This window comes from Cervus elaphus, chromosome 17, assembly GCF_910594005.1.
Source record: "Cervus elaphus chromosome 17, mCerEla1.1, whole genome shotgun sequence".
In the NCBI taxonomy this organism is placed as follows: Eukaryota; Metazoa; Chordata; class Mammalia; order Artiodactyla; family Cervidae; genus Cervus; species Cervus elaphus.
Window position 1 is genome coordinate 63,950,326 of NC_057831.1, and position 483,363 is coordinate 64,433,688.

General features: G+C 39.7%; 2 protein-coding genes, 1 long non-coding RNA gene and 1 other non-coding gene across 5 annotated transcripts; 2 read left to right on the forward strand and 2 right to left on the reverse strand.

Moving 5' to 3' along the window:
• Positions 1 to 12,001: 12,001 nt before the first annotated feature.
• GABRB1 (gamma-aminobutyric acid type A receptor subunit beta1) lies at positions 12,002 to 422,966 on the forward strand. 2 transcript variants are annotated; one of them, XM_043871401.1, is made up of 9 exons: positions 12,002 to 12,322; positions 12,491 to 12,582; positions 13,024 to 13,091; positions 164,891 to 165,111; positions 315,068 to 315,150; positions 396,591 to 396,728; positions 396,827 to 396,979; positions 400,035 to 400,279; positions 417,930 to 422,966. In XM_043871401.1, exons 1-9 carry the CDS (start codon positions 12,243 to 12,245, stop codon positions 418,269 to 418,271), a joined length of 1,422 nt encoding a protein of 473 aa, XP_043727336.1. In that variant the 5' UTR covers positions 12,002 to 12,242; the 3' UTR covers positions 418,272 to 422,966. The 2 variants fall into 2 exon arrangements, with proteins under 2 accessions (XP_043727336.1, XP_043727337.1); XM_043871402.1 differs by lacking the exons at positions 12,002 to 12,322; positions 12,491 to 12,582; positions 13,024 to 13,091 and adding an exon at positions 129,234 to 129,346.
• On the reverse strand, positions 347,364 to 371,228 carry LOC122673527. Its single transcript, XR_006334708.1, has 3 exons — positions 371,183 to 371,228; positions 359,207 to 359,210; positions 347,364 to 347,467 (listed from the first exon to the last, which is right to left on the reverse strand). It is a non-coding gene; the product is annotated as an uncharacterized LOC122673527 (long non-coding RNA).
• On the forward strand, positions 347,365 to 347,471 carry LOC122673700. The gene has a single exon (XR_006334810.1). It is a non-coding gene; the product is annotated as a U6 spliceosomal RNA (small nuclear RNA).
• Positions 422,967 to 446,379: 23,413 nt separating the features above from the next.
• Positions 446,380 to 460,687, reverse strand: COMMD8 (COMM domain containing 8). The gene is made up of 5 exons (XM_043871273.1): positions 460,535 to 460,687; positions 455,952 to 456,107; positions 451,172 to 451,324; positions 449,587 to 449,742; positions 446,380 to 448,558 (listed from the first exon to the last, which is right to left on the reverse strand). Exons 1-5 carry the CDS (start codon positions 460,598 to 460,600, stop codon positions 448,538 to 448,540), a joined length of 552 nt encoding a protein of 183 aa, XP_043727208.1. The 5' UTR covers positions 460,601 to 460,687; the 3' UTR covers positions 446,380 to 448,537.
• Between the last annotated feature and the right edge of the window lie 22,676 nt (positions 460,688 to 483,363).

Here is a 483,363-nt window from a genome sequence, read left to right on the forward strand (position 1 = left end):
TCATATCTAAGCTATGTGACCAACAGCAAGTTGCTTTTCCCGTCAAAAAATCTGAAAATTGAAGACAGTTTTACCAGAGTTTAAAGATTTCAGGTATAAATGACTTAATAAAAGATTTGCTGGACACATAGTAAGCATTAAATACATTGTAAGTTGATTATAATTCATAATTTTTTAAAATGAAGCTTATTCAAAATATCTACTCCTTCCTATTTCATCACAACCAGTCAACGTCACAGCACCTTCTCTAGTTCATGAGTGTTTAATTTCTGTACCTTTTGCCTATAGTTTCATAATAATTTCTTAACAATTGCTTTCAATTTCACTGCATTTAACTTAAAATTTAAATAATTTTATTCCTTTATTTGCATATTGCTTAATTTTATGTCTTAATTGCCTCATCTTATATTGATGTTTTTGTTTTGCTGTAGTAATCCGTAGGTAATTTTTGCCTAAAGGATTTGTAGGGGACAAACTTACCAGTCGTTTTATGTCTAAAAACAAATTTATATTCTCAACACAACTGAATGCTAGTTTGTGAGAGGACAGAATTAGCACTTGAAAATCATTTTTGTTCAAAATTGTAAAAACATTGCTTCATTGATTTCTGGTACTAAATTTGTTGATAATAATTTCAGATGTGCAGGTTAATAAACTTCATTTTTATCTTATTAATAAAGAATATCTGATACTAAATTTGCTAATAAGAATGACAAGTTATTCTCTTTTCTATGAAAATAATATTGCTTTTCTTAAGACAGTTTTGAACTTATCCAAGATGTTCTGAAAATTCACCAGAATATGACTAATTAATACTGTTTAACATTTAATAAGCTTGTTCAACAAGTAATTTTTGTCACTTCTAGGACATTGCTATTTCTTTAATTATTTGTTGCTCTCCTTTTTCTCTATTCATTTCTTATGTAACTTCTGACTCTCTTTTCAATGATTCTTTTGTCTTTTTGCAAGGCAGTCTTGATAACTACCTGATTCTATTATCTAGTTCACTAACAAAATCTTCAGTTGTGTCATTCATCTATCAAATTTTCTTTTAAAATTTGAAATTACATTTCAAATTCCTAGAACCTCAGTTTTTGTTGTTATCACTGTTATTGTAGACCTTTGTTTTCACCTAACAGCTTATTCATTTTATTGGGTATTCTATCTATACTTAAAACTTCTCAAGCTATTATATTATAGTCTTACTGTCCACTAGGATTTAGTTTTCTGCTTATGGAATTTATTCCTTTTCCTTCATGATGTTGATTTCTTTAAAGATGGGCTGCCCTTTGATTATCTGTCCACAGTCATATGTGAGGGTCCATATTAAACAGTCTCTCATTTCTGAAACCAACATAGAACTGTTTCGTGTATATGGTTAGCACGTTTCTGATTACAGGAAGTGAAGCAGCCCTGCAACCTTCAAATACCCATCCTACATTCATTCAGTTTTAGCATAGAGTTCAAGAGAATTTTTGACTCAAGAAATCATTTTGTTGCTTAAAATGTTGAATGATTTAGACTTTATCGCCAAGAGGGAAGGAGTGAAAGTGAAAGTGAAAGTCGCTCAGTTGTGTCCGACTCTTTGTGACTCCATGGACTACACAGTCCATGGAATTCTCCAGGCCAGAATACTGGAGTGGCTAGCCATTCCCTTCTCCAGGGGATCTTCCCAACCCAGGGATCAAACCCAGGTCTCCCACATTGCAGGCAGACTCTTTACCAGCTAAGCCACCAGAGAAGCCCAAGGTGGAGGGAGGTATGTTGTAAATTGTTTTTTTTTTTTCACTCAGAAAATGATCCTTTAATTCACAAATGACACAGTCACTATATCATTTGATGATTAGTCCAAATGTCTAGATTTTCCCAATTTTCCTTCAAATTCCTCTTAAAATAATTGGAAGAATCTTGATAGTAACAAAATAAAAATGATAGCTTAGTTATGTTTTAATCTCCATTTAGTAATGGTGAGTATATTTAATATGGGGCAGAAAAATAGTTTTATTTTCTAACCATATCTCCTTTTATTTCTGGTCTCTTCTTCCTTGCTTCATTATTCCTCCTGTCACTGTACTCACTCCACTCAGTGTTCAAATTATCCCTGAGATACCACCAGTTCCTTTACGGCCGTAAGTTGCGTAACTGCAAGCCTTTGCTTTTGTTTCCCACCTGCCCTAACTTCTCCCAAGTGCTTAACTCTGTGAATTCAAGGTCTAGCAGAAAGTTTCAACTTCTTTGAAGTGTCTTCCCTAATACTACAGGGTATTATGAAATGCTCTTTTCTCAGTTATTGCATTTTTGATATTCAGATCAGTCGTGTCCGACTCTTTGCGACCCCATGAACCGCAGCACACCAGGCCTCCCTGTCCATCACCAACACCCGGAGTTCACCCAAACCCATATCCATGGAGTCGGTGATGCCATCCAGCAATCTCATCCTCTGTCATCCCCTTCTCCTCCTGCCCCCAATCCCTCCCAGCATCAGGGTCTTTTCCAATGAGTCAGCTCTTCCCATGAGGTGGCCAAAGTACTAGAGTTTCAGTCTCAGCATCAGTCCTTCCAATGAACACCCAGGACTGGTCTCCTTTAGGATGGACTGGTTGGATCTCCTTGCAGTCCAAGGGACTCTCAAGAGTCTTCTCCAACACCACAGTTCAAAAGCATCAATTCTTCGGTGCTCAGCTTTCTTTATAGTCCAACTCTCACATCCATACATGACCCCTGGAAAAACCATAGCCTTGACTAGATGGACTTTTGTTGGCAAAGTAATGTCTCTGCTTTTTAATATGCTGTCTAGGTTGGTCATAACTCTCTTTCCAAGGAGTAAGCGTCTTTTAATTTCATGGCTGCAGTCACCATCTGCAGTGATTTTGGAGCCCCCCCAAAATAAAGTCTGACACTGTTTCCACTGTTTCCCCATCTATTTGCCATGAAGTGATGGGACCAGACGCCATGATCTTAGTTTTCTTAATGTTGAGTTTTAAGCCAAATTTTTCACTCTCCTCTTTCAACTTTCATCAAGAGGCTCTTTAGTTCTTCTTCACTTTCTGCCATAAGGATGGTATCCTCTGCATATCTGAGGTTATTGGTATTTCTCCAGGCAATCTTGATTCCAGCTTGTGCTTCTTCCAGCCCAGCATTTCTCTTGATGTACTCTATATAAGTTAAATAAGCAGGGCGACAATATACAGCCTTGACGTACTCCTTTTCCTATTTGGAACCAGTCTGACTAGTAATTCATGTGTGTTTACCTTGCTAGTTTCTTTTTAATCTTGTATTGTTTTATAATTCTCAAAATATTTTTTGTGTAAATGAATGAATCCTAACACTATACATTTAGGTAGAAAATTGTTCACCTGGATAATAACCTCACTATTTATAACCCTTTTGTCCTTCAGTTAATTCCAGATACATTTAACCTATGAAATAAGTAAGATGAAAAGTATAAATAGTTCCTACTAAAAAAAAACCTGTAAAATCTCTACATATAGCAAAGTTATGAATGGCAACATTTTAAAATCATAGTTTAGTACAAGGCAATATCTCCCTGGTAACAACTTAATAGTAATTCTCTTTGATCTTCTTCTACCCACAGGTCCACATTAGTTAGTCAGAGGTCACAACATGCCAAGCACTTCCAGCTGACACTTTACAACATACCACTTGGGGAGCACAGGTCTGTGGTGCTTAAAGAGAAAAATGTCTCTAATTCTGGCTTGTTCTAAAAATGTAAATCACTCATAACATAGAATAAACCCAAAGTGCATTTAATTGCATAGCAGAATTTGCAAAAAAATAAAAAATGTAATTATATCAACAGAGGTTGAAAAAGCATTTTACAGTGGCAACATTTTTTCATAATTAATGGTGTACTGGTAAAAAGTAGTATGGAGGGCTTCCCAGGTAACACAGTGGTGAAGAATCTGACTTCCAATACAGGAGACACAAGAGATGTGGGTTCAGTCCCTGGGTTCAGAAGGTCCCCTGGAGAAAGAAATGGCAACCCACTGCAGTATTCTTGCCTAGAGAATCCCACGGACAGAGGAGCCTGGTGGGCTGCGGTTCATAGAGTTGCAGAGTAGACACGACTGAGGGGCTGAGCAGGCGGAGTAGTGTGGGCTGTCATCAGACTTCCTAAATTTGAATTCTCTATCGTTTCATTGTGTGACCTTGGATGTACTGTTTGACCTTGGATATATTAATGAACTTTCTCTCAGTTACTTTGTCTGTAAAAATAGAGCTAATCACAGTATCACTACCTCAGAAGAATACCTAAAATCATGAAAAATGTCCAGTGTTTAAAATAGGACTGGTAAGTAATAAGTCTACAAAAATGTTTAGCTATTCTTATTAAGCATATAAAATTAGTGTTTTTAACAAAATCAATAACTTGGAATAGCTCTAATAATAAGATCTTTTAAAATAAGAAGTAATATATTTGAGTAGAATTCCTTTTAAAACAAGAAAGGAATACCCTTAGAGTATTCCACTCTCATTACTGGAAATAGTAGAAATATTGGAAATAGCAATCTCAGAAGAGATTTTAAAAAAGTATAAATGTAATAAAAGGGTAAAATATTAATTTATTTGCAATAGCATAATTTATAAAATTGTTAGGACATGATTAAAAAGTAAAATGAAAAAGATAAAAATATACCTGACTGTATCACATGATATAAGATTTATTCTCAGAAGTCCACATTATAATATATGAATAAGAAGAGTGAAAAACACAAAGGAGGAAAAAAGACATTTTTCATATTAGCAGCTAGAAATCTGTTAAATAACTGGCTACTAATATAGCCTGAAACACAAGACATTTTTATAAGACAATAACAAACTTTTACAGAATAAATTCCTATACAAAAATGAAATGAAACTATTATTAGCACAGATAAAAATGATACTTGTTAGTTAATAGATTTATTGTAATAACAAAGTTACACAGATTTTATAATCTTAATAAATTAATATATTAATCTACAAAATAAAGCATGAATGCATAACAAGGGATATGTATTTCATTAATAGTGTGACTACCTTATAATCGTTGTTCAGTCACTAAATCGTGTCCAGCTCTCTGCAGTCCCGAGGACTGCAACATGCCAAGCTTCCTTGTCCTTGACTGCCTCCCAGGGTTTGCTCAAACTTATGTCCATTGAGTCTGTGATGCCATGTAATCATCCTCTGGAGCGTGATGTGCTCTGCATCTAAGTTAAACAAGCGGGGTGACAATATACAGCCTTGTCGCACTCCTTTCCCAAATTTGAACCAGTCTGTTGTTGCATGTCTGGTTCTAAGTGTTGGTTTTTGACTTGCCTACAGGTTTCTTAGGAGACAGCTAAGGTGGATGGTCTGGTATTCCCATCTCTTTAAGGATTTTCTACAGTTTGTGATGGACCACACATACAAAGGCTTCAGCATAATAACAAAGTAAAACATTTTATAATCTTAATAAGTTAATGTTACTTAATCTACAAAATAAAACATGAAAGCATAAAAAGGATATATATTTCAAAGATAGTGTGTCTACCTTAGCAAAATTCAATAATGATTGTGATAAAATAGATCATAAATGAACATCTGGACCCTTTCAGCAGTTGTAAGATGAGAAGAAGCTGGGAGTACAATGTACATCATGGTGATTTGCTGTTGTTACTCTTCGGTCGCGTAGTTGCGTCCACCTCTTAGCGAACCCGTAGACTGCAGCACGCCAGGCTTCTCTTGTCCTTCACTATATTCTGGAGTTTGCTCAAACTCACATCCACTGAGTCAGTGATGCCATCCAACCATCCCATCCCATGTTACCCCCTTCTCCTCCCGCCCTCAATGTTTCCTAGCATCAGAGTCTTTTCCAATGAGTTGGCTCTTTGCATCAGGTGGCCAAATTATTGGAGCTTCCCCCTCAGCATCAGTTCCAATGAATATTAAGGGTTGATTTCCTTTAGGATTGACTGGTTTGATCTTCTTGCTGTCCAAGGGACTCTCAAGAGTCTTTTCCAGCACTGCAATTCAAAGGCATCAATTTTTTGGTGCTCAGCCTTCTTTATAGTTCAACTCTCACAACCATACATAACTACTGAAAAAACCATAGCTTTGACTATAAGGACTTTTTTCAGCAAAGTGATGTCTCTGCTTTTTATTTTTCTGTCTAGGTTTGTCATAGCTTTTTTTCCAAGCAGGAAGTGTCTTTTAATTTCATGGCTGCATTATAGATAATAATCATTGCATATATAATAATAATCATTATAGATGATCATTCAATAATCATTGAAATCTAAGAGATTATACTTTAAGTGTTTTCATTACACCTACACACAAAAAGATCACTATGAGAGGTGATGGCTATATTAACTTGGTTGTGGTAAGCATTTCACAATGTAGACATATTTTAAATAATTATTAAATATTATAATTTAATGTGATATATGCATAATAAGTTAATATAATATATATGATATATGTCTGTGTTTGTGATTAGTCACTCAGTCATGTCTGACTCTTGGCAACCCCATGGACTGTAGCCCGCCAGACTCCTTTGTTCATGGGATTCTCTAGGCAAGAATACAGGCGTGGTAGCCATTCCCTTCCCCAGGGTATTATATGACATATACATATGATATATATATATGTACACACATTAGGTTAAATCAGAAACACTGATCAATTAAACAGAATGCAAATTCCACAGGGAGATTCAGAAAATTTCATATTACATGACAGTATTACAAACTGTCCTTTAAGATAGATTGTGGTAATTTATCCTGCCCCCAAAGTGTATGAAATTATCTTTCTCCAAAACATTCATGATACTTGAGGCTAAATTTTTTTAAAATAGCAAACTAGTAAATAAAAATAGTACTTCATACATTTAAAAAAATTGTATTAATTAATTATTTTATTTATTACCAAGGTTGATGTTTTTTAATATTATTTTTGAAACTTTCTTTTGTGAGAGTCCTGTTAAAATCGTTTGCCCATTTACTTATTAGGTTTATTTCTTTCCCTTATTGATGTATTTCAATATTTTAATAATAGATATTACAGAAATATCTTCCCAATTCGTTACTTATTAGTCTTAATGAATTTTTATAAAATATTTTAAATACCTAGAAATATAGAGAGAGCAGAATCATATCTATATATATCTCATGTTTTGATTAATTTGCTTGAGTTTTTTTTCTTGGATTAAGTATAGATAAAGTTGAAGCATGTTTTATATCCTAAAACCTAGTACCCTTCTTATTTTGTTATTTATCTTTACAGTATCTATTATATAAAATCTGTATTATATGCATCAAGTAATATATATTCTGATTTTTTTCACTTAATGTTTTTAACTTTACTTAATGCTGCCAATTTGTTTCATTCCATGCCTAGCTCTTTTTATTTTGTTTTGTTTTTGCTTAATGTTTTATGCTGGGATTTATCTGTGTAAAAGCATATAGATTTTTTTATATATTGAGTGTTTTATTCTATTATATAACCATATATTTATTCCCAATAGATAAATATTTAGGTTGCTGCCAATTTCATACTATTAAAAGCCACACTGCAAACAACATTCTTAGATTGCATGAATATGTCTCTAGAGTATGTTCCTGGTGCTGGAAATTCTGAGCCAAATGGTGTGTGTGTGCATCTTTGACTTTATCAGACATGCACAAATTTCTTTATAAAGTATTCAGATCCATTTATATCCCTCCTGAAAGTACTTATATGAGCATCTCTAACCAATATTTGACATCCTTAAATTTTCATATCTGATATATTTGGAATGGTATATCATTGTTTTAGGGCTTCCCTGGTGGCTCAGTTGGTAAAGAATCCACTCGCAATGCAGGAGACCCTGGTTCGATCCCTGGATCAGGAAGATCCCCTGGAGAAGGAAATGGCAACTCACTCCAATATTCTTGCCTGGAGAATCACATGGACAGAGGAGCCTGGTGGGCTACAGTCTATGGGGTCCCAAAGAGTCAGACAACACTTAGACACTAAACCACCACCACCACATTATTGTTTTAATTAGCAATCCCTCACTTAGAGAGGCTCGTTGTCTTTTTTCTTTCTCTCTCTTTTATTGACTTCTAGAAAATTGTTTTTTTTTTTGATAATTTCTTCATACTAATATTTTGGCAGTTAAATTTGCTGAAAACACCTTTTGGTTGACTTTTCACTATATTAAAGGATCTTTTGATTTAAAGGTTATATTTTCTGTAGTTATCACTACTATAGTTTCCTTTTATAATTTATATTAATACTTTCATTTATCTTTAAATCTTTGTGCTCAAGTGCTCAGTCGTTAGCACTCTTCGTGACCCATGGACAATAGCCTTCTGGGTTCTGCTGTCCATGGAATTTTCCAGGCCAGAATACTGGAGTGCGTTGCCATTTTCTCCTCCAGGAGATCTTCCCAACCTAGGGATCAAAGCCATGTCTCCTGAGTCCCTTGCACTGGCAGGCAGATTCTTTTACCACTGAGCCAACCTGGGAAGCCCCTTTTAAGTCTCCCTGAACCAAAATCATAAATATATTTCTTACAAGATTTTTCTAAAGTTTTGGTTTTATATTTCAGTTATGTGTCCACCTGTAATACATTTTTGTGCAGGCAACAACGTAAAGGCTTACTTTGTTCCCCCTTTATGAATAATAAATTGTCCCCTCAGCATTTACTGAATATCTTATCCTTTCCTATCTTTTCTAAAATAGAAGAATATTTTTATGCTGTTTATTTGGCTGTGCTATTTTCTTTACTATATCTAAATGAATTTCACATTAAACAGAAACTGTTTTAATTTCAATGTCTCAAAAATCTTGATATCTCAAAGTCAAGTGCTCCCATATACTTTTTATCTTCCAAATCTTGTCTTTTTTTTCATTCTTTCTGCGTTTTTCACTCTTTACTCTTGCATTTATATTTTAGAACTGGTCTTAATTTTCACAATAAATGTAGAAATTTTAATTCAAATTGATTATATTTCTTATATTGGATAGAATTAATATCTTTATAATATTGACTCTCCCAAGCCACATAGTTTTCATTTAGCTAGGTCTTATGTCCTTCAAAAATATTATATAGATTCTCTAAAAGCTCTTACAGTTTTTTCTGTTATTCCTAGATACATTAGAATTTTTGCTATTATTGTAATAGAATGTTTTCCATTTTATGTGTCTTTTTGTAGGAGTTATGTACAGGAATACTACTATGTACTTAATGTTATTTGCTTTTGAAGTTAGAAGTCTGGTTTAACTCACTGTATTCTTATATGTTTGGAGACTTCATTGGATTTTTCTCTCTAGATAAATTTAACATATGGATATAAGGATAGCTTAATTTCTTCCTTTTTTACTCTTTTTTAAAAATTATTGCCTCATTGCAATATCACACTTCTACTATAATTAGATTGCAATATCATACCTCTATTTAATTAAGTAGTCCTATACTTCAATTGAAGTGCCTCTTAAGTATCGTGATTAATTACTTTACAAGTATATGTTTTAAAAATAACTCTAAAATGATATATTCAGCTCTATCAACATTTTCTTTTAATTGTTCAGTTTTTGTAAGCATACATCAAGAGAAAAGATGTTTAGTAATCATTCTGTAAATGCTGAATGATTATATTATAGGTACTTATCCATTATTTTTGACCTTTTGGCTAATACTGCTAAATAAAATCCTAGTTATTATTCAAAAATAATGATTGAGGTTTATAATCAACTGGAAAACATATATCCCAGTAAAAGCTATATAAACTTAAAAAATATAGCAAACACCTAACCAATAACATCTTTTACAAACTGAATTTGACTACCAACGATAACAATTAGCAACTTCCAATAGATGGGTCAATTAACAAATTCCATGTGGAAGGAGACTCTGTATGCTTTCTTTTCCGCTGTTGTACCACCAGTATAGAGTCTGACATTTAGTAAATGTTCAATAAATATTTGAGGAATAAGTGAGTGAAATAAACTCTCCATGTATTTTATTTTCTCCAGTGCAGCTTTTGCAGTGTTGTGCAGCACAGAGGGGTTCTATGCTTCAACAAGGACCTGTAGCATAAACAAATCCTCTCTTTCACTCATTAAAAGCAGATCCACATGAATTAAAAAAGGTAGACGACATACTTTTAAGTCAATTAAGAAAATTGATTGAGTTAATGCTGGTGCCAGAAGAAAAGGCCATAGTGTTTATACTTGTCATGAGCCTCAAAGAAAAAATGAAATTAATATATACATAGAATGTCAAGATCTACACATGTGTAAATGTATGTATAATTGTTTAGGCCGCTTTCAAAAGTCTGCAAATCCTGACCTTCACAACTATTTGATGATTCTATTATATTTCTGAAAACTTGTACTGGTCTATCTCCTCCTCTCTATGCTAAACACTATCTGACTTCATTTCTTTTTGCTTGGTGTTACCGTTATAATTCTTCTTCCTTGTTTTCAGCATCTCTGGTTCTTCCTCTTGGGATCTATGCTTCATAGAATACAGCAGAAAGGTCCATGGATTCTGAGGTAAAATGCTGATTTCATCATTTATTAGCAGTTTGGTATTAAACTAGTTACATTACCTTGATTTGTTCTTAGTATCATCATCTATAAAATTATAATAATAGTAATAGTAATAACATTTGGATTACTACCAGGTGTAAATGAGATCATCTATGTAATATACATGATAACCAGCAAATAGTCCACAACTGATGAAGGTTAATCATTCTTACCATGTTTATTCTATCAGAACATTTTAAAACCTAAATCTGACCCTGACCTTCGTTACTTAAAGCTGTGAGTGATTTCCAGAAGCTTAAAAGTGCATAGTGGAGAATGGAGCTTTCCTTCTGGTCTAGCCTTGGTTTCCTTTTGCTCCCTCACCACCCTGAGTGCCTCCCTCCCTCCCTCCTTTCAGCCTTTTATATTCTGCTCGGTCATTTCAGGGTTCAGCTATTTAAGCAGACCACGGGCTTTCAAGTCTCATAGTCTGTCAAAGTCTCTTTCAAGTCTCTGGCATATTCTCTTCCCCCCTTCTGGAATTACCCTCCCTCTCTGCTCTGGCAAAAAACTTCTTTCTCCAGAATCCCTGTCTACTTCACTGTGGTAGAATTAACAACCCTCTTGCCACTATGTAAGCTATATAGAGATATATTGAATTTACATATATTTACATCCATCTTTCCCAAGAGCCTGTGAATTTCCCAACGTCAGAAATCCTTTTTAAGTTGTCTTTGAGTCCCAGAATTCCTAGAACATAGTAAAAGGTTTAATCTATGAACAAATGCCTAGCAAAGGGATTCCTGCTTGATATATGCTCAGTGACTTTTATCGAATTGTATTGACTGAACTGAATTCAAATAGCTTTTGTTCCTCCAGAACCCCAATCTACCAGTAAACAGAGGTTAGACCCTCTCGGTGTTTCAGGGTCCTATTTTGGGTTACTGACACAAGCTTAACACTTGGCAATAAAAAAAATATTTTCTTTACTAGAACCTAGAAGAAAATGAGACCAATGACTCCAGAAAAAGAACTGCCCGTCCGAGGTGCGGGCTCACGGCTGGCTTCTCTCACCTCTCTCGCCTGGTGAGACCCGAGAGGGGGCGGGAAGACAGCGGGGGAGCGGGAGAGCAGCTGCGAAAGTCGACCAGCTCCTCTTCCTCCTCCTGGGAGAGAGAAAGGACACCGCGCCAGACACCCTTCAGGAGAACCCGAACAAATAAGCCTGGGTTTCTCTGGCTCTCGCTCTCCACTCACTTCGTCCCCCTCACCCCCCTCACCCCATCACTCACACACACGCACACAGAGAACCACTCGCCTCCAGACGCCCAGTTCGAAGATTACCGTGACTGTCAACGAAACATGCCAATCACAGGCAGCCTAAACCAGATCCCTGGGAATTGAGTACAAAAATCGGTTTGGAGGCAGAAAGGAAATGAACATAGCCACCTCCAATGCACAAAGAGAGATTCGTATTCATATGCACGTAGCATCCGAAGCAAAGAAACAGCAGGATATCTTTGCTGTCGGAGAACGCGGAGCACCACAGACAGGAACTTGGAAGGAACTGAAATCTGTTGCCTGCTCCACTAGGAATATTGTTTGCAAGACACCAGGTGTCTTTCGGGAGTGAGCGCCCTCTGCGCATGCGCAGGTCCATTCGGGAATCACTGCCCTGCCGCCGACTAAGTTGCATTCCTTGAATCTTCGCAGAAAAGACAATTCTTTAATCAGAGTTAGTAATGTGGACAGTACAAAATCGAGACAGTTTGGGGCTTCTCTCTTTCCCTGTGATGATTGCCATGGTCTGTTGTGCACACAGGTGAGCAGGGGCTGTTGAATGTCTCTTTTCTTCCCCCCAGGTGTTTCCTTTTTACGGGCTTGCTGGCTCATGTAGCTCGTTATTTGGGGGGTAGGTGTGCCTGTCTGTTCTTATGTCCGCTTGCAGTTCGTGCTCGTTCTGAATCCGGTCCCTACTTCTTCCCTTCAGCGCCAACGAGCCCAGCAACATGTCATACGTGAAAGAGACAGTGGACAGACTGCTCAAAGGATATGACATTCGCTTGCGGCCGGACTTCGGAGGTAATGCTTCATCTTTTTTTTTTTTTCAACCTGTAACCCATATCTAGTTCTCCTTTCCTGGCGAAGATAAATGTAAAAAAAAAAAAAAAAAAAAAAAAAAATTAGGAGAAGCGTGTCATTTTCGTCAGCGTGCACTACGCCCTATGCTCTGGCCAAACACGCGCGCGCGCTCACACACACTCACAGACGCCGGACCCCCAGGCTCAGGTGGATGAACCCCAGGCAGAGCCGGCCTCCCCCCGGCTCGGCACACCCTCTGCATAGTCACTGCATCACGCGTGTGCCCACACCTGTTCTCCGAGGCTGCCCCCTGCAGCGGGGTGGAGGGACGGGGTGGTGGGAGCCCATTCGGAATGTAGTAAGCGCCGGGAAGCCCTCTGCCCCTCCCCAGCCTGTGGCCGCTCTGAGGTTATGTCCACAGTGTGCCCCTGTCCCCCGCAGGGCCCCCCGTGGACGTCGGGATGAGGATCGATGTCGCCAGCATAGACATGGTCTCCGAAGTGAACATGGTGAGTGGCCTCGCGACTGGCCCGGCGGCCGCGCTTACGCAGATGCGAAATGCACCGGTCCCCGTGCCCTCTGCGTTTGGTTGGCGGTCACCTCGCCCCGGCCCCGGGATCCCGCTCCAAGCGCGCTCCCTGCTCTGGCACATACGCCCTGCCGGCCCCGGTTTGTATTTTGAACACACACACGGGCTACTGCAGTGTTCAGGCGGAAACGTGCTCGGCACTATTTGGGGAAGGACGGGTGACTGGCGCCGGCGGAGCGGGTGGGGCGGAGTCAGCGGCACTTTCGCAGGGTTTCCTCGGGTGTCGCGAGGCGCAGGGCACCATCTGCCGGCCGCCGGGTGGCCTGCACCCGCCGGCCCCCGCACCGTGGCCCGCAGCCACCTCCTCGCCAGTCGCGATCCCCGCAGCGAACAAGCCAGACCCAGTCAGGGCCCGGCATCACGCACCCAAGCCCACAGGAGGTTTCCCGGCGTCCTCGCCCTTCCCAGGCCCCAGCACCCGGGGCGGCAGGTGCAACAGGCTGGGGCCGCGGCCCCTGCTGGCCTGCTAGCACGGAAGTACAAGCCGGCTTCTGGGAGAGGCTTGCATTGTTCCCACGTGAGGGTTGATGGATTTGTCTTGCTGCGTCTTGCGAGTTTAAGTTGAACCAAGCTTGGGTTTGCGTTAGACACCGAAGCATGCGGAGGAAAGCCTGATGATCAGTGACGGTGGAACAGGCAGCGCAAGGCAGAGGGCGACAGTAACGTGTAGGGAACACAGCGCAATTTTTCATCGCGAAGAGTTAACATTCTTTTATTTCATATTGCCTCCTTCCTTCTGAAACTGTTTCAGCATCGATCGAAATCATAATGTCTCTTTCTCTATTGGCTGTTTCCAACCACTGTGGGGTAGCAGTTTTCTAGTTAGAGTTTCTAACTGTTGCTTCTTATAAGGCAGGGGGAAAAGCCTGTTGCTTTTCTAGAACAAACCACCCAGCGAACAGCTAGATCTACCTGAGAAAAATGCCATTTTCATTCCACTTACGGGAAAAAAAATGTATTGCGGCAGTGGAAATTTAGATAGCCTTAACAATTTAAAGACTAAAGCCTTTGGGAATTTTATCACTGTGTAGCTGTAAACGCTATAGAGTGATAGGCTAAATGAATTGTCAGTTCATTTCACTTCATTACTATTGTGTCATTTTATTTTAGCATGTTAAGGCTTAAGAATTTTTTTTTTTAGGGTGTATCAGGGAACAAATACATATATTTAAAATATATTGAGTTGGAGTAGATTAAAAAGTGTGACTATTACATTTTGTATTTTATAGTTGTACCTTCCCCTGCTTTAAGTAGCTTATTTTAAACAGTATTTTAATCTGATGGGGGTATTAGAAAAGCAGTTTTGAAATATCAATGCACAATGAATATTCTCTGACTTGGAAAAGGATTTTAATAGACTCATTTATAGTATTCTCTCATATACATGTCCCTGCTACAAAGCACCCCAAATGAGCTATTTACAGACACTGGGGAATGTAATAACAGGGGCACATATACAAACCATACCCAATCCATGTCATGTGACTGGATAAATTAGGCAATGAATTAGTTTAACAAGCTGTTTCTATCAGGTAGATAAATGATGAAAATATTTTCCTTTTCAGTCATTTATTTGGCACCTTGTAAGTACCCACACAGATAATTTATAAAATAGGAGAAGATTGGGAAAGCTCAATGTCTTTGCTAGTGGTCTGCTTTTCAGAATTTTTAAAATGAGTACTTTTGTTAACTATGTTTACAAACAACTTTTCAGTTTAAAAACCTAAACAAAACTGAACTGAATAGGAAGTTGCTATTTAACCAAAACAACCACCATAACAAAAAAGGTCTGTATAATCAGTTCAGTGGAATTTGTACAGAGGCTCAGGAAAAAAATATATATATTGAATTTAATTGCTTTACCGTTGGAAATTGCTCTTTATTATGGAATAATATTTTAAGAAAATTGATTTATTCACTGTACCAGGTATGTACTTGACTTTTAAAAAATATTCGCCCAACGGATAAACCCTTAAAAAATATGTTCTACCAAATTACCCATTACCTTTCCACAATGGTGTTAGAGACATGATAGGAAAATAGAAGCCACTGAACATAGAAAAATAAACCTTCATTTACTTAATTTTTCTTCTGTCATCAATGACAAAGCATTGAAATGCATAGATTGCAAATAACTCCAAAAAAAAAAAAAAATGGAAACAAAGAGGACTTCAGGATCAAGCGTTCTATAGAAACACGATCTGGATAGTTAGCCCTGATTAAGAGCACTGTCTATGACATGCTTTGATTTTTAGACAAGACAGTAGAGTTGAAAAGTCAATGAGAAATAAGACTTATTGCTTTTATATTGAGCATATTTCAGAACCCTGATAGGCAATAACTTCTGAGATTATTTAATAGGGAATTTTCAACAAAATTAACAACAAATAAGAATGGATATTGCATATAATAAAAATAGTTTTAAAGAAAATTTAGATTAAAATCTGTTGCTAAAACATTACTCATTTTTATATTTTTATTCATTACCATTATTACCCACCCATTTCCACAACTGGGAAAATGACATAACTATGCATTACGTTAATGCTTTTGAAAACTACGTTCTGTTTGGAAACTAGGTTCTTTTAACTTTTATTCTTTTCTTATGCTATGCTAAGTGAAGTATAATTCCAGATTGGTTTCTAACATTGTCTGTTTTATTAAAGACTAACGTCACATCAGGAGTATTTTTGATTCATGTCCTTCAGGATTTAAAAATATTTTTCCTAAATTTAAAAAAGAGAGAGAGAGCTCTGTTAGTCAAGAATCTCTATAATCAAGAATTGTTGGTTTTGAACAGTAAATGGAAAACCTCTGAAGAATAATTCTGATGCAGGGAAAAAAATCTATACTTGAGAGCAGGGCTTTTCTTTTCAGGCAAAAATATTATTCATTAAATCAGGAAGGACTTTTTCTTTTGGCATCATGGGATAGATTGTGCTTGTGATGGCAACTACAATACTGTTATTTTCTAAACAGTCATCTTTAAGAAGCTACTGATTTCCATGTGTGTTAAATTAAATCTCTCAAACCTTTTTAACAATTTCTGTGAAATTGTATACCTACACACATACACAAACATGTACACAACAGGCTGATCAGAGAGGAATAAAGAGCAGTAGGAAGAAGAAGAGACAGGAGCCCTCAGAGCCTGCCTTGAAGTAACCACGGACGTCTGCTGATAAGAGCCCAGTAAGACACAGATAATAATAAGCAAGTCTTAGAGTAATTGACTGGAAGGAACATGATTAAGTACCTGTAACAAAAGGTTGAACCCTTGTATTTGGTTCCAATGACTAGCTGTTCCTTCTTATTAAAGAGGCAGCTCCTAATCATCAAAGGGGAGCTCAACCACACAACTCTCTGTCTCCCATCGAAAGACATGGTGGTCTGAGAGTGGCCACCCCCAGAAGATTTGACATCTCTTAAGCCCTAATCCAATGTAGGTCTCAACCCAAGCTGTTCCCAGGACTGGATACCTGTCGTGTGTTCATTGCTTCCTTCCTTCATACATTCATAGATGCCACAGTGACTGCTCTTATAGGCATTAAAATTGACATTAAGAACGCCTCCTCAAAAAACTAAAATGAGTTTAATTGTCTAAATAATACCCCAGAGAAAAACAAATCTTATTTATGAAATACCCTCTATTGTCAAAATCCCATTCTTATTTTAATAGTTGATTCCGGACGTTTCTGGTATCCACTTCATTTATGTCTCACTTATGTCTAGTTACCATCCTCCTGATGACACCAAACAGTAACCACCTGTCCGAAATCTCTCTTTCCCATTTCTCTAAGCCAGTGCTTCTCATTCTTCAATGTTTATCTGAACCACTCTGGGATCTCAAACTGTTAAAATGCAGTTTCTTATTCAGAGGTCTGGAGTGAGGTCTGATATCCTGCATTGTTAGCAACTCCTAGATGCTGTTAATTGCTCATACATAGACAACACCAGGACTCCCTGCTGGCTCAGACGGTAAAGTGTCTGCCTGCAATGCAGGAGACCTGGGTTCGATCCCTGGGTCGGAAAGATCCTCTGGAGAAGGAAATGGCAACCCATTCCAGTATTCTTGCCTGGAAAATCCCATGGACAGAGGAGCATGGTAGGCTACAGCCCATGGGGTCGCAGAGAGTCAGACCCGACTGAGCAACTTCACTTTCACTTTCAGACAGCACTTTGAAAAGCAAGATTGCAGTACATTTTTCCAAGGCCTAGAATTATTAAGAAATGAACCTTTTTTCCCTCTTAAATTTCTCTAAGGATGGTATTTTTCCAAGGTTTCAAATTAAGTTTCAAATTAACTTCTGGGTAGTCAAACAGGTAGCTGTGCTCAAAAGCAAAAATTAGTGTAGTAATTGATGATAAGGAACAGGATAAAGACAAGAGCCTTGTTGGTAGGGGTCAACTTAAAACTGATACGCAGTCCTGTGTCAGTACTTGTGAGTCATCCAGCCTTAAACGATGGCTGTGAAAGTGCTTCCAAGCAGAGCAACTTGCACAACACTCTCCTCGACTTTACAGAGCACCAAGGACTCTTCCTTTTCACAATAAAGAATACTGCAAACTGGGTTTCCCCTACTAAGAGCCTGCAATAGCTTTATAAAATAGCCTGAACATACTCTTGCTGCTGTCGGTAAATTTTCTGAGGTTATAACAGAATTCCTTTGCAAATAGAATAAATAGGTCAGTACTATTTAAAGGCATGAACAGATATCAGCAGTTAAAGATACAAATATGTTTTTCTCTTATTAACGAGGTCTCCCTTTTAGGTGCTGGGGTGCAATATTGTACCATCTAGAGAAGTTCAAAGAGGAAAAACTTCCCTTTACCTTTCTGTTTGGAGATAATAGATCTTTGTATACTCTAAGCCACATCAAAGCAAACATATCCAGATTTTTTAAAGTTTGAAGTTACATTTGAAATACTATGTTCCTAGGGTTACATGGCCAGACTAGGAATTAAAGTGCGTAGTACAATGAAAATAAATAGTGGCATTTATTGAATGCCTTTTGTTGAATATCCTATGTGGAAGACATGGTTATCAAATCATTTTATCAGTAACTCATTTTGTTGTTTGTTGTTCAAAGGCTAAGCCATGTCCCAGTCTTTGCGACCCCATGGGCTGCAGCTGTCAGGCTTCCCTGTCCTTCGCTGTCTCCTAGAATTTGCTCAAACTTGTGTCTATTGAAGTCTCTGTAATCACCATCCCCCATTATAGATGGAGAAACTGAGGTTGAGAGAGGGAGAAAGTTAGGTTGAAAGAGGTTAAATAACTTGCTCAGAAGTTACAGATCTAGTCACTGGCAGAGCCAGGAACCCAGGCAGCCTGGTTCCAGAACCTGGCTTCTATCTGTGAGGCAAGTAAGAAAACACTGCTGGTATTTAGCTTTGGGACTTTGAGTAAGTCACTTGACTTCTCCAGTTCTCAAGTTTTTCTTCTGTAAAATGAAGGTAAATGACCCAGTTACTAAATCTTTTCCAGTTCAAGTATCTACTGTAGAAACTTAGACTCTGTCAAAATGCAGATTCTTCCTCTCCACTGTATTCTCCTGTTAGATGTCATCTTATTCCATTTTGTTCTTCTGTTAGATGTGTCAGTCAACAAGCATTTATTGAATTCCACTGAGTGCAAACTCCTGGTGTCTCCTGGGAACATTGCTGTAATGATTTTGTGCAATCTGGGGCCCCTTGGATTACCGTTTTAATTGGTCATGACATAATCATCCATTTTTCCCTAGTTAAACACATTCCCAAAGACAACAACAAGAAATGTTGAATCAGTGGTATTCAAAAGGAGATTTGAATGATGCTGGGTTTATATTGTATTGCACTTTGGAGCCAAGAGTGTATTTGAAGTGTTTCCATCCTGTGCTGTCCATCGTATTCATAAGGGGAACTTTGCTCAGCTGTTGCCAAACTAACAAATATTTCAGCACAATGTGAAACAGAAGGAGAGCTTTAGTTTCCAAGATCTGGGTATCCCAAACGATTTACCCAAATCACCTAAAATATTTCCATCAGGTGGTCTGGGAACAAGAGGTAAAGCCAAGATGTCACCTGAACTGAACATCAATTCTATAAATATTTGGTGTTTTTGTCATGGCAGACCCCCTAAGTTCTTGATAGCACTCTCAAAACACACATGAATCAAATGTTGCATTATCAGGGAAGGTAAAACATGTCAAAAGAAAAATAAATGATATTAAATGTTTTTAATTGATTTGAGTTTTAACAACTCAAATGACCATTATCATACTTGAGGATAGTGGAAAGATAAATGCTATACCCTTGCAGTTGATTAAATGTTAATACAATTTCCCCATGAACTTTTCAAAACACTGAATCCTATTTTTCATAATAGCAGGATTGACTTTTTGCATTTTAGAATACTTCTGTTTTCAGAAGATCATGCATTTCATGAAGTCTCTTGACTTCTGGTTGTTGAGAGTAGTTATAGTCAGTAGCATAAAACAATCTATTACTCAGCACTTGACAGAAATGATCAAGAAAGGTTTTAAATTAATTCCTATCAGTGGTGATAACTTAGGAAAAAAGAGACTGGTCCTAAGATGAGTGAAAGATGAACAGGTTTTCTTTAGTGCTTCTTAAATGCTTAAATCCCCTTCTTAAATCCTCATATTCCTCTCTGTTTTTCTGCTGGTAGTTTTTTTTCTCTTCTACCCCTCCATTAAGTACTGAGTGTATTTTGTCTCTTACAATCCCAATAAAACTGTCATTGTTTTTTATATTTAAGATTAAAGGCCTTTTCCCAAAAGCACGCATTCAACCATTTTAGTGATTAAAGCACTTTAGTGATAAGGTCTCTGTCTTTGTGGAGTTTATAGTCTTTAAAAAACAAACAAAGATCTCTATGCTTGAAGTAATTTTTTTTTTCCTTTTTGGAAGATTTTGAAACACTCATAGTTACCTTGATTGGGGGCTGTTTTGGTTCGGCACACACTGAACAATTAGTCTTTTATCATGTCATGAACTCGGTATTAGGAATGGAAAAATGACTAAGATGTGTTCCATATCTTCAAATATTTTATAGTGTAGAGAAAAATGCAGAAATAGTGATTTTAAAACAATGTGGTAGGGGCTGTGATAGAGATTTGCATGTCCGTGTCCTATGGAAGCATGGAGAAGTAGCTTCTAAGGAATGGTGAAGGGTTAATACTTGGGGTAAATCCTAAAGAGGACTAGTAGTGAGAGCCCTGTGTAGGCTGCAAATGAGAAGAAATACTTTCCAAGCAAAAGGAAGGGCATAAGCATTGGCAAGTGTACCCGCACACAGCGTGGAGTGTTCTGGGAACTGCAGGCCATTCACTCTTGTGAGAACTTGAAGGGCACAGGGAAGACTGTCTCGAGATCAAACAGGATGCTCAAAGCAAGATGTAGGACAGTGTTATTGAGTGTTCTTGCTTATGTAAAAAGAAGCCTCTTTAGAAACGTGTGTGTATGTGTGTGTGTGTGTGTGTGTGTGTGTGTGTGTGTGTGTGTGTGTAGTATAAGCACTGACCACTTCTGCAAGAAGGCTCAGGAGATGAGTAACAGTGACTGCCTCTTGGAAGTAGAACCAGCACTAGGAGTGTGACTTGGAGGGATACTTAGCGTTCTTTATAGGCCCCTTTGAATCGTTTGATTTTTAAAACTTTTACACATTTTGCATTTTCACTTTAAAAACAAAGTTAGACAGGCAGAGAAACAGAAAGAAATGATGGCATGTGTGCATTAAGGAAATGAGTCCTAATTCTGAAACACAGGAAACCTGCTGCGGATTTTAACAGGTAGCTACATTTTATTTTTCAGATAGACCATTCTGATGGCTTCATGGAGAGTGAAGTAGAGAGGCTAAAACAGGGGCAAACATTTCCAGTTAAGAAGCATGAGAGGGTGTGTGACACTTCATATGGATGATAAAAGCCTCAAGTGGAACAGTAGCTCTAGGAATGGAAAGGAAGAGAAAAAAAGATTCAAACAGAAGTCAATCAGAGGGGTTTTGTGACTGGTCAGATATTGGAAGTTAGAGAGGCAGTGAGCCTAAGATACCCTATGGCTTCCATATTGAATGATGGGCATAGATGGCACCATCTGCCCAGGGCGGGAAACAGGAAAGGAAGTACCAGCCATCTTGTCACCACTAAAGGAGATGTCTTTACAGATTTTTTTAGGAAAAAATCTCAGAGCATGTTGTTACAAGACTGTGGGAAGGTGCTCAGTCACTAAGTCGTATCTCCCTCTTGGCAGCTTCATGGACTGTAGCCCGCCAGACTCCTCTATCCTTGGGATTTCTCCAGCAAGAATTTTGGAGTGGGTTGCATTTCCTCTTCTGGGGATCTTTCCGACCCAGAGATCAAACTCGGGTCTCCTGCATCTCTTTCCTTGGCTGTCTGCCTCTCTACTGAGTCACCTGGGAAGTCCCTCTTGTGGAAATACAGAGGTAGCATATTTTGGAGGTTGGCCTATCCTGAAAAAAACTAGTTTCTTGGTGACCCTTCCAGTTCAGTTCACAAATAAGGCAAGTTCTACATGGAAACATTCTGAGCCCATACATGTGGTGGCTGAAATGACCTGGTTAGAGATTTGGAGAAATGGTGCTGGCCAAAGACAGAGAACATTCAGTGCAGTCAGCTTTAATCTGTAGCAACATTGTTCTTTATCTAGGAGGACCCAGACCCTGATAAGATTGAGAACCTACTTTTCAAAATGCCCCAGAGAAGTGACCTTTGTATGCTGTTTCGTTTGCTTTTATAAAACCCTATAGGTGGGGGAAAAAAAGATTTGTGCGGAACTCACTTACACAGCATCTGCTGTCTTCTCCGTCGAGTCCCTAAAATGATTCAGAGTCCTTCTGGAACACTGTGTTTCCATGGGAAATCACATGAAAGCAGTGTGAGTCCTTGTAGAAAGTGCATTTGGCACTGAAATGAGACGGGGTATAATAGACAGCTCAAGTGGGGCCAGCAGAAGTGAAGCTTAGCTGCCAGAAAATTCAAAAGTGACTCCCAGGAGCTTTACAGAAGAGCAAAAACATTTGAATGGTTTAGTGGGGTTGATTTTAAACAACCTTGTTGAAACAAGGTTTCAACAGAGCCCTACCCCAACAAATGGTCTCCTGGCAAGTGGATACCTATTTAAGCAAAGGCTTATTTGTAGATTGTGTCATTGAGTTCAGAGAAAGAAGGCAGAGAAGCAGATAGAGAAATAGACTTAAACAGAAGGGTTCAGACAGAAGGTAGCTGTTAGCAATCCCTACCGCAGTGGAGAGAGTATGCGTTAAGGTCCTTGGGATGCAACCAGGAAATTAGAGGCCTGGAGTCTTGTTCTGGTTGCTGAATGGATTCATCAGGGAAGTTGCTAAGAGAGAATCCTGTTTGAATGAGAAGGTTTATTTGGGAACCTTCCTGAAGGTAGAAGAATAGATTTATTGAAAGTTCAGGATCTCTGCCTACTCTAACCCTCTGTGACTCATGGGGAGGTTGGTTTTTTTTTTTTTTTTCTTTTGATCTATTATTTTCAAGAGAATGCTATTCGATTCTCTAGTCAAGAGAAATCCCTTTGTGGTTTCCATAGAGACAGTTCAATGACATTTATTTGAAATCCTACCTGTGCCTAGAACATTTTCCCATGTCAGAAGCCATCATTTCTCCCTTCTCCCACCTGTAATCTCTTTCCACCCAAATGCATCTAGATCTACTTCAAAATCCACAAGAAATCATCTTTCTTCTATAGTCTTGTCTGTAGCCACATAGAAGAGGAATCTGCTGGAGGAAGAATGTCTAGGGCATAGAAGCAAACCTCTGAAAAGTCTGAGACTCTGAAAAGACAAAAGACCCAATATAACATAATGATTTTCTTTAAGTTCATATAAAGTTTTTATTAGCCTTGTCTTCCGCCTCCTACCCCCAGCACTATGTTAGCTACAGGAAGTTCAGGATTATACTCTATGCTCTGTATGTAGTTCTTAGCATATTATAGAGACTTAATAACATTTATTAGGATTATAAAAGAATTTTCCTAGACATAAAAAAGTGTTAGTAATAATGGCATTTAAAATTTCTAATTCAGAAATTAATAGTTCCTCTGTCAGGCCTACCTTATACTTTCATAAGCAATTTTCTTTTATGTTGATAGTGAATCATTAGCCATTTCCATAGAAACAACTCTATCAGGTGGCACAGCCAGTTTTAGAGACACAAAATCATTTCATGACAAATCTCAAAGTATAAATATATGCATATATATGTATACACATTTAAGTATTCATTGTCTTTAAAAATTAGTGAATTCATTTCATTTTTCAAAATGTAATCTGTGTGTTGGTACCTGGACTTTCAATATTTCTGGAAACATTTAAGAAATTACAAAGAATAACTGGATTGATGACTACAAAGTGAATAGCATTTAAATAGAAGAAAAGTAAAACATAAAAGGAAGCACACAAAAAAGGTTTTCTCAGGCATTTGGGGTGATTTTGGAGGAGCCAAGTTAAATTTTAAATGATAACCAAGGAACTTAATCAAATTTGAAAATATAAAGCAAGTGATATACCTAATTCAGAAATATATATTTACTATGGAAGCATATAATATCTATTATATCTGTCTTATCTACTTATAGCTGCTGTAAATGTATCCTTACCTCAAACATGAATGTTTGCTTTGAAACATCAACTTTTGTCTGAAACTTCCACACCCACACAGTCATTTGTCATAACCAGTAAATGTGTTAAATCAAATACCACATTAAATGGAGATAAGAGATTTTTTTTTCCACTGACATCACCACTTCTCTGCTCCCCCCACCTGCAACACGCACACACACACACACACACACACACACAATTCAGCACATCCCGAAGGAACAGTCTAAGAACAAAGATCCTGGTTCAAACTGACCATGGAGTTGAGGCTTATGAGAGGAGACAGAGAAGATTCACTATGAAGATTCACGTTAGTCACTGAAAACTTTTGGCTAAATGTGGTGGGAACTGATTCTCAGACGTTTCAAAGCTGGAAACAGAAGGAGGAGGACAGGATGAAAAATTTGAAGAGTGAAAGGTACTCACAAAACTGGAAAGTCATATCCAGTTTTTGGTGGGTTATTGGTGCATACCTCCTACATCCCTGTCTACCCTACTTTGGGAAACACCCCTACAAGCTGTGCCGTCATGAAGTGTGAAGAGAACTTCATAACCTGGCTCTCTGAAATTGTGGAAGGGAAAGACTTTCGAGATCTTACAGACATCTGCCCTACTGTGCTCAAAACCCCTGTCATAGGACATAAGCATGACTTGGTGAATGATAGTTTTGCCTCATTCACTTTCAGTTCAGTTGCTCAGTCGTGTCCGACTTTTTCAACCCCATGGACCGCAGCACACCAGGCCTCCCTGTCCATCACCAACTCCTGGAGTTTACTCAAACTCATGTCCATCGAGTCGGTGATGCCATCCAGCCATCTCATCCTCTGTTGTTCCCTTCTCTTCCTGCCCTCAATCTTTCCCAGCATCAGGGTCTTTTCAAATAAGTCAACCCTTCGCATCAGGTGGCCAAAGTATTGGAGTTTCAGCTTCAGCATCAGTCCTTCCAATGAACACCCAGGACTGATCTCCTTCAGGATGGACTGGTTGGATCTCCTTGCAGTCCAAGGGACTCTCGAGAGTCTTCTCCAACACCACACTTCAAAAGCATCAATTCTTTGGCACCCAGCTTTCTTTACAGTCCAACTCTCACATCCACACATGACCACTGTAAAAACCATAGCCTTGACCAGATGGACCTTTGTTGGCAAAGTAATGTCTCTGCTTTTTAATATGCTGTCTAGGTTGGTCACAACTTTCCTTCCAAGGAATATGCATCTTTTAATTTCATGGCTGCAATCACCGTCTGCAGTGATTTTGGAGCCCAGAAAAATAAAGTCAGCCACTGTTTCTGCATCTGTTTACCATGAAGTGATGGGACCGGATGCCGTGATCTTAGTTTTCTGGATGTTGAGCTTTAAGCCAACTTTTTCACTCTCCTCTTTCACTTTCATCAAGAGGCTCTTTAGTTCTTCTTCACTTTCTGCCATAAGGGTGGTGTTATCTGCATATTAGGACTTCCCTGCTGGCTCAGAGGGTAAAGTGCCTGCCTATAATGCGGGAGACTTGGGTTTGATCTCTGGGACAGGAAGATCCCCTGGAGAAGGAAATGGCAACCCACTCCAGTACACTTGCCTGGAAAATCCCATGGACAGAGAAGCCTGGTAGGCTACAGTCCATGGGGTCGCAAAGAGTCAGACATGACTGAACAACTTCACTTTCACTTATCTGCATATCTGAGGTTATTGATATTTCTCCTGGCAATCTTGATTCCAGCTTGTCATTCATCGAGCCCAGTGTTTCTCATGTTGTACTCTGCATATAAGTTAAATAAGCAGGGTGACAATATACAGACTTGATGTACTCCTTTTCCTACTTGGAACCAGTCTGTTGTTCCATGTCCAGTTCTAACTGTTGCTTCCTTCATACAGGTTTCTCAAGAGGCAGGTCAGGTGGTCTGGTATTCCCATCTTTTGAAGAATTTTCCACAGTTTATTGTGATCCACACAGTCAAAGACTTTGGCATAGTTAATAAAGCAGAAATAGATGTTTTTCTGGAACTCCCTTGCTTTTTCGATGATCCAATGGATGTTGGCAATTTGATCTCTGGTTCCTCTGCCTTTTCTAAAACCAACTTGAACATCTGGAAGTTCACAGTTCATGTATTGCTGAAGCCTGGCTTGGAGAATTTTGAGCTTTACTTTGCTAGCCTGTGAGATGAGTGCAATTGTGTGGTAGTTTGAACATTCTTTGGCATTGCCTTTGTTTGTGACTGGAATGAAAACTGACCTTTTCCAGTCCTGAGGCCACTGCTGAGTTTTCCAAATTTGCTGGCATATTGAGTGCAGCACTTTCACAGCATCATCTTTTAGGATTTGAAATAGCTCAACAGGAATTCCATCACATCCACTAGCTTTGTTTGTAGTGATGCTTCCTAAGGCCCACTTGACTTCACATTCCAGGATGTCTGGCTCTAGGTGAGTGATCACACCATCGTGATTATCTGGGTCATGAAGATCTTTTTTGCCTCATTACCATTGAGCTTTCACACATTTTAAAGGATTTGTACTTTGGCTTCTGCAGAATGGACAGAGATATGTGAGCCCAACCTCAAACCAAACAAATTCCACTATTCTTTTTCAATACTATTCAATCTGACCTAGCGGAGGTTTAGTTTTGAGCAGAAATGTGGGGCCCTTTCAGTAGTTGGTTGGGGAACACCTATGGAAGATGGATTCAGAAGCTGCCTGCTTGAAATACCGTCATCGGATCTCAATAGCCTCTGTTCTGATTCCTGGTGAAAGGCAAATAACTCCCAGAGAGGCACTAATCATGCTAGTTCTTATTTCTTGTATTTGCACCAATGTGTGAATGAATGACTGAATGACAGCACAGGTTTGCTTAAGAGAAGACTAGAAAAGAATAGGAGAAAAGTGAGGAGACAGAACTTACTTCACACTTTCCCCGAGTCAGCAGTTTCCTTACTTTGGGAACCAGTACAAAAGAGGCCAACACAGTTGCAGAGTGAGATGTGCTGACCCAGCATTTGTGCTGTCCGCTCTCCACTCAGAAAGAATTGTGCTTTATCTGACAGTGATACTCAACTTTCTGGAGCCCAAGATGGGAAATCGACAAATTCACTCCCGTTGTCTGAAAGCATAGTATCTATGCTGACGGGGCCAGGTGGCAATAATATCCCACAGTTTTAATAACCTGATGAATTGCATAGTTAAAATCAGTGTCTAGTGGGCAACACACTGGAATTTTTTAAGTCCAGACACTCCCCATCTGGTGAACATAATTTTGGTTTTTCTCCTTAAGTACATTCCCCTTGAATATGCTTCTGTCAAGTTATATTTAAATAATTTAAGTCACTTTAAAATGTCAGGATGAGATTGTATTCTAATTTATACTCTCAAGTATGAATCTCATGACTTACTTAAGCCCTTTGATTCTCAGTTCCATGTAAAATGGAAATAATAGTGTCTGTTCTACTTATTTCAGGGAGCGGGAAGAATCAAAAGAGGTTAAATCATATACAAATATGTGCTCTGTATATGTGATGTAAAACTGTAAACTACTATGGATATTAAATACTGGTGTTTTTATTGTTTTACTGTTATCTCTTAGACTGGTAATGAATTTCTCCTGCTTTAATGCTAGGATATCAGGAATAACATTAATTCGCATCTTGCATAATCAAATATAATGATATTTTTGTTCAGTGCTGGGATTTTCATCAGGCAGTTGAAATTCACAGTACTACTTCTCATTGTGAAACTATTCTGTGACATCTGACAGGAAAAAAAAAAAATGAAAAGAGTTTCTCACACCTTTCCTCCTGATCATTTTCTCTTGGTGCTCACTCTGAGACCTCTCACATTTTAAAATTTCAACCTGTGTATGGCCCCCCATACCTCTCTAACTTTCACTTTTTGTGTTACTTCCTGGTCAGTGAAAGAAATGGGTTGTGTGGTTTTCCATGGGCTTAGCCGGGGGAATGAGGGCTCTGAAGGTAACGTTATTTTAATTGCAGCCCCTGTACCTACAGGCCCTGTTGCCTTAGTATTTTTTAACTCTAGAATAATAATATAATTGATTGTCCAAACATGAACCATTGAGGATGAAAAGGAGCACTACTAATAATACCTGGATCAAGAAGTGTAAACCAACACTGTCGGGAAAGCCAGGGTTTATGATCACCCCGTGCTACTCAAAACCTGAATTTCCTCATCTTTATTTATTTATCTTTTTCTTCATCTTTAAAATGGGGATAAATTATATTTTCTTCTTAAGTCATTGAAGGCTTAATGATCTGTTATGTTGTCTGATTTGGGGGAAATATCAGTTATTTTCTTCTTTCTTGTTTTCCTTTTCCTCCCTCTCCTTCCCCTTCCTTCACTGAACACATATTAAGTACCAGTCACTGTTACGAGCACCTTATATGAACTTCAACAATGGACGTAAGGTAGAGTAGATAACCTAATAAGAGTTTTTATACTAAAATTTGAGATAATCAAACAGATAAAAATATCATCTATCAGCTCACCTTTGTTTATCAAGAGTATTATAAGAGCAAAGAGATTTGCTAGGAATTGGGAAGTGTTATTAAAAATTGTAGGATTTACTTTATTCATTCAAGGAACAGCCAAGAATATCATTGAGAGAATAGGTTATTAAAAGATAACAATCTTTATGGGGTCATTATTGACCACAATTAACACTAAAAAAGGGCCCTAATGATGAGATCTTAACTTATGACATCACAGAGAAAGCACTACCAAGCTGAGATGTTCAAGAGGAAAATAATCTAGGTAGGAAGGTGATGGATATTCCACATAGGGAAAATAGTACAAAGAAGTTTGTAAAGATAGTATTACCAAGACTAATCAGATGTGAATCTTAAGGCCTAGAAAATCATCTTGGAATCTTAGTAATAATAATAATACTTACTGAGTACTTCTAAGCAAGTACCATTCTAAGCATTGTACAAATATTAACCCTGCTGCTGCTGCTAAGTCGCTTCAGCCGTGTCCGACTCTGTGCGACCCCGTAGACGGCAGCCCACCAGGCTCTCCTGTCCCTGGGATTCTCCAGGCAAGAACACTGGAGTGGGTTGCCATTTCCTTCTCCAATGCATGAAAGTGAAAAGTGAAAGTGAATAACCCACTTAATCCATAATGCAGCCATATAAGGGATGTGTCATTATTATCTCAGTTTTACAGGTAAAGAAACTGAGGCATAGATAGAAAAGTTAAAAAAAAAAAAAAATACTTGCCCAAAGTTGTACAACTAGTAAATGATAGAGCTGTGATTTGCACCCGGCTAGCCTGGCTTCAGGGTCTATGTGTGGTAGTTAGGTCACTAAATCAAGATCATAAAACATTGTTATTTCTGACAACATTTAAACTAGAGAAGTTTTGAAGATTAGGAGGCATTAATACTTGACAAAATGGGTCCTAGGATGAAATGTATTAGCAATTAATATTATTTAGTCCAGAGTTAAACTTTGTAAAGGTTAAGGAGTAGCTTGATTAATGTCTTCAGGTTTACAAAAGCATTTTAATCTGTTAACTGATTTAAATCACATTCAACCTATTTGCATGCAAGATATTACTTAAAGTGCAGTGTTAGGTGCTCACTGAAAATAAAATGAGAGCATGGATTTTATGCCTCTTCTGAGAAACTCTTAACTTGAAGAAAGAAGCAAAGTTTAAATTGGACATAAGGAAGAACATCTTGACTGAAATGAGTGAGAAGATGCTGGAAGCAGCTATAGAGAGTATCTGGGAAGTGTCCATCCTTAGAAAGCTTCAGAACAAGAAAAGATAATTATATCTGTCCTAGTTGGCTTATAGAGCTCTTCTATCCAAAGGCAAGAAGGTGACCAGAGAAATAATGCTTCGCTAAGAACCTTCCCAATTGAGGGATTTGAACTTCTAAGAGTTTTACTTGATATTAACAATCTATTGTAAGATCTTCAAAAATCCTCACATTTTGATCACCTGCTTCCCTCATGACTCAGATGGTAAAGCGTCTGCCTGCAGTGTGGAGGACCTGGGTTCAATCCCCGGGTCAGGAAGATTCCTGGAGAAGGGAATGGCAACCCACTCCAGTACTCTTGCTGGAAAATCCCATGGTTGGAGGAGCCTGGTGGGCTGCAGTCCATGGGGTTGCGGAGTCGGACGTGACTGAAGCAACTTCATACACAGAGTATATATAATTCAAGAAGAAGACTACAACCATACACTTAGAGGTAGTGATGGGGCACTTGACTGGGCTATCATTAATTCACTGGCTGTTTCTAGAGCAACTAAATTATTGACTGGGCTTCCCCTTGGCTCAGCGGTAAAGATTCCACCTGCCAGTGTAGAAGACAGAGGAGACTCGTGTTTGATTCCTGGGTTAAGAAAATCTCCTGGTGGAGGGCATGACAGCACACTCCAGTATTCCTGCCTGGAGAATCCCATGGACAGAGGAGCCTGGGGGCTATTCCCTGGAGTCGCAGAGTTGGACACGACTGAAGTGACTGAGCGCACACATTGACCTTATCCTACTCACATTTATATCTCAGAAAAATTTGCCTTGTCACTGACCTTCATGCTGGTTAGTGAAGGGGAGATTCAGGAGACTTTAAATCCTCAAATGCCAAGGGTGTTCTATAATGGGAGTGTCTTGAAGACTTTGCCTGATAAGTGCATTTTGCGTGGGGTAGGCTGTGTAAAATCATGTTGAACTGAATTTAAATGTAATGCATTCAAGTCTCTGTATACTTCTGTACTTTGTACAGGAAAAAAATCCTTTAATGTCAAAAATAGAAATAGTTATTAAAATATAATGAAATGTATTATGTATCAGGTTCCAAAATAAATACGTGACATCAGTTTTTACAAGAGCCACCTGGGATAGGAATATTTAATATCTCTGTTCCACAGATGGGGCTTCCTTGGTGGCTCAGATGGTAAAGAATCTGCCTGCAATGCAGGAGACCCAGGTTTGATCTCTGAGTAGGGAAGATCCCTGGAGAAGGGAATGGCAACCCACTTCAGTATTCTTGCCTGGAGAATCCCTTGGACAGAGGAGCCTGGTGGGCTACAGTCCATGGGATCAGATAAAGAATTGAGAACAGGAAAACTGATTTATTGTTTTTAGAGATCAAGCCTGTTTAAGAACCACACATCTAACCCCCTCTTTTGGGTCCTGGGACTTAATTCCAATGTGTGTGTATGGGAGGAGGGGACTGGGAGGCTCCCCAACACAGACAACAAGCAATACTCTGGACACCAGCTGAGTGTGCTACAACACAACGCGATTCTGACACTGCTAACCCAGATACAGCATCAGATTCCACAGGTTGAGTGTTCAGGTCTACAAGATGTCCCCTTCCCCACTTCAGATGCCAGCTGCAAGACCAGGTTGTTACCTGTACTCATGACTAACTGGCTGTAAATCAGAGGTTCCCACAATCTCCACCTTGGGCTTGATTATATTTTGTTAGAGCAGCTCACAGAACTCAGAGAAACATTTTACTGACTAGAGCACCAATTATTATAAAAGGATATAACTCAGGAGCAACCAGATGGGAGACACGCATGGAGCAAGGTGTGGGGAGTGGCCACAGGTCGTCCACACTCTTTCCAGGTCTAGCCCCTCCCCCATTTCCAAGTGATCACCAACTGGAAAGCTTTGAATCCCTTTCCTCTTGGATCTTTATGGAAGATCCATATTTGGGTAGGGAAGATCCATTATTGGGTAGGAAGGATTGATTAGATCACTGGCCGTTGTAGATTGAACTCGATCTCCAGCGCCTCTCCTCTCCTGGAGGTCAGGGGAGGGAACTAGAAGTTCCAGTCCTCTAGTCACTCAGCTGGCTGTGCTGGCCATCAGTCCCCATCTTTAGACGCTTTCCCAAAGTCATCTCATTAACATAACAAAAGACATTGTCCTCCCACCCTCCTTGGCTTCCTTGATGGCTCAGATGGTAAACAATCTGCCTGCAAACAGGAAATCCAGGTTTGATTCCTGCCTGGGTCAGGAATATCCCCTGCAGAAGGGAATGGCAACCCACTCTAATATTCTTGCCTAGAGAATTCCATGGATAGAGGAGCTTAACGGACTACGGTCCATGGGGTCGCAAAGAGTCGGATATGCCTAAGTGACTAATACTTTCACTCTTCACTTAGAAATTTGAAGGATTTTTTTTTTTTTTTTATGAGTTGTTTGATAAAAGTTGAGGGAGGGGTGGGGAATAGGAGGACCGAGTATATATTTCTTATTATAAATCGTAACATCACACTTCTCTTTTATATATATCTATATTTGGCATGTGGGGTCTTATTAGTTGTTCCCCAACAAGGGTTGGAACCTGTGCCCCATGCAGTGGAAGCCTGGAGTCTTAACCACTGGATCCCCAGGGAAGTCCCTCCCCTTATCATTTTATCCAACAATCATTTCTTTCCATTTCAGAGTTTACTCTGGTCTGAATTGTGCTGTTAAGAGACATCTCCTATTTCTTTTGGGAAGAATTCCACCAAAAAGAATCAAATTTTGAATTTCAGGCCTCAAAACAAGCAGGAGCATGAGGGGTAGTTGGTATTCTTACTCCAGTTTTGTGGAATTACTTCCCTGGACAGAACTTTACCTCTTCATTTTTTTTGTGACGGAAGATGAAAGAAAAAAAAACCACTCCCAGCAGAGGAGAGGGCTGCTTGGGGGGAGCCCAGGTCCCATCTCTCCCTCCATCGCTCTCCTTGTCATGGCCCATAAAACAGGCAACACAGCATCTCTCCTGTCAGGTTTGCTTGCAGATGGGATTTGTTTGTTGGAGTCCAAGACAAAGACTCAGAAAATCTAAAATCTGTTACTTTTCAATTTACGAGATTTCCTGCCAGTGAAAAGAAAGAATTGCCCTCCACTTCAGATTTCTCTAAGGGGGCAGGCATCAACTGCAGGAAGGGGGAAGCATGCTGGTTGTTTCTTGGGGGAGAGTAGGGAAGCTAATTAGGCAACCCGTTTCTGGGTAGAAAAGACAGAAGAGGCTCAGGTATATTTAGCTTTTCTTATTTTTCCAACTGAACACTGAGAGAGAAATCAAACAGGAATGTGCAAAGGTCACATCATTTCATCACTGTCCTTTCAGAACTGGGGAATTACATTATGAAATGCAGATGGCATCTTGAGGTTAAAATAGCAAGTTATTATTATCACATCACTTACAGGAGAGACTTTTCATTTTTCTGTCTCCTGAAGGAATATACATTTTAAAACTTTATTAAAAAAATTAAAGGCATGTATTAAAAAATTTTAAACTTCTGTTTCTTCCGGCTTGGTTGGAATGATGGCAAGATAACAGTCACTTAGCTTGCTTCCCTGTGGCTCAAACGGTAAAGAATCTGCCTGCGAGGCAGGACACCAGGGTTCAATCCCTGGGTTGGGAAGATCCTCTGGAGAAGAGAATGGCAATCCACTCCAGTATTCTTGCCTGGAGAATTCCATGGACAGAGAAGCCTGGCAGGCTACAGTCCATGGGTCGCAAATAGTCAGACACGACTGAGTGACTAACACACAGCTTGCTTCTATAGAAATATAAAGCAAAGGATTTACTGCTGAAGGACAGTATATTTATAAAGTAGAAGACATTCATGGGACATAGTTTAGGGAGAAGCAACTTGCTTGAAATAAACTATCTGGCTGTATTTAAAAAAATGCAAAGTGAGGCTGAGAGACCACTGAATTCTGCTAAAGCCATTACAGGCTTTGATTTTTTTTTTTTTTTTTTGGTGTGTACTACATAAGGCATTGTACTGCTGATCACCAATAGATCTTGCTGCGTTTGTTCATCCCTGGGGCTTCCCTGGTAGCTCAGACAGTAAAAGAATCTGCCTGCAATGCAGGAGACAGGGTTTGATCCCTGGGTTAGGGAGAGGCCCTGGAGAAGGGAATGACTACCCACTCCAGGATTCTTGCCTGGGAAATCCCATGAACAGAGGAGCCTGGTGGGCTGCAGTCCATGGGTCACAAAGACTTGGACATGACTGGGTGACTTTCATTTGCTTCACAGGTAAAGAATAATCTGCTTTTCCGCCTCAGTGGGGAGCTGAGCAGTTAACTGTCTGTGCTGTCACTAAAGACTGGGTCCCACACGGGCTCAGCCACACACGGGTCAGGTCAAGTCAGAACTTTATTGTCTTTGTTTAAGGATAAGACCAAGTTCTGGACGTAGAGGGGTGAGTGCATTACAAAGTGGGCTACAAGAAAAGCTGTGATTTAGCTTCATGTATGCGGGGTTTACTGAGATCTGAAAATACGTAATTTCAGAGTGGCTTTCATAATTGAAATCATCAGACCAATACATTGTTCTGTAACTTCTCAACACCTTGAACTTCTGATTTTATTGGAGATTTTGTAGAAAAGAAAGATTCATGTTAGGCAGTACATATATGTATTTTTAAAAAGATGCTAATCAGAAAGCCCCAAGAGGTTTGTTTGTTTGTTTGTTTGTTATGAAAATGCAGATACAAAGGGAGAAATAAAGGCCAATGAAAAAAAGTTCAGGGAAGCAAAGAATAATTTTGATGAAACTTGATTTCAAGAAGAATCTAGAGACACTTGCCTGTCCTCATTGTTGGAAAGCTGCTTTGGAAATGCCTTACCAAAAGTAGAAAACCACTGGGATAAAGACTGTATTCCCCCAAATTGGCTTCTTTATGTTGAGGAACAAATTAACAGCAAATGCACCCTTCTATCTCCTGACTCCTCACATTCTCTGCTTCTTATTATACATTTAAAAAAATTAACATTTCCATCACAAACTCAATTTCAAGATTGTTGATAATTCCTCTTCCTTCTTCTACCTTTTCTTCCCTTCTATGCTCTTTTACCCCATATTTCCTTAATTTAGCAGTGTATAGAGACTCCTCTGGCTACCATCTGTTCTGGAAAAGCAGCATGGTGGAAAAGGGATGGGTCACTACTTGGCATGCCCTGATATGAATGCTCTCTCTGTTAATATCCTTATCTCTGATGTTGGATCAAGAAAAAAGAAAAAGCATTCACACTTGCAAGCCGCCTCCTTTCTCAAGCAGGGAGGCATAGTTTATGTTGGTAGGACAATAAGTCTTTGGGCCGCCCTTTGCACTTGCTGAGAATGGGGGGAGGGGGGAAGAGAGACTGGGCTTTGAAGGTTCTACCAGTTACTCCCTGGCGGCTCAGATCATACAGAATCTACCTGCAATGCAGCAGACCCGGGTTCAATCCCTGGGTTGGGAAGATTCTCTGGAGAAAGGAATGGCAACCCATTTCAGTATTCTTGCCTAGAGAATTCCATGGACAGAGGAGCCTGGTGGGCTATGGTCCATGGGATCACACAGAGTTGGACATGACTGAGCAACTAATACCAATTGCTCTGTGATGCTAAAGGATAAGACCCAGAATAACTGACTCTTTGTTTAGGGGAAATATTAATGACTTTTAGGAATATATCAGGTGTCTAGATTCAAGAAGGAAAAAAGAGCTAAAATTCTTGGAGTAATAAGTAATGCAAAGAGAGTTGAGGAGAGAATAGATAATAGAGGACTAGGATGAAGAGGAAGACCGGAACCAAAAATGCTGAGAAACTAGACAAAAAGTGGAAGTTCTTAGCTAATAATTCCCAGTGTTAGCGTGCCTGAGGGTCTCAAAAACAGAGATTTATTATTCAATATTATACTATTTTTCATTATTTTGATAGAAAATATCATTGCTTCTTTGCTTTTTTGAAAAAATCCTATTATTTGTAGAAATATATTGTTGGAGGAGTTTATTGTGCCGAGTTCCGCATCTGGGTCATCATGGGATACAGGGGAGAGAAGAGCCAGCTGCTTAATAGCAGAATGATGATAAGAGTTCAGAGGAAATGAGATCTGAGCCAGAGGTCACCATGAAAATGTACCTGGGCATGTACAGAAAACCCAGGGAAAACATTGGACTTTGAATAGTACAAGGATAAAGGGCTTGGGTTAATTGATTTCATTCTCAAAGGATGCCAGCTGACATCTAGCTATACAGAAAATATCATTAAAACCACCACATGGAAAGCAGAAAATCTGGTATCTAGTGGGTGCTGAATAAACCTGAGGCCCCTTCTTTTCACAGAAACAGTATGGAAACCATGTCACCGTGGGGAAGGAATAGGGAAGACTTGAATTCAGGGCGAAGAAGGACAAGAGCATGGTAGTAAAGCATGATCATTGTTTCTTCCTCCGGCTTCCTACCTGAACTCCCACGAAGGCTGCAGACTCGTGGGTGAATATGGATGTGCCTATTCGGATGTGGGGCTGAAGGGTTAGGGAGAGGGGCTATCCAGCAATTCAAACCCTATAGCATATGCACAATTCATTCAAAACATATGGACCACCAATTAATGTTGTTATGCATAATTCTCAGAAGCATAGAGCTTCTATTCCCACAATATGCCTTAAGACCCAGGGGCTTCCCAGATGGCGCTAGTGGTAAAGAACTCACCTGCCAATGCAAGAGACGTAAGAGACCTGGGTTTGATCTCTGGGTCAGGAAGACCCCCTGGAGGAGGGCACGGCAACCCACTCCAGTATTCTTGCCTGGAGAACCCCATGGACAGAGGAGCCTGGCGTGTTATAGTCTGTAGGGTCTCAAACACTTGGATATGACTGAAGCGACTTAGCAGGGCATGACACGGCCTTAAGACCCACTTGTGCTGTGGTCTTGTACTTAAAAAAGGACCAGAGGTGGTAAAGCAGAGGAACTCTGAACCAGCGAGTGCTTTGAACGCATCAGAGGCACGAACCCCGTCCCCGGCCTCCTGCTGGTTCTGCTGATCCTTCTGATTGTATTCTCTGCTTTCTCATGTTCAGCTCAGTTCCCTCACTCTCTTCTCTGACTTTATCACAGCATTAGGAATCTTCCTATTGGTGTGTTTGTCCCTTTATGGATTAGCTTCCAAAGCATTCAGTGGACTTAAATACTATGTGATTAAAATTAGCTGTCCTGGTGGAAAGATAGCCGCTGCCCTGTGCCAAGTTTGTTGCTGAGTGCTGAGTCCCCTAGCCAGACAGACCCTATTTGACAAAGTGTTTAGGATAAAACAGCTTGCATCATTCACTAGGGGATACGCATGTGGACAGGAAGATGCAAAATGTTAAGATAAATCAACGGCAGCAAGTGAGAGGGCTAGACAGAACACTTTCCATATAAACTGAACTAAGTTGAGATGTTGAGAGAAGGCAAAGGAAGGGGAGGCAGAGAGAAATCTGGGCCCAGGGTGAGTTTAGAGGGTGCAGTTAACTCTGGTGGAAATCAGAAGAAATTTGAATATGAGAACAAGAAGAATGAGAGGAATAGAATGTCACCCTGGTGCAGGTTGGGTTCTTCTGAAACAAGGAAATAGAAACTTCTGTTAATGGGATATATTGAAGAGTGCTCCCAGGAACTACCTCTGGTGGGGAGTGAGGGCACTAGGATTGATCAAAGGGAGAGGTGAAACCTAGAACTGAAGGAAGATGCCATTGCTACAAATGGGTAACCAGCCCCGAGGAGAACTCGGGGGCTAGAATTATCCTTCAGAATGATCTGGAATTGAGGTATGTGGCCTGGGTCTTCATAGCCTACCCCCAACCATCCACTCGAACATCAACCAGCCACATGATATGGGCTGTCTGTGAAAAAGAGACACGACAGACTGTGAGAAGGGCCAGTCTCCAGCTGGGAGACTGCTGAAGAGGGCCTCAGCTAAGAACATCAGCCGCCACTCCTGGAAGCTGGAAGAAGGAGTGTTTCAGCCCCGAAAGGGATGTGAAATCTAAGCCGAGTCTCCCAGCATCTCTCTCACAGCCCTAGAGTCAGAATGCAACTGAAAAGGCTGACCTAAAGTGACTGCCCTCTGAGACTCCATGGGACTTATTCTTGTGCTGTTCACTGATTGTGTCCTGTGCACTGGTCTTGTCTTTTTACTGAAACTCTGAGCATCTGAGTGCCAGTAGCACATTTAATAGAAGGACTTGATGGGAATTGATAGATAATGCCTGCCTTGTAGGTTTGATGCCTAAAAAGCCGTTCAAAAGGAGCTTCATTTTTTTTTTTTTGAGTAATTACCTTTTTATTTCTAGTTCAGTTCAGTTTAGTTCAGTCACTCAGTTGGGTCCGACTCTTTGTGACCCCATGAACCGCAGCATGCCAGGCCTCCCTGCCCATCACCAACTCCCAGAGTTTACCCAAACCCATGTCCATCAAGTTGGTGATGCCATCCAACCATCTCATGCTCTGTCATCCCCTTCTCCTCCTGCCCCCAATCTTTCCCAGCATCAGGGTCTTTTCCAATGAGTCAGCTCTTCACATCAGGTGGACAAACTATTGGAGTTTCAGCTTCAGCATCAGTCCTTCCAATGAACACCCAGGACTGATCTCCCCTAGGATGGACTGGTTGGATCTCCTTGCAGTCCAAGGGACTCTCGAGTCTCCTCCAACATCACAGTTCAAAAGCATCAATTCTTCGGCACTCAGCTTTCTTTACAGTCAAACTCTCACATCCATACATGACCCCTGGAAAAACCATAGCCTTGACTAGATGGACCTTTGCTGACAAAGTAATGTTTCTGCCTTTTAATATGCTGTCTAGGTTGGTCATAGCTTTCCTTCCAAGGAGTAAGTGTCTTTTAATTTCATGGCTGAAATCACCATCTGCAGTGAGTTTGGAGCCCAAAAAATTAAGTCAGACACTGTTTCCACTGTTTCCCCATCTATTTGCCATGAAGTGATGGGACCAGGTGCCATGACCTTAGTTTTCTGGATGTTGAGTTTTAAGCCAACTTTTTCACTCTCCTCTTTCACTTTCATCAAGAGGCTTTTTAGTTCTTCTTCACTTTCTGCCATAAGGGTGGTGTCATCTGCGTATCTAAGGTTATTGATATTTCTCCCGGCAATCTTGATTCCAACTTGTGCTTCGTCCAGCCCAGGGTTTCTCATGTTGTACTCTGCATATAAGTTAAATAAGCAGGGTGATAATATACAGCCTTGATGTACACCTTTTCCTATTTGGAACCAGTCTGTTGTTCCATGTCCAGTTCTAACTGTTGTTTCCTGACCTGCATACAGGTTTCTCAAGAGGCAGGTCAGGTGGTCTGGTATTCCCATCTCTTTCAGAATTTTCCACAGTTTATTGTGATCCACACAGTCAAAGGCTTTGGCATAGTCAATAAAGCAGAAATAGATGTTTTTCTGAAACTCTCTTGCTTTTTCGATGATCAAGTGAATGTTGGCAATTTGATCTCTGGTTCCTCTACCTTTTTTAAAACCAGCTTGAACATCTGGAAGTTCATGGTTCATGTATTTTTATTTCTAGTACATTTTTATTATTAGCAGTTTATAGATGACATTTCTAAAATTTGTTTCACACATTGTATTGTATTAGGTGATTTGGTTTTTTTTTTTAATCAATAACTATAATAGAAGAAATATACATGATTCATAATGGTTGACTCTGAATTGTTATACTGGCTTTTAGATTCTTCATTTCTATAGTGCTGGGGTAAGATGATTTCATATATATTTGGCTTTTAGATTCTTCATTTCTATAGTGCTGGGGTAAGATGATTTCATATATATTTGGTTTCTAAACTTCTTAAACATGTGTTTTCAAAGCTGACATTCCCACCCATCAACTAGGGGAATTGAAATATTGATACTTCTTGTGTCTGTTTAACAAAGTGATTTGTTTTTGGGGAAAAAAGTATTACAGATGAATATGAAGCATAGAATCTGGAACAGAGATGTTTTGGAAGAATTTCAAAATGTTCAAGGAAGAAGGCTAACCTCAAATAATTTCAGGCTGCCAAACTTAATTATGGGTTGGAATTAAATGTTCTCCATTAATGCAGTTATCCATCAGTTGATATTGAAGAAGCTCAGTAGTGGGCTTTTTAATGACCTGTTTCGATGTAGAAGGCACTCAAGTGGTAACCAAACAGACACCATTTACATGGGCATGTACTTTCTCTAAATATTGTTTAGAATACTAATTACTTTCCCAAAATGGAATAATTTTTTTTTTTGCTGATATTAAGTTAAAATACCCCCCCTCCCCACATTCACATACCCCATAGCAAAAGGAGAGATGCAGTGTGGAAGGTGAGAGTCTCATGGTGGCAGAGCTGGGCATCATTGTTAGTATCCTAACAGATACCATTTGCCACAAGTCAGGAAAATTACCAGCTAGAAATCAGGTGACCCTTGAGCACAATTCTCTTTTTATTCCTACTTTCTGTTATCTGAGCTTACCCTTGCCATCATTTTGCAGGCACCCAGAGTTTTCATATTTTTATACCCAGTCTTCTATTAAAGACAAAATAAAAGCCTGCCTCCAAGACTGGATATGAAACTAATTTATGACCATATTCAACCCACTGAGAAGGTTTATTCTATGAGTCTTCCTAAGGGCATTTGGCTCTGACACAATGAAGAGGCTGAAGTCCAAGCATGGGTTTTTAATAGTGAAATTTCTAATATTATTGAATTGTAGGCCAAGGAATTCAAATCACTGATGAACACATCTTAAGTATCTTCCAAGGGGATGGCATTGACTATGATCTGTTGACACATGTAGATTCCATCTCTTATTCCATCCATGACTAAGTCTGGGAAACAATGGTGGCATTTTAAAAAATTCTAATCCCTGCTCTTATTGAAAAATAGAGTTTACATTGATTGGAAACAAAGCCATAGAAACATAGGGAGAACCATTCCCTCAGAGGTCTTCAAGTCTGTCTCCTTTATTTTGTTGAAGAAAATTTAAAATCAATAAATTTCTTTGTGTTCTTTTGGGAAGTTACCCTCTAACTCTTTTTAGAAAGAATTTCTTCAAAATCAGTGTTTTTACTTCACTTGAGTCCAGTTGGACTAATCGATACTGTATTTCCCAACCTTTCACAGCTGGGTTTCTGCAAGACTCCTGAGACCCTAACATGTCAGGGGATTGAGTCAGGAAGGGTGGGGTCTCTGATCACAGACGAAGATATACATGTCAACCAATTCCTTTCTCCTCACTTTAATCTTCCAAGTCAAACATGATGAGAAAGAAAACCAGAGGAAGACACATTCAAAATGGACATATTACTTGGGATCGGTGCCCAGGACACTCAAGCTTCAGTACAAACTGATAAGAAGGAAGGTTGCTGCTTAAAATAATTCACAGAAGGACTGAAAGGAAAGAAAAAGATTTGAGCTGGTATCCTAGTGTGGTCTGAACCAGTTCTGAGCTGTCTGAAATGAAGGCAGAAAGGGGACAGAGGGAGATGGAGTAGAGACCGAGAAATGGTTTACATGAGTGTAAGGCATGGTCCAGACATGATTCTTTACTTTTATCTCCAGTCACAATAAGAGAGAGATGAAATGAACTAAGGAACGTCGTTCTCTCCCATTGTGTGTCTGATGAGTGTTCAACCTGTGAAGAAAGGATATGATTCCTTAATGACTCCAGCCCACAGGTTTTTCTATTAAATAGTGGTCATTTTTTGGACTTTTGAAAATACCATGCAATTCATTGAAGAAAGTTATTTGTTTGTGGGGAAGAGGTAATATAAATGAATATGAAGCACAGAATCTGAAAAAGAGATGTTTTCAAAGAATTTCAAAATGTTCAGGGAAGAAAGATTAGCCTCAAATAATTATTAAGGTCATGATTATTACCAGTTAAAATGATTTCTCTAGAATGTTGAGGTTAGATGCAAAACAAAGGATTAAATATGAACATCTTACATAAACTTAAAACCATGAGAAAAGAACCTAGATAGGACAATTCTAGCACATTTAATGTTTAGGCTAATGATGAATTCCTTTGCATATTAACATAATTGGAATTTTTCTGAGAAAGTAGCATACACAGTGCACATCCAGTACAATTGAAATCCAATAAATAATAAGTTTAGGTATACAATTTGTCAACATCTTGCACAACCACCCTGGCTAACTGCATCATAATTAAATTTCCAGAATCCATCTGCATTCTGTCCTCATCTCTATGATGAGCTGAGAGTCTGAGGCCACTCCTGAGAGAAGTGGGTACCCTTTGTGCAAATCAGGTCAGCAGTGCGGTGATGGTCTCACCCAGCAAGTGCAATCACCAAGAGGGAAGTTATGCCTGGTGTTTTTACCCAGCAGTGTGTGTGCCACCTGCTGGAGGTCATGTGCAGAATACCAAGGACTGAAGTAGGTTCCTGATAGGCGTGACTAGCTCCGGTGGGAAAGTGACAAGGTAATGATCAAAGGCAAAAACCTGAGCAAGAGACAGGAGTCTGGAACCCACAGAATGCACAGCACAGATGTTTCATGAAAACAGGCAGCAGTAACGCTACCAGCTGAGAAAACTGCACAGACCCGTAGGCAGGTGACTCGTGTAGGACAGAGCCTGTGAGGACAGAGAAGGCTGGAGATTCGTGAGACATAACACGCTGATAGGCTCTGGAGTTTCCATTTAGAAAACAAAACATTCACCTCTGTGCAGAAGATTTCATCATCACTCAGGAAGCTCTTATTAATCACTGACCTGTACATAGAAGCAGGTCATTGAACAAATGAGCAAATAAGAATCTATCAGGAAAAAGTCTGTACAGTTTCTATAAGCAGAAATCACACCTGACTGAAAAACCTGAATTTTTCTCAGGCATAAGCAGATCTTTTAAAAAATAAACAGATGCCTTGGAGACAAGGAACTACCAGTGGAAGTAATTTAATTAGACACATAGACCCTTTGGCAAGGTAGACCTTGAGAGATACATCACTAGAGGGACTTTCAAAATGCTGGCTGTTCATGCATCCATGCTGGGGGATGATTCACATGTCCAATAGAAGGTAATATTACCTAAGAATGTTCAAACTACATCCTTTGAATTTTCATGGATTTTCCCTGTGGGCCATGCATGGCCAAGGAAGGTAATGGTGGATGCTATTTCAAAAGGGCAGTTCTAGGCTTATTTTATATATTCCAATTTCTACTAAGCTTTCATTCCAATGGCTTGAAAACAACTATCAGATTACCTTTGAAATCTCTTCTACTTTTATGAAGAATCTGTAATTGTCATTTTTATCTATCCCAGTGGATATACATTTTTATTCACCAAGGAACTTGGATACATTTTTGAAACAGAAAGCTGTATTTAAAGCAGGAAACAAAGCTTAGTAATAAGTGGCATATTTTCTGGGTAGAAAATAAATAAATGGTGGAGCCTCCTTAAGACCAGTGCTGAGGTCCCTCTTCTTAATTGATTAATCAGTTGTTTGTTGTATAGTTGCTAAGTTGTGTCTGAATTTTGTGACCCCCATGGACTCTCTGTCCATGGGATTTTCCAGGCAAGAATACTGGGTTGGGTTGCCATTTTCTTCTCCAGAGGATCTTCCTGACTCAGGGATCAAACCTGTGTTTCCTGCATTGCCAGGAGGAGTCTTTACCACTGAGCCACCAGGGAGGCCCAGATTAATCAATTCACTGTATTCAAAGTGAAGATTGCAATATTCAGTTTTGAAAGTGAAAAAATGACCCCATGGGCTATATAGTCCATGGAATTCTCCAGGCCAGAATACTGGAGTGGGTGGCCTTTCCCTTCTCCAGGGGATCTTCCCAACCCAGGTCTCCTTCTTTCCGACCCAGGAATTGAACCAGGGTCTCCTGCATTGCAGGCAGATTCTTTACCAACTGAACTATCAGGGAAGCCCAATTCAGTTTTCAAGCTGAGTTTAATTTATCTTGGAGAAAAGTGTCAGTTCAGTCCCAAATAAATGCCATTTTAATATTTATGCTAAGCAAAATCAAGGAAGAGTGCTAGGAGATAATTAGTACTGTAGGGCTTAAAGTTCCCTACATTATGGAAGATTTAGGACTACTCTAAATAGGAACCACTTCCTAGTCCTCCCACAGTGCGGTTTTATTCACCTGTGGCTGACTGGGGTGGGAGAGCGTACTATTGACCCCTAAGTTTGCTTTGTGATATCTGACATCCTGCATTAAGATTGAACCTTTTCTCTATTTTGTGTGGTGAGTTCCTAATGTGAATGTGCGTGCTAAGTCGCTTCAGCCGTGTCTGACTCTGTGTGACCCTATAGACTGTAGCCTGCCAGGCTTCTCTGTCCACGGGATTTTCCAGACAAGAATACTGGAGCGGGTTGCCACGCCCTCCTCCAGGGGATCTTCCTGACCCAGGAATCTAACCCAGGTCTCCTGCATTGCAGGCAGCTTCTTTATTGTCTGAGCCACTAGGGAAGCCCAAGTTACTAGATTTTACTTCTACTAGTATAGTTTCCTGCTGTTTTAGATCTAAAAGCTATCTAAGTGTAGACCCTTTTGTGTTGTTCTAAAAATATTTTCTCAGTGCAACATAAAAACCCAAGAAAACATATAAGAACTATCATGTCAAACAAAATCTATGATACATCGAGCCCAGTTTTCTGTCTCTGATAGCCAAAGATAAGTTGTGGAAGGCTAAGTCATCCCTCTGAAGTATTCATTTTAGTTATCGTATCCAATTGAAAACTTACAATAAAATCTGTGTGCTGGTGACTTACAATTATGTAGCTCTCACCCTGACCCATCTTTCACATAGTTAGTCCTTTTTTCAGTTCCCTGCTAGTTATTTCCAATTGTAAAAATGACCAATCCTCAAGTGTGCTCTTCCACAAATGGACTTAGAAGCCTTCTTTTCCAAATTAGCATTTCTAGGATTCTCGGTTTCTGTTAATGGCACTGATCAAGCCCCAAAGTGTGGGCTCAGTACCGATTCCTCACGTATGTTTTTTCTACTATCTTCCAATAAATAAACTTCAACGAAAACTCTCTGGGGTCAGCCCCTTAGGAAATGGTTCACCAACTCTGTGCTCTATAATTCATGAATTTATACTTGCCAGAGCTGTCTTTAAGAAATAAATATGACCTCAGTGGTAAACCTACTTATAGGTAAACCTATAAGTGACAATCTATAAACCAAATAGAACATCATGCAGAAAATAAGGGAACTGGAATATAAATACAGGCCCACCGGACTCTGAATGTAAGACTGCCCCTAAAGTCATCATCACATGCTGAATCTCAGAGCAAATAAACTGTTGTTTAGTTATCCAGAAGTGAAAAAAAAAAAAAAAAAAAAACCCACAGGAATATCTCAGCTTCCAGGGGTTTGCCTTATAATTACAGAGTGAAATCAACCCTTTGAACATTTCTGCAAATACATTGGTGAGGATTATTTGTTTTTCTCTCAGTGGAATTAAATTCCATATGTCATTTTCAGTTATTGTAAATACAAGAATTATAAAGAGGGTTTGCAGTTTGGTAGAAACCATTTCTCCTTTTGATTTTTAGGTCTCTCCTGAAGCCAGTGGCATGCTTGTGACCCTTCAGAATTTCCCACCTTAACACTCGTCTCTACAGGGGGCAGATTGCCAGGCTGGCGTTAGTGGATTCAGCACCTTCAATTAATTTCCAATATGGAAATGCCTTAGAATGAGTCGTGTAAGCTGCACTTTAAAATGAATGTCCATGGTTAGCCCTCACCATTTCCCCATTTGTCCTTCATTACATTATTCATAGTTGGTTGGATAAATCATACTATTATTCATCTTAAGCATTTTGCTGTTAAAAGTAAATGTCTAATTCCAGGATTTTATGGTTTCAATCGAAGAATTAATGTCCCATGGTGAATCTACAATAAACATATTTAATCTTGTCTCCCATCATTATGAAACACAGATCACTAAAACATAGCTATAAAATCCATTTATTCAAAAATATTTTGCTAACAATACAGTAATGCTTCATATATGCCTATTTTTCAAAAGGCTTTGACATGTGATTTGAATTTCCCTTTGGGCTAGAACTCTGTCCATCTGTAATTGAACTGTCAATTCTCCAGGGTAAAACTCGATTCTGAAAAAAATGACTTTTCCCTTATTTTTGCCTATTCCATTCATTCTAAAGCAACTAACAAGTGAACTACATGTATAGAGCTTTATTTGTTGCCTTATTGGCCTCTCCTATGAAAATAATTCAAAGGTTTAAGAAGTCTTATAGGCAAGATAAAGAGTTGACTAAAATTGTTACTTTTTGTTTGCTAGACACAAACTGTAATGGAAAAGGGAACAGGCTGGAATTTGGAAGCAGTTGGGCTTTCTTGGTAGATCCTACCAAGAAAATAAGTTGTTTTTCTGCTACTAGCTGGGTGGGTTATCTGCAGTTCCTCAAGCAGCTTTGGTGAATAAGCTGAACTAAAAGAAACGTCACGTCTTGAGTGATGCATGCATGCTGAGTCACTGCAGTCGCGTCCCACTCTTTGCGACCCTATGGGCTGTAGCCTGCCAGGCTCCTCTCAAGACCAAGTATAAAATGCCTTTTCTTCATTCATTCAGGAGCTACATAGAAAGCATTTAACCCAATTCTGGAAAACACCTCATCTTTCAGAGTAATTCCTTTGGGGAGGTGGTCTTCTTAGAATCTAATCTATAAACCCCTGGCTTCTCCCCAAAATGGTCATCAGTCTGTGACTGTGTTGCAGATAATTTCTTCTGATTCATTTTGTAATGTGCATTCAGTGGAATTTGTCACAGGAGACTGGTTTCAGTTTAGCCCCTCTCAACTCTCAAATGGTAATACCCATTCTTCTTTTTCTTTCCCACGTTGAATTCTGCATTCTGTAATAGTGACAGATACGATGCTGCTAAGGTAGATCAGAGTCATATTTATCTTCTCCTTGGAGACCTTATTGCATTAGTATTATGAGGTCTTTTCATTTCTGCTGCTTTGCCCCTTATTGGGTCTCAAAGTCCGGGCCAGTTCACCCGGATCTGATGTGACATAGCTGATAACACTTGAACTGCATCACATTAAGGGGCACTCATAAGCCATTTATACCAAATTCCACTAAGAAAGGAGCAAAACCCAGACAGGGTCATTTTCGAAAAAGGATTTTTCCAGTCCTGAGCTATTCCCATCAGATTTCCAGTGACTCCTTCAGGTCAAGCTTAAAGCAATGTCTTTTTTTGACAAGCCAGAGATTAATTTAGTGCTTGGTGTTTTTGCTGACATGATGGAAACCTGTTTCCACCAGAAAAATACAAAGGCTTTCTTTGGAAATTTGGCCTACCTAGAAAGTTCTCTGACGGCATGTATATTTTAAATGTCAATTTATGAAAGCAGATGAAACAATTTGTTATAAATTAATTATGTGACATGTGTGGTCAGTCCGACTCTGTGATCCCATGGACTGTAGTCTGCCAGGCTCTTCTGTCCATGGGATTTCCCAAGCAAGAATACTGAAGTATTGGCATTTCCTCCTGCAGGGGATCTTCCTGACCCAGGGATCAAACGCATGTCTCCTGTCTCGCGCATTGGCAGGCAGATTCTTTACCAGCAAGTCACCTAGGGAACCCAGATATATGACATAACTTGATTTAAATATTCAAGCATTGTATATCCTAGGAAGAGTATAATATTTTACTTTTCTTCCTCTAGAGCAAGATATTCTCTTTCCATAACATTCAGGAAATTTCCTTTTTATCTTTCTAATTATCATAGAAATTGTGTATAGAGAGTACTCTGCTTGAAGTCAGGAGACTTGGTGTTCTCCTAGTAAGCATGAGTCCATGCTATATTTCTTCAACTCTGTATAGGTTTCATCACCTACCGATAGTCTTATCCAGTCCATGTCTTGAAATATCAACAGTAGTACATAGATGACAAATTTATGAAACCAATATCTTTTGGGTGTATGGAGAACATTTCAAATTTTATATACACAAAATCTTGAGTTTACTCCAAACTTCTTCCTTCCTTCCTTCAACTTCTTCAATTTGAAATTGTTTTCAATTTCAAAATACGGAACCACCATTGGCTTTGTGACCTAGGCCAAAAATCTTGGAGTAATCTATGACTCTCTCATACTTCACATCCAACCTGTCAACAAATTCTGTCAGGTATGCTTTCAGATATATCTCAGATTTGCCCACTTTCACCACATTCATGACTACCACTCGTATCAAAGCTATATCATGTCCTTCCTGAATCATTGCAAAGTCGTTTAACTGGTCTCCCAGCTGCCAATCTTGCCACCCTCAAATTCATTCTCTATATAGAATCCAGAGGGCCATTTCCAAAATACCATTCATCATATATCCCTTCTATCTATTTTTTGGGAGTATTTTTTTTTATTAAATGAAAGACTTTAAATTCTATACTGCTTTACAGTTTTCAAAAGTTTCACACACATGATTTCTTATAATCCCATAATAACCCGTTTTACATCCACCCTTACACTGCCCGTCCCCCTTCCCTCTCCCCACTGGTAATCTCTGGTTTGTTCTCTATATCTGTGTCCGCTTCCCTTTGGTTTATTGTAAAAAGAAGGCAATGTTGCCTTTTGCAGCAACATGGATGCTCTGGGGGGGCATTAGGAAGAGAAAGACAAATGCTGTAAAATGACATCACACAACAAGTGAAAGTCACTCAGTCATGGCCAACTCTTGGTGACCTCATGGATTATGCAGTCCTTGGAATTCTCCAGGCCAGAATACTGGAGTGGGTAGCTGTTACCTTCTCCAGGGCATCTTCCCAACCTAGGGATTGAACCCAGGTCTCCCACATTGCAGGATTCTTGACCAGCTGAGCCACCAGGAAGCCCAGTATTTAAAGACAAATACTGTGGGATAGCATCACTTATGTGTGCAATCAAAACAGTATCACTTCCCTACTTAAAACCCTCTAGTGGCTTACTCTCTTACTCAAACCAAAACCCAGAAGTGTTATACTACTTTCTGAGACCCTAAAAGGACTCTCCCTGGCAAGCTCTCTCACCTCTCATCTTTCTCCCTCTCACTTTTCTCTAGCCCTGTTGATCTCTGTCTATGTAGGTGTTCAATGTGCCGAGCACACTCCCCATTCAGGGTCTAACACATGCTGTGGGCCTGACACAATTGGGGTGATGCTTTTTACATCCTTTTTGTTTAAGAAAAAGCAAAAATTAGACAAAAAAGGGAATATTTGGAATAGAAATAAATCACTGCAATTTACAAATGTGGGTAATCTGACAAACACCCTACCAGTGTTTTTATTAAGTAACTGGCTGCCACCCCTCAGTACAATGGATGTACGCCTTAACTTGGATTCCTACAGGGGGAAGTTAAATATAGCTTAAATCAATAACTTAAGTCAAAAGTGACTGCAGACCACACGATCCCACTAAAATCAGGCTAAAGTAGTCTCCTCAGGACCCCATCGATGCTACGGGCTACTCCAACTCTACGTGACAGGGAGGAGGGAAGGTAGAAGGAGAGGCGGGATCCAGGAGGCAGCAGACACAACCCACGGGGCCGCATTCTGCATTTGCGCAAATCTGGTAAGAAATACGCGACCCCGTGAACAGCAGGCTCGGGCCCTTCCCGAAGCGCTGGCAGCAGGATGAAGTCTTAGTCGCTCAGCAGGCACACGCGCTAAGTCGCTTCAGTCGTGGCCGACTCTGCGACCGTCAGGACGGGCTCCGCCGCCCACAGGATCCGCCAGGCAGGAATGCTGGAGTGGGTCGCCAGTCCCATGTCCATAATGGTACCTTAGTGAGTAAAGAGCCGCTCAGTCATGCCCGACTCTGCGACCCCGCGGACTGTAGCCTACCAGGCTCCTCAGTCCATGGAATTTTAAAGGCAAGAGCACCGGAGTTGGTTGCCATTTCCTTCTCCAATTAGTCGCTCAGTCATGCCCGACTCTGCGACCCCATGGACTGCAGCCCGCCAGGCTCCTCTGTCCATGGGATTCTCCAGGCAAAAATACTGGGGTGGGTTGCCATTTCCTCCTCCAGGGGACCGTCCCAGCTGTACATACAGGAGGCGTCACTAATGTGCATTAGAGGACACCCCAGGTTAACCTGTCATAGAAAACTGTCTCCTGAGTCTTTAGATTTTATGTCAGTTCTGCACCTCTGGTTGGCCTATTGTTTGTTCCTTTATTTAGGTTTTAAGGTGAATGACCTGGGGCTATTTGTTTCCATCAACCTGATTGTGAGTCTAAAGAAACAGCTGAAATGTCTATTTTTCTTGCTATCCCCAGAAGAGATTTGCTGCATATCTACTCTATGATTCTCATTCTTTTCAGTTTACAATACAAATAGCTTATTATTTTTTGCAACCTATGTCTTGTAATGAAGCAGTGCTGAAAAATTAAATAGAAGAAAGTTCAGTTGCCATATAGGCTATAAAAATGATTTGCTGTGGTGATTTTTAAGTTTGATTCTAAATAGATATACGAAGAAGGGCACTTGGAAGACGTGGTTCAAATTTTGCTATTTAAAGTATCTTGAAATTATAGGCTCACTCTCCCTAAAATTTCAAAAAAGTGTAGAGCTTAGGCTCTTAAGGGTATAGCAGTGACAAAAGCTTTCATAGTGATTTCTAAAAAGCAGCACCTCATAGTTTTCTCTCCAATGGTTCTCTAATATACTTGTAGAAGGAGGGCAACAGAAAGCCAAGAATAAAATGAGGGGTCTTAAAGCTTCAGCTCATTAGCTGATGGTGGGCCTCTGCATTTGCTTTTTCCCTTCTTGGAATGGAATGCCTTCATTTAGTTCTGTCTTTAAATTATCCTCCTTAAATGAGGACTTTCCGTCTTCTAACTAAAGCAGCAAGCCCTGTCAGTGTCTCTTCTCTTCCCTTCCTCTTCTTCATGGCGGTCACGACAGCGGCGGTCCTACTGTGTGCCTGCTTGTTCACTCTCTCACAGTTGCCTCCCCGCTAGAAGGGGAGCGCCGAGACTGCAAAGGCATGCTCTGGCCCGCAGATGCATCCCCGAGTCTAGGACACTGTTTGGTATGTCATAGGTGTTCACTAAACATCTATTGAATGAAACAATGGATGCATTATCTTTCAAAATGCTTGTGAAGACCGATGGGATTAGGGTATTTGAAAATGGTATGAGAACAGAAAGGTCTCATTGTTATAAAGACATTAGTGATTCAGTTTTGGCATTGCCGGAAGCCTGCTTCCTCCCAGAAAGGATATTTAATTGGGAAATACACAAGGAGAACTTTGGCAGTGCAAGCAAAGATTTGGCTGAGTTTTAATTATGAATTTGTTAAAATTGGCTTGCACTCTGTGAAGTGGTTAGAATGCCGTTCCCATGGTTTTACCTAGCCACTGGGAAAAACTGGTGACATTTTAAATGGCAGTAGATGTTGGAAAGACAAAATGCACATTAAAACCCACACGCCAGTGAGCCTGCTGCCTTCAACCAATGACAACCCTTGGTGAAAACAATGTTTCATCTCTTGCATAGTGATGCTTTCTTTCCCCTTGCACTCAAATGGACACTGTCTAGTTCAGGCAGACATGTGGTTTTTTTTGTCCCTTTAGCAATAGTTGGAAAACTGCCTCCTTGTTGAAACTATGCAATTTCTCAGTTCTCCTAGGATAGCTAGGCAGCTCGTCACTCATGATGATACCTCCATTCACAAACTGACATCATAAAAACATGAAGGAAGATAAAGAAAGTATTGTGCAAAGAATTTTAAGCCAAGAGAAAAATAAACCCCTTGGATATTTCAAAATAGAATCCCAATGTACAGTGAAAGACAGTGTCTCAAAGTGAGATTCTCCTGTTTTAAACTCCTGTTGATGTGAGGAATCCAAATTGTTGGGTTCACTCAAAGTCTGCCAGTCTTCCAGTTAGCCAAATACTGAATAACTCTTGCAAACAAAATATCTGAGGGTTGTTCTGCTTTGTTAGCTCTAGGCTAGAAGTGAGGGAGGAAAGGGTGGCCCCGTTAAATTACCTGGAAGAATGAAGCCATTAATGAACCAGGGATCACAGAGTCATTTAGGCTTTTAAAACTAGGTTAACCCAATTGACACTGAAAAAGTTATTTGTTAAGTAACTTTTGTAGGGAAAACCACTAGACCATTCAGGTATGACCTAAATCAAATCCCTTACAATTATACAGTGAAAGTGACAAATAGATGCAAGGGATTAGATCTGATAGAGTGCCTGAAGAGCTATGGCCGGAGGTTTGTGACATTGTACAGGAGGCAGTGATCAAGACCATCCCCAAGAAAAAGAAAAGCAAAAAGTCAAAACGGTTGTCAGAGGAAGCCTTTCAAATAACTGTAAAAAGAAGAGAAGCAAAAGGCAAAGGAGAAAAGGAAAGATATTCCCATTTGAATGCAGAGTTCCAAAGAATAGCAAGGAGAGATAAGAAAGCTTTCCTCAGTGACCAATGCAAAGAAATAGAGGAAAACAATAGAATAGGAAAGACTAGAGATCTCTTCAAGAAAATTAGAGATACCAAGGGAACATTTCATGCAAAGATGGGCTCAATAAGGGACAGAAATGGTGGGGACATAACAGAAGCAGAACATATTAAGAAGAGGTGGCAAGAATACGTAGAAGAACTGTACAAAAAAGATCTTCATGACCCAGATAACCACGATGGTGTGATCACTTACCTAGAGCCAGATATCTGGAGTGCGAGGTCAAGTGGGCCTTAGGAAGCATCACTAGGAACAAAGTTAGTGGAGGTGATGGAATTCCAGTTGAGCTATTTCAAATCCTAAAAGATGCTGCTGTGAAAGTGCTGCACTCAATATGTCAGCAAATTTGGAAAACTCAGCAGTGGCCACAGGACTGGAAAAGGTCAGTTTTCACTCCAGTCCCAAAAAAAGGCAATGCTGAAGAGTGATAAAACTACCACACAATTGCACTCATCTCACAACCTAGCAAAGCGTTAATGCTCAAAATTCTCTTGCAAAGAGTTGGACACGACTGAGCGACTGAACTGAACTGAACATTTAGTTATCTTTTAAAAGGGGGATTTTGTTTGGGGAGGGAAATACAATAGGTTCCAAATAATTTCTTAGTTGTGTGTCTCTACTCTGTGTTAGGGCTTAACAGGCTTAAACAGTACTTGAACCATGAACTTCCAGATGTTCAAGCTGAATTTAGAAAAGGCAGAGGAACCAGAGATCAAATTGCCAACATCCATTGGATCATCAAAAAAGCAAGAGAGTTCCAGAAAAACATCTACTTCTGTTTTATTGACTAAGCCAAAGCCTTTGAATGTGTGGATTGTAAAAAACTGTGGAAACTTCTTAAAGAGATGGTACTATCAGACCACCTGACCTGCCTCCTGAGAAATCTATATGCAGGTCAAGAAGCAACAGTTAGAACCGGACATGGAAAAGCAGACTGGTTCCAAATCAGGAAAGGAGTACGTCAAGGCTGTATATTGTCACCCTGCTTATTTAACTTTTACGCAGAGTACATCATGAGAAATGCTGGACTGGATGAAGCACAAGCTGGAATGAAGATTGCCGGGAGAAATATCAATAACCTCAGATATGCAGATGACACCACCCTTATGGCAGAAGATGAAGAAGAACTAAAGAGCCTCTTGATGAAAGTGAAAGAGGAGAGTTAATATTTTGGCTCAAAACTCAACATTCAGAAAATGAAGATCATAGTATCTGGTCCCATCACTTCATGGCAAATAGATGGGGAAACAGTGGAAACCGTGACAGACTTTATTTTCTTGGGCTCCAAAATCACTGCAGATGGTAACTGCAGCCATGAAATTAAAAGAGATTTGCTCCTTGGGAGAAATGTTATGACCAACCTAGACAGCTTATTAAAAAGCAGAGACATTACTTTGCCAACAAGATCCATCTAGTCAAAGCTATGGTTTTTCCAGTAGTTATGTATGGATGTGAGAGTTGGACTATAAAGAAAGCTGAGCATGGAAGAACTGATGCTTTGAACTGTGGTGTTGAGAAGACTCTGGAGAGTCCCTTGGACTGCAAAGAGATCCAACCAGTCTATCCTAAAGGAAATCAGTCCTGAGTATATACTGGAAGGACTGATGTTAAACTGAAATTCCAATACTTTGGCCACCTGATGCGAAGAACTGACTCACTGGAAAAGACCCTGATGCTGGGAAAGATTGAAGGCAGGAGGAGAAGGGGACGACAGAGGATGAGATGGTTGGATGGCATCACTGACTGAATGGACATGAGTTTGAGTAAGCTCCAGGAGTCGGTGATGGACAAGGAAGCCTGGCATGCTGCAGTCCATGGGGTTGCAAAGAGTTGGACACGACTGAGCAACTGAACTGAACTGAACATTTAGTTATCTTTTAAAAGGGGGATTTTGTTTGGGGAGGGAAATACAATAGGTTCCAAATAATTTCTTAGTTGTGTGTCTCTACTCTGTGTTAGGGTAAGCATGTTAAGTGGTTGATATTTGTATCTCAGCAGAGTGCCTTCTATTTTGAGTCACCCTATGTAATAAATCAGCTCTAAGATTTATGGGTCAGCTGTCAAGGCTCTGCGAGCTGTTACTTACGCTCCCATAACAAAGAAACCCTACATTTGGGAAGGTGAAGCAATTAACAACAGAGAGAGATGCTGAGCCTGGCTTTCTTAAAAAAAAAAAAAAAATCACAAAAATTTCTCCAAGTTTGCCTTTTTATCCCTCTGAATTTTTGTTTCAATCTATCTCTTTTCTAATGTTGTCTTCTTTCCTCTCATCTCTATTTTTGGAGTATGCATATAATCTCCCTATGTAAGATTAATTTAGATCAGCTTTGAACTAGGAAACCTGGCATGAAATAGAACTCCACTCTTCCCAAACCCATATTTTCCTCTTCTGTTACCCAAGTTAGAAGCATTATTAGTCTTCCTAAACCCTACAGAAACTTTGGTCTTGTCATCAAACTCCTTCTCCTCTCAAACTCTGCTTTCTAAAATTTTCTCAGATCTGTCCTATTCCTGTCTCCTAATTAAGGCTTCCATTCCTCCTCTTCAAAAATGAAGTCATTTTCTAATTATTTCCACACATCCTATTCATTCCTCCTATGTACCTTCCAATCCAAATAGTCTTTCAGAGTCACCATTAAAAATGCATACCTGTTGAAAAATCTCTGTGGAGATTTTTCTTATGTAATGTGGAGTCACATTACATCACTTATATGCTGAATTCCTCAGCCAAGATTCAGTTGTTTCTATAATTTGACCCTCACCTACTTTCTTGGTGTTATTTTTTCTTCACCCCAGTTTATATCCCCAGGAACCACACTCTCGAGACATGTATGTTGGGATGTTCCTATTTTTGTGCTTTAAAGATGCTCTTCTGACTAGAAAGTTCATCTTCCCAAGCCTGTCCATCATGATTCTTCATGCTGGGACTTCCCTGGCAGTCTGGTGATTAAGACAGGGAGCACAGGTTAGATCCGTGGCCAGGGAGCTAAGATCCCCCATGCCTCATGGCAGGGCTGAAATAAATAAATGAATAAACACACAATCCTTTGCATTGTCACCTTTTTAGAATCTTCCATTTTTACTCTCAGGTGGGGCGGGGAGGGGGCAGGGAACTTCCCTTCCACTATTTTCCGTGGTAAATTTTATCTCTAATATAGTCCCACATCTCCCTTTCTCTTTACACAAAAATTCTTAAATATATTTACTATACCCACTACCTCCAATTTCTCCCCAAACATTCACTTTTGAAGCTGTTGAAATTGCTCTGCTATTCCAAGATAATTCATATCTGGATCAAGAAAAACACCCACCCTGCTGTACCTAAGCATAAGTTCCAGGACATCTTACTCAACAAGAACATTGCATTTGCCCTTCTTCTTGAAATATTTTGTCCATCTGCCTTCCAGAATACCACTCAACCTAGGTCCCTACCTTGTCAACTACTTCTTTTCAGTTCCCTTTGGTGTTATTCATTATCTGCCATTTTTCAGATCTTTGCTCTTTTCAGCCTACTTCACGTAGTCTAATAGCTTTAAATATCAGCTTCACTCTAAGGACTCTCGAAGTCAGAGATCTTAAGCATGAATTCCAGACCTTTGACCTAACTACCACTTGATATCTCCATATAGAAGTCTCATGTGCATCTCAAATTTAACATCCAAAAACAATCAAGATCCCCAACCCCTATTGTGACCTAGACTTCTACTCCTGCATGAGGCTGAAGCTCCAATACTTTGGCCACTTGATGCAAAGAGCCAACTCTTTGGAAAAGACCCTGATGCTGGGAAAGATTGAAGGCAGGAGGAGAAGGGGATGACGGAGAATGATATTGTTGGGTTGCATCACTGACTCAGTGGACATGAGTTTGAGCAAGCTTCAGGATACGGTGAAAGACAGGGAAGCCTAGAGTGCTGCAGTCCTTGCAGTCACAAAGAGTTGGATATGACTGAGTGACTGAACAACATTTTTTAATCTCGGAAGGAAGCAATGCCATTCTGAGAAATTCAAGCAATTGCTCAGATCATCCATGGAATGGGATCATCCTTTCTTCCACATCCCATATCAGATCCACCTGCAAGTCCTAAATGCTCTGCTTTCCTACTGTGTTCAGAATCTAATTAGTTCTTACATCTGCTGTTATTGTGAGTCCTGGACTATGACAAAAACTCCTGAACTAATTTCACTGCTTCTATACTAAACCTACCTGATAGGTAGGTTGGTAAAGAACAGCTGATAGCTCAGTTGGTAAAGAATCCGCCTTCAATACAGGAAAGCCCGATTTGATTCCTGGGTCAGGAAGATCCCCTGGAGAAGGGATAGGCAGCCCACTCCAGCATTCTTGGGCTTCCCTTGTGGCTCAGCTGGTAAAGAATCCACCTGCAATGTGGGAAACCTGGGTTTGATTCCTAGGTTGGGAAGATCCCCTGGAGAAGGGAAAAGCTACCCACTCCAGTACCCTGGCCTAGAGAATTCCATGGACTGTATAGTCTGTGGAGTCACAGAGAGTTGGCCACAACTAAGCAACTTTCACATACTCAACTTCCACAATCCATAGTCCTACACAAAGCAGGCAGAGCTATCCTCTTAAGCCCCATGTCAGGTGATTCTCCTCTTCTGCTCCCACATTTCAGTGATTTCCCTTTTCATTAAAAATAAAATCCCAAACTGTAAGGTAGCCAACAAACTCACTCTGGCCTCACCTGATTCCCTAGTACCATGTTCCCCACTGCTCCGTGAACCCTGTGGCCCCAGGCACGCCTGCCTCCGTTCTGCTCCTTAGGCCTCCCATGTGCCCCTCCACAGGGCCTTTGTGCTGGTTTCTCTGTCAGAAATGTGTGTATCTGCATTCTTCAGTGATTTTCTCTCTTTTACTTCAGGCTTCCGTTCAAATATCATTTTCTCAGTGAGGCTTTCCCTAAGTGCCCTGTATAAAATAGCACATGCTCCCCACCCAGCATCCTCGAGCCCACCCAGCACTCCTTATCCTCATCTTGTTTTTACGATATCAGTGGAAATTACCATCACCTGAAATGTTACGTATTTGCATCATTTACCTGTTTTCTTTTCCCATCTCTTCTTAGTAGACAATGCTAGCTCCAAGAGGGTAGGGATTTGTGTCTATTTTGTTCTTTGTTGTATTCCCAGTGCCTAGAACAGAGCAAAACATATGGGTGGTACTTACTAAATATGCATTAAATGAACTCTTTTCCATTTTTAAATGCATAATTTTCAAGCCAACTAGTAGAAACATTATACATATATAACTGATTTTTCAACAAAGCATAAAATTCCCGTTCTATTTTAATTGGGGATGATGAAGATGAGGTTAGACTATCTTGACAACCACTGAGTGATTTTAAATTACCTTAAACAGTTCTACAATGTATGCAGGAAGTGAAATCATAATCTCTCAGTCATGAGTATTTTATTTTTTTAAAAAAGCAAGTTGAAGTAATACAATACAAAATGTCATCTTGACTGGATAGAAATAGAACATGCTTTCCTGCTTTGAAAAAGATTCAAATTTCTTTTTGAAGTTGTACCCTCTCAAACAAACTTTGACTCTCAAATATATTTATTCAATCAAAAAGGTTGCTATTACATTGTAGTACTTAAGGGTAATGTCTTCCTGTGGGTTTACCACTTTAAGTAGCTGATGACATTTACTGTAGAGATTGCACATGCACCACAATTCTGGAAAATAGATTGTTGAGGGTTTCTTTGGTACCACAGTCTCAGGAGGAAAGTTAACAGTTTAATATTTTATAGCTCACAGTAGGTTACATGGTCGAGCTAAGCTTGTTTTAGTAACAGTGCTTCAAGCTACCAAAGGTTATTGCTATCAGAGAAAAAGAAAATGTTAGTTTGCTACTGTGACTCCCAGCAGAGTCTACCCTATAAAAGCAGCATCATAGAGGAATGTGTTATTTTATTCCTATAATATTTAGCTAAGTAAAACCTTTGTTCAGTCACTCAGTCATGTCTGACTCTTTGGGACCCCATGGCCTGCAGCACCCCAGGCTTCCCTGTCCTTCACTATTTCCTGGAGTTTGCTCAAACTCATGTCCATTGAGTAAGTTATGCCATCTAACTATCTCATCCTCTGTCACTCCCTTCTCCTCCTACCCTCAATCTTTCCCAGCATCTGGGTATTTCCCAATGAATCGACTCCTTGAATCAAGTGGCCAAAGTATTGAAGCTTCAGCTTTAGCATCAGTCCTTTCAATGAATATTCAGAGTTGATTTCCTTTAGGATTGACTGGTTTGATCTCCTTGCTGTTCAAGTGACTCTCAAGAGTCTTCTCCAGCACCACACTTCAAAAGCATCAATACAACTTTTATTATGTGATATCATATTTGATATTTCTCTAATGTCTACCTGAAAATACAAGTCTGCATAATGATCAGGCAATGCCATAAATTTTAATCTACTCATAAATTGGTTTCTAAGAATGGTATTTCTGCAGCACTTAGTTGTATACTGTATCACATAAAAAAAAAAAGAAGATGGATTTAGTAAGCTGGTTTCTGCTTTCTCTTGTGGTAGGTTTCTTGAAATCTGTGTTATTTATGTGTTGTCACCAATTTAATTAAATTAACATTCAGAAATTATACAGCCAATTTGGCAGTACTATAAGTTGATGTAAAAATTTATCTGGCATTGTTAATGTGCTTTTAAATGCTGACATGGCACCATTAGTGAATATTTGCTAAACATTTCTGTTGTTTAGCACATTTACAACATCTTGTCTTTTTAATGTAGACAGTTTTTATTATAAACCTATACACTATGACTTATCAGAACGTATTAAAACACAGATATATACAGTTAATCTCAAGTGTCCAGAATTGAATTAAACGCATGCTCTTGATGGCAGCAGCTGTTTTAACCACCTAGACTGCTTCTTTTATCCTTGTTTGCTTTGAAAATAGGTATCTCTGACTCTCTTTTATTTTGGGATTATTATTAATTTTAAGTTATCATTGGATTATTTCTAAATTACATAGACTATGTGTAAGATAAAACTTTCTTCAGATATAATTTTATAAACAATATTGTTCTTGTCAAAGATTTTTTAATGGTATTTTAACAGTTTTTTTTCTGCAAAAATCAGACAATGAATACATTTCACATAGAAATGCATCTTTACAAGCAATATGCTAATAGTGTATTTCTTAAAACAATAGTGTATTTTTTAAAATGCTGGTATAAAAAAACCAAATTAAAGAACATATACAGTATGCTCAAATGTATCGTTGAGGCTTGTGTCTAAAAGTGGCACAAATTAAAGAGCTTAAAGTATTTTGAAGCTCCTGGAAAATAGATCCTCCATGTAGCATGCAAGGCTAATGTTGGATTTCCTCACATTAAATTTTATAAAATACTTCCTAAAAGATATCAAATAAGGAGTCATGGACTGCCAGGGCAGAGAAGTTGAAGGCAAAGCATTTTCTATAAATTAAGGCTCCTAACACCACATTTCTCATAGAATTCTTGTGAAGATTAAGCCATATCATGGCTGTAAAGTGCTTAGTATGGCTCTTGGTGCATAAGAAGTGCTCAATAAATGTTAGTGATTGTTATTATTGGGCTTCTTAGGTGGCTCAGTGGTAAAGAATCTGCCTGCCGATACAGGAGATGTGAGTTTGATCCTTGGGTCAGGAAGATCCTCTGGAGAAGGAAATGGCAACCCACTCCAGAATCCTTGCTGGGATATTCCCATGGACAGAGGAGCCTGGCAGACTACAGTCCACAGAATCACAAAAGAGTCACAAATGAGTTAGCAACTAAACAACAGACAACAAGCGTCATTATTACTGCTGTTACCAGGACGCATACAGCATGCAAAGAAGTCTGTGAGGCAGGAGTAGCTAATGGAAAGAGGACTTCAGAAGAGGCGACCTCCAAGTCTCATCCATAACATGAATATATACAGCTATCATGCAAAGGTGGAAAGGAGCTAATGCTGGAAGAATTGTAATTACCAAAGAGGATGCAATTGTTAATTGAATTTTAAACCACTTATCTTTTCTGTGCATTGTACCTAAAGTAACCAAGTGGCAGATGTAGCACTGGGAAAATCTCAGGATTATCTCAGCATTTAAGGGCAAATCACTTAAAATAGCTACCTTACTGAAATGGAGGAATTTCCTTCCTCTCTTGCCAAGGTCTGGTGAGGAAGAGCTGTTTTTAGATAAAGTTTCTTCCAAAATTAACAATGGCTTCCATGAGGATTTTTGCTGCCAATATGAGGCTATATAAGTCGTTTCTGTTTCACCGAGGAGCCACTAGCTCGCGGAGTGAAATTGGTTGAAATCAGAGAGCAGGGAAAGCTACTTGGGAATGTTCCTCTTGTGGCAGCAAATCAGATGCTCCTCTGATTTTTTTCCTCCCTCTGTTTCAACCAAAGCAACACCCAGATTCCACAGGTACCAGCTGAATTAACTTTTACAAATGTCATGAGAATTTAACCTTAACTCTGAAACACACAGAAATGGAGACAATACGTGATACTGTAATAGTCATTAATTTAGTGGTGCGATGGGAAATAAAGCCTGCAATCCAAGTAGAGTTATTTTCATGAATGCCAGGGATCTATGGTTGGTCTTTCTGTCTGTCACAACAGGTGACTCAAACAAGGGAATCATGTGTAAATCTCTCCAAATTAATCAAGGAAGGGATGAAACTTGCACCCCAGAATCTGACCAGCATGTTTGTGATATATAGACATTTCTTTTGGGTGTTACATTTTATGGCTATTTCAGCAACAAGGGAGTTTATCTTTTGAAAGATGTTTGTTCACAGAAATCCCTATGTGCCACGCCAACATGGGGTCCTATGCAATATTAGGAAATAATGTGAAAACAGCCTGAGTTAAAATGGAGGGGAAAGTCAGCACTTCCATGGAGGCATCTACTGGCAGAGGATACGTAATAATATTGGGATTGGGACTCCAAGGGTTTGTCATCTCCCTTTCAAAAAATGCAGGAGTCACTGATCTGGCAGCCTGTTCCCCATGAAGCCTGCCTGGGTCAGTCCAGAAACTGTAGCTGCAGATAAAAAATCCAGAAGCCAGTGAGATCTGAAATGAGTTTTAACTTCTTTAGTCTCTGTGTGGAGGGAGGAGCTAACTCCATGTTCTTGAGTGTTCCCCAAGCCGTAAATTTGTCCTCGTCTTTATTCTGTTTCCTTGATGAGATGCAGCCTTGCATTGCTTGCTGCATTCCGATGCTCCAGGTGGGACTGCCTGTCTGCTCCAACTGACTCCAGCAATGTAATGGACCCTGACCTCCTGCCTGGGGCTGATCCTCCCTTTCCTACTCAAAGGCAGGTATCGGTCCTTGCTCCTTCAGCCACTGGTGGAAGTTCCTAAGAAGCTCTTGACCCAGTGACCCACTTGTCTGGAAATTCCCACTGCTTTGTCTCCTAATTTAGACTGACTAGATGCCCCTTGAATACAAACCAGTTTAGATCAAATAGGAGTTCCATATGTTCTTTCAAATATGAACTCAGGCTGCTCCCTTTGGGATTCATTCCTGCAACTGGATTGGTTTGCAGCCCCGGTTTAGGCTGTTGTCCAGCCTAGACCACTTGTTGGGGTGCTGGTGGATTCACTCCCAAGCAGCCGTGAATGCTGCTGTGAAGGCTCGCAGCACCTCCTTTCTCTAGAGACGTGCCCTTGCTCCAGAGGGATCCTTGCCCGAGAGGTTACCCACCACCCTCCCTGAAGCCAGCAGTCCACAGGTTTTAAAGAGGAAATTTCCTGGCCTCAAGGTGGGACCACATGTCTGGTGCAGTTTGTGTTCCAGGGTATGGGGCCGACTAAGGCTCTTCTCCACACCAGAGATAACACATTTGCTTAGCTGTTCTTTTTATCAGTTCCCTGTTTTCATTGCTTCCCTTGTCTTAAAAATGTTTCTTCCCAAGAAGCCCCATTTTAGGTTCTTTGCTTTGGAAGCAGACCAAAGACCACTTCCCCTTCTGTTGGGCCGGTGCTGGGATCCCAGGCTTGAGATCAAATCATGAGTTAGCCACCTCTCAGGTCATAAGATAGACTTATAAAATTATCTAATTGTGGCATACCACCTGCCAAGCCCACCCAGCCTATTCTTTTTCTCTCTAAATATCACCTCTTTACCCCCTCCTCAAGCAAACCTTGCACAACATGAAGCTTGTTGTATAAACCTAGAAGTACAATGGAATTCTATCAGAAATTGAAATGTATCCAGCTCCCAAAAGTGTCTCTTACCATAGGCATCACTGGATCCTCGTTTAAAGAACGGAGTTTCTGGAGTTGATATTGGCTCACTTATTCCTTAGCTTGTCAGGAGCTAGATTTATTTTTTGAATAGACTGGTCCTTGAAAGACTTTAGGCCACCAATTGTTCTAAGAAGTTTTACACATAAGGTGCATTAATCTATCCACATTGCAAGGGTGAGCTCCTTACCACCCACCTGGAACAGGGAACATGAACTAATGAACTAAAGTAGAACATAAATAAAATATCCATCAGTTCAGTTCAGTCACTCAGTTGTGTCCAACTCTTTGCGACCCCATGGACTGCAGCAGGCCAGGCTTCCCTGTCCATCACCAGCTCCTGGAGCCTACTCAAACTCATGTCCATCACATTGGTGATGCCATCCAATCATCTCATCCATATAATAGCTATTTTCTTATTCTATGTCATCTCTATTATGTCCCTTTGAGGCAAATATATTTTGAGTAGAATGTACAATCAGCAAGTTTTCTATTATTTACAAATTGCTGAATATATCCTGTCAAAACACTCACTAAAAATACTTCACATTCTCTCAATCATGCTAAGAAAAACACAATCACTCAAGGAAGAGTTTGCCTACAGAATATCACACCCTTCGAAATAAATTTTTAGAGAAACCATGTGAGATACTTCACTCTACTTTCTCCCTTTGTTAAAAATTGGCTTATCAAAGACCTGCAGAGCAGTTTTTTTTCAAAGTCTTATTAGCTCATGGTTTTATTAATGATTAGACATATTGCTGTATTATCAGTCACTGGAAAAAGTTAAGAGATGCTTGACTAATTGCACGTAAAGATGGCTCTTTACCTTTTTTTCTTTCACATTTTTTCTCTTATCTCATATTTTTACTCTTTCCTATCAATTGCCACTTCCACAGCCTAACTTTTCACTATTTACATAGAAAATGATCTTAATTTAAATCATTTCTAAAATGCCATCCTTGAGCAAAGTTGTAAGGTGGGTGAAAGAGGGCAATATGTCAAGCTGGGAAGCCTGGTTTTTATTTCAGCTCTTCTTTCCTTCCTGCCTGTCATCTGGTTTGCTCCTTAGTCTTTCTTACAGCCCTCACTTGGATCATCTGTAAAATGAATCGGTAAGACTAGGGAGCCTGAGAATACCTTCCAGCTCTAACACCCTAGGATACTATAATTTCATCTCCGGATTCTCCTCAGAGAGGAGAAGACTCTTGAGAGTCCCTTGGACTGCAAGGAGATCCAACCAGTCCATCCTAAAGGAAATCAGCCCTGAATATTCATTGGAAGGACCGATGTTGAAACTGAAACTCCAATACTTTGGCCACCTGATGCGAAGAGCTGACTCATTGGAAAAGACCCTGCTTGAAAGATTGAGGGCAGGAGGAGAAGGGGACGACAGAGGATGAGATGACTGGATGGCGTTACCGACTCGATGGGCATGAGTTTGAGTAAACTCCGGGAGTTGATGATGGACAGGGAGGCCTGGTGTGCTGCAGTTTGTGGGGTCACAAAGAGCCAGACACGACTGAGCGACTGAACTGAACTGAACTGGACCTCTCCTCCTTGTCATCCTAGATCCAGCTTTTCTTTGTCAGTGACTTATCAGCCACTTGCTCTGGCCCAAAGTCTCTGCATGTTTTTATCCTCCAGCTCATCTTTTCCATCCTAAGTGTCCAGAGTTCTATTTCTTCGGGGTACCTACTCTCTGCACAGAAAGAGACATGATCTCTCAATAGAGATCTCGGGCCCTGATGAGCTCCGCATACATGGCAAATGGCAGACACATCCTGCTCCCATGTGTGAAATGAAATTAATAATAGTATCCTGTCAGTTTTGAAATGTTAGGAGTTCAGATGATGAGAGAGAGTGAAGTATTGAAGTGTCATAGAAATGCAGGGTATCCTGAAAAATGAACACATTAGCAGAGCCTGCTGTGTAATCTCTCCTAGGTAACTCTTGTTTTTTTTTTTTTTTAGAAAGACCTTCAAGAGACAAATTTCTTAATCAAAACCAATGACCCTGAAGGTCTTGTGAGTACTCTACCATTCTGGAGGAGGAGGTGTTTAGGCTACTGGAGGCGCTGGAGACACCTCTCCATGGGAGTTATACTCCAATTTACACTTTTGTGGTTAAACACAAAGGAATTTGCCTAGATGTCTGTCTTTATGGATCAAACTGCTCTAGCTATACTTAAAGTGTGAAACCCACTCAAAATGCAAAATCAGCACATCAGGTGGGCATATCATCATAGTTTGGACTGTATCCAAAAGCCAGGATGAAAGAGAACAGGATTTAGCTTTAATCCTTAAGATTATGTTTTACAATGAGTGGTGATCCTAAGGAGTGAAATATTGTGAATTAAAAATCATCCCAGCTTAGATGACATAAGGCAGCCTTTGATACCTCTGAAAAACCGTCCAGAATTAAGACCCAAAGTATTTAATGGATCAACCATAGCCAAAAAAATCAGATTTTTCTTTCTTCAGATCATTATGGAGATAAAGCCATGGGGCCATTTTCCTGCAAATATTGAGGCACTATTCAATAGATCTTAGGCCTGGCATTTAAATTCATTTTCTTCATTTGCAGAATTAAGATAACCTTCAATGAGGGAATGCATATTAAAGAAGCTTGTAAAACTTGACACAAGGCAGGTGACTAGTCCAGGTCACACACTTATTGTCACATATAAATACTTTACATTTTATTTATTTATTTTGGGTATGCTGGGTCTTGGCTGCACGAGATCTTTTCTGGCTGTGGTGAGTGGTTGGTACTCTCTAGTTGCGGTGCCCAGGCTTCTCGTTGCAGCGGCTTCTCGTTGCACAGGCTTCAGGGCACGTGGGCTTCAGTGGGCGAGGCTACCGGACTCTAGAGCACAGGCATGATGGTTATTGTGGACGGGCTTTCTTCTCTTGGGCATGTGGGATCCTCCTGGACCAGGGATCATACCTGTGTCTCCTACATTGGCAGGTGAATTCTTTACCACTGAGCCACCAGGGAAGCCCTATTATTATGTTTGTTTCTATCTATTCTCTAAATTTTATGCAATATATTTTCTCTGTGCAGTTCTATAAATATTCCAATAAAATGCATGGTTTTTGTGGTCAACAATCGTAGGGTGAAAGCCGCTCTTATTATCCCAGAAGTTGTGCTGACATAGTCTCACTGACCCCAGAAGTTGGTCAGCATCAAACTTCTCCTGTGTGGGGTACGTTCACCTTCCAGAAACCAAGCAAATAAACAAACCCAAATAAAGCTGCCCATGATGTCATGGTCAAAAAAGAAAAGAATCATGCAATACTTTAAAAAAATATTGAATATACCTGTTATTTAATCTCCCTCTTACTCAATGGTTGATGAATCTCATTTTCAACCCATTAAAATCCAATTTTATGGTTTATTTCAGACAGAATGTACTGTAATGGCTTTTTCCTGGTATTAGATATTAGAACACATGAAAATTCAAACAATAGCTACTGGCTCTTTTGTATAACAAACTTCCCATTTTCATTGAGTGATGGGACAAGAGACCCTTTGCTGCAAGAGTGGGCTGAGTGCCAGGCAGAGTAACCTCTGGAGTAAATGAATTTAACTTTTCTTGGGGCTCTCTCATTTATTTGTTTTGTGATCATATATAGGTTGTTTTGTTTATATTTCTTTATAAAATAGAGATGCTAATGTTTGCTTATTTTACAAAATTATTAAATAGATGCAAATAACTTTAGATAGTATATGAAGTTATTAAAATACAATAATTTATAAATTTAGAGTTAGCAGTATAAATGATATTGACATATATGGTTTCACTCAAGTCATCTGATGTCACTTTCATGATTTTTGCAGTGGCTGAGGATCATTTAAGCTATTATTTACATAATATTTTATATCAACTCTATTTTGTTATCAAAATTAATTTATTTTTAAAAAAAGACTTTCTATTAATATTACCATTGTAAATGGAAAACACCACTTTGAGAAATAGAAGTTGACTTCAAAAATAAATTCAACAAAAAATAATGTCATTAAGTTCTAGCTAGATGCTGCTGCCTACTATGCCTCTGGGGCTTCCCTGACAGCTCAGCTGGTAAAGAATCCACCTGCAATGCAGGAGACCCCAGTTCGACTCCTGGGTCGGGAAGATCCCCTGGAGAAGGGACAGGCTACCCACTCCAGTATTCTTCGGCTTCCCTGGTGGTTCAGATGGTAAAGAATCCACCTGCAATGAGGGAGACTTGCGTTCGCTCCTTGGTTTGGGAGGATCTCCTGGAGGAGGGCATGGCAACTCCCTCCAGAATTCTTGCCTGGAGAATCCCCGTGGACAGAGGAGCCTGGTGGGCTACATACAGTCCATGGGGTCGCAGAGTCAGACATGACTGAGTGGCTAAACTCAGCACGCATACTATGCCTCTTTGTTAAAATTAGCTCTCACATAGCATTAAAATTACACTCGTTTTATACAGAGGCTTTCTACTAGATGTAAACCAGAAGTATTGCAGACTATTTAAAAAGAGTAATTTTCTGTGTCATTCTCTGCTGTTTCTTAAATGACTTAAAATTATCTTACCACCCATCTGTATGGCAGGCCCCTCATTTGGAGGGAAATTAGTGCAGCAGGAAGTGTAATGAGCAACAGCCGTCTGTGCTGTGCCCCAGACCTTGGCGTGTCACTAATATCCGGGAGCCTTATTTCCTGAATTTCAAATACAGGTGTTGAGATAGAGTATTTCTAATTTCTGTCCCTAAAATACTGTGCAATATCCTTCATTTGTACATGCAGAATAGATAGCGCATCCTTTAGTAAATACCTGAGAATGCCTAGATTCTCATTACTAAAAGAAAGATCTTGTTCATCACAATGTTCTATCTTTATAACTAAGGTCAGTCTGAACTTCTGTCGACATCACCAATTCAAAAGATGGTCAAGCTTATGGGGAAATCAGGGAATTCACTTTAATATTGCCTGTAATGGAAGATTAGGTGAATAGAGTAAGTGAAATTATCAGATATTCATGAATAATAGGCTACTCTGATCTCTCCTGCTAAAGTGCTACAGAAAAGTCTTGATTGATAGTACACTGTTACAAAGGAAAAGAAAAAAAAAATACAGATATTCCTGCTTCCTACAAGTCTTTTGAAAGCACACCTGAATAAATACAGCCCTAGATGAAGTGAGGAGACCATTAGTCTTGCAATAGATGGATTCTCAATGATTTAATGACGACCCAGGCCATGATCCCTGGAGAAGGAAATGGTAACCCACTTCAGCATTCTTGCCTGGAGAATCCCCATGGACAGAGGAGCCTGGCGGGCTACAGTCCAGGGGTCACAAGAGTCGGACTTGACTTAGCGACTGAACCACCACAGGCCATGATACTGTCCTCAGCTCTGCACGGCGTGGTGGGCAACACCAACTATGCGTCCCATCGCAGGTTTGACACTTTACGTTGTGAAGGCTATCGTTAATTATGCACATGAACACCCACACATGAATTATGTATAGCTACAAAGGAGTCGTAACTTGTGATTTGTAACTTCCAGCGTTTCTTAATGTCTTGTCTTGTGAAATGTATGCTCTTCTAAAGCTGATGATTATATATGTCACCTGATTTTCCCAGTGAGTATCATAATAAAGTAATGAACGTGCATCAAAAGCTTCACATTCAGTCCTGAGATTGGAGGCTTACCCAGGCCAGTTGGTCAGGAGCTAAAGTGGGGCTGTCCTCTCTCAGATCTTCACTGTGTCTTTGGTCACCCACGCCAGAGTTGGCCAGCGCGGCTTCATCACATTGCTAGCTACCCATCCCTACCCAGGATTCTTCATCTTCTTGCTTGACACCAGGACTTACTAACAGCTGGCTTACTTGTCCTTTGGAATTTTGGATCCCACCCTGGGAATCTTGCTCCCTGTGCTCACTCTTACTACTTACTACTCAATAATTGTTCTGGATTTTCCCTAGGCCTCTATTCATCTAGTCTTATTTTTTGATCTACCTCAGTAAAGAGTCCGCACAGCCAGCCACCTGCATTAGGTCTCCAGCCAATTCACTCTTGTCTCCCAAGCCCAGAGTATGGACTGTAACAATGTATTGTCTCATAGGAAAAAAAATATCAGCTGTAAAGGAGAAAAAAAAAATTAGAAAAGGAATACAGTTTGATTCCTTTAAATTAAAGCTGATTATTTTTTAATTAAAAGGAATTCTTAGAGTAAGTTATCAATGTGAATGTAAAGCAACTAAGGTTTCTTTCATGGAGGATAAATTAAATTAAAAGTCTCAAGGACAAACATCAATAACAGCTTAAATAGAATGTGTTGGACTGAAATGTCATGCCGTTTCTATTTCAGTTTTCTGTGGGAATATTTCTGCCAATATGTGGTTTTGGCTTTATAAGGCAAATACAGGGAGGCTGTTTTTTTTGTTTTCTAGATCTTTAACTGGTTATAAGTATAACCTAGCACCACTGAAACCTGATCACTGTCTATTTTCACATATGCCTTCAAACTAGACTTCCCTATTTCTGCATTTCAAGGTCAACATCCCATAAAAGTAAACGCAAGATACCAAAACATCTCTGATGCCTGTTCTCTCTCTCTCTCTCGATGTGTTTTAATGAACTGAATAACCAGATCTGACATCAATGATCTTTCCCTAGAGTCAGTTTATACAATTCATAGAAGCATTTAGCATAGCACTTGGCACAAAATAGAATTTTGTAATGGCAGCTATGATTAGTTTGGGGCTTCTCACACTGCCTGATTCTGAGCCTCTCATCCCTCAGGCTTAACTGTTTTCTTGTTCTAAGGGATTTAGAATGAGTCATAAATAGCATAGCTCAGACACCCAGAGTGTTCCCTGGCAGAGCCAGGAAAAGTCCCCTTCAAGATGACGCAGGACAGTGACCCTCCATTTGCATCTTTAAACTGGCCTCTGTGCCCTTGGGTTCTACATGGACAAAACTGATTTCAGCTGGCATTGCCAATTACTAGCTTTGGGCAATTTATAAACAGTGGGTAATTTATAAACCCGTGAGTCTCTGCTTCTCTTCATTTGAGATGGCTATAGTAACTTATTAGATGATCTGGGGTGAGATGCCTAGCTGACTGTTCCTCACTTTCCTCATCACGAAAATGGAGTTGGACTTGTCACTATTAAATAATCTCTAAAGTTCCATCTAGATCTAAAATTTTGTTTAATTTTTATTCACTGCCAGATGATTAAAAATACCTGTAATAAAAGTCTATCAACCACTTATATAATATTTTCCCCCTCTTGAGATTGGAAGTTTAATGAAAATAATCTATGGTAATATTCTGTATTAGATTTTGTGGCTTTTGTATATATTTTAATCTATGAACACATTTTTGGCTTCCAAAACAAGTGAAAATAAGATTCACAAGTAGACAAAATTCACTCTGTATTAACGCAACACTTAATTTTCTGTGTTCCTTGATTCACAGATCTCTTATGATAATAAAAGCACTTTCCATATTGGCACTTGAGAAAGATGGAAACAGTATATTGAACTAGTGTAAATAACAAATTTAGAACAGCAGATTCTTTGCAAAAAAGAAAAAAAAAATTCTCACTTCTCAGATCTTATTTTTCAAGGGAAGGACAGATTATATTGAATTATTTTAGTTATCATTGCTGCATAACTGTCCAAAATTTGGTGTCTTAAAACAGTAGTTCTTTTTCTCAAGGTTCTCTGGTGGGTTGGTGATCTGGGTAACTCTTTGGCTGATCTAATCTGGAGTCACTCCCTTGGCTGCAGTTATCTGATAACCGAATTGAAGGCTTTATCCACATTTGCAATTTGAGTTGGCTCTACCTGTCACCTCTAGCTGGCCTGTCACCTCCACAACCTGGTAATCAAGGGTTCTGAGAAAGCTAGAGCAGATGCTGGAAGCTCTCTTAAGGTCCAGGAGAGCTTGCACTGTGGCTTCTGACACATTCTATTGGTCAAAGCAAGTCACAAAACTAGCATGCCAGATACAAGAAAGTGAAGAAATAGACTCCAGATCTTGATGGGAGGAGTAGCAAGTCACACTGTCAAACGATGGGACACAAGGAGGAGTCATTTACTGTAACAATCTGTCATGACAATATGCTGTTTCCATAAAGACAATTTGGAAAGAACTCTTTTATCTCTATGGTCTTAATACCCTTGATTTTACATACCATGTTAAATGAACAAGATTTTTTATCATTAGCGAAACTCAACTCTCAGACTACCTTATCTGACCACCTTACCTGCCTCCTGAGAAACCTGTATGCAAGTCAAGAAGCAACAGTTAGAACTGGACATGGAAAAACAGACTGGTTCCAAATCAGGAAAGGAGTACATCAAGGCTGTACATTGTCACCCCGCTTATTTAACTTATATGCAGAATACATCATGAGAAACACTGGGCTGGATGAAGCACAAGCTGGAGTCAAGATTGCCAGGAGAACTATCAATAACCTCAGATATGCAGATGACACCACCCTTATGACAGAAACCAAAGAGGAGCTAGAGTCTCTAGATGAAGGTGAAAGAGGAGAGTGAAAAAGCTGGCTTAAAACTCAACATTCAGAAAACTAAGATCATGGCATCCAGTCCCATCACTTCATGGCAAATAGATGAGGAAACAGTGGAAACAGTGACAGACTTTATTTTCTTGGGCTCCAAAATCACTGCAGATGGTGACTGCAGTCATGAGATTAAAAGACACTTGTTCCTTGGAAGAAAAGCTATGACCAACCTAGACAGCATATGAAAAAGCAGAGACATTACTTTGCCGACAAAGGTCCATATAATCAAAGCTATGGTTTTTCCAGTAGTCATGTATGGATGTGAGAGGTGGACCATAAAGAAAGCTGATCATCGAAGAACTGATGCTTTTGAACTGTGGTGTTGTAGAAGACTCTTGAGAGTCCCTTGGAAATCAACCCTGAATATTCATTGGAAGGACCGATGCTGAATCTGAAGTGCTAATACTTTGGGCCACCTGATGTGAAGAACTGACTCATTAGAAAAGCCCTGATGCTGGGAGAGACTGAAGGCAGGAGGAGGAGGGGATGACAGAGGATGAGATGGTTGGATGGCATCACTGACTCAATGGACATGAGTTTGAGCAAGCTCCAGGAGACGGTGAAGGACAGGGAAGCCTGGCGTGCTGCAGTCTGGGGTTGCAGAGTTGGGCACGGCTGAGTGACTGAACAACAACAACATATTCGGATAACAATACAGAGACATATTAAAGATAACTACTTTCCATTTTTCAGATGTTGAGGATTCTTAGACATTTAGTTGCTTCAAGATAAATTTGTGGTCTTTGGGAATTGGCTAGTTGTTCTCTTGTATTGCAAAGGGAATTTCCTTCCCCCAAATCTTTTTTAGTTTCCTTCAGGAAAGTCATTGGTTACATAATTCTTAAGCTATGTTATTAAAAACAGCCCATATTTGAAAAAGAAAATTAAATCTTTAATGCATTCTTTTGTATTAGAAGACGTTTTGTGCCGTGTGCTATGCTTAGTCGCTCAGTTGTGTCTGACTCTCTGTGACCCCTTGGACTGTAGCCCTCCAGGCTCCTCTGTCCATGGGGATACTTCAGGCAAGAATACTGCAGAGGGTTGCCATGACTCCTCCAAGGGATCTTCCCAGGCCAGAGTTCGAACCCAGGTCTCCTGCATTGTAGGTGGATTCTTTACCATCTGAACCACAAGGGAAGCCCCAGAAGGCTTTTTTTTTTTTTTAAACACATATTTAAAAATACAGAAAGGATAGTATTGTTGAAAATGATTAGTTTATAAAGGGAAATTACAAGCATGCAGCTAATCAGAACTCCGAACGCCATCAATGAAGAAGTCAAAAGTCACTGAAGTATCAATAATGGATGTGCTAAGCCAGCCTGAAAACTAGGGCAGAAATTCATAGTGCAGGTTTATGGATTGAATACGAACGCTCCTGTACCTGTCAGATTACACCACGCTTAATTCTCCAGCTCATTACCCACCTCTGTGTTGTGTGATGACCTGCGGTCCACAGGGGTGTCTCACGTCATCACTAAAATAGGTTCTCATTTCTTTCAAGACAGACCTCTTAGTGATCTTTTCAGGAAGGGAGACATTTCCCGTATATTTCTTGCTTTCTTGTGACTGGACTAATAATAGAATTGACATATGACAGATTAAAAGAAACAAATTGTAATATGTGTGCATGGCGGTCTCATAGACATGGGAGCAAAGAAGTGGGCAAAGCAGGCAGCTTTTATATTTTCCAGACAAAGGAACAGTACAGTTGTAGGGAACTGACGGAAAAGAAAGCTGAGTTTGGGGTAGTTAATTTGTGAAGAATGCAAACAGTATTTGGGCTTAGGGTAGTAAACTGCAGGAGTAACAAATTCAGCCCCCAGCCCCCTATTTGTGGTGGTTAGGGTGTCCTTCTGCCTCCACATGCAGGAAGCGCGCCTTTCAGTGGGAGACTTATTTCCTGCTTTTAAGGAGACAGGAAGGAGGGTGAGAGTGTCCCTCTTGCTTTGGCTCTTAAGTAACTAATTCAGAGTAATCAATAGCCCCTGAGGCGCATTTTGGTGGGCAGCCTGCTCTGGGTCCTTCAGTCCTCATGCCTGGGAGCCTACTGCACTAGCCTCAGTCCTGCTTCTAACACCTCCACGGCTCTCGTGTGCAAAGTGCCCAAGTGTTCCGAGGTTTCCCTTTGTCCTCATGGTGCTGGGACCATGCCTGACCCCACGTGGAAGTGCGCAAATGCTGCTTGCATAGCTCATAAAACACTTTAGGGATTTTCAGAGTCACTTCAATTTTGGTTGTATTAATTCTCTCCGAGGGGTTTATACTTAATCCATGAGGATGGCGTAGGGTCATTGTGCTAGTCATGGCTCTCCAGAGGAACAAAGGAAAGAGGATGTACATACATAAAAGTGTGGGAGACTTCTCATAGAGATTGACTTGCACATCTGTGGAGGCCAGGAAGTCCCGCAGTCTGTTGTCTGCATGCTGGTCTGGAGACCCACGGAAGCTGGTAGCAGCGTAAGTCAGCCTAAAGGCCTGAGAGCCAGGGGAGAGCCTTGTGCATGTCCCACAGCTCCAAGGCTCAAGAACCAGGAGCTCAGATATCCCGGGGTCGGCGGTGGACAGGGCAGCTCAAGAAGAGAGGGAATCCTCCCTTTGCCTGTTTGTTTTCTTGGGGCCCCCGGTGTATTTGATGGTGCCGACCCACATTTGAAAGGCCAGATCTCTTTACTCAGTCTACTAAATCGAATGCTAAACTCTTCCAGAAACTCCTTCTCAGACACACCTAGATATTAATATAACACCTCACCAGCGCTCCAGGCATCATGAGCCCAATCAACTTGACACTGAAAAGTAACCATCACAGTAATGAAACCAGGCTCTTGTTCCCACTGGCCATTTTAATCTTTATTTAAGGAAGCACAAGAAACCCCTCTTCACATAAGTGAATTTCTTTACTAGAAAAAAGCAGGTAGATTCTCCATAAGAAAAGAGACATTGAGGAAAAATGATTACTGGTGACCTCACCAACCCATGAGAGATACCAGAGTTTATCTGAAGTTCATTCAGTTTAGGCTCAGCTAGAACACCAGACATATGACATAATAAAACATGTTAGCATTAATACTTGATTTTCAGGCTTGCCCAGACAGGAAGGTCAAATTCTAGAATGTCCTTTTTAAACACTGTGATTATTAATCCTACATCATCCCATAATATTATAAAACTTTCCATTGAATAAACTTTTTGAAAGTGCCTTGGAGAAACAGCATAGTATGGTGAAAAGAGCCTGTAGTCAGACAGATCTTTATAAACAAGCATTCTCTCAAATTAGCATCATGTTTTAAGGCTTGTTTTCCTCATTTGAAAAATTAGGATAATAAAATTTAATGTAGGCTTATTTGTGGGACTGAAGAAGAAAATGTGTGTGAAGCATTTAGCATAATATCCAATAGGAAATAGCTGACTTTGTTACAAAGAACGTATCATTGTTTTTGCAACGAAGAAACCTACTTAGGGACTGGGAGAAAGAGGTCCTTTCTTGATTTTCAGTTCAGTTCAGTCGGTCAGTCGTGTCTGATTCTTTGTGACCCCATGAATCGCAGCACGCCAGGCCTCCCTGTCCGTCACAACTCCCGGAGTCCACCCAAACTCATGTCCATCGAGTCAGTGATGTCATCCAGCCATCTCATCCTCTGTCGTCCCCTTCTCCGTCTGCCCTCAATCCCTCCCAGCATCAGGGTCTTTTCCAGTGAGTCAACTCTTCACATGAGGTGGCCAAAGTACTGGAGTTTCAGCTTCAGCATCAGTCCTTCTAATGAACACCCAGGACTTATCTCCTTCAGGAGATATTATTCTTCAGCGCTCAGCTTTCTTCACAGTCCAACTCTCACATCCATACATGACCCCTGGAAAAACCATAGGCTTGACTAGATGGACCTTTGTTGGCAAAGTAATGTCTCTGCTTTCTAATATGCTATCTAGGTTGGTCATAACTTTCCTTCCAAGGAGTAAGTGTCTTTTAATTTCATGGCTGCAGTCACCATCTGCAGTGATTTTAGACCCCCAAAAAATAAAGTCTGACACTGTTTCCACTGTCTCCTCGTCTATTTCCCATGAAGTGATGGGACCGGATGCCATGATCTTAGTTTTCTGAATGTTGAGTTTTAAGCCAACTTTTTCACTCTCCTCTTTCACTTTCATCAAGAGGCTCTTTAGTTCCTCTTTACTTTCTGCCATAAGGGTGGTGTCATCTGCATATCTGAGGTTATTGAGATTTCTCCCAGCAATCTTGATTCCAACTTGTGCTTCTTCCAGCCCAGCGTTTCTCATGATGTACTCTGCATATAAGTTAAATAAGCAGGGTGACAATATACAGCCTTGATGTACACCTTTTCCTATTTGGAACCAGTCTGTTGTTCCATGTCCAGTTCTAACTGTTGCTTCCTGACCTGCATACAGGTTTCTCAAGAGGCAGGTCAGGTGGTCTGGTATTCCCATCTCTTTCTGAATTTTCTACAGTTTATTGTGATCCACACAGTCAAAGGCTTTGGCATAGTCAATAAAGCAGAAATAGATGTTTTTCTGGAACTCTCTTGCTTTTTTGATGATCCAATGGATGTTGGCAATTTGTTCTCTGGTTCCTCTGCCTTTTCTAAAACCAGCTTGAACATCTGGAAGTTCACGGTTCACGTATTGCTGAAGCCTGGCTTGGAGAATTTTGAGCATTACTTTACTAGCGTGTGAGATGAGTACAATTGTGCAGTAGTTTGAGCATCCTTTGGCATTGCCTTTCTTTGGGATTGGAATGAAAACTGACCTTTTCCAGTCCTGTGGCCCCTGCTGAGTTTTCCAAATTTGCTGGCATATTGAGTGCAGCACTTTCACAGCATCATTTTTAGTCTTTGAAATAGCTCAACTGGAATTCCATCACCTTCACTAGCTTTGTTTGTAGTGATGCTTCCTAAGGCCCACTTGAGTTCACATTCCAGGATGTCTGGTTCTAGGTGAGTGATGATATCATTGTGATGATCTGGGTCGTGAAGATCTTTTTTGTACAGTTCTTCTATGTATTCTTGCCACCTCTTCTTAATATCTTCTGCTTCTCTTAGGTCCATACCATTTCTGTCCTTTATTGAGCCCATCTTTGCATGAAATGTTCCCTTGGTATCTCTAACTTTCTTGAAGAGATCTCTAGTCTTTCCCATTCTGTTGTTTTCCTCTATTTCTCTGCATTGATTGCTGAGGAAGCCTTTCTTATCTCTCCTGGCTATTCTTTGGAACTCTGCATTCAAATGCATACATCTTCCTTTTCTCCTTTGCTTTTCACTTCTTTTCTTTTCACAGCTATTTGTAAGGCCTCCTCAGACAGCCATTTTGCTTTTTTGCATTTCTTTTTCTTCGGGATGGTTTTGATTCCTGTCTCCTGTACAATGTCATGAACCTCCGTCCATAGTTCATCAGGCACTCTATCAGATCGAGTCCCTTAAATCTATTTCTCACTTCCATTGTATAATTGTAAGGGATTTGATTTAGGTCATACCTGAATGGTGTAGTGGTTTTCCCCACTTTCTTCAATTTAAGTCTGAATTTGACAATAAAGGGTTCATGATCTGAGCCACAGTCAGCTCCCGGTCTTGTTTTTGCTGAGTGTGTAGAGCTTCTCCATCTTTGGTTGCAAAAATAGAATCAATCTGGTTATACATATATTAAAATGTTAATTTCTATATGTCATGATATTATATAGGAATGCTAATATGGGTATCATTTTAATTCTTCTTTACTAGGGTTGTTAGAGGGAAGATGGAGGACAAGAAATATGAAATTGCATAAGATATCCACTCCATGAATGCACTCAAAATTTGGAAGTACTACTTTTTCTACTTTCATAAAAACTTGAGACTTAGAATTCCTTCAGCAGACAGTGTTGAGCACTAAGGGAGCATCACCCCTGCTCTCGGGGAAGGACAGACAGGAACAAACGCAGTACTGTGCATGGGAGGCTACGATAGGAGCGTCCAAGTCAAAGGAGGTAACTGGGGAGATGGGGGCGTCTCTCTAAGGCAGTGACTCACGCCGAGATCTGGAGAAGGACTCGTGGGAATGCCACACATATGACATATTAATACAACCTAGCAATGTAAAGACATATGGCATATGATCATACGACATATGATCCAGAAATGTACAGATCAGGGGTGCCATGCTAGGAGAATATCCAGTGACAGATCCAAGTGGAAGAGCCTGGCATGTCTGCATGGCCAGGCTTAGGAAGAAGAGAAGTGGAAGGAATGAGGCTGGCAAAGCAAAAACAGCTGTGGAAGAACAACGTGGGCTTAGACTTGAACCCCAAAGAAGAGCTTGTTTCTTTTCTTTGCAGCCTATGTCATTAGGAAGGTTGGTTGATATTACAAGGACCCACAGCATGTGGAATTCTTATTGCATTCGGTATTTAACAAATGATGCATTAACCACAGAAGCACCAACTGCTATTGCCCATCCAAAGGCTAAGCTGCTGACCATCATTCCATCAGCCTGCATGATTTTGAAATGAGCAATTAACCATAATCTTTCCTAGCTGTAGCCAATGTTTGCAGAATCTGTCTTGGTAAAAAAAATAAGATTTTTGTATTTCAAGAAAGAGAAGGCAATATGGTTATCCCTGCAAAGCACAGAAATCTCTCTCTGCTCCTGCACCTGCCAGTCCTTGCCCAGACCTCAGCTGACTTCTTTGCCTCGTGTGAAAACCAGAGACGCCATCCTCTGTTCTGCTTTTCCTTTCTCCCTCTAGTTCCCAATTACCAGGTTTTGTTCTGTTTTGTATTTTTGCTGGCAGTGCTGGCTGGTAAGCTTTCTTTTCAAGCCTAGATGATGAATATGGTCTTCTCCAACTTCTCTAGCTTTCTTCACTTAGTATGACAGCCTCTGGGTCCATCCAGGTGGCTGCAAATGGTATTATTTCTTCCCTTTTATATCTGAAATATATATACATAATTATAACTATATATGTGTGTATGTGTGTGCGTGTGTGTGTGTGTGTGTGTGTATCTTTTGAATTAGAGTTTTTGGTTTTACTAAGTGTATTCCTAGGAATGGGATTGGTAGATGATATGGTAACTGTATTTTTTTTTAAGAGCCTTTATTCTCTTCTCCACAGTGGCTGAACCAATTTCCATTCCCCCCAACAGTGTAGGGAGGATCCCTTTTCTTCATACCCTCTTCAGCATCTATAATTTGTAGACTTTTTGATAATAGCCATTCTGACCAATGTAAGATGAAACCTCATTGTAGTTTTGTTTTCATTTCTTTAACAATTAGCAGTATTGAGCATCTTTTTGTGTGCCTATTGGTCAATCTGTCTGTCTTCTTTGGAGAAATGTCAATTTAGGGTCTTCTGCCAATTTTTTGATTGGGTTATTTGTTTTTTTGATATTGAGTTTTCTGAGCTGTTTGTATATTTTGGGAATTAGGCTCTTGTTGATCATGTTGTTGGCAAATATTTTCTTTGTCTTTTCATTTAGTTTATGGTCTCCTTTGCTGTGAAAAAGCTTGTGAATTTGGTTAGGTCCTATTTATTTATGCTTGCTTTTATTTCTTTTGCTTTGGGAGACTGACCTAAGAAAACACTGCTATGACTTACATCAAAGAATGTTTTGCTTATGTTCTCTTCTAGGAGTTTTATAGTCTCATGTCTTGTATTTAAGTGTTTAATCTTATATTTAAGTCTTTAATACTCCAGCTTTTCTTTCTGAGGCACAGATAAATTTGCATGTGATCGATTCACTGCTAATCACACTGATCGACAAACGCTGGGATGGGGAAGAGGTAAAGGAAAGGTCTTTAAAAAGCAGATGGTTTTACCCTCCGGGGTCTCTGGTCTCCAGCTGCTTTTGTGCTACTGAGGCTCTGAGATGATTCAGTGGACTGTGTACTTAGATTTTATTTCTGAAAGTTGAGCTCACCATCCTCCCTTCCTGCCTTGATAAGTCTCCATAATCTTATGCAGGAAAGCTCTGACCTTAGGAACCAAAGAGCTGTGTTCCAATCCAGCTTCACTTCAAAGTGCCAGTCTAACGTGGGCTATGTGTAACTATTTGAGACTATTTTCTCATTAAAAAGTGAGAACAGTAATCCCTAATCTTTCATAAAGTTTGGAAGGAGAATATATGAAAATTATATATATATAATTATATATATATAAGTTAAAAATATATAGCATTAAGAGGTTTTAAACAGAAGGTTTGAAGCATGCAATATTTTATAAATAAAGGAAAAAATTATAAATTAAGAGTTCCAGTATTACTTATAATCAGTTAGTTAACAATGAGATACATGATCAATTTTGTCTGATGGATAAAAAAAATTATTACTATATATACTATGGTTTTTTTTTTATACTGTTACAATCTGGGAGGATGACAGAAACTATATGGAAGTAGGTAGTATAAAAATAAAACTGTATTAGTAATTATAGTTAAAAAATATATCCTAGGCTCTTTTCAATCATAATAAGAACAATTGAAAATATCCCAATTGTTATCAAGTTATTTGCAAGTAGTGAATTGAGAGAAGAAACCACACTTCCTCTTTTGATAATTCTAAAGAATAATTTCTGCCTAATGTCATTTTAGTTCTATCATATTTGTGAATGTTATTCCTTCAGTACATTTTTTCTCAGGAAACTGCTAATGTTATCAGACTTCTTAGTTGAACATAAAAACAATTACTGTTATGACTGGGAAAGTTATTAATGCCATACATGACCCATCTGAGGATAGGAAATTGAAAATAAGTTGTTTACTTTTATATCCTGTTAGCAAAGACGTTTGAATGACATGCTATTAATTTTATGAAATAGAAAATGTCTAATACAATCAATTGTAATCAGCCTTTCCCACAATAGACTTATCCCATCCCATCTATTTTAAATTACAAAATTGCATAAAATTTATTATGCAGTGTCATTTTACAGTGTTTCCTTTTAGTCATCTGAAACAGTAAAAGCCAGGGATTGTGCAGAACTGGAATCTGATGGTAGGAAGACAAGGTAAAGTGAAGAAGCTGGGTGAAAATCAAACTGATGGGTATTTCTTGCAGCTGATCTGGGCAGACACAACACTGGGCAAATTATTGAGGCATCATACATCCCCAGCGGCTCAACTGTAAACAATGCCGGGGATGTGGCGAGAGATGCAGGGTCCACTCCTGAACTGGGAAGATGCCCTGGAGTAACACACGGCTCAGTAAACTAACAACAACAAATTATACAGCCATCGCGTATTGAAGTATTTTGGAGTTGGTATGACCCTGATTATGTTTTCTCTCCCTCAAGAATTAAGGACAGAAACATTGGCTCGTGCTGACCCTTTCTATTTTTTTAAAGTTTCTTTTTCATTAAATTTTTAATTTTTTAAGAAAAGTTTTTCGGCCTTGCCAAGCTGCACGTGAGATCTTCGTTCCCCAACCAGGGATTGAACCCATGCTCACGCATTAGGAGCACGGGGCGCCAACCAGTAGACCACCAGGGAAGTCCTTGGCCCTTTCTATTCATCTCAAGCCTTCAGGGAAATAGAAAGTTCTGTCTCAGTAACTATTAAAAATTGGAGAATTTAATACAATAAAAGTGTGGATATAAGCAAACTTTACCAGGGAACTTCCAAAAGATGAGTGGATGGAATAGAAAGTAAGGACCAGCGACTACTCACCCCTGTGTAGTCAAGCATTGTAAATCAACTATTGATGTTTTCAACTCTTTCTCTAATTTGTTTTCAACTCTTTTGTGACCCCACAGATGGCAGCCCACCAAGTTTCTCTATCCATGGGATTCACCAGGCAAGAATATTGGAGTGGGTTGCCATTTCCTTCTCCAGGGGATCTTCCAGACCTAGGGATCAAACCCAAGTCTCCTGCATTGGCAGGCGGATTCTTTACTACTGAGCCATCAGGGAAGTCCATATATCAACTATACCCCAATATAATGTAAAAGCTTTTAAAGAGAAATCTTTCTTGTGATTCTCTCCTCTAACTAGGCTCTCGGCCTCATAAGTGGCACCGCTGTCCGTTCCTTCTGCCCTCAGGACCACGTCTAGTCACCGTGGGCTCCTCCCATTTCCCTATTTCTAGTTCAGCACCAAGCCCTGCAGATGCGTCCTGCTTTCCTCACATCCTCCCTTCTAGGCATAAATTAATTTTTTCCTCTGGATTTTGGCTGCGTTTAGGATAAAGACTAAATTCTCCCGAGGCATTTCATGGTCTCTTCATGTTCCTCTCCTGCTTCTCCCCTGGGCCCACTGGACCCCATGCTTCTCCCTGGTCTCTCTGCCTGCCAACCACACAAGCCTGCCATTGGCTTTCTGGGCTGGCATTTCCCATCTCTCGGCCTTCCTACACACTCTAGTCTCAGTCTGAGCTTTATTTCCTTTCCCTTTTTTCCCTGATTAAATCTCACTCATCATACCTGTCTCTGTTCAGTTATTTCTTCCTCTGGTCACACTGAGTCTGTTCTCCCCATAGTCCCTCAGAATCCCTTTCTTTGTAGCACTTGTCACTGTAATTACACCTTAATTTGCATGATTATATTTGCTTTTGCTCACCATTAATCTCCAGAAATTTGGAAGGGCCTGGGATGTCTTCAGAATTTATTAAACTTCTGTTGAATGAACAAATAAATAAAGAAAATAATATGTGAATCTGAGGTCATATTATAGATATCAGTTGGCAAAACCAGTTTTTGACTTTACTCACAGTTTAACTGTATTCATTGCCCTGTTATTTCCAGTAATAATTGAGCAACACAAAAGGAGATCTGTGATCCACCACAGGTCTTACCATTATCTTAAACAACCGGTTTTATAGAGAATTGTTCTCTTTTGAAAATTTAATTCATAATGCACATGCTGAAGTTTGTGGAGAACTTTTTCTTAAAAAGATGCATGTTTCAACTCCATTGTAGAGAAGCTGAATTTTTTCTCATTTCTGGTGTTAAAGAAAATGTGTAATAATTTACTTGCCTTACTTTAGAGACATGTAAGAAACCTCTGAAATAGATTCCACAAAGTCATCTATTTCTTAATCAAAATCCCCTTTAAATAAAAAATAAAAATACTTATTAGAGTACCTCCTGCATATAAATACTAGAAGTTAAGTCATTTTTATTTATTATATTTTGCTATGGCTGCCCATTATTTTCACATTACTTTTCAGGTCATCAGTTGACAATGTTCCTCATAATCAGTACTACCATCTCCCAAGTGCAAAAAACAACAGTAACAACAGAAGGCTGTAAGCGTGACCTTTAGTTTTAATTCCACATGCTTCCATTTGCTAATTGTGGGAAATTACAAAGTTGTAGGCAGTAATTATTTGCACCACCATTTTTTCATGTGTACAAAAGAAAAAAAAATATCTCATGTGTTATTACTTATCACAGTTCCAAATTATCCCTTAATTGCAAGGGAGTCTAAGACTCAAACATGACTTCCTTATCAAAAAGTAGGAAAACTGGAGGAAAGATAATTTGTCTTTTAATGTGTATATTAGAACCTTAAGAATTGATAATCCTTTGTAGTGTTACAAATGTGCATTAAAGATTATGGTAAAATTTCTCTTAAGATACAGATGAAATAATTCTTTGAGACAATTTTATGTCCTAAAATTTCTAATGGTAATAAAAAGATTTTCATGTAATCTTTTTTTAAGTATGGATACATTCCAATGAAAGAACAGCTTTATACACTTGCCACCATTTCTACCTTGATTCAGAAGCTATTGCAAAGTAACAGTCAAACTGCCTTCCATCTGTCCCTAGAGTTCTGCAGTGTGCCCTGGGGGGATGCAGGTCTGGGAGGGAGAGTGGGTGGACGCATCAAGCAGGCGAGATCTCTGTCGCAGCCCTACCTCAACCTGAGGAGCCCAGTGCACTGTGGCTGAAAAACCTGCTGGAAACAAAGCAATTTTCAAACACTGTTTTGAAAAAGTAGGAATGAAAAAATGTTTTGTTCTAACCCCATCAGTGTTAAGACTTCACAGTTTAATTAATCTAAGTCTTTTGCACGTATACAGGTCCAAGCTTTAGCCTAAGCTGTAGCTCCTAGTAGGACTGAAAGTCTGGCGTGCCTCTGCTGAGCTGGTCAAACCACGCCTGCTCCTTCAGTTCAGAGCGACCCCAGGACCGCAGCACATCAGGCTTCCCTGTCTGTGGCCAGCTCCTGGAGCTTGTTCAGATCATGTCCATTGAGTCGGTGATGCCATCCAAGAATACCTGCTAGAGGTCACCTTGAATGAGGATTTGAGAAAATGCTTCAAGGAAAAAGAATATTAAACAGAAAAACTTAGCCTAGGAAAAAAAGTCCCTGATAGATCACAGGGGTTTGGTAAAGAATGGGTTTGCTAAATGTAAATTTTAAAGTCATTCCACTAATTGAAGTAAGATGTGGGGCACACTGCTGTGGAACCCCTGCAAAAGACTATTTAACGGAGTTTACATAAAAAGGAGGACTAAATTCAACTTCTCGTTTTGGTAGAACTCCAAGCAGCTCTGGGAACCTGACTCCCGGAAGCGATGGTGGGGCTAGGCAGGTGCCAGCAGAAGCGCCACAGGATCCTGGTGGCCGTACCTGGCGAGGGCGACAGCGATCTGGGACGGGCAACACGTGAGCAGTTCTACAGTCCCGGAAAGAGTCCAGAGCAAGAAAAAAGGAGAAGCGCTGTGCTTAATAAATGAAGACTATAGCTGGGAGGCCTGGTTCAAGTGCAAGTGTGAAAACTATTTAAGGGAGGGGGTGTCACATACATGCAGACAGGGGGCCTTTGGAACATGATGACTGCTATGAGCCATCTATACCTGCAGGCTGGCAAGGCCTGCGGGAAACACTGTGAACATTTATGAGTCATGAAATTCATAAACTGATTCTTGATTCATACTTATCTTTTAATCTTCACATTCTTCAGTCACTTTCATTAGCTGTCACTGTTGAGTTACCCTCTCTTGAAATATCACAGATGTGGATATTAATGTATTCTTTGCAAATTATGCTTAGTCTTCAGTGGAAGTGACTATTATCTTTGATAACTTAATGAGAACTTTCATTTCAAAGATCAATCACATGCATCAAATTCCATAAGCCATGGGTCATCCGAACCTGGAATTTAAATGAGAATCCTTACTTTATATAAAACTTTATCCTGGGGAAATAAAAACATCTGATAGACTAACCATATGTTTGAGGAACAATGAAAAATCTTTGAAAATATAAAATGTTTAGAATCGACTAGTGACTAGTATTTCACTTTGTTTTTACTGAGCCCATTTTTATTCTATTTGAGGGACTTTTGTCATGGAGTCATAGAGCTGGAAACATATCTCCATATGCCATATAGTCTGTCCTTCTGCCTTCACACAGATGGTGGTCTAGCAGACATTCAGATATCTTCAGGGATACCTTTCTATGCTCATGCCAGTGTGAATATAAAAATTCCTATGCATGGAGAGTAAATATAGTCTCTTATATTGATTTCAGGCCCTAGAAGTCTTCGTGGTGGCAGTGGTTTAGTCATTAAGTCACGTCCAATGCTTGCGACCCCATGAACTGCAGCCTGCCAGGCTCCTCTGTCCTCGGGATCTCCCAGGCAGGAATACTGGCGTGGGCCGCCATGCCCTTCTGTAGGGGATCTTTCTGACCCAGGGGCTGAACCTGAATCTCCTGCATTGCAGGTGGCTTCTTTACTGCTGAACCACGAGGGAAACCCAGAAGTCTTTGAGATTCCATTCTTATCCTTGTTATTATTATCCATTGTTTTCTCTTCCCACTGATTAGAATGGAAACTCCGAGCTAAGTAACAGTGAGACAGGCTGGCCAAGAAGGGACAAGGCATTGGAAACAAGACATGGATCCTGAGGTGAGATAGACCCACCAAGTCTAACCCTGCAGAGAGTGAGCGGTTTTGCACAGGGAACAAAGTCCATGCACACATAAGAATAATATAAGCCAAAAGTAGATTGTGGTAAATGTCTGTGACAGGCAGAGTCATGTCTCCCCTGTTTCCTAAGATGGTGAAGTCTGAATCCTTAGAAGCTGCAGCTATGTTACCTTCGGTGGCAAAGAGGATTTAGCAGATTAAGTTAAGGACCTTGAGATGGGGACATGATCCTGAATTACCCAGGAAATGCAAGCTAATCACTGGATCCTTGAAACTGTAGAACAAGAATGATCAGAGTGAGCTATCAAGTGAGATACAGCTTTGCAGGCTTTGAACGTGGAGGAAAGGTCCATGAGCCAAGGAATGAGGGCAGCCACTTGAAACTGGAAAAGACCAAGAAATGGATTCTCCCCTAGAGCTTCCGAAAAGAACCAGCCCCCCTGACAACTTGAGTTTAACCCAGGGAAATGGATGCAGATTTCTAACCTACAGAACTGTAAGATAATAAATCTGTACTATGTTGAGCTATTAAGTTTCTTGCCATCCATTTAGCAGCAGTGAAAAACCAATATGACTAATAAGTTTAGGTCTCCCTTATTCTGCCCTTGATTGCTTACATTCTGTTCTCAAAACAGCATCCAGCGTGATCCTATTAAAACAAACAACAGAGCAAGTCTCTTTTCTGATCAGAATCCTCCAGTGGCTTCCAGTCTCAATCAGAGTGGAAACAAAAACCCTCGTCATGGCCTCCAAGGTCCTATGCCTTCTGTCCCATCATGTGCTCTGACTTTATCCCCCACTGTTCTCCCTCTCGCTCGACCGACCACCTTGCTCTTCCCGGAACTCACCTGGCATACTTCTGCTTTAGGACTTCAGGACTTGGAACTTGGTATCCCTGTGATTGAAAATCTCTTTTGATAGCCACATGACTCACTTCTATACCTTGTTTAGGCCTTTGTTCCAATGCAACCCATTGAGAGAACATTCTATGATCACAAATAAATTGGATTTGAAACCTCCCACTTTCACCCATTTCAATTTCCTTGCTTTATTCTTTGTCACATCACTTTTACATATAATATACAAAACCATTCTACATAAATTGTACTTATTTACATGGTTCATTACCTGAAGACCTATTAGTTCATGGAGTTTTTTTTATTGTATTCACTGGTGATCCTCCGGTGCCTAGGAAGTTGTCTGGCATGGAGTTGTTGCTTAATACATATGTATTAAATAAATGAATGAAAATGATATTAGAATTAAAAGAAGGAATAACTTTAGATGTCTATTCTCTTCCTGATCTCATAGTGACATTTATATTCGATGGAACCCAGATAAAAGATTTTTAAAAACCACTTTTAACTCTGTACACAAATCAAGAATTTTATAGTTTATCTTGGGTTACTTAGATTTAGGATTAGTCTTTATCTAATCCAAGATATCTCAGTACTTCCAGCTTAATTCTCAAACTTAGCAATGCACTAGTGACTGTGATTATGAAATTTGCCTTGGCACACTGTTTGTATCACTCATTTGGTTTTGTCAAATTGGGATATACTTAGTGGTACATGTTCTGTATTTCCACAGCCTCCTCTTAAATTAAAATACATTGGACACAACTGCTGTAACTCACGTCTCCATCACTAGAAATTAGCATGGTAATCTGGAATGCAGTTTGTCAGCACACACACACATGCACATAGAATTGTTTTTCATGTGAATTTCTTTGTTCCTTCTATCTTTATTTTCATGTAAGCTTCATTAAAATTTTCCAAGCCTTTCCTGGAGCTGTCTCCCTGCCTCACCCCAAGTCAATAATAGATATCATTTACTTTGGAGGGCAGGCTTATTGATTCACTGAACCTAGTTCAAAGAATTTATTACTAGGTTGGCATTTTATCATAAAACTTTGCTTAAGTGAGTGTTGTCATCCTCACAGAGGAATAACCCCAAACTTCTCTGCTATCTGCCATTTGGAACTGTTTCTTTCCCTAATTAGGTTTTCTACCAAATGTTATTTTATTGCTTTATTTTTCTCCAAGTGAGAGTCCTAACAAGGTATTGATACTGATTTTGTAACATAAGGTTGAAGATGCATTTTATTTATTTTTAATTTTTTTTCTCTTTTGGCCACACCACCCAGCATGAAGGCATGTGGGGTCTTAGTTACCCAACCAGGGATGGAACCCGTATGGCCTGCCTTGGAGGCATGAAGTCTTAACCACTGGGCCACTAATGCATTATATTCCATAGCATCCAATGGGACCAGCTTCCAAAATGACCATTAATATTCACGATCTCACACTGTACAGGCATTGTTGTTGTTGTTCAGTTGTTAAGTCGTATCCAACTCTTCTATCCCATGGGCTGCAGCACACCAGGGATCCCTATCCTTCACTATCTCATGGAGTTCACTCAGACTCATGTCCATTGAGTCAGTGATGCCATCCAACCATCTCATCCTCTGCCATCCCCTTCTCCTCCCACCTGCAATCTTTCCCAGCATCAGGGTCTTTTCCAGTAAGTCAGCTCTTTGCATCAGGTGGCCAAAGTATTGAAGCTTCAGCTTCAGCATCAGTCCCTCCAGTGAACATTCAGGGTTGATTTCCTTTAGGACTGACTGGTTTGATCTCCTTGCAGTCCAAGAGACTCGCTCTCTAGAGTCTTCTCCAGCACCACTTTGAAAGCACCAATTCTTTGGCACTCAGCCTTCTTTATGGTCCAACTCTCCATCCATACATGACTATTGGAAAAACCATAGTTTTGACTATACAGACCTTTGTCCACAAAGTAGTGTCTCTGCTTTTTGATATACTGTCTAGGTTTGTCATAGGTTTTCTTCCAAGGAGTGAGCATCTTTTAATTTCATGGCTGCAGTCACCTTCTGCAGTGATTTTGTCCAAGAAAATAAAGTCTCTCACTGTTTCCATTTCCCCCCATCCATTTGCCATGAAGTGATGGGACTGGATGCCATGATCTTAGTGTTTTTAATGTTGAGTTTTAAGCCAGCTTTTCCACTCTTCTCTTTCACTTCATCAAGAGGCTCTTTAGTTCCTCTTCACTTTCTGACGTTAGGGTGGTGTCATCTACATATCCGAGGTTATTGATATTTCTGCCAGCAATCTTGATTCCAGTTTGAGCTTCGTCCAGTCCAGCATTTCGCATGATGTCCTCTGCATATAAGTTAAATAACAGGGTGACAATATACAGCCTTGACATATTCCTTTCCCAGTTTGGAACCGGTCTGTTGTTCCACGTCCATTTCTGTTGCTTCTTGACCTACAGGCAGGTTTCTCACGAGGCAAGTAAGGTGGTCTGGTAGTCCCATCACAGGACTACACAAGCATGTATAGGTTAAAAATTGACGGACTCACTGTGAGTCAGGTTTATTTAAATTTACTAAGGTTTAACAGGGCTTCCCTGATAGTTCAGTAGTAAAGAATCCTCTTGCCAATGCAAGAAACACGAGTTTGATGCCTGAGTTGGGAAGATCCCCTGGAGAAGGCAACAACAACCCACTCCATTATTCTTGCCTGGAGAATCCCATGGACAGAGGAGCCTGGCAGGCTACAGTCCACTGGGTTGCAAGAGAGCCAGACATGACTTGGTGACTAAACAACTAAACAACAACAACTAGGTTAAAAGATTGTTGAAGAATTTGATGTGACGGTGAGGGAGGCGAGGCGCTGCGATGTACCGTATTGTGGCACTTGGTATTGTGAGACCAGTCTGGAGTTTCCCGACGAGCCCTGTTCTTTCTCTATAATTACCCCAGGCAGATGTCATGTAGTATCTTCCTATGCATTTTCATTGACAGAAGCACTTCTTTCCATTATTGGCTGGTCTTATTGTTGAGCAGCTTTGTATATTCACAGGGCGAAAATCTAAGTTCCAGTGCGTTTCATTGACTGGTTCTAGTTCTAGCTTCTGGGGCAACCCAAAGTATTAATACTTCCTACTCTCCTTCACATTTGACACCATCAGTAAAAAGACCATATAGGTACAGCTATGTTAAATAATCTCCATCATGGTGTGACAAGTCCATCAAAGAAGAAAACATTTAAATAAATTATAGAATGGTGTTTCTCAAGTAGTAAGAACATGCCAACATCATGATCTCAAGCCACTCTGCTAATGTGCTCGGTCGTGGCCGACTCTTTGCAACCCCAGGGACGGTAGCCCACCAGGTCCCTCTGTCCATGGAATTTTCCAGGCAAGAATACTGGAGTGGGTTGCCGTTTTCTTTACCTGGTGGGAAAGAGTTTGGTCATATTCCTCGGGTGTATTAAATAGAAGAAAGAGTGAGCGTCGCTGCTACAGGGAATGATTTCTATCTCTCCAAGGACAGAAGATGACCTATATTGGAATCTCATTACTCTGCTTTTGAGGGCTGGCAGACATGTTTTTGAAATGCTACCGATGGCAAGGTATTGCTACCCAGGTCCTTGCTCTTTCCTTGAATTCGACAGACATTTACCTGCTGATGGAAGTTCGTAAGAATCATTAACACTGTACTTCTCCTCTTTTGTTTTTATTCTTATTTATGTTTTTGGCTGTGCTGGGCCTTCGTTGCAGCACGCGGGCTCTCCACCTCAGCTCGCAGGCTCTCCACCTCAGCTCGCGGGCTCTCCACCGCAGCGCGCGGGCTCGCCACCGCAGCGCGCGGGCTCTCCACTGCAGCGCGCGGGCTCTTCACGCAGCGCGCGGGCTCTCCACCGCAGCGCGCGGGCTCTCCACCGCAGCGCGCGGGCTCTTCACGCAGCGCGCAGGCTCTCCACCGCAGCGCGCGGGCTATTCACGCAGCACGCAGTCTTCTCTAGTTGCAGAGTGTATGTAGCCTCCTCCACTTGTGGCACTCGGTCTTAGTTGCCACGGGGCGTGTGGGATCTTAGTTCCCCAACCAGAAATCAAACCTGAGTTCCCTTCCTTGGAATGTAGATTCTTTGCCACTGGACCACCGGTGAGGTACCCACACGTCTCCTCTTAAATACAAAGTTCATGATAAAAATAGACTCAAAAACGTTTTTTGAGTGAGTGGATTGTTCCTTGTCTGAGGCTCTCAAAAACCTTTATCCTTTAGATGCTGCAGAAGCAAGAAATATTTCAGAGCTAGATTAAAAAAAACAAAAACTTTCACTCACCACACCTGCAGAGACATTTCTTAGGGTTTCTGGGCAGTTTTCGAGTAAGAAACTTGAGGAAATCACTACAGGATGAAGAAAGAACTGTGCGCACCTCTGCAAGTGCTTCCAAGACTCAGATGCCTAGTGCTGCCAACACTGTATTTATTTTTAAAAAGTCAACCAAACACTTTTATGTAAATAAAATTCTAAGTTATGTGCCTTATTTCAGTTCAGTCAGTTCAGTTCAGTTGCTCAGTCGTGTCTGACCCTTTGCGACTCCATGAATCACAGCACGCCAGGCCTCCCTGTCCATCACCAACTCCCGGAGTTTACTCAAACCCCTGTCCATCAAGTCGGTGATGCCATCCGGCCATCTCATCCTCTGTCATCCCCTTCTCCTCCTGCCCCCAATCCCTCCCAGCATCAGGGTCTTTTCCAATGAGTCAACTCTTCGCCTTATTTAGTGATTACAAAAAAAGCGTTTACTTGTAAGTTCACATATATGGTTTGATTTAATAATATTTACATTCTATTTGGCTAAACAGCGACAACAACAAACAGCATTCTATTTTACTCTGGAAACCACATTTGGAGATTGTGAAAAGATGAATCTGTTAAAGCAAGCGGATTGTAGAGATTTATTTCTGTAATATTTTGTATTAAGGTCATATGCTCAGTTTCAAAGACTTAAGAGGCCATTCAAGAGACTGCTATTTATATTTTGTTTTCTAATTTCAGGGAATGGGGACTTATTTCTAATTCAAGTGCAGTAAAATCATATAACAATAAAATTATTTCTAGATGATTTTGTATTAAAGAAAACATTTATTTAATAACATTTTAAAGATAACTCATGCAGGATCATGTCTAGTGTCTATTATTAATTTGTAAAATATATCTAAGAGCCTAAACCCATTGCTATAGGTTTCAAATATGTTCTTATTTCAAGAGATTGTTTGGCTCTTTAAAATACAGGGTCTGAGCAGAAAAATGTCAACAAAGAAATGCTGGTTCATGAGGAAAAGGGAAAATATAGTGCCATTTCCCTGGTCTTTTAATTAATATCATAAAGGAGTCTGAAATATTTTGATTACCTTTGTATACAAATAATTTTTGATTTATTTAAAAATTTTGGTGCAATTTTATGTGAAATAGGTCCCTTCCTCTTTGAAGTATTTATTAATTCTTCTTCTAGAATCAATTATTCATTTCTATGCCCTTGTAGCATTTCATTGATTTTAGTTAGCTCTGCACTTTGTTTTTGCACCATATGTCATGGAAATCAGTGATGGAAAGACTAAGGGAAAGAACCAATTAAAAATACATATTAAAGAATATACATATAAATAATTATTTGTATATATATTAAATAATTACATATATATAAATGTAATATATATAGTATATATATAAAATTACTTATAGTAAAGTATAGTAAAGGATAAAAGAGAATCAAGTAAATACTTATTATAGTGTGTATATAAAAAATATTCATATTACAGTATTTATGGTAAAAATAAATAGTAGAAAGGTGAAAGTGAAAGAGGATAGTGAAAAAGGTGGCTTAAAACTCCACATTCAGAAAACTAAGATCATGGCATCTTGTCCCATCACTTCATGGCAAACAGATGGGGAAACAGTGGAAACAGTGACAGACTTTATTTTCTTGGGCTCCAAAATCACTGCAGATGGTGACTGCAGCCATGAAATTAAAAGACACTTGCTTTTTGGAAGAAAAGTTATGACCGACCTAGACAGCATATTAAAATGCAGAGATATTACTTTGCCATCAAGGTCCGTCTAGTCAAAGCTGCGGTTTTTCCAATAGTCCTGTAAGGATATGAGAGTTGGACAATAAACAAAGCTGAGCTCTGAAGAATTGATGCCTTTGAACTGTGGTGTTGGAGAAGACTCGAGAATCCCTTGGACTGCAAGGAGATCCAATCAGTCCATCCTAAAGGAAAGCAGTCCTGAATGTTCATTGGAAGGACTGATGCTGAAGCTGAAGCTCCAATACTTTGGTCACCTGATGTGAAGAACTGACTCACTGGCAAAGACCCTGATGCTGGGAAAAATTGAAGGCGGAAAGAGAAGCGGACGACAGAAGATGAGATGGTTGGATGGCATCACTGACTCAATGGACGTGAGTTTGAGTAGGCTCTGGGAGTTGGTGATGGACAGGGAGGGCTGGCGTGCTGCAGTCCATGGGGTCGCAAAGAGTCGGACATGACTGAGTGACTGAACTGATAGTAAAAGTGAATAGTAGAAAGTGTCAACTCTTAGCTAGGGGAATGCTCAACCACTCATGGCCTCTCGAGGCCAAATCTACCTAAAGATCAAAATCAAAAAAAGAAACCTTAAAAGAGTTGACACTAAGTTCAGTTTAGTGTCATATTTCAGATCTTAGTTTTCTGACTGTTGAGCTGTAAGCCAACTTTTTCACTCTCCTCTTTCACTTTCATCAAGAGGCTCTTTAGTCCTTCTTCACTTTCTGCCATAAGGGTGGTGTCATCTGCGTGTCTGAGGTTATTGATATTTCTCCCGTAAATCTTGACTCCAGCTTGTGCTTCATCCAGCCTGGCATTTTGCGTGATGTATTCTGCATGTAAGTTAAATAAGCAGGGTGACAATATACAGCCTTGACGTACTCCTTTCCCAATTTGGAGCCAGTCTGTTTTTCCATGTCCAGTTCTAACTGTTGCTTCTTGACTTGTATACAGATTTCTCAGGAGGCAGGTCAGGTGGTCTGGCATTCCCATTTCTTTAAGAATTTTCCACAGTTTGTGGTGATCCACACAGTCAGAGGCTTTGGCACAGTCAATAAAGCAAAAGTAGGTGTTTTTCTGGAACTCTTGCTTTTTCGATGATCCAGCAGATGTTGGCAATTTGATCTCTGGCTCCTCTGCCTTTTCTAAGTCGAGCTATGTAGGTATTATTGTGGACACAGCAGGGAAAGGCGATGATGGGATGAATTGAGAGAGGAGCCCTGAGATACATACTCGCTACCATGTGTGAAATAAAGAGCTGGCGGGAAGCCGCTGTCTGCGCAGGGGGCTCAGGTCAGTCTCTGTGACGACCTGGAGGGGCAGAGTGTGGGGGGACAAGGCTCGGGAGGGAGGGGGTGCATTTATACTTACGGTGGACTCACACTGATGTGCAGCAGGAACTAGCACCCTGTAAAGCAGTTATCCTCCAAATAAAATACTACCACTACTAATGAAGAAATAGGTCTTAAAATATCACACAGGGGTCTTGCAAGTGTTTCTGAGACACGTCAGATTGCATAAAGTTATAGAAGCATATACATATGAGGGGTTCTAAACATTGGACACTGTATCTGTAACATAGATGCATACAGAGATGGCTCTGTATGCAACTGAGGCTCAAAAGTTAGGTTGCAGTGAAGTTGTTCACAATTTCACACCCCACGCTTAGAAGTTTAGATTTAATCCTGCATGTAAGGAAAGTTGTACATGGTCTTCACCTCCAGTAGAGTAGAGTCCCAGAGGGCGGAGACTGCCTGAACTCACATGTTTTTGAGATCAACACCATGTCCCAGCATATAACTCAATGCCCAGCACATGGTTAACATCCTGTAAATATTTGAATGCATGAATTGTGCACAAAACTAGATTATTACGTAGAGTTAAAGGCGAGATTGCAGAAGCCCAGAACAGGAGGAATAAAAATGCAGAGTTAAAAGAAGTTTTGCTTCGTAGGTGATTTTTATTTGGAAAAGGGGGGGGGGTTAGAAAAGGAACTTTACATAGAAATTACCACTACTTTGTTACATTTTGGTGGAATATGTAAAATATACAGGAGCTTCCCAAGTGGCCTGGTAAAGAACCCACTTGCCAGTGCAGGAGATGTAAGAGACGTGGGTTTGATCCCTGGGTTGGGAAGATCCCCTGGAGGAGGGCATGGCAGCCCACTCCAGTACTCTTGCCTGGAGAAGCCCATGGACAGAGGAAGCTGGCAGGCTACAGTCCACAGGCTTGGACAGAGTTGGACAGGACTGAAGCTACTTAGCGTGCATGCACACACATACAATATACAATTTCTGTAAGCTGTATTTAATTAAGATGAATAATACCTTTATTTCAACCTCCTTTCTTTGGGCTAAATTCCTCACTGCCCCGGAAACCAACAGCTTCATTTAACAGTAGAACTAAAGAAAAAAGTCACTTCTGACTGAGATTATCTCTGTTGACCCCTATCTGCGATGTTTAGAAGCTATTGTTTGGTTCTCTCTAAATGCTGTATGTGAAAACCCATGCAGATGTCATGGCAGCAAGCATCGCAGCAAAATGAAGACACATTTCTATTTTAAGAGCCAAAATAACCAATCAAATGATGGGGAAACGTCCAGGTATAGAGTGTTTTATATTCTGGTCTTGAAAATTTGGTCCTTACATGTGGAGTGCTTATTTCTGAAAGAGAGTGAAATAGCAGATGGGTAAACTTTTTTTTTTCTTTGAAGTTAGGAAGGAATTTTCACAAAAGCACCTCCTTCATCTCTGAGGTGTATTTCTAGACAGGAAGAGGAAGAGTGCCATTCTTTGTAGGAACTGCAAATAAACTCCAGTCTGCCATCTTAATTAACAGAGAACCTAACTTTTACTGCAGAAATGGAAAAAATAAAATTCTCGAGAGACAACCAACATTTGGCAAGTTGTCACAAGGACTTGGCTATGACGGTACATGATAAAAGAACTCCACATTTTCACAAACCTTGCTAATGCAAATTGGGAGGGAGAATTTGGGATTTTAAGTCAAAGTATAAAATTCTGCTTCTTTTGTGTGTTATTCAACCACAAACCATTAATAACAATTAACCACGTGGTATTTACCCTTAAGGATACTCTTCCAAGAGATATAAATCTAAGAATGAGCAAGGTTTCACGCCTGCCCTCAGGAAATTTAAGAGATTCTTGTGGAGATGAACATGTTAATAGGTAAATTAGATTGCAGAGTGAATTACAATAAGAGTAAGATTATAGAGAGCCATAGGAGTCTCTATAAAGAGTCAAGTTATCTCAGCCAATCTCGGGTTAAAGAGTTAGGGGAAGATGCCAGAGAAGTGAAGTCTAAGGTGAGTCCTAAGGATGGGTTGGGATTATCCATTTGAGGAAGGGGAATGATGGAATAGCAGAGACAAGTGAGAAAATGGCAAGCTCTGAGAACTTCAAACTGTAGAAATGTGGCAGAAACATAAATGGTCAGAAAATGCCAAGGGATGAGAGTCAAGGAAAAAGCAGTGCATGGAGGACAAGCAGCTTAAAACATCAGAGTGGAAGAGTCACGTTTGTACTTAGCTCTACTCCTGAGACTGGAATGAAAAAGGCCAAGGCCAGGGTCAAGGAGGGTCGAGAGATTATTGCAGTAGCTTAAAGGAAGAATGATGACTCTCACTCACATCCGTGGTGGGGACATCTGCAAAAATATAAAGGAGGTACCTTGAGGCAAGGGAGAGTAGAAATTCAGGATGACTTTTAGTTTTCCTTGTTGGCCACTGGGTGAGTGGTTGTATGTTCTTAAAGATCTGGAACAAGGCAGATGAGCATGGAGGCTAGTGTGTGGAGGTGGATGGAGATGAGGAGGGAGGGGATTAGCTGAATTTGTGAAATCTGTGGGATATCTGATGAAGAAATTCAAGACAATGAGTTTAATGTAAATAGTTTATACAGACATATGACTAAACACGTAGAAACAAATGAGGGAAAGGGGATTCTGCTTTTTTCTGAAGTTAATTCATGTGTTTTTGGCTGCACTGGTCTTGGTGTGAGTGGGCTTCCCCCAGTCATGCTGAGCAGGGGCTACTCAATTGCCCTGTGTGGGCTTCTCGTTGCCGTGACTTCTCTGGTCTCAGTCCATGGGCTCCTGGGAGCGTGGGCTTCAGTAACTGTGGCCTGTGGGCTTAGCTGCCCCATGGCATGTGGAATCTTCCCAGAGCAGGGAGCGAGGCTGTGTGCCCCACATTGGCAGGTGGATTCTTACCCACTGGACCACCAGGGACCTCCAGGGTCCCAATATTCTAGAGTCATTATTATTACTTATCTGTCAGTATCAAATGTGAAAACAAACCTATGGTTTCCAGGAATATTAAAGAGGTATTTTATAGTCTTTCAGTGCAAATCTTTTCCAAAGTGGTAGCTTCCTACAGGTATCTTGAAAATCTATGATGCAACTTTATTTCAACCCATATTATTTTATTGAACTCATTTTTTTGTGTTAAATCTGTTGTGCAGTGAGTTTAATACTTATGCTCAAAAATAATTTTATTAGATTATTTTGTTACTCTATTTAGCTATATCATTGTATGTGTGGTTAAAGCAATTATCTTTGTATGATACTGTTTTTCTTCAGCACAAGACAGTTTACTAGTTCATGCTGTTTACTGTAAAATTCAAATCATATTTTATATTTCTATATAGAAGTTCGTCAATGGTTATGACCAAAAATCATATGAATTAAATTGGAGTAGTAATAGAAGTGTTTAAAAATATAATTTGTTTGGGGTATAAAAGAAAGCTTGAAGGAATTATACATAATTACCTTTGCAACTTCCCTGATGGCTCAGACGGTAAAGAATCCTCCTGCAATGCGGGAGACCTGGGTTCTGTCCCTGGGTTGGGAAGATGCCCTGGAGGAGGGCATAGCAACTCACTCCAGTATTCTTACCTGGAGAGTCCCCATGGACAGAAGAGCCTGGTGGGCTACAGTCTGTGGGGTTGCAAAGAGTTGGATACGACTGAGTGAGTAACACACACCTTTGCAACTATAACACGTAGCACATGTGCAGAGAAATAAGCCAAACTTCGGACTAGTGGTCATCCTATTCCTTGTTATGTCTTCTATTCTCTGTCACACAATGGTGACTGGTTGCTTTTTAGTAGTCAAAAGACCCTCCTGCTGGAATATTACCGGGAAAAATCCTCCCTGGGGCAGAAAAATAAACTGTTGTTTACAAGCTAAAGAGCATGTGCTGAACTGTAAGCTTTTCAAGGCAGCCCATTGTATGTACCCCACAAAATTGGGCCCGAGAACATCAGCTCACAGAGAGATAGAGTATTCCCTATTTCTTTTACTTGTGACGAATTCTTTATGCAGCTGACCATCATCAAAGTTTAGTGATGTACTCAGAATCTTAGTTTCTCAGCGTTGGATAGAGCCCCTAGGACCCTAACTATACCAGTTCTCAAGAGTTGATGTCTAGCATCTACCTGATGCCTCTCTCAACTACTCATCAACTTGATTACTCACCTCTGGACAAGTTCCAGTGTACTTGTTCCACTGAGATTATCAAAATATCAATTGTACTCATTTAAATTGGGAAAATTAATAAGGAATAGTATTTTCAATGGGTTCATTGTTTTCAGCTTAACTATAATGACATCTTGACTACAGTACTTTCTAGTGGTGTGACATTAGGAAAATTACTTAACCTGTGTTTATTCATCTATGAAATGAGTCAATGATATTAGTTTAATTCTTACAGTAATATTTTAGGTTTGCTGTGGGAAATACATGAGTTAACATAAATCAAGCCTTTAGAACAATGTTTGGCACATAGTGATTTAGAAGAATCAGCTAATGTTTGTGGAGTAGGACGCAAATCAGTCTGGAGAAAAGATAGAAGGAGCCTTCTATCAGTGATTCCAAATATCCACAAATTTTTTTCTTAAAGCTTAGAATTTTCAGAAAACTGGAAAGACACCAAATTTCATAGGAGAATAGCTTTTGGGTAGTATTGTTTTATCTTTGAAAATAACAGAGGCAACTAGAAGAAAATTAATTAAAGCTGCTAAAGGTCGAGATGCTTTTGATCAGTAAGATTTTGTTTTTGTTCTTATTTTCCACTATCTGGAAACCAGAAATTGTGTTTACAATAACCCAAATCTCCTCTTCTTTCCAATTTAAATGTACCCACTTTGAATCCACTTCAGATGCATGGTTTTATAATTTTATATTCACGACATGCTATTCATCTTCTCTGAACTTGCCTCACTACTTCTGACAATCAGAATCCCCTCAGATGAATTTCACAGACACTTGGAAATTAATTCTGCAAAAAGGTTAAGGAGGCCATTGAATTTTTTAAAGAATACTTTTAACTTAGATCTCAGTAGTCATCTGAATAATATCCAGGCTTCTTTCCCACTTTTTGAATAATAAGTGTATCCATGATAGAGATGGGAAAGCATCAATAGAGAAGAAACTTTGAAAAACCTCTGGAGTAGATGCCTCATTGTTTTATGTTGAAATAATTCTAAAGCCATAAGGTAAATACAAATCTTATAAGAATCACATTGACATAAATAGTAGGCTATGGATTTTTGACATTTCATTGCTTCTTTAATAAAAAAAGCATTTATGTTTCTGGCTATGATTTCAGAGATTCATCCACAGTTATAATTATTAATTACAAAGAAAAAACTAAGAAAATTTTCCATCTAATAAAATTTTAACAAATAATCGGTTACTCTTCAGCCATACTGTCATATTAATTAGTTTAGAATTACATGTTATAATCATTATGATTATTGCTTTTGGCTTGGATGAGGGACCTTTTTATTAAGTATTAGTTTTGTTTTTTTGTTTTTTTTTTTACAGGAAGTAATGAAACAATGGCATCATTTCCTTTTAGGTGTTACCTTAACAGTCTTATTTTTGGACAAGTTAATTTCTGACAAAACGGATGCATTCCTATAGTCAGGACACTAAAGGGGATTGTGTGAAAAATAAACATCATTTCCCACAGAGCTCACATGGTCTGTCTTCTCTACTATCTGGAGAGATTAACTTAGCGGCTGGAGTCAAGTCTGATTGGCTTTTCAAACAGCATCTGCTCTCCGATGTGTCAAGTGTGAAGAAACTGTTTGTGTCTTTGAGCAGCTTTGAGTATCAAGATTGCTGAGTGAAGATTCCAATGAAATAATATGTGAAAGCTCTTTGTAAATATTAATGCAGTCAAAAATGCAGTTTTTGTTGGCTTATGGTATATCATTAATGTTTTTAGCAAAATGGTGATAAAATCAGATTTATTTTGGGATTTATATGAATGTAGGTTAAAGGATGTCCTGTAGTGAGGGAAGACTACAGTCTGGGTGATGAGGTAGAAAATTATTTGTAATAAAAACTATTGGCTTGTGAGCAACTCAATGGCAACAGAAAGGATAGGACAAATAGCATGGAGGTAGGGAGCTCAGGTGGACATTAAAGTTCCTTTTAATGTTAGCATTCAGTTAGAATTTGATAAAAAAGATAAAAGAATGGATGCCTTGCCATCCATATACACATAATCTTATATGATTTTATCTGAAGCTTACAAACACCTAAACTTCAAGTAGAATTGGAGAGAGGGAAATAGTAGATGACTGAGAAGTTTAATTGCAGGTTGCTTTGGAAAAATGATGTCTCAATAAAAATAGGGATTTACATTTCTCAGAAAACAAAAAAATAGAGCTACCATATAGTAGTTCTATGTGGTATAATTCAGCTATTATATTATCCAGCTATTCCACTTCTGGGTATATATTGAAAAAAAGCCCAAGGACACTAATTTGAAAAGATACACGCACCCCGGTGTTCATAGCAACATTATTTATAATTGCCAGGACAGGGAGCCACATCCACACATCTGTTAAGTGTCCACTAGCAGGTGAATGGATGAAGATGTGGCATATAAATATAACAGAATGCTACTCAGACGTAAGAAATGAGATTTTGTAGCAACATGGATGGGCTTGCAGGGTATCATGCCAGGTGAAGTAAGTCAGAAAGACAGGTCCTCTGTGCTATTACTTATATGTGAGCTCTAAAAAATTACAACAAACTAGTGAATATAAAAAAATAAGAAATACACGCACAGATATTGAAAACAAAGTGGTTACCAGTTGAGAGAGGGAAGAGAGTGTTAGGGGACTATACTATACTAACAGTATAGTGTTAGGGGAATAAAAGGCACAAACTATTAGGTACAGAATAAACTATAAGGATATATTGTAAATATTGAGAATATAGCCAATATTTTACAATAACTATAATAAAGTATAACCTTTAAAAATTTTGAATAAGCTATATTGTGTACCTATAACTTACATAATATTGTGTCAACTATACCTCAGTAAAAAATAAAAATTAAAAATAGAGACTTACAAGGAGGGTTTGGGGTGTAATATAGGGAAAATGTGATAAGTAAGATTTCAGGTTTTTTTTTAATATTAGAGACTAAAAGGATATAAAAGGGTGAACATCTATCAGGCATCTTGTTCAGGGCCCTAAAGCTTATGAAGGTGGTAGATTTAGAGTGAACTCTAACTTTTAGAGTTGTCTGCCTACAGAAGGTGAAAGTTGGGATTTGAAATCTTCTGGAGTATTTCATGTCTGATCTTTTGAGAATTTTCTTTCTTTCAAAACCAAGAATAAAACCGGGGCTTTGTGCATTTCTAGGCCCTTATTATCAGTGGCATACTAGCTTCCAGAGCTCGTGTTGATGTGCAAGGCCCTGTGAGCTGAATCAGAGCTGCCGGAAGCGACAGAGGAGGCTGCAGTGGGAGAAGGAAGCAGGAAATCAGAGGCTGAGACCAACAGAGAGATTCGAAGTGTCAAGAAAAAAGCTGCTAGTTAAGATATAAAAATTAAATTAATTAGTTCAGGAATAGATGGGAACCCAAGGGGTCTGTAGGTTGAGGTTAATGATTCTGGACTACATCTGGGAACACAGCAGGTTGCTAGGAATCACTTTTTAAAGATAGTGGGCCAAGTCTAATAGTATAAAATATTTACTCAGATAATCAGCCAATTTTCCATCTTCCCTATTCCTTTTCAGTGTATCCCTTAAATACATTGTGAATTATGTACAAACTTCAAGAGACACTGCTAACCTTACCTACTCTTATCTCAAAGCCTTTTTCCAAAAGTAGTGGATTCGTTTTCCTGAATTCATTTTCCTGAATTCATTTTCCTAAATTCATTTTCCTGAACACAGACTATGCTCTTTTCTTTTGTTAACTGAATTATAATACAACAGGAAAGATGTACAAGGCCTAAGTGTACATATTTCAAATAATATTAGTTTTGATACATCTTTGTCAAATCTTTGCTTAACCAAAATTATTTTAAAATATTGTGTTAATTAAACAAGTTTATTATAGTCAGTTGTAATAAACCATAGTGATATATTTTGTCCCAAAAGGCATTAAAGGGAATCTGTTTTATAAGTGAGAAATATTTTTGTTCATTGTAAATAAGATTTAATGTTCATTCAATAAAAAATATTCTAAAGTATTAATGAAAGACAAATTTGGGAAGTCATATCTGCTTAGATACTGGCAGAGTGATGGTTTATTAAATATAATCAGTTTTATCAGTGGAATCTAAAAGATGAAACAACATTAATTCCTTATTTAGAGAAACAATTGCCAAAATAAGAAAGTACGTGAGTTTCAATTTATTCAACAAATATTTGCTGAGCTCTCACCATATGTTAGGGACTTTTTAACCTATATTTCTCTATGGAAGCTGGGTGAGTTTCAATTATGAGGCAAATTAATTCTGACTACAAATGCAAATAAGGTTTACAATAAAAGATACTATAACATGAAGCAAAAATCTTTTATTCTAATAAGAACAAAAATAGATTGGATCTAGTTACAGATATTTCTCACTATGATTTAAAAAAAATGATATATTTATTTCCAGTTGTTCCTCAAAAGATTGTATGTCTGAATACTGAACTAGAATTTCTAGGTAAAAATTAGTTTTTCGTTTAGTGTGTGATCTTGTAGCTCTATGACTTAAAGTGTGGTGGTTTAGTGTTAGAAGCTCAGTCATGTCCGACTCTTGTGACCCCATGGACTGTGGCCTGCCAGGCTCCTCTGTTCCTGGGGATTCTCCAGGCAGGAGTCCTGGAGTGGGTAGACATTTCCTGCTCCAGGGGATGGTGCTATAACTGACAGATAAAGAACACTTTTCACAGCTTTTCACAAATGATTTGGCTTTATTAAAAGTTTCTGGGGGAAAACAGTGCAAAGTGAGATATGTTCATTTAAAAAAGTAAGTTGTGGTCTTCCCTGTAGCTCTGCGGTAAAGAATTTGCCTCCAATGCAAGAGACACCGGTTCGAGGGATCAGGGAAGATCCCACATGCCTAGGAGCGATTAAGTCCATGTGCCACAACTGTTGACCTTGTGTTCTAGAGCCCAAGTGCTGAAACTACTGAAGCCTGTGAGCCCCAGAAGCATGCTCCACAACAGAAGAAGCCGCCGTACCAAAGTCACCCTGTGCACCAGAATTAGAGAGTAGCCTCTGCTCTTCACAACGAGAGAAAAGCCTGGGCAGCAATGAAGAGACAGTGCAGCCAAAAATAAATTAATTAAATTAAAAAAAAACAAAGCTGTGAGGGCCAAAATAGAAATGCAAATTTCTGAGACACACACACATCCATGTTTTTAAGAATGTATATCAGAGTTGATTTCAAATGAGAATTAATCTTTCTGAATCTCAGTAAAGAAAGTGGCAGCAAAACTGTACCTGAAGTTGGTACCTAGGCTGGCATTCCATCGCTTATCATTTCCTTCCTAGAAATTCAATGCAATCAAACAATCCCAGAGGGTTTCTACTTATAGATAATTTGAAAAATTATTTGGAATATTGGATGTCCTATTTTCTCTTGCTTTCTTCAGTAAACAGTATTCTAGTATTTTATTACTACATAGCAGAAAGTACATGACCTTTGAACCGTGTCAGGCAGGTCTTGTTTGGATTGTAAGATCCTTCCTGTGATCTTGGTCAAGTTATTTAAACTCTTGAAGCCTCATTTGTTTAATAAATACTCATAAGCCTGAGGATGAAAAGGAGATAAATGCACTGCCCATAACAATGTCTGTCAATTCCTTTCCGTTTCTGTATGGGGTATCCAGTATCCATGACCCATCCATTTGTGTATCTATTTAACCAAGGAATTCAGTTTAATCAATGAACATTGATTAAAGGCACTGCACTAGGTATTGATATTTAAGGACTTCCCTGTGGCTCAAACAGTAAAGAATCTGCCTGCAATGCAGGAGACCAGGGTTCGATCCCTGGGTCAGGAAGATCCTCTGGAGAAGGGAATGGCAAGCCACTCCAGTATTCTTGCCTGGAGAATCCCATGGAGAGAGGAGCCTGTCGGGCTACAGTCTTCGGGGTTGCAAAGAGCTGGACACAACTGAACGACTAACACACATTAGGTATTGAGGACGCAGCAGTGAAAGGTAAAAAATCCTCCCCTTAGGGAGCTTATCTTCTTACTTGAAAAATGTAACTGCATCCTTATTAAGAAAGTTAATTGCAAACTTGCCTCTGAATCTATAAACATATACATTTATATAAGTTAAAAAAGCCTATTTCTGTATCCACCTTTCTTTTATCTCTAGCCCTTTCTGTCTTCTCTCCAACTACAAAACTTTTTCCAATGTCTACCTCCACATTAAGTTTAGGTGGAGCTGAAGAGGTGCAAGAGCAGGGAATACAGAAGAGAGAATCCCTATCCTAAAAGAAGCTGAATGTCACAGTAAGGAAAGAAAACATAAAACTGTGAGTAGTAGCCTAATCAAGCCTGGAAAATTCCCTGGACGGAGGAGGGAGCCTGGTAGGCTGCAGTCCCTGGGGTCGCTAAGAGTTGAACACGACTGAGCAACTTCACTTTCATGTTTCACTTTCATGCATTGGAGAAGGCAATGGCAACCCACTCCAGTGTTCTTGCCTGGAGAATCCCAGAGACGGGGGAGCCTGGTGGGCTGCCGTCTATGGGGTCGCACAGAGTCGGACACGACTGAAGCGACTTAGCAGCAGCAGCAGCAGCCTAACCAATCCACATCATAAAGCATAACTACATGTTAAGAGATAAATGGCCATAAAGCCAATGAAAAGTCAAAGAAGGGAGAAATAATTCAACAGAGTTTGTCGAAGTGAACTTCAAAAAAAGAGGTGAAAATTAAGCCAACTTAAAAGACTAGTAAATTTTAATGACACAAGAGGAAAAAATAATCATGAAAGGCTAACATATTTTTCTCAGCAGCAAATGCCCAGGTTCTTAACTAGTATCATTATTCTAGTTGTGACAAATTTCAGGTTATTTTTTTCTTAAACTTGTAAATTTAGCAAAGTACAACCTGCAAAGCAGGATTTTTTGTTGGCTTAATCAAAAGTAAATCCAGATTTCCCAAGTATCATTTCTGATTACTTAATTTATTCAGCCATAGAGGAGAGGGATACCTACAGTTTTGTTTTTCAAAAACAGGATACATAGAGTGTCCTTACACCTCCTGTGGTCAGTAGGATTCACTCTCCTCTACTCTCTTTTCCAGAGAGTAAGGTCCATGGCTTTTTGGCAGTCCGTTCTGACAGCCTTCAGTCTCTCCTACTTCAGTGGTTAGGGTTGTCTACCTGAGTTAGAAATGCACCTGCAGTTTGCAGTTATTTTCCTTCTGAAATACTCTGCCCCACCTCCCCAGCAGCAAACAGTGTTCCCTGTCATCTTTACCCCATCCAGGGTGTACCAGAAGAGGTGTCCACATCTCTCTTGCAACCCTATACTTCCAACACGGGTCATTCTCAGAATGCTTCTGGAATACACACAGTGTTTGGGAAAGACTATTTGGCTCAGAAAGTGTAGGCTCCGGCTTTAGTTCATTTTAAAGATAGTTTCTAAATATTTAGGGAAAGAAGGCCTGTTTCTCTCTAGTCTCTTCAGTCTCTTCATACCAAGGTTAAGTACTAAAGTGTCAATGAATCAAAATGTTCATCTCTACCCCTACCTATATTTTTTGTGACCATCTGCCTGACTGTAATTCTGGGCATGCAATGTTGGGTATGTTGTCCAAGAATGTGCTTTTCTAGTCATCTTCATCAAGGAGGCAGATAATTGAATTTCTGCCAAGATATTTGGCAGGCGGCTTTTCTTCTTTATGATTTTGTCCCAGTATTGCCAGTTTTTTGTCTGTTTTCTTGTAATCGTAGGTATTTTCATGAGAATTCGAGGAGACATTGATCAGTTCCTCTTCATCCTGACTGGAAAGTTATTCCAACTTTGCTTTTTGAAACTGGACCAGATACATAATTTGCAAAGGCCCAATGTAAAGTGAAAAATGCAGGGTCCCTTGTCCAAAAATTCTTGACAAAAGACCATGAAAACAGTGTTAAACCAAAGAGTGCAACCTCTTAAGTGCTAAGTGAGGCCTGCATGACCACGCACATCACATACCCATGGAGCTGGCCCTGATGGAAACTTCCTCTGACTTCAGGTTTGATGACATTGCTGGCTCCTGATGTTCCTTTTCTCTCTCCTAGAGCTTCTCTATTACTTGACTGACTTCTCCCATCTTCTTTCTTAAGCCCTCTAAATAAGAAGAACTCCAAGATTATGTCTTCAGTTCTCATTCTTTTTCTGCTATGTAATTCCCAGAAATCCCCACTATTTCAGTGATCTCAATTACTCCTTTCTGAAAATGGCTCTCAGCTTACTATTAATATTTCCCACTTTGATGGATCTTACCTTATTTGAGGTACAAATCTCTAATTGCAAACAGACATTTACACTAATAGCTTATATACCTAGAGTGGAATCTTTCATTTCATCTCTCAACTACTGACACTTTCATGTGAATTTTCTTTACTCTGACTCTTTGATTATTCCCTCTTCTTGGCTTCACAAATCTAAGTGACAGTTAACCTTTGATTTTTTAGAAATTTGGAGAATTATCTGAATTATATATTTCCAGACTTTTTACACTTGTTTTATTTTTCATATTGTTGGATGCTGTAAATAATTTTAATCTCTCTCTTTTTGAGAAGGAGGAAGATAAGACTTCATATAAATAAGATAGTGACAAAAATGAGTTGGAAAAATAGATTAAAACATCAAAAATACTGCTTTTCTTTAATAGATGTTTAACTCACATCTTCTTTGCTGCTGCTGCTAAGTCACTTCACTTGTGTCCGACTCTGTGTGACCCCATAGACGGCAGCCCACCAGGCTCCTCTGTCCACAGGATTCTCCAGGCAAGAATACTGGAGTGGGTTGCCATTTCCTTCTCCTACATCTTCTTTAAATCTTGACAAATACACCTGAATTTCATTTTTGGCATTAAAGTCTAGGAAACACCCCTGTTAAAAAAAAATCAACTGAACATTATTTTCACATAATGCTTTTTTCACACGTTTAAAAGAAAGGCATAATTTTTATAATGTATAAATAGTGAACGGGAAAAGGTTCTTTCAGATACATGAAAAATTTTTAATCATGCAAAATTACTGTGTTAACAAGATGTCATGAAACAAAGTGATAACAAATGGATATCTCTCTGATTATTTGGGACAGGAGTATCATTTCTTATTTCCTTATACATTTGATCCAATTTCACATTAACGCTGAAACTAGCCGCATGGTGCTATGCCTTCATTTGTGTTGTACCTTCTAGCTTCTTGTTTTGTTTACCTGATTTTATTCTTACTATGAGTCACCATAATAACTGGTATGTGTCACTTTGCCAAGGACAACTTCAAAACATTTTCTACATTTAACCACTCATAACACTGGTGGTTTGCCTTGCTCATTTGAGGAAAAGCAAGCATCAGCGTATGAAACTATTTTTGCAAGTTTTTTATTTTTATTTTTTACCTTTTTATTTTATATTGGAGTATAGCCAATTAACAATGTTGTGATAGTTTCGGGTGGAAAGCCAAGAGCTTCAGCCATAGGTATATATGTATCCGTTCTCCCCTAAACTCCCCTGCCATCCAGACGGCCACATGACATTAAGCGGAGTGCCCTGCACCATAAAGTAGGTCCTTCTTGGTTATTCATTTCAAATACAGCAGTGTGTACTCACTTGTCAACCCCAAGCTCCCTAACTGTCCCTTCCCCTGCATTCTTCCCGCTGGTAACCATAAGTTCGTTCTCTAGGTCTGCGAGTCTGTTTCTGTTTTGTAATAACTGTTAAATTAATTTGAGCATTTTACAACAAAATGAATTGGCTGGGTTGGTATATTCTACAGCTAGTTACTTAAGGCAGTCTTTATGTTCTACACAAAGACAACAGTTTGCCCTGTCTTCCTAAGTACTATTTTTCTGTTCTGCTGGTGAAGTGTTTGGAAGTTCATTTTTAGCCCAAGACATTCATCTCAACTATTTGAATTGGCTCCCTGCAGATAACCCTTAATATGGAATATCATTCACTTACAAAATAGTTGCCACAGACATGTGCCAGTGCTCAGCCTGGCAGCAAAGATGTGTAAAAAACTTTTCAAATTATGTTTTTGGAGACAAAGAATATCACTGTAGTATACTGTTTAGTGCACTGATTTGTCTCCATTCAATCTCCCTACTTATCTGTTCTCCAAAGTCAGCAGAATTGTCACAGCTAAGTATTTTGAAACTCGTACTAGTGAATTAGTTTGGTTGGTAAAGTTTCGAGACTAGAAGATTCACATTTACTGATTTTTTCTTGGATTTCTAATTAGATATTAGGACTCTTTGGTCCTATATTTCTTACTATTTTGATGGTGATGTTCTAGAACCTTTATCTGGACAAGTAGAATCAAATGTAAGCTGTTCAAAAACTCAGAAACTACACTTTTGTCTATTTTGGGAGATCACTAAAATTTTTTTATGTTTTTATCTTACGAGAGAAGTAAGCTCTCTGAGTTTTATAGAAAAGCAGTTGAGTTGCTTTTAAAGTCCGTAGGCATCAAAGTATGCACATTAGAGATGGGGCTCAGTCATACACAAGTGCTTACAGACCCCATCTGGCCTGCCCCATCAGCTGTCCAGGTCTTCCCATGAGTAAGCCTTTCTGACCTGAGACTTTCTGATTGCTGGTGGGGGCGCTGTTTTTCACTGAATGCGTCATTAGTCAAAATTCTGTTCAGATACATTCTCCTCTTTGAAATCCTTTTGAATATCAGTATCTTTTTATCATCTACACATTTCAACTCTCAGACTTTTATATAGTAATCTTTTTAAGATCATCTTGAGCTCAGGAAATGACAATAGTTTTGTGATGTCTCCGGTTCTACCACCGAATAACACTAACGTTAGTAGCCATGGGGTTGCGTTTCGGGATTAGGCTCCAGAAAATATCCCTGCTAAAGAACCACCTGATAATTCTTCGTAAATAATTAGAGTTGGTTATGAAATACTCTTGGATTATGAAACACCTTTTATATAATAAGGTTTGATTATGAAATGCGTTGGGAGAAAATTATTTAGGCTACTTATGTTCCAGATTCATCATTTGTATGTTAAGGGGAGCATATGTATGGGATTTGGAATATTTTAGATTAAGAAACGTCAGAAAGCTTCTAGCATAATCAATGAATGTTCACTATGATAAAGTCACCTACCACATAGTATAGGTATTTGTTTCCATGTCTTGTGAAATTCATAAAGGTGATCCATGACTTACTCACCTGTACATTCCCTGCAACTAGAACAACACCCGGCAACCAGGTGATGCTAAATAAACTTGTTAAAATAAAATATATAAGATATAAATTATAGACCATAAGTGACTTTTTTACTACTGATTATGGGCTGAGTCCCAAAAAGATGTTTTAAATTTAGTCTTGGTATTTAAGCTTATGTGAAAAAGGATGAAGATGAGTTCATAGTGAAAAAATCTTAGAGTTAAATGCCAATGTGTTTAAAGGACATTTAGCCCTTTAAAATGTTACTTTGCTTTCATGTTCGCCTACTAACTTCAGTGACTATAGCTAAAGAAACTCATCATTCTTGGGACTCAATGAACAATTCATTGGTAGAAAGGATTCAGCCTAAGGTCATAAAAGGCTGTGCTTCTTGTAGTTATGTAAGCAACTTCATTCCCTTTCATGTGATGAAAGTATTTGGTATTTTTAAAATTACTTCTGCTGTTTTTCAAAATGAATTAAAATCTTGTCAAAAATATTATTGATTTGCCAGTTGCTATATTGTTCTCTCAGATGTAACAAAAAATACTTTGTCTGAAATAAAAGCAATATTCAGAATTGCGTACATAACTCTTAGTTATGTACATGTGACCTCTTATGAAATACCCTCCCAACCTTTTCTAAGAAAAAATGTTCTATGATTATTGAAGTAGTAGCCTCAGAATGCATGTAAACACACACACACACATACACTCACACAATCACACACCCTAAAGTATACATGAAAATACATGCATATACGTATTTCCAAGCACATCCAGAAATAAGGATCAGAAACTTGTACCAACAGACTGACTTGCTGAACAGAAATATGCCAGGTGGATGATGCGTTTCTTTTTTTTTTTTGGATGATGCGTTTCTAAGTCAAACACCTGCCTCAGATAATTACCAACCACGAGTTACAATTTGGGCAGGTGTCATACACACGGAAAGATAAGAAAGAGAGAGCATTAATGAAAATAAGCCTGGGACTGACTGGAGACAAGATGGCTAGATAAGTGTTTGATAAAAAGAAACCATTCAATTTTTAGTAACCCTTGTAAGATGTAAAGGCATATGAAAACATGTACTACCAGATTTTAAAATTCATAAGATTTCTGAATTAAGACAGTGTGATATTAATCTCAGAAGAGGCAAACCAAGGAATCAAAACATTTGTATATATAAACACATTTATCTACACATGCTTGAAAATTTGTTATAAAATAAAGATAACATTACAAATGAAAGAAAAGAGATTGAGTCATAAAAGATGCTTAGAAACTGATTATAAATATGAGATAGTATAAAATTCTATTTTAATTCATGGTGTGTGTGTTGTGGTTAAATGGCCAGACCAATGCAAAGCAATCTAGAGATTTAATGTGATCCTTATCAATTTACCATGACATTTTTCACAGAACTAGAACAAATAACCCTAAAATGTCTGTGGAACCACAAAAGGCTCAGAATTAACAAAGCAATCCTGAGGAAGAAGCACAAAGCTAGAGGCATAATCCTCTCAGACTTAAGACAATACCACAAAGCTACAGTAGTCAAGAGTGTGCTGCTGGCACAAAAACTGAGATATGGATGATAGAACAGAGAGCCCCGAAATAAACCCACACACCTGTGATCAAGTGAGCTTTGACAAAGGAGGCAAATGTGTATAATGGAGAAAAGTCTCTTCAGCAAGTGGTTTTAGGAAAGCTGGACAGCTGTATGTAAGTCAATGAAGTTAGAACAAAAATAACTCAAGACATAGAAATACCATTAAGCAAGGTGTACTTAGATATTTGTCTATGAAAATATATGTTGCATGTAGAAATGCTGCATGTAGAAATTTCATCTCCAAGGATGTATTTGTTGTTCAGTCGCTCAGTCATGTCCAACTATTTGCAAACCCATGGACTGCAGCATGCCAGGCTTCCCTGTCCTTCACCATCACCAGGAGCTTGCTCAAACTCATGTCCATTGAGTCAGTGATACCATCCAACCATTTTGTCCTCTGTCATCCCCTACTCCTCCTGCCTTCAATCTTTCCTAGCATCAGGGTCTTTTCTAATGAGTTGGCTCTTCAAATCAGGTGGCCAAAGTATTGGAGCTTCAGCTTCAGCATCAATTCTTCCAATGAATATTCAGGACTGATTTCCTTTAGGATTGTTAACTGGTTTGATCTCCTTGCCGTCCAAGGGACTCTCAAGATTCTTCTCCAACACCAAGTTCAAAAGCATCAATTCTTTGACACTCAGCCTTCTTTATGGTCCAACTCTGACATTCATACATGACTACTGCAAAACCATAGCTTTGATTAGATGGACCTTTGTTGGCAAGGTCCAACTTTTTAATATGCTGTCTAGATTGGTCATAGATTTTCTTCTAAGGAGTAAGCATCTTTTAATTTCATGGCTGCAGTCACCATCTGCAGTGATTTTGGAGCCCCCCAAAAATAAAGTCTGTCACCGTTTCCACTGTTTTCACATCTATTTGCCATGAAGCGGTGGGACTGGTTGCCATGATCTTAGTTTTTTGAATGTTGAGTTTTATGCCAGCTTTTTTACTCTCTTCTTTCACTTTCATCAAGACGCTCTTTTGTTCCTCTTCGCTTTCTGCCATAAGGATGGCGTCATCTGCATAGCCGAGGTTATTGATATTTCTCCCGGCAATCTTGATTCCAACTTGTGCTTCTTCCAGCCCAGTGTTTCTCATGATGTACTCTGCATATAAGTTAAATAAGCAGGGTGACAATATACAGCCTTGACGTACTCCTTTCCCAATTTGGGACCAGTCCGTTGTTCCATGTCTGTTTTTAACTGTTGCTTCTTGACCTGCATACAAGTTTCTCAGGAGGCAGGTGAGATGGTCTGATATTCCCATCTGTTTAAGAATTTTCCACAGTTTGTTGTGATGTATATACAAATCAATACCCTAAAGTGTATATTTCATTATTTTATGTAAGGTAAAGAAATTTATTTGGTATATTTTGCAGTAGATTTCTTACAGTAGGACTTTATAAAAATAAATAATTATGCTAAATAAACATATCATTTGACTTCAATACATCTCAAAACATTAAATTTCTTAAAGATTCAATTTTTGACAGTTACCCTAAATTTGTTAGGCATGATCTTCTTGTGAAACTAAAGGAAATATATATAGGCATTTTTCTCTCCTCTGGTTTTGTCATCCATTTATATGATGTCTGTATCTTCAGTTCCACTCCTGACTACTGTTTGGCTCATGGACTCCACAAACAGCCTGAAGCAAACCTTCTGGGAAAGCCCTGTCAGCATTTAATATGTGATCATCCTGTCACTGTAATATTGCCCAGAGCTGTACCTCCAAAATCACATAACTGGATTTATGCTTGAAAATGGAATCATCAATGGGCAGGGAACACTGCTATGCAGAGAGGTTTAACATGTTAGTTGACAATGTTGAATCTCTATTTGTTGAACTCTTTCTGGGTGAAATAGCTCTCAGACTGCTTGAGTCTTCATTTTTTTTTTTTTTTTTTTTTTTTTGCAGTCAAGGTCTTCCTTTTGAGTTTCATAATTAGGCAACTGAAAGAGTAAAAAGAGATTTCTAAGATATGAATGTAATAATTTCAGGAGGCAGCTGTTACCCTGTGGTTGGTGAAACGCTCAGACGCTTGGAGGAGGAATCCCGTGGAACTGAAACCAGGGCCTCTGAGCCGGGGCTGGTTTCTCCGAGAAGCCGCACAATAAAGCGGGCTCTACAAGTGTTGGAAAAACTGCAACGGCTGCTGTCACAGGACAGGACCGTCACTGCCGGAGTGGAAAAGGCCCGCTGAGGTGGGGCTCCGAGGCAGCAGAATGGACCGGGAGGCCGCAGGAAACCCATGGGAAGGGTGCCATTTTCTCTTCCGCCTTGCAGCCTCTTTCTGGCTCCCTCTACTGGCAGAGTTTAAGATGAATGCGCCGGCCGAGCCGGAACGTGTTTAGTGGAGTCACAGTTTTAAGTAAGGAAAGTTGGGGTGGGAAGCCCGCTACATACTAAACCTAATATCTATCATACTGTCCGTATCAACATACCAAAGAAGGAGGATGGCATTCCACAATGGTCTGAAAGCAGTAGATGGATTATTCAGAATTCTCCTGACTTCTTTAAATCCTTTGGGCATCATAAGCATCCCTTGGGATTCTTTATTCAGTAAGTCCCAGTATTTTTTCAAATACGTTGTCATTTATTTGGATGCGTCAGGTCTTCGTTGCAGTCCGTGGGCTTCTCTAATTGTGGCGCGTGGACGTAGTTGTCCCATAGAATGTGGGGTCTTAGTTCCCCAGACAGGGGTTGAACCAGTGTCCCCTGCGTTGGAAGGCAGACTCGCAACCACTGAACTACCAAGCAAGCCCCTATATCCAATATTTTTTAATTCCCTTTTTAAAATGAAATTTATTTACAACCATTTTACAAAAGACATTATTCTGGGCTAAAGATGAAATAAACTTATTTTCTTTTTTCAAAGAAATTAAAATGTGAAAAGCAAGATAAAAATACATATATATAAATCAATAGAATGAAAAGCTATACAATCTAACTACACAGCCTAAGATCACAAGGGCTTCAACTAGGTCTATCAATTCTTTTGACTAATTAATAGAAGAGTTCAAAAACCTCACAGGTCATTTGTAAAAGACTTTGTTGAAGAGACCACATGGTCACGATGAGTGGGTAAGAGTCTAAAATTAGCTGTTGGCATTAGAAAAGCTTTACAGAGAGAGTGGCAGGTTAAATCTGGTTTGGCAGGAAAGCAAAATTTACATTTTAAAATGGCAAAAATCACTGGATGTACATTGACTATGATGTTGATGTAATAGAATATTGAAAGAGAAGTCTGGAAAGGAAATTAAGAGTCAGACTGTGGAGCTTTTTAATGCTATGCTAGGAAGTTTGTCATTTATTTAGTGGATAAGCTCCTGGAAATTTCTGAGCAAACAGGTAAAAAGCTTCGCAGGATTAGGGTAATGGCTGGGTACAGGCTGAGTCAAAGGGGGAAGAGCACGCTGGCAGACATCGCAGGAAGGTCAGCACTGAGGCCAAGCCGCCAGAAAGGAGGGATAAGGGCTCTGAGCAAAACATGAGTTTCTTCTCACCTGTTTTTTTCTGCAGTGAGCTTCCATTTCTGCATAAGCAAGATGAGATGCTAAAAATGTTTTCTATGTAGGTGGTTAGCCTCTGCTTCCACGTTCAGAATACAGCTGTCCCTTTCCATGGTATTTTTAAGAATTATAAAAATAGGCCAAAATCAGATACAGTTTGAGTAGAAAGAAAAAGAAACATAGGAATACCTTCTTATATTGTCTCATTTCCTAGTTACAGTACCTTGTATGGATTAAATATTTATAGTATTAATTATGAGAATAGTAGACTGAAGAACTTTATTTTGGTCAAGCATATAGGGATGATAGCCATATGTTCATATTGACCATCTTTTATAAAGGCCTAGAACTGGACTGAAAAAGACTACAACACAAATAAGTATGGAGATATGTATGAAATCATTTAGTATTAGAATATTTGGCTATACAAATTAAATTGGCTTCAACTAGTTTCTATGACCAACATTGCCCATAAAAATAAACAGAAATACATTTAAGGAAGCGTTCTCTTCATTGGTGTCATAGCTTCTAAGACCTTATCTTTTCTTTATGAATGAGTTCATTCACTGTGAAACGATTTTAATATGTATTTTCTTTCCTCTGATGTTGTTTATACATGTTTTCTCACTAACCCTTTGCTTATGTATTGCTCTGCATATAAATTACCCCACCTAAGCTAAACTCTGTATTTCTCTTTCAGCATTTTCTTTTCCTCTTTTCATTTTCATTTCATTTCATTTCATTTTCATTTCTTTTCATTTCCTTAAGCTGTATGATCTTGAGCAAGTATATAAAGCTTTCTGTGCCTCTAATCTTTTCATCTGTAAAATGAGATTTAAAATATTGCCTCCCACTGTGACCAATTAAAGATGCACATTACACTATACAGCATCTTTATAGCAACCAATAAAAAGTTAAATGAGGATGACTAGTTAGTAATATAATACTGAAATAAGTAAAATAGAATACTAAAAATTTAATTAATTTAATGAAGGCAGGAAAAAAAACAAGGAGGAAGAAACAAATAGAAATCAAATAGCAGTGAGATTGATTTCTACTTAACCATATCATTAATCACAGTGAATATAAACCATGTCAAAACATGCCAATGAAAAGGCAGAGAGTTTCAGAAAAATCTCTATGAGAAATCTATTTTACACATAAGCATATGAATAGGTTAAAGTAGAGTAATGGGAAAACATTCAATCTTTACACTCTAAAAGTAACACATCCAAAGTAGTTCTGTTTTAGAACACAAATACAAATGAAAATTCCACAAATCAAAATTATTAAATTAGCAAAAGTAGTCCTGAGGGGGAAATTTCAAGCTTTAAATTCTTGTATTGAAACAATAGAAAGATCTTGCATAAGAGATCTAGGCTGCCATCTTAAGAACCTGAGACGAGAAGATAAAATTAAACCATATAAAGTATAAGAAAGGAAATAATAAAGAAAAAAATCAGTGAAATAGAAAAATAGTCTGTACCCAAACTAAGCTACCTAAACTAGCCAAAATGAAAGATAAGACACACATTATCAATGTTAGATAATAAAAGAAGATCTGTTACTTTGTCCCCAAAACATGCTGAGCAGAAGAGACAACACAAAAATTGGGTATTGTGTAATTCCATTTATAAGAAATTTTGGAATAGGCAAATCTGATCTAGTGTGTATAGAAACCGTGCCACGGAGCTGATTTCATGAAAGTGTTTCTTGTTTTACTGTTATTTTAGATAGTTATCATGGTTCAATGCTTTCTCCCTTCTGGGATGTTCAGACATAGCTGGGAAGTGGGAAAAAAACATTTATTTCTTGGAAAGGGGAGCAGTGTCACAAATTAGTTCTTTCCGTCACTATTGGGACTCGACTTTTCTGTCTCTGTTGATCTTGACTGCTATGAGTCTTTCATCTGCTGTTTTTAGTCTGTATCACACCAGACAGGGTTTGTTTGTATTGACTTGATTAGGTCAGTTGCTTGAGTACAAAACTGTATATTGTTGAAAAATAATAACCTATTGGCAAAAACTAAAGGTATTAAAGAAAAACAAAATAGCATCAGCAATATTAATATACTTAATTAACTAAGACTTCTAACATGCCACAAAAATGCTGCAGTACATTTTCCCTAGCGTTTGGGAACAGAGATTGGGTCAATGTTCATAGACCAGCCATAGAATTAATGATTTCCTGATGCTGGTCATGAATTTCCCCAAGCATAGAATATGCTTTAATAGGCTAAAATATCATAGTATATGTCTCACATCTCTTATAAATATGTAATTAGTGTTGTTGTGATGGATTTTATAGCAAAACAAAAATACTGATTTCTCATATTTTTAACAGGAAAGTCATACATGAATGAAATCTGCCTTACTCTTATAGAGGGTGACTCTGGGGGTTCTTTAGCTAAATTTCGACTCTTAGCACAATCATCAGTTTCTGCAAAACAACCACAGCATAGCAACAGCCCTAGTGTGTGACAGTTAAAGATGGACTATCTCTGGAAGAGCTAATATGTCTCATAAACTTTGAGCCTTAAGCAGAGCTATTGGTAGTGACTGGATTTTCCATGAGGGTAGCTTTGCCAAAAAGCAGATCACAGGTACACAATGTCAAAATCACTCCATAGACAGTGAACTTGAAACATCACTTATTTCCAAATATATTATTCCTACCCACCTACTGCTCTCTATCCTCTCCCACCCAACAGTACAGAAATTAGATATCCTCTTTGATTAACTGCAGGTCCATGCCAGTCTGCTCTCTAGAGTATTCACCTGAAAAGAAGCATGATAGACAATCACTAACAAAGCAGACTCAAAATAGCTCGGTTGGTAAAGATTCTGCCTGCATGCAGGAGACCCTGGATGATTCCTGGGTCAGGAAGACCACTGGAGAAGGGAAAGGCTACCCACTCCAGTAGTCTGGCCTAGAGAATTCCACGGACTGTATAATCCATGGAGTCGCAAAGAGTGGGACACACCTAAGTGACTTTCACTTCACTCACCAAAAAAACAAACCAAATACCAATATTCCCTGTCAAAACTCCAGCTATTTCAAAGATAAATGTGGATTTCAGTTCGGTTCAGTTCAGTTCAGTTGTTCAGTCATGTCCGACTCTTCGCAACCTCTTGGATTGCAGCAAGCCAGTCCTCCCTGTCCATCACCAACTCCCGGAGTTTACTCAAACTCATGTCTATCGAGTCAGTGATGCCATCCAACCATCTCATCCTCTGTTGTCCCCTTCTCCTCCCACCATCAATCTTTCCAAGCATCAGGGTCTTTTCAAATGAGTCAGCTTTTCGCATGAGGTGGCCAAAGTATTGAAGTTTCAGCTTCAGCATCAGTCCTTCTAATGAATATTCAGGACTGATTTCCTTTATGATGGACTGGTTGGATCTCCTTGCTGTCCAAGGGACTCTCAAGAGTCTTCTCCAACACCACATTTCAAAAGTGTCAATTCTTCGGTGCCCATCTTTCTTTATAGTCCAACTTTCACAGTCACACATGACTATTGCAAAAACCATAGCTTTGACTAAACGGACCTTTGTTGGCAAAGTAATGTCTCTGTTTTTTAATAAGCTGTCTAGTTTGGTCAAAACTTTTCATCCAAGGAGCAAGCGTCTTTTTTAATTTCATGGCTGCAGTCACCATCTGCAGTGATTTGGAGCCCCCCAGAATAAAGCCTGTCACTGTTTACACTGTTTTCCCATCTATTTGCCATGAAGTTATGGGAAAAGATGCCATGATCTTAGTTTTCTGAATGTTGAGCTTTAAGCCAACTTTTTCACTCTCCTCTTTCACTTTCATCGAGAGGCTCTCTAGTTATTCTTCACTTTCTGCCATAAGGGTGGTGTCATCTTCATATCTGAGGTTATTGATATTTCTCCCTGCAATCTTGATTCCAGCTTGTGCTTCATCCAGCCCAGCATTTTTTATGATGTACTCTGCATGTAAGTTAAATAGCAGGGTGACAGTATACAGCCTTAACGTACTCCTTTCCTGATTTGGAACCAATCTGTTGTTCCATGTCCAGTTCTAACTGCTGCTTCTTGACCTGTATACAGATTTCTCAGGAGGCAGGTCAGGTAGTCTGATAGTCCCATTTCTTTAAGAAGTTTCCACAGTTTGTTGTGATCCACACAGTCAAAGGCTTTGGCATAGTCAATAAAGCAGAAATAGATGTTTTTCTGGAACTCTCTTGCCTTTTTGATGATCCAGTGGATGTTGGCAATTTGATCTCTGGTTCCTCTGCCTTTTCTAAATCCAGCTTGAACATCTGGAAGTTCATGGTTCACATACTGTTGAAGCCTGGCTGGGAGAATTTTGAGCATTCCTTTCTAGAGTGTGAGTGAGTGCAATTGTGCGGTAGTTTGAGCATTCTTTGGCATTGCCTTTCTTTGGGATTGGAATGAAAACTGACCTTTTCCAGTCCTGTGGCCACTGCTGAGTTTTCCAAATTTTCTGGCATATTGAGTGCAGCACTTTAACAGCATCATCCTTTAGGATTTGAAATAGCTCAACTGGAATTCCATCACCTCCACTACCTTTGTTCATAGTGATGCTTCCTAAGGCCCACTTGAGTTCACATTCCAGGATGTCTGGCTCTAGGTGAGTGATCACAGCATCCTGATTATTTGGGTCATGAAGATCTTTTTTGTACAGTTCTTCTGTGTATTCTTGCCACTTCTTAATACGTTCTGCTTCTGTTAGGTCCATACCATTTCTGTCCTTTATTGAGCCCATCTTTGCATGAAAAGTTCCCTTGGTATCTCTAATTTTCTTGAAGAGACCTCTAGTCACTTCACTCACCAAAAAAACATAAACCAAATACTGATATTCACTATCAAAACTCTGGCTATTTCAAAGATAAATGTGGATTTAATCTTGTCAAATAAGTTTTATTGTATTGTATTCATTTAACAAATAAATAGTTTTTTCATTTTATGAGAGGCTATAAGTTTGTAATACAAAATGATTATAAAATAGACATAGTTCTTGCCTTCAAGACACTTGCAGCTGAATGAGAGAAACTAGAATTAAATGAGCAATTATAAGTGAGCCCCATGACCTATCTGGTGCAATGGGAGTCACCGTGAGAATATTCAGTAGCTATCTTGGATTTTTAGAGTCAGTTTAAGGCTTCCTGGAGAAAGATGTTGACTAAAAAATATAGTCAAGACCTGAAAGTAAAGAGTTATTTTATTTGGTGGGAGTGTTTAGGACTCTGAGCCCAAGAGACAGCATCTCAGTAGCCCTGAGAAAACTGCTCCAAAGAGGCAGTGGGGCAGATAGGCTATATACAAGTGTGCAACAAAGGGAGCAGGCATTCTGAGCATCAAAGATCAGGCATCAAGTTAGGGAATTTAGCATTCTATGTATGGGAAGATGCAAGCCTCTGGGCTCACTGAATTCATTCTTTCACATGCACCTCAGCTAACTGGGACCAATCCTGTTTCCTTGTTCGCCTTGCTCCTTGCATTCCCCCAGCTCCTCAGTAATCAGCACGAGGGGTGGCAGCATCCACTGGATCTTAGTTTTGGGAGCCCTCATTCGCATTTGGAGGCCAGAAATTGATGGCCGTAACATGTCTTGTTGTTTAATATGGCAGGAGATATTTTCATTTCACAAAGATATACTTAACTAAGGCCAAGGGGTTTCCCAAGTGGCGCTAGTGGTAAAGAACCTACCTGGCTATGTAGGAGTAATAAGAGACTCAGGTTTGCTCCCTGGGTCAGGAAGATCCTCTGGAGGAGGGCATGGCAACCCACTCCGGAATTCTTGCCTGGAGAACCCCATGGACAGAGGCGCCTGGCGGGCTGCAGTCCATGGAGTCTCAAAGAGTTGTACATGACTGAAGTGACTTAGCACACTCCCAGCACACAAAGTGATTAAAAGAAAATTTTTTTTTCCTGGAAAGGGATACACGAAGTGTTGTTCAAAAACACTCTCAGTCAAAAGAGATAAGCAACCTTCCAGGAATGGAAAAACATAAAAGAAAAAAAATAATTAAAGCAGGGAAATAAATGTAGAAATAGGTGAACAGATAGATATAAAGAGTCTAGCTTTACTTTTCAAGTGTATAAATATCATTGTCTCATTTTTAAGCATCTGATTTTTGAAAAGTATATTGAAAAGCCTGCTAAAATTTTCACATCTCTTGCCTGGATGATTGTTTCCTATATAATCTCTTAACTGATGTCTTATACCTCTTGTTCCCCTACAGTCGCCCGCTCCACACCAGGCTATGGGTTTTCTTTCAAAAATCCAAATTTGATCATATCACTCCACTGATTAAAAGAAGCCATGCCCTCAGGATGAAGACCACAAATCTTAGCCAGTCCTGTGTGGACTGGCCCCTGCTCATCTCTGCGGCCTGAAGTCACTGCATGTTCTCTTCCCCATGATGTCTGGCTCTATCTACTATGGCTTTTCTTTCCATTTCTGGGAAATGTATTGTTCCCTACTGCAACATGGCTTTTGCACAACTTGTCTTTTCATCCAGAAACCAGAATGCCTTACTTTTATTTACTCTGGCTCCTGTCAAATATGCCTTCTTTGTGAAGCCTTCCTAACACCCACATCCCACACCAGGAATGATCAGATCCTCCCATTGCATGCTTTTCTAGAGGCATGCAGCTTCTCTTTCATGACACCAAGTACCACTTCACGTATCTATTTAGCTGAGTAATTATTCATTAGTGCTCCTCTCCTGCAGTAGGTCATGAGTATAATGAGGGCAGGGACTCCATATGCTTGAAGGGCCAAGAGGACAGGGATTCTTTTATGTTTTACTCATTACCGTATCCCCAGCACGCAGAACTGTGCTTAATTGTTGCTGAGTTGATAGGTCGTGTCTGAGTCTTTGCAGCCTCATGGACCGCAGCACGCCAGGCTTCCCTGTGCTTTGCTATCTCCTGGAGTTTGCTGAAATTCATGTCCGTTGAATTGGTGACGCTTTTCCTACGAACCAGCAGGTGTTGGCAATCTGATCTCTGGTTCCTCTACTGGTGCTCATGTTCACTCACTGAGTCTTGTCTGACTCTTTGTGACCCTGTGGACTGAGCCCATCAAGCTTCCCTGTCCATGGGCTTTCCCAGGCACGAATGCTGAAGTGGGTTGCCACTTCCTTCTCCAGGGGATCTCCCTGACCCAGGATCGAACCTGCGTCTTCTGCACTGGCAGGTGATTGTTTACCAGTAAGTCACCTGGGAAGCCCCCTCTGCTTGGTACTGTCAATGAAGGAAAAAAAAATGTTGCCTGGTCTTTTCAGTAAACAGAAGATGTTACAGCTAGCAGGCCTTCACATTTCAGATGCCCTGAAGGTGAGCCCTGAGGGAAGTCAGGATAGAAACAGGATGCCCACCATCTAGCAGCCAACGGGTGCGACCACCCCCCCACCTCTAGTGTGCGCCCTGAAGAGACTCATGATGAGAAAGCTCAGGATCCTGGCCCCAGGTGGCTGAGGTACATATTGACGGAATGATTTCATGATCCCAGACTCTTGCATCTTCCCATACAAATAAAAGTGCTAAATTCCTTAAGATGAGATATCTGGTTTTCTTTAATTAGCAGTAATCTTTGACGCTCTGACTACCTGGTCTTTGTTGCAAACGCTCCTATATATCCTGGCCACTTCCTTCCCTCTTCAGGGCAGTCTGTCAGAGCTGTCAGAGAGGTGGTATCCTGGGCTTAAGTCTTCAGTTTTGTTGGTTGAGTAAAATATCGTGCTTTTTCTGTTGACAGTATGTAGCTGGGGCTCAATAAATATTTCTTGACTGAAGGAATTAGTGTCATATTCAAGAAAGCTAGTTTTAAGTCAAGTTTTTAATGTCCTTTGGGATAAATTACAGGAAACAAGGTTGACCCATGGTCAGACGGATAAGTGGTCTAAAAGCAGAGGTGAAGTTTTGTCTGTTTCTGCAAAACCAGCTCCACCGCCCTGGCTAAAGCCTCCATGTGCTCACATTTACACAGAACCCTGCTGTCCTTGGCCCTGGGAGAAGACTAGGGGCTGCTTCCTGACTGTCTGAGTCCAGTCTTCCTTCTGCAGATTCTGTTCTTTTTTAGTGCAAGTCAGTTTTATGTAATGTATCCATTACTTTCAATTTCGTCATTACCTGTCTCTGAAATGCTACGGAGGGAGTAGGCAAATTTACCAGAGTCTGGATGTAGAAAATATTTATTATTTTCAAATAGGTCATGTGGTGTTATGATGTAATGGAAGAATCAATACCTGGGGTTTGATGGCCCAGTTTCTATTGATATTTCCATTATGCCACTAAATCTCCAGAAGCCTGTGCAAATTACTGAACTTTCAGATAAGGTTAACTATCAAGAGGGATTTCAGGCCCCTGCCTGTCTTCAACTTGAAAAGTGTGATACCTGAAAACCATTACTGATTTCTCTGACAGAGCAAAACAATTTTATAGCTCACAGAATCAGAATTCCGTATTTAGATATAATGGTTTTCTTTTTTCTTTTTTTAAAAAGTTTATAATTTGATTTGACAAGCAGCCCCTGGACTGTTACCTCAGAAATAGACGTTTAATGAGTTTTCATGTATTTGGAAGTTAGGTTTATTTTATTTGCTTTGATTTATTAAATCATATATCTATCAAACCTTTAATTATGGTGATATTGAGTAAGGGTAAAAATCAGTTTATAAAACATGGCATTGAGTTGATTTCATTGAGAAAGTACCATTCAGTTTTAATTTTTGTTTTTTAAAAAAATTTGTTTTATTTCCTTTTTGACAATATGAATCATTATTTTTACATTATGTGCTAACTTTCTCTCTTGATATTTTCCCATTGATGTGAGAGATAGCTTAATGACACAGATCCTCATCTTATCATTACTGTTAAACCCTACAATACCCTTAGGCTGACTTAGAATTTCATATAAGTGTTGCCTCTTTTTGGTTTTTTTTGAAATTGCTTTTAAAAAAAGGATTAGACCATTTTAAGAGAGGCTTTAGGTTTTTAATTTAGTTTAAGATGGTAACCTGAGCCCACTCTGTTCCCAAAGAGTTCATTAAAAATTTTTATAAACTAAAATTTCACGGCAATGAACAAAGAATGGAGTCATTAATGAACTAAAAACTCAAAGTTCTGGAATGAAGGAAAGTACATGAATAAGAATAACTGATGAAACTAGATGGAAATAGCCACCATCTAGAATATTTTCTGAGGACGACACCACTGCATGCCTACAGAACTGTAGAGATTCCAAGGCAAGAAGGAGAAGTATCTATAGCTCCTTCAGGGAAAAATCCCATCTTGTTTTGCATCTTGATCCAGTTGCTTACCACATGCTTCCTTTTAATATCCTTGTGTCTGCCTCATTTCTCCCAAGTCCCTGTCCAATACCTTTCTATCAGAGATATTCCTCAACCGCTTTATCTAAACAGCAACTATCTCTAGCCTTTCCCTCAAACCTGTCACTCTATATCCCTCTGCTCTGCTTTAATTTTCTTCACAATACTTAGTATGTTCTAATTTGCACAATGCTTCTTTTACAAAAAAATTAACTTTGATAAGAGCAATTTGTCTGTTTGGTTAACTAATTTATATACCATCAGTACCATTCTGGGGATTGATTAAATGAATGAATGATTGAACTGTGGCTATAAATTTTTGTTGTGATCTTCACCCCAACTTCATACTTTTCCACTACAATATTTAGACTATTTAGTAGCCATATATTCACTCCTAATTTGGTTGTGTGAAGAAAGGGAATTCTCTAAAAAATGAATAAACTGTCAAAAGCAAACTGGCCACTGGTGTCTCCCAACACAATGGCCAGCTCCTCATCAGTTCACCAAAGTCCACCACTGTCCCGTCATCTTACTTACTTTGTTCTTAAGCAAAACAGTCAAAACTTGCTGTATAATTGAAGAAAGGATATGGCATAATAATGGTCAAGGAAAACAAACACAAACATCTTACTCTGAAATAAATTAAAAAATTTTAACAAAAATCTAACTCATCTCCTTAGAGAGGTTTGAGAAGATATTACAACCTCAGAATTAGGACAAAATTCTGTGAAGGAACAAAAGCAATAAAAAGCCCTTAGTAATTAAAAATAAACCAGCTTTAATTTAAAAAGAAAGCCCAAACAAGGAAAAACATAAAATCAAGGGAATCCCCCAAAATATAGTTAAGAAAGAGAGGATAAAAGGTAAAGAAGATTAACCCAGAAGATTCAAGTTTCAACTATTAAAGATTCCAGAAAAGAAAATGAAAGAAATGAGATGCTTAATTTGAAAAATTAACATTCTAGAAATGAAGAAAAGCATAGACCTTTAAATTAAAAAATACTAATATATAAAGAACAAAAAATACAAAAGTATCATATGTTAAAGTAGCATGTGGAACATCACTGTGAAACTGCAAAACAGTAAGAATAAAGAAAAATTCTTCAAAGCCTCCAGTGAAGTGGAAAAACAAAACAATGGCAACAATTAAAAAAAAAAAAAAAGTGGTCACCACTAGAGAATGGGAATCATAAGAAATCATAAAATTCTCTTCAACAGCACAAGATTCTGGTATACATAGATAATAGACTGTACAAAAAAATACAATGCTAAAATAAAATTTGGCACAATTTTGAGTTAGTGGTGCTGTGTTGGAGAGGAGAATCCATTGAGCATTCCTTTGAATTCTGGAGATTTGATATTTGAACATGAGATAAGGAAACATAACCAGAGTATACTACTTGCCTCTTCTTTTTCTTATGAAAGAAAAGATACTGTTTATCAGGTTTTAAATTTTTAGATGCAATCCATAGACAAAGTAAAAAGATTTAATGATGTCTATTGAATGTAATGTAAATAGAATTAAATCAGCCCTGTCTAGGGAGAGCAAAACTACAGCTGACAAAGGTTGGGCAGTAGATAGAGGAGACATGGAGATAAACACGGTATAAACATCCCTCTTTTACAAAGTGGAGTCAAGAGACACTGTGCAGAAAGTACATAACAGAAATGTAAGAAAACATTTCAATTTCAAAGATACTGACAGAAGAAAGCAATTTCAAAGTTACATTGTGAGCAAGGGGACACGAATGTAAGCTAAATCTTAATCTACAATGGCAAGAAGTCTGTAGAGGGCATCTAAATTGATAAATTAAGAGAGGAAAAAGATATGCATATTATTTAGAAATTAGGAAGCATCAACAAAACTAAAAATTGAAATGGTTAAAAATTTGGGAGGGAACAAGACAGGGAAAATGCTTCCATATTCAAATCTTACATGGGTAGATTTTAAATGTATTTAAATTCTGTTGACAAACTCTAATTAAAGTAAAATACAAATAAAGCATGCAAAGGCCTTTCACCAAGTGCTAGGCTACTAGAAAAAGCTAACATTCTTTAAAAAATAAAGAGAAAAATTATGATACATAAAAGGAAATATATTTGTGTAGTTTTTTATTTTGATATAATTTCAAACTTACAGAAATATTTCAAGAATAATACCAAGAATTCCTATCTTGTTTACATTTTGCCTATCTCCTCTGTTGTTTGTTCTTTGCATGTGCATGCACAAATACTTTTTTCTGAACCATTTGTGAATAAATTTCAGACATTGTGTTCTTTTACCCCTAAACACTTCAGTGTATATTTTTTTAAGAACAAAGATATTTCCTTTCATAGTCACAATACAGCTATCAAAACCAGGGCATTTAACATTGACATCTTGCTGTTATCTCTCCCAAAGGTCATATTAAGTTTCCTCATTGTCACAAGTATTCCCCAATTCAACTGTTTTTCTTTGCTAACTGTATTTTTCACATTCTAGTTTAATCGAGGATCACAGATTGCAGTTAGTGATCATGTCATTTTAATATGGGACAGTTCATCAGTCTCGGTATTTCATGATCTTAACATTTTTCAAGAGGCAGGCAAGCTACTTTATCTCTCACTTTGAGTTTGTTTGATGTTTCCTCAGTATTAAATTCAGGTTATTATTGTTTTGGCAGAGATGTTACAGAAATAAGATTGTGTTCCCAGCAAGCTCCTACCGTACAGCACATGGAATTCTGCTCGATGTTATGTAGCAGCCTAGATGGCAGAGGGCTTGGGGGAGAGTAGATACATACATGTGTATGACTGAGTCCCTTTGCTATTCACCTGAAACTCCCACACTGTTTGTTAATTGGCTATATCTCCAATACAAAAAACAATTGTTTATTTTACAAAATTACTTACAAAGTAATTTATTTTACAAAATAAAAAGTTAAAAAAAAAAAAGAAGTCTGTGTTCTCATTGCATCCCACCTGAAGGCACATGATGTAGATTTGTTCTATTACTGGTGACATTATCTGTGATAATTTGGTTAAGGTAGAGGACTCCAGATTTCTCCAGTATAGATTAGATTTTTCCTTTCTGCAATAGCAAAATATTATTTGACACTATATAAATATCTTATTTCTCATCAAATTTTTATCCACTAATTTTAGCATGAAAAGTGTGGTATTTTACATGGAAAAAATGTAAAAGAATGTTTTGGGGAATATTAATCTTTGATTTTTATTTCTGTATTCAAGAACTTTCAGTAAATGTCTCAATACTTCAAGAAAATTATAGGGAGATTTAAAACCACGAGTATTGATTTCACATAATTCATTGCAATTTGTAATTTTTAAAAGGCATTTCTTCTACATGTACATTTAGTAATTTAGGATTTTTCTAGCAATAGGTTAATAATCATTTGTTTCTAATAATACTCCACTGAATCACTGAAAGCTGAAAATAAAGGTTATATTACAAATCTCATCTGTACTTTGGAAAGGGTTAGTGCTTTGGAAAGTGCTTTGGAAAGGGTTATCTTATCAGCACAAGCACTGGGTAATTGTATCCTCTATTTACTAATAATTAGGGGGTAGATTTATATCACAAGAAATATACACAATAAAACCAGCCATAACTTAGCTTGGCTTGTGACAAAAAAGAAAGGAAAACAAGATAATAGATTGATGTCACCAATGTATGAATTTGAGGAAAGCAATGGCGATGGAGATTAAACATAAAATTCTCAAATACAAGCAACAAAACAATGATAGGTGTCTTTGGAAAAAAGAACAAACAAAATTTAAATATATAACATTAGATTTATTGTACATACACAATTGTATTAGATTCTTTTAGTAAGCAAACATCCTACAAACTTTAAACTATTCTTTCAAACTTATAGATAGATGTGATTTGACATCCTAAAAATTTGGAGTTGCCATGAAGTAGTGGTACAAAGTTTTCCACTTTCCTAGTGTGTAGCACAGTGTAGAAAAGGGCAGAGAGTGACATTAGCAAAAAGGTTTGGCTGGAAATGCAGTGAAGGACGACTAGGGCTAGAATGCTAATAGACGTGATGAGTAGCGGCGTGAGTATACATGCGTAGTCATTCGGGTGTGTCAGACTCTCTGCGACCCTTTTGACTGTAGCCTCCTGGCTGCTCTGTCCATGCAGATCTCCAGGCAAGAACACTGTCGAGTGTTGCCATTTCCTACTCCAGGGTATCTTTTCAACCCGGGGATCCAAGCTGTGTCTCCTGCGTTACAGGTGGAGTCTTCACCCACTGAACCATCAGCGAAGCCAAAAATAGTAAAAAGAGCAAAAGATCATCATTCTGGAAAAATCTAGAGCATGACTGTTGGACTTTGTTTCTAATGGTAATGGTGAGATGTTGCTTTAGGGGGGAAGGTGTTGAGCTTCATTTTATCACGGTAAGCTTCAGAAACTGGCAGCACAGTCCTGGGAGGTAGCCTACCAGCAGTTGGATAAAGAGACAGAAAGATCAGTCCTATTAACGCTGAGTCATTTCTGTGTGTGTGTGTATGTTTTGTTGTTGTTTGTTCATTTGTTTATTTTACATGTATCCATGCTTTCTTAGATTCTTTTCCCATTTAGGCCATTACAGAGTTCCCTGTTCCATAGAGTAGGTCTTTGTTATCTGTTTTATGTATAGTAGTGTGTAAGAAAAGAGAATATCCACAGTTATCTGAGATGCCTATTTAAAGACCTCTGCCTTTGCCAACTATCTTGGTGAAGCCAAATTTTCTTCAAATAATTCAACCAAAACAATATAGTACAACACACCAAATGCAGAAAAAGAGATGAGAACCCAGTTTTCCTTTATTTAGCCAGAACTGAAGACACAGGCAAAAATGTGAAACAATGTCAGTCTTCTCACTATTTTGGTTCATTCTTTAGAGTATAGCTAGTTTTCATTAAAAAAAAAAAATCTAAAAAAGCACTGTCATTTTTCATGCAGGCAAATCTCTGGCAGTCCAGATGACTTCCTGGGAAACAGATATAGAAGGAGGCACAGCCAGTCTGGTGTAGGAAAGGAAGAGGAGCCACTGGCTACAGTCCAGCGGTTGGGAGAGAAATAAGTCAGATCTTCGGCCACTAAAGTCCAAACGACACCCTGTTCTTGTAGCTCTCTCAGCTGTCTCTCTTCTTCATCCCGACTCCCTGTCCTCTGGTGTGCGCTGGAATCATCTCCTGACTCGGTCAGCTAGCGGTCCCTGCCTCTAGCTTCTCTGACCTCTCTCTCTAATCTATTTTCTGCCCCACTGTGCTACCACAGTGACCATTATAAAATGTTCAGCTGACCAAAGCTTTCCTCTGATAAAAATTATTTACTAGCTCTCTTATGCCTTCAGATTTAAATCTAAATTATGTCTCAGACGAATTTACTTCTAAAAATTCTCCAGTTTCCTCTGTCATTAAACACGCTGGCTCTTCTAAAAATGCTGGATACTTTACCTGAAATAGCATCTCCTCTCTTTCTCACCTTATTAATTCATACTTAATTCCTTTTTAGGCTTACTTGGATCAAATGCCACCTCTAGAAAGCCTTCCTCTTCCCTAAAATTGGTGTCCTTGCTAAGTGTAGGCTTTCCTCTGTCCTACCTTCAGTCACACTATGATTACCTTGAGTGACTTGCCCAGCCTGAAAAACAATAATTCTCAGTAGCCTTGTTGAATGAAAGAGGGAAGCTAAAAAAATAAAAGAATGGATGAAGACAATCTTAGGGGGGGCCTGAGAACAGAGGGTAATTCTGTGTTCCAGAGATTAAAAATAAAGATAGCTGATTAAAACAGAGTAAATCAAAATGACTGCTGAATTTATCTAAAAGATCAGGGAAGACTATTATAGTTTTTCTGAAATGGAAAGTATAGCATATACTAGGGAAATAAAAAAGAGGATATATATATATATGTATATATATAATTGATCTGCTTTGATTTATGGCAGAGACCATCACAACATCATAAAACAATTATCCTCTAACTAAAAAAAAAGTGTGCTAAGTTCCGTCTAATATGGCTCAATCATAAAATCTTGTTGTTTAATTTACAGATTCTTTTTTACTTGGAATAATATCACACATTGTAGCCATATGGATATACATAGACCCATCTGTACATACTTGTCTCTCCAAACTAAAATATCAGAGCTATTTTAATCTGGTCTTCTGTGTTATCAAGCAATTGGAAATGAACAAAAAATGTTTTGTGTCTATATACATATAAGAATACTAAGAAGTACATCATGATAGTAAAGCCTAGAGTGTAGAGGGCAAAGTTTCAAACCAATTTTTCCCCAAAATTAACCACCTGTAAGGAAATAATCTAAAATTACTATGTAAAGAGAGAATAGGATTAACTTTATTTTATAAAAAATGGGAGAAAGGGATATAGGAGGTTAACAGGCCATGAAGGTTAATTTATAACCAAGTCCTGCCCTAGAGTTAACTTGGAGAGCCAAAGCTTGGTTAACCATTCCAAAATGACCTTAAGAAAGATGAGAGAAGGAAAAGTTTCAGATAGATATCAGGAAGTGAAGTATGAAAGCATAGGCTAACCAGGGACCAAAGAGTTAGGGGAGAAGAAGGAACAGCCGGAGAGAGGGCTCTGGAGGCCGACTGGTGAGTACCGGGGACTTTCACGAGTGTCCACTTCAAGCCTCTGCTTGGTTTTTAGCATGATGGCTGTGGGCTGACTGGACCGTTTAGAGAACTGTGATCAGAATGGACAGGTGATGAGGTATCTCAAGTAAAATTTTAGAAATAGTAGATTTTGCCAACTAGAATGGAATGTTATATTTATTATTGTTCACCAAACTGTCCATCTAATAGAGAAGTCTATGTCCTATTGAGATACATTAAGCGGGCACCATTATCTAGAAGTTGTCATGAAGATGATTGCCTCTCTACTTGGAATCATTTAATGCTATTTGGAAATTAAACAAAATTATTTGCTAATAATGAGAAACAACATTTGATTCCTAATTCCAAATAGGCTGTGACATCCACCAAAGACTTGTCAGCCTTTCTTACTTAGTGACAAGAATTTAATGCATTTGGTTATTTGACCAATCTTCTTGCAAATTCTACTAAAATTGAACCATACAGTAGTATGTAACCAGTAAATCGAATGGAACTTTGCAACTGAAATGAATTTAACCTATTTCAGTTCCATATATGTATGTATAAACAAAAGAATGCAAAAACTGATTTTACTCAGAAAACTACAGGAATAGAAATCTCCATATACACCAAAGCAACTGTGAATAAATTAGCCAGGTCCATTGTATTGAAGTGAGTTGTCCAGAAAAAATATTGAAATGTTCCTGGAACATAAATGGTATGTAGTCAGTATGGATTGAAGTTGCATGGATAGTAAGTTGCAACTTACTATTGATTCTATATGAAACAAAATTGATGAGACTTTATGGTCTTCAGTTTTTAATAAAATGCCTGCTGGGCACTTACAGAAGAAGTAAATTTATGGATTCAGGCCACTGAATCATGTAACACAGATGGTGTTTCAGAAGTAAAAGGAGTGTGTCTATTAATCTGAGACTGATTTGGAATCAGTGCCTTGAGGTGACCTTCACTGATTAGTATCATTAGTATCATTGAGCCAGTTCCACTGCAGTTGACATATGTGTTTATCCAAAACTCCCCGGTCTTGGGGAATCACCTGCCCCTCTGATTTGGTCGTCCTTTGTATTTCATGTGGTTTTAATAGGGCTGACAGAGGAAGGCTTGTCCCAGACCTGACCAGTTCGAATTCTTTCTCAGTCTGACCAGAGTGATTGTCTGAGACATCAGAGTATGACTGAAGATGGACAAGTGAGAAGCTTCCTAGGGACTTTTGCCAGAGCTGTCAGGAAAAACACTCCCTTCTTTGGGAATCACAGGCTATGGGGACTTCATGTTGCTGGTGTTGCCAGAAGCCATCTTTCAAACATCTGAAGTGCTGTCATTTGAGACTGAAGACAGGCAAAGATAAGCAAAGCTGAGAAATGGAGCGAGGCCTGAATCTAGCTGAGGTCTGCATAGGAAGAAATTCCTTTTGGTCCTCTCAGCCAAGAAAGTGGGTGAATTTCTTTATTTAAATTTAAATGAGTTTGAATTGGATTTCTGTCATTGGAATTAAAGGAGGTCTGACTAATTCACCAGGAATGGCTAAACTCAATGGCTCCCAAACATTTATAGTATAACAATAATAATAATTCAAAGATCAACTTCCTTGTACTTCATCTTCTGAAAGTGTAAGTCACTCAGTCGTGTCCAACTCTTTGCGACCCCATGGACTGTAGCTCACTAGTTTCCTCTGTCCGTAGAATTCTCCAGGCGAGAATACTGGAGTGGGTTGCCATTCCTTTCTCCAGAGGATCTTCCTGACCCAGGATCAAACCCAGGTCTCCTGCATTGCAAGAAGATTCTTTTACCATCTAAGCCTGCCCAACTATTTCTACTCCTTCATTCACTTGTGCATCTGGTTTCTCTGCAAAGGTCAATTAATGTTTTCAATTGATCAGGATTGTGAATCTATCATTTTCCCCACAGACTTTGAATCCTTCATGCAGACCTGGAAGTATCACTGAGAATGGACAGTCTTCAAGACAGTGATGATTCTAAAACAGTTCCCAACAGTAAATAAATACATCAGGTCTAACATTCCTCACTTAAGCAAATCATATATGTAGTAAAGGCCTGAGACAATTGTCTCTGTCACTTGTAGGGTCCCTATCATCTCAGTCTTTTTGTTACCGAGCCCAAGTTTGCTCTGCTAACCACATTACGAACCAATGAATCAGAGACAAGATGTTGAGGCAAGGAATATGACTTTATTCAGAAAGCTGTGACCGAGAAACTGGCAGACTAATGTCTCAAAATAACCATCTTCCGAGGTCTGGATGCCTGGTTCTTTTACAGAACACAGAAAGGGAGAAGGTGAGGAAAGGCCGTCAGTCTTGCAAGTATCTCTTGGAATGGCTAGCCTCCAGGGGAGCCTGTGTTAATTTCTTCCTTCCTGTAGCCATCTAGAGGTGGACAAGGTCATGAACTAAGGCATTTTGACTTAACCCTCAGGCAAAGGCACAAGGTTCCCAGAGGAAGGCCATTATGGATAAATGGCATCCTTTTAGTAAACAAAAGCAATGGGAAATAAAGTTTAAGTAAAAAAAGCTGATCCCACCATGGCATCAGTTCTTCCCTGTAGCACTTTTGCTTATAACTCACCACCAATTTATATATTTACATTATTTATCCACCTCTATTTATCCATCTTAGAAAAACTGAGGAAGCATTATAGCTGTTGACGTTAAGTCCTTAAGTGGTTGACATGAATACTTAAGGTATTTTGACAACATATCCTTGAGAAAGCAAAGATCTCTTAAGGCTTAAGCCTGTGTTTCAATCCAATCATCAGAAGAACTTAACAAAATGTAGACTCCAGGATCTCAGTCTGGCCCTCCTGGATCAAAGTCTCTGAAGCTGAGGTCTAGGAATTTTCATTTTTAATCAACTCCCCACTTGGCTTAAGTCCATAATTTGAAACTACCAGTAGTGAAACCAGTACATAACTTTGACCACCAACTTAGAAAATTTGTTAGTTTATTCTTAATGCTCTACTCAGATATTTTCTACTTTTAATGTCAATAAGAAACAACTTGTATTTTCAATAAGTTCCCAGGTAATGCTGATAGATTTTGTCTAGGGATATGAAAAGAATCAACAAAAATACATACAATTGAGCAGAATAAGTAGCACTACTGTTTGGGATTAACATATACACATTACTATATATAAAATATATAACCAACAAGGACCTACTCTATAGCACAGGCAACTCTACTCAATATTTTGTAATAACTTATAAGGGAAAGTAATCTGAAAAAGAATATACAGATATAGATATCTGAATCATTGTACTGTACGCCATGACTAACACAACACTGTAAAGCAGCTATACTTCAATTAAAGATAAAGAATTGGTAAATCTGGCCTATGGAAAAATTAAAGTAGAACAGAGATAAGAATATCACATGGAAGCACAGTTTGCCCTCACGCTATGCAGCTGTAGAAGACTGTGATTCTATTTTCCTGGCAGTTAAGTCAAATAAGAAAAAACACATTCTTCCATTCTTCCCAGGATGCATAAAAAGCAAAACAAGCCTTATAAAGCACACATTCTGTGAGCACTGTGAGATGAAATGTATATAATTCCTTTGTCTCTCTTTTTCTTACTTTACCTTTCTTATCAGGTCTCAGGGCATAATAAGGAAACGTAATTGAGAAAGAATAGTTGTTTTGGAGCCAAAAATTTCTGATCAAAATATGTAATTCTCTGGTGGCTTTGCTTCATACAAACGTGAAATTTATAATAGCTAGAGAAATGGATGGGAATGCCTTCCAAGCAGGTTAGGTGCCAGGAAACTTTGGTAAATCCCAAAAGGGCTATTAAACTCTTTTTTTCTACCACGAAAAAGAGGACAGAATTGTCTTAGCACATTTGATCACATTTGCCCAGTGTAAGGTAAAAATAGTACATTGGCAGTGACACGTAAAACAAAATGGGCAATCAGATCACACAAGCTTTAAGTTATTTAGCTCTGACATTCAAGTTTCCCACTGCTTTTTTTCTTCATTCACACCAAGAGAAGGGACCGCCCTCCTCTTCCTCGAGTTTGGGTCATGTACCAGTTCAGTTCAGTTCAGTCACTCAGTCGTGTCTGACGCTTTTTGACCCCATGAATCGCAGCACGCCAGGCCTCCTTGTCCATCACCAACTCCCGGAGTCTACCCAAACTCATGTCCATCGAGTCAGTGATGCCATCCAACCATCTCATCCTCTGTCGTCCCCTTCTCCTCCTGCCCCCAATCCCTCCCAGCATCAGGGTCTTTTCCAATGAGTCAACTCTTTGCATGAGGTGGCCAAAGTATTGGGGTTTCAGCTTCAGCATCAGTCCTTCCAATGAACACCCAGGACTGATCTCCTGGTTGGATCTCCTTGCAGTCCAAGGGACTCTCAAGGGTCTTCTCCAACACCACAGTTCAACATTCCCCTATTATTTCTTTTATCTGAACTGTATGATTAAGAGATCTTTTGTTCTGAAAAAACCAGAGCCAACTTAAGCTAGTTTATCAAAAAAGGGGCTATTTTCTATATGAATATAGAAACACATCTGCTATTCAAATTATTTTCACATCCTTGTTCTGTAGGCTATAAATCAGAGGGTTTAACATGGGAATCATAAGGGTGTAAAACAATGAGGTCATTTTGGCTTGATCTAAAGAGAATAACCAGTCCATCCTAAAGGAGATCAGTCCTGGGTGTTCATTGGAAGGACTGATGTTGAAGCTGAAACTCCAGTACTTTGGCCACCTGATGGGAAGGGCTGACTCATTGGAAAAGACCCTGATGCTGGGAGGGATTGGGGGCAGGAGGAGAAGGGGACGGCAGAGGATGAGATGGCTGGATGGCATCACCGACTCAATGGACATGAGTTTGGGTGAGCTCCAGGAGTTGGTGATGGACAGGGAAGCCTGGTGTGCTGCGATTCCTGGGGTCACAAAGAGTTGGACACGACTGAGCGACTGAACTGAACTGAGAGTACATTTAACTTGGCCTGAAATACATAAAAAAGCAGGGTTCCCTCGGACTTCTTTGCTAAGACATTAAATATTCCTCTAATAATTGTATAGAAAATATTTCATCTTCAATTCCTCAGAGTGTTTGTAAGAAAGATATTTTTTAAATGGGCAAAACTGGAAGGTAGAAAACATTTAAAAATGAACACAGCATGTGTGCCAATCACTTTGAATGAACTACAGTCATAAACGAATAGAAATTGATGCACTGATGTATTCAGGAGAACTCCAGCCTTATGAAGGGATATCAGATGCTCACCACGACTGGGCCTCCAGGAAGGAATGGAATCTGGTACTGAAAATCCATCAGGCCTCCTGCTTCTCTCTTGTAATTATTCCTGTCTACCTGCCTTCTTTTTTTCTTTTCTGTCTGTATAAGTTTCTGCTTCTTAGTCTGCAAGACAAGTAGAGGATGAACATGCACACATTCTCAAATTAAAATCTCCCCCAGAACAATAACTTTTTTATTCAGATTCAGAATTTCAGAAGAAAGTAGTTGGTCATCCTTGCTTAGGCCAGATGATTTTCTCTTATTCCAGTCAAGTGTGGCTAGAGATGCTGATCATATTTTATTTAAAAAAAGGCTACAAAATTTCAAGTGGTTATTATGCATATTGTGTTCTACATACCATGAAATTTCTTTCTTGGCCTATTTTTTTTTACTTCTTTTATCTTGATTTATTCACAAGCCTATATTTTTATTTTATAAAGTTCTACAATCTTCCCTGATTTTTCTGAAGTTGGTAATAATATCTGAGAAACACTTCCTATCTTTATTAATAGCTTTTAAGCTAGGACTGAAGAGCCCATTTTCTTGAATACATGTGAATTTCACATGAGATGCATGTTAATTTAAGTAAATACAAATATCTATCACACTGAAAAGCATCCCAAGACCATGTGTTAATAAGTAATCAATCATTTAAAGATTGTCCTGAGCCTAAAACTCAGACAACACAGAAACAGACTCTATAACCATCTGCCCCCTTAAAAAATGACTAGTTCTGTTTGCCTGACTCGTATCTCAGTTAATTCAGGAGATAGTTCTTGAGGACGATAATTATGAGCTAAGCATTGGTTAGATGCTAGAATGAATGGCAGTGGGGGAATGTATATTATAGAGAGAAGACATTAAGGAAATAGGTAATTTCAGTAAATGTGATAAATGTAAAATAACATTAAGCTATAAGATCTCCACTCTTGTGAGGTAAGACATATCCCCATCACCAATTTAGGACCAAATGATGGGAGATGGAGATGAGGCACAGACAGAGTGTAGTTCAGGGTTGGGGCAAAGGCAAAGAGAAGTAGAAATGCTAAAAGATGTATTCAGAGTGTTAGTGAATGGAAACAGGAGCAAGATGGTATAAGAAGAGCATGGTCCATTCAATAGATAAGTAAGATTTCATGACCAGAGAGTAGAGTTCACTATGGAGAAAAAAATGAGAGATGAGACTGGGCATGTAACTAAATCATACCTGGTCTAAGAAATCATATCAAGACATTTGAATTTACTCCTAAAGGCAATGGGGAGCCATATGAGAAAAGTGAGGACCTGATTGATTCTCATTGTAGAACGTGATTACTCTGACAATAATGTGAAAAGAGATATGAATTTGAAAGATGGGTGAATTGTAGGCAGGAAACCAGTTAGAATCGTACAGTTATCCAGAAGAGAGGAGACTATGGCCTGAATTAAGAGTTCGGCAGGAAGTAAGAGAGAAGGGGATAGTCTTGAAGTGTACAGTTGACCTTTGCACAACATGGGTTTGAACTGCATGGTTCCACTTTTCTGTGGCTTTTTTCAGTAGTAAATGCCATGGTACTACATGATCCAAGGTTGATTGAATCCAAGGATGCAGAATGTGGATACAGAAGAGCCTTGATGCAGAGAATGGAATGTAAATTATATGCAGGTTTTTAATTGTATGGAGGGTCAGCTCCCCAACCCCCAGTGTTGTTCAAGGGTCAGCTGTGTTTAGAAGTTGTAAATGAAAGGAATTCATAATTAATTGGATTAGTGGGTGACCTGAATACAGGAAGAGAAGACAAAGTCAAGGATGATACCCAAGTAAATTGACAACAAAGATGGTGCCTGGGATGTGAAAAGAGAATACCTACCATGTGATGCATTGATGTTCAGTCTCCTTAATTAGCATTTGCTTGTACATTAGAAGATAAATACATTTCATCTTTATCAATTTCCTCCCATTAAGATCATCTCAGCTTTGTAATGACCTGTTCCTCATGGAAAGCATGATTTCTTTGACCTTCCTGATGGGAGCCAGACTTGTGATGTATTTTTCATTAAAAACTGAAAATATGCTGTGAACTGCATTCAGAAAGTCTGTACAAATACTTTTAGTAGCAATAACCTGATTGTACTTTTCTATGATGCCATGGAATAGAAGAACTAGCTAAAATTCTTCCTCCACCCAGTGTCTGGCAGGTCAAAACAGGAAGTAAGGAGGATGTCACTAAAAATAAGGATTCCACATTTCCCCTCTATTTTAGCTTGTCAATTGAGTGGGCCATATCCTTCCAGGAGTGCTTACCTCAGGCACAACGTGAATTGTATAAAATTTGTCTTCCATAGTAGCACTCATTTTCTTTGTCTGTATTATTTCCCTTCCTTTTAATTTTTTCTTTCTTTCTTTATGTTCAACTGAAGGATAATTACAGTATTGTGTTGGTTTCTGCCGTCCATCAGCGTGGATCAGCCACAGGTATACATGTTGCCTCCCTCCCACCGGCCACCCAGCCCCACTGCTCTAGGTTGTCACAGAGCCCAGTTTGAATTCCCTGAGTCATAGAGCAAATTCCCACTGGCTCTCTATTTTACGTATGCTAACGCATATGCTTCCCTGTCACTCTCTCCCTCCCTCCCTTCCCTTTTAGAGTGTCCTGTTCTACAATGTCCAGGGTTTCTGTTGATTGCTCTATCTGGACAGGAGGAACACATTTACATACAAACACTTTCAGGTAAAGATTTTAGAGTAAACCATAGGGACAAAACAATGTAGTATTGTATGTTCATGTTTACTGTGACTTTTTCCCCCTAAAATACTACATATAGGGTGGATATACACATGTACCTGGCACATGGATGGAGAAAATATTTCAAGATGCTTGCCACATGAGACCCCACAAGCAGTCGCCTGGTTCATTGCAGCATCAGGCTGACCCTGTTTCTTGGTGTTTGCAGTTGCATATTTAAAAAAAATAACATTGGGTTATGGACATGAGTTTGAGCAAACTTCAGGAGACTGTGGAGGACAGGGAAGGCTGATGTGCTGCAGTCCATGGGGCTGCAAAGAGTCGGAAATGACTGAACAACAATAACACTGGGTTTTGGTCAATAAATTCTAAATATACCACTTACATACTAGTTGGGTGAAAAATATTAATAATAACAATAATAATGTCAACTCACATCTGTTGAAAGGTTTAACAAGAGGGAGGTCTTTTTCTGTTCCTCTAGCCCACCAAGCTTGTTTCTGCCTTAGAATCTGGAACTACACATTGTTTCTTTCTGGAACCTCACTGAGAATAAGAAAGTTTTCTATCTAGTTTATTGCCACTTTAGCACCTAAAACTATTTTTGCTGCATAATACATGCTGAATATATATCTCTTAGAATATGAATGGGTACTGTTCATTAACTGTTTTATGTGTTTCATCTTTTCTCCCTGACCACACTGAAGGCAGGGACACAATAACTTCTACATTCCACAAGCAGCTAAAATCCTAGACCCTAAAACCCTAAGTACTAAAATATTACTGATGAGGCTGACAGAGTGACTACATGTATTAGTGAATATCCAAAAAATATAGAAAATTTAAAAGAGCAGATTTAGAAGGTATGTTAGTTTCCTACACCTGCCATAATAAGTGACCACAGTTCAGGTGGCTTGAAACTACAGAACAACCCTCAGTTCTGGTGGCCAAAAGCTTGAAATCAAGATGTCAGCAGAGCTGCGCTCCCTCCGAAAATCCTAGGAGAGGATTCTCCCTCCTCTCTCCCAGCTTCCAGTGGCCCCAGGCGCCCCTTGGCTTGTGGGCACGTCACTCACACCTTGGCTTTCAGCCTCACATCACCTTTTCCTCTTCTCCCTTGTGTCTCTTACAAGGACACTTATCGTTGGCTTTAGGGACTTCCTGAATAATCTAGAATGAGCCTGTCTCAAGGTCTTTAAATTAATTATATCTGTAATGTCCCCTTTTCCAAATAAGGTCACATTCTCAGGCTCTGGGAATGAGGAAATGGATGTATCTTTTCATTTGTCACCATTCAGCCCACTACAGCATGCAGGGTGTAGTAGAAAATGCACAACCTGGATGTCAGGCATGAGAGTGAGAGTCACTCAGTCGTGTCTGACTCTTTGCGACCCCATGGGCTATACAGTCCATGGAATTCTCCAGGCCAGAATACTATCGTGGGTAACCTTTCCCTTCTCCAGGGGATCTTTCCAACCCAGGGATTGAACCCACGTCTCCCGCGTTGCAGGTGGATTCTTTACCAGCTGAGCTACCAGGGGAGTCCTGATGATGTCAGGCATACATGGATTCAAACTCAGCTCAGACGTTTACAACTAGCTTGTTAAATCTCTTTCAACCCCAGTTTTCATTATCATTATATCTGCTTTCATGAGTTGCTGAGACCACTATGTGAGATATTGTATACAGAGTGAATAGCTAAGTGTCTGATCCACTGTGAATGCTCAAGAAATGTTCCCATTCCTTCTCACTTTGTAAGCTCCTTAACCAAAAGTACATCCCTAGCTTAAGGCTTTCTTCTAAATACCAGTTGTAGCTTTTACAGTTCTTTACTGGATATTTCTCCTGTCAAAATATTCTCAGAAATCCATTCCCTATTGAATGTTATAATCAAATTTATCAAATAATACAATCTCACAATGAAGTACAACAAAGCCCTTTTATGTATGTATGTGCCACTCAGTCATCGCCAACTCTTTGTGACCCCATGGATTATATAGCCTTCCAAGCTCCTTTGTCCTTGGAATTCTCCAGGGAAGAATACTGGAGTGGGTTGCCATTCCCTTCGCCAGGGGATCTTCCTGACCCAGGATCACACCCAGTCTCCCATATTGCGGGCAGATTCTTTACCAGCTGAGCCACCACAAGTTTGAAATCTACATTCATTTCCAGATGTCTGAAGAGAATTACAAGTGGTGGGCTTGGGCCATTGCTCCTTGGTGCTGCTGAGTGGAAAAGGATTACAAGTGTGCCATAAGTACATCACTGTGTCTTCTAAGGCAGTGTTTCAAAAGAATAGTTTCTGGGAAATATCTGAGATGCTTGCCTCAAGTCCCCATTTTGACTATCCCGAGAAGTAAAGTCTGTAGACTTTACTTAGAACAAAATTAAATGAGTATTAGTGAGGTTAAAGGTTTCAATAAAGGGGCATGATATGGAACTCTCAGACACATAGAACTTCAAAAATCCTTATGTAAACACCAAATCAATTAACTATAAGAGCTTGGATGGTGGGGGAGGGGTATGTGTTCACAACTTTATAGCCAGAAATAAGATAAACTGAATCTTTATGACTGTCTTCAAAAACTTACATGTGTCAGTAAGGAATCACTCAGCACTGTTTGATCAGTTTATTCATCAGCGCAAACATCCAAGATTATTAAATAATACCTATTCTATTCTGGACATTGTGCATGATGTGGTAAGCAGACACACACACACAAAGATACACATGAACACTGCCTTCCTGGAAGGAAGCGTCTCCGAGGGGGTACTGACATGTACATAGAGAAACGCCTTGTGGTGGAGCATAGAGGACAGAAAGCGTGGCACATAGTAACTACTCAAAAAACACTTCATAGACGAAAAAGTGATTGCCTTCCGGTAAGTTTCAAATGGTAGATATGTCAAAATCAAAAATTTTGAGATCCTCAGTGAGGAACAGTCAGGCTGTGAAGGGAAGAGTTCCTGCTATTTGAGCTGATGACATGCGGGCGGCATGTGTAAGAACGGAGAGCAGTGTTGGCTCCCCCAGAGCCGGGCTTCGCTGGGAAGCGGAGCCCCGATCAGGGTCCACGACGAGCTCCAGAGACCCCCGGCAGCACCTTTCCGGGAGTCGGCTGCGTGATGTCTTTGCTTTGTGTCCAGGCTCCGTTCCCCAGCCATCCTCGCCGGGCCCTGCCCCCGCGCACTGCCCCCTCCCCCGCGCGCTGCCCCCTCTCCCCCGCGCGCTGCCCCCTCTCCCCCGCGCGCTGCCCCCTCTCCCCGCGCGCTGCCCCCTCTCCCCCGCGCGCTGCCCCCTCTCCCCGCGCGCTGCCCCCTCCCCCGCGCGCTGCCCCCTCTCCCCGCGCGCTGCCCCCCTCTCCCTCGCGCGCTGCCCCCTCTCCCCCGCGCGCTGCCCCCTCTCCCCCGCGCGCTGCCCCCTCTCCCCGCGCGCTGCCCCCCTCTCCCCCCGCACGCTGCCCCCTCTCCCCGCGCGCTGCCCCCCCCTCCCTCGCGCGCTGCCCCCTCTTCCCGCGCGCTGCCCCCTCTCCCCGCGCGCTGCCCCCTCTCCCCCGCGCGCTGCCCCCTCTCCCCGCGCGCTGCCCCCTCTCCCCCGCGCGCTGCCCCCTCTCCCCGCGCGCTGCCCCCTTCTTCCCGCGCGCCGCCCCCTCTCCCCGCGCGCTGCCCCCTCTCCCCCGCGCGCTGCCCCCTCTCCCCGCGCACTGCCCCCCCCTCCCTCGCGCGCTGCCCCCCTCTCCCCGCGCGCTGCCCCCTCTCCCTGTGTCCCTGTTCTGTTCCAAGCTGCTACCTGTGCCCCTTTCTCTGTCTCAACTCAATCCCCAGAGTCTCTGTCCAACACCAGGTACGCATCATGTGTAGGATGAATATTCAAGGACATTGCATAGCCCACTGCCCAGCTTTTTTTAAGTCTTTCTTTGCATCAGAATGTCCTGGCTAGCCTGGGGAAGTCTTACATTCAGAGTACGGTCAAATAAGTATAAAAAATAATGGCACCCTCAGAAAACTATTTTATGCACAGTATAACAATTACAAAGGGGTATCCAGTGGTATCATGGAAACAGTTTAAATGAAACAACCTCTTGGTGGTGATCTCTGAGTTATACTTGCAGTAGTTAACTATTTGCTGAATGCATAACTGTATATTAAGTGCTGTCATAAACCTTTCATTTTACTATCTCAATTAATTCCAAACTCATGGGGAGAAAGCAAGACCTCCAAAGATTAAGCGAACTGGTAAGAGAGCTAGCAAAAATTAAACAAATTGAATTCAGATCTATTTGACTCCAAATTCTATGTTCTATCAAATAGTTGTGATACTACATGACTATAGTTTCTAGAAGTGCAACTCAGCCATGGGTTTTAGAAAAAACTATCACCACTGACAGCACATCATACTTAACTCAAAAGAGGACTACTCAGTCAGAGTACTGTGCTCCAGGAGTACTCACAGAGAGGACTCAGACACCAGCCTGTGCACATTATGACTGGCTTGTTATGTCATGAGCAACTAGAACCCAAAGCTCCTCAGCTGGCTGTTTTCCTGAGTGAGCATTGTTTATTCAGTTCACGTTAATATATTTAAATCTAGTAAACATTTGCTGGTGTCTGGGTGCTAGATACTGTGGGCATACAAAGATGAATGAGACATGGACTACACCCTCAGAAGCATAGAGTGGAGATCCAGGTGAAAAAGCCAGATTATGACCATTCTGAGTAGAAAAGGTAAATGCTGCCTGTAGTAGAGAAGTTAACAAGGTAACCAAGAGCAGAATGAGGGGAAGGTCAATTTGCCTTGGAGAGGGGATTAGGGAGTTCTTTGTAGAATTCAACTAGTATCAACTTGGGTCTTGGAGATAAGTAGGATTTCGATTTTTAAAAAGAGGAAAAAGCACAACCAAAGACAGAGATATGGAAAAATACAAGAATGTTAAGGAAATAGCCTTTCATGTCAGCAGGAGGGTACACTTGAGTGGGTAGGTAGTCAAGGGACAAATGATTTTGGAAAAGTAGGTTGAGACAGATTATTGAGAACCTTGCTTGACAGAGTCTTGACTTCTCTTTTGAGAGGTACGGCAACTATAAGCAGTTTTGTTCTGCCAAACAGATCTCCCCTGGAATGTGAATCAGGAAACCTCACAAATGCTTCCCGAGGCGATTCCATACTCAACTACAGCATTATCTGCCTTCACATACAGTTGTCGTGTGGCAGCCTGCGAGTATTTTCAACCACTGCCTTGGAAACTAGAGCTTATGACTACTGTCTAGACTGTCCTCTTTAAATATTTCAAATATGAAGGCCACTGATTATACACATACATGCACATACACACTTATACCTAAGAAAGGGGATGGAGAAAGAGCGAGCGAGAGAGAAAGAGATGTGCTATGAGCATAGGAAGGATTTTTATAGGCTTGTCTTTCATCTTGCAGAAGAAACAAACATGATGTAGCATGTCTATTTATAGATCTCTAAAAATGATTTCTAGTCAGGTAATCTTGCAAAATCAAGGAATGCATATATAACATAATGAATATTTAAATGTAATGGGAACTTCAGATCCTCTTGAAACTAAGGTATTTCAGTGGCAACATCAGAAGGGACTGATGCCAAGGGGATGAGAATCGTTACCATGGCAACTCCCAGGCTGACTCACTCATAGATAACGCCTTAAACTTGTGACATGAGAGAAACTGCTTGAGGATTTTTAACACTGTACTAAAATACACATTGCTTCATGCAGATGAGAAAATATATCAGCATAGCATCCCTCCCCCCCAACCCACAAGGCTTTCTATGACATTTCCAGACAAGACCTCTCTTGTCCTTCAGCCTCTCGATGTTTGGGATGGAGAAAGGGCTCCAGAGGAGGTGTGGAGAATTGAAGGAAGCCTAAGCTGCTCTTCAGAAATCAAATTCTGCATCTGCTGGCAGATATCACTTTAGTGGTCATATTACTTCCTGATCTTTGATTTCCACTCACATCTGAGCTGGGGATTCAACTCCCAATATACTTCAGAACTACATGTGGTAGAAACAAATGTGTAAAGTCAGAAGTAAGCAAGTTGGAGGGATAGGAAAACACACGGTACCAGAAATTAAAGATAATAGAACTCTCTCTCCCCCTATTCTTCTTTTCCTCCTTTAGTATTCATGAAAATGTTTTTATAGGCAACCCTAAGAGAAGGTTCCAGGTTTACATTCCTTTTGCTGCAGTGGAAAGAGAGGACTGTAGGAAATTGACTAAATATAAAATGACATACATGGAATCAGGAACAAATTTTATAGAACTAATGGAAATGTAGACATTGTTCATTTAGGATTTTGAAGAACACTGAGGGAATATCGAGGTCACTGTTTCTCAAATTAAGATCTGAAAATTAACAGCATAATAATCTCTCCTTGAAAGCATCAATCAAAAAAATGTAGATTTCAGAACTGTACTTCCCAGAAATCAAACTCAGTGGTCCAAGCAGTCATGTTGCTAATTATGTACATTGAGTGTGAGAATTGTTCACCTAGTCAACCTATTCATTTTACTGCATGTAAAAGCTCCCTGTCTGAGAATTTGATTTGCCAAAGATTATCCACAGGTCTAAAACTCACTTCTCCAAATCCTCAGATTCATTTTCATTAGTAAACCAAGTTTCCCACATGAATATGTTAAGGAAATGTATTAAATTTTTTAAAATTTTATTTTATTTATGTATTTTTAGTGAAATATAGTTGATTTACAATATTGCGGGGGCTTCCCTGGTGGCTCAGATGGTAAAGAATCTGCTTGCAATGAAGAAGACCTGGGTTCAATCCCTGAGTCAGGAAGCTACCTTGAAGAAGGAAACAGCTATCCATTCCAGATTCTTGCCTGGAGAATCCCATGGACAGAGGAGCCGGCTGGCTGCAGCCCATGGGGTCACAAAGAGTGGGACACGACTGACGACTAACACTTTCACACTTTGACTTTCACTTTACAACACTGTGTTAATTTCAGGTATACACTAATATGATTCAGCTTAGATAAATAGACGGATATATGTAAACATTCTTTTTTGAAATTTTTATTATAGGATATTACAGCATAATGTTTTTAATAATATAAAGTTTATTATATGACTGCATTAATACCCTTCAAATATCCTTAAAATGAATGTAGTGGAGTATGATGTCACAGTTTAAATAGAATTTTGATTGACTGGGTAGTGAATTATTCAAGGAGATTTCTTTTTGGGATTCATTTTGTTGCTGAAGACTAACTTTTAAATACATACATCCCCTAGTGGGTGGATAAGGCACACTAAAAGTAAATAATATAGTTTAAAAAGTGAGTCTTAATAGTCATTTGCATCATATTTTAAGTAAGAAAACAGTTTTCACAGCTAACGATTGAAAGTTCATTATCATGGTTTGGGGATTCATCGATTGATTTTGATACTAAGACTATTCAGTGTCACTAATACCCCAGTCCCCCCTTTGTGTGATAATGGATCAGCTGCTTGGATTCATACACTGAAAGAGCATTTTGACTGTCAGCCAGCGCAAAAAGACTGATATGCACTAAGCTTATGTCTTAGGCCCTTGTCTTGCCTCAATCTCTGAATTTACTTTGATAACCTCATTTAATTTCATAGCCATGGTGTTCATGAGGATTCATTGATCTATATTCTCTATATCTTTCTACAACTTTATATCAGCTAATATATCTATACCTGCACTTCAAGTACTTCAGAAAAATATGCAATCCAAATACATCAATTTCCCCCTAAATTCCAGTACTTCTATAGTGTTTGCATTTTCCCCTCATCTCCCATATCTACAACAATGAGTTTAAATGCATTCTCTTCCCTTTCAGCTTTATCTCTACTCCTCTTTTCACCCCACCCCCACATCTTCTGCCTCCATTCAGGCTGGTAGTATGTTACACCTGTATTGCAAAGTTTAACTGTTTTGTAACTTAGCTGTCTGCCTCAGGCTTTTTCCTCACTCCAATCATTCAAAAAGTAGTTGTTGGGTACTTACTTACCTGCTGGAATAGGAAATGGCAACCCACTCCAGTATTCTCATCTAGGAAATCCCATGGACAGAGGAGCATGGTGGGCTACAGTCCGTGAGATCACAAAGAGTTGGATACGACTGAGTAACTGAGCATGCACTCACTAATCTGCAGGCCCTGGACTCAGCACTAGGGGATAACAAGATAGGTATGCCCTCACGAGACTCACGGTCTAGTAGCGGAGGAAATAGACAGGCACCAACTGGGGCATTGGAGAAGACTCTTGAGAGTCCCTTGGACTGCAAGGAGATCCAACCAGTTCATCCTAAAGAAATCAGTTATGGGTGTCCATTGGAAGGGCTGATGTTGAAGCTGAAACTCCAATATTTTGGCCACCTGATACGAAGAGCTGACTCATTTGAAAAGACCCTGATGTTGGGAAAGATTGAAGGCAGTAGGAGAAGGGGATGACAGAGGATGAGATGCTTGGATCGCATCACCTACTCAATGGACATGAGTTTGAGCAAGCTCCAGGAGTGGATGATGGACTGGGAAGTCTGGCGTGCTGCAGTCCATGGGGTCACTAAGAGTCGGACACGACTGAGCAACTGAACTGAACTGAACTGAAACCAATTTCCTTGTAGAATGATTCAGGCTACAATGAGAAGGGGCTATGGGAGCAGAATGGCAAACTCAGACTTCCTGGTTCCTGATTAGGGAGGAAAAGGTGTAATTTGGCTTCCAATCTAAGACCTACATCAGCTAGGGATAGTCAGGCAAGGAAGCAAGAGAGAAAGAGTGAGTGTTCTAGGCCCAGAAGAAACATCATGTGTCTGAGGAACTGGACGATAGAGTCAAAGAGGAGTCAAGTTAGAAGTGTGGCTGGAAAGTGAGGAACAGATGAGGTACATCACTTGCCCTTGGGGAATTTTTCCTCATAACATTGAGGATCCATTAAAGCTTAACTTGGAGCAATATAATCATAATTGTAATTTAAAAAAAAAAATTGGAATATCCATTTATCAGCCATAGAACAAATGATCTAGAGAAGAGCTAAATTCAGATGACTAGTCAGGAACCCTATTGCAGTAAATCAGGTAAGAAATGATAAAGGCCAAACTAGATTGATAACAACTGTAAGTAGAATATAGAGATTTTTTTTATGGAATAGAAGGACCAGATTTTATTGATTTATTTAATGTGGAAAGTGAGGAAGAGAAAAGAATCAAGACTCCTTCTAGCTTCTGATTTGGTCCACAGGATAGATGACTGTACCATTCACTAGGAATAAGAATGCAGATGGAGGACCAGATTTAAGTCTGTATGGGGACCATGGATGCTTCTTTCATTCAGCATCCTCTCATCTTGGTGCTGGAAGCGTAGAAGTAAACCATAATATCTCTATTCTCAACCAATTTATGCTCCCCTTCTCCTAGAGGGTTATCATGCACAAAATGTTAAATAAAAGATCCTTAACCTGCAAGTAATACTTCATCTTACTGCCACTTAGAAATAATTTCTAGTTTGGGAACTATATTTCTGTTGTTGTTGTGTCTGACTCTTTGCCACCCCATGGACCACAGCACGCCAGGCTTCTCTGTCCTATCTCCTGGAGTTTACTCAAACTCATGTCCATTGAGTCAGTGATGCCATCCAACCATCTCATCCTGTCATCCCCTTCTCGTCCTGCCCCCAATCTTTCCCCACATCAAGGTCTTTCCCAATGAGTTGACTCTTCACATCAGTTCAGTTCAGTCGCTCAGTCGTGTCCAACTCTATGCGACCCCATGGACTGCAGCACACCAGGCCTCCCTGTCTATCACCAGCTCCCGGAGTCCACCCAAACCCACATCCATTGAGTCAGTGATGCCATCCAACCATCTCATCCTCTGTCAGACCCTTCTCCTCCTGCCCTCAATCCCTCCCAGCATCAGGGTCTTTTCAAATGAGTCAGCTCTTCACATGAGGTGGCCAAAGTATTGGAGTTTCAGCTTCAACATCAGTCCTTCCAATGAACACCCAGGACTGATCTCCTTTAGGATGGATTGGTTGGATCTCCTTGCAGTGCAAGGGACTCTCAAGAGTCTTCTCCAACACCACAGTTCAAAAGCATCAATTCTTCGGGGCTCAGCTTTCTTTCTAGTCCAACTCTCACATTCATACATGACCACTGGAAAAACAGGTGGCCAAAATATTGGAACCTCAGCTTCAGCATCAGTCCTTCCAATGAATTTTCAGGGTTGACTTCCTTTAGGATTGACTGTGTTGATTTCCTTGTTATCCTGGGGACTCTGAAGAGTCTTCTCCTGCACCAGTTTGAAAACCTCAATTCTTTGACACTCAGCCTTCTTTATGATGCAATTCTCACATCCATACATGACCACTGGAAAAACCATAGCTTTGGCTAGATGAACCTTTGTTGGCAAGGTAATGTCTCTGCTTTTTAATACTCTGTTTAGGTTTGTCATAGCTTTCCTTCCAAGGAGCAGTTCAGTTCAGTCGTTCAGTTATGTCTGACTCTTTGCAACCCATGGACTGCAGCGTACCAGGCTTCCCTGTCCATCACCAACACCCGGATCTTGCTCAAACTCATGTCCATTGAGTCAGTGATGGCATCCAACCATCTCATCCTCTGTCATCTCCTTCTCCTGTCTTCAGTCTCCTGTCTCCTATCCTCCAGCAACAGGATATTTTCCAATGAGTCAGTTCTTCATATCAGGTGGCCGGATTCAGCATCAGTCCTTCCAACAAATATTCAGGACTGATTTCCTTTAGGACAGGCTGGTTGGATCTCCTTGCAGTCCAAGGGACTCTCAAGAGTCTTCTCCAATACCACAGTTAGCATTAATTCAAGGAGCAAGTGTCTTTTAATTTCATGGCTGCAGTCACTGTCTGCTGTGATTTTGGAGCTGAAGAAGATAAAATCTGCCACTGTTTCCACTTTTGCCCCATCTATTTGCTATAAAGTGATGGGACCAGATGCCATGATCTTAGTTTTTTGAATGTTGAGTTTTAAGCCAACTTTTTCACTCTCCTCTTTCACCCTCATCAACAGGCTGTCTTTGCTTTGTGCGTTTAGAGTGGTATCATCTGCATGTCTGAGGTTGTTGATATTTCTCCCAAGAATCTTGATTCCAACTTGTGATTCATATATATGGGAAATATAGCTGCTACCATAACTCATGACTAAGGAGGTTTTTCTTTGAAAGTGGTAAAATGCTTTGGCAGGCTTTTGAATGTGAATGCCATCCCACCAAAAGAAAATTATTCTATTTCCTGTACTTGAGGATTATTATGGAATAAACACATTGTCTTTCCTTCAGCTAACATTTGTAGACTCATCCAGGGAAGTGATGAATGACTGACTGTATTTAGCATTCCATGGGGTTTTCAACAGCACACAGATAAGAGTAAGGCAGCTGTGTTCATTACCATCACCAGCTGATGAAGGGGAGTTCGTGGATAAAACATCAGAGAGGGCTGAAAAGTCTACTTTAGAACTGAATGTTTTTGATTAATAGGTATCCATGAAAAAGCAAGGCAGAAGTTAGCCTTAGGCAAGAGATAAAAGACTTGTCCTAGGAGGAAAATTTTTTGTGCTTGTAATGCATGTTTAAGCCCTTGTTTATTATGTGATACAGTGAAAAGAACTAGGAATTTAAAGTCAGACAGATTTGGGTTCAAATTACAGCTCAAACTTTTTCTAGCAGTCATTTTGGGCATCCCTTAAACTCAGAGTCTCTGCTTTATAAAAAGGGAATATTAATTTCAGCTTCATGGAGTTGTTATGAGGTTTAAATAGCATAACATGTTGAAAGCACTTAGAAAATTGCTGGTCTTACAGCCAGACATTTGGTAATAGATCGCTCTGTTACTCAGTGTTAGTGGAGAAAAAATCAGTAACTTAGTTAAAGAGAAGAAAAATATGTCATAGGCATTGCATTGTCCTATAACCTGCTTTAGGCTACTTGATTTTCCTTATTTATTCAACTACAGTTTTACAGTTTTCTGGGACTATTATATACATTATTTCAATTCATCATTTCAACAATCTTGTTGACAGTTTTCTTGCCCATCACACAGGTAAGGAGATTGAGTATCAGACTAGCTGAAAAATTTGCTCTAAGATCCCAGGACTAATGAACAATGAATCTTTAACTAGATTCCAACTCTCCCAATGTTATTTTACTTGTAGATTTAATTTCTCTGTTTGTTTTAACATGGTGTTAGCCTAGAGGTTTTATTCCTGAATGGATCTAGTCTATATACTTAATGCAAATCTACTAAGATATGCATGTTTGTTATAGGTCCAAGGATGATTTTGAAGCTATATAAGAGGAAAATTAAGCTTATCAAAAGTATTAGCTTTAAAATTCACAAACCATTTTTTTCTGCACTGCCAAAGGAATTCTTGGAGTGTTTTTTTGGTCATTATGTGGTACAAGGTTGCCAATGTCTTCTGAAGCAATATGTGCCAAGTTACTTTTTAGCCAGATGCAGTCAAAGATTAACAGAAGTTTGGATAGATGCTCAATGAGGTTAAGCCACGGGAGGTGCCCAATATGGATATTTATGTAGCTCTTGTATTCTGTAGACCTGACTTTAAGGCCTTAGTTAATGCTTTCTATAAGTTTAAATTTAATTCAATATTTAGAAAATTTTTGTACCAAAGGAGCAGTCTATGATTTTATTTTTATTTACTTTAGCAAGTTATTATATTAAGCTCCAGAGTATGGCATCATATAATACAAAGGATGCAGTAAAACACCAGTACTTGTGGTATTTATAGCTCTATCTATCTGTCTATCTATCTACAGAGAGAGAAGAGTTATTGCAACACTATTTTTAAGTTGTAGAAGAACCTGAAACAACTTCAATTACCATTAACATAATAATGACTAATATGTTATTCTATCCTGTGTAGCCACTGAATGAAATGAGTCATGTCTTTACCCATTGATTTGGAGGAGGTTCTGAGCTGTCATTAAGAAAAGATGCAATAAACATGGATTGATTTCAGAGAGCTTTCATAAATATACGTTTTAGGGAATTGAATTAATGGCATAGATATCAAAGGTAAGCTGTTGTGATTTAAAATATTTTTTGTTAAACTGGATCAGGGAAAGGAAAGCCAGTTCTCTTTCCATTTTTACCTCCTCCTTGAAAACATGGATTACAGTTACCAGGTCCCAGAATTTAAGAGCATACCACTCAAACATCTCAACCAATTTATGGGTAAATTAACTTTTGAAGACTGACCTAGGAACACAACCACTCATTATTATGTTATCAGGGACATTAATGTCTGAGGTCTACATAATCTATTTACAAATGCTGTATCGCAATATTATAAACAGGGCACCAGGGAAATTTGTATAATATACAGTTTTTGCTCTGCACAGACACACCTGGTCCACTGAGTGAATGATGTGGAATCTAATCTCTGCTCCCCAGCCCCTGAAGCTCTTTGTCCTATGTGGGGCCGAGATAGCAGGAGGAAGAAGAGCTATTGTGTAATTCCTACCAATAGATTTTTTTTTTTTTTTACAGTCTCTATAAAGGTAGATAAATGAGTCAAAGTATAATGGAGAGTCATGGAATAGCAAAAAGGTAATTGGGAAAGAAGATAAAAGGAAAATCTATGCTTTCATGAGGAAAGGCAGATATAGATTATGACAGCCTTAAATCAGTGGTTATCAACCAGGGGGAATTTCACCTCCCCTCCTGCCATCCTGGGGACATTTGGTAATGTCTGCAGCCATCTCTGATTGTCATGGCTGAGGGGCTGGTCCTGGAATCTAGTGAATAAAGGCCAAAGGTGCAGCTAATGCTGCATCCTAGAATACACAGATGCAGCCTCCTACGTAGAGTAAGTATTCAATCCAAAATGTTAATAGTGCTGCATTTGATAAGCCAAACTCTAAATGAACACACACTCCATTTAAAAAGAGACTAAGATGTTAGGAAGGATTGAAGGTTTGCTGAAAGGAGATTGGCACTAAAATTGCATCTTGTCTGATGCATAATTCTTCCTGAAAGTTAAATATTTTATTATTGGAGCCATTGTTTCATGCTTCTCAATAAGCTGCCAAGTAATGTGTTTTTAATGTGAAAAAAAAAATGTCTCCTAGTTCCAAAATTTTTTTCTCAAAAGTAACCTGTTTTATCTGATTTGAACTGTTGTATGCCATTTTCTAAGATTTCTGCACAAATAAGAAATCTAAATCTCTGGAGAATTTTTTCTTGATATTTTGTTCCATCCATTATTTATATCGAATTGTTACTGAGAACTCTTTCCTGAACTCCTAAATTTCAAAATATGGAAGTCACAGAGGATGTTGTCCAAAGATTTTCAGTTTCTTATACAGACACAATGAATGTTTTTTAAAAAAGAATGATTCACAAAAGTGAATATAATATAACGCTATTTTTAAAAACAATGACAAAAGTTCTGGAGTCCTGGAATAGAAGTAGCAACTCACTCCAGTATTCTCACCTGGAAAATTCCATGGACAGAGGCGCCTGGCAGGCTACAGTCCATGGGGTCTCAAAGAGTCAGACATGATTGAGCAACTGAGCTTGCATGCATGTATATATGTTCCTGGATAGTTGCATCAGCAGACATAGAATGTCGCCCACCAAGTTACTAATTAGTGAAAGAAAGTACAATGGAGGAAGCAAGATTGCTCAACAATAAAAAGCAAATAAAAAAATAGCTGTGGAAAAGATAACGATGTTTATGATAAAAAGTAGGTTATATAGAATGATTTTTTTTTTCTTTTAAAGCAGATGGAAAAAAACTAGATACCAAAAGTTGATGGTGATTATCTCTGAATGGAAAATTAAAACAAAGTCCAAAACACCAATATGGTACAGAAAAAAGAGGATGGAATAAAAGAATGAATGTGATAAAGTTGACATTTGGGCATTATAATGGCTAGCTATTCTATTTTGAGAGTTCCCCAGGGACTCCCCAGAGATCATTACCTACCATCTCTTTAAGATGATAATTTGATGGAAATCAATCTTCCTGTTAGAAAAATCTAAAAATAAGGTTTCTGAGAGTGTGCTAACAATTCCTTTCCAGGAAGGTAAATTAAAGTTTTAAGAGATATCAGAAGTGCTTGATTCTGGAGATATTACTGTAGCACTTTTGAGAATCCCTCTTATTCCACCCTATTAAATTTGAGCTAAGAGTTCCTAAGACCTCATTCTCCTCCAACAAAACAGTACCAGACCTAGAATTTTTGCTATTAACTGTGCCCTTTACACTCTCTGTATATTACAAGATCACAAATCACAGGAGAAAACTACCTTCTAGCCTAGGCTAGAAATGCTTACAAATTTTTTTTATATCTCTAAGTCATGTGTTCTTGATAACATCTTAGTTTAATCCTGATTCCCATATTCTTGCACAGTTTAGCTCAGTTCATAGCTCAACTTTTTCAAGTTGTCATGCATACCACATGTTGATTTCTATTCTCGTCATGGATTCCTAGTCCAGCTCAGGATGGTCAGGCAAATCCACCACATTCTGCATTAGATCCTCCATGGAACTGATTTTGTTTCTACTCTTACTTCAATATTGGGGAAAATAGAAACAGTAATTCTCTTTGAACCTCTGGAACTCAAGAACTTTGAAAAACAATGTGTCATAACTCATTAATTATGTGGTTTTAAGTGTCAGTGGTTTATGAATCATTTTCCTGATAAATTAATCATTAATATAATATTTTATTGAGAATTTTGAATACTGACTAACTTGTGAATGAATTTGAAAGTTGTTCTGAATAGAGATGTATTTTTAAAGCTTTAGTATATATAGGCTTATACTTCCAAAATGACTTGTGATATAATTCAAAATATGTCTATTAATACTTTGTAGAAAGTCACTATTAATTCATTCCTAAAGAGTAAGTTTGTTTCAAATGCCATATGCTTTTATCATCTCCCAGAAATTCATCAGTTTCTAAACTTGTGGGAATTATGGGCTCACTAGGGAAGCTCACTCCGTGGTCAGCCTCGAATGGTTAGAGAATGGAAACTCTGGGTTATTAATTATTTTGCCTAACTGAGAGTCTCCACGTACTTTAAAAGATAACCAGTATTTCACAATTTAAGGTGAGTTTGCACTGACATACTTAGTGCTCATATCCATGCCGCAAACAGCACTGCTTAATTCATATTCAGCTAACATATCTGAGCTCTTCCTACCATTGGTGCACAAGCTGAAACCTAAAAATACAAACCTTTGCCCTTGGGGAGTTCAACATCTAGTGGGACTGAGAAATACCTACAATATAAGCACTACAATCAAAGCAGAAGAGGAGTGCTCTGAGAACTCAGAGGAGGCTTAGGCCCAGCACCGGATTTCCAGGCTGCTGTCCTCCTCTCGCCGCCTGCTGTCCCCGGGCCGCGCTACGCCATTCCTCCATTCCCGCGGCTGCATCCTTCGCTCTGACTCACCGGCCCGTTCCGCCGGAGCGCGGCCTTCCCGTGCTTCCGGGCTCATCACTGCTTACTCCGCACCTCTGCATGCAACCGCCGCCGGCACCGCAGCACAAAGCCGCCTGTGAATGAGCGAATGGATCACCCTCAGCCCCAGTCTCCAGCGCCTTCTACTTTCGCCCATGTGCTCACTGGGTCAGAAGCCCCGCAGTCACCCCTGATGCCCTCTTCGCTCTATCCTCTCCGATCAGCGTCACCAAATCTTGCCTAAACCATTCTCTTTCCTCCACCTCCGTGTTAGTACTCTGACTTCGCTATACCCTAAGCAAATGCCAGGGCTTGTAAGACGGATAACCTCCTGCTGAATGACCTCGTCTCCAGGGGGAGGCCACGGCCAGTGGAGCGAGGTGGAGCTCTCTGGGTGTCCGAGGCGGAGGGAGCCTCATGCAGGGAGCCGGTTACAGGGGTGACGGAAGCCCTGAGAAGCCGGGGAGGCCAGTGGGGCAGCTGGGAATGAGCGACGCTGTCTCACCGCCCGGTTTAGGAGCTCTTTGAGGTTAGACAGGGGAAATGTATTAACATTTCCTCCTCAGCATCTGCCATAATACAGTATTTTCAATCTACTCAACAATGGCAAAATGTTGACAGAAAGAATTAGTCACTCTTATAATCTAAGATCTTTTGACTTAGAAGTTTCTAGCAAACTTGCCCCTGCTTTGGGCCCAAATTTTAAATATATCTTACAACTTGAGTTATTTGTTCTTCCAATTAATTAGCTTCTAGATAAGACATTTAAACTGTCACTGGATGAAATACAAATTTTATCATACCGTTTTTAGGAAATTGGGTTCATTGTAAAGAAAAAAAGCATTTTCATTTTTTAAAAATAATCTCTACAGCTTATAAAGTAGATATTAGATCACAGAGGCTGAGATTTTTAAATTGTACCGTCTCGGTTTTGTATAGTGAGAGTCTCCCGCAGTTCCTTGCATTGGAACACAAGTTCACACTCCAGTTGTCACATGAGTGTCCTATGTGCCCAGGTTACTTCCTTAGATGATTCTCATTGCAATAAACCTATAGCTCTCAGTGTTTTTGTTCACCCAGAAGATCAATTCATTCCCGGATTGTTCAGAACAGTACACAAGCCTGACAAAAATCTGACTACACAGATGGATAAACCAAATGGGGCTATTAGGATGAGACAAAGGTAAAAGAAGATTATGTTCTTTGAAGCATAGTACAAGCTGCAGTTGTTGAAAAAAATCAATAAAAAGAAAAACATGGGCTTTGAAAAAATGAGATTGTATGTATTTTAAAGATATTAAAACAAGTAAGCACAACAAATATGTATTAATAGTTTGCATAATACTAGATGATAAGATGAAAGATTATAAATGAACAGAAAATCTGGAAATACAGTGATGCATTTCTGCTGCAGAATGTACTTAATGGTGACACCGAGACACAAAATATTCATTTAAGCAGGAGTCTCAATTAGAAACAGATGTTGTGTGATTCAATTACAACCTAAACTGGCTTATTTATCAGACAATTTTTCACTAAAGTTTGTTTTTGTGAGATGACTTTGTTTTGTTTTCTCATCCTTGTAAGAGTACTGTTCGTTGCCATCTTATGCATTTAGTCTCCAGGTTACATTTCTTGATAATTGTCATTTTGTTTGATAGAGAATTGTCTCCATAGAAGTAAATACATATTCCTTCACTTTCCTTGCTCTCTTGGTTAATAAACAATATCAAATATGTCTCTTCCTCCTTTTTTCCAGTCATTTAATAGCTCTGAGTGTCAGATTTCTCATAATACCTCTCTTTTTCAAAATCAAGGAGATGGGCCAGATGATTTTGATTTTCTTGGGTTTTTACAATATGTATAATTATTGCTTAATGAAATTGTCATATGGACATCAACCTCCATAATCATTACAGCTTTTTTTGGTTGGAGGAAATAAAGATGGAATCAATTTAGCGCAAGTAAAGTGAAGTTTGCTGTAATGATACAAAGAAAGTTTATAAGAAGTATAGAAGTTTATATATAAACTCTATATAAGAACTTTATATTGAAGTATAGAACATTTCCAGACCTCAGGAGAAACTAGAAATAGGAAGCAGGAAGTTCTTTATGACCTTGGCCATTCGTTCTCTAGCAATGTCAGATTCTTTCTCCTATGGCTCTTTTCTGCACCTTTCTCCACTTTCTTTCTTCTCTGGCAGAGACTGGTTTCCTGTTTTTATTCAAGCTCCCCGCTCTGACCTCATGCTCGCAGTGTAGCCCTAGTTCTAGGCCATGACCTTGGCACTTGGCACTACAGCTGCTGGATCAGATTCTTTTGTAGCTGTTGAGCCACTAAGTCATTTCTAATTCTTTGCGACCCCATGGACTGTGGCCGAGCAGGCTCCTCTGTCCATGGGATTCTCCTGGCAAGAATACATAGAAAACTATACAAAAAAGATCTTCATGACCCAGATAACCACAATGGTGTGATCACTCACCTAGAGCCAGACATCCTGGAATACGAAGTCAAGTGAGCCTTAGGAAGCATCACTACGAACAAAGCTAGTGGAGGTGACAGAATTCCTGTTGAGTTATTTCAAATCCTAAAAGATGATGCTGTGAAAGTGCTGCACTCAATATGCCAGCAAATTTGGGAAACTCAGTGGTGCCCACAGGACTGGAAAAGGTCAGGTTTCATCCCAATCCCAAAGAAAGGCAATGCCAAAGAAATGTTCAAACTACCGCACAATTGCACTCATCTCACATGATAGCAAAGTAATGTTCAAAATTCTCCAAGCCAGGCTTCAATAGTACATGAACCATGAACTTACAGATGTTCAACCTGGATTTAGAGAAGGCAGAGGAACCAGAGATCAAATTGCCAACATCTGTTGGATCATCGAAAAAGCACAAGAGTTCCAGAAAAACATCTACTTCTTCTTTATTGACTATGCCAAAGTCTTTGACTGTGTGGATCACAGCAAACTATGGAAAATTCTGAAAGAGATGGGAATACCAGGCCACCTGACCTGCCTCCTGAGAAATCTGTATGCAGGTCAAGAAGCAACAGTTACAACTGGACATGGAACAACAGATGGATTCCAAATCAGGAAAGGAGTACATCAAGGCTGTATATTGTCACCCTGCTACTTAACTTATATGCAAAGTACATCATGCGAAATGCCAGGCTGGATGAAGCACAAGCTGGAATCAAGATTGCTGGGAGAATTATCAATAACCTCATATATGCAGATGACACCACCCTTATGGCAGAAAGCAAAGAAGAACTAAAGAGTCTCTTGATGAAAGTGAAAGAGGAGAGTGAAAAAGTTGGCTTAAAACTCAACATTCAGAAAACTAAGATCATGGCATCCAGTCCCATCACTTCTTGGCAAATAGATGAGGAAAAAATGAAAACAATGAGAGACTCTATTTGAGGGGCTCCAAAATCACTGTGACGGTGACTGCAGCCATAAAATTAAAAGACGCTTGCTGCTTGGAAGAAAAGTTATGACCAACCTAGACAGCATATTAAAAAGCAGAGACATTACTTTGTCAACAAAAGTCCATCAACTCAAAGCTATGGTTTTTCCAGTAGTCATGTATGGATGTGAGAGTTGGATTATGAAGAAAGCTGAGTGCCAAAGAATTGATGGTTTTGAACTGTGGTGTTGGAGAAGACTCTTGGACTCTTGGAGAGTCCCTTGGACTGCAAGAAGATCCAAACTGTCAATCTTAGATGAAATCAGTCCTGAATATTCATTGGAAGGACTGATGCTGAAGCTGAAACTCCAATACTTTGGCTACCTGAGGCTGGGAAAGATTGAAGGTGGGAGGAGAAGTGGATGGCAGAGGACGAGATGGTTGGATGGCATCACTGAACAATGGACATGAGTTTGAGTAAGCTCCGGGAGTTGGTGATGAACTGGGAAGTCTGGTGTTCTGCAGACCATGGGGTTGCAAAGATTTTGACACAACTGAGTGACTGAACTGAACTGAACTGAGCCATTCCCTTCTCCAGAGGCTCTTCCAGACTCAAGAATCGAACCTGCATCTCCTGCATTAGCAGACAGATTCTTTTGTACTGAGCCACCAGGGAAGCCCATCAGATCCTTTATCCAATAGCAAATTTTTGGGAGAGGATTCTGATTGGCCCATCTTATCTTCTTGAGTCAGGCACAAGTTTGTCACCTGCCTATAAATCATCTGGTCTTAAATTAGATATCTACTCTTCATTCCAAAGGTGGGAGGAGTGCAGAATCACGTGATATAGAACGTGGTCACACTCAGTTAGTAGGAACTGTAGGCAGGGCAGTTTCCACCACAGAAGTTTCTGTAGAAGTGATACACAGCTCAGCTACAATCAGTTTAGGGGGAAAGCAACCTAATTTTTGGAAAGAGCAGATCTCAGAGTTCAACTAAAATGACATAAAAGTTTTATAAGGAACAGTGAGGTGTGCTTGGGACCCCTTATGATGCATAATGTGCAATCAAATCAATGAAATATAAAATACAAATGTGTGCAAGGGATATAAGTTCTCCCTCTTCACAGTTTGAAAAGGAGGGATTGCTCATATGGTCCTTCTGAGTAGATGCAATATTATTAGATGTTAAATCAATATTTTGTCTCCTCACTATTGATTGGTTTGAGTTGTGTACTGATTGTGGAGGCAGCTAATAAGAGACTTTCACTTTTCCAGTCCACTATGCAGTCTTCTTATAGCTCATTTTGTTAAAATATGTACCTCAATATATTTGCCAAAACCACGTAATTTTTCACTCTTCTGATGCTAGGTAATTAAGGAATTTTTGTCAATGATTTCTTACGTTAAAGTGGCAAATTATGAACCATCTAGTGTTAGCATTCCTTACACAAAGTTTTAAGGAATATATTAAATGTTTGAGTAGACATGTTGAGGATATTATTTTACTGATAATAAAGTTATCTTACTGATACTAGAAAGGAAGATATTTTCATTTAAGGCAGAGTTCATAACCTTGACACTATTGACATTTGGAGTCAGTTAATTCTTTGTTATAGGGGATGCATGGTGCAGTGTATTAGGCTGGGGAGGACACCTGGCCACTCCCCATAGATGCTAGTGTTACCAAGTCCAAGTTCTTACTGGTCACAGCACAACAAACCAATAAATCAAAAGGTGAAGTACTAGGGCAAGGAATAGTGGCTTCATTCAGGAAGCCAGAAAACTGAGAAGATGGCAGACTAGTGTCCCAAAGAACCATCTTATTCGAGTTAGAATCCAGGCTTCTTTTATGCTAAAAGGGGAGGCAGTGGGACTGTTTGTTGTAGACTTCTTGATGCCAGAATCCTTTGTCTTTTCAGCTGTCAACGTAGGTCTGGTCACCATGGTTTCTGTAAACCTCCAACAAGACAACTGTATGCTCTGCTCTGCGACTTTGCATCTCAGTCTAAATGGAGAAGTGTTAAACCTTCAAAGGTCAAGCCGATGAGGCAGATCATGAAGGGCTATTACGCATGTTTCACGCTATGGGAAACAGTTTCTTACAGAGGCGCAGAGCCAGCATGACTAAGCACCAGCCACAGAGCACAGAGATTAAAGCTGAAAGGATAGATCCCATCGGAGTCAGGGCTGTTCTCCGCGGTGTTAGCTGCACACACAGTACTCTCAGCTGTGACAACTGAGACTGTCTTCAGACATTGTTAAATGTGCTCTGGCTGACAAAATCATCCAGTTTAAAACTACTGCTCTAAAATGAATGTTACCCTTTTCTATCTGACTCACTTCACTAAACATAGTACCCTCTAGGCCCATCCATGTTATAAATGGCAAAATTCCATTCTTTTTATGGCTGAGTGACTTTGTATATATATATGTATGTTTGTGTGTGTGTGTGTGTGTGTGTATCCATATCCATTTATCTGTTGATGGACACAAGTTGATTACATATCTTGGAAAGACAAATACTGTATGTTGTCACTTATGTGTGGAATCTAAAAAATAAAATGAATGAATATAACAAAGCAGAAACAGACTCACAGATACAGAGAATAAACTAGTGGTTACCAGCAGGAAGGGAGAAGAGGGGAGGGGCAAGAAAGATAGGTGTAGGGGATCAAGAGGTGCAAACTTCTGTGTATAAAATAAATCAGATACAAGGATATATTGTGCAGCACAGGGAATATCACAAATATTTTGTAATAACCTTAAATGGAGTATAATCTATAAAAATTTTGAGTCATAAATCTGAAACTAAATTGTGAATCAACTGTACTTCAATAAAAATAAGTATATAAAAAAATATTACCTTTATTCTCCAAAAGGACTGCTTTCATTTATTAGAAATATTTTCTTACTTCTTTAAGCATTTTTAGATTTAAAAAGGATGGGTTTTGGAAATTGCTGACTTGATATTGTTTATCCTGCTTTTCTTCAATGAATCAAATTCTCTCATGCCTGAATTAGCCTGACCAATTTCATTAGGAATCTCATACCAGCTAATCCCATTAATGTGCTTCAGTGTCAAAGAATCTCCTATGGCCCATTGTTCCTAAATATGTCACACTTTCTGTCAAGGAGTAGCTTGCCCACTTGAGAAAGGTAGTTGAACACATATCATACACCTGGAAGAAAAATGATTTTAGAGTTCTTGGGCAAAGTAGCAAAACCTTTCATTTCTTTCTGAAAACTTTCCATCCTCCCTGGAGGGCTTGCACTTTGACCTAATGAAGAATTAGTAGAAAAGCTGTTGTGTTAGATAAAAAAAAAAAAATACAATTTTAAGCCTTTCTTTTCCATCTAAAAAGCAGAATACACCAAAGGATATCTTAGGCTTTATTATATGCAGATATGACTGTTAATATTTATACTAAAGTGCAGATAGGAAAAAAAATTTACTTAAAATTCAGAAACTAGTTTCTTTGAGATATAAACATGAATTCTCTTAGGGAGAATTTGCCTATCTCATGAGGTGGTGAGAATGAAATGTTATAATATATATGAAACTCCATGGAAACCACAGAGCATATAGCATTTTCTAGAAGGAAATTATTATCATGCTTGTGGTAAAATATGCATAGGATGGAGATATTACTCTGTTTTAAGTATTGCCATATTGTGCATAATTATCATCAAAATTATCATTAGTTTCAAAATGTTTTTTGAAGGTTATCAAATTCATGGGTCCATATTTCCATTTATCATAGAATCAGGTCCTAGGTTAAGATGATAACCCTAGAAATGCATAAGAAGAAAAGTCTTAAAAGGTACTTGTTCTGCATCACCTACTTCCTAGAGTAGAATACTAGCATCCATTGACCAGAAAGAAGGCTGAGCATTGAAGAATTGATGCTTTCCAACTGTGGTGCTGAGGAGAAGACTCTTGAGTGTCTCTTGGACTGCAAGATCAAACCAGTCAATCCTAAAGGAAATCAACTCTGAATATTCATTGGAGGGACTGATGCTGGAGCTGAAGCTCCAATACTTTGGCCACCTGATGCAAAGAGCTGACTCATTGAAAAAGACACTGATGCTGGGAAAGATTGAAGGCAGGAGGATATGGGGGCTACAGAATATGAGATGGTTGGATGGCATCACTGACTCAATGGACATGAGTTTGAGCAAACTGGGAAATAGTGAAGGACAGGGAAGCCTGGAGTGCTACAGTCCATGGGGTCACAAAGAGTCAGAGACTACTGAGCGCCTGAACAACAACATAAATTTCCACTGAATGATTTCTTATTGCAAATAGACTAAAGTACTGCTTTAATTGGGAAACATGGTGTGATGTTTAGTCAATATTTATTGAAAACAGGGTGAGTTGTATAGAGCAAAGATCTCAGTACATGTGTATAGGTCTTTCTTTACAGGAAACAAGAGTTTCCAGAAAGGGAAAGGGAAAACTACACACACGCACACACACACATGCATGCACACACACGTGCACACACAGGCACACACGTGTGCACATGCACACACATGTACACACACATGCACACACAAGCACACACATGCACACACACGTGCACACGCGTGCACACGCACACACACGATTGCACTTAATTTATGCAGTTACTCAAGTTGACGTTATTTTCTCCTTCCACTCTCCATTGTTTACTTACCACAAGCATATTTTAATTATAACATTAGTTAATAGAATATTATTTGTCATCACAATCATTTGTACTTTACAGTAAGTTTTTCCTCATCACACAGTAAAACTTCTTTTAATGAGGAGAATGCAGTGTATGGATTCTGCCTCATGGTCTCATTGTGAGGAAATCCTCTGCGGCACTCAAGAGAGCTGGAGGTTAATGAGCATTCATTCAGCACGGGTGGTGAAACGCAACCCGTTGCTGGTCATGCTGATCCCAGTGCCAGTATTTACAATAATGTATCTTGAGATAGTTATTAATTTTATTACATTGTCTGAATTACAAATAAGACCCCAACAAGACTTACAACACAGACTAGTGCTTATTTTCATGGTTACTGGGGTCTTTCTGCCTACAAGTTCTTTTATAAACATCTCTTTAAAAGTGGTAATGCTTGTGAAAATAAATATGTACATTCCAAGTAGTTTGGAAGTATGATATTAATCTTTAAACAGCAGTGAACAATTTTGAAGATAATATATTTGTTTAGCATGCTAGTTTCTAAAATACCTGCATCCTAATTTTCCTAAGCAATGTTTTCAATAAGCCAGTAAAATGCTATTATTTTTATTTTAGAAGTGAGACATTGGAGATAACAATGGGTTAAGTTAGTAGCTCATGGTTACATAGCTCTATAAGTGGTAGACTTTGGCATCAAGATGTTTCAGAATCTAAGGCTCAGAATCTGTCCAATCCATTGTACTGCAAAAAGGTATGATGTCTACAACTTGAAGAGTATGCAAATAAGAATGTTAGCAATTGAGAAGTGTACATAACCCTGTGGGTTCTCTTTTTCTGTTAAGTGAAGGTAAGGTGGAAAAAGTTTCAGACCTATAAAAGGGATGTTGTATGAATAATAGTGAGCAAATGTCCTTCTCATTGAACAAGAAAGAATTAAATTATTGTAAGTTTGTTTCTGAGTAAACAATGTAAACATTCTTGAATACAGTGGTTAAAGGACATTGGAACTCATTGCCCAGAATAAATATTGAAGACAATATCATTTAGGATATTTCAGAAATGCATGAATATCCATATAGGGATCTAGATGAAGTAGAGTTTACCCAGATGTAAGACATGAGCAGAGTCAGTGAACCAGTGAAGTTGTTCAGTCGTGTCTGACTCTTTGCGATCCCATGGACTGTAGCCTACCAGGCTCCTCCATCCATGGAATTTTCCAGGCAAGAGTACTAGAGTGGATTGCCATTTCCTTCTCCAGGGATCTTACCGACCTGGGGATCAAACCCAGGTCTCCCACATTGCAGACAGACGCTTTACCGTCCAAGCCACCAGGAAAGGCTGAGCAGAGTCAGTGTTTCTCAAATCAGTTCAGTCACTCAGTCATGTCCGACTCTTTGCAACCCCATGAACCGCAGCACGCCAGGCGTCCCTGTCCATCACCAACTCAAACTCATGTCCATTGAGTCGGTAATGCCATCCAGCCATCTCATCCTCTGTCGTCCCCTTCTCCTCCTGCCTTCAATCTTTCCCAGAATCAGGGTCTTTTCCAATGAGTCAACTCTTCGCATGAGGTGGCCCAAGTATTGGAGTTTCAGCTTCAGCATCAGTCCTTCCAATGAACACCCAGGACCGATCTCCTTTAGGATGGACTGGTTGGATCTCCTTGCAGTCCAAGGGACTCTCAAGAGTCTTCTCAACACCACAGTTCAAAAGATCAATTCTTTGGCGCTCAGCTTTCTTTAGAGTCCAACTCTCACATCCATACATGACCACTGGAAAAACCATAGCCTTGACTAGATGGACCTTTGTTGGCAAAGTAATGTCTGCTTTTTAATATGCTGTCTAGGTTGGTCATAACTTTCCTTACAAGGAGCAAGGGTCTTTTAATTTCATGGGCTTCCCTTGTGGCTCAGCTGGTTTCTCAAAGGGTTGTATGTATATACATACATACATACATATATATATATAAAACAATGTCAGTATACAGAGTTGTGCAGGAGTTATATTGTGTTTTCTTAATTGTTGCTAATGCATTCAGCTAAAACTATTGACAGATAAATGTCCTTTAAAAGAGAAAGTGAACCATCTTTTTTTAATGATATGGGGACCCACAACTTAAGCCTTTATGATGTTACTGTGACCTCTTATTCTTTTAATGGACAATTTGCCTGGTGGCTCAGATGGTAAAGAGTCTGCCTGCAATGCAGGGGACCTGGGTTCCATCCCCGGGGTTGGGAATATCCCCTGGAGAAGAGAATGGCAATCCACTCCAGTGTTCTTGCTTGGAGAACCCCATGGACAGAGGAGCCTGGTAGGCTCCAGTCCTTAGGGTGGCAAAGAGTCAGACACGACTGAAGCAAGTGAGCGAGCACACAGCACTCATGTCCGCTCTCAGGCCAAATGCATCTCCCCATCCACATGTTCTACATAAACTGCTTTTTACGACTGATAGACAAGGCATAATTTGCTAGAAAAATCCAAATAATGGAAACTGATAACCTTTATAAGGTAAACAATGCTATTCATTCAGATGTATTTGCAGTTTAGAGCACATCTTTTAAGTACAGCCACTTTTAGTTATTATTTAACAAACATCCTCCTTCAAAATAGTACTATAAATACAACGCCCAGGGGTAGATATTTGTGACCATAAATCTCTAAGTACAACTTCCCTTTACGGCTTTCCCCATGATTTCATGACCTTAACTCCAAAAGTTAAAATTCAATGAAATGGATTTACTCTATATTGGTACAAATGCTTCTGCATGCTCTAGTACTTCTAACCTGTTGGTTGCCTTATGCTTGGAGGTACCACTCACAGCACATTCAAACGTGACCTCACAGCAGACCTGCAGAAGGCTGAGTCTCCGGGCACCCACGTACCACACGCTATCAGGTTCTTAACAAAAAGGATTTAGCTGAAGATGACGATGATGATGATGGTAAAATTCCTTTTTTTTTTTTTTGGTTTCCTTTCTTTTATAGGATTATACTCTCACCATGTATTTCCAGCAGTCTTGGAAAGACAAAAGGCTTTCTTATTCTGGAATCCCACTAAACCTCACACTAGACAACAGGGTGGCTGATCAACTCTGGGTACCAGACACCTACTTTCTGAATGACAAGAAATCCTTTGTGCATGGGGTCACAGTGAAAAATCGCATGATCCGCCTGCATCCTGATGGAACAGTTCTCTACGGACTCCGGTAAAGAGCTTTGTGTTTCATATTTTATTGCTGTTGCGCACGTTGTTGTTTAACTTTGACTTTTGGAAATGGGCAGAAGGGAGAGAGGCAGGTAGGTAAACATGTAGACTCTCCAATCTTGATAATAAAAGTATATTAAAGATCAGGAAAATCTCTTTAGAACTATTTCAGCTAAAGCTAGACAACCTTGTCCATCAACGGTAAATGATTTGTCCTTATCTTTAAATAATAAACATAGTAATAGGCATATGTTTTTGTTAGACAGATTTCACATCTAGTTTATTCTTGGTTACATCTTTTTTAAGCAATCGCTTAATTATCTCAGGTCTACCCAGACTCAATGTTTCCTGGGTATTCTGTGTAGCTACTTGATAATGAAATTATTATGCATTGGGAAACAATATTCTGAAGAAATTGGAAAATATTTTGTTGGTGACTCTGAGAAGATTCATAGTGATTTCATTCCCTTAAATTTATGTTTTCACTTTTTTTTTCATATATATGATCCACTTTAAGTTCATTGTTCTGTTTCTTATGAGGTAGGGGTTAGGGTTCATTTTTTTTCCATATGGCTATCCAGTTATTCTAGCCCTATTTATTGAAAAGTCTTTGCTTTTCTCATTAGATTGTGTTGGTACCTTTGACTGGATAAGTGGGGTCTATTTTTAGGTCCTATTCTGTTCCTTTGTTCTCTATGTCCATCCTTAGTATCACACTATTTAATTACCATATCACACTATTCAATTACCATATCTACAAGGTAAGTCATGAAGTCATGTAAGTCTTTCAATTTTATACTGGCTAAGATTGTTTTGGAAATGCTTATACCTTTGCATCTCGCTATATAACTTCTAGGATCAACTTCTCGATTTCTATCCAAAAAAGTCTGCAGGAATTATAATTGAGATCATATTGTATCTCTACATTAGTGCAGAGAGAATTGACAATGTAAAGTTATGAAGCTTTTTAATCCATGAATATATCTTTATTTATTTATCTTTTATTTTTCTCAGCAATATTTTTCATCACACTGTATTTGTTTATTTTGTAAAGAATCAAGTATAAAAGAGGTAATGTACACTGATAGAGGTCTATTACTAACCTTCATGTAGTTAAAAGTTTACTAAAACTTTTAGGATATAATTCAAATCAGCATCCAGTTTTACCAAAAAATATCTGAATTGTAACACTATTGTAGGATATGAAGTGTGGTGGTTCTTTAACCTTTGTTGTCACCTTTTGTGATCCCTTTGAGAAGCTGATGAAATTCTCCTATTGTTTTAGAGTGGTCATAAGCCCCCTAAAATCCTTTTATATAGCATCAATGCCTAGCTAAAACTGTACTTAAGGACCAAAAGTCTACAATTAATGTGTATCTGATATCTGAAAATATATGCAAGTGAAAAGAATGCATCTGTGATAAAACTTTTGAACTTAACCTGATGGTTGGTTATCTAGCTGATAGCTTTGGTCTTCCTTTGCACAGTGACATAGTATCAATTGATCTTGGCAAAATAATCTTTGGAATTTTCCAACCCTTTCAGTACCCAAGGAACTGTCAACTCCAGTTAAAAATCTCTGACCTAAAATCCTCTCAGAAAAAAATGATGAAATAAACTGACAAGTCTCTTGAGTGTACTGATATTACTACAGACTATAGACAAAAATCTCTTAATCCAAGAGCACAGTGATAGTCATTAGTGATGGTCATACAGTGGAAATCAGTTGTGATTTTTCTATTACCTATGTGGCTTCCATCCTATATAACTAAGATACAAAGTGATGAATTATCCTTATAAAGTTTTCTGGGAGAATAATTGTATAACCCATGACCCAACTTAGTAGGCTGATGGGCCGCAATGTGTACATTCACTGCATGTGATTTTTCAACTGTATATAAAAAGTTGTTTAAAAAAAAAATACTAGATTTTTTTGCAAGTAGGACTGTGGGTGGTATTCTCGGTTTACAGAGTCTCACTTTCAAATTTTTCTAAGTTATTGGCAGTCTCTACCAATGGCAATGCTGCAAAAGAAGAAAAATAATTGAGAACCATGAAGTTGAACATTTGAACCTCATTTTAAATTAAGAAAACTGAGGCCCAAAAGGGGAAAGGGCCTGATCTAAGGGACAGCAAATGATGGAATTAGGATTCAAGTCCAGATCTCGACTCCCGTGAGAATGGCATGCTTTTCTCACCCCACTGTCTTCCAGACACATTTAAAGTCAACGCCTTCTTCCAAGTTGCATAGCCTTGCCTTCTCCTCTTTGGAGCCAACCCATGACTTTGCAGCTAGGAGCCCAGCAATGGATCTGTCAAAGAAAACACAAATCCTTCATCTATTACCTGGTATCTGCTCTCTTTCTGGCATCAGTTTTCTCCATAAAAGCCTCACATCAGTTCCAATACTTTTCCCTTCCTCTGTCTTTCTATCTCTTCCCTCACAGATTAGGTTTTCTTCTCCCTGGAGGTGATAAATGTCCTGGAGAAACCATAAGGTGTAACAAAGAACGCATGGCAATCTGGAGTCACAGGCTCAAAGCTGGGTTCATTCTCTGACTGCCAGACCTTAAGTTATAAACTGAGCCTTACTTAGTTTTACCAGGTGCAACAGTGGGCTAATAACATCTGATTCATTATTGGGAAGTTTTTATGAAATAATGAATATGTTAATACATGTAAATACTAAGCTATATTTCTTTAAAGTTATTGTACCTGATATAGCCTTACTATGGTATAAGCCTTAGTGGAAAATCTGTATGGTAAGGGTGTTTCTCTAACTCCTACATGTGTCAGTGACAGAGATACAGTTGTTCAATTGAGAAAGCATTCACTGAGTGCCTATTATGTACAGTATACCTATTATTCTGTCCCTGGGAATAATTATCCAGAAACTGGGTAGAGATTTGTCATTGTGGCAGAGTGGAGGCACCTGGGACTTTGAGCCAAAGACACATGTGGCCTGACTAGTTTGTACCCTTCAATAAGCTGTTTCCTCTATGAGTTTCAGATTACTCAGCCTTAAAGAGACAGGGATTGGACAAAATCATCCCTAAATTCTCTTTCAAATCTCAATTTCATTGCTTCTGTGATTCTATATCATGGCTTATTCATTTTCAATCCTTTGATATAACATTTCCTAGGCTTAGACAAGACAATCTTCACTTTTCTCTTTGTAGTTGCCTTTTCAAGAATAATTGCCATTGTCACTTCCTAAGCCCATGCACCAGAAAATCCTTATAGTATAACATAGGTATTGACATAGTTATGACTGTATTGATTCTAGACAAAGACTTGGGAGATTGAAACTTCTTGCCTTATCCATAAGTCCAGCTATAGTCATCATGAATTGAGACCACGTATCACTGGGTTTTTTTTAAGCAATTATGGTGTCAATGGGATTTTCTGAATGTACCTGAAAGGCCCTTCAATCAGGAATTCCAAAATCATAAGACCATATCATTAAATGGAATCCACATTTTGCTATATTCAAACTCAATGTGAGATGCTATAACTTAGTTCATATAAAGACACAAGAATAGAGTTAGCTGTTTGCTATTTTTGTGACCTATGTCAAATCATATTTTACACACCAGAGATGGCACACAGTTCTGTAAACCTCTAAAATGAGAGAAGTGTCTGAAGAGGTTCGGTGCTCCTGTGCAACAGGAATGCAGCAGAGAGAAGATGACTAGACTCTGTTGTGCTTCTTAAGCTCGGATTTCCCTCGCTGCAGCAAAACGTGTCACACCAAAAAATAACCCTGCAATCATTATTACTTCCTCTTCCACTTTGCCAGGAATCCACATAAAGGATGGACATCTGTGATGTGCTGTAAGATGTGGCAGGTGATGAGATTTATGCCCACGAGCCATGAGCCCTCCACCCTGCTCCTCTCAAGGCACATGTCACTTCCTTTCTTACTCAAAGTGGAGACGAAATATCAGCTGACTCAATGTCACACATCAAATCCTTAAAATTCTGTCTGTCCTCCCTTTCTTTCATTTAACTCTGAGAAAGTTTCTCTCTTCCTTCTACGGCTAATCTCTCCACGTCCGCATTTAATCTTATTGTTGGACGCTCTTCAGATTTTGCTCTCTTCTTTATTAAATCTTCCCCTTCTGGTGCCTTCACTTCTCTTTTGTCTTCAAGCACGATTCCTCGAATAGCTTTGGTTTCCTCTATTTCCTCACCATCCATCTATTCTGTAATCTCCAAAGGCATGGCTCCCACCCATGTTCCATTTCTAAAACAGCTCTGTCAAAAATTACCAGAATTATTGCTGGTTCTCAGTCTATAGTCTTGACCTCTTTGGATGATTTTAAGAGTATTGATTTACCTTGACTTCAGAATTTCCAAGCACAATTTTTTCATTATTCTTGTTCTTCTGTCTTTTTGCTGTTCTCTCAATGTTTTTTGTCTCTGGTTGTGAACTAGAGGGGTTCCTTGAATTTTGAACAACTTGTTGAATTTAACAGCCTAAATACCTATAATATGAAATCATTGAGATTAGAAAAATATTTTTAATTGTTTGCCGAGCATCTGTATGTGGAGGCTTGCCCTGACAGTTATTACTGACATGACCCCTATTTTGCATTATCTGTTTTCCCTAAAATCAGCTCTTCCTCCTTACCCAACTACTAACAAAAGACATCAGCCTCATAGTCAACAGACATAGACGTGTAGGCATCTTTGACTCTCAACCTCTTTTGTCCCAAGATCCAATCTGTTGCGTCCTCTTTATCTAGAGCATTGCCATGTCCAAACCGCCCATCACCTCAGTTAACAGCTCCACTCTGGCCAACTTCCTATTTTAATTTTACTTGTTCTCATCGTTTTCATCATATTCTTCCTACTGTGCATGTCAGATCATATCAATCCCACATTAAAAAAAAGATAAACCAAAAATATCTCTGCAGTCCCCATAAAATTAAGTTTTCATTCCCCTGTCTGGAAGCTGAGACCCTCTGCATATGACCAAAGTGTCTTTCAAACATTTTCTTTCTTTATGAAACCTAAACTTTTATAAAACAACTTATTTCTCTAAACACATCTAGTGCCTTTCAAATTCAAGTAGATCCCAATTTTTTTTTAGATCATACTTATACAAAAACTATTAGTTCTTGACTTGAAATTCACATTTAACTGGGCACCCTGTATTTCATGTGGCAACCCTCCAGCCCTGCTGAAATGTCCTCTCCTCTTTGTTCCCATATAGCTTCCCCTTCTCCACCACTTCCTCATCTCTCTTCTTTCCTTAGAAGCCTCTCTCAAGCCCCACTTTTTTCACAAGGACTTTTACAGTATTCTCAACCAGATAAAAACTTGTTCTCATCTGATACCTTACTTCACTTTAATCTCCTAAAGGCCCATGAGATTTATAACTCTCTTAGGATGTATTATCTCTCCGTGTCTTAGAGTTATTTTCCTGTGATGCAAACAAGATTGTATATTTGTTGAAACTGTAAACTGTATTTCTTTCACCTTTGTATCCTCTTTCTCAAACCAAATAAATGTTTGAAAAATTGAAATGAAAATTTGTAGGATGCAGTGACCTAACTCACAGTAGTGGTCAGCTGCAGCATTTCCTATGTCTAAATGATGGCTTTTAACCAAAGAGCCATCTTCACTATTAATGACCAGATGTGTTCTGCCTCTTGTCCAAACATGATCCAGCTGGCTGAAAAGCACAGATTGTCTCCGAGGCCTCACCCTGTGGGTGCTGAAAGATTGTGTTTATCTTTCCTCAAAGATGGAAGGCAGGGAACAACCTAATTCTCAGAAGACATTTAGTGGTGTATTTAACTGCCTTAAAATGCTCTTTGCCTCCCTCTCCTAGCCCTTGCCTTGGCTCTTGTTTCAGACTTCCACAATGTTATTTTCCTGCATCTCCTATCAAAGGTGACCTTTCAAGGGCTACAAGAGGATGAGGAATGGAAGGGGTTGTTTAAAGTCTTCCAGCTCAGTGCTGGCTCACACTGAGACCCCATACATTGCAGAGTGTGTGGGGGTGCTTGTGTGCCCCCACCGTAAACACATACAGAGTAGGATGTGCATGTCACATCATTCTAACTGATACTGATAACAACTCTATCAGGAATTCAATAAATACCCAAGCATATACATAATTGAAATTATCCTATACGTCAAGCACTGTGCTGGAGAAGGAAATGGCAGCCCACTCCACTGTTCTTGCCTGGAGAATCCCAGGAACAGAGGAGCCTGGTGGGCTGCCGTCTATGGGGTCGCACAGAGCCAGACACGACTGAAGCGACTTAGCAGCAGCAGCAGCAAGCACTGTGCTAAGTGCTAAGTGCTAAGTGCTCCACCTTATATCGTCACGTTTAAGCTTTACCATAACACTGTGCACTTTGTACTATTATCATTTTAGCCTTACGGATATCAACAGTAGGAGAGCGAACCTAAGTTTTCCTGTCTCATAATTTGTTATTAACTTTTTAAAAGCGGGTCCAAACATGTACACACCTTGCATTTGGCTGGTACATTTATCTAAATTTTCTTTTGCTCTAAATGTTTCCTATTCCTTTATTTTCTCCCTAGAAAGTTTTTTTCTTAAAGAACTGTGCTGTTTTTTGTGATTGTTTCCACTTGTTGTACATGTGTTCTTTTATGCCCCATGCTGCTGCTGCTGCTGCTAAGTCGCAGCTAAGTCGCTAAGTCGCAGCCCACCAGGCTCCCCCGGCCCTGGGATTCTCCAGGCAAGAACACTGGAGTGGGTTGCCATTTCCTTCTCCAATGCGTGAGAGTGAAAAGTGAAAGTGAAGGCGCTCAGCCGTGCCCGACTCTTCGCGACCCCATGGACTGCAGCCCACCAGGCCCCTCCGTTCATGGGATTTTCCAGGCGAGAGTACTGGAGTGGGGTGCCATTGCCTTCTCCGTTATGCCCCATATATGAGGCTTAATCAGATCCAGATTAGTTATTTTGTTGTGCTTTGGTGAGACTGCTTCATAAGCCAGGCGTATTATGCACTTTTATCAGAAGACACAAAATGCCTGCCTGTGTCTGTTTTCGTGATGTGAATGCTGATTTAGGCAATGACAACCTGATGCATCCATTATCAAACTTCGATTAATTTTATATAACAGTATTTGTTCGCTAGGGCTGCTGTAACAAAATGAGTGACTTAGAAATTACCGTCTCAGGGTTTTGGAGTCAGACGGTTGCTTCCGACCACGGGCTGTGAGAGACGGCTCAATCCAGGCCCCTCTCCCTGGCATGCGGGTGACGACTTCCGCCTGCGTCACGTCCTGCCCGCGCCGCCGTGCGGCCCATTTCCTGTAGGGACCCCAGTCACTTGGGGTTAGGGCTCACCTTGGTGATCTACTCTAATCGGACTACTTCCAGAAGACCTTACCTCCAAGTAAGGCCACTTCTGAGGGACTGGGGATTAGGGCTTCAACATACAAAATTAGGGGGACACGATGCAGCCCATAACAGTAACAGTTTCAGCAGTCACTGATAATCTTTGCCCAAACCTACTTAGAGCTTACATAATGACAATATTCTACCACTCTTTCCTTATTTATTAACTAGATTATTCTCTAAAGAACTTCCTCTCACCAACTGTTTGACAGTCTGGAGGTCAAGCTGGTTCAGTGAAGGTAGGATCAATGCCTGATGGCTCCCTCTATGTAGCAGTTTCCAAAACAAGTTGTTTCTCCAGAGCTCCCCCCACATGACCACTCGGTGTGGGGTTTGGTTGTTTGTGTGTTTACCACTATGCAGTCACTGGTAATAACAAGTATGTCTGTGTCAGCCCACTGCAGCTGTGGTTATTTCTGACCCTGTTTGTCTTACCTTTGGCCAGCAACAGCCCCTCTGAGTTGGCACCTGAATTCTGTCAACATGACCTCAATAGTCGATAGCTTCCTGGCCTCTGGCACGTCGGCTTGTATTGATAATTCTGTATCCCAGAAGAGGATAAAATACATCAGGAGTTCATATTGATGTTTCTAATTCAAATTTAGAATTTCAGGGCTTTTATTCAGCCTCTTTGATTTTATTTTTTGTTTCTTTTTTCTTCATTGAACACATTAATTCTTAATGTAATAACATGATTATTTACTTTGTCCTGCTATGTGTAATTATATCTATATATGTATGAAAGTGAAAGTTGCTCACTTATGTCCGACTCTTTGCAACCCCATATACTGTAGCCCACCAGGCTCTTCTGTCCATGGAATTCTCAAGAAAAAAATACTGGAGTGGGTAGCCATTCCCTTCACCAGAGGGACTTCCCAACCTGGGTCTCCTGCATCGCAGGCAGACTCTTTACCATCTGTGAATAGCTAATAGTATGTATAGTAGCTTTTAAACAGAAATATCAATTGTTACTATCTTGAATTTAGCATTTTTTCCTGAAGATCATTTCTAGGAAGACAGTTGTCCATAGAAGATGCTTTTGTTGCTTACCATTGTAGAAATGAAAATAATGAGAGGGGGCACAGAGCAAAAATGGGAAAACTCTGCCAAGTGTGTGTGCTTTATGAAATGTACACAGCTCTGTCGGGTTCTCTCATACATACCAATGACTCCAAATTCCAAAGAGATGCTTCTTAAGCTTCAAGTTTCAGAAATGAATCAAATGTTTACCCAAAACTTGTGGCCTGATGGGGATTTTTAGAACTCCGTTGCTGTATTTGCTTACTAGCTCTACTCTGAATCGATTTTTGTGATGTTCTTGACACTCCCTGCCCATGAGCTGTGCACGAGAGTAAAATCAATGGCTACGCTTGATGAATATAAAAGAAAAGCAGGGTTTCCGACTGTTCCTTGAGGGATCATCTCTTCCTGCCTTGTTTTTCATGATAAAGCCAAGTGAAAATTAGAAGCAATTATCTTGATAATATAGATTCAAAGAAAAAAAAACCCCACCACTATTGATTTTTAAAGCAGTTTTGGGGTCCTAAATGTTTCTATTTAACTTTCTATATTGATTGTACACCCTGAAAAAAGTCTCTTTCTTATAGACTTTCCATGTAGAGACAGTTATGATTACATTCTAGACTCCTGGGTAGATCACACAGGGCTGACTGTGAGATAGGCTGGGAAAAAATATTGTTGAGTCAACTTCAGGGAATAAATATGTGGGCTGATGCAGTGTTTGCAGAAGAGGACTGGTTGATATTGACAAATGCATTCTGTTAAGAGAAAGAAATGTGTTACTTCAAATGGAAGAGAGAAAAAGCAGGGCATGCATAAAGAACAGGTAGCTCACTTTATTAGAAGCAATGCCTGCAGACTCTATAATTCCCACCAAGGAAGACAGTATTGTTATTCACCTCACAATGTGGTTGCCTTATATTTTAGAATTTCATCAGTGGAGTACAGAGAAGGCTATTTAAGATGTTCTCCAGTGAACAGGCTGTTATTTCTGCCTCTCAAAGTTTTTATTTTTAATACTCTTTATTCACTTATATATGAAAAACTTTATGATTCAATGATTTTTGTTAGGGTCTCCTTTTAAATAAATATAGTATTATGACTAATTCAAATACTAAATGAGCAATTTAAATAATTATACACTACAGATACTATTTTGTGGTCATGTGACCTGTGGCTATGCCATTATGATTAAACCTCCATCATTAAATTGATGTAAAAGATTAAGTAAAAACAGTGACCATAAATTATCTGAGAAAGAACTACATCTCTTCAAATTCTTAATCTTGATTGAGTCAGGATTAATGTGAAATAATGATGTTAAATGTGTATGCTCTGGAAAGAAGAAAGAATGAAGGAAAGGGGAAGGAAGAAAGGAAAGACAATAAGAAGGGTAGATAGAAGGGTGGAAAGGGAGACAAAAAAGGCAAGCAAAACCAAACATCTTAGAAATATGTCATGAACTTTAGATCTTTGCTATAATGTTACCAATGACACCATTTCCAAGAATGGTGAAATATTAGACTTTGACAATCACGCTTCATTTACTTTGAAATTTTCTACCTGGTTTCTTCTATTCTCTCCTCTTAATTCTATCCTGCAGCCCACTAGCAGATTTTTTTTTTTTTTTAAATAAAGCACCATTGTGTAACACCTCTCTCCTGCTCAGGAACTTACTGACTTCCAGTTACCCAGCACACCACAGCTTCTCTCCAGATACTCGTGACACTGTGCAGTTAGATTACCCTTGCCACACAGCCTCATTTAAGATCTTGCCCAAGCATGAAGCTTTACACCGCAGTGTGGGTTTCATTTCACCTTCCCTAATTATTAGACTGATTCTTATTTCCTAGCCTCTGGTCAGTTGTTCCCCTTCTTTTTAACTCAACAATGAAAAGTATTTCCCTCTATTTTTAACTGTGTATTGCTCATAGTCCAAGATCCAAGTGAGAGATCACTCTTTTTCTTAAAATCTTCTCTACTTTAACCCTCATAGTCTCCTTCTCCATAGTTATACAGACCTTGGAACCTCTTTCAATATAGCAATTATGAAATGTCCTCTCCAATTATCTACTGTTTCACATGTGTTAATCTCATCTCCCCCCAAGCTGTGTAATATTTTTTTAAATAGTCCATTTTTTATATTTCTTTCCCCACAGTGCATACAACAGTTAGCATACACTGAGGTGGCTCAGTGGTAAAGAATCTGCCTGCCAATGCAGGAGACATGGGTTTGATCCCTGGGTCAGGAAGATCCCCTGGAGAAGGAAATAGCAATCTACACCAGTATTCTGGCCTTGGAAATCCCACGGACAGAAGAGCCTGGCGGGCTACAGTCTATGGGGTCACAAAAGAGTTGGACACGAATTAAACGACATCAGAGCAAACGGCACACTTACCACCTTACTTATTTTTAAACCTCAATCTTGCTCTTAACGATATGTCTCCCTAACTATGGTTTTTGTGTAGTCAGGTTTGCTGAATTTTAAGGAGAAATCTTACCCCTTATGTGAAAATAGAAACACTATGAAAATGAAATCTTTACATGAAAAAGGTTAACTCTAATGCTTAAAATTCTGCTTTACCTAATGTGTAGAGGGCATCTGGCTAAGAGTGAGCATAAAGCATGTTGAGATATGAGGAATATATACAATATTATGGATGATATTTATTCTCTTACTGCCAACCGATAAGTATGTGCATGGATGTTTTCTCTCCAGAATTTCCTTTTAGAAAGCTATATGTATAGTCCATTCTAAAAAAATGTTCAAAGTATTTTCACAACTTCTCTTTAGGAACTTAATTTGAACCCTTGTCTAAATTTAAAGTAGTAGCAAGTCACTACCTTGAAGGTGATTATTAGAAATAAATAAGACTAGGAAATAAGTGAAAGTGGAGCTTCCCTTGTGGCTCAGCTGGTAAAGAATCCGACCTGCAATGTGGGAGACCTGTGTTCGATCCCTGGGTTGGGAAGATGCCCTGGAGAAGGGAAAGGCTAAAAGTAATAGCTAATCATTACCTTGAAGGTGATTATTAGAAATAAATAAGAGTGGAAAATAAACTTGTGAACAATAGTGTTGGTAAAATCTGGGTGATATACACACATAACTAATTTTTCCTGTATTTCATTAAATAGCTATAAGTAGTCACTCGGTCATGTCCAACTCTTTGTGACCCCATGAATCGCAGCACACCAGGCCTCCCTGTCTATCACCAACTCCTGGAGTTTACTCAAACTCATGCCCATCGAGTTGGTGACGCCATCCAGCCATCTCATCTCCTGTCGTCCCCTTCTCCTCCTGCCCCTAATCCCTCCCAGCATCAGGATCTTTTCCAATGAGTCAGCTCTTTGCATGAGCTGGCCAAAGTACTGGAGTTTCAGCTTCAGCGTCAGTCCTTCCAATGAACACCCAGGACTGATCTCCTTTAGGATGGACTGGTTGGATCTCCTTGCAGTCCAAGGGACTCTCAAGAGTCTTCTCAACACCACAGTTCTAAAGCATCAATTCTTTGGTGCTCAGCTTTCTTTAGAGTCCAACTCTCACATCCATACATGACCACTGGAAAAACCATAGCCTTGACTAGACGGATGTTTGTTGGCAAAATAATGTCTCTGCTTTTTAATATCTAATTTAATGTCTAATGCTTTTTAAGAAGAGGTGGCAAGAATACACAGAAGAACTGTACAAAAAAGATCTCCATGACCCAGATAATTACAATGGTGTGATCACTCACCTAGAGCCAGACATCCTGGAATGTGAAGTCAAGTGGGCCTTAGAAAGCATCACTATGAACAAAGCTAGTGGAGGTGATGGAATTCAAGTTGAGCTATTTCAGATCCTGAAAGATGATGCTGTGAAAGTGCTGCATTCAATATGCCAGCAAATTTGGAAAACTGAGCAGTGGCCACAGGACTGGAAAAGGTCAGTTTTCATTCCAATCCCAAAGAAAGGCAATGTCAAAGAATGCTCAAACTACTGCACAATTGCACTCATCTCACACGCTAGTAAAGTAATGCTCAAAATTCTCAAAGCCAGGTTTCAGTACTACGTGAACTGTGAACTTCCAGATGTTCAATCTGGTTTTAGAAAAGGTAGAGGAACCAGAGATCAAATTGCCAACATCTGCTGGATCATCGAAAAAGCAAGAGTTCCAGAAAAACATCTATTTCTGCTTTATTGACTACACCACAGCCTTTGACTGTGTGGATGACAATAAGCTGTGGAAAATTCTGGAAGAGATGGGCATACCAGACCACCTGACTTGCCTCTTGAGAAACCTATATGCAGGTCAGGAAGCAACAGTTAAAATTGGATGTGGAACAACAGACTGGTTCCAAATAGGAAAAGGAGTACATCAAGGCTGTATATTGTCACCCTGCTTATTTAACTTATATGCAGAATACATCACAAGAAACGCTGGGCTGGAAGAAGCACAAGCTGGAATCAAGATTGCTGGGGGAAATATCAATAACCTCAGATGTGTAGATGACACCACCCTTATAGCAGAAAGTGAAGAGGAACTAAAGAGCCTCTTGATGAAAGTGAAAGAGGAGATTGAAAAAGTTGGCTTAAAGCTCAACATTCAGAAAACTAAGATCATGGCATCTGGTCCCATCACTTCATGGGAAATAGATGGGGAAACAGTGGAAACAGTGTCAGACTTTATTTCTGGGGGCTCTGAAGTCACTGCAGATGGTTATTGCAGCCATGAAATTAAAAGATGCTTACTCCTTGGAAGGAAAGTTATGACCAACCTAGATAGCTATAAGTAGCTATATTCCAAATGAGAGTTGAAAAGTGTTTTTGGCAAAGGAAGTACACAAGTCAAATAATATTGCATTTCCTCAATGGGATCAATTTTTTGAACTTTTAATTTTATTTTGCAGTGGTCAGGAGTGCACCTGCCGGTGCAGGAGACATAGGAGACCTGGGTTTGATCCCTGGGTCGGAAGATCCCCTGGAGGAGGGCGTGGCAACCCACTCCAGTATTCTTGCCTGGAGGGTCCCATGGACAGAGGAGCCTGGTGGGCTATGGTCAATAGGGTTGCAAGGAGTTGGACATGGCTGAAGCGGCTTACGTGTACACACATAGCCGGTTAACAATGTTATGCCAATTTCAAGGGGACAGCAGAGGAACTCAGCCATATATGTACATGCAGTCATTCATTCCCAAACTCGTCTCCTATCCGGCTGCCACATAACACTGAGTAGGGTTCCCTGTGATGTACACTAGGACTTTGTTGGTTATCCAGTTTAAATATAGCAGCGTGAACATGTCAATCACAAACTCCCTAACTATCTCAATAGGGTCAATTTAAGAGTCTAAACTTATCTGTATTTATTATACTCATTCTTTGCTTCCCCAGTAGCTCAGCTGGTAAAGAATCTGCCTGCCATGCAGGAGACCCCGGTTCGATTCCTGGGTTGGGAAGCTCCCCTGGAGAAAGGACAAGCTACCCACTCCAGTATTCTGGCCTGGAGAATTCCATGGACTGTATAGTCCATGGGGTTGCAAAGAGTCAGACACGACTGAGCAACTTTGACTTGCACACTTTCATACTCATTCTTTAGCTCACATGATGTGATATGACCAGAACCAGATAGAACTATTCAACTTCTATCTTACTTCTATCCAATCAGATAAGATGACTACTAGAAATAGCAACTGTTATGACAGAAATACGGGGTTCAGCACAAGGTCAGGTCTCACCTAGACTATTTTTTTCAGTCCTCAGTAATTCATTTTGAGAGCAACATTGTCAATCCAGAGAAACAGGACGGCAAAGGCCTTGGTACTCTGTCAATACGCGGATAATGAGGTTTAAATATGCTTTGAAGATTATCACTCTTAGATCTTTTCATCTTTAAAGCTATAGATGAAATGCTAATGTAGTCACTTGTGCTTAAAAATGTAAAAACACAGAAACTACAGTTTTAAATAACATTTGAAGAAAACAGGAGGAAAACATAGAAGGAACTAGGGAGGAAACTCATTTCCCCCACACTGAAAATAAGCCTAGATGAGGAAGAAATATGATAACACACCTGAAGTATTTGAAAATCTGCTATTTCAAAGAAAGCTTAAATTTACCATGTATTGCTTCCAACAGAAGATCAATGGCCAACATGCGAAAATTTCAAGGAACATGTCAGTTCTATTCGCCTACCTTGTGAGCCTATCTGGAAAAAGTTCACTATAAGCATTTATCTAATATTCAAAAATGGAATTAATGCCATGTTACTAGTATCTCTTCAGAAGTAGGTAGGCTAGTGGAAGGAAAAGACCTTGAGCTTTAGAATCAGAAGAACAAGCCTCACCATTTACTGATCACATGCCTTAGGACCACTTACCCAACCTCTTTGAATCTCTCAGCTTTCTCATTTATAAAATGTCTGTGGTGGTAGGTCTTTCAGATTTTTGTGAGAATGAATATGTAGGGTGATACAAACAGTGTTTTGTGTGTGTGTGTGTGTTTTGTTTTTTCTCTTTCCTTTCTCACATACCAGCATCTCCATTACTAAAAATGTTTAGACAGAGCTAAAATAGAGTATAAATACATGTCAAAGATACTACAAATGGGGTTCCACCCTGCGTGTGAGATTGATTGAGTGGATTCCTAGGTGTGTTATAACTCCACATTGCTATAGAACTAAGGGAAACATTATTCACAGAGATTAAAAGCGTGGGCGCTGGAGACATGCCATCCTTGGATAGAATCACGTACTTCTCCTCACTAGTTGGCCTTGGACATGTCAATCAACCTGGCTATGCCACAGTTTATCCAACTGAATTATAATATTTCTAATGGGGCATGATTGCTGATATGATTAAATGAGAAATGCATTTAAAATGCATGGGAGGGGGGATCAGGATGGGGAATACATGTAAATCCATGGCTGGTTCATGTCAATGTATGGCAAATACCACTACAATATTGTAAATTAATTAGCCTCCAACTAATAAAAATAAATGGGGAAAAAATAAATAAAATGCATAACAAAGGGCTTGTCATTTAGTAAGCACTCAATGAAACTGAAAGTGAAAGTGGCTGAGTCATGTCTGACTGTTTGCAACCCATGGACTCTAGCCTGCCAGGCTCCTCTGTCGATGGAATTCTCCAGGTCAGAATACTGGAGAAGATAGCTGTTCCCTTCTCCAGGGCATCTTCCCAACCCAGGGGTCAAACCCAGGTCTCCTGCATTGCATCTGACCCACCAGGGAAGTCCAAGAATACTGGAGTAGGTAGTCTATCTCTTCTGCAGGAGATCTTCCCAACCCAGGAATCAAACCGGGGTCTTCTGCATTGCAGGTGGATTCTTTACCAGCTGAGCCACGAGGGAGCCCAAAGCACTCAGTAAATGGCACCTATTTCTGTGCAGGTTCTCTACCACTAGCGCCAGCTGGGCAGCCCATTCCTATCCTTAGGGACTGCTCCATGGGCTAAGAACCTGTCTCTTTGAAGTCTTGTCCCATTTCCTTGGGAGGTGCTGCTGCTTTTGTGATTAAAGGGAAAACTCTTTCATGGCCCTAACAGAATCATTTGGATTAACTTTAGCGATATCTGGTCCTGGCCCTTTAGAATCTAGGTTTGTTCAAACTGGACAATGAAGAGGCATTTCATTCTTTTCTATGCTCTGGGTTTTTTGAGTCATTGGATTAGTGGAGCCAGAAAAGAATGAAGCCATTATCTTCGTGCAGGAAACTGTTATTGCTCATTATTTTCAAGTATTATGTACTTTCCTCTTTTGTGTCACAGGATAATTCTGTACCAAGGATACTGTATGTGCTGAAAATACAGAGTCACTTTTATTCATCCCATATAAAAAGGCAATGAGGGATGCCATTTTTAGAAAAAGATAATCTTTGAAGATCAGCCTCCTTTGTGTCTTTCATCTAGAGATACACATGCCAAATGAGATGCCAAGAGATTTGGTTTCTGCTAAGAAGCTTAAGAAAATTAGGCACTATGGTTGAAAGTATATAACATTTATGATTTAATACAGGGAAAATGTAGTGTAATGAGTTGCTTTGTTCCACGCTCCACTTTCATGTTCAGTTTTTATCTCCAACTTTATTGTCAAGAAATTTAAAGTATTACTACGACTTCATGACTGTGAGAACATAGACCATACTCTTGCTGTTTGCCTTCCCTTAAATGGATGTTTCACTTGTTTTCAGTGTCTGAGGAGGAGACAATAGCAAAAATAATTAGCCTATATGAGATGCCTTAAAGAAAATAGACAGTCACGCTCAGTCAAGTAGGTGTGGTGCTAACAGAGTCACCTCTGGAATGCCCCAGGGTCTGAAAGGGTTTTGACCTTTAGGAGCTGCAAGAAGAGGTACCTAAATGCTCCCAAGTCTGGGCACTGACCCAGTCCCCTGGTTGTCTTCCCTTTCCCTAGCTCTATTAAGGGAATCAAAAGTTGACATTGGGATCAAATAAACCTAGACTCTGAATCATGGTGCATCTGTTAGGACTTTGGGATCCATCCACTAAGGGAAGATCATGAATTCAATTTCATGTTTGGAATTTAAGGAGATCGTAATCCTCCTCTATAAGCCAGAGCCACTGATGAACAACTGGAACACAGCAAAACATGTTCCCTCCCTGTTGTATATTCTGTATTTTCTTTTTATTTGAAATGTTAAAGCAGGGTTAAAGCTCCTCATTGTTCTAGCAGCGCTTCAGGAACAAAATCATAGGTACCGGTGGTAGTAATGTGGCTTCCTCTGGAATTACAATAGAATACCACAGCCGGTGTGGCACATGAAGTCGAAGGTAATTCTAGTTAAGTTATCTGGGCCTCTGGGGGGACCATGCCCCTGCTTATTGCCATGTGCCTACTTTCAAGAACTGGGAGGGCAGCTTTCAGCAGTAATTACAAGCAAACCCTCAGCAGAAGACATGGAAAGGTTTAACCTGGCCCTGCTGCAAGCTAGGTGATCAGCTTTTGGCAATATTCTCAAACTTTATGAATCTCAGCTTTCTGCTGTGAAATGTGGAAAGTGAAAATAGCAGCTACTTCATAGGGCTTTCCAGAGAATTAAAGGTGAAAATACATATAAAACAGTATATAGCCTGGAACGTTAGTAAAAATTCAACAAATAAATATTGTCATTATCATTAGCTGGTTTATTATTTCCATCCTAAGATTGTTCAGTGGAAATGAGATATGGTTTATCCATTAGCTAGTCAGTTAACCTATGCATTCATTTAATATTTCACTCTCCAAATACTATTGAGAAATCACTGTACTAAGTGCTGTCATAACAAAAGTTTCAAGATCATTAAAATGGAGAGGAAAAAAGAGTGAGGCATCTTGTTTCTAGGGTGCCTCTTCATCCATCACCCAGCAGAATAGGAGTGACGCTCCTCATGGTTAAGTCATCTCTTCCCCACAAGGAAAATGCATCGAAATCCCAAGACTGGCATTAACATCTCTGATGCTCTGAATAGACACTCTGCTCCCACCCATGCAGTAGAGGGCAGGGACTTTTATATTATTCTTTTCTTGAGAGTCAGGTGCTGACAAAAAACGGCTGACACATTTTGAAAGGCTCTCCGTTCACAGACACACACAACAACAGACAGAAGCACAGGGGTTAAGTCACAGCCGTTTGTTCTGCTTAAATTTTATGCAAAGAAGAGACTCCCTGATCGAGGAGGGCACTGTTATACAGGTGTGCTGTGGTCCCAGAGCGGCTGACCTAGCAGAAAAGATGTCGTCCAGCAAACACTCTTCCCAGGTAAATTTCTACTGTGGATACTCTGCTTTCTCGTTGACTTACTTGCCTGGAAAAATTATTTTTTGGATATAGTAAGCATCGTGTTAAAACTGAAGCAACACATCAAGATGTTATGTGTTCAAACGGAGAAAAATACTTCTGATAAAATAATATTAATGTTAAAAAATGACAAGAATATCATAAGGTATTCACACCACAAGGCAAAAATAATAACAAATATCCTCCAAAAAGTAGCCATTTGCCTCATTATTTTCATACTCTTTCTATTCTAGAGAAGGCAAACCTCCAAACAGTTATTTGGCTGTCTTTTAAATTCTCTTTGAATCAACTTAGCATTTGGAAGTTTACATTTAAATGGGTTTATCTTTCAGAGATTTCATTTGAGTTTTATGATATCTTTCTAAATATCTTATTAAGTTCTCTATAGTTTTGAATGGGAAGTAATGACTATTACAATAGTAACAACTACTTTTACTAAGTGATATTAATTTCAAAGCACAATTATAATTTCGTTAATATTTGCACCAGTTCCAGTAGGCAATATTATGCTTTCTCTTACAACAAATAAGGAAAGTAGAGTGCAAAGAAGTTATATAACTTACTCAAGGACACTTTACTACAAAGCCCACAAACTTTACCAGAGCAGCATCTGCTTGCTGCTTGCATTGGAGGTTTACCGCATTGTCTGTGAAAGTGTCATTACCTGGCTATCAGCTAGTATACGTCTGAAAGACTACAGAAGAATAATTTATCATAGATATCATCTGCTCTCTTTCTAGTTTAGTTATTAAGCTATTGACCAGTATTTTCATCAGGGATTGTTAAGACCTCACACATTATTAACCTTATCAAAGTTCATTTCATCGAAGGCCATTAGCCAGCTTCTAGACTTTGTCTGTGATCAGTCACTCCAAACGCTGCTAGTCATGTATTTGGGCACTGCTGATTCTTCAGCTTATTCTTTTAGCTCAGAATTCTGAATTAAATCATCCAAAACTAAATGTAAAGTGTTCAAAAAAAAAAAAAAAGGCAGTTTATACACTGTATGTCAAACCGTCAATACTCTGACAATCAAGTCTGTTTTGATTTTAGGAAAGTTTGTGAAAATCACAGTTTTCTCGTGTTCACTTTGTAAGCATCTCTGAGTGAGACATCAGCGTGGTAACTGTCCTAAGGCTGCCGCACACATTGGTTATGTTATTACTAATTTACACTGTGCTCACTCTTGCGTCTTTAAATCTGCAACTTCCTTTTCATCTTATTTTTCTTCTTATTGGAATATAAGCAACAAGAGTCTGGTTTATACATCAGGGAATGTCTTTATTTCATCTGGTTCCTTTGGGTATAGAATTTTACTTTTAAAGATAATTTTACTTGGCACTTTGGAAGTTCTTTTCCTCTGTCTCTTAAATTGTATTACTAATTATTTTAAAAGAAAACCTCGTTCTTTCTATTATACTTTAGAATTTCTCTCTGTCATTGATTCTACACTGCTTTGACTATAATGTGCCTTGGTGTTGGGGTTTTTTGGTGATAATTTATTTCTTTTTAAGCATACTCACATTCTAAGATATTTTGTGTTGAATATTTTATTAATTCTAGTAAGTTTTCAGTTATTTTATCTCAAAATATTAGTTTACCACTACTCTCTTCATTCTCTCCTTCTATAGCTTTTATCAGGCTTATGATGGAGTTTCTGAATTTATTCTATTTATGTTTCTTAATATTTGTATTATTTCTGTGCTTCTATTTTTATACTGAATTCTAGAGCATTTCCTCAACTCAATTTTTTAATTCAACAGTTCAGGCCTCAGTTGTGTTCAAGGCTCTTTGGCTCATTATTGGAACCTTCATTTCAAAAACAACATATTTTTAATTTCCAGTTTTTCTAATGATTCTTTTCCATAATAATCTAAATAATTTTATTATTCCATCTATGCTTTTTCTCTTTTACCTATTTACGGTGATAATTGTATATATATATATATATATATATATATATATATACTACTTATATAAACTGAAGGCCTTTCAGATTGCAGTAGAACACAGTGGCTAAATGTGTGAACCCAGGGCTTGGCTGCTGCGTTCTAATCTTGACTCCGCAGTTCAGAGTCTTTCCCCTCTTAAGTAGTTCTCTCAGTTTCCTCATCTATAAGAGAATTAAAGTAACAGTATCTGTCTCACAGTGTTGGTAGGACAGGGACACACACATGCACACACCTTTATATACACAGGACAGTGCTTGCTGCATGATTAGTGCTCACAGCTAGCCGCTATTGTGTTTATTACGGGCTTGCAAAGAGTCGGACACAACTTAGTGACTGAAGAACAACCACTGTGTTTATGATTGTGGTTATGGTTACTGCTCCCTCAAGTGGAATCTGTTTACACTATTTACACATAGTATTTGTTTTCCTCTGGTTTTTAGTTAAGTTTGATTGTTGGCTCATCTTCCAAGGAGGAGTGCTCCTTTAAGCATCCTGGGTTTGAATGACCTCACGGAAGGAGAGGCATGTAGAAGCTTCATCCCAGACTTAATAGAGGGGAGTGGCTACATCCAGAAAGTAATCACCTTTCCCTCTGGACCAGGCACGATCTGCTTCTCCTCTAAAAGCAGGGAGAAGAGGCAAATTCTTCTTCCATTCATTTCTTCCATGGAACCCCCACCTGTCCTCATTCTCCTAAACTCTGGAAATGGAGGGCCATGTAAATATTTTCCTTTCCCCCAAATGCTGCTTCTAAATGATTGGATGGCTCCTCTCTTTCTATATCTGTCTATACCATCTTTTTTCAGTCCTTACCGGCATTTACTTACATCCCCATGAAGTTATGGGTACTTTTCAACACAACTCACATAATTCACAATTATGACTTTTCATTCTATTCTACCTTCAATCCAATGGGTTCTACATCCAAATAGGTAATACTATGGACCACTTAACTTCTAAGTTTGTTGACCTCCACCTCAACTCATATCAAAAGCATACCAGAAAGTCTATAATTGATCTACATCCCTTGTTACTTTAATCTCTCCACCCAGTTTTCTACAAGTCCTCAATTGGAAGTCCTGCCTTAATAGTTACTCTAGGTCTTGGTCCCTTCCTGATTACTCACATCAGACTCTTATTCAGTCAAGATGCCATGATTCTCCACTAAACCTTCTACCCTATCCAGAAGGCTCATGGCCAACCTTGGTTACTCTAATAATCTACTTCCTTTGTTTCCATTCCTAGACACCAAACCAACTTTGGAGGAAACGACTATTTATCATCCACTTTTTCTATAACTCCCCCACTCTACCAAAACAGGAATCCTTTTACTCATTAGTCATCTCATAATATGTTACGTCTCCAACTAGATTATCCAGGTTACTGAGAGCAGAGACTCTATTTATACACATCTATACACAGTCTATCTCCTTAAGAATTGGTATATTAAAATATATAATATTGTTTTTTAAATGAATAAATGGATGGTTACATGGATGAATGAATGTTTGGATGGACAGAGGAATAATTGGATTTTCCCCCAAAACAATAAGAACTTTGATGTTCCACCTCACCTTGCTTCCACCTCACTGTGAGTCATGCGCAGTAGTGGTAGAACAGCTTTTAGCCCTACAGAAAAGCCTTGTCAAGCCCTGCTCCACTCAGTCCTTCCTCTGATTTAGTTTGGTTCCTTTTAACAACTTTGGTTGTACTTCTGTGAACTAGACCAGCCTCCAGAAGCCAGTCCCAGTTCAAAGGGTCAGATAGAAGATAAGCTGTACTCAGCTGAGGTTGCCTTGGCTTGGCTTGGCTCCTTGCTCAGCAAACCTTAAGGATACAGCTTGGTATAACCATGGCTCCCAGGTGTCTGCCTTAACCATTACAATGATATAAAGTTTGGTGGCCTCAATGGTCCATGATGTAGAAGGAAACATAAGACTAGAGAATCCCAGACATGCAGGGGTTTTAAAGATCACCTCTCTTAGGCAGTGTAGTTGGAGAGCATGTGAGGACTTGAAGATCCATCCTGTTACCACAGTATAGTTACTTCCCTGCACCATGGTTATGTTTTTCAATTTTTACTTCTTCCTGAGCCATAGCTTAAGTTACAGGGCAGACAAACAGACCTGCTTTCATTCCTCTAAGCATTAGATTCATTTTTAATTTGGTTTATTTACATGGTATCTAGAAGAATGTTCTGTTTATGTTCACAATGTTCTTTTCATTTTCTTTTGCGAAAGAGTCATTTTCTTAATGCTTATCTCTGTGCATCTCTAGTGAAGACCAGTCCTTAGAACATAAAAGTTAACAAGATCCTTCTATTTCTCCACTGGGCACACTTCCTCACAAAATCATTCACACTGCAGAGCTCCTCCAGCTCTTGCAGGAAGAAAAGGGTTATCTTACTTATCTTAACCCTGTTCCTTCCTAAGTAAAGTCCTAGAAGGAAGTAAGAATACTGCTTCTTGGAAAATGTTTATACCTCCATTCCACTGTGGAGTAAAAGGTCATGACTTTCGTGAGATCAGTCATATAAAGGAATGAATTCAATTTCAGTCTCAAATCTAAAGTGAAACATTAGCCATCTGTATGTCTTCTTTGGAGAAATGTCTGTTTAGTTCTTTGGCCCATTTTTTGATTGGGTCATTTATTTTTCTGGAATTGAGCTTCAAGAGTTGCTTGTATATTTTTGAGATTAATCCTTTGTCTGTTTCTTCATTTGCTATTATTTTCTCCCAATCTGAGGGCTGTCTTTTCACCTTACTTACAGTTTCCTTTGTTGTGCAAAAGCTTTTAAGTTTCATTAGGTCCCATTTGTTTAGTTTTGCTTTTATTTCCAATATTCTGGGAGGTGGGTCATAGAGGATCTTGCTGTGATTTATGTCGGAGAGTGTTTTGCCTATGTTCTCCTCTAGGAGTTTTATAGTTTCTGGTCTTACATTTAGATCTTTAATCCATTTTGAGTTTATTTTTGTGTATGGTACAGATGGCTAACAAACACATGAAAAGATGCTCAACATCACTCATTATCAGAGAAATGCAAATCAAAACCACAATGAGGTACCATTACACGCCAGTCAGGATGGCTGCTATCCAAAAGTCTACAAGCAATAAGTGCTGGAGAGGGTGTGGAGAAAAGGGAACCCTCTTACACTGTTGGTGGGAATGCAAACTAGTACAGCCGCTATGGAGAACAGTGTGGAGATTTCTTAAAAAACTAGAAATAGAACTGCCATATGATCCAGCAATCCCACTTCTGGGCATACACACTGAGGAAACCAGATCTGAAAGAGACACGTGCACCCCAATGTTCATCGCAGCACTGTTTATAATAGCCAGGACATGGAAGCAACCTAGATGCCCATCAGCAGATGAATGGATAAGGAAGCTGTGGTACATATACACCATGGAATATTACTCAGCCGTTAAAAAGAATTCATTTGAACCAGTTCTAATGAGATGGATGAAACTGGAGCCCATTATACAGAGTGAAGTAAGCCAGAAAGATAAAGAACATTACAGCACACTAACACATATATATGGAATTTAGAAAGATGGTAACGACAACCCTATATGCAAAACAGAAAAAGAGACACAGAAGTACAGAACAGACTTTTGAACTCTGTGGGAGAAGGTGAGGGTGGGATGTTGCGAAAGAACAGCATGTATACTATCTATGGTGAAACAGATCACCAGCCCAGGTGGGATGCATGAGACAAGTGCTCGAACCTGGTGCACTGGGAAGACCCAGAGGAATCGGGTGGAGAGGGAGGTGGGAGGGGGGATCGGGATTGGGAATACATGTAACTCCATGGCTGATTCATATCAATGTATGACAAAACCCACTGAAAAAATAAATAAGATTTACATTCCAAAAAAATAAATAAATAAAATAAAGTGAAACATTAAAGCTTCCTAATAATATATGGATATATAAATAGAATCACCCACTGTTCACTCTTCTTGGTGTAAGAGACAGTGTAGTGTATTACTAAGCACCATGATAGAATCACATAAAGCTATGTTCAAGTTTTAATTCTTATTACCTGTGAAACTTCTGAGCACAGAAACTTTCCTGCTTTCTGAAAGTAAAATGTTCCTATGAAATCTCTCATAAGCCAGGAAGCAATTACCTTAGGACACATCTTGCTAATGGATGCACAAAATCAATCAAGATAAAGCACAGATGTTCACACACACAATTAAAAGTGATGGCAGCCTGATGCTGAGATGCTGAGTGTAGTTCCCAGGGAAGGGGCTTGGTGTTACTACTCTCTCTGCTTAGATGTGGCTGCCTTTATAGGCTGCTGCAAAACCTTTGCTGAATGCTGTTTTACCTTTTTACCTTTTTTTGTAAAAGCAAAAATCATCTTCAAATTTCTTTTGGTTAGTGAAAATAGGAGTTGATGTAGATCTTTCATGAAGTGGCATAAAATGAACCTTGAAAAAGTGGGAAATACCTGTATTCATTCTCCCAGCACTTCAGTATTCTCATCTGATGATGCTAATAACATCAGATCACAAGATCTTATGTCATGTATTATGTTCCTTGGAAGAAAAGCTATGACAAACCTAGACAGCATACTAAAAAGCAGAGATATCACTTTGTCAACAAAGGTCTGTATAGTCAAAGCTATGATTTTTCTAGTAGCCATATATGGATGTGAGAGATAGATATAAAGAAGGCTGAGCATTGAAGAATTGATGCTTTCCAACTGTGGTGATGGAGAAGACTCTTGAGAGTCCCTTGGATAGCAAGGAGATAAAACCAGTCAATCCCAAAGGAAATTAACACTGAATATACATTGGAAGGACTGATGTGAAGCTCCAATACTTTGGTCACCTGATGTGAAGAGCCAACTCATTGGAAAAGACCCTGATGCTGGGAAAGATTGAAGGCAGGAGGAAAAGGGGACGACAGAGCATGAGATGGTTGGATGGCGTCATCAATTTAATGGACATGAGTTTGAACAAACTTCAGGAGACGGTGAATGACAGGGAAGCCTGGCTTGCTCCAGTCCATGAGGTTGCAGAGAGCTGGATGGCTTAGTAACTGAACAACAACAACAACCATATGTACAACATCCGGCAACTAGTAAGAGTTCCTTGAGTGGTAGTTATCAACCCCCCTTTTAAAAAAACATCAAGGGATGAAAACAGTGATCAAAAACTGGCCTGCAAATCCCAGCTCTTAAAATGGCACAGCAGCATTCCCGAGAGCTGACAGCAGCAGCTTGCTGATCTCTTTGGAACATGGTCCTTCTGTTCAGACATCTCAGAAAGGAGTATCATGCATGCCTATGCTGTACTTAACCAAGGGGAAGCATCAACTGGTCATGACTGGCTTACAGAAAGCTTTTTACAGAAGGTCCCCAAAGTATTTAACTGAATGTCTTTCAAGTACTGCATGAATCCCTAATATTGCACCAAAGCTGAGCATATCTCTCAAAATGTCATTATAAAAGGTTGTTGCTGAGCCATGAAAGATGCTGGGATTCTTGGCCTCTGGAGCAGAGGAATTCAACCTGGGGCCAGTGATGAGGCTTGATCACTCAGAGCTTTTGTGTAATAGAGTTTTATTAAAGTATAAAAGGGAGAAAGCTTCTGACACAGACATCAGAAAGGGAGCAGAAAGAGTGCCCCCATGCTAATCTTTAGCTGGATGTTGTGTAGCTACTAGCAGGCTGCTAATTAGAGAAAGGAAGTGTCTCAAAACTCAGAGTGGCACCAGACCCCTCACCCTCAACATGCATTTTGAGATAACATTGGCGCAAGGTAAGTCATCCCGGGCCATAAAATGATTGACATGAATCTTGAAGAAAGGCAGGTTTCCAAGCAAATATATGGTTTCATTAACATAGATTAGGAGAACAATTGTATGAGTGAAATGTACTGGTTCATCAAGTCGGTTCTGAGTCTTCAGTGGAACTGACTTGAAGACAGAGTCTAGGGTAAATACATAGTTCATTAACATAGCTTAAGAAAAATATTTCCAAAAAAAAAATGCATTGGTTAGCTCAAGGTTTGAGAAAACTCAAGTTCAGGTGGAACCAGGTGTCATCATGGCAACACAGACTTTTAAGAGAAATCTTTTAATTCTGTATAGAGAAGGGGAAAAAGATCTGACACTTATAGTTTGTTTCCTCCTGCTGCTTAAGAGAGAGAGAAAAAAACATCTGACACTTGCAGCCTGCGTCCTCCATTTGGAGATCCCTAGCCTTCCTGCCTGTTATCCTCTCAATAACAGCATTAAATTCTATTCCAACAGTAGAATTTTTGACCAACAGTTCCTGCATGTACCTTCAGTTTTACAAAATCAAATAACTAACTGGTGGGAGAGTGTTTCAAAACATACATCACTAAAGTAAATCTGGGAAGTCAGTTCTGACCTCTCCCTTGTAATCACTATGCTTAGATGACGGTTCAGTGATCTGTCAGGAAGTCTTGTATCCCCAGCACACCAGTTTGCTTACTAACCATTGGAACATGGACCCCAAATTATAGAAAGGTCCCTCTTTGTAATTTTCAATTTGGCTAAAATTAGAAAGGTTATTTGATGCAGGAAATTTGTCTGAAAAGTTTCTGGTGACCTCAAGTGTACTTGAAAAAAATTCCTAACAATTCTGGGGGTCTCAGGTCTAATAACAAGAAACATCAATGAAAATGGTTGCAGATATTTTGGAGGTCTCAAGAAATTATGCATATTTCTAATCAAGTTACTTTTATGGATCTTTAAAGAACCCCATTTTCCCCAAAGTGACAGTTATACACAGGCAATAACCATGGAGCTCAGAAAATCAACTATCATGGAAAAGTAGCTTAAAAGTAACATCCTACTTAACAATAACATTTTAACTAAAGAAGACAATATTAACTCTTTTATATTACTTATAGCAAGTCCCCTCATAAGAGAGACACTTTTGACATGGTTGTTGATTAGCTCTTAGAGATGCTTTATCCAAACTGTGAAAGCATAGTAGCTAACAACTGATAAAATATTAGAATTTATAAAATGCTTGCCATATGCCAGACACTATTAAAAAAAACATTTATTGCAATTTCACAAAATCCCTCTGAGGTGAACTAATATCCTTACTTTAAATGAGGAAATAGAACACATCTATGAAACAGAAGCAGACTCACGCATAGAGAACAGCCTTGTGGCTTCCAAAGGCGAAGCAGCTGGCAGAAGGATGGACGGTTGGAGATAGTAGATGTAAAGTATTACATATGGAATTGGTAAATAGCAAGGTCTTACTGTATAGCACAGAGAATTATTTTCACTGTCCTCTTATAAACTGCAATGAAAAACAAAAGTAAAATAAGAATGTATATATGTATATAACTGAATTACTTTCCTGTATAGTAGAAATTAATACATTACAAATCAACTATAACTTAATAAAAAAAATAAGGAAGTAAAGGTTAGAGGATTATTAAACAGATTTCAAAGGTTGTACATGTGTGCTAAGTTGCTTCAATCATTTCCAACTCTTTGCAACTTCATGGAGCCTCGTGTCCCACCAGGGTCCACCGTCCATGGGATTATACAGGCAAGAACGCTAGAGTGGGTTGCCAAGTTCTCCTCCAGGGAATCCTCCCGACCCAGGGACTGAACCGGTGTCTCGTGTCCCCTGCGCTGGCAGGCAGGTTCTTTACTGCAGGAGCCCCCTAAGAAGCCCGGAAATCTGCACACGTAGTGAATGTTGGAAGCGCTGCTGCGAAGACGTAGGAACTGTGAGATTCCAGTGCCTTCAGCACTACATTCAACCTCTATACCAAACAGCTTCTCCAGTCTACAGGGCACACTTATCTGTGGTCACACGTGTTCCTCATAACAACCTGGCTTATAGATAAGAAAGTTCATGTCAACACAGGTTGCCAGAGGTGAAGATGGACCCAAGTCCAACTTTCACATCAAGTCACTCCAAATTATAAGAAATTGGACTTCCCTGGCGGTCTAGTGGTTAAGACTAAGCTTCCACTGCTGGGGGCTTGAGTTCAATCTCTGTTTGGGGAACTAAGATCCCACATGGCTCACGGTGTGGCCAAAACATTATTTTTTTTTTATTTACAAATTAAAAAAAGAACACCTTTAAGAAACAAACAAGCAAAAAAAACCAAGTTATTAAGAAATTAAACTAACTAAATTCATAACCCGGGTGTCCCGCATCACAGGCGGACTCTTTGCCATCTGAGCCACCAGGGAAGCCCATCTAAATCCACACTAGGCTATAAATGCTTGTTTTTAGTGGGACCCACTGCGTATGCACATTAAGGATGGCTATAAATTAGGGATGTCCTGAATGAATCCGTCTGCATGTTGTCACGTCTCTTGCTATTCCGCTCTGGTTGGAACCGCCATCATTTCTCACCGGAACAGGGCTCCACCCAACAGCTGCATTCCTTTAGGGCCATGGACACCTCCGAGAAGCTGGCCTAAGAAATAAGCTTGGCCCTCCGTGACAATAAATGTTCACGCATTTTCACACACACAGGTGTGTGCACAAGGCAGCATGGCGGTTACGGGCCGTCCCCAGTGGGGGGTCCTCCTTGCGGATCTCAGCCCCCTCCATCGTCTATTAATGCACGGCAGCCATGGTGATGCTTGAAACAGAAATCAGGTCATGTCATTCCTCTACTGAAAACCCGCCGATGACTCACCTCACCCAGAAAAGAATCCGAAATGAGGCACCACATAATCAGACGCCACAGGTCCTCGTTTCCTGGCCCCTCCCTTCAATCACTTTAATCCAGTCACAAACGTCGTCTTGCTTATGTACATCAAGCTGACTCCTGACTAGCACCCTGGCGCTTAGGATTCCTTCTGCCTTGAAGGCTCTTTCTCCAGAAGTCCACAAAGCTGGCGCCTTCGTCCAGATACCCTAGTTTCATCTGATCACAGAGGTCCTCTCATCACGCTGTCTCCCTTTGTCTTGATTTTTTTCTGTATGAGCAATTACAACCATTTTTCAACATATCCTCGTTCATATTCTGATCTTTGTCTCTGTGCACTAGATGGCTTGGACCCTGAGTACACAGACTTTATTTTGTTTACTGCTGTAATCCCAGTAACTAGATCTTGGTTGGTATATGCTGAGCACTTGTGAAGTATTTGTTGGATGAATCATGAGCTACATAAACAACTTAATAAATAAATATGACACAAAATATGAATATAAATGAGCATCTTCACAACAAAGTTAGCCACATTTTTAAAAAGACACTTATGTATTTATCTTTAAAACTAGTTCAGAATTGGTTCACAGGCCATTCAATGAGGTTGATTTCATTACTTTATAGTCACCTTTAGAGTTCTTAAAAAGTGTAAGATTTTTTTTTCAGATTGATAACCCATTTTACACACCAGGTGTGTATCTGGTTGATTTTAAACCTGAAATCTAATTGATCTTCTAAAAAGAATATTGTATTTAGGGTACCTGGTTAAATGACTGCTTGTTGGACTGTGATCAGTGGTCCCCTCTGGAAATTCTTACATATCAAAAACTATTGTTACTCTTTGAGTTTGCTGTTTGTCAGAAGCTCAATATACTTTAGAAGGAAAGTGAAGAAATCATTTCCTCTGTTCCCTCTGCTGTGATGTGTGACATTGAAGACTTGTCTGAGAGCCTTTAAAATGTACAAAGTATGCCATTGAGCCAAGGTAGACTTCGTCAAATAATAAAACTTCATTAATTAAACATGTTTAAAAATCAGTGGTCATACCAAAATAAAACATTCAAACTTCCTTTGTGCTGAGATCAGTAACTTTCTCACTTACATAAATTCACCCACTTTGTGTTCAGGGGCTACAGTGTGTTGGTCTGTATCAGGGAAATACCCTGTGCAGTTAACCTCTGGTCATCCATCCAGCAAGCTTACGGAGAATCAGCTGTGTGCCGGCAGCATTGCCAGTCGCTGGATGTGCGAAGCTGGGTGATACACATGTTCCAGAGAGAAGGAGACTCTGAAGATGAAATAACTGCAGGGCACTGTCAAAGTACCCTGGAAACGGAGACATACGAAATGTAATAGGACCAGAAACAAACAGGAGCCCAAGTTTGCCAAAGGAAATGAAGGAGAGCATAGAGGCTTTTAAAGAAAGTAAAATTTGAGCTTAATTTTGAAGGATGCTGAAAAGCTTCCCCCAAAAAGAAGAGGTCAAAGGAAGGAAACAGCTATCCAGGCAGTGGAAGTGCTTGGAAAATCTTGGAGGAAATGGGTGAAGTGCAGGAGTCAAGCCTATAAGGAGACGTGCTGTCCTTAGACAAAGTATTATGGCCATAATGAGCAATCCAAGTTGAAGAAATAGTCTAATGACTGTTTCTGAATCATTTTTGAACAGGGTCCTTTCTGGGAGCAACATGGACGATTCTGTATAGGAAGAGCAAGGCTTTGTTGGACTTTTAGTAGTCATACATTTTGAAATAGCAGTTTTGTTAGGAGCTAGACATTTTTATCCACAGACTCAAAAAAGTCTGCCTCCTGTAAAACATCAGATTATGAGTTCCTCATGGTAGAGTGCCTGGTCTCATTCATCTTTCTTTCCCCAGAACCTGGCAGACAGGAACCACAGGTGCTCAGCAAATATTTTCAGTTGAATCAGACTGTGTTTTGTTAATGCAGCGAGCTTTCAGGCTCCGTTGTATAACAGACTCTAATGCGAAGATGGAGACATCCACAAGCCTTTCACTGGTGTCCAATGGCCTGTCTTTGGTAAGAAGGTCTCTGCTGGCACTCATGATCCAGGACAGCTGCACTGGAAAACGCAAGAAAGCACTTCAGTCCACCTCGCTCTGCTCTCCCTTCTTCATAGGATAAAGCCAGAACAAATGTTTCAACCAGAAGCAACTTTGATTTCCTATTCGAACTGAATCCCTTAATCTTCTCCATTTATTATGTTCAAGGAATAAAATAGCATGTATATATCTGACAAAATTTCTCCAGAAAAGCAGCTGGAGGCATCATTGGGAAAATTTAGTTAAAAAAATAATTGTATATGTCATATATGGCAGTTCTTTCAGCAGCTTACTGCAGTTCAACAACTGCAATAGTAAGTACTGCCCACTCTTTCTCTGCTAACCCCGATCAACTCTAAATTAGTTAAATTGATAGTTAATTTTTAATTGATTTAGCAAATAAGAGACATTTAACTATCATGTATTGTGCACATGCTGTAAACCAACATACATTATGTGTTAGTAGTTTTATGCATGTTATCTTATTTAGTCTTTCCAGCAGACTTGATCATTGTCAATGTCCGTACATATTCACCTGTGTGTGCTTTTGAAAGCCATCACAGCCATTTTCAAAGGGTTTTAAATCCATTAACTTTAAAGCATAATGCATATACTCTCTTGAGAACAAAAGATAAAGGATACAAAACTATAATTTAGAAATGTTAAGGTGTATAAGGCCACCTAGGTGGTAAGAAGTGGGACTAGGATTTAAACCCCAGCCAATCTGACTCCCAGTCCCCCTGGTTCTCAAAACTTACCTTCTTTCTCAGTTTTATTGAGAAATAACTGACACATAACATTATATTAGTTTGCAGTTGCTGTTTTTGTTCAGCTGCAAAGTTGTGTCTGACTCTTTGCAACCCCATGGACTGCAGCACGCCTGGCTTCCTTGTCCTTCGCTACCTCCTGCAGTTTGCTTAAACTCAAGTCCATTGAGTCAGTGATGGCATCTAACCATCTCATCCTCTGTCCTCCCCCCCCTTCTCCTCCTGCTTTTAGTCTTTTCCATCATCAGGTTTTCCAGCATCTTTTCCTATGAGTTGGCTCTTCGCATCAGGTGATCTAAGTATTGGAGCTTTAGCTTCAGTATCAGTCCTTCCAATCAGTATTCAGGGTTGACTTCCTTTAGGATCGAGTGGTTTCATCTCCTTGCTGTCCAAAAGACTCTCAAGAATCTTCTCTAGTACCACAGTTTGAAAGCATCAATTCTTCAGTGCTAAGCCTTCTTTTTGGTCCACTTCTCACATCCATAGATGACTACTGGAAAAATCATAGCTTTGACTATACAGACCTTTGTCGGCAAAGTGATGTCTCTGCTTTTTAATAGGCTGTCTAGGTTTGTCATAGCTTCTCTTGCAGTGAGCAAGCCTCTTCTACATGATTATGTGATATTTGAATACATTATAAAATGATTACCACAATTACTTTACGTCATTCAGCTCATAATGTTGCAATTTTTTTCTCGTGATGAGAAATTTTAGCATCTACTCTTCTAGCAAGCTTCAAGTATACAATGTAGTGTCATTAACTATAGTAACAATGCAGTACATAATATCATTAGGGTAAGATTACTTACTTTATAATTGGAAGTTTATACCTTTGACCACCTTCAGCCCCACCAAGAACCCCGGCCTCTGGCAATCTCCAATATATTCTGTTTCTATGAGTTTGGTTTTTGTGCATTTGAATCACCTCAGGATCTTGTGAAAATACACATTTTGACTTAGGAGTGCTATGAGCCTAAGTCGAGGCCAGAGATTCTGGGGACCATATCTTGGTTATAAATACTAAGCCACTATGATTCTAAACTGCTGGACTTGAGCATAGAAAATTCAACCTGTGCCAATGCCTGTGACAGATATTTGATGGTTAGCTCTGCAAGTTCTGAATTTATACATGCAGGTTTTCCTCATCCCGACATCGTGTGCTTTATTCCCTGAATTTTCAGGTTTTTAAAACAAAATTCAGGTCTTTTTGAAGCATTAAACTCTCAGCAAAATATGATCCCTTTAATGTTCTTCTACTCTCCTGGAAAGAAAGTGTTTGCATAGAAGACAATTGGAGAATTAAAGAAAAGATGATCAGATAAGCAATTTCACTGTTGGGTATATAGCCAAAGAAAATGAAAACATGAATTCCAAAAGATACATGAACCCCAATATTCATAGCAGCATTATTTACAATTGCCAAGATATGGAAGCAACTTACTGTCCATCAACAGATGAATGGATAAAGAAAATATGGTGCACATATACAATGAAACATTATATACATATATACATAAAATGCAATATTGCTCACCATAAAAAGGGATGAAGCTCTGCCATTTGCAGCAGTGTAGGTGGTCCTAGAGATTAAGTACTATGTTTAGTGAAATAAGTCAGAGAGAAAAACAAGCGCTCTGTTATCACAGTGTCAGTTGCTTCTGATTTAAAGAAGTCATTAACTAATTCATTAATTTAATAAGTGAATATTAATTCAGTTAATTTTTATAGAAATCATATGCTGTGAGTATTAGTTTTATTTCTGTTTTACAGATAAGAAAAATGAGATTAAAAACAGTTAAATAGCTTCCAGTTTACATGGCTAAGAAGCAAGGAAGCTAGAAAGTCAAAAGGAGGTGCTAAGGCTTCAGAGCCCACATGACTAACGATGTATGGAGGAAGTTTGCAATCCACAGGGTACCAGCATGGCATAAAGAAAAATGAACTTTTTATGCAATATGTGATGTTATCCCATTTTACAAATGAAGAAATTAGGACTCAGAGTCAAGTTCCATACAGTCTGTTAGCACTGACAGTTATTCTCTCAAAGGTTCAGTTTCCTCATTTGTAAAATGAGCTAATCTCAAATAACTCCTAGAGTTTGGAAGGTGAATTAAAAGAAAGCATATATATATATAAGGTGTTTACCAAGTAATAGATTCTCTATATATGGCCTTATATTGAAGGTGTTATCTGAGTGTCTCCCCAGGAATGTCTTCATCAAGGACCTGGGAGCCATCCCTTTGAAATTGTAATCATCCAAGAAATAAAGAATCTGCCTGCAATGTGGGAGACCTGAGTTCAATCCCTGGGTTGGGAAGATCCCCTAGAGAAGGGAAAGGCTACCCACTCCGGTATTCTGGCCTGAACAATTCCATGGACTGTGCAGTCCATGGGGTCGCAAAGAGTCGGACACAACTGAGCGACTTTCACTTCACTTCACTTCAAGAAAGATACGCGCCCTATGTCCCAGTCTCTGTGGGAGGGTGAGAGCTTACATAACTTCCACAAGTGTCAATTAGGAAACACAGATGGCTTAAACACCTTAGACAACCCCACCAAAAAGTTCCTCTCATACATTTCCACTGATTCACCTGGTCGCTTAAAAACTCTCCCACCTTTTCTTTCAGTGGATTTATAGTCAATCTCTCTCCCCATTGCAAAAGTATTGAATAAAGTCCTCCTTGCCTGTTTAAAATCAATCAACCAACCTAAGTGATTTACATGATGAAATAGTCGACATTGAAAACATTTAGACTATATCAATATAATAGTTTGTACAAAGGGGAAACTGCATATGTGTGTGTGTATTTGTATAGTTAATTTATATTAAACTATTTACCTATTCCACATTTTTTTCATTAGAGAGTCAGGATTTTCCTTATTTGACCATAAGGCAAGATTATGCTAAATGTGATTGGTATCTCAGTGACATTTTTATGACCAAGAAAAGGTCAGCAGCTCCTTTTTATCAGCTAAATTCCATGTAAAAATGTATTATTTCACTCACAATATTCAGGAATGAGATACAACAGATGATTATTTTGAAAATGACAGCATTAAACTGCACTCATTTCTTACATTTTCACTAGTTTCTTTAACCATAAAGTAACTTCTGCTTTGACTCTGGCGCTCTCATCTCAAGCTCATTAATATACTTCTTTTATTTCTTGTGAAACTCATGTCAAACTGATTAAACCAGGACAGAAGTTCAACAATGCAGAATAGAACTGACATCATTTTATCAGATGGCTTCCTTGCCTGGAATGAGAAAAGAGCCTGAGCCATATATTCCAAATTTGGGATGTGTTTCATTAGCCAGCCTTAGGACCACACGATAATATGCATATTCTTTTAAACACACCTACACTTTTTTCATTGGCTAAACTCTATTTAGAATAAGTAGTTGTGCTAGTCTCCTTGTTTTGCCTTTCCCATCTGCCATTTCTGTCATTAAAAATGAGTGAAAATAGATAAAGCTGTCATTTGTATTTATTGTATCTCTTCTCCTCATTCCAGAAATGTCGTGGTAAACTTCTAATTTTCCTTTGGCTTGCTTTATTTTAATAATACACTGAGAATTCTAAGTTCTTATGGCAAATACTATTTTTCCCATAATGAGTCATCAGGTAGGTGTTATTCAAACCAGCACATCGATGTACAAAAATTACCAAATAGAAGTATATTCTTAAACTCTTAATAAAAATGTTTTATTGAAGATTTGCTCAAAGAGGGCCTTTCCCAGAGTCTCTGTAGAACTTAATAAATATACTCCAAAGAGAGAGGATTTGGTGGAAGTGAGAACTTGACCTGTGATTCTTTAATATGTGATACACTTAGCATCTCAAGGATATAGAGCTGTTTGAAAAGCCGCAGACACAGACTAAGAGGAGGCTTGAGACTAGGGCAGAGGCGTAGCTAGGCTCTAGGACCCCCAAAACTGTACAGCTTGATACATAACACTAGGCTCTTTCTAGGGTGTTAGAAAGGGTCCAAAGAAAGTGAGCGGCCTTAAGTAGTAGTTTCGTTAGTTTCACTGAGATCCTATCTCTTGATTCTTTACCCTCTGAGCCAGGAGGGAAGCCAAGGCAGGCAAAAGTGGGTGGTAATTGTGCCTCACATACATAAATTAATATCCCAAGTCATGATTCCTCGTTTTTAAATATTCCCATCACTTCCTGCTTTAAATTGTCTAAATGTTGGTAAAAATTAAAATTTTGGATCTTAATATTTAGATTCCAATATCCTATATCAAAGATCTCTATATACTTGAGATGCTAAGGGACTGTTCTCATAGAATTCTGTATTCACTAGAGCTCAAGCCTCCAAATGTAACATAAAGATTTCATATATTTTGCTTGAGTGAAGTGAGTGAAGTCACTCAGTCGTGTCCAACTCTTTGCGATCCCATGGACTGTAGCCTACCAGGCTCTTCCATCCATGGGACTTTCCAGGCAATAGTACTGGAGTGGGTTGCCGTTTCCTTCTCCAGGGGATCTTCCCGACCCAGGGATTGAACCCGGGTCTCCTGCATTGTAGACAGACGCTTTACCGTCTGAGCCGCCAGGGAAGTCCGTGTATGCACTTCCTTATGCACACATACCAACGGGGCCAGCATTAACCCCTTAGTGGGCTCAGGACGTTGTGAAAGACTCTACCAAATTATTTCATCTATTTCTGTCGGCAATCGATGAAGAAACATGACTTTTAAAGTTTTATTGTTGAGAAATTAAGACAAATAGTTTAGGTAATTTGCTTGTGGTCATCAGTGATTTGATGGCAAACTGTCTAATGTCGAAGTCTCTGGTCACGCCTTCTCTGGCCCGAAAGGCAGTAGTGTTTCTGTAGTACAGAGTGGACAATGAAAGTAAAAGCAGACACTGATAGACACTCCTAGTTGTGCGGAAAGCTCAAGACGTAATAGTCGTGAGTGTTTTAAGACTTTCAGAACAAAGCTGATTGCATTGAAGCTGTTTAGGGCTTCCCTGGTAGCTCAGCTGGTAAAGAATCTGCCTGCGATGCAGAAGACCTTGGTTCAATCCCTGGGTTGGGAAGATCCCCTGGAGGAGGGAAAGGTTACCCACTCCAGTGTTCTGGCCTGGAGAATTCCACGGACTGTATCGTCCATGTGGTCTCAAAGAGTCAGACACAACTGAGTGACTCAGTTTCACCAAATAACAAATCCTAAGAGATTCCCCACCCCAACTCAAACTGGGATGTAACCTTGGAAAGCAAGGGACTATGGATTTAAATAATTGGGATGATAAACTATCAAATATTCATTCCCTAAGAGATAATTCTTAGGTTGAAAGTAGATGTTTTGTCAGACTGAACAACTCCTACGTGAAATTTAAGTGAATTCTCATAGTCTGAGTAGTAAGATCAGCTTCTCTAGCAGTTTATTTTCAAAGACTTTCAGAAGTGGGCCGAGTCCATCTAAACTCAGTACTTGGGGCTGGGTCTTCACAGGCTTGTGCGCTAATCCTCATGCCCACGGCAGCAGCACCCGGGAGAGCTCGTGCCGGTCAGACGCAGCCTCGGACCTCGCAGGCTGACACGGGGCAGAGCAGGTGGGCTGGAGGGCTCTGTGCGCGTGCAAAGCAGAGAGCAAATGGGCACAAAAGGAGCAGCGGGGAAGATCCCCTTTCTCTCCCAGAAGAGCCCAGATGTGTCCCCAAAGCCCCGGGGGATTCTAGCTTAGCAGAGAAAAGAGGCACCTTGGGGAGAAAAGGTGTGTGTATATGGACTAGAACAAAGTTCAGATATGTTATTAGAGTCCATGTGAGTGAAAACTGAATATTATTATTAAACATTTTTATCAGGATGCTATTATTTAAATAAAAATTTAAGTACTTTTAATCTATTAGATTATGGTACAGTCAGAATAAATATACTCTCAGTATTATTTCTGTACTTGGTACATAGATTTTACATAAAGCTCATTGTAGAACACTTCTTTGTTTCTTTGTTTTCACTCCCACGGGAAGTCCTTGAGGGCAGTGTTCACAACTCCTTATTCATAGAGCTTCTGTCCTTCACATGTAAACCTTCAGTGTGTTCTCGATGAGTTACAGGCAAGAAACTGAGGCACAGTGATATATAAGTAATTTATTTGGGGTGGCAAATTAGAACTTGTTAGAACAAAGCTTATGACTCTTGGCCTGGGCTTAGAAGAGTCAAATTATTAAAAGATGACCTGAGGAAGGAGCTGGCTGTCCTCTGGAGGTGGCCAGATATCACTAAGAAGAGCTAGCATTATCTGAAAAAAGTGAAAGTGAAAGTCGCTCAGTCATGTCTGACTCTTCGTGACCCCATGGACTATACAGTCCATGGAATTCTCCAGGCCAGAATATTGGAGTGGGTAGCCTTTCCCTTCTGCAGGGGATCTTCCCAACCCAGGGATCGAACCCAGGTCTCCTGCATTGCAGGTGGATTCTTTACCAGCTGAGCCACAAACGGAAGCCCAAGAATATTGGAGTGGGTAGCCTATCCCTTCTCCAGTGGATCTTCCCGGCCCAGGAATCAAACAGGGGTCTCTTGCATTGCAGGCAGATTCTTTACCAACTGAGCTACCAGGAAAGTCTGAGGCAACCAGCATCATGAGATGTGGAAACATCATGTACTCTCCTCCATGTAGCTTTGTTTTGCTGCAAAACCTACGACTTTCTGTATTCGTGCTTCTTCCATAGTTGGTTTTGCATCATTTGAGTGTGTATGTGTTTATTGGATTTTATTCTTCCTGAATTACTCCACAGGCTCTGATCCCTTCCACTCTGCCCCCAGTTCAATGATGGCAATGTGGCACAATAAGTATGCCCCATCTGCTGGCCGGTTTCTGTTGACCTAACACAGAGGCTCATTAGATCTGTCGATGGTCCTTAACATTCACAACTTAATCCATTGAAGGCAAATCCTACTAAATTGTTCATTTTCCTGGAGTGAATCAACAGGGCTGCTACCGTATTACAGGCTCTAGGCTCATAACTCTATCACAGTGCTTTCCAAGTTATATTATTGATACCATATGTCTGAATATAAAAGCTGTGATTTCTCCACTAAAATATAAGCTTTTGTGAGGTAAGAGATCATGTCCTGTTTACCTTATTATTCCTAAGCACTAGTCTAATGCCTAGCCCATAATATGTATTATGTGTTCATAGAGAAAAATTAATATCTTACTATTCTTTCCATTTATATGGTGTTCATGCATTCATGATAAGTTGTCTCAGTCATGTCCAACTCTCCAACCATTTGGACTGTAGCCTGCCGGGCTTCTCTGTCCATGGGATTCTCTTTGCAAGAATCCTGAAGTGGGTTGCCATGCCCTCCTCCAGGGGATCTTCCTCACTCAGGGATTGAACCCTCATCTCTTAACATCTCCTGTGTTGGCAAGTGGGTTCTTTACCACTAGCACCACCTGGGAAGCCCTTACATGGTGTAATTCAATACAAAAGCCTCCTATAATCTTATGAATGATTCTATCTGAGAAGGGATCTGTGACACTTTTCTCATTCTGGGCATTTCACTCAGGGTGCCTGTCTGTACCCACAAGCCTTAATTTTGTATAAAATATATTTTCCAATATAAAATGTCACCACTAATAAACTGTAATCACAGCACACCTCAACTCTGCTTTTTTCCCCCTTCCTGGCCTCCTATTCACATAAATCTGAATATCTGAGAGGACAAAGAGAGATGTTATCTTGAGATCAGAAATATTGCCTGGACAAGAGGGCAGGATAAAGGACATAAAAATCCCTATCTTTGTGTCACGTATATTCTATTGGAAAGGTTATGTATTAAACTACATAATAAAGTAATAGTATTTTGTATAATACATAGGAGTAAATGCTCAGGAGAAACATAAAGAAAGGGAACTTGATGATAGCTAGAAGCATGTTTATTTGCAAATGGCAACATCCTGATTCTAAAGGAAAAACTGATGATGGCAGAAAAATAAGGCAGTAATGTCTTCACTGTAGATGAGGAGGGCTGGGATCCACTGCCCAAGTCTTAGGTAGCTGACATATACAGATCATCTGCAGTTAGGAGGTGAGATCAAGTCCATGGGATGAAGCAGGTGAGGAGGATGTGTGGTCTGAGAGTGTGCAGGTTCTCTTCTGATGGCTTCTAGTTACCAGGTGAATAAGTAGGTACATCATCAACTGAGAGAGAGAATTGGAGGTGAACTTTCGATGCTGAGAGAATGAAGCAGAAAAAAGTTTGAATCATCCAGAAAAAATGGAACGTACTTAGACTAGATAAAGAAAGGAGGATTGGTTAGGCAGCATAATTAGGCCCATTCTGTCATCATGAATTTGAAAGGAGATTGATCAACTTGGTTGTTGTTTTTCTCTATCCATTTTTTGCTGCACAGAAGGATGCATGGAGTTAGCAGATAGAAAGCTTAACCAAAGTTCTACCTGAACCAATGCAATTCACAAAGGGAGACATTGGGAAGAAAATTTGAGATGTATGTAAAGGAATGATTATAATGACTGAACTTAAAAATTAAGCTGAGCAGAGAGGAAAATGAAGACATGGGGGGAAAAACATACTGAAAAGGATCAGGATGTTGTTGTCCTAGTGGGGTCAAAGGGTTGTTGGGGGCTTCCCAGGTGACGCAGCGGTAAAGAAGCTGCCTACCAGTGCAGAAGATGCAAGAGATGCGGATTTGATCCCTGGATTTGGAAGATCCCCTGCAGAAGGAAATAGCAACACTCCAGTATTTTTGCCTGGAAAATTCCATGGACAGTGGAGCCTGGCTGGCTACAGTCCATGGGTCTCAAAGAGTCAGACACGACTGAGCATGAACATCACATCACATCAAGTGGACGGTGGATATTTAAAGAAGATGGAATTTGAGTCTTACTTAGAAAAGGTTTAATCCAAAATGGCATAGTTTTTTTTTGGGGGGAGGGGGTTGTTTTTGTTTTTAGTAAAGGCATTCAACACTCCACAGCAAAATGGTTTGTCTTTGACTCACTTTATTTACAATTATTACAGCCAAAAACCAAAACAAAGCTTTATATCCATAGACTTTATGTGGGAATGACTGCTGGGTGAATATCATTAATAATAGGAGCGTCACCCCTGATTTCAGAAGCTCTTTCCAAACAATTGGATGCCCAGAGCTTTACACAATGCCAGGAAGTAGCTATCCAATGAATATGTGCTATTTTAATAAAAGTATGTATGATGTACCGAAAGTCTCAACTTTAGCTAAATTTGTCTCATGTTAACCACATCTTTAGAAAGTCATCGCTAGTACATTAATTTAACATAAAGAATTTGCATAATGCAATGCACATGCTTAATTTCTCCCTGTTACTTGCATTTCAAGCAGCTAGGCTGGTTAATAATGTATTAGTCAGCTAGTATAGTCATTAGTTTTGTCATTTAAAATCATGTCTATAATTAGACATACTACATTTCAACAAATATAAATCACTGATATTTAATTAGAGAAATGTTTCTCTTACACTGGATAAAGTTGATAGGTAATCATTCTTCATAAAATACAACTGAAATCACCTACTCTAAATCATACAATATCTTTTAAATATGTTAAATCCTATGAAAATGAAATTATGCAAATTTTGGAAGGATTATAAAATACTGAATAATAAAGGAGACCATCTCATACAGCCTATTATCTTGTATTTTTTAGTTGAATTTATCAAACAGCCAATAGAAAAAAATTTTAAAGGTATTAAAATTTAAGGAGAAACTCCATCTGCAAGAAATTTAAAGTTAAGTCTGCTTTTGGACACTCACTGCTTTTGCATAGCAAAGATAACAACATGCTTATCCGGATTGACTCTCTCCAGATGGGAAAAATGACAGTTTTTAACATAGAGCCACTGAAATACCATTTATTGTTTTCTATTCTTTCCTATAGACCAGAATTATGAGGAAAATAACATAGAACACACTCCTCCCCATAGTTACCTCTTAGGAAGAGACAGTGGATTCACACAGGTGGCTTCAGTCAAATTGGAAATTTGCTGTTTCTTAAGCTGGGTTATGGGTATAAATGTTTTATTATTATACTGCTGCTAAGTCGCTTCAGTCGTGTCCGACTCTGTGAGACCCCTTAGACGGCAGCCCACCAGGCTCCCCCGTCCCTGGGATTCTCCAGGCAAGAACACTGGAGTGGGCTGCCATTTCCTCCTCCAATGCATGAAAGTAAAAAGTGAAAGTGAAGTCGCTCAGTCGTGTCTGACTCTTCGCGACCCCCATGGACTGCAGCCCACCAGGCTCCTCTGCCCATGGGATTTTCTAGGTAAGAGTACTGGAGTGGGTTGTCATTGCCTTCTCTGTATTATTATACTAATAATACATAAATGTATAAATAATAAATAAAGTGTGGTTTGTTATAAATATTTTAAAATATATGAATTATTTCATAATTTAAAATTGCAAAAACAAAAATAATGTAACTAAAACCCTAGACATAATAGACCAAAGAGGAAAAATACTACCTAAAACTAACACACGTACTTGTTTCTGGGGGCCTATAATGGTGCCCCTTCTGTGCTGCCTGTTTCAATCTTTTGGACGAGTATAAACATCTTCTGCTTCATCCTGCTTTAGACTCACTGGCATAGAGGAGCATCCTTGTAGCCTTGAAGGAATTGACGTGGGTCCCCCCATCCTAGTCTAACATGTAATGCCTTCATTCCGTTAGGGCTGCTCTGTCTCTGGTCTCTCTACCCTTACCACCTTGGGTTCAAAACAGGTGGTAGAGATCAAGACTCAACCTCCATCCATTTAACAAGTATTTATTGAAAATCTCATATGGATAAGTAAGCACAAACTTTGAGATCCTTTCCATCCTATGTGGATAATCCACTTTGGGTTTAATGACTATATAAACTGTTTTAGCAGCCAACTGATTCCTGCAGAAAAATGGGACAATTGGAATACATTCTGAGAACAGAGCTACTGACAGGAAAAAGCAGCACAGGATTGACAAGCCGTGTCAAACAGGGATTTCCTTGGGTGAGGCAAGCACTTAATTTCCAAGGAGTGGTCTGCACAGCCTCTCAACCAGGGTGAGTAAAACACTTTCTCAGCAGTGGAGACACCCTGTCTTAGAACTCTCCCAGGAACTCTGTGTTACAGCAGCACTTGTTCTTTTGAACTGACCACCTCTTTACAAAAGGAGAGGCAGACAGTGGCTGACTGGTGGGGTGTCTGTCCACGTGAATGGGGCAAGCCCATGGTGTCCATTAGTACCAGCATCAAGGGCCCAAAGGATGTTACTCCCCTCCTTCTCTCCCTAACGGGACACATGTCATTGGTCTATGAAGTGGGCCCACACAAAGCTTGGAACAGAAAAGAAATGAGACCTCTGCTCATCACCCTCTAAGCAGACTTTCCTAGAAAAAAACATCCTGGTCCTGGAAGTATGTCATCCGTAGGCACTCCTTGGCAGATTATGTCATTTCAGAAAATAAACAATCCCAAACACTCCGAACCATGGATAAATTATTTTCTCTGCTTCCCCGCTCCAAGTGCTTTAATGAGCTTCAGAATTGACCCGCTGTCCCACCCTCTCAGTACGGAAGCAATCTGTGTGCTTCTCCTTTTTAAGGAGTTGTTCCATCTATAAAGTCATTGTAATGCTTCACATCTGTTGGTCAAATACCACTAAGTGCCTCTCCCTAAATCTGATCAGGGATGTCTATCATTTTTATTATTTCAGTCAGTAGCTGAGTTCTCCAACCCCAAATCCATTTCTTTGCTGAATACCACGACATGTACAATGATGATGGGGTGGGGGCAGGAGGATGAGGAGGAGTTTTTGAAGCGAGTGAAGAGAGAGAGAGGTAAAGAAACGGGAATGTCTGTTTCTGCTGTTACAACCATCCTTCCTTCCCTCCAGTGACTGTGTTGGTACAGAGGTGCCCTGGTTGCTGGTGGCAACCCTCCTTTATGACACAGTGATGGCACGCAGCGCTATCTTCCCTCCACAGTCTCATGGGCACAACACCAGATTGCCATACATATTGATTTTCCTCTCATCCCGTGGAGACGTCACAGCTGCCCCCTCAGAGCGTAGGTGGGAGGCAAAACCTCATTCCCCAGCAGGACAAATGCATGCTCACAGCCCTGCTTTTGGAACATCGCCATGCTGCTCTGAGTCTTTCCCATTTGCTTCTTCTGGGGTTGAGAAAATGAAAGCAAAGACCTCAGAGGACCTTACGCAGGTCTGAAGCATGAACTAAAACAGCTGGGTTGAAACCAGCTCACTTATGCGTCAGCACTTTGGACCCTCCTCTTGAAGCTATGGCTGCGGAAGACACTGAGAAAGAGAGAATGGAGTGTGGCCTTGAGATCCAAAGGAAGCAGATGCATCTGGATTTAAGGGGTAAATCACTGTGGGCTTCTTTATGGGATGACTAAATCATCCAAAGTGGATGCTTACATAGTTAGTGTTAGAACAGGCCAGGCCTGGATCTGTGGTTGCATGCTTGGCAGCCATGCGGTCTTGTGTCTCTGCTCAAAGCTGGCTGCATATTGTGATTTCTGTGTCTGAATTTAAAGATCAAGATCAGAAGCACAGGCAGGGAATATGGTGGCAAGTGGTACTGATTGGTCAAGGCTTTCAGACTTTCCAGGGCTACAAAGTCACAGTGATGTTTGGACCTCAGACCACAGATCAAATATTTAAAATTATTTTGGGGTAGTTTTACCCTGATTACAAGGGATCTTGAGAGGCTAATTCTTCTCACTCTCCTTCCATGAGAAGTCCCCAAATATATCCAGCAAGAAAATTGTTCATCTCATCAAGCACAACAAATCAAGCAAGCCCTTCTCTTATCTTGGGCTTTAATCTGTTGATAAATCAATAGCCTCACACATAAGTGAATAAGTGAAGTAAATGAGCACCTGATAGACTTTAGGGACAGTTTCTCTGCATTTCCTCTACTTGCCAATTTCCATGCACACAGATACATGTGTACACACACTCAGACACACAAAGGCAGTGTTATTAGGTTGCTAGTGTATGAAATCCCTTACCAGGGGGCTTCCCAGGTGGCCCTGGTGATAAAGAACCTACCTGCCAAAGCAAGAGACATAAGGAATGCGACTTCAATCCTGAGTCAGGAATATCCCCTGGAGAAGGGCATGGCCACCTGCTCCAGTATTCTTGCCTGGAGAATCCCATGGACAGAGGAGCCTGGCGGGCTACAGTCCATAGGGTCGCATAGAGTTGAACACGACTGAATCAATTTAGCATGCACACACATACATATGAAATCTCTGTAGTTATAGACTCCACTGTTTATTCCAAGGCTTAACTTCTAAATACTCCTGAGAAAGTTAATGCAAATTTACACTGATTGATACTAGATTCATTCATGAGAATAGTTTTTATAGAAAGAAGGCTCCAAGATTACAACAGGATAGAGAAAAATGTGACAGAGAAGATAAAAGCTATTTCCTCATTTTCTAAGAAACACACAGAAATCCAAGAAACTAGGATCAAGTCACGTGTCTAGATTTGGTTTTATGTCATTTTCATAAAGTATGTTGGCTTGTAAGAATTATGAGACATCTTTGATGTCTAAGTATTCAATTTTTCCTTAACTTTTTTTTTCCTTTAATGGTTTTGTGTAAATCAAACTCTTGAACACATCTTGATACTACTTCAGATTTTAACAAGAGATCCAGTTTAAGACTTCTGTATGTTCTGAAATATCTTCTTAAATTCTACAAAATGCTTTGTGGGGATGATTCTGGAGGTTGTGCTCTGAAATTTTGGTATCACACAGCCTCTTGACCATTTTCAAATCCCAGTTACCATCTACAACAGAGGCTAGCGGTTTGCTTTGTCCATTATCACCCAGATCTTCTTTTCTTTTTGAGCTTCTGCAGTTTTGAGACCAGGAAGAGTAATGCGAGAAAAGAAAATATCTTCTAGTGTAGAGCTAGGCTAAACGCTTTTAAAGGAGTTCTTTAAGGGAAGTTTGCTAAGCAAAAGGTATTTGGGGGGGATGAATGATTTTAATCAGAAGTGTCTTTACCGTTCTCCAGATTTTTGCTCACTCTATCTGTGACTGCCTCAAAAGACGAGCACGGGGCGTATTCCCAAAGCTAGCTAAGATCTTGTAGGCTTAACTATAAAAGAAACTTGGGGATTTTCTTTATAAAAGACCACGTGTGAGTGTTAGGGTCACTGGATAAAAAAAAAAGCAACAGTGTCTTAAAATCATGAATTGACCTAGAGGCTATAGGCTTTCGCTTTGTCAGGATGGGGCTTGTTCAATCTTTTTTATTCAGACACTCTGATGGAAAAAACACACAGCTAATAAAGAAGGATTAGTTAACCTGGCAGGTGTGAAAGAGGTAAGGTGAAAATACTTGGTGCTAGGATTTTGTTCAGTGTTTGTTTTAAAATTCTTGGAGGCTCTAAATCCTGTCACAGTCTATAAATAATTCTAGTACAGAGTGCCAAGGGTAGAAATGGATTTCTCTACACAGAAGTTGGTTGGCATTTGATCCTTTTAAATACACAATGATCTCACATGTCTTTCAAAGATATATCTAGTCCTGTTCAACTTTTACAACTATGTTTAAAGACCATGGCCAATAAGATATCTAAAATACATTTACTTAATCCTTATTTTCAAGTGCATTTTCAATAAATATTACCAATGAAAAACAAAGTAGCAAACATTGTTTTTACTGCTTTCTGGGTGCTTCCCAGGTAGTGCTAGTTGTAAAGAACCCATCTGCCAATGCAGGAGACATAAGAGATGTGAGTTCGATCCCTGGGTTGGGAAGATCCCTGGAGGAGGGCATGCCAACCCACTCCAGTATTCTTGCCTGGAGAATCCCATGGACAGAGGAGCCTGGCAGACTACAGTCCATAGGGTTGCAGAGTCAGATATGACTTAAGTGTCTTAGCATGAATCCATGCATATAAAGCATAACCTTTATAACACCAAAGACCTAGGTTTTTATTATTTTTCTCATTTAACTGAGGAACCTGAAGGATTGGGGTTACTTACCCAAAGCTACAGAGCTAGTGAAAGCAAATATACCACCCATACAGTCTAACTTACGACCAAACACACAAACATTTCAACACAGCGCCAAATAGTCCACATTTTAGTGCACTAAGAGAATAGATTTTAGTTTATTGGATTGTAATTTCTATATATGTACTTCTCAGGTTACATCAGAACAAAAAGCATTCTGAATTTAAAATTCTATTCAGAAGCCTGAATGGCATTAAGTCACCATGACAACACCTTCTGTGAGTTGATTTTCCATCTTCCTTGCAACCTATGATTCTTTGAGATGAATTCAAACCTCACTCTTTCTTAACAGGGAAAGGAGGAACAAGGTTTTAATAGAGTTGATTAGAATTCACTAGAGTATACCAATTGTCTTGACAGGACATGCCAAAATTTGTTGCATCCTGACACAATTTGCACAAAGCCCATATAAGTTTAGATCATTTATCTACCTAGGCAACCCATTAAATTGATGTTAATATGGCATTACATTAACTTGTGCTTTTTTCCTCTCTCTTTTCCTTAAAATGTCAGCTTGTGAGTTTGTTTACTTATTAATATGTGAACCTTGATTAGGTAATAGGATTAAAAAACTATGCCAAGATAATGATTCTCCCAAAGTTGGTTGCTACCATTTACTTCTGCCATAATATTCTGCATCTTATACAAGTGAGAAAAGCAAATGTATTTCTAAATTGTATGAGCTTTCACAATTCTCATACTCTTAATGCTTTTTAGGTTCTACATACAACTGACTAAGAGCTTCCCAGGTGGTTCAGTAGTAATGAATTTATCTGCCAATGCGGGAGACATGGATTTGATTTCCAGCTGGGAAGTCTCCTGGAGAAGGAAATGGCTACCCACTCCAGTATTCTTGCCTGGAAAATCCCATGGACAGAGGAGTCTGGCGGGCTACAGTCCATGGGGTCACAAAAGATTCAGACACGACTTAGCAACTAAACAGTAACAACAGCTGACTAAAAGTTGGCTAGCAGCCAACCTTTGTTTTATAAAATCTGGGTATTGCAGTTATTGAAAGTATTTTGCTGATGTTTTGATCCCATGATTTCAAATGTGTAGTATTTTTACATTATTAAAGTATTCACAGCAGCCTGTTATACACATTGATTTAGAAGGGGCCTCTCTTCACCTACTTGGCTAGATATTAAACTGCATTTATGCAGCTTTCTACTATAGGTCACATCTCTGTAACACATGGCACTCTAACCCATTTTGCCCCAAAGGTACCCATGTAAATTTAGTTCAGTTCAGTTCAGTCGCTCAGTCTTGTCTGTGGCTCAGACTCTTTGCGACCCCATGAGCCACAGAACGCCAGGCCTCCCTGTCCATCACCAACTCCCGGAATTTACTCAAACCGTGTCCATCGAGTCGGTGATGCCATCCAGCCATCTCATCCTCTGTCATCCCCTTCTCCTCCTGCCCCCAATCCCTCCCAGCATCAGGATCTTTTCCAAAGAGTCAACTCTTGGCATCAGGTGTCCAAAGTATTGGAGTTTCAGTTTCAGCATCAGCCCTTCCAATGAATACCCAGGACTGATATCCTTTAGGATGGACTGGTTGGATCTCCTTGCAGTCCAAGGGACTCTCAAGAGTCTTCTCCAACACCACAGTTCAAAAGCATCAATTCTTCGGTACTCAGCTTTCTTCACAGTCCAACTCTCACATCCTTGGAAATGACTACTGGAAAAACCGTAGCCTTGACTAGACAGACCTTTGTTGGCAAAGTACTGTCTCTGCTTTTTAATATGCTGTCTAGGTTGGTCATAGCTTTCCTTCCAAGGAGTAAACATCTTTTATTTTCATGGCTGAAATCACCATCTGCAGTGATTTTGGAGCCCCAAAAAATAAAGTCTGATACTGTTTCCACTGTCTCCCCATCTATTTCCCATGAAGTGATGGGACTGGATGCCATGATCTTAGTTTTCTGAATGTTGAGCTTTAAGCCAACTTTTTCACTCTCCTCTTTCACTTTCATCAAGAGGATTTTAGTTCTTCTTCACTTTCTGCCATAAGGGTGGTGTCATCTGCATATCTGAGTTTATTGATATTTCTCCTGGCAATCTTGATTCCAGCTTGTGCTTCTTCCAGCCCAGAGTTTCTCATGATGTACTCTGCATAGAAGTTAAATAAGCAGGGTGACAATATACAGCCTTGATGTACTCCTTTTCCTATTTGGAACCAGGTAAATTTAATTGTGTATTTAAGCTAAAGAGGTCAATCAGGTTGAGAAAATGGAGGGCAATAGAGATAGAGCCTTCAGATACTTTTCCTGGCTATGCCTCTTCAAGGACCTTGAGAGAGTTACTTAACTCCTAACGTGTTGGGCTTCCCTGGTAGCTCAGCTGGTAAAGAACCCGCCTGCAATGCAGGGGACCTCGGTTCAATTCCTGGGTCAGGAAGATCTCCAGGAGAAGGGATAGGCTGCCCTCTTCAGTGTTCTCGGACTTCCCTGGTGACTCTGGCAGGCTACAGTCCATGGGGTTGCAGAGTTAGACACGACTAAGCATGCACACATGCATAACCTGCTAAATCTATAGATGTATGTAAGTAATCAGATACTATTAAAATGGATTATTCTGATTTGTACAACAGCATTCATAAAAGATTATTCACAAAGTCCAAAAGATAAAAACAACCCACATATCCATTAACAGATAAAATATGGTATATACAAACCATGGAATATTATTCAGCCGTAAAAATAAATGAAGTTCTAGTTCATGCAACAACATTATGAGCTTTGAAAACATAATGCTAAATACAATAACCCCGGCAAAGAAAGACAAGATATTATATAATTCAATTTCTACATTAGGCAAATTTATAGAGACAGAAAGTAGATTAGAAGTCATCAGAGGCTGAAGAGAGTGGGGAGTGAGGAATGCAGACTTAATGCTTAATGAGTAGAGTTTTTATTTGGGATTATTTAAAAATTTTAGAAATAGATAGTGGTGATGGTTACACAAAATTATGAATACAATTTTAGTGTCACTGAAGTATACATTTTAAATACCTCAAATGACAAATTTTATGTAATGTACAATCTTACATAATTTTTGTCACTCCAAACATTTTAATTTATATTACAAATGTTAATATCCATCACCAATCACTATTTTAGTTTCAAAATTAAGAAGCAAGACAATTAAGGCTTTTTGTCTCTACAGATAGGAATTTTCTTTGGTTTTAACCCTAGAGAGTTCATATCACTTTTTTATGTCCCCTTGGATTGTATGTGGTTTTCCCACACAAATATTTTTTATCATGACCATACTGCCTATATTTTTAAAAGTTTATTCCTGATCTGATTTTTTAAAATTAATAATGTCATATGCAAACACTTATTGAATTGTACACTTAAATAAATGAATTGTATGGTATGTATGTTATATCTCAATAAAATGCTTAAAATACCACAAAATGTATAGTTCTAAGGTTCAGGTGAATGTCAGCCACTAAAAGCGTCAAAGCGGGGTGAAAGGATTTAGGGACCACATGGAGAAGTTGAAGTAGTCCTTGAGTGAGAGCTGACACAGTCGTAATCCCATGAAAGACTCGGGTTTGCCTCCAGCTCTTTTCTGGGCATGCTTTATATTCTTGTGGCATTTTCATATCTACCATTGAGATAGGTCCATTCTGGGAAGGTAATCATGACCTAAGGGCTTAAGACCAACTTTGCTAAGCTCCTGGTACCACCCACATTATACCTTATTAAGAGTTGCGGAACTGACTCGATATTGACACCTCCTATCTCCTCAGATGTAACTGTCCTGAAAGCAAGGATAACATTGCTCAGCCTTGCCTGCCTGTCCCATCAGTTATTCAGATCTCACTTCAGACCACAGACAGAGTTGACCACCGTCGAAACCTTGACAGCATTTGTTATTATTTTTAGACCTCTCCATTTCCCCCCTTAACAGAAATATTCCTGGATACTTTATAACCTGACAGCTTCAACTCTTTTCACTAAAGAAAGAAAATGTCCAGAGCTATTAAGTCTAACCTCATATTTTATGCATTTGGAATCAACTTTGATTCTATATTCCAAGTTGTTCAGTAATCCATTGTTGTTTCTAAGTTAACAACACCTCCTGCCACTCCCTTCATTAGACTATTTCTATACCTTGTAACATTCACAATGCCATCATAGTACTCATCTCATTGCACAATTTTGGACATATCTGTCAGTCTCTGCTAGTAAACCATGAAATTCACAATGGCAAGGCCCATTTGCTTTTTATCTTCTCTCTTGAGAGTAATGGGTCTGTAGTAGATGAACAAAAAAATTGTTAGCTAAATGAATCCAAAATGATACAGTAAATGAATGATATTGAAAGAGCCTGGTAAATAAAATAAATTCTTTACTGATTTTAAAAAAAGGCATTTCAGTGAAAAATGTGTTCAGTTTTGTGACTACTAAGACCATGGCCTGCAGTGGTTTAGGTGGGACTTGGGTTCCTAGGCAGAGACTGGGCTGGGTCATGGCAGTGAAAGCAGCAAACCCTAGCCACTAGGCCAGTGGTCAGTGACAAAGGCCTTTGGCTCTTTGGTTTTGCAGAAAAGAATTTCCACAAACTGAAAAGTAGGGAAGCAAGTAAAGTATCTATTTACTTTAGGAGGAAAAAAAGTATAGTCCGTGTGATAGGCAGACTCAGAGGGAGAGCCCTGGAGTCGTGCTGTTACAGCAGTTTGAATTATTTTATGGAATACTTCTCCCAGGTGGCCTTTGGCCAATCATTCTGATTTGCCAGGTATGCAATCCATATTTAGTATATCTCAGGATCCTCCCATGTGTGTGCACGCATATCTTAGTCAAGATGGATTTACTGGAAAGGCACATGGGTAGGGAACATCTCTTGACGTAACTCTCCTTTGGCTTCCAAGGAGTGTTTCTGCATATGTGTGGTTGGGGAGATCTCCTGACTTCAAGAATAAGAAATATGTGGTCTGGGCAGGGCCCAGCCTCTTCGCTTAATTGTCCTTCTACTCTCATCTTGGAGTTTCAGTTGGTAGGAAATGAATCCCCAATCACTTTATCCTGAGAGGGCCCATCTACCCTCTGCCTTAATTTCATGGGACAATCATCAGTCACACATGTAGAGAAGTGTATATATATACACACACATATACATGCTTTCCTGGTGCCCCTTGCAGCCTCTGTAGCTACAACATGCCTTCCTCACTGGTTGTGTATACAGATTTACAGTCCAAAGTTTGCAGTCATATTAAGTAAGAGCACTGTCTTTCAAAATAAGCGTGATTTCCTGCTGACGGCATAACAAGTGGATCAAAGTCTAGTTAACTACTTTTTTCCAGGTCCATTAATGGTGTTTACTGTACTCATTTAAGCTATTACTCAATTGATGTGCCACTAAGTATAAACCAGGAGGGACAGAATGCAGAACTCCTGATAAAACGCTTAAAAATCCTGTCACTCTTGTCTAAGAAATGCTGCATATTAACTATGTGCTCCAGATTTTTGGCCCACTTAATTCCAGTAGAAAATCTATGCGAGTTATTCAACCTTCTAGCTCGAACATTCACTAAAGCCAAGAGCTGAGATAGACACAGAGCCTGTAAAACATGTGAATGAAACAAAGCTGGAATGTATTTATAGAATGACAAATTATCCACATTAAATTTAGATAGCGGAAGGGGAGTCTCTCAGGGATCTACAGATTTTAGATTTCATATGAGCATTTGTTTGATTCTGATGTCGGGCTGTTCCATTTAAGGTAACTATTTTTATAATGTGGCATTTCCCCTGTATTATTTTTGTTCTAAAGTCTTAAATAAGACTACTGGGGACTATTAAAAGCTGTTAATGTCAACTCCTGAATGGGTAAAGTTTAATACTGGGAATAGTGATGCTTATTGTGTAAATACTGATTTATGCAATAATGATATAGACTTAACTTTAGATGTTGCTTATTATTTGCTCACAAAGAATTTATTAAATATTTATTGAATCTATTTGCAAAGCAGAAATAGAGACACAGACATAGAGAACAAACGCATGGGCACAAATAGGGGTGAGGGGGGTTGGATAAATTGGGATTAACATATACGCACTGCTATGTATACAATAAAAATAATGAGGACCTACACTATAGCACAGGGGAAAAAAGAAGGTATCAATACAATTTGTTCATAGGACATATATTAAGTTAACCTTAAAAATGCATTCCAATATACATTAGGTGCAGACAAATACCGTTTGATTCCACTAATACAAGGCACCTGGAACAGTCAAATTCATATAGAGTCAGAAAGTACATTAATGGATGCCAGGGGCCCAGGGATTGGGAGGGAGGTGGGTAGTTAGTGTTTAATGTGGAAAGAGTTTCAGTTTAGGCAGGTGAAACATTTGGGAGATGGATGATGGTAAGTGTTGCATAGCAATGTGAATGTGCTTAGTGGTCTGAACTGTACAGCTAAATGTAGTTAAAATAGTATGTTTTATATTGTATGACTTTTACCACAATAAAAAGTTATTTATTGAGATTTTGCTATGAACCAGACACCATGTTAGGTGTTAAGAACATGGAGATAGTGGACATAGTTTTATTCTGAAAGAAAAGAATTCACAGGGTACCGGGGAGAGACAGGTAAGTTAATAGACAGTTCCAATATTTGATCAGCAAAGTGGAGATAATCACAGGAAGACTAATAGAACATTGAAAGTGGACACCTAACTCAACCTATGGATCATGGATGGCTTCCAGGAGGAGGTGGTAAATAGGAATTAGGAGCAGAGAAGAAAGCAAGGGCATTCTGGATAAAGAGACAGCATGGAAGAAACCGAGACATAAGCAAACCATCCCCAGTGGCAGAATACGATCCTTTTGGTCACTCAAGAGGTTCTTAGTGTCAAGCATTAGTTAAATCAGCTGCTGTTTTCTGTGCTTGGGTTTGATTTCTTTTCCACATCATCAGATTAATTTGCCTTTTCAGGTTTGTCCTGAGAGTCTTAATCAAATCTGTTCTTGTGATTTGGATCTGGGCCTAATATGAGCAAATGACACCTTTATATCTATTCACTCTAGCCTGATTATCTATTCCAGGTGACTATCCAAGCAAGTGACACCCAACAGAATGAAGCATGCAAAACATTTTCAATTGAAGAATCTACATCACTTTACAACTTTAAAACACGTGCTTACCTCATCAAGTCATTTGCCCTCACAGCCGTCTTGGGTGATAGGTATTATTAATGATCACACCCACTTTTAAAAGTGAAAAAAAAGGAAATTCATAGAGGTTTCTGACAGGAAACACATGCACGTTCAAACTGGGTAAATCGAGATAGTTTAACATAAAGATTACTGATAAAATGTGGACAAAGTTTAGGATCAGCAGCCAGGGAGGGCATGCCACCCTGGGCTGTGGAGGCCAGCAGGGAGCCTTTATTACCCTCAGCCTGGGCATTAGTACCCCACTGCTGCTGCAACAAATTACCACCAATGCCATGGCTTAAAATAGCATGCATTTATTGTCATACAGGTCAAGGAGTCAGAAATACAATATCATCATGCTAAGTCATGAGGTCGACAGAGATGAGCTGCTTCTGGAGGTTCTAGGAGAGAATCCTTGTTCTGGCTTTTTCCGGCCTTGGAGGCCGCCTGCATCCCTTGGGTCAGGTCTTCTCTTCTCCCTGTTTCCAGGTTCCCTTAGTTTCTATGGCACATAGAAGTGAGTCAGTTGCACATGTACGTATTTCCTCTCTATGTGTCAGTTTCTTTCCCCGTTTCTTACCATGGAGCATAGAGTAAAGTCCCCTGTGTTATACACTACGTTCCCATTAGCTATCTATTTTATACACAGTATCAGCAGTGTACAAAGTCCCTTTTAAGGTACAAGGCAATGGTCGTGGGTTCCAGGGAAGAAGCTTATATTTGGGGGCTGTCATTTAGCCCACCATGACCAGAGAGGCAAGGGAAGGGAAGGTGACCAGAGCCCAGAGAGCTGTGTAGAGAGGTTACCTGGGGCGTGAGGTCTCTCTTCTTCAGAGAGACACAGCTGAACGTGCAGACCTTCCAAGGAGGACCTTGAAGAATAAATATCCCGTCTTCATGTGCTCCTACCTCTGACCTCCTTCCTGGTCTCCCGCTGGCCAAGCCCGCACAGGGGCATCAGCGGGCTCTCAGATGCACAAGCCAGTGGGGCAGGGTGAAGAGAGGTCCTCAGGGAAACGAGAGACATCCAACAACCTTCCTCTTGTAAGACTCCTCTGAATTTTCACTTGCTCTTCTAAAAGATGTATGTGCTCATTAATTCAAATGCCTAACAGTAAAGAAGTATAAAAAAGAAAATAGAAATCCTACCCCCAAACCTGCACCAACACCCTCCATACCCACTTCCTAACTCAGCCTCCAGGGGACAGGGGACACAGATGTCTGTATCAGAGGAAGACTAGGTATGAAAAAATTGATCACATACATAAAATCTTCTACCTTTTTCCTGGTGCAAAATATGCAACAATGCTATTCTTTCTGCCTGAAGTTAATCTCCCTCATTATTGTCTGCTTAAGTCCTACCCACCTCTCAGGTCTCATCTCAAACACTGCTTCTTCATGAAAGCTGTGCCTGACTTCCCAGTATAGACACCCATCCATATACACTTTATACTCTGTTTCAGGATCTGGCATTTTCCTTTAGTCCGTAAAGGTATTTTTATCTGTCTGTTCAATTGATTAATGCAAGTACGGTTATCCCCCCGTCGGTTTCTGAGCTTTAGGAGGCCGATACCCTGTAGCACCAGCAGTGGTTGGCATGTACTAGAAATGAAATGCTTTATGCCTGTGTGTGTACCTTAACTTAAAATTTCACATCCACAGCAAAAGTTCAAAGTTAAGTACAAGCAAACTCATCAATATTTCATATATTTTCAAATCTGTTCTCTCTCTCTCTCTGGCTTATTTCCTCTTCCTTTCCCCTGCCCCAATTTTTGTCTCCTTCTCTCTCTTTTTCTCTCTTCTTGTTGATTTATGTTCTGAATATCTTGATTTCTAACTCGTACTCTATTTTGGCATCTGAAAATGTTAAATAATACTTAGACTGGGGAATTTTCTTACTGTTTTCTTCTGCTTCATGGTGGGTTTTGGAGAGACTGTTTATCAGCTGACATTGTATGATTCGCATTTCTGTTTTCTTCGTATGTTAGCTTTGATTGCCATCTTCTGTTCATTGTGAAATGTCTTCTATTTTTCTGGGCCAGAGAAATAGTGGTGTGGGTGGCTGAGCTGAAGAGAGCTTTTTCTGCCCGCCTGGGGAAGCACGGTTTCTAAAGTCAACAGTGCTTTCTTTTGCTCTTTATGGAAAGTCTCAGTGCATCTTCTTACTTCGTGATTCTTTTATATTTTGGTAGGACTCGATTTTCATTGTTTTCTTCCCTTTTTTTCTCATCAGCAAACCTTCAAGGCTGCTCCTCACCTGCAGATGGTGTCTTATGAGACTCCCGCCTCCTGTCTTGTGTACGCTTCCGGCCTCCCTCCCTTCGGTGCTGCGAGCGGCCAGTCTCGGTCCTGTCCTCAGCGCCCCTCGCGGTGGGACGCCTTCTGTCCAGTTAGTGATGCGCGTGCTCCGCCAGCCCTGTGCCGCCGCCGCCTCCTCTCTGCCTTGCAGCCCTCACACGGCTCTCGGCTGCGGCATGGGCTCCGTCGCTGGTCTGGAGCTGTTTCCCTACTTACGTGTAAATGGTGGTTGCAGCGTTCTCTGTCTCCAGTCACATTATAGCCATATTCTGAGTCATTTTCTCTGTTCTCCTTGGGAATCTGTATTGTTTTTGGGAGAATGTCTGGAGAAATTTGGATTTAGAAGCACTCCTTGTATCATGGGAAATGAGAATTTCAATTGTGTTTTGAAACCACAGTTTGAAAAAATAGATATTAACAGCCGCTTTAATGCCAGATATGACCATGAAATCAGACTTCCCTGATCATTCAGTTGGTAAAGAATCTGCCTGCAGGAGACCCCCGTTCGTTTTCTGGGTCAGGAGTATCTGCTGGAGAAGGGATAGGCTACCCATTCCAGTCTTCCTGAGCTTCCCTTGTGGCTCAGCTGGTAAAGAATCCACCTGCAATGAGGGAGACCTGGGTTTGATCCCTGGGTTGGGAAGATCCCTTGGAGAAGGGAAAGGCTAGCCACTCCAGTATTCTGGCCTAGAGAATTCCATGAACTATATAGTCTATGGGGCCACAAAGAGTGGGACACAACTGAGTAACTTTTACTTTCAAATGGCCAGGGAAGTATTCAAGTATCAGATATTGGGTTAACTCATATTTTTATTAGTAAATTTAAAAAACCCTTTCCCCCAAATTGATTTCTACCTAAAGGCCAGCCACATCAATAGCAGTATCTTCTCCAACCCTTATTTTTTCTCCAACCCTTACAGAATTTCTCTGTAATAGTAGAGAGCTAATCAGTATTGTTGAGACTTGTAAAAGTCCCCACATATCTGTTCTTTACTTCCTTTTTGGAAACGGAAGCCTGCTTTAGCTAGGCATATGTCTGTGCTAAGTAAAGACTACACTTCTTCCTTCCCTTATAGCAACATAGGGTCATAGAACATGTACTCAATGGTATGTAATTGAAAATATCATGGTGCGACTTCTGTAGAGATCTGTAAAAGAAATGGGTACACTCTTATTTAGCTTTCCTCATTTCTGCTGGATGGAATATCAACATAATGGTTGGAGCTCAAGCAGCCATCTTAAACTAGGAGGTGAAAATCCCACATATTCAATATAGAAGAATTACAAGATAGAAATAACATGGTTCATTGATAATTGTAGAGCTGTCTTATCATTTTAGGAATGCCAAATTGTAAATTGCATTTAAGGAAGGGAAAACTAAGTATCTGTGATTTTAAGCCACTATAATTTTGTATACCCTGTCATTTTTAGTGAGACCTAATTCTAAAAGTAAGCTGGAAATCTAAAAGTAAGCAGATACAGACAACCACTCTGTATCAGCTGTAGCTGCTAAATATAGTACTAAAATTACCTTTGGCTCATATAAGTGCAGTTGGTTTCTGAGTCATCGAATAGCATTGCTTCATCTATGCATAGAACTGTTTATATTATGTATAAATCTTCTCCATCTTCTTGTTTATGAAATTGATTCTATAAGATACTTGACCTATTATCTTTAACTTATAATTACCATAATTTCTCCAACTTTGTTTCTTTAAAAGGCTCATGGATATTTTGTAAGATTGAGTCTTAAGTACTTTATATAGTATATGTTTCCAGTGAAAATGAATGCTTTTTTCATCTATTTTATAATTAGTTACTTATTGCTGTTGCTTTGTATAAGTTGGTTCAATATCCAACAACCTCGTTAAACTTTCATATTAATTCTAAAAGTTGCTTGTAAATAACTCAATTCTGTTTTTAAAGTGTTTAGGAAACATCACTATAAATTAATTTATTTTCTGTGCAACAGCCAGTCCAAAAGACTAAACTAGGTCAATGGAGAAAATTAAAAAATGGATAAGTAAACAAGCTATACCCTGAATCAGTAAAAAGTTAATATACTTTAATGCACCATAAGATATTGAATTTCTCTATTTTTATAAATGAGCATAAGAATAATAATCAGTCATGTCCTTAAACTAACCATTTATTTTTATTCCTCATAGATTTCAATAAACTGATCAACTTAATTTTTGGAATTCCTTTAGGTCAATACAGCAGCTTATTTATAAGGAATAAGCCCACTTTAGAAGTTTTGTTGAAACTGGATAGATGCTCAAATAGCCTAAAATAGTCTTGGTGAAGAAATGAATACTAGCGCTTCAAAAGCCAGCTCAGTCAAATTCTTCATTCATATTGGATGACACAGTTCCTCTAAAATTACTCACACAGGAGATTTGCAACAGCATAAATTATTTTAAGTGGCTGATATCACATTCTATGAAATCTTTTACCTTCAATGAATGGCTGGTGTGCCTGTCTGCTCTTGATAAATGAGAATGGAATATATTAGTCATAAAGAAGAATAAGCTCTCCAAGTTAAAAAATGGAAATAAATAAGAAAAGCAAATCATGAATAAATATCAAGCCTTGAAAAGAAAGTTGAAAAACTCTGCCAGATTTCATGAGAAACTTTTCTCTGTTTTACAGTTCAAAACAAGTCTTTTCAGTGATTCAATTGTTTTACACCCTTCAACTCATTCAGAGTCCATTTTATTATCTTATATTGTTAATTTAATTTTACTATATTTTATATTTTAGCATTGCTGTAGCAGAGAGGAAAAGGTATCTTTGGCTTGTGTCTGAGACCAATCATAAAGTGACATACCATTGTTTTATATTCCATTAAGAAAAAAAATTCACGGGGATTGTAGAAAACGTGATGGAAAGTAATCACTCATCTTCTAAAGCAATTTTCCTTAGAATTAACCTTGGTGATAATGTTGATCTGCAGAGGAACCACCTTGAGCCTCATTCAACATCAGTGTTTTTTAGAATGTATAATGTGTAATCTGCTGCTATTTTTATTCATATAAATAATTCATTATAATAATAACTGTGATCAGAGTCATATCTAGGTCAGGAGTCAAAAATCACTCATAGATTTCTAATGAAAATTAGAGAATTCCAATGGCAGGTGGACCTGCAATAAGAAAGTCAACTCTGCTGGTAATTGAGGAGTTAACATTTTACACCCACTTGACTGATAAAGTTTTTGAAAAGTCTGACAATAATATGTTGGCAATAGAGACTCTCAGGCATTACTGAAGGGGATATACCTCTGGGACAACCACTTTGATAAGCAACTAATTCATACCTAACAAACTGAATTTATGTATTCAACCCATGAATTCTAGCCCTAAATTTGTATTCTCACATATGTTGAAGAGCAAGTGCAAAAAAATGCTTGTCACCAAACTGTTTAAATAGTGAAATTAATTGTAAACAACCTCAACATCCATCAACAGGAGACTGGAAAAACAAAAGTGTGATATAGTCATACAAAAAACCAGTGCACTAAATAATAAACAAGCCTAAACAGATAAACAAGCTAGGTTTACAGATGATGATGTGTGTAAATATTATTTTAAAAACTCATTGTAAAGAATATGTATAATATGAAACAATTTTAATATAAGTTTTAAAAGGTAAACAACATACTAAAGGTTGTGATTGTATAACTTGAAAAATGAAGACATTCTAGAAAATTATAGACACCAATTCCAGCAATGGATAAAGAATATCAATGTGATAGAAAAAAGTATACAGGAATTTTCAACTCCTGTAGTATGACACATCTTATATGTCAAATGAATGAATACATGCTTGTCATTCTCTATAATTCCTCATATTTGATTATAATTATAATAATTCACACACCCTTTACACCTCAAGCTGATAAGAAGCAGTATACATCTCAGAACCCTGTACCCCACTGAGTAAGGAATAGGGTTTCTTTTTTTCTGATCAACTTTTATTGGAGTATAGTTGCTCAGCAGTCTTGCGTTAGTCTCTACTGTACAGAAAAGGGAATCAGCTTCTTTGGATTTCCGCTCTTCTCTGGATCTCCTTCCCAAGAAGGAGGTCGCCAGCGAGAACTGAGTCGCTTCCTGAGCTACAGGACATGTTCTCACGATTCTTCTGTGTTGCGTGTGGTATCAGTAGTGTGTATACGTCAGCCCCAATCTCCCAGCTCACCCCACTCCTCCTTCCCCTCTGGGGGCCCATATATTTGTTCTCTATGTCTGTGTTGCTATTTCTGTTTCGCAAATAAGATTATCTGTACCATCCTTCTAAATCTACATATATGCATTATTATGTGATTATTTTTCTCTTTCTGACTTACTTCACTATGTATGATGTATCCAGGTCCATCTACATCTCTGCAAATGATCCAGTTTTGTTCCTTTTTATGACTGAGTAATATTCCATTGCATATATGTACAACAACTTCTTTATCCAGTCCTCTGTTGATGGACATTTAGGCCGTTTCCATGTTCTAGCTATTGTAAAAAGTGCTGCAATGGACATGGGGGTGCATGTGTCTTTTTGACCTATGGCTTTCTCTGGGTGTATGCCTAGTAGTGACACTGCTGAATCAAATGGTAATTTAATTCTATTTTTAGTTCTTTAATGAGGTCTCCTGAAGACCTCCCCCTGGAAGATGAGAATTCCCAGATTAAAGGAGGGGCTATTACTTATTTAGACTCTTCTACCAGCTCAGGCCACTCTCTAGAATCTACCTAGAAACTTGACTTAGAAGCAACATAGGAACACCACAAATTCCATGCTTGAGTCCTAAAGCTCAAGCATTACTTCTATAATGAATAGTAGGAATTTTCCCCATGCCTCTCTGTATTTCCTCATTTCCATCTTTGGATAACTCGCTTTCATATCTGCTTTACTTACTTTGACAGGAAAGAGTGGCTTTTATTTTCTCTATAGATGTGATATGTTTGGGCATAGAGAAACTTTTGTCTTTGCGCACTCTATTTTTCTAAGGTAGAAGGAAAGTACAGTCTATGGTCAATAGAACTGGTTTCAGAACTTGGTGCTATATGTGATTAATGAGCTGAGTGATTTCTGAAGTTTTTAACAATGTCTTATCCTGCTTCCTTTTACAAAGAAGAGTAGGAAATTCTACTCAGTGTTCTGTGATAAACCTGTATGAGAAAAGAATCTGAAAGAGAATAACTGTATGTCTAGGTACAACTGAATCTCTTCGCTATGCAGCTGAAGGTGCCAGCACATTGTAAATAAACTATACTCCGATAAAATTTTTGAAAACTTAAAAGGAGTAGTATTTGTGGGATTCTTATGAGAATCAGAAGAAATCAGACAAGTATTTATTAGAGAATATATTTTAAAATATTTTATGGTACCTTTTGTAGTTGTGGTGACCATGTTAAAATCTGATGATATAATATTGAAGTTCAATTCACCAAACACAATTTTATAAGAACCCAGCTAAGCTAATAGTCATATGGCTTTCCAGAGTTCCACAAATATGACGCTCCCATACTCCCTGCAGAAGTTAGGTACATAAATACTTAGCCTAGTACCCAATTAGGTAGAGAAGTACCTAGCTTGAGCTATGTATTCCACAGATATATTATAAATATGAAGCACAGAAAGAAGTTATAAGTTGTTATTATTTTCATTCCTCTCCTTGCTCCTGTTAACTGCCTTGTAAACCTTGTGAGCTATCAGGCCTAAGCTCACTCGTTACAGCCGGCCACTGTGACATCTTTTGGATTTAGTGTGGACCACTTTTGGCTTATGATCCTCTCCTCAATTGCCCTTTACTAATGGTCTTAATGGCTTCAACATGCATGTTCTTTCCCTAAACCCTGATCTCAGTTCTTCAATCTAGTGTCTGTCGTCTCTATCCCATTTTATATGCACATCAACATACCTGGAATTACTCTACTTCCAAAACCAAAACCTAAGAAGTCTCCTCTCTGAGTCAACCCTCAGGCTATAGTTTTTGTTTCTTTTTCTTGATCTCACTGAATCTATTCCTTATCCCCAGTGTGCCTTTGATCTGGGGCTCTTTCAGTTCTTTCAGACTATCCCATCCATCAAGAATTACTTATCTTCCTACCCCAGCCTCAGTTTCATGATCAGTCATTTCAGAATTGCTCTCATCAAAAACATAGAGTTCTTTATAATCTTCAATTTTTGTCATGCCAACTTTCCACTTCCTAAATCTGATTAAACCCACTATGTTATTCATCCTCCTCTGTCCCCAAAATATATCTTCTACCCTGCTTCTGAAGGAGTCACTTTCCTAAAGAAACTTCCTCAGTTGAGCTGCCATACTGTTTTTTTTATTAGACACCAAATATTTCTCAACCTGTTGCAATCTGACCTCTCATTCCAGTATTCTTAAGCCTACTTCTTTATGGTTTTCAAAGACCTTGTACTAATCCAATCTTTCCTGGGTAAACTGTTATAACTTGACACTTTCCAACTTTTTGGCTATCTTTTACTTTGATGCCTCTATTTCACATTCTCCTGCTTCCTTCTGTTCAGTGAAGGCATTCTTTATACATGTACTCTTTATCCTCTTCTGCAATTGCTCCAATTTTGCAGATCATCTGTAATCATGGTCTCACTAACTGCCTCTCAGCAGATGGTTCCCAAATCTCTGCCCCCAGCATAACTTCTCCTGAATTTCCTACTTCTTAATGATTCTTTCTTCCTAGAGTTCTACTAGCGACACAAATAAGCATCCCCCTCCAGATTCGGAAACCCTCCTAAAACCTTGTCTTCCCAACTTCAGTAAATGCTGAAGTTGAGCCTGTTATTCAGATAAGCCCAGAGCCTCTTGTTTATCTTTTATTACTCTCCTATTCTACCTTTCATCCTCAGTTTGTGCATTAAAACTCTCCAATGTCTGTGGAATTCTCACCCTTCTTTTGGGTTCTAATGCCCCTTTTATCTCTTTATCTGGCTTTTAGGATAATATGCTGTTTGCTCTTTTCCCTGACCCTCTTGTGGAAACTTCTCGCCAATTACATCTAATCCAATCTCTGCCAAAGGGACCTTTTGATCAAAGTGTGGCTCTGATTAGATTACATCTCTACTCAGAAATCATCAGTTGTCTATGTATTACAGTTGACTTTATTAAGTACGGAATTGAAAACCCCTCATGATCCAGGTCCAACTCATCTTCTGTGGCCTCCTTATGCAACTCCTCCCTGAAGTTGTTGTTGTTCAGTTGCTAAGTTTTGTCTGACCCTTTGCAACCGCGGGAACTGCAACACACCAGGCTTCCCTATTCTTCACTGCCTTCCAGACTTTGCTCAGACTCCTGTTCACTGAGTCAGTGATGCTAACCAACCATCTCATCCTCTGTCACCCCCTTCTCCTCCTACCCTCAATCTTTCTCAACATCAGGGTCTTTTCCAATGAGTTGGCTCTTCGCATCAGGTGGTCAAAGTGTTGGAGCTTCAGCTCCAGCATCAGTCTTTCCAGTGAATATTCAGGGTTGATTAACTGATTTGATCTCCTTGCTGTCCAAGAGATTCTCCAAAGTCTTCTCCAGCACCACAATTTTAAAGCATCAGTTCTTCAGTGATCAACCTTCTTCATGGTCCAACTCTCATATCCTTACATGACTACTGGAAAAACCATAACTTTGACTAATGGACCTTTGTCAGCAAAGTGATGTCTGTGCTTTTTAATACACTGTTTAGGCTTGTCATAACTTTTCTTCCAAGGAGCAAGGATCTTTTAATTTTGTCACTGCAGTCACTGTCTGCAGTGATTTTGGAGCCCAAGAAAATAAAATCTGTCACTGTTTTCACTTTTTCCCCTTATATTTGCCATGAAATGGTGGCACCAGATGCGATGATCTTAGTTTTTTGAAAAGCCAGCTTTTCACTCTCCTTTATCAACTTCATCAATAGGCTCTTTTGTTTCTCTTCACTTTCTGCCATCAAGTGGTATTGGTTTCAGTCTTGGCTCTACTACTTCACTGCTGTCTTAACGTATTGATCATATTGATCAACTCCTTATAGTGCTCCAGAAATTATTTGGGGAACTGGAAATACATAAGTGAGCAAGAATACAAGGTTCCTGCTCTCACAGAACTTGTACATTCTTTCAATAAGTATTCATCAGGAATCTACTGTGTGCCACAAAGGTCTGTTGTTATTTGGGCACAGGGATACAGCTGTGAATAAAACAGACAGATAGGTAAATAAATAAATGAGTGGCTGAATATACAAACACAACTATATAATGTATAAATAAAAATCATTATAATTAGTTTCAAGATTTGATACATTTAGGGAAGGCCCGTCCAAGCTGCTGACACTGGATTGAAAGCTGGGGAAAGAACATTCCAGAAGAGAGATTAGCAAGTGCAAATGCCTTTGGCAAGAATGCCAAGAATGAGCTTGGACTGATTAGAGAAATAGGAATGGATTATGTGGGGGAAGGTGCTGTGACTTTAGGCAAGCTATACTCTGTCTATGCTTCTGATCCTTCACCTCGGCAGGGATACTGTGCTGAACTGGTACCAATACTGTACCCCATCATTTCTCAGTGAGGACAAGATGAAATAATAGACGTGACACGCTTAAAAGGCGGTGCTAACTGCTCAGTAAGCGGTGACTGCGACCACTTTTGACGCAGCCGCTGCACCAGGACTTCATGATACAGCCACCCCTCCCAAGCGCTCCAAGCTTCCTCTCCCCGTTTCAGCACATCTTTTCTTCATGATGTTCCTTTCCTTAATACAGAAATTTCATTTTCCCTCAACTTTGTTTATGAAAATACCATCCATAGTTCAATATCATCTCTTCCACGAATCCTGCTCTGGTTTCACCAGCCAAATGCATTCCTCATTTCTGGGCTTCCTTAATACTTTGTGAACCTTCTTTTCTAGCCCAAATCACATTCCCCACTGCCTCACTTCCTTCACTGGATTCTGAGACTCTTTAGGATAAAACCAAGTGTTCAATGCTGTCCCTAGCTCTAACACCTACACATGACATTACTTTGCCCAATTTTGTAAATGCCTCATAAATATTTATCAAATTGATTTGGAATTGAACTAATTCAATTCACTTTGGGCTTGTCACTCGATCTTTTTCATTACTGCTTAATTTATCAAAAGTGATTTATGATTCATACTTTTCTTAGAAATAATACAGGCACACTACACTAGATAGGAACTAATGGTGGCTATGTTCTGTAAAGTTCTGCAAATACCCGGTTAGCAAACACTGAGTCACCGCTCCTAGAAGTTTTATAGGGTTAGGCTCTTGTGTCTCTCTAGCTACAACCTTTTTGTCAGCCAGTTAGTGCATAAACTTATTTAATGTGGATTGATGATTAAAGACACCATAGCGAATATGAATTGTTGGCTCATTAACATTCAACTCGCAGCCAACAACACTATAATGCATGCCTGCATGAAGTTTCTCTAGCGTACCTATTTTTTCCATAAAGCACCTCACAGCCTTCTTGCATTTAGGATTACCAGACAGCTCTTCAGCTGTATGATTGAGGACCATGTTAAACAGCGACATCACCAGTGAAACACAAAAACATGAGTGATATGACACTAAATATATTACAAAAAAAAAAAAAAAAAAAACACTTGTTTACAGTACGAGCTGAAATGAAAAGACAGTTCATCGACTTATTGAACCTAAGCTGGGACTCAAATTTTTCTCTGTTCTGCACCAGTCCACAAATGATCATAAAAACACTGTGAGTTTTGATTTGGTGGTTACAGACTTTTGCAAGTAGGCAAGTTCACAAATACAAAATCCATGAAAAATGAGGTTTGACTAGATTGCCTCTGTGATGTGTCCTTACAGTCATGGCCCCACATTAATTCATGTGAAGGAAGCAGGACTAAAGCCTGGAGAGGAAGGGCAGCACCCCACAAGACCACAAGTGACTGCCGTGTGTGAGTCACCCAGGACACCCATAGCAGAGCTGAGCAGCTCAGACCCTCGTAAACTGCCGAGTCACAGACTGCAAGCAAGTGAAATGGCGGGAGCTCCAAGCCATTAACCATTGCAATAAGTTGTTAAAAAGCTATTTGTAATAGATAGCCTGTACAGCCTCTATATTCCTCAAATCTATAATTTTATAAGATTTTTTAAATTGCATATTTCAAAGAAATCAAGTTTATTTGCAGACATCTCAAATAATCTTAAATAATTTACTTCTCTCATATGTTGCATATTAGAATGATTCCTTCTAGATTTTCAAAGAAATCAAATGACATTTTGCCATCCAGATTCATCTTAAGCAATGTGATTGCCCAGGTTTCCCATAGTTGGCAAGGAGAGCAACTTCCCCAAGGCAATCGCTTACTCTTCTGATATCTCCCACTGGGAGCATTTCTGCAGTAAAGACTACATCCACCCTTCTTCTTTCCTTCTTCCCTCCCTCCTTTCCTCTTCCTCCTCCTCCTTCCCATCTCCTCTTCCTCCTTCTACTTCTCTCTCTTTCTATCTGCAACAGTAAGCCAAGCCTCTCTGACTTGTAAGAGCTTTTCTTTTTTAACTTTCTTAACTCCCATCCAAGTTACATTATTAATTATAAAACTAAAAATGTCTTATTTTACTATAGGACTTCCTGCAGTGCCTACATTAATGTTTTTCATTTGTTATGGATGCATGTGCATGCGTACACAATAAAAGTTAAGAGGAAAAAAGATCTAGGACTTCCTTTTCAAAAATGGAATTTAGAATGTAGGTTGCTAAGAGGCTGCTGCTGCTGCTGCTGCTAAGTCGACCCCGTAGAAGGCAGCCCACCAGGCTCCCCCGGCCCTGGGATTCTCCAGGCAAGAATACTGGAGTGGGTTGCCATTTCCTTCTCCAGTGCATGAAAGTGAAAAGTGAAAGTGAAGTCACTCCATTGTGTCTGACTCTTCACGACCCCATGGACCGTAGCCTACCAGGCTCCTCTGTCCATGGGATTTTCCAGGCAACGGTACTGGAGTGGGTTGCCATTGCCTTCTCCTGATAAGAGGCATTGTGACATAAAATATATACATCTATATCTGACCATAATAGTGAATTGTTATTTAAAATCTTGCTTGTAAACTGTTCATAATATTTTCTTTGACTTTTTAAAATTCTTTTCTATTAAGCCTGACAAACTACAAGCCATACTAAAGACTGCTGTACTTTTATGCTCATATCTCGTAAAGAAAGAGCTATGGAGGGAATTAGGAAGGACATGATGTTTGGAACACTCAAGAACAGACTTGTAGACTTTGGAATTTCAGGACTCTATGAGAAAATGCCCATGGTATAGGAGGTTGGTGTTCTAGCCCATGTAGTTATGGATTCATTTTTCTTTTAATACTCTGTGTGTTTAGACTATGACATTTAGAAGTCAACTCATACAGAAAGTGGAGAAGAGAGAAAAATTGTAGAAAATAAAATATCAGGGACAGACAGAGAGGTCTGCCCCTGATAGGAGTTTCCTTTCTAGTAAAGCAAGACATGACATTGTAATCCATTACAAATTTTTCATTAATCTCTCCTCTGTAGTCACTATCTTATAGTTTTGAGAACATCTGAGACTTTAAAAAAAAAAATATCTCCACATAATTTCTTCACAGATTGGCTAAATCTATAAAACTTGGCTAAATCTGTAATATTGAAAGTTGAATATGCATAGCAACAATTTAAAGACTTCATAAATTGAAAATATTGAATGTACAAGAGTCCTGTACTTCCAGAAAAGAACAATCATTAAGAAATCTCCCCATCATCGTTTTGCCTTCTAAACTCCTCTCACCAGTTTTTGCTTCAGGAAATGGTCAGTGATAAAGAATCCCTCCCCACGTGACTCAAATAAGACTCACTGTCCACTCTTTCTCATGACTCCCTAAATACTCCAGATGACTCCTTGTTTAATCTGCCTATTTTTGAAGAAAAAAAATTTCTTACACTTATTAAGATAAAACTTTATCACAATAGGAGTCAACTTGATTGTGATAAGGACGAGAGATTGTGCTCAACTCCAATTCCAAGAAGGATAAAGGGAGATTTGCAGCCAAGAAGCAGGGTGAGAGTATCAGTAAATGTAAAATTACTAAGAGGAAATAGCAAGGGTGGGGGGATTCATGGGGAAAACTGGCCTAACAGGATTCTTGCCAAGAACAAAGCAATGACTTATGCATCAAAGGTAGGATGAGAAACTTGATCAGATATCAAGGGTACTCTGATATCCGGGTTGAGATATTCTGCTTAGCTGACTTAGCAGGATTCTTAGTAAAACTGGACTCAACAATAGCAAACACAGAGGCAAGATCAAGAGTCTACTTAAGAGAGGGCTCAGAGGAGCCTAATTCAAGTTTGGTCAAAGAGTATCTTTGACACCATACAAAACTCCAGACTGCCCTTCCTTTTCTTTGAGGCATATCTCATTAGTGAAATTTCTCTACAGTATCATAACCTGAATAAAACCATCTCCCTGATCTTTCCATTCACTTTGTCTTTAATGATAATATTGGTGTGTTTATCTGTTTGTATTGGAGCATCTTCACCTTGGAGCAGAGGTTCTCAACTCCAGCTCAACTCCATCTCAACTCCAGTCCATGGCTGCGGAGCTAGAGACTGAACTATGGGAAGATGCAAATTTGGGGCAGTAAAGATGTCATGCATAGTGTTCATCAAATTTTGAGACAAATGTGTGTCTCCATAACAATTTAAGAAATACCGATAGATGCTTTTTTTATGTTTTGGTGTGAGTGTGGGGTGGAATTAGTTCTGTGTGATTTAACTCGGAATGGAAGAGATGGGTTCCCTTTCTCCTCAGCAAGGCTCAAATTCGCAGGTATCTCTTTTTTACGGAGGAAAAAAATTGAAACATTGGGTAGGAAAATAAGTTAATTGCAGAAATTCTAGGTGTCTCAGGCACAGAATTAATGTGTATGCTTAGTCACTCAGTCTTGTCTGACTCTTTGTAACCCCATGGACTGTAGCCTGCCTAGCTTCTCTGTCCATCCTCCTCCTCCTGGGGATTCCCCAGGCAAGAATACTGGAGTGGGTTGCCATGCCCTCCTCCAGAGGATTCTTCCCGAACCAGGGATCGAAGCCAGGTCTCCCACATTACAAGTGGATTCTTTACTGCCTGAGCCACCAGGAAGCCCAGAATTAATAACTGTGCTAATTCTAGGAGGTTAAATAATCCTCATGAAACACAGTTTAGGTGAAGTGAAGGTGAAAGTAGCTCTCTTCAGGATGCTAGACAATAGAATCTCACTCCATGTGTACCCATCACCCATTTAAATCCTCACTGTTCCTGTTAGTCACTGTGAACTCTTCCAACACAATAGTTCTGTGAATTTATTTCACCCTTCCACATAAGGTTCTCCAACTCAATGTTTATGCGGTGGGTCTCAGTATACAACCACAAATATTAATCATCAAAAACTGTCAAATATTTTGTTTTATTTAAATCAGCATAAATCTTATTTAAACCCCCATCCCAGTGGACTGGGTGAGGATTCAGCCTTGTACATTTCCAGGGCTGCTCTCACTCCCCAGGGATGGACAACAGTGCAGGGATTATGTCCATCTATTCAATACCTGCAATTAAGCCTGCTACCAAATATAATGTAATCTTCACTATCCAGCACTGCCTGTTCATGAAATACTTTTTCTCCATGGTATTTTCAATCTGACAATACCATATACTTCATTTATTTTTATGATCTATTTCCCCATTCTTGAAATGTAATAACCCCTGCATTGTCGTCTGTCCTCAGAAAGTAGAGATAGCCCTGTGAATGTATGAGTTTGAGTTCTCACCCAGAATCTGACTACAAATTCAGTTGCAACAGAGTGATTAGTTCAGCTCATGGAGCCCTGGAACTGAGATGGCCCTGAGTTCAGATTTGTCCAGAGTCATACCAGTGGGTTTGGGCCTTTGTACCTCCTGGTAATTGAAAGACAGATGGTGTCTTAGTTTGCTAGGACTGCTATGACAAAATACCACAGACTGAACGGTTTAAATAACAGAAATGTATTTTCTCACAGTTCTGGAGGCTGGCAGTCCAAGACTGAGGTGTCGGCAGGTTCGTTTCTTCCTCATGCCTTTCTCATTGGTTTGCAGGTGGCTACCCTCTTACTGCCTCTGTAAGTGGTCGTTCCTTCTGTACATACATCTGTGTGTGTGTGTGTGCCCGCATGTGTGTGTGTGTGATAATCTCTTCTTCTTTGCCCCAGATTGGATTAGGGCCCACCCTGATAGCCTCATTTTAAAATGATTACCTATTTACAAACCCATTTCCCAAAACAGTCACTTTCTGAGGTACTGGGAGTTTAGGGCTATGACATAAGAATTTGAATACAACACAATTCAATCCATAACACTCAACCATGTGTACTCCCCAAATTCACATCCTTCTCACATGAAAAATAAATTTATTTTATGCCAACAGCCCAAAATCTTAACCCATTCCAGCAACAGTAAGTCTGAAATCTCACCTAAATATCTAAAAGGATGGGGGAGACCCATGATTCCTCTTGAGGCAACATTCTCCAGCTGTGAAACTTTGAAACCAGGCAAGATATCTGCTTCTGAAATACAATGATGGGAGAGGCATAGGAGAGACAATCTCACTCCAAAAGGGAGAGACTGGAGAGAAGAAAAAGAGGCATGGTTCCCACGTGTGTGGAATATGCCACCTCCAGAATGCAGGAAAACCTACCAAGTATTTCCCTTCTTTCTCAGTGATGAGAAATGTGAGATCAATAATCCCCCTTCGGTTGGAGGGGATGCCCTTGCATACTAGACTAATAGACCCTTAAAGCTTCATCACTGATGTGGTAGCTCCCTGGATATTTGTAAGTCTGTCAATGACTCTTTGAAGGGTGTGTATCTGATGAAAGTCTCCAAAGTACTCGCTTCTTGTCACTGGTTAACATGACATCATAAAATAGGACTGGGCAGAGGAGCGAGTTGAACCGTGGGGCAGTTGCTAGAGCGGCTTCAGCTAACTCCGCAGGATGACCAGTGTTGCATGGCCTTCAGAAGTGACCTGGTGTCTTCCCATGGTGGTGAGCAGTAGTTAGAGGCTCCTGGTGAGGGTGGTGGAACCTTGGGTCACCCAGTTCACTTTCTGAAGATCAGTTCCTGGTGAGGGACCTGTGGATGAGTCCCTTGGTCCTAAAGGAAGATCTCTGTGATGCAAATGTATCCAGTACAACGTGGATTCATGCTGTTACTCTTTATGGTCAATGTGAGATAACAAACCATCATTTTAGTGAGGCTAAATAATTTGTCTCAGGCTATGCAACTAGTAAATGACAGAGCTGAAATCAAGCTAGGAGATTTACACAAGCTTCATTACCCCTGAGCCTCCCACTCTAATACCTGAAAAAAATAGAAAAAGGAAAACAGGACAAAGAGGGTACAAGGATCAGGTGTTAAAAGGGAAAAAGAAAAATGAGCAGAATGTTTGTGTGTGCCCAGTCGTGTCCAGCTTTTTGCCTCCCCATGGACTGTAGCACACCAGACTCTGCTGCCCGTGGGATTCTCCAAGCAAGAATGCTGCAGTGGGATGCCATGCCCTCCTCCAGGGGGTGTTCCTGACCCAGGGATTGAACTCACGTCTCTTGCATCTCTTGCATTGGCAGATAGTTTCTTTACCACTAGTGCCCACCTGGGAAGGCTCTCAAGGAGGGTACAAGGACCAGGTATTTAATTGAAAAAAAAAAAAGAACAGAATACTTTCTACCTATTCCCACCATAGTGTTTTCACTATGATGAATATTTTTACATTATTTCTCCTCCCACCTCAAACCCAAGATCCTTTTTCAGATCGAGGCTTAGGGCTGAGCTAACATGTTTCTGTTGTAGACATGGTTTTATTAGGCTGTATCTAAAGACAGGGAACACTGGAGATAGAGGATCTTCCTTCAAGCCAAGAAATCATCTGAAAATCCAAGGCCCCTGCTCCACCCTCTGGAGCAGCAAACACTTAGATAGCATTTAAATGTTCTGTGTCAGTAAAGATAGGAAACAGCACATTCAATATAGGTTATTTGTAGAGTTTAACTGAGGGACTCTTCAAAGATGAGGCAGAGTTAAGGAATGTGTTAGTCGCTCAGTTGTGTCTGACTCTTTGTGACCCCATGGACTGTAGCCTGCCAGGCTCTTCAGGATGGCTTTATAAGAGGGCATCTGACACCGTCACCCAGGGAACCCCACGAGGAGGGGCTGGAGTGATGCATGCCCTGGCTGCCCTGCCCTCTTCCAGGCTCCTGCTGCTGCCGCCCCTTAACCAGACCCAGAAAGATCCCCAGGGGGCTTGGGAGCCCTCTGAACAGTCCATGCAGGACAGCATCCTGGAGCATGGAAAAGGGTAGCAACTGCATTGGGAGGAGCAGATGAAAACTATCAAACACCCTTTTTAACTCTGTGATAATGTGCCTTAAATATCATCAGTTTGGGCATAATGGGTCTTACAAGCCTAATCCAAGTGGAGACACACCTAGAATTTTCTTATGGCCAGCATAGGGAGTGTAGGAAGTATGAAGGAGATGAAGAAGAGCAGAAGGAGGCATCCAGAACTCAAATACACTATACTGAGGGGAGAACTGAGATCAATGTAGGCTTCATTCAAGAACAAGTGTCTGATCACTTTTTTAAGGGAATTATCCTTGACCAGAGATATTTATGTAACTCTGTGATATTATATGATATAACATAGGTTCTTCTGGTCCTTGGACTGCAACCCACAGAAACACCCTATCAGTGATGTTGAGTCTTAATGAGATTCTTCTGGAGTGATGCAGTGAACAGAGCAAAGGCTTAAGGTAGACCCCTCTGGTAAAATGTTTAAGGTAAAATTAAACAGATCACTTAACCCCTCAAATGAGCCCAATTCCTTCTCCAAACAAATGTAATAACAGCAGTCACCATGTATACGGCATAGCTAGGCACGTTGCTGGAGGAGTGGGTGTTCATATGTTCACCTTACACATGAGAAAACACACTTGCAAAAGTGAATTAATTCCCCCCTGGCTAGTAAAGGGTGGAGTCAGGATTTGAATACAGTCTGTCTGACTTCAAAACCCTAGCTCTTTTTTTTTTTTTAATTTATTTATTTTAATTGGAGGCTAATTACTTTACAATATTGTGGTGATTTTTGCCATACATTGACATGAATCAGCCATGGGTGTACATGTGTTCCCCATCCCGAAACCCCTTCCCACCTCCCTCCCCATCCCATCCCTCAGGGTCATCCCAGTGCACCAGCCCTGAGCACCCTGTCTCATGCATCGAATGGGACCTAATTAAACTTAAAAGCTTTTGCACAACGAAGGAAACTATAAGCAAGGTGAAAGACAGCCCTCAGATTGGGAGAAAATAATAGCAAATGAAGCAACTGGCAAAGGATTAATCTCAAAAATATACAAGCAACTCCTGCAGCTCAATTCCAGGAAAATAAACGACCCAGTCAAAAAATGAGCCAAAGAACTAAACAGACATTTCTCCAAAGAAGACATACAGATGGCTAACAAACACATGAAAAGATGCTCAACATCACTCATTATCAGAGAAATGCAAATCAAAACCACAGTGAGGTACCATCTCATGCCTCTCAGAATGGCTGCTGTCCAAAAGTCTACAAACAATAAATGCTGGAGAGGGTGCGGAGAAAAAGGAACCCTCTTACACTGTTGGTGGGAATGCAAACTAGTACAGCCGCTATGGAGAACAGTGTGGAGATTCCTTAAAAAACTGGAAAACCCTAGGTCTTAATCACTGTGCTGAACTCTGGTTCAAATGGCTTTGGGGAAGATTAAGTGAACTAAATTTTTTCAAGTGCTTGGCTCAAACCTGACATGTGATTGATGTTCAATACATGTTTGCGAAAAGAAATTTAATGAATGAATGGAACTCATACTGAAAGCCCATTCAGTATTGTTATAGTTTATTCAATAGGAAAGGCCCAATGTATGACGAGGAAAGTGGGCAGAGAAAGTAATGTTTATTTAGCACTCATTGTACCACATGCATTAGATATGTGCAGTTTATTGAAAGATTGGTGGGACCCAAGTGTCAAATAATTCTGTATTGATTTCTGGCAAGAAAATATGTCCAAGTAAAAATGGACTTTTGGTAATCATAATGTCTATGGTAGGCTGCAAGTAATGCCCCCTCAAAGATACAGTCACTTCCCAATCCCCCAAACCTGTGAATATTGCCTTATATGGCAAAAGAGTGAATATCACCTTATCTTGCAAACAGTGTAATGAAGTTAAGGATCCAGAGAGAAATTGTTTATCCTGGATTATCTAAGTGGGCCTGAAATGCTATCACAATGTAGCCTTATAAGGAAAGAGACTGGGAGTTTTGAGATAAACACGCAGGGGCAGTGTGAAGAGAGGGTGATGATACCGCAAGTTAAGGAACACTTGGCTCCCAGAGCACCAGAAGCAAGGAGACACAGGGAATGAACTCCGCGCTAGAGCCTCGGCGGGGAGTAGGGCCCTGCCGCCACTTTCATTTTGAGATTCTGGCTTCCAGGAAATGCAAGAGGACAGGTTTCTGTTGGTTTAAGCCACCAAATGTATGGTAATTGGTGATCACAGCAGTAGGAAACTAATACACTGTCTTTACAAGTGATTAGACTGTGCTAGCTCTCAAAGGTAATATTTGGCAAAATAAATTATTGTCACTATAATAAAGACTGAATTCTTCAGAAAATGTATTATGAATTGCTACAAAACATAGAAAACCCAAATATTTTGTTGAACAACTGCTTTTCATTTCCCCGAAGCTTTGAGGCTCACCGAGAAAAACAGGGCGCTCCCCGTGAATTACACAAGTGTGTGGGGGGGAGGCTTAGATGACAGGAAGGCAGGAAGTGGAGTCTTAAAGTAGGCAGGGCCAATGGGGGCTAAATGGAGGGGGTTGGACATTGAATCTTTCCAAAAACCACGGCCAAGAGCTCAATGCTGTGGTTATCTGTGGAAAGTGACAAAAAGATATTGGCCCGTAAAACCAGAGACTTCCTGGTTGATATCTGAGACTAACCCCCAGCATGGTAGGTCAGGGGAGACCAAGGAGAGAAAGAGGCAGACCGCTCAGATTGGTAGGTGACAGTGCTAATAAGCAAGGAAACTTACTTACGAAGCAAGTCTTGGACAGCCACAAAGTGAGCACATGTCTGCACCTGTCCGCCAGAGTCTTAAACATTTGTATAGAGGTCTTAACTGGGTTCCATCACATATTCAGTCCAGATGGTCCCAACAACCCCTTGCTCTCTCAAAGCTGCATCTTTGAAAATGCAAATGGTGAGAAGAACAAGCATTTCAAGGATGGGGAGCGGGAGGAGTCTCCGCACGCCTGGTCAAGTTCATGGGTCACCCAGCAGCCACATCCTCTCAGACTTCCTCCAACAGAAGGCCACCAACAGAAGGCCACCCAAATTCATGCAAAGAGATAAGAAGAATCTCAAGCTTTTCAATGATGGCAGATGGGAGCTCCGGGAGATACTCTGTCAGTGACTCTGATGACACAGTTTTAATTCTGATCTGAGCAGAGAGACACCATTTGAAGGAAGTTGAGCAGGGGCACAGTTTCATGGGTCAAATCAAAGAAACCACGTATACCAGTGCTTAACATTGAGCTTGCTGAGTATTTTCTCTCATGAGCCTCTTGATCCCATATCAATGTGAGGACTGCTCTCCATTCCACTGGTTAGACCTAAAGTGAAGTGAAAGTCACTCAGTTGTGTCCAACTGTTTGCGACCTCATGGATTGTAGCCCACCAGGCTCCTCTGTCCATGGATTTCTCCAGGCAAGAGTAGTGGAGTGGGTTGCCATGCCCTCCTCCAGGAGATCCTCCTGACCCAGGAATCAAACCCAGGTCTCCCGCATTGCAGGCAGATTCCTTACCATCTGAGCCACCAGGGAAGCCCTGTTAGAAATACCAGTGTCTAAAACAAGGCTTGGAACCTGTAAGCATTCATTAATTATGTGTTGATGGAATGAACTTCCAATGGAATCCATTTTGGGAATTTGTGTTACTGGGATGGGGGAGGAGGTTCTAAAAAGAACCTCAAATGAGGGACTATTATCTAGAATCCGGCCTTTATTTTCTTAAGAATACCTGCTGAATAGTCAATAGTCAATGGAAGGCAGTCAAAGTGCTGTCCAATTTCATATAATGGATCCTCATTTTGAGGGTTTTGTCAAACTAGGACTCTTATCAGGGCTAGATTTATAAGGTAAAAAGTCTTTAAGATTTCACATTCCTACCAGTTCAGTCTATTGTTAAAAAACAGAACCTCTAGAACCAGGGATATACTTCGGAATGCTGAACCAGAAGCCAAAGTCCTTGAGCCCCAATCCTTCACTGAGTCCTAGAGCCCCATTGGCATTGGTGAGGCCTCAGAAGCTCCTGGAAAATTACTATCAATTTACTAATAATTAAGGCCTTTTATGTTAAAACAACAGGGCATGATGTTTAGTAAAACTGATTTTTTTCTATAAGAGAAGTTTAAAATAAATTACGTATTTCAAGAGACTTATAGAAATATTGTATGCTTAATTCATATCACAGTAATGCTCTGTGTTCGTCATTTAATTTCTTTGGATTTCAGTTCTTTCATCCATAAAATAAGGAGGTTGAAAAAATAATTATAGCCATGTTAATAGTTGCCAATGGTCTAGAATCTATGACTCAATCACTAAAAGCTGGAAATATTCTGCTTTTATGATGATAACTCACTTCCTAACTGCTGTAAATATACTCAGAAGGAAATCAGAATTTCTTGGACGGCAGCGGAAATTAGTCCTTTATGTGGTGCTTTTTATTATTTAACAACACAAAGTGACAAAGTAATAGTTATGTGAGAGGTGTAAGCCTGGGAGACTGACAAATCCAATGATTTGGGGGACTGGGTTAGCTTTTCATATTGACCAGATAAATACCATGAGCTCTTTGAGAACTTGAACCATGTCTGCAACATACCTGAAACATAGCAGCATGTTCACTATGAAAGCCTATTGTTAGACGTTATTTCCAGACACAGGCATGATAAGGAAAACTATAGTTTCTTACAAATTTTTGGCATTGTATCCATGCACCACACTGTTTGAGCTGTAATAAAAGTTTTCCATGACAACACATTAGGTCTTCCCTGGTAGCTCAGCTGGTAAAGAATCCACCTGCAATGCAGGAGACTCCAGTTTAATTTCTGGCTTGGGAAGATCCACTTGAGAAAGGATAGGCTACCCATTTCAGTATTCTTGGGCTTTCTTGGTGGCTCAGCTGGTAAAGAATCTGCCTGCAATGAGGGAGACCTGGGTTCAATCCCTGGGTTGGGAAGATCCCCTGGAGAAGGGAAAGGCTACCCACTCCAGTATCCTGGCCTGGAGAATTCCATGGACTGTTGCAAAGAGACATTGATGATGGTCATAATTTTAGCGCATTGTATTTTTTTAAATATCGCATCCAAGTTCCAAGTATCTTCAAGCTCTATGTGTAGAGAATCTTATTTTTCCAACAATTACCGGGAGAGTAATGGGTATTATTCTTCTAGTCTACAGAAATGGAGGAATCAAGCTTCAAACAGAACTGTGAGTTTAAGTTTTGTCCATGGTGCTGAAGTTAACTGAGCTCTCATCTGTCACAAAGGCATCAGTGCTAAACGCCCTCCTGGTGCTTTCACCAAACGTTCAGCTCTAAGATCCCATAACCAGAACCACTTCCCTCCAACCTTTAACATAACAGTCATCAGCTTGGTCCTTAAAATGTGATAAGACTGACTTCTGATAATTTTTTCACTGAGGTCACCAGGGACTCTTAATTTCCAATCCAGATAACTATTTTTAGTTTTCATTCTTTTAGGCATATTTTAGACATTTACATATTTATCTATTTTTACCATTCTTTGGCTTTTCAGGTAGAACTTTCCTATTTCTTTACTTTATTGCCTATTCCTCATCCTCTAACAATCCCTCAAAAATTAATCTTCTTCAGATTTCTTACCAACTCTCTTATCTGAGCCCTCTAAAATCACTCACTTCTGTGACTTTAAAAAATCACCTTTTTGCTAAAAGTTCTGGTCTGTCATATGAACCCCAAACTTAATACACATATCCCCATCTGGACTTCTTGCCTGCATTTCAGATTTAGCACTTGATGTACATTGTAAGTTCTAAGATGGAACTCTTAAGTTTCCCCTGCAAGCCTGCTCCACCTGCAGCAAAATGCACTTCTAATATGAGTGAGTACCCACCTCTATCCTATCTTCCAGACATCTTCATCAGAAAACCTCAACTCCTCATGGCACATCCCATGGACAATCAAATTTTTCAGATTCTACCTCAAAAATTCTTCTCAAATTGCTTTTATTGTCTCCATCCCCACTTCCGCTGCTGTAACTCAGATGATCGTCTCTGCTTTTGTTTTGATAACCTCTGCCTCCTTCCCATTCTCTCGCTGTTCTCTTGACAGTTCTCCATGCTGCTGCCAGTCACTGTTCTGCAAGATGAAGCCAATGGCATTAGTCTCTTACTCAACAACATCATAGAACCTTCAATACTTTGGAATAAAACTCTTCTGCTCTTGACGTGTGAGGGGTTAGCGGTCTGGCCCCACCTCTTTCTAGCACCTTCTTTTGCTGCTCTCTCAAACAGAACTATTAAGATTGAACTTTCACTTTCCACTCATACACCAACTTTTTCAAGTTCTACTTTTTTTAACAAAGTCTTTGTTCATGATGCATCCAACTTCTCAGTAGAGCATTTTCTTATTATTTGGGGAATGATCAGTTGCTCCTCTAAGTTTTCAGAGCATTTTTAGCTCTTAAATATATGTACATGCTAACTCACCAAATTTTACTATAATTTTTTCATTTATGTCAACTCACATGAGTAAATACTGTTAATTTATCAATGTCTATGTACAAGATTCTTAACAAATCTAAAAAGTGAAATCAGATATGGAGTATGTTTTAGAAATTACATGCTAATTACATTTTATGGTGTTTTAAAAATACTGTGCTTTCAAATGGGACCTAATTGAACTTAAAAGCTTTTACACAGCAAAGGAAACCATAAATAAAATGAAAAGGCACCTTATAGAATGGGAGGAAAATATTTGCCTACAATATAACCCATAGGGGTTAATTTCCAAAAGATACAAACAGCTCATATAATTCAATATAAAAAAAGTGAAAAAAATGGGCAGAAGACCTAAATAGACATTTTTCCAAAGAGGACATACAGATGGCCAATAGGCACATGAAAAGATGACCAACATCATTAAATATTAGAGAAATTAAAATAAAAACCACAATGAGGTCTTTCCTCACCAGTGAGAATGGCTATCATCAAAGCATCTACAAATAATACTTGCTGGAGGAGATGTGGAGAAAAAGGAAGCTTCCTGTTCTATTGGTGACAGTGGAAATTGGTGAAACCACTTTGGAAAACAATATGGAGGTCCCTTTAAAAACTGGAAATAGATGATAAAAATATGATCCAGCAATCACACTCCTGGGTATATATGGAGAAAACTATAATCCAAAAAGATTCATCCACCTCAGTGTTCATAGCAACACTATTTACAATAGCCAAGATATTGAAGGAAACTCAATGTCCATTGACAGATGAATGGATAAAGGAGAAGTGGTGTGTATATATATTTATATTTATGGAATATTCAGTCAGTTCAGTTCAGTCGCTCAGTTGTGTCTGACTCTTTGCGACCCTATGAATCGCAGCACGCCAGGCCTCCCTGTCCATCACCAACTCCCGGAGTTTACTCAAACCCATGTCCATCAAGTTGGTGATGCCATCCAGCCATCTCATCTTCTGTCGTCCCCTTCTCCTCCTGCCCCCAATCCCTCCCAGCATCAGGGTCTTTTCCAATGAGTCAACTCTTTGCATGAGGTGGCCAAAGTATTGGAGTTTCAGCTTCAGCATCAGTCCTTCCAATGAACACCCAGGACTGATCTCCTTGAGGATGGACTGGTTGGATCTCCTTGCAGTCCAAGGGACTCTCAAGAGTCTTCTCCAATACCACAGTTCAAAAGCATCAATTCTTCGGCACTCAGCTTTCTTCACAGTCCAACTCTCACATCTATATATGACCACTGGAAAAACAATAGCCTTGACTAGATGGACCTTTGTTGGCAAAGTAATGTCTCTGCTTTTTAATATGCTGTCTAGGTTGGTCATAACTTTCCTTCCAAGGAGTAAGTGTCTTTTAATTTCATGGCTGCAGTCACCATCTGCAGTGATTTTGGAGCCCCCAAAAATAAAGTCTGACACTGTTTCCACTGTTTCCCTATCTATTTGCCATGAAGTGATGGGACCAGATGCCATGATCTTAGTTTTCTGCATATTACTCATCCATAAAAAGAATGCAATAATGCCATTTACAGCATCGTGGATGGACCTTTAGTGAAGTAAGTCAGACAAAAACAAATATCATATAATATGACAGTTATATGAAATTTAAACCATCTTATTTACAAAACAGAAACACTCATAGAAAATAAACGTAAGATTTCTCTGGTGGCTCAGTGGTTAGGAATATACCTGCCAATGCAGAGGACACAGATTCAGTACCTGGTCTGAGACCATCCCACGTGCCTCGGGGCAAGTAAGTCATGAACCACATCTGCCGAGCCGCGTGACCACTGCTGAAGCCCAGGCACCCCAGCGCCCGTGTTCTGCAACAACAGGGGCCCCGCAATAAGAAGTCCATGCGCCAAACCTGGAGAGCCCCTGTGCTCACCACAACTAGAGAAAGACCAGGTGCAATGACAAAGACCCAGCTTAGCCAAAAGTAAAGAGATAACTTTTTAAAAGAAAACAAATTTAGGATTACCAAAGGGGAAAGATGGGGACGGATAAATTAGGAGTTTGGGATTCACATATACACACTACTATATATAAAATAACAAAGTCCTACTGGATAGTCCAGGGAATTATAGTATCTTTTAATAACCTATAATGGCAAAGAATCTGAAAACGAATATAAAACTGAATCACTTTGCTGTATACCAGAGGCTAACTCAACATTGTAACTCAGCTGTGTGTGTTCATCCAGCTATATATCAACTTAAAAAATACTATGTTTTCAAATAGTGTGATTAATTTATTAGACATTTACAGCTTATAAACCTCAGACAAAAGTATTTAATGGTTAATCAAGAAATTACATTTAACATTACTAATGTACTCTTAAAGAATAAACTCCATTATCTTCTTTTTTTCTGAAATATTTACATTTTGAAACCTATAATTGCTACAAAATACTACTTGAAGTGTGACTTAATAATAACATTTTAACCATAGAACATCTTATTCCCTGGTTTTGATAGAAGATTTCTTTGAGAGTTATAAATTACTTTGAATGCTAACTGCAGTTATTCATAAGAACATAATAAAACTAAAAGTGCTGAAGCATAATGCAATGTATCTTCACTCTAAAACATGACAGAAACTCCATCATTTAAGGTTTGCTTTGCTGATAGAAGTTCAAAAACAAATGCTCTATTTAATTAATAGGCTTCATTAAAAAAAAGTCCATTTTCTATTTCTGCAAAATTTTTTCTTTGCTTTTTCTGTTTTGTATGACATTGTTGATGGTAAAATTGCTGGTTTACCCTTAAGTTACCTAATTCAAAGCATCTGAAGAGGAAGAAAAATTTTCCCTTTACCCCCATTAACATCTTATATTGGAGAATGTGTTTTGATATTGCCAAGATAAACATCCAAAGTCACCCACAGATGATTGATGATAGATTGACTCTCAATTTTACAAAATATCTCAATATTGTAATAGAACCCTACATGCTGTTAGACTTTAAAAAATGTTTAATGGAGGAAATGTTTAATGGAATAAGAATCAATATTTTAAATATATTTATTCTTTTATGAGCATTTCAGCAAAATTAACATAGCAGTGAGTAATATTACTTTGTAGTGTTTGTGTAATTGAATATTCATATGGAAAGTAATTAATCTGGATTCATATTTCACATCTTACATTATAATAAATAACAACTGAATAAAAAACATAATTTTGTAAACTATAGAGGGAAATACAATAGCATGCTTAAATGATAACAGAAAAAAGAAAAACTCAGTCTATTCCAGACATGAAGATTATTAGAGGTAAAATTTATATGACTATACATATAAATTTTTTGTAAGGCAAAATGCCATAAAATAAAATAACAGAATGAAGAAATCATAACAGGTAAATATAGTTGGCAAACTTTCACTATTCAAAGTATAGAGAAAACTGAGATTAATATGTGTGGTAAAAAAAATCTTTTTAATAAATGATCAAAAATAGTCCATTAATGAGAAATACAGAACTGTAGCTTATAGATTACCTGACAGCATGAATGGAGCCGGCTCTTTAGAAGTGATAGAGCATTAAAGCAGACTCTCAGAGTCACTTATGACCTTCGTCTGAATAGCTCTGCGTCAGAGAATAGACACCTAAAGAGACAGCTGAGAACAGAAGACCAATGGCATCTGTTTATTCTGAAGGAAAAATTGAAACACTGTAGTAATAGAATGGTCAAGTGATGCATAAGAATGTGTGTGTTTGTGTGTGGTGTGTGTGTGGCATGTGGATATGTAGGTATGTAGACATAGGTATGTACACACACATATATGTATATAGATATACATATATGTTTGAAAACGATTATTTTAAAGAATGTCTATACACAGAAATAGGCTTCCCTGGTGGCTCAATGATACAAAAAAGTCTGCCTGCCAAGCAGGAGATGCGGGTTTGATCCCTGGGTCAGGAAGGTCCCCTGGAGAAAGAATGGCAACCCACTCTATTAGTCTTGCCTGCAAAATCCCCTGGGACAGAACAGCCTGGTGGGCTACAGTCCATGGGGTCTCCAAAGAGTCAGACACGACTTAGCAAAGCAACACAATGACATACAGACAGTAAAATGCACACATACAGTAAAGCCAATATCAAGTGTTTGGCGTGAAGCAGTTTTACAGATGCAAATGTCCATATATCCACACTCAGATCAGGATATTGAATGTTTTCAGCACTGTAGAGCATGCATGCCTGTAACCCTGCCCAGACAATACTCCACCCAAAGAAGTTCCACTATTTTGGCTTCCGGCATCACTGTTGGTTTTGCTTGTTCATGAGTTACTTAGATGCAATCATATAGTCATTAATCCTTTGCATTTGTTTTCTTTCAAATCAGCATGTCTATGAGAGTCATTCATATTATTGAATCCATGAGTAGTTCATTCTTTTTCATGGCTGCTTAGTATTTCATGATTGTGTATGATTATACCACATTTTAAAAATCCATTTTACTATTAGTGAACATCTTTGGGTTAGTTCCAGGTTTTGGTGATTATGAATAAATCTGCTTTTTAAATGCTTTTGGTGAACATAAAGACATATCTCTTGGATATTCACTTAGGATATGCTTAGGAATAGAATGGCTTAAATGAGAGCTAGGTGTATGTTTTGATTTAGTAGTAACTGGTACATTGTTTTAGGGGAAAGAATTAGCAATATTGCTAATAAATAAATTGCTAATGGAGCCCATTGCTAACTGGCATTACTTTATTTATTTATGGGTCTCTTTTTAATAGTTTACTTATATTGCTGGATCAAAAAGGCTTTGAGCTTGTAATTCCTAATAGAGAAATAATTTAGCACACTGATTTACCTGAAATCATAAGCACCACATTTTCAGTGGTAATGGCTTGTAAGTACTTCAGTTTGAGAAAAGTGAATTTTTCCAAATGTAGTCAATCCATCTTCTCAGGAGCAAGGTTAGCTCAAAGACAAGAGCAATGGTTGTTTTCATGTTCCCAGCGATGTGCGCAGAGGAGATGCAATCCTGCGCTCCAGAGCCAAGCCTTCCTGCGGCAGCTCTGCCCGGCCTTCACTCTACTGGGGCACTCACCGCCTGATGAGCCAGCCCAGCTGGTCTCGCTCACTGCACTGGAGCCCTCACTGCCTGAGGAGCCAGCCCAGCCGGCCTCGCTCACTCTGCACTGCCACGGGGCTCAGTCCTTAGGCCAAGGCAATCATCTTTGTGCACATTGCTACTGCAAGGATCTTTCCTTTTCTTGTATTTCACTTAATAAAATTAGTCACCACATATGGTGGATTATCAGCAACAGCAGCTCTGCTTCCTTGGATTTACATGAATTTATTCTCAGTGGAGAGATCAAGAGGCAATTTATTCATTTCTTGGCCTTGTTAGGAGCTGTCATCCTGTCATCATCCAACGTTGCAACTCTGTCTGAATAGCACGTTTGTGATTATTTATTATGTGGAATGATGATTCCCACTTTATCAGGCAATCATTTCCAGATACTAAAATTTTCTAAGCTATTTTTATCAGAGGAAGAGGGAGCAAGAGCCTAAGAGGGAAAAGTTTTAAAGAGTGGGCTAAAATGTCAAAAATTTGATCCCAAAACACTTCTGGCAGTCTCTATTTTTGCCAAAGTGACTATCAAGATATTTCTCTGAGTGATGGCAGCTGTTTTCAAATAGACAGTGTCTATACCCCATGCATGAATATTTAATAAATGGGAAATTCAGCTTTTCAAGAGTGCTAGATGTAAATATTGTATAGCTAAAGAAGGAGCAGTCTCCCTGAATGTCTACAGCAGATAAGAACTAGACGGGAAGGAAAAGGTGATAGAGCATCCCTCTCCTTTCCTCTTGCACACCTAAAGATATTTCTGTAGTGAAAAGAGCTGGGTCTAGAACCACCAAGGACTGGATTATAGAGGTGCCTCTCCTTTCACAACTTCAGAATATACAGAAAGGCAGCAAGTAATTTAAATTTTGGTGCCTTACTCACTCTTCTCACATGTGTGTGTAGAAATAATACCAACCCTACAGAACTGATGGAGATTAGATGGGGTTGGACCTTTCAAGGGCAGAGCCAGGCCCTGGTGCTTAGTATATTCATAGTCTGATATTAATGTAATGTAATGTCATTAATGTAATGTTAGCTGCCACTGCTCTCGTGACTACAATTCTCCTTGCCTTTCTTTCCCATCCCCCTCCTCCCGTTTCTGTTCCTCCTCTTCCAGTCTCCAGTTCCTACATAAAAGAACCATGAATTGTACATACTCATTAGAAAGATATGTCTGATTAGAAAGAGCCATGGACAACCCAGATATATAGACTCTAGCTTTGGTGGGTATATAATGAATCCAAATTCTTCGTATCCCTTCAAACCAGTTTCAGACTTTTGCAGTTCAGAAAACTGTTACTTTCCTTCTTGTGTTTTAGCTCTCCAGCATTATTTATGGTTTTACAGATTATCTTTCTAGTGAAAGGGACTGAAAATCTGTGTACAGTGATTTCTGGTGGTGGGTGGCAACAATAGAGCTTTCATGTTGAAAATGGCATTTTATTTTTCAGGAGTAATTTGGGATAAGAGGAAAAGTGCTAAAATGTTGTAGGATGGCGTTGGCATTTTCATTCCTTTTCCCTTCCCCTCAGAGTGTGTTAGCCAATTTAAATGACTATTGTGTGCTAGCCCTGGCTGATGAGAGGAGTGTTCAACTGTACAGCCCTGGCCACAATTCTGTGGAAGGCCACATGTGTCCCCACCTGACTGTGAGGTCAGCGGCCTGGCACAGATAGGTGTGACCTCACCCTGGTGCACACCGTCTCTCACCTTCCTTTATCTTCATCCTATAAAGTATATTTGCTTAAGAGCACAGAGTCTGAATCCACACAAGTTCTAGCTTCAAATCATGGTTCCCTGCTTCCCAGGGGTGTGATTGGAGGCAAGTTATTTAACCTCTTTGTGCATCACTTTGCTCATGTGTAAAGTGAAGACAGTAAAACTTTCTGAGGTTACTGTGAGCATTAAATAGTCAATGTATATTGACTATACTAATATATACTAAGTGCTATGAAAGTGTTTGCTATTATGAATAGTTTTTATGACATTGTCTTTGAGTTTCTCCAAGGGATTTCTAAAAATCTCCATTTTTAAATTTTCAGTAAAAATAGTATGTGGACACGGTAAACAATTTGAACAATAAAGAAATATGCACAATTTTAAGCAAAGGCAACTACTGGTAATAGTTTCTCAGATATTCTTCCAGAGTGGTTCTCTGCTACTTTTTTCCTGCTTTCTGCCTTCCTTCCCTTCTTCCTTCTTTCCTCCCTCCATACATCTTTCCCTTCCTCGCTTCTTCTTTTTTTTTTTCCTCCTTCTCTCTTTGCTTACTGTACAGTAATGGAGATAAAAGAAGACTGAAAGGTGATGATTTTCATCCTTATGCACATGAGGAATTTAAAAGGGAAGGAAGATTTATTGGCTGTTTTTGTCCACAGAGAACCACATTTGTAATACATGAGCTCTAATTAAAGCATAAACAAATGAATTTTATGTATGAAAGAATTTGTCAGTTGAAGAAACTCTGGAATGGCAAACCAAGAAGGTGACTTTGAAAACATAGCTTTTTTATTATTAAAAAAAAATCTCTGTAGAGTATTGCAGTAATTAAACTGCCCATTCTCACCATTATCATTGTCTTTTGGGGGAAGCAATGTGCCTCATCTTCAAATTTCATTTCCTTAGTTTTATTTACAAATTGTTCCCCTCCAATGATCAAGTATATTCAAATGCCTAAAGGGATAACATCTCAAACATTACCCACCTTACTTTATTATAGAAACAGTTTCATTTGATTGGTCCCATTACTCTCGCAAGGATGAAATTAAGATGATTAAATAAAACATGTAAAACAAAATCATTAGGATAATCTATGTGAAGTACACACGGGAAAACTAATAAAGGGATATTTGAAGCTCACTTTTTTAGGACACAATTTTCCAGTACATAAGGAAAAGGCTATAATAGTCATGTTTTCAAAAAACATGTCATAATGAAATTTATTTAGTAAAAGAGCTAATGGAGTGGTCATTGTCTGCTTTACTGAATATACTTCTCATTAATGTGAGCCACAAAATGAATAGTATCTGACTTTATTGAGATTTGAGTAGTGAATGAGCTAACAGTGTTAAATAAAAACACAGACTATTGCACTGACAGTCAGTTCAGTCACTCAATCGAGTCCAACTCTGCAACCCCATGAACCTCAGCACGCCAGGCCTCCCTGTCCATCACCAACTCCCAGAGTCTACTCAAACTCATGTCCATCGAGTCAGTGATGCCATCCAGCCATCTCATCCTCTGTCATCCCCTTCTCCTCCCGCCCTCAGTCTTTCCCTGCATCAGGGTCTTTTCAAATGAGTCAGTTCTTCCAATCAGGTGGCCTAAGTATTGGAGTTTCAGCTTCAGCATCAGTCCTTCCAATGAACACCCAGGACTGGTCTCCTTTAGGATGGACTGGTTGGATCTCCTTGCAGTCCAAGGGACTCTCAAGAGTCTTCTCCAACACCACAGTTCAAAAGCATCAATTCTTTGGCACTCAGCTTTCTTCACAGTCCAACTCTCACATCCATACAGGACCACTGGAAAAACCATAGCCTTGACTAGACGGACCTTTGTTGGCAAAGCAATGTCTCTGCTTTTTAATATGCTACCTAGGTTGGTCATAACTTTCCTTCCAAGGAGTAAGTGTCTTAATTTCATGGCTGCAGTCACCATCTGCAGTGATTTTGGAGCCCAGAAAAATAAAGTCTGTCACTGTTTCCACTGTTTCCCCATCTATTTGCCACTAAGTGATGGGACCGGATGCCATGATCTTAGTTTTCTGAATGTTGAGCTTTAAGCCAACTTTTTCACTCTCCTCTTTCACTTTCACCAAGAGGCTCTTTAGTTCTTCACTTTCTGCCATAAGGGTGGTGTCATCTGCATATCTGAGGTTATTGATATTTCTCCTGGCAATCTTGATTTCAGCTTGTGCTTCCTCCAGCCCAGCAGTTCTCATGATGTACTCTGCATATAAGTTAAATAAGCAGGTTAATAGTTAAATAAGTTAAAGTTAAATAAGTTAAAAGGTTTAAAAAAGTTAAATAAGTACACCTTGACATACTCCTTTTGCTATTTGGAACCAGTCTGCTGTTCCATGACCAGTTCTAACTGTTAGGGGGCATCTTTTTTTTAGAAAGAGGAATGTATTGAAACTCTAAAGTTTTGCAAACATGATAGATCATTTCCTCTTCTGATTTTCTCTAGAGCCCATGATCAAGATGGTTGAGTCATGCCATTTCTGCACCAGAGAAGGTACCACCAGAGAATCTCCCTGCCTTTAGTGAGAACATAAAACTGAGCGATGTTTTCTCTATAACCCTGGCATCCCTGACCTCCACCCTACTGTACACTCTCTGGTTCTGTCACATCATACCTGACATTCTTCTCTTGCTGGAACAAATGAATGATGGATTATCCATATCCACAGTGATGGATGCTGTTCCTACACCCACAGATTGGCTGTAATTTTTGCACGATACTTTACCCAATACCTATGCTGCCAACTTCTCTTTTTTCCCTTTACAAAAACATACTGAAATGCAAAAATCCGGGAAAGACATTATTTTATAGATAACCTTGAATCTCTCTCAATGTATATAAGGATAAGTCATAAACAAAATCTATTATTTTAAGTATTTTGTGTAGGAAATCTTGTATGTAATCATTTGAAAGAACTAATCTAAAAAAGAAAGAAAGAACTAGTCTGTCCTGACACCGATAGAGAACTCAGACTAGACCACATCTTAACAAGTCACCATGTGTTTAGAAATCAACTGGAGCTATAATCCACTGCCTGGAAGAGAACAGTGTTCTCCTTTCTCTCTCTACTTTGCTTGAATTAAAAAAAAAGGAAGCCTTGAGAGAAAAATGGAGGCAATTTCTCTCTCTGTATTCAAAGATAATGTGTTTAAATACCTGATCTTGGAGGTCAGAATCCCTGAGTTCCAGTCCTAGCTCTGCTTCATGTTAGATTTGTAATTCTGAACAAGTTACATAACCCCTCTGAGCTTCAGTTTCTTCATCTATAAAATAAGGCAAATTAAATAGAGTTCAAACCATTAACTGTTATTAGTAAGAAAAGGAGTAGTTATTCATCATTGTCTGGCATGTTTTCAGAAGAAACCTGATTACATAAAAGCTCCTTCCTTTTTCCTAACAAATGTATCAACTCTTCTGAATAAATATTTGTACAAAACTATTTGCTTAAAAAGTTACCATAAGAGTTAGGTTCATTCTTTTTAAGCACAAGCATTATCTGAACAAATTATTTCGATTCAAGGAAACTAACATTAATTTGTTACCAACCAATGAGTAAGTCAATCCTGGAGTCTTTGATATCTGAAATAAGTCCTGAACCTGGAGTAAGCAGAATAGACATTCCAAGAAGAGATTACGAGCATGACCCAAGAGTAAGAGGTGTGGCAGAAGCTCTTAAACCCAGAGGTACACCAGAATCACCTGAATGGCTCGTTAAAACACAGCTTTCTGGGCCTCTTCTCCAGAGTTTCTGATTTAATAGGATTCAGAGAGAGTCCGAGATTTTACCATTCTAACCCTGTAGCTGATTTTGACACTGGTGGTGGGGACAGCACTCAGAACCGCTGGAGCAGGGTGATGCGTGGGGACTGCTGGGACTGTGGTTTGTTACTGATGAGGTAGTGCAGTGAGCACGTGGCCAGCGGTGAGCTAGAAAAGAAAGGACCCAGATCATCAAGCAACTTGCTGAAATGAGTGTAAGCTTAATCCAGTTTAAAAGGATCAGTACTGTAGGAATGCATTGGGGAATGGGAAGTTGGAAATCCAATTGACCCATTGAGAAGTGGGTGTAATAATCCAATGGAGAGATGACAAAGACTTAGTTAAGTCAGAGTGGGGATGAAGAGGACAAAGAACTTGATGATGTGTGAAGTAGAAGGACGGAAGAAGCATAGCTTGAAGATACTCTTTGAGGATTCAAAGTGGACTCAAACTCCATAATAAACCATATTAACTATAAAGTTTCTAATATACATTGTACAGTAAAATTGTGTTGAATTATTTACCATATTTGAATTCATAATAAAATAGAACAGGTTTGAAAGAATTTACTAGGCTCCAATCAACTACTGACCACTTTGATAACTTTTATCCATTTGGTAAAGAATTCCCAAAGGATGAGAATGATAGTTAATGAGAATTCAGTACTTGCTTTGCACTAAGAACTGTACCAAATACTCTAGTCTTAGTATTTTAATTAATTCTCATTTTATAATGTAGGTCCTATAGTTAGCTCCACTTTACAGACAAAGGGGTTTCCCTTGTGGCTCAGCTGGTAAAGAATCTGCCTGCAGTGTGGGAGACCTGGGTTCAATCCCTGGTTTGGGAAGATCCCCTGGAGAAGGGAAAGGCTATCCACTCCAGTATTCTGGCCTGGAGAATTCCGTGGACTGTATAGCCCATGGAGTCCCAAAGAGTTGGACGTGACTGAGTAACTTTCACTTCACTTCACTTCACTTCCAGACAAAGAGACTGTGACTCACAGATTAAATCATTGGCTGCTTCTTCCATTTGTCCTTCCAGATATACTTTCCATTTCTTTCTGCCTGCTCTCTGCCCCAGGAAGCTGACCTGTGTGGCCAAGCTTCCAGTTGGATCTAGCCAATGAGAGGACCCAGCAAGAGGCTAGAGGTAGGACACCGAGACGTCGTTTTATCTCCTCCTCGAATGTTGTCTCCCACGGCTGCTGCGCTGCCCAATAAAACGCCAGGGGGCCTCTGCACACGGCCCTGTCCACACAGCTTTCTCCTTCCTAGCTCCAGGAACCAACTCTTCCCTCCAGGGACATCTCTTCTGCTCCTAGGCCTGGGGTACTACACTGTCTCTCATAGTTTCCTTACAAGATGCTTACCCTTTTAATATCAGTCCCTTTATGAATTTCTCATCAAATTATTCTACCTTGAGCTTTGAGTGTATTCTCTCTTTCCCACTGGAAGCCTGCCTGATGTAATTGCTCAAAGAACACAATGAAAGGGTAGGGGAGGTAGGGGTTAGAAATCCCACCGTCTGACGCTGGACACCGAGCTTCCAGAAGTCTGAATGGGGACAGGAGAGGGGAAATTAGTAGCTCTACCCTCTTTTTGGACGAGTACAGAGGAGCTCAAACAAGGATCATCCAGCTAAATGGGTTTCTGCAAATTAAGAAAATCTCAGCTTCTGAAAAGATACTGGTGAAAATCCTCTTTTTGACCTCTTGACCAGTTCATCCTAATAGGGAAAAAAAAAGAAGACTGTCTGCTCAGCCCTCAGCACCTTTACACGAGAATAACAGCCTGTGTGAAAATAGCAGGGTCTTAAGCGCTGCCACTGGGAAGATGGGACGCGTCAGCCCTCGCTTTTCTCAATCTCACACCTCGCTCGGGTGCCTGCCCCTTCCAGCAGCAAGACAAGCAATTAAAATAGTGTGGTGAGCAAAATGAGGCAGGGCAGAGTCAAAGCTTCCGTGAGGTTTTTGAAAAGGCTGTTTAAAGTAACAACCTGTATATGATGTAGGTGGCGATTTTTTAATGAGTGGAAGTACAGTTAGGGGATGAGAAGCAGCACTCTGGATTATATCCGTTTATTCTCTCATGTTCACGTCCTGTTCAGTTCAAAGAACTCATTTTCTTGCAGCGTGTGGCATCTTATTCTCGATTATGGAGCATCACATACAGTGATACATACAGTTATATGGAACAAAAGTTAATATGCACAAAATCATCAGAAAACAGATCAATGTTCAATTTTCCAGAACTGATTAGAGCTGTTTATCAGAGTTCAGAGAGGAGTGAGGGAAGTCTCAGCCAAGATAACTGTCCCACAGGCTTGTGACAGGTTTTGTAAGAGTATAATCCTGTTCGACCCATAAATAAGCTCAGGTTATGTGCCTACCATTTTGCATTTAAATATATTAGTTCTTTAAGCTATGAGGATGTTGCTGTAAAGTTAAGAGTTAATACTGGAAAATGGCAATTGTGACTACCATTGAGAAAATGATAAGGACTTGAGAAAATGAGAACAGATGAAAGTTACTCAATGTAGATAATCTAATTTTTCTAAGAAAATTGTGAAGTGACAACAAATATATATATACGAAAGAAGTTTAAAAATTAAAAATTCAAAAGAATGGCAATTTACTAGTCCAAACAATTTTCTAATGAGTTACAATATTTAGCACTTTTTTTTGCACAAAAAATTCAATTTTCTACCAAAACACTGTGATAATCACTATATACATATGTATATAGTCATAAATAGTATATGTATGCATATAGTCATAAATATTGGAGAAGGAAATGGCAACCGACTCCAGCATTCTTGCCTGGAGAATCCCAGGGACAGAGGAGCCTGGTGGGCTGCCGTCTATGGGGTCGCACAGAGTCGGACACGACTGAAGCGCTTAGCAGCAGCAGTCATAAATAATTCAATGTTTTTTTTCTCAGAAAGCATCTTGTTAAATTGGAAATGAGTGATAACCAGTGCACCATTAACATCTAGATCTCGATCTCTTGCTTTCTATTCTATTTCTAACAGATAAGACAGAAACAATTAACAAAACGTCTTGGTTCCCATATCTTACTTAATTTTCTGCCTGTTCCCCTAGTTCTAATCAAATGAATCTATTCCATGTCATGCCCATATGCAGCTAGCTTAAGTGGACCGCAGCCTTGAACATGACTTTCATTGCTTTCACCACTGTGATCAGTTCAGTTCCCAGAGCCAAACTGATCATGTAGCAACGGACGTCCATCTCTGAGACAGCCACGTTTAACACCTCTAGCATGCCCCTGTTTACTCTCAGCCACAGATAAGTCTGACCCTCACAGTGGGCAGGAGGTTTATGTAGGCAGGAGAGATAGATGCAGAGTTGCCCCCAAATTCTGAGGTTAACAGTTTGGATGATCTACCATGTTTATAAACATAAACATGGCAAAAGAGGGGGAAAAACACAAAAATTGTAAGAACAGTGAGCAAATCAAATCTGGTCCCTGAAGTAACAAGTACATTTTTTTCTGCAAAACTTTTAAGGTATGTTTGTAGATTAGAAAGAGCTAATATACAGTGTACCCTTTTGGGGGAGTTTTGTCACTTATAAACTGATTCAATTTTCTCAACATCCTAATGTTTTTCATTGTTTCATTCAGCCTGCTCAACAGCCTCCAAAGGAGGTATTAGCAGCACCAATGTATGTTGGGGCCAACGGAAGGTTGAATAATGCGCTCAAGGTCACATAAGCGACTGGGACTGGATTTGAACCCAGGTCTGAACGGTGCCAGAGCAACACTGGGTCTCAGTGCTGCAAGCCTCCCGTCGGCTGAGGTCACCATGACTCCGCCGGTGGTGACATACACACCACTGTTCGTGGCTCACCTTCTTAACACTCTCAACTCCAACTCCTACCAAGCCTTGTAGAAAGGTTGGAGTTTAATCTAAATTTTAAATAAGGGGAAGGACATAAATGATGAGTAAGATTCAAATTTTTAAGGCAAAATTAAGTCTGGTGTGAAGCCTGCAGAGCGAGCTTTAATGGAGGGAAAGAGGAGATCCTTGGATGGTTAAAGTGCCCCATTGGGTGGCCTTCTTGTCTGGTATGAGGACAAGTAAAAAGGTCACCAGGAAGGGAGGATGATTGATATTTTCTTGAAAGGACAGAGAGCAGTAAACGTGTGTGTGACTCAGCACTTCACTTTGAAGATGCCCTAAACATCAAACCACTTCTGTTGTTGTTCTTCAGTCCATCAGCTGCTGCCCGACTCTGCGCAACCCTGTGGACTGCAGCACCCCAGGCTTTCCTGTCCTTCAGCATCTCCCAGAGCACGCTCAAACTCATGTCCATTGAGCCAGTGATGCCATCCAAGCATCTCTTCCTCTGTCGTCCCCTTCTCCTCCTGCCTTCACTCTTTTCTAGCATCAGGGTCTTTTCTAATGAGTTGGTTCTTATCACCAGGTGGCCAAAGTATTAGAGCTTCAGCTTCAGCATCAATCCTTCCAATGACAATTCACGACTGATTTCCTTTAGGATTGACTGGTTTGATCTTACAGTCCAAGGGACTCTCAAGAGTCTTCTCCAGCACCACAGTTCAAAAGCATTAATTCTTTGTGCTCAGCTTTCTTCATGACCCAACTCTCACATCCATACATGACCACTGGAAAAACCATAGCTTTGACTAGACAGACCTTTGTTGGCAAAGTGATGTCTCTGCTTTTTAATATACTGTCTAGGTTGGTCACAGTTTTTCTTCCAAGGAGCAAGCATCTTTTTATTTCATGGTTGCAGTCACCATCTGCAATGATTTTGGAGCCCAAGAAAATACTAAATCATTTCAAAAATGTGGACTTTCCTTTCAAATTCTGGTTAAATATGGAGAATGAATACTTGAATCTACTTCTGCCTGCTCTTTTAATATCACCAAAATGAAAGAGGAGAAATAAAAGAGTAAAAATCTTCAATGACAATGTAATAAAAATCCGGAGAGGAGACAACAGCAGGAAGGAAGGACAGAATATGGACGAATACTCTGTAGGTAGGAAGTTGATGAGAGATAGCTTACTGGCTTAGCTGAGAAGAGAAAGCTAAACTCTGTGTGTCTGTACAAGGAGATAATGATGAAGCAAAATATACAAGCCCTCAGAAGCCAAAATGGAGCTCAGTGTCGCATTAAATGTCAGGTAAAGCTGAGGGCTGAAGAGAGCAGAGTAGGTGGAAAGCCTTCATAAAGAGTTAGACCTAGATTTCTTCCTGCAACTTTTGCAACCAGTCAAATATTCATTTCTCAACTCTCAAAGGCCAGAAGAGTTTTAGTCTCTCAAGAACATGAACCAGAAAATTTAGACTCAAGATCCCTGTGTGATGCCATAGCGAGGTGCTAAACAGAAAGCAGGGAATTAAAACGAAAGTCTCACAGCTTCATGCTAGAACTCCCAGCTCCATCCTCACACATCTGTGCATAGGCCACTGGCCTCCCACAGTATGTACACTGCTTAAGGGTTTGTCTCTGAAAACATTCAGAGAACACTTACAATTAGTAACATGTAGAAGGGTGTCTGAATCCAAAAGGCAAGTCTCATATGTAGACCATTTGCTGAGAAGCCTTGGTTTTAAAATGAACAAGCAGCAAAGAATAAGAGAGCAATATGAAGAAATTCTTTTACATTAGAGACAGAAGAGAGAAATGGAATTTAGAAGAAATAGGCAGCACAAGGGACAGAAAATTGTTACAAAAAGAGAGGTATTTAAGAAGAGATTGTACTCATAAGACAAGAATGAGGGGGCTATTTTTTAAAGAACAAAAAATAATAGCTAATATAAAAATTGTGCAGCTCTTGGGAAAAAATACCAGTAAAAGAATAGAAAGAACATTCATGAAAACCTCAGAGAAAGTGGAATACAAAGCAAAAAAGAAAAAGGACAAAAATGGACAATAAGACAAAAAGAAACTCAAGTGTTGGGGTCAATCATCAAAACAATTGTTCCATAGAGAATGAAAAAATAATGGAATGAAGAAAATTATCAAATTAATTCAGGAAAGTTTCAAAGACTAGAAAAAAATAGTTTTCAGTTCTCCCAAATTCCCAGATCAGTAAACAAACAAACAAAAAAGATGCATTCCAAAGCCCACAAGAATGAAATTACAGCCTCCTGACGCTAAATATAATCCCTGAGAGTTCCCATGAAGGAAGTTTAAGTCATGTGCAAAGAATAAGAATCAGAATGACATCTGGCAGGTATCGTCTATGGGGCCGCAAAGACTTGAACCGAGGTGCTGACACTTTAACTCTCTTTAGACAGTTGCTGTAGCTCCACGCTTGCGTGCCCAGTCGCTTCAGGGCTGTCCAACTCTGTGTGACCAGACCAACTGTAGCCCCCCAGGCTCCTCTGCCCATGGGATTCTCCAGGCAAGAATGCTGGGGTGGGTTGCCATGTCCTACCCCAAGGATCTTCCCAACCCAGGGATCGAACCCTCATGTCTTAGATCCCCTGCATTAACAGACAGATTCTTTTCCACTAGCACCAGCTGGGAAACCCTAAAGCTCTTGCTATGGTGAAGTGAAATATCTAAAATGATGAAATAAAGTGCTAATGATAATATAATAACGGCAATAATGGTAAAAATGATAATAATCATTTAAAAGAAACACATGCAATATAAGTGAGATAATAGGACCTGATAGGAAAGACTAAATGAAGTGTGAGAAGTCTGAAGATGACTGGTTTGTGCCAAACCTGGAAAGCAATTGGCCTACACTGAAACAGAAAGAGCTGTGAGAGGGACTGACTGGGATGTGGGCATGCAGAGGGAAGTGCTATTTGAGTTTTTAAAAATAGTATATATATTCATGGGGCAAATAGCAATGGAATTTTAAAAAATATAAAAGCAGAAGAATTTTTTTTTAAATGAGGCAATTAATAAATCAAAGAAGAACACAACTTGTACAAGTAAAGAAGTGAACAATATTTTTATAAAAATAATAATAATACAAACACTAACCTCTAATTTAAATTGATTTTATATATATACACACACATCAGTTTAAAAATAATGAAGGTGGGTATAAAAGCTAAATAGTCAACTATGATAAAAGGAAAGAAATAGAAAATCAAATAGTATAAATATTTAAAATATATTATACCTGGTAATTGCATAAAATAATGGATAAATATATAAATATAAATATTCAGCCAGTAAAGAATCCACCTGCCAGGAGACCCTGGTTCGATTCCTGGGTCAGGAAGATCCCCTGGAGAAGGGACAGGCTTCCCACTCCTGTATTCTTGGTCTTCCCTGATGGCTCAGATGGTAAAGAATCCACCTGCAATGCAGGATAGCTGGGTTTGATCCCTGGGTTGGGAAGATCCCCTGGAGAAAGGAAAGGCTACCCACTGCAGCGTTCCTGCCTGGAGAGTTCCATGGACCGAGGAGCCTGGCAGAACAGTCCATGGAGTTGCAAAGAGTCGGACATGACTGAGCGACTGTTTACTTCAAGTGATAGACGTGTCTTTTGTTACTCATATAAAGCCTTTCTCACTCATCCCTGAGTTTATGCTAATTAGACAGGTTTCCTAAATAGCTTCGAGATGGGGCTGGTTGGCATTAAAAAACAGCTAAGTAACTAGAGCACTAGAACTTTCACTCCCATCTCACGACCTCCAGAAACAGTTCAGTCACATGACTAGTGACATTAACCGGTCATGCTTCATAAGAAAACTCTGATAAAAACTCGGGTTAGTGAGGCTCCAGGAGCTTCTGGGTTGGGGACCACGAGGATGTGCTGGGAGGGTGGTATGCAGAGACTCCGTTAGAAGAGGGCGTGGGGACACTGGGGCCTCCCTCCACAAGACTGCATCCTGTTCCTCTCCTCCATTTGGCTATTCTTGAACTGTAGCCTTTATAATAAAGCTGCAATTGCAAGTATGACACTTTCAGTCAATTCTATGAGCTCTGTTAACAAATTTTCAAACGTAATGGGGAGTTACGACACTCAAATTTGTGGTCAAATAAGAAGTGCAGCGGGCTTGGGGACATCCCCAAGTGGAAGCAAGTGAGAGCAGTCGTGTGGGAGCACGCCCTTCAACCTGCACGAATCCCAGACTTAACCGAATTGTGAGACCTTAAATCGACACCAGAGAACTTCCTCTGGAAACGCAGTGGTAGAAGTATAATGTTTAGAATATGAGAGTTAGCACCAGAAGAAAAAGATAAAATGGTTCAAAGTTATCTCTCAAGAGAGCTGAGTTAAAGGATGGAAAAGAATGGGCAGAGGCTGCTTTATTTCCTTCAAATCTTTTCATTTGTTTTCACTACATATGTATTACATTGATAAAAAGAAAGTTTGATTTAAACAAGAAGTGAAAGTATCATTTCTAAGAAGTGAGAATATCATGTTATTATTCACTAAGCTCAAGTCATCATGCTTATTACATAGCCTTTCATTCATTCATTCATCATGCCATATTTATTACCTGACATTCTGTGCTCAGTGGGAATAAGGAGATTTGAGGAATGTGTAATATGATTTAGAAGAACCATGTGAAAAAAGTAAGAGAATAAATGCAGAGTATATAATAAATTTTATACTATAATATTATAACACATTAATACCATTAATTATTATTATTATTATTATTAGCACATTATCAACTGCCAGGAGTAGGCATTTTTTTCTACCCGGAAAACTTCCCTAACATATATTGACATAGCATGATTGATTAAGTCATGAATAAAATTTGCATTATATAGATTATAAATTATTATTATACAAAAGTCTTCAAAAATTATCAAAATGTGTTTGTGAAAAATCATTTGATGAGTATAGGACAGCTTATGTTTCCTAAAAATCATGAACCCAAGCTATTTTATTTTCATGCCTAGCTCCTCATTTAGCATCCTCTTTTTAGTTTTATGGGCTTCCCTCATAGCTCAGTTGGTAAAGAATCCGCCTACAATGCAGGAGACTCCAGTTCGAACCCTGGATTGGGAAGATCCCCTAGAGAAGGGAAGGGCTACCCATTTGAGTATTCTGGCCTGGAGAATTCCATAGACTCTGTAGTCCATGGGCTTCCAAGGAGTCAGACATGACTGAGCGACTTTCACTTTCACATTCTTTTAGTTTTATATTGAAATTGTGATTTGTATTACAATTTGTTTTGGTGGTTTCCAAAATCATTGAATTTGATCTGGTTTTGTGCACTCTTCAAGGTTACTCAGTGACCTTTATGTTGCTTTCTTTTTTATCCATTTGTATCAGTCAGTTTATTACTTTTAGCTTGCAAGAATGTACAAATGTATTTTTCTTCACTGTTTAAACTCCCAGAAGAAATATAACTCTTTTATGATGAGGCTGAAACTCCCTAATCCCAAATCTCTCCTGCCCCATTGAGATAGTGGTTTTCTTATGCTCTTCTTTGTCACCTCAAGGTGTCTTTGGCAAGAGTACAGACAGGCGTTCAAACACTCAGGAACACAAAGCAGATCATGAAATAATGGGTAACAATTAAACAATGGAAACCACTGTGTTAGTCCAACAAATTTTCTCAATTTGTCTCATTTAGTTGCATCCAGTAAGAAGAGATGGGATGCAGTGGGGTCTAGAGCTGGGGCAGAAATTTGGGCAACGTCCAATGGTTGAGGTACCTGGTAATGACACTGCCTTTTGGCAAGATGCAGCTCATGCTTCCATGGTCCTTTCCCTCTGTTTTCAATACTATCTTTTTTCTTCTTTGTTTCCCATTACTCCTGTTTTCCCCTACCCCCAATACCTTTATCCTGCCAAACATTTCAGTTCAGTCACTCAGTCCTGTCCAACTCTTTGTGACCCCGTGAATCGCAGCACACCAGGCTTCTCTGTCCATCACCAACTCCCGGAGTTTACTCAAATTCATGCCCATCGAGTCGGTGATGCCATTCAGCCATCTCATCCTCTCTCACCCCCAATCCCTCTCAGCATCAGGGTCCTTTCCAGTGAGTCAACTCTTCACATGAGGTGGCCAAAGTACTGGAGTTTCAGCTTTACCACTAGTCCTTCCAATGAACACCCAGGACTGATTTCCTTTAGGATGGACTGGTGGTCAGGGCTGATAAGGAGTATATATGTATTAACTTATTAATCTTCACTACAGCCCTATGGAATAGGTGTTATCGATTTTCCATTATACTGATGAAAACAAGAGATCAGATGAACTCCCCAAATTCATGTATCTGAAAATCTCGCTTTCTTGATTATCATGTGTGTGTGTGCTCAGTCATGTCTGTTTGTGACCCCAGGAATGGTAGCCCGCCGGTCTCCTCTATCCATGGAATTTTCCAGGCAGGAATACTGGAGTGGGTTGCCATTTCCTCCTCCAGGGCATCTTCCTGACCCAGGGATCAAACTCGTGTCTCCTGCGTCTCCTGCCTTGGCAGGTGGATTCTTTCACTGTTACTTATACACTGCTTAACAAGCCAGATATTGTAGGGTACCCCATCAGCTCCTTCCCCATATATACACAAGGCTGTCTGTGTCTGGGGGCACTTACAGAAACCCAACAAATTCCAGTTTAACTAGTTCACTCAAAGTGGTCGGTCCTTTCCTGCAGTGCTGTTTTTAGTTTTCCAATCTGTCTCTGGATTCTTAGACCACTTCTATCTTCCGAAGCAACGTGATGAGCTATTACAGACAAATAAGAAGTCAAGTTTGCTGAATCTGAATTTACCCATGTGACGTGGCTGTTTTGGTTTTAGCCTTAGGGTGCCTATTTCCTAAAGCTTACCTGTGCTTTATAAGCTAGTGTGGGCAGACTGTTGCTCCTAAAATGACGAATAATTCCTGCCTATTAGCAAGTGAGTTTACTCCAGGAAACCATTGAAAGTCAGTACAAATCAGAAGAGTTTCGGCAGGAGCCTAAATTAACCTGCAGGAGTCTTTGAGAGCTGTGAGCAGCATTACTGCCAAGCACAACAAGGTCAGCCCAGTTATGATTTTGACTCCGCTTCTAAAGTGGGAATGATTTTTGAAAGAGAGCTTGCCTGTTGCTTTATGTTGTGGAAAAGAAAAAAACATTAAGAATATGTGACTAATCAAGGGCTAGAAGACTTGAAAACGGAAGTTTTCTGATTAGTAATGCAAAGCTGGGATCATGTCTTTTTGTATTTGTCAAAGTGGGGAACATAAAATCCTGATAACCTATTCAGCTAGCTAAAAAGGTTTCCATGACAACTGTGGGAACGTGGAACATTCGGTACTCTTGTCTTCAAAAATAACCTTTCCTTATAGGCAAGAGATCGTTAAAAGCACTAACCTACTTCACCTTTCTAGTCCAAGGTACCTACCTGACCATCACATTGGTCTCTTCCTACCCTGGGAAAACTTCAAATGTTCTGTTTGCCCTACAGCACAGGGATAAAAATTCAGATAAGTAGCCCAGGATAAGCTGTGTTTAATCTCAGTGGGTTATAGCCTTTTATAATGCACTGATTAGTGTTTCTGGGGGGAGGTGAACTTACTTCTGTGCAAGGTTTTGTAAATATAAAGGTTGTTCCTTCTCTCCTTTTAAAGTCAATCAAGATGAAAATAGAAAATATATTTATCTTTTTTTTCATTTATTTTTATTAGTTGAAGGCTAATTACTGTACAATATTGTAGTGGTTTTTGTCGTACATTGACATGAATCAGCCATGGATTTATAAGTATTCTCCATCCCGATCCCCCCTCCCACCTCCCTCTCCACCCGATTCCTCTGGGTCTTCCCAGTGCACCAGCCCTGAGCACTTGTCTCATGCATCCAACCTGGGCTGGTGATCTGTTTCACCCTAGATAATATTCATGTTTCTATGCTGTTCTCTTGAAACATCCCACCCTCGCCTTCTCCCACAGAGTCCAAAAGTCTGTTCTGTACATCTGTGCCTCTTTTTCTGTTTTGCATATAGGGTTATCGTTACCATATTTCTAAATTCCATATATATGTGTTAGTATACTGTATTGGTCTTTATCTTTCTGGCTTACTTCACTCTGTATAATGGGCTCCAGTTTCATCCATCTCATTAGAACTGATTCAAATGAATTCTTTTTAATGGCTGAGTAATATTCCATGGTGTATATGTACCACAACTTCCTTATCCATTCGTCTGCTGATGGGCATCTAGGTTGCTTCCATGTCCTGGCTATTATAAATAGTGCCGCGATGAACATTGGGGTGCATGTGTCTCTTTCAGATCTGGTTTCCTCGGTGTGTATGCCCAGAAGTGGGATTGCTGGGTCATATGGCAGTTCTATTTCTAGTTTTTTAAGAAATCTCCACACTGTTCTCCATAGTGGCTGTACTAGTTTGCATTCCCACCATCAGTGTAAGAGGGTTCCCTTTTCTCCACACCCTCTCCAGCACTTATTGCTTGTAGACTTTTGGATAGCAGCCATCCTGACCGGCATGTAATGGTACCTCATTGTGGTTTTGATTTGCATTTATCTGATAATGAGTGATGTTGAGCATCTTTTCATGTGTTTGTTAGCCATCTATATGTCTTCTTTGGAGAAATGTCTGTTTAGTTCTTTGGCCCATCTTTTGATTGGGTCGTTTATTTTCCTGGAATTGAGCTGGAGGAGTTGCTTGTATATTTTTGAGATTAATCCTTTGTCTGTTGCTTTGTTTGCTATTATTTTCTCCCAATCTGAGGGCTGTCTTTTCACCTTGCTTATAGTTTCCTTTGTAGTGCAAAAGCTTTTAAGTTTAATTAGGTCCCATTTGTTTAGTTTTGCTTTTATTTCCAATATTCTGGGAGGTGGGTCATAGAGGATCTTGCTGTGATTCATGTCAGAGAGTGTTTTGCCTATGTTCTCCTCTAGGAGTTTTATAGTTTCTGGTCTTACATTTAGATTTTTAATCCATTTTGAGTTTATTTTTGTGTATGGTGTTAGAAAGTGTTCTAGTTTCATTCTTTTACAAGTGGTTGACCAGTTTTCCCAGCACCACTTGTAAAAGAGGTTGTCTTTTTTCCATTGTATATTCTTGCCTCCTTTGTCGAAGATAAGGTGTCCATAGGTTCGTGGATTTATCTCTGGGCTTTCTATTCTGTTCCATTGATCTACATTTCTGTCTTTGTGCCAGTACCATACTGTCTTGATGACTGTGGCTTTGTAGTATAGTCTGAAATCAGGCAAGTTGATTCCTCCAGTTCCATTCTTCTTTCTCAAGATTACTTTGGCTATTCGAGGTTTTTTGTATTTCCATACAAATTGTGAAATTATTTGTTCTAGTTCTGTGAAAAATACCGTTGGTAGCTTGATAGGGATTGCATTGAATCTATAGATTGCTTTGGGTAGTATAGCCATTTTGACAATATTGATTCTTCCAATCCATGAACTCGGTATATTTCTCCATCTGTTTGTGTCCTCTTTGATTTCTTTCATCAGTGTTTTATAGTTTTATCTTTTATAAAAACTTTTTCCTGAGAAACCAGCAATACATGCTCATGATAGATAATATAAGAAATATAGGAAAAAGCTAAGGAAAAAATAAAGCACCCATTCTCTCACAACCTAGAGAGCCTAACCATTGCTAATTTTTTTTTACATATTTTCTTTTAGTATTTATATCATATCTCATCTCTATTTTGTTTGTTCACTGTTTTAACTGAACTATTCTTTAAGTTAGACCCACAAAGATAACGGAGGGTTTATTGCAAAAACAAAAAGAAACACATAATAGATGGTCATTTGGATGGCAGTGCCTCTGAGACTGACTTCTTCAAAAACCAAACCAATAGTTTTGTGAATACTCGGATGTAAATAACATATCTTATCTGACGAATGACATTCGTATTTCTCTAGAAACAGGTTCTAATGGTCCCTTGGCTCTTATCTAGTATGGACTATCGCTCTCTGGTTTATTCCATCCTTGTCCAGATCACTTGTTTAGTGTCAGATAAAACAAATGGCCCAAGCTCCAGACAACTGATGGACCATCTGAGACTTCCTTATGCAGAAGGGAGATGCCAAGGCTCCTTCCCAGTATATCTTATATACAGTTTTATATCCCTCTCCCCCGTGAGGTTTATCATCAGTGGCATTTCAGAAGTGGAGCCGTAGAAGTGGTTCACTCAAGGTGCTGGAAACGAGGGAGTGGGGAGGGCATAACAGAGGGAATAAAATTAACATTTAATAAATAAAACCTACTAAAGTTTCAGTCAGTTCAGTTGTTCAGCCATGTCTGACTCTTTGTGATCCCATAGACTGCAGTCCATCAGGCTTCCCTGTCCATCACCAACTCCCAGAACCTACTCAAACTCATGTCCATCGCATCTGTGATGCCATCCAACCATTTCATCCTCTGTCATCCTCTTCTCCTGTCTTCAATCTTTCCCCACATCAGGGTCTTTTCCAATGAGTCAGTTATTCACATCAAGTGGCCAAAGTATTGAAGTTTCAGCTTTAGCATCAGTCCTTCCAATGAATATTCAGGATAGATTTCCTTTAGGATTGACTGGTTTGAACTCCTTGCAGACTATGGGACTCTAAAGAGTCTTCTCCAACCTCACAGTTCAAAAGTATCAATTCTTCAGCAATCAGCTCTCTTTATGGTCCAACTTTCACTCCATACATGACTACTGGAAAAACCATAGCTTTGGCTAGGTGAACCATTGTCAGCAAAGTAATGTCTGTGCTTTTTAATATGCTGTCTAGCTTTGTCATAGATTTTTCTTCCAAGGAGCAAGCATCTTTTAATTTCATGATTACAGTCACCATCTGCAATGGTTTTGGAACCCAAGAAAATAAATTCTGTCACTGTTTCAATTGTTTCCCCATCTATTTGCCAGGAAGTGATAGGACCAGATGCCATGATCTTCATTTTTTGAATGGTGAGTTTTAATCCAGGTTTTTCCACTATCCTCTCTCACTTTCATCAAGAGGCTCTTGAGTTCCTCTTCACTTTCTGCCATAAGGGTGCTATCATCTAGGTATCTAAGGTTATTGATATTTCTCCCTGGAATCTTGATTCCAGCTTGTGCTTTATCCAGTCTGACATTTCGCATGAGGTACTCTGCATATAAGTTAAATCAGCAGGGTGACAATATACAGCCTTGACATACTCCTTTCCCAATTTTGAAGCAGTCCATTTTTTCATGTCCAGTCTAACTGTTACTTCTGGGCCTGCATACATATTTCTCAGGAGGCAGGAGAGGTGGTCTGGTATTCCCATCTCTTTCAGAATTTTCCACAGTTTGTTGTGAACCACACAGTCAAAGGCTTGGCATAGTCAATAAAGCAGAAATAGAAGTTTTTCGTGGAACTTTCTTGCTTTTTCTATAATCCAACAGATGTTGGCAATTTAATCTCTGGTTCCTCTGCCTTTTCTAAATCCAGCTTGAACATCTGGAAGTTCACAGTTGACATCCTGTCGAAGCCTGGCTTGGAGAATTTTGAGCATTACTTTGCTAGCATGTGAGATGACTGCAATTTTGCAGTAGTTTGTTTCTGTCCTTTATTGTGCCCACCTTTGTATGAAATTTTCCCTTGGTATCTCTAATTTTCTTGAAGAGATCTCTGGTCTTTCTCATTCTATTGTTTTCCTCTATTTATTTGCACTGATCTCTTAGGAAGGCTTTCTTATCTCTCCTTGCTATTCTTTGGAACTCTGCATTCAGATGAATATATCTTTCCTTTTCTCTTTTACCTTTCACTTCTCTTTTCTCGGCTATTTGTAAGGCCTCCTCAGACAACCATTTTGCCTTTTTGCATTTCTTCTTGGGGATGATTTTGATCACCGCCTCCTATACAATGTTATGAACCTCCGTCCGCAGTTCTTCAGGCACTCTTTCTATATCTAATCCCTTGAATCTATTTGTCACTTCCACAGTATAATCATAAGGGATTTGATTTAGGTCATACCTGAATGGTCTAGTGGTTTCCCCTAAAGCTTAGCCTGCTTTATATTATCACAATGATTCAGCAATTCTAAATATCAGGAATAAAATACTTCTCCCAAAATATGTTTTGTTGGCCTAATTTCTAAAGAATTAGTGAAGACAGGGTGGATTTTGCTCATATAATATATACTTAAGCTTCAGATTAGCACATTTTAGTTCTTATACTTTAATTAACTTTGTGATCTACATGGGAGTTAATTCAAAGGATTCCCTGTGTGGTCCATGACAGAGAATTAGCTACTATGCTCCTCTCCTCTCAAAAATAAGTTTTATAGTGTTCATAATCATTCAAGCTCACTTGGAGGGCAGTAAATGCATTCAAGTTTGCATTCAGTCAATAGATTTAAAATTAAAGGTGGTAGCATAATGGCTATAAAAATAAAGTAACAGAACTTAAGTTACTTCCAGTCTGCCATTCTATGTGCAAATCATCCTCTGAAACAAGGAATTCAACCTTCTGGACGCATTTCTCCATATACTTTGCCCACTTCCTTCCAAAAAATAAAACTTTAAAATTATTAATTTATTACTTTTTCTTCTTTGTACTATAATATTCATTTTAAATTATATTTTACTCTGCTTTCTACATTGGGGTGTAATCATATAAGTGTTGATATTAGAAGAATTTTACTATTCATATTTCTGGCCATTGTTACTGTTTGCTACACTTTATGATTATTACTGAAAATAATTTTGTCCTATAGAGGAGGAAAGGTATTTAAAATGATTCACTGCAGATGTCAGGATATTCCATTGTCTATCATATTTTAAGCGCTTAATATTAGGTTTTTATTATAATAATATTCCTTTATCCAGAGATGCCAAAACTTATTTATTAATAATAATTAATTTATTATTGGACAGTTAGCTTGTCCAGGTTTCACTTTTATAAATAGTGCTATATTGAATATCTCTGTACACATTTTATTTCTACCTTCTGCCTTTGCCTCAGTCTAATTTTATGGACCGCTTGTAGACAGTAAACAGCCAAAAACCAGGACAAGAGGCCCACAATCGATTATCCTCAAACTAGATGATAGGACTCATCACTGCAGTGAACTCTAGCTTATTCAATAGTTAATTATCCACAAGCTTAGTATCCATAATTCATATGACCTACCTACAGCATCCTAGAAAACAGCAAAAATATAAAAACAAAACATCTGATGGTGTATTGTCTCTAAAAAGCCTTAAGAATCTCCCTTTTTTTGTTTACGCATCTATTATTTATGTGCAGTATTCTTGAGCATTTCCATCTATCATGTTATGCAGAGATTCTGCCGAATAAAATCCTCCCAGGCAGCTCCTAGTCATCTAGGGCATCCTAATCTGCTCTATTTATTCATGTTTTGATGCACATGCTAAATAAGAAATTGGCAAGATGATGCAAGAAGCTATGGATACTTGGCTTTGTTCTTACGCTCAGAGTCAGGAAGCATTTCTCTGGGTGGTTTATTCCCTACCAAACTTATGTGAAGAATATAAGGAGAATCTGATTTACACCCACACCAAAGAAGCAGCCATGCCCTAAAACCACTGTTCAGTGCCTTCAGGAGAGGACTGTTCTGTGAGAGACATGGCCAAGTCATGGGTAAGTTTGGCTGTAGTGAGGGATTGCCTGAGTTGGAATCCCATTGGCTGGCTGAGTGACCCTGGGCTAGTCAGGGGCTGTACTAAGCTCTGGGATAAAAGAACAGACAAGTTACACTCCCTGCCTGATGGAAACTTACAGTTTGGAGAGAGTCAGACAATTAAAAAGATCATTATATAAGAGACTGCAGTCATTTCATCCCTCTGGACTCAGGATATCTGCCGTTATTATTACATTGAGATTGACGTTACCATCCACAGATGATTAAATCTCATTGAAAGCAGACCCTAGATTCACAAACACTGAAGATAGCTCTCCTCTCTCCTTCTCTCCACGTACATGCTGTGCTTAGTCGCTCAGACTCTTTGCAGCCCCGTGGATTGCAGCCTGCCAGGCTCCTCTGTCCATGAGAACTCTCCAGGCAAGAATACCAGAGTGGGTTACCATGCCCTCCTCCAGGGGATCTTCCCAACCCAGGGATTGAACCCAGGTCTCCCGTACTGCAGGCAGATTCTTTACCATCTGAACCACCAAGGAACCCCCAAAATACTGTAGCTTATCCCTTCTCCAGGGGATCTTCATGACCCAGGAATTGAACCGGGGTCTCCTGCCTGGCAGCTTGATTCTTTACCAGCTGGGCTATCAAGGAAGCCCAAACTGGAGTAGGTAGCCATTCCCTTCTCCAGGGGATCTTCCCAACCCAGGGATTGAACTCAGGTGTCCTGCATTGCAGGCAGATTCTTTACTGCCTGAACCACCAGAGAAACCCTGAAGCTCTATGTATATATATATTTGTACATATATGCTTGTGTGTGTACATACATACATATTGAAGACAGAGTCTCTCTACACATGCACATACACTTGTGCACATTTATATACATATACACTTTTATATGCATACAAGTATTTACATACATACAAAAATATATTTTTTTCTTCAGGAAAAATGGATGAATGCTCCCACCATCCCCCTTTACTATGTGACCTTATTCATTATTTTTTTCCTTCTTGCTCAACCAAGAATACCTGACTCAAATCCAAATTCGGCCTCTTGACAATTTTCTGACTTCTGCTAAATTTATATGACTTTACAAAGCCTCAGTTTCTCCATCTATAAAATGAAGATTAAAGCAACATCATCTCATAAGGATTTAATGGAGATTATAAGCAATAATATATATATAAAACGTTAAGCATAATGCCAGGCACATAGTTAAGAATTCAACTGATGTTAGCTGCTTTTACAATTAGTGTGTAAATTACTTTAGTCAGTATAACATCATCCATAGACTTGGGCTCATTATTATTACCCTCCCTCTGGGAACTTACACTTACTGGAAAATAGTTATTGAGCATTTAGAGGGAATATAAAACTATCTATGCATGGAGGATATTATCCTCAATGACTGTTTATGATTTACTAGATGTCGCACACTGGTTCCAATCACTGCACATTGCCGAGACAAGAAGTTTGTTTCTCCATGCAACTTCATCACCCCGTGAGCGTCACATGATGTCAGTGCTCAATTCCAGCATGTGGAGAAGATTTTCACCCACTCAAGTTAGCCAAATGGAGGGGTGAACACATCTTAGGGACATAGGCAGGCATCGCTCCAACGGAACATTTAAGACAGTACACTGGCTGCTCTCTCTCTGGAATTCTCACCAGTAGGAGATGAGAAGAGGAACCGAAAGCCTGGGTTTTGTCCAGGTCCACTCACAAGGCCATGGAGTCTCACCGCCAGTGCTGCTGGCTAACTGTACCCACTACGCAGAGTCTGGCAATCCTTCCTTTTGGACTGACCAAATGGCTACCCTCATTCAGCCCAAGAAGACTGCTTTTTCAGTCTGAGGTAGAAGTTCAAAAGCTAGATTATTGTTTTCGAATAAGTTGTCAAATCATTTTCACGTTGTACTTGAAATAAAGTCTTGAAAAGTCCAAGAGCTAAAATTTATGCAACTTTGTTGCATAAAGGAAGTTGACAACTTCCTTTAAAACCGATGAATGGTTGACATCCAGCTACCTGGCCAAAGAGGTGAGGAAAGACTAGGGTACAGGTCAGTGAAGCGTGAAGAGGAGAAACCACGGAGGGTGCTCCTGGCGTTTATTTCCTCTTCACATCCAGCTACCCTTCGAAAGAAGCAATCACTCCAGAGTGGTCGAGCCCCTTGCACCCTTAGTCCAGCTGCAAATGCAGCCCCTAAACGTCACAGCACTGCTGGGGCAGGGAAGAGACATAGGGGGAGATTAGGAGAGCTGATCTCTAGTAGTGGGTAAGACTATGTACTTTCAAACCAAAAAGATCTGGGTTCGAATCCTCCTTCAGCTCCTTACAAACTAAGTGACCTTGGGCAAATTACTCAACGTCTGAGCTATGGCTGCCTCAGTTGACAAAGTGGTGATAGTTCTGACTTCACACAGTTATTCTGGGAACTAAATAATAATAAAACCTTGGCATAAGGAAGCCATCAGCAGGTGCTAGCTTCTGCTACTCTTAAGGGAGGTGGAGAGAGATTAAGTCAAGAAAACTTTACAGCATCTGTGCTCGGCCGTGTCGACTCTGTGTCATTAAGTTTCTGAGGTTAGGAAACCACTGGATGCCTTGTCTAATGTCAGCAACTCATTTTTGTTGTGCAAAATTCACATTCGCAGACCTCCCAGAAACCTTTACAGAATGAAGCACATAAAAGATTCACTCGCATTCGGCAGTTACCTCCCCGATAACACTTCTCAGGGGATTGATTAAGGAATTTAATTTAAACCAACAGAACCAGTGGTATTTCTGCTGATCCCTGTGTAACTGTCTTAGTGAACATAAATATACATGGACGGGCTTTGGGGAGTCTGTGATTCTTACAATTATCTAGTTCAAAGGAAAGCCAACTGATTACCATATGCATGAAAGGCAGAAACAGAAAGTTCTGTTCTGTGTCAGGGCTAGGGAAAAAGGTGGTTTTGAAATATGAATGTCTTGCTACTTTTATTTGATGTGTTTCCAGAGCTTGTAAAAGAAAATAATCACCAAAATATGACACATGGAAGCAAATTCAGAGAGTAGCTTTCTTCTCAAGTTGCTGTGTTCAAACTTTGACCAAAAGTAATGCTAGCTAACGTAACCCTTGCAACAGTATGTGAATCCAAGGGATTAAGTGCTAAATAAATGATCCTTTTTTTATATTTGGTTATCATGATATATTTCATAATTATGTCTAGCATCATATTGAAAATAGTTTTTCAATAATATCTTTCACAGAAGCATAATACATAAAATTTTTAAACAGCTGAAATTCTCTTGTTCAACTGTAGGTTAGAGGCCTGAAATTCTGGCCTTGTAGCCTCCCCGTAAGTCCTCAGCAGTTTCCCCTGAAATGACCCTGTGTGATCCAAAGACTCTAAAGGACATAGTTTGAAAACAACGTGAGTGATGCTTTACTTTATTACACACCTTCACACAATTTTATTTTAAACTCTCAAAAGTCCTATGATATAAATCTTAGCACCTTCATTTTACAGATCAGGAAGCCAGATTCATAAAGGAAATATCGTTCAAAATCACTCAGTTTATGAGTTTCAGCATTTAGACTCAAAGCCAAATCTTCATGGTCAAAAGCATGTTTGCCGCTGGATAGCTCTATGTTCTATGGGGCATCCTGCACACCACAGAACACTGAACACACCTTTGGCCTCTATTCACTGGAAATCAATAGTCTACTCTTCCTGAAATGCCAATCAAATATATCTCCAGACATCACCACTGGGATGAGGGGACAAAATGGCCCCATTGGAGAACTAATGCTCCTAATCTAGTGTTCATGGACCCTGGAAGAGCCCATGGATAGGACTCTAGGGGTCCTTGAACTGGGTGGGAAATTTGAATTTTATTTTCACCAACCTTTATTAGAAATTTAATATTTCTTTCCATAATATATGTAATTAACAGACCTTAATTTTGAATTATCAAATATAGAATTATCAGTATATGTGAGTTTTAGCCAGATAAAAAACACTAATATGCCAGATTTTGTAACTACTGTTAGTACAGGTAATTCAGAATATCATTGAAAATTGGGGTAAATGTCATGGCGTACTCAGTGGAACAAAGTAGTTTTCAAAGTATACTTTAAAAGCATTTTGTGAGCAGTTATACAGCGGTATTAATCGTTTTCTCTGAAAGATGAGATTATAGATAAAATTTCCAACTTCAAGATTTTTGTATTGCTTGAGTTTTAAAACAAGAATGTATTAAGTATGAAAAATCAGTAAATTGTTTCTATTTCTTGAAAAATAGGCTTAATGGCTCTAATTACTACTTCAAAATTATGCTAGATATTTGACCCTCTGCCTGGTCTTATTTAAAATATTACCAAAGAAGTACATATATTACTATATTTCTTAAACTTTGCTAATTATATTTTACAATGATTGTTTTGTAATTCTTTCTTTGCATTTTTGCACCTATACCTTTTCTGAGAAGGTGTCCACAGGTTTAACTTGACCATGAATAAAGTCCACGACACAGAGTTTACCAAGTCCTACTCTAAAACTTCTGCACTTTACTGCCTATATTTGGGAAGATGTGTGGCAAAGTTGTATAGTGGCTCAGAGCACAGGCTCTGCTCTTCCCACACTCAAATTACTGGCCATAACCTTAACCAGATTAAGCAACTCTCTAAGCCTCAGCTTCTTCATCTGCAAAATGAGATTAATACTAGTGTGTGCCTTATGCCGGCTTTCATAAGGCTAAGTGTTTAGTAACACTGCCTGGCACGTAGCTGACACTTAATGACTGCTGGTTATTATTATTACTGCTTTAGTATCTTACAACATGGCCTCTTCAGAAATAATTGTCTAGTAAGTATTTTGCCAGAGGCAGGGGCATTGACAAGGCACAGAAATCTCTGAAATATATGTCAGGGAATATAAAATACTTAGTCTCTCTCCTGGCCAGTGGTGCTTAGCATTTTTCATTTGTAGGAGATATATAAGAAATTCATTTTCTTTAAGAAGGATCTGAAAGTGCTCAAAATTTCATTTGTTCCTGGACACTGTGAGGATGGAAACAGCATTATTTCACAGTGTAGGGCTCGAAGGGTAAGAACGCAGCAGGAACAAGAAGACAGAAGTCAGCTGGGAATTGCTGGGCCGGGTGGAGCTTCAGTCCCCAGGTTTCTGCCTTTTACCTGCCCCTCAGTGCCAATTACCAACAAACCCCACTGATCGCACCTTTCCATCCCTGCTCGATTCACACTTGAAAGAATTTCTTTTCCCATGTGATGCCAATTCATGATAAATGCTCACAAAGGCATGACAATTTCAATTGCCAGACCATCTGGCTACTGGATATTTTACCGTGGTTTTTAGAGCCAAGAGCTTTACCAGTTTCCCTGTTTCTAAGGAAACAGAAGCTATGGTAACAGTTCGTGACTTAGATGAACTGTCTCATTGTTCATTAAAGACAGCCTCTGGGGGTCAGCAAGCACAAGCTGTAGGCGTGTTTCTGCAGCCAGAGCACTAGGTACTATATTGCTTGTTTTCATTGTTCTTATTTGCATCTTCTTTTCTGAATCACTTGCAGAACTAAGCTGAAGTGTGATGTGAGCATAGAAAAGTCCGTATTCTACCCACTTTTTCTGGGATCTTTGATTGGGTGGATGAATAGATGGATGTAAGATTGGATGAATGGTTCAATCATTCATTCAGCCAGTCAACAAATACTGAATATTTGAGTATCAGGTCACTTCTGTGCTTAAACATTTCAGGGTGTTTCTTAGTTTAGTAATAAATAAACAAACAAAACCTAATGTGGGTCAAAACACAGCCACTCATTGATGAGTCATACGAATTTAATTGGTGACGAGAAGCGTTTTTATGAATGAGAGAAACAGGCTAGGACAGAATAGAGCTGAGTGCATCGTCAGTATTAAGGGCAGACGTTGCTTCGTGACACTTTTCTTAAATGTGTCTTGTGTGTTTCACTGAATTGGAAAGTAAAGTGCATTTCTTATTAGAGAGTCGTCATGAAAAAATTTGAGAGTCACTGACTACAAAAGCCCTATTCCCTGCCTCCCAGTCCCATCTCTAATTGCTGCATCAAAACTCATTTTCTAATCATGCTGCACTGCTCTGGTTCTCTAAAAGCACACTTTTTTTTTTCTTTCGTAAATCTCTTCAGTGTCCATCTTAATAGAATATGGTTGGATTCTCAAACTGCTTCTTTTTTAAAAGTTATTTATTATTTGAATTTTTAAAATGTATTTTATTGAATACATTTAGTTGATTTATATACATATAGTTGATTATGTATATATTATATACATATGTATGTATGTATGTATATGTATATACACATATACACATATATGATTATGTATATATTGTATACATATAGTTGATTTATAATGTGTTATTAATTTCTGCTATACAACAAAGTAATTCAGTTTTGCATATATATATACTCAATTTCATATTCTTTTCCATTGTGGTTTATCACAGGATATTAAATATAGTTCCCTGTGTTATACAGTAGGACTTCGTTGTTTATCCACTTTAGGTATAAGAGTTTGCATCTGCTCATTCCAACTCCCAAGCCACCCCTCCCCCGTCCCCACCTCCCTGCCCCTTAGCAAACACGAGTCTGTTCTGTGTGTCCGTCAGTCTGTAGGCCCACACACTCTTGTGCGGTTCTAGACGCTTGCACAGTGCGCTTTACGTTACAGTGAGCTCCTCCTCACTGTCCTTTGTCCCACCTGAGCCTCCTCAGGAAGCACCCCTCACACACCGCTCCCCCTCCACCACCCAGCCTGGAAGTCTGTAAGATCCTCATGCATACCTTATGAGTGATGTTGGCTTGTCTTTCATCTTTTCAACTATATGTCTCTTAGAAATCACAACTAAGTATAATTGGTTGCTGTAGCTGAAAATTTTAACTTCCAAAGGTGAGCCAAAGTGCAGACAAGCCAAGAGACAGTATCCAGGTCAATGTCGTCAATGTGTGAGCTGCTTCTTAGTGGTGGTAGACGCTGCATGACTTTAGTCTGAGAGTGAATTCTAGAACATTAAAGGACAATAATATTAAATAGTATTGAAACACTCAGGAAATCTTCCCTCTGCAAGACTTACCCATCTTTTTGATAACAAAAGGGAGAAAAATCTGCTTGCTGTGTTGAAGGACAGATTTTATAAAATGTAAAATGATGACTCTTCTACCAATATAAATGATGTTTTCAAACTGTGTGCTGAAGACTCTGGAAAGTCCCTTGGACAGCAAGGAGATCAAACCAGTCAATCATGAGGAAGATCAACCCTGAATATTCACTGGAAAGACAGATGCTGAAGCTGAAGCTCCAGTATTTTGGTCATCTGATGTGAAAAGACGACTCATTGGAAAAGTCCCTGATGCTGGGAAAGATTGAGGGCAGAAGGAGAAAAGGGCATCGGAGGATGAAATGGCTGGGCGGCATCACGAGTGAAATGAAATGAACGTGGGGAAACTTCGGGAGATGGTGAGGGACAGGGAGACCTGTCGCGCTGCAGGTTGGACACGACTGGGCGACTGAACACCACCACCCCCAGTATAAAATGAACGTACGTGAAGGATTTAACTTACCGATTAATAAGGAGCCAGTCAGATGCTACAACCGGTTCAGAGGAATGTTCAAAGAACTCCACATATATAGACAAATAAGGAGTGCTGAAATGAAATTACAAGTAGAAGCAAGATGGGTCTGTTCACTAGGCAATAATCAATTTCAATTTGCTCAACACAATCAATTTATGTTTCTGTGAATCAGAATTATTTGCATTATCATCATTTTCTACAACTTATTAAGTTGTGAAGTAACTGAAAGAACAATACCAGGCTGAGATAACACAGAAAGGTTATCTTTTTGGCCCATTTCAGTCTTTTGTAATTTTTCCCAACCTGCACAAATCTTTCATCTCCCTCCAACAATTGCTAATCTTCTTTGTAATATGTAAAAAGCAAGCCACTCTCTCTGAGCCTTTGGTGTATAGCATTGACTAGCTGCTGCTGGTGAAGATTGAAGGCAAAAGGAGAAGGTGACGGAGGATAAGATGGTTGGATAGCATCACTGACTCAGTGGTCACTCAAGTGACTTTAATAAGCTATTTAAACTCTCCATGCCTCAGTTATTTTACCTGTGAAATGTATTTATCTGTAAAATGGACACAATTATAGTATCGACCCTGGTAGCTCAGCTATTAAGGAATCCGCCTGCAATGCAGGAGACCCCAGTTCGATTCCTGGGTTGGGAAGATCCCCTGGAGAAGGGAAAGGCTACCCACTTCAGTATTCTGGCCTGGAGAATGAACTATACAGTCCATAACTATACACAACGAGTCAGACACAATTGAGCAACTTTCAGTTTACTTTCATAACATTATGGTGAGGATTAAATTATTTAAAGTTTAGAATAGTATCTGCATATAGCAAATACTGAATACAAATTATCACTATTATTAATTTTATTATTATAATTATACGGCAAAAAATGTGAAGATAGTATGCATGTGACTATAGTTTGGGAAATACTGGTATCTATAGCAACAACCAGTTTATAGGATTTTGTCTCTACCTGAGAGTGCTTCTGAAGGGCATCAAACTTTTTAGAGTTTCTCTCTGCTAGTTAACAGAGTCAGTAACCTTATATCTCTCTAATTCCTCCCAGAATTCCAATAAAAACTCTTTAGTAATCAATCTCATTGACCTTCAAATTCATTGACCCTCCTCCCAACAATGAACTCAATTTGCTTCTTACCAAGCTTGGAATTCATTTTTCATCACTCTGATCATTCATTTACATGTGTACTCAACTCCCTTATTTCTGTTCCATAATATTTGCCTAGAAAAATCTCTAACCTTGAATAAACACGATTGCCCCCATGCCGGTATGAATGAAGAAACATGACTTAGAGGGAAAACCTAACAGTGATAACCAAATTATAAATGTATAACCAAGCTCTAAGAAGCCTTCAGCACCATCCAGCAGTCCTACTACTTTTTCTAAAATGACTCTTCATTGCTCTGAGACTACTATTTCACGTCTTTTCTTCTCTCCTCAAGTACTCAGTATTCACCCACTTGTAGCACTTCTTCTTGCCTATATTTCACTGATAAACGAAGTTAGAAAACAATGACCACATTTTTTCCAGCAGCAAATTTACCAAGTCTCTGGAACACCCACACACAGACTGACGCCCTACAGCTATGAGGGATGAAGAGTATCAGCTTCAGTCATCTGAAGACAAGGGCTCGCATGGGCACTGGCTCCTGTCCCCTCTGTTACTCACAGAGTAACAGTACCCCCCTTTTCTACATCACCGACTTTCCCTTTTTCTACTGGACTACACCTTACATGACGCAGAATGCTGTAAAATATTTTTGACTCCCCGCACACTCCAACGAGGACCTCATACCGTATAGCCAAAACCACTGAAAGAGTTGCTTCCACTTCCTCTGGATATTCTACTCACCCACAATCCACTTATCAAGGTGATAGTGAAACTTCATCTTAATGTCAGTGGAATGCTATCCATCTTCTTACTAGACCTCTGAGGAGCATTTATTCAAACTATTTCTCTTAAAACATTATATTCTCTTGCTCTAAGGATGTCACACCCTCTAACCTTTAACTATATCTTTATAACTGACTGACCACTTCTCAATATCCTTGCTGATTCTGTGTCCTCTGCCAGATCTGTGAATATTGAATTCCCCTCAGTGCTAAACATTGTTCTCAATCTACAACCAATTCCATTCATGGCTTGAAATATCATCTATATGCTGATTTTTCCCAAATTTCTCTCTCTAACCCTCACCTCTCTCTGAGACTCAGATTTGACGATTCACCAGTTTATCTCAAATCTCCACTTCAGTGTCAATAAGCACCTCAAATCAATATGTCCAAAATCATCATCATCATGATCATCATCTCTGATTAATAAAGATACAGCTTAGATTCATGTATCAAATAAACTCAAAAATATACAGCCTTAATCAAGAGAAAGTTTGTTTTTCTCTCACATAAAAGTCCAGCTAGGTGATGATGTCAAAGTATAAACAAAGTTATGAGTATTTGGGAATAAGGGGTTTATTAAAGGAATAAGACCTTATTCATTTCAGAGATGGAGAAGACAATGGCAGTCCACTCCAGTACTCTTGCCTGGCAAATCCCATGGACGGAGGAGCCTGGTGGGCTGCAGTCCGTGGGGTCACTAAGAGTCAGACATGACTGAGCAACCTCACTTTCACTTTTCACTTTCACACATTGGAGAAGGAAATGGCAACCCACTCCAGTGTTTTTGCCTGGAGAATCCCAGGGACGGGGGAGCCTGGTGGGCTGCCGTCTGTGGGGTCGCACAGAGTCAGACACGACTGAAGCGACTTAGCAGCAGCGGCATTTCAGAGAGATAGTGTGGAAGTTAGATTCTAGATGGGAATGCCGGAGCATCACAGAAGTCTCTAACAGGGTCTCCTGAAGCACTACTTGAGTTGACAAGTTGAAGATCACTGGGGAATCTGGGAAGCCAGATACTTTCAGAAGCCAATGTGGGACAATGAAGAGGAGCTGGTGGAGATGAGACTGAAATATGTTACTTGTGCCAAAATATTACTTCTCTAGTTCCACACACAAGTATTTAGTGGTGGGCCTGTGGCCACTATTGGTAAATACAGCCATTAGTCAGGAAGAATAGCCAAATGCAGGGCAGAGGAGAGAAAGTAGAAAGTCAGATCTACCCCTACTTAGAGAACAGATGTGTACAGGGTGAGCAGTGGGCCTAGGAGGACACTGAGGACAAGGTCATCATTTGAGGAACAGAAAAAAACAGCGAGTTCACTGAAAAAAAACAAAAAAGAAATGGGAAAGTCAGGAAGATGGGAGGAAAACAAGAAGAAAGCTGTAGAATGGTAGAATGTAAACCAAGAGAACTGAGCGTTTTGTGAAGCAATGAGTCATCAAGTAAGCCCTGTCCTTCAGAGAGATTCAGAAGGTAAGAAATGGAAAGTGGCTTTGGATTTGGCAGTAAGACAGTCAGTGGTGACCTCTGAGTTCAGAAGGCCAAGGGCAGTGCTTGAGTTGTGTGTTAGGAGAGCGACTTCTTCCAGCTGAGAAGACAGTCTTCCAAGAAGGGTAGGAAAGAGAGAAGGCAGTGGCTCGGACAAGAGGCATGGCCAGGAGAATGGTTTTGTTGTCATTATTTGCAGGTGTTTGCTTGTGTGTCTATTTGCTTGTATTGCAAAGCCTGGAACATGTTTATAGGACATAATGAAGGAACTATTTCAGAAAAGGTCAAGTAGAAATCTGAAAGACAGGATAAATAGTTGACTGATTAAAGCCCTGGCATTGGTGAGAGGGGTAAGAATTCTGGAAACAATTGAGGGTTTCACCTCAAGCAAATAACTAAAAATGAGTATGCAAGCATTGCAGGGGAGGGAAGAGGATCCCTTTTCTGCTGGAGATTATCTGACAGGCAACATCCAACATGTGGTGGCTATCATCCAGGGAATTTAAGAATTAAGAAGATATGCAATAGCCGCGTGAATTCAGCAGGAGGGAGTTCACCAAACATAACGAAAGAGTATAGAATGGATTCATGGTCTGACTGAGGTTGACAAAACTGTGGTGGAACTGTAGTGAATAATTATGCCACACCATCCTTCAGCATTTGGTCAAAGTGTGCAGATGGGTCTTCAGTCCAAGACTCGTGTTCTTCTCATGGTGGGTTCAGTCAGTTAGGATGGATTCTTCTTGCAAGAAATAGAAAATTGAACTAGGTTTTTAAAAAAGGGAGTCTGTTTTTCTCACACAATAAATCCTAAAGGTAAATGGCTGTGGACACTGATTTAGCAACTCAGTGAAGGTCCTATGACTGTTCTCTGTAATTCTTTCCCCTTTTTGACCACATTTGCATTTGATCCAGAAGGAAAAGCGTGAAGGTGCCAACTTATCAGTGCCTTTTGTTAGGCAGGCAAAGCTTTCCTAGAAGTCCCGGGCTTGCTGCATCCCACTGACTCTCTTAGAGGAACTAGGGTACCTCCAGTGAGTCAGGCAGAGGCTGGCAACAGGCTGTGTGCCACCAAGCTGTGTCTACTCTAGGATTCAGAGAGGCTGAGTCTAGATGGAAAAAGTCATTCAAATGATAAGTCGTAAGGTCTGGATAAAGAGAGAGGTGGGCAGTACTTTAACCAAGTGATCTCACTTAGCATCAAAAATAATAATATAAATTTATACTAAGTGACTTTTAGTTTGAAGCAATGGGAAATACATATCCCTCAAGCTGTTTTCTTACTAAGAGTGTGAAAGCTATATGTAATCTTGCAAAACAATAAAATCAATCCAGATTGTGAGACAGTCTATAAAAAAGCTGACCTGAACTCTTCAACTATTCCAGTGTCCAGAAAGGGAAAAAAAAAGGGGGCGAAGTCTTAAACTAAACTTAAAAGACTAAATTGTTATGGCAATAAAATACAATATCTGATCCTTGATTCAATTCTGAACTGTTCAAAAAAGCAACAGTTATAAAAGTTTTGGAGTAAAGACAATTTTTAGTACAGATGAAATATATTCAAAGTTAATTTCAAAAAAAATAAGTCAGACAAAGGAAGACAAATACTGTAGGTTATCACTTTTATGTGGGATCTGAAAAATAAAACAAAGGACTGTACATAATAAAACAGAAACAGACTCACAGATATAGAAAAGTAACCACTGCATACCAAAGGGGAGAGTGTAGATGGGGCAGGGGCAAGATAGGGGTTTGGGATTAAGAGATACAAACTACTATGTATAAAATAAATAAACAACAAGCATACACCATAAAGCACAGGGAAATATAGTCATTATTTTGCAATAATGGAGCATAGTCTATAAAAATTACTGAATCACTATGTTGTTTACCTGAAACTAATCTTCCAAGTCAATTATACTTCAATATAAAAAAAAGGGTGTCAGATTTATAATGCAGTAAGTTATCCATAACTGTTGCCAAATTCCTTTTTAAAAGGTCCCAGCTGTAGGTCAGAGGGTAAGAGGTGACCTTACGGCATCTTGTGACAGGCTGCATTATAACTTTCACAAAGACATCCAGGTCCTCATCTCCATGACTTATACATCTAGGAATATATCACCTTCCATGACAAAAGAGATTTTATAAATGGAGTACAATTAATTTTAGAGAAAGAAATGGCAACCCATTACAGTAGTCTTGCCTGGGAAAACCCATGGACAGAGGAGCCTAGCAGGCTACAGTCTCCGGGGCTGCCTAGAGTCAGACACGACTTAATGATGAAACAACAGCGACTGAATTTAGTTCAATATCCAACCTGCGGAATCCATGATGATGATATGTTTGTCACCCAGTCGTGTCCGACTCTCAGGACCCCGTGGACTGTAGCCTGCCAGGCTCCTCTGTCTGTGGAATTCTCTAGGCCAGAATACTGGAGTGGGTGGCCATTCCTTTCTCCGGGGGATCTTCTCAACCCAGGGATCGAACCCAGGCCTCCTGCATTGAAGGCAGATTCTTTTCTGTCTGAGCCACCAGGAAAGTCTCAAAATTCATACCAGTCCTCAACACCCTACTATTTAGGCAAGAATATCTATAATTTTTATTTCCTTTCTTCCAAGAAGGAACTTATTTTGCCCTTTTGTCTGTATAGCTTTTGTTTCATATAATTCTGGATGACCAATATTAATTTTCTTGTACCATTAATGTTGCTTTTTCTAAGAAATTCTAAAGACCAGAGCTAAAGTGGTTTTCCAGCTATTTTCTTTTGTTGAGGTCTTACAGCTTGAGTCAAGGAGCAACTGTACTTGGTATTCCCTCTTGTTTCCTGTCAGTTCTTTGAATCTAAATCTCATGACGATTGGACTGTGAAAGCACAAAATAAACAGCCTTGTAATTAAACATAGGTTTTCTTAGAGCAGACTCTGCTCCCAAAGGCTACATAAGACTTTTGTAATGAAGAAAAGAGTTAACTGGCTTCAAAAATACTTAACCAAAATGTATGAAACAATGGCATTTTGCAAGATGTGTCATAGGGTAACATTTTAGAATGGACAACAGAATTTGGAGGTTGGCATCTCACCAAACAAGGATTTCTACTATCAGCATGTGTAAGTAGGTCTCCCTCTTCCTGAAAATATCTTGTAAATATTCTGACACAATGTAAGGGCAGCTGCAGAGAGGATTTTGTTCTAGGCACTAAACTAAAAGCAGCCTAGGTTTTTTCTTTTTAATTGAGATTATAAGGTCTTCCCTAATAGCTCAGTTGGTAAAGAATCCGCCTGCAATGCAGGAGACCCCAGTTCGATTCCTGGGTCAGGAAGATCCACTGGAGAAGGGATAGACTACCCACTCCAGTATTCCTGGGCTTCTCTGGCGGCTCAGCTGGTAAAGAATCTGCCTGCAATGCGGGAGACCTGGGTTCAATCCCTGGGTTGGGAAGATCCTCTGGAGAAGGAAAAGACTACCCACTCCAGTATTCTGGCCTGGAGAATTCCATGGACTGTAAAGTCCATGGGTTGCAAAGAGTCTGACAGGACTGAGCGACTTTCACGTTCAGGGAAAGAAGTGACGTACAGTAAAGCCTGGGACTCTCCCCAGCATAAGAGCTGTGGCTGGCTGGTGCGGTGCTCACTGCCATCAGAGACCCTTGGCTTACACAAGAGACAAAGGGTCCCCAGTTCTTAGAAAGATAAACGCTTGTTTTTCTCCAGATCACATTCCCGTAAGAGTCTCATGTTTACTATGCATAGCTTTCTAACAAGATTTTAACTGAAGTTCTAGATCTTGTTTTACAGATTTTTTTTTACTGCCTTGGAGCTCACTAAGATGGCTTTAAAAATCAATGGTTACATTTCTGTATACATCATATGAAGGATTATTTCACAATGTATTTATAAGCATCTTGTTAATTTTACTTTTGTCTTTCAGTTTATATAAACCTTTTAATAGCCGGCCACCAAAAACATTACTTTCTTAGACCTCTTCACCTTCTCTTCACTTCCACTGCCAGCACCAACTGTGGAAGGCTGTTTTCACAGGGATTAAGGGCTGGACTCTAGCATCAGACTAAGTCCAAATCCCTACTCTTCCGTTTCCTGATTCTGTGATCTTGGCCAGTTCACTAGATCTTTTTCATCTTCAGGTTCTTCAGCTGGTTGTGAGGATTAATAAGATATACAACATCTTAATACACCTGGTACATAGTTAACAGTGTTCAGTGTTTTTGGAGGTCCATCTTTTACCTACCCATCCCCAAAATAGTTTTGCCTTACTTCAGTGAAAATAGTACTTTGCATTCAGATTCCATTGCTAGGAGAAAGAAGAAGTCAACTAGTCAGAGTCACTGCTTAATTTACAACACACATGACTTAAATTTGGGCTACGTTAGAAATTAACAACTGGAATAAACCCTTGTTATTTCTGGGGAAAGTGAAGTCTCTCAGTCTTGTCCAACTCTTTGCAACGCCATGGACTGTAGCCTACCACACTCCTCCGTCCGTGAGATTTTCCAGGCAAGAGTACTGGAGTGGGTTGCCATTTCCTTCTCCAGAGGATCTTCCCGACCCAGGAATTGAGTCCAGGTCTCCTGCATTGTAAGCAAGACACTTTACCATCTGAGCCACCAGGGGAGTCTTCTGGGGGGAAAAAGTCAAATTCCAAAGAAAACAAAGACAGAAAACCATGATGGAACAAATAAGAGGGCTATTTACAGAAAGAAATAGATAGAAAGATGAAAGTCTTGATCATCAATTGACAACTACAATTTACAATTCCCCCAAATTTGCCACCCAATAACACTTGTTTTTGTGCCACATGTGCCCTATTCAAGAAATACAAATAAAACCCATGGCTGGTCAAGGAGCTAATTGCCATGACACAGTTGTAGCAAGACACAACCACGGAGATGTATATGTTCTGCATCTCTCCCCTACCTCATTGGCCCAGAGTGCCTTCTGAGCACGACCTTGCTTGTGCCTCAACTCTGCTCCTCATAGTCACACCTCTAGTGGGGAAATCTGAGATGGCAAAGAGAGAGGGCACACATGAACATTACATGTTCCGTAACTCAGATAGTGAAATTCTTACACTTACACCCTAAGTGTAGGTTGCCCCATTTCTTTCCCTGTGATTTTCACTTTTATTTTAAATTGACTTAATATGTCATGTAACTTAAGTATTTTAATTTAGCTATTCTATGACCTCTGGGAAGTTTTCTTATTTGCAAATATCAAGATAATCCCTCACATGATATCTGATCACATAACATTCTTTCATATGCTTTTGTGAATGTTTTATTCTCAACACTAAAATGCTTCTCCCCTACATCTTTTTGTGAATTAATATCACGTGCTTTAAAACCTAGATCATACTGGCCTTACATTTAAAGTCTTTCCAGCTCTGATTTTTGTTTCAGCACTGTACTCTGTGCAGACATCCTCTAAAAGGAATCTGAGTGAGTCTCATTTCCTAGTAATTCACATCATGTATAATTCCCTTCCCTTGAGTATGGCCCTACCAAGTAACTCCTGTCAAAGATGGAACATAGCAAATGTGGTAAGATGTAGGTTTCAAAGTAGGATTCAAAAAGACTTGCTACTGTCCAGCTGGCCCTTCTTGCTATTTCTCACTTGCTCTAAGGGAAACCAGTTGAGAATTACCTCATGGAAATGTCTTTTTGACAAAGAACTGAGGGAGTACTCCTCTATGAACAGCCAGCAAGGAACCAAAGCCCTTGATCCAGGTGTATGTGAGGAAACTGAATCCTACCTGCAACAATGTGAGTGAGCTTAGGAGTAGCTCCTCCTTCAATTGAGAAGACCAAAGTCCCAGCCAGCACCTTTATTGCAACCTTGTGAAAGGCCTAGAAGCAGGCATTAAGCACAGATTTCTGGCCCACAAAATCTATGAGACAGCAAATGTTTGTTGTTTTAAGGAACTAAGTTTTGGGGTTATTTGCTATACAGCAAGAAATAGCTAATATATTCCCTATGCAGCAGACCTGGGTATGGCATAAGCCCTCTTGGAGGAGGTCTCCATAAACTCTACCATAGAGCCACCAGAACTTACACAGGACAGAGGAAACAGACTCTTAGAGAGCATAAACAGAATCTTGTGCACCAGGACCCAGGAGAAAAGAGCAGTGACCCCACAAGAGACTGAGCCAGACTTGCCCATGAGTGTCTGGGAGGCTCTGGCAGAGGCTGCAGGCTTGGGGGCACTCAGAGTAGCAGTGCCTGCAGGGGACCTTTTAAAGAAAGTTATCCTCATCACCTCCACCACAGTTTGGCCTCAAGTAAATAACAGGGAGGGGACACAGCCCCACCCATCAACAGAAAATTGGATTAAAGATTTACTAAGTATGGCCCCGCCCATCAGAACAAGACCCAGTTTCCCCCTCAGTCAAGTCTCTCCCATCAGGATGCTTCCATAAACCTCTTATCCTTCTCCATCAGAGAGCAGACAGACTGAAAACCACAATCACAGAAAACTAACCAATCTGATCACATGGACCACAGCCTTGTCTAACTCAATGAAACTATGAGCCATGCCCTGTGGGGCCACCCAAGATGGACAGGTCATGATGAGGAGTTCTGACAAAATGTGGTCCACTGGAGAAGGGAATGGCAAACCACTTCAGCATCCTTGCCTTGAGAACCCCATGAACAGTATGAAAAGGCAAGAAGATAGGACACTGAAAGATGAACTCCCCAGGTCAGTAGGTGCCCAACATGCTACTGGGGATCAGTGGAGAAATAACTCCAGAAAGAATGAAGAGACAGAGTCAAAGCAAAGACAACACCCAGTTGTGGATGTGACTGGTGATGGAAGTAAAGTCTGATGCTGTAAAGAACAATATTACATAGGAACCTGGAATGTTAGGTCCATGAGTCAAGGCAAATTGGAGCTGGCAAGAGTGAGCAGTGAACTAAAATGGATTGCAATGGCTAAATTTAACTCAGATGACCATTATATCTACTACTGTGGGCAAGAATCCCTTAGAAGAAATGGAGTAGCCATCATAGTCAACAAAATAGTCTGAAATGCAGTACTTGGATGCAGTCTCAAAAATGACAGAATGATCTCTGTTCGTTTCCAAGGCAAACCATTCAATACCACAGGAATCCAAGCCTATGCCCCGACCAGTAATGCTGAAGAAGCTGATGTTGAATGATTCCTCTATGAAGACCTACAAGACCTTCTAGAACTAACACCCGAAAAAGATGCCCTTTTCATTATAGCAGACTGGAATGCAAAAGTAGTAAGTCAAGAAAATACCTGGAGTAACAGGCAAATTTGGCCTTAGAGTACAGAATGAAGCAGGGCAAAGACTAATAGAGTTTTGTCAAGAGAATGCGTTGGTCACAGCAAACACCCTCTTCCAACAACACAAGAGAAGACTCTACACATGGACATCACCAGATGGTCAATACAGAAATCAGATTGATTATATTCTTTGCAGCCAAAGGTGGAAAAGCTCTATAACGTCAGCAAAAACAAGACCAGGAGCTGACTGTGGCTCAGATCATGAACTCTTTATTGGCAAATTCAGACTTAAATTGACGAAAGTGGGGAAAAGCACTAGACCATTCAGGTATGACCTAAATCAAATCCCTGATGATTATACAGTGGAAGTGACAAATAGATTCAAGGGATTAGATCTGATGGACAGAGGACCTGAAGAACTATGTACAGAGGTTTGTGACATTGTACAGGAGGCTGTAATCAAAACTATCCCCAAGAAAAAGTATTGCAAAAAAAAATAAAATGGCTGTCTGAGGAAGCCTTACAAATAGCTGAGAAAAGAAGAGAATTGAAAGGCAAAGGAAGAAAGGAAATATATACCAATTTGAATGCAGAGTTCCAAAGGATAGCAGGGAGAGATAAGAAAGCCTTCCTCAGTGATCAATGCAAACAAATAGAGGAAAACAATGGAATGGGAAAGACGAGAGATCTCATCAAGAAAATTAGAGATACCAAGGAAACATTTCATGCCAAGATGGGCTCAATAAAGGACAGAAATGGTGTGGACCTAACAGAAACTGAAAATATTAATATGAGGTGGCAAGAATACACAGAGCTATACAAAAAAGATCTTCACAACCCAATCACAATGGTGTGATCACTCACCTAGAGCCAGACATCCTGGAGTGTGACATCAAGTGGGCCTTAGGAAGCATCACTACGAACAAAACTAGTGGAGGTAATGGAATTCCAGTTGAGCTATTTCAAATCCTGAAAGATGATGCTGTGAAAGTGCTGCACTCAATATGTCAGCAAATTTGGAAAACTCGGCAATGGCCACAGGACTGGAAAAGGTCATTTTCAATCCCAAAGAAAGGCAATGCCAAAGAATGCTCAAACTACCGCACAGTTGCACTCATTTCACATGCTAGCAAAGTAATGCTCAAATTTCTCCAAGACAGGCTTCAACAGTACGTGAACTGTGAACTTTCAGATGTTCAAGCTGGATTTAGAAAAGGCAGAGGAACCAGAGATCAAATTGCCAACATCTGCTGGATCATCAAAAAAGGAAGAGAGTTCCAGAAAAAAACATCTACTGTTGCTTTATTGACTATGCCAAAGCTTTTGACTGTGTGGATCACCACCAACTGTGGATAATTCTTAAAGTGATAGGAGTACCAGACCACCTGACCTGCCTCATGAGAAATCTATATGCAGGTCAGGAAGCAACAGTTAGAATTGGACATGGAACAACTAACTTATTCCAAATCGGGAAAGGAGTATATCAACCCTGTATATTGTCACCCTGCTTATTTAATGTATATGCAGAGTACATCATGAGATACACTGGGCTGGATGAAACATAAGCTGGAATCAAGATTTCCAGGAGAAATATCAGTAACCTCAGATATACAGATGACACCATCCTTGTGGCAGAAAGCAAAGAAGAACTAAAGAGCCTCTTGATGAAAGTGAAAGAGGAGAGTGATAAGTTGGCTTAAAACTCAACATTCAGAAAACTAAGGTCATGGCATCTGGTCCCATCACTTCATGGCAAATAGAGGGAAAAGCAATGGAAACAATGACACACTTTATTTTCTTGGGCTCCAAATCACTGCAGATGGTGACTGCAGCCATGAAATTAAAAGACACTTGCTCCTTGGAAGAAAAACCTATGACCAACCCAGACAGCATTCTAAAAAGCAGAGACATTACTTTGTCAACAAAGGTCCATCTAGTCAAAGCTATGGTTTTTCCAGTTGTCATGTATGGATATGAGAGTTGGCCATAAAGAAACCTGAGGGCTAAAGAACTGATGCTTTTGAACTGTGGTGTTGGAGAAGACTCTTGAGAGTCCCTTGGACTGCAAGGAGACCCAACCAGTCCATCATGAGAGTACATCATGGAAAGGAAATCAGTCCTGAATATTCATTGGAAGGACTGATGCTGAAGCTGAAACTCCAATACTTTGGCCACCTGATGCAAAGAACTGACTCATTTGAAAAGACCCTGATGCTGGGAAAGATTGAAGTCGGGAGAAGAAGGGGACGACAGAGGATCAGATGGTTGGATGATATCACCGACTCAATGGACAGGAGTTTGAGTAAACTCCGGGAGTTGGTGATGGACAGGGAGGCCTGACGTGCTGCAGTCCATGGGGTCGAGAAGGGTCAGACACGACTGAGAGACTGAACTGAACTGATATACGTATCCACTATAATACTAATCACAGAGCACTGATATTATATGGCTGTACAACCTATGGTATTATTTGTACCTGAAAGCTAAGCTTTGCATCTTTGTGATATTTTCCTAGGGTCTAGCAGTTCCTGGAATGTATTAGGCCCATGACTGAGATGTTTATGATTTGGAAGTGCTTTGTGGTAAATAATTTAATCATAACAACAATAACAAGTATTTATTGAGTCCTTCTAGAAGAGGAAATGATAACCCACTCCAGTATTCTTGTTTGGACAATCCCATGGACAGAGCAGTCTGGAAGGCTACAGTCCATGGGGTCTCAGAGTCAGACATGACTGTGCGATTGAATATGCACACATATTCATCCTTGCCTTTCAACGCAACTCATTAAATATTTTACGAGTATTGTTTATCTGATCCTAATATTAAACCAGCTTCAAAAGAAAGAAACGGAGTCACAGAAAAGTTAGGTAACTTGTAACTTGCCCAGCATCAAAAGCTAAAGGAGCCTAGATGTAAAAACTGGCAATCTACCTAGAGTTCACATTCTCAACCACAAAGATATCTTATATTTCTAATATTACATATCCTTTGTATACATCTTACATGTTTTTATTTCACACACATTCACTGACACAATGCCTTGCATTCAGTCGTGTCTGACTCTTTGCGACCCTGTGGACGTTAGCCTGCCAGGCTCCTCTGTCCATGGGATTCTCCAAGCAAGAATCCTGCAGTGGGTTGCCATGCCCTCCTCCAGGGGATCTTCCTGACCCATGGATGAACCTGAGTCTCTTACATCTCCTGCACTGGCAGGGGGTCCATTACCACTAGCACCACCTGTGAAGTCCCAATATCTTCCATAGAAAGGATCAATAAAACGAGTGAGTGAAGAAATCAATACCAGAAATTTTCTGTTCTGGCTACGTTTTTATCTTCTGAGCCAAGAAGACATCAGCCACAGAGGAATTCTCTGACTGTTCCCTGAGGATCCATTATCATCTGTGATGATGTGAAATAGAGACCAGTGGTCCACAGAAACCCTTTCAATTCCCCATTCTGTCTGAATGGAAAACTAGAGAAATGCTACATTTTTTCACTAGCCTTTATTTCTGTTCATTTTCCATCCTGAGACCATTGCTTTAAATGAACTCATTCAGGAAAAAACAAAAATGCATTATCTCTGAAAAAAGATTCAAGTGCCATGTAGCAATTTCATTGCATCATAATTATAAGTCAAATCTGAAGTGGTGGAAATGACAAATCGAAAACTTTTGCTGTTACTGTTCGGGATGGGGACAGTTTCTCATAGACTGTAACAGAGCAAATGATGTGTGCAACCCACGCATTCTGTTCTCAACCTTCATTCTGGCTGCTGCTGATGCTGCTAAGTCGCTTCTGTTGTGTCCAACTCTGTGCGACCCCATAGACAGCAGCCCACCAGGCTGCCCCGTCCCTGGGATTCTCCAGGCAAGAACACTGGAGTGGGTTGCCATTTCCTTCTCCAATTCATGAAAGTGAAAAGTGAAAGTGAAGTTGTTCAGTCATGTCCGACTCTTCGCGACCCCATGGACTACAGCCTACCAGGCTCCTCTGTCCATGGGATTTTCCAGGCAAGAGTACTGGAGTGAGATGCCATTGCCTTCTCCTTCATTCTGGTAGTCTGGGAAATTAAACTCCACCACAAGGAATTCATTTTCTGTTGCTCTTATATCTGTGACCACTATGGTAAATTGGCTACTGCCTAAAATAGTATATGCCTTATTTTTAGTAGTTCAGTTTACCAGTTAGTAGATGCAACTGTCAAAATTATGGAGAAATACTAAGTGAGTGATGGAAGCCTGGCCATGTCATATGACAGCTTACTGGCCTCACTGCTTCTCTGAGTGGGCTAGGTTGGTGAGTTAGATCATAACAAGAGACAAAGTACCTGAAAACCTGACCCCACCAGTGCTTTAATTCTTTTTGTTTTGAGATTTTTTAAAGATATCCAATTTGAACTATGCTACAGCTTTGCGTTACCCAGAAACAGAAATGAGACAGCAATGAATACTGGGATCCTTCAAGGAATGAGCCTTCAGGGAATGGGACTCAGTTATGCTGAGATTGGGATGATCTGCTTGGGAGGTATCTGGCCTCCAAATGCAGTGGGAAATGCAGAAAGACTGTCATCTCTACTTGACAGTTTTGTCTAGGAGAACATATCCATAGCATGTGCAGAATCAGAATGAGACCTTACTATCTAGAAGATGTTTGATTAAAATTAATGAAGGAAGATCGTGGAAAAGTAAACACTTGTAAATAATACTTGAAATTATGACTGAAAATACTAAACTTTTATTATTTAATATCTTTGGGCAAAGCACCAGCAGGACTCTGGTAAAAGTAGGAAAACTAGAGGGAGCTATTTGGTAAGAGTTTTAAGTACTGTTTCTCCTGAGGTTGATATATATTATGGAAAGTGAGGGCACTGACAAATTTCCAGGGTCTTACCATAAAGCCTGCAGTTTCTGAAATATTTATAGTAATAACATTTTATCTGTAAAAATTTAATTGGGGGCAGAATTAGAATATCCTGTTACTTGAGAACTCTTCACATGTGATTCTTACAAAATTACTCAGTGGTTTTTTTCAGAGGCCCTCTGGGGAAACAAGATAGTTTTGCATGTAAAAGATTAGATACAGGCAGAGAGGATACAGATATAGACTAGTTTACATTACATAAAAACATTAAATCAGTAAGTCAAGTCAGCAAACCTATCAAGATCAGTCAAACTGCTAAAATTGTATTATATTTCACAGCTTATTTTCAGACTCAGGTATTATGAATAAAAGCAAATAAAAATCACTTTTTGAGTTTTCATGCTCTTTCATTTTCTGGAGTATACATAGAATTCACTTTAGTATGGTGCTCCTTTTTTTGTTTGTTTTTTCTTCTTTCTTTTTTATTTTTTTGAATTATGAAAGTAACATAACAGATAATTATCAAGAGACTTGGAAATTACAGAACAAAACTACATGTAGTTCTACTTTATATGACAGCTATTTTTTAAGTAGATTAACTAAGCATTTATAGTTGGAGTTTTAATATCAAACTCTAAAAAATTAATAGAATGAATGTACAGAAAAATAGAAGAATATAGTAGACCCGAAAAGCACTATGAACCAATTCAACATAATTAAGATTTATACAATTTTCACACAATAGTAGGATCCAAATTCTATTCAGGTTCCCATAGACTATAATCCAGAAGACACTGGAACATATCTGGGAATGTAAAATAAGTTGCATAAATTTCATGGTCTAAAAGTATTGCTGGAGAAGGAAATGGCAACCCACTCCAGTATTCTTGCCTGGAAAATCCCCTGGACAGAGGAGCCTGGTGGTTTACAGTTCGTGGGGTCACAAAGAGTCAGACAGGACTGAATGACTGAGGACATGAAAGTACTGAAATCATACAGAGTCTGTTCTCACTGTGAAATTATGTTAGAAATCAATATCAAAAGATATTTTAAAATAACCCACATATTTTCAAGTGCTGTGTGACATTTACCTAGAGAGATCTTTGACTTAACCATTGAAAGCCTCAGTAAAGTCAAAAGAATGAAAAAACACAGAGAGTGATTTCAGAGAAGAAAGCATTTAAATGAGAAATTAACAAAGATGCTTTAAAAACCCCATGTATTTGGAAATTAGATGTCCATTTTTAAATGATAGGTGTATCTAAGAAGCCATAGCAAGGAAAAGTAGAAAATATTTGTAACAGAATAAAAATGAAAAGAGAATTTTTATGAGAATTTGTTGTAGCTGAAGATGCTCAAGCTACTAAATACAATGTGGAATCTTGACTAAGGTATGAAAACAAATAATGGGCCCTAGCATATAACTTTGTGAAATTTGAACGAGATTAGTAGAGTGCTTCTTTATCAAGAGGTCTATACAGTTAGAACTATTCTCATAATAACGCCAAAATTTTAACATGCAATGCATTCATCATTGCTCATGAATCAGTAAATATACATTAAAATTTTTCTTAGTTTTAATTTCAACTATAGTAAATATTGATGAGGTTTAAGAGTGTAAATGGATCAGGAGACCAAAAAATTTGAGTACCATGGCTTTAGGATAAAACTTATTTTTTCTTAAATAAGACACACATATACATGTGCATTTCTTTGTCACTATTATTCCTAGAATAGTCTCAGCAATCCCTATAAATTATAACTTTTAACTCAAGGAAATGAGGTTGTATTTCACAAGGAAAAGTAGGGAGCAGAAAGTTGACAGCTGTGTGTAATTTGTGGTACATATACACCATGGAATATTACTCAGCCATTAAAAAGAATTCATCTGAATCAGTCCTAATGAGATGGATGAAACTGGAGCCCATTATACAGAGTGAAGTAAGCCAGAAAGATAAAGAACATTACAGCATACTAACACATATATATGGAATTTAGAAAGATGGTAACGACAACCCTATATGCAAAACAGAAAAAGAGACACAGAAGTACAGAACAGACTTTTGAACTCTGTGGGAGAAGGTGAGGGTGGGATGTTGCGAAAGAACAGCATGTATATTATCTATGGTGAAACAGATCACCAGCCCAGGTGGGATGCATGAGACAAGTGCTCGGGCCTGGTGCACTGGGAAGACCCAGAGGAGTTGGGTGGAGAGGAGGTGGGAGGGGGGATCGGGATGGGGAGTGCGTGTAGATCTATTGCTGATTCATGTCAATGTATGACAAAACCCACTGAAAAAATAAATAAATAAATAAAAATAAAAATAAAAAAAATAAATAAATAAAATGACTACAGCAGAGTAGAGAGCTCATAAACACATGTAATACAACTTTTACAAGCATTTACATTCTCTTTAACACTGAAGAATGGATGCTTTTGAACTGTGGTGTTGGAGAAGACTCCTGAGAGTCCCTTGGACTGCAAGGAGATCCAACCAGTGCATCCTAAGGGAGATCAGTCCTGGGTGTTCATTGGAAGGACTGATGCTGAAGCTGAAACTCCAATAGTTTGGCCACCTGATGCAAAGAGTTGACTCACTGGAAAAGACCCTGATGCTGGGAAAGATTGAGGGCAGGAGGAGAAGGGGACGACAGAGGATAAGATGGTTGGATGGCATCACCGACTCGATGGACATGGGTTTGAATAAACTCTGGGAGTTGGCAGTGGACTAGGAGGCCTGGCGTGCTGTAATTCATGGGGTCACAAAGAGCCGGACACGACTGAGTGACTGAACTGAACTGAACATATTTTTAAAGTGGCAAAAATGAGCACATTTATTAACATCCCCAAATCTATAGCCACTCCATTGCACAAAAAATAAGAAGCAGAGGCGTGCTCTGCGCTGCGCTACGCTAAGTCGCTTCAGTCGTCTCAGACTCTCTGCAACACTACGGACTATAGTTCACCAGGCTCCTCTGTCCATGGGATTCTCCAGGCAAAATGCTGGAGCGGGTAGCCATTTCCTTTTCCAGGGGACCTTTGCAGCCCAGGGATCAAGCCAGTGTCTCCTGTGGCTCCTGCATCGCAGGATTCTTTACCGCTGAGCCACCAGGGAAGCCCTAAGCAAAGGTATATAAATTTTAAATTATGCTTAGTAACCAATGTTTAAGTATTTACTTAGAAATTATATGGGTATTCAATGATTACTCATTAATTAGCTCAATTTAATATCAATCCAAGGTTTTAAGCTAGAGATCATGAAAATTATCTCCAAGCTGACATATTACAGAACATAATGACTGTTGAAGAAAAGTTTGTCAGAATAACGATACAATTTATTTCAACACAAATTGCCATTTTTATAATCACATTTAAGATGTACTGTGTAGTGTTAATGTCAGCATATTTGATCTGGATAAAATGTATACTTGTGTTGTATTTAATACTGATAAATTGAAAAAGACATGGCCGTTTTATATTAAACCAAAATTATTAAACTAAGTCTATTTACCAATGGTTTATCTTAGGTAGGTGAACTTGCATCTTTAATACATTTCTGAGTTAGCTTATATAAGAAATATTTTATTTAAGTCTAGAACATTTCAAATATTTGAAATACGGTTCTTTCTTCTGGGAATTTAGGAGCATTTGATTTTTATTAACACTTATTTATCTAAACAAATAAATTAGAATAGAGCACTATCATATCAAGACTTTGTACCCTAATTTATTAATACTCTCATGCAATGAGTGATAAAGCCCTTTCTGAATTATAGGCACAAAGACAGAGTGTTTATAAATTCAGATCTACACTTTTGCCACAGGTTGAGAGCAAATATAGAAACACAAAAAGTCATGGTCCAGATATTAAACAGCTGCTTTCCATTCTACTGGACACAATACTCTTAATTGACTTGAGTGCAAAATGGACAAATAGATAAAACAAACTAAAAAGACTTAACAAACCAGACTCTCTGTCCTCTCTCATCCAACAGAGTATAGAACTCTATCTAACTCTATTATTCATTAGCCTATTTACAGAAATCATTGAATGGTCAGACCATGAAATCAAATCCTCAATCATTGCTGTCAACAGTGGGGAATAACTTACTGGCTGTAAGCAAACAAGAAACAAAAACATTGGGGCGGGGGGGGGGGGCGGGGAGAGAGTAAAGAATCAGAGACATTATCTGCTTGGGTTTCACCTTAAAATCAACCAATAGATATTGAAATTATACCCCTGGGAACAAAGAAAAGACATGCTTAAGCTTAAATGACCCGTAAGGTACACTTTTCTGGGAATACATTTTCAGTTCAGTTCAGTCGCTCAGTCGTGTCCGACTCTTAGCAACCCAATGGCCTCAATATATTTTATCTGTCTCTATTTGGTAAATTCATCGGGCATCGTGATAGATTATCTCCAAAACTATTTAAAGGCAATCATTCAAAAAACGATAAAATCATGTAAAAATATAAAACAAATGTGGGTCAAAGATTTCAATAACTCATTAATTAATGAGAGAACTAGTGAGATGTAACTAGTTTCAAGGAGAATCTAAGGAGTGAAAGTAAAAGTGAAGTTTTTCAGTCGTGTCCAACTCTTTGCGACCGCATGGACTGTAGCCTTACCAGGCTTCTCCGTCCATGGGAGTTTCCAGGCAAGAGTACTGGAGTGGGTTGCTATTTCCTTCTCCAGGGGATTTTTTCCGATCCAGGGATCAAACAGGGGTCTCCCACATTGCAGGCGGACGCTTTACCCTCTGAGCCACCAAGGAAGCCCCTGGAGTAGATATACTGAAAAGGTATAATATAGCGAAACTATATCACGACTAGACGTAAACTGGCAAAATTGGTCAGTATCCACCGGGCAATATCAATACCATTGCAATTCTAAGAGTAAGAATTATTTGCATTACCATCACTTTCCTACAGTGCACAGTATTGCAAAACAGGTCTCAGACGATGAAAGGTGAGATGACCCTAACCAACAGGCAAAACTTCCAGTAATCTTCCTGATTCAAGTGTTAGTCACTCAGTCATGTCCAACTCTTTCTGACCTGATGGACTGTGGCTCACCAGGCTCCTCTGCCCATGGAATTCTCCAGGCAAGAATACTGGAGTGGGTAGCCCTTCCCTTCGCCAGGGGATCTTTGAATCCCAGGGACTGAACCCAGGTCTCCTGCATTGCAGGCAGATTCTTTACCATCTGAGCCACAAGAGTTCATTTCAAAATCTTTCACAATTTTCTCTACAAAAGGAGAGGAAAGTCCCTTCTGAATTATAGATACAAACACACATAGAGTGCTTATAAATTCAGATCTACACTTTTGCCACAGGTCAACAACAAACTTAGAAACACAAAGCTATGGTCATAATACATTTGCCTCCTTTGACAGAACAGGTTTCTCTTCTGAACCCCAAACAATTCCCAACATTGAGGGATATTGTGAAGACCTGAAGAGACATATATGCAAGATGGCTAGTGCTGTTCTTTGCACTCTCATATTTCTATTTGCACTATTAAGTGTGCATTAAATTTCTCTATTAAATATAGCAATTTATTTGTGGAAACTTGAAAGTGAAATTTAAGAAATGATTCTTAAGAGGAAGCTGTTATGCATACCATCTTCTATTTACATTTGTTGTTGTTCAGTCGCTAAATCCTATCTGACTCTTTGCGACCCCATGGCCTGCAGCACACCAGACTTCCCTGTGCTTCACTATCTTCCGGTGTTTGCTCAAACTCATGTCCATTGGGTTGGTGATTCCATCCAACCATCTCATCCTCTGTCGCCCCCTTCTAGTGGGCTACAGTCTGTGGGGTCACAAAGAGTTGGACATGACTGAGTGACTAACACTTTCATTTTCTATTTACATAAGTGATATTAAAAGTTGTGAATGTTTTCAAATGCACCACTTACTATGTTATTGATCATTAATTAGTACAAAATTCAGAAATAGTAAGCCAATAAACTGTAAACATTTAAAAATATATAAAATTCAAGAATTATTTAGTATGAGGCATCATGTTGTCTAAACCTGTATTATTGTACATATGAAATATTCAAAATTAGGTTTTATATGTTTATTGCACAATATTTTCTTAATGAATAATCAGAATTTAAATAGAAGATTTATTGGGTGTAGCATTTTGAGTTTACTCAGTAGGATATGGTCTCTACTAAAATGCAGTTCTAATCTGCACAGTTTATAATAGGGATAGTAAGACTGTACCATTTGTCTATTCATTTAAATGGTCAAGGTACCAAAACAGCCTTTGTTCGAGTAACTAATTACCGAAGTTAATTGGAACACTTAGGTTTTCCATAAACCTGAAAATGGTCATAATGAATTTCATTATTCTCGAGGGTAATGGTGACAGGAATTACTTTGTTTAATGTAACATAGGCAAAGCTCTATATATCATTTCCCTTATTTAGGAGAATATATTTTAACTTCAACAATCCATATATATTCTCATGTATACTTCCTGAATAAAGTGTATTTAGAGGGGTTTTGTTTTGTTAATTTTTAGTTTGTGGGGTGGTGATGGAAAAGGAAAGATAAGAAGAAATTTACATTTATTTACTCTGAATTTCTAGTGACTAAAACTTTCTGTGCTTAAGAGGGGACTACTCTAAAAATGTAGGTAATTCACGGAATTATACAATTTGCTTACACCTGCCTTAATTTAACCGTACTTCAAGCAGCTTCATAACCCTAGAAATTACCTAACTGACAATAGTCTGTGGCTGTTTTTCTAGCAAATACACTCAAGATAATCTCTAGTAATAAACTGAATTAGGTAGAGGAAATGGATCTTTATCTTAAATCTATATTCCAAGCAACACTGGCATAGTGTTTTAATAAAGGCAGCACTCTGTTCTTTTTCTGTCGTCTTTAGGGAAGTAATGATTTCACTGCTTCCTTAAGTTACATATTAATATCATTAATTTACACATTAATTCTGTGCTAGACACTGAGTTGGACACTGGTGAATGGCTCGTTGTGAGATTGCTTCTCTTGCAGTACTTCCATCTATTCAAGAAGCACACAAGAGCAAGTTATCAAACAGATAAATATATAGTTGTGACAAGATATACATATTTATATATATATATATCATTTATAAGGAATGATACATATGTATATAAGGAACTATTTATCATTTTCAAATACCAATATCCATCCTGTTTCAACACTTTAGGAATAAATCTGACCAAGGAGGTGAAAGACAGATACATGGAAAACTATAAGACACTGGTAAAGGAAATTGGAGATGCTTCAAAGAAATGGAAAGACATTTTTGTGCTCTTGGATTGGAAGAATTAACAATGTTAGAATACCACTCTACCCAAACCAATCAATAGATTTAAAATAATCCCTATCAAAATACCCATGACATTTTTCACACAATTAGAACTCATAATCCTAATATATAGAGAGAACCATGTAAGACCCAAATTGTCAAAACAATCTTGAAGAAAAAGGACAAAGCTGGAGGCATAACCCTTCCCGACTTCAGACATTATTACAGAGCAATAGTAATCAAAACAGCGTGGTATTAGTATATACCATACAGATCAATGAAACAGAATAGAGAGCCCAGAAATAAACCCAGATATCTGCAGTCAATTAATCCACAAAAAGAATGCAAGAATATAAAATGGAGGAAAGCCAGTCTCTTCCACAAGTGGTGCTGGGAAAGCTGGACAGGTACATGTAAATCAATGAAATTAGAAAATTACCTAACACCATATAAAAAAATAAACTCATTAGGACTGGTTCAAATGAATTCTTTTTAATGGCTGAGTAATATTCCATGGTGTATATGTACCACAGCTTCCTTATCCATTCATCTGCTGATGGGCATCTAGGTTGCTTCCATGTCCTGGCTATTATAAACAGTGCTGCGATGAACATTGGGGTGCACGTGTCTCTTTCAGATAATGAGATGGATGAAACTGGAGCCCCTTATACAGAGTGAAGTAAGCCAGAAAGATAAAGATCATTACAGCATACTAACACATATATATGGAATTTAGAAAGATGGTAACAATAACCCTATAAGCAAAACAGAAAAAGAGACACAGAAATACAGAACAGACTTTTGAACTCTGTGGGAGAATGTGAGGGTGGGATATTTCAAAAGAATAGCATGTATACTATCTATGGTGAAACAGATCACCAGCCCAGGTGGGATCCATGAGACAAGTGCTCGGGCCTGGTGCACTGGGAAGACCCAGAGGAATCGGGTGGAGAGGGAGGTGGGAGGGGGGATCAGGATGGGGAATACGTGTAAATCTATGGCTGATTCATATCAATGTATGACAAAACCCACTGAAATGTTGTGAAGTAATTAGCCTCCAACTAATTAAAAAAAATAAAAAATTAAATAAATAAATAAATAAATAAATAAACTCAAAATGGTTTAAAGACCTAAATATAAAACATGGCACTATTAAACTCCTAGAAGAAAACATAGGCAAAATATTCTCTGACATAAATCATAGCAATATATTCTTAATCTCCCAAGGTAAAAAAAAAAAAAGCAAAAATAAACAAGTTCGACCTAATCAAATTTAAAAGCATTGCACAGCAAAGGAAACCATCAATGAAACAAGGAAATGACCTGCAGAATGGGAGAAGATATTTGCAAACTGATGGAACAGAAAACCCCATAAATGTCCATGATGATGTAGTTTTCCACTGAAAAATGTGCAGTCCTGACATATTAAGATTCAAAGGGAAGAAGAGAGAACCCTAAACATAGTTACAAGCATACAAAAGCCCCACAGCCATTGGGAAGGGGCGATGAAAGTATATATACCACAGTAGTCATATTAGGAATAATATTTCCCTACTAATTTCAAAATATTTTTAATGTTTACTTGTTTAAAGAGAAAAAGAAGATCTCACAAACCCTGCTCTTAATCTCATGGGGGAGCTGGAAATGTCACACAATTTATGCTACTGCCTTACTTGTATTTATTGGAGAAGGAAATGGCAACCCACTCCAGTACTCTTGCCTGGAAAATCCCATGGATGGAGGAGCCCAGTAAGCTACACTCCATGGGGTCGCAAAGAGTCGGACACAACTGAGCGACTTCACTTTACTTTACTTGTATTTATGTGGTCTGTTTTGTTCCTCTATAAAAAGCCATTGCCCTAAGACAATGCAGTATTTTAATGTTCTATCTCTCTTGAATCTTATTTCACTCCTTCAATAATATTTGGAAGTTACTTTGATTACCTTTCAGTAAATGTGTCAATTCTTTGTTCTGAGAGAAATCGTCATGTGGCAGAGCAACAGAGCAGTTTTGCAAATAAGCCAAAAAAATGAAGAGCTGTGAAAGAAGACCCATGTATTTGCTTTATCTCCTAATCCTGAGTCCTTATTTAACTATCCTGCACTTACAGATTTCCAAATCATGGCATTCCATCAAAAGTAAACGTTTTCTTTGAATTTGACTTTTACTATAATTTCTAAGTCCATTTCACTTGCAATTTAAGGGCTTATTATTTTAATTGCTCACAGTTTGTCCACTACAGATATTGCTGATTATCAAGATAATGACAATAAAGATGTTATAATTTAGAAGAGGTGACCTTGTTTTTTCTGCCACCTAACACATATCTCAACTAACTGTTACTAGGAAACATTAAGCATGGTAGAAACTTAACATATGCCTTTATACTTCACAGATACGTGAATATAGTGATATAATTTGGGGAAACTAGTCTATTTTGAATTCAGCAATACATCTATGCAAAACATAACTGAGATTATCACTAGGTCTTTGACAAGGGTCTATTAATTACTATTGCCCTGTGAGTACTTTCTGTTATTGCTGTTCCCCTGCCCCAGGCTGCTCTGATTTATGAACAGCTTTTCATATTCACAAAGTGGCTCATGAATCACTCTGGCCCAACAGAAATGAATAAAAATGAGCCCATTTACACAACATTTGGTATATAGCTAATTACCTGAAAATGACTGCTTGGGATTGCACTGAGAAGAGTGTCATTAACATTCAGCACAAAGAGTACAAAACAGAGAGAGAAAAGAAAGCAGAATCAAAAAAAAAAAAAAATATATATATATATATATATATAAGAGGAGCAGCAAGAATGCTGTTGACACAGTGTGAGTGAAGTGCTAGCCGCTCAGTCCTGTCTCACCCTTTGAACTGTCGCCAGCCAGGCTCCTCTGTCCATGGGATTTCCAAGGCAAGAATACTGGAGTGGGTTGCCATTTCTTTCTCCAGGGGATCCTCCCCACCGAGGAATCAAACCTGCGTCTCCCACACTGCAGGCAGATTCTTTACTGTCTGAGCCGACAGGGGAGCCTTCAAAGCATCACCAGAGAGGACCTGATGGCATCATCCAAGAGAGGAGCAGTTAGCAAACAGCAGTAAGTGTAAAGGTTAAATACAGAGTAAGTTCAACTTTATTAAACAGCGTACTTAGAAAAAAGGAAATTACTAATCAGAGTGTGGCGATGAGACTGTGGGTCATCTTTATTCTGAGTATAGTTTTCTGTTTTTCAGATGTCTTACTATACTGTTGCTTAATCACTCAGTGGTGTCCAACTCTCTGCCACACCATGGATTATAGCCCATCAGGCTCCTCTGTCCATGGGGTTTCCCAGGCAGAAGTACTGGAGTGGGTTGCCATTTCCTTCTCCAAGAGATCTTCCTGACCCAGGGATTGAACCCACACCTGTTGCCTGACAGGCGGATTCTTTACCACTGAGCCGCCTGAGTCTTTTTTTTACTATGACCCTGCATTAACCTTACAATGTACTGGTGTTAGTAACCTTACATATTATTGTTGTTGTTCCGTCACTAAGTCACGTCTGACTCTTAGACACACCATGGACCGCAGCACACCAGGCTCCCCTGTCCTTCACTATCTCCCGGAATTTGCTCAAACTCTTGTCCATTGAGTTGGTGATGCTATCTGACCATCTCATCCTCTGCTGATCCCCTTCTCCTTTTGCCTTCGATCTTTCGCAGCATCAGAGTCTTTTTCAATGAGTCATCTCTTCGCATCAGGTGTCCAAAGTAGTGGAGCTGTAGCTTCAGCATTAGTCCTTCCAATGAATATCTTATATGTATGTATGTATGTATTTAGAAGCATACAGTTTAAAAATTATAATGGGGCTTCCCTGGTAACTCAGATGGTAAAGAATCTGCCTGCAATGCAGGAGACCCAGGTTTGATCCCTGGGTCAGGAAGAGTCCCTAGAGAATGGAATGGCTACTCCTTCCAGTATTCTTGCCTGGAGAATTCCATGGACAGAGGAGTCTGGTTAGAGTTAACTGAGAGATTATTATATACCAAGCATTGAATTTGATTATTCATATGATAACTCTCTTCTTCTTGCCTGTTCCATTCTATATTCACCTACATAATCCCATCAGTTTGTGGAATACAACAAACTTAAGGCATCCAAAAGCTAACCAAACGCACCAATCAAATAAGAGTAGGATTGAGCCATCTCCTTCCTGAGTGATTGTCATGCTTTTGTGATAATGTGTACATTTGTCTAAGGTGATATATTTGTATTTCTAGAAAAATGGCGGAGCTAGTAGTCCCAATTGAGACATAAGCATATTCTCCCTAGCTTTTCATTAAATCAATAGACGAAGGCCCTGTCTTCTATCTTCTGCTACCTGCCAGTATTGAACAACAACAAATGACTGGGACAGCAGAAAGGTGCAGCTGGGTGTTTTAACTGCTCTAGCTTCCATGCTTATGGTGCTGCCTGATTCCTGCTAAGTCTCTGTTGTTTTTATACCCATTACTGAGTGGATAAAAGATGCCCTGAATTAGTGATAACTAAATAAATACTAAAAATATATAGTAAGGTCAACTCTTGCTTAATATGTTTTACTGCTTATAGGAGAAATTTTACTGAACCAACTGTTCTCTGCTTAGATTTATCTGGCCTGAACATAATAACTGGAAATACAATAAAAGTTAGCTCCTGAGTCTAGAGTATCTGAATTTGAATCTCCTTTACAGACTGTGTCAACTTGGAAACATTTTCTAACCTCATCAGATATCAGTTTCCTTACCTTTGAAACTGGCATAAAATGGCATCAACATAATCATGCTTTCATAAATAATAAATTAAATAATGCTTATGTGGTAGTCAGAATAACAGCACTCTACAGAGCTCTAGGTCCTAATCTCAGGACCTGTAAATAATGTTTCTTTCGGTTTCAACAGGGATTTTGCAGATAGGATTAATGTAAGGATTTTGAAACAAGATTATCTTGGATTATCTGGGGTGAGCCCAATGTAATCACTATAGGGTTCTTATACAAGGGAGACAGGAGAGTCAGTGGGTAAGGAGATGTGAGGACAAAAGCAGACACTGAAATGATGGAGGCAGATGGAGGAAGGGGACCTGAGCCAAGGATGCAAAGCGGCCTGCGGAAGCTGGAAAAGGCAAGGAGATGGATTCTCCTGGAGCCTCCAGAAGGAGCGCAGCCCTGCTGAAGCCTTGATTCTAGAACTTCAGATCTCTAGAATGTAGAAGCATAGGTCTGTGCTGTTTTAAGCTACTAAATTTATGGTAACTTGTTTCAAGAGCAATAGGTAACTAATGCAGTAAGTATGGTGCTTAGCACAGTCCTGTCATAGAAGATTCTAACATAGTATTGTCTAAGATCACTCTGCCTCTTAAAATCTAAATAAAAGTGGTTTAAACACACAACCCATTACTTGTGGGAGTCCAACACCTTCTGCAGGGTTGCTGAGGCTTCCCAAAGGGCTTCCTGATCTGACCATCTCTGGCTTTAAAGTTCTGGTTTGGCTGAATTGATTTAATTTATAGAATACTGTTTCATGAATGTTATCAAGATATGGAATTCAGTCACTTTACAAGAATGAAAATAAAACATTCACATAAGACTTTACTGGGCTGGGAGGAAACATTTATTGGGGAAAACATTTATTTAGGTAAATAGAGAAAAAGTTTATTATAATAGCAATGTAAAAATCTTAAAGTTGAATACTGTCCTATAAAATGCTTTGCTACTCCATCATTTTGCTTTTCCACACCTAAATTCCTCATAAATCTCACAGCAGTTTACCTCCTTTTGCTTCTTTTTCATTCATGTCTTTTTTTTCTCGGGATTTCACCTTTAAATACCAAGATATTTTCCTAAACATAATAGCTTACCAAAAGCAAAATTTGGTGCCAGTTATGAAGATAATACATACTTTTCACCACTCAATAAGTGTTAGCTACAGGGAAAAATCTATGCACACATTGGTCATGACTTAGGCTAACCCATCCCTCATCTTTCATTGGTTTCTTTGGGTGATGAATCTAACATGGACTAAGGGTACAGCCTAGAGGCCAGAGGCAGTCATGGGACATTCTCCAAACAAACTTGACAGCGTGATATGGATATCAATCTTATAGTGCTACTCACTATCAATCTCAGCAATCTTAGGAGTATGATTAGGAAACAGAATCTTCAGGCTTTTTTCCTCTCTACTATTTCATATCCCTTTTATATGTGCATGCTGAGTCACTTCAGTCGTGTCTGACTCTTTGCAAACCTGTGGACTATAGCCCTCCAGGCTCCTCTGTCCGTGGGATTCTCCAGACAAGAATACTGGAGTAGGTTGCTGTGCCCTCCTCCAGGGCATCTTCCCAACCCAGGGACTGAACCCGAGTCTCCAGCATCTCCTGCACTGGCACGTGGGTTTTCTACCACTAGTGCCACCTGGGAAGCCTCCTCTTATACAGATTATGTTAAGTTGCACAGTTATGCTCTGCAGAGATCATGCTTAAAACCTGGAGCTCCTCCCTATAAGATTGAAGATTATAGGAAAATCTCAACATAACTCACTCATTTACTGAAGTCTCCATTCTTATTTGCAAAAATGCACACTCCATATGTATATATGTATATGTGCTTGTGTGTGTGTGAGTGTGTGTGTGAGTGTGTGTGTGTAGCTAGGTTTTAAGCTACTTAAGGACCAGGACTTCCTGGATGTCTTATCAGCAATGAGAGTCATGCTGCTCTTGGACATCAAATATACATGAACTGTGATTACAGTGATTCTTAGGGTAAATGACCATGCAGCACACAACTTAATACATAAATACTATAGCAACATGATTTCCATTCATTCCAAGTATCATGGGGCCATAGTTTCTAACTAACAGCCTATTATAGTGTTCTGACCTAACCTTCAAAATGTCAATAAATTGGATTATAATGTAAGTCATTCTAAATGTCTTTGAAAGAAGACAGATGAATGTCATGCCATCATGAATCTGTACCTCTGGAAAGTCTGAGTTCAGAAAAATAATCATTTGATACTTTTGCCTTTTGCTGGTTCTACCCTATTGTACTTTCATTTGCTGATAGCCAATAGTCATATCTTCACACACTGAGAATGAATGATTTAGTGTGAACATTTAAAAAAAATTTTAAAAATGCTTCGGTTTTGAAGCCCTCAACCTATCCAGTTTTGTGATCTTTGGCACCTTTAACTCCATAGAAGATTTTTAATATCAGACTGCTTCAGCCACAATGTTGGGAACATTTCCATGAGGATGTGTTAATTAGTTGTAGAGGTGACTTAACCACTGCTGAGCAACCACAAACAAATGGAAACATAGAGAACAGTCATTCTTCAAGATGTTCATTGTTGCCTCACACCCAGAAGACAAGAGTGGGACAGCACTCTGCCCAACGAAATGACATCATTTTGTTGATGCTCCTGAGAATTCTTGCTGAGTAATTTTTCTCACAAAGAGCTCAGGATAGTCAACTCACTTAGCCATATGTATTACAAAATCTAGAGACACCAAGCTCTTAAATTAGCAGAGACCGACGTTCTGTGGCATAAATTTCTATGGGTCACAACATGAATTTATGAGTACCTGCTTGTGTAGGGGTCCCTGTCTGAGTTTTAGTAATTCCCCTCTTCTTAGGTGAGAGACACTTACTGGTCTCTGGTGACGATATTTGTTTGCGCCTAGCTTTCTTTCTTGTCCTTAACAATAATTTAGGGAGTGTTGGCACATAATCCAAGTTGAGCCAGTGAAATCCTCTTGAGAATTCAAAATTTGGAACATGTAGATTCAAAGAAGGAAGTTATTTCACTAATGTCCATGCTCTGTAGAGAAAGTCTGGAATTTTGCACAGTTAGCATTCCAGAAGCTGCCTTGATCACCTCTCTTTCGGAATTGTGATGACTCAGTTCTCTGGTATCTTAACAGGATTTGGGGCAGGAGAAATGAACTCACCCAAGCAATCACAGCTGAAAAATCATCAGGTTATAGGCAGAGTTCTGGCGTGGCATACAGATTTCCTATGTGATATCAAAAAATTTCTCATATTTATTGATAGCTGAATGGATTGATCATGACAGATAGCAATGGTCAATTCCATTATGTTTTCCAAAAGCCGTTTTTTTATTACTTACAACTGTAGTATCCATAAGCATGAGACATGTTATTCATTTTACCGACAATGCTTTGTTAGCTTTTCAAACTGCTTTGTAAAAGCTCCACAGCCTTACAATGTGTGAATCAGTGGTTCAGCATGTCCCGATGTTGATATGATGTGGTAAACTAACCATATGACATGTCGAAAAGTGAGGTCAGTTAAGTTAGAAAAGCTGACAAGGGGGTTCATGCAGTGTTCTTAAGTATCCCCAAAGTTGCTTTGTTCCACACATATCTTATTTCAATTTTATTAAATATTATATTTATTTTAAACTATAAGCAGGTACACCGTAATGTGTCCTATGCCACGTTTTAACGCAGCCAAGGCCATCATAATATCAGCCTGTGCTGCCAGGTTCATTTACGTGGAGCAGGGGACACCAAGTAAAGTTTCCATTTTTTTGTAATTGGAGGAAAATTACTTTACAATATTGTGCTGGTTTCTGCGCCAACACCACAAACCATATATGCACATGTGCACCTGCCCTCCCTCTTGAGCCCCCTTCCCTTCCTCCCGTCCCAGCCCCTCGTCATCATCACAGAGCACCAGGCTGGGCTCCTTGTGACGTGCAGTAGCTTTGCCCGAGCTCCCTGTTTTACACATGACACTATATATGTCAATGCTGCTCTCTCAGTTCATCCACCCTCTCTCTCCTTCTAATCAGTTGCTAAGTATCTATCAGAGATCAACCACCTATGAATGTATCTAAAACATCTGCAAAGGTGTCATTGATTATACAGGTGGTTACAAAGCAAATGGATATTTTTTTCTCTGAATTCAGGGTAGCCCATGACTGGTCATGTAAGGTTTTAGAGGCAAGTGTTTCCATATTTGTAAGGATTTTCTCAAAACCACACAAATAAAATAAAAAACAGAAATAACTGACGCTGAGGAAGATTGAAGGCCATAATTCTCATAATTCCTGCTTTCATGTGTGCTCACATTAAGATAGATGTCAGCATTTGAACTTATATAATAAATCTGCATTAACAACATATGGCTTTCACTTATTTCATTTGTATTTTATATATTGAGGTTCTCTGTAAGTTTCCATTTTGTTAAAAGTCTCCTTAGAGGAAAAATGTTTGAAAGCACCATTGTAGCAGGGTTTTTCCACTGTGGCATGACTGACATTTGGAACAGATCATGGTTAATTGTCGGGGAGGTACTGTGCGCTGTGGGATGTTTAGCTGCATCCCTGGTCATACCCCCGCTGGATACCAGTATCAACCCTCCACCCCAAGCCTGAAAATCAAAGCTGTCTCCAGATGTTGTCAAATGTACCCTGTTGGTAAAAACAATTCCTGGTTGAAAATAATTGGCTAAGTCATAGGATGGCTGGACTTTAGTAATTCCTAGAGAACATTCACATTTTCACAATCCTTTTTATTCATAAGCAGCAGTTAAACAAAGTATATGGTAGAGAGATGATGTTTTTAAGTGCTTTTAAATATTTATTGTGTTGTCTTATTGAGGATGTTTGAAATATTTAATGTTAGTTTCTCAGTTGTGTCCAACTCTTTGCAACCCTGTAAACTATATCCCCCAGGCTCCTCTGTCCACGGAATTCTCCAAGCAAGAATACTGGAATGGGTTGCCATTTCCTCCTCCAGGGGATCTTCCTGCCCCAGGGATCAAACCCCGGTCTTCTGCATTGCAGCCAGATTCTCTACCATCTGAGCCACCGGGGAAGCCCCCACTATGCAGACCAAAAAAAGAATGTGGTGCAATTGTATTTTCAGACAATGAAAGCTATTCATGATATATTGTGAAATGAGAAAAATCAATCAAGTCACATGATTTTGGGAGCAGAAAGCAAAAAGTAATCTAAGTGAAGTGAAGTCGCTCAGTCGTGTCCAACTCTTTGTGACCCCATGGACTGTAACCTACCAGGCTCCTCCGTCCATGGGACTTTTCAGGCAAAGATACTGGAGTGGGTTGCCATTTCCTTCTCCAGGGGATCTTCCCGACCCAGGGATTGAACCCAGGTTTCCTGCACTGTAGGCAGACGCTTTACCGTCTGAGCTACCAGGGAAGCCCTAAAAGTAATCTAGTAAAACCCTTTTATGTGTTAATTCTAGAATACAACCAATCTTTAAACTTTTGTAGAACATTTGAAATTCTTTAAATTAAACTTTAAAATTCCTTTTACTCTTGCCTAATACTCAAATAAATCTGATTAACTGACCAACATCTTATCTAAGAGAGGTTTAAAAAGAGATCTTTACTTTTAACTTTCACAAAGAAACCCAAAGAAAAATTAGGAAGGTCTAAGGTTTATGCCTAATACTAATACTGTTTTTAGGAAGAAGGTGCCTGTTAGTTTAACACAAATCACCAAAACAATAACTTGCCTTGACAGCTTCACAAAGCATAGGTACGAAAAGAACTTTGTCAAATTTACATACACTGTTGATGAGCAGCAATGTTGCAAAATTTAAAATGCATGTACCTTTTTTTCTAACAATTCCCTTTCTGGAAATAGCAGGTCAACATACTCAAGTATCGTAGAGTATACCAGTATATTCAGAGCATCTTTATTTATAAAAGTAAATAATATTAAATAACATAAATACCCACTAGAGGGTGATGAGGAAAATAAATGATGGTATTTCCATACAACTCAATACATTGTAGTGAATTTTTCACAAATGGCTTATTATTTACTAATATAGAACCAAATCCAAAATCCGTCATCAATGAAAACAAACTAGGTTCAGAAAAGGGTGTGCAGTAGTCTTCCAACAAAAAAGTTCCCCCACAAGAAGATATAGTTGGATTTCTATTTATATTTGGGAAGTTTCCAATGCTGTAGCTCCTGGGCCTTAAGGTACAAAGGAAGCTTATTATTAAATTTGAATTTTTAATTTAAAAAAAGTTATTATTACACATTATTTTGTGAAAGAGGACAAGATAATTTACTTTTTTAAGAAAAGTATCTTGTCAATCCCAAAGCAATATCAAATGTTTGTGTGAATGGACTAGCCATAAGATTTAAGTTCCTCTCAAACACTCAGCAAGTCCACGAAACCAGCCCGGCGATAAGAAAATGAAGGGATCGTGGAAGCCCAGGTAGGATATCTCGAGTCAGGATCCCTGGGTTTGCATAAATACATAAGCCAAACTGTAGTTGGTAAGTAGGGTGTAAGCACTAGGATAGTATTTCTTTACTGGCTATATGCTGTGGGCCAGGGACTCGGAGACGAATCTAACAAATCTCTCTAATAGCGGGGAGTGCGAGGCCTTAAAAGTTATGAAGGACAAATTTTGTTGTTTTTGTTGCTTTTGCTGTTTTATCATTAGGTTGTAGCAGGAGAGGGAGGTAGGCTTTGATGCATAACATAGATAGATGTTCTCCTCCTTGTAAAGCCAGCCTTGCTGCAGATATTGACAAAGACATTGCTAGGTTGCTAGTGAAAATAGGAAGGGCTGTGGGATAATTTATAGCTATGATAACGGCCATCCTTCATGGGGCACTTACTAAGTATGAAGCACTAGGTTAAGAGCTTCGTACCCACTATCTCTTTTAATCCTCACAGACATTCTATGCAGTAGGTTTTTTTATTGATGGGTGGACTGAGGCTCCTGGAGATATATTAACTAGCCCAACCTCACATGGCTAGTGAGCAGCAAAGAAAGACTCAAATTCAATCTGCCTGTCTTCAACTTTTATCTTTTATTTACTTTTATTTTTTCAGGTCATTTTACTACATTTCTTTTTTTAATTTTTAATTGGAGGATAATTGCTTTACAATGCTGTGTTGGTTTCTGCCATACAACAACACAAATCAGTCATAACTATATATATATATACACAGAGAGAGAGAGAGAGAGATCTCCTGCCTGTTGAGCCTCCCTCCCACCCCATCCTCATCCCACCCCTCTAGGTTGTGACAAATCACCAGGCTGGGCTTCCTGAGTTATATGGAAACTTCTACTAGCATATATATGAAATCTAGAAAAATGGTACTGATGAACCTATCCCAGGGAATGAATGGAGATGCAGATTTAGAGAATGGACTTTTGGACACAGAATGGGAGGGAGAGGGTGGAACAAATTAAGAAAGTAGCATTGCCGTCTTTTAAAATTTTTAATCAGAGTGTTGATGCCATCTAGGAGACATGACTCAGGGTTAGAAAGCCTGGAAATGAGAGTCACCATCTTTACAACGTTCTTTTCTCTCTCTCACCCTGACAGGATCACAACCACAGCTGCGTGTATGATGGATCTACGAAGATATCCTCTGGATGAACAAAACTGCACCCTGGAGATTGAAAGTTGTGAGTTGACTTGGACAGTGGGACAAAAAAGAGGGATGTTTGCTTGACCTAATTAAGCGCAACCTTGTACTGAGTAATTGGCACCGTGACATTTTCAGCTGCCTGCCAACTTTTCAGAGGGTTCACAGTCTAGTAACATTTTCCTCTATATTGGCAGTTATCTTTTTGAATCATTAAGGAAAGTCCACTCCTTTTAGCTGGACAATTTATAAATTCATGCTTTCTCCTTCTCAGAATCAAGTTTCTTCCAAGACCTTCCAATACCCAAGCTACATTAAGAGAGGGGAAATATTTAGTTTGAAAAGACTTTGTGAGATTGTCTTTGGTTCTATAGTCTGTCTGCCTGAAGGACTGTAAATTGTTGTCTAGAAAAACACTATGGTAAAGTCTTTCTTCATGGAAGAATGAGATGATAAATGGTATTGTCCATTTCTCATCTTGTGGCTTGTAGTTTAGGTTTGTCCTCTTGGGCTGTTTTTCATTGGTTAACAATTAGAATATTTTAGTCACTAAGATTTAATCTGATTGATTATCTTTGTTTCATTGTTTCTCAGTCATCAACATGCAGACATTTGATCCCATTTGTTGTGAATACACGGCCAAGGCCATTTCCTGGTTTTCAAGGGCAGAGAAAGTGCAGTAGGTAATTCAGAGCACTGTAATACCACTTAATGTAATGTAAGAATAGACAGATATTTATTTAGATCATTTAAAATGCTTTCCAAATCTAAACTTCAAAATGGTAAAGAAAAATGGGAAAATTCCAGGTGATCCTCTAGTATTATTGAACAATAATTGTATTCCCCATTGTCTGACTATTGAGTAATTACATTCATTTTCTAGTTTTACTGAATACAAACATATAACTAGATAAAGAATGTTTATGTAGATATAGATTCAGATGTAAACATTGATCTATTACCCCTAGAATCTGGAATGAATAACATTCATCAGCTATTCTTTAATTAATATTCTAATTTTTAAATATATAAATATGTTGGTTGAAAGGTATTAATATATGAAAGTATTAATAGTGACTTTTGGTTTAAATGACAATGACAAGCAAATTCAAACTATAGGAACGAAATATAAACCCAGTCATTTGTTATTGGCTAATAATGTTTTACAAATAAGACAGAACTTTCGCTAAGCAAGTAACTCGTTAGTTCTTGGAACTGACATGGAAAGAGAAATATGCTCATTTATATAGGTAGCCTTTTACCCTCAGTCTCCTTCCACTGATGGTGATTTTTTTACCTTTGCTTCTGCTGGACCACATTAGGATATGGCAATATGTTAAAATTCTAACATCTTATGTTTACAGCATGCACTTAAAGAAGCAAAGAATTTTGACAAGTACTGGAATTGATTCTGTGGATAAATTGCAAGTGCTAAAGTTATCAACATTCTCTCCAAAAAAAAGTTTATTTTATAATGCATATTGAGTCTTTCTATTATTAAAAGTTTACATTTTTCTTTAAGTAGGCAATGTCCTTTATTCCTATTTAGAAAATAGATTGATTTTAGGACCATTTATCATATCATACAACAAGCCAAACCAAAACTATAAATGAAGCAGAATTAACCATAACTTTTGTGTGGCAAGGATTGGGGAGGCCCAAACAATCAGAGAGTCCAAAGTTATCGTAAGATATGATGTCAGGCAATAAGTAGTGACCCAGGCATATGATAATCATTGAGGAAACTCAGTAAGATGCAATCAGTTGTCTGGGTAGATGGATGAGGCATGGTAACTGGGACCCAAAAATCGGTTAATATATAGGATTGTACAGAATTACCATCATCAAAAAGATCTACAAACAATAAATGCTAGAGAAGATGTAGATAAAAGGGAACCCTCCTACACTGTTGGTGGGAATGTGAAGTGATACAGCCATTTGGAGAACAGTATGAAGATTCCTTAAAAAACTCAGAATAATCTACCATATGACCCAGCAACCCCACTATTGGGCATATATACCTGAGAAAACCATAATCAAAAAAGACACATGTACCCCAATGTTCATAGCAACACTATTTAAAATAGCCAGGACATGTAAGCAACCTAGATGTCTCTTGACAGATGAATGGATAAAGAAGGTGTAGTAGATATATACAATGGAATTATATACATATACACTCAACCATAAAAAGAAAGAATTTGAGTCAGTTCTAGTGAGGTGGATGAAGCTAGAGCCTGTTATAAAGAGTGAAGTAAGTCAGAAAAAGAAAAACAAATATGGATACTAACACATATGTGTGAAATCTAAAAAAATTAGTATTGATGGACCTATTTACAGGGAAGGAATGGAGATGCAGGTGTAGAGAACGGACTTACGGACACGGTGGGGAGGGAGAGAGTGGGACCAGTGGAGAAAGTGGCATCAGCATACACACACTGTCAGGCGTAAGACGGGTAGCTTGTGAGAAGCTGCCGCGTAGCACAGGGAGCCCAGTCTAGTGCTGGTGATGATGTGGAGGGATGGGGCGTGGGAAGGGGCCGGAGGCGAGGGAGGGTGGGCAGGTGTATATAACTGTGGCTCGTTTGCATTGCTGTATGGCAGAAACCCGGCTTCCCAGGTGGCGCTAGTGGCAAAGAACCCTCTGCCAATGCAGGAGACGCAAGAGGCAGGTTCAGTCCTTGGGGAAGATCCTCTGGGGGAGGGCATGGTAACCCACTCCAGTATTCTCACCTGGAGAATCCCATGGACAGAGAAGCCTGGTGGACTACAGTCTATACAGTCGCAAAGAGTCGGATACGACTGAAGCGACTTAGCAGGCATGATGGCAGAAACCAACACAACTTTGTAAACACATTTTTAATATTTAAATTAAAAAATAGAAAAAAAAACAGAAATAGAGTCACAGATGTTAAAAAAATGAAAAGCTTAAGCTTACCAAGGGCAAAAGAGGGTTAGGGATAAATTGAGAGGCTGGGATTGACAGATACAGACCACTGTATGTAAAATAGATAACTAGTAAGGACCTGCTGGACAGCTCGAGGAGCCCTGCTCAGTGCTCTGTGATGACCTTTATGGAGACGGAATCTTAAAAAAAGAGCAGACACGTGTATGTGTATAACTGGTTCACTTTGCTCTACAGCAGAAGTGAAGTCAGCATTGTGAATCAATTGTACTTCAGTAAAAGTAAATATACACACATAGGACCGTGTGGGCAGAGTGCGCCCATCATAAAGTGATCCAAGGACCGTGTGGGCAGACTGCGCCCATCATAAAGTGATCCAACAGCAGGTCATAGAACTCTAGTCGCTGAAGATGTTTACCTAAAGCAAAGAAGTAATTCAGTCAGTAAGAATTTGTGTCATGAGGGGATCTATGGAGTCAGGAACTTGGGAGAAAGGGCAAAAAACAGGGAACTGCATTCTGTTTGCCAGGCAAAAGCTAGGTGTTAATCCAACACCTCCATGGCAGAAGATAGACCTATTATCTTAATGAATAAAGGTCTATCTCTAACAACATTTGAGAGATAATGTGAGTTTGAGAGATGTCAGATAACTTCCCCAGGGCCATAAGGCAAGAATAGTGGTGAAATGGAAATTCAAACCCAGGTAATCTATTCTCTATGATAGAATCCTGCAATTAACAGCTGAGCAAGGAAGCAGAACATCAATGATTAGAAGTATAGCACCAGTCAGAACCACTCTCAGTTAGATTGAGGGTGCTAAATCAACCAAAGACGGGTCAAAATTACCTAATAAAAGTTAAAGTCAATTCCAGAAGCTGAAACAGAATTTAGCTCTTTGGTCAAGGGTCAAGTGATTGCAACTGTGGAGAAAGCATAGTCTGTGGATTCAGGAAACCAAGTGCTCCTGATTCCATTGGTGTTATCCCCCCAAAAAACTAAAAGCCTCAAATGACAACATTGCTTAGCTCCGATACTTTCCTTGAAATGTATCTCTTCTTAGCAATAGATAAACCAATATAAAGAGATCTTAAGAGGAATAACTCCCAGCGACAAGGTACCAAGTGGCAATAATACAGAGTCCAAATGAGCCGCTCTTGTTCCCGCCGTCAGCATGTAGTCAATGTACACTGAGTGTTAATAGATGCTGAATCTAACATCTGGTTTTCACCTCTTCAGGAAGAAATAGGTGCTGCATTATTTATTGAAACAGATCTCCCTGAATTGTCATTTTATGAAGACCATAACAGAACTTTATTCATTTTTTTAAAAAGTAACATTGTGTTTACTTAAGTCATTAATTAGTATCAATGATAATGATTCCTTATATTCTTAGATATCCAATACATTATTCATGTCTCCTTTGACTGATATGTGGGAAAAATCAGAGGGACAAGTTTTTATGTAGTGACTTATAGGAAAAATAGATTACTCATTAAGATAATAGGTGAATGTTAAATGGAGGCATTGTTGCTTCACTGTTTATTTTTCCTGATGGTTTGTTAGGCTTCTTTACTGTTTCTTTTTTTTTTTTTTTTTAACAACTTAATGTCTTCATGTGAAGTTGAGGGTATAATGAGTGTGAATTTCAGTATCTTTACTGGATATATCAATACCTTAAGTGGAGGTTCAGCTCATCATACTTTATGTGGCCTCTTGTACTTAATTTTTCATATGGATTAGTGCATCATGAAGCTAAGTAAAGAATTAATAATTCCTTCTTAGAAGTCGCAAGTGATTTGTTTTGCTTATTAAGTCTACTGCTAGAAAATTGGGATACTTGTTATTGGTCCCTAAATATCTTTCCTTGAATATTAAAATCTACTTATTTTATGTTAGCTTCTTTGACAAATCATTTTCTGTTATCTTTAGTTTTCTTCACTTCCCAATGTGTTCCATTTATTCATTCACTCACTGCATTACAAAAGGTGTGATCAAGACTACTAACACAGATAAACCATTCAGTTTGAAGCTTCTACTTGCCAAAATAAATCACTGCAGATGGTGACTGCAGTCGTGAAATTAAAAGATACTGCTTACTCCTTGGAAGAAAAGCTATGACAAATCTAGACAGCATATTAAAAATCAGAGATATCACTTTGCCAACAAAGGTTCAAATAGTCAAAGCTATGGTTTTTCCAGTAGTCATGTACGGATGTGAGAGTTGGACTAAAAAGAAAGCTGAGCACCAAGAATTGATGCTTTCGAGCTGTGGTGCTAGAGAAGACTCTTGAGAGTCCCTTGGACTGCAAGATCACACCAGCCAATCCTAAAGGAAATCAACCCTGAATATTCACTGGAAGGACTGATGGTGAAGCTGAAGCTCCAACTTTGGCCACCTGACGCGCAGAGTTGACTCAATGGAAAAGACCCTGGTGCTGGGAAAGATTGGGGGTAAGAGAAGTGGGTGGTTATCATCTCATGTACATTAATTTGAGCAATCTCCAGGAGATAGTGAAGGGCAGGGAAACCTGATGTGCTGGAGTCCATGGGGTTGCAAAAAGTCATACACGACTTAGCAACTGAGCAACAAAAATGCTACTTTCTTCTGATATTTCAGGGGCCTAAGCCAGAAGAAGCCCAGACTTTAGGACAAAGAGACAAATAACCTAGCTGTCGATCTTGTATTCTCTAGTTTATGGTCTTGTAGTCCTGACTGAGCTTTAAAGTGATAACAAATGAAAGGGTCTAGTGTCAGTTGGGGAACATGAATGATAAAAAAGACATTTCACCAATGTAAGACTGAATTAATCATACTTTTATTACCAATAGAGTAGAAATTTTACCTACCTTACAACATTTACTAGCTCGTATTTTCTTCCATTACAATCACAAAGATGAGGAAATGTTTTCCTTGGTTAGGTCCTTTGAGACAAATTAAAGATGTTTTGTTTTTCTTTAATGTCATCTAATTGAGTAAAATTAGGAAAGCCATAAAGCCTTGTTAAATTTAAATTTTATTTGAACTTGGAGCACATTAATGAGCTCATAGCCCTGGGATGCTTCATAGCCTTGGGATGCTACAAAATGAGTTAATGGCACATGGAGAAAATAGAAGAATTTAGTATTAGGAGGATTTGGAATTTGAAATCAATAAAGCTAGCACATGAAGGTTTGAAGCCAGATGGAAATATAGAAAGGCTTCGGGAGAACAGTCTTTGCAATGTATTTCTGGCAACAACTGTTGAAGAAAATCAGTCCTAACCCTACCCTCTGTCAGCAGATGGTGCCAACTCTCACTACCTGCCCTCCCACCCCAAATAGAAGCCGTTTCGGGTCTGAAATCTCTCAGCAGACTCACCCCTTTCTCTAAATGTCCTTATATATAACCTCACCATTCTAAGTTAGGCCCCTGTATTTAAGAGGAAGAGGTATTCCTCTTTCTTTTATGGACGGATCCTGGCCCCTGTGCTCGGGACTTTAATTTCTTCCTTCCTTCTCTGGTAGGTGACTTTCCCCAGTTAATACACACCGCCACCCCTGACGCTTCAGATCCTCATCTCACCCTGTCTGCCACCTCTTTGTTCAGCTTAAAACACAAGCTGAAAACACAAAACATGCTACTCCACCTTCCCCGCTCCCCTTAAGCTTTTCCCAATCTCCTACTTCCTTTTTCTCAAAACTACTTGAAAGAATGGTCTATCTCTGTTAAGATAATAGGTCCTTTATTGTGCCCATCTTTGCATGAAATGTTCCCTTGGCATCTCAAATTTTCTTGAAGAGATCTCTAGTCTTTTGCATTCTATTGTTTTCCTCTATTTCTTTGCACTGATCACTGGGGAAGGCTTTCTTGTCTCTCCTTGCTATTCTTTGGAACTCTGCATTCAAATGGGTATATCTTTCCTTTTCTCCTTTGGTTTTTCCCCTGAACTTTAGACTGAGACTTTCAATTGTAAACTTGATTATTTCCACCTAGAAGTCTATTTAAAATGTCTAAAAACTTTTCCTGGCTTTACCTGATGCCGTCCTCAATTCAGTGGATGGCAAGTCCATGCTCCCATTTTCTTAGAATTTTGATTCAGAGAAGATCATTCACTTATAAGGGTAGATCTTTGCTGTCTAAGAAAGAACATTCCACAAAAAAGATGCTACTCATGTGAATTCTTTGGGGCTGATGTGTAAGTCTCAGAGCTGGTGTTCCGTGTCGTCTTCGTCATGTTTAACCTTCTGTGTGCATTCACGCCCCCAGTGTACTCAACATACTGCTCACCCTGGCCCAGGTGGGCTGCTTTCTTCATGGTCTAAATTTTGGCAAGTGCATGTGGTATCTGAGACATCGTGTCTCAGCACTCTTTTGCTTTATATCCTAGCACTTCTAGTCTTAGTAGTAGTAGTAGCAATCATTATAGTATTCAGTTATTATTATCCTTTGATTATTATTATAGTTCAGCCCCAAGTGGAACAAAATATGAAATTTTAAATAGTGTATATGCATAAGATTCACTTCAAATGGGAGAAGGCGAGGGTGGGATGTTCTGAGAGAACAGCATTGAAACAAATATACTATCAAGGGTGAAACAGATCACCAGCCCGGGTTGGATGCATGAGACAAGTGCTCAGGGCTGGTGCACTGGGAAGACCCAGAGGGATGGGGTGGGGAGGGAGGCGGGAGGGGGGATCTGGATGGGGAACAGTTGTAAATCCATGGCTGATTCATGTCAATGTATGGCAAAAACCACTACAATATGGTAAAGTAATTAGCTTCCAACTAATAAAAATAAATGGAAAAAATAATAATAAAATAATTACAAAAAAAAAAAAAAAGAAGAGTAACTATGACCAGGTATCACAGTAGCAGAAGGATACTTCTTCCTAAACTTCATGTGACCTAGGAAGAAAATTTAGTTTTATTATAACCCTACACGCTGGTTAGGAAACTGAAAATTTACCAAACTCGGGCTTGGCCCTCTGACTGCGCTGTCACAGTTTTGAAGTAAATAATCAGTAGGACAATTGGGAGAGTATTATTTTACATTTCTTTGGGAAGACACTTCCTAAAACTTCCCCTCTACAGTCAGATGACAATTATGCAAAGTACCTTCCCTCTAAAACCAATGTACTGTTCTGGCATATAGAGCATGTAAAAACTCAAAGAGGAAGAGAAAAAATCATGGCAGCACCAGTGAGAATAGGGTATTAAACGTAAACAAACCTGTGTAACTCGGTAAGTGGACAGTGCGTGAGTGCAGATGACCTCAGAACGCATCACCGTGGCCGTCAGGATGAAGGAAGTGGTGAAGGGGTGACACTGAGGACCTAGATAATGGCTGAGACTTTGAAATGAATGATTCACAAAGAGCTATTACTGATCCCTAATGAAGAGGCTGTGTTACCTAAAATGAGAACTCTGCAAGGAAAACACCTTTTTGAGCTGTAAAAATATGCCTAATTGACTAAAGATGTACTTTTTTTATTGACACTAATTATGTAGAAAGGTGCCCTCATCACACCATCAAGGAAGACACAAAAAGGTAGGTCTTAAATTAAGGTCATGGTGAGGATCAAACTGCAAGTCCTTATACCTCCTTTTTCCTGAAATGAAGTTAGAGCTTCAGCACATCATAAAAGATAATCAGTTATGACCCCGAATCATCAGAAAAGAATAAATGACTTTAGAACTCTCTACTGGGAAAAGTTTGCATCAAAATAACTAAAATAAAGTCTAGCAAACTTGGGTTCCTCAGAATGACTGGTTAAATCTCAGATCTCTAGATAGTGAAGGCGTAACTATATGCTCCTTCCATAAAAACCTCTAGTTTGCAGAAATGAAAATCAAATAGAATAGTTTTCATCATTTTTTCCTTCATTAAAATTAAATCCTAAGTGAAAAAAAATCTTCAACAAATTTTATTTTTAATGTGGGCTTAAACGTACTAATGACCTGTTACATCTGGGGATCTTCCGTGTATTAAAGAGTCAGCCAGGAATGTCACATGCCCAGGGCGACTACCAGCAGCTCAGCTGCTCAGACCCCAGTGTCTGGGAATTGTCCAGGTCGTCGGAGGTGACTTTCCCTCAGGTAACTGGAAGCTTAAAGCTCCGAGCTAAGTGCCGAGCGACCGCTGTCACAAGGGCTAACTATTTAAACTTCAGCAAATTTCAGCAAACGGACTGGGAAAGAGGACTGAGGAGGAAAACAGCTGAGACAGGGCGGTTTGTCTTTCTCTTTTGTTTTATTAATTTTTATGGGCATACGGTCGCTCTAACATTGTGTTAATCTCTGCCACACAGCGAAGCAATACACATGCCTCTCCTCTTTCTTGAGTCCCCTTCCGATTAGATCGTCACAGGGCACCGAGTACAGAGCCCTACGCCAGGCAGTGGGTTTTCATCAGTTGAACATGTTACAGATGCTGTTTCCCCTCTGAGTTGTTTCTGACTCTTTTGTTTCCCCATGGACTGTAACCTGTGATGCTCCTCTGTCCATGGGATTTCCCAGGTAAGGATACTACACTGGGTTGCCATTTCCTTCTCCAGGGGATCTTCTCGACCCAGGAATTGAACCTGTCTCCTGCATTGGCAGGAGGATTCTTTATCAATGAGCTGCCTGGGAAGCCCATTTTATACGTAGCAGTGTGTATATAGGCCTTCCCAGGTGGCACTAGTGGTGAAGAACCCCCCCTGCCAATGCAGGAGATGCCAGAGACTCGGGTTCAATCCCTGGGTCAGGAAGATCCCCTGAAGGAGGGCATGGCAACCCACTCCAGTATTCTTGCCTGGAGAATCCCATGGACAGAGGAGCTTGGAGGGCTACAGTCCATAGGGTCGAAAAGAGCCGGACACGATTGAAATGACTTAGCACACACGCGATGTGTATATATGTCACTCCCAATTTCCCGATTAGTCCACCTCCCCTGCCTCTCTGGGTATCCATAGTTTGCTCTCTATACTGATATCTCTGTTTCTGCTTTTCAAATAAGTTCATGTGTACCCTTTCTCCAGATCTCACATATAAGCAATATTATATGATATTTGTTTTTCACTTTCTGACTTATTTCACTGTATGACAGTCTCTAGGTCCATTTATGTCTTTGCAAATGGCACAATTTCATTCCTTTTTATGACTGTAATATTCCATTGTATATATGCACCACATCTTTTTTTTTTTAATTTACTGCAGATTCCTACTGCTCAAAGTGTGGTCCATAGGCCAGTAGCTCTAGCATTACCTGGGAACATGTTAGAAATGCAGACCCTCAGGCCTCAGCCCAAGCTCATTAAACCAGAATGCATCTTAACAAGATCCCTGTAAAGGCATGGCCATTTGACAAGTACCTCAGGGAGCATATCAGACAACAGATGGGTTTCCACTCTGATAGTTTTTAAGGTAAGAGCAGGCAGCCTTTTGGCTCCACTCAGTGAGATTGCTTGTCTGAACTGTAGGTTTACATACTCTCAGTACTTGGGAATACAGACTATTTGGAATCAATGCAGTCATGTAGTTAGCGCTCTGTGACAAATGCGCTTGTTCACACAATCAAATGAGGACAGCCAGCGCCTGTGAGACGGGGTGTGGGAGAGCAAGATGAACACCAAACTTGTTATTTCATTTTTTAAGTTTGAAAGAAATAGACCTTGCTCAATTTTGGTTTGTTAAAACCGTTCCTGTAAAAATCACCATATGATATTGCTTATCATGTAAAATCTAAAAAAATACAACAAACTAGTGAATAATTCAAAAAAGAAGCAGCCACACAGATACGGAGAACAAACTAGCGGCCACCAGTGGGAGAGGACAGGAAGAGGGGCAATGTAGGGGGGAGGCAAGGAGGGTTACCATGAGGTTACCTGAAATCATGTATGTGAAACTTTTGAAAATTTTAAAGCACTACAGAATTTTAAAAAACCTTTCACCTGATTAAAAGGATAAAATAAAGGACAAAACTAAAACTATTTCTGTATAACCTGTTGCTGTGTATTCATTCAAGAGTAAATTGTGAAGTGTTGTAGCTTATCTTTTGACATGATTGATAATGTTATGAAAACAGCTGATGCCCATGCATCTCTTTCCCAAGTAGACAATTCCATTTACCACAGCATCATAATACAAATTAAAGTTTCAGTGATTGCATTCGTATCAACCTGTGGCATATATATATCAGGGCTTTTAAAATAGAGTAGCGTCTTGCAATAGCTTATTATTACATGGATTTGAAAATCTGATGGAAGCACTTAATTCCAGTGAAAGGCACGGTCTACTGGTCTACCTATTTATTTTAAGGCACATACTTTGAAAGAAAAATATTGGAGCCTTATGCCTGAGGGAATAAAGGAAAGAAAAGTTTAAATTGTTTCCTTTGATCATTTCAGTGATTTTTTTTCTTTGAAAGAAATTGTGCTATTTTCTGTTCTTTGCTGTACTTTCTTCTTTCATTTCTATGTTTCCATTCTGTCTCACATTTAGACTGGGTCTACTAGAAGCGATGGTGAAAGAAAAAGAGAAAAGCAAATATGTAAAGCATGACAGCTTTAAAGCAGTGACTGTTATACTTGGGGAAAATTAAAATTAAAATCACCTGGGGAGTTTAAAAAGTGCTGGCAGAAGGGCTTACCTTCTATAAATTCTGATGTTATTGGCCTGGGGTGGGGTCTTAGTAGCAGTAGTTTTAAAAAAACCTCCCTTATAAAATCTTTGATCTTAAGAATAAAGCGATTTAAACGTAGATATTGACACTGAAGTGTAGTCAGTCAAGCCCAACAGGATTTTGGGAAGAGTATCTGTAGCCATTTGGAAGAGAGAGGATCTATTGTATGATCTATTGCAATTGTAGAAGTGACCTGGTAAAATAAGAGTTGTTCTTAAATTATATATCAGCATTCCATTTCATTGGCAGAAATCTCAGAAAATAAATGCTCACGAGGAACTGAGTTTAGACTGATTCAGTAGAGAGGGGAAGGACCAATTAAAGCCTGCTTTGTTCTCAGGTGGCTGCTTTGCATTCAGATATAGCATATTCCCAAGTCACCCAACTCCCACATTTTGGAAGTTAGAAGAAGAACACAAAAATTGTTATTTCATTTTTCTGTTCTGAGGACACTATGGGGTGGGGGGGAGGGGGGAGCTGGTAAATCTTAGAGGTTCAAGTCAGATTGCTTGAGTTTAAATTCCTTTGGGACCACTGCAGTTTTGTGACCTGGGCGAGTAACTACCATGGTCCTTTGATTTCCTTCTCTATAAAATGGAGTAAAGCAATAGGGTTTTGGTGAATATTCTATAGGAAATTTCTGTTAAGTGCCTGATCCATAATGTATAGTCAGTAAATATCAGCAGTCATTATTATCAAGTTTGGATCCTAAGTGAACCAAAGCCTTTGGTTTAGCATGGGTGTTCAGTTCTAGAAGATCAAAGTTCCATTCAAAATTGTCTCTTTAAATGTTTGGTTAATACCTAAAGCCTTTAGACAAAACAATGCACTGTATTTTGACTTCCTCTAAGGAAGTTGGAAGCAAAATAGTCATCCATCAGAGCATCAAGAAGAAACTTATGGAAATCTAATTGTAAATCTGAGATCTCTTCATCTATCTGCATAACCACTTAGCTATGCAAGGAAAATAAATGGTCTATAAGGTAGAAGTGAACAGCTATAAGGCTAACTTTATAGACAAGTTGATTGTGAAACCAATTTTCATAAAAGGAAGTCCACTTCCCACCCTTTTTATTTTCTAACTTTTAAAGATCAGAGAGTTTTCAGAAAGACTGCTTTTCCACAGTTTCGGAAAAGCAGCCTGGAAAAGGGAATAAATTAATTCAGGAAAGATTCCCTTCTTCCTACACCCACCACTCTGCAGATCAAAAAAGCTACGGGCACTAAAATTCATTAACATTTCTATGAACATAAATGTGAAATATTCATTTTCATTAAGTAGTCTACTGAATATAGCAAAATCAAATTTATCTAAGGAGATATCCAATGCTGCTAATTTCCTTGACAATGGGGACATAAAGCAAGGGAAGCCATGAATCATTCATGAAGTTCAATTTACTTCTGTTATTTTCGGTGTTTAGCATCCATGAATAGAAAGTGTGCAGCATGTTGTAGATGCTATTTTTAAGTTATTTCAGATCAGAATTAATGATTTGGCAGGCAGCAATAAAGTAAGAATGATTCAAAGGCTTTGCTTGTAATTGTCCTATATTGCATATTTTCTTGCGAGTATATGTTCATGTATTCATAACTTTTTTATTGGTCCAATGTCCTTGATAAATCAGAATCACTTTATAACCAGTCCTTTGGGCAAGCACATAAAGTAATTTATTGGTAATGTTAGTAAATTAAAGAAACTCATAGAGTTCTGGATTTTAGGGGTGAAAGAGATCTTGAAGGTTATATAATTAACAGCCCTCTGCATTAAGACTGGTAGGTGGCCATTTACAATTACTTGAAGTGTCCCTGTAGGAGGGGAAATCTTTCTTAAGGAGGGACTATTTCCGTGAATAGGCCCTCCTGCTCATCGGGTAGGATTTCTCTTAGCTCCACATCTGCCTTCCGGACACTTCTGTTACCTGTCAGCTTGGTCGCTGCTGTGTTACCAGAACTTACTCATTTGCATACAGAGTAGCTTGTGGTCGCCACTTAAAAAGTGCTCTTTGAACTGAATGGGTTCAAGTCTAGCGCTCTGGGCATGATGATCCATTTTACATGTCAACTTGGCTGGGCCACAGGATGCCCTGACATTGGTCAGGCATTGTTCTGTGTGTTCCTGAGGGTGATTTTGGATGAGATTAGCATTTAAGTAGGTACTCTGAGTAGCTTGCCCCCTAATGTGGGTGGGCCTCACCCAGCCAGCCAAATGCCTGAATTAAAAGGAAAACACTGACCCACTACCAAGTAAGAGAGACTTCCTCATGCCTGTCTGTCTTTGCATTGGGACTGCCAGTTCTTTCCTGCTTTCAGACTCAGATTGAAGCATCCACTTCTCCTGAGTCTCAAGGCTACTGGCCTTCAAACCTGAACTGTATCAGCTCTTCTGTTTGCAGACTCATCCTGCAGATTTATGGCTTATCAGCTTCCATCATAATATGAGCCAATTCTTAAAATATATCTTGTTTTCTCTATATATCCCATCGGTTCCTTTTCTCTGGAGAATCCTGACTAACACACTGGAAAACACCAAACATAAGATTTCTCTTTTATGATAGCATTTAAAACATTCAGAAATGGTTATTATGCCTCCCTAAAATTATCTTCCCAGATATCTTGGTCTCCTTCTCTGAAGCAAATTATCTTTATATGGCATTACATGTGAGTTTGATCCCTGGGTTGGGAAGATTCCCTTGGAGAATCTTCCCTGGAGATCCCCATGGACAGAGAAGCCTGCTGGGCTACAGATCATGGGGTCACAAAGAGCCGGACAAGCATTAACATGCATGCACACAGGAAAGGACACGGTTCTCCACATGTGACTTTACAAGGGCAGACTTCTGTAGAATGGCTCCTGCCTCATGTCTGGAAACTATACTTACTTTATTTTCAGGTGATAAGGTAATACATTATATAAATAAAAATTAGCATTTCAACTCTGTAAATAATACATTGTTTTTCAGGGAGTTTTCTATAGTTAAATTAGACCTGTTTTCATTCCAATCCCAAAGAAAGGCAATGCCAAAGAATGCTCAAACTACCGCACAATTGCACTCATCTCACACGCTAGCAAAGTAATGCTCAAAATTCTCCACGCCAGGCTTCAACAGTACATGAACCGTGAACTTCCAGGTGTTCAAGCTGGGTTTAGAAAAGGCAGAGGAACCAGAGATCAAATTGCCAACATCCACTGGATCGTCAAAAAAGCAACAGAGTTCCAGAAAAACATCTATCTCTGCTTTATTGACTATGCCAAAGCCTTTGACTGTGTGGACCACAACAAACTGTGGAAAATTCTTAAAGAGATGGGAGTACCAGACCACCTGACCTGCCTCCTGAGAAATCTGTATGCAGGTCAGGAAGCAATCATTAGAACTGGACATGGAACAACAGACTGGTTCCAAATTGGGAAAGGAGTATGTGAAGGTTGTATATTGTCACCATGCTTATTTAACTTATATGCAGAGTACATCATGAGAAACGCTGGGCTGGAAGAAGCACAAGCTAGAATCAAGACTGCTGGGGGAAATATCAATAACCTCAGATGTGCAGATGACACCACCCTTATGGCAGAAAGCGAAGAACTAAACTTTGTTGATGAAAGTGAAAGAGGAGAGTGAAAATGTTGGCTTAAAGCTCAACATTCAGAAAACTAAGATCATGGCATCTGGACCCATCATTTCATGGCAAATAGATGGGATAACAGTGGAAACAGTGACAGACTTCATTTTTCTGGGCTCCAAAATCACTGAAGATGGTGACTACAGCCATAAAATTAAAAGACGTTTACTCCTTGGGAGAAAAGTTATGACCAACCTAGACAGCATATTAAAAAGCAGAGACATTACTTTGCCAACAAAAGTCTGTCTAGTTGAAGCTTTGGTTTTTCCAGTGGTCTTGTATGGATGTGAGAGTTGGACTATAAAGAAAGCTGAGCGCCACAGAACTGATGCTTTTAAACTGTGGTGTTGGAGAAGACTCTTGGACTGTAGTCCCTTGGACTGCAAGGAGATCCAACCAGTCAGTCCTGAAGGAAATCAGTCCTGAATATTCATTGGAAGGACTGATGTTGAAGCTGAAACTCCAATTCTTTGGCCACCTGATGCGAAGAGCTGACTCATTGGAAAAGACCCTGATGCTGGGAAGGATTGAAGGCAGGAGGAGAAGGGGACGACAGAGGATGAGATGGTTGGATGGCATCACTGACTCAATGGACATGAGTTTGAGTAAGCTCTGGGAGTTGGAGATGGACAGGGAGGCCTGGTGTGTTGCAGTCTATGGGGTCACAAAGAGTTGAACATGACTGACTGACTGAACTGAGAAGTTCAGCGTGGAACTGAAAGTTGAACTGAAAACTGAACTAAAAGTTCAGGGTAGAGGTCCTATCTGGAAATGTAAATTTATAATTCATGAGCTTCTAGATGTATTTAAAGCCATGCATCTAGATGATATCACCAAGGTAATTAGTGTAGCTAGAGAAGAGATCCTAGTGCTGACCCTTGGCCAAATTAATACTTAGAGTTTAGAAAAATGATAGAAACACAGGTATGGCAATTACTATGTACAAATACGTTGCATATAATAATTCATTTAATCTCAACCATGACTCCTTCATTAGGTACTATTATTGTACCCATTTTACCAATGAGGAAACTAAATCACAGCGGCATTACCTAATTTGTCCATGTTCACATCTAGTAAGCTGGAGAATCACATCACTAAAGGAGGCTAAGAGGGGTGATCAATGAGGCAGGAGGAAGCCTAAGAGAGAAGAGTGTTTAGGAATCAAAGTAAAAAGTATTCTAGAAAAAAAGAGGTGATCATCAGAGTCAAATACACATGATAAAACAAGCTAACTAAGAACTGAGAACGGACTATTGCATTTGGCATCATGAAGGGCTGGGAGTGAAAATCTAAATGCAGTAGATGTAAAGGAGGATAGGAGAAGAGAACGTGGCCTTTCATGTAAAGTGCTTGGTACAGGGCTTAGCATAGTTTTACTGCTCAATAAAGAGTAGTCACAACCATCATCAAAGTACAGAGCAGTCAGCTATTTGCTCTCAGAGAATTCTGAACTGCTCGACTTTTGTACCAGTTGTAAATACTCTTTTCTTCAGTTTTGTCACATTTGTCATCACTCTGTTATCACTGCTGTTGTCAAAGTCATCATCACTTTCCCTTCATCATTTCCAACCATTTTCTCCCACCTCTTGGTTTCCACCTTAAAAGCTGATTTTGTACATCACCAGCCAATCAAAGCTCTCTTCTCCTCTCCTCTTGAGCTGATTGACGACAGGGTGCCAGGAACAACTGTGTGTCCCCTCCTGTTGGCTCTATCTGTCTCTTTCTAGGTTCTTAGAGGTTTCTGATTCTTTCATCATATCCAAGTGTTTATTGTTCACATACCATTCCTGACACTGTTGATACTTCCAGGATGGCGAGAAGACTATATCATAGTCCCCCAAGGCTCATTCCTAAAGTAGCATTTGTATAAATGCATGAATGCCATTCTCGGGAGTTTTAGATTATTAATAGAAACTGTATCATTCACCAGCAACATTCTGTTGCTATTCTAACTTAGCATCAAAGTCCAATGCATTTTTTGTCAGATTCATAGTCCAATGACTCAATTCCTTTTAGGTTAAGTTGGGATCCCTTGAAAATACTCTGTGGGCACCTCTCTCTCTGACATTGGCAGTTTAAACACAGCTACTGATTTCAGCATACTCCTGTGCCCCTCATTGCTAAACAAAACATTTTTGAACATTCTTTTGTGTGAACTATGGAGCACCATACAGATGATTTATCAGCCTGCTTTACAGACAAGGAAGTGATGTGGCAAAGAATTTGGCCCACAGTTCCTCTCCCTAATTCTCAGGAAGGAAATCTCCATTATCTGTTGCTTTTGAAAAACTGTGGCCCCCGTACAGCTATAGGCAGAGTCTCCATTTCCTTAAGAGAATAAAGGGGTGGCCCAACCACTGGTAAACTTTCCGAAAATGTCTTTTTGATGGTTTAACAGTCTTTACCTAAATGTTTGAGGAATCAAGCAGAACATCAAAAAAACTAGGTTAATAATTCAAATGTTTATTCACCCACACACTTTCATCAACTATCCCAGGCAAAACAAAGTCTCTCTCCAGATGTCCCTTACAATAGATTATAGAAGGATGCAGAAAAAATCAAAACAAAGTCACTGATATAAAATATAATGCAGGAGTATGATATGCTGTGACAAGTATGCTGAAGAAGAGAAAGATGGGGTGGAGGGATGGAGAGGCATGTGAAGAGAGGCAGACACATACACGTGCTGTTTGTGGATCAGGAGTTATGCAAATCCAATAATGTCAGCACAAGGAAAGTAAACCAGAGTGTATCTACATTTCATAGGCACAGGTGTTGAAAGATCTGTTCAATGCCAACAGACACTCAGCCATTACCAACCATGGGCTTCTGTCTTCCCCTGGTTCTTGTCCATTGCCCTGTCTTGCCTCATTGCAATGAATTAACAGGGTCCACTTTTAATAATATGCAGAGAACATCATGAGAAATGCTGGACTGGAAGAAGCACAAACTGGAATCAAGATCGCCAGGAGAAATAGCAATAATCTCAGATATGCAGACACCACCACCCTTATGGCAGAAAGTGAAGAGGAACTAAAAAGCCTCTTGATGAAAGTGAAAGAGGAGAGTGAAAAAATTGGCTTAAAGCTCAACATTCAGAAAACTAAGATCATGGCATCTGGTCCCATCACTTCATGGCAAATAGATGGGGAAACAGTGGAAACAGTGGCACGCTTTATTTTTTGGGGCTCCAAAATCACTGCAGATGGTGATTGCAGCCATGAAACTAAAAGACACTTACTCCTTGGAAGGAAAGCTGTGACCAACCTAGACAGCATATTAAAAAGCAGAGACATTACATTGCCAACAAAGGTCTGCCTAGTCAAGGCTATGGTTTTTCCAGTGGTCATGTATGGATGTGAGAGTTGGACTGCGAAGAAAGCTGAGCACAGAAGAATTGATGCTTTTGAACTGTGGTGTTGGAGAAGACTCTTGAGAGTCGCTTTGTCTGCAAGGAGCTCCAACCAGTCCATCCTCAAGGAGATCAGTCCTGGGTGTTCATTGGAAGGACTGATGCTGAAGCTGAAACCCCAATACTTTGGCCACCTCATGTGCAGAGTTGACTCATTGGAAAAGACCCTGATGCTGGGAGGGGTTGGGGGCAGGAGGAGAAGGGGACAACAGAGGATGAGATGGCTGGATGGCATCACCAACTCGATGGACATGGGTTTGGGTTGACTCTGGGATTTGGTGATGGACAGGGAGGCCTGGCGTGCTTCAGTTTATGGGGTCGCAAATGGTCAGACACGACTGAGCGACTGAACTGAACTTTTAATAAATCACATGTGTGAAATCCTAACCATGATCATTCAATAACTTCAGGATAGCATAATTACCAGTAAGGATGGAAAATTAAAGTTATCTCATTGGTTTTGGGAAGCTGATTTGATGTATTCCTTCCCAATACTCAAGAACAAGTGTGACTACAGCAACGACCTTCTGAGTGGAGAGCAGCTTGCACCTCCATTCTATGGGTCTGAAAACCATCCTATGCTGAAGCGATACAGACTTTCTCAGTTGTTCCATGGAGTCTCAGCCCCACAATATGACACCCTCTCTCAGTCACTGCCTCATTTGTTGACAACCACATTGGGTTAAATCTCCTAGAGGTGGGTGTACATATGATCACCATGTTTACACTCAGGCATAGTAGAAATGCTTTATTTCTCTGCAAGTTACTTTCATTGAACTTTTATCAATCTCTATTCTTATATGTGAAAGTGAGTCTAGAGAATAATGACATATATACACAATGCTTTCATACATTTTCATTTGAGTCCCCCAAAGACTACATTCCTAAAGTAGCATTTGTACAGATGCCTGAATGCCATTCTCAAGGGGTCTCAAGAAATATAAGATAGATGTCATGACTCCTGTCATGGTGATACAGTCACTAAGCCCAGGAGAAGTTAAATGAATTTGCTAAATATGCAGGGCTAAAAAGCAACCAAGTCCAGACTAAATTAAGGACAAGATGAGTTGACAATCTGTTCTTTTCACTCCGGGAAACTGTGCCCTTTTGAACCGAGTTCTTCTAAGAGAGCAAAATAAGACACTTTGGAAAACTTCATCAACTTTCTCAGGCCTCAAAGGTATTGCTGAATGTTGAAGAGCAATTGTTTACTAAATAATGCCTAGTGTTCAGTTGCTCAGTCATGTCTGACTCTTTGCAGACCCATGGACTATTATAGCCCACCAGGCTCCTATGTCCATGGGCTTTTCCAGGCAAGAATACTGGAGTGAACTGCCACTTCCTACTCCAGAGGATCCCCAGGGATTGAACCCACGTCTCTTGCATCTCCTCCACTGGCAGCTGGATTCTTTACTAGAGCCACCAGGAAAGCCCAAATAACACCTAGATGCCTTGTTAAAAAAAAAACTCATGGTTTCCCCCAAGGTGCTAACTATGTATATAAATGCACTTAGTTGAAGCTTGAAAGTGAAAGTGAAGTCACTCATTCGTGTCTGACTCTTTGTGATGACCCCATGGACTGTAGCCTACCAGGCTCTTCTGTCCATGGGATTTTCCAGGCAAGAGTACTGGAGTGGGTTGCCATTTCCTTCTCCAGGAGATCTTCCCAACCCAGGGATTGAACCCAGGTTTCCCACATTGTAGGCTTTAACTCTTTACTTTCTGAGCCACCGTTCTCAAATTTAACATTTGAGATTCTATTTCTAGTCAAATTTCTATCAAGAAAACACAAGAGCTATCCAATGTATTAAGATAACATAGGTTTTAACATAGAGAACTAAGAGAATACATGAAGACTGGAAAAGCTGGTGGGCCAAGGTGAAAAAAATCAACTGCAGCAACTTCAGCCTGGAGCACCCAAGCAAAAGAAGGTGTTGCAAGACTCAGTCTCTCTAGGGCGACCCCACCAATTATCTCTGACTCTTTATCAAAGTAGAGGTACTCAAGAGCTCCCCAGCAAGTCACTGAATCTCACATCTACCCATGAATCTAGCAGCAATTGTCCCCAGAAAATAATGGTCTCTCCTCCTCCATCTTCCAGTACTGACACGAATGCCTCTCTTTGGTAAACTCTAACCTGGGTAAGAAGATTCTGGGGAAATCGTTCTAGCTTCTCTTCTATGATACTTGGTGTTATGATGTCAAGTTGACAACAAATGAACAAACACTGGCATTTCAAAGTGATCTCAGAATCCTGTGTCTCACTATGTATAAGTTTTCTGAAACACAACCTGGAATCCTGTGCCCTAACTGACATAGGAAAGGAGCAAGACATACAGCCATGGAGGGTACCTCATCATTCATCCAGCTTCCCCTCCATGTAATCAACAGATATTTGACTTGATCTTTTATGTCCAGTGAACAAAATAGACATGGACCCAGGCCTTGTGGTGCTTATATCTTGATAAGACTTTGTCCTCAACTCCAGTGAGGTTGCATTGGGAAGTGGAGAGATTTATATGTTGTTGAGTCATTCACAAACTTAAGAAACACCAAGAATCTGAGATTGGCTCAGCTATCTTAACCACCAACTTTGCAAAATCATCCAGTTTAGCCGTAAAAGCAATCCAAAAATACTCACTGAGTCGTCAGAGGTTATCTCTTGCCCCGTGGCCATTCACACATATACAAATGAATATAGCACTTTGTACTTATTGAAAGGGGTTATCTAGCATTGTCTTGCTTGACCCTCACAAATCATCTTGCAGGTATGGGCAGATAATTTTTCTCTTTTCATTACTGAAAAATCAAGGGCACAGAGACAGGCAATGCACTGTTTCTTTAATTAGTGACCAATGTTGGACTTGAAACTGGGTCTCCATTTAGGGTCCCTCTGCAACATCCCCCTGCCTCTTTTCTACTAAAAGAACTGGAATCTGCACTTTCTAGGTGTGAAACTACATAATTAAAAAGGCCTAGGCCTTCTAAATCATTTTTATTACCCATTTGTAATTGTTCTTCCAGCTTAAATTCTGAACCAAAGTGTCTGGAAGTGTCCTCTTCTTTGTTAATGAAAAAGTGAGTAAATCTCCCTTAGACAGAGCCCTTCTCTTTATGGACATCTTCTGCAATAAATAGGTCACTTGGTCATATCCATATCTGTGAGTAGTTTATTAAGTCAGATCTGTCTTAAAATATCTTGTGTCAAAAACTCACGCATACAATTGTGACAGAATCTTAGGACTAGAAGAGGGCATTGAAGATCATTTCAGGCCAATTCTGTCAGATACAGATGAAGAGAATGAAATTCCACAAGTCTCAATGACATTAAGGTCGAGATCACACAGCTAGTTACCTAGAAGCAGACCTTTATCCAGAAGTCTGATTTAAAGATTCAATGAGTATATGCTATGGTGCCAGTGTGTGGTGGGGTTAGGGGAGTTTTAAGAATATAATCGGGATTAAAACCAAGTTATGGAGACATAGAACAATGAAAGAAAAATACAAGTCAGGAAATAATTGAAAGATAATCATCTGTAAGTTATAATTGCTATAATTCCCTAGAGGAACAGATCAAGAATTTATTTTTAATCTCCACCTTATTCTACTAAAGATATAAGGCACTTAAGAGAACACATTTTTGGTGTAAAAGGATTAGAGTGAACAGCTGTGGTGACCAGGACAAAGAGAAACTATGGGTGGGAAACTAATAAAGTAAAACTTGCTACTGAGGTGGACCATACAGTTGAGAGAAATGAACCCCAAATTTATAGGTAAGGTTTTTAATGGCCAAAGCAAAGAAACACAATCAACTTATAAATTTCAAATTGTCCATAAAACCAAACCTAATTTACTATTCTGTAGTATTTCTCCAGTAGATATTCAGAACAGAGGCTCAGAGATTTATCTAGTTCTTTCTTATGCAATCCATCAATGTGGTCTGCTGGCATAACAACAAACTACAACTCAGAAAGGCAATTCTATTGTATCTAAAATGATGCTGCTAAAGGATCCAGCAGTCTTGTGGTGTGGCTTGATTCAAAGGCATCATTTAGGGCATGTAGAAAAATGGATCAGTTACTTGACTCTGTAGTATTTCTTCCATAACATATTTATGTGATATGGAGAGCAGCGAGCTTATGGTCTATATACTATTTGTCCAGAGCCGTCAGTGTGTTTAGTCTGTCGTACTGGTTGATGGATGCTTCACAAGCTAGTTAATCAACTAAGCAGAGCTTAGTGTCATTAAGAGCATCTGTGAAAATGGAAGAGACGAATTATGTTTAATGCCTTGTACAGAGCCAAATAAAGTCAAAACCACACTTAGAAAAAGATATATTATATATGTATATAATATATATATATATACACACACACAGACACACACATTTATATAAATGTCCTGGGTCAAGAGCAAAGCCTTGTTTATGTTTATGTTTGTTATGTTATGTTAATGTTATGTATGGTATGTTAATGTTATGTTTAATGCCTTGTACAGAGCCAAATAAAGTCAAAACCACACTTAGAAAAAGATATATAATATATATATATATAGTATATATATACACACACACACACACACATTTATATAAATGTCCTGCTCTGGGTCAAGAGCAAAGCAGACCCGAGACCAGGGATCAAATAATTTAGGAATGGCTTACTAAAGGAAATGGGACTTCAGACTTGGATGGACAGAGAGGAAAAGTGAGGAAATTTTAGACTGAAAGAATCACATGATCACATGGTGAGGGGGTTACAGATAGGAGATGAGTTGACTTGCCATCAAAATTTGTGACTTTAAAATGTAGCAACAACAGAGCCAATCTAAAAATAATTTAGCTTCATTTTTTTATGGAAATACTGCGAGTAGAAAGTGCTTTATTTTAATACAACAGCACTGGTATGATAGGATTTCGAGCCAATGAATTCAGTAAGTGGGTTTGTTTTGATGACCTTTGCTAATTTGTTGAATGCCGTGGAAAATCCCCTGCAGACTCTCTAACGGTTCCAAAACTAAAAATAATGACCTCACTGAAGATTCTGTCAGCTGCTCTGATTCAGAGAATGGCTAAGAATGACTGATAGACTCTGGTTACAAAACGAGGCTCAGAAATTTGCAGCCTAACACAACTCATGGATACCAGAAAATGAAGTCTATCTTACTGGAGAGCAAGCGTAGGGTCAGAGGAGCCATAAGTACTCTCTCTTTAAATAAAAGTTGTAATTACATCAGTGCTTCATTGTAGGCTCTGTACCAAGTATTGTGTTGCACATGGATTATGTATTTCATATTATCCTCACAATATCTCCATGAAGAAAGAAGCATCACTAGCTTCTAGAGGTAGTAACAAAGATTCATAAGCTTAAAAGTAACTTGCTTAAAATTACACAGCTCATTAATGCCAAAGGTTTTGAACCCAGGTCTTTCTGATTCAAAAGCTAGTGTTTTTCACCTCTATATAGTATGGATTCACAGTCTTGTAGGGGTTGTTGGTTTAGATTATTTCACTAAAGCACTTTGTTTGGCAGTGTAAGGCATAAATTAAAAAAAAAAAAAAAATCCTTGGTGAAGAATCAGGGAATTTGAAGGTTAACTAAGGGCCTCTAGAATCATTAACACAATCCTCTAATGCGGGATTTGAGACACCAAAGGGTAATACCCAGTGTGAGCTGTCAAGAAATGTGAGGGCTTCTCCATTTCTAAATGGGCTTAGGAGATTCACATGCTTCATTTCCAAAATGTTTCTGCAGAGATTCAGTTGACCTAAAAAAGATGGCAGAGTAGAAAGACATGTGCTCATCTTCTCCTGTGAGAACCCCAAAATTGTAACTAACCACTGAACAACCATTGACAGGAGAATGTTGGAGAGGAAAGGAAAGAAGTCGCTCAGTCGTGTCCGGCTCTTTGTGACCCCCATGGACTGCAGCCCACCAGGCTCCTCCGTCCATGGGATTTTCCAGGCAAGAATAGTGGAGTGGGTTGCCATTTCCTTCCCACCCAAAAAAGATATCCCGCATCCAAGGACAAAGCAGAAGCCCCAACAAGACAGTAGGAGGGGCAAAATAGTGTTTAGAATCGAACCCACACCTTCCAGAGACACTCAGAGGGCTCAGAGAAAACCTAGCGTGCACCAGGAGCCCCTCAGAACCGGAGCCACGCCTGCCTCTGCGTGTCTGTGGGTCTCCTGCGGAGGCGCGGGTCAGCAGGGCCTGCTGTGGGGATGGGGCTCTGGCCGCAGCAGGCCTCGGGGTGAGGCATGTGACCTAAGTGCTCTTGGAGGAGGTCGCCGGTAGTCCCGCCACGAGCCCCTAAGCAGATGACCCCCAAACTGGGGAATAATTCTACCAAAGGAGTTCTCACACTATTGCGAAAGTTCTAGGGCTCACAACAGCGTTCCCAACCTGGGGACTCAGGAGAGGGACTGAGAACCCCCCGTGAACCTGACTTTGGAGGCCAGTGGGGCTTGGTTACAGAACGTCCACAGAACTGGGGAGACGGACTCTGGGAGGGCACACTGGGACCCAGGAAAAAGGAGCAGCGACCACAGAGGCCGCCCCAGCCTTGCCTGTGAGTGTCCAGGAGTCTCCGGTGGAGGCTCGCGCTGACAGTGCCCGGCCTGGGGTCAGGGGCACGGAGTACAGCGGTCCTTGGGGCCACAGCGTGCTGGCGTAAGTCATTTTGAAGGAGGTCGCCATTACCACCATTACCCCTACCATAGTTTGGCCTCAAGTCAAACTACAAGAAAGGAACAGAGCACCACCCATCATTAGAAAATTGAATTAAAGATTTACTGAGCATGGTCCCACCCATCAGAGCAAGAACCAGATTCCCCTGCAGCCAGGCCCTCCCATCAGGAAGCTTCCATGAGCCTCTTATCCTTCTCCATCAGAGGGCAGGATGAAAACCACAATTACAGAAAACTAACCAAACTGATTACATGGATCACAGCCTTGTCTAATTCAATGAAACTACCCACTCCAGTACTCTTGCCTGGAAAATCCCATGGATGGAGGAGCCTGGTAGGCTACAGTCCATGGGGTCGCAAAGTGTTGGACGCTACTGAGCGACTTCACTTCACTTCACTTCACATGAGTCATGCCATGTGGGGCCAACCAAGACAGATGGGTCATGGTGGAAAGTTCTGACAAAACATGGTCCACTGAAGAAGGGAATGAAAAACCACTCGGTATTCTTGCCTTGAGAATCCCAAAAACCATATGAAAAGGCAAAAAGATATGACACTGAAAGATGAATTCCCCAGGTTGGTAAGTGTCTACTATGCAATGGGAGAAGAGTGGAGAAATACCTCCAGAAAGAATGAAGAGACTGAGCCAAAGCAAAAACAACGCCCAGTTCTGGATGTGACTGGTGATGGAAGTAAAGTCCAATGCTGTAAAGAACAATATTGCATAGGAACCTGGAATGTTAGGTCCATGAATCAAGGTAAATTGGAACTGGTCAAGCAGGAGACAGCAAGAGTGAACATCAACATTTTGGGAATCAGTGAACTAAAATGGACCAAAATGGGTAAATGGAATTCAGAGGACCATTATATCTACTACTGTGGGCCAGAATCCCTTAGAAGAAATGGAGTGCCCTCATAGTCCACAAAAGAGTGCAAAATGTGGGACTTGAATGCAATCTCAAAAACAACAGAATGATCTCTGTTCATTTCCAAGGCAAACCATTCAATATCACAGTAATCCAAGTCTATGCCCTGACCAGTAATGCTGAAGAAACTGAAGTTCTATGAAGACCTAAACAACCTTCTAGAACTAACACCCAAAAAAGATGTCCTTTTCATCATAGGAGACTAGAATGCAAATTAGGAAGTCAAGAGATACCTAGAGTAACAGACAAGTTTGGCCTTGGACTACAAAATGAAGCAGGGCAAAGCTAACACAGTTTTACCGAGAGAACACCCTGGTTATAGTAAACACCCTGTTCCAATAACACAAGAGACAACTCTACACATGGACATCACCAGATGGTCAATACCGAAATCAGATTGATTATAATCTTTGCAGCCAAAGATGGAGAAGCTCTATACAGTCAGCAAAAACAAGACCAGAAGCTGACTGTGGCTCAGATCATGAACTCCTTATTGCAAAAATCAGACTTACAGAAAGTAGAGAAAACCATTCAGGTATGACCTAAATCAAATCTCTTATGATTGATTATACAGTGGAAGTGACAAATAGATTCAAAGGGTTAAATCTGATAGAGTGCCTGAAGAACTATGGACAGAGGTTCAAAACATTTTACAGGAGGCTGTAATCAAAACCATTTCCAAGAAAAAGAAATGCATAAAGGTAAAATGGTTGTCTGAGGAGGCCTTACAAATAGCTGAGAAAAGAAGAGAAGCTAAAGGCAAAGGAGAAAAGAAAGGATATATGCATCTGAATGCAGATTTTCAAAGAATAGTAAAGAGAGATAAGAAAGTTTCCTCAGTGATCAATACAAAGAAATAGAGGAAAACAATAAAATGGGAAAGACTAGAGATCTCTTCAGGAAAATTTGAGATACCAAGGGAACGTTTCATGCAAAGATGGGCACAATAAAGGAACAGAAATGGCATGGACCTAACAGAAGCAGAAGATATTAAGAAGAGGTGGCAAGAATACACAGAAAGTGAAAGTCGCTCAGTCATGTCTGACTCTTTTCGACCCCGTGGACTGTACAGTCCCTGGGATTCTCCAGGCCAGAATACTGGAGTGTATATAGCCTTTCCCTTCTCCAGTGGATCTTCCCAACCCAGAGATTGAGCCCAGGTCTCCTGCATTGCAGGCAGATTCTTTACCAGCTGAGCCACAAGGGAAGCCCAGAATACACAGAAGAACTATACAACAAAGATCTTAATGACCCAGATAATATGATAGTGTGGTCACTCACCTAGAGCCAAACATCCTGGAGTGTTACGTCAAGTGGGCCTTAGGAAGCATCACTACGAACCAAGTTAGTGGAGGTGATGGAATTCCAGCTGAGCTATTTAAAATCCTAAAAGATGCTGCTGAGAAAGTGCTGCACTCAATATGCCAGCAAATTTGAAAACCTCAGCAGTGGCCACAGGACTGGAAAAGGTCAATTTTCATCCCAGTCCTAAAGAAAAGCAATGCCAAAGAATGTTCAGACTACCGCACAACTGCACTCATCTTACACGCTAGCAAAGTAGTGCTCAAAAGCACTACCCGGCTTCAACAGCACCTGAACTGAGAACTTCCAGAAGTTCAAGCTGGATTTAGAAAAGGCAGAGGAACCAGAGATCAAATTTCCAACATCTGTCAGATCATAGAAAAAGCAAGAGAATTCCAGAAAAACATTTATTTGTGCTTCATTGACTACACTAAAGTGTTTGACTGTGTGGGTCACAACAAACTGTGAAAAATTCTTCGAGAGATAGAAATACCAGACCACCTTACCTGCCTCCTGAGAAATCTGCCTGCAAGTCAAGAAGCAACAGTTAAAACCGGACATGGAACAATGAACTGGCTCCAAATTGGGAAAGGAGTACATTAAGGCTGTATATTGTCACCCTGCTTATTTAATTTGTATGCGGAGTACATCATGCGAAATGCTGGATTGGGTGAAGCACAAGATGGAAGCAAGATTGCCAGGAGAAATATCAGTAACCTCAGATATGCAGATGACACCACTCTTATGACAGAAAGCAAAGAGGAACTAAAGAGCCACTTGATGAAAGTGAAAGAGGAGAGTAAAAACGCTGGCTTAAAACTCAACATTCAAAAAACTAAGATCATGGCATCCAGTCCCATCACTTCGTGGCAAATAGATGGGGAAACAATAGAAAGAGTGATAGATTATTTTCTTGGGCTCCAAAATCACTGCAGATGGTGACTGCAGCCATGAAATTAAAAGATGCTTGTTCCTTGGAAGAAAAGCTACAACCAACCTAGACAGCATATTACAAAGCAGAGACATTATTTTGCTGACAAAGGTTCGTCAATCAAAGCTGATTTTTCCAGTAGCCATGTATGGACATGAGAGTTGGACCATAAAGAAAGCTGAGTACCCATGAATTGATGCTTTTGAACTGTGGGGTTGGGGAAGACTCTTGGGAGTGCCTTGGGTAGCAAGGAGATCCAGCCAGTCCATCCTCAAGGAAATCGACCCTGAATATTCATTTGAAGGACTGATGCCAAAGCTCCAATCCTTTGCCCACCTATGTGTAGAGGCAACTCATTGGAAAAGACCCTGATGCTGGAAAAGATTGAAGGCAGGAGGAGAAAGGGACGACAGAGGATGAGATGCTTGGATGGCATCACCAACTCAATTTATATGAGTCTGAGCAAGATCCGGGAGTTGGTGATGGACAGGAAGCCTGGCATGTTACAGTCCTTGGGGTCACAAAGAGCTGGACACTACTGAGTGACTGAACTGAACTGACTAAGCCGTCCAGAGTTCTGCAACTGATTAATCAGGCCATCCAATTCACAACACAGTGCTCCTGATTTCTGGCCCCTGCTGTCTACTCTGGGGCAGGTCAACAGTAGTAAAACTAGAGAAAAGAAATGAACCTGAGTGTAGAGGGAAACCTAAGCTTTTACTACTCAGGTGCCACTGTCTAGTGTTATATGGTTAGAGTATTATACGGTTTTTATGGTTTTTATATGGTTAGAGTACTACAAGTTGGCTTTCTGCCTTTTTACTGAAAACACCCTGAGGACCCAGAGAATACTAAAGGATAATTGTTAATAATTTGGGTTGGGGTTGGGGGGACTCACATACAGAGAATCTTATGTAACCAGGTTAAAATCAAACTTACTGATCTGCTTCGGGCCTCCACGTCTTTGAACTCACCAGTGAACATGGGCATGAGTGCTAATTTTCATGGTTGGACTGAAAAATTCTTAAAATCCTCTGAAGTGTCAGTAGAGTATCTCCAACCTGCTCCTGTTGCTCAGCGTTCTCCTAAGTGTAACCCTCAGCATGTACATAGTCTTTCAGTGCCTGGTGAAGCTTTTATCTACATCATTAAAATGTACATCTGATCCTACCGAAGTACATGACTTCCTTCCTTCTCTGAAAATTGAATATCTTCTCTTAGAAACACACATAGTTTCTAAAGTTGGTATCAAACAGTCAGAAATGTTTGGTTAACTAGTAAATTATTTCAGTAATCCATTCAGCAAGTGAAGCACCCTGGGTGGTACCCAGCCCTGTGCTAAATGAGGCATGCCTGCTAAATCGCTTCAGTTATGTCCAATTCTTTGTGACCCTGTGGACTGTAGCCCACCAGGCTTCTCTGTCTATGGGATTCTCCAGGTAAGTATACTGGAGTGGGCTGCCATACCCTCCTCCAGGGGATCTTCCTGACCCAGAGATCAAACCCACATCTCTTACGTTCATGGTGAGCAAAAGTAAAGAGTCTCCCTACCCTCCATAATGGAGCATCCAGGCAGGGGAGGAAGAGGGCAGCTTTTATTGCTGTGTTTGGTAAATGCCTATGCGCTAGTGGTACTTTATGTTATTAGAGGGCAAATGAGGGGGGATGGACTTTTGAAGGTCAAGAGAGTTTCCTTGAGGATGTGTCTATTGTTTATAGGCTGAGTAAGGAAATGACAAGGGTTTCTTTGGTGGCTCAGTGGTAAAGAATCTGCCTGCCAATGCAGGAGACACTGGTTGGATCCCAGTGTCATATTCAAGACTCTGTAGCAGGAGGAATGCCGGCAAACACGGTGCCCAGAAGTACATTTATTGTGGCTGCAGCAGCAAAAGAAAAAAGACCACGGCCTGAGTGGAAGCTTGCAATATAGGTAGAGAACTCACCTTGGAGGATCTTATATTAAAAAAAATTTAAAAAGAGGTTTTATCTTTATCCTGGGAACAGTGGATGACTGGTGGATTTTTGACTGGGGGGAAGGAGGGCTGATACAGTAAGATTTGTGTTTGGAAAATCACTCTATCTGTAGTATTGCAAGCAGACTGAGGCAGGTAGAGGAAGGACGTATACCGTTGTGAAGACTATCAGAGTGGATCAAGGAGAGAAAGATGCTAGCTTGGATCAGGATGGAAGTGGAAAACAGTACATGGATGCAAGGGAGAATTAGAAGGAAAAACAGATGGGATTTAGTGACAGAGTCAATATGAATGAGAAAGAGAGGAATGAAAAATGACCCTTATGATTTCCAAGGATGTTTGCTTGGATTAGTACGTAAATGAGGGTGTCATTCACCCAAAATGAGAAGAAGGAGAATGTTTTAGGTTCTGTGCATGTGCGTGAGTGGTCAGTCACTTCGGTCGTGTCTGACTCTTTGCAACTATAGCCCACCAGGACCATGCTCCTCTGTCCATCGGGATTCTTCAAGCAAGAATACTGGAGTGGGTTGCCATGCCCTCCTCCAGGCGATCTTCCCAACCCAGGGTTCGAACCTGCGTCTCCTGCGTTGCAGGCGGATTCTTCCCATCTGGGAAGCCTTTAGACGCTGAGTGGGGGGCAAGGAAGAAATCATGTTTAATTATGATTTATTGGTGTATGATACAGGTCTGGATCACACAGAGAGCTCTACCCTGAAGATATAAATTTGTGAATCACTTGAATATTTTGGTAATTGCAACTATAGGCATAGGTGAAGTTCCATGAAGAGTTGATGCAGAGTAAGGAATGAAGACTTAGGAGGCCTGAGAAACTCCAATATTTAATGACTGGGTCAAATAAGATGTGAACAGAAAAGAGATAAGAAAGGAACAGCCAGAAAAATAGGAGGAAAACTTTGGAGTGTAGAGCTGCAGAAGCCAAAGAAAGGAAGTAAAGTAAAACCTGGGCTCAGCAAACTCTAATCTAAGAAATATATATTTATATGGTACATATGGCTTTGTCTCATTAGGAATGCTACACAAACTTCTAGTCAAGTTCAAAGTGGAATAGAGCAAAGAGGGTGGATTTATAATCCCAGTTCTGATACTCTCAGACACTTCAGTCTTTGTGACATATTTCTCTCATTGGTATTATGAAATATTTCAGAATATGTTTACGCAAATACCCACACCTTATAATCCTCTCACATATACAGATCTTTGCTTCTGTAAATTGTTTATCAACTTTAGAAATACTTCTGACCTTGTGTCCATGAAAGTGCTAAGGATGGAATATAATAAACTATACTTTTCAGAATATAAGAAACTTTTGCAAGCTGGCTGCAATATGCTTCTTTGGTCTTACCTAACTTAATGCTTGAAAAAATATATTTCACTTATTACTTTATATCAGTTCTTAGGTTTTCACTTAAAATGTTTCCCTCTTGGGCTTAGATTACATATATACATTATGTAATCTAGATTACATTACATATATATATAGGCTTCCCAGGTGGTGGTGGTAAAGAACTTGCCTGCCAATGCAGGAGACACAAGAGACACAGGTTTGATCCCTGGGTCAGGATGATCCCTTGGAGAAGGAAGTGGCAATCTGCTCCAGTATTCTTGCCTGGAGAATCCCAAGGACAGAGGAGCCCAGTGGGCTACAGTCCATAGGATCACAAAGAGTCAGACATGACTGAAGCGATTTAGCCAGCACACACATACACACACACACATATATATGTATATATGTGAAAATGAGGTTTTAAGGCAAGAGTATATATAAGTCTTCTAAAGATAGGGTTTTCAATACACATTTCTTTTTTAAACACTTTATGTTACTGTGTTTTACTTGTGTGCTCGCTTCGGCAGCACATATAGTAAAATTGGAACAGTACAGAGAAGATCAGCATGGCCCCTGCACAAGGGTGACATGCACATTCGTGAAGCGTTCCGTATCTTGGGGGCTTCCCTGGTAGCTCAGCTGGTAAAGAATCTGCCTGCAATGCAGGAGACCCCGGTTTGATTCCTGGGTTGGGAAGATCCGCTGGAGAGGGGATAGGTTACCCACTCCACTGTTCTCGAGCTTCCCTGGTGGTTCAGTTGGTAAAGAATCCACCTGCAATGTGGGAGACTTGGGTTCAGTCCCCGGGTTGGGAAGACCCCTAGAGAAGGGAATGGCTACCACTCCAATATTCTGGCTTGGAGGATCCCATGGACTGTATATGTATGGGGTCGCAAAGAGTCAGACAGGACTGAGCGACTTTCACTCACATAGCCAATTAGCAGTGGTGTGATAGTTTCGAGTGGACAGCAGAGGGACGCCTCCATAGGTGCACGTGCGTCCTCTCCCCCAAACTCCCCTCCCATCCAGGCTCCCACCCGTCACTGAGCAGAGTTCCCTGTGCTATGTAGTAGGTCTTTGTTGGTTATCCCTTTTAAATATAGCAGTGTCCACATGTCAGTCCCAAACTCCCTAACTATCCCTTTTCCCACTTCTTCAACTAACTTAAACTTTTGTGTATAATTTCAATGTATCTGGGCTTATTTTATTACAAAGACCACAAGCCCCACAGGCCAACTCCTATAGATCATAGTAGAAAGGCATGGGATAAGAATCAGACATCACTGGGTTTCAGCCCAGATTTGCTACCCGGACAGGTTGTCAGTATTCCACTCTGTGCACCATTTGCTTCTTCTGTGAAATATGGACCATAATACTTACCTCATGAGGTTGCTGTAAAGAAATGTCTGCAACATACAAGTACTCAATAAATGTTAATGCCTTCTTGACATCACAGTGATAATATGTGCTAGAGTAGTTGCCACCTGAAATCATAACAAATTAAGACTGTAGTGTAAGCTGTGGAACTAGCATACATGTCATCCAGAAAAGCAATCACATGTTTTTCAATTATATTCAGAGTGCTATGAACTCTGATGACATAAAAATAACAAATCAACCCTGGGTTTATGGTCATCTCATAGCTTATGAATTGAAACATTTCATGATCCTTGTCAATGTAGAGAGTTAACTTCCCTATGATTTGAGAGAAAAAAGAGATGATTTCACCTGTACTAGTTTTTAGTAAAAAGATGCCCAACTAAGAGGCTTTCACAGAGAGGTCCTTCAATACTGATGTGCTGAGTGAACGAGTAGAGTAAAATGGAAGGAGATAAAAGCTCATTTTCGTATTTTAGGAAATGTATTGAAATTAGAGATTATGATGGTTTTTGCAAATTAACCGTTCTCTGGAGGAATTAGTGTTATGCTGGACTCTCAGTCATTGGTTTACTCAATAGATAAGGTACTTTCCTATGCTGCTATGATATTAGGTGCTATGATGGTCAAGAAAAGAGTCATGTCTATAGATCACTGCCCTGCAGATTTACAGTGCCAGATAGGAAAATCATGAGCCAGATAATCATGAGATCATTTCCAAAACTGGTCAAATAAAGTAGTCCCCTCATCTAGTCTTCATCTAATCCTTCCATTTAGGCCAACAGTGTCTGCTGTTTCCCCAACAAAACAATATTCGATCCAACCAAACCAAAAGTCAAGATGAATTGTTGATTTTATTTCTTTTAACTTCACCATGTGTATCATCTTCTTTAAAACATAGTTTTCTTCTAGATTCTGAGCATATACATACATTCTAATTTGCCTATTGCCTAGCTGTTATATTTACATTCACATTTTGTTTTGGCTTGCATGTTTGGAATTGCTTATTTTGGATATTTTGTTTATTATAGTAGTAAGGGTTTAATGGGGAGAAAATATAGATGGTTCAGAGATCTTTCCTGTCATACTTCTCAAGCCAGTTTCTTTTCAATGTTTTTTATTTAAGCAAAAACTACTAAAAATATAAAAATGTAATAAGGAATTCCATCAAAGTTCCTCCCACTTAAGTATTTTTTCCCAATAGTGAAGTGAAAATACATTTCGGGAGGTTTCATGTTAAGTGATTCTTTTAATATATCCATCACAGGAACATAATGTAGTTATTACTAACTTATTTTAAGGTGACTCAAGATCAATCTTCAAGTGAATGCTTTTGTAAGCCTTCTAGATATAAATGCCTTGAATTTGTCTTCCAATATGTAAAAGAATATTCCCTTTCCTGCCTTTATTGTCAGTAAAAAGAATATTCCCTTTCCTGCCTTTATTGTCAGTAAAAATAAAAATCTGTCTGCACTGCTCTCATCTTACGATCTCCGTTCAGATCATCTTAAGGATTTCTTGTCTATCTTTTGCATTGGAGCTTCTGTTTTCAGAGATTCACAGCATCTTCTTCCTTAATTTACATCTTAGTGGAGGCTTCTCCTGTAGCTTCCTGTGCATGGCTGAGGGGAGATAAACGTTCTGAGATCTTGCATGTCTAGCAATGCCTTTACTCACTCTTGACAATTGAGTTTTTATGTATATATACTCCTGGGTAAGCAAACAATTTCCCTTGGGTTTCCTAAGGCAACATTTCAGTGTCTTCTAGCTTTGGATATTGCTCCTGAGACGGGCAATGTTATTCTGATGTTTGAATTTGTATATATGAATAGTTTCTACCTTTGTGACATTTTGGGATATTCTCTGCTTCCTAAGATTCTAAATTTCATAATGGTAAACCTTATTATGAACCTCTTTGATCATGTTAAGTATCAGATTGGACTTCCAGTGTTGACACATCTAAAATGTCATATGCTTGGAATCATAAATATTTTAGTCCTTTGGGTTGCTTTAACAAAATACCATAGACTGGATGGCCTATAAACAATAGAAATTTATTTCTGACATTCTGGAGACTGGGAAGTCCAAGATCATGATGCCAGCTAATTTGGTATCTAGTGAGGGTCTGCTTCCTGGTCCAGGTGGCCATCTTCTCTCTGTGTCCTCACGTGATGGTAGGGTCAAGGGAGATCTTTGAAGCATCTTCTGTAAGGGCACTAATACCATTCATGAGAACTCTGCTTTTGTGGACTCATCACCTCCCCCAAACTCCACCTTCTCATACCATCACATTGGACATTAGAATTTTAACATGTGAATTTTGCAGGCACACAATCATTGAGCCTATAGCCATATAGCATGCAGCCTTTCCAAATCTGCTTCTTTCACTTAGCAATATTGGCTTGACAGCTCATCTCTTTTTAGCACTGAGTAATATTCCATTTATGAACATGCCACAGTTTATCCATTTACCTACTGAAGGACATCTTGGCTTCTTTCATGTTTTGCAATTACAACTAAAGTTGCTATAAACATATATGTGCAGGTTTTGTGTGGACGTAAGTTTTTAGCCCATTTTGGCAAATACCAAGGAGTGCAATTTCTGGATAGTATGGGAAGAGTATGTTTTGTTTTGTAAGAAGATACCAAACTGTCTCCCAAAGTGGCTGGACCACTTTGCCCACTAGCAGCGACTAGAAGCTCCTTTGCTCCGTATCCTCACCAGCATTTGGTGGTGTCACTATTTTGGATTTTAGCCATTTCAGTAGGTGTACAGTGGTATCTCACTGCTGTTTCAGTTTATAGTTTTCTAATAACATATGATGTTGAGCATCTTTTCATCCGGGGCTTCGCTGGTGACTCAGATAGTAAAGAATTTGCCTGCAATGTGGGTGACCCAGGCTCGATCCCTGGGTCAAGAAGACCTCTGGAGAAGGGAATAGCTACCCACTCCAGTATTCTTGCCTGGAGAATTCCATGGACAGAGGAGCCTGGTGGGTTATAGCCCATGGGGTCCCAAAGAGTCAGACAGGACTGAGCATGAAACTCCTTATCTTTTCTTACATCTCCATGCCAGCTGTGTTTCTTCTTTGGTGAAGTCTTTGAGATCTTTTGCTCATTTTTTAATTGAGTTTTCTGTTTTCTTAGCATTGAGCTTCAGGAGGTCTTTATGTATTTTAGACCACTCCTTTATCAGTAATGCTGTGTACCACTTTATTTTCACATTTTTAAAATAGCAATGCATTTACATAGCTAAAACATAAAGATGAAATTAAAAGGTAAATATTGGGAAGTCCCACTGCTCCCACTCCTTCCAAATTCATCCTTTTCCTTCACCATTTTTGTTTCTGATTTATCCTTCTCAGGTCTCTTTATATTGTGCTGTGCTGTGCTTATTTGCTCAGTTGTGTCCTACCCTTTGCGACCCCAGGAAATGTAGCCTGCCAGGCTCCTCTGTCCATGGGGATTCTCCAGGCAAGAATACTGGAGTGGTTTGCCATGCCCTCCTCCAGGGGATCTTCCCAACCCAGAGATCGAACCCAGGTCTCCCCCACTCTAGGTGGATTCTTTACCATCTGAACCATCAGGGAAGCCCTCTCTTTATACAAGTACAAGCAAATACAAATATACACTTTACTTTTCCCATTTCTTAACAAAAGTGGCATTTCATGTACATTATTTTGAACCTTGATTTTTCACTTAACACTATTCCATGGATATCTTTCCATATCTTATCATAGAGCTCATCCCTATTTATTTAACAGCTGTATAATGTTCCATTGTGGGGATATACCATCGTTCAGAAATTCCTTGTTGCTGGACACTTATCACCCTGACTTTTAAAGGTACCTGGTACTCTCAATCTATGAGATTTTTAAGGCTCTATACTGAGAATTGGGTGCTTCTTGACTTTCTCCCATTGCCACCTTAGGTTCTGGGTTCTTACACGTTATAGGACCCTTTCCACTTAACTCTCTGCTTTATAGCTTGCAGAATTTATTTTGTTTACCACTTAGTAGCATAGCAGTATCATCTTCAAACTGAAGGAACAGTCCCTTGATTATCTAGAGTCTGTAAGTCAGTCCTCACTTACCCTGTATGCTTCTACTGTATCTTTCCAGACCTCAGTCACACCCTTTCAGAATAGACACTCAGTTTTCACAAATGAAAATAATCTTGGAAAGAACTAGAAGGTGGGACAAAAAAATTGTTTCCTTTTTCAGAACCCCCCCCCCAAAAAAAGAAAAACAGTATGGCCTAAAGATCTCCTGGAATCATTTAATAAGGCAATGAATTTCTATGGTTTTTTCCTCCCTTCTATGGCAGTAACTATTACAAAAGCATTTCTGTCCCTGGATTTCAACTTGGTAGGCCCGATGACTATTTTCCTAATTTATAGACACCATTAGCACCATCAGTCCTGGTACATCAAGGGGCCCTGAGGGGTCAGCAGTTCTCTTGCTGTACACTTCAGCTGATGTAGTCATTTGTTTCAGCAGCTGTGTGAGTCACAAGATGGACCTCTCTTGTAAGGTGGTAAAGCAATGATAGAGATTTGTGCCCTTCACTCAGAGAGCACGCACAACTATTCCACTTTCTAGTTATGTAACCTTCAGCAAGCTATTCAACCCTTCTAAACCTGAATTTCCTCATCTATAAAATAACGTGCACTTCATAGGTTTGTTGTGAAGATTAATCGCATATAAAACATCTGGTACAGAGCCAAGAAATTCTCCAACACCAGCCAATGTCCTACAGCTCAATTCTGACACTATTTCCCTGGAGATACTGCAAATCCCACAGATGAGAAGCTCCTCAACACCAGTCCTTTCATGTTTTTTTAGAGGCTTCATTACAGAGACATGACTGATCAAATCATAGGCATTAGTGATTGATTCAACTTCCACCTCTTCTCTTCTGCCCAGAGGTGGAAGGATGGGACTGCCTGAAATCTCCAACCCACTAATCTCATGGTTGGGCTTCCCTGCTGGCTCAGACGGTAAAGAACCTGCCTACAATGCAAGAGACTCGCATTCGACTCCTGGGTTGGGAAGACCCCCTGGAGGAGGGCAAGGCAACTCACTCCAGTATTCTGGCCTGGAGAAGTCCATGGACAGAGGAGCCTGGGGCTACAGTCCGTGGGGTCACAGAGAGTCAGACCCGACTGAGCAGCTCACACTTTCACTTTCCAGTCTCATGGTTGGCTGCACGGGCAACCTGTCTCCATCCTTAGGTGCTTTTCCAAAAGGCGGCATGCTAACAAGAACCCAGCTTTAGAACTGTCTTTTGTAAATAAAAAGACGCTCGTTTCACCTTTAGGGTTTCAAGAACTGAGGACTAAACACTAATTATTATAATAAAAGATGCTCCCACGGCTCTTATCACTCAGGAAATTCCATGGCTTTGGGGAAGTATGAGCCAGATGTGAACCATGAACCATGACACAAAAATATATGAAATATATTTTGGTCATTTGAATGATCAAATATGCATTTCTTATAAAACATTATTGTCATTTGTTTTCCCGACTGGTCTAAAAACTCTGTGAATAAAGAGATACTGTCTGTATTCCTCCTTTTGTCTCCCAGGTGCCGAGCAAAGTGCCTGGTTCATAGAAGAAATTGACAAATACTCATTAAATGACTCTTTCAGTAAAGGAATAAGTAAATAGATATGTCTTGTTCACATTAATTCTCAGGATACAAAAAAAAAAATTTTTTTCAAGAAAACTATGGAGTGCATGTATATATTTAAGAAAGTCAGTTTGTTCTTTTCGGAAGATCTTCTATTCCCCCAAATTGGTCTGCAAACCGTCTTCCAAGGTGTAAATTTTAAGGAAATATTTCTTGACTGACCATGGCCTAACAGTTACCCACTTAGTCTTGTATAACATGTCCTCTCTAGATTCATTTATGCCTAAGACAAAAAGACAAATGGGAAAATGTTGTGTTTAGTAGTTGGAAAGTATCTATCATAGGTAAGATGACCTTTGTGCTGGTTTGACTTGGCAGGGGACAGTGGGTCATAAACCTTAATAAAAATGCCTTGGGAGATGTTGATCTAAATGTTGATCATTTATTTTTTAAACGGGATTTTTAACCAGAAAGATTCCATCATGTAATGTTCAATAATAATGCCATCCAGACAAAAAAAGAAACCACTCAAAATAATTGACATTTGCTTTGTCCTTGTCTTGTGGGTCAAAATCTGATAAAATCAGATTAAAAATATTGTTTCATTGGCCTTTTTGATACCCCTTTTTGAAGGCTGAAATTCATTACAATAGGTCCTGTTTTTGCCCAGTCCTACATTGCATGATTATGTCTGACTCTCACAAACATCCTTCAAGATCAGCAGTTAACTGTTATTCCTGTTTTACAGATAGAGAAACGGAGACCCAAGGTTTAAAAACTTGCCACTTAACCATTATGATGCTAAGCAGAAAGGCAGGATACAAACCCTGTTCTTTCTGACTCCAAAACTCATGCTTTTCAATACTTTCTCTCTTGCAATGAGGTGTTTTTCCCTAGCAATCACAATGAAATATCTTTATAGGCCATAAAATAATGTTAGACCCCTTCATGTTACCATTATCACAACAAATTTCCTAAACCAAGTCAACACATACAAAAAAGATAAGTTTAGGAGTAAGAGTTTGGGAGCTGTCATAGGTGGTAGCGGTTATAGAAGGAAACAGGATTAGGAAAGCACTGTGAAAAAAACAGAAGAGTTTCTGTGATTAGAGGTCACTTGATTGTAATGTCCATTCATATGTGGTGAATGTTCGTCACTTTTTTAATATCCAGCATTCCTATGTCTTGTGTCTCCCCCCCTCCTGTGTATCAAATAGAGCTTGTCTCTCACTATCTAAACAGAAAACACCTGATACTTTTCCAGGCCTCCTTGCATCTGGGCATGAGACAGAGAGAGGTTCCTCCACTCACTCACTCGTGCTTATGGCAACCACAGGCCAGAAGTTAGCGATGCAAAGAAGAAAGGTGCACAGAGAAGCCCACCGTGCGAAGACCAGCACCACGACAGCTGATGGAGTGGCTCTGGTCTCCAGGCTCAGCGCCGTGGACTGCAGGAGTGATGTTGGGGTAGAAGAAGCAGTGGGGCCTCAGAGAGTCAGTTCTACAGTGTTGATTTTGGCAGTAGTTTCTAGCTTTATGACCTCAGAGCCTGGATCCCCGACACTCTCAGGGAACCTGTGAGGTTCCCATCATTCTTTCATTAAATTACTTTTTATTTAACTTAGTTCCTACTGCCTAAGAATCCTGACTGGAAAAAAATGTATAAATAATAATAATAATGACAGTAACTAGCATATCTTGAGAGCTTATGATTTAATTCTGCTAAAAGCTTCAAAAACATTTTACTCCTTAAATTCTCACCACAACCCAGTAATTCCTATATTACAGAAAAAGAAATTAAGAGATTAAGTGGCTTGCTCCAAGACATCTTGCTGGAAAGTAGCAGAGTCAAGATTTGATCCCACCATCTCTATCTATCCCTGGGTCAGGAAGATCTCCTGGAGAAGGAAAATGGCAAAGCACTCCAGTATTCCTGCCTGGAGAATCCCAATCCACGGGGTTGCAAAAGTGTCAGACATGACTGGGCAACTAAACATCAATTATAGCTCCAAAACCTAGTCGGTCAGCCACTAAACTTGAATGTGTAATTTAGGAGTAGTTCGTACTGTTTTTTTTTTTTTAGAATATAAACATCCAAAGGTAGTCGTTTGAATGTTTTCCAAAGAAAACAAACTGGATGTGTGTACATATATAAAAGAAAGAACTGGTTTTTGAAATTTTGAGGGCTATCAAGTGTGAAATCTGCCAGACAGACCACCAAGGCCAAGGCCCCAGGAGAGGATTCATATTGCAGCTTAAGTCCAGAGGTGGTTTGGAGCGGAAGTCCCTCTGGAAATGTCTATATCCAAATCCCCTCTTCTTAGAAGGACATCAGTCGTATTGCAGTAAGATCCACACTAATGACTTCATTTTAACTTAGTTACCTCTGTAAAGACCCCTGTCTCCCAAATACAACCGCATTCTGAGATACTCGGATGGCACTGTAGGATATGAATTTTAGTGGGGACATAATTCAGCCCCTAACAGTAGTAATTTCAACACAACATTTTAGAAAGTGCCCTGTATGTACCTGTAGTCTCAGGGACTTTCTAAGTTTGTATGACACATCTGTAGAGTATTTGGGGGCCTCTTCAATTTTTAAAATAGCAGTCCTGCCCATAGCCAACATCAATATGGTAGCCATAATATTATCTATAACCAAAGTCTCTTATGTCTTAGCTTAAAGATGATGATACCCAGCTACAAGGAAATTTTAGGTTGTGTTTCCCACCGGAAGTACAAGAACTGGTTGCACTACAGTTTCCTAGTACTTAAACTCATCAGAAGAATCAAATAAAATAAACTGCTCACTGGTAAAGTGAAGCAGCTCCTAAAAATATTCTTCTCCTTCAAGGACTGATGGCTTTTGGCTGTACTCACAGTTTTTGCAAAGATTTCAAACCTCGAGGGGGCCAGACAGCACTGTGAGGTCTGCAGTGTGCCTCTCAGCAATGAACATCATAATGGGAACGCTTGTCATTTTTTTCACCTGGAGATTTGTTATTCAATGGTTGAAAGTGAAGGTGAGTGCTTGGAAAAGCCATCTTAGCTCCTCCGTCAGTTATTTAACAGTAGTCACACCATCTTGCATTTGTAGAACTCTTTGTACTTCTGAAAGTACTTGTACATGGTTTAGTTCATTTCCTCTGAATGGTCCTTGATTGGCCTAAAATTTAAATCAGCTTCCCAGTGTGCCTAGCAATCTTAGCACTTTACGAGCTGAAAAAACATGACCCAAAGTGGAGAAATTGCTCTGAAAGCATCCTGTAAAATCAAGGCACCGTTATTCTACACATTCATAAATAGTGAAGCTAACTGAGTTACATCCTTAAAGGAATTGTGGGGATTATCCAAAGATTTTCAATCCTTTCCAGTTTACTTTGTTTTTAACACCATTTTCTGTAGGGCTAGGCTCTTAAATCCAATGTTACCTTATTAAAAATTCCAGACAAAAACATTCCTCCATTTTCATTCTGTCTTTCTCTTAAGAGTCAAATGTACATATTCCCTTTAAAGAAAAACTGAAGGCAATTTGTTGTCAAAAGATCCTGAACTAAAAATACATGTCACAATTAGACAGGGCCTGAATAGTTCCTACACAGAGCAGATGGTAATCTCTTTTTAAAATAAAATGGTGATCTGCGTTTCTGACTGTGTGCCTTCTGCATCAGGCATGAAGTAAAAATGAATTTCTATTTTGTTTCACTCTGGGAACCTATTATATTGACCAACATGGGTGGTGGGGAGGGGGGGAATCACCTAATTTGTTCAAATATAATCACACAGTGACAACAAGAGCAGTGGCTGCTTCGACTCTGCAGGAAAGCTTTTTAAAAAATGAACAGATGCAGAATAATCTTGAGAATGCTCTTGTTATTCTGCTGGTAATGTCTGTAGTTAAGGAGACATCTGTGATGGGGGATAAAGAAGAGCACTTTCTTTTCTGAAGTACAAAGTGTGGAGTAAAAATATCGTTTTGGGGGATTTAAAACCTAAGAAATAACCTGATTCTTTACCTATATGTTTTTTAAATGATTGATTGTAGGAGTACTGCAACTCAGAGTTGATCTTTTCCATTTCTATGGTGTTGGAAAATAAAAAATGGAAGTCAATCTCCTAAAATATGTAAGGAAAGAGCTAAGTTCATGTAAGAATGTGGAAGACACTGCCTGTGCTAATATGATATAATGATATACGTGTTAATATAATATGATGGTGGTTTGGTTGCTAAGTCATGTCTGACTCTTTGTGACCCTAGGGACTATACCCCACCATGTTTCTCTGTCCATGGGATTTTCCAGGTAAGAATACTGGAATGGGTTGTCATTTCCTTCTCCAGGGGATCTTCCCCACTCGGGGATTGAAACTGGGTCTCCTGCATTGCAGGCAGATTCTTCACCGACTGAGGCAGCAGGGAAGCCCATGACATAATGACAGTAAGATAATGACAATATAATGTGTCTCGAATCCTGTTCTAAATTAGGGTGTGCAGCCCAGTTTCTATTGAGGCAGGAGTGCAGATATAACCTAGCTTCAAAGGTATTTTCTGCCTGGGTTTTGATTATACGGTTCTATGGAGCAAACCATAGTGCCTTCACAGTTAGTCCTACAAATAGCATCTCTCCTGTGTTTTCATTTTTGTTGGAATATAGTTGCTTTACAATGTTGTTAGGCTCCTCTACAGAGCAAAGTGAATCAGTTCTATGTTTACACATGTCCCTCTTTTTAGATTTCCTTCCCGCTTAGGTCACCGCAGAGCATTGAGTCAGGTTTCCTGTGCCACACAGTAGGGTCTCCTTATTTATCTATGCATACACAGCACTACTGTGGGGAGAGCGAATTAGCCAGCCGGTGTGCTCAGGCTCTCTGAGCGCGTTTGTACACACTGACGGTGCACCAGCCGAGACCGCCGGCAGCCCTGCCCGTCACAGGACGCGCTCTTGGCCGTGGGTCACTGCGCAGCGCGCGTGGCAGTCCCACCCAGAGAGCGGCGGCGTCACCGCTGCGTCGCGGCTGTGCCCACCCTCGGCCGTGAGGGCAGAGACCACGGCTGTGGCTGCTGCGCCGGCCAGGAGAGGATAAACGTGTCTGTAATTCCTACGGCTCTCTGTGTCTCCTTCCAGCCTCTTAGCTCGTGCATTGCCTGCCCTGGATTCAACAAACAGTGCGCAAAGTGTGAACAGCAAGACAGTTGGCATCATGAACAGGATAAGCAAAGAAGCATATATATGTCAATTGCAACATCCCAATTCCTCCCTTCCCTTACCCTCCTTGGTATCCCTAAGCTTGTTCTCTAGATCTGTGTCTCTGTTTCTGCTTTGCAGATATGTTCATCTGTACCACTTTTCTAGATTTCACATACAAGTGATATTATATGATGTTTGTTTTTCTCTTTCTGACTTACTTCATTCTGTATGACAGTCTTTAGATCTATCCATATCTCTGCAAATGGCACAATTCTATTCCTTTTTGTGACTGAGTAACATCCCATTGAATGTATGTGTCACATCTTCTTTATCATTCTTCTGTTGATGGACATTTAGGTTGTGTCCATGTCCTGGCTATTGTAAATAGTGCTGCAGTGAACACTGAGATGCATATATTTATTTAAATTATGGTCTTCACCAGGTATATCCCTAAGCGTGGGATTGCTGGCTCATATGGTAGCTCTATTTTTTAGCTTTTTGCGAAATCTCCATACTGTTCTCCATAGAGGCTATATCAGTTTACATTCCTGCCAGCAGTGTAGAGGATTCCCTTTTCACCATACCCTCTCCAGCATTTATTGTTTGTAGATTTTTTTATGATGGCCATTCTGACCAGTGTAAGGTGATAGTTATCACATTACACTTTTAATTTGCATTTCTCTACTAATTAGTGATGTTGCGCATCTTTTCATGTGATTGTTGTTCATCTATATGTCTTCTTTAGAGAAATGTCTATTTAGACGCTCTCATTTTTTTTGTTGGGTTGTTTGGTGTGTTTTTTTTTTCTTTTATATAAAGCTTCATGAGCTGTTTATATATTTTGGAGATTAATCCCTTGTCAGTTTCTTTATTTTTAAATATTTTCTACCATTCTGAGGGTTATCTTTTTGTTTTGCATATGGTTTCCTTTGCTGTGCAAAAGATTTTAAGTTTAATTAGATCTCATTTGTTTATTTTTTGTAAATTTTATTATTCTAGGAGGTAGACCAAAAAAGATCTTGCTGCAATCTATGCCCAAGAGTGTTCTGCCAATGTTTTCCTCTGAGTTTTAGTGTCCAGTCTTACATTTAGGTCTTTGATCCATTTTGAGTTTATTTTTGTGTATGGTGTTAGGAAGTATTCTAATTTCATTCTTTTACATGTAGTTGTCCAGTTTCCCGCACCACTTGTTGAAAAGACTTCTTTTCTCCACTGTACACTCTTGCCTCTTTTGTCATAGATTAGTTGGCCATAGGTGTGTGGGTTTACCTCTGGGCTTGCTATCTGATTCCACTGATTTATGTTTCTGTGTTTGTGCCAGTGCCATGCTGTCTTGATGACTGTAGCTTTGTAGTCTGGTCTGAAGTCAGGGAGCCTGATTATTCCCGCTCCGTTTGTCTTTCTCAAGATGGCTTTGGCTATTTGGTTTTTTGTGTTGTCATACAGTTTGTAAAATTTTTTGTTCTAGTTTTGTAAAGCATCTCTCCTATTTTAATATAAAATATCTATCATTACAATAGGGAATCAAATGTATTTCCTTATAAAATTTGAATTATTTTGAATAATTTGAATAATTATTCAAAATAATTTGAAATTTTGAATTTTAATTATCAAAACTATTTATCAAATACTATACATGTTATTACATGCAAAGTATAATAGAGCTTTGAGCCAAGAATTCATGCATTGAAACCCAAAAGTCATTTTCACATGAAGCACCCTGGCAATTCAGGCTATGCTGATATCAGTTCAGTTCAGTTCAGTCATTCAGTCATGTCCAGCTCTCTGTGACACCACGGACTGCAGCACATCAGATTTCCCTGTCCATCACCAACTCCCAGAGTTTACTCAAACTCATGTCCGTTGAGTCGGTGATACCATCCAACCATCTCATCCTCTGTCGTCCCCTTCTTCTCCTGCCCTCAATCTTTCCCAGCATCAGGGTCTTTTCCAGTGAGTCAGTTCTTTGCATGAGGTGGCCAAAGCATTGGAGCTTCAGCTTCAGCATCAGTCTTTCCAATGAATATTCAGGACTGATCTCCGTTAGCATGGACTGGTTGGATCTCCTTGTAATCCAAGGGACTCTCAAGAGTCTTCTCCAACACCACAGTTCAAAAGCATCAATTCTTTCAGCACTCAGCTTTCTTTATAGTCCAACTCTCACATCCATACATGACCACTGGAAAAACCATAGCCTTGACTAGACAGACCTTTGTTGGCAAAGTAATGTCTCTGCTTTTTAATATGCTGTCTAGGTTGGTCATAGCTTTTCTTCCAAGGAGCAAGCATCTTTTAATTTCATGGCTGCAGTCACCATCTGCAGTGATTTTGGAGCCCCCCAAAAAATAACACTTAACAGCAGCAGCAAAAAAAACATCTTTCACTGTTTCCATTGCTTCGCCATCTATTCGCCATGAAGTGATGGGACCAGATGCCATGATCTTAGTTTCCTGAATGTTGAGCTTTAAGCCAACTTTTTCACTCTTTTCTTTCACTTTCATCAAGAGGCTCTTTAGTTCTTCTTTGCTTTCTGCCATAAGGGTGCTGATATAGGAAATATCAGCTGATATATGAAATAATAAAACTACTAATTTTTATTAAGTATTTGTAATGCATCAGACACTATTTTAAATGTTTTATACCTGTTAATGTATTTACTTCTCACAACAACCATTTGAGAATAAATATTGTTTCTGGGCTTCCCAGATGGCTCAGTGTTAAAGAATCCACCTGCAATGCAGGAGATATGGGTCAATTTTTAGGTCAGGAAGATCCCCAGGAGAAGGAAATGGCAACCCACTTTAGTATTCTTGCCTGGACAATCCCATGGATCAAGGAGCCTGGAGGTCTACAGTCCAGAGGGCCGCAAATAGTAGGACAAATCTAAGCAACTGAGCACCCACTCATTATTATCTCTATTTTATAAATGAGAAAATAAAATCATAGAAATATTAAGTAACTTGACAAAGTCAAACAGCTAGTGAATACAGGAGCCAGAATTCAAACCTAGTTAATTTAGTTCCAGAACCCAGGCCAGTAACCATTACCCAGTGCAGACAATGTGAGAAGCTAGTGGCAGCGAGTAAGCATGGTACATTGCATGATTCATCATGTCTGTAAGATTAAAATGAAACAAGGATATGGAGAGAACGCCAATGATTTTGGGGAGAGGAGGGCTTAATAGCCAAAGAAACTTCTCCTGGGGACTTAATGAAAATTTTCCTATGAAAATATCTTATGGCTTGATAGTAACCTAGCCAATGGGACCAGTAAAAATATTGCAGATTCAGGTATAAACACCAGCATGTGCGAAGGACCTGTGGCAACAAAAAACGTGGGTGTTTAAGGATCTGAAACTGAAGCCAGAGGGCTGGAGGCAAAGTGAGGAGATCCTTAGGAAGAAGAGGCTGGAGAAAGGGGGAGCATTTCACTCAGGGTTTGGGGGCTATGTTAATGGCCTTGGTCTGTATCCTGACAGAAGTAGGAAACCACTGAGAGAATTTAAGCAGAGGGCGAATGTGAACAGATGTGCATTTGAAATTGGTCACCTGGCTGCCACCTTGGAAAACAATTTGGAGAAGTCTAGAGTAGAAGTTGGACTTCCTTCATAGCTCAGTTGGTAAAGAGCCTGCCTGCAGTGCAGGAGACCTGGGTTCAACCCCTGGGTTGGGAAGATCCCCGGGAGAAGTAAATGGCAACCTGCTCCAATATTCTTGTCTGGAGAATCCCACAGACAGAGGAGCCTGGCAGGCTACAACCCATGGGGTTGCAAGAGTCAGACACGACTTAGTGACTAAAGAGAGAGAGAGTAGAAGCAAGTAAACCAGGTTTAAAAATATTGCAGTAGCATTAGCTGAAAATAATAAAAGCAAAGGTATGAGTGGGGATGGAGAAAACTGAACTGATTCAAGAAATGTTCCTGTGTTAAAATTTTTAAATGATGACAAATTAGATATTGGAGATAAGGAGGAAAAGGTCAAAGATGACTCTCAAATTTATGACCAGTGCAACTCTGTGGATGATAGGTTTAGATGAGGAGGCTAAGAGGTCCTGTTGAAGATACTGAACTTAAGGTGGCTTTAGTTATCCAATGAAGTCAAGTTCACAGTGATACTATGGGTCTAAAGTTCAGAGGAGAGGTCTAGGCTATATGTGCACATTTGGAGGTTATCCAGGCAAAGAGAATTGTAAAATCCACTGGCCTGAATACCTCATCCAGGGACAAAATACAAAATAAGTGAGAAGAGAGAAATGCCTAAGACCCGTTCTGGGGAGAAGATAAGTCTACAAAGAATTATAAGACAGAGCTTCCAGATAAGTAGGAGCATGACCAGCAGAGATGGCATCAGGGAACTTAAAGAAGTAGAATTTCAAGAAAGAAAAGAAAGACACTGGGGTCAAATACTGCTAAGAAATCAAGTAACAGTGAGGACCGAAAAAGTGAATATAGCAAAGTGAGGGTAAGGGTCATGGTTGTACTAACAAAAACTGTTTGGAGGTGATGAGGCTGGCAGTCAGACCAGAGTGGGGTGAATGGAAAGCAAAGCGATGCAGGACAGCTGTGGACAACTCTAGAAACTCTGCTGTGGGCAGAGAGAGGGCCTAGAGCGGCATCACGAGGGAGATAATGGGATACAGAGAATGAGCATAACCACCAGAGAAGTGGCCAGAAGAGGCTTTACTGCTGTTGATCGCTTTCTTTCTGAGAATTCTGGAGTGAGGCTTTGGGGGAGGGTTATCATTTAATGAACCGAGAGGTCATTAAGGGGTATTAATAGTAGAAAAGTAGCTGCAGGGAAGAAAACCGTTCAGCTTATTCCATGGGTTTCCTTCATGTTGCCAAGCTTCTTGCCTTCTTGCGATGACAAAAGCAAATTACAGAATAAAGTAAGATGAAGAAGAGGAAGAGGAAGGGAGAGGAAGAAGTTGGAGAAGAAGGAGAAAGAGAAGGAGGAGGAAGGAGGAGAGAGGAGGAAGAGAACTGATAACATTACAGTAAAATGAAGAAGGCAGAGAAGGAATTTCAGGAGCAAATCAGAGCATGAAATTAAGTCTAAGAATAAAATTAAAAGAATAAAATAAAGGAAAAATTAGCCTAAACAATATAAAGCTCAACAAAGATTAAAGGCTAGAAGGAAAGAAAACCTAAAACCAGTGAGATTTTTTTTTCCAGTGAGATTTTTTAAAAAATCAAAACATGAAAATAAGAGGGATAAAAGATTAAAAATAAAACCAACATAAACAAAAAACATAAAAGGGCTAGAACCAGTGAGATAAAAAGCTGAGAACATGAAAGGCAGAGAGTTGAAAGATAAAAGCTAAGACAAGTAAATCCAAGTTAAAAGGGTTACTTAGAAGTTGAGCATAAAGTTCTTTTAAAGACTGTTGAAAAGTTATTTTCTTCTTAAAATAGAAAAGAAAAAAGAATTTGAGATAGAAAGTGAAGACAAGGGAAAAACAAGAAACCTAAAGAATTAAGCAAAACAAACTAAAATAGAAATAGGGAAAAATTAAGTAATCAGCATATACCATGGCAACAAGACATTCTAAAATAATATTGAGATACTGATTTATACCTCAGCATATGCTCCTGATATAATAAGGAAATAAAAGTAATCAGCCAAAGAGAAAAATGCAAACTTCTGTAACCACACCTCTGAAAATTTATTATTGGTTCCTGTCCACTCCTTCACCTCTCAAGTCCTCATCTGAAAAAAAAAAAAAAATTACTATTTTTCTTTAATCTTCAGCTTAGCCTTCACATCTGCTTACAATAAGAAACACAGACTGCTGAAGTATGGCTAGCCCTAGTAAAATCCCAGAATATAGTCTGTTTTGTTTTTTATTTGTTTATACTTTCAATACCCTCCAGTCCTTTAATCTACTGTTTATTCTTTCATTAGTTACCACTTAGCTTGAATTACTTTATCATTTCCAGGATAACTTCACTTTAAAAGAAGGCCCATTGGATAGATATTTTGGACGAGTACCCCTCCTTCTTATCCTGGTTTTTGGTGACTAGCAGCACCACAAAGATTTATGTTAAATGTCTTCCCTTTTGCTTTGCCCTCAACACCCACTCCCACCCTCACTCTGCAGGCTCTCTCTGCCCTCTCCACTGTGCTGTGTGCTCTGGGAGACTGACTTTTATGGACAGTTTCCATGGATTTGCTCACTCTCAGCCTCCTGGCTGACTTTCCCAGTGGGAGGCATGGGCAGGCTATCAGAGAAAGAGAGGAAAGTGAGATGGAGGTGCTTACTCCCGTGGTTCCCTGACTGCCATGGATTGACCCCACTCTCCTGCCAGCCCACAGCCCACAGCTCCCCTACAGTGCCTCCCTCTGGATTCCACTGCACTTTCTAGAATGTGTCTGACTTCCTCCTCCATCTAGACTCATCTGTACATGCGTGCTAAGTTGCCTCAGTCGTGTCCAACTGTTTGTGACCCTATGGACAGTAGACTGCCAGGCTCCTCTGTCCATGGGGTTCTCCCAGCAAGAATACTAGAGTGGGTTGCCATGTCCTCCTACGGGAGATCTTCCCAACCCAGGGATTGAATCCACATCTCTTACATCTCCTGCATCATTTCTTTACCACTAGCACCAGCTGAAAAGCCCCAAAACTTATCTGAATATTGAGCCATTTTCCTAACACCCAGATCTCTTTGGCGTGTAAGCTGATAAATCCATAAAACTAATCTCTGCCAGAAAATGAATTTTTCTCTTATCCAGGTAAGCAGAATGTTTCCTAATGGCCTTCAAATTACCTCGGAGTGAATTATTGCAAAAAAAATTGTAACTAGCATTTCTTCCTTCAGTTTTGTCCTCCATTCATTTATTCTAAGCAGTGAAACTGGATTAGTTTCTCTATAAAGACATTCTCATTATGCTCCCCACTGATTTTAAAAGCCTCAGTTGTTTCTCATTGTCCATGGGATAAATTCAAGCATGTAAGATCCATAGTCTGGCTCCAACCGAATCTTCAACTTCGTCTATCACTACAGAGCATCCTAGTGTCTACTCTGAATAGAATAAGGTGGGGATAGGAAAGAATCTGACTATCACCCCCAGTTCCCCCAAACATTTTCTCCTTGTTTTCTTCAATAACAGAAGAGTAATATGTAGCAGGGATGGACTCCTCCATGAGATGGCATTCATAATTTTTCTTTGACTTTAGTTTCTATCATGAAGAAAAGCTGTAAGGTTTATACTGCCATGGAGCAATAATACTGAGTCTTCTGCTTCACAGTTTATCTAACTGATTCCATGTACTATCAAGTTTCAAATTATATTGGTTTTTAAACTGTTTTTTATTAACTGTTTTCTGAGATTTCATGATATTAGGTTGGCATTATACGGGAATTATAATCTGTGGTACCAAGGTTGTGTGATGTCTCCCAAACCCACCACTGCATAAAGTCTTCTTTCAGCAAAACCTGGACATACCTATTAGGTACATTCTGACATCCTTCCTCCCAAGGCATTAGCTCCATGAGCTCAGGCCTAATAACTCCAGGCCTGTTGCTCAACCAGAGCACTTTTGCGTGCTGCCCTCACCCCCCACCACCCCCACCAGGGGACATCTGACAGTGTCTGGAGACAATCTGTGGTTGTCATAACTGGAGAAGGAAAGTACTACTGACCCAGGAGGTTGCTCCTACACATCTTACCATATACGGGAGAGCCCCCCCAACCCCCGACAAAGACATATCAAGCACAAAATGCCCATCAGCAGAAGAATGGGTAAGGAAGCTGTGGTACATATACACCATGGAATATTACTCAGCCATTAAAAAGAATTCATTTGAATCAGTTCTAATGAGATGGATGAAACTGGAGCCCATTATACAGAGTGAAGTAAGCCAGAAAGATAAAGATCATTACAGCATACTAACACATATATATGGAATTTAGAAAGATGGTAACGATAACCCTATATGCAAAACAGAAAAAGAGACACAGAAATACAGAACAGACTTTTGGACTCTGTGGGAGAAGGTGAGGGTGGGATGTTTCAAGAGAACAGCATCGAAACATGTATATTATCTAGGGTGAAACAGATCACCAGCCCAGGTTGGATGCATGAGACAAGTGCTTGGGCCTGGTGTACTGGGAAGACCCAGAGGGATCAGGTACAGAGGGAGGTGGGAGGGGGATTGGGATGGGGAATACTTGTAAATCCATGGCTGATTCATGTCAATGTATGACAAAAACCACTACAATACTGTAAAGTAATTAGCCTCCAACTAATAAAAATAAATGGGGGGGGGGGGCGGGCAGTGAAAGGCAATGGTGTCAAGGCTGAGAAAACTTGAACCAGGATAATTCTGATCTTTCCCTGAAGTCTTACAGGGAGCTAGGCCCATGTTCCCAGCACCGTAGATTCTTATAGCTGGCAATGTGCTTCTTATCCACACTATGGCCTGCCTTTCTCACCATACGTTGCTTCAGACTTTCAGTCTAGGTTCTTACAAGAGCTAATAATCTCAGTGGTCTACAACAACAGCTATAGTGTTTAAGTAGATCATTTTTAGTGAAATAAAATTGTATTATCTCTTAGGGAATATTAAAATTTGTCCTTGGGGCTAACAAAGAAGGAATAACAGTTTGGTTAGTGGATAGAGCACAGGTCTGGGGGCCAGGTTCTTGAACTCATTCTTCTATGAACCAGCTAAGTGATCATGAGCGAAGCGTAGTCCTTCTGAGCTTACATTTTCCCTTTCAGTGAAATGAAGGGTTGGACTCATTTAAGACATCAAATTATTCTTATAGTATCTAGTCCCCAGTTGCAATAATTACCTCTTCACATCTCTTTATTTTCTATTTACACACACACACACATCCTCTTTTCTAAAAAAGAGGTTAATTTTCTCAGTTAAGTTTACATCCCCTAAAATTAAACCAGCAGCAGTTTGCAACAACAGTTATTAAGGCAACAGGCAAGGCTACCCATATCCTCATCTGATTTTTCTTTTTTTCTAATTTCAAACTTATCATTCCTGAATTTAATTGTGTGAGCTCAGTCAAGTCTTAATTCTCTCTGGGCCTTGGCTTCAGTGAGAGAGTTAATTTCCAAATTCCCTTCTAGTTCTAATGTATTTCTCCTACCCAGAACTACTTCTGGCTTCACCCTGCACCCTCTTAAGTATGTGTGATGATTAGTGTCATGAAAATATAATAACACCAGTGAAGATAGCAGCATTCTATAAAATGGTAATAGAAAAAAATGCTTATTTTTCATAACTTTAAGAATAAAGACTGATCATAAGCAGGCAAAAAGAGGAAGCTATTTTGTGACGTGATCTTTTCAGTTTTTGTTTTCCTTTTTACTCTATTTTACAGCCCACACTAAAAGAAACAGCAAAAATTCAAATTTGAGTACAGACATATCTTAGAGATGCTTCTCTTCAATTTCCTAAATAACTCACCCAAAACTGATTTCCTGTATCATAAAAAATGACACACATATAATTTTATTTTTGTCCTCAAGCTACACAAAAACAGTTGTTTCAAACTTGGAAAATAAATCTTTATGCATCCCAGTAACTCCCCTTTAGTTTGAAGCTATATCACCAAATCCCTGGGTCGGGAAGATCCCCTGGAGAAGGGAATGGCAACCTACTCCATATTCTTGCCTGGAGAATGCAGAGGAGCCTGGCAGGCTATAGTCTATGGGGTCGCAAAGAGTCAGGCATGACTGAGTGATTAAGAGTTTCATTTTTCATATCACCGAAAGCTTCAGGTGATGCTAGGAATAATAATTAAGTAAGGGTTAAACTGGCTAAAATTAAGGCTAATGACAAAAGAAACGTCACAATATTTGTGACATCTGGGTTTCTAGGAGGTTTCTGGGTACATCTGGTAATGAGCAGGTGTGTTCCGAACTCCAAGGTGGGTAAACATCTGGGACATTACAAACAGACAGCAGTGCTTAACAACTTCTCTTCCAGCTTGTCTTGGTCCAGTAGAATTAGGTTGTTGCCTCTAAATTTGGGGGCTTGACCTCCCAAGGACAACAGCAAGCTGCCTATAAGTGGGTCATAATCAGTGTACAAGAATGAGTTCTCAGATGTTCCCCTAAGGAGAAGACAAAATTTCTTTCACATTCCACTGATTCCATTAAATTCACTTCATGTGATGCAACCCAGGCTATCACTTTAAGTCTGCTTAGGTGCCTAGTTAGATGAACAGACAGAACTTAATTGGCTACAAAGGAGAAGTTCTATTTTTCCCCCCAGTCCTAGCCCCCTGCATGCTAATAAAGCTCTCTTTCCTATTCTTGCATCTCAAGCCAGATCCGTAACCTTCCAGCCACTTTCAGTCATTTACCAAAAAAACTCAGTCCTGTTTACAATTCCAATCCTCTCCCCGCTCACCCCACTTTTGCATGCTGTAGCTCAAGGAACTGCAAGGGAGAAAGGGGTGAGGTCTGTCGGCTTGCCTTCCTCCCAGGACTGCAACCATTTTCGGTCCCATGGACTACTCCAGGCAAGAATACTGGAGCCCGTTGCCATTTCCTACACCAAGGGGATCTTCCCAACCCAGGGATCGAACCCTCATCTCTTGTGTCTCCTGCATCGGCAGGCAGATTCTTCACTACTCCTGCCGCCTGGGGAGCCCCAGAGGAAGACAACAGCCATTGCTTAAAGGCTGAGTGATCGCAGTCTGGTGCCAGACACCAGAGCTTCTCCAACTAACCTGTCTGATCAAACATGCCCTCTGTATGGCAGGCCCCCGAGGACTGGATCTGTCTTTAGGTAGGTGGGTGAGCTCTGGGCAGGGGTGCAGCTTCCTCATCACACAGTTTCCTTATATGAAGATGAACAGCTATTGCCACCAACTAGCACCTTCCCCAACCTACTACACACACACACACACACACACACACACACACACACACACACACACACACACACACACACACACACACACACACACACACACACACACACACACACACACACACACACACACACACACACACACACTCTGACCCTAGGAATCACCAAACTTCTTTCTACTGAGTCCACTTGCTCTGCAGGGCAACCTTCGTAGATGGACCACTTAAGCTGCTAGACACCTCACATTGCCAAATAGTGGAGGGCAGGCTCCTCCCCTGCTGGCCCTCTTTCTTTCTACCAGGATAGCAAGCTCACAGCCTTTTCCCTGCCGGCACAGGGGCATATCAGCGAGCCTGTGCCTAAGCAAACAATCACTACAGGGAAGTGAGGTGCAGAGTGTCCCTGGCTTGCAGGTATTCCCAATCTTTAAATGATTTTCCCTTTTCTCTCCTTAACGAAGTGAAGAGAAAGCCAAAACTTCTTTATAAGCTAACTCACACTCTGACGACTTTCTCAGTCTTTCCTTCCCTCCTGTACCTCCTCTCTCTTCATACCCTCTTTCTTCTTCCTTCCATTCTGTTTATTTGAGCTGGTGCAGCTATGGTGATTAAAATTACAATCAGCCGCCTCCCAGGAAACCCAGGAACGGACATGCAGTCCCAGCTGCTTGCGGTTATCTCCAGAATGTAAGATCCTTTGTTCTTCTTTTTGCCCCAGTTTCAGATTTCATTCACCAACTTGGGGACAAAGGGAAAGTCTCATTTGCATGAGTTTTATTCTCACCAAACCATTTGGCACATCACAGGCTCACTGACGGGGCAGTTCATTCATCTACATATAAAGATCACAGTCTTAAGGAATGTACCTGGGCCATGATCCAGTTCTGCCTCTTAACATGTTGTGTGGTCTTAAAGCAGCTTGCTCAATTTAGGTTCAAATCCCTCATCTCTAGAACAAGGGACAGTGCCAACCTTGTGGAGCCTTGAGCTGTGGCTTGTAAAAGTGCTCAAAAGATATGTTATTTAATACTTTCATCAGATTCACAAGCAGCATTGCAGCAAAAAGGTGCCAGTACTGGGTAAGTAAGGTCTGGTGTCTGACATCAGGGAGTTCACGCTCTAATATAGAGACCAACACATAAAGACACAGTCATTTCTCCAAAGAAGACATACAGATGGCTAACAAACACATGAAAAGATGCTCAACATCACTCATTATCAGAGAAATGCAAATCAAAACCACAATGAGGCACCATTTCACACCAGTCAGGATGGCTGCTATTCAAAAGTCTACAAGAAATAAATGCTGAAGAGGGTGTGGAGAAAAGGGAACCCTCTTACACTGCTGGTGGGAATGCAAACTAGTACAGCCGCTATGGAGAACAGTGTGGAGATTCCTTAAAAAACTGGAAATAGAACTGCCATATGACCCAGCAATACCACTTCTGGGCATACACACTGAGGAAACCAGATCTGAAAGAGACACGTGCACCCCAATGTTCATCGCAGCACTGTTTATAATAGCCAGGACATGGAAGCAACCTAGATGCCCATCAGCAGATGAATGGATAAGGAAGCTGTGGTACATATACACCATGGAATATTACTCAGCCATTAAAAAGAATACATTTGAATCTGTTCTAATGAGGTGGATGAAACTGGAGCCCATTATACAGAGTGAAGTAAGCAAGAAAGAAAAACACCAATACAGTATACTAATGCATATATATGGAATTTAGAAAGATGGTAATGATAACCCTGTATGCAAGAGAGAAAAAGAGTCACAGATGTATAGAACAGACTTTTGAACTCTATGGGAGAAGGCAAGGGTGGGATGATTTGAGAGAACAGCATTGAAACATGTATACTATCAATTGTGAAACAGATCGCCAGTCCAGGTTGGATGCATGAGACAAGTGCTTGGGGCTGGTGCACTGGGATGACCCAGAGGGATGAGATGGGGAGGGAGGTGGGAGGGGGGTTCAGGATGGGGAACACATGTAAATCCATGGCTGATTCATGTCAATGTATGGCAAAAACCACTACAATATTGTAAAGTAATTAGCCTCCAACTAATAAAAATAAATAAATAAATAAAAATTTTAAAAAAAAGACACGGTTACCATGAAATGTGGTAAGTCTAAAGAAACATACATACAACGTGCTAATGGGGCCAGACTGAACTAGATGTGAAATACGATGTACAGGAAGGTCTCTGCTTTAACCGCCTCCTCGTCATTCTGTTGGCAAGGGAGATGTGCCTGCACTGGGGCGTGAACATGTGGCGTCTGCAGAGGACCGGAGCCACAGCAGCCGTCGGTCAGTCACACGGGGAGGACACCATATGCCGTGCAAGGCTACACGAGGATTCCACTCAGGGGCACAGTGAGCCAACAGGGGCTGTGGGAAGCAGGCTTTGCAGTATTAACAGGGTGAGATGCCCCTGGTCTCCACAGGGTGGGCTGGACATGATTGGCTTGTTTGAACGACTCTACAGGCTGGCCGGGAGCCACAGCCCATGACTCAGGGGCGTGTGGGACCTTGCCCGGTCCCCATGATGAAGAGGGTTATTTGTCTAGGGGACCTTATCCACAGGAGCAGATCAAAGCCCTCCTGATCTCATGAGATGTCAAGGCAACACACGATATAGAGCCTTAATTTCAGGTCTTACATGATATCTTCCTGCAGCAAACATCCTCTAAACTCAGTGTGAGAGACTAACCATGAGATATGTGAGTGACTGGCATGGGGTTGGGGCCACCATGTTCCAGGTGAAGTAAATATCACTGCCAAATGCAAACTTCTTCCATGGACAGTATGTGCAAGATCTGTACACATTCAAAGTTGCTGAAACATAAACGGTGCAGCAGAAAGTGGTAGAATAAGACCCTCAAGGCACAGACAGAGGGTGATCATAAAAAGCCTTGAAGCCAAGGGAAGAGCTTAGATAATATTCTGCTACTCTGATGCTAGAAGGTATTCTTCTAAAATGACTAGGGGCTCCATAATTGGGGGAAAGGACTATTGAAAACAAATTATACTGATGTCTTACTTCACGATATTTTAATATCCTACTGCAGTACATTTGTAAACCTCTGAGATGATGTGCATTACCATACAATCTTCTTGAACCTGGGGACATAGTCTTTTAGAAATTTTTTTTTTCCAGATACCAATTAACTGTTCCAGGGAACAAATTTTTAAATTACTGTTATAAGTAATGAGGGATCATTAAAAGATTCAAGCTGCGAGTGATATTGTCATATTTGTATTTTAAATTAAGCACCCTGGTATATGTGTTAAAGATGAATCTGAAAGGATAAAAATTTGACTATTTAGTGAAGCCAGCTAGGAGGCTGTGGAAGCTATCCAAGAAAGCAACCATGAATAGAAGTAAGGTGATAGAGACAGGAGAGAGGAAATCTGAAAGAAGTTTTTATGTATCAGATGAGGTAAATGTATCAGTGGGAAAGCGGGGTCATGCTGCAGTCAGAAACACTCATGAAAATTTCAATGACTCACAGCAAAGGCGTCTACTCTGTTTACATTGTCCATCACAAATTGATATGGAGGAGGGGTTCTGCTCCACAGAATCACTCAGGGACCCAGCCGATGGAGAGTCTATGATCTTGTAGCAACACCATCTTGAAGAGAATGCTTCTTGGGTCATTACAGAAAGGGAAAGGCCATTGAGACACGGGCTTTGGCCTGAAGAATACGTATCATCTCTTTGATCTTGTTGGTGTAGCCCACTGATGAGAAGTAGTCACGTGGCCCTGACTAATTGCAGAGGGTCTGGGAAATATGATCTTCCTTGTGTCCAGGAACGGACAAAAACAACAACAAATATTCGTAGGGTCATTCACAGTAAGTGACAAAACAGAATGAAGGATGGCTCCCACAAGTGACCAGTGCCTTGAATGACACTGCCTTGAACTGGGAGTGGGGGGTGGGACTACCAGCAGGGGGACAGAGTGTTTAGGAGATGAAGTGATAAACATTTTGAGTTTTATGGGAGGAATTTTCATCTGAGGATGACACGTGGATTGTTGGAAATTTGAAGTCTAAGTCTCGAACAAGAATTATATCCTAGAAATATTTAAGGGTTAGAAATCATCATCAGTAGTTAAAACCAAGATTGGAAGTATTACCCAAGAAGACTAGGATGTTCCCTAAAGAACATCATAGTTTTTGATTTGAGAGAAAACCCCAAGAGGGAGAGAAACTGTCAGAGACAGACAAGAGAGCGCAGAAATGTTTTTTTAAAAAAATTGAGAAAAAGTGAGGTTCGGAGAGAAAGTAAACAGCAACAATACATACACCTAAGAGAACAGGTAAGACAGAAGCTTAAAAGGGCCCAGTTGATCTGGGAGTTAGGCCATTAATTCCATGTGTAAGTGAGATCAGGTGATATTTGTCTTCCTGTATCATTATTTCACTTAGCATAATGTCCAACAGGTTCATCCTGCGCTCACAACTGGCAAACAGTATCTGAGTGTGTGTGTGTGTGTGTGTGTGTGTGTGTGTGTGTGTGTGTGTGTACAGTGAATGTGGGAATGCAGATATCCCTTTGAGATAATGAGTTCATCTCCTTGGATAATACCTGAAAGTGAAATTGCTGGATTGTAAGGTATTTTCTTTTTTTTAATTTTTTGAGAAAACTCCATAATATCTTCCATAACATATGTATCAATATACTTTCCCACAAAATATACTTTTCCACAGTGCACAAGAGTTCTTTTTTTCCCCCTATACCCTCACCAAAATGTATATTTCTTTTTGATAATAGCTATTCTAACGGGTATGAGGTGGTATGTCCTTGTGATTTTGATTCATGATTCCCTGATAATGATGTTGAACACCTTTTCATATACCTGTTAGCCAATTCTATGTCTATGAGAAAATGTGTATTCAGGTTCATTGCACAATTTTTTAATGGGATTATTTGGCATTTTGCTATTGAGTTGTATGAATTCCTTGTATATTTTGGATATTAACCCCTTATCCTGATTATGATTTGTAAATATTTTGTCCCATCCTGTAGGTTGCCTTTTTTGTTCTTTCGTTTTCTTTGCTGTGCATTTGAAATATTTTCTGGTCTTGCCAGTTTAAAATCATACCAGGAATATATTTTTCTTCTTTGCTGAATTACCATAAAACATAAAACAAGCTATTGCAGAAGGAAGTCCATAAGAGGAGGAGAGAGACACCAGTTAGACTGACATGTTTGACTAGCGAGAGCACAGTGAGGATATGAAAGAGGCAAAGAAAAGTTTTATTCCCATTCTTCTTCCTCAGCATCCATGAATCCTTCATTTATTCAACCAATATTTAGTAAAAAGCTTATTAGAGTATGAACATTCAAAATCACTGCAAATGGTGAATGCAGCCATGAAATTAAAAGACACTTGCTCCTTGGAAGAAAAGCTATGAGAAACCTAGACAGCATATTAAAAAGCAGAGACATTACTTTACCGACAAAGGTCCATCCAGTCAAAGCCATGTTTTTTTCAGTGGTCATGTGTGGATGTAAAGAGTTGGACCACAGAGAAGGCTGAGTGATGAAAGATTGATGCTTTTGAACTGTGGTGTTGGAGAAGACTCTTGAGAGTCCCTTGGACAGTAAGGAGATCCAACCAGTCCATCCTAAAGGAGATCAGTCCTGAATATTCATTGGAAAGACTGATGCTGAAGCTGAAGCTCCAAGACTTTGGCCACCTGATGCGAAGAACTGACTCCTTGGAAAACTCATTGGAAAGATTGAAGCCAGGGGGAGAGGGGACGACAGAAGATGAGATGGCTGGATGGCATCACCGACTCGATGGACATGAGTTTTGCAACCTCCGGGAGTTGGTGATGGACAGGGAGGCCTGGTGTGCTGTGATTCATGGGGTCGCAGAGAGTTGGACCCGACTGAGCGACTGAACTGAACTGAACTGAATGGAACATGAACTTTCCACACTCAGGTTGCTCTAGTGGATGACGGTTACATTTCCTCCTTGCTGCTTCTGTAACATTTTGTACATTCCATTATTTTAGCACTTTTAACATTATATTGTATCTATTTATTTCTCTTATCTCTGAAAGTGATGAACTCCTTCAGGATAAAAGGCAGAGTAAAGATTTTATTGATCTGTGTACACCAAAAACTCATCCCAATGCCTGGGCATAGTAAGCATGCAATGAACACTTTTGTTTTTAATTAAATTTTTCAGTAATTGCATCTCTGTGAGATCATTATGATTAGCCTCATTTCTCAGAAAAAGTAGCTGAGATTCAGCATGGCTCCACCCTAGGAGAGGTCAGAAGCGGTAAGTGGCAGAGGTCAGACCAGAATTCCATGTCTGTTTCTCTCTGTCACGTAAGAACTGCTCTGACGTCTTTTCCTTCTGGGGTGATGGATTCAAAATGACTTATGCATATCTTTTCAATTCCTCATTCTATTCAAGATTACAGATTAGCAGTACAATCTGAAATACGAATGGTGTGATAGATCACAACCCGTCCACAGACTCTCACACTTTTTTAACTGAGCTGAGCCACTGCATGCTGTACTATAGTAAGATTACACACAGGAAATTGCTGACTTTGGTCCGTAAAAGGTCAAATAGCAGCATTTTCATAAGCTTCAACCTAGTAAGGTACAGAGTCATTCTCTCTATAGCATATGACTAGAAGTATGAATTAGTAGTATAAATTAATAAGAATGAAACTAGGCAGTGTGGTAGGGAAGAAAGATTTTAGAAATGCTGCCCTAACATGGTTTGTTACTGTGTTCCCTAAACAGACTAAACCTCAGCATCCTAATGATTACTATGGACATAATAATTTCTTCCTAACTGGCTGTTGTATGGGTTGAATGACGTGTATTGCTTGCCTCAGAATTAAAAGGTCTTACTGCATGGAACATCTAATTAGGTATCAACAAACAGTTGCCTACTAATACTTTTTTAGTAAAAGGTAATCTTCAACAAGAAAGAAATAGGCAAGCTGTGGGGTTTTAAGATTAATATTGATATGGAATTTCTCAAAGAATTCTCAGGAGGATAGACTGGTTTCATCTCTAGAAAAAATAACCCAGCCAAAGACTTCCTTTTGAATGAAAATTAATAACCAGAGTACCTGCTTAAAAGCAATCTAGATCAGTGGACACCATTATCTTCAGTTTCACGGTCCCTTGGGCAGCATCATGTGGATTAAACCAAAGTACAGCTGAAAAATCTGAAAGTGTGGCATAAAAAGACTATGCTAAAGGATTCTTCTAGTACAATTTTAAAATACGTATTTTGATAGCATGAACTTCTGGAAATTGAGCACCGATTCATAAGATTGAAAATATCCAAATGGAGATTCTTTGGAAAGAAAATTTCACCCATCCCACTGTTACAGCCCCAGCTATGTTGTTTTATGAGATGCTAACTGTGCATCTTTTTGCTCAAGTTCTAATATGGCCTTTAGATATTGTGTGGAGAGTAGGGGCAAGACGCTAGACTTCGTAATCTCTGTACTTTTTTCCCCATAGATACAGCTAATATAGGTAAGAATTTCAATCTATAAACTAAAATGTATCCATTTAATTTTTAAACTGTGTAAATTTAAAAATTTATTTTAAATTTAAATTACTCTCATAATTTATCCGTAATCTCCCAAGTTCAGCACTTGCTCAGACACTCAGGTGTAGACTCGGGAACACCAGGGCTGTTTCTTTCTTCTGCTCTTCCCCGGATGTTACCGGCGCGCTCAGAGGACACCAGAGTAAATGCCGGGGGAGCGGAGGGGACGCGACCTGGTCTGTCGGCAGCGTCGCTCTTTTGTGCCGCTGCTCTCCCAGGGCTGATCCTAAACTCTGGAAGTACTTAGGGTGCATTGCACAAGGGGGTCAGAGAGGAGCTGTTCTACTTTCATGCTCCATCCGCTGGGTCCTAGGCCAGCCTCTGACCTCAGAGATAACGTCTCCTGTTTGCATCACAGCACAGGTGAAATCAGGTCTCACTCTGATGGCAACGAGGCACTCTGTGGGTGCCGGCCCAGGTCCCGCTGAATGCTTGCGGCACTAGCGACGTGCACAAGACTTAACTGGGCCTTTGAGCCCAGTCCATGCTGTATCCTTCCAATGAGGTAGCGCTGAGATGTCTTCCTCGACCACAAGTTTTCTCCCAGGGCACATCTGCCAACCACAACCCTCTGGAATCCTCCCTCGCTCTTAAAAACCCACAAGAAACTCAGATGGAGCTGTCTCTAGCATTCTGCAGCTTTAAGAAAGCAACTCTTGTCATAAATAGTGGGATGAATAATGCTTTCTGCAATACTTGCTTGCCTTCAGCATAAAGCACAGGCTCCACTCCTACCCAGAACCTTAAAGCAGCTGTCTAGCTTCATACCCACACCACAGAACCCAGCACGAAGGGGCAGAGGCAGCCAGGGCTTCCCCAATTCACATCTGATTCTTCCTTCCCCTCTGCTCTCTTCCCCCTGTTCCCTTCCTTGGAGTGTTAAATTATGTTATGTGTTGGGAGAGTTGAGGGTGAAAAGAATTCTTCAGAAAGTTTGTATATGGACATCCTTCTTTCAGGCCAGTATCTTCTAAACCAGAGTCAGGAATTTGCCATGCTTGTTAGTCAGGTTCCCCAAGGGGTCAATTTTCCCTCTCCCCAGCCTCAGCTCAGGTAGCATGTAATCACAATCTTACTGTCTTGGCCTGAGGCCCTTAGATTATAAGAAACTCTATTTGTGATTTGAGGACAAAACAAGCCTATATCTTCCTTTCATGAAATATCTGTCTGCTTAGAATGAGATCTAAGTAAATTATGAACCACTTGCCATAACGCCAATACAAATAGCCTTTTCTTTTTTTACCTCTTAAGAAACTTTATTATTAGCTATGTGCTAAACAGTTCTATTTTTTTTATTCCTTTTCAAATTCTTTTCCTGTCTTAAGTTAGTATTAATACATAATATTGAGCAGAGTTCCCTGTGCTACACTACAGGTCCTTTTGGTTATTCATTTTAAATATAGCAGGGTGTCTATCTATCCAAACTCTCTATCTATCCCTCCTCTCCCCCATAGTCTTAATATGACCTTCTACCAACCACATTCTACCCTCTAGCTATGGACCAAAGTGTCCCAACATCAGCATTACTGGAATGCTGGGCTGGATAATTCATGCTGAGCACTGCCCGGACTACTGCAGAATGTCAAGCATCATCCCTGGCCTCTAGTCACTAGATACTAGTAGCATCCACCCCTCAAGTTATGACAGCCGAAAATGCCTTCAGGTGTCCCCACATGTCCCCTGGGCAGAGGAAGCCACCCTTGGTTGAGAACAAGGCTACAGACCTATCCGGAAGCAACAGGTGATGCCTGTGTAATGCTTGTAAGTATTTTGAAGATAGATTGCTTCTAAGAAGCACTCTGTAGCTGTAACTTGTTTATCTTCCCTGTGAGTCAGGTACTGCAGATTACTGGCCCCTTTTCCACAGATAGAAACTTGGAAGCATTCAGCTTTCCCAATCAGGTCATGGAAATCTGTACTTCCATTTCCCTCCTCTGAAAGTGAAAATGATGCTCGCTGTTTTCCTCCCCTGGCCTGAGATCAGGCAATAACCGTAGGACAACGCCCTTTCCTACCTGTTGCTCTCAGACTCCTATGTCAAGCATCTTCAAAGATAAATTATATTTGCCTATCTCCCTATTTCATGGACATCAGAAATAAAACCCTGAACATAAATAAAATGGCAGTGAGCCACATGTTTCATCAGTGTAACTGCCAAGTTACAAGGAGTGAAAAATCAATTCCAGCAAAACCAGTAATGATCTGATAGGTTTTTTTTTCCATCATGCCCAGACACAATGCAATTTTTAAAACACAGATATTAATGTGCCCAACAAGCCTACCACAATAACCTCCATGACACCAATCTAGCACTTGGGAATAAGCACAGATAAACTGTAGATACAAACAACTGTGAAGTGTCAGCTCTTCAACATTCTATTCACGAGGACTTCAAAAGCCAAGAAATTATACAAAAACATATAATAGTTTGTGAGCCACAAAAGCGCATGGCCTCCTAGTTGCTAGAGCTATCCAGCTTGATCCTAAAGGAAATCCAAAAGAACACGGGATATTCAAAAATGGTTGAGAATTGCAAGTTGAAAAAAGCTATATCTCGCTGGAAAATAAAGCCAATCGCTTTTAGATACTAGAGCTTGGTTGTTCTTGTTCAGTTGCTCTGTCGTGTCCGACTCTTTGCACCATGACCTCTGCCCATGGACTGCAGCCCGCCAGGCTTCCCTGTCCTTCACTAACTCCCGGGGCTTGCTCAAACTCATGTCCATTGAGTCGGTGGTGCCATCCAACCATCTCATCCTAGTCGTCCCCGTCCCCACATGCCTTCAATCTTTCCCAGCATCAGGCTCTTATTTCTAAAAAGTCAGCTCTTCACATCAGGTAGCCAAAGTATTGGAGCTTCAGCTTCAGCATCAGACCTTCCAATGAATATTCAGGATTGATTTCCTTTAGGATTGATTTCATTTAGGTCTTCCTTTAGGTTTGATCTCCTTGCAGTCCAAGGGACTCTTTAGAGTCTTCTCCAACCCCACAGTTCAAAAGCATCAATCCTTCATCACTCAGCCTTCTTTATGGTCCAACTCTCCCATCCATACATGATTACTGGAAAAACCATAGCTTTGACTAGATGGACCTTTGTCATCAAAGTAATGTCTCTGCTTTTTAACAGCTATTAAAAAGCTTGGTCAAAGCTTTTCTTCCAAGGAGCAAGCATCTTTTAATTTCATGGTTGCAGTCACTTTCTACAGTGATTTTGAAGTCCGAGAAAATAAAGTCTGTCACTGTTTCCATTGTTACCCCATCTATTTGCCATGAAGTGATGGGACCAGATGCCATGATATTTGTTTTTTTAATGTTGGGTTTTAAGCCAGCTTTTTCATCTTCCTCTTTCACTTTCATCAAGAGGCTCTTTAGTTCCTACTCACTTTCTATCATCTGCATATCTGAGGTTATTGATATTTCTCTCAGCAATCTTGATTCCAGCCTGTGCTTCATCCAGCCTGGCATTTTGCATGATGTACTCTGCCTAGAAGTTAAATAAGCAGGGTGACAATATACAGCCTTAACATACTCCTTTCCCAGTTTTGAACTGGTCTGTTGTACCATGTCTTGTTCTAACTGCTGCTTCTTGACCTGCACACAGGTTTCTCAGGAGGCAGGTAACGTGATCTGGTATTCCCATCTTTTTAAGAATGTTCCACAGTTTGTTGTGATCCACATAGTCAAAGGCTTTAGCATAATCAATGAAGCAGAAATAGGTATTTTTCAGGAATTCTCTTGCTTTTTCTATGATTCAATGGATGTTGGCCATTTGATCTCTGGTTCCTCTGCCTTTTCTAAATCCAGCTTGAACATCTGAAAGTTCTTGGTTCATGTACTATTCAAGCCTAGCTTGGAGAATTTTGAGCATTACTTTGCTAGTGTGTGAGATGAATGCAATTGTGTGGTAGTTTGAACATTCTTTGGCATTGCCTTCCTTTGTGATTGGAATGAAAACTGACCTTTTCCAGTCCTGTGGCCACTGCTGAGTTTTCCAAATTTGCTGGCATATTGAGTGCAGCACTTTCACAGCATCGTCTTTTAGGATTTGAAATAGCTCAACTGGAATTCCATCACCTCCACTAGTTTTGTTCATAGTGATGCTTCCTAAGGCTACTATATTTATTACTGTGTGTTGTGTGCAACACATTTGTGAAAATCCAGGCAGGGAATACATACTTTTCATTCACAAATGTAGAAGGCATCATTTAGAAACTGAATGGAATGGGTCTCAGTAAACGGTATCTGAATGTGATTGATATGGTATATGAGATTAAAAGACATAGTTTATAGATAAAAGAAATTAGGAACTAGGCAAGTTAGTCAATATAAATTAAAATTAACTTTGACCTGATAGAAGGCTGATTTTTAGCTCAATGCATTTCATTGCTACCAGTTGCATAATAATAATGAGAGACGTGAAGGATGGGTCCATTTTCTTCACATAAATGTTTGTTAATTCATATGCATGGCTAAACTAGCATAGTCTGTACTTTTGAAGATGTAGTGAGATTACAACTTAACCATTAAATATACCAAAACAAGTCATTTGTTATAGTCATTCTAGTAACAATTAGAGTTGTATGTATTCAAATACAAATAGATATTTCTAGCTAAAAATATGAATCTGTGACTAGATATATTAATCAGAATTGTTCTAGTGTTATTTAACATAAATGAATTTTAAAATAAAACCTTGTGGGAATCAGTGATCCAAAGCTAAAATAGTCAGGAAAAATGTAAAACTCCTGCAGTTGAAAATAATTAACTGTTCAGACAGTATCCTGTCTCTGCCTGTAAGTCTGGAAGGTCTTGACTGCCCTCTACAGGGCATACAAATAATTTTCACAGATATGAACTTAATATTTAGGCATTTTTTAGAACACACACAAAAAAATGATTTACTGGGGTTCTATTTTTAAGATTTTTACATATTCACATAAATTTTTTAAAATAAAAAATCCATGGTCAGCACATAAAGAGATACCACTATTAACTACATTGAAATTAATGTAAGTTAAAAAGAGATGGATAAGAATTTTTTAAGATATAAAATATTCTCCTTTGACTATTAAGACAAGAAAATGCAGATGGCTAGTAGTTGTTTGTACTGAGTAACTTCCATTGGTAAAAAAAACACATAAGGAAACACTTAACAGCAAGGTTTTAGCATTTCCAGGTGTGATTGTCTTTTACTTCACCACTGATTTTGGACATACAGCACCCCTGTTTCTGATCTTTAACCGATAATTTGCCTAAAACATGCGCCCACATATATTAATTCAATATCGCTCATTAGCTAGGCATTGTGAAGGGAAAGTTATTATCATGAGCCTACACACCATTAGTACACTAAACAAGTCTTAGTGTTGACAGAATGGAATACACCACTCCATGTTCCAAAAGGTTAGAAAGAAATTCAAAGACACTTAGGCTGATGAGGCTGATTCAGTCTGGGAAAGATTCTAGCCCCGGATCCCATAGAAAAGTTCTCAGTAATCCACAGAAGCAGCTTGATTTCTCCAAACACAAGTCAAAATAGACTTGATACTGATACATATGGAGATACAAACTCAAAGCTAAAACTGTTAGGTGAATATTAAATGAATAGAAGATGGTGCCACCCTGCAAAATGCTGATTAAAGATTTTTTATATCAGTCTAAGGTAACATTGCCAATAGACTATAACAGATCTCTATCTTTGTCTCTGACATCCCACATTTGTCTTAATCAAGAGAATAATGATAAAAGGTATCTTTATCAAATTTGAAGAGAACATGAAGCGCAGGTGAGCAAATAAAGATTAAAAAAAAAGCCTCAACAGCAAGTTAAATTGAATAAGATAACATTTATTGGGGACTATATTAGATCCTCGGAGAAGGAAATGGCAACACACTCTAGTACTCTTGCCTGGAAAATCCCATGGATGGAAGAGCCTGGTGGGCTGCAGTCCATGGGGTCTCGAAGAGTCGGACACGACTGAGCGACTTCACTTTCCCTTTTCACTTTCATGCATTGGAGAAGGAAATGGCAGCCCACTCCAGTGTTCTTGCCTGGAGAATCCCAGGGACAGCAGAGCCTGGTGGGCTGCCGTCTATGGGGTCGCACAGAGTCGGACACGACTGAAGTGACTTAGCAGCAGCAGCAGCATATTAGATCCTAAGTTTGAATCCAAGGGAAAAAAATAATGTGACTGTCAAAAAGCTCACTTAAACTTGTGCTGCTTTAACGGATGACTAGAATAAGAAAAGTGTTGCTCTTTGCTAGCTAGCTATACCAAGAATACTGTGATTTGGACAGGTATGGCAGAAAGCATGTAGGAACTTCATCAGTGTGAGGCCAGAAAAGATGGTAGAGGCAGGAGGTCAGACAGGGTCAGACAGAGGCTCGGCCTCAGGGGGGGTACCTGAATAACCTGTGGGGACGGCTAGGGCGTGCAGTCCAACCTGCCGGACAATTTCATCTTGAGAAATCCCGGGTGGGAGCCAATTTAGGTGTCAGGACAAGCCACAGTCAGGATCAGAAGATCTGATGATGGCAGCAGAATTCCCACCAGCAGTAAATTTAGGAGAAACTGGATATATTTCAAATAAAGCATAGAAGGAGATCTTAGGCAGTGTACTAGAGCCCAGTTGGTATCTAGGCTCCAGCAAAATCATTTCTCCATCAAGTACTATAGGCAAATGTCTACATACTCTGAGTTTATCAAGGATCTTAAATTATTGGATCCAAGATACATAAAGGAAAAGTGAAAGTGAAAGTCACTCAGTCGTGTCCAACTCTTTGTGACCCCGTGGACTATAGAGTCCACAGAATTCTCCAGACCAGAATACTGGAGTGGGTAGCCTTTCCCTTCTCTGGGGAATTTTCCCAACCCAGGGATCGAACCCAGGTCTCCTGCATTGTGGGCAGATTCTTCACCAGCTGAGCCACCAGGGAAACTATAATATTAAAACAAATATAACATGATGTTAACAAGTCACCTGCATTCCAGTACTTTTATTCAGTTGTCCCTCAGTCGTGTCCGACTCTTAGTGACCCCATGGACTGCAGCACGCCAGGCCTCCCTGTCTATCAACATCTCCCAGGGTTTAGTCAAACCCATGTCCATCGAGTCAGTGATGCCATCCAACCGTCTCATCCTCTGTCCTCCCCTTCTCCTCCCGCCTTCAATCTTTCCCAGCATCAGGGTCTTTTCCAATGAGTTAGTTCTTCGCATGAGGTGGCCAAAGTATTGGAGTTTCAGCTTCAGCATCAGTCCTTCCAATGAACACCCAGGACTGATCTCCTTTAGGATGGACTGGTTGGATCTCCTTGCAGTCCAAGGGACTCTCAAGAGTCTTCTCTAACACCACAGTTCAAAAGCATCAATTCTTCAGTGCTTACCTTTCTTCACAGTCCAACTCTCCCATCCATACATGACTATTGGAAAAACCATAGCCTTGACTAGATGGACTTTTGTTGGCAAAGTAATGTCTCTATCTTTTAATAGGCTGTCTAGGTTGGTCATAACTTTCCTTCCAAGGAGTAAGCATCTTTTAATTTCATGGCTGCAATCACCATCTGCAGTGATTTTGGAGCCCCAGAAAATAAAGTCTGACACTGTTTCCACTCTTTTTCCATTTATTTGCCATGAAGTGATGGGACCAGATGCCATGATCTTAGTTTTCTGAATGTTGAGCTTTAAGCCAACTTTTTCACTCTCCTCTTTCACTTTCATCAAGAGGTTCTTTAGTTCCTCTTCACTTTCTGCCGTAAGGGTGGTGTCATCTGCACATCTGAGGTTATTGATATTTCTCCCGGCAATCTTGATTCCAGGTTGTGCTTCCTCCAGCCCAGCGTTTCTCATGATGTACTCTGCATATAAGTTAAATAAGTAGGGTGACAACATACAGCCTTGACGTACTCCTTTTCCTATTTGGAACCAGTCTGTTGTTCCATGTCCAGTTCTAACTGTTGTTTCCTGACCCGCATACAGATTTCTCAAGAGGCAGGTCACGTGGTCTGGTATTCCCATCTCTTTCAGAATTTTCCACAGTTTATTGTGATCCACACAATCAAAGGCTTTGGCATAGGCAGTAAAGCAGAAATAAATGTTTTTCTGGAACTCTCTTGCTTTTTCGATGATCCAGCGGATGTTGGCAATTTGATCTCTGGTTCCTCTGCCTTTTCTAAATCCAGTTGAACATCTGGAAGTTCTCAGTTCATGTACTATTGAAGCCTGGCTTGGAGAATTTTGAGCATTACTTTGCTAGCATGTGAGATGAGTGCAATTATGTGGTAGTTTGATCATTCTTTGGCATTGCCTTCCTTTGTGATTGGAATGAAAACTGACATTTTCCAGTCCTGTGACCACTGCTAAATTTTCCAAATTTGCTAACATATTGAGTGCAGCACTTTCACAGCATCATCTTTTAGGATTTGAAATCGCTCAACTGGAATTCCATCACCTCCACTAGCTTTGTTCGTAGTGATGCTTCCTAAGGCCCACTTGTCTTCGCATCTAGGATGTCTGGCTCTAGGTGAGTGATCACACCATCATGATTATCTGGTTCATGAAGATCTTTTTTGTATAGTTCTTCTTGTATTCTTGCTACCTCTTCTTAATATCTTCTGCTTCTGTTAAGTCCATACCATTTCTGTCCTTTATCGAACCCATCTTTGCATGAAATGTTCCCTTGGTGTCTCTAATTTTCTTGAAGAGATCTCTAGTCTTTCCCATTCTGTTGTTTCCCTCTATTTCTTTGCACTGATCGCTGAGGAAAGCTTTCTTATCTTTCCTTGCTATTCTTTGGAACTCTGCATTCAAATGGGAGTATCTTTCCTTTCCTCCTTTGCTTTTCACTCCTCTTCTTTTCACAGCTATTTGTAAGGCCTCCTCAGACAACCATTTGCTTTTTTTGTATTCCTTTTTCTTGGGGTGGTTTTGATCCAAGTCTCCTGTACAATGTCACGAACCTCCATCCATAGTTCATAAGGCACTCTGTCTATCAAATCTAGTCCCTTAAATCTATTTCTCGCTTCCCCTGTATAATCGTTACAGATTTGATTTAGGTCATTCCTGAATGTTCTAGTGGTTTTATTTTTTTATTAGTGACTTTTTAAATTAGTACTTTTATTAGTGACACATAAATTAAGTTTAACAGGAACATGAATACATTTTTATATATTGAAAATGAAGTGGGAAGCTGTCTCCAAAAGCAAAGATACTTGGGATCTAAAAGTCTTTAAAAGGGGATGACCAAGTATAGACAACATTAATGGATTATACAGTATTAAACAATCAGATATGAATGAGCAGGTCTTTTGGAAAGTCATTCTGGAAATGTACACATTGGGCAAACATAGGAACTGGCCAGGTTTGACCAGCATGAGAAGAAGACTGAGAATCCTGACTCTGCTTCTTGTGCATCTTAGATCTGGCTGGAAATAGTGGAGGACCTCTCAAGGAATGCTTAGGAAACCAACAAACAACCCTGGACTTGAAGATTTCAAACTTAAGGATGTGACATAATTCCAGATCTGATGCTGCCGAATTTCTAAATCACTCAGGGGTGGCTCAATGACCAGGGCAGGTTTAATCTTGGGGGTGAGTCAGTACAACAGGAAAAGTTGCCAGATAACACAGGAGGAGGGGTGAGACCCCAGGTAGACGTGGCCACCTCTCAGTGTGGGGTCCCGTGGCTCATGGAGTGTACCAGCAACCTGGGGACCACTGAGAGGAGGTTTCATAGGCTGAGAACGTCCTGGGGAGGACCAGACCTACAGAAGGAAACAGTGAAAGGGATGACGAGATGTGTGCTCGAACACAAGAGATACTGTCATATAAGAAATGCACTTGGCTTGCTTTCTATTGGCACAAGGGGCAGATAAAGATCAGATGGTGAATGCTCTTAGAAAAGATGAATTTTTACTTATTATACAGACATATTTTCTAATGATTACCTAGAAATACAATTAACTGTTGAGTTGACTAAGAAAATAACGATAGGGCCATCCCTAGGGACAGGATGATCACTCAAATGGTGAGTCATCAGGTGGGAGTTGGTTATAAAGTGACTCATTGCCTAGATTTGTACCTACAATTTCTTAATACTTGTGAGAATGCTTTAAAAATCTGGCTTCTGTGGTTGCTTTACTGCTTCTTAGGATACAGAGATAAGTGAGAAAGGAATCCCAAGTAGCCTTTAGAGTAAGTGTTACAGTAGACTTGGAGCCACTTAAAGGATTAGATCCAACTAGCTTTCTAGTAGTTTAGATGGTAAAGAATCCGCCTGCAATATGAGAGACCTGGGTTCAATTCCTGGGTTGGGAAGATCCCTTGGAGGAGGGCATGCCAACCCACTTAAGTATTTTTGCCCATGGACAGAGGAGCCTGGCAGTTTATGGTCCATGGGGTTGCAAAGAGTTGGACATGACTGAGTGACTAAGAACAGAGACAGGCTTCTTATCTGCTTCAGAGATGCACCATTACAAATATCTAATAACTTTGTAATAGGAAGGATCTACACAGCTCCTAGACCAGAGATATTGATAACTTTCTAATATTTTGGCCCTCATGTGGAAGGTAGCAGAGAGGGGCAGACTACTAAATCTGTTTCAATAGGTCAACTAAAATCTTGATCATGAGTGCCTTCAATTAGGTGCTAATAATTACTGGCATAAGCAAGAAGGGAAGAAACCGGCTTTTATAGCTAGACTGGACACTCTCCATTGAGCATTTCTTGTTTACCTACAGCTAAAAGAGAAAGGGAGAACTTTTAAACACAACCTTTAAACACAATTCCTAGCTTTCTCTAGGACAGGACCAACTTGGGTCACATGCCTATTTCCAAGCAAAAGAGGTGGCCAGGAGACTGCTATAACCTAATTGTTTTAGACATGACTTATTGCTTAACCCTGAGCCAATCACCATAGCAAAGAGGATGGAGTTTTACCAATTGGCTTAAACCAATCAAGCCCTTGAGATAAGGCTGTGGCCACAGAGGGAAACACATTTACTTGTGTCCACTTGTGGATTAGAAGCTGAAATCTCTCTATTCTCTAAAGCACAGTTCAGTTCAATTTTAGACCATCCTCCCAGCTCTGTTAAGCACAGCAGGGAGTAATTTTTATTTCCAAGTTAGAAAATGCATCCAAAATAGAGTGTTTCAAGAAGTGAAGGAACTACTAGCATCCAGTTCTTTGTACATTTGTACTGGCTCCATGCATCTTTATCCACTGACATCAACTTAATTTTATCTGTACTTTCTGCACCTCTAAGAAGTCCCCAGGGGCTGAGAGGAAATTGTGAGAGCTTCTGTGTAGTTATTGTTGCTAGGAAACAATATCCTTGGTATCCAAGTGTTCCGGCTTTGAGACACTGTGTGAAGTCACTGGTTCATAAAGGGAACCTTTGGTAAATAGGTTGTTTGGGTGTGAGTAAATTGATGTTCGCTCTCTGTGGCAAAATGTTCTTGTGTAATCTTTGAATAATAGCTTATTTCTAGGCCTCTCTTCTTTCCTTTGGATCCAGCTGCCATTATTGTTCCCATGAGAACTCACACTTCTACCTAAAATGGAGTGAGCATTATTTTTTCCCCCAAATCATCTGTAATTATCTCAGCCGCTTGAACACTAAGCCAACGAGGTTTTAGTTAACAAAGTCAAGTGAGCTTGGGAATACAGACCCAGACCACTGACTGTATAAATCATTAAATCCTATTAAAATTCACAGCAATTGACAGCCGTGCTCCTGCCCTGCTATTGGGCGTGGCCCTGAAGGGCTCTGCTGCCCTGCAGAAGGGGGGCAATGAGAAGTTTTAAGCTCACTACTATCCTCTCCCCTCTCAACCCCAAACTGAACCATCTCTGGTCCTTCAACTCTAGATATTGCTTACATATTTCTCCCATAGAATCCCACAACTTGAAGATCAGCCTGGGGTTGTAATTTATCACCTAGTTACTCAGTAAGCCTAAAATTAATAAGCACCTTTTTCCATTTCCTTGGGGCCCAGACCCACCAGTAAGGCTCCTGTAGGCAGAATCACTGTAATCAAGAGGGTATCTGGCTCAAGAATGCTACTAAATAAATTATATATCAGGTTACCAGTTTGAGACAATAAATTCAGACCCCTAAGCAGCAAACAACATTCATAAATTCATTTATTCAGAAATACATATATTAGATGCATAACTATGGGCAAAATATGTTCTAGGCATCGAGAATTGTTTTAATGATTAAAAGAAGGTCTTTGCTTTCAAAAAGTATATAATATAATGAGAGATGGAGGAGACAAAAGGCAGAGATAAACACAAAACTATGTAAAGAGGTAAAATATTTTCACAATAAGATGTACTGTGTTGACAGAAAGTGTGAAAGCAGAAACCACTCAAGGTTTTTCAAAAAGGAAATGAGGTGGATGAAACTAGAGCCTGTTATACAGAGTGAAGTAAGTCAGAAAGAAAAACACCAATACAGTATATTAACACGTATATATGGTATTTAGAAAGATGGTGATGATGACCCTATATGCTAGACAGCAAAAGAGACACAGATCTGAGGACAGACGTTTGGACTCTGTGGGAGAATGTGCGGGTGGGATGATTTGAGAATAGCATTGAACATGTATTTTCCATATGTGAGATAGACCATCAGTCCAAGTTTGATGCATGAAACAGGGCACTCAAAGCCAGTGCACTGGGATGACCCTGAGGGATGGGATGGGGCGGGAGGTGGGAGGGGAGTGCAGGATGGGGGACACATGTACACCCATGGCTGATTCAGGTCGATCTATGGCAAAAACCACTACAATATTGTAAAGTAATTAGCCTCAAAATAAATTAATTAATTTTTAAAAAGGGGAACTTAATAGAGAGAATTGATTACAAAGACTGGAAGAGCTGGAAAAGCAAAAGAGAGAAAGAAGAAAGGGGTGTTAAGGGAGCCAAAGCCAGAAGCAAGCGCCCATGAGCCTGAATCTGTTGGATCCTATTAGAAATGCTGTCCTGGTTGTTTGCGGAGGTGCCAAAAGAGGTGCTGTGAGAGTCTGGAATCACCCCCACCGTCCAGCAGTGATTGTCAGCAACAGCAACCCTGCCACCTTGTCAGAGACAGAATCCAGGGCCTTGCCTCCCCCTTCTACCTTCTAATCTTCAGCCCGTTCTTCCTACGGGCATCTAAAGGAAGCAAGAGAGACAGAGAGTCCAGCCCCAGAGGTATGGAACAGAGTTCAGAAAGCAGGATGTGAGACACAGAAAGAGCAAATGAATGACCAGCAGAGGCCACAGCAGAGGTTTTAATGAAAAGCTCTGGTAATCCCAAATCTGGAGGAAATAATTCTTCCCTAGCAGAGAAAGACAACAGATCGATCTAGATTTTTGTTGCAGAATTGTTATAGAAGCCCATTTGGCAACAAGCAGAAAGAGATTTAATAAGGAGGTGCTGCTTACAAAATTAAAAAGTGGAAGTAGTAGGCTCGTCTAGCCCGGGCAACTGGAAATGACTCCCAGCACCGCAGCGCAGACTGGCCCCACCATGGGGACTGAGCGCTTCACCGCACCAGGAAGTTGGTGATCAGCTAGCTCCTGCCATCATGTTGACTCCAGGACCTCAGAAAGTTAAAACCAGGATTCCTGGTTCCAGAGCCCCCTCTACAATGTATGAGCTGCACCAAAATGAACGCTCGAATATCACCTTGACATCACTTAAATTCGTTTAATAAGGGTACCTAAATCTTTACCTTGGGAACTGTAGTTTTTAGCTTTCCTAAATATTAGAACATGTACGAAAGGAAGCCAATCCACACAGAAAGATTTAGAAAGGAATTTTGTGCTGAAATATGTAACATTTTACATGAAATATGCAATCTCCAAGAGGGCAGGGGCCATGTCAGTTTTATTCACTACTGTAACCATGGCGATTTTCCATTCCCAGCACATAGTCAATAAATACCTACTCATCCAGTGAGTAACACACACACATAGGTTAGTGCCTGGCTGTCAAGCTAAGGTTAGTAGCACAAAGTCAAGAGTCTTAATTTTCACAGTTGTCTTAGATTGTCTAATCTGTTTATTTTAATTTTAGAATCACTTTTGTCTAGTTCCCCCCCCCGCCCCCGCCAAAAAAAGAGCCCATTGGTATTACTAGGCAATCATATTAAATTATAAACGAACTTATGATGTTGAGTCTTCCTATTTGAAATATGGTATGCCTTTTTATTTGTTCAAGGCTTCTTTTGTGCTTTTTAAAAGTGTTTCAAATATTGCTTCATATAAGTCTTGCCTGTGTTTCTAAGTTTATTACTAGATATTTCTTCTCTATTTTAAAAACAGTCATTGTAAATTTTTGTTTTTATATATGAAAACCACTCATTTCTGTGTAGTAATTTTGTACTCCATTATCATACTAATTCTATTTTTGTAATAGTCATTCAGTTAATTCTTTAGGGCTTACTGGATATGCAATTGTATAATTAATCTTAATACTTTAACCAGCAGTTTTCCAACTTTATAGTTCAAAATTTTCATTCACTTACTTAATGGTTAGTGTTTCCAGAACAATGTTAAAAATAATAGCAATGACAGTGGACACTCTTATTTTGTTCTTAACTTTCATGGGAATAGTCCACTATTTCCACAATAAGCATGATTCTGGTTTTGAGACTCAGAAAGTTATATCTTACCACATTATGGAAATATCCATATAGTCACATTTATTGGGTGGTGTTGTTTGTTTTGTTAAAAAAAACAGACTGGCTATTAAATTTTGTCAAATGCCTTTTTCAGTTCAGTTCAATTCAGTTCAGTCACTTAGTCATGTCCGACTCTTTGCGACCCCATGAATCGCAGCACGCCAGGCCTCCCTGTCCATCACCAACTCCTGGAGTTTGCTCAAACCCATGTCCATCGAGTTGATGATGCCATCCAGCCATCTCATCCTCTGTCGTCCCCTTCTCCTCCCTGCCTTCAATCCCTCCCAGCATCAGGGTCTTTTCCAATGAGTCAACTCTTCGCGTGAGGTGGCCAAAGTATTGGAGTTTCAGCTTCAACATCAGTCCTTCCAATGAACACCCAGGACTGATCTCCTTTAGGATGGACTGGTTGGATCTCCTTGCAATCCAAGGGACTCTCAAGAGTCTTCTCTAACACCACAGTTCAAAAGCATCAATTCTTTGGCACTCAGCTTTCTTCACAGTCCAACACTCACATCCATACATGACTACTGGAAAAACCATAGCCTTGGCCAGGCAGACCTTTGTTGGCAAAGTAATGTCTCTGCTTTTTAACATGCTGTCTAGGTTGGTCATAACTTTCCTTCCAAGGAGTAAGCGTCTTTTAATTTCATGGCTGCATTCACCATCTGCAGTGATGCCTTTTTAGCACCTGTGGATATAATCATATGCTTTTTTTCTCCTTAGATCTGTTAATATAATGAAGTACATTACTAGATTTTTCTAATATTGAATCATTTGCACTCCTGAAATAAACGTTGTTTATTTAATTATGTTATGCAATGTCATTTAATGTCCTCCTGGATCTTGTTTCACTAATATGTTCTGTTTATGAAAATAATTTGGAAGTTTTTATTCATAGCTTATACTTTGGAATTAAGTAGAAATAGAATTATCAGTTCTTAAATGTTGGAATCTGGTGCTTGTTTGTAAGGGGTAACATCAAATTTTTTGTTTGTTTAATTAATTTTTTTTATTTTATGTTGGAGTATGGCTGTGATAGTTTCCATGGACAGCAAAGGGACTCAGCCACACATATACATGTATTTTGATCTTCTGTCTCTCCTGCTTCAAGCTTTAGCTAATGCTTTTCTTATAAGAAAATTATCTGTTTTATTCAAATTTTCAAATGTGTTTCCATAGATTTGAGCAAAGTTGTCTTAAAATTCTTCCCAGCCCCCCTGTTTCCAAAGTGCTTTCCCTGATGATATCCTGATTCCTTTGTTTGACTGGAGTCCTCTGTAGAATAGTTTCCTCAAATAGGTCCCTGGGTAATGTTCTCGGATCTTCATGTGTCTTCTCTGGAAGGAAGTGGTATTTCGGCCGAGAACCAGACTCTTGCGTCTCAGTTGCTGCCCTTTTGCTTTCACTCCAGCTGTTGTGAATTGTTGTTCTATAATCCCCTCCTTTCTAATCCCTTCCCTATAATCCCTTCCTTTATAATCCCTTCATTTCTAAAGCTGTATGTCTGAGTCCAATAGCTTTTCCTGTGAAAACACCCTCCATTCTGTGTCTGGAAGATTGTAAAATTATTATTTTACCTTGGAGTTCAGGAATGATATCAGGGTTGCCCAATATAATGAGCCCCTCAATAGACAAAATAGTTTAGTTGTTAAATTCAGGGAAATTTGTATTTTGTTTTTGTGTGTTACAGCTCCTCTTCTTCTTTCACTCATGCCCACTATTCATATATTAGCCCTTATATTTTCCACTTCTCTGTAATTTGTTCAAACTGTCATCCAAGCCGCTAATCTGGCCTCATCAGTGGCATCTTCTCATCAATTCATCTAACACACTTTTTTTATTAAAACCTATGGGCTTCAGAACGAGGAAGTAAGGAACTTTTCCCATGCTAATCATATATCCTTATGTGTTCCCAAATTTTGAATAAGGGCGGGAAATGAGAAGTTCATACTCTTGTCTGCTTTCTCCCACAGTTCTTCTCATGAGATGATGTCTATTTTGAATGTTCTGCTTGTTTTGCTTCCCTAGGATGACTGGGTTTCCTTACAAATATTGTGTTTTTCTTGCATATCCCTTGGGGTTTGGATCCAATAGCCAGAGCACCCTAAATGGAAACAGTGTTCTAGGTGGAAAGCATGGTGGGCTCCAGGGAAGCTGTCATTCCCCTACTGATGCACAGGAGGTACTCATCTCTCTCTCTCCCCCCACTTTTAAAATTCTCCTACATCTTATTAAGGGAATGGCTCAAATGGTAAAGAATCTGACTGCAATGCTGGAGACCTGGGTTTGATCCCTGGGTCAGGAAGATCCCTTAGAGAAGGGAATGGCAATCCTCTCCAGTATTCTTGCTGGGAGAATCCCACGGACAGAGGAGCCTGGCAGGCTGCAGTCCACGGTGTCGCAAAGAGTCGGACACAACTTAGCAACTAACACGTTCATGTTACATCTTATTAAGGGCTTCCCAGGTGGTGCTAGTGGTAAAGAACTTGCCTGCCAATGCAGGAGATGTAAGAGATGTGGGTTCGATCCCTGGGTTCAGAAGATCCCCTGGAGGAGGGCATGGCAACCCACTCCAGTGTTCTTGCCTGGAGAGTCCCATGGACAGAGGAGCCTGGCGGGCTGTGGCCCACAGGGTTGCAAAGTGACTTAGCACACACACACATCTTATCAGGGGCTGTGGAAGCAGCAGTTGCTCTAGTCACATAAGTGCTAGCAGCCTCCGTTAAATAGGCCCCGCCAAATCCCCACCCCAGCTTTCTTCCTTAATCGCACTGTTCTAACCCCCATCCAAGTACCAAAGCTTCTAGTCCCCGGTTCTCTCCTTTTTAAATGAAGAAGAATTTGACGCTTTTTTATTTGAGGTGAATATAAATAAAAAAATTAACTTAGCAGGTAAACAGATTTATACACAGACCCCTCTCCACCAAAAAAAGCTCAGGAATTGCCTAATTAAATAGCTGCGGCAGGAGGCATGAAGGTAGGACTATTAACAGGAAATCAGAGAGTCTAAGCAATTAAATCTCCAGACCCCTAGCCCCACACCTCCACTCCATGAAGACCAGAGGCTTCTCCTCTGAAGAGGGGAGAACAGCAGGTCTTTGGGATAGGCGGATATCAGTGCAGAGCTTGAAGATAAGAATACAGGCTGAAACAAAAGGATTGAATAAAAAAGAAAAGAAACTTAGAAAGACCCTCTTTGTCTCTAGAAGATAGAAAGATACAAATATAGCCTCTCTATGTCTTAAGTGAATTTTAGACTTTTAGATGTATCAATTCATTGTTTTTATGCAAGCTATTCTAATATATGATAATATATGTGTCTATATATTATTAATATATAGACTATATATTAATAATATATGTCTATTCTATAAACTTAAATAGACTACTGGCAAGTGGGAGCAAAAATAAAAGGGAGAATAGATTTCAGGATAGACCCTTCTGTCACAATCTATAATCCTCTTCATATTCTCCTTAAATTACTTAAAGCTCACTCTCATAAGTATTAAGATATAAAAATATCATCAAAAAATCATATAGTTCCTAAAATTTTCACATATACATTAGCTATAATCAAAAGATATAAATAGAAGCTTGCCTAAGTTTATTTTTTTAAAAAAAAGAGACTGCTATCTTGAATGTATTGATCATTTAACAGATCTGTACCAATTTGTTCTTTCATTATACTTCATCCATTGATTCTTTCTATAGCTCTCTTAACAAACATGTGCTCTGTTATTATACTTGTTGTGATTAAATGCTGTTCAGTCACTAAGTCGTGTTCAGCTCTTTGCGGCCCCAGGGACTGCGGCGCACCAGGCTCTTCTGTCCTTCACTGTCTCCTGGAGGTGCTCAAATCCACGTGCGTGGAGTCGGCGATGCTATCTCACCATCTCATCCTCTGCTCTCTCCGCCTTTTGCCTTCAATCTTTCCCAGCATGAGTCTTTTCCATTGTGTTGGATCTTTGCATCAGGTGGCCAAAGTATTGGACCTTCAGCTTCAGGATCAATCCTTCCAATAAATATTTGGGTTGATTTCCTGTAGGATTGACTGGTTTGATCTCCCTGCAGCCCAAGGGACTCTTAACAGTCTTCTATGCCAAGACACCCAGAACCCAGGCGTCCTCCAATCTAATCAAAGAGTGCCCACTGGCAGACACAATAAACACGCAGCAGTGGTAGCAGATGCCACTGAAGCTCACAGAGTTCGTGTTCACCAGGCCAGCTGTGCCCATCCGCCCAGTGCAACCACAGCCAGCCTGTCAGCAACAGCACTCAACAAACCTCTTTTGTCATCCTGATTTAAAACATCATCTTGTCATCAATCGCTGGTATTTTTTTCTCAGATCCCCGACTGTCTTCAAAGTGAATTTCTAGGCCAACTGAACCCTTATCCAACTCTGCTGTTTCTTCATTTCAGATGGCTACACCACCGATGACATTGAGTTTTACTGGAATGGAGGAGAGGGCGCAGTAACAGGCGTCAACAAAATTGAGCTCCCTCAGTTTTCAATTGTCGACTACAAGATGGTGTCGAAGAAGGTGGAGTTCACAACAGGTGAGAAGTTTCCCCCCAAATGGACTAGGGGTGCTGAGAAAGAAGGTGGAGCCCACCAAATGACCATCTGATGTTTTCTTTTATTTTTTTCCATTCAGGGGCATACCCACGACTGTCACTAAGTTTTCGTCTCAAAAGAAACATTGGTTACTTCATTTTGCAAACCTACATGCCTTCCACACTGATTACAATTCTGTCCTGGGTGTCGTTTTGGATCAATTATGATGCATCTGCAGCCAGAGTTGCACTAGGTAATGCATTCCAGCGCCCCAGAGGGCTGGTGGGATTTCGCTTCAAATAACAACCAGTGAGAAGCACTGCGGGCAAGAGCTTCTCACATAGAGAGCCAAAGGGTGAGATTGCCCTAAGGGTGCTCGGTGATAAAACATCTACATGTAAGCACTTAACAGAGTGCATGTTTTACAACATAACGTCCTTTTATCACTTTACCAAAATTAAAAAAAATAATATTGCAGTGCATTCAACCCTATATAAGTGCTTCTTAGAGCATATTTTAAAATTCTCATGACACTAATTTTTACTAACTTTGTGATTTCTTCCTTGGTTCCTGCTTTCTTTGGTGGAGAACATTATTATATTATTTTCAAATGGACCTGAAGAAAGCTAAATCTTGTAACCATTCACAAGCTATGTCAATACTATCTTTTGAATATTAAATGTAGTTAAATTTTATCTATCTGAATCTCCCTTAAATGGAGCTTCTTGCACTTGAGAAAGGTACAGATATTCATCAGCTGTATTAATGATCTGTGATAAGGACAGAATAAAAATGGTTTCTTTCCTGAAGAACAAAATTCAGAATTAATCTTGCCATGACTGAATAATTGCTGCAAACTGAAGGGCTGTATTTAATTTTAAAGGATTCCTTGGAAAGTTAGAATATGTAAGATCTGTCTGATGAATCTGGGTTTGTGTGGGTTGGCCTTATTATTTGACCCAGAGCCATTTCATTTATCATCTTCTGGGATTATTCATGCACACACACACGCATGCATCTGTGCATGCAAAAGAGCACCATTTGTGACTAAGCTAGCATACCTAGCTAGGTATAGGCCTAACATACCTAGGTCTGTTGAGACTACAGAACTGGATTAAAGAGTCAGCATAACCTTTCACCCCTAGACTAGTCATCATGTCTACAGCTCATTTCTATTGGTTGAGTATCTAAGGCTCACAAAGTCAAGTGCTAGGCAGCCCCTTATCAACTTTTGAACATTCCAAGACTAAGAAAACTAGACCAATAGTTTATCATATCATACGTATGTATGTGCACATATTATGTGAGTATGAACATGAATGCGTATATATGCCGTGGTTAAAGAAAAATATTGGACAATGTCCGCAGCAGGGAATATGAACCATCAAGGTCATGAATTGTGGTTCTTTTTTACACATCTATCCTCAAAGCTAATGATATTTTGATTAGAGATGTCAGCATATAAAGATAATGAATAAAATAAAACTGTCTTTTGAAATGTAAAACCTAAGGTAGTTTAAAACCTACTCAAGTAGAAAAAAAATTTATTTACCAACCCCCCCTTACTTAAAAAAATTCAAGCCAAGGAGTAGGAGCAGAAGTGGAATTGATGTATTTTAAATGAGTTGTTTGTTTCTGTACCAGAGGTTAGATAGGATTATATTACGGGAAATTTAAAATGTTATTCAAAAAAGTAAACAGTACCACTCTGAGGGCATTTCATATCAGTCCGGACATTTAAATCCATCACTGATGTCAACGATTTAAACTTTTTATACAGTAGTTCTGACTCCCTCTGTTCTCCTAAAGCTGGGTGGTCAAATCAGGGAATCCAAATAGAATAATCTCACTAGCAAATGATGTTGAAACTATTTTACTCTCTTATCATTTTCGAACTTCTATTCCCTTTGCCAGTTTTCCTTTGTCTTTAGTATCCATTTTATGTTTTTTGTCTTTATTTGTAAGGAACTCCATCCAGTTTTAGGTTTTCCTTTTATTCTAAATGCCTTTGCTTCATACCTCCTTGCTTTTTTGCCCCTAGCTCAGTGATCTACAGTAAAATAGCTAATCTCAGAGTCTGTTTACTTAGATATAAAATGGGAACAATATACCTGTCCTGTCCCACTCAGCAGGCTGTTATGACTGCATAGAATCCAGAGATGTGTTCACAACTGTAAAATCACTATGTGTGTATATTAGTCACTCAGTCATGTCCAGCTCATTGTGACCCCATGGACTATAGCCCACCAGGCTCCTCTGTCAAGGCAAGACTACTGAAGTAGGTAGCCACTCCCTTCTGTAGGGGATCTTCCCATCCCAGAGTTCAAACTTGGGTCTCCCACACTGCAGATTCTTCACAGTCTGAGCCACCAGGGCAGTCCTATACAGGTGTGTAATATTAGTATACAGCACATTTTAGGACTCAGTAGGAACATCACTTCTTATTTTCCCCAATCATCATTTCATCGCCATCATCAACACAAAATGTTATACAGACACACAAAAATTATACTGTTAAGAATGATACATTTAACAAAGTAGACAAAGCAAAAATCTTCCTTCTAAAAGACTACAGTCTTAAATTTCTTTAAGAAGTTGAATTTTTAGGAAGCCTTTTCCTGACTCCTGGGAGCTAACTCACTCTAGTCTCTGGAATCAAGGAAATAGAGGTAATATTTGAGGGAGGAAAGTCAGTAAGATTTTATATTTTAAAATCCATATATCAAATACTTGATGCAAATCATGACCTTTATTAGTTTCTTCTTTCCATGTCAACTCACGATGAATGTTGCGTTATACTTTTAAAAAGCAGTATTGACCTTATGACCTGGACATATTAGTTTCATGCAATGAAATAGGTCTCCTTAAACTGGTCACTGACTTGCAGTTCGGTAGTGGCTGCCGTGGGGATTAGTATTACAAGAACAGAGTTAGGATGGACGTGACAGATGCTGAGAGAAGGAAGGAAAGAAGGTGGCATGTAGCAGAATGAGGGACATAGGACAGTAAACTGGGTGAATCAATGAGATTTTAGTATTTCCATCCACCTTTCTTTCTCCTTTGTGCATTATTTTTTAAAACACAGTTTTCAACCCAATACTCACAGAGCTTCCCATTTTACGATTCATTCATGAACTATGTAAGGAGCCTGCAGCTTTGTCTTTTAAATGGTCTGCCCTTTTCGCCTCGAGGTTTATTGCATCACTACCATCAGTCTGGGATACTAACAAGAGGATGGTATCTGTCATCTGTCTTCAGCAGGAAACTCAGCAAGTGCACTCAGCTCAGCTGCGTTTTCTGTTTCACAGGCATCACCACCGTGCTGACCATGACCACCATTAGCACGCACCTCAGGGAGACCCTGCCGAAGATCCCGTACGTCAAGGCCATCGACGTCTACCTGATGGGCTGCTTCGTGTTCGTGTTCCTGGCTCTGCTGGAATATGCCTTTGTGAATTACATCTTTTTTGGGAAAGGCCCTCAGAAGAAAGGAGCTGGCAAACAAGACCAGAGCGCTAATGAGAAGAACAAACTGGAGATGAATAAAGTCCAGGTAATCTATTAAATAGGGCTTCCCGGGCAGCTCGGCTGGTAAAGAACATACCTTCCACGCAGGAAACCCTGGTTCGATTCCTGGGTAGGGATAACGGACAGGCTACCCACTCCAGTATTCATGGGCTTCCCTGGTAAAGAATCTGCCTGCAATGTGGGAGACCTGGGCTCGATCCCTGGGTTGGGAAGATCCCCTGGAAGTGGGCATGGCAGCCCACTCCAGTGTTCTTGCCTGGAGAATTCCCATGGACAGAGGAGCCTGGCAGGCTATAGTCCCCGGAGTTGCAAAAAGTCAGACGTGACTGAGTGACTAAAGACAGCACAATCTATTAAATATTCCTAACAATCTTATTCTGCAAGTTAGCAGCAGTATGGTACTCAGAGCTCCCACAACAGAATAAAGTATCATAAAGTATTACTTTATGTTCAATAAGGCTCAAACTGCCCTTCATGTTGCACAACTGGAAACTGAGAATCGGAGATATTAGGTGGAATTTTACATAGATAAATAACATACATGGGCCTGCAACTCAACTGCAAGTCCATGATTCCTTATTCTAAACTATATAGTTGTGAGACTATATGCAAGATAGTTCCAGATCTACTTTATAAATAAATGAAAACTAAAGAAGTAAGAACCAGCTCTTACTCCTAAGTGACAATGAGGCACTGCAGCACAGCGGTTACATCCACAGAATGGAATCAAACTGCTTGGGGTTAATTCCCAGCTCTGCCACTTACTGGCTTTAGAACTCCAGGCAAATCAACCTGTGTTATTCCTTATCTAACCTGTTCTCGATGTTATCAACCAGAAAATGATGACTATAATATACCTATCTCTCAGTTACCGTAAGGACTAAATGAGTTTTGGTATTTTTTTTCAAAGTCTAGTATTTGATAGTTTATATTCTAGTATTTTTTAAGTCTAATCTAGCACGCAGTAAATACTCAGTAAGTATTAAAGCTCCAATACTTTGGCCACCTGATGCGAAGGGCTGACTCATTGGCAAAGGTCTTAAGGCTGAGAAAGATTGAGGCCAGGAGAAGGCAGGGAGAGAGGATGAAATGGTTGGATAGCATCACCAACTCAACAGACAAGAGTTTGAGCAAACTCCAGGAGATAGTGAATGACAGGGAAGCCTGGCATGCTGCAGTCCATGGGGCTGCAAATAGTCTGATACTACTGAGCAACTGAACAGCAACAATTATTATATTCAAGACACTGTCAATATCTGTCCTTTGCTTTTCACTGGTAGGTCCTATGACCTGTGCTGTCACTGTGTAATTAAATTGAAAATAATGCTTTGTTTATTCTTTTGAAAAATCCCTGTAGTCCCTACTTTCATGCCATTTATCACTAAAACCATTTGAAAATTATGTGCATTGAAACACTGGATCCATGACAAATTGTTTTGAAGATGGCACACAGGTGGCGACTCAATATTCATTCATGGTCCTGAGCATTGAGGATACTGCTCTTAATGAGAGGGGTCTCCTTGCCCTCCTGGAGTTTAGACGCTAACACGGGAAGACAGGCAGGATGCGAACAGCCAACTGTTGAGAGAACAGTTTCAAGCAAAAGGAAGTGCTACAAAGAAAGGGGGCTTCCCTGGTGGCTCAGCTGGTAAAGATCCGCCTGCAGTGCGGGAGACCTGGGTTTGATCCCTGGGTTGGGAAGATCCCCCGGAGAAGGGAAAGTCTATCCACTCCAGTATTCTGGCCTAGAGAATCCCATGGACTGTATAGTCCATTGGGTCAGCAAGAGTCAGACATGACTGAGCAAGTTTCACTTTCATGAAGAAAGTGAAACAGAGTAATGGGCAAGAGAATGTCAGGGCTCACGTGCAAGGGAATAGCAAATGTTGATCAGGTGATCGAGAAAAGCTCTCTGAGGAATTACCATTGGATCTGACAGCTGGGTGATGAAAGTGGCAACCATGCCATGTCCACTCTAGGCAAGGATTTGCATGACGTGTAAAAGTACTGAAAGAAGACCAATGTAGCAAGAGCATGGTAAGTGAGGGAGAAATTAAGTAATATGTGCTGTGGCTGAAGAATCAGGCAGAAGTCAAATTACTAATCCTCAAGGTGCATCTTCTTGCTCTTTAGTAGGATATCAACATTTGACAAACACTGTCAAGTAACTAGAAAGCTATAAATGAAGAAAACCTACAGATTCAGCCACATGGTCAAAATTCAAAGCAACACACTCAAATAAAATTTTACGTCTGTGTAAAACACTATATTCAATTCTACAGGAAAAGGGATTGTCATGATCCTTGCCCTCAAGAATCTTCTGATCTGGCTGGAAAGAAAACTATGATTGAATTATAAAATAAGACAGGAAAGCATTTATCTTGAATATATCTGAAAGGAAAAGCTTCCTGCTATCTGATTGTAGCCAGACCAGCTTTAGAAGTATCTTAGCAGTGGTTTTAAAAGCCACCTCTTTTCTACTCCCACTCCCCATCTCAGTTACTTCTTACCTACTGGTTGGTCCTCTGCAGAGCTTGAAATGTGTGTGAACTGATTTTCATGAGTAAAAACCCTACATAGATAAAATGGTAGAGATTCCTTGGTAGGAAAGTTCAGAAGATATGAACTGGATGAACACTCAAAGGTACATAAGCATTGGAGTAATAAAAAGAAGATAACAAGGCCTTTCAATTGGCTAGAAAAGCAACATTCTCTAGAGAGAGTAACTAGATAGGTCAAGCAACCTGAAGTCAGATTATTCAGATAAAAGAAAGCGATTATAAAACAAACTTTAACACACACTGCCTTGATTCTATCCCGGGATATCAAAGAATTTTCTAAGGTGGTAAGGCTTCCCAGGTGGCTCAGTGGTAAAGAATCCTCCTGCCAAGTAGGAGACATGGCTTCCATCCCTGGGTTGGGAAAATGCCCTGGAGATGGGCATGGCAACCCACTACAGTATTCTTGGCTGAGAAATTCTGTGGACAAAGGAGCCTGGCAGGCTACAGTCCATATGGTCCAAAAAGAGTCAGACAACATAGCGACTAAACAACAACAAACAGACAAATAAAGGCTGGCAGAAGGCTCATATGCCATATCAGATCTAGAGGTATAACATACATTGCTCTAAAGGGGACTTGCTGACTAGCTAATAAATAAGTACAACATTCCCATCTAACTGATCTTTATCTCATAAGCAGCTGTTTTGAGCAACACCCGGCTTAAACAAAGTTAAAATTTCGTTGGATCTCAAATCAACAAACGTTTATTTGATTTTTAAATTGACTTTTAAAATTTGACTTCCAAGAGAAATTACAGAAAAATCCGTCAGTTGTCAGAAGACGAAACATGTAAAGAAAATAAAGATGTATTTTTATCCATGGAAAGCTAGACTTGGAATGCCATAGATGCTTTATAGAAACATAAGTAAACACATTTATGCCAAAATTCAAAAAGAGAGCATCTTAAAACATGGCAGAGTTGTTTAAATCAAATTGATGCTTTGATAGATTAAAAATCATAAATCCTGAGAAAAAATTTTTTTAAATCTGCTTGAAGACATGAGAGTGTAACTGAAAACAAGCAGAAACCAGGAGAGAATCAAACGCCAGTGAAGCGCATCTCACTGCGTAAATGAGTCTTTATACAGCTTCTCCCTGAGGGCCACTCCCCATCCTGGAAGGTGCAGGGCAGGGAAATATCAGCAAAAAACTGCAGTTTTGTTGATCTGATAAATCAGAGCATGGAGTTTGGTGCTTCCAGAGTTCCTAGAAATTTTAGGAAGAAGTGAAGCCACAAGAGAAACCCAAAATCTAAGTATAAACTTCCCATGAATCCTTGGATGATCCTTGAGTTACAAATATAGGTAAAATGCCAAGAAAGCCATAGAGAGAGGGAAAAAAAAGCAGCTGAAAGGCTGGGAGAGGGAGAGATGAACAGAGATTTCAGCTGTTATCTGCCATATGGAAGTCAGGTTGGAGTCTGAATCCAGCCATTTAGGGCAGGTTGGTAAATACATTAAGCTTTCCATTAAAACCCCTAAAAAGATCACACCTTAGAAGTAAAGACTAAGTCACAAGAATATGAAATTCCCCTTGAGTTAAGGGAAAAACTAAAATAGACTCCCCCGAACAACACATAAAACCAAGTCTACACATTCTTGGGGATCTGTTAGTGATTTAACTTAATTTCAAAACAAAACTCAAGATTTGTCAGGGAAGATAACAAAATCCAGTCTCTATGTTATATCACCAACATGTCTAGTTTAATAATAAAAGATTTCTGGACATGAGAAGAAATAGGAAAAATAAATGCCCGTAGTTAAGAGAAAGAAACTTAGTCAATAAAACAGACCTGCAAATATCTCAGATGTTGGGTTAAAAATGATGGTTATAATTAATAATAATAACTATAATTAATATATTTAGAAGTTCATAGGAAACAGCCAAAATATCCTATAATACATAAATGGTTGGGCTTTCCAGGTGGCACTAGTGGTAAAGAGCCCACCTGCCAATGCAGGAGACGCAAGAGACATGTGTTCGATCCCTGGGTCGGGAAGACCCCCTGGAGGAGGGCATGGTGACCCACTCCAGTGTTCTTGCTTGGAGAATTCCAAGGACACAGGTGCCTGGTGGGCTACAGTTCATAGGGTCGCAAAGAGTTGGGCACTGAAGCAACTTAGCACGCATACAGGTGAATGGTCAAACAAACTATTACATTCGCACTGTGAAGTGATAGCCCAATAAAAAGTAATGAATCACTGATACAGGCAACAACTTGGCTGGGTCTCAAGGGCATTATGACAAGTGAAAAAAGCCAATCTTAAAAGATTACGTATGTATGATTGTGTTTATATAATGCTTCTAAAATGACAACATTATAGAGTTGAAGAACAGATTAGTGGTTTCCAGAACTTAGTGAAAGTGGTGGGGAGGGGTCAATGGATGTGACTGATTATAAAGTGGGAGCAGAAGGGAAACCTTTGCCGTGGTAGAAGACTTTTTATGTTGATTGCAGTCATGGTTACATGAAGCTAATGTGTAATAAAATTACATAGAACTATACATATTTTTCCAATGAGTCAACTCTTTGCATGAGGTGGCCAAAGTATTGGAGTTTCAGCTTCAGCATCAGTCCTTCCAATGAACACTCAGGACTTATCTCCTTCAGGATGGACTGGTTGGATCTCCTTGCAGTCCAAGGGACTCTCAAGAGTCTTCTCCAACACCACAGTTCAAAAGCATCAATTCTTCGGCGCTCAGCTTTCTTCACAGTCCAACTCTCACATCCATACATGACTATTGGAAAAACCATAGCCTTGACTAGATGGACCTTTATTGGCAAAATAATGTCTCTGCTTTTTAATATGCTGTCTAGGTTGGTCATAACTTTCCTTCCAAGGAGTAAGCGTCTTTTAATTTCATGGCTGCAATCACCATCTGCAGTGATTTTGGAGCCCCAAAAAATAAAGTCTGACACTGTTTCCACTGTTTCCCCATCTATTTGCCATGAAGTGATGGGACCAGATGCCATGATCTTAGTTTTCTGAATGTTGAGCTTTAAGCCAACTTTTTCACTCTCCTCTTTCACTTTCATTAAGAGGGTTTTTAGTTCCTCTCCACCTTCTGCCATAAGGGTGGTGTCATCTGCATATCTGAGGTGATTGATATTTCTCCCGGCAATCTTGATTTCAGCTTGTGCTTCTTCCAGCCCACTGTTTCTCATGATGTACTCTGCATATAAGTTAAATAAGCAGGGTGACTCATTGAAAAAGACCCTGATGCTGGGAGGGATTGGGGGCAGGAGGAGAAGGGGACGATAGAGGATGAGATGGCTGGATGGCATCACCGACTCAATGGACATGAGTTTGGGTGAACTCCAGGAGTTGGTGATGGGCAGGGAGGCCTGGCGTGCTGCAGTTCATGGGGTCTCAAAGAGTCGGACACGACTGAGCGACTGAACTGAACTGATACATACTTATATTAATATCAATTTCCGGGTTCTGATATTGTACTACAGTTAAGTAAGATGTATTCGGTGGGAGAAACTGGGTGAAGAATACACTCAATCTCTCTTGCAAAGTGCTATCTTTGCAACTTTCCAGAAATCTACATAATTTCAAAATTAAAAGTTTAAAATAAGGGCCATAGGAAAAGTTTAACATAATACATGAAGAGATGAAACGTATTAATTTCTCAGACTCTTTTTGTGACCCCATGGACTGAAGCCCGCCAGGCTCCCGTCCATGGAATTTTCAAGGCAAGAATACTGAAGCAGGTTGCCATGCCCTGCTCCAAGGGATCCTCCCAACCCAAGGACCAAACCCTGCTCTCCTGTATTGTAGGCAGATTCTTTACCGTCTGAACCAAATAAAGAAATGGGAAGTATCCAGGTAGGAATTAGTTTATGTTGATGCCCTTGTGATTTGTTCTCATGACATTCTGTGCTTTTCCGCCTTAAGACTTACCACAATATTGAGTATGTGTATTATTAATTTATTTGTGTAATTACTTTTATAACCTCTGTCTCTTTATTAGACTCCAAGCTTCCCCTGGATAGACACCAGGGTCCAGTCTACTATGTTTATTGTTCTTTCCTCAGTGGCTCGAATTGAGAAAATACCAAATAAGCACTTTTTGAACGAATGACTGCCAGAGAAGCCTTTTCCAGTAAGATGAGTTCTTAGTTACCACACAGGGTGCTGAGTGTTATATCACAGTGTTTTATGAAATCCTTATGTGTTTATAGTAAGCAAGAAAAAGACACTATCTGTGGTTCATTTTAGCTTCTCCTCCAGACTTACTGTTTCTATCAGTTTGATTTTTAACAGTTCTTCAAGTGTACTTTCTACCAATCTCTGCTATTCTTTCTGAATCACAGTGATATAACATCAGAAAAATAGAATCTTCAAATTAGTGTTATGGATAAGATTTTATAAACTTCTGCAGATTTAAGTGGAATAATAATAGGCCAGTACTATCTCAAGGAAATTATAGGCATCCCTGTGGCTACTTGGGTTTTCCAGTTCCTGACTTCCTTGTCCTCTTCTAAAATGGGCACAGGCAGACAACGTGTCAGTAACAAAGCAAGCATATCACGTCGTCTGTTCAGCGCGTCATCTCCAGCAGTGATGTTAATAATACAACCTGTATGGTATTTTAAAATGTTATCCCCTGGTTAAATTTAAAAAATAGAAAATATTAGACTTTTCCTTTAATATAATGGTTGGATGATCTCCCTCTTTCCTTTTAGATGCTTATAAACAGTTGCATTCAAATGAGCTATATAGTCTAGTCCCAGACAATGTTTATTTAAGGGATCCTCAATAATGGCCTTGGTACCCTAGAGCATTTATAGGCAGTGATCATTTATCACACATTGCTGTCAGAGTCGTGGCTGGGCAGTACTGTCAAGGAGTATCTGTATTGAAGCTTCAGAAGTACATGCTTTATCTTGATTTATATCTCTACCTCTGAACTGAAGCATCTTTTCATATGAGTACCAATGCTCAATCAAGACATTAGGAGAGTTTCAACCTGTTAGGCAGTAAAGACTGCAGATTCATAAACCCGTCAGACATCATTTGAAATAAGAGATGGTATTTAGAATTTTGAAGGATAGATTTCTCAGTACAAAGAAGTTGTAAGTAAACTACTTCGGAGCCACTTTTACACTAACTTGGAACAAATACGGTTATATTGCTAGCCACAATGCCCATTTGCAAATAGATCCAGCCAAGGTGGAATGATTGCATGGGTGGTCTTTGATCAAAGACTGATTCAGAATCATTAGAAGTCATGGAGGACACTGGTGGAATCTGCCAAAGAGTCATGCCCAGTGGCAGGTGGAACCCTAATCAAGAAAGAATTTTTCCCTTCACAGCCAAATGTTGTTACTGTAACCTGGCTTCTTTCCTCCCATTCCTATTCTCTACAGTTAATCACCTACACTTTCAGACCACTTTCTAAATGTAAATAAGCTCTGTATTGTGACTAATTCCAGAATATAAACTGCATGTGAAAATAGGCTTCATAAAGGTAAACAGCTCTCCTTAGACCAGCTTGATATGCATATATTAGCCTTTGAGCCAGGGCCCCGCCCCACATCACTGCCTTGCCCTCAGCCTTCAATGAAAATTTAACTATTCCAACTTAGCAGCTTGGATTCTAGAGAAATCCAGATAGGGCCTTTGATTTCTGACAGTTTGTATTAACAGTTCACAAACTTCTTTAGCCCTCAGACCCTTGCCCAAATCTGGTGTGGTCCACATTTTGTTCTCTAGTCTTGACTTGACATACCTAATCACCAGAGCCTTCAGCAGTTTAACAGTCTAATTTTCTCCAGAAATCTCAAAATCTCTCTCTCACACACACCTTCTTTCTGGCATCTAGCCTCCAATTTCTTCTATACTCAAACAGCTAGGATTCTTCTGTGAATGAGAGAGAAGTCTATCTTACTGGCTTAAGAAAATCTAACTGGCTAAAAAAAAAAAGAGGTCAGAGGACTTTGGGGGCCCACACAACTGGAAGGTCCAGCAAAGGTTTTAATTTTACATGTGGCTAAGTCCAGATGTTTAAACAATGTCATCAGAGAGCATATCTCTTCATATCTTAATATTTCTTTCCTTTATGTTAGTTTTATTTTAGTAGATCCTTCTTTCATGGTGTCCCCAAAGTTTATAGTATCAAAGATCTTCAACCTCAATGCAAAAGTACTTTCTTACACCAAATAGTTCCAACCAAAAAAAAAAAAAAGTCCCAGGATTGAGTCTTTTGGGACCAACTTGAGTCACAGTCTCATGCAGAAATCAATCCCTCAGGAAGATAGAAAATTAAATACCCAGGTCTAGGTCACAGGTCTGTCCCCAGAGCCTAGAAGATGCAGTCAGGCCCTCCTCAGTCACATGCAACAAGTGAATGTCCAGGCAGTGTTGTCAGAGGAAGGTGAACGGACTCAGACAGGTCAAACCTACAGGCACCCAGCAGACCCATCTGGAGCCTTTGCCTGAAGATAATATCCAGTCTCCTCAACATGGAGTCCAGGCCCACTGTGGTCTTCTGCTTCCCTCCCCTGCCAGACTTCTCTTTCCTCTCCCGTCCACCGACATACTCTTTGCTGCAGAAGTTCAGCTCACAGTTTTTCCTGAACGCCACGTTTTCACTCTTGGGAGTCTGTTCATGACTTGCTCCCTAGTGAGCTCCTGGCTGAGGTATTCCTCACTCCCCAGGCGGAGTCGGTTCTCCTCTATCTTTCCACTGAACTTTACACCTACCTATTTTTTAAAAACAAATATGTTTTAAAACATATGTTTTATGTAATGACTTTATACTGTATGAATACTCTGTGCATTGGGGATATAGTCAGCAATGAATAAAACAGAAGCCTGCATTTGGAAGAGGGAGATAGGTAATCTCACACACACAACTATATCACCCATAAACAGTGAACATTACACGCATAAGGAAACACACACAATGCCAGGTAATCATAAATGCATAAAGCAGAAAAGCAGGCCTTGATGCAGACACTGTGTCTTCTGTCTTTGATATTCCAGTGCTTTTCACAGAACCTGCACAAAATAGGCATTTAAATGACTTTTAAAATAATAAGTAAACTAATAAATTTATTTTAAAACCAAATAGGCATGACCTTAGAATTCATGTGAAACTCGTAACTTTTTTCCTGTTATATTCCAATGACTACAAAAACAAAAATTTAACCCTTTCCCAATATGAGCACTACTTGGTACTTTGTAGAATTTATATATATATATATAATATTTTTTAATGAAGGACCTTTATTCTAATGAAGGACTGTTATGTTAGTGGTAACAATAATGTATGGTATCAGTGGATAGTATGGACCTGTGTTGATACTTTAAGTGGCCCTAACAAATCTTTTCCCAGCAATTTTCTTCTCCTGAAGTCCTTATTTAGAATCCAAGCTGATTGATAACTCCACACTGCCTTTCTTCCATTGTCTTCTCTGATTGGGAGGAATAAAGTGGAGAAGTGGTGGGTTGATTGCCTTAAGCAGCCTTGGCTAATGCAGTAAGAGGATTCCATCTGATGAGATGCAGTAACAAGGACTTATCCACTTAGATGACATATCCACAAATTCCAAGATGTTCACACACATATGGACACTACACACTCTAAATAGCTCCTTTACAGCTGTGTGAAAAACAAGTATTACTCTAGCCAAAACCACTCACTCACTCTCTTCTATAACTGAAGAGTAAAATACTACCCTTGACATTTTAAATGAGTATCTAAAGGGGTTTCACTGAAGATGAATTTTAAAAAATGGCCCTTATTTGTATCATTCAAAATTGACTGAATTTGCTGGTTATAAATAATTTTATATTTAATTGTAAAAAGCAATCATCTCAAATACTGGGCCTCCCTAAGCAATCAGTGAACACTTTATCTAGGTATAAAATGCTTCTATGTATAAAATAGTTTCTATTTTCTTGTTTCCATCATTTTCCACTCAAAGCTCAATAAATTCCCACTAACATCAACTTAGGAAATCAATCCCCAACCTTCATATCACGTATCCCTCAGGCTTGAACCATGCATATCTGCGTGCTAAGTCACTTCAGTCAAGTCCGACTCTTTGCAATCCTATGAATTGTAGCCCACCAGGCTCCTCTGTCCATGGGATTGTCAGGTAAGAATACTGTAGTGGGTTTCCATGCCCTCCTCCGGGGATCTTCCCAACCCTGGGATTAACCCATATCTCTTGCGTCTCCTGCATTGGCAGGTGGGTTCCTTACCACTCCTCCCACCTGGGGAGCCCACTGAACCATGCATATCTGTAATTAACTCCTGGTCACCTGGAAATAAAATAATTTCTGTGGGTTATCTATCTGCCAAGACTTCAACTAAAGCCAGGTACACAAGCGCTAACTAGGACCCTTGAAATGTGTGTGTGAAATGCCGATTGGGAAAGTCTTAGTCTAGAACAAAATGAGCTCAAACTCATAGTTTTAACAAGTTTCCCAATGGATTTGGATGCACAGTAATGTCTGAGAACCACTATTCTAGAGATTCTAGCCACTCAAGTGTCCTTATCCACTGAACTCAAACAGAGCTCAGAGAGTTTCTCATTCATTTACCTAGCCCCTCCTTAGGACTATCTAAGGTTCCGTTCTGAAAAAGCAAGGAGGATATACGTAATGACCAATAGCAACAGAAAAGCAGCTATTCTCCTGGAGCTTACATTTCAGCTGAGATTACTGACAAATGTGTATATAAATGCACGATATAATGGCAGATGATAATTACGGTGAAGAAAACGAAGCAAAGCTAGCCAGGTAGCAATCTAAGCAACAGCACGCCGGGAGGGAGGAACAGCAGGCGACAATGGCCCGAGGACTCAGGCGCTTAAACGGCAGCCAGCCAAAGCCGATGTGGCTGGAGCAGAGAGCTAAGAAGCAGAGTAGCAGGCAATGAGGACAGGGGTGCCTGTAGTAGCCAAGTCACATGGTGATTTGTGGATCTGAATGAGAAAACTGGATTTTATTCCATGACTTTGGAAGTTGCTAGAAGATTCAAATAGAAGACAAGTTCTGTTTTACATTTGAAAGGATCACTGCAGCTGCTATGTAGAGAAAAGACCACAGGGTTTTGGTCCTGGAAAAAAGGAAGATAAATTATGTGGCCAGAGGTGATGTGGAGAAGTGATCATAATCAGGATGCATTTAAAAGCAGAGCCATTACAACCTGCTCACACACTGGATGGGAGAAACAAGGGAATGAAAGGAATTGAGGATAAAATTTATCAACTGAGTAATGTTCTGGAAAATTTGCCAAGTGTTTCCTTTGTTCCTATGAACAAATTACATAATGTTCCCAAATTACATAATGTTTAGATTTATGTAGGTTCATACCTAACCTTCTATTGCTTCTTGAAATGATATTTCCACTTCAGCCACTATATCATCAGAAGAAGCAAAGAGATATGCAGATCATCTCCAGCAAAGCTCCCATCCCCCAGCTCCCCTCAAAGAAAAAATGTTACAGGAATTTGAGACCAAAGGACTGGGGTTTGGCAGCTCTGGTGAGAGCTAATGGCTGACAGCAATATCATAACTGCAGTTCATTATCTGAGCAGGATCAGCGATGGAGGGTGTAGCTGTGTGGCTCTCCACGCTCTGCAGGCGAAGGCAGCGAGCACGCCGGACAGCTTCATTCAGTCGACTGGAGGCTTCCAGTGGGCAGACCACTCTGTGGCCAGCATCACTTCTCTTGGCTTCCTCCCCTGGACTTCAGAACCTCTCAGTAAATGGAAATCTAATTGAGTTGGTTAATAGCAAGGAAATCACTTTCTGTTTGCAAAGTAGATTGAACCCAGAGGTATTTCTTAAAGGAGATTTTAAAATTGCCACTGAAAACAAGATTACACTTTATTCCAACTACACTGTAATGAGTTCAGCTACTGAAAATATCCTAAACAGTTCAATTTAGTTAGTGGCAACATTTTTAACAGCCCAAGGGACACTTTGGGAATGTTGGGGGCAGAGAGAAGCAGAGGGTGAATGAGATGAAAGGGGCAGAATAAAGGTTGAACCTGAACTAGGAAATGAACTTGTGCATTCACTTGGGGTTTCTGCTGAGAGGGAACACAGCCAGCAGGTCAGTGTTCCCTGGGCTCCAGCCCCTCCTGATTTTTGTCGTCCCTTTCGTATCACTCAGGGTTCTCCAGAGAACTGGAACCAATAGAAACAGAACCAGCATACTTTCAAAAAGAGATTTACTTTAAGGAACTGGCTCATGAAATTGTGGAGATTGGAAAGTCCAAAAACAGTAGAGTGTACTGAAAACTCAAGCAGGATTTCTGTTTCAGGTTTGAGACAGAATTTCTACTCTGAGAAACTTCCGTTTTCACTCTTGAAACTTTTAAGGGATAGGATAAGGCCACCCAGATCATTAGGCTAAATCTTATTTAACAGGAGCTAGATGAAAATGTCAGTCACATTTACAAAATACATTCACAGCAACATCTAGACAAGTGCTTGACCAAATAACTGGGCACTATAGACTGGTCAAGTTGACACATAACATTAACCATCATGACCTTTTATCCCCTTTACTATCATCCATTCATTCAGTAGGTATTTACTGACCATGTGGATAAGTGCCAAGCACTTTTCTCAAGTCAGAAGAAATAGAGAATAAGACAAAGTCCCTGCCCTCCTGGAGTGATATTCTAGTGGGACATTGGGTGGGGGTAACCAGTTGGATAAGAAGAGAGAGAATCAAGAGTTCTGCTCTAGCCTGAGATGCCTTTGAAAGTGAGAGTGGAAGTCACTCAGTCGTGTCTGACTCTTTGCAACCCCATGGACTACAGAGTCCATGGAATTCTCCAGGCCAGGTTACTGGAGTGGGTAGACTTTCTGTCTCCAGGGGATCTTCCCAACCCAGGGATGGAACCCAGGTCTCCTGCATTGCAGGTGGATTCTTTACCAGCTGAGCCACCAGAGAAGCCTAAGAGTGCTGGAGTGGGTAGCCCATCCCTCCTCCAGCAGATCTTCCTGACTCAGGAATCGAACCAGGGTCTCCTGCATTGCAGGCGGATTCTTTACCAGCTGAGCCACCAGGGAGACCCTTTAGACATACATAAGCTGCCCTATGAGGAGGGCCTGGCAACCCACTCCAGGATTCTTGCCTGGAGAATCCCATGGACAGAGGAGCCTGGGCTACAGCCCACGGTGTTGGACACGACTGAGTGACTATCACTTTGACTTCACAGGAGATGGGGGCCAGTCACAGCGTTTGTAAAGGAGAATACAAGATTAAGGAGCTTTATTAGTAAAGATTTTTAAATTCTAAAATGTAGGGTGTGATGCTCTATTGCTTGTGGAGGAACTGATTCCTTCATCAGTGTCTGGAATAGTGCCCAACACAAAGTAGGCACTCAATAAACGTTTATTAGATAAAGAGCATGGTAATGTTGATTTAACTATATAGTAATCGAATCTGCTTTCAAGGGGTAGCTACAGAAATGGTCTCAATATTTTATATGTCAAACCACTTAAAGGTGTGATTTCTAGCCAATAACAGAATACTTAAGGGATTTGCACAAACTAATAAACATCATGCAATTTAAAAGTGTTAATACTTTTGAGTTTGCACCGAGGTTAATAAAATATCTTAATAAAATGTAACTTGTTTGCTGTGACTTGTGCTTAATGAGCAGCATCTGTATGCTTCACTGGCTGATTCTAAATTCTAGAAACTTGTTTACTTTAAAGGGATTTCATAATAATGTAACTTAACGATGCATACAATACAGATCAAGTGATTCCATTTTACAAAAAAAATTTTTTTAGAATGCTGTATCTTCTGCCTGGAACATTCTCCATAATCAAAGTTTGTAAAAAATTAGAAACAAGTCATGAGATAACCTAGTGAAAACCTCTCATTTATGGATGAGGAAACTGAGTTAATAACAAAACCAAGATGAGAACAGTTTTCAACTTCTAGTCCTTTGCTCTGTCCTCTCCCCACCCTCTAAGGTTCAATACAAGCCCCAGGTCCTCATGAAGCCTTCTGTGAATCCCAATGATTTCTCACTTTTATGAACCCCTAATCATCGTCTCTACTATACCGCTGAGTATTTGCTTAAAAACGTTTGTCACTTTCAATATTATGTCTTATACTTGTATCTCTAAGGAGATTATTATCTCAAGGACAAAATGCATATTTGATGATTCTCTTGACTGTTTCACAATCAAATCACATGCATTACCTTATCTTCTAATGTACTTGTCCCTTCTTTAATGAATCCAAGAATTTTCTCCTTGTCACTTCAACCCTGCTATCCTCTTTAGTATCAGAAACTTCCACATGCATGACTTTTTCCACCATAAATTTACACTATATTATACGTGTGTGCGTGTGCACGCATCCTTGATGCCTAGCACTGTAGCTGGCACATAGTAAGCAATCAATAAAGGTCGGGAGAGAGGGGGACAGAGAGAGCATGCTTGAGGTTACTATCACAGCTACACAGAGGAAGTAAAATTTAAATTGAGCCTTGAAGAAAAGAGAGTTGGACACGATTTTGTGACTGAATACCAACAACAATCTGCCAAGAGGAGAAAAAAATGATATTTGAGATAAAGAGTATTCTATGTTTTAATCCAGATTGGTTACTTATTTTTTGTTAAATCTTAGGTAATTTACTTAACCTGAGTCTCAGTTTCCCCATCTGCTGAATGAGAATAATGTTATATATTTCATAGTATTCTTAAAAATACTGAGATAAGTTACACAGTAGGATTTAATAGATAATAGTTACTAACAACAATATCAAAACATAATAATAATTCCTTGAATAAAGAAACCAACAGATGTCCTGGGTGAGGGCATAGTGGGGAGCCTCATTATTACAGCAAAATGCCTCAGAGAGAAGTGAAGACAGATGAGAAGGAGAGGGAAACAGAGGCCAGATTCAATCACCATTTCTCTCTCCGACCAACTAAACGCTTAAATCTATCAACTGCATCACTAAACTCACTGCAGGAGGTGATGATGGCCAAGCGCTGTGAAGTGGTTCATTCTCAGCAAAAACCACATGAACTCTGAATCAGACAAAACGTGGGTTGTCATCTCAGGTCTGGCACCTATCAGGATGTAAACTTGAGACTGTGTGTTGTTGTAAGAATAAATGAGTGATATACGTGAAGCATCTACCATAATGCTAGGCACATGGTGGACACAATAAATCCTGGTTATCTTGCCTGTGATTCGCCGCGATCACATCTCACCTTCTGCACTTTTCTTCCTCCCGTTTGTCTCTGCCTCTCCCCAAGGTTCTCTCTCTCTTTCTTCATCACCAGGTTCACTGCTTGCCTACTAAAACCTTTCAACAGTGTTACTGAGATCAATGTCATTGATGGAACATTTATAGAGCACTGACTATAAGCCAGGCACTGTGCTAATAACTCTAGAGTTTTTATTTATTTACTTACTTAATTTATTATTTTATTTATTTACCTGCTATATTGTCCTTGGAGGTACTTTAGACTCATCCGCATGAATGAGCCATGTCCCCTTCAAGTAAGTTAGTTTGCAAGTACATCAGCTTAAAGTTAAAGCCACAACGTGTTAGGCCAAAGGTACTCAGAATTCCTGTAGTTCCAAAAGTGTGTGTCTGGGCATAGCATAGAGAAAAACCAGGAAACCTGGATTAGGTATCAGTGGAACGCTAGGAAGCAACAATGAACAACAATGGAGAGATAAAAATCAAAGTATAGCCAAGCATATCCTTCGGACCAATGAATCCATTCCACTTCTGGCAATTTAGTCTGGGGAAATAATGATGGGTATGAACAAAGATTTAGCTAAAAGGTGTTCTTTGCAGGCTTATTTTTTATTTATTCATATTTTATTGGAGGATAACTGCTTTACAGTGTTGTATTAGCTTCTGCGGCACAACAATGGGAATCAGCTAAGTGTATACATATACCCCCTGCCTCCTGGATCTCTCACCCGACCCCGCCACCCCAGCCCACCAGGTCATCACGGAGCACCAAGCTGAGCTTCCAGTGCTATGCAGCAGGTTCCCGCGAGCTATCTATTCAGGTTTGTTTATTTAATACCATGAAAGCAAAGCAAGCCGTAACATCTAAAGAGATTGATTCAGTTATGGTTTATCCACATAGGCTACGAATACCTTATGTCACAGAGGAATATTTATTAACATGAAAAGATGACCAGCTTATACTCCTAACTGACAAAAGTAGATTACAAAACAAAATATGCTAGCTGAGCTTGTCTGAAGCATAAACGGGTTAAAAAAAAGACCAGAGGTTTAGCAAGATATTAAAGATAACGGACACTGAAGGTGAAATTATGAGTTTTTAGTGTTTAATTTGTTTCCTGATTGCTTTCTAGTTTTGAATGTTTCCATGTATCACTTTTGTAACAAGGAAAAATGCCATGTACATATACACATATATGGTATTTTTTCACATACATATGGCATTTTTCGTTTTATATGTAGTGTATTTCTATGGATTCAATGAATGGTAGTTTTGAAAAACAAAAATTACATAATCTATATATAGCATATAAATTATATATAATATATATTCCATACACACATACTGTTTTGTGAGTGCAGATAAAAGATGGATGGATGGATAGATGGATGGATGGATGGATTAGATTAATCATAGATGCATGATGGATCATAGACAAACTGTAGATTAGATTGATTGATAGAGGATGGAGTAGATAAATAGATAGTAGACAGACAACAGGTAGGTAGAGAAATGATAGACAGATGTGCTAAATAGCTTCAGCTGTGTCTGAGTCTTTGAGACTCCTTGACTATAGCCCACCAGGCTCCTCTGTACATGGAATTTTCCAAGCAAGAAAGAATACTGGAATGGGTTGCCATGCCCTCCTCCAGGAGATCTTCCTGACCCAGGGATCGAACTGGTGTCTCTTAAGGCTCTTGCATTGGCAGGCGAGCTCTTTACCGCCAGTGCCACCTGGGAAGCTTAGATAGACAGAGAGACAGATGGATACCCCGGGACAGGCAGAACCAGATGTCCAGCAAGACGCTGTAATGAGCCCGACGCAGTATCACCAGCTGCAGGTTAACCCAAACAAGCCAATGTCCTGGCAGCTGTGCCTGAGACTTTCTTTCTCGGCCAGGTCGACGCCCACGGCAACATCCTGCTCAGCACCCTGGAGATCAGGAACGAGACGAGCGGCTCGGAAGTGCTCGCGGGCGGAGACCCCAAGGCCGGCATGTACGCCTACGACAGCGCCAGCATCCAGTACCGGAGGCCGCTGAGCAGCCGCGAGGCCTACGGGCGCGCGCTCGACCGGCCCGGCGCGCGCGGCAAAGGGCGCATCCGCCGGCGCGCCTCGCAGCTCAAGGTCAAAATCCCCGACTTGACTGACGTGAACTCCATAGACAAGTGGTCCCGAATGTTCTTCCCCATCACCTTTTCTCTTTTTAACGTCGTTTACTGGCTTTACTATGTGCACTAAGGTCTGTCCCGATGGTTCCTAGACGACTTCTTTCCTCTTCTTTCGGTTTTTAACCCCACAGGTCCCTCGCAGCGTTGCTGCTGTGCTTTTTGAGGTAAGAGGTTCACTGTCCAGTTGGTTTTAGGTCTTGCACATCAATTTTATCACTGCACCATGTTTACTTAAAAAAAAAAAAACAGAAAACAAACCTATTTTTTTCCAGTCTACTGTGGTCCAGGTTATCGGCTCTTTCAGAGCTTCGTTAATTGCCATGTTTACAAACACACACACAGAGAAATTAGATAGGTAGATCTTTAGCAGTTCTAGTCGCCCTGGATTTTATTGTTTTTAAATGCAAATGAAAAGAGGGCTCCGCCCTCGGTGTGCATGGCCTCCTGGTGAGCTGTAACAATCTCCTGCTGCCAAAAAACAAGACAATTTCCAGGATCTCAGAAGAAAAAACACAAAGCCATTGATAAGTTACAGATCTCCAGGATGAAGGGAAAACAAAAAGGAGCCTAGAAGAAGAAGGAAGATTCCTTTCCACTCTCCATCTTCCCCAGGTCCATTGTAGGAGTCCCTGCTCCACAGAGAAAGGGAGAGATAGGCAAGCTGGAACCCAGGTTATACAAACTCAGCCTGCCATCTTCACTCCACCTTTAAGCTGGATATTCTGAAAAATGCTTCTTTCTCAGACTTCCAGGGAGATTTTAAAATTAACATGAGAATCCAACCTGGTGGCCACTGGGAACATTTTTCTCCTCTTGTTAAGAATGAGACTGGGGGGCAGTGACTGATTTTGTAAACTATTTCAAATGAGCAGCCCTGGACTTATTTTCTTAGCCTGGAATCACTTGACTTCATGCCATGAAGCCATGGCGTCACATTGTCCCAGTTCCTCCTTCAGAGATTAAGAGAAAGGGGGCTGGGGCGGATGGGCTTTGAAGAAAGGAGTGGTAAGAATTTTTGCTTTAGAAAAATATTGCCCTTTCCATGAGGAAGGCAAGACGTATGTGCTGTGAAAAGGGTGCCTGGGCAGTTACCTGAACTGCCAAATCTTTAATCAAATAGTATATATTTCTTAGCCTTGAGCAGAGCAGTGTCTAATGGTGACACGCTGGCTGCATAGCGCTAGTTTCTCAGCTAGCACCGTATGCCTCTGCTCTCTGAGCTCTGGATTCCAACATGTGAAACGAATGTGTCAGGAAATGCACACATAACCCACTTTAGTCTCATTCCCCTTCAAGGCCAGATCTCTGTTTTAAAGAAAACCTTCAAAACAGCAAAACCACAGATAACAGCATCACCGAGCCTTCAGACATTTACAACAGCCCGTAGATGACAGCCCTTCTCCACCATCATTACTGCTTCTGCCTTATCTCTGCTCATGGGTTACTTTGCTCATCATAGTAGGAGTACTCCCTCAAGAGCTCAACACACAATTCTAATCAAATCCAACCAACTACCATTGAGATTCATCTCATTTATGTCATTAAAGCCTCATTATTTTTGTGCAGTGTGTGTTCAGCCTGAGTATGTATATAAGAATTCTACATATTCATTTGCAAGATGGCTGAGTGAAATCCAAAGTTGACCGACTAGTCATAAAGGCAATTTGGGACCTGATCTACAAATGTGGTATGAATTGAGGTAATAATAGGGAGGTTTGCCTCATTTGATGACCTGGCTTTCTTCCTAAGGCTGATGAGGGCCCCTGTTTACAATAGCATCAGCTGCTAGAGATTATAATCTTAATTGAAAAGAGGAGGCTGAATTTGCACTGATAAATCCAAGGAGAGAGTTATAGTATTCTTTTAGAAAGCAAGAGGAAAAGAGAACCCCCAAATTAAAAAATAGTTATGCTATAGATAATATATGTTAGTAAGAAAATAAAAACACTGCTTTAACTGGACAAATCATTTCAATGGTTTCATGAGAAATGAATCAGGCATGGGGACCAAATTTCATTTGTTTTCAGTTGTACAATCATACTTCCCTGGTCAAGGAAATCTCTACCCTCTGGGGATGAAGCGATCCATTTCAGAACTCTGATTAGTTAGTTCCTTGACAGGGTGAGATGCTTTTCTGTAGTGAAATGCCCAAACAGAGTGGGATGTAGCCATACCTGTGATTGTAAGGTTAATATTCCCAGTGACCACCCAGGAACCACCATGTAGTCATTTATTTTAAACACAGGATGGAAGACTTTTGGCTGATACCTAACAGGAATGAATCATTTTGATGTAAAAACTCTTTTAAAAAGTGTTTAAGGATGAAATGCTAATTCAGAAATGAAGTATCTGTTGATCCGTGTTCCATAGCAAAACAATTTCTCTTTATTTACTTGTGTAGCTCATTCTTCTTGGAAAAGATTGAGTAATTTATAATTTTATTATTATTATCTTGCCTTTAAAGTCTGAAGAATTTGATGCTTGTAGTTTTAGATGTAAAGCATCTCAGAGAGAAAAAGAACATTTTGAATTCTTATCTCTTATCCTTTGTAAAATGTAAAACTAGTAAGCCTGAATCCATTATCAGGTACAAAATGGTGTCACGGTGTGCCCTTCTGGATGTAGACAGGCACAGCAAGTTAAGACACAAATCCTTTTAAATATCTCTGATTTTAGAGGCAATGACAGCCAGAAAAATTGAAAAGCTGCCTGTTTCTAATTAATAACCTCTGTCCCCACTTCCTTCATCTGGATACTTCCTAGTCAAATCCTCTCCTCCTTGGTTCCCACCCACTCTTTTTCCAGGATAAAAAGTACACAGAAAAAAATTCTTCTCTGCCTGTCTGCCTTGTCTCACCCCAACTGATGGACATAAAACATAAAAGTTGCTAGACTTTCTCAAGTACCCTCAAACTGGTCCCCATTCCTGAAAGATTCAGATCATTACCTTCTAGAGGTGTTACTGTTTAAAGGTTGTTTTCTTTTAGCCATGAAAATAGCCATAATCTCCTAAATTATCCAAGTGGCAGTGGAGGCTAAATATTGCATGGACTCACTCTCTCATGCCACAGTCATGTCCCGGGGACCCCATGTTCACAAACTGTGATATAAACTGTCATAGACTTAAGCTGTGTGGACCCAGCAGAAATCTCATCATTCATTTGACAATGATGACTACACACTCATTTCTACCAGTCAAGTTTCTTGACTTAAAAAATACCAGGGGTGACGTGTGCATTATACTCACCAGCTTTGTGAGGCAAAGACCCAGGTAAAGACGTATTTTGGGCTTGAATTATCCAGGATTGTTGCCTCCACCCTCTCCATTGCCAAATAGCAACAGCAGACTGGTTGGTGATTCTGTTGACTAAATGATATGTGTTTTCATATATGCCATGTTTATTGTGCATTACAATCAATGAAGGATCTTGAAAATGCAAAGAGAAAATGTGGTGCAGAGAATAAAGTTTGGTTTATGGATCCAAGGATAGGCTTTCCTTAAAAAGCACTATGTACAATACACAGAAATGTTGACTAAATTCTATCTTTCTAAAATCAATGACTACTTTATAAATATTCATTTCAGAAAGAGCTCAATCAAAATTTGCCAAGTGAAACAAACAAACTAAAAAAAGATCTATTTATAATGCTAGAAGGAAAAGATCTCCAAGATTTCTTATATGGACCATTTTGAATAGTATTTTACAAAGGGTGATATGCCACAGTTTTGTTTTTTTTTTTCCTTTTCTGAACAAAATGTAATCAAATATTTATCCCAGGAGCTAGGGTAAAGAAACGGGCAAGCATTTGTTCACGTTGGTTCAATCAGCAGTTACTGGGACGAGGAGGACAGAAAAACAACAAGATCAGCAAACAGTCAACACAGAGGTGAAGTTGTTAATGGAATGTAGAATATTATGTAAACTTCCTTGTAAATTCTGTACATAGTTCATTGAACTGTTCCTTGTGGCGTGGTGATCCTCTGCTTCTGGGTGGATGTCTGAAAACTCTGAGCATTGTAAATAATGTCAGCTTAAAAGGCACTTGCTTTTTTTTCATGAAGTGAAACGACTAGTGATTTGGGCCCAAACCAGAATCCTTTTAGCTCTTGCTCCTTCTCTGCCCTTGTGTGCGTGCAGGTGTGTAGTTCTGCCAGGGGTCTCTGATCACTGCCTCATGCTCCAACCCCACCGACAGGGGCTGGGGCTGCCAAGAAGGCTGCACCCCGCGGGCCTGGGAACAGCACACCAGCAGAACCTCAGCGAGCCGCCCCCGGAACTATGCCGTGGAAAGTAGACGTGTTTTAATCACTCATCCGTGGCTATTCATATGTTCAGATGCTGAATTACCCAAGCTCTTGAGGGGGTCAGGAATGGAAGATGTGGTCAAAATCCGCAGGGAATCGAAAGCTTCATTTGCACCAATAGCTTTAGCTTCTACCTTCTTTCCTTCCACAAGGTTTCCCAGAACTTTTAACAAGAATATAAATGGATGGATGGTTGATTAGGGTAAACAGTCAAATGTACAAATGATGGGAAGGAGAAAAGGAAGAGATAGCCAGTGACACTGATAATACCAACTGGTTGACTCAACCCTGAAAGATCCAGAGGTAACCATGTCACTGTTTTTGAAAGGTAAAAAGAAATACTGGTATAAATGGACTGGGTATTAAGACAAGTCTTTTTCAACTCAGTGTCAAAGATATGTTTGGTATGTACTAGTCAAATTTAAGAGAGAATCTGGTAATTAAATGTTCTCAAATATATTTCTCCCAAGTCCTGGTATTCTTGAAAAAGCCTTCAGAATGGTGGGATATTATGCCATAAGATGTGTTTCCATGGATACTGGCAGTCCCATAAAGTGTGATGGTGTCTTCAGAAATTCCGAGCAAGGAGGAGCATAATTTGGTTTCTTGGCAATATTTGAGGGCAAACAACATTTTTCTTGCAGGTAGGAATTTAGCAAGGTAGGCCTTTTATTGCCAGCATTTTGAGTGCAAGGAGCTGTCGTGAGACATTTTGACTCCAAAATGTGCCACCTAGGATCCACCATCAATGGAGTAAGAAAAATGTCCTATTGAAATTAATCAAGTCAGTTTCCAGGTCCAGAATACATTGTGATTTTGTCTAAATCCTGCTTTTTCCAAATAACTGAAATCAACTGAACTGTCAGAAAACTTCATTATTAGAGGCTGCCATTTCACAAACATTTGAAAGGAAATCCTTTTCCATAGACAAATTGCAAACTAGAAAATACTAAGTGCCTGGAAGGATAAGCATCATTTTGTGTTTGTTTTTATTTTTCCAAAGCAAGAATTCCCTTATTCAAACTGAAGAAGTCTAACAGTTCTTTGTTTTGTTTCATTTTTCGTACTTCAAAAGTTCTTGGTACATCAAGGGACTGGCAACCATTCCTAGTTGGCCTCTGTACTTTGCACACCCTAGAGCAATTAGCACTCATCACCAAGGTTTCAATAGGAATTCAGTGTGGGGAAAAAAGTATGTTTCTGAATCAGTTGGGTTAGAAGTCAAAGGATAAATAAGAGCAATCAGTATTGCAGTCTGACTCCTACTTCTCCCTGGGTTTCCTTTTGAAGAAAAGCAGGGAAGGGGGAACATTTTCTTCTATAATTTTTTAGAGGTAAAAATTATTCAAATATGATATGTTTATGCATTTGCAAGTCTGGCAATGAAAAGCAGATTACCTCTTTTGTGTCCATTCCTTCCCAGTGCCATTTGCCATCATGTTGCATGCCTTAACCCAATGAATTCAGTTCATTTATTTTTCCTTTTTCATTTCCAAATCCTCACAAGCTGTCTTGTCCGTGAATAGCAGAAAGCTTAAGCTTCTTTGGACTTACACTGCATATCTTCAATGAAATCTACAGAAATAATGAATGTCAATAATTTCCCCAAATTCTGACTCTTATTGGCTTTGACAGGGCTGTAGAGGTAGGCTGCATAATCATGGCAGCCTCTCCTGAAATGCCTTGGATCATTTCTCTTTTCTGCTTTTCTGCCCCTTATATGAAGAGTACACATGTTAACCTAACCCTTCTCTCTCCCACACTGATTTAAAATAAACTGTAAATAAAAATCATTAGCTCAAACCTAGAAAAATTACACCAAAGTTTGATGATAAGACCATCTCCTTACAGTTGTAATGTGGTGAATTCACACTATAGCAATTCTTTTTTAGTATTTATTTATCTGGCTGCAGTAGGTCTTAGTGGGTGGCACTCAGGATCTTTGCTGCATCACGCGGGATCTTCCCTTGCAGTACGAGGACTCGTGGTCGTGGCACATGGACTCAGAGCTTGTGGTGTGATGGCTTATTGCCCACAGGCATGTGGGATCTTAGTTCCTGGGCCAGGGATTGAACCCATGTCCTCTGCATTGCACGGCGGCTTCTTAACCACCAGACCACCAGGGAAGTCCCTGTATCAATTCTTTTACACCAAACTTGTTTATTCATGTACTTCTTCAGTCTTAATTGTACACCATTTAAACATCTATTATTATTCCTCCTAGAATATCTAAACATTTACATAGCATACCACCAGTTACAGGCTATTCTCTAGGAATTTGACCTACTTCCTCCCTTCTGTATCTGATTCCCATTACAAATTTCCACTTCTATGTATTACCCTACCTTCAGCCTTCTAGCAGACATTAGATATAGTTAGTAATTGGACAGGTCATAATGCAAACTGTCTAAAGCGGCCTGATAAAATATGTAGAACATCTTTTTCCTCCAGACAACATTTCTACATTTCGAGAACAGAAAGTTCTCCAAACATATACCAAGTGATATGTAGCCTAACATTAAAAAGTTAAGTACAAATGAGCTGCATGGTGGGGAGAAGGAAATTATAGTGAATGGAAAATACCTTGGAGTTAGGATTTTGTGACCTTGACTTTATGCTGTCTCTATTATAGCCCAGCTGTATAACTTTGGACATATCACCAGATGACCTCCCATTCCCCTTCCAGAACTAAATTTCAAAGGGAATTTTGGGGAGGTGCATTTGTACAGGAGGTTACCAGAAAGATAAAGGGGTCCCGTGGCCCCTGCTAACACAGTCCCACAAATTTAGTAATATTCCTTGTCTCATGTCTTTGGGAGTAAGCTATCTGGTGTAAAGTGAACTGAATTCAAAACTTGTTTATATTCCTCTAAATATATATAGAGAGAGAATATACAGTTAAATTTTCAGGCAAGTGGCAAAAAAATATTTTATGATTTTAGTAATCATCTACACTACAATATTGCCCTTTCATAGCACTGGAGAGTCTCAGACAACATAAATCACCATGGTTTCTATTTTCAGATATCTGGAAGATGTTGACTCCTTAAACCATTCTTTCTAATTCAGTCAGGAAGTGGTCATGAAATGACCCTCCTGAGTGGAAAAGCCAACTTCTAAGCAGCATCTGAGCAGAAATACTGTCACAGCGCCCATCAATGTCCCTTCCCCTCCCAGACACTGTCCCTGTCCTGTAAGGGGAATAAGCAGATAGGGTGGAGTTCTCAGGCGAGAAACTGCTGCTCACCTGTTGGAAAAGATTTCAGGTCTGTTATCCACTCTCTTTGCCCCACTTCTCCCACCTCTTCCCACCCCCCACTTAAATACTTAAATCTGCCAAATGTTTTAGGTACAGCCATGGCAAAACTGAAAGTTTACTTACCAAATTGCAATCAGCATTTCTAGCTATTCATATTTTTTAGAGCATACATCCTTTCCATTCCAGTCTCTGAACAAGATCCTCGTTGAGCTTTCTGCACCAGGATGTTCTTAACTTTTTCCCCCCTATTTAATAAGATAACTTTCCACCTCTCAACTTCCCTGATTCTCCTGAGAGCCCCTGGCGATTCAAAACTGTTAAGACTGCCTAGAAATTTTTCCCTTCCATCATAGGCCAGTCTATGAAGGAGACAGTCTCTTTTTTGTAAAGTTAACTTAATATTCTGCCCCTCAACCTCACATATCCTATAAAAATTTCCTATGTGCAGGTGTACTCATCACTGGGGCTTCCCAGGTGGCTCAGTGGTGAAGAATCTGCCTGCCAAGCAGGAATTGTGGGTTCAATCCCTGGGTTGGGAAGATCCCTCGGAGATGGAAATGGCAACCCATTCCAGTATTCATGTCTGAACAATCCCATGGACAGAGGAGCCTGGCGGGCAACAGTCTATGGGGTCGCAAAAGAGTCAGACGTGACTTAGGGACTAAATAACTACAACAACTCATCACTCCACTTAAAGAAGTGAGTAAATACTACTTTTTCTGGTTTCCCTACTTTTTACCTAGAGATGGTTTCATATTTAATCTTTTTCAAAACAGAAAAGCTGTCCTAAATCTTCACATTTTCATCAAGTTGAGATTAGTACTTATTAACATATATATCAATTAGAATTCATTCAGAAGCAAGTTAACAAAAGATACTAAAAGTAACTTTAGCAATCAAAATGTTATCTCATATAACACTAAGTTAGAAGTAAGGTAATTACTGGATTCGTTGTTTCAATAGCCCAGTGGTGTCCTTTAGGACCCAAGTCTCTTCCCTAACCAGTTCTTCTTAACCCTGTATGTTCTCAGCACCCATTATGGCTGCAAAGTGGCCACACTCATGCATTCATCTCAAGGGGAAGAAATATAGGAGAGCTCTGCTTTGGGTTTCTTTTTAGGAGCAAGGACATCTTTCCCCAAACACTCCCCCAACAGTTTTCTCTCTTGTCCCACTGGCCAGGGTTTGAGTACACATTCATTCCTGGACTGTCTCTGGTAAAAGGAATGGGATTATCATGACTGGTTTACAACATTAACCACCCCACTCCCACCTCCCCACCTCACCACCCCCCCCCCACCCCTGTCTGGTGCCTGGGGCAAAGGGGTGGGATGGAAAATATTTAACAAAAAGATGGAAGAATGGCTTTTGGCTAGATACCTAATGACTGTCACATGTTGGTCTAAGGCATCAGAAAGTACTTTCCTACCCATAATTTCCTAATATGACCTTCACTACAATGTTGTAAATATGATGACAATACCAGGATCTGGAAATAGAGGCTCAAATAGGCTAAGTGATTAACCCAAGATCTGATAACTAGTTACTGATGGAGTTAGTATTCAACCTGTTTTTCTTGGCTCCAAAGGCAAAGATTTTTCTACTCACTACACTGTCTGGAATTAATCTTTTTACCGTGATGATCCAGGTTGTGGGCAGTCCAAAGATAGTGGAGAACAGGGGGAAAGAGAGCAATTTCCCCTCTCAACAGCTCTATACTATGCCCAGTAAACATTCTTGCTCTTTTTTTTTTAATCCTTCTCCTCCATCCCTCACACAAAAGCCTTTCATTATTCTCTCGAGGGAACATGCAGAAGGACTGGTTTGTGCCACACCTGAGTAGCCTGAAGTGTGCCCGTTTGCCTGAGATAGTGCCAGCATAGAATTACTAATAGATCATTTCACTCTCAGAACTGTCCATTGAGATGAGCTATACAGTCATACTAATTATGAAGTCTCGTAATTCCCACATCTGGAGGGTATGGGAAATATTAATGTTAACATTAACACCTTGGAGAAAATGTCCTGGCTCCTTATGAATCCTTCAGTCATGATTGGCCTCAGTCTTCTTCATCACTCATTTCATTTCTCACCATTCCCCTTCCTCAGCTTCAAGCAAGCTAATCCTCAGGCTTTCCCTTCCTTTCCACAGCAATGGTCACCTATCATCCCAAAATGTTCTCGTTGCTGTGCTTGAATTTTTACATTTTGCCTTCAATACCCAGAGTTGCCTCCTCCCGGCTCCTCCCTTATGTTGGAGTATGAATCAGGCCAACATCATCCTACCATCTGTCCTACCGTCTGTCCATGGTAGAGTCTGTACCTCCTTATTTAATAACTTTATGTTGCTAAATGCAGCCATAGAGAAGCACATTTCCATAATGATGGTACTTCAGGATTATATACAATACCTGTGAAACACGTGTCACCTACACCCTCCCCCAAGTTATTTTTAGTCCTATAGAGCCTGTGTCTACAACCTCTAAATGGGTTTTTTAAAATGCAGTCAAAGTTGCAGTTGAATCCATGTTAGGCTCTGTGCCAAGTGGTCATTGAGATTTTTTTCATTGCTTATGACTATACAAATCCTAATGCCACCATTCTCGATCCCGCCAGTCTAGCAGGTCTTGACTTCCTAGGCTAATTACTGCTGCTTTTCCTTTATGGAAAAAGAAAATTTTTATTCAAAGTTTCATTTTCCCCTAATTTACCCAAGTCTGGCTTGTTAAAACCTTTGAATTTAGATTCTACGAGGTGTTTACTCTTGAAGCTGGGACTATACTGCATAATTAGAACATTACAATGTGAATTTTAGAGAATCCTCCCAGAGTATGGCACACCAAATCCCAAGAAATAAATAGAAGGTTTAAAACTATCTAAGGGGGATGGGCAGTTCTTGACATGCACCACTGTCCCTCAAGACTGCATAAAATAGATGTGCAGAGAAATACCTTTTCTGCCCCTCTCTTTTCAATTGTTAACTTCCCTGGTCTCCTGTTACATATAGTATTTACTATGTCATAAAAATATCATCTGCAAGGCTTACCTCAGAGTGGCAACCAGCCATCCCAGTTTTACTAGATAATGTATTTTTCCACTTGATATTTCCCCAATTACATTGAATTGCAGTATATCCACTTTTTTAGTTTAAGCTAATCAATTTCATGTTAATATGTTTCTTACATCTTTTTGAAATACTCACTGGATAAAGCTTGAACTATTTTCTATTTTGCAACAATGTTGCCAAGACATTTAGAGGGAAGTCCCTTGATTATGCATATATTCATTGACTGTGTTGCTCAACTCCTTATTTTAGAGAGGATCAATAACTCCCTTGATAAAAATAAAGTGGCATTCTTACAAAGTCAAGATTGCATGAGGGTTTTGGAAATCCCAAATAATATTAATGTTTACAGGGACTTTTTTTTTTTTTTTTGACATCTTTAAGTAAGCTTTTTGTTTTTGACCACCAGGCAGCATTTTGTGCCATTGTGATGGAATCTTACTAACTAATGTGAAATAATGTGTCATGTCATTTAAAAGGTTAATGAAAATGTAAAGGGGAAGCTTTAATACTGTCTCAATACAAATAAAACTGTTTTTAAGAGAAACTCACCTGGGTTAGGGTGGCTTGCTTGAAAATTTTCCTGGCTGTCAATCATCTCTGAATAATTGTTTCACTCTGATTTTATCCAAGGAAACTCTTAAGGCAAAGATCTTTAGATGATGACTCAAGAGGTTTGGGAAAGCAGGACTCACTAGGCTAAAGATTGGGAAAATAACTATCTTGCCAGCAATGGAACACCTCTTTGGCTACCACCCTACCTAAAACTTGATTGACTCCAAACATAAGCTGAACTTTCCTGCTATCTTAATTCACAGCACACTGTACTACATAACTGGATCTTTCAAAAGCAGGTGCTACATGTATACAGAGAGAAATGCATACCTTCTGTTGCCTCTCAAAATCCATTATGCTAAACTCACCAAATATGTTAAAAGATGTTGAATGTTTTGTTCCTTGTGCTTTTTTAGTCTCCATTAATCATTTTGTTGAATTGTCTACTACCCTCCTATTGAACAGGAATTAGCTAATTCATTTCCTGAATGGTATTACAGTTCTTGTAAATAACCCCTTTCTCCATCTCTATTTTTCAGCTGGCAGAACTTTATTTACAAAGGTATATAAATTATACTATTTTAATGTTCTTTTGCTCTTTCGACATAAGCATATGCTTTCATACATAAGCAGATATTTTGTATACCTACCAGACCACTAAAAGGCTGAATGGCAAGAATGAGTATTTCTGGAAACTTATAAAAATCTTAATGCAATGAGACAGGTTTAACTAATGCCAAGAAAGAAAAGGTAGATTCCTTACTTTTATAATTCAACTTTCTATTTTGTATCAGTATATGCTGTATTTTCTGATTGAAACTGCTGTTCTAACGAAACTTGTGATTTTCTGTAGTTTGCTTTATACATTTGAAATCAAACTTTCATACAGTGTGCTTGGTTTGTACCCTTTCTGTTAGGGATTTGATTAAATCCCTAACCATTTCCTTAATTCCTTTTTACATGCTTAAAGTATTTGACATTAGGCTTTCTCAAAAATGATCTCTGGACAAAATCCATGAAGCCTGCAGACTGATTTATACACATGGAAGAAACAGGTTTTCCTCTTAGCAGTGAATCAGTGATGAAGAAGTTCAGTGTCTTCTGATTCCTGACCCTTCTACCCTCCATGGCCTTTTTCTATTCATCACTCATTGAGTAATCGTGTATTCTTCTAAAATGCAAACTCAACTTCATGCAATCAGGTATGGACACAAGAAATGCTTGTGCTCTCGATTTCAGGACTAACAGTCTCATACCCTAGCAGTCACGGGACTGTAGTTTACTCAGTATTTTGTTAATAATGTGGCTTTGCTATAAAATAAGTTGCTGTTTTCTTTGCTTTGGTACTACAAGGTTTTCAGTGTTGCAGCAAATGAAAGGAAGAAAACATGTTTGAAGGCTGGTGTCAAAAACCATCAGCTATACTTAACAAAGGCCGTTGTGCAGCTTCTGAAATGTAGTTTACTGCTGTAAATATGTACAATTTATGTTAGCCTGTTAATCCTAAAACACAAATAAAATTTTTTTATTAAAAATGCCTACATATAAAAAGTTTACTTTGTACTGTTTAAAAACATGCAAGGTTTCAGGCATATCTTTTTATAATCCTTAAAAATGTTTAGAATTCTGAATCTATTGTTTGGGAGCTTTTATTATAAAATTTAATACAAAACAAAATCCCTTTATTTGGAAGAAATTATTTGCAGTATTATCCAACAATTGGGGAAAAAAATACCAGCACTTTTCCAGGAGCTTATTTCTATACCACTTTGATTTTTTTTTTTAATATTCTTTAAGATAACATGCCTTACAAACATTTGAACATATGAAGTGTTTATATATTAGGGAATTAAAAAGAAGAAATGAAGTTTCCTTGTATTTGAAAAATGATGCCTAAAATGAATTTTAATAGCATCCATTTGTGAGGTGCATTATGTCATTTTTCTTTTAAAAATCTCCACTGTAAATAAGAATAGTAGAGTCGGCCTATTTGTCAGTCTTTCCTAATTTGAAGACTTCCAACCTCTGAACTCATTCTCTCCCTTCACAAATAATAATATGTTGACAATAAAATAATGAACTGACAAAAGGTGTGAAGCTCATTTATCCATTAATTGGTGATTAATAGAATAGCTTTTCAGTAAGAGTCTAAATTCCAGCCTAGAGATGGCTTTAACTTCCATCCAGCAAAAACTGAGAATCTGCACTTGTATCATCAGAGATTTGACCTGCAGAGTATAACAGGGTTTAGACATTCAACACTTAGCTACTGTTTCCCGAGGATGACATAATACAATGGGAGAAGTAAATGGCCACCCAGTTTTAAACTAGAAAATAATGAACATATATGTAGCATGTTTAGGAGTTATGATGAGGATTATAGATATAAGAAGCTAGCAGAAGGTAGGGTGTGTGTGTGTGTGTGTGTGTGTGTGTGTGTGTGTGTGTGTGTGTGTGTGTTGTCACTAGTACCAGCCCAGGATACGGAGAAATTGGAACCCTTGTGTGCTGTTGATGGCAATGTAAAATGATGTCATGGTTATGGAAAATGGTTTGGAGATTTCTTAAAAATAGACCTACCATGTCATTCAACAATCCCATGTCAAGGTATTTATCCAGAATAATTAGAAATAGACTCTTGGAAAGACATCTGCACTCCTATGCTAACTGCAGCATTTGTCACAATAGTCAAGAGGTGAAAAGCCATTTAATTGTCCATTGATAGACTAATGGATTTTTTAATGTGGTATATACATATAATAGGATATTATTCAGCATTTCAGAAAAGAAGGAAATCCTGGGGACATTATGGTAAGCATATGAAATATGCTAGCTATAGGAGAAAGGCTGCATGATTCCACTTATAGAAATACCAAAAGCAGTCCAATTCTTGAAGCAGAAAGCAGAATGGGGATTGATAAGGACTGGAGGAGGGGGAAGTAGGGAGTTGCTGTCCAGGGCTAGTGTTTCAATGCCCGCAGCAGTGCATGCAGAGTTAACAACATGTGAAAAAGTGAGTCCCTCAGTCGTGTCCAACTCTCTGCAACCCCATGGACTGCAGCCCACCAGGCTCCTCGTCCATGGAACTCTGCAGGCAAGAATACTGGAGTGGGTAGCCATTCCTTTCTCCAGAGGATCCTCCTGACCCAGAGATCAAACCTGGATCTCCCGCATTTCAGGCAGACTGTTTCCCATCTGAGACATGTATTGCAAGCTTAAACATTTGTTAAAGAGAGTAGACTTTTTGTTTATGTTTTTAACCACAATTTTTTTTCTAAAAAAAGAAAGAAATGCAAAGTGGTATGGCCACTTTGAAATAGTTTGACAGTATCTTACATTAAATACAGTTGTGCAAAATGGTCCAGCAATCACATTCCTGGGTATTAGTTTGAAAACTAATGTCCACATAAACACCTGCCTATGCATAGAACAACAGCGATATTCATAACTGCCCCCAAATGGAAAGAACCAATTTCCTTCAACAGGTGACTATAAATGGTGGTATATCTATACAATGAAGTATTATTCAAAAGGAAAACAAATGAATTATTGAGGCAGAAAGACCTAGAAGAAAAGCATACTGCTAAGTGAAAGAAGCCAGTCTGAAAAGACTATACACTGTATGATCCCAATTACATGACATTCTGAAAAAGGCAAAACTATACAGACATTAAGAAAAGTCACTAGTTGTCTGGGGTGCAGAGGAAGGTGGAGAGGGATGGATAGATAAAAGCATTTTTAGGGTGTTGAACTATTCTGTAGAGTCAGAACATGTGTTAGTTCACAACCTCAAATGCCATCTGAAACCAGCCCCTCAACTCCCATCCACACAGGGCAAGGAGATAACTAAGAAAGAGATGAACCACTCCAGAGTGGCAGGTGGTGGCTTTAACAAACAAGGCAATTGACGAGACTTATCTTGGGCAACTAGATCTCTGCAACCCACCCAAACTTAAAAGTTAACACAGAAGCTTTAACTGAGTTTAGTCACATATGCCATCCAGGTAGTCTCAATACCTCATTATCATCTCTAGGCAGGATCCTTGGGGCAGCTTCTGGGAGTGGAAAAAGCAAGCCGAATGCATATTCTAAGGGCAGGGGTGGGGGTAAGGAGCCTCTTGTTTCCTGGGTCCAGCTCTCAGGCCAACAGGTGGTCACATCCTCTTGATGACCTCCCTCAACAACATGACATCAGGCATTTGTCACAACTCAGAACCGTTCAACACAAAGAATAAACCTTAATATGTGCAAATTTAAATTTAAGAAGTTGGAGGATCCCAGTAAAGAAGACAGATTATGACGAAAAAAAATCTAACCACATTACAAACGTATACACCATATTACAAATACATACACCGTATTACAAACATATACAATCAACCTCAGCAAGGGAATGGGAAGAAAAGGTATTGACCTCAGGGACTTAGAAATGAGTGAAGTCTGAAAGCGGAGTATGTCCTCCTAAAAAACAGTTCTCCCCACCAAAGGGGTACAGATGAATAATTTGGATACTGCTCTGTACACTCTGGAATTGAACAACTCAGCAAACGGCTGGTGGATGGTGGGAGTCAGGTTTCTCACGGCTGGAATGTGAATTTATAGATGAGGAAGGCTAGCCACTAGAACCACCCTGTGGCAATGAATCAGCGTTGGAGGCATCAGGGTGAGCTCACATGCCGCTCACTATAAGATGATGAAATAGAGAAATGTGTCTAGATACGTGCACATACATGGGTTAGTTTACACGCATGCATTTCTTGTTCATCAGCTAAGAGGACCCAAAGGAAACAACGAGCACACACCTACTTCGGTTTCTGACACCAGGCTTCAGTGAACTGAACCTGTGCTTTTGGAAGAAATGGCTGATTCTGGGACTGAGCAGGACATTGACAAGATGAATGTGGCGCATCTTGCATTGCCTGAAGGTTAAGGAAATAACATAAAACAAATAAATAAACTCCACCTCCACTGACAGCAGTATGTCAAAGGGACAGAGGAGCCAAGTGGGGAGCTTCAAATGGCCAATGCTGGAAAATGTAAGTAATAAAATAAGTAACACTGGATTATAACCCAAAGTATAAAATAAATATCCATGAGTCCATACTATTTAAGTAAATGATCAAATTAATAAATAGGAGGGAAGAGACAAATCTATGTAGAAGAAACCCAAAAGATTTATGTAAATATTCTGACTCAAGGAGAGAGAGCCCAATTCCTTTAGTTTAAGAAACAGTGACTTCCTTCTAAGAAGATAGTATAGAAGGAGGAGAAATAAAGAATAAGTTAACAGTGAAAAAAAAAACTTAACAAACACTACCTCAGCCAGGTGATCAAGGTCAATGTCAAGTAGTAAATATTATTAAGAACATATATCCTTGAAATGATGTGACATAAATGGCATTTTACCTCTGTGATCTTCCTCCCCAAAACTCATAACTGCAGTGTAAATAGGAGAAAAATTTTAAACTCCAATAGAGAAGCATCCTGCAAAGTATCTCAGCCACATTCCTCAAACTGTTGAGGTCATCAAAAACAAGGAAAGTATGGGAAATTATCACAGCAAGCAATGCCTAAGGAGACATGAGAAACATGAAAAGGAATTCTGGAACAGAACAAGGATATTAGGTAAAAGCTTAGGAAATCTGAAGAAACCACGGAATTTAGTTAATAATAATCTATTGATGTTAGTTCATCAACTATAACAGAAAGTGAAAGTCGCTCAGTCATGTCCGACTCTTTGTGACCCCACGGACTATACAGTTCATGGAATTCCCCAGGCCTGAATACCGGAGTGGGTAGTCTTTCCCTTTTCCAGGGGATCTTTCCAACGCAGACATCAAACCTGGGTCTCACGCAATGCAGGCGGATTCTTTACCAGCTGAGTCACAAGGGAAGCCCAAGAACACTGAAGTGGGTAGCTTATCCCTTCTCTAGAGGATCTTCCTGACCCAAGAATTGAATCGGGATCTCCTGCACTGAAGGCGGAATCCCTGAGCTATCAGGGAAGCCCAACTACATCAAATGTACCATACTACTATAAAATGTGGATAATAGTGGAAACTGGATGTGGGGTATATGAGATCTCTTTGCAACATATGCTTTATTTTTCTATATATCCAAAACTATCCTAAAAAATAAACTATTAGAGAACAAGATGGCGGAGGAGCAGGGGGACATGGAGTACATCTCCACGGTTACATCAGGGATACACTGTCAGACACAGAAACGCGTGCAGAACACCAGCGGAGAGCAGACAGGAGGACCTGACCAGAGGAAAAGAATATATAGAACCACGCAAAACTTGGGAGGACGAAGGAACCAGGGGGAAAAACAGGAGAGTTACTAGGACTGGCCCTGCCCTCGGTGGGTAGGGGAACTGAAGCAGGGGTCTAAGCCCCACATCGGGGCAACTGTCTGAGTCAGAGGAGAAACAGTTAAGGCTGAGAGTGAGGCTGAGAGTGAAACAGCTGATCTGTGGCAGCCTAGATGCAATGAGGATCAGACGGTCCTTGCCGCAGCCATATGTACCTAGGGATGCAGGGCCCCTAGAAGGCGCAGCAGCGGCTAAGAGCTGGAGCTGAGAGATTGAGGAGCAATCCCAAGGCAAAGGCTACTGTTGGCTGCTGAGAGACGAACCAAGGGGATGTGAGGGAGGAGACTGTGGTGGGAAATGCCTGTGGAGGAAACCGGGAGCCAAGGAAGCAAGGCAATACTGCTGAGTCATGCGTAGAGGGTAGAGCCATCACCATAGCCTCTCCGTCCCCACATGCCAGCACTGGCAGCTGAATAATAGAGGCTGGTCCATCAGGCGTCTGATGCACCCAACTACAGAGTAGGACCCCACCCAATTTAGTTCAGTTTAATTGCTCAGTCATGTCCAACCCTTTACGACCCCATGAACGGCAGCATGGGGGGCTCCCTGTCCATCACCAACTCCCAGAGCTTGCTCAAACTCACGTCCATCTACGGTGATACCATCAAACCATCTCTTCCTCTGTCCTTCCTGTCTCCTCCTGCTTGCAGTCTTTCCCAGCATCAGGGTCTTTTCCAATGAGTCACTTCTTCACATCAGGTGACCAAAGGATTGGAGTTTCAGCTATAGCATCAGTCCTTCTAATGAACATTCTGGATTGATTTCCCTTAAGATTGACTGGTTTGATCTCCTTGCAGTCGAAGAGGCTCTCAGGAGTCTTTTCCAAACCACAGTTCAAAAGCATCAATTCTTTGGATGCTCTTTATAGTCCAACTCTCACATCCATACATGACCACTGGAAAAACCATAACTTTGACTAGACAGACCTTTGTTGGCAAAGTAATGTCTCTGCTTTTTAATATGCTGTCCAGGTTGGTCACAGCTTTTCTTCCAAGAAACAAGTGTCTTTTAATTTCATGCCTGCAGTCACCATCTGCAGTGATTTTGGAGTCCAAGAAAATAAAGTCTCTCTCTGTTTTCCCTGTTTCCCCATCTATTTGCTATGAAGTGATGGGACTGGATGCCATGATCTTAGCTTTCTGAATCAGTTGTAAGCCAACTTTTCACTCTCCTCTTTCACTTTCATTAAGAGGCTCTTTAGTTCTTCTTCACTTTCGGCCATAAGGGTGGTGTCATCTGCATATCTGAGGTTATTGATATTTCTCCCGGCAATCTTGATTCCAGCTTGTGCTTCATCCAGCCCAGCCTTTCTCATGATGTACTCTGCATATAAGTTAAATAAGCAGGGTGACAGTAGACAGTCTTGACGTACTCTTCCAATTTGGAACCAGTCCTTTGTTCCTGTCCAGTTCTAACTGTTGCTTCATGACCTGCACACAGATTTCTCAGGAGGCAAGTCAGGTGGTCTGGTATTCCCATCTCTTGAAGAATTTTTCACAGTTTGTTGTGATCCAAACATTCAAAGGCTTTGGCATAGTCAATAAAGCAGAAATAGATGTTTTTCTGGCACTCTCTTTATGTTGGTAATTTGACCTCTGGTTTCTCTGCCTTTTCTAAAACCAGCTTGAACATCTGGAAGTTCACAGTTCATGTACTGTTGAAGCCTAGCTTGGAGAATTTTGAGCATTACTTTGCCAAAGAGTAATTACTTTGCCATGAGATAAGTGCAATTGTGTTTGAGCATTCTTTGGCATTGCCTTTCTTTGGGATTGGAATGAAAACTGATCTTTTCCAGTCCTGTGGCCACTGCTGAGTTTTCCAAATTTGCTGGCATATTGAGTGCATGCAGCACTTTCACAGCATCATCTTTTAGGATTTGAAATAGCTCGACTGGAATTCCATCACCTCCACTAGCTTTGTTCGTAGTGATGCTTCCTAAGGCTCACTTGACTTCACACTCCAGGATGTCTGGCTCTAGATGAGTGCTTACACCATCATGGTTATCTGGATCATGAAGATATTTTTTGTACGGTTCTTCTGCGTACTCTTGCCACCTCTTCTTAATATCTTCTGCTTCTGTTAGGTCCCCACTGTTTCTGTCCTTTATTGTGTCCATCTTTGCATGTAATATTCCCTTGGTATCTCTAATTACCTTAACAAGATCTCTCGTCTTTCCCATTCTATTGTTTTCCTCTATTTCTTTGCATTGATCACTGAGGACATCTTTCATATCATTCCTTGTTATTCTTTGTAACTCTGCATTCAAATGGGTATATCTTTCCTTTTCTCCTTTGCCTTTTGCTTCTCTTCTTTTCTCAGCTACTTGTAAGGCCCCCTCAGACAACTGTGTTGCCTATTTGCATTTCCTTTTCTTGGGGATGATCTTGATCACTGCCTCCTATATGATGTCATGAACCTCTGTCCATAGTTCTTCAGGCACTCTGTCAGATCTAAACCCTTGAATCTATTTGTCACTTCCACTGTATAATTGTAAGGGATTTGATTTAGGTCATACGTGAATGGTCTAGTGGTTTTCCGTACGTTCTTCAATTTAAATCTGAATTTCATACCCTTTTAGAGCACTATTATTTCCTGCTGCTGAGCAGCCAACTCCCTTGAGTACCTAGATCCCCTGCGACCCAAGGAGCTGCACCACCTCCGCACCTGGCTCTCACTGGGGCAGACCCAAGTCCTCCAGGGCAGTCTTTGGAGCAAACCCCATTGGATGACCCACATGCAGAGATGAAAATAAAGCCACAACTGAAACCCAGGTGCAGTGTGGCTAAGGATGAAGACCGAAAACCTTCCCACCAGCTGCAGATTAAATCCACATGATCAACTAGGCAGACTCTGTGTTTACAGAATATATAAAAGGACACTGAGAGCTCACACAGAAGAAAACGCACTGGTTCTGATAGTTCAGATGGCGGCAAGAACACACAGGAGCAGGACCAGAGTAGAACCTGAGCTGCCCCCACAGCCGGTCCAGAGGCAGCAGTGCTGGAGGGCATCCTAGGGAGGTGAGGTGGGCTGTGACTCCCAGCGAGGGAAAGGATCCTGACCGCAGTGACTCAAGAAAAACATTTACTATTCTTTTGACTTGTTCTGTAGTTTCTTTTGGATTTTTTTTCCTATTCCCCCCACCCCCTCTGTTGTACTTGTCAATTTTATTGGCACTATGAAATCTAACTGAGCCTTTCAGGTTTTCTTTTTTTTTTTCAATCACACATTTTATTGTTGTTATAAAGCTCTGCCTCTACATTGGGCTTTTGTACTTTTGTGGCATTTTCTTTTTTTTTTTTTCCTCTCTAATTTTTTCAAACCTATTATATTTTTACATTTATTCCTTTGTTTGCTTTTCCTATTGTTCTTTTCCCCTTGCAGTTAATCTTTTATGTATATAAATCTTTATCCAATTCTATTTAACTTTGCATATCTATTCTTTCTTTTCTTTCTCTCCTTTCTGCTCAACATATTTGTTAGTTTTGCCTTCACTGCTTTATTCCCCACTCAGCACCTTGCTTTAGTTTTGTTTTCCAGTTTGTGCTTTAGTTAGTTTTGTTCTTAACTGGTATATGTAAATTTTGGTTTCCTTTGTTTGCTGGATCAATCTATTGTACTTTATTTTTGTTTGTTGTTTTGATTTTGCTTATGGATGTTTATGTGTATATTCCATTATTTTAATTATTATTTGCCTGATTTTGTAACTGTCATTTGTCTGGGGTTCATCTTTGGTTTCTCATTTTTGGGTATGTGTTTTAATCTCACTTAATGCCAAAACAAACCATTTGTGGAATCCTCGTACCTGACCAGAGATCAAGCCCTGACCCTTTGGAGTGCAAGCACTAACTCCAAGACCCTAGACTACCAGAGAACTAACCCTAGGGAGTATCAAAGTGAGAACTCATACAAATGAAACCACTTGAATACAAGACCCTGAATAACCCAACCACCAGTAGCACCCTGTACAGGACGCCTCATCCAAAGAACAAACAAAACAAACATACAAACCCAATTAGCAGCAGACAGGATTACCACCTAACTCAGCCTGGCCCATCAGACGAAAAACAAAACAAACTCAGCATAAATCTCACCCTATAAGAACCTTACACAAACCACTGCACCAACCTTCAGTTCAGTTCAGTCGCTCAGTCGTGTCCGACTCTTGGCGACATGTTTCGCAGCACGCCAGGCCTCCCTGTCCATCACCAACTCGTGGAGTCCACCCAAACCCATGTCCATCGAGTCGGTGATGCCATCCAACCATCTCATCCTCTGTTGGCCCCTTCTCCTCCTGCCCTCAATCTTTCCCAGCATCAGGGTCTTTTCAAATGAGTCAGCTCTTAGCATGAGGTGGTCAAAGTACTGGAGTTTCAGCTTCAGCATCAGTCCTTCCAATGAACACCCAAGACTGATCTCCTTTAGGATGGACTGGTTGGATCTCCTTGCAGTCCAAGGGACTCTCAAGAGTCTTCTCCAACACCACAGTTCAAAAGCATCTTCAGTGCTCAGCTTTCTAAATAGTCCAACTCTCACATCCATATGTGACCCCTGGGGAAAACATAGCCTTGACTAGATGGACCTTTGTTGACATAGTAATGTCTCTGCTTTTTAATATGTTGTCTAGGTTGGTCGTAACTTTCCTTCCAAGGAGTAAGCGTCTTTTAATTTCATGTCTGCTGTCACCATCTGCAGTGATTTTGGAGCCCCCCCCAAATAAAGTCTGACACTGTTTCCACTGTTTCCCCATCTATTTGCCATGAAGTGATGGGTCCAAATGCCATGATCTTAGTTTTCTGAATGTTGAGCTTTAAGCCAACTTTTTCACTCTCCTCTTTCACTTTCATCAAGAGGCTCTTTAGGTCTTTTGCACTTTCTGCCATAAGGGTGGTGTCATCTGCATATCTGATGTTACTGATGTTTCTCCCAGCAATCTTGATTCCAGCTTGTGCTTCTTCCAGCCCAGTGTTTCTCATGATGTGCTCTGCATATAAGTTAAATAAGCAGGGTGACAATATACAGCCTTGATGTACTCTATTCCTTATTTGGAACCAGTCTGTTGTTCCATGTCCAGTTCTAACTGTTGCTTCTTGACCTGCATACAGGTTTCTCAGGGGCAGGTCAGGTGGTCTGCTATGCCCATCTCTTCCAGAATTTTCCACAGTTTATTGTGATCCACACAAAGGCTTTGACATAGTCAATAAAGTAGAAATAGATGTTTTTCTGGAACTCTCTTGCTTTTTCGATGATCCAATGGATGTTGGCAATTTGATCTCTGGCTCCTCTTGCTTTTTCTAAAACCAGCTTGAACATCTGAAGTTCACAGTTCACGTATTGCTGAAGCCTGGCTTGGAGAATTTTGAGAATTACTTTGTTGGCACATGAAATGGAACACAATTGTGCTATAGTCTGATCATTCTTTAGCATTGCCTTTCTCTGGGAAGAGAATGAAAACTGACCTTTTCCAGTCCTGTGGCCACTGCTGAGTTTTCCAAATTTTCTGGCATATTGAGCACAGCACTTTCACAGCATCATCTTTCAGGACTCGAAATAGATTAACTGGAATTCCATCACCTGCACTAGTTTTGTTCATAGTGATGATTCCTAAGGCCCACTAGACTTCACATTCCAGGATGTCTGGCTCTAGGTGAGTGATCACACCATTGTGATTATCTGGGTCATGAAGATCTTTTTTGTACAGTTCTTCTGTGTATTCTTGCCACCTCTTCTTAATATCTTCTGCTTCTGTTAGGTCCATACGATTTCTGTCCTTTACTGAGCCTATCTTTGCATGAAATGTTCCCTTGGTATCTCTAATTTTCTTGAAGAGATCTCTAATCTTTCCCATTCTATTGTTTTCCTCTATTTCTTTGCACTTATCATTGAGGATATCTTTCTTATCTCTCCTTGCTATTCTTTGGAACTCTGCATTCAAATGGGTATATCTTTCCTTTTGTCCTTTGCTTTTCACAGCTATTTGTAAGGTCTCCTCAGACAGCTGTTTTGCTTTTTTCCTTTTCTTTTTCTTTGGACAGTCTTGATCCCTGTCTCCTGTACAATGTCACGAACCTCCATCCATAGTTCATCAGGCACTCTATCAGATCTAGTCCCTTAAATCTACTTCTCACTCCCACTGTATAATCACAAGGGATTTGATTTAGGTCATACCTGAATGGTCTAGGCACCAACCTTAGGAGGGCAGAAAACAAAAGTAAGAAAGAATTCAACCCTGAAGCCTGGTAAAAGGAGACCTCAAACACAGTAAGTTTAAATATATATATATATATATATATATATATATATATATAAATAGAAAAGTCAGGGAAATACTGCACAAATGAAGGAACAAGCTAGAAACACGGAAGCCCAAGTAAATGAAGAGGAAGCGGCAAACTCCCTGAGAAAGGATCAGAATAATGAGGGTGAAGATGACCATAACCCTGAAAACAGAATGGAGAAGACACAAGAATCAATTAACAAAGACCTAGAAGGACTGAGGAATAAACATACAGAGACTCACAACGCAATTATTGAAACTAAAAACACTCTAGAAGCAATCAAGAGCAGACTATCTGAAGCAGTGGAACAAATCAGTTGAGCTGGAAGATAAACTGGTGGAAATAATTTCCGAACAGCAAAATAAAGTAAAAAGAATGAAAAGAACTGAGGGTAGCCTCAGAAACCTCTGGGACAATATCAAACGCATCAACATTTGAACTACAGGGGTCACAGAAGAAGAAGAGAAAAAGAAAGGGTATGAGAAAATTTTTTAAGAGATTATAGTTGAAAATTTCCCCAACGTGGAAAAGGAAATAGTCAATCAGGTCCAAGAGGCACAAATAGTCCTAGACACGATAAACCCAAGGAGAAACATGCCAAGACACATAGTAATCAAACTAACAAAGACTAAACACAAAGAAAGAATATTAAAAGCAGCAAGGGAGAACCAACAAGTAGCATAGAAGGGAAACCCTATATGCTTAACAGCTGATCTTTCCGCAGAAATTCTGCAGGCCAGAAGGGAATGGCAGGATATATTTAAAGTACTGAAAGGGAAAAAGCTACAACCAAGATTACTGTACCCGGCAAGGACCTCATTTAAAACTGATGGACCAGGAAGAAACAGAAATTATAAACAACCCAATTACAAGCACTGAAATTTAAGCTGGGATCAAAAATCTCCCAAACAACAAAAGCCCAGGACCAGATGGCTTCACAGGAGAATTCTATCAAACATTTACAGAAGAGCTAATACCTATCCTAAAACTCTTTCAAAAAATTGCAGAGGAAGGAACACTTCCAAACTCATTCTATGAGGCCACCATCACTCTGATACCAAAACCAGCCAAAGACAACACAGAAAAAGAAAACTACAGGCCAGTATTACTGATGAACATAGATGCAAAAGTCCTCAACAAAATTTTAGCAAACAGAATTCACCAACACATCAAAAATCTCCAACACCATGATCAAGTTGGGTTTATTCCAGGGATGCAAGGATTCTTTCATATACATAAATCAATCAATGTGATACACCATATTAACAAATTGAAAGATAAAAACCATATGATTATCTCAATAGATGCAGAAAAAGCCTTTGACAAAATTCAGCACCCATTTATGATTAAAACTCTTCAAAAAATGGGCACAGAAGGAACCTACCTCAACATAGTAAAAGTCATACACAATAAGCCTGCAGCAAACATTATTCTCAGTGGTGAAACACTGAAAGCATTCCCCTAAGATCAGGAACCAGACAAGGGAGTCCACTTTCATCACTATTATTTATTATTCAACATAGTTCTGGAAGTCCTAGTGACAGCAATCAGAGAAGAAAAGTAAACAAAGGGAATTCAGATGGGAAAAGAAGAATTAAAGCTCTGTCTGAAGATGACATGATACTGTACATAGAAAACCCTAAAGATAGTATCAGAAAATTACTAGAGCTAATCAGTGAATTCAGCAAAGTTTCAGGATACAAAATCAATACACAGAAATCACTTGCATTTCTATATACTAACAATGAAAAATCAGAAAGAGAAATTAAGGAATCAATCCCATTCACCATTGCAAAAAAAGAATTAAATATCTAGGAATAAACTTATCTAAGGAGACAAAAGAACTGTACACAGAAAATTATAAGACACTAATGAAAGAAATCAAAGATGACTTAAACACATGGAGAGATATTCCATGTTCCTTGGTACAAAGAATCAATATTGTGAAAATAGCTACACTACCAAATGCAATCTATAGATTCAATCAATGTGATCTCTACCAAATTACCAATGGCATTTTTCACAGAACTAGAACAAAAAAATTTCACAATTCATATGGAAACACAAAAGACCCCAAAGAGCCAAAGCAGTTTTGAGAAAGAAGAATGAAGCTGGAGGAATCAACCATCCTGAGTTCAGATTATACTACAAAGCCAGAGTCATCAAGACAGTACGGTACTGGCACAAAATCAGAAATATAGACAAATGGAACAAGGTAGAAAGCCCAGAAATAAACCCATGCACTTGTGAGTACCTTATTTTTGACAAAACAGGCAAGAATATACAACGGCGAAAAGATAGCCTTTTGGGAAAACTGGACAGCTACATGTAAAACAATGAAATTAGAACACCTTCTAACACCACACACAAAGATCAACTCAAAATGGATTAAAGACCTAAATGTAAGACCAGAAACTATAAAACTCTTAGAGAAAAACACAGGCAGAACACTCGAAGACATAAATCAAAGCAAGATCCTGTATGACCCGCCTCCTAGAGTAATGCAAATAAAAACAAAAGTAATGGAGAAGGAAATGGCAACCCACTCCAGTATTCTTGCCTGGAAAAGTCCATGGACAGAGGAGTCTGGCGGGCTGCAGTCCATGGGATTACATGACTGAGCATGTGTGCACGAGGGTGGAGGGAAATGCGTTGGTAGCAATAAAGTGGTAGAACTAAAAAGTAAAATAAAATAAAACAAAAGTAAACAAGTGGAACCTGATTAAACTTAAAAGCTTTTGCACAGCAAAGGAAACTATAAGCAAGGTGAAAAGACAACCCTTGGAATGGGAGAAAATAAAGCAATGAAACAACTGACAAAGGATTAATTTCCAAAATATACAAACAGCTCATAAAACTCATTACCAGAAAAACAAACAACCCAATCAAAAAGTGGGAAAAGGCCTAAACAGGCATTTCTCCAAAGAAGTCATAGAGATGGCTAATAAACACATGAAAATATGCTCAACATCGCCTATTATTAAGAGAAAAGCAAATCAAAACTACAATGAGATATCATCTCACACCAGTCAGAATGGCCATCATCAAAAAGTCTACAAACAATAAATGCTGGAGAGCGTGTGGAGAAAAGGAAATGTTCTTGCACTGTTGGTGAGAATGTAAATTGATACAGCCACTATGAAAGATGGTATGGAGATTCCTTAAAAAACTAGGAATAAAACCACCATATGACCCAGCAATCCCACTCCCAGGCATATACCCTGAGGAAACCAAAATTGTAAGAGACACATGTATCCCATTGTTCACTGCAGCACTATTTACAAAAGCTAGAACATGGAAGCATCCTAGATGTCCATCGACAGATGAATGGATAAAGTTGTGGTACGTATACACAATGGAATATAACTCAGCCATAAAAAGGTACGCATTTGAGTCAGTTCTAATGAGCTGGATGAACCTAGAACTTATTATACAGAGTGAAGTTGATCAGAAAGGGAAGGATAAATATTGTACATTAATGCATATATACAGAATCTAGAAAGATGGTACTAAAGACTTTACTTGCAGGGCAGCAATGGAGAAACAGACATAGAGAATAAACTTATGGACACTGGAAGAGGGGAGGAGAGGGTGAGATGTGTGGAGAGAGTAATGTGGAAACTTACATCACTGTATGTAAAATAGACAGCCAATGGGAATTGCTGTATGGCTCAGGAAACTCACCGTAGGGGGGCAGGATGGGGAGGGAGATGGGAGGGAGGTTTAAGAGGGAAGGGACATATGCACACCTAAGGCTGATTCATGTTGAGGTTTGACAGAAAATAACAAAACTCTGTAGAGCAATTATCCTTTGGTTAAAAAATAAATAAGCTATTAAAAACAACAAAAAAAGATAAGCCACAGATTAGAAGAGAATACTTAAATATTTTCAAGGCATATATGTGATAAAATTTATATTCAGGCTATATAAAAAAATTCCCCAAATTCAAAAATAAGAAAACAATCAAATTTTAAAATGGCAACAGATCTGAACAGAGACTTCACCAAAGATGTACAGATGACAAAAAAGCACATGAAAAGACATTCAACATCATCAGTCATTACGGAGAAGAGTATTATTAAAACCACAATGAGATACCGCAACACACCTATCAGAATAGTTGGAATTAAAAAGACTGACCACACCACGTGTTAGCAAGGAGGTGGAGGTGGAATTCTCACAGACGGTGGCGTGGAACGTAAAATGGTAAAAATTAGTTCGGCATAGTTCGCAAGTTTCTTGAAAAATAAACATACACCTACCACATGATCCAGGTATTTCATGCCTAAGTATTTGCTTCCAAAAGAAAGTATATGTCCATACAAAGACACATGCAAGAATGTTCACAGCATTCCGTGTATTTTAACAGCCAAAAATTGTAAACAACCAAAATATCCATTAACAGGTGAAGAGATAAAACAAATGATGGTGGAATTCTACAACAGAATAGTTCTCAACAATAAAGTGGAAACCAACTACTGATAAATGTTGTAATATGGATGAACTCAATAATGAAAGAAGCCAGATTACACACAAAAAGAACATGCTGTAGGATTCCACTTAAACTCTGGGAAAATGTGAACTAATCTACAGTGGCAGGAGGCAGATCAGTGGCTGTCTGGGAGCAAAGCAGGCAAGAAGCAAGGATCACAGTGAACCAGGACACTCAGGAGTGACTCCCTGCTCACCATTCCGATTGACGCGATGCTTTCCCGTGCTCGGGTGCTCTGTCATCTCCAACTCTTTGCAGCCCTGTGGACTGTAGCCCACCAGCTTCCTCTGCCCGTCATATTTCCCAGGCAAGAATACTGGAGTGGGCTGCCATTTCCTACTCCAGAAGCTTTCCTGGGTATGTACATGTGAAAACTGCTCAGACTGTCCACTTTAAACATGTGTAGTTTATTTCAGTCATATTTCAATGAAGTATTTAAGTCTGCTAATCTAGTGATAATGTAGTGAGAGAAAGACTAAGAAGAGTAAGGTTTTTTTCTTCTCAAAGGAAGGACTGTGTGGAGCTCTGAAATTCAGAAGGACCCCAGATCAGCCAGTATTATTGGAAGTGCCTGTCTGCAAGCTGTTACTGGTGGTGGTGGTGCTTCAGTCCCTAAGTCGTGTCCGGCTTTTGTGACCCCGTGGACTGAGGCCCACCAGGCTCCTCTGTCCATGGGATTCTCCAGGCAAGAACACTGGAGTGGATTGCCTGTCCCTTCTCCACTGTTACTGGTACACAACAACATAAGGAATTTGCACAAGAAGGTAAATCAACTACTACACTTCCCTAAGCACACTGGTTAGTTCAGCTGATTTTTTTTTTTTTTTATGGCCAAAATTTCTCAGTGAAAAAAGCAGTATATTGAAGAACATTCTAGCACAAACTCCACATCTAATCACCAAGCTGTAACAAACAGTTCACAGAGTGGCATTATCTAGACCACAGTCACATTTATCAATCTCCCTAAACCTATATACTCATCTGTATAAGAATAACAGGGATTGCTCTGGACACCTCAAGTAACAGTCTGATGCTCTAAGGAGATATAAAGCTTGCAAAACAGCAGGTACCAATGATGCATCATACTGCATTATGTAGGAATTAATTTGAAAATACAGCAAAACATATTTTTATTTGCTCAGAATGCCTGTTTCTAAAGGTCACTGAAATTAAAAATGGTTTGCTTTCCAACGAAGTTGTTACCATCCAGAACTCCATTAAGTGGACAACAAATTAAGAATTTACAATAAATAGGGACCTATATAGTCTCAGCAGATATTGGAGTAATAAGGTACACACTATACAGTGACACATATTTTTTATCAGAGCATAGTCTCCTGAATAGACACAGAAATGCAGAAGTAACAGTGTTGTTTTCACTTTTATCTATGCTCAAATATAATATTTTAGTTCCTAGAATTCAAAATTCAAAATTGTTCACTCAGATTTAGTTTTTTTTTCCTTCTAGTTAAAGTCTGGAGAGCTTCTCTATAAAATTTTACACTTTATAACTTTTCCTTTGAAATATGAGAAAAGCATGGGATCTCCTGAGTTAAATGCAGCTTATACATCCTTTAAAAATTATTTTTAAAAAATATCACAAGTGAACCACCACATATATCCATAATAAACATCCTTGCTATTCACATAGCTCTTTAAGCAATAGTCAAGTATATTTGTGCTTGTATGTTTACATTACTTTAGAGTCTATTTTTAGCTTACCATAAAACTGTATCTATAAAGCCTTTTCAAATATTTAATAAATGAAGCAAAGTCATTATGAAAATATAAACTGTGTTTACAGCCTTTTCATCTTTCATGTTTTCATGCATTTCCTGTCAACCATAAAATCTCCTTTTCTTTAGGGATGCTGATAAATTGTTGTCTTTGAAATCTCAACACTGCCGCTTTCTCAGCTGGCCATTCAGCTTCTGTGAACACGTGGCATTCTCTCTGTGCATCAGTTGTACCAGGGGAATCTGATAATGTTGGCAGTCATCATTTCCAGCTATTTCAACTGCAGGACCACCTTCAAACACAAAATGGAGGAAGGGCAGCAATCAGATTATACCAAAGATGCCAGTACATGCTGAATGAGATGCTTTGAAATCTCTGAAGAAGGGCCTGGAGAACTGACAAGAATAACACAAAAAACACAGGCCTGCAAGGATCCACGGTTCAGACTCATTCAACATTTACACCAGAACCTGCCACATACCCCTTCAGACATGCAGCCCCATCAAAAGGCAAGCCAGGCTACCGGTTTATTACTGAGCACGTGGACGAGTCATCAAGGCACTGGGGTGCCCGAGCGACTGCAGAAGATGAAGGGTACAGGGGTTTCAAAGAGATGGAGACAAGATGGGTTAGTGTCAAGAGAGGGGCTAGGAATAACTGACTTTAATCCTTGAGACACAATCACTAGAGATGATGCTCAGCAACAGGGGAGGGAACATGCACAATGCAGATAATTATTTTTTACGTCTTCTTCACACAGTGTTTTCTACTGTTTAAATATCATTTTTCTCATTAGTTAAACACTCAGAATTATTACTGTTATTTAGCCATTCCTTTGTAAATGCAAGGCTTTTGGTCCTTCATTAGTTTGTCTCAAACTGATATTTTCATAACTATAAATGATATTTTGTCTTCTGAACTTAAAGAAACTTTCTACCATTTGTCCAGTTAAATAATCTTTTCTTCAGAATCATAACTATTTTTAGTCATTAAATCTCTTCAGAATTAGCTAATTTCACAGCCCCAAGATAAAAAGAAAATTTTATCATTAATGGGGACTCGAGCGAAACAAATTTAGCTGTTATTCCTTAAAATATAACTACTTGACAAATTATGTTCTATTAATGCAAATCAGTAAGAAATGTAGTATCTAAAATGAGAGATACAGAACATATCAACAAAGCATCTTCTGTGCTTGACATAAAACATCAGGAACAAAACCAACTTTAAATGTAAATGATTAGCTTTCCTTATATTGCTCCAGTAGAATCAATCAAAACTTAAACACTTTGAAGCACACAACAAAATTAAAACACATACCTTATTAGCTGCTTCCAAGGAATTTATTAGATTCTGCAGCTCTTCTTTACTCATTTCAACAGAATATGGCTTGACTTCACCATTTTCTTTTACATCTAGATGAAGGCTTAAAAGTGGCATTTGTAACGAAGCAATCTTGTCACTAGAAAGTGCAAGCTGTTTAAAATGAGAAAAATAGTAATTAATAAGTAGTTTTAAAAAGGAATATACTAAATATGCATCAGAGCTTACGAACAACACATTAAAGAAAAAAGAGTACTCTTGTTTGCTATGAAGTACAGGGAAATGTGAAAGGAATAAAAGAAATTAAACTCATGCCAAACCAGCATATATCTGAACAGAAAAAGAAAGGAGAGTGAATGAAAGCAAGAACGTAGTTTAGGGACTAGTTGGGATTCTGCAGTAGGAGTAGACAGCCAGAGCAGTGCTATGGCTCAGAAGAACCAAATGGGTCCAAGAAACAGAATTCTTAAAGAAGTGTAATGACACCAAGCGGACAAAAGTCCACGTACAAAGATAAAACGAAAAACACGTGCAGCTCAGAAATTAAGATGCCTAAATAACAAGCAGTTAACTCTCCATTAAACTACTGACAAATGTTATCAAGATACCACCTTCAATCAGAGTTAGTCAACAAACACAGGACACTTTTCCCTCTGACACTCTCTGTCTAAAATCAGCAGCTGAGAGGAAATGGAAGAACCCAATGTTTATGATACTAAAGCTTTTTGAAACAAGCATCATAGCTTCACTGGCAGATGGCAAAGAGAAACTCAGTTCTCCTGGAATTTGAGCCAGGAACCCCGTAACTACTGAATTTTGGAGCACAACCACTTGTAAAAACGGATGGGGCAATGGCAAAGGACTCCTTCTCCGTGGCACACACACTACAGGACCGCACAAACCTCCACCCGTCTCCTCCATCTGCTCTCCAAAACGCAGGGCTCACCGTATCTGAGACTTGGAAGTAGCACATTCAGGGTGCCCACCTCACTGTTAACTCTCTCCAGCATTTCCAGTAAGTGGTTTCTGAGCCTATGCTTGAGTACCAGTAATGAGGAGGAGTGTGTTAAGTCAAAAAGAGGTTAGAATAATTTTCGGACTCTCATAGGGGTTAGATTATTACTTCTTAGGTTGAAATTAAACCTATTTCATTGCAAATCATATACTTTATCCTTGTCCTATCCCCCAAAGCCACAAAGCACGTATCTATTCCTTCATCCACATGTCTTAAAACTTCAGTTAATTAAATTCATTATAATTGTAATGTTATTATATGTGGTTTAGATGTCTGCAGTGTAAGTTAACACAAAAGATGTAATTTTAATTATCTTTGATATTTTTATGAAAATGTATCTCAAGAACACATTTTAGATACATAATATTACCAAAAAATAATGTATTCAAAAAGTGAAACACAAAGTATTCTCCTGAAAACACTCCTGTCCGACTCTTTGTGACCCCAGAGTCTGTAGCCCACCAGGCTCCTCTGTTCATGGGGTTCTCCAGCAAGAATACTAGACTGGGTTGCCATTTCCTTCTCCAGATAACAAATATAAATACTCATAAATAAATATATTCTCACCTTTAACTGCCAATCAAAATCCTGTAGTTGTGCAGAGGAAATATCAACTATTTCTTCCAACAGAATCTGCTTGATTTCATCTTTCCTGCTTTTTAAGCATTTCATGATAGCTTCTTGATGAGATGAATTCAACTGATTCAACTGTTGAGCTATCTATGAAAATAAAAATAAACGGTTAGAAAATAAGTTAAAAGGCCTTTCTGTTTAAAATGTAAACAACAGTTACATTCTCCTTTCATATAACCTTTAAAATGGTAGTAAATCGGCAAAAAAATAGTACTAGAACTATAAAAAGAATAAGACAAGGATGCATAATCAATAAACAAGAAGTTTTAACACGGTTTTGCAAAACAGAAAGGAAAAAGGCTGGCTGATGAACCAACATAGGATTGAATACATTGGAAACCACTAAAGCTGATTTACCTATATTAATATATTAGACAAAACAGACTTTAAGGCGAGAAGACTTACAAGAAATAGAACAAGATAGTAAAGGGGTTGTTCAACAGAAATACACAACAATCATAAATTTGTGTGCACCTAATAACACGTCTTCAAAATATATAAAGCAGCAAAACTTGGCAGAAAAAGCAAAATGGGTAAATCAACTTTCATAGAGATGCTAACACACCTCTCAGTAATGGACGGAAAAAGAAAGCACTGTAAAGATACAGCACTGAGAATTTCTATTAATCTACCTACACATAGAACACTATACCCTACAACTGAAAAATACACATTATCTTCAAATATATATGGACCATTACCCAAAAATGAACCATATGCTGAGCCATGTCACAAATCACAACAGATTTCAAAGAATCGGAATCATATTAATTATATTTTTGGTCATTGTGTGATTAAATCAGAACTGAACAAAACTTTTACAAATATTTGAAAATTAAGCAGCATGATAACACAGTACTGGGTGACAAAAGAAGTAAATCTTGTATAAACTTTTTCATAGAAAAAGGAAAAGAAAAGAAAACAAACAACAAAAACAACTTCCTAATTCATTCCACAAGATGGGAATAAAACTTGATATTTTGACAAAAACATTATAGGCAAAAAATTATGGGCCAAGATTACTCAAACATAGATGAAAAAAATCCTAATGAAGTATTGGCAAATCAAAACAAATTAAAAAAGAATAACACATCATGACCAAGTTGGATTTATTTTGGTAAGGTTAGTTTAACATTCAAAAATCAATGTAAGGCATCACATTAACAAAATAAAGGTGAAGATATAAATTCAGGAAAAAAGAATTTTATAAAATTCAATACCTATTAATTCTCAGCAAAGTTAAGACTCAGAGGAAGCTTCTTTAATCTCATCATTGATACCTATAAAATCATACAGCTAACATATTAAACTGTGAAATAATGAACACATACATTCTCCCTAAAGTCAGACAAGGCACTGCTTTTTTTCTTTCTTTTCTTTTATAAAACTGTCCTGAAGACATTAGGCAGTGCAATAAGAGGGAAAAAGAAATAAAAGGTATTAAAATTGAAAAAGAAAATGACTGCATACCAAAAAAATTCCCCCCCAAACTTATAAACCATTATATATAGTAGATATGGGCTTCCATGTTGGCTCATGTGGTAAAGAATCTGTCTGAAATACAGGAGACTCAGGTTCGATCCCTGGGTCAGGAAGATCCTCTAGAGAAGGGAATGGTTATCCACTCCAGTATCTCTTGCCTAGAGAATTCCATGGACAGAAAAGCCTGGAGGGCTACAGTCCATGGTGTCGCACAGAGGTGGACAAGACTGAGCAACTTACACTTCTACACAGTAAATAAATTTAGAAAGATTGTTGGAGACACAATCTTGTAAGTATACAAACACCAATGGGCTTCCACATACCAGCAATATGCAATTGGAGAACAAAATTTAAGAACATCTGAAACATCAGTTACTTAGAAATAAATACAACAAAACATTTGTGAGACCTCTACACTGAGAACTACAATATATGAGAGAGAAACTGAAGCTAATCTAAATAAACGGAAGGTAATACCAAGTTCATAGATCAGAAGGCTCAATACTGTTGTCCATTCTCTCCAAAATAGTCTAGAGACTCAGTGCAACCCACACTATGGACTTAATGTCCCCTCAAAACTCATATTAAAACTCTGACCCTCAAGATGATGCTGAGAAATGGGGCCTTTGACACAAAATCAGGCTTAGGTGAGGTGATGAAGGTAAGACCCTCATGATGGGATCAGTGCCCTTGTAAGAAACATCAGAAAGTCTGCTCCCTCTCTCTCTGCACCTGCCCCCCTGCCCCCTCAGCCATCAGAGGACACAGCGAGAGGCAAGTCTTCGGCAAGGAAAAAGCCCTCATCAGGAACCAGAATCAGCCAGTGCCTTAATTCTGTACGCCCTGAACGCTAGCACTGCGAGAAATCAATTCCTGTTATTTAAGCTACCCATTTCAAGGTATTTTGTTGTGGCAGCCCAAGCTAATACTCTCCATCAAAATTCCAGCAAGTGTTTTGGTTAAAATTGACTGATTTTAAAATGTACCTGAAATTATGGAGGATATAGAAAAATCAAAGCTATCTTGAGGAAATACAAGGTTGAAGGTCTTCTACTATCAGATATCAAAATTTAATGTAATGCAGCTCTAATTCTACTGTAAATTAAGCCACTGTGATATGGGTAAATACAGGCAAACAGACTAACAGAATAAAACAGAGTCCAGATACAGGCCCAAACATGTATGGTCACCTGCATTTCCAAGAAAGGCTGCGCAGCGATTCTATGGGGTAAGGGTGGTCATTTCAACAAGTGAATGTCATATGGAAAAATCTCAACTTGATCCTTACTCCATATACAAATAGTAATTCAAATATATCACAGACATAAATAAAAGCTAAAACAATCAAACTGCTACGAAAAGTATATATGTTTTCATGATTTTGGCACAAACATTCCTTAAACACAGTATTAACATCACTAACCATCAGAAGAAAATATTAACAAATTGGACTTGATTAAAATTCAGAACTTCTATTCACCAAAAGACACTATTAAGAGACTAAAAAGACAAGAAACATAATAGAAGATATTTTAAAAATATATATCCAAGAACTCATATTCAGAATACCATCCAAATCAAAATGATAAATATATATAACTTCATTTTTCCCCAAGTGGGCAACCTACACAGTTCAGTTCAGTCGCTCAGTCGTGTCCGACTCTTTGTGATCCCATGAACCGCAGCACGCCAGGCCTCCCTGTCCATCACCAACTCCCGGAGTTCACCCAAACTCATGTCCACTGAGTTGGTGATGCCATCCAACCATCTCATCCTCTGTCATCCCCTTCTCCTCCTGCCCTCAATCTTTCCCAGCATCAGGGTCTTTTCAGAATATCATCCAAATCAAAATGATAAATATATAGAACTTCATTTTTCCCCAAGTGGGCAACCTACACAACCATGCCCAAATTACTTTTCACAAAGGTACAAAAGCAGTTTAATAGAAAGATACCCCATGACCCTGCAGTTTTACTTTAAGATGTCTATTCTAGAAAAGCTGACCAATTTGTGTGTAACAAGACACATACAAAATGTTTGCAGCAACACTATTCATAATAATGAAAGAGGCAATGATCCAATTGGTCATCAGCAGGGAGACAGAAAAATAAGTCTTACTAATGCCTATCATCAAACACTACAAGGAGGTGAAACACATAAACAAGATCAATACTTTTCAACATTGATAAATCTAAAACACAGTATTGCTGAAAAAATTATAAATGGATACATACATTAACAAGTTACACATTTAAACAAATAATTGTATATATTGCTCAAATAATTGTGTATATTGCTTAAAGATGCAAACATTCATACATTAGAGAATATAAAACATGCATACAAATTCACTAGTGGTTTTTTTCTATTGGGAGGGGGATATTTACTTGCATCTATAATTCCTTGTTTCTAAAACACACACACAAACCTGAAATACATAAAGTAAAACATTAGCAATTGTTTAATTGTGGTAATGGGAATATAGGTATCAGATCAGTTCAGTTCAGTCGCTCAGTCGCGTCCGACTCTTTGCCACCCCATGAACGGCAGCACGCCAGGCCTCCCTGTCCATCACCAACTCCCAGAGTTCACCCAAATCCAAGTCCATCAAGTCGGTGATGCCATCCAACCATCTAATCCTCTGTCGTCCCCTTCTCCTCCGGCCCTCAATCTTTCCCAGCATCAGGGTCTTTTCAAATGAGTCAGCTCTTCTCATCAGGTGGCCAAAGTATTGGAGTTTCAGCTGCATACCTTTTAATTTTCTTCCACATGATTTAAATGTTTCACAATTTAAAATAAGACAACCAATCAGAAACAAGAGTACAAAAACCCAAACCTCCACAGATTTTTCCACTTACTCACAATTACTAGATTTTTATTGCTATCGCAGAGAGTCGGACACGACTGAGCGACTGAACTGAACTGAGTTTATACACTTGGGCCTCCTAGGGGGCTCAGATGGTGAAGAATCTGCCTGCAATCGGGGAGATCCCCGGGAGAAGGGAATGGCCACCTACTCCAGCATTCTTGCCTGGAGAAGTCCACCGACAGAGAAGCCTGGCAAATTACAGTCCATGGGGACACAAAGAGTCAGATAGGACTGAGTGACTAACACTTTCACTTTTCATTATACACTTACTGAGGATGTATTACATGGTACCCTAAACAGCAAAATAATAAAAACAAATCTGAACATGAATTATCAAGGTATCGAAATCTGGAGCAAAGTTACCTCTTCATCAGATAAATTTTTACCAACTACAGCTTTGAAAAAGGTGGTAATGTCTTCTAGAACATGCATCCATTCTGTTGAATCCCAAACACTGTGATAATCCTGGTAGAGAGGATAAGTCCGGCCACAAATGCCATCAATTACTTTGTGAAGAAGCTAGAGAGAGAGAAAAAAGAGAGAGTAATAAATGCAATTATAAGTAAAATTATAAAACAGATTTACCTTTTTTGTAGCAAATAAATGTTATTGGCAGAAGTTCATGCTATCTGCAGAAGCAGCTGAGGCTGAAAAGCAACTATCTTTAACATTATTTTATTAACTAAAAGTTAGAGCTACACACACACACACACACAGACTTTCTATAATTTTGTCCACCTTCAGAAACTGAAATAATTTTGCAGATATGCTGTTGTTTCTCCAGTGTTCCTAAAAGGAAGATGGTGAGTGCAGCAGTTTCTCCTTGGGATTCTTTAGACTTCATATTTACACCAATAACCAAAACACAAGGTAGGAGTCTTAGACCAAAGTCTTTCGCCTGTAGATCTACAAACCCCTTCTCTCCATTTTCCACAGCATCCATGCTTACTTCTTCCGGTCCACTCCAAAAAACCCCTCACTGACTTACTTTCTCTTTTTTACATTTCTTTCTCTCTACCCTATCTTAATGCCAGCAATGGAAATCCTAACACATATATAACTGAACATGTGACTAAGTCTATGACTTTTGGAACAAAACTTGCTAGTCTGAATCTTATTCCCACGATTTACTAGTTTTGCCAAGTTACTTAAAGATTCTTCGCTGGTTTCCTCATGTGTAAAACGAGGATATCATCTATGCCCATAATGTTGTTTTAAGGACTGAAGAAGGCTACATGCAAATCACTTGGCACACTCCTGACATTAGACATTGCTTCCCATTGTTATCTTTCTTCTTGTTACTAGTTCTAAGTATCATCATCACTGTTACTACTGGTACTATGTTCCACGCCTCTAACATACATAACTGAGTACCTACTGTATCAGCATTACTCTAGGCAAGTGATCAATACAGTTCTCTTTCTCAAGAGATATTTGTGTGTCGTAAGAAGAGTACCTGAATCCAAACAACTTGGAAATGGATTTAAACAGCAAGAAGGCTTCCAACTCTTTTCTCCTGGATCATGTTCCAGTGCATTTTAAGCAAAAACTTCTCTGTAACACCATACATATTGGAACAGAGATGAGTAATTGGTGACCCTAATTCCAAACGATGGCTAATGCACTATGTGAACAGAACTTTTATTTACCATAAATTAACCAACAACATTTTCAATTTGTAATCATTCAAAATTCTCTACCTACACTTCACCTTATCCCAAACTGTCCCCAATGCTAAAGTAAAACCCAGAACTCAAATTGAAAACCAAGAGCACTATGTTTTTGGAATATAGTCTTTTAAAATTAATTCACAAATATGTAATGAGCACTTCATTCCAGTTATTAAACAGGTTAATGTAAATACAAAGAAAAAATAACTATAACAGCTAGCATTTATAAGCCCTAATTATGTACCAAACACTGTGCTGATCTTCACTACACCCTGTGAAGTTAGTCTTGCTATTATCCCCATTTTACAAACGAGGAAACTGCGGATAAATAAGACAAGGTCCTGTCATATCAGAGCCTCAGGCCATCAGAGGAAACTAATATAATCAGTAAGTATATACAATTTAGGATGATAGGAGTTACAATTAAAGTTTACAGAGGGTACAAAGGAGCACAGAAGGGAAAAGTATGTCTTAAAAGAATGGATAGTTGGCCCAACAGGAGCAGGGTATGTCTAGTCACAACAGTCGTGCACTGACAGGATGAAAGTGGAAAACCACAGGCGCAATTTGGGAGCTGGCAGCAGACAAAGCCGGGAGCTGGCAGAGACCGAACCACAGCAGGCCTCGTACACAATGCAGAAGAGCCCAGACTGTGATCTGTGTTCAACAGGTAAGCAACCTAGTCACACATCTGCATTATGGTTCCATAAATCTGCCAGCAGGTCAGGAGATGTAAGGAAAGAAACGGGCAAGAGGGTGAGTCCAAAGACCCCCTCACTTCCATTTACTTACCAGCAAGAGATTAAAAGGGAGATGATAAATTGTTAGGGACACTCAAACTGGAGACAGCAGAGAGGTAAAGGAGGTCTGAAAAGGATGATACTCAGAATCTCAGGTTGAATGACAGGAAGTGGTGGTATCACAAACCAAATTTGAGGCTACAGCCACAGAAGGAGAAAGTCAGGGAGAAGGACAAGGAGCTAAGCCAAGTATACACTGAATTTGAGGTACCTGTGGGTGTATCTAAGCAGAAGCCTGATACTCAGAAGAGATTTTTAGATCCAGAGATTCAGGAGTCATCCACATACCTGGCAGTGAAGGTTATGGGCCTATCTAAGTAGTATGCAGGTAGGATGAAGACAGGAGCAGAAAGCTAATACAAGACTCAGAGTCAAAAGATCTGAGCATCTGTTTCCACTTTGCCACTTACTAGTTTGACAACTTTGGGTACGTGACCCAAACCCTCTACAGACATTTCAGTTTTCTCATTTGTAAAGTCAAAGAAAAGATCTTTTTTTTTTTAATCCTAGCAAGGTAAGTAAGTTTATTACTATCTCCTCCACACTATTCCCATTATAAATGGAACAACGAAAAAAGAAAGGCAGAGATTTGGGGCTTATAAAAGCTGCCTACCACATAGCCCTCTATCACATTAGCAGGCTAAGCCCTCGTCTCCAACCTTCATCCACTGTAAATGAAACAGATTTGGGATTTATTCAGAATTACATATCATAGAAACTAAAAGCCAGCCCACCAGAACCTGGGATCCAGATCTTGGTCGCAATGATAAAGCTGAATTTAGTAAACATTAATCGATTCCTTCCTTTAGTAAACACCGCTTAAGAACCCACCTGGGGCCAGACAGAATTCTCAAGAACCGGGTATATGAACAAAGTATCTACTCTGAAGGAGTTCAGAATGAGAGAGACTATTGGCAAGAGGACCAATTAGGAAGTTGTGTTCAAGGAAGACTTGATTAGGCTGGAACTGCTGGGGAACAGAAAAAGATGGGAGTAAGCACAGTAACATATTAACTATAACACAAAGTCAGTTCTCTGAAGTCAGAGGGCAAAGGACCACAGCTCCTGGAGCTCCGGCTGAAAAGGTTGCCTTTTTTTAATAGGGCTGGCAAATTTCTTTCGAGTCTCATACTTGGGGCGCCAAGGGTTTTTTAACTTGAAAGTTCAGGGAGAAAAAACACTTCTCAGTTAGACTTCCCTCTTACAGTAACCATTGGGTGTTCTTCCTTTCACAGTTCACAGACAAAATTTCGTTTTATGTATTTACTGTCTCCACATTTCTCTCACCCTTCAAACTAAAAATGTGATGCTGTCAAAAACAAAATTATAAACGGCCAGCACCTTTGGTATTAAGGCTAAACCCAGGAGTACAGTACACAGAAGCTCCTGACTGCTCCTCACTTGTTCAGCCACAGTCTCCCTGCTCCACTTCTCACTCTGAACTCTGGCCTCTAACACTACAGCAGGCCCTGAGGCTCCCCGGGGCTGCCTTCCTTCCAGTCTTCATGAGTGCTGTCCCTTGGCCTGAAACAGCCCATCTGGTTCCTACTCATCCTTCAGGAACTCAACCTAGAAACCTAGGCAGATGCTCTGGAAAACGTTTCCTTGCCCGTTCTAACCAGAGTTGCTACCCCTCCTACAAACTGATCACTGGATAACTCATTCATCCAGTTTCCATTTATTCAGTTTGGTTTCCTCATTAGTTGACAAGGTCCACCAGGGTATGGGCTGTCTCATTCACCATTTTACCTTATCCCATAGGGCATTAAGCACATAGTTCAGTGAAGAGTTGGCTGAACAAGTGAATAAGGCTGCTTTTTTCCAGATACTCATAAACTAGGTTCCTTCTTAGGCTGGAGTGGCCAACGTGGATATGTCATGTCTTGAAGTAAGGTCCACCTTGGACCACCCTACCTGCAAGCCTCCCAGTTTTGGGTAACACTTATCATTTTTTTCTGCCGCCCACAAAGAATTACGGTCTGCCTCTCTAGGTCACCAAGGTATTCCCATCACCTAGCACCACTGTTCCTTGTGCATAGGGAATGCTGTGGCGGTTTCGTTGCTGAAACAGTGAATGAACAACTGAAACATGTACAAGAGGTTGTAAACCAACCCCTCCAGCTTTCAAGCTGACGACTGCGCACTCCCCAGGCCAGGGTCACGGCCTCGGCCGCTCCCGGGAACGGATAGGTGGTCCCAGCTAGGGTGCGGGCGCGGCCGGGCGGGCGTCTGCATGCAAAACCCCTGGAGGGGCCACTGGAAGCCGGAGCACGGCGGAGGCGCCCCAAGCCTCGGACTTCTCCACTCTCCAGAGAACACGGGGTGGGGCGAGGGAGCACCCAAAATCACCCCCGGTCCTCTTCCCCTCCCCGGGCAGCCGGCGCCAGCCTCCCAAAGGCAGCGGGATGAGGCCTACCCCTCACGCCAGGCCTTCTAGGAGCCTGGCCCGCGCAGCCGGCCCCTGCGCCCTCCTCACCTGCAAGCCCCGCTCTGCGGGAAGCTTCTGCAGCCGCCACAAGGGCGTCCCCTCTTCCGGCTCCATCCCTGCGGGAAGCTAGGGGCTGGGTCACATGACCAGTCCCGGCGTCTTCAGGGCCTCGGCTCGTCCACGTGACCAGCGGGCCGCGCGGGCGGGGCGGGCTTGGAGACGCCGAGCCCTTGTGCGCGTGCGCAGAGGTGGAGGCTTCGCTTTCTCCGTAATCAAGGAAAAGCTTTTCCGCCTGTTGGCAACTTTGGTTAAACACCCTTCTGGTATTACAATGAAGGTGCGTTCGCAAATCTCTCAGAGCAATTTGGCAACTTTATTCAAAGTTGTATTAAACTTTCTCTGCACACTTAGAACGCAAAATAAGGGTAGCTACATTTGGAGTGCGCGGGGGCCATTGTCCTGGAGGTTTGGAGTAAGTTTTAAGCCTCCTGATTTGGAAGGCAAATTGATTTGGAAAGTATCCTGATTTGGAAGGTCGATTTGCCTCCTACCATGCGCGAGGTTCTTTATAGATTATCCTATGAAGTTACTGTTTTCATCCTTATTTCCAAATAACAGGACCAGAGAAGTTACTAGGGTTGTCAGATTTAGGAGTCGCCGAAATCTTGGTTTTTTTGATAACCGATTAAAGTCTTTGCCAGTACTTCCTCCAATTCGCTATTTTGATAACTCAGGTTTAGGCCTTTGTCCAGAAGAACAAACTGCTGAAGTGGAGACCGAGGATCCCCAGCCAGGTCCTTGGCAAATGTAGTCGGGAAAAGATGTGCCAGAGTGCAAGACTCAGTGGACTCCGCTCTGCCAGTTTTCTGGCGGCCCCGCATTCCATGTTTGGAAATGTCTGTTTATGTCTTTATGTGTCTATCCCTGGCAGTCATGTCACAATCCAACTTCAGTTCAGTCCCCACTTTGCCACTAGGATTGGAAGATGAAAGAATGGGATGCATTCCCATAATCTAGAATGGTGATAGCAATATACCTTCTTCTTAAACGTGGTAATCCTTTAGAAGTTGAAAAGTTTTATTTATTTATATGTTTTATAAAGAATAAAATTACTGAAGGAAATTTCCAATCTTTCCATGTATACATAAAATATATATTTTTATTAATATGAAGTTATCCACATATGACTTAGAGAGTTCCAAAGCATTCATAAATTAGTATACAGTAGCATTTGATTAACAAAAAAGAGTATTCTTTACCTGAAATTCAAATTTAACCAGGCATCTTGTATTTTATGTCAACCCTAAAAGTCCCCCCAAAACCCGAGCTAAGAGCTCAGCCTGAAGTAAATGAAATCATTCTAGAGCCAGACTCAAAGTTGGACTAAACCTAAAAGCCAGAGTGCCTGTGATTACTCATTATAGCTTTTAGTTCACTTAGACGCTGGAGAATTCCGTAATAAATAAGATAGCCTCTGCGAGCCGGAAGTTTCCAGGATCACAGTAAATGAGAGACAGAAACAATAGCAAAAGTGGAGCAAGCTGCTCAAGCACCACCGGGAAGTATTTCCGTCTGTGGCTTACACAGAAAAAGAACTGCTCAATGACATCCTTCAAAGGCTAGCGCAAAGGCTCTTTCTCTACTTTATGCCCACCTCTTGAATTTCATGGCTGTCTTCTCTTTCAAAATTTACCACTTCCTAGTTCTTAGTGTCCCTGGAGAAGGAAATGGCAACCCACTCCAGTATTCTTGCCTGGAAAATCCCATGGACAGAGGATTCTGTTAGGCTACAGTCCATGCGGTCGCAAAGAGTCGGACACATAACCTTCATTGTCCTAGCTAAAACATAATTTATCTTAACACACTTTGTCTTTATGTATAGGTGCTCCCCAAGTAATAGTTAATAAGTGAGAAAGAATCTGGAAAACGGACTCATATATGTCAATTAGTAAATCTCGTGAGGGCAGGGTCTGTTTTCTTAAAAAAAAAAAGACTAAATTTTATATGTTGTAACAATAAAAATATTTATCAAGCATCTACTGTATGCCAAAAAAATTATATATTTCATCTTATTAATCTTCCCTACAACTTTGTGTTGTAGATATTCTCCCAGTTTTAGAAATGAGGACCCAAGATTGGTGATGTAATGTCAACCCTGTTCAAGGTCACAAAGGTGGTACTCATGACCTATTTTGCATCCATGGACTGATAAGTCCTATGACTTTTGAGTTATAATCCTAATGGCAAAGAATAAAAAGCAAAATTATAAATATAAAATATCAGTGAAACTTTGAAACAGCATTCCCACATATTGCTGTTGAAAATATACAATAGTGACACTTTTTTGGAGGGTTGTGATTGCATATATAAAGCCTTCAAAATGTACCTACTCTTGGACCCAAGAATTCCAGTTTTAGAAATATAAGACAGAAATGTTTCATGCTGAGGATATTGGTCTGTTAGTTACTATAGTAATAAATTATTGGCTTATTAATTTATAATATAGCATAAAAATCCACAAAAAGTGATTATGTAGAAAAATATTTGGTAAACTTGCTTGCTCTACACTACTGGGAAAGAAGTTTAGTTTCAAAACTACTTGTACTGTACAATGGTATGGTATGTACTGTATATGGTATGGCATGGATACTTGTAGTGTATAAATTCCCGGCATAGGAGTATACTAAATATTAGTTATGGTGATCTTTCATTTTGGGGATTATGGGTGACTTTCACTTTTAGTTTTTCTAAACTTTTATTCAGTTTTATTTAAAATGTTTTAAAGGTAACTATGACAAATTATATTTCCATCTATTCCCTTTAATTTTGGCTTGAAAATGAGCCAGATCTTACCAGAACTTATCCTCTTCCTTCAGCATCTTGCTAAATACCACCAATATACGTTGATAGTAATGTTTCCCAATCTCATTGCCTAGAACAGTCTCAGTTGGCTCAGATTCTGCCTTCCAGATTTTCAAAGGCACTGCATAACATGAATCGTAGCTTTTCAGCCTGCCGCCATCCACTAAGCATTAATCTAATATTCTAACTTACGTTGCTGTGCCTCCAGGGTCTTCCCAGGTGGTGCTACTGGTAAGAACCCACCTGCCAGTGCAGGAGACATAAGAGACTCAGGTTCGATCCCTGGGTCGGGAAGATCCCCTAGGTGAGGACATGGCAACCCACTCCAGCATTCTTGCCAGGAGAATCCCATGGACAGAGGAGCCCGGCAGGCTACAGGCCACAGCGTCTGAAAGAGTGAGACGTGACTGGAGCGACTTAGCACACACCTGTAGTACTTCCCACTCCTCATAACCGATGTCTGCCTTTGTCAGAGTAGGTTAGTTACTTTAACAAAACAACACCAAAAATTTAGTAGTTTATCATAATATTTATTTATTTCTTCCTAAGTGTATGTCAGTTTAATACAGGTATACATGGTTAGGTGGCTCTTTTATTCTCCAGGACTTCAGAGTTCTGTCTATTTAGTCCATGGGGAAAGAGATAGCATATGAAAGATCATAAAGGAAATTTTTATGTGCCAGATTTAGAAATGGGAAACATCATTTCTACCCGTTTCTATTAGCCGGAACCCACCCAGTTTCATGGCAACAGTTAACTGTAAGAGAATCTGGAAAATATAATTTAGCTATGTGCCCAAGAAGAAAAAGAAACAGAGCTTGGCAAACCATTTCTGTCTGCTACATCATGCTTTTTAAAAGACAGCTGAAAATTTCTAATAGATATATCAGTGGTGTTATCATTCTCCTTCACATTTTTGTTTGGAACAATCATGCTTGATGGCTTCCTGTTAAAGTGGAATATAAAGCCAGGCTCCAACTGGCATCTTTACCTGCCTCACATTAGTGTGGTTTCAGGTTCATATTAAGAGGAGGATCTGAGAGGTTAATAATTCAATCGACCCCTTTTTGTGTTATTGCCACAATCAGGTTAGATTTAAATCTGTGATTCTAGAAGTTATATCTGAGAGAAATCAAGGAGGTGAAACTGACTAGTTGGCTATTAAGGTAAAGCTCCAGGTTATACTTATTTCGAGTTATTTCAAGAAAAGGTCCAGTCTTTGATTTTTTTAGGTCCCCAGACTGTATTTTGTCTTTTCACTCAGAAGATACTGACTTACTCTAACTGAACTCTCAAGAGACTGATGCATCAGAACGTTACACGATAGGAATTCCTTCTCCTCGGTGTGTTCTCTTGAAAATTTTTTTCTTTGGATCTTCTTTCCATTAAATGCCATACCCTTATCACTGCTTCTTATAGACTCTTAGCCAAGATTTAGGAAATACTCTGTTTCGAGGGTTACTCTGGGAATTTCTACTCCCCATCATTGTGGGTCAAATCTTACTGGTAAATTTCAAATAATAACTTTCCATTGTCCCTAAATTCTGAACTCCCTACTTTTCACCCATGAACTAACATTAGCTTCAATAATTACGATTCCTCAAAAGTGTTTGAGAAATCAAGAAAAGCAATTAACTCATTATCCAGAGTTGAAGGCATCCTTATCCTTTAATAATAGACATTGTAGTTTTCTACATCTATTTCTCAGCTCATACCCGCTTTTTGAGTTATCCTATGCCTTGAAGTTGACTAATTTGTTCATCTTAATTAAACATGTTGCAGTATAGATGTGCTTAGTGATTTGCATTGCAGTCTGTGTAAAATTATTCCTGTTCATAAATTGCTGAGAGCAAAGAGGCTTCACGTTTAAATAAGTTTAATTACTACCTTGTAACTATACAGGAAATATTTAACTGTTATGTTGGTATTGGTTCTATTACACTGAAAGAAGTTATAGATAGCTAATTTGTAAAGATTTGAATGATACTGGGTTTCATTTTGTCTCTATAAACTCAGATTTGACTGCCCAGAAAAAGTTTCTTGTAACTCAATAAATGTCTCATTTCATTCTGGTGAATGGGCTTAATAAATGGAAAGTGTCTTTCTTTTTGACCTTTAGATAATTAAGAAATGCTTTTTTGTGTTACTGGGTCTGACTCTCTACAACCTCATAGACTGTAGCCTCTGTGCATGGAATTCTCCAGGCAAGAATGCTGGAGTTGACTGTCATACCCTTCTCCAGGGGATCCTCCCCACCCAGGGGTTGCGCCTGCTTCTTTCATGTCTCCTGCCGTGATGGGCAGGCTCTTTGCCACTGGCACCACCAAAGAAATGCTTTTGTGTGTCAGTCACTTAGTTGCATCCAACTCTTTTCAACCCCAAGGAATGTAGCCTGCCAGGCTTCTATGTCCATGGAATTCTCCAGGCAAGAATATTGGAGTGGGTTGCCATTTCCTTCTCAAAGAAATGCTTTTAACACTTCCTTATAACATATTTATCAAAGAAATATTCTTGTAACTTAAGCCCTGAGTTCTCCATTAAAGTGATCTTTGAAACAAACAGACATTTCATTTGAAAAAGGGCAATAAAGATTGCACATAACAGTTATTCCAGCATAGCAGTAAAGGATACAATAGACTAAAAGCTCTGAAATCATTCTGCTAAAGTGAAGTATTTGAGTGAACTGCAATTTTGGAACTTAGATGTAATACGCTGTAACCCACGCTTTGTCCTCAAGGGTTGGCAGCCTTAGAATGGCATGTCGAGGGCTCCATAAGTCTTTCTGATGAAGCTTCTGTGCCTGCAAGAGCTCCTTCTCAGTCGCCACCTCTTTTAATCACTGTGCTGAAAGCCTCCACATCTGGGAGCTGTTATGACTTTAGCCAATGGTTCTTAATCAAGATAGCTTGTTAGAGTCACCCTGGAGAATTTTTGACTGATGCAGTTTTTACTTTAAATGTGCTATACTTTTGTTTTTAAAATAGCTTTGTCACTTACATACTATAAACTTTGCCACTTAAAGTACAGTTCAGTGAGGCTTTCCAAATTTATACAGGTCTGCAATCATCACCACAATTTAGTTTGAGAACACTACCATGCCCCCCCCCCCACCAAATGTCCTTTGTGCCTGTTTGTAGATAATCACATCATGTGTGCTCCATCACTTCAGCCCGAGCTGGACTCCTTGTGACCCTGTGGACTGTAGCCCTTTAGGCTCTTCTGTCCATGGAATTTTCCAGGCGAGAATATTGGAGTGGGTGGCCATTTTCGTTTCCGGGGGTCTTCCTGACCCAGGGGTCGAACCTGGATCTCTCGCATTGTGGGCAGATTCTTTACCATCTGAACCACCAGGGAAGCCCCAGAAAGTGTAGACATGACCCCATTCTAACCCAGAGGTCTGGCCAGCTTAGACCAATGTCGTCTCAATAAAAGCAGCAGCACAGTAGCAAAAACCTTTAGAACATCAAGGGACAGGTGGGTTTTTTTTTTATCACTCTCGTTTTGTCTTTTTTTTTCTGTTGTTTAGTTCGCTTAGAATCTTCTCTCCATCCACCTGCAGCTCCCTCCATGCATATTTAAGTGCACAAGATGAAGTCAGACACATTGCCCAGAGAATTTTAATTGCTGCCTCCCCTGTGTTTCCATAACTCATTTAACAAACTTTGATTATCATCTTTTGCATTGCAATGCAGCTGTTTGTATATAGTCTGCTTCTCCCATTGTTGTTCCCAGAGCTCCTTGAAAAGCAGAGGCCATGACACATTCATTTCCATATTCCAGACAGTGTCTGGCATAAAGCAGACTCCGCATAAGTGTTTGTTGAATTCAGAATAGAAGAGGAGATTAAAAAGAGAAAGTGCTAAAAGCTTAGGTTGTGATTCAAGTGAACCTTGACTGCAAATTAGAATCAACCGAGGAGCTTTGCAAACTCCCTACGACCAGATTGCACCCAGACAATTAAGTCTGAATCTCTAGGGAGGGAACTGCCTGTTCCCCCAGCAGTATTTTTTTCAGCTGCCCATGTGATTCTCCTGATGTGTAGCTGAAATTGAGAACATAGGTTAAAGACTTAAAGCAGCAGTCCCTAACCTTTTTGGTACCAGAAACAGGTTTCATGAAAGACAATTTTTCAACAGACCAGAGGTGGGTGGAGGGAGATGATTTGGGGATGATTCAAGCACAAAATATATTTATTGTGCAATTTGTTTCTATTATTATTACATCAGATCCACCTCAGATCATTAGCCATTAGATCCCAGAGTTTGGGGACCCCTGCCTTAAAGGATGGTCCAAAATTGACCCCTTGACCAAAATAGTCTGCCCCCTTGCCAGAGATGCTTAAAGTATTTGCTGCTAGTTTACCAGAAGAGAGCTCAGAAATATAGGTGGATTAATAGATATCTGTTTAAACTATATAAAAACCCCTAGCATGCCCAAGAAAGAACACTGGGATTCATATAAATTACTAAAGTCTGAGTACTTCCCACCTGACATCTCAAGAACCATTATGAGACTTATAGGAGTCAACTTGCGTAGAAAATTGAAAGTGTCAAAGCAAAAACTGCACAGAACAATGTTGAGCAGGCAAGGAAGACTTTATTCAGGGCTCTTACAATCGGAGAGGGAGAAACCAGAATTCAGCTCCGCTGACACAAGGGCAGGAGCATTTTTAAGTGCTAGAGTGTGAGTCAGAACACAGGACATTTTACCCAAAGGAAAAGTAAACTTTCTTGTATCTTTGCTACAAGAGGCAGTTTTCAAAGTTGGGTTCCTACCCTTTTACAGAGAAGGAGAGATAGTAATACCGTCTCTTTTAATGATTACATTCCAGAGAGATGGCTCACAAGCTCTTGAGAAAGATATTACTAAAATGTAAAACTGGCAAGAGACTTTTACTTATTTTAAATTACGTCTCAAAGGGAAGAAAGAGTAACTATAATAACAAGTTTTCTAAAGAAAATTCTCTCTGAAAGTGGAAGTCAGGGGCTTCCTCAGGAGGAAGCCTCTCACAAGCTTAGCCAAGCTGGGAAATTTTAAGGCAGTCTTGGTCAAAAGACAAATAGATCACTTTGAAACGTGGAGAGTGAGAAGCCCAGAATGGCTGCCCAAGAAACGCCTCCACACAGAGCTTGCAGTAGCAAAGTGTAGCAATGAGAGTGTTGGACAATCGGAAGAACCAGGGGAGGTTTCCTGGTGGCTCAGACAGTAAAGAATCCACCTGTGTTGCAGGAGACCTGGGCTTGATCCCTGGGTTGGGAAGATCCCCTGGAGGAGGGCATGGTTCTGATTATTTCCCATCTTCTGTCCTGCTTCTCCTTCCTCATGGATGGTTCATGATACTACTGATACATACTCTCTTCTGCCTGAGAACATTAGTTTTTAACCTTTAATCAGCTTAACTCAGCATTCCTCAAACCCAGTTGTATGTCTTCAAGTGTATAATCTTTTAAGCCAATTTCCTATTCTTTTTATTTGCACTTAAAGATATTTTCTCATTTTAGTTCAAGCTAGATTTAGTTAGGGATTCCCTGGTGGCTCAGTGGTAAAGAATCTGTCTGCCAATGCAGGAAACCTGGGTTTGATCCCTGGATCAGGAAGATCCCCTGGAAAAGGAAAGGGCAACTCACTGCAATATTTCTATCTGGGAAATCCCATGGACAGAGGAGCCTGGCAGGCTACAATCTATGGGGTCACAAAAGAGTCAGACAAGACTAGCAACTCAACAACAACAAACAACAAATTTAGTTAAGGAAAACACAATTTTTGTTTTTCTTCCTGGGAAAAATAGATTATTCAGCATATTTTTAAAACTCAAGGAATTGCAGTAGGAGAGTTTTTGTTTTGTTTTGTTTTGTTTTAATGAACTAATCACCACAATGTAAAGGGCACTTCATCAACAGAGGAATTATACATTAAATAATGTATAGTCATACAAGAGAATGCTGTATGTACTTTAAAAAAACAAACTTATTTATTACATCAGTGAGAATAAATGTAGATTTTAAAAATATAATGTTCAGTTGAAAAAAAAGGATGTGGAATTGTTTATATACCACATAACCATCATTTACAGTAAAGTACAAAAAAGTAGCAGCATATATATATATAAAAGGATTTGTAAGGTTACATAACATATACATGTAGCTTCTGGAAAATTAGACTTCAGGTAATGTTAAAAAGGACTTTAGTGATCACTATGAAAAGAACCGAGATTGGAAACACATAATCCAAAATGGTAATCATTCTGAAAGGTAGGATAGGTAAATTTGTTCTACAACCTTTGTATTTTTCTAGATCACTTAAATTTTACAAAAAGAAAACCAAAATGAAAACAGAGTTCACATGATAGATCTAAGCCAGGAGCTCAGAAGAAGGGAAATTCACTATCAAGATGACCAGAGACATCCTGGTAATGGAATAAGCAGCATTTGAAAGATGGATTGACTATCCACAGGCAGAAATGAATGAACACAGCAATTTGGTTGCAAGGAATTATATGAACCAAAAAGGCAGATAATAAAATCCCATGTCAGTCTATATCCAAAAATTAGTCATTTTTAAATCAAAATTTGATACTAAAAATAAAGAAATTTCTATATAGAGTATTAGGAATATTTAGGTCCAAAGTGAAGCAGATAATTTTCTAAGCTAAAACTTCTGTTGGCTTTGTGGCTAAATTATAGAGCAGAGTAAGAGGAAACAAGAGCTCAGATAATTGTAGTGTTAGAAGCCAAACCAACCTTGGAAGGCGTCTAATGCAACTTACCTTCACAAAACGGGGAGTGGAGGCCTTAAGAAGTTCAAATCACCCAGGGGTCCAGCCCAGTACAGACTCAAACTGTAACACCAACGTCAACTGCATACAGCTCAGTAAGGCTGATCGTGTCTTGACTGTCTTTGATGGTAAAGCAGTTACCTGCTTGACATGCTGGAATGTAGGGAGAATGGTATGCCATAGACAGTAAGTTTTAAAGGTTTATGGATAAAACACAGACACTTTAATAAATTCATTTTTGTTAAATTCACTTTAATCTATTTTAGGCAAAGAAAGATCATTTTAAAATTCAACGAGATTTTAGCATAGATTAAATTATGTAAATTGAGAGAGAAAAAAGGGTCATAATATAAACCCTCTGTCTTAGCATCTATAAAAGCTCATTTAATGGAATTGTGTACATTATACAACATTTTTAAGAATTCTTATAAAAACCCTAACCTATGACAGCAGATGGATTTTATGCAAACAGTAATAACCTATCACGGCTGTCCTGGTGGCTCAGTGGTAAAGAATCCACCCGTAATGCAGGAGACGTGGGTATGGTACTCAGGTTCCATCCCTGGTCAGGAAGATCCCCCTGGAGAAGGAAATGACAACCCACTCCAGTATTCTTGCCTGGGAAATCCCACTGACAGAGGAGCCTGGCAGGCTACAGCCCACAGTGTTGCCAAGAGTCAGGCACGACTTACTGACTGAATCACCAGATGACCTATTGAGGGACCGTGTGAACGATCGCTCAGAACCCAGCAGGCCTGCAAGGCTCCCTGACATCATCAGTGCCTTCTTTTAAGAAAAGAAGCATTTAAAAATCTGATATTGTAATAGGATTCATCACCAGGCTCCTCTAGTAATGAACTTCCTAGGGTATTTGAAATAAAATTTGACATACAGAAATTCAATAAGCACAATTTTTAAGAAACATTGTTTTGATAAAGAAATAAATATTTATCTTTCTCTGTACTCACCGTGGGTTCAGTATGTGTCTCCTTGATGACAGATGGTTCAAATTAGTCTAACGTGAAACACTATACCCTGGGTGAACTTAAGCAGTAACCATTTTCAGAGGAGTCATCAGTGCCAGCATGTGTCAACAGAAGCTGTCTCAGGCCCAGCAAGGGAGTGAGCCCCTTGATAGTCTAGCTAGCTAGCTAAGTCACTTCAGTCGTGTCTGACTCTGTGCGACCCCATAGACGGCAGCCCACCAGGCTCCCCCGTCCCTGGGATTCTTCAGGCAAGAATACTGGAGTGGGTTGCCATTTCCTTCTCCAATGCACGAAAGTGAAAGTGAAAGTGAAGTCCCTCAGTCGTGTCTGACTCTTAGCGACCCCATGGACTGCAGCCTACCAGGCTCCTCCATCCATGGGATTTTCCAGGCAAGAGTACTGGAGTGGGGTGCCTTTGTCTAGCCAGCCTTCTTTCTGCCTCTCAGTTCTACCTACAAAGGCAATTGTTAGGATATTTTTTTAGATTCTTCCCTTGCCTTCCACTAATACTTCAGCAGATGCCCTGAACCTCCAATTGGTAGCTCATTAACAACCTTTTGAATCAATTAGAGATAAAATAAGGGGCCACGTCCTGCCTGCTCTTCTGTTTTAGTAGTGCTTGTTTACATACCTGACCCCCTTGCATTCCACAGGGTCCTTGATTTGCATATCTTTAAAGTCTATTTTCTTATTGTTGGCCCACAGGGGCTCTCACAACTGTCTTGGCCAACCTTAAGATCTTCTGTTCCAAACCGTAATCTCAGTGTCCAAGAGGAAGAAAGATACTGATTTTGTTTTACTTTTTAATGTATATTTACAGTTTAAAAGCAATAATAAAAGGAAGACCCATATACCCACCTGTTATGGTAAATTTTATGTGTCAGCATGGCCAGGCCACAATACCCAGATGCTAGGTCAAACTTTATTCTAGGTGTTTCTTCCAAGATTATTTTTTAGATTTGATTAACTTGAAATCACCTTACTTTGAATGAAGCAATTTAACCTCCATAATGTGGGTGAGCCTCATTCAATCAATTGAAAGCCTTAAAAGAAAAACACTGGTCTCCCACAAAAGAGAGAATTCTGGAAGCAGACTACCTTTGGACTCAAACCCCAACATCAGCTCTTCCCTGGATCTCTGGCCTGCCACCCTACCTTGCAGATTTGGGATTTAACAGCCTCCACAATCATGTGAGCAACTCCTAAAAATCTTTCAATCTCTCTCTTCCTCTCATTATGTATTTATATCCATTGTATTGGCTCTGTTTCTCCCAGGAATCCTAATACAGCTCATGAGTTTAAGAAACAATAAAATATCCTCAATACCTTTGAAGTCCACTGTGTGCCCCGCCCCCCGCCCCAGTTTTATTGACTTTCTGTTGTAATTTTGCTCAGTAATGGAAATTTTTTTAAAATATATATTTAATTTTTGGTTGTGCCAGGCCTTTGTTGCTGCATGGACTTCTCTCTAGTTGTGGCGAGTGGGGGCTGCTCCCTGGTTGTGGTGCGAGGGCTTCTCATTGTAGTGGCTTTCCTGCTGCAGAATACGCGCCCCAGGGCACAGAGGGTTCAGTAGCTGCAGCGCTGAGACCGGCAGGTGTGGTTTGCGGGCTCTAGAACACAGGCTCGGTAGCTGTGGAGCACAGACTTAGCTGCTCCGTGGCATGTGGAAGCTTCCTGGACCAGGGACCCAATCGGTGTCCCACCCATTGAAAGGCAGATTCTTAACCACTGGCCCACCAGGGAAGCGCCAGTAATGGAGATTCTTGATCAGCAAAATCACTCAAGGAAGGAATTTGCTAGTTATCCAGTAGACGACAGGAATGTCACAAGATTCAGCTTGGAAACTTGCACTGTTTAACAATATTGTGTTAGTTTCAGGTGCCTAGCAAAGTGATTCAGTTACACTTATACAAGTAGATATTCTTTTTCAAATTCTTTCCCATTCAGGTTATTACAGAGTGTTGGGCAGAGTTCCCAGTTCTATGCAGTAGGACCCTGTTGGTTATGTATTTTAAATATAACAGTGCATACATATCAATCCAAAACTCCCAATCTATCCCTCGTCCCAACTTCCTCCCCCCTCACCATAACCAAGTTAGTTCTCTAAGTCTGTGAGTCTGTTTCTGCTTTGTAAATAGGCTCATTTGTATCATGTTTCTTAACAGATTCTGCATATAAGCAATATCATATGATGCTTGTCTTTCTGTCTGCCTTATTATAGTAATCTCCAGGCCCATCCATGTTGCTGTAAAGGGCACTATTTCATTTGTTTAATGGCTAATACTCCATTTTAGGTATGGACCACATCTTCTTTATCCATTCATCTGTTGATGGACATTTAGGTTGCTTCCAGGTCTTGGCTATGACGTTTCTGCAATGAACATAGGAGTGCGTGTATCCTTTGGAACCATGTTTTTTTTCTGATGATAATGTCACCTTTTAATCACCACTTAAGTTGTATGTTATCTGTCAGACCAGAAATTCAGCAGCTAGGATTCTGCTTGTCAGCCTGCCCAGGTTGGGGTTCTTCCCAAGGGCTCAGGGCCCGCTGAATGACCCCATTTCTCAGAGCAGTATCGTTCCTGCAGGCCACACAACCTCAACTGTCAGCTGGAGCTCTGCTCTTTCTCATTTTTCTCGTAACAAGAAAGACTTGAATGCACCACTTCCTTTCCACACCACTTCCTTGTTTCAGGCCTCCATTTCATCTCTCTCGCTCTGCAGTATCTCTCCTGCCCATCACTTTTAGATCAGCTTATTATAACACAGGTGTGACCACATCACTCACTCTTCTTGCAACCTTCACAGTACAGTCCGAATTCTCTTCCTCCCCTTCTCTACTGGTCACATAAACTTAAAAAAAAAAACACCACAAATGTGCCATGTATGCCATTGTCTTTGTGTTTTTCCTCTTATTTGCTTTGTATTTTGTCAGAGGAGGCATTCCAACTAATGAGATCCATTCAGATGACATCCCATATAAACTTTTTGCTAGTTCCCTATCATTTACACTCCCATAACACTTGAATCATACCTCCGTTACAAACACTTATTCTATTAGCACCTTGCAAACTGGTGTTAAAGTTCTGTGGTGGTATTTAAAGGGTGAGGGTAGAAGATGACCCTTAATGAAAAACATCATGCTCTACTTGGAATTATCCAGCCCTTACAAGGGTTTATTTTATTTTATTTTATTTTATTTTTTCCTAGGCCAATCAAGTGGGCATGGAATTTTCTTTCCTAATGATTAGTCCCAAGAGGTTCCAGGGTCCCTTGCTAATCAGCTTCTAGTGCGCTGCCCCACTAGTTGCCAGAGCTGCCTTGACATGAGTGAAGCCCAGCTGTGAGCATCTCAGAGCCTGATAAAGTTACGGGAAGGAGAAACAAAAGCAGCAGGGTAGAAAGAAGGGAACACAGCCTTGGAGGGACCAGGATGACTTTGCCAGCAGGAAGAAGTGGTGGGCTGACAACTGGAAATGTACATATAAAGCTCAGTAGAGGGCAAAAGAAGTTCGGAAGTCCTCAGCCTAGAGACCAAAACTCAATTCATGAAAATGAACGAGATTATCAGGGTAGTCTTTAGAAATATCACTTTGTTTTTGTTGTTGTTTAGTTTCCAAGTCCTGTACGACTCTTTGTGACTCCCATGGACTGTAACCTGCCAGGCTCTTCTGTCCATGGGACTTCCTAGGCAAGAACACTGGAGTGGGTTGCCATTCCCTTCTCCAGGGGATCTTCCTGACCCAGGGATCAAACTCATGTCTCCTGCATTGGCAGGTGGATTCTTTACCACTGAGCCAACAGGAAGCCCAGAAATATCACTTATATCTAGGGTAAAAGAAGATGAGCCAAACAAGTCTAAATTTTTTTCTTTAAAGCCAGAAAGAACACCAGAAACTCCTTGGGGGAGGAGCTCCTGTAATGTGGAATGGTTATCAGTGAGTTCTGACAAGGGAGACTTTGAGAAAGACAGTGAGTTGGACAATTGGAATTGTGACCTTTGATAAGTTTCAGGGGAGAAAAAAGAAACCAGACCACAAGGGCTTAAGAAGTTAGGAAGTCTTTGAGGCATGTTCCAGTGAACATTGGTAAGGTAATAAAGAGATTTTAAAAAGAGATAAAAATCATAGTTTTTTCTGAAGGAATAGCAGAGTTAAGTGAAATATTTTTTTTCTCTCTTCTTTTAATAAACTTCCTGCCTTCTTTTCCTCTTTCTTTCTTGTTTTTTTCCTTTTTTCTCCTCTTCCTCCTGCCCCTCAATATAGAGAACATACATATTCCACCTCTAAATTAAATATTTGTAGGCTGATAGGAATAATCCAGAGAAAAAGTAGTGATTGAAGGAGAAATAATAGCTGATAACATAAATCCCTGGCCAAGAGCTGACAGCCAGAGATAGTCAACTTCTTTCTCTAAATAAGGAAGGATGCCTTACATTGAAATCTAGGAATCAGCAAGATTCACACACCAAGGTGTCTTGGATCCATTTCAGTATGTTGCACAATTGCCTGTCATGAATGAAGGTGGTGAGACTGGGTTTAGACTTGTGCCTGGCACTTGATGTTGCTCAGTAAATATTTGTTAGAAGAGGAGGGCTTGGCTCAGAATGTAATAAGGAATTGTTTGAAGATAAAAGCCAAACCAAAAGAATGTGGATTCTATTGAGTTAACTAAAGTTTTCAGAGGAGCCATTTGGCTTATTTTCATCACACTCTCTTGCAACACAACCCAAAATCATACAGGGAAAAGCAGCTGGTAGAGTCTCCCCAGGGTGGAGGACTGACAAGGTAGATTTGTGGCAAAGAAGAGGGGTAGTGGAACCAGGAGCTGACTGTGATCCTGTAGGAAGTCCTTGCGATATGGAGCCAAAACTGTGAAACCATCATGGAGATGACCAAATTTGTCAGACCAAAGTCACCAATACCTGTAAAAATCTCCATGCTGATCACATGAAGATAAATCTAAGTCCTGAATATGATAACCATTTAACCTCCTGAATGTGTCCTCTATCTGAAACACCTCCTCTTATTTCTCCTTTTGTTTGGCTGATTTCTTTGCATCCTGCAGATACCAGGTTAGGTATCATTTGCTCCAGGAAGTCTTACCTGCCCATATCTAGCACATAAACTTTTCCCATCATAGCAGTTTTCATAATACATTACAATTGGCTGACAATTGCTCTTGTTTTTGATGAGGCTACAAAGTCAATGACATCAAAGACTTCTTTTACTCTTGGGTCCTTAGCACCTAGCCAGCCACATAGTAAGCTGTTGGTAAGTATTGAATGAGTATACAAAGCCCCTGCACACTTTTTGCTAGCTAGAAAAGACAGTCAGTGCTAGGCTCCCAGAGAGGGAAATATTCTAAACCAGAAGTAATCAGATAAGAATTATGAGGTTCAGACATCCTCCTGGATTGTGACTTAGTCTCTGGCAGTGTAAAAGAAGAGCTCTTCCAGGGTAATAGACTCCAACACAGAATTGTATAAAAGAAGACCACTTCCAGGAGGTCTCCAACATGGAATTGAAGTCCATTTTTCCATTTGCAAAGTGCCCATCTCCCAGTGGTAAGTATAAGAGCTTGAGTTTGAAGAACAGGGAATCCCTGTTAAGCTCACAAAGCTTCAGCCTTGTCAAGAAAGCAAGGGGTATGACTGAATTTGGTCATCTTTCTCTCCTGCTAAAAGAGGGATTACCTTGCTATACCTCATTTTTAAAAATTCTGGTATTGAGGCATACAAATATAAGTCAATGTATCTGGCCCTCTGTTTCATTTCTGAGCATCTAACTTAAAAAAAAATCTCAAGATGTCTGAAATCTACATTTGTCCCCACAATACTTGTGTTTTGAATGTGTCATTGAACTGCCTGATGAATGTCTAGGCTGGGAAGCAAGTGAGGTTCTCAAAAGGTTAATAGGGAGCAGGATATATGAGTCTGTGGCTACAGAGGGTGATTTTCAGAGTTCCAGAACTTGGATCTTTCCACCTCCAATATTGACAGGATGATGGAAACTAAGGCATACAAGGGTGACACTTCCGCAAACTTCTCTTTGAACTTTGAAATCATTTTTAAATTTTGGTGTATTTTACAAGATTCAGTAAAGATAATAGGTTTAGTTGCTAAGTCGTGTCCGACTCTTGCAAACACATGGACTGCAGCCTGCTAGGCTCCTTTGTCCATGGGATTTTCCAGGCAAGAATACTGGAGTGGGTTGCCATTTCCTTCTCCAGGGGATCTTCCCAACCCAGGAATTGAACCCGAATTTCCTGCATTGCAGGCATATTCTTTACTGACTGAGCTATGAGGGAAGTCTTAAAGATAATTAAAGATTGAAGTATTTCTTAACTTACTAAAGTACATAAATGAGAGATAGAAAGCAAAGTAAAAATTTACAACTATATAATAGACAATCCCAGCTGGTGACATTGCCTTGTGTTTACCATCTTTTCTCTGGTCGCCTCCTCTCAGGCATAGATGTTCCTCTTCAATTCCTCTAATTCTATTAAAATAAGCCAGTGAACATAACAGACTTTTTTTTAAAATAAAGTTTGGAGGATAATACAGTACAGATTTTTGTCACTTTTCATATGTTGCATCACAGAAAATAATACTTGTACAGCCTAATGAGATAAAATAATTTGATCTACATAGGGCTTGGTATGAACTTCCATTGCATTTTAAACTATAACAGAATCATAAAAGTTTTTAAAATTCCAAGTATTGGGGAAGATTTTTAAGACTTTGACTTTATATCAAATTTTTGTGAAACATTTAAAATTTTTATTGAGTATCTCTTGCTTGAGTTGAACCTTTTTTTCCTTGTATATTTGTTTTTAGTTGGGATATAATTCAGGTAATATAAAATTCACTTGTTTAATGTAAATATCCCTTTTAAGTATTTTTAGTAGACTCATACAATCACTATCACTGTCTATTTTCAGAACTTTTTTTTCACCCCAGTTAGAACCCTTGTAGTCATTGGCAGTCACTGCCTATTCTCCTCTCTTCCCAGGCCCTGGCAACTACTATTCTACTTTCTGCCTCTGTGGATTTACCTATTCTGGGCATTTCATAAAAACAGAATCATACAATATGAGCCTGTTATGTCTGGTCTCTTTCTATGAGCATTTTTACAGAAGGTTTTCTGTTTGAAATGGTTACATATAATTTTGGATAAATGTACAATTTCTTCAAATTCTTGATAATTGCCATCAGTGAGAAACTATTTGTAAAACCATATCAGAATTTGTAAGAGTGGAAATTATATTTCAAGGCACTGATAGTTCTTCCTTTAATTAGTCTAACCATATGAAATTGCTATTTTAGGATGTCAAAACTGGTTGAATATTGGCAGTTGCATATGGATCAACCTTGTATTTCACTGGATAATATAATATTGAAATTCTTTGTGATAATGTGAATGGATTTTGCATCCAGTTCAGTTTTTCATGTCAAGCTCTAATTTGCAGAACATACATCTTAAGGACCACATGGGCCACACCTTGTCTAACTCAATGAAATTATGAGCCATTCCATGTAGGGCCACCCAAGACAGATGGGTCATGGTGGAGAGTTCTGACAAAATGTGGTCCACTGGAGAAGGGAATGACAAGCCACTTCAGTATTCTTGCCTTGAGAACCCCATGAACAGTATGAAAAGGCAAAAAGATAGGATACTGAAAGATGAACTCCCCAGGTCAGTAGGTGCCCAATATGCTACTGGAGATCAGTGGAGAAATAACTCCAGTAAGAATGAAGGGATGGAGCCAAAGTGAAAACAGTGCCCAGTTGTGAATGTGACTGGCGATGGAAGTAAAGTTTGATGCTGTAAAGAGCAGTATATCATAGGAACCTGGAATGTTAGGTCCATGGATCAAGGTAAATTAGAAGTGATCAAACAGGAGATGGCAAGAGTAAACATCAACATTTTAGGAATCAGTGAACTAAAATGGATTGGAGTGGTGAATGGAATGCAGATGACCATTATATCTACTACTGTGGGCAAGAATCCCTTAGAAGAGGTGGAGTTGCCCTCATAGTCAACAAAAGAGTCCAAAATGCAGTACTTTGGTGCAATCTCAAAAATGACAGAATTATCTCTGTTCGTTTCCAAGGCAAACTGTTCAATATCAGAGTAATCCAAGTCCATGCCTAACCAGTAATGCTGAAGAAGCTGAAATAGAATGGTTCTATCAGACCTACAAGACCTTTAAGAAATAACACCAAAAAAAGATGTCTTTTCATCATAGGGGACTGGAATGCAAAAGTAGGAAGGCAAGAGATACCTGGAATAACAGGCAAATTGGGCCTTGGAGTACAGAATGAAGCAGGGTAAAGGCTAGCAGAGTTTTGCCAAGAGAATATATTGGTTAGCAAACACCCTCTTCCAACAGCACAAGAGAAGACTCTACAAATGGCATCAGCAGATGGTCAATACTGAAATCAGACTGATTATATTCTTTGCAGTCAAAGATGGAGAAGCTCTATACAGTCAGCAAAAACAAGACTGGGAGCTGACTGTGGCTCTGATCATGAACTCCTTATTGCCAAATTGAGACTGAAATGGAAGAAAGTAGGGAAAACCACTAAACCATTCAGGTATGACCTAAATCAAATTCCTTACAATTATACAGTGGAAGTGACAAATAGATTCAAGGGATTAGATCTGATAGACAGAGTGTCTGAAGAACTATGGATGGAGATTCCTGACATCGTACAGAAGGCAGTGATCAAGACCATCCCCAAGAAAAAGAAATGCAAAAAGGCAACATGGTTGACACCACCCTTATGGCAGAAAGTGAAGAAGAACTAAAGAGCCTCTTGATGAAAGTGAAAGAGGAGAGTGAAAAAGCTGGCTTAAAACTCAACATTCAGAAAACTAAGATCATGGCATCCAGTCCCATCACTTCATGGCATATATATGGGGAAACAATGGAAACAGTTGCAGACATTATTTTCTTGGGCTCCAAAATCATTTCAGATGGTGACTGCAGCCATGATATTAAAAGACACTTGCTCCTTGGAAGAAAAGTTATGACCAACCTAGACAAGCAGAACCTAAAAAGCAGAGACATTACTTTGCCAACAAAGGTCCGTCTAGTCAAAGCTATGGTTTTTCCAATAGTCATGCATGGATGTGAGAGTTGGGCCATAAAGAAAGCTGAGCACCAAAGAATTGATGCTTTTGAAGTGTGGTGTTGAAGAAGACTCTTTAGAGTCTCGTATCGCAAGGAGATCAAACCAGTCAATCCCAGAGGAGATCAGTCCTGAATATTCTTTTGAAGGACAGATGCTGAAGCTGAAACTAATACTTTGGCCACCTGATGAGAAGAGCTGACTCACTGAAAAAGACCCTGATGCTGGGAAAGATTGAAGGCAGGAGGAGAAGGGGACGACAGAAGATGAGATGGTTGGATGGCATTACTGACTCAATCGACATGATTTTGAGCAAGCTCTGGGAGTTAGTGATGGACAGGGAAGCCTGGTGTGCTGCAGTCCATGGGGTCATAAAGAGTTGGACATGAATGATGGACAGAACTGACTGACGTCTTAAGCAACAATGGGCCTCCACATCTGAAAATGGAGAGAGATATCAAAAGAAAGAACTGGGAACAGGGCTATGCTTCCTTACCCTCGTCACCAGCATGACCTAACATTCCCTTAGGCCAGCTGCTGTGTTTTCTGAACCTTGAAACCAGGTTACCCTTTCATCAGCTCCTTGGGTTCCTAGTCCATGATGAGTTCTAGACCCTATAGGTCCCATGGAGCGGCTCAGGGGCTGAGAGATTATCTTGCAGTACAACCATAGCCTATTGTCTGGGGAGCTCTGATTTGTAAGGTATATAGCACCACAGCAAAGGAAACAGCTTACTAGTGGGTTTTAGATATCACTTCCTTAAAGTCCCTCAGTCATAGCTGCTCAGGGAATTTGTCATTGGCCTTCTTACACATCTGACTCGAGACTGTATGCCATTCCTTAGAGACCAGATCCTGTCTTCTTTCCCTCTGGGTGGAGTTACTGCTTATCCTCTTATCTTTCCAAAGCCCTCATGCTCCTACCTGGTCTGGCCAGTGGGGGAGATACATCATATTTAGAGAAATGTGTATGTACTTCTTTATCTCAATTACATCTAAATTCAGAATAAAGCTCTGGAGCCAGCCTTTGTCTAAGTAAGGAACTGAGGAATTTTCTTTCTCCCACATTGCAGGTGAATTCTTTACCACCGAGCCACTGGGAAAGCCCAAATTATCTTTCTTAAAGTAAAAGGCCATCAATCCATGTGAAGAATTCTGCTACCATCCTATCAGGCACTCATCACATTACAAACAGGTTCCAGAAGGAATTAATGGACATATCTAGAAGTCTGAGACCAGCTTGAATCTCTGCCATTATGGAGATCCCCTTGTTGATATTCTGTATGATTATTGCATTTCAAGGCTTTTTATAAGATGAAAAGCCAATGTTCCCCTGTGGAACAAAGTGACTCAGCTGGTGAAAAGGGAAAGTGAGCGTGTCAGTCGCTCAGTAGAGTCCAACTCTTTGCGACCCCATAGACTGTAACCTGCCAGGCTCCTCTGTCCGTGGGATTCTCCAGGCAAGAATACTGGAGTGAGTTGCCGTTCCCCTCTCCAGGGGACCTTCCCCACCCAGGAATGGAACCAGGGTCTCCTGCATTATAGGCAGATTCTTTACCATCTGAGCCACTAGGGAAGCCCATGTAAAGGGAAGGAAATTTAATTCCTCTTTTTAACAAATGCACAAATATAAAATTAAGGCATAAGTTTACCATCAGTAATAATGATGTATATATTCTTGTTGTTTCTTAAAAATATAGAATTTCTACTCTCATCAAGGCAGTTATAGCATGGTTTTTACCTCTCCCTGCCCCCCAAAATCATTTAATATGCACCTTCCTAATTCACCAAATGCTATGCTGAATAGTCCACAATAGAATATGGGTTCTCCAGCCTTTCACTTACTAGCTTTTCTGTCTTGGGGAAGTCACTTTACCTCTCTGTACCTCAGATTCTTATCTCTAAATAAATGCTGAACTCATAGGGATAATATGAGGATTAAATGACGGAGTGGATGTAAACTCTTAAGAACGGTGCCTAAAAGAATTGTTTTTACTAGTGCTCAGCAAATATTAAGGAAAGGAAAAAAGAGAGAAAAAAAAATCTGGTGATGACGTTACCAAAATCAAGGCTCATCTATGAGGCATAAGCCCTTATCGCTTGAGGCATTGAACTCTTTTTTTTGGCCAAAATTTGGAAAGCCAATCTTGGGAAATACTCATCTGTGCTTGAGTCATACTTTGTTAATGAGATAAGTAATACAGAGAAGTGGTTGATGAATGTGAAAAATCAGCTGTGTCACTTTAGGGACCACTGTTACATGTTTTACATGGAGGCAAACAAAAAAGATCACAGTTTCATGTGTTACATGTTACAGTAGTGGTCTGAAAGGATGAATGTTTCTCTTTCACATCTATCTGGAGAAGAGGTGTCATCAGTCATGGGAAGAATCATGATTACTGTTTTGTTAAAAAAAAAAGTGTTTTCTGATAAAGTCTAAGTCAGTTCACTGCTGCCATGGTAATCTTTGAGTATGTTTGACAGGGGAAAGTAGAAGTCAGAGAATTGGTAACTATCATATATTACGTTCCTCCTTTTTGCTTTACACAGTGATAAGCAACTGCAGCTATATGACTTGATATAATCTTACACTGAGGTAGGTATTATTGGAATCATTTCACCTGTGGAGCTTAGCGATGGTACCCAAGAATATACATCTAAAATTAACAGAGCTAAGATTTAAAGTCAGGTTAAACCTAGGCTCTTCACTACTATGCCATATTTCCCACTGGCAGTTAGTTACGAAGTTGTTGATATTGACGTAGTACTAATTACAAACAATTTTCCAGTTGGAAAAGATGAAATTTCTTTACATCCATACTAAATATTTTGAATATTTTCTCCTAAAATGTCAGGAGGAGATGGGCACATAAAATTTGAAAATATTTCTGAAATTAAAAGAAAATAAACATTTTAAGTTTAGCAATGGTGTATAGATTAATACTTACATTTCAGTAGCCAATGTATTTAATCAAAGGTTTTATGGAATTTTTTAACAAAATGGAAGCAAACCTATGAGAAATGTAAGACACTAGAGGAACATTTGGAAAAAACAAACTGAACTCACATTCATAGTGGTTATTTGCAAATATATTCATAAGTATTGATTTCTTCT

Coding starts and splice junctions, on each gene's coding strand:
- GABRB1 (XM_043871401.1), top strand. CDS start 12,243: ATGTGGACAGTACAAAATCGAGACAGTTTGGGGCTTCTCTCTTTCCCT. Junction 12,323..12,490: donor ATGGTCTGTTGTGCACACAG/GTGAGCAGGGGC, acceptor TCTTCCCTTCAG/CGCCAACGAGCCCAGCAACA. Junction 396,729..396,826: donor GAAGGTGGAGTTCACAACAG/GTGAGAAGTTTC, acceptor TTTTCCATTCAG/GGGCATACCCACGACTGTCA.
- COMMD8 (XM_043871273.1), bottom strand. CDS start 460,600: ATGGAGCCGGAAGAGGGGACGCCCTTGTGGCGGCTGCAGAAGCTTCCC. Junction 449,743..451,171: donor ATTTTGATTGGCAGTTAAAG/GTGAGAATATAT, acceptor CATTTTAAACAG/CTTGCACTTTCTAGTGACAA. Junction 448,559..449,586: donor CCTTGGAAGCAGCTAATAAG/GTATGTGTTTTA, acceptor TTGTGTTTGAAG/GTGGTCCTGCAGTTGAAATA.